Source organism: Onychostoma macrolepis, chromosome 16 (assembly GCF_012432095.1).
Source record: "Onychostoma macrolepis isolate SWU-2019 chromosome 16, ASM1243209v1, whole genome shotgun sequence".
NCBI lineage: Eukaryota > Metazoa > Chordata > Actinopteri > Cypriniformes > Cyprinidae > Onychostoma > Onychostoma macrolepis.
In genome coordinates, this window is record NC_081170.1 from 3,690,977 (window position 1) to 4,178,686 (window position 487,710).

General features: G+C 35.6%; 16 protein-coding genes and 2 long non-coding RNA genes across 53 annotated transcripts in view; 10 read left to right on the forward strand and 8 right to left on the reverse strand.

Moving 5' to 3' along the window:
* Nucleotides 1-59,064: 59,064 nt before the first annotated feature.
* On the forward strand, nucleotides 59,065-60,667 carry LOC131522060 (uncharacterized). Its single transcript, XM_058747282.1, has 2 exons — nucleotides 59,065-59,526; nucleotides 59,725-60,667. Exon 2 carries the CDS (start codon nucleotides 59,781-59,783, stop codon nucleotides 60,528-60,530), a length of 750 nt encoding a protein of 249 aa, XP_058603265.1. The 5' UTR covers nucleotides 59,065-59,526; nucleotides 59,725-59,780; the 3' UTR covers nucleotides 60,531-60,667.
* A 9,580-nt stretch (nucleotides 60,668-70,247) lies between these two features.
* On the reverse strand, nucleotides 70,248-71,925 carry hamp (hepcidin antimicrobial peptide). The gene is made up of 3 exons (XM_058747162.1): nucleotides 71,794-71,925; nucleotides 71,408-71,503; nucleotides 70,248-70,664 (listed from the first exon to the last, which is right to left on the reverse strand). The coding sequence occupies exons 1-3, from the start codon at nucleotides 71,878-71,880 to the stop codon at nucleotides 70,566-70,568; spliced, it is 282 nt and encodes a 93-aa protein (XP_058603145.1). The 5' UTR covers nucleotides 71,881-71,925; the 3' UTR covers nucleotides 70,248-70,565.
* A 13,393-nt stretch (nucleotides 71,926-85,318) lies between these two features.
* LOC131521977 (upstream stimulatory factor 2) lies at nucleotides 85,319-98,402 on the reverse strand. 3 transcript variants are annotated; one of them, XM_058747159.1, is made up of 12 exons: nucleotides 98,174-98,402; nucleotides 97,654-97,770; nucleotides 97,280-97,341; nucleotides 96,822-96,906; nucleotides 95,012-95,117; nucleotides 94,636-94,733; nucleotides 93,014-93,095; nucleotides 91,547-91,585; nucleotides 89,726-89,784; nucleotides 89,395-89,492; nucleotides 89,142-89,270; nucleotides 85,319-85,455 (listed from the first exon to the last, which is right to left on the reverse strand). In XM_058747159.1, the coding sequence occupies exons 5-12, from the start codon at nucleotides 95,047-95,049 to the stop codon at nucleotides 85,366-85,368; spliced, it is 633 nt and encodes a 210-aa protein (XP_058603142.1). In that variant the 5' UTR covers nucleotides 95,050-95,117; nucleotides 96,822-96,906; nucleotides 97,280-97,341; nucleotides 97,654-97,770; nucleotides 98,174-98,402; the 3' UTR covers nucleotides 85,319-85,365. The 3 variants fall into 3 exon arrangements, with proteins under 3 accessions (XP_058603142.1, XP_058603144.1, XP_058603143.1); XM_058747161.1 differs by having other exon boundaries at nucleotides 94,636-94,756; XM_058747160.1 differs by having other exon boundaries at nucleotides 97,555-97,770.
* A 141-nt stretch (nucleotides 98,403-98,543) lies between these two features.
* etfb (electron transfer flavoprotein subunit beta) lies at nucleotides 98,544-105,882 on the forward strand. The gene is made up of 7 exons (XM_058747158.1): nucleotides 98,544-98,702; nucleotides 100,675-100,833; nucleotides 101,454-101,612; nucleotides 101,704-101,766; nucleotides 101,996-102,154; nucleotides 103,289-103,501; nucleotides 105,382-105,882. The coding sequence occupies exons 1-6, from the start codon at nucleotides 98,649-98,651 to the stop codon at nucleotides 103,457-103,459; spliced, it is 765 nt and encodes a 254-aa protein (XP_058603141.1). The 5' UTR covers nucleotides 98,544-98,648; the 3' UTR covers nucleotides 103,460-103,501; nucleotides 105,382-105,882.
* Nucleotides 105,883-107,078: 1,196 nt separating this feature from the next.
* On the forward strand, nucleotides 107,079-116,682 carry vsig10l (V-set and immunoglobulin domain containing 10 like). 2 transcript variants are annotated; one of them, XM_058746902.1, is made up of 13 exons: nucleotides 107,079-107,188; nucleotides 107,298-107,477; nucleotides 108,427-108,747; nucleotides 109,850-110,122; nucleotides 111,046-111,312; nucleotides 111,516-111,761; nucleotides 112,685-112,960; nucleotides 113,533-113,625; nucleotides 113,735-113,950; nucleotides 114,907-115,011; nucleotides 116,102-116,142; nucleotides 116,216-116,299; nucleotides 116,380-116,676. In XM_058746902.1, exons 2-13 carry the CDS (start codon nucleotides 107,429-107,431, stop codon nucleotides 116,440-116,442), a joined length of 2,034 nt encoding a protein of 677 aa, XP_058602885.1. In that variant the 5' UTR covers nucleotides 107,079-107,188; nucleotides 107,298-107,428; the 3' UTR covers nucleotides 116,443-116,676. The 2 variants fall into 2 exon arrangements, with proteins under 2 accessions (XP_058602885.1, XP_058602886.1); XM_058746903.1 differs by lacking the exons at nucleotides 107,079-107,188; nucleotides 113,533-113,625; nucleotides 113,735-113,950 and having other exon boundaries at nucleotides 107,199-107,477; nucleotides 116,380-116,682.
* lim2.5 (lens intrinsic membrane protein 2.5) lies at nucleotides 116,419-122,553 on the forward strand. Of its 2 annotated transcripts, none has more exons than XM_058746905.1 (5): nucleotides 116,419-116,538; nucleotides 120,724-120,909; nucleotides 121,822-121,971; nucleotides 122,055-122,189; nucleotides 122,273-122,552. In XM_058746905.1, the coding sequence occupies exons 2-5, from the start codon at nucleotides 120,735-120,737 to the stop codon at nucleotides 122,332-122,334; spliced, it is 522 nt and encodes a 173-aa protein (XP_058602888.1). In that variant the 5' UTR covers nucleotides 116,419-116,538; nucleotides 120,724-120,734; the 3' UTR covers nucleotides 122,335-122,552. The 2 variants fall into 2 exon arrangements, with proteins under 2 accessions (XP_058602888.1, XP_058602887.1); XM_058746904.1 differs by lacking the exon at nucleotides 116,419-116,538 and adding an exon at nucleotides 117,813-117,875 and having other exon boundaries at nucleotides 122,273-122,553.
* Nucleotides 122,554-123,146: 593 nt separating this feature from the next.
* si:ch211-231m23.4 (free fatty acid receptor 2) lies at nucleotides 123,147-127,031 on the reverse strand. Of its 2 annotated transcripts, XM_058747367.1 has the most exons (3): nucleotides 126,586-127,031; nucleotides 125,998-126,069; nucleotides 123,147-124,460 (listed from the first exon to the last, which is right to left on the reverse strand). In XM_058747367.1, exon 3 carries the CDS (start codon nucleotides 124,440-124,442, stop codon nucleotides 123,525-123,527), a length of 918 nt encoding a protein of 305 aa, XP_058603350.1. In that variant the 5' UTR covers nucleotides 124,443-124,460; nucleotides 125,998-126,069; nucleotides 126,586-127,031; the 3' UTR covers nucleotides 123,147-123,524. The 2 variants fall into 2 exon arrangements, with proteins under 2 accessions (XP_058603350.1, XP_058603349.1); XM_058747366.1 differs by lacking the exon at nucleotides 125,998-126,069.
* A 3,944-nt stretch (nucleotides 127,032-130,975) lies between these two features.
* On the forward strand, nucleotides 130,976-148,797 carry nek10 (NIMA-related kinase 10). 2 transcript variants are annotated; one of them, XM_058746623.1, is made up of 34 exons: nucleotides 130,976-131,150; nucleotides 132,465-132,554; nucleotides 132,641-132,686; nucleotides 132,897-133,006; nucleotides 133,080-133,178; nucleotides 133,252-133,336; nucleotides 134,184-134,225; nucleotides 134,308-134,386; nucleotides 134,495-134,562; nucleotides 135,398-135,477; nucleotides 135,577-135,663; nucleotides 136,189-136,413; nucleotides 136,492-136,631; nucleotides 137,322-137,383; nucleotides 137,488-137,562; nucleotides 137,650-137,714; nucleotides 138,087-138,189; nucleotides 138,331-138,459; nucleotides 138,545-138,682; nucleotides 140,724-140,769; nucleotides 141,170-141,291; nucleotides 141,369-141,471; nucleotides 141,595-141,670; nucleotides 141,755-141,884; nucleotides 142,047-142,117; nucleotides 142,829-143,109; nucleotides 143,536-143,584; nucleotides 144,180-144,211; nucleotides 144,377-144,477; nucleotides 144,550-144,660; nucleotides 145,168-145,276; nucleotides 145,363-145,415; nucleotides 146,639-146,694; nucleotides 146,779-148,797. In XM_058746623.1, the coding sequence occupies exons 2-34, from the start codon at nucleotides 132,493-132,495 to the stop codon at nucleotides 146,828-146,830; spliced, it is 3,087 nt and encodes a 1,028-aa protein (XP_058602606.1). In that variant the 5' UTR covers nucleotides 130,976-131,150; nucleotides 132,465-132,492; the 3' UTR covers nucleotides 146,831-148,797. The 2 variants fall into 2 exon arrangements, with proteins under 2 accessions (XP_058602606.1, XP_058602607.1); XM_058746624.1 differs by having other exon boundaries at nucleotides 145,168-145,270; nucleotides 146,782-148,797.
* nr1d2a (nuclear receptor subfamily 1, group D, member 2a) lies at nucleotides 148,131-156,019 on the reverse strand. Its single transcript, XM_058746625.1, is given in 9 exon segments — nucleotides 148,131-149,303; nucleotides 150,195-150,405; nucleotides 150,491-150,676; nucleotides 151,603-152,153; nucleotides 152,252-152,396; nucleotides 153,187-153,275; nucleotides 153,372-153,491; nucleotides 153,494-153,583; nucleotides 155,791-156,019. Coding segments are annotated over 9 exon segments (1,608 nt in total). The 5' UTR covers nucleotides 155,810-156,019; the 3' UTR covers nucleotides 148,131-149,106.
* A 3,340-nt stretch (nucleotides 156,020-159,359) lies between these two features.
* On the forward strand, nucleotides 159,360-168,651 carry LOC131522204 (uncharacterized). Its single transcript, XR_009266469.1, has 3 exons — nucleotides 159,360-159,607; nucleotides 161,485-161,535; nucleotides 167,748-168,651. It is a non-coding gene; the product is annotated as an uncharacterized LOC131522204 (long non-coding RNA).
* ube2e2 (ubiquitin-conjugating enzyme E2E 2) lies at nucleotides 161,979-195,830 on the reverse strand. The gene is made up of 6 exons (XM_058747531.1): nucleotides 195,618-195,830; nucleotides 192,220-192,402; nucleotides 188,793-188,843; nucleotides 166,360-166,492; nucleotides 164,317-164,464; nucleotides 161,979-163,234 (listed from the first exon to the last, which is right to left on the reverse strand). Exons 2-6 carry the CDS (start codon nucleotides 192,393-192,395, stop codon nucleotides 163,137-163,139), a joined length of 606 nt encoding a protein of 201 aa, XP_058603514.1. The 5' UTR covers nucleotides 192,396-192,402; nucleotides 195,618-195,830; the 3' UTR covers nucleotides 161,979-163,136.
* A 1,413-nt stretch (nucleotides 195,831-197,243) lies between these two features.
* Nucleotides 197,244-326,632, forward strand: znf385d (zinc finger protein 385D). Of its 10 annotated transcripts, none has more exons than XM_058748015.1 (15): nucleotides 197,244-197,308; nucleotides 202,884-203,003; nucleotides 211,538-211,688; nucleotides 214,596-214,672; nucleotides 215,730-215,866; nucleotides 233,655-233,904; nucleotides 237,347-237,381; nucleotides 237,587-237,924; nucleotides 270,299-270,441; nucleotides 297,515-297,622; nucleotides 304,815-304,986; nucleotides 320,216-320,500; nucleotides 321,856-322,037; nucleotides 322,928-323,029; nucleotides 325,136-326,632. In XM_058748015.1, the coding sequence occupies exons 8-15, from the start codon at nucleotides 237,903-237,905 to the stop codon at nucleotides 325,367-325,369; spliced, it is 1,248 nt and encodes a 415-aa protein (XP_058603998.1). In that variant the 5' UTR covers nucleotides 197,244-197,308; nucleotides 202,884-203,003; nucleotides 211,538-211,688; nucleotides 214,596-214,672; nucleotides 215,730-215,866; nucleotides 233,655-233,904; nucleotides 237,347-237,381; nucleotides 237,587-237,902; the 3' UTR covers nucleotides 325,370-326,632. The 10 variants fall into 10 exon arrangements, with proteins under 10 accessions (XP_058603998.1, XP_058603997.1, XP_058604000.1 ...); XM_058748014.1 differs by lacking the exon at nucleotides 215,730-215,866 and adding an exon at nucleotides 223,400-223,575; XM_058748017.1 differs by lacking the exon at nucleotides 215,730-215,866 and adding an exon at nucleotides 223,400-223,575 and having other exon boundaries at nucleotides 237,605-237,924.
* On the reverse strand, nucleotides 252,502-253,858 carry LOC131522504 (uncharacterized). The gene is made up of 2 exons (XM_058748023.1): nucleotides 253,785-253,858; nucleotides 252,502-253,404 (listed from the first exon to the last, which is right to left on the reverse strand). Exon 2 carries the CDS (start codon nucleotides 253,319-253,321, stop codon nucleotides 252,761-252,763), a length of 561 nt encoding a protein of 186 aa, XP_058604006.1. The 5' UTR covers nucleotides 253,322-253,404; nucleotides 253,785-253,858; the 3' UTR covers nucleotides 252,502-252,760.
* Nucleotides 326,633-349,735: 23,103 nt separating the features above from the next.
* Nucleotides 349,736-366,495, forward strand: efhb (EF-hand domain family, member B). 9 transcript variants are annotated; one of them, XM_058747444.1, is made up of 17 exons: nucleotides 349,736-349,926; nucleotides 352,569-352,651; nucleotides 353,919-353,955; nucleotides 360,332-360,406; nucleotides 360,486-360,603; nucleotides 360,719-360,781; nucleotides 360,954-361,097; nucleotides 361,354-361,534; nucleotides 361,623-361,733; nucleotides 361,871-362,000; nucleotides 362,857-362,940; nucleotides 363,041-363,108; nucleotides 363,388-363,542; nucleotides 364,408-364,615; nucleotides 364,792-365,010; nucleotides 365,987-366,168; nucleotides 366,276-366,495. In XM_058747444.1, the coding sequence occupies exons 5-17, from the start codon at nucleotides 360,520-360,522 to the stop codon at nucleotides 366,420-366,422; spliced, it is 1,776 nt and encodes a 591-aa protein (XP_058603427.1). In that variant the 5' UTR covers nucleotides 349,736-349,926; nucleotides 352,569-352,651; nucleotides 353,919-353,955; nucleotides 360,332-360,406; nucleotides 360,486-360,519; the 3' UTR covers nucleotides 366,423-366,495. The 9 variants fall into 9 exon arrangements, with proteins under 9 accessions (XP_058603427.1, XP_058603426.1, XP_058603425.1 ...); XM_058747443.1 differs by lacking the exon at nucleotides 349,736-349,926 and adding an exon at nucleotides 355,062-355,142 and having other exon boundaries at nucleotides 351,358-352,651; XM_058747442.1 differs by lacking the exon at nucleotides 349,736-349,926 and having other exon boundaries at nucleotides 351,359-352,651.
* On the reverse strand, nucleotides 353,811-359,939 carry rab5ab (RAB5A, member RAS oncogene family, b). Of its 2 annotated transcripts, none has more exons than XM_058747453.1 (6): nucleotides 359,860-359,939; nucleotides 357,552-357,781; nucleotides 356,425-356,576; nucleotides 355,697-355,819; nucleotides 355,441-355,534; nucleotides 353,811-354,377 (listed from the first exon to the last, which is right to left on the reverse strand). In XM_058747453.1, the coding sequence occupies exons 2-6, from the start codon at nucleotides 357,715-357,717 to the stop codon at nucleotides 354,262-354,264; spliced, it is 651 nt and encodes a 216-aa protein (XP_058603436.1). In that variant the 5' UTR covers nucleotides 357,718-357,781; nucleotides 359,860-359,939; the 3' UTR covers nucleotides 353,811-354,261. The 2 variants fall into 2 exon arrangements, with proteins under 2 accessions (XP_058603436.1, XP_058603435.1); XM_058747452.1 differs by lacking the exon at nucleotides 359,860-359,939 and adding an exon at nucleotides 359,545-359,701.
* Nucleotides 366,496-368,229: 1,734 nt separating the features above from the next.
* On the reverse strand, nucleotides 368,230-376,832 carry si:dkey-82o10.4 (uncharacterized protein LOC797793 homolog). Of its 2 annotated transcripts, none has more exons than XR_009266313.1 (5): nucleotides 376,342-376,832; nucleotides 375,407-375,478; nucleotides 375,202-375,328; nucleotides 374,383-374,523; nucleotides 368,230-369,447 (listed from the first exon to the last, which is right to left on the reverse strand). XR_009266313.1 is itself a non-coding variant. In XM_058746448.1 (5 exons), the coding sequence occupies exons 1-5, from the start codon at nucleotides 376,723-376,725 to the stop codon at nucleotides 369,369-369,371; spliced, it is 807 nt and encodes a 268-aa protein (XP_058602431.1). In that variant the 5' UTR covers nucleotides 376,726-376,832; the 3' UTR covers nucleotides 368,233-369,368. The 2 variants fall into 2 exon arrangements, 1 of the variants encoding a protein (XP_058602431.1); XM_058746448.1 differs by having other exon boundaries at nucleotides 368,233-369,447; nucleotides 374,383-374,527.
* A 72-nt stretch (nucleotides 376,833-376,904) lies between these two features.
* Nucleotides 376,905-468,698, forward strand: satb1b (SATB homeobox 1b). Of its 6 annotated transcripts, XM_058746443.1 has the most exons (15): nucleotides 376,905-376,977; nucleotides 384,264-384,361; nucleotides 406,625-406,702; nucleotides 419,610-419,848; nucleotides 422,805-422,981; nucleotides 424,614-424,740; nucleotides 426,154-426,277; nucleotides 432,717-432,828; nucleotides 433,967-434,044; nucleotides 437,912-438,363; nucleotides 443,901-444,113; nucleotides 447,868-447,939; nucleotides 448,691-448,846; nucleotides 462,579-462,785; nucleotides 465,553-468,698. In XM_058746443.1, the coding sequence occupies exons 4-15, from the start codon at nucleotides 419,638-419,640 to the stop codon at nucleotides 466,117-466,119; spliced, it is 2,496 nt and encodes an 831-aa protein (XP_058602426.1). In that variant the 5' UTR covers nucleotides 376,905-376,977; nucleotides 384,264-384,361; nucleotides 406,625-406,702; nucleotides 419,610-419,637; the 3' UTR covers nucleotides 466,120-468,698. The 6 variants fall into 6 exon arrangements, with proteins under 6 accessions (XP_058602426.1, XP_058602427.1, XP_058602429.1 ...); XM_058746444.1 differs by lacking the exons at nucleotides 376,905-376,977; nucleotides 384,264-384,361; nucleotides 406,625-406,702 and adding an exon at nucleotides 408,956-409,458; XM_058746442.1 differs by lacking the exons at nucleotides 376,905-376,977; nucleotides 384,264-384,361; nucleotides 406,625-406,702 and adding an exon at nucleotides 417,456-418,511.
* A 1,805-nt stretch (nucleotides 468,699-470,503) lies between these two features.
* The window catches only part of LOC131522626 (uncharacterized), a 124,741-nt gene continuing 107,534 nt past the window's right edge, over nucleotides 470,504-487,710 (forward strand). For 5 of the 6 annotated variants that reach the window (XR_009266578.1, XR_009266579.1, XR_009266580.1 and 2 more), the window contains exons 1-3: nucleotides 470,504-471,111; nucleotides 477,653-477,720; nucleotides 478,361-478,533. This is a non-coding gene — a long non-coding RNA (uncharacterized LOC131522626). Of the gene's footprint in view, nucleotides 471,112-477,652; nucleotides 477,725-478,360; nucleotides 478,534-487,710 lie in introns of all 6 variants that reach the window. The other variant, XR_009266582.1, reaches the window with a different exon arrangement.

Sequence of the window (487,710 nt, forward strand, 5' to 3'; positions counted from 1 at the left end):
TGATGGCTGCCCTGACTGAAGTGAAGGGACATCGTAACAGCATTTGAATATCAATATATGAATTCTGCATGATACTGAGCCTTTAAAAAGTATAGTTCACTCAAAAATGTTATTATTTACTGTTATTTCAAGACGATTAACCGCTAATAGGTGTATTGCGTGCGATTTGGCCAACGCATTCAAGAGATATGTCTGTGTGGGCTCTAATTTGACCTCTAATGCAAATGCAACTGGTTTATGAGTGTAAATAGCTTTGAGGTTTACTACGCATAAAAATGTTTTGTAAGTACACTCATTTGGCATCTGTCTGTGAAATCAATTGTGAAACCGTTTAGAGATCTTATAAACCTTGCCTTGACTTTGAATAATTTTTGTCCTGATATGTTGCATTTATCACATTAATGGCTCAGAGTTTAATTTAATATGCATGCTAGTGTTAAATGACAGCCAAGCTAACAGAGAACATTCTGGGAAGGTTCTCTCAACGTTATGAACAAACGTTCTTCCAGTAACATTATTAGAATGTTCAAAGTTATCCAGTCTTTAATAAACGTTAGTTTAATTTTGTTTTTCTGAAACGTTTCAGTTGGATATTCATCTAACATTTTTTAAATGTAACTACTTGTTTTAGAACATTCAGAGAACATTCAAAAGTAACGTTCCCCTAATAAAAAATTATAAAATGGAATGTGTCCTGAACATTAACACTCGCATCATCAAGAAAACTTTTTTTTTTTAAACATTTAAAAAACTGTTTATTTCGAACTTTCAGAGAACATTCTGAAATAAGACTTTCATAACTTAATGGGAACTTTAGCTAAACATTCTCGAATTTTTGCTAGTTGTGAGACTGAAAGTTGTACTGAGTTTCACATTGTGTTCATGCAGCAAATCAGGTGTTCATTCATTTCTAATTGATTTGAATCATCTTGTCTTCTGTTTTACTGTGTATTTGAACGAGTTTGCACTTTCTGTTTGTTTTTGACACTCAGAGAAAGATTTCACCAGAGCACATGTGGTATAATTTCCATTTCAAGATTGCCATCTGAACGCCGTTGTCCCTCATCCATTCAAAGTTCTTTGTGACAGCCCGAGACCTTTTCAAATGCAATCACGTTTTTCGATAAGTCTCAATATTTTTCGGCGGCCCTACTCTTATAGTCTCTGCAACCTGCTTTGGTTTATCATTGTCATTTTTCTGTTCAGATTCGCTCACACCCACACGACTCCTCCAAGAGCAGCACCATCACAACAGCAGCACACACTTGTGATATTGCTCCGGCTCAGACTGCTCATATATCTGGAGAAAGCTGTCCATTATCAATGGCAGCTGCTCGGCTGGCACATTCAGATCTGGCCTGGATGCTGCTTGGTTTCTGATTTTTTTTTTTTTTTTGCTGTGACACTAAAGACTTACTAAAGCCCTCCAAAAACAGGAGATTTTTTAATTCTTTTTATTTTGTTTTTGCAATTTAGATGTTGCTTGCGGGAAAAAAAAGTCACCCCTTCACTGAATAATGAAGTGTGTTACTTCAGCGAAAATATGTGCCTGCAATGATTTGCATCTACTGAAGTAGTTTTCTGGCCTATTTTGAAAACAAACTGCTTACAAAAACAATGCAATTTCCCAGTAATTTCATACAGTGACAAAAATGTAGTGCATAAACAATTTTCACAAAACAATTACAGTTACAAATAGTAAGTTATACCTGAAATTACAACAATGAACAACTTTGAAAAATCTTTTTGTTTCCTCAGTGTAAATTTAAAATGAATCAATAAATACATTGAAGCCCACGCAGGCCATGCATGATTTTTATTTGTCTTCTTTTTTTTTTTCAAAATAATCTCACAAAACAATCTTGAGGTTTTTTATCTTTGAGGTTTAAAGGTATAACTCTAATGCATGGAATATAGATCATACTAACAAATAACTAATGTCTCAGCACATTTTTGCAATACACAGAAAAAAAAAATGGCATAAGATTTACAATTTTCACTCAGGAATGGCTAAATTTCACAAATAATGACAAAGAAGTAACACAGAAGTAAGGTTGGTTTAAACATTTAACCCAACTGTTGGTTGAAAACAGCCCAATCACTGGGTTTGTCCATATTTTACCCAGCGCTGGTTTGTATTTAACCCAGCATTTTTTAGAGTTAATAATCTTTGTTATATTTACAACTTTAAAAAAAAAAATCATTGTTTACAGTGTATAGTGTATGTGTTTTATCTCTCTGGATTTCTTGATTCATCACAGGCCAAGTGATTTTCTAGTTGTGCTTCTTTCATGTCTTTCATATCACATGTCTCTTTCTTCTAACATAATGAAATCACTTCAAACTCAAATCAATATTTCATGTCCATATGTTTATGCATTTGGTAAGCAGCTGTGTAATATGTAGGATAATTTACAGGCGGCCAGTCATTATCATAAAATAAACCTTCAGGGTCCTGATCATGCTGTCAGGCTATATTTTGCTATAATGACATCAAATAAAACAAACCCTTTAACATGTTTTAAATTTAAACCATCGCTTCTGGACAAAATATGAGTCCATAATCCATAATAACTCTTCCTCCAGTGAAAAAGTCCATCTCCTGTTGTCTTTCACATCAAAATCCAGCCACATATTTGTTTAGAGCTGGTTTCTCTTGTAAACAGTGCTTGATATGTGCAGATTTCTCTCCTGACTCAGACCAGATGACTTTTTCACTGGAGAAAACAAATAGATGACTTTGATAAATGGATTTGTTTCTTGCGAACACGCAGCTTTTCACTTCTCAGGATGTTAATTGATGGACTGGAGTGGTGTGGATTATTGTGATGTTTTTATCAGCTGTTTGGACTCTCATTCTGACGGCACCCATTCACTGCAGAGCATCCATTGCTGAGCAAGTGATGGAATGCTACATTTTTCCAAATCTGATGAAGAGACAAACTCATCTTGGATGGCCTGAGGATGAAGAGATTTTCATCCCGCTTTCATTTGTGGGTGAACTGTTCTTTTAACACTGCATGTTTCTGCTCATGCCTCTGAAAGGTCTGAGCAATAATAGGTTTTGCACAGCAAGAGTAGCATTGGAGGGAACATTGCTCACTGTGTCTGGTTAGATGGCATAGCTGTAGCGGTCGTATAGTTGCCATGAGTGACTGGATGCTTGAGCGAGATCCCTTGCTTTAAGACAGAGGTCAGTTTAATCAGCACTGGACCGCATTCGGCTCCAGTCACATTCAGTTCAGTGTTTTAACACTTTAATGATAATTGACCTGCAGTGCCTTTCTCAAATCTTGTCAAAGCACTATTAAACATTGTAAATGATTACTTGTTCGCCCTGAAAGTGTTATAGTGCAGGTATGCTGGGGATTTTTCTTGACAAAGGACAGTTCATGTTGAAAACAGTGTTTTCACTTAAAGCCAATAGTGAATTAGCTGTTAGATACAAGGTTCAGTGAAAAAATAATAATGTCTTTTATTTATTTCAGGGTTTATTACATTTCAAAACCTGAACTTACCTTGGTCAAGTCACAGAAATATTAAATACTGTAGATGGCATTAAAGAAACTTATTGACATACCTTAATTGAGGGTCTAAATATGTCCTCTCTGTGATGTCACTTCCTGTTTTAGGGTGAACAAAAAACGGCTTAAATGGCTTCATTACTTTCATTTTTTAAGGATTAAAAATTCTTATTATTTTTTGACAATGTTTATTATATTAACAACAACAACAACAATAATAAATGGCTAAGACTTTCAGCTATTAATAATAAACAATATAATAAACAATTTCATTATATCGTTTTATACATTATATGAAAATAATCAAATAATAAGTATTAAGCTATTTTGTATAATATATTTTAATAATAAACAATAATGTAAGAATTAATATGCTTTTTATTGTTTTATATATTATTGTAATATAATATAATATAAAAACAATTTAATAATAATTTACTATTAAAGCTAAATGTTTTTCTAAGAACTTCCAACTCATAATAATGAAAATAAATATAATATAATATAATATAATAAAAATATAATATATAACAACATTGTGCTTTATTATATTGTTTTAAATATTATGTTATACAAATAATTTGCTAATAATAAATGATTATTAAAGAATTTCAACTTTCATTAATAAACAATATAACTATCAATGTTGTATTTTAATATATTATTTTATATTGTATATTTTATTATTATAAATTATTATTATTAAAGCTACTTTTTTTTTTTAAAGAATTTCAGCATTTTATTGAGACTTTTTTTTTCTTTAGCAATCTCTGGACAGTCACACCACCTAGACATTTTTTGACTTTAAGCCCTGCAAAAAAATGTCTAAATGAATTTTAATGAAGATACAGAAGAAGTTTTTTCAAGTTATGGTCAGTATGAATTGCATTTGTGTTTTTGAATAACTTAATAGGTGCAGACACAAAAATGTGTGTCACGTCACTGACCCACCTACCTTTGCTATGCCTGCTGGAATTCAATTACTGATGCAATTTTCAGATAATTATCATTTGAATTATTTTTCGCCAATGTGAATGTGATAGGACCATTAAGTCTGACAGCACTGCAGGATCACCGGGAAACAAACCGCGACACATCCTGTGCTCCGGAGACGTTCCTCAGCACAAGCATCCTCGGGAATGCTGGAAAGGTTGCGCTCCGGGCCAAGTTTGCTCAGAAGTGTGTGAGTCTGCCAATAAGAGTTTGTGGCAGTGCCACTGAGAGAGGAGGACTTTCCAGGCTATTTAGTATGGAAATGTATGGAGATGGCACAACTGCTCTCTCCTCTCGCTGCGTTCACACAGGCCTTAAGCTTTCCTCATTAATTGGCATGACACAAGCAGCACACATTCACTTGTAATCACCATCCCTTAGAGAGGCCCAGAGAGAGAGAGACCAGGACATGGAAAGAAAGAAAGACAGTCCATTCATGGAATGATTTAATAAATACATTTAAAAAATAAAATAAAAAGCTTTTTACAGCTTCATACTAAAACATGCCACTCAGCTTGAAATGCTCTTCTAAATAAACTTCAGCCAATATTTGTCATTGGCATATAAATGTTGCTCATGCACTAATGCATTTGACGTCACAAAATACAGAATGAGGAATGACGTGACCCTTCGGCGGCAATGCACGCATAGTCCTTTGCTCTGCTCACTTTGTCAGAAACTGTGTATATCCTGTCAGTACATTTTGAACCACTCGTTATTTAGCTCACTATGAGGATAGGAGGACAGTCACAAACTTAAGAAATCAGCTGGAGCAACTCACCGACAAAACATTGAAGATAGGAGCAGGAGAAATAACGTACGACTGGTGGGGTTGCCGGAGGGGGCGGAAGGCTCCGATGCAGCTGGCTTCCTCAGAGCTAATCTTTCCAAGTGTATCCCTTCACTGAAAGGCCGTGACACCGAGATTGACTGGGTCCATCGCGTGTATGACGGAAGGAAAAACTCAGATCGGCCGCGTACTCTCATCTTCCGTATACTAAGATGACATGACAGATCGGCGATCCTGAAGGGTGCTCGGCAGGCATATCCGGTGAAATATACGCAGGACAATGTCACGCTACTATTTTTTCCCGACTTTAGTCCAGCCACAACTACCAAGAGAAAGAGCTTTAATCCAGTCTTGAAGAAGATGACTGGAGTCCTTCCTCACCTTTCCGGCAGTAATTAAACTATGGCACAAAGGTGAGCAGATGATGTTTGACTCTCCTCAAAAGGCGGAGGATTTTATTACTTCACTGTCACTGAAGACGTATTCTGCAGCGCTACAAAGCAGCGGGAAGGCATCGGCTACCATCTCCATCCTCTCAGCTCAACAAGGGAAAACTAACGATGAGGTCTGTGGTGATCCTAACTGCCCTGAAGAGGACAATAACAAGGTGGCCATGGACACTTGTTAATTTCTTTTTGGAATCTTGCCCCTGCCCTGTACATTCGTCCGCTGATTGGTAAATAATAATGATTTATTTTCTTTATTTTATTTATTGGGCTGATGGAGAGCAGGTTCAATCACTACGCTTTTGGCTCAGTGGGCCTTTGGGGACATGTCTTGCGTTGAAGTGGACTGGTCACACATCAACATTTGTTTGTATTGTTTATGTAGACCTACACTCTCGGTAATGTGCGGTCTGCTTTGGTTTTTATACACAGTTGTTTTTTTTCGTTCCTTGTTTTTGCTTTTTTTCTATGCCCTTCAACAGACATCAATACTTTTATTTATTCTGCTTTTCTTTTAAAAGGACTATGCATCTAGGTGGATTGGTATCTAGGATACATACTAATGTTGACATGTCACTGGCAGTATCACAAATATTTCCAATATATTACTTGAGCAGATTGATTGTCCTTTAGTGATGGGTGGTGATTTTAATTCTGTTTTAAATCCTGCACTGGATAAATCTCACCCTGATACTACAGCTAACCCATCCTCTAAGTTATTGAATAAATTTATCACTGAACTTAATGTAATCGATCTTTGGAGAATCCAGAATACTACATCTAAGGACTTCACTTTTTTTTTTCTAAAAAGGGTGGAACGTCTGATGGGAGGACCTTTCAAATTTTGTAACAACACACCCTTATGGCACAACTAAAAATGTTTATGTTGAAATCGGCCATTTGTCCAGCCCTCTTGGTCTACATTAGGCAGAAACACATACGGTGATTTATATGATAACCAGGCACTCTGCTCACTTCAAGAACTAAGAACTAAGCTTTGTTTACCAGCATCATCATATTTTGTCTTTTTTCAGTTACGTTCTGCTCTCAAGGCCTATGGAGTTCCTGGGCATCCCCTATTTCCTCTCATCCTATATGGGATTGGATCGCACCACCCTCTGGTCGGCCATCTGTTTCTTTAATATATAGTAAACTTAATGATCACACTGCAAAGTCTCTTTCTATTAAATCTATCTGGAATCGTGAATTAACAGATTTTGATATATCAGTTGACTGGGAGAGGGTGTGGTCTAATCTAATATTAACTTCTAAAAACTTGGCTCATCGTCTTATCCATTTCAAAGTCATCCATAAAGCATACATAACTCCTTACAAGAGGTTTAAAATAAAACTGTAATAATCGACCTATAACTGTCATATCTGTAACACTGTATCAGCAGGTACTTTTCTCCACATGTTTTGGGAATGTCCAATTGTTGTCAGTCTATGGACTCATGTGAATTCTGTTTTGTCCTTTTTACTACAAATTTAAATTTAAATTGTTGATGGTGTGTCTGTTGTTCCCCCCTCCCTGTTGTTTGTTTGAGTGGATGTTGTTTTGTTGATTTGAAAAAATAAAAAGTTGATCACAAAAATAAACAAAATACAGAATGAAATGTCTTTGTGTTTCAACAAATGAAGATTTATACTTCCTTTTGTAGATCAAACTCTTTAATCAGTAGCTTCAAAAGATCAAGGACAATTTGATATGAATGACATCTTTAATGTTTTTTTGTTTTGTTTTTTACAGTGCACTCAAAATGTGCATCACAAGTGTTTCACCGTTTTGTAATTTTTGTTGAACCTCAGTGGCCAACAGTGCAAAATCCCTTATTGAAGGTCTGCAAATGTTGTGGCAGGGGTCCTTTATATAAAAGCCTGCATGAATAGGTCATCGGCAACAACTCTCCATTCTGTGTCAAGAAAGAAAGCCAGAGAGAGAGCGAGAGAGAGAGAGTCTGGCATTGCCCAATGAGGGATGGCAGATACCCCTGAGAATGAAGGGCCCGACGGGGGGCTGCAGATGGAAGAGGCAGGAAAAAAGTGGACATTAAAGGAAACCTTGAGTCCCTCTTTGCATCACCCATTACAGCCTTATAATAGTCAATAGGAAAACACGAAACTGAGCATCCAAACAGAGCCAACTAGTTGGTAGCTTATGAGAAATGATAGAAATTCTGACCACAGAGCTGTTTTGAAATGTGGAGCCTTCATTTTTCTTTAAATGAAGTGTGTGAAGAAAACAACCCACGGCCATAGAGGAACAGAGGGGGTGTTTACTACACAGAGGAGTAATTTATTCACCATTAATCTGCTTCATTTTCAAGCTTTGCACCATTTGTAGTGTTAGCGCTGCCGCAATTGAATATGCTGTACTTTGTGATCACAATTGCCTTTGTTGACTTTTCTAACGCAACGTTTCATGCCTGTAAATTACCTTGAAATTGAAACACTGAAAGCAAATCCACAAAAATAAATAAATAAAAGCCCACAGGCTGCTGGTTTGAAGTCAACATGAAATCAAAACTGACCCTATATACTTACTTTCTTAATACACATTTCTGGTGTTGTTGAGCATGAGTCATTGATCAAAAAAACAAAACAAAACAAAACAAAAAACAAGTATAAAATTTGTATCTTTTATCAAATAAAAATAATAATTCTGTAAATACAAATGATCATATTTTGTATATAATAATTAAAAAATTTTTAGAACAATATCTATTTTTTATTTAAAAAATAATATTTTTTATAATATAATGTAATTTTAAGGTATTCAATTATAAAAAAAATGGTTTTGAACAATATGCACTGTAATCAGGGTTATTATAGTTAACTAAAACAAACTAAAGCAACTTTTGTCACGTAATTATAACTTGATACTAAGTATAAATATAAAAATGAATAAAAACTATATAGTTTGCAAATAAAAATTACAAAAACATACAACAAAATTTACAAAAACTTCAACTAAAATACAATGAAAATGTAAAAAATTACAATAAAACTGATTCAAAATATTAATAATGTATGTATAATTATAACGTTTGTCTGTATATACTTTTTATTCTCAGAAAAGGATTTGCAGTTATTGTCCTGTTAAATCTAATATTGTGTAATAATATCTAATAATTCTAATAATTTTTCTGGTATGTTTTATAGGTGTAATTCTGAGCTCTCTATTGACATCAGTGGTTGAAACCGTTTCTACATCAAGATCACTGATAAGAAGAAAGTCCTACATCTGAAAAATATGTCTTCTGAGCAAATATTTCTCACCAAATTAAACTCAACAGCTCTGAATATAAATTATTATTTTAGGCTCGGCAAGAATGTGGTTTTGAGCAGATTTTAGACTAAATATTAAACCAAAAAATTCCATAGTTTACCATAGTTTACTAAACTAACTGTTAACCAGATAATAGGGTTTTACTGTAGCATTTTTAACATTAATTTTGGCAGGGAACTGAAAAAAGAGTGAGGGAACATTTGAGGGTCTCAAGCTTCAAACAGCAAAAATAAACTGCATTTATTCTTTCTTTTTTTTTATCCCGCTGCTGTTTATCAATGCTTCATTTAAATTTCTTAACCTGCAAAGGAGAGTGTACTTAATTTTGTTTCTCCCCCAAGGGTAGCGTAAATTATTGATATTAAATATGTGATGAAACAGCCGTTGGAGATTCACCTTTTAAGATGGAAAGTTCAAAACGTACAGCCCAGAGTAAGAAGCCTTGAAGACGGATCAAAGCCTGAGCTGTAATAGATGTTGAAATTTAATCATGTCTTCAACTGTCTCTCTCTCTGTCTCTCGCTGTCTTTCTGCCTCGTTTTGTTGTCTTTACCTCTCTTTTTTTATCTACCGTCTCTTCAAACGCTTAAGTGGACACCAGAGATGCATCTTTGGCTCTCTGTCTTGCGTGCATCGTCAGGTAAGTTGCATTTGTCATTTTGATGATGCACCTCAGAGGGTGCTCTGTTTCAACATACGGCACGCTTACTTGCATAATTTGAGAAAATACTGGAAGCCGTTCAAAATGAGATGAGCCTGATGAAATGTGCTGACATGCCTCCCTGTTATCTACTACAGCGCAACATCAGGCCCCTCCCAGCGCTGCGCTTAAACCCCTGCGCTGGCTAATCAATGAAGCCATCCATATTGATTCTCGCTCGGCCATTAGATAGCCGCGTGGCAGCCATTCAAATGAGTCTGGACACCGGAATGTCCACTTGTATCGAGGCTAACGGGGAACGTTCTCAAAACGTTCTGACAAAATTCTCTCAAAATACTGAACATTCTTCCAGTACTGTCAATAGAATGTTCATTTAAAGATATCTGGTATTTAATAATGTTCTCAAAATGTTAGCACAAAAACATTATTTATGCATTGTTCATCAAATGTTTTTGTTTTCTGAAACATTTTATTTGGACATTTGTCTAATGTTTTTTTTAAATATATATCTTAATGTTAAAGGAACGTTCAGAGAATATTACCATAAAGTAAGCAAAAAAACAGCCACAACACGCTACAAACTGCATAGCAACACCCTAGCAACATTTTAGTCAGATATTTGTCTAATGTTTTTTTTTTAATATAAATATTAAACGTTAAAAGAACATTCAGAGAAAATTCAAAAGTAACATTTCATAATGTTTGCAAAAAAAGAAAAAAAAACACAACACTGTAGTAACTGCATAGCAATGCCCTGACAACCATCCATAACACTCATAGTCCATACGGCTTTTGCACTATATTTCAAGTATTCTGAAGCTCTACAATAGTTTTGTGTGATAAACTGACAGGTTTAAGTTGGTATGTTAATCTTCGCTGCTGTGAGGTTTTATTTATGATCTTGTTTGGACTGTAATTGGTGGTTTGACATCACTGACACTGAATCACATTGGTGCATCTAAGCATAGTTTGATTTCTTCTGAAGCTCATTATTCTTCCTTTTTCTCCATTTAATCTTGTTTCTGTCTAGAAAAACAACTGACGAGATATAATTTGTGATTTCCTGTCCTACAGGTTGTCCTCACTTACGTTGTTTGTTTGATTGTCTTTGTCTCTTCTCCTTATTCCTTTGTCCTCTCTTGTCTTCTCTGGTGTCAGTCTCTCTATATATGTATCAATGAAGTGGGCTGATTGGACTGTGGTGAGTGATGTTGAAAGTGAGACTGGCCGGGGGTGAGCCAGACTCAGCCAGGAAGTTAATGAGTCGAGCGACCTTCATTTGTGCCTGAAGAGAGACAGAACTGGAAGAAATGTAGAATTTGCCAGCAAGAGAAAGTTCTCCCGCTGAGATTCAAACTACTGCCTACATGAACAGTCATTCTCTAGTTATTATTGCTGTTTGTCAAGACACGCATCACTGTAACTACTGCTCATATTAAGGTTAGTGATTTAATCAATCCCGACATCCACTCACAACACCCTAGCAACTGCATAGCAACAAAACACCCTCACAACCATATAGCAACACCCTGGAAACCACTCACAACACCCTAGCAACTGCATAGCAACACAACAACCTCACAACCACATAGCAACGCCCTGGCAACCACTCACAACACCTTAGAAACTGCATAGCAACACAACACCCTCACAACCACATAGCAATGCCCTGGCAGCCACCCACAACACCCTAGCAACCACATAGCAATAAATGTTATAACCTGCATATTTAATTTGTTCTGCATTATTTCTGCATTTGTAAATGTCATGCAGATCTCAGTGAGATGAAAAAACAGCTTTTGAGGCTGTAAATTCTTGCTGTTGGTTTAATGGCTTTGCAGCCATTTATGTTTGCCTTCTTTTCTTGTCTTGCTCTCATTTGTCCATCACCATTTGTGCAACATAAAAACCCTTGCTACTGCATCACATCACACCAAGAAACTTTGAGAACACCTTAGCATTTGCCTAGTAACACCCTAGCAACCACACAGAATTCCTTAGCAACTGCATAGCATCACAAAAACCACTCAGAACACATTTGCAACTCATAGTTCCCTGTTAAAAACATGCAACATAGAAACTCCCTAGCAGCCGCATAGCAATGCACTGGCAAGCACGCACAACACCCAGATAACCGCATAGTAATGCCCTGGATACCGCTCACAACACCCTAGCAACACTCTGGCAACCATTCACAACTAAATGGATGTTCGGCAATGCCCTGGCAACCACCCAAAACACCCTAACAACTGCATAGCAACAAACCTGAAATCACCTACAACTACATGGACGTATTACAATGCCCTGGCAACCACCCACAATACCTTACTAACTGCATAGCAACACCCTGGAAATCACCCATGAAACACTAGATATTGCATAACAACAATCCAGCAACCACCCACAACACTCTAGCAACTGCATAGCAATACACTAGCAACCACCAATAAATACATGAATGCAAAGCAACGCTCTGGCAAAAATCTACATCACTCTTGCAACTTCATAGCAACACACTAGCAACTACCCACAACTACACCCCTGGCAACCACTCACAACACCCTAACAACCGCATAGCAACAAACCAGCAACCACTACAACTACATGGATGTATAGCAACATCCTGGCAACCACCCACAACACCCTAGCAACACCCTGCCAAACGCCCTGGCAATCACCCACAAAACACTAGATACTGCATAGCAGCAATCCAGCAAGCACCCACAACACCCTAGCAACTGCATTGCAACACACTAGCAACCAGCCACAACTACACCCCTGGCGAGTACCCGTAAAAGCCTAGCAAGTGCATAGCAATACTCTGGCAACCACCCACAAAACCCTAACAACTGCATAACAACAAACTAGCAACCACCACAACTACATTGATGTATATCAATGCCCTGAGAACCACCAACAACACCCTACAAACTGCATAGCGACACCCTGCAACCACCCACAACATCCTAGCAACACACTAGCAACCACCCACAACTACATAAATGTATAGCAACACCCTGGCAACCACCCACAACATCCTAGAAACTGCATAGCGACACCCTAGCAGCCATCCACTCTACAAACTGCATAGCAACACCCTGGCAACCACTGACAGCACCCCAGTTCCACAGTAATGTTTTTTTGCACATACAGCAGCATTCACACATTCTTCAGAAAATGTAAGAATCTAATTTGTTCTGCATTATTTCTGCATTTGTAAATGTCATGCATATTTCAGTGAGGTGAAAAACAGCTTTTGAACAGGACAGACTCGGAAACTGTTGCTTTATTGCTGAACAGCAAATTGTTTAAAAAAGTGCTGTTTGTTTAATGGCTTTGCAGCCGCTCATGTTTATCTCTTGCTCTCTCTCTTTCTCTCTTGCTGTTTTACTCTCAGCCACACCGTGTTATTGATTTCGTCTGTCATTTACCGTACAACTCAAAGTCTTCACAATTTTCTTGCTTCCTACACAACATGCTCGTTCTCTCTCATGCAGCCCTCCAGATATTGCTTTCCTTTGTTACAGTCCCAAATCAATCGTGCTTATTCTGGCCTGAATTGATTGTGCCATTTCGTATTGTAAACGCCGCCGTCTTCACCACGCCTACATTCATCTCTATCCCTTTCATCTGTCACTTCCTTTTCCCTCTTCTAACTCATTTAGAGCATGCTGACACACAAGCGCAAAAACAAAGAGCCCCAAATTTTCGTATGCCATTTTAGTGTTTCAGTGCCACTGAAACTGGAATCGACAGAAACTTTTGAGGTTACTGCAGCACATGATCGTGTTACTAAGACACAATTTTACAGCAAGCCTGTTGTTTATCAGTAACTATAAGAAATGTCAGAGAAAGACATATTTATGTGTGCTCCCAAGCAAAAAAATAAATAAAGTAAAATAGGTTACAAAAATGTTGTGGGAACTTTGTTTTGAAATGTTCCAAAAACATTTAATTGTCCAGTTTTCTTGTCATGATTATAACATTCACCCAAAATATAACATAATTTTAACATTTAAATTTTAAAAATTTAAATTCTAAGAATGTTATAATGTCAAGTTTTCTTGTCAAGTCACGATTAGAACACTGTTTAAAGGTTACAAAAATGTTTCTTACAACATTCTACCAACTTTATGTTCACCCAAAATATAACGTTATTTAAACATTTATTTTTAATATTCTAAAACATAAAACTGTCCAGTTTTCTAGTCATGATTATAACATTATTTAATGGTTACAAAAACATTTCTTACAACATTCTACAATCTTTGATTACCCAAAATGTAATGTTATTTGAACATTTATTTTTTATATTCTAAGAACCTTACATGTCCAGTTTTCTTATCGTGATTATAACGTTGTTTAAAAATTACAAAAATGTTTCTTACAACATTCTATTAACTTTGTTTACACAAAATGTAATTTTATTTGAACATTTATTTTTAAAATTCTAAGAACGTTATAATGTCAATTTTTCTTGTTATTACAACATTATTTGAAGGTTACAAAAACATCTTTAGAACCTTCATTAGTTACAAATAACATCATAAGAATGTTTTGAGAATGTTGTTCTAAGAATGTTTTCTCTCAGCGTTATGAGAATGTATATCAAATAAAGTTGTAAGAATGTTCCATAAACATTACTTTAAGAACATTTTGTCCTAACATTTATAAACGTTCCCAGTTAGCTGGGTTTGCACTCATTTACTGACTATTTGGACTTGCCTGTGCGAACCCTAGTTCAAATGAAGATAGAAAAAGTCACAGCGAGGCACATTTTATCATATAGAAAGGAACTGCACAGAGTGATATGCATTTAAAAAGCCATCACAGGACACCACTGATACCATCTCAATATGTTCCTGTCCAACCACACGCCACATTTCTGCCTGAAGAAGCACTTGCGACGGCTGGCTTGGATTCATCTGTAAATGCGGTCCATTACTCTCAAACTTTACGACTCTATGACTGTCCTAGAGCTGTTTAGTAAGTGGCCTCTGGATTCTCACAGGTTGAGGTAGGGAAATATCTCTTAGCTTAAGGAGGTTCTGATGGGTTTGCCATCTGACTGATGGCTTCCTGAGACAGATCTGATAAACCGACCTGGGCACTATATGAGCAAAGATGAAATTTCAGCCAGTCACAGCTCAGAATGCTGCAGTGTAATAGAGCGCAACAGTGACGGCCCACTTTTTTTCAGTGGCCTTGGTTCTGCATGTATTTTTCCTATTGATTTTCTCCGTAGGGATTTCACACAAAAATCTTCAGTAGAGCTCTAAGCCTTTAACCAACCTAACAAACAAGCTCTGAGATGAATCACAACATTACAAACTTTGATTTCACACAACCACAAAGCACTGCGAACGACAGTCAAATCAGACATGGCCGAAATAAAATTAAGTCATTAAATCATCACTTTAGATCATTATTGTAAAAATAAAACTTTTTTGCAGAATATATATTTAAATGTATATAAATATACATATAAAATACGTAAAATATTTTTAAAATCGCAGTGCTTAGTAGGATTAATTGATATACTTGAATTGAACATAAAATAAAATATATAAAGAAAAATGTTTTATATTTACAATAATGGCTTAAAGTAAATAATTTTATTTTGTGTTTATTGGTTTTATGCATGTGTGTACATAGAGAGAGAGAGAGAGAGAGAAACAATATATATATATACATATATATATAAAATACTAGATATACATATAAATGTTTTGCAAAATGTTTTTTATTTACAAATACTTGCCAAATGTTGATAATCCTTTAATAATTATATATATTTTTTCAGTTTTGTATTTGTACAGTTATTCTTGACTGTACAAAAACTAAAATAAATAAATTAATTAATTTTTTTTTTTTTTTTTAAAGTATAGGGGATGTACAGTATACTTTTGACCAGGAAGATCTGGGTAATATTTTTCAAATCTTATTTTATTTATTACATTTTATTTATTTATTTAAATTTTATTACTGCTATTCAGAAGCTACAAAACACAGTTACATGTTTCCAATTATACAGAATATGAATGTAATGTTATGTTTATAGGATAGTATCCTTGGCTTCAATGTCAAGTCTGTTAAGAAATGGTTTCGGAAGTCTGGCATGGAAGGACTGGACTCCACTGATAGGCTTTGGTATGACTGGGTGAATGCATTCAGCGCCTCGTGTCATTTGATGTCAATTTTACATCCACACCTCACACTCCATCTCCGTGTCCATCTCTGCTCATGAACACAAGTGTGTGTGTGAAGTAAACTGACACTGACAGGTTCCTGAGCACTGCACTGAGACTCATGTTAACAGCACCTGTCATTGTTGCATCTGCAGAAAGGACTTTCACACGACTGAATCATGTACTCGCCGTCCGCCATGCTGCAAGAGACTGTCAGCTCCTGTCCAGATGTGCACTGAACATGAACTTATGAGATCTTTGAACAAGGATGAATGTTCAGTCAGAGCTTTTGCAGCAGTCTGTCATAGGAAACCCAAGATCATAAACACCACAACAGCAGTCAGTCATATTTTCTTGCCATTAATGCTTGGATAACCACCAGAGTTGATCGCGGCAACTGTAGTCAATGCTTGTGTTTATACCACGTTTCAGAAGTGTCCTAGAAGTGGTTCTCTGCACTGCTTCTCTAAAAATACATGCCGACATCTCCTCAATTACAAAATCAAAATGTATCAAATGTATTCCTGTCAGTTTGCCAATCGCTTTACAAAATGCAACATAGCTACACCCTAACAACTGCATAGCAATGCACCAGCAAGCATGCACAACACCCAATCAATTACATAGTAACACCCTGACAACCACCCACAACACTCTAGAAACTGCATAGCAATGCCTTGGCAACCACCCACAACACCCTGGAAGCTACACAGTAACACCTAGGCAACCACATACAGCAGCTTCCACCAATAACACTCTAGCAACTGCATACTGTAGCAACGCACCAGCAACCTGCCACAATGCCCTAGCAACGTCCTGGTAGCCACCCACAACACTCTAGACACTGCATAGCAATGCCCTGGCAACCAACCAAAACACCATAGCAATTACATAGCAACACCCTGACAACCACCCACAGCACCCAAGCAACTGCACAGCAACACACCGTTAACCAGTGCCCTTGTAACCACCGACAACACCCTATAAACTATAAAGCAACACCCTGGCAACCACATAGCAACACAACAACCAACCAATACACCCTAGAAACTGCATAGCAACACCCTGGCAACCATATAGTAACACAGCAGCAACCAACCATAACATCCTAGCAACTACATAGCAACACACCATCAATCAGCTCTCTGGGAACCACCCACAACACCCTAGAAACTGCATAGCAACACCCTGGCAACCACCCACAACACCCTAGCAACTTCATAGCAACACACAGTCAACCAATGCCCCTGCAACCACCCACAACACCCTAGAAACTACATAGCAACACCCTGGCAACCACCCACAACACCCTAGCAACTTCATAGCAACACACAGTCAACCAATGCCCCTGTAATCACCCACAACACCCTAGAAACTGCATAGAAATGCCTTGGCAACTATCCACAAAAGCTTAGAAACTACATAGTGACACCTTGGCAACCACATAGCAACACAGCATCAACCAACCACAACACCCTAGCAACTGTATAGCAACACACCATCAACCAATGCCCTGACAACCACCCACAACACCCTGGCAATTACAAAGCAACACCGTGGCAACCGCATAGTAACACAGTAGCAATAACCACTCACAACATTCCATTCAGTTTGTCAATCACTTTGCCAAAGGATTAAGGCTGAGAAAGTGAGCGCATTCGTTTCCTTATTGACGAAAGATTTTCTGAAGTTATTAGATTTTCACAGTTGTGTGTGTAAAATTGAGGTCTCTACTAATAAATGACAGAACAATGACAGCAAAGATAATGTGAAACAAACACAAGAAGGAGCTCTGAAATCGAACACGTAATCAGGCGAATTAATTTTTGGGAATGGGACAAAAATCAATGGTCAGATGAAGTAAACATGAAATCTCTGTCTGTCAGAATAATATATGTTCTCTGACATTCACTAGGAAGGTTTGCTTTCCTCCATTATTAATGCTGCATTCAGAGACCTAGAAAATATTTTTCTCAGTTTTTTCCCCCCTTGCCAAGGCCACCCAAACAGCACAGCGCATCTCTGGAAAAACACTATGCACTGAAAGTGATGGACGAGTGCATTCAGCAGGTATAGTCAAAGAATCTCTGCTTTTCAGGGGCTCGAGAGTCTTTCTCATCCAAAACCCGTTCATTATTCAGGAGAACAGCTGATGTGTCGGTTTCAGAGTGAGCTTTTCTGTTTAATCTACATATTATTTCTGGTTTAATAGAAACTTTCTGGCTTCTCCCCTGTGAGTTTTAATCTAAACAAAACGGTCCCTGTCAAAGAGGTTTATCATAACTGTGCTTCATTCCAAAGACTGGGCAATAAAAAAAATGCATTTAATCTTGATATTTTTGAGACTTTCATTGATATTCAATACAAATCTCCATATTTATGAACAGTATTTGCACTGCAACATCTTAAAAAGCTGTTTGTTCGGCCAAATGAACCATCATTTTGAGTGAACAGTCACTGCAGCCAAGCAGCTTCTGAATGTTTAAAAGCTAAAGCCCAATAATCTATTTTAAAAAGAATCCAGGTCTGTTTTGTCTCTAAATAAACACAGAGAAGAATATTTAATCATTATCATCATTAATTCAGAAACAAATGTCACTACAGAAACCAAACTGATTAATTGAAATGGACAGTTTGAACTGATTCACAGAAACAAATCAAACCAACCATAATGCTGTTTAAAGGAATAGTTCACCCAGGAATTCTCCCAAAAATGAAAATTTACTCCGCCTCAGGCCTTCAAAGATGTAGATGAGTTTGTTTGTTCATCAGAACAGATTTGGAGAAATATAGCATTGCAACACTTGCTCATCAATGGATACTTACTTACTTATGCCCTCCACCCCTCCCGGGGTATGGGCCACCAAAGGTAAATCTCTAGAAATTTCTGTCCTGGGCATTTCAAATCTGTCCTGATGAGGGAAAATACTGTAAGGAGAAAGGAAGTCTCTTGTTCACACTTTTTCACAAAAATTAAGACAAGTGAGCATTCACAGAGAAGTTGTTTGTGTTTTTTTGAAGGTAAATGGTTCCTTCAAGTACAAAACCCATCAAGTATGAAAGCCCAATGCATGGCTACTCTTGCAGTTACGCTGCATGTCATTTACACACTGCAGATGCAAGAGGTGCAAAACGGGTTCAATTTATCTATTGATTTGTCCTCTTTCCCTTTCACCCCTCCATTTGCTCGTCTCGTCCCGGTTAATCTCCTAACAGACATGTTCGGCTGACCATTAATTAAACACGTCCCGGCAGCTTCACAGTTCCATCAAGGGCTGCTGGTCAATGCTCTCCTAATCGAACTCTTTAGTGCTGATGCAGGTCTGGCCTACAGCATCTGGAGTGCCAATCAATGCTGTGCCATCTTCTCTCACTGTCTTTTGAAGTTTCAATCTGTGTCCCTCGGTCAGTTTATCTCTCTTTAACTCTCTCTCCTCTTGGTAATAGTTCATTTGTTAATCTACAACAGACAGCAGATACCACACTGCAAAAAAAAAAAAAAAATCAGTATTTGTGTCCAGTTTTCCAGTACAAATATCTAATCATCCTTGGCAAGATAAATTTAATTGAGAAGCAAAATTGTGTAAGAATGTATCTTGAATTAAGTTTATTTTTCTTAGCCTATTAGCAAAAAGTTTTTTCTTGTTTTATTTATAAATCTAACAATATATTGCTTTAAAAACTTGCGGTAGATTTTTCAATTCAATTCAATTCAAGTTTATTTGTATAGCGCTTTTTACGATACAATCGTTGCAAAGCAGCTTTACAGGAAATTAAGTTTCTACTATACACATACACATATATATACATATACAGTATACATACATGCATACACACATGCACACATGCACACATATATACACATACATATGTGAAGAAGAAAGCCAATATATTTAAGTTATGACAGACTTAACTTGGTAATTGTGTATGTTGTCTGAGGGTTGGCATCCTCCGTGGTCCTCTGAGGGGTTGCCATCATCTCTGCTCAGGTGTTTGGTCATCCCGGATCTTTTTAAGGGTTGGATCCAGACTGACGCTTCAGTAATTCCTAGTTACCACGGGATGTTAATCCCGTGGCAGAATCAGAGAAACAGATAAGAGACGTAATTAGCGTAGCTGCTGTTCTATTCAAGCAAAAATGATTTGTTCAACCCAATCTAAAGAATTATAATGTACATTTGATTAGATATAAATGCAGTACAAGATTATTATGTGAATGCTTAGCTAAAGAGATGTGTCTTTAATCTAGATTTAAACAGAGAGAGTGTCTGAACCCCGAACGTTATCAGGAAGGCTATTCCAGAGTTTGGGTGCCAAATGTGAAAAAGCTCTACCTCCTTTAGTGGACTTTGCTATCCTAGGTACTACCAAAAGTCCAGAATTTTGCGACCTTAGGGAGCGGGTTGGATTGTAGCGTGGTAGAAGACTAGTTAGGTACGCAGGAGATAATACATTTAGTGCCTTATAGGCAAGTAATAATATTTTGTAATTGATCCGGAACTTAATAGGTAGCCAGTGCAGAGACTGTAAAATTGGGGTAATATGATCATATTTTCTTGACCTGGTAAGGACTCTAGCTGCTGCATTTTGGACTATCTGTAGCTTGTTTATTGAAGATGCCGGACAACCACCTACATTACAATAGTCCAGTCTAGAGGTCATGAATGCATGAACTAGCTTTTCAGCATCTGAAACAAGTAGCATGTTTCGAAGCTTGGCAATGTTTCTAAGATGGAAGAATGCTGTTTTTGTAACATGGGAAATATGATTTTCAAAGGACAAGTTGCTGTCTAATATAACACCCAGATTTTTGACTGTAGAGGAAGTAACAGTACATCCGTCTAGTTGCAAATTGTAATCCAAGAGATTCTGAGTACTGTTTTTTGGTCCAATAAGTAATATCTCGGTCTTATCCGAAATTAATAGGAGGAAATTATTGGTCATCCAATCTTTTAAATTTTTAACACAATCTATTAGCTTAGATAGTTCAGAAGTTTCATCTGGTCTTGTTGAGATATATAGTTGAGTATCATCAGCATAACAATGAAAACTAATCCCGTATTTTCTAATAATATCACCAAGGGGCAACATGTATATTGAAAATAGCAGAGGACCTAGGACAGATCCTTGTGGTTCTCCATACTTTACTGGTGATAGTTGAGATGGCTCCCCGTTTAAAAAAACAAAGTGGTAGCGATCGGATAGGTAGGATCTAAACCATCTTAGGTAGATCAAGAAAAGTTTCGGGCGTGTTTGCAACACAAAAAAAATTAACTGAGAAGCTAGGTTGATCAAGAATATATCTTACTTTTTTTTCTAACCCTATTGACAAAAACCTTTTGCTTGCTTTTAGTATAAATCTATATAAACAAACTATATAAATAAACTATATTGAGTGTGGTTTATGCATTAATAAATAAACAGCAAGAAAAGTTTCAGGCACGTTTTCAATGCAGAAGCAAAAGGAAATTGAGAAGCAAAATTGTGCAAAAAGACACATATTGAATTATTTGTATTATTATTAGTATTTTTCCTACTTTATCGGCAACTTTGCTTTAAATATTAATCTAACAAAGATGAGTGAGGGAAAAAACTATTTTGCAACAGGGCATTACAAGTTTAAGGTGTGTTTTCAATGCAAAAAAAAACAAAAACCTGGAACTGAGAAGTAAAATAGAATATATCATTTAAGTTTTTTTTTTTTTTTTTATCCTGTTGGCAAAATCTTTTTTTTTTTTTTTTTGCTTTCAGGTGTATTTGCAATGCAAAAAATGAAATTGAGATGCAAAACTCTACAGAAATTTATCTTGAATTGAGTTTATTTTTCTTATGAGCAAAATGCTTTTTCTTGCTTTAAGTATACTGAGTGAGGCTTATGCTTAAAACAGAAAAAGAAAAAAAAACTATTTTACAACTGGGCAAGAAAGTGTTCAGGCATGCTTGCAATGCAGAAAATGACAATAGCTTCATCTAAATTGCTTTTTTAGCGAATTTAGTGCCTGGTTGAATAAGTGACCTTACCATTTAATATCTTATGCAATTTTGCTTCTGAACTGAATTTGTTTTAAGGATGTTTAAACCATTTTACTGGAAAACACAACAAGAACACAAAGCTGGACAATGAATATGTAATTTTGAGATGTTCAGAAATCACTGGCTGTGCTTTGAAAGGTCAGCAGCAAATGTGGTAATAAGTTGAAATTGCTTGAACTTGAACAACACTTGACCGGCACACACGCTTCACTCCATAGAGTTCAGTACATCGGTCAACGCCGACGCAAATCATGAAAGAGCAAGTTCATTAGGAACTGCTACAATTGAGCATGCTAATTCATAGTTTAGAGGGCCGTTTTCACAGCATGACACTCATTATCACATATCTGTAAACATGCATTCCCTGAGCGCATCTGACCTTACTGATTATCTCACAATGCATATGTCACCTGTGTCTGGAGCAGATATGAGGCGTGAGGAGCAGCGACCCGAGCGTGGACTCAAATCACATGCAGCATGCACACAATGTCGGATGAATTCAGCCTGTCGATCGCTTCAGCAGCATGTTCACACGACAGGTGTTGTTGTTCAGCCAGCCATACCATCTCCACCACAAGTGAAGGTGAAACCTAATTGGGTTGGTAATTATCCAGATTTCCATTGAAACATGCAGCATATGACTATTAATTGAGCAAAACAAACAGCTTGGCGCCAAACAACATCTAAAACAAGTGTCAGGGGGGATTTTCTTTCACAAAATGTTCATGTTTTATTTGTTTACAATTATTTTCAAATGGCCACAGCAGAGTCGCAGGCATATTGTTTTGGTTACAGTTATTTTTATAATAAAAAGAAATGCTGTTAAATAGATAGATTACTTAAAAAAATTCAAATTAAAAATTCAAATTCTACCATTATTTATTCACCCTCATGTCATTCCTAACTCATATGATGTTCTTTTTTTACTGTGGAATATAAAAGGAGAAGCATTTTTGGACTCCAAAAATCACAAAACTATCAAAACAATAGTCCATGTGCACTATTTGCATAAAATATAAAAAAGATATTTCCTCATACTGTATATTAATGATCAACATATTAAATGATTTAATGTATATTGAAGATATACAGAATAATACATAATTGAATAATATAATACAATTGAATAATATTGAATAATACATAAGGAATTGCCACTTTTCATATATTGAAAGGCATGCAAAAATATATTTTTTATATATTGTAATGTATGCAATTCTATATTTAATCATATACTTCATAATATATAGATGTACATTTGATAAAATATGGTACTGTGTGTGTAGTATAATATAGTACAGTATATTTAAACATATGTGACCCTGGACCACAAAACCAGTCTTAAGTCACTGAGGTATATTTGTAGCAATAGTCAACAATACATTGTATGGGTCAAAATTATTGATTTTAGTTTTATGCCAAAAATCATTAGGACGTTAAGTAAAGATCATGTTCCATGAAGATATTTTGTAAATTTCCTACTGTAAATATATCAAAACCTAATTTTTGATTAGTAATATGCATTGCTAAGAACTTCATTTGGACAACTTTAAAGGCGATTTTCTCAATACTTTGATTTTTTTTGCACCCTCAGATTCCAGATTTTCAAATAGTTGTATCTCGGCCAAATGTTGTCCGATCCTAACAAACCATACATCAATGGAAAGCTTATTTATTGATCCTTATGACTGGTTTTGTGGTCCAGGGTCACATATGTACTATATACAGTATGTAAAAATGTAGTGCCTTTTTGCCTTCATTGCTATATATTTTATATATACATTATAAATTTTATATATGAACATGGTCCAGCCATATATTACATTATATTGAAAAATATGTAGAAATGTATTATTTCACATATTGCATTACATTTTCCAATGTATTCCCATATATTTTGTTTCATAAGGGTTGAGTGAGAAATGGACTGAAAGTTAATTCGTTATTAACTGATTGATAAAGCTCTTAAATGTCATATGCATTTTATCATATTCAAATTTTGCACAATGCAATTGGTTAAAATACATGAAAAAAGAAGCAAATCAGAAAAAAATCAGTAAGACAACATAAATACACTTATAAAGACAGTAAGAGTTGTTTTCCCAAGAATAAGTGTATTTTCACTATAGAATTTGTGTGTGCATCTATAATATATTTTAAATAAATATATTTATACGTATTCTTCTGGTTTTAAGGATGTTTGGATATTTTAACTGTCAAATAAGTAACAAAATACTAATTCAAAATGTACTAAGAAGCCATTTTTTAATGCGTGCCAATGAGTTTGGCATCATGCATGTCAATCCTGGCACAATGCGTCATTTTTTAATCTGCATGTGAATGACAATTGAAAGCTGCATTGGAGTGGAAGATGAAATTTGGATCTGCTTCTCACACAAACCTATCATGCGGCTTTTAAGACTTGAAATATAACATAATACAACATACTTTTCCAGTCTGTTTTTGTCATTGTTTAGAGCTCTGGTCCCACTCAGTTTCATTGTATGTGAAAAATCACTTAGAAGATCCTGATAAATTTCTCCTTTTGTGGGCCACAGATAGTCAGAAGGTGAGTAAATAAAATAAAACTATTCCTCTCAGCAATGAGTTTAGAAAGATTCAACAAGATTCTTTTATCCTCTCCTATTTATCCTGGAGAACTAATGTATTTTTTCTGCAGTTAGATTGAATCTTTAGGTGATTTATAGTTGGTTTGCAGTGGAAAACCTCTGCAGATAAACACCATAAACAACACTGGGGCGAGCTGATCAATGTAAATTGGTCTCCAAACGGTGCCGGTGACCTCCGCGTGTCCTTGAGGAGAGAGAGGAGGGCTTAGGCCTGCTGTTGGTGGGTTTTTCACACAAATCCCCACCATCACAGAACTTGGCCTCTCTTCTGCTCACGGTGTATGGAAACAGTGAAAGTGTTGCGCCCCGGGCCCGTCATTGGCTGTGATTGCACACAGATCCGGGTTTTTGTGAATGATCGCAGTGCAGTTTGAGGCAGACAGAGATTGCATGAGCCCGTTTTGGTGGCCAGAGCTGAAACAACCGCTGGGTGAATGACAAGGTCAAGACCCTGCTGTTACGCTTGGAGAAGTGCTGTGAGAATGCTTGTGTGCATTGAAAAAAGGGACAGCAAATAGTCCAGGCAAATAAAATTCTGTCATTATTTACTTACTGTCATGATGGCTTCTTTATGGAACACAAAAGGAGTTTCCCATTTTGTATGCATGAGGCAGACTTTTATCCAAAGTAACTTCCCTGAAATAAAAATTTGCTGAAAATGTGCCCAAGCCATCCAAGATGTAGATGAGCTTGCTCAGCAATGGATCCTCTGCAGTGAATGGGTGCCGTCAGAAAGAGAGTCCAAACAGCTGATAAAAACATCACAATAATCCACAGTACACCAGTCCATCAGTTAATAGGCTTGTTTGAGATGCGCCTTGCCTCGCCTGAAATGTAGGCGAGAGCAGGCGGCTGCAGTGAGGGGAGGAGTGAAATAAGCGCAGTCAAGACGGACAGTTCTGCACTCTTGAAGTGGAACAGATACCAACGAGATCAAAGGCAGATATCACATTATTCTCACTCATACGCTGTGCTGCTGATAAACATGATATCATTTCAGTTCTGTTGCTTTTATATGAATATAAATATGATGAACAAGACACTCAAAGTGCTTGCTATTTAATTCCATACGAAAGCTGTATTTATCATCCATTTTCATTCAAACATGTATTTTAGATTTTTATAGAAAATATGACAACAATCACATATCTCACACAGAGATTGCACTGTCATAGTGTTTGGGAATTTTCATGCACAATTTAAATACATAATAGCATGAAATCAGATTAAAAAAATAAAACATTTTAGAAGAGAACACAGCATCACGGTTGTCTGAACCAATGAGCATTAAGCTGTGTCGTCAGTCAGTCGTTTCCCATCATGCTTTTAATCAGCGCAGTTGGTGGAGAGCAACTGCGCGTCACTGCTCAATCCGACACAGCCGCCTCACCGTCGCGAGAGTTTTTTGGCACACGTCAGCATGACATCAGAGCAAGGCGGACGCAACTCGGACACTTTTCTAACCGGCATGCATCTCGCGGTGATCAACGGTGATCGGTCCTGCGCAGATTTTGCTCATCTCAAACAAGCCTATTGTCTTAGGGGAAACAAACTGGCACAGGATTGCAAACATAAGGAGAATAAATAGGGAGCAAATGAGGAGGGTAATGAGGGAAACACAGGTGGGGCAAATGAACCAATAATCAGGTAACAAGATGGGCGAGGTCAAGACGATAGACACGAGAGCACATGGCACACAGAAACCAGACAAAAGCCATGTGCTCAAACAAAACAAAAACACAAGCAAAACAAGTCATGAACACGCAGCTTATGAGACCACTCACAAGCCACGTGTTCACACAAAACCTGACGACATGAACAACAGCGCACAGCACAAGACAAAACATAAGAAGGCAAGAAAACAAGAAAGCATGCGGCCGAACATGAACCGTGTGCTAAACAAAACAACGCACACAGACAGAAGAGCGCAGCAAGACAGAACATGGAGCGTAAGTGTCCGAACCCCGACACCAAACCAAAACAGAACCTGAACAAGACATGAGTGCCGGGATCTGAACACCACGCTGCAACATAAAACAAGGCACACAGACATGAGAGCAAGGACACAAGGACAAGACAATACAGGAGTGTCAGGGCTCTGTCACAAAACCAAGAATAAACAAGACCGAAGTGACAGAACCCTGACGCTCTCATTCTGACGGCACCCATTCACTGCAGAGGATCCACTGGTGAGCGAGTGATATAATGCCACATTTCTCCAAATCTGTTATGAAAAAAAAAAAAAATCTACATTTTGGATGGCCTGAAGGTCAGTAAATGTCTTTTTTGAGTGTACTTTTCCTTTAAGAATTACATGAAGAATTTTGCCCAAAAAAGCTAATTTGTGTTAAAAAAAAATAAATAAATAAATAAAAAACTAGATTCAAGATTTAAGAGTTTAAGGGAAGATTTTCTGTAAATAATGGTTTCAGAATATAGTGCACGTAATATGCAGTATTATCATGGAGATTTTAACTTATATTTTAAATTTTTCATTTTAGTTAAAGTTTTAATAACTTTATTGCATTTTGCATGATTTTTATTCATGTTTTTAAAATGTCTATATTTTTATTGATTTTATTTCAGTTTTAGTTTGTCATTTTAGTTCATCAAGTTAAAATAAAAAATGAGATGTATGTTTTTTTAATATTTGCTTTTCAGTTATTTATTTTATTTCAATGACGACAATGTTTTTAAATGGTTTTAGTATACTCTAATAACTGGTCTAGACCTTGAATGATGATGAACTGTCATTAGAAAGAAAAAGGGCTGTGTGAAGATTCTTCAGAGCAAAAAAAAGGGGGGAAAAAAACTAAACTATTTGCGTGGGAAAAAATCTGCTTATAAAATATATTTTCTTTGTGGGTGAACTGCAGCTTTAAAGGGAAATTGAAAAGCTATCATGTCATGCTTCCTATATGCCCTGTAGGACCCATGCAAACAGCATGTGAAGTGATCTTTCACACAACTCAAGGATGCCATCATCAAATGCATCAGCGTTACCCGGTGAGCAAAACTAATTAGAAAGCTGTCTGCAGGATTCACAAGCATCAACAATAAGACTGTATCAAACAGGCCAGTCTATTTGTTTGGCTTTTGAAGAATGAAGGCTACAAACATCACCAGACGAAACCGAATGAATGCAGAGTTTCTGGATGTGCTAATGAAAACTGTAAATGTGCGTCCACTGAAATGCCTTTGCAGCTCCACATCTGATGCAGATGTTCCCATGCATAAATCATGATTCATCAATAATGTGCACTTAAATGTGTTCTTTTGATCATTTAATGTGATAAGTGGAAATGTTTAGTCTAAGTGATTGTTTATATTATTAACAATTGAAAAAATCTTATTTCAAAGTATGTATTAAAATTTTGGGAAAGAAATTAATACTTTTATTCAGCAAGGATGCACTAAATTGTTCAAAAGTGTTCAGTAAAGACATGCATAATGTTATTTCTATTTCAAATAAATGCTGTTCTTTTGAACTTTCTATTTATCAAAGAATCCTGAAAAACAAACTGAATCACATTTTTATGTCTTATATGTACAAAAGTGATTTTATATACACAGAAAGCATATTAAATGGAAGTAAAGTGTATATTTTAATGTTTCAATTAACTTTTGTGATAATAAAATTTCAAAATATGAGTGAAATAATGTTCGATCATTCAGCATAACAGATATATTTATGTAAAAATGAAACAAGATACTTATTCTAACAAGTAATTATTCAAATATATCTATGAATACGTGATCAAACTAAATTTTATTACATTTTAAAAGATTTTGACATTTTAGTGAATGTCTTCTGTAAATCATGGTAAGAATGCATGATAGTCATTATTTTTTGCTCAGAAAAAGTCAAATTTAACAGGACACATACTAATGTACAAAAAAAATAAAGCTGTATTTAACTTTTTTAATGTTTGAAAACCCGCTTTCGTCTTTGACTGTATTATAAAAAATAAATAATGAGAATAAAAGGTGAATGAAAAAAAAAGTAATGTTTATATGTTCTCAAATATCCAATGCTATGATTTATCATTTTATAATAAATCATAATTTAATTATAATTATTTTACTATACATTGTTATTATAAATCATTGTTATATTATTATAATTTCATTATTTTAGCAATAAATATCCAGTGCTATAATTTAACATTTTTATTATTAATTATTATTTTATTGTAATTATTTAATTATAAATTGTGTTATTATAAACCATTGTTATATTATTATAAATGATTTTATTATTTTAGCAATAAATAACCAATGGTATAATGTAACATTTTTATTATTAATGATCATTTTATAGTAATTATTTTATTATATGTTGTTATTATAAATCATTGTTATATTATTGTAATTATTTAATTTTTAACAATAAATATCCAGTACTATAATTTAGCATTTTATTATTAATTATTATTTTATTGTAATTATTTAATTATAAATTGTGTTGTTATAAATCATTGTTATATTATTATTATAAAAATGATTTTATTATTTTAGCAATAACTAACCAATGGTATAATGTAACATTTTTATTATAAATGATTCTTTTTTTATTCTGACATTGCTGTCATACCAACTGTAACCTGAAGTAGGGAAAACACAAATGGAAATATCTGCCAGCAAACAGACTCAGTCTGCAACAACAGATTCAGCGTGAAAGCTGCCTGAGCCCATTCTCTCTCTCTCTTTGCTCATTTCATATTTTCAGAAAGTGAGCCATAACAACATCCCTCCGGGCTACTTAACTGAAGACCGCTACCTTGAAAACTTGTACCGCCAAAACCTGACATGTGGAAAATGACCTGAGCATCTAAGCAGCGGCCTGCAGGCATGGTCTGCACCTGTAGCCGGCATACAGGACAAACCTCACGATGCCCAATCTGTCCTGTTACACCCAATTAAGGGTCCGCATTGTGTACAGTACATTGTAAGCCTCTTCTGAGGAGAACGGCGGCCGCCAGCTGGAGGCGGGCTCAGGATAACATGCCAGCCTGCGTCTCACTAGCTTAGCTTAGCTTCAACTCAGACCTGTTTAGCCCAAAGACGTCATGTTACTCTCTGGCTGGTACATTCTTTTGCGTCAACCACTACAGAATGATATGAGGATACTAGTGATGAGGAAACTACTAAACTACAAGCTCGTAATCTAAAGTGGTTAAATTTAAAGTTAAATTTAAAGTTAAATATCTAAAAAAAAAAAAAAAAAGAAGGAGTTCCCGAAATTACAAACAAAAACATATATGAGCTATTTAAAACTTACAGTTTTATCAGTTTTTCATAAAATGTTTTATTATAATTATTTTATTATACATTTTATTGAGTAATTATTTATTGTAAATTATTATAATAAATATAATTGATATGTATACATAAGTATCTAAATTACAAAAAGCTATTTAATGCTGATTTATTACTTTGTTATAAATTAATATTTTATTATAATAATTATTTATTATAACTTATTTGTATACATAAGTAGCTAAATTATAAAATAATTTTATTATAATAATTTTAGTTTTATTATAAATTAATATTTTACAATAATAATGTTATTATTAATTATTTATTAATTGATTTTATTATTAACAATTTTATTACTATTAATATTATTTAATTAGTAAATAGTTTATTATTATATATATAATTTAAATATAATCTGTATTATTAAAAAGTACATTGAAGCTATTATAGCAATGTGTTCTTAAATAACCAGTGTTATAATTTATAATTTTCATTATAAATAATTACTTTTTATTAGAATGACTTTATTATCATTTATTTATTATAAAATAATTTTATTATGAATGATTATTTTAATTATAATTATTGTATTATTAATTAGTCATTATTAAAAATAATTATATTATTTATTTTAAATATAATCTATACTTATAAATAGTAAGATTATTTAATGATTTTATGTTCTTAATGCTTTTATTTATAATTTTTATAAATTATAATTTTTATTTCAATTATATTATTCCATATTATTTGTTATAAATAATGTACAATAATATAATTATAATAAAGTATACAATATACAATAATATAATTATACATAAATATAATCATAGCAAATTCTATAGCAAAGATAGGACTGGAAAACCATTTTCGTAAGGTTGTTTGGTTATGGTATACTTTTTCAGGATGGAAGAGATTTCAATGAGACATGCTGATCTCATCACAGAACAGCAGCAAGTAAATGTGTCACAGCAGAAAAGTTGAAACCCTCTCAACTCTATTTTACATTCCTCAAGGATTTCTGGTGTTTCTGGTGTGATAGCATACAGTGCAAATCACACGCAACTCGACACCTATCTATTCACGAACTGGAGCGGGTCAGTGTTCCCGTCTAAAGCTCAGCTCACGCTCTGGCCTCCGCCACACGAGAAAGAGAGAGAAAATGAAGCTGATGAGTGTGAAAGAGGCTCTCAGGGTCGCAGTCTCTCTCAGAAGGTCAGATGCATGTATTGTCTCGCAGCTGATCAGTATGGAGCCTTGTGTGTGGGAGTTTAGGGGCTTTTAGTCTGTGTGTGTTTGCTTTGAGGTCATCTACAGTATCTCACAGAAGTGAGTACACCCCTCACATTTTTGTAAATATTTTATTATATCTTTTCATGTGACAACACTGAAGAAATGACACTTTGCTACAATGTAAAGTAGTGAGTGTGTCCCCTCAAAATAACTCAACACACAGCCATTAATGTCTAAACCGCTGGCCACAAAAGTGAGTACACCACTAAGTGAAAATGTCCAAATTGGGCCCAAAGTATCAATATTTTGTGTGGCCACCATTATTTTCCAGCTCTGCTTTAACCCTCTTGGGCATGGAGTTCACCAGAGCTTCACAGGTTACCACTGGAGTCCTCTTCCACTCCTCCATGACCACATCACGGAGCTGGTGGATGTTAGAGACCTTGCGCTCCTCCACCTTCCGTTTGAGGATGCCCCACAGATGCTCAATAGGGTTTAGGTCTGGAGACATGCTTGGCCAGTCCATCACCTTTACCCTCAGCTTCTTTAGCAAGGCAGTGGTCGTCTTGGAGGTGTGTTTGGGGTCGTTATCATGTTGGAATAGAAGGGAGGGGATCATACTCTGCTTCAGTATGTCATAGTACATGTTGATATTCATGGTTCCCACAATGAACTGTAGCTCCCCAGTGCGAGCAGCACTCATGCTGCCCCAGACCATGACACTCCCACCACCATGCTTGACTGTAGGCAAGATACACTTGTCTTTGTACTCCTCACCTGGTTGCCGCCACACAAGCTTGACACCATCTGAACCAAATAAGTTTATCTTGGTCTCATCAGACCACAGGACATGGTTCCAGTAATCCGTGTCCTTAGTCTGCTTGTCTTCTGCTTTGGATTTCTTGTGCATCATCTTTAGAAGAGGCTTCCTTCTGGGATGACAGCCATGCAGACCAATTTGATGCAGTGTGCAGCGTATGGTCTGAGCGCTGACAGGCTGACAGGCTGACCCCCCCACCCCTTCAACCTCTGCAGCAATGCTGGCAGCACTCATACGTCTATTTCCCAAACACAACCTCTGGATATGATGCTGAGCATGTGCACTCAACTTCTTTGGTTGACCATGGTGAGGCCTGTTCTGAGTGGAACCTGTCCTGTTAAACCGCTGTATGGTCTTGGCCACCGTGCTGCAGCTCAGTTTCAGGGTCTTGGCAATCTACGCCATCTTTATGTAGAGCAACAATTCTTTTTTTCAGATCCTCAGAGAGTTCTTTGCCACGAGGTGCCATGTTGAACTTCCAGTGACCAGTATGAGAGAGTGAGAGCGATAACACCAAATTTAACACACCTGCTCCCCATTCACACCTGAGACCTTGTAACACTAACGAATCACATGACACCGGGGAGAGAAAATGGCTAATTGGGCCCAATTCGGACATTTTCACTTAGGGGGTGTACTCACTTTTGTGGCCAGCGCTTTAGACATTAATGGCTATGTGTTGAGTTATTTTGAGGGGACAGCAAATTTACACTGTTATACAAGCTGTACACTCACTACTTTACATTGTAGCAAAGTGTAATTTCTTCAGTGTTGTCACATGAAAAGATATAATAAAATATTTACAAAAATGTGAGGGGTGTACTCACTTCTGTGAGATACTGTACATGTCCTTCTATCAGATTAGCCAACACCAAGCCGACACCGACAAACTAGTGGTGACGAAAGCAGACTGCGGTGGTCGGCTCACGTCGGCAGTGTCTGGGTCCAAAGTTGCCTTGACACACCAAGCCGACGCTCGACACCCAACGGCCAAGTAGCACGTCCATTCTGCGCCTTTCTCGCTCACTGGTTCGCCAGCTGAACAGCCAATCAGAATGATCAGATGACCCGACTGATCGACATGCTCCGACGCCGATTCAACATGTCGAATCGACCGAAAAAAAGCCGATGAGAACCAACTTCAGCCGACGGCGCAGAACACACTGAGAAAACTCAGACGAACAAAAACTTGATGTATGCTTATACATGCAGTTAAAATTCACAGTCGTTCTCTTGTGGTTCGAATATACTGATGATATCATGCTGAACTACACAGATTTTTGTCCAATCACACGCTTTGCAGAACGAGAGTGTCGTTGAAGGCCTTTTGTGTTCATTCTGGGCTGAATATCACTGGACAGATAAATCCTTTTTTAACAGTAATGAGCCATTTGCTATTTGCAAATAGCAAATGGCTCATTACTGTTAAAAAAAGATTTCTCTGTCCAGTAACATTCAGCCCAGAATGAACACGAAAGGCCTTCATGCAACAATAAAAGTTCATAACCACATCAAACAAATAAATCAGCCAAAAATATATATTCTGAAGTCTTCTGAGGTCATATGATAGCTTTGTGTGAGGAATAGACAAAAAAAATTAGCTACACTACGGAACCATTCCACGTTTCCAGTCCTAGTTTCTAGTTCCCATTCTAGTCTAAGTCTAGTCATTTTGTGTTGCCTTGTTGTCTGGTTTCTGATCTTCTGCCTGTGTATCTTGGATTAACCCTTTGCCTGCTGTTTCGGACTGTGTTTGCACCTCGCCTGGACTATTGCTTGTGTTATTTGGACTACCCCTCATGTCAAGCCCTCTGGATATTGTTCGCCGATTGTAGACCCATTCTAGCCCTAGGAATATTCTTTGCCTTGCCTGTGATGTACCTGTGTTATCTGAGCCTTGCCTGTTTCTTGACCACGCCTTTGTAAATAAAGCCTTGCACATGGATCCGCACATCTCACATCTCGTTAGCCCCGTAAAACAGTTATAATGTACTTACTATTATAGTAATTATTAAGATTGAGTACATTTTTATGTTTTCAGTTTCATCTTAATTTTATGTGCTTTTGTTATTTTAATTTTTTGTTAAGTTTTATTTAGCTTTTTTTTCGGTTTTAATTACAGCAATTTTAGTAAGATTTATTTTATTGTAGTATTTTAGTGATTTTAATAATTTAGCTTAATTTATTTTCCAGTTTTAGTAATTTTAGTACTAAATAAATGTAATTGTTATTTAATATTTCTGTTTAGATTTATTTTATTATAGTTTAGCAACTTTAATAATTCTAATTCACTTTATTTTTCTTTTAGTTTTAGTATTAAATTCAGCTTAGTATAGTATTGAGTATACTTGAATATATTTTTTATATATATTTCTATTTAGCTTTATTATAATTCATTTTAGTACCACTGGAGTCGTGGTACTAAATTAGTAAATTGAATCATTCCTTTTAGATTTCACTAATTTTATTTCATTTTTACTTTAAGCAATTTAAAAAAAATTGTTTCTTTGCAATATTTCTATTTAGCTTAATTTTATTTGTAGTAATACAAATTTGTAGTATATATTTCATATTTTAATATAGGCCTATATGATATACGTTATTTATATATTAAGTTTAAGGTTATCATCTAATATTTATGTATTTGATTGCATTTCAATCGAAAACAATTTTAATAGTTTTAGTTTTAGTGATCAGTAATGACACCCACGAGTTGCATCGACATACATGTATAAGAGAGTGAGAGTGACGACAGATGAATTTCAGGAAATAAAGACATTTTTTTAAAGTTATAGTTTGGCTTCAGTGGACTTTATGGCTCTTTTACACCCTTTTTTATATCTTGAGAGATGGTGAGGATGAGTAAAAGACGACAGATTCATTTGCATTCATTTTCAGTTCATTTTTGGTTGAACTATTCCTTTAAAAGCTGAGAATGTCTTGTAATCGCTACCACCGCAGCTATTTGTTGTGGCTTTGATATAATCTTCACGTTTAGGTGTTTAGAGACTCATGTCTTCCCTTCATCTGGGCAAAGGTTGTGTTCCTGCGACAGCGGCGTGCTCGCTGAGCTTCAATAGGCCTGTAGAGATCTCAGCATAATGAGCTCTAATCTGATTCAGTGCTTTTTTGTGTTTCTCTTCATGCATTTAATGCATTAAAATTGCTTCAGGGCTGGCCATTATTCAAATTGCTGGATTTATAGTCATCATATTAGGTGCTATTAGAGAAACATAAACCATGTTTAATGTGCTTTCCCATAGGAAAGACACGTCGCAAATCTCTTTACAGATGGCTTATGATATAGTCTCCTGCTTCTCAAATGTTTCTCCAATAGAAAGACTCAAGAGATTTCTTTCATCTGTCCTCTGGAGTTTCAGAGACCTCAATAATGCTTCAATATTAGTATTGCCTCAATATATTATTATATAGTCATAGTTATGTGTGTGTGTGTGTGTGTGTGTGTGTGTGTGTTTCATTTATTTATTGGATTTATATTTGAAGTATAATTAATTAAATTTATTAATTTTAGGGATTCCTGAAACTGAAAACCTCAGAAATATATAATATGAATTAAAAGTCTTTATCCAGTAATGATTAATGACCTGAAAACTGAATTCATTTAGTTATGTGCTGTTGTCATTTTGATTTTTAAAAATAACTTTATTTAGCTTTAGTTTTTTTTCTGCTTTATTTCCAGCAATATTATTACTTCAACTTAAACGTCTTTGTTTTTCTATATTTCTACTTAACTTTATTTTGTTAATTTTAATAATTTATACTTATCCAGTAATGATAAAAGAATGAAAAATTTAATTCATTTTATTATGTGCTCTTGTCATTTTTATTATTTTTTAAAATAATGTTATTTAGCTTTAATTTATTTTTTATTAGTTTTAGATTTAGCAATTATAGTACTTCAACCTAAACTTTTATATATATATATATATATATTTCTATTTAGCTTTATTTTTGTTAACTTTAATATTTCATATATATCCAGCAATGATGAATGACTGAAAAACTAAATAAATTGTATTGTGCTCTATTTAGCTTTAATTTATTTTTATTTCAGTTTTAGCAATTTTAGTACATAACGTTGTTTTTGTTTTTAAGAATTCTTTTTAGCTTTATTTTTGTTTCATACATATCCAGTAATGTTGAATGACTGGAAAACTGAATTCATTTATGTGCTTTTGTACTTATTTAAAAATAATTTTATTTAGCTTTATTTTTATTTCAGTTTTAGTTTAGCAACTTTGGTACTTTCTACATAAGCTTATTTGTTTTGTTTTGTTTTGAATATTTCTATTGAACTTTATTTTTGTTAACTTTAATATTTCATTTACAGTATATCCAGTAACAATGAATGAGTGGAAAACTGAATCAGTCAACAGACGTGGGAAGAGCCGCATGGTCTGTCCAAACCCAGGATTTGCCTGTAAGACGTTCGGCTCTCATGCAATCCTCTTAAAGATGTTGTTGGAAGGATGCTGGTAATTCGTTTATCTAATCTTTGGTTGATCTTAATGGACTCAAGCTTATTAAGGTTGTGGATGAGTCCATGAAGAGACTATTAACTTGACAGTCTCTGATTGCACTTAGAGGTTTGAGAGACACTCAGAATGATGTGCGACACGACACACAAACACAACCCTCAGAGACACAACACAACAATATATCTTACGAATAAGGTCATGGAAAATAGATGCAAGCTGTTTATTGGCATTCTACTGTATGTTTGTATTCAAAATATGCAGGCTTCATTTCTGAAAGGACAGTTTTGGGTTCAGTACAAGTTTAGCTTGTCAACAGCATATTGATTACCACAAAAAATACATTCTGATTTGCCCTTCAGCTGCTTTAAAAGCAAAAATCGCAGTTACTTCATAAGCCAAGGCAATGAACATTAAAACAACATGCACTTTTCATAATAAAATCATTTCCCGATGGATGCAATCAAGAGAGTCCTGCATCTTTTCTCACTGAAAATCCTGTTTAGTTGGATATTTGTCCTAATGCTCAATTAAAATGGGTTGCAAATGGTGTTTTGAACATTCCTTTTGAATGAATTTTGGATTTCTGGTTCATTTTCCTTTCTGACTTCTATTTGAAGGGAAATCGGATGGTATCAGGTATTCTCCCATATGCATGTAAAGCCTGCCAAATGCTCTGACGGGCCTGTCCAATCCATCAAACCAACTTACTGCCTGGCGGGTAGCGTGATGTGCTTGTTCTGCATTTGACACTGATCTTAGCTGGTAAATGTTAAAAAGTATACTGCGTTTCGTTCACATCTCGTCTCTCCTCCACTGCACCTCCTTCATTCTTTACCCATCATCCTTCTGCCGACAGATGACACGTAAAGCAGGGGGTCCCGCATTTCTGCCTCACCCCCTTCAGCTCGGCATATGTCCATTTCCACACCTCTATAACAACACTCTCCACTCGCTTTATAAATCCCCCAAATCCTCAGACTAAAACCCTCTCGCTTTCAGGCTCCGTTCCAAAACCTACTGAGTGGCCTTGTCTGCCGCCTATATAGGCAACTGCCTTCTAAGACAGTATCCTAACTGAAATAGAACCTCATTTGGAAATATGTAATAACACTCATTCAATGTTTTTATGCATTTATTTAGGCTACTTATTTACTCTTAAAATATTAATATTTTGAAATAGCTTTTATTTTTATATTTTCAGTTCACTGTAATTCAAAATTTATAATTTAGGTTTTGTTATATATTTTTGTCATTTACAATAGATTCATTTTTTAAAATATTTTTATTTAGCTTTATTTTTATTTTAGTTTTGGTCATTTTAATTTTCATATATATTTTATATATGAACTTTCAGTTTGGTTATTTCAGTTGGTTGCTAAGGGCACCATTTCTAAGTTTAATATTAATCAGATTTATTTCTATTTTCAGTTTAATTTTAAATCTAGTAATTTGGTTCTGTGATTTTGTTATTTTTATTAGTTTCATTTTTTATATTTGTATTTTAGTATTATTCATTTTAATATTTAATATATATATATATAAGTTGCCTGCTAAGGCAACATTTGTTTTATATGGGATTAAAGGTGAATCTTATATTTATCTTTTATTTTATTTAAGCTTGATTTTTATCTTACATTTTCAGTTATCTTAGTTCAGGTTTTAGTAACTGTGTTTTGTGCTTTTTTTGCATTTTTATTAGTTTCATTTTTATATTTTTATTTATGTTTATTTTAATTTTAGCCATTTTAATATTTCGTATATATTTTATATATATTCAGTTCAACTTTATTTCAGATTTGCTAGGCAAAATTTATCATTTTAAGTTTAATATTTATATTAATATTTTCATTTTAGTTCAGCGTCATTTCAATTATGGAAAAGTAGCTTTAGTTTGAATTAACAATAACAACACTGCACTCGTTACGCAAAAGTGCATGAGAAGTTTGAATCAAAATTGATTGCAGTAGTTTAGTTATGCCTTTTATACCCACCAAGGCTGATTTCTTAGATCAAAAATACAGTAAAAATAGCAATATTATAAAATATTATTACAATTCAAAATAACTGTTTTCTATGTGAATATGTTTTAAAATGTACTTTATTACTCCTGTGATCAAAGCTGAATTTTCAGCATCATTACTCCAGTCTTCAGTGTCACATGATCCTTCAGAAATCATTCTAATACGCTGATTTGCTGCTCAAATTTCTTATAATTATCACTGTTGAAAATGGTTGCGTTGCTTCATATTTTTGTGGGAAAAGGGATACTTTTTTAGGATTTTTTGATAAACAGGAAGTTCAAAAGAACCACATTTTTTCAAATAGAATGTTTTGTAACATTTTGAATGTCTTTACTGTCACTTTTGATCAATGTAATGTATGCTTGTTGAATAAAAGTCTTTTTTTACATATTTTTGCTCTGGGTTTTGGAACAGAGCCTCAATCTTTTCCTAAATTCAGCCTCCCTCGCCTCCTCTCTCCTCCTTCATTTAGAAGACATGGGCCAGTGACTTATAGTGATTCCATAGAGTCGAGCAGCAAGGACAGGCGTCCACGGATCACTGATCGCCCCTATAGCATCAAACGCTGCCAATGAACACATACAGACCACTGCATCTGTCTGACCAACACTCACAATCTGTGCTGTTTCAGGCTTTCAACACTATAGGAATGTGTATGTTTCAAAGTGCCATTGTTTACACCAAGAAAATGAGTATTTATCATACCATCATGTAATTCCGACCTCACCTTATTTTGTTGTTTTCATGAAATGCAGCAGATGTTAGGCAGAACATCCAAGTGCACAATTTTCTGTGCCATGAAAATGGATGGCTATTTGCACCATAAGAGATAAAAAAATACCATAAAAGTAGTCCATAGGAGCCATACAATTGCTTTATATGAGGAACAGACTGAATCTCCTCAACTATTAAATGATTTTTCTCAGAACTTTGTCTCAGATGTTTCTTTTAAAACCCCTTTGAAGAAATAAAAACAGAAACACAATTGGGAGTGCAGCTGAGATACAGCTAAGAAATTCTGAGATATAAAAGCATTACTTGATAAAATGTTAAAATTCATATATGCAATTGCAAAGCACTGCAAATTGCTTTGAATAAAAGCATCTGCCAAATAAACATTTGAGTTTGTATTGAGATCAATGCAGACTTTGGTAACTTGACAAAGCACGGTTTAAGACATTGTTGAGATTTCTTCTGAAACTAAAGAGACATATGTGAGATTACACTGAAAAAAGGTGTAGGATTTACAGTTTCACAATTCTGCAGCAAACTAATTTCACCTATGGTAAATGCTTGTAAATTTCACAAACAATTACAAAGAACCGGCTAGTAGCATTGGAATAACATTCAATTTTGAAGTTGAAAAACTAATATTGGTTTTAATGCAAACCTACTCCAGTAATCTTTATTCACCACTTTTTGTAACTGAAGATTTAGAAAAACATTTTTTTACAGTGTGCAATGTAAACATTGACACAATTTGTAACAAATTTACATTTACAAATCAGTGTACACTGTAAACTTTTGCAAAATGTGTCATTTGCAATTTGCAAATACAACTTTGAAAAACGTTTTTTACAGAGCACACTATAAACATTTACAAAAATTGTAACAAATTTCTATTTACAGTACAACTTTGAAAATGTATTTTTTTTCCAGTGCACACCCTAAACATTTACTAAATTTGTAACATGTTTACATTTACAACTTTGAAAAATCTTTTTTTACAATGTACACTGTAAAAATGTATTTGTTTATTTCTTTCTTTCTTTTTTTTTTGAAGTTGTAAATAAAGAATTGAAGTGGGATTTTTGTTTTTTTTTGTAACTGTTTGTGAAATTTACTTGCAATTTCTGAGTGATTTTCTTTCTGTGTACCTGAAGCTCAGGAGTAAAATCTATTTAATCACATTGCTGTCTCGAAGAAACAATTAGAATTAATGAGATCTCATTTGAAATTCCTTCTTATAGGAAACTGCCTTGTCAACCAGGAGGACCATGCCAGTTAACAGGTTTTACAGCATGGTGATACCTGTCAACCAGCTCAACCAGCAAAGACCATACTGCTCCAGCACGGGTATTCATGAACTTTCCAGCAGAGAGAAATAAGCCCTGGATCTGTGTTTTAAATGCGGTTGCCCTTTATAAATCCACTGCAGGATGATCAGTATCTGCCGCATCTCACAGTTGAGATGTACGCGGTCACGCTCTGAAGCTCCAGTGCTCAGGTATGTTCTCGGGGTTAATGGTCCTTGTCTCGATTCCTCCCAGCATCCCTCCCTCCCGCGGCGCTGCTCCGATCACATGACCTCTGACACACTGGCCCGAATCCTGCCTCTCACAAATGCGATCATCCTACTGGACGCATCTGTCTCTCGCCTCCAGACTGTGATTGAAAAGCTTTATTAGCACGATCAAAAGGTTTTACACTGATATTTCTGTTCCAAAGCCTACTGAGATGTACTGCCTATATAGACAGCTGCCTTTTAAGTGAAATGCATCATCATAAGTGACTGATTTTGAACGTTCGGTTCAACAGTTGGTATGTGTGTTAGCATGTATGTACTTTTTGTATTAAATCCAAGAAATGTTGATATTTTTGAGCTATCACAATGCATTAAATGGCTTCTATTTTTCGTATATGCACACACACATCTAATCTGTGAGTATTATATTATTTCTACATTATTTTTAAACATATTTTTACTGTACTATGTATATATGTGTATATATATATATTGTACTGTATGCATGTATATATAATGAATAAATATAATATTATGATTTCTGCTTTCTTTGCGTTGTTAATACAGTACATGATATATAAAATTGCATCCATTACAGCATCTGTTCTTATATGTAATTTTATATATAATGTATAAATCAACACAAAGCAGGAAACTTGTTACATACATACATATTGCATTTTATATATATTTTTTGGGCTTCACGAGGTTTTGAAAAATTTTCTGCTTATTCCTTATTTCTGTGTTCATTTTCATCTTTAAAAAAAAATCTAATCAATAATATTCCGATCTCATTAACGTCCCACATTATATGTACTGTATATATGTTTTTAAAATCACACATATTTGCACTTTTTATCTTCTCTCGCCTGTATTCCACATCCTCCATTATTTATCCCATTACCGTTATCCCTTCTTTATTTCCTTCCTTCTCTCTGCATTTCTCTCCATTTCTGCCTCACCCTCGTTCAAATCCCAAATGTGCTTTATTGGTGCAGCGTTCGTTGTATTGCCAACACATTTCTCATGGTTCAGACGTGGCACTGCATTCAATTTTATATAGAATCTGTCATGCAGAAACATTACAGGACATAAATATTTATTCTTCTGCCCCACATCACTGCTGCCTCAAACTCCATCTGTTCCACACACTTTCTTATTCCTCCCAGATCCTCTCCCTATCTCGCCCTCGCATTATTTTTAAGTTTGCTTTTATTTTTTCTGAACTCATATTTTACATCTTCTCTGGCTATCTATCTCTCCCACCCATCTGGGCTGAGTTGCCACAGGAGAAAAGGACAGAAAAAGCACTTCTGAGCGATTGATCCATGAAAATCAAAGAGCAAAATCACCTCCAATGAAAAAAAGAATTCACTTTACAGCATGCTGGACAACAACAGGCAAAGAGCAGCACTTTTTAGCTGCTGTAGACGGCCTATTTAGAATAAAAAAGGACAGAATAAAGAGAGAGATAAAACACATGCAGGAAGCAAAAAAAAAAAAATCCTGCCTGGGTTTATTTGTTTTCACAGGATTTGTCACACTTTCTTTGATGGCTTCTTTTATGCCGGATGATAATTTTCTACTTGCGGGATGGTGTTTCATTATTTGCTCTCTGGGAAACATTTATTGCATTTTCATCTGCAGTCATCGCAATACCAGCGGACATGACATGCAGAATGAAGTGTAAACGAAACACAAAGAATAATCATCAAACTTTGGAAACCTTAGATGGGTTTCGGCAGTGATGGTTTAGCTCATGAATATTAAATTTGCTAGAAAACCTTGATGGACTGTCCATTTGTGTAACCTAATTAATATTCATAAGTCAAGCTTTTGTCATAGACTTGTAAATGTATTTTTTCTTTATTTCAGATTGTATTATTTTTTTTTTTTTAGATTTCAAATGGTATAAGAGTTTAGCTTTATACTTGCTTTGTCAACATGTCCAATATAATTTTAATATATCTAATAAAAATATATACTATATTATTGTTACGGGTTGTGTGGTTGTGGTCAATATAACTCAATGCAAATAAAAGACGGGAGAACGAAACGGCTTCAACACACTTATCCCATTTATTCAACATCAGACCCGACAAACACAGGGGGAAAACTGAGGACTTATAAAGGAACAGGAACAAAAGAGCAAACAACGTAATAAAACTCAGGTGGAGACAATGACAGATAATTAACTAATGAGGACAGGAACTAAACCAAATAAGGACAACGGGGACTTCAGACAGGGCAGACACGTTACAATTATTTTACCATATAAATATAAAAAATGTTATATTAATATATTTTTATATCATTTTTCAAGTCAGAAAAGTATTTGTTATAAAAAAAAAAAAAATTAAACATTATTATATATATTGATATTAACAAATTAAAAAGTTGTTTTGTCTTTTTGATTTACCGTTTAATATATTTACACAGCCTCCAGGCCATTGAGTCATTGTTATAAATGTATTATTGTGTTGAATGAGCTTACAAGCCAACTTGGCAGTGAGATCGAATATCAAAAAAGCTTTATGTTTAAATAAATGGGTTTTTTTTTTGGCAAAACCCTTTTGTTTGTACTTGACTTTATCTGTATTTGCATTTCCAAGACATACTGATCTGGAGAGCAAGTCTGTATTGTTCATTTCTGAGAAGTCAAATGTCAACAATTCATGTAAACAACTGTTCTTTTCACTATGCAATATGGCAAAAAAAATAAAAAATCATGATTTTTCAGGAAGGATTATGATCCACGGTCTTATTATAATTCTTTATTTTTAATAATTTCGTGTTGTTTTTTTTAAGAGTATTTTGCAAGTTACTGAGCAGTAAAAACTAGTAGGCCCTACAACTAATATGCGACCCTGAACCACAAAACCAGTCTTAAGTCGCTGGGGTATATTTGTAGCAATAGTCAAAAATACATTGTATGGGTCAAAATTATCAATTTTTCTTTTATGCCAGAAATCATTAGTATATTAAGTAAAGATCATGTTCCATGAAGATATTTTGTAAATTTATTACTGTAAATATATCAAAACTTCATTTTTGATTAGTAATATGCATTGCTAAGAACTTCATTTGGACAACTTTAAAGGCGATTTTCTCAATATTTAGATTTTTTGCACCCTCAGACTCCAGATTTTCAAATAGTTGTATCTCAGCCAACTGTCATATCATAACAAGCCATACATCAATGGAAAGCTTATTTATTCAGCTTTCAGATGATGTATGAATCTCAATTTCAAAAAATTTACACTTAAGACTGGTTTTGTGGTCCAGGTTCACATATGAGTAAAAATTTCTCATGCTTACTAAGACACGTAAACTGTCAGAACAAAGACACAAATGAGAAGCAATAGAACAAATAAATACAAGAGAAAAAAGATACAAATGCTTTTTAGGTCAAAAATATTGAATAAAGTAATCAAATATATAATACAATGCTGAATGAAATATACATAGATTTTTATTAAAGCTAAAAATCTTTGGTGCAGAGCAGTGAGTGATTTTCTCTTTTTCTTTTATTGTTTGATTAACAGGCTGCTGTCACTCTATGACCGTATACACAGATCCAATATAATGCCCACATCCGATGTTCTTCCAAATGTTTGCTTTCACTTAAGACATAACAGACTGTATTTACATGAAAACTCACCAAGACAGGCATTTTGACCTATTTTTTTGTTTGTATTTGATTTTTGGGTGCGTACCTGAAACCCGCCTGTCACGCCTCTGGACTGTTTTGTTGCGTCTTTGCTCCCCATGTGTTCCCTGTGACCCAGTTTCTTCCCAGTCTGATTGTGTTAATTTGATTCCAGGTGTGTCTCCTTAGTTCCTTGATTGTCCTGTCTTTAAAACCCCCAGTCCGTTCAGTTAGTGTTTGTCAGTCTTTAAGTGTCTACCCTGCCTGTGATCTGTGTTCCTATTTTGATATTAAACTCCCGTGTTGTGAAATCCTCGTCTTCTCGTTCCTGGTTCCTGCGCTCCCCTGTGCTCCCCTGTGAGCTGTGACACCGCCTGTCGTCGTTCATATATTGTTCAACTGGTCAAGGTTGATATGGGATTTAGTAACTTAATATACTTTTTTTAGTGTGCATAATTAGTAATCTAATTACACTGTTGAAGATGTAATTAGTAGCTAGTAATTAATAGCTTTTTTAGAGTAACTTACTAGATGTATGCATATTTACCATTGCAAGTTTTCTGATTTTTTTTTTCTGATTTGTTCTACTAAACACTGCCAATCTTTCTCTCACTTCTATTCATTTTTCCAGTGCAGAAATTTTGTAGGTCACTGAATACATGCACAGATCATACGTTTTATTCCTGCTGCGTTTACCTATTTGAAATATGATCAGGCCTCCAAACTATAGCAAATTACAGTCTGCGGTGCCGTTTGATAGGAACATTTCCCTCATCGCACCGCTTCCCAAAGGAGTTCAGTGCAGCCTCCAGACTCAATCAGCGTACGCCAACCCTCCCTCTGCCTGTTTTCCACGCACAACGTGACATAATGCTGATTATGTAAATGGCGGCATGGACCACCAGGCACTTGCGTATTTTCTGGAAGTAAATAATCTCCCCCCCCCCTTTAAGACAGAACTTTAAATGTTTCGATGTGACAGGCCTGCAATTTATGAGGGCGAAAAGCTGGGTGGAAAATGGATGTTTGTGTACGTGTATATGCGCACGGAAGAGCTCATTTACATTGGCGTAGCAGCGTGAGCGTGCAGCAGTATGTCGGTCGCTCATTTGTGAACGCTGCTGTTTAGCTAATGTTTGTAGTGTGCATATGATTACATCTTCATGCAAATGTTACTGTCTCATCATTGGCATTGGCTTGTGAGCGTATCTGTCTTGTAAAGGCAGCGACACCTTCATCCTCGTCTCACCTGCTCTGTTTACGCGATTAGCGCCTGCAGCCAGTGGCGTATACAAGCCTTCGGTAATTAAAGCGTTTGATCTGCCTCCCTCCCGCAGAGACGCGCATCACAACGCATAACAGCGCTGCAGGCGTGATCAATGACTGAGAGGAGAGAACGGACCGCATACTGACATGAGCGAGACTGAAGATAGTCAAAGAGAGCAGGAAGAGGGATGAGGTCAAAGGTCAAGGATTGGCTGGTTAGCATGACCCTATTATAGACCCTGCTGGCACATGCTGTAAATACACAGTCTGGCATTCACTCATTCAAAAGTAGCTGTATATTAATTTAATTTCATAAATCTATCTATCTATAAGATAAAATACTGGGTCTATAATGGAAAGTGTTTGTTGCAGCGCTGAATCTAGCAAATCTAAAGCAAAACCGCTAAATGGTTTTCTCCGAGTTGTGAGCTTTCTGTCTAAATTGACTGTGATGAGAGAAAGAACGGGCACCTCAAAATAATCTAATAATCAGACACTTGAGACACTTAATTCTGTTGTATTATCTTGGTTGAATGCAACAACAATGAATCACTCAGAAAACGAAAATAGTCTCATAAAGGCCTATCAATCTATCTATATGAAAGATAAAATATGCAATGTTTAATGGAATATATATATATATATATATATATATACACACACACACAGTATATAGCGTAAACTTATTTCAACATTTCTCATTTTTGTTTACTTTAACTAAGTACTAACATAATTAAAACCAAAACAAATAAAACCTAGACATATTTTTGTAAAAAAAATAATTTTTATAATATAATAATAATAACAACTTTAACCAAATTACTTACACGTTAGCCAAAATTATAGTGAAAATATAAAAATAAAATCTAATTCAAAACATTAACAAAAACTATAATAGTATATTAATGATTTCAATATCAATATTTCATAATGTCCTTCCTTTGGTAGCTGTTTTCAGCAGATAATTAATCAAATTTAATCAAATTAATATTTCTTTTCATTTGACAGTCCCAGATAGGCCCACCTTCTTAATAAATAAAAAAACATTCATTGAATCATCCAATTTGTCAATCAGGCCAGACTGGTTGTGCTGTTTGTTGCTGCATTTAACCAGCGAGGATGATAGAACTGCAATAAGTGTTGTCTGTTTATTATCTGTATATTATTTTGAGGTTCCTGTTCTTTCTCCTTCATCATGTTCAATTCAGACAGCAAGCTCACAGCTCTGATAAAACCATTTATTTTGCTCTGCTGCTGTAGATTTGCTAGATCCAGCGCTATAGCAAACACTGTCATTACAATCCCAGCGAGGTCTGTCCATGACGACAAAAGACAGATTTCCAGTAGTACTTTTCTTAAAGATATTTCATCGGTTCTGCTGGTGACTTTCTGCAGGCTGTTTTCCCAGGTGAAAAACAAGTGCACTTCCATAATGTACTTAAAGTGCTCTATTTTCACGCACTAATTTTGTACTTAATATACTAAAAATGATCCTTTAGTACTTCTTAAGGTCAACTTAAGATCATCTAAGTGTACTCAACGGCGCTATTTTGAGACACCATGAATATGAACTAAAATGCACTTTTAACATACTATCTCTGTATTTAAAAAATGTATTTAGCTACCACTTGTAGTACACTTGAGTGTATGAAAGGTGGGTTCAAGTGTAAAGTTTAAAGATAGTATATTAAAAGTGCATTTTAGTTCATATTCATGGTGTCTCAAAATAGCACCGTTGAGTACACTTAGATGATCTTAAGTTGACCTATTTTTAGTATATTAAGTACAAAATTAGTGCGCGAAAACAGAGCACTTTAAGTACATTATGGAAGTGCACTTGTTTTTCACCTGGGTGTGCAGCATCAAGGACAATCAGGTCAAAGCCTGGCAAAATTAGCCATCCAAGATTAAATGAAGTGTCTTCCTCAGCATCCTGGTTCTTTCTCCCTCCTCCTGCGCTCGGGCCTCTCGGCTGGCTGACCTTGGGTGGCAGCGGATCAGAGACAGACAGCTAGGTGTAGAGGCTCCATCCATCTTTCAAGCAGCTGCCAGCTTCTCTAAACAGGCCGGGGAAACGATCCCTCACCAGGGAGCCTTCCCAGAGCGCCCGGCCCACGTGGCGTAATCGCTCAAATTACCTGAGATCCCTGGACCATAGCTGGACCTTATACTGAGGGTAAATACACCTCCTGCATCGAGGGACGGGAATCTAAATGGCTCTGATTCTGAATTCACTGAATGGTTTTGTGATTTTAGTCGATTTGAGGAAGTATGTTTAGATGATAGACTGCTTTCACAACCCTCAGAAGTCGAATGATAAGAATTATTTATGATGTTAGAACTTTTCATTTAAATCTGAAACTGGTCATGTACCATTGAGAATAAGCACTTTTTAGTCAGTTATCATTTAGAGGATGGGAATAGACTCAAAAACAGAAATTGTGTTTTCTCTAAACTATTAAACATTTGGTTGCCAAATGAAACATTTATAGAGATATTAGTTCTGGAAATCAAGTATTTATGTGTTGACTTTTTATTCTTTTTGCTAAATCTGACACATTTTAATCACATTTATTTCCATAGTTCTTTGTATAATACAGATTGTTTCACAGTAGCTTTACAGAGAAAATATGAAAATAACAGAATCAAGTATGAATCAAAACTGAAAGTAAATAAACAAAAAAGTAAGTCAATAATTGTATTTATTTTATTTCAATAAAAGCAAATAAACTGGGTACAACTCTTTCATTGTGGTCCTTAAAATTATTATTTCTGTAACATAATTAAATGTATACTACAGGTCAAAAGTTTGAAGTCTCTTCAATTTTTTTTTAATAGATTAATACTTTTTTTCAGCAAGGATGGATTAAATTGATCAAAAATGAGAGTAAAGGCATTTATAATGTTATAAATATTTTTTTATTATATTTCAAATAAAAAACTTCTATTCATCAAAACATGGTTTCCACAAAAATATGAAGCAACACAACTGCTTTCAACATTGATAATAATCAGAAATGTTTTTTGAGCAGCAAATCAGCATATTAGAATCATTTCTGAAGCTGAAAATTCAGCTTTGATCTCAGGAATAAGTTACATTTTGAAATACACCCAAATAGAAAACAGTTATTTTAAATTGTAATAATATTGCACAATATTACTGTTTTTACTATATATTTCTTTATTGAATAAATGCAGCCTTGGTGAGCATATATTTGTAGAGAATGTCTATGAAAGTTCAATACATCTAAATGGAAGTTTATGGGGAAGTTAGAATTTAAATTGTAAGAAAACATTTTTAAATGACAGAAATCATAAAGATACATGTTAACAGAAAACAAGCCGTGTTCTAATCGTCATGACAACAGTTCTGAAGCCGACTTTGAATTTCACTGCAGGGTTAGTGAAAAAATGCAGATATTCCAAAACCGTTACCAGAACTGTCCATCATACAAATCACTCCAGCATTTCTTTAAATGAATCCAGTCCTCGATTCCCACACCATTTACACATCATCCGACGAGCTCACATTACGAGACCTCAGTGGTTTTATTTACTTCATTCCCTCAATCCTTTTTATTCATTCGCCCTGTTATTTCAGTTACGCACTCGACAAGCTGTTATCAATTTCTGGATAAGATCCATTTCTTTCTCCAGCCTCCTTCCTGTTTGAAGCCCTCATCTGTGGCCTATTGAATGTCTCGTTCTGCGTGTTCCCCTAATTTCCTCATCGTTTTTATTCCCCGGTACTTGTCTCTTCCTCCATCTTCGTTATACACCTCTCTCAGGGAAAAAAATAAAACGATAAGACGTCGCACTCTGAGGTTGTTTGGTCCAATGTGGTAATCAGTTTGCAAATCATTGCAGTGTGAGAGGAAAGTGCTAGCGAGCTATTTGGATCACTCTGCTTTAATCTAAGAGACGTCTGAGCCGCGGAGCGTGCCGTTAAGAGTGGATTTGGGGTGCTCTAAAAGCCATAGAGAGAGAGAGACATATTTCTTTGAAAATGAAGCACCTCATAAAACCTTCCTGAGCCTGAATGATGACAGAATACAAAACACTCCGGGCAAAGCTTGCCTTTATGGTGACTGCAGTGTTGTGGCCTGCATTGTGTGGAAGAAGAGAGTCGTGTACGTGTGTGACTCACATTACAGAGGATCACAGAGAGAAGAGCGGCACACACACGCCGAACAGGCTCTTCAACGCAAGTGGAGACAGGGAAACAGGCTTCTGGACAATTGATGGCTTTGGGTAATACACTGTTTTCTGTCTGAGAACCAGCAGATGTTTTAAGAAGCATAAAATGTGCTAATAATTATGTATTTTTTATTTGATTAGAATTCATATGGCTCTCTCTGTCAAATGAATTTCAGCACAGAAATAAAAAGCTAGAAGACAAAATGATTATAACATGGTAGCTGTAATATATATATGCATACATATATATATAGAGAGAGAGAGAGAGAGAGAGAGAGTTTAGACTATACCTACATTATATTTTTTGTTCTTTTTTTTCCCACAGAGGGGAAAAAAATCATATTCTTTAAGTAATGTCCCACATCTTGCTAATCATTCTCAAAAAACAAACATTTAATATTCTATTAAATATTGTATTGATAAGAATCTGTATGGTTATATGGTATATAGTAGCTGTCAACATCCACTTAAACAGAAAAAAAAAATCTCAAAATATATTTTGGAATGAAGAATGAAAATTATGCATGATCAAACTGATTGCCACTTTTTTTTAATCTGATGTAAACAAATAATATTTTAGAGATTTTTACTTAGAATTAGTACTTATATTTTGGTCAAAAAATCCATTGTTTAACTTTAAAATTCTTAATATATTATTATATAATAATATATATATATTTTTTTTTTTTGACTATTTTATGATACTTTATGTACTGTTTTTGTCCATTTTTTTATCTGATGAGAACAAATAATATTTTAGAGAGTTTACTGAATATGACTTAAATTTTGGTCATAAAAATCTATTGTATTACTTTAATAGTCTTTAATAATATAATATAATATAATATTTGTAAAAAAAAAAATGGACTATTTTATGATACTGTAGGTCCTCTTTTGTCCATCATATGACTTCAAAAGTCTTAATATAATATAATATAACATAATATAATAATAAAATGTATTTATATGTATATATGTAATATAATATATAATATAATAATAAAATGTATATGTATGTAAAATATTGGGACTATTTTTAACAGGACTTTGTTATGAAACTTTTTGTCCTGATGTGAACAAATAATATTTTTGAGTTTGTAGTGAATATGACTTTGTTGATTTAAAAAAAAAATCAAATGAAAGCAGTCATAATCTTAAAAGATATTTTGAAATAAAAAATTACAATTCTTTATGATCAAACTGATTGCCACAAAGTTTTAATCTGAAAAATATATTTACAGACTTAAATTTCATAGTCATACAAATCTACTGTATTACTTTAGAAGACTAATATAAAAATATAACATAATATAATATTTTTAGTGAATATGACAGATTACAAGTAAGACTAAAATAATATAATATAATATAATAATGTAGTCAACAGCAAATGGTTTTGGAACGGCATGAGGGTGAGTAATATGACAGATTTTTCATTTTTGCTGAAGTATTCCTTTAAGTAATGTCTCACATTTTGCAAATCACTCTCAAGGCCAAAAATGTTGACTACTCTAGCGGTCTTGAAGATTGCATGGTCTGGCTGCATGTGTGTCTGTGTCTGTGCGGTCCATCTCCATTTGGCGCTGTACGCTGGACTGGGCACAGACGGCTGGGAAACTCTTTGGAGGGAGCGGAGAGACCCCGCATCTGTGACAGCGTCCACGTGTGTGAATGCAGATGGTGGAAGACGTGGAGATGGCAGCTGCAGTCGATGAGCAGCGCTGGGATGATGAAGTGGGCAGGGCAGGTGGAGGGGGCTGCTTGCTCACCTATAAAAACCGCAATCCTCTCGGGAGCTGAGTCAGCACGCAGTATGGCGCTCAGCAGAGCCGCATGCGTAATTCCACCAAAGACCCATTTGTTTAGGTGTCTCTGCACCCCTGCATGGAAATAACTCAAAGAAGCTCCGGTGGGGCGTGGATGCACAAAAAAAGACATTGGAACGGACGGCTAGCGCTCACCCGAGGCCCACTCAGCAAACAAGCGTTGCGAGGCATCCAAGCCTGAATTGAGAATGCCTAAACATTCAATTCAGTTCCTGAATTTGATTTGAGGTGGCCAACAGTATGCAGAATTGGATTTCAAATGTATGCATCTAATAGTGAAATGGACTGCAATTTATTCCAACTGCCTGAAGTGCTTTTTAAATATGTACTTGGATATATAAAAATGCATTTCTTTTATGAAACAGACTTACTTTAAAAATTTTTTTTTTTTTTTTGTATAAACATTGCATTATATAATATGTGCAGCCTAAATAAATAAATAAAATGACATTAAATGGACTTACTCTCAAATTATGACATAAAATTATCATTTTATATTATTGTTTTATATTAATATTTTACAATAATTTTATATTATATAAATATTTAAATCATTTTATTATATTTGTAATCTAATGTGTGCCAGCCTCTTGCTTGTAAATTAACTCTTTATTTGTTTGTTTGCTTGTTTGTTTGGTTATTTATTTAATTATTTAACAATTCGTTCAAACTGCCTGAAGTGCTGTTTTAAACACACACACACACATATATATGTATATATATATATACAGTACTGTGCAAAAGTCTTAGGCCACTAGTATCACCAGCTAAAAAATGGTTTTAAGTCAGTTATTTCTAAGTTTTGCTGTAGTGTGTCAGTAGGAAATAAAAAATGAATCCTTTATGGAAATGAAAAATGATTTATTCTCAGATTATGATACAAAAAAAAAAACGTTTTCAAATTATTTTATATAAACATTGCATTATATTTGTAATCTAATATGTGCAGCCTCTCACTTTACATAAAAAATAAATTATAAATTGTGTATTTAAATAAATAATCTTTTTAATCTAATATGTACGGAGCCCCTAAAAATACGTGTGATAGTACAAGATACTAGTTATTCCGGTGTGTGTTTATATATATTTTTATATACATTTAAACCACAAAAAAATATATTATTTTGCATTTAATTAACTTATATTTTATATTTAATTTCATTATTCTTAATAATTTAACTCAAAACCCCTTTTATGGACCATTGTGAAAGAAAAATGCTCCAATTTACAGCACAATCTTAAAAATGTAAAAAGTAAAGCAAATATTATTTAAGCTTTGTGTTGGACAAATGAAATTCCAGAGTTGCATGACCTGAATTTCATTGCAATGCAATTTAATAACATCCTCTTCCTGCCATTTCCATTCAAATTCCAATTCGACATCCAGTGGGACGTGACCGATTCGATTCATTTCCAGACTCACGAATCAAAAGGTAATCAATTCTTAAATTGTGAATTTCGCCCCAACCCTGCAGCAAACACACGTCTTGGCATTAATGCAAATCCTGGAATGGCCATCGGCACGCTGACTCATCATGTTTGTCACAGTGAAGGAGCGATCAGAAGACGGCCCGGATCACCTTGCATGAGTTCCTCGGAGGCGCAGGAGATGATTGCTTAATGTGCTGTGCTGCTACCATTAAGCTGCTGCTTTGAAGATGTGTGCAGATGCTCTCTAAACCTCCGAGTAATCAGATGAGGATTGCGTAAGCCGGTTTGGGGAGCAGTTTACAAATAATCACGCAGGATAGAGCGAATACAAAAGCGCAGACAGAGACTGTAATTAGGACAGCTCCCCTGGCGGTATAGAGGTGCATGTGTGTTACTCCTTTGTATGATTCCGCACTGTATGAGTCAAAATCACATGCACTGTGTTTGCATGCACAGAGTTTGGTTGATCTTCTGAATGTACAGTTTATATGGAGTCTAAACAAAGAGGTCAAGGTTAGTTAGCTCCTGCTGGCAGATGCTGAAACTGCACTATTCTGCTGTCAAAGTCTGCCTGTTTGTCAATGTACGGACATGTTATGTGGGTATTTTGATATTTTGATCTGGCAAGCAACATAAAAATTGCTCTCAGATTATTATAGAAAAAAATATTTTATTTTAATTGTATTAAAATATTGTAATAAGTTTAAATGAATAAATAAACAAGCAAATGTGACCCTGGACCACAAAACCAGTCATAAGGGTCAAGTTTTTGAAATTGAGAATACATCATCTGAATAAGCTTTCCATTAATGTATGGTTTGTTAGGATAGGATAATATTTTTCTGAGATACAACTATTTGAAAATCTGGAATCTGAGGGTGCAAAAAAATCTAAATATTAAAAATAAATCGCTTTTAAAGTTGTCCAAATGAAGTCCTTAACCATGCATATTACAAATAAAAAATTAAGTTTTGATATATTTACGGTAGTAAATTTACAAAATATCTTCATGGAACATGATCTTTACGTAATATCCTAAAAAATTTGGCATAAAAGCCATTTTTGGCTATTGCTACAAATATACCTGTGTTACTTATGACTGGTTTTGTGGTCCAGGGTCACAAATAAATAATTAAATAAAATTAATAATAATAATAATAATCATTATTATTATTATTTGTCTATCTAATATATATAATATGTGCCAGGCTCTCACTCGAAATAACTAAATAATTTGATTATGATTATGATATAAAAAATTATAATTTTCTAAAAATAGCCTCGTGGTTAGCGCGTCGACATATAGCGCAACTGCGCTCACGGTGACCCGAGTTCAAATCCCGTCTCAAGGTCCTTTGCTGATCCCGCTCCCCTCTCTCCTCCCAGTGCTTTCCTGTCATCTCTCTCTACTGTCCTATCTATAAAAAAAATGCATACATTTTAAAATGTATTTTCTATTATATTATAGAAGATTTTAAAAATTTATTATATTTGTAATCTAATATGTGCCAGCCTCACATATAAATTAATTATTTAATTAATTTCATGAAATGGACTTACTTTCAGATTATGATTTTTTTTTTACAAATAATTTAAAATATTTTTTTGTATTATATATATTACAAAATTTCATTATATTTGTAATCTAATATGTGCCAACCTCTCAGTCAGTTAAATAAATAAATAAATAGTTTTTAATGAAATGGACATACTTTTGGATTAGGATATAAAAATGTTAAAGATTTTAAATAAAAGATTTCATTTTTGTGTGTTCGCCTGTTCGGCAAGTTGCAGTGAGTTGCAGTTGCAGATACAGTGGCATTCCAGATAAAGTTTGAATGGAGTAAAGCGTGTGTTTATTCTATTAAAGGGGTCATATAATGCCATTTTTGTACAAGCTAATATGATTCTTTAGGGTCTAAATTGAAAGTTTGTAATATACTTTAATTAAAAATTCTCATTAGTATTGTAAGAAAACACTCATTTTACCTGCTCAAAAACAGCTCTGTTTTCAGCACACGGTTTTAGTGCGTGTGTTTTTAAATGCTAATGAGCTTTGCTCGCCCCGCCCCTCTGTTCTGTGGGGCGTTTTTGATTCTTCAGATGTGCTTGCCTATACAAAAGTGAATATGTGATCAGACAACATAACTTATTCTGGCATAATATTGAAAAACATCAATTAGAGTATTTATAGTCTTGGATCATATGCATTTTCAGGATGAAAACAGTATTTTGCAGGTATTGTGTTACCATTAATTTTCATGCAGTTATAACTGTTTTTTATTTATTTAAATTTTTTACATTACTTCTTCACAGACACCGTTATAAACCATCTACAAAAGTAAGCTTAGTGTAGTGTTATCATGTTAACTTTAATACCTGCGTACACAGTTTGTAATAACACAATAACCATAACGTTTTGTTCATTATAAATGTGGGATTATTAATTATATTGAGAACGTCGTAAATAGAAAACATGCATGTACCCTGAATGTAAACATTAGCCACATACATCGTGAAGCGTGCTAGAGATTTGCAAAGATTAATATAAAGATTAATATAAAGGTTAATTAAACGTTACACTCACTTCTTCTGGAGGTTCAGCAGGAACACGAATAGTTGGTACCGATTCTTTTTTCAGGAGCAGCTTCTTAGCAAAACCAGCTTTATACTGACCTTCATTTATAAAGCAGTCTGGTGAAAAATGATTCGCGCAAACATGAAAACATTGACGTTGCTCGTGGGGAATATTCCCTTCAAAAGCAAAACTCAGCCACTGTGTCTTCAGCGTCACACGGTCGAACGGCTTGATTTGAGACAGGGTAAAACAAATAAGGAGATTAAAAAAAAACACTGGATGGATTTTTATCATTTTATGATGGTTGTGTACAGGCACTGCTAACACACATTTCAGTACAATCAACTTGTAAAAGTGCATGTACCATTATATGACCCCTTTAAGAAAGTGTAGACTATAATCTGGCCAAAGAAGAACTTTTGTTTTTTAATTAAATGTTCATTTAAAAGCAGCCTATGATCATTGTATTAGCCTGTTACCGTTACCCCTTACGGCTCCGATGACGTTTTGTTCTGTCCTTCAAGCGGTGCCAAATCACATCAGGAGCAAAGCAACTGGATTCGCGAGACCACAAGATTCTGGGATGCTTCTGAAACGTGCCGCGGCATAATATATATATATATATCTATGGGTATAAACACAAGCATTGACTTGACTAGAGCGACCGTGATCGGCTCCTGTGGCCGCGTCGGAGCCGTAATGTGCGGCAGACGTGGTGCGCAGATCAGCTCTCACATCACTGAATCTGCTGTTAAAAATGAACCATCCATTCATCATATCATCGTGCAAAAATAAGAATTAGTCTAATTAGAATCATTGTAATGTGACGATCGGGTGCGGGTCGGTTATCTAAATCAGAGAAAAATACAGGTGCGGGTGGGTGGTGGGCGGATAATTTATTTGAAGCAGCGGATTCGGGTGACGTTTGAGCTCATCCGCGCATCTCTAATATATATATATATATATATATATATATACATATACATATATACAGGTGCATCTCAATAAATTAGAATGTCGTGGAAAAGTTCATTTATTTCAGTAATTCAACTCAAATTGTGAAACTCATGTATTAAATAAATTCAATGCACACAGACTGAAGTAGTTTAAGTCTTTGGTTCTTTTAACTGTGATGATTTTGGCTCACATTTAACAAAAACCCACCAATTCACTATCTCAACAAATTAGAATATGGTGACATGCCAATCAGCTAATCAACTCAAAACACCTGCAAAGGTTTTCTGAGCCTTCAAAACGGTCTCTCAGTTTGGTTCACTACACTGTAAAAATTCCGTAAAATTTACGGTAAAAAAACGGCAGCTGTGGTTTCCGGAATTCTACCGTAAAATATATCGTAGCAACGTTTTAGGTTTTACGGTTTTAACTTAAATTTACAGTTAAATACTGTAATTTCATTAACTGATATAATGTTAATATACCAACCTATTGAAGTACTGAAATCTGTTTTGTACCTTTGTATTACACTGATAACCACCAAATGCAGATGGTGATGAGAAAGTCACATGAGGAGAAGGCGATTAGTCACCAGAAGAGACAGACGGCAGTGCGTAAGTGTTTTAATACTCATTCTTAGCTCTGTTGTTTAAATTAATTCCTTGTTGCTAGGAAAGAATAGTTCGTTTCCTACCTATTTCTATTCTGCTTTTTCGTTGTGGTTTATATTTTTGATTGCACTTACTGATCATTATAATAACTGCCCTTTAGCTTAAACTCCTTTCCTGCACTTAAGTGCGAAGTGTTAGTTTCGATTTGAGCCATTGCCCTGCGATTGGCTGGTGGTTGTGCTAATTAAAAGCGACCACAGCTTTTTTTCACTCTAGACTGTGTATTTGTTTGAGGTGTATGCACTGACGCGGAAGCGTCTGCGGAAGCGTTCAGCCGTCGTGTTCAGCCTCCTCGTGTGAAGACCGAGGAGTGTAAAGACCTGCGACTTTTTCCTGTGCGACTTGAACCGAGCAACGTCACCGAGCTACACACTTAAGTATCTTTTTCCTTCCTCACTCTGCTCTCCTATCCTCTTTCCTTCTACCTCTATCATGTGTCTCCAAAACATTCCGGTTCTCTCTCAGCCACGCTCTAACATCACTGCAGACGGCAACGTAATACTGCTAACCTCGCCCTATCTCTACATCTTCCACTACACCTCTGGCTTTCTCTGTGGGTCTCTGGAATTGTCAGTCAGCCGTCAACAAAGCTGACTTCATTTCTGCCTTTTCTTTAAAATCCACTCTCAGCATCTTGGGCTTGACTGAGACCTGGATTCGTCCAGAAGACTCAGCAACCCCAGCTGCTCTCTCTACTAATTTCTCTTTCTCTCATACTTCGCGTCAAGTTGGTCGGGGTGGGGGTACTGGCCTGCTCGTTTCACACAATTGGAAATACTCAACCCACTCTACCCTTTGCAATTACAACTCATTTGAATGTCATGCCATTACTGTATCAGCTCCGATAAAACTCTACCGTCCCCCTGGACAAATTCTAGCCACCTTCCTAGAGGAGCTGGACGGGTTGTTGTCCTCTTTCGTGGAGGATGGCACTCCACTCTTAGTCTTTGGTGATTTCAACATTCACCTAGACAAGCCTTATGCTACAGACTTCCACTCGCTACTAGCTTCATTTGATCTCAATCGCCTTACCACTACTAGCACGCACAAATCAGGCAACCAACTTGATTTAATTTACACACGCAATTGTACTGCAGATAACATTCTGGTACAACCGCTACATATCTCGGACCATTTCTTCATTACATTTACACTACATTTTGCTACCCGTGTGCCACCAACCCCCCTACCGGTTACTTTTAGACGAAACCTGCGCTCCCTTTCTCCTTCCCATCTTTCCTCTGTGGTATCCTCCTCTCTTCCCTCACCTACCCATTTCTCATCTCTGGATGTAAACGCAGCTACTGAAACTTTATGCTCTACCTTAACTTCTTGTCTAGACGACATTTGTCCTCTCTCCTCTAGGTCAGCACGGACTGCCCCTTCTAACCCCTGGTTATCTGATGTTCTTCGTGAACATCGGACTAAACTCAGAGCGGCAGAGAGAAAATGGCACAAATCAAACAACCCGTCGGACCTGAGTAGGTATCAGTCTCTGCTCTCATCTTTCTCTGCTGATGTCCACACTGCCAAATCCTCACATTTCCACAACAAGATCAACAGCGCTCCAGACATGCGTAATCTCTTCAGAACATTTAATTCTCTCCTCTGTCCCCTCCACCACCTCCCACCACTTCTATTACAGCTGATGACTTTGCTACTTTTTACAGACAAAACTAGATCGATCAGTGATCAGTTCTCACCTCCACGCACAGGACCCCAACCAACCACTTCCACTGCTAAACCTCCCATTTTCTCCTTCTGTCCCCTGACGGAGGCTGAAGTATCCAAACTTCTCCTCTCCAACCATCCTACAACATGTCCTCTTGACCCAATCCCTCGCACCTTCTGCAAGCAATCTCTCCCACGCTCTTACCGACACTCACACACATCATCAACACATCCCTCCTCACAGGCATCTTCCCCACTGCGTTCAAGCAGGCTCGGGTAACCCCACTGCTCAAAAAACCTACATTAAACACTTCTCTTATAGAAAACTATAGACCTGTCTCTCTCCTTCCATTCATAGCGAAAACACTTGAACGTGTTGTCTTCAACCAGGTCTCATTGTTTCTTTCACAGAACAACAAACTGGACGCTAAACAGTCAGGTTTCAGGAGTGGCCATTCAACTGAGACTGCACTTCTCTCGGTCACTGAAGCCCTGCGAATTGCAAAAGCCCATTCCAAATCATCAGTCCTCATTCTGCTGGATCTATCTGCCGCGTTTGACACTGTCAATCATCAGATACTCCTCTCCACTCTCTCATCACTGGGCATCGCTGGAATTCCACTTCGCTGGTTTGAATCCTATCTCACTGGTAGGTCTTTCAGGGTGGCCTGGGGAGGGGAGGTATCCAAAGCACATACACTGGTCACTGGGGTTCCTCAGGGATCGGTTCTTGGACCCCTCCTCTTCTCCACATACACTACATCACTGGGTCCCATCATACAGGCACATGGATTCTCCTACCACTGCTATGCTGATGACACACAGCTCTATCTCTCTTTTCAACCAGATGATCCAACGGTAGCTGCAAGGATCTCAGGTTGCCTGGCAGACATCTCGGCATGGATGAAAGAACATCACCTCCAGCTCAACCTGGCAAAGACTGAGCTTCTTGTCTTTCCTGCCGCTCCAACTCTACAGCATGACATCACGATCCAGTTAGGTTCATCAACAATTACCCCATCAACTTCGGTCAGAAATCTTGGTGTAATCTTTGATGACCAGCTGACCTTCAAAGACCACATTGCAAAGACTGCTCGATCTTGCAGGTTTGCACTACACAACATCAGAAAGATCAGGCCCTTTCTGACGGAGCATGCTGCACAACTTCTTGTCCAGGCCCTTGTCATTTCTAGGCTGGACTACTGCAATGCTCTTCTGGCTGGACTTCCATCAAACACAGTCAAACCTCTACAAATGATTCAGAATGCGGCACGACTGGTCTTCAAGGAACCCAAAAGAGCCCATGTTACACCTCTCTTTATCTCATTGCATTGGCTACCAATCGCAGCTCGCATCAAGTTCAAGACACTGATGCTTGCTCATAGAACAACCACAGGCTCAGCACCCGCCTACATGCACTCACTATTAAGAATCTACATCCCCTCCAGAAATCTGAGATCTGCTAGTGAGCGACGCCTCGTGGTACCATCACAAAGAGGCTCAAAATCACTCTCCAGAACATTCTCGTTCACCATTCCTGGCTGGTGGAATGATCTTCCCACCCATATTCGGAGTACTGGATCCCTGTCAATCTTCAAGCAACAGCTGAAAACTCATCTCTTTCGACACTACTTGACTTCAACCTACACATAAAAAAAAAAAAAAAAAATCTTTCTCCTTACTTATTCCTTCCCTTGCTAGCTTGTACTTATTTAAACAATGCCTGAGACTTGGTGTTACAAGCACTTCCTTTGTCGAATTGCCTCTTCAAGATGAATCGCTTCATGTGTTCCCCAAATTGTAAGTCGCTTTGGATAAAAGCATCTGCAAAATGACTAAATGTAAATGTAAATGTAATGAACCAAAGCCCATCACAAGCAGATTTTAAATAATAACATATATAGAAGGTGCACAGTGTCATTCACACAAACACTAAACACCATCATGGTGAGACTCATTAAACTGAAATATGCAATAAACATTAATTTAACAACATTAGATGTAACATACAACCCTGATAAACATAACTGATAAGAAAAAACTAAGAAGAAACCTAGTTATTTCAAAGAAAAAAACATCAAATTCAAACCAAATTTTAAATGCAGCGCAGGGAATTCTGGGAACATCAATTTACGGTTTTTCCCTGTAAATTTTACATTCTTTTTTACCGTTAAAATCACGGTCATTTTTTACAGTGTGGGCTACACAATCATGGGGAAGACTGCTGATCTGACAGTTGTCCAGAAGACAATCATTGACACCCTTCACAAGGAGGGTAAGCCACAAACATTCATTGCCAAAGAAACTGGCTGTTCACAGAGTGCTGTATCCAAGCATGTTAACAGAAAGTTGAGTGGAAGGAAAAACTGTGGAAGAAAAAGATGCACAACCAACCGAGAGAACCGTAGCCTTATGAGGATTGTCAAGCAAAATCGATTGAAGAATTTGGGTGAACTTCACAAGGAATGGACTGAGGCTGGGGTCAAGGCATCAAGAGCCACCACACACAGACATGTCAAGGAATTTGGCTACAGTTGTCGTATTCCTCTTGTTAAGCCACTCCTGAACCACAGACAACGTCAGAGGCGTCTTACCTGGGCTAAGGAGAAGAAGAACTGGACTGTTGCCCAGTGGTCCAAAGTCCTCTTTTCAGATGAGAGCAAGTTTGGTGGAGAAGCTCATAGCCCAAGTTGCTTGAAGTCCAGTGTTAAGTTTCCACAGTCTGTGATTATTTGGGGTGCAATGTCATCTGCTGGTGTTGGTCCATTGTGTTGGTCCAAGTCACTGCACCCGTTTACCAAGAAATTTTGGAGCACTTCCTTCTGCTGACCAGCTTTTTAAAGATTTTTTAAGATTTCATTTTTCTGCAGTATCTGGCACCTGCCCACACTGCCAAAAGCACCAAAAGTTGGTTAAGTGACCATGGTGTTGGTGTGCTTGACTGGCCAGCAAACTCACCAGACCTGAACCCCAGAGAGAATCTATGGGGTATTGTCAAGAGAAAAATGAGAAACAAGAGACCAAAAAATGCAGATGAGCTGAAGGCCACTATCAAAGAAACCTGGGCTTCCATACCACCTCAGCAGTGCCACAAACTGATCACCTCCATGCCGCACCGAATTGAGGCAGTAATTAAAGAAAAAGGAGCCCCTACCAAGTATTGAGTACATATACAGTAAATAAACATACTTTCCAGAAGGCCAACAATTCACTAAAAATGTTTTTTTTATTGGTCTTATGAAGTATTCTAATTTGTTGTTAAATGTGAGCCAAAATCATCACAATTAAAAGAACCAAAGACTTAAACTACTTCAGTCTGTGTGCACTGAATTTATTTAATACACGAGTTTCACAATCTGAGTTAAATTACTGAAATAAATGAACTTTTCCACAACATTCTAATTTATTGAGATGCACCTGTATATATACAGGTGCTGGTCATATAATTAGAATATCATCAAAAAGTTGATTTATTTCACTAATTCCATTCAAAAAGTGAAACTTGTATATTATATTCATTCATTACACACAGACTGATATATTTCAAATGTTTATTTCTTTTAATTTTGATGATTAGAGCTTACAGCTCATGAAAGTCAAAAATCAGTATCTCAAAATATTAGAATATGTACATTTGAGTTTGAATAAATGACCATCCCTACAGTATAAATTCTGGGTATCTCTTGTTCTTTGAAACCACAATAATGGGGAAGACTGCTGACTTGGCAATGATCCAGAAGACGAACATTGACGCCCTCCACAAAGAGGGTAAGTCACAGAAGGTCATTACTGAAAGGTGTGGCTATTTACAGAGTGCTGTATCAAAGCATATTAAATACAAAGTTGACTGGAAGGAAGAATTTGGGTAGGAAAAGGTGCACAAGCAACATGGATGACCGCACGCTTGAGAATACAGTCAAGCAAAGCCGATTCAAACACTTGGGAGAGCTTCACAAGGAGAGAACTGAAGCTGGAGTCAGTGCATCAAGAGTCACCACGCTCAGACGTCTTCATGAAAAGGGCTACCAAGCCACTTCTGAACCAGAGACAACGTCAGAAGCGTCTTACCTGGGCTGTGGAGAAAAAGAACTGGACTGTTGCTCAGTGGTCCAAAGTCCTCTTTTCAGATGAAAGTAAATTTTACATTTCATTTGGAAATCAAGGTCCCAGAGTCTGAAGGAAGAGTGGAGAGGCACAGAATCCATGTTGCTTGAAGTCCAGTGTGAAGTTTCCACAGTTTCCAAGTGATGATTTGGGCTGCCATGTCATCTGCTGGTGTTGGTCCACTGTGTTTTCTGATGTCCACAGTCAAGCAGCCATCAATGCTGATTTCATTTTCCAGCAGGACTTGGCACCTGCCTACACTGCCAAAGGTACCAAAAGCTGGTTCAATGACCATAGTGTTACTGTGCTTGATTGGCCAGAAAACTCGCCTGACCTGAGCCCCATAGAGAATCTATGGGGTATTGTCAAGAGGAAGATGAGAGACACCAGACCCAACAATGCAGATGAGCTGAAGGCCACTATCAGAGCAACCTGGGCTCTCATAACACCTGAGCAGTGCCACAGACTGATCGACTCCATGCCACGCCGCATTGCTGCAGTAATTCAGGCAAAAGGAGCCCCAACTAAGTATTGAGTGCTGTACATGCTCATACTTTTCATTTTCATACTTTTCAGTTGGCCAAGATTTCTAAAAATCCTTTCTTTGTATTGGTCTTAAGTAATATTCTAATATTTTGAGATACTGATTTTTGACTTTCATGAGCTGTAAGCTCTAATCATCAAAATTAAAAGAAATAAACATTTGAAATATATCAGTCTGTGTGTAATGAATGAATATAATATACAAGTTTCACTTTTTGAATGGAATTAGTGAAATAAATCAACTTTTTGATGATATTCTAATTATATGACCAGCACCTGTATATATATATATATATATATATATATATATATGTGTGTGTGTGTGTGTGTGTGTAAAATTTAATATGTGCCAGCCTCACACTTTAAATAAATAAATAAATAAATAAATACATACATACATACATTTCTTTTATGTTTAAAATGCTTGGTGTGATGCTTATGGCAGCAGTATTGGGAATAGTAAGTTATAAAAATAAAAATACAAATTGCTGACATAAACAAAAAAAATGTTCTCACAAAGAACTGCAAAGTTGAATGTCCATGATTTGAACACTTTTTAATGAGCTCACTATTAAGGGGAAAGTCTAGTCAGGGCACAAACCCAAAAGTTAACCTTTCAACAATCTTAGAAATGAGAAAAAAGTAATTAAAAGTTTAAAGCTATTACCTTATTTAAAATTATAGACTGTTTCCATAGTTTTCCCAGGGACAGAAAAGTTGCAGTAATTGAAGAATCTGTTTATATATTCAATAGAACTCGCCCTATACTTGCAAATTCAATCCCTCCTGTCCCACCGGAGCACGTCTACAAACATCTCGTCTTGTTTTTCTTATCTTCTGCACATTCTGAACAGCTACTATAATGCATCTTGGTTGAGACAAATGAATAGACAATTTTTTTTTTTGCTCTCTTGTACTGGAATGAAAGAGGCCGTGCACCGATAGACAGCTGGACGAGAGAGAGAGGGAGGAGGAATATATGAGCCGTGTTTTGTTTTGTTTTGTTTTTTTGCTTTCCTTTGAGTTATTTGTGCAGGAGCGGTGCTGCACGCATTTGCCTACTGAAGTCATGTAGTCAGCAAGAACAAAGCAGTGCTGTGACTCACTAATATTAGACCATTCTGCCCCTCTATGTTACTTCACAATCACCTGCACTGCATCCCAGTGCGAGCATATGGAACGTCTTAAAGGAACAGTTCACCCGAATAAGAAAATCATCTACTCACCCTCACGTCGTTCTGAATCTGGAGAATTTTCTTTCTTCAGTGCAACACAAAAGCAGCAGAATGTCCCAGTTGCTCTTTTCCATATAATGAAACCTGTCAGAGATCAGTTAAAAAGCACATGAGATGTCTTGAACAAAATATACTATGTAATATATATATATATATATATATATATATACAATCATGGCCAAAAGTATTGGCACCATTGGTAAATATGATCAAAGAAGGCTCTGAAAATAAACCTGCACTATTAATCCCTTTGACCTTTTATTTTTTAAAAATCATAAAAAATCGAACCTTTCATTAAACTAAAACAGTTGAAAATGGGGGAAAATCTCATTATGAAATTAATGTATTTCTCAAATACACGTTGGACAAAATTATTGGTACCCCTAGAAATTCTTATAAGTAAAATATCTCTGAAGTATATTCCCATTCATATTCACAATTTTGAGCACTCCAGGGTAATTATGAACATGAAATTATCCAGCCATGGCTTATAGGAGTAATATAAATAGGAGGGAAAACAAAGGCCAAATTCCCTTAATCATCCATCACAATGAGAAAAACCAAAGAATATATTTCTGATGTGCAGCAAAAGATAATTGAGCTTCACAAATTAGTGAAGTGTCTTTAAGAAAAGAGCTAGAGCAGTGAAAATTCCTATTTCTACCATCAGGGCAATAATTAAGAATTTCCAATCAACATAAAATGAATCTGCCTGGAAGAGGACGTGTGTCTATATCGTCCTAATGCACGGTGAGGAGGAGAGTTTGAGTGGCTAAAGACTCTAAAGGCTAAGGACCACAGCTGGAGAATTGCAGAAAATAGTTGAGTCTCGGGGTCAGAAAACCTTAAAAAAAAATGGTCAAACAGCAGCTACATCACCACATGTTGTTTGGAAGGGTTTCAAGAAAAATTCTCCTCGCTCATCCAAAAACAAACTCCAGCATATTCAGTTATCAGACACTACTGGAACTTCAAATGGGACTGGCTTCTGTGGTCAGATGAAACTAAAAAATGAGCTTTTTAGTAGCAAACACTCAAGATGGGTTTGGTGAACACAGGGATAAAAAGTACCCCATGTGTACAATGAAATATACTGCTGTATTTTTGATGTTGTATTTCTGCTGGAGGTCCTGGACATCTTGTTTAGACACATGGCATCATGGATTCTATCAAATACCAACAGATAAAAAATCAATAAGTGACTGATTCTGTTAGAAATCTTATAATGGGCCATGTTTGGATCTTCCAACCGTACAATAATCCAAACACAAACCTCAAAAACAACACAAAGATGGGTCACTGAGCACGAAACCAAGCTTCTGCTGGCCATTCCAGTCCTCTGACCTGAACCCTGTAGAACATGAGTGAACTGAAGAGAAGAAGCACCATCATGGAGCTGTGAATCTAAAGGGTCTGGAGTGATTCTGGATGAAGGAATGGTCTCTGATCTCTTGTCAGGTGTCTCTAACCTCATCAGGCATTATAGGAGAACATTTAGAGCTGTTAAACTGGCAAATGGAGGTTTCAAAAAGTATTGAATAAAAGGGTGCCGTTAATTGTGTCCAATGTGTATTAGAGAAAAACATTTATTTCATAATGATATTTCCCCCCCATTTAAAATTCTTATTATCCAATGAAAGGTTAGATTTTTGGGAATTTTTTAAATAAAAGATTAAAAGGAATAACAATGCAGATTAATTTTCACAGCCTTCTTTGATCATATTTACCATGACTGTATAAGCCTGATACCATATATATATATATATATATATATATATATACATTAAAATCATACAAAATAATTTTCATTTTTATTTAAACAAAATACATTTAATTAAATTTTATATCAGCTGATTGCCAAGGAAACATTTTTATTTAATTTTATTTAGTTATTAATTTGATGTAGTAAGATGCAAGATAACTACTAATTAATTAAAAGAAATTAATAAAAACTATTTAGACATTTTAAAAAACTAATAAAAATGTCAAAAACTAACATAAGAATTACTAAAACATTAAAAATTGAAAGGACAGAAAATATATAAATAAAAATCATTAAAACTATTATTAATTAAACTAAAATAACAGGCAAATAATGCTCAGCTATTTTTGAATGGCCCTCAATGAAGAAAAACTTAGGTGCTGTATTTCTGCAAACCATCTCCTTTTGTCTCCATGAATAAATATAAGAAGTCATAGAGGTTTGTAGTGAGTAAATAACTGCAGAATTTGGTCTTTTTGAGTGAATTATTCAGTGTCAGTGAAGTTCATTCATACACGACACACAAACAATGAACCTTGATTTGAAAATTTTGCCAAATGCATTGAGTGATTATGCATGATTGAGAGGGTGGACTTGAAACAGCACATACATTTAAAACATAATAGTTTGTGACCAATAATATACCTGAAAATGTCAGTACTTACATTTACATTGTTGCATTGATCTCCAGTGTAAGTTCCAGCTGAATAACGCACGATAAAATACACACGTGAATATTAAATGACCGAATAACCGCTAATTATTGTCTTTGGTTCCTTTAAAAATGTAAGTGGTTAAGCGAATGCAGAAATGACCACATTGCATAAAATGTCCGAGATTTGGCATTATTTTGACATACTCGGTCCTTATTAACGCGTATTTAAATCGCTTTGAAGTTCACTGTAGATCCCGCCTTCTCGCATTCCACGATTGGTCGATTCTGTACGACGCCTGCACGCTATTGGTCAAACCACTTTTCAGTCATTACCTTCAGAAAGTATGAAAACTAAACCAAAACCCAGGCGTTTTCTGCTACTATGCACGTCTCCTCGGTTCTGCTATGTTTACATTACATCATAAACTCGTTCAAGTATTTCGACTTTCTGAGATAAAAGAAACTCAGCGTTAAAACAGCGGGAAATACCGCATGTGGTTCACTCGAGGAGGGTCTTGGTGTAATATCATAGTCATATAAAAACTTTGCTCTCAATTTATGGCTGTGAAACACATGAGTATGCTAAATTATGCATGAGAGACCAGCCTTTATATATTAATCTCTGCACTGTTATGTGGTTCTGTGTTTGGCCACTGTTAAAATTTCTGAGCATATGCAGATACAGATGGTGAAATGGAGGGACTTGATACAGTATATTCTGTATGAAGAGCAATACAGAGAGAGCAGACAGAACCCAAATCACACAGCCGATATCATGCATTTGTTCTGGAACGAGCCAGAATCCATGAGCTGCTGCTGTGAAGTTCCAGTTGTTGGAGCCAAGATAAGACTTTACATACCAATGAAACTACTGGAGTGTCCCAAGTCTTAAAGGGATAGTTCACCTAAAAATGAAATTTCTGTCATCATTTAGCCTGCTCCCCTAATGTCATTCAGAATCTGTATGCTGTTAATTTTTCTGTGGAACACAATGAATATTCAGCTCTTTTGCATACAATAATAAGATGTCATGCTGACCATGCAAGTCCAAAAAGGATAATATGAATTATATGATGAATGATAATATGAAGTAATTTGAAAAATATTTTATTATAATAATCTTCTTTTTTTTTTATTTTTTTTTTTATAAATAATACTATATATATATAAAAAAGTATAACACACCTTTTTGTGTATTATATTCTGAGTATTCCGAAAAAATATTACCATTCAAAAGTTGGGGTTAAAAATCCCTTCTGCTCACCAATGAAGCATTTATTTGATCAAATACAGGGGGCGAAACAAATAAATTGTGAAATATTATTGCAATTTAAAATAACAGTTTTCTATGTGAATATATTATAAAATGTAATTTATTACTTGTGATCAAAGCTGAATTTTCAGCATCATGACTCCAGTCTTCAGTGTCACACGATCCTTCAGAAATCATTAATATGCTGATTTGCTTCTCAAGAAACATTTCTAATTATTATCAATGTTGAAAAGTTGTGCTGCTTCATATTTTTAAGGAAACCGATACATTTCAAGATTGTTTGATTAATAGAAAGTTCAACATTATAAATTAAACACTGTAACATTATAAATGTCTTCATTGCCACTTTTGATGCATCAATTTAATGCATCCTTACTGAATGAAAGTAATTTCTTTAAAAAAAAAAAGTATATGATTTGCATGATTCATATGACCAAATTTCAGACCAAATCTTAATAATGATGTTATATTCCTATATATATATATATATAAACTTATTATTACAAAATAAATAAATCTCTCCAAACTGTAGTCACCAAAAGGTCCTCATCAGTCAGACACAGAGAAGGAATGAGAGTGACTGCCAACATTCCTTTGTACTAATTAAAACTAACGACTCCAGGTGCTGCCTGCAATCGACATAACGAAGAGCCAGGCGGCATGTTTGCGTTGGTGGTTTGCCTTGATTAAAGTCTTCATCCATTCTGCTTAGGAATCTCAAGCATATTGAATAACGCCGCTGACACAAGTTCAGTATGAATTATATACAATATATGATGAAAAAGCTGTTGAGATTTGAGAGGCCACTTTAGAAACAAGCTTTACGTGTCTGAATTCCAGTGTCTGTTATCAAATCTAGTCAGACACCTTTCTAGGGAGTATTTTAAGGATGCAAAGGCAGGCTAAAAATTTGGGCAGCATCAGGCTCAAACAAAGAGAGAGAAAAAATAAATGCCATTGAATGTCAAAGATATTGATGAAAAATAGTTTAGTCTAATTAAAAGTTGACAGTAGTATAAATATTTGTGTGTGTGTTTAATTAAAATAAAAAATAAAAATTTTAAAAAAATATAATATTAACACATTTATTTAAAAGGTTAAAAAATAATATTTAGATTAATTAAATTATTAATTATTGATATCATTAATAATAGTATTATTTTTATAGATTTCTTTGCAATTGCCTAACATGTAACACATATATTATGTCAAATATAAATAAAAATAAAAATTTATGTGTGTAAGAATATGTAAAATATAAAATACAAAGTTTTTAATTAAAAAAGGTTATTTAAAAGGTACTCTTAATATCATTTCTTATAGCCACACACACACACTTATGACATCAGTAAGAAATAATATTAATTACTTTTAAAAAATACTTAATAGCTACTTAAAAATAAAAATAAGAACCTAATAATTAAAAAATAATAATTATGATATAGTATATAATAACAGTATAATAATATGCCGATAATATTATAGTGTAATAATATAATATTATAATAATTTATATAATTTGAGTGTCACTTATGAGGTTCCATTTAATTTAAGATGCTGGTCGTAGGTTTTAAACAGAGCTGGTGTCTCTGCTGTAGACTCCGAATGTCTCTGAGGTGCACAAATACAGCATTTCTGCCTCATATAGGTGGGGTGTGTGTGTGTGTGTGTGTGTGTGTGTGTGTGTGTGTGTGTCTGTGTCTGTGTTTCGGTGTTTAGCGCCCCTAGAGATTCACCACAGACTGACCTCAAACAACAACAGTTCAAATGTAAAATCATTGTATTACAAATAGCCTATCCAAAAGCTTTACATTTACTAAACAATCATTGTACACAGACATGAAAATATATACATGTATAAAACACAAAATCATAAAAGCGTTAACAAAAGTAGGCGAGTTCTCATATTGTTAGTTAAATTTCAGTAGCTGCAACTTTTACAAAGTAGAATGCATGGAGACAAAGCCTGCATTTATACCCGTTTCAAACAACATGATGCCACAGGGAAAATCATTTCAGAAGGGTTTTGAAGACAAAAGTCCAAATAAGTTAATGTTTCAAAGAAACTCTTTTCCTGAGCACACAGAACTTGGTAAAAAATAAAACACCCGCAGGATCAGAATTTGCAGCAGTATCCGCAGCCTTTGTTGCGGCAGCAGTTGCAGCAGTATCTGCACAGGGACAGATGGCTCTGACGTTTCACCCTGAAGAACGCCTAAAGGGGGGAAAAGAAATTACATGTTATTTAGGACCTCCTAAACACATTAAATTAAAATTTAAACCAAAATTAACATATGAATTATTTCATATTATTACAAATGAATTAATAATAATATCAATTAATAGTTTTTATAGCTTGGAACGACCCAAATGTAGAATATATAAAGTGTTTGATTAAATAAAAATGTAAAAAAAAAAAAAAAAAATTATAATAATTTAAAAACAATATTAAAGTAACTAATGATAAAAATAATATTAAATAATAAATCATTTAAATATGAATATAAATAATATAAAATAAAAAGTGTTTAGTTAAATATAAATTTAAAAAAAATAATAATTCAAAATTATCATGAATTAAATCTATTAATTATATACAGCATGTGTGTGTGTGTAATTAACCACACGTATTAACGCTACTAATTCAGCAGCTTGAGCCGAATTATAATCCTCTTTTATCTCCCCAGTGTCTGACACCACGGCATAGCCACAAAGATAGATGCCATCAGAAGGTTTTGAGCATGACCCATCAACATGTATATGCTCATTTTAAAAAAAAGCTCATTTTAATTTTAAAAATAAAAAATATAATCAATTAATTAATTATAAAAAATAAATAAATAAATAAATAAATAAGAAGAAAAAAAACATAAAAACCAATAAAAAAATAGAAAGTGTTTCATTAAATTAAATTTCCAATTAATAATATAAAATAAAAAATCTGATCCGGTTACATACCAGAGGATTTGGGTTTGTTTGTTCCTGTGAAGTTTCTGTCAGATGCTCGTTCTTCTGTGGTGTTTCACTCTCCACATGATGCTCATCTTCAGTCTCCTGATGAAATATAGAAGGTAAGACTTTAAAACGGGTAGTATGTTTTTCATTAGGGGAGCAAATCATTAGTGATAATGCTAAAAATATATTGAAGTTGCATGACATTTTGTTTAAAATGTTCACCAGTAAGACATGTTAAGCATGTCATAAATGTAAAGATGTTTAATATGACAGTTTCATGGTAAGACTTAGTATGAAGCATGCATATACCGTATAATGCACTGAAAGTAAATAATATTAATGATGGTTCTGCATGCACCCATCCATGTCGTTTCAGCACAGACGCTCACCTGTGTGAAGGGTACGGCTGTGGTCTGGAGGAAGCAGACGCATGCGATGAGGACTGCAGCAGCGAGAGCCACACGTGTCAACTTCATTTTCACTTCTGTAACGTTGAAGGCTGTTCTCTTGAGGAGCTGATGTAGAGGATGATATCTGCTGAAGTGATTCCTCTGTTCTTCTGTAAGCTTTACTCTTTCTTCTGCTTATGACAGGCGCTGCTCTGATATTTATACTGAGCTCAGAGAGCCCTTTGACCTGCAAGACTCTTCCCGTCAGCTCTTACACAACACTGGAAACTCTCAGCAGCAGCACAGCGGTGGAAATTACAGCAAATCTACAGTATAGAGATAAAAGAAAGAATGAATCAATGAATCAAGACAGAGTTTTGATAACCAATAAGCATTGCATTGGTTTACATGAACTCCGCAGCAAAAGAAGGAGCCTCGATACTGATAAAATGTCAGTTTTAAATGATATAGTGTCAAAAGTTCGGTTTTAAATGACATATTATTTTCCTTCATACTCCTAAATCAATATAATCCTTAGGTTGTCCATTAAAGTATAATATACACCAGACCTTTAAAAAAAAAATGAACATCAGTGCTGTCAGTTTTCTGTTTACTTCCCCAAGAGAAATGTATGCTTTTTCATTATGACTCCGAAAATAAAAATGGGACAATATAATATTATATATATATATATATATATATATATATATATATATATATATATATATATATATATATTATTTATTTATTTTTAAATATATATTTTTATAAAATTTGAATAAAATAGAAAAATAAAATAAATACACTTTAATACATTCTCATTAAAAATAAAATAAATTAAATCATTAAATAAATAGAAAAAATGCTACATAATGTAATGTATTAATGTAATGTAATTTAATGCATTGTAATGTGTTTTAACAGTAACAAATTCTCTTTCCTTGTAATGTTCATGTTAGAAAATATGTCCCATATTCTTTTGTATGTACCATTTACAGTGAAATTTTCATACTTCCTGCTTTATGCCACTATCTTTTGTAAAGCTAATATTTATGAAAAATGGTCTACAAATCAATTTGAATTATTTGAAAATTAAAATGCTTAATATTCTAATAATGGGCAGAATGGAAAAAATAAATGCTGTTAACTGCTGTTAAAAAATCTAAAACTTGACCATGTATTATTATTTTTATTATTATTTATTTATATATTTTTTCGGTTATAGGAAAAAAAGGGGGAAATCCCATGATAAAGTGTGATACACATGTAACATGAGTCATTAACTCAGTGTGAGACACACGTGATGAATGAGAAACACTTTGAATAAACTCACTGTAATTGTTGCTGTATAGATAAACTAATAACAGTGCCTTGTCCTCACACGATTCATGAGTTGTGTAAGCGTCAGATAACCTTCTGCCAGCGTCTGTCAATAATGTCAATAAATATAAACCACAACAGCCTCATGATGGACACCAATAATGATTTCAATTATCGTTCTGAAGAATTTAAAGTGCAGATGAAATCGCCATGAAACACAGACCAAACCATCTGCGTCTCTCAATTTATTATTCTCCTAATGACAGAATTTCCATTAAATAAAGGACAAGTCTAGGTCACATTTTGGGGAATAATGATTTAAGATTCTGCTTGAATTATGTAGTAATGCACTTTGTGGGTGATACATTTTTTTCTTGCTATTTCTGTTTCTTACTGGTATAAATCACAGTAAATGCTCTTTATATAATCTATGATCATAGGCATCATGAAATGCATTGCAATGAGAATTCCCTATTTTTATTTATTTTTTAATCAGAACTGCAGCACCACAGTAATAATGCCGTATGCATACTGTGCACAGTGTGCTAATATCCTGTATGCATGGAATACCTTGATGATATTTGTCAAAGTGTGCATAACAAAGAGGCCACATAGGAGATGTCAGGATATCTGTGGGAAACGGAAAAATATATACATAATGTAATGTATTTAAATAGTAACAAATTCTCTTTCCATGCAATGTTCATGTTAGAAAATATATCCCATATTCTTTGTATCTGTGCTGTTTCCATAGAAATTGTCATGTTCATTTTTGTAAAGCTGATATTTATTATGAAAAATGTTCAACAAATTAATCTGAATTGAATTGACAATGTTTAACGGGCAGAGGAAAAACAGAAATGCTAAATACAAAGTAAATATTTTCTAGATGGCCATATATTTTTAATAATTTGTTTTTGCTTTAGTACAATGACACATAGAAGCCAGTTATTTAATTTTAATCACAAGTTCTATTTTTAATCTATATATGACACTAATATATATTATTTTAGTGTTTAGATATTATATATTTTTTTGTATTTTGAATGAGTTTTTATTTTCAGATTTTAGTCATTCAGTTGTGTGTTTCAGTCATTTTTTAAAATATGTCTATACTTATATTTTTATGGCACAAATATTGATATTCATTATGAAAAATACTCTAAAAACGAATTTGAATTGTATTGGAAATTTTTAATATTATATTATATAATAAAATGTGTGTGTGTGTGTTTATTAGTATTATGAATTATTTTTTATTTTCATATGTTCTGATTTCATATTTTCTGTTTTTGTAATTTAGTTGTGTGCTTCAATTATTTTTAATAGATTTTTTTTGATTATACAAATGTTTATTTATTGTTACTTCAGGTTTAGTTTTATTTTTTTGGACAATAAGTTCTTTAAGATAATTTTTTTTATTTTTGTAAATTCTGTTTTTGGTCATTTAGTTGTTTGTTTCAGTCATTTTTATTTTTTATTTTAATTACATTTTTATTCAGGTTTAGTTTTATTTTTTTAGTACAGTAAGTTTTTAAGATAAAATAAGTTTTTATATTTTATTTGAGATAATTAAAACGGTGTGTTTTTAGTTAATAAGTTTGATTAATTTATGTGAAACACAGTGTCTCTTTCAAAACCCTGATTCATTATTACTTTGCATCATCTCTCAAAAACAGTGCAGCACAAGCTGTGGTGTTCTTGTTTGCAGTATTTCCCGGGTAAGCAGTCTTTCTCAAGAGCTGTGCGTCTGTTGGAGAGCGACGCCAGCGCTATCAGCTGGGATCTTCTGCTCAAACAGACGCAGACGCTGCTGTCGACCTGACAGGCGCCACAGCCCGTCTCTCTCCTCTGTCCCGGGCCAATGACCCCTCTCCTCCTCTCTTACCTGCACGGATACCACCTCTTACAAGAACTCATCCACTCGCGCTTTCCCAAACAGATCACCACCAAAACATGACGATCGATATCTAGCCTTTACAAAAAGCCTGTTCTAATGAAACCAGGTGAAAACAACCAATAGTGAGCTACTACAGAAACGAAAGCTGCTAGAAAGGTGGTTTGATGGTCTTAGATGGTTTTTGCTGGTCTACTATCTGGTGTTTTGCTGGTTTTTAACAGCTGCACTGAAACCAAATCCCATCTAAAACCATCAAAACAGACCAACTTTATGCTGTTTTCTTTAGAAATACATGCAGCTGCCTTCACAGGCAACATCACAACTGAAAAGTGAGCCTTTTTGGATTTATGTAATTTTGATGTGTTATTTTGTATGTTATTCCTCTTAAAAACCAATAAATGTTTAGTTTAAAACAAACTTTTTTTTTTTTTTCATATTCTAAAGATTTTGCAATTGCATATAGTTTGTGTTAGGTTTTGCTTTTTTTGCATAAACACGCATTTGTCACTGCATATAATAAAACTGAAGCATGCATATTAAAGTTGAAAAAAATGTTGATTACACAAGAAAAGTGAGATATTTTAAATGCAGAAGATTTGATTAACAATTGATTTTAATAGGTTTTGATGTAAGCATGTTGTTTAGCAAATAATAAGCATAAAGCATTCAAAGTTGGGTAAAAAATATTTATACCATCCTTTTGGATGTTTTTCTTTTTTTAAATAAGAATAATGCAATGCATTCTGGGATTGTCTTCTGAGAGATGTGATTGTGCCTAAGAAATTAGCATGAAAAACTTTTTAAAAAAATCTTAGAAGGCAACATACTGTAAATATGCTGTTTACCTTTTAATATAGTCTTTATGTCAGAAGTGCATCATGTCTGATCTAGTTAGGGGAAAAATCATCCAAAGTTGGAAAAGTATGAAATGCTCTTCTGAGTTTGATGGATGTAGCTTTAAAGCTGAAAAATAAAATAAAATAAAAAGACATTTAAGGACAGCATAATAAATATAATTATAAATAAATATATCACATTTTAGGACAATACAATAAATATTAAATGTAAAAGTCAGAGTTCTTCAATAGAAAAAGCTTGAAATGGTGCCTACACAGGCAAGGTGCTCGTTGTTGTGCTTTTTCTGTCTTCTCAATTTTACAGCCAGTTTCACTACACAACAGTTGTTGCCGTTGGCTTTTTATTCGTTTGCTTGCTTTTTCAATTTATTTCTCAATATATGACCAAAAAAAAAAGAGACAGCGGGCACATGAAGTCATGCAGAACGGCTCCTCGCCATTTCTGTTTATAGTAGACAACAAGCTTTTTTCAATTTTAATGGTACATGAGGTCTCTATTGTGGCGAGGTGAATGAAGCTACTTGACCTTCAACACCTGATTGACTCAGTCAAGGTGTTTCTGGCCCTGCTGGAGAATAACAGATGGTGGAAGTAGTGCAGAACAGTATGTACCATTAAATAAAGCATCTATTGAATAAAGCAAGAATGGAAAACAGAGTCCAGTATCTTTGAATAGCCGCTGAACCTCATGTTCAGGCTTCAGAATAAAGCAACAAGCAAAAGGATGCCATAATATTTGATGGATCATCCATTGACACTTCACTAAGCCTAGAGCTAAAAGCATTATTGACCAATCACACCTACAAAATCACACCTTAACAATCAGCTAATAATACTGAAAGAAGCCATTAATAGTCCTCTGTCCTACTTATGCCATGTGTGAACGATTTGCTTCAGCAGGGATTTCGCGCTAAACAGGAAGCTAATGGGAAATGAAATGTGTCAGATAATCAGATTATATAGGTGAAAATGTAGTTACTTCACATCTGTTGTGAAATGCAAGGATCTTGCCTGAACAGCGGCAAGAGAGGAAAAATAATTTCTATAATGATTGTAGAAACAAATCGGAATGGAAAACAAAATAAGATTTAAAAAAAAAACAGTTATATATAAATAAATAAATAAATAAATAGACATAAATAAATAAAAATACATAATATATTAACAAATAAACTCAAAAGAAGAAAAACAAAAATAATAAAAAATAAACTGCTACATTACTATAATATATAAATAATATTATAAATATAATAAGATAAAAATAATAACAAAAATAAAGACAAAATAAAATCAAATAAAAAATAATATTTAAATAAATAAATAAATACAAAAGACAAGAAAAAATATTAATTAATAAAAATAAAATAAATAAATAAATGAAATAATATAATATATAAATTATACAACATAATAAATAAATAATAAGAAATAAAGGAAATAAAATAAAATATTTAAATTAAATAAATAAATTAAATTAAATTAAAATGTAAATACAAAATAATAAAATGAATAACTAAAATAATATAATATAATATACATATAGTATAAAGATAAAAAAATAAAGGAAAAAAAATAAAACATAAATATATATATATATATATATATATATATATATATATATATATATATATACATATACATATACATATACATACACATACACACACATACACACACATACACATACATATACACATTTAGGCCCGGTTTCACAGACAGGGCTTAGACTAAACCAGGATTACACCATAGTTCAGTTAGGACATTTAAGTAACTTTTATAAACGTTCTTAGAAAAAAAACATTACTGGTGTGCATCTTGAGGCAAAACAAAGATCAGTCAATGCAAGTTTCTTTCAGTTGGAACAACTCAGACTTACATTTTACTCTAGGATTAGGCTTAACCCTCGTCTGTGAAACCGGGGATAATTATCTATTCCATATATTTTAGAACAGCACGATAAGAAAGGAGAAAATGCCTTCCTTATCTTTTGTTGCTAATGTCAAAGATCACCCGTCCAATCAAAATCTGTATTTTGCTGCAAATTCACTTTGAGTCCAAATTATGCCATTTCACCCTTTCCTCATCCCTTCTGTTTATTCATATTTCTTCCTATTTTATATTTGACCCCCACGATCTGTGGTTCTATTAGCCTTCATCCCACCGCCTGACCTGATATTTGTGAGTTTCCGCTTCTTTCATCAAGCGCCATCAGATTTCATTTTCATCCAGCCTAATAAATAAATAAAAGCTATTGATTTTATAGACGAATGCACTCGTCCAAATTTGTTTGCTTTCGACCTTTTCGCATTTATTCTTGCAAAAGACAATGAGACGGCTGTTGCAATGATGAACATTCACAGAAAAGTGAAGAGGAAGTCAGCGTGTCGCCTTCCGTTCCAAGTCACTCGGCTGCTCAGTAAAGCGAGACACCACCAGCTCTTCTGGAGAAAATAGAAGAGCGCTCCTACACTAAGACTAGATGAGAGGCAGTGGGGAATAGAGGCATGAACCTGTATGAATAAATAAGAGCGACAAGCTCCTCTCCTGTAATCGCCGCACACAGAACCCCGCAGCCGAACAATGGCTTCTGCTGAAGCGGCGTTACAGCGCTGTAAAACACAAAAGAGCTGGGCAGCTGCGAGCAGACGGGTTCACTGCGCTCTGACATCAGTTCAGCTGCGACAATCAAGTCCTTCAGCAAGAACACAGCCCATACAGCGAGGACTCCGGCGGCCCCAAACGTCTATGTTACGCGCCAAACTGATCGCTTTTGTGTGCTTTGGAGAGTCACCCAAGGTCTCGAGTACCATGGAGACTTTTATAGACTCAAACCCAACATCATTTCACTGTGCGTTACAAAAAGCCTTTCATACACTGCAGAAAAATAGACGCATTGTTTTTTTTTCCAAAAGTCATTTCCAAAACACTGCAACCATTGATTTGGTTTAAAAAAAAGTATCTAAAATGCAAAAAAAAGGGAGTTATATTTAAGATTATAATATAAAACTATATTATATTTTATACTAATATAAAATACAATGTATTTAATGTTTATTACATAATTTACAATGCTTAAGGTGTGGAAAGTACACTTGTACTCTATTGAAGAGCCAAGGCACTGCATAAATTAACAAAATTATTATGCTAATAACAGCTTTATAGTTTGATCAAAGAAAGCAACTTTATGCTTTTCATAAAATAAATAAATAATTTTAAATAAAATATATAATTTATATATAATAAAATGATTATTATTATTACTATTTAAATAAATAAATAAATTATATATATGATTTTATGAATACATTTATAAATGCATTTATTATTGACTGATTGATTGATTGATATTTTATATTTATTAATACATTTATTAAACATCCATTATACAGTTTGGGGTCAGTATGATTTTTAAATAATAATAATAATAATAATAATATTCAGCATTAAATTGATCAATAGTGACAGTAAGGACATTTATAATGTTACAAGAGATTTATTTTAAAATACTTTAAAAAATATTAAGTAGCACTGATTTCAAGGGAATAAATCACATTTTAAAATATATTAAAATAGAAAAGTAAGTATTTTTTTCCAGAGGAAATGTCACAAAGTGACATCCAATAAAAACATCTATTTTTCATTCTCATAATATTTCACAATATTACTGTTTTTACTGTCTTTTTGATCAAATAAATGCAACCTTCACTGTAAAAAAAAAAAAAACTTAAAAAAACATTTTTTACCAGCTTTTTTTTTTTGAGTTTGCTCAACTTGTTTTTGTGGGAGATTCTCAAATTTTTGTTGCCTTAAAATTTTAAGTTGGCTCAACTTTTTTTTTTTTTACAGTGTTGGTGAGAGGAAGAGACTTCAAAATCTTATCAGCCCCAGCAAAACCTCTAAAGGAAAACCTTAGGTGTGGTCAGTTATGAAAATGAAGCATACTAATTTAGAACAGGATTTTGAAATTTAAACTCATGTACCAAGTAAAGTACAACAACAGTATTTTGGCTTTATCAAGCCAACACAATTAAAGCAGCATCCAGGAAGCTTGATTCTATTGTTTGTATGTATTTGCAGGACGGCAGAGACGGTGATGTCCTAACGGGACACGGGTCCATAGATCAGTCACGTCAAACAGAGCAGCGGACACACAGACGCCTGCCTATGTGTGTCTGACCGGCGGCTCACAGACGTGCCAAAAGACAAGACAGACACCAAACGGGCTGGAAAGTCAAGGTCAAGGAGAGATGACCTCAAAAAAACAGAAATTAGGTAATCAAGGATATGAGGATGCCACTTTTTTTTTTTTAGCACTGCAGTATTTTTTCTATTGTTTTTTCAAAGATTCTAAGCCTCCCAGATGAATCACAACATTGCAACCTTGGATATAAATGAAAATTAATCATTTTAATTTTTTTTAAACAATTTTAAAATATATATTTTTTCTTTATAAAATAATTTTGCCTTAAGATTTTGTTTTTTATAATTGTATGTGTTTTTTTTCGTTTGTTTGTTTTTATCTTAAAAATTGTAAACCAAGATGAATTACAACATTGCAACAGTGGATTTGAATGAAAACATTTTTATTTTTTTTAAACAATAAAAAAAAAAAAACATACATTTGTGTGTGTGTGTGTGTGTGTGTGTGTGTGTGTGTATGTATGTATGTATGTATGTATGTATGTATGTATGTATATATATATATATATATATATATATATATATATATATATATATATATATATATATATATATATAGCATATCATATTTTTTATTGTTTATAATTTGTTTAAAAATGTCAAATTTTATATGTGACCCTGGACCACAAAACCAGTCATAAGGGTCAATTTTTCGAAATACGCATTCCATTGACGTATGGTTTGTTTGGATCGGACAATATTTGGCTGAGATACAACTATTTGAAAATCTGGAATCTGAGGGAGCAAAAAAATCTAAATATTGAGAAAATCGCCTTTAAAGTTGTCCAAATGAAGTCCTTAGCAATGCATATTACCAATCAAAAATAAAGTTTTGATATATTTATGGTAGGAAATGTACAAAATATCTCCATGGAACATAAAAGAAAAATGTGAATTTTGACCCATACAATGAATTGTTGGCTATTGCTACAAATATATCCGTGCTACTTATTACTGGTTTTGTGCTCCAAGGTCACATATTTACTAAAATATCTAAACCTCCCAGATGAATCACACCATTGCAACACTGGATTTAAATGAAAAAAGTATTTTTTAAATATTTTCACTTTTTTTTTTATCATAATTTTCTATATTTGTCTTCTAACTTCATAATTTAAAAACAATATTCTGAAAAAATAAAGTTAAAGATAAAATATAACCCTACTGCCTATAAGTGATTGGTGATTCAATTCAATTCAATTCAAATGAGCTTTATTGGCTGATTCAACTAATTTAATATTTATTGCAAAGTTTGAGAGTCTAAAGAGACTCTTACATAATTTGCAATGCATACGGCATGGAGAAAACAAACTGTTGCACTCTATTGAGTATCCATGGCATGCATAAAGAAAATTAATATGCTAATAATAGTTTTGGAGCATCTGGCATTTGATCAATGAAAGCAGCGTTATGTTGTTCATACTGATAAGATTGAGATTACCTGCTGTCTCTGGTGTCACGTGCCGTTCTCCGATAGTTGAGGGTCATTTCCTAAGCAAGGTGTGAACAATGATGAATGATGAGGAGAATTATAATGAGTGAAGAATCCCTGGAGACGCCGAGATGGTTGAGAATAAATGATGTCTGAAACAAGAAAAGATATTAGCCAAGCGTTCGCTCTGTTTTCAAGAACAATCTGATAAAATCGTCCCAGCTGCGACTCAAACCTCATTTAAAGACACAATAGAGACAGTTATGAATTGAGAGAGATTGAGTGAGCTGCGCTTTCCTCTTCCAAACTATTATCTCTCAGGTCATTTGTATTAGACAGGCCTATGTTTAAAATATTGGAGACAATACATCAATCACAGGAAGGCATACAGGAAAGATTTGCCAATCCAGTAGAGTCACCTGAAAAAACCTTTAGAGTATGAGGATGGGCGATATATGAAATATTTTCACAATGATTTGCTGGTTATATAAAATTAAGCAACATTGTGAATAATTGCATTTGATTTTTCCAGTTTCTGTGTGTAATACACAACTGTAGACAACATAAGATGTTTTAGGCTAATTTAATTTCTAAGAGTTTAATAAATCAGTTCAAAACTTTGCTTTGGTTGCAAACAATTCAATTAAATTGATTAACTGATCTGATTAATTCAAATGAGTACAGAAAGAAATAATTTACAATGTTTGGTTTAAACAAACAAATAAATATTATTAAATCATATCAGACAAAACACACATATCTTCAAAACTCTTAAAAATATATGTATTTATTATTTTTTTTGCTGTATAGCCCAGTCATTAAAAAAGTATTATAGAAATTAAATTATGATTTTATTGTTAATTTGAATAGCCCACAATGGCAATTTTTTTCATGGATGAATAATGAAATATAATTAGAGAATTAATTAAATGAATGAATAAATAAATAATTAAAATAACAAAAATAAGTTAACATAAAATATTACTTTAAAATGGCATGACAAGATCAAATAAATTAGATAAATAATTTACAATGTTTGTTTGTCATAATTAATTAAATAAAACTTTTTAAGCCATATTAGACAAAACACAAATACCAACACATATACTAAATAGCTTCAAGTCTTAAAATATTTATTTATTTATTTAATTTTCTTTATTTAGTGAGTTAGTTAGGGTTAGTTAGTCCAGCCCAAAAAGTAAAGACTTAGTAAAAATAAAGTAAAAATAGAGACTAACAGAAATTAAGATTTTATTGTTTATTTCAATAGCCCACAATGCTACTCTTCAAGCCTTTGTGTACTAGATTACACATGTAAATTTACTTTTATTTATTTGAATTTGTTTACAACTAAATTCGGTAGTTAAGTCCAAAATCATTCAAAAGTTTCCTCAAAGCTTGGTCGGTTATACAGACACTAAGCTCCGGAGACAATTTGTTCATGTTTTCTACTGCAAACAGTTAGGATGCTGAAACTTCATATTATAATCCACATGAAAAGCCAAGGAGGTTTAAATAACCTCAGCTGCTTAATATCCGTGTCAATGAGACCTTCACAGACCATTACTTTGAAGCAAAGTTTATGAAGAGACTGTAAAAGCCATGCAGAGGAAAGTTTCTCTGCCTCTCTGAGGAGAGTTTACGGTCATATTAAAACTCCTGCAATTATTTCTCACTGTTTATTTTTCGGTCAACTGTAAGGCCACTAGGGTAATCATTGCCGTTAAGGGCAGCATTTATCACTAAATAATTATCATAAAGCAGCAATCTGCTCACAGTCCTGTAGAGAAGGTGTGATATTTATCTTGCAGAAATGAAGAGATTGACATAAAACAGCAGACGCTGTAGTCTATTATTAGCTGCATAGTCATCAGTACAGCAGACAAAAGAGTTATTTTTAGTTACGTATATTGTTTTTCTTCGCTATAATGTCTTAAAGGAACAGTTTGCCCAAAAATAAAAACTTTGGTCATTTACTCACCTTTATGTTGCTCCAAACCCGTATGTTGTTATTTCTTCAATGGATCACAAAAGCTTCACGCAGCTCTTTTCCATTCAACCATAATCTGTAAAGCTCCAAAAATGACAAAAACACCATAAAAATAGTCCAACGACAGCTTCTGAAATCATTTAACAGATATGAATGAGGAATAGAACAAAGCCTTTATTCACTGAAAATATTTGCGGTCACTTTTTAATTAAAATATGGAAAGTTTAAATGTATCACATCAATCTTCATTGGTTTTCACATGTCTTTTTGCGCTATATAAGCAATGGTTAATCAGTGAGTAATGACTTAGACCGTGGAGAAATAAAAAGGATGTTTATATGAATATGGCACAAAAAGTTCAGCCAAGTAAACTAAGAGCAAAATGGCTATTTGTAACATTTAAGGATTGCAAATTTACCAACTTCAACCAAGACATGTCATCGTGTTTATCGGTTCTTTTGATAAACCTATTGATAAAATAAATGAAATTTTGAAAACTTTAAATAAAATGCCCTTTAAATGCATCATGACTGACTGCATGTCTATGACAAAGAAACTTCACATGTCTCTTGGTGCCATATCTGATTTGAAAGCAATGGTTAATCAGTGAATAATGACTTCAATTATGCAGAAAAATAACAATAAATGAGTTTGGAACAAAACTATTAAAATGGCTATTTGTAACATGTGGATTGCAAGTAGGCCTGCTTACCAACAAAGACATTCCATCCTGTTTATCAGGTCTTTTAGACCCGAAAATGAAATAAAAATTCCAAAAATAACTTGTGCACTATAATCCACATTTTCTGAAATCATTTGGCAGACTTATGTGAGAAACAAAACAAAGTCTTTATTCACTGAAAATCTTTTCTGTCGCTTTTTAAAGTGAATAATGACTTGAATTATGGAGAAAAATAGCCTGGAACAAAACTATTCTCCTAATGCTATTTATATAAATATGGCACAAAATGTTCAAGCACTTTCAACCAAGTAAACTAAGAACAAAACCGTAACTTTTGAGGACTGCAAATAGGCTTACTTAGCAACCAAGACAGGCCACTACATTTTCAGATCTTTTAGAGCTGGTGATTAGGTTAAGGTAACTGAATAATCCTCTAACACACAATAACAAACATTTCTTCAGTCCTGAGATGTCCAGCATTTAGCTACAAGGCTTTGTGAATATTTTCTCATTTGCTGCTTAGATTAGGCGATGCTTTCCGAACTGTCTTCCGAAGGCGATCCGAGATAAGAAGCTAATAATCCCAGACGGAGCTCATTTTCTTGCATCAGGGCTTTCTTTCAGCGGGAGCCGTACGCAGGTGCTTTTGTTCCGATTTTAACACTAAATTTCACAGGAACCGCTAATGACATTTCATCACGGCTTCATTCATCCCATAACGACCTCCCGAAACACCACAAAGCGGCAGATTTTCTCCGGGAGAATTTAAAATTAAACGAGGCATTGAACAAACAACTAATACTTCAAGTAAAGCATGAAGACAAAATTGAAAGCAACAAAGCTGGAAAATTAGGAAAAGCAAAAGGAAAATGTCTGGGGTGCATTATAGAGCGGGGAAAACTAAAAACACATAATGAAAGCTGTCTGACTATATTCCACTGTTTAGTTCGGAAGAATAAATAGTCATGGGCTCCTGGTGTTTGGTGCTAATGGAAACTTCTTGACCTTTGACCTCATCGGTAGCAAGCCGGACTGTATCAGACATCAGCGCTGAAGAGGATCCAGTCTCTGAGACAGACTCTCGAGCACAAGCCAGCGTATGTCGTTCGGCCCACTTCAGTCCTGTGTCATTCTCTGAGGGCCGTTTGTCATCTGGATTGGCCAGAATCTCTTTCCCAGAATGTCTGAGGCTCATTGTGCCGAGGCGTCTGTGATCGTGTCGATGCCGTGATGCTCCAGCTGCGCTCGCAGAAGGCCGTTCTCGCTCTTGAGCTCCTCCAGCTGAAAGCAACAACACAGAAAATGATTATTAAATATGAAGATGTTTTAGATATGTACATTTATGCATTTGCCAGACACTTTTATGCAAAGCAACATTGCATTCAAGTTATACATTTTTACAATACAATTAAATAAATAATATAATAAAATTGTATATATTAAATTAAATTAAAATAGCATAAATAAATAAAACTAAATAAATCAATACAAATAGTGTCATTGCTATAGTGCATACTTTACTGCTTGAGCTACAGGAAGGCTGCATTAATAAAATACAATAAAAATAAAAGTGAAATCACAAAAGAAATTACATACAAATAATAAAATACTATTAAATATTAACATAAATTAAAAATGAATGTAACAAATTAATATAAAATAAAACAGTATAAATTAAAATGCAAAAATAAAACTAAAACTAAAATTAAATTAAATTAAATAGTATAAAATAAAAATGGTGTTAATATATAATAAAAATGAAATAGTATAAAATAAAATACAAATATTACAAATAAAATAAAACGATTTACTAGAGATATTACATTAAAATAATCAAATAGTATAAAATAATAATATAAAATAAAACATGAGTATAAAATAAAAAAGTACAAATTAAAATTAAGCAAAACAAAATTGTATAAAATAAAATCATACAAATATTTAAAAAATAAAATAAAATAAAAGAGTTGCATCACTGGAGATATTACATCCTTTTTTTTTTTTTTTTTTTTTTTTTAACACCACTCTTTGTCACCCTCTTCTGGTGCTGTGCATCAGGCTAATAGGTGACCTTTGTGGCTTTCTAGTAAAGCAGAGATTGAGTCTGAGAATTAAATTGTGTGTGAAATAATACTGAATGAATGGGTCTGATTATTGAATAAGTGTGTATATTTGGAGTATATTGGGGTATATATTTGGATTTTGTGGGTTAAAAAAATACAGAAAGGAAGAAAAAGTCTCTTTGGTATTTTTTAAAAGGGGTAATGTTCATATGATCTCAAACTAAAATGTGTATTGAATAAAAATATAATAAGTTAACTTCAACCTAGCACCAAGTTAAAAAGCTAAAGTCAGCTAAACATTTTACTATCCAATTACATTAAAACGCATTAAATAAAATGTAATGCAAATCAATAATGCTTATTTTAATGGCTCTTTGATGTCAAAACATGTATATGCATGTTAATGAAGGAAAGATATACAGTGGGGCAAAAAAGTATTTAGTCAGCCACCAATTGTGCAAGTTCTCCCACTTAAAAAGATGAGAGAGGCCTGTAATTGTCATCATAGGTATACCTCAACTATGAGAGACAAAATGAGGAAAAAAAATCCAGAAAATCACATTGTAGGATTTTTAAAGAATTTATTTGCAAATTATGGTGGAAAATAAGTATTTGGTCAATAACAAAATTTCATCTAAATACTTTGTTATATACCCTTTGTTGGCAATGACAGAGGTCAAACGTTTTCTGTAAGTCTTCACACACTGTTGCTGGTATTTTGGCCCATTCCTCCATGCAGATCTCCTCTAGAGCAGTAATGTTTTGGGGCTGTCGCTGGGTAACACGGACTTTCAACTCCCTCCAAAGATTTTCGATGGGGTTGAGATCTGGAGACTAGCTAGGCCACTCCAGGACCTTGAAATGCTTCTTCACGAAGCCACTCCTTCGTTGCCGGGCGGTGTGTTTGGGATCATTGTCATGCTGAAAGACCCAGCCACGTTTCATCTTCAATGCCCTTGCTGATGGAAGGAGGTTTTCACTCAAAATCTCACGATACATGGCCCCATTCATTCTTTCGTTTACGGATCAGTCATCCTGGTCCCTTTGCAGAAAAACAGCCCCAAAGCATGATGTTTCCACCCCATGCTTCACAGTAGGTATGGTGTTCTTTGGATGCAACTCAGCATTCTTTCTCCTCCAAACACGACAAGTTGAGTTTTTACCAAAAGTTCTATTTTGGTTTCATCTGACCATATGACATTCTCCCAATCCTCTTCTGGATCATCCAAATGCTCTCTAGCAAACTTCAGACGGGCCGGACATGTACTGGCTTAAGCAGGGGACACGTCTGGCACTGCAGGATTTGAGTCCCTGGCGGCGCAGTGTGTTACTGATGGTAGCCTTTGTTACTTTGGTCCCAGCTCTCTGCAGGTCATTCACTAGGTCCCCCGTGTGGTTCTGGGATTTTTGCTCACAGTTCTTTCTTCACACCAAGCTGCTTACCTATTGCAGATTCAGTCTTCTCAGCCTGGTGCAGGTCTACAATTTTGTTTCTGGTGTCCTTTGACAGCTCTTTGGTCTTGGCCATGGTGGAGTTTGGAGTTGGACTGTTTGAGGTTGTGGACAGGTGTCTTTTATACTGATAACGAGTTCAAACAGATGCCATTAATACAGGTAACGAGTGGAGGACAGAGGAGCCTCTTAAAGAAGAAGTTACAGGTCTGTGAGAGCCAGAAATCTTGCTTGTTTGTAGGTGACCAAATACTTATTTTACCGAGGAATTTACCAATTAATTCTTTAAAAATCTGAAAAATTTGATTTTCTGGATTTGTTTTTCTCATTTTGTCTCTCATAGTTGAGGTATACCTATGATGAAAATTACAGGCCTCTCTCATCTGTTTAAGTGGGAGAACTTGCACAATACTTTTTTGCCCCACTGTATATGTAACCAGGAGTTCCTGCACCGTCTCTCTATCCATCATGGGTTCCTTGGTCTGAAAAACTTTGAAGACCCTTCATAAAATGTTGAAATATTATTTCAAAATCTCTATATAGAGAGTAAAATGTTCATTATTAGATTTCAGGGAGGACGGACAGGATTTCCCTGTTTGTTTAAAAAAAATGTATTACGAAGGCGTTATCAAACATTCACAACAATAGTTATGATGTCTAACATGAGCTCATTATATGTGACCCTGGACCACAAAACCAGTCTTAAGTGTCAATTTTTTTCGATTGAATAAATTGAAGCTGAATAAATAAGCTTTCCATTGATGTACGGTTTGTTAGGATTGGACAATATTTGGCTGAGATACAACTATTTGAAAATCTGGAATCTGAGGGTGCAAAAAAATCTAAATATTGAGAAAATCACATTTAAAGTTGTCCAGATGAATTCTTAGCAATGCATATTACTAATCAAAAATGACGTTTTGATATATTTACAGTAGTGAATTTACAAAATATCTTCATGGAATATGATCTTTACTTAATATACTAATGATTTTTGGCATAAGAGAAAAATCTAATATTTTGACCCATACAATGTATTTTTGGCTATTGCTACAAACATACCCCAGCGACTTAAGACTGGTTATGTGGTCCAGGGTCACATATGCTCATCCACATTTACATATTAACAGATATTCAGCCCACTTTGATGAACAGCAATATGAACTTCACATGTGAAGAGGTTAGCCAATCACAGAAGGTCATTTGCATATAGTCTTAAAGGCACAGTAGCAAAAACAGCCTGTTGAATTCTAAAAAGTAAATGTGGTAGTTTTTGGTGCAAAAAAAAAAAAAACCTCAGGTTGGCTTAAAAACGAGTAATATGGTTCCTAGGAAAGAGATCTTGAAGGAAAATGTTGATTCAACGTAAAATAATGAATATGTCAATGCAAAGAATAGGGATGAATAGAATAGTGACGAACTGCCACTAAGCTGCTGTTAAAGGCGTCATACCTGCTGTCTGAGCAGCTCATTGTCCATCTGCACTCTCTCCACTGCTCTCAAACTCTCCTGTAGCCGCTGGTTATGTTGCTTCAGCTCGCCAATGTAATCACACGCCTTTGACAGGATCCCACCTTTACTCTGGAGGAACAAGAAACGCTATGCATTTAAGAGAGAGATGCCGTTTCAAAGCATCTGTTGTAAATAACAGGTCAATACTGAGGTCAGATCTTCATTTAGGGGAAAAAAGCATCATGCAGCTCACCGCTCCAGTCTTGGTGGCTCCGTCTATGCTGCAGTCTGGGATTATTTTCGAGAGTGCCACAATCCAGTTGTTGATTTTGTCTCGCCGTCGCCTTTCAACTGCACATCAACAACAAGAACAGTCAGAGGCAAAATCTAGGACATATTGTCCAAAATTGCAATACATGTTCATTCCATCAACCCTCTACTGGCCTCTACAGGTAGATTTACATCAGCGCCTGCTGAGATTCATCTTCAGTATCAATACTTTTGGAGTGGACACAGTATGAGTTATCCAGGCCCCGCTGCTTTGCTTTCATTTACAGAGTAAAGACTACATTATGATAATTGACCTTCATTATGTTGTGCTCTTCTCCTCTCGTCTCTTGGAGTGCGCAGACTGTCCATTTTCCTAAAGTAATAATGGGAGAAAATTTAATAATATGCATATTTCTCTGTGAAGGTGTTCTGAAAGCCTTAACATCTGCAACCTTATCGTTCCAATATTTAAAACTTAAAAAAAAAAAAAAACTACTAAAAAATACACAAAAAAAAAAAATCAAATAAAGAACAAACACTAAACAAAACAAAATGGGGAAGAAAAAAATGCATATGCATTATTTGATATATTTCTTAGCTTCAATATCTCAAATGTAAGTATTTTACAAGGCTTGCAATCTTATCTCTATAAAACATAATATATATTCAAATAATAAAACAACAACAAAAACTAAACCACTAAAGAAAGTAAGAACGAATGAATGAAAACTAAAATATAAAATATAAAATAAAATGATAAATAAATAACAAAAATTAAAAACATATAAATAAATACATAAAAATCACAAATAAAGAACAAACACTGTGTAAAATAAAATAGAGATTGCGATTTAGTAAAGTTAACTTTATTAAAATTACAAATCTATCTCTAAAGTTATAATTTAAAATGTACTGTTTTGAGAAATAATAATAAACAAAATTCATTCATTAACAAAAGTATAACTAGAGACAGCCTTGTCAGCCTTACTTAAACTATTTGCACAAAACTTAAATTACAGGTCAATACTGTGTAAAGTACACCGTCAAAAAAATTGTCTGTGCTGCCTTCAAATTTTAAGTTTACTCAACTCAAATATCCAAGTTGTCACTTAACATTTCAAGCTGACTAAACATAAAATTTAAAGGCAGCATGAACACTTACTTTTGAGTTGAAATAACTTATTTTTCTACAGTGTAAGTGTTCATTAAAAATTTCAACAATGTTGTTTGGATCTCATTTGCTTTTATCATGTATGTAGGCCTATTTACATTAAATCTGCCATCAATCACTCCTGATATCGGTATTGATCATTAAAAAAGACAATATTGGTCAACCACTAGCAGGTATGACAAACGTAGTCCCAGCTTTGTAAAGTTGAATCTAGTATTAGTGCGGACTGGCAGATATCTGCGTAAGGTCTCTGTGCCCTTGGCGTCTGATCTCAGGGGAGTCGTGGCATCGGCTGTGTTCATTAGGTTATAAATTGCAGCGCTACAAACAGCTGCCGTCTGCGACGAGGCCCGACTTTAGCCTAATGACACAACTGTTCTCCGCGTGAATCTTCCCTCAGGTACGCTTTAATTAAGTCACGACTCCGCAGCGTCACGTCTGTCACACCACAGAGGGGAGAACACACAACACGGGGTAAAGCATCTCACAAAACGCCAGGAAGGAAGGTAGATGTTTATCTGTGCTAATGCAAAAAAGCAAAAAGTGTTTATGAACTGAAGATGTTTTTTAATTTACACTACAGGAAGTCTATTCCTCCGTCTCTTTATATTAACAGCACTATATACAGAGGAAGTGACTTCAGTATGTAAATGCACAGAAGACTGTGTTAAACTAAAGAAGCATAGTATAAGGTGAAGTGTGTGAATTCTGCGCCACCAGTGGTAGCAAATGGAATTGCAACTTATTTTGTTTGAGAGGCCTGAATGGACAGAACATAATAAAATTGTCTCAAGCAATGGCATGTACTTAGGATTGGATTATCTGCTAAATAATGGAAAACAAACATGTTTGAGTGTCTGAAACGTGTTTGGAAATCATTACTTTTGCAGCTCTGTTTTGTTTTTTCTGTAAACCTGCCAGTTTTGTTTTTATTTTGGTAATGTGATGTAAAAGTTCTTCTTACCAGTTAAAACCTTCATGCTGTTGTGAACTGTATTCACCTCTGCAGAGAAGTGGAAAATATATTAAAAAAACACAAATTAATGATTATATAATGAATGACATTTCAGTTTAAACATGGATAGGAAATGACAGAAACAGTTTGCTTTGATGGTTACCATCATTGCTGAAATAGAAATCTGATGAAAAGAAAAATCTATTGAGAAATACATTGGAATGGTATACAACTTGCAATTTATGCAGTATTTATACTGAGCAGAATATGCAATTGTCTGTATGCAAGGAAGACCTAAATATTTGATGAAGACCAAACTTTTGGATGAACAACAGAGAAAAACATCATTTTTGACACGATATTTGACGACACTTCAAAATATTATTTCTGAGATAATTATTGGATGCCTGCTGAATTCAAATTTGCAGTGTAGTTCATGTGACAACAGCGTAGCATACTACTGTTGAAATAAAAATGTAAAAAAATTATGCAATTTAAAAATATTGCAACAATTACTAAAATAAAAATCTGTAACTGAAATAAAACAAAATATAAATATTAGATTAAATACTTAAATTAAACAAATATTAGAAATGTTTTATGTTTTTAAGTTGATGTTTTCATCTAATATTTATATTTTGTTTTAGTGGCAAAAAATTAAAACTAAAACATTTTTTTTTAACAAATTCAAATGAAAACTGAAAATATATATAAAAAGTGAATTTAAAATATTAATATTATACTATTAATATTATAGCATATAAAAACCACTTGTACTGCATATCTAGGTGATTATTATTCCATTCTGAACACAACCCACACTCTATAACTATAGTGGCTTTTATCCCAGGATCTAATAACCTGAAGGATTTGTAATTCTAATGGAAGAAAGTAAGATTAGGACTCTTGTGCAATTCATTACACTGCATCCATGTCACATGAGCTGCAAAAGATGTCTGTGTCCTAAAGAAGGAAATAATCAAACAAGAACGACTGAAAAAAACACCTCTGCCACGTGATTCTTCAGCTAGATATTTCAACTGAGCTTATTTCAGAGGATAAGGATGTTGCAACCGCACAAACGTGTGAGCATCACCCATTTTCACCACACTTCTGCGGTGTAAAAACAGCACCTTCAAAAGGAAGCACAACAAACCACGCTCTCCCATGAATTATGATTGAATTTGAGCACATGATCCTGTCAGAAAACAGAATCATGACAAACAGCCCTGTTTTCAAGTAGATTCACCGATGTGCTAGTGGGATCCCAAGGTTAAATGGAGAGCAAGGCACAAAAAGAAAACATGCAGCGGAGCAACAAAGAGCCTGCAGACAATTACTTCCTGAGTAAATCCCATCCCAAATTCAAAAGACTAACCCCTATAAAGGTGTAAATGTTATGAATTTTAAATGAACGTAGTTGCTTTAAGGGACAACACCTGTGGCATGCTGTAAATGCAGTTTTTTTGTACTCACACAGTGTACATATGTGGAGCTAAAGTCCGCTGAGAGGCAGAATGCAGCACATCTGAAGGAGTCATCATCACGTAGAATTGACCTAAATGAGAGAGACGACAGATGTTGTATTGCTCCACATACTAAATTCAAATCACATTTACTGCCACCGGGAGAACTCATGTTTATCCTGATAAGAGAGTTACTGAGAGTTCAAAGATGGCTGGTATGACTAAATTATTATTTATATAAATACATAAATTTTACATTGTGTGTGTGTGTGTGTATACATATATATAAAAACGTTGCATTAAGAGCCTTATTTTGTCTTCTGGGAAACATGTAAGTATCTTCTGTAGCTTCTGAAGGGCAGTACAAAATGAAAAAATATGATATTTAGGCAAAATAAGAAAAATGTACACATCTTCATTCTGTTCAAAAGTTTTCACCCCTGCTCTCAATGCATCATTTTTCCTTCCGGAGCATCAGTGAGCGTTGTAACCTTCTGTAATAGTTGCATATGAGTCCCTCAGTTGTCCTCAGGGTGAAAAAATGGATCTCAAATTCATACAGTCATTGTTGGAAAAGGTTCAAATACACAAAAATGCTGGAAAACCAAAGAATTTGTAGGACCAGAAGGATTTTTCTTAAGAACAGCAGGCAGTTTAACTGATCAGGACAAACAAGGGACTCATGAACAACTATCACTAGACAAAAGAAAAAACACAGCTGTGGATCATTCAGCTAACAACACAGTATTAAGAATCAAGGGGATGTAAACTTTTGAACGGAGTCATTTTTATAAACTATTATAACTATTATTTTCTCTTGTGGACTATATGTAAACATCTTTTATGTGAAATATCTTATTCAGTACTAAATAAACAATGACATGCATTTTGTAAGATCCCTCTTATTTTGGTAAAATAATTAACATTTTGCAGATTCTGCAAGGAGTATGCAAATTTTTTACTTCAACTGTATATACACTGAAAAAAATGATTAATTGAATTTACAAATTTAAAAGTAAGTGGTTGCAATCAATTTATTTTAGCTACATTTAAATAAACAAATTTAATTGACTAACTTTCAACTTTAAAAAAAAATGTAGATAAAATAAATTGCTTGCAACCGCTTACCTTAAAACATTTAGTATCATTTTTTTTCAGTGTATATATATATATATATATATATGTGTGTGTGTGTGTGTGTGTTTACATTATTACATATATAAAATATAACTACTTTGGGATAATCAATAAAAAATAAATACATATTTATTTCCAAAAAAAGATACAATAATGAGATTAAGCCTTAACTTAATTTAAGATTAAACCTTTCATTTGTAATTAAATTATAAAATCAGATTATTCACAATAAGCAAACGCTGGCATCATCAAATGGATACTGAAACACATGAGCTGCATTTGAAGTCATTGTGCAGATAAACACATGCTTTTGAAACTGTAAACCATCTAAGACTAAACTAATGAATGCATTACTTGATGGAAGAACCATTACTCTGTTTTGTGTGGTTTTTAAGAACTTAATTTAACCAAGGTGAAAGCACTGTAAAGAACAACCTCTCAATCTACTGAAGCATGTTGCATGTGATTCTATAAACCTCTATAAAACTATCGTACCTGCTGTTTGTGTGAGTGTAGGGTCAGCTGCTGTCTGTGTGGACATAGCCGTGGCTGTCTTCTCTCCAGTATCTTCTCCAGCAGGACTGTCTTCATTACTAAAAGAGTTTTGAATTACTGTCTGGGAGAAAACAGGCGTGAAACATTTTACAACCCACAAACAAACGCGTAACATCTGGCTATTTAGTTATAGTTGAGTTTGTGTAATTTTCATCTTCTGCTCTGACATGTTGTCATGTTCTGCTGCGCGTTGAATGAGATTTGTGGAACATCGTGACATAATGAATAAGTATAAGTGAATGGAATGTGAAGTAAAAGTGGTGCTGATGCAGGGACCGAGCTGGTTGCCATAGTGACGCATATATTGAGTCCATACCTGCTGGGATTTAGTGAGGTTGGATGCAGAGACCACATTAACCAGCCTTCACTTCACCTCTACTCTCCAGTCGCTGATCTGAGACCGGAATCACCCGATACGTCACCTGAGGAGGACAAAGACACAGACTTGATTAAAATATTGATTTTTCAGATTAATCGTGCTTTTCATGTGAATAGTCCAATATTGATTCTTAATATGCCTTTTTCAAACGACTGTTGAACAATATGTGTAGCCCCATTTCCAGAACCTTTTCAGGTCTTGAAAAAACACTAGCGGTCAAAAGTTTGGAATAATTAAGAATTTCAATATTTTTGAAAGAAGCCTCTTCTGCTCACCAAGGCTGAATTTATTTGATCAAAAAAAAAACATTAATATTGTGAAATATTATTACAATTTAAAATAACTGTCTTCTATGTGAATATGTTAAAATGAAATTTATTTCTGTGATCCAAAGCTGAATTTTCAGCATCATTACTCCAGTCTTCAGTGTCACATGATCCTTCAGAAATCATTCTAATATGCGGATTTTGAGCTTAGTTATTATCAATTTTTGGAGTAATGATGCTGAAAATTCAGCTTTGCATCACAGGAATAAATTGCATTTTAAAATGTATTTAAACTGAAAATAGTTATTTTAAATTGTAATAATATTTCACACAAAAAAAAACATAATTCCAAACCTTGGACCTGTAATGTAGTACTTTCCAGATCTTTACATGTTTTCTATGACTTTAAACACTATTTAAGGAGTACCACAACATCAAAATACCCATCACATTCAGCCCTGAATACAAGAAACAAGCATCCAAACAGCATGTGGTCAAGATACTTTAGCTGAAATTTGTGAATAATGTGATGCGATTAAGGTATGATGATACCCCTACAGGAAAATAATCATAAAAACAAGAGCTTCTACTGTTTTTGGTCAGCCACAGAACCTGATGTTTAGAGAAAACAGCTGTAATTCCCTATAAAGTGTTCATGGAAATTTCCCATGTCTCCCGACTGAATTCTCCATTCATCCATCATTCCTGCAATGCAGAGAGCTGTGCATGATCTAATTTAAAGGTCTAGAATGACACGGTTGTTCACTAACAGAATACGTATTTGTAAATACCCCTTAACAGCACCCCCCCACTCCAATCCTCTGTCATGTGACGCGCCGCCTGACTGACATGTGACACAGGCCCAGTGCCAATCCCAGCCAGAGATTAGAATCACATGACTGCAAATGGGAGAAACTCAAGAAAACATTTCCCAGGCATAGCTCACCACACAAAATAAAAAAGATATGCATAAAGACAATAAATCTTATTTATAGGACCATTATTTATTTATTATTTTCACTGTGACATTATTTTCATGACAATTAAGTACATTTTCCCTAATGTCCCTTTTTTATTACATTTTCTTGTTATCATAATGCATCTGGATGTTTTACTTTTGAGTTTTTTATTTTATTTCCAATTATTATCAATGGTGATTCTCACCAGATTACAGTAAAAATATTGTTTCTATTGTTATTTTTAAATCAGCATAAATGAAAGACAATGCAACATTTTTTACACCAATGAAAAAAATTAATTGTCTTAAAAATGGGCTTAGTTTTTTTTTTAAATGTGAAACATATATTGGGGGGGATTTTGTAGTAAGACAACACAGCATCTTGATAAATTTCATGAGTGACAAAATGAAAAAACATTATCCAGAGAAATAAAGTGACAGACAAACATCGGTTTAATCTTCCTACCAAAAAATTTGACTCTAATAAAGGATTTATCTATGACGACACTAAAAGGAAACTCACCTGTCCACCGGTATTTTTCGTATGAAACTGATGTGAATGTTGCTATCCACATAAGATAAAGGATGAGGAACACTGGCTGCCACACCTGCATCAAGAAAATAATACAGCGGATGGGTAGTTGACAAAAAAAGTTAGTAGACATCAAAATTTGATTGTTTATAAGTAATACTACTGATAAGTCGTCTTTTAATAAATACAACATAATGTATAGTATATAACATATAATAAAAACCATGCAAAAAATTTATTTTTGATAAATTATAGCGCATCCTACCACAGGACTTTCCAGAAACAGTGTTAAATTTGATATCAACCACACACATATAATGCAGATATCTTGGGAATACAGTAAAATATCACGAAAAGCGAAAATCATAACGAATAAAGCATGCATCATGGAAAAATTTATCAATTACAAAAAGCATCATGTGATGAACAGGACTTAATGACAGACATACCTTCAGCTATTTGTACAACTTTCTTTTCTTGATATTTGTGACGGCAGACAGACTTCTTGTTCCTGTGACACATAAAAGTGCAATAATTATTATTATTTTTTTTTTTTTTTTACTTTTCAGCAGATGTTGGTCTCTAAAATATACAAAACAATTTTGAAGACCAGTAACAGTTTGGTATGTATCCCCAACTGTAGAAGATGCACAATGCTTCCGCAATCAAACATCGTTATAAATATATTTATATATTTTTTCAATCCGTGCATTTACAAACTTACAGTGCATGAAATGTCCTGCATGCATGACAGATTTGTCATGACTTTCTGCAGTAGTTTGCATTGCTCGAGCCCTGAGCTGCTGGAAGTGTAATGCATTACCTGAGTCTGACTGTAGTGTGTGTGAGCTGAGCTCCAGCTGATCCATCAGTGCTCTGACTCTCTCACAGCTGATCACGGGAACAAACACTCCAGTCACGTGACAATCTTCTTCTTCATCTGAGATTTGATGGTAAACCAGATTATGCTGCATTACTGCCACCAACTGAACTGGAGTGTATTTATACAGCATTGTATTTAAAAATTAATAATAATAATAATAATAATAATACATATTAAATATTATATAAATATTATTTTCTGAAAAAGTAATCTATGAAGTCACATTTTAAGGCTAAAAATATGGTTAAAAATCCGTCCAAGCTAATAAAGCTACAAATAATCTTCTGATAAAATTATATTTCAACGGATTTATTTTACGGTAAATAGAATAGGCAGATAGACATATATTTTTGCCACAAAACTTGGAGCAACTTTAAGAAATCTACATTGTGTGATATTTAATATTACACAAGACTTCAAACTCTTTATTTTGCATAAAAAAAATAAGTGAAGTGGGTACTTTTGAGTGGAGTTTTTCGTTGTGACCAGCAGGTGTCCTTCACGTGCTGTTTCGAGCGCTTCACTGAATCATTTTGCGATTATATTCGGTTGATTCGAAGTCTCGGAAAATTCATTTCTCTTATCGCATGTTGTAATAATTTCATTTAATTGTAGTGTGGTCTAGATTTGCTGCCAGCCCTGCGTTCAGTCACAACAGCAACACGACCTTTAACCTACTTACATAGGAACTACGTTTAAGTCCGTATCAGTCCGAGCGCTGGAGCGCAAGAACATTCGGTGTAACTTGATTGGCCAGTTCTCAGCTTTTGATTGACAGCTCTCTGATCTTAGCAATTCTATTGGCTCACAGAATGGGCGTTCTTTAAAGCCCGCCCCAAACGGTGTCACACCAACACCGTTCCGGCTGGATCCTCCGGCTGAAGTTCACTAATGCCCGCGGTGATCCATCAGAGAACGACAGAAGAAAAGTCACGATGAGCGCCAGAGTTCTGGTCGGAGTTAAACGGGTCATTGACTATGCTGTCAAGGTATACAACAAATAATCTTTCAATAAACACATAGAGATGCTTTTAATTATGAATAAGCACGGAGTTGCCCTGTTTCAGATGAGAAAGAGCTGATTTTAGGCCAGCTGTTCTGTTGAATGAGGTTAAACATGTAACAACTGGGTTGTTTGATGAAGGTCAGGGTTGTTATTATTGTGGTTTTAATTAATATCTGATGAATTCCATCCAAACTCCGTGCAATCTTAATAATAGTGAGGTGTATTCTACTTCACCTCTCCAGCTGTAGTTTTATAAACATGCATATGAATGTGGGTAGTTCTGTGACATAATACATTTGATAATGTTAAAAAATTAAATATAAAGTCATCTTTTAATATGATATAGCAGGAAATGCTAAAATAACGTGTTTTGATTGTTTTCACACTTGGTTAGCTTTTCATAAAAGTTAACATTTACTAATGTTCCTTCTATTGTCTTATTGTGTATATGTACTTGCATTAAGCAATTTTATATATGTGCATGACTGCATGTTCAGATTTATATTTATTATGCAAGAAAATGGCATGCTGGCATTTATTAGATGTATTAATTAATGATGACACTTGTCATGGTTGCCATGGTTGGTTTTTCAAACAAATTGGTTTTTCATATTGTTTATATATGCAGATATAATGAGAAACTTTATTTCTCATTATTTGATCAAACTGCCTTTTATGCAAATTAATAAATAATCTGAAGTAAAACATAAAAAGAAGCTTATATAACAAAAATAGTTGTAAATATTAATTATAAGATCATATAAGTTGCCCTTTTACAGCATTTGATTTTCCATACGATTTAATTGCACTGCATTTTGTCATCTAAAAATGAATCAACATGTGATCTGAATACTTATTTGCTGATTTGGTCTTTAATCTTTGGTCTTGTGCTCTTCTGTTTTGGCCATTATCAAGTAATCCGATAACAAATGAGTCACTGTGATGTAATTTATTGATTGTCAGGTCATATTGATCAGGCTGGTTGTCAATACGGGGTCAGATATGCCAAATCTGTGTCATTATGATCTTTCCAAAGCATTTTATAACAAATTCCAATGTGCTGGATATATGTGGCCCTGGACCACAAAACCAGTCTTAAGTCGCTGGGGTATATTTGTAGCAATAGCCAAAAATACACTGTATGGGTCAAAATTATCGATTTTTCTTTTATACTAAAAATCATTAGGATATTAAGTAAAGATCATGTTCCATGAAGATATTTTGTAAATTTCTTACCGTAAATGTATCAAAACTTCATTTTTGATTGGTAATATGCATTGCTAAAAACTTCATTTGGACAACTTTAAAGGCGATTTGCTCAATATTTAGATTTTTTTTGCACCCTCAGATTCCAGATTTTCAAATAGTTGTATCTCAGCCAAATATTGTCCGATCCTAACAAACCATACATCAATGGAAAGCTTATTTATTCAGCTTTCAGATCATGTATAAATCTCAATTTCGAAAAATTGACACTTAAGACTGGTTTGTCGTCCAGGGTCACATATGAGCTTGTGTTTTTGTGATTTTAGATTATGACATGGCTCAGTTATGGTCCAGTAAGTAACCCTTATGTAGGGATATTGATTTAGGAGTATAGGCTATGTGGACTCAGTACTGCTAATATCAGCTGTTGGGTTACGGACGGATCAGTCTGTGTTGTCTGCATGCCGTGGGTTATGAAATGGCCTTTATGGTATCATAATCAGTCTGTGTTCTCCATGCCACCTTTGGCATAGTATGCGCACAGGTCATCTGAGGTTAAACATGTCGCCTCTTACTTAACAACCTTCAGTTCAGCCTTGTGAAAGTCACCGTCCAGTACATACAATACACGTACAGCTGAAGATAGTTATTAAAGTAAAAGTTCACCTAAGAATGAAAAATCATGTGATATAATTTTTTTTGATGTTCTTGAAGTTTCAGCACTGTCTCTTTGTCTCTGTCCACCTCAGATACGAGTCAAGCCTGACCACACAGGAGTGGTTACAGACGGCGTCAAGCATTCGATGAACCCTTTCTGTGAGATTGCGGTGGAGGAGGCCGTCAAACTCAAGGAGAAGAAGTTTGTTAAGGAGGTCGTGGCCGTCAGCTGTGGTCCTCAGCAGGTCCAGGTAAGAAATACTCAAGTTTGCTGATGATTCTTCTCGGTGAAGGATGCTAACTTTTAACTTTTTTGGTGAAGGACACTAACTAAAGTTGTTTGGTTGTGATTGAAAGGATGTCAAAACTGAGGAAATAGTAATTGTAAAAAATAAATGATGAGCACAACTGTTTTCAACATTGATAATAATCAGAAATGTTTCTTGAGCCGCAAATCAGCATATTAGAATGATTTTGAAGGATCATGTGACACTGAAGACTGGAGTAATGATGCTGAAAATACAGCTTTGATCAAAGAAATAAATTACATTTGAACATATATTCACATAGAAAACAGTTATTTTAAATTGTAATATTTCACAATATTGCTGTTTTTACCATATTGTGTGATAAAATAAATGCAGCCTTGGTGAGGAGAAGAGACTTGTTTTAAAAATGTTTTAAAAATGATTATAAATAGTTTTTTAAAATAAGAAATCTCCAACTTGACTATTGTGATGTCTTATAAAAACAACTAAAACGGCAGCTTCTTCAACAGTAAACAGTTTTATGTCTTTGTTCATGTGAGGAAATATTATTAAATGGCAGTTAATCATTAATCGGCATCCTTACAGTAATATCTGTGTTGTAGGAGACGATCCGGACGGCTCTGGCCATGGGTGCGGACCGTGGCATACACGTGGAAGTGTCCGGAAAAGACTACGAGACACTTGGTCCCCTGCAGGTCTCCAAGATTTTGGCTGCTCTCGCTAAGAAAGAGCAAGCCGATCTGATCATTCTGGGTAAACAGGTAGCTGATTGTTAATTATGCCACAATGATAACAAATTACTGAATAGTCATCAATGGGTTTCATGATATCGCGGTAATATTTCTCATCTAGGCCATCGATGATGACTGCAATCAAACTGGACAGATGACAGCAGCGTTGTTGGACTGGCCGCAGGTCAGACATCATCTTCCCATCAGCTTGAGAAGAAAAGCATCACTATTACTATGGATTTGAGCACCCTAGCATTTTTTTGCATGGGCAGAGTTGTTCAGAAGATGTCAAAATGGAGTCTAAATTGATGTTTTCACTGCCTGTTATGTCACTTTTTTTTTTTCCTGTCTGAGTTGGGCATAGTGACTCCCAAATTAAACTATTAATGGATTATTCTTTTATCTTTTTTTAGGGAACCTTTGCATCTGAGGTGAACATAGAAGCAGACATGCTGAAGGTGGTGAGAGAAGTCGATGGTGGTTTGGAGACTATTAAGATCAAATTGCCAGCCGTGGTGACCGCTGACCTCCGTCTCAACACTCCCAGATACGCCACACTGCCTAACATCATGGTACAGTAATGCCACGCTGCACATTGCCAATGATTACAGTACATTGTTGATGTATTGGATGGAATGCATGAACTGATCAAATGTATAGCTTGAATGCAGTATAAGTCGCTTTGGATAAAAACGTCTGCCAGATTCATATATGTAAAAGTTTGTAAAAAAATTTTTTTTCATAGATGTTTTCAAAAGAAGTCTTTTCTGCTCACCAAGGTTGCATTTATTTGATTATAAATACAGTAAAAACAGTAATATTGTAGAATGTTACTCCAGTCTTCAGTGTCACATGATCCTTCAGAAATAATTCTAAAATGCTGATTTGCTGCTCGAGAAACATTTCTGATTAATATCATTATCATTTTTGCTTCATTTGTGTGGAAACTGTGAAACCATACCATTCAAATGTTTGTGGTAAGATATTTTCTTAACTAAATATTTTTATTCAGCAAGGAGACATTAAATGAATCAAAAGTACTGGTGAAGTCTTTTATAATGTTATTTAAAAAAAAAAATTCTATTTCAAATAAATGTTGCTGAACTTTCTATTCACCAAAGAATCCTGTAAAAATTGTCACGGTTTCCACAAAAGCAACTGTTTTCAACATTGATAATAAGAACCAACATTAATAATTGAGCACCAATAAAAATTGAGCATAAACAGCATATTAGAATTATTTCTCAAAGATCATGTGACACTGAAGACTGGAGAAATGATGCTGAAAATTCAGTTTTACATCACAAGAATGCATATAATTTGGAATTATGATAATATTTCTCAATATTACTGATTTTACTGTATTTTTGTCCAAATAAATGCAGCCTTGGTGAGCAGAAGAGACTTTCAAAAATATTTAAAAAATGTAATTATTCGAACCTTTTGTCAATGACAAATCTGTTATGTGAACTGTTTCTGTGTGAAGATGTTTTAATTGTTCATTGCTGAATTTTATTAATTTTACTGGCACTTTTGCCGTGAGATCACTATTTAATGTAAGCAATATTTAAATTTCGAATGAAAAATGGTCTTATAATAGTAAACTATGCTTGCTTTTCATGAAGAAACATCAACCAACATAAGAGTACAGGAGGGGAAAAAAAGTGCCGAATAAGGCATGTTTAAGCATTTTTGTGCCTCTGTAGAAAGCGAAGAAAAAGAAGATTGCGAATGTGAAGCCTGCAGATCTGGGAGTGGATATGAGCTCACGGCTGGAGGTGCTGAAGGTGGATGAACCTCCTCAGAGACAAGCTGGAGTCAAAGTGGAGACGGTCGACGATCTGGTGGGAAAACTGAAAGAGGCTGGAAGAATATAGAGGAAGCAGATGCAGGAGGTGCGGTGCAAACTAACACTGAAGGTAAGAATATAATGTGATTGTTAAATGCACTCAGTGACATTTCTCAAAAATGATTTGCACAGATAAATGAATTAAACAAAACATTTCTAGGCCTAGAAAAAGATATTGCATTTAACATGCAAAAAGTTGCCCCAATTGGATTAAATAAAAATACCATTAATAAATATATCACGTTGTTCTAATTCGTAATAATATATATTGTCTTATCACTTAATCAGGTGAAAAACTGCCACAAAGACATGATTTCTGAACTGTTTGTTCAGTTCTCAGCCCATTTTCACATGCATGAATTATTTTATGCCTAATCCTGATTTCCACTTTTTCCACTCCTTTGCAGATGACACATTTACTAATGTCATTAAAATGTAACAATTTATTACATTATAAGTGCATTAAAGCTGATACATATATATGATTTGAAAAATATTCATTCTTATATTGTGAAAAAACTGTAAGTGATGGAAAGTTTTATTAATATTTTACTGATATTTGATTGGTTTTATTGATATCTTTGAACTCAGCAATATACACACATGGTCAGAATTGTTGGTACCCTTGGCAAATATGATCAAAGAAGGCTGTGAAAATTAACCTGCATTGTTAATCCTCTTGATCTTTTATTTTTTTTAAAAATCACAAAAATCTAACCTTTCATTAGATAATAAGAATTTAAAATGGGGGGGGAATATCATTATGAAATAAATGTTTTTCTCTAATACACATTGGCCACAATTAACGGCACCCTTTTATTCATTACTTTTTGAAACCTCCATTTGCCAGTTTAACAGCTCTAAATGTTCTCCTATAATGCCTGATGAGGTTAGAGACACCTGACAAGAGATCAGAGACCATTCCTTCATCCAGAATCACTCCAGACCCTTTAGATTCACAGCTCCATGATGGTGCTTCTTCTCTTCAGGTCACTCATGTTCTACAGGGTTCAGGTCAGAGGACTGGAATGGCCAGCAGAAGCTTGGTTTTGTGCTCAGTGACCCATTTTTGTGTTGTTTTTGAGGTTTGTGTTTGGATTATTGTACGGTTGGAAGATTTTTGTCCGGTTTTCTGACCCCGAGACTCAACTATTTTCTGCAGTTCTCCAGCTGTGGTTCTTGGAGAGTCTTTAGCCGCTCAAACTCTCCTTCTCACCGTGCATTAGGACGATATAGACACACGTCCTCTTCCAGGCAGTTTCGTAACATTTAATGTTGATTGGAAATTCTTAATTATTGCCCTGATGGTAGAAATGGGAATTTTCACTGCTCTAGCTCTTTTCTTAAAGACACTTCACTAATTTGTGAAGCTCAAGTATCTTTTGCTGGACATCAGAACTATATTCTTTGTTTTTTCTCATTGTGATGGATGATTAAGGGAATTTGGGCTTTGTTTTCCCTCCTATTTATATTTCTGTGAAACAGGAAGCCATGGCTGGATAATTTCATGTTCATAATCACGCAGGTGTGCTCAAAATTGTGAATATGAATGGAAATATACTTCAGAGATATTTTACTTATAAGAATTTCTAGGGGTGCCTAATTGTGTCCAATGTGTATTTGAGAAAAACATTTATTTCTTAATGAGATTTTCCCCCATTTTCAATTGTTTTAGTTCAATGAAAGGTTAGATTTTTGTGATTTATTTATTTATTTTTTAATAAAAGATCAGATGGATTAATAATGTAGGTTTATTTTCAGAGCCTTCTTTGATCATATTTACCAAGGGTACCAACAATTCTGACCACGTGTGTATATATTTCATAATTGATGAATTATGTAATATTATTCCTTTTTTTTTTTTTTTTTTTTGCATATAAGCAGCATTTTTTTTTTCAAGATTCAGAGCTGTATAATTCACACATTCTTCTGTCTTGTTTTCTTCTCTAGGTCTTTCATCACTGGTGATGGAGCAAACTTTGAGGCCAGTAAAGTCTGGTTCGGCCCCATCACCAATCCAGACCAGACCCATGTAGAACATGTAGTACCTGCTCCTCTGTGTGTGACTCTTTTATGTTCATGTGGATGCTGAGAGACACTGCTCCATCAACAGCCATCCGTCCCCGCGAGGCCTCACCAGTTTTTCAGTGCATTTCAAGACAAAGTACATCAATATTGTTGGGAACATTTTGAATGCACTAATAAGCCATTAAGTTTGTTTCGTTGATACATTCACTCAAAATCAGAACTGAACGGACCTTTTCTGTGATTCCTGTCGTGTAATTAAAAAGCTGTTATCAGTGCAGTTTAGTTATGTTGTTTAAAGTTTTAACAGGACAGTGTCTCTCAGCATAACAAGAGTAAATCACGTTACCACAAGCGCCTCTGGATGAGTCCTGATTGTACAGTATCATTTGATGACAATAAAAAGTTGTCTTTTTCATATGCATACGCATGTTTCCTGTAGCCTCATTATTATTATTTTTTGGGGGGGGGGGGGGGGATATCTGTGCAATGGGATTTTTTTAAATCTTGATGTTGTTTTTCACTCTTAAAGCTGCAGTGTTGTGTTTGCAATGTTAAAATACTTTTCGTTACCACTGTTTGAAGTGCAGAGACAACTGCATTTTTTTCAACAGAAGATCAATTCTGATGTAATGGGCAACATGTATTTGTCCATTTTAAGATGCCAAGATCTGAGCTTGTCTAACCTGTTGTGTGGGGATATGATTTTGGAAACACACAGTCCAGACTGTTGTCATGTACCACCCGTCTAGTTTACTGATAAACAAAGGCAGCACTGGGAACCATGTGGGCTCTGCTGAATGAAGACGTCAGGTAATTTCACAGTGGGTCACTTCTCTTTATCTCTCATCTCCATTCTCTTTCAGTGTCTGATTACTCTTCAAAGGCATTCTAAAGACAGTTTATATAATCTGTCAGCACTGAACGAGGAGAAAAAAAAAAAATAAAAATATATATATATATATATATATATATATATATATACACACACACACACACACACATGTAAGTTTGGGTTTTTTTGGCCACCAAATCTAAAATTAAGTCATAATTTTTTACTTAATTTTCCACAACAATATTCAAAGGTCTCATGACTTTTTCAATTGTTCCTGCTTTACTGTATAAGGATTTTTAAAAATATTTTGTACTCAAAATTTCTATAAAATATTTTCTTTTTAGTCTTTTTACAGGTCTAGAAATCACACTTTTAACCTTAGGCTTCCTCATATATTCAGGTGTTTCAAGACATTGGTTGAAGGGGTGAAATAAAATATAAACATGTTGAGTTTTAGTTGTTTATTAGAATTTTTGTTTGTTTGTTTGTTTGTTTTGTCTCCATTGTAAGTCTTATTAAGAACACCTGGTTAAGAACTCTTTTAAGTCTAATAATTGTTACCTGACATAAGATAGAAAATCTGCTGTCATCACTTTAGTAGCCTATGTATAAGAATTGTTTTTTAGTGCAGTTTAATGTGTAGTAGTTTTTATTCATAGGGATAGTTCATCAAAAATACTGTTCTAAACCTGCATGTTTCATACTATCTACAGTGAAACACAACGACGTTTTAGTCATTTTACTAAATTATGCAATTACCGCGAACGTTGGTGTTGGTTTGGAAGAAGTAAATAATGGCAAAATCTGGAGTTAACCAACTATCCCTTTAAAATCAGGACGCTAAGCCCCACCCACTCCTGCTTCTTCACGGTTTTTCTTGCAGATCAAACTTCTTTTGTATGTGAAATCAAAATCAGCATTTGTGTTTCTGATTATTCAGGAGCAGAGTAGAGGTTTATATGTGTTGTTCGTTGATCTGAAGTGACTGATGGGATGTTTTGTCCAGGTAAAGCTCACCTGTACGGAGGAGTTCTGGAACATGTTGAGTGATTTCTCACCTGTTCATCAGAGGAATATGACTTCATCATCAAAATTAAAACTCTGACAGACCTACAGGTTTAGTTTGAGTTTGGCGAAATGCAGACGCTGTTTAGTTTGATTTTTGTTCTTTTGTTCTTCATTACAGGTGAGTAAAATCAAATCTATAAATATCCTATACTGTTTAACATAAAAGTATTATTCATTTTATGGTAAATTACAGACTTTAACATAACTCAGACTGAATAAAAAAAGTTAAGTTTTTTACTACTACTATCTAATGTCAGTGGTGCTACAAAAACTGAAAAGAATGTTTAAGACTCAATTATTTGCCATTTCATGTAAAATTACATCGTAATTATTAAATATGATCATTATTAAATATGTGGTCTGGTGTGGTATGATCATTCTGTCAGTTTTTCAGTCGTTTCTATCTTAAAAAGCAACTTTGTATGCCTTAACAGGCAAAACTTATCAGTCAAATATCAATTAAATTTATGGCTACAACTTTACAATAAGATTTTGTTAACATGAATGCATTAACTAACATGAACTAACACTGCACAATATGTTTTTGCAGCATTTATTAAAATTTGCTAATGTTAGTTGATAAAAAAAAAAAAATGTTCATGTTACAGCATATAGGCTACACTTTTTGATTTTAATAATGTATTAGTAAATGTTGAACTTAATGTTAACTAAGATTAATAAATGTATAAGTTCATGTTAACTAATGAAACCTTATTGTAAAGTGTCATCAAAGTTTATGAATGCCACTGTCTTTATCTTAATATCTATAATATAGTTATTTAGGTAATATCTAGTTAATTTGTGTTTTGTTTGAGAGTACCAATTCAACACCTACCCACTTTTGGTATAACATAAAAATCACATTTGCATGTAGTGATTAAAGTAATTAGATGTAAATGTTGTTGATTTAAATCCTGCCAGGGCTAATCTGTACAGTGATGCGATCTCAAGCCATATCTAGAGGCCAGAAAATCATAGATGCTCTTTTTGCATGCTTGCAACCACCCTAAAATCATGTCAGAGAGTTTTTGCATGATCAGTTATTGCTTTTTCCTCCTCTTTCATAGGTAATGTATGTTATCTGAGCATCTCACCCAAGGGACCCGTATCCGTTGAAGCTCTCGTGGGCACTAATGTGACCCTTAGTGTGTCTCACGCTGGTGTCCCTCAGCCTGAGGTGATGTGGTTTGAGGGAAGCCTTCTGGTTGCTAAATGGACCGTTAGTAACAGCTCGCTTTCAGGTGTTGCTTCAGGTGTTTTTAAACCAGAACTAAATGGATCCCTCACCTTCATGAACGTGTCGCGTCGTTATAATGGTACATACACTGTGGAAATGAATAATATTGGGGAGGAAAAGGTCAGCGCTACATTTTACCTCTTTGTATATGGTGAGTATATGGAGGACACATTATAAACAAGTATATGGTGTAGTAACACATAATTAATACATGTCAGACAGTTATATTGATAGATTAATAAGATTGCATTTGGCTATTTTAATATCATCTGTATTGATTTATAACTGTTCCTGGTTGGCCAGTTTACAAAATCTAGTAGTTTGATTTATATTTATGTACTTTTTTTTTGGTGAATTGGGTAATTTTGTGAAATAAATGTTCATTTAAAACATCTCATTTTCATTTTTTGTTCTTTTGGTATTGGTATTGTTAAATACAGATCAGCTGGTAATTATAATATATAACAACTTTAATCAATGAATCATTCACAAACACTATATACTGATTTAATAATCAGTGATTCATGTGTATGAGAAAAAAATGACTAAAATGTGCCACATGTACCAGGGTTATTATAGGTTACCAAAATTAAAACCATAGAAAAACTTGAAATAAATTCAGTTGAATAAATGAAATATGTTTTTTTTTATTTCAACCAGTTGCCACGGCAACATTGCTCATTTTATTTTAGTTTAACTTGATGTACTTAAATAACTAAATGAATAAAATGAATGAAATGAAATGAAAATGAATAAAACTATATGTAGACATATAGAAAATAAAATACTGAAAATGACAAAAACAGAATACAAATGACTAAAACTTTAACTAAAATTAATGTAAAAAAAAAATTATAATTATAAATAAAAAATGCAATAGTATTTTGAAGATGCTACAATAACACTGGCATTTACATGAACTAATGATATTAAGCATTTATTATTTTTCTTATTGTTTAATGTAATTATGACAGTCTTACTATGTAGAGCAGGGCAATACAATTGAATATTCATTATATATGCATGAATAAAATTAAGTGACTTTCTCAATTATTTTAATGCACTTTTGATTTTGCCGTCATTTTTCCTAAAGACTGTTTATATGTATTATTTAGCTATTGTTCCCTGTCTCATGACACATGCGTATAAGAGCATTTAATGAGTGTCTTTGATTTAAACTTCAGTAGCAAGTTGGTAAATGTGATTCATTCATTTCCACGTATCTCTGATTGATTGCCTCTCTTTCTCAATAGATATCATCATGAATGTATTCCTGCACACTGATCCAGGAGACGCCATTGAGGGTGAAGTGAGGTTTACCTTGTATTACAGCACAATGCAAGGGGAGGCCAAAGAGGTGCGGTGGTTCTTTAATGGACTCCAGTTAAGAAATGGATCTCATTATTCCATCAGCGGGAAGAACCTCATAATAAACCAGCCCAGCAGGAACGACACGGGCCATTACACTGTATTACTAACCAACCCGTTCAGCTCTGAAACGCAACACAGGAACATCACAGTGCTGTGTGAGTATATGGTGATTATGTGCATTTAAAGAAATAGTTCAGGCAAAAATTAAAATTTGCTGAAAATGTACTCCAAGATATAGATGAGTTTGTTTCTTCATGGAAACAGATTTGTAGAAATGCATTCCAATTGCATTGCATCACTTGCTCAACAATGGATCCTCTGCAGTGAATGGGTGCCGTCAGAATGAGAGTCCAAACAGCTGATAAATACATCACAATAGTCCACAAGTAATCCACACCGCTGCAGTCCATCAATTAACATCTTGTAAATCGAAAAGCAGTGAGTTTGTAAGAAACAAATCCATCGAGACGTTTTTAACTTCAGACCATCGCTTCCAGCTAAAATATGAGTTCATAATAACGCTTCCTCCAGTGAAAAAGTGGTCTGGTCTGAATCAGGAGAGATATCTGCACAGATCAAGCACCGTTACAAGCCAAAACAATCCAAAACAGCTTTAAACAAATATGTGTGTGGATTTTGATGTTAGTGGACAACAGGAGATGGACTTTTTCACTGGAAGAAATGTTATTATGGATTATGAACTTGTATTTTGGCCAGAAGCAACGGTTTGAAGTTAAAAACGTCTTAATGATGGATTTGTTTCTTACAAACACACAGTTTTGGCTTCTCAAGACGTTAATCGATGAACTGGTGTGGTGTGGATTATTGTCGTTTTATCAGCTGTTTGGACTCTCGTTCTGACGGCACCCATTCAGGATCCATTGGTGAGCAAGTGATGCAATGCTACATTTCTCCAAATCTGAGGAAGAAACAAACTCATCTACATCGTGGATGACCTAAGAGTGACCACATTTTCAGCAGATTTTCATTTTTGCCTGAACTGTTTCTTTAAGAGTCTTTCCCAACAGTAGCCCGTTTCATTTCCGACATCTAATTTTCCTTCTTCGGCTGCCCTTAGATGGACCCGATATGCCAGTTCTCAAGGTCAGTCCCACAAAAGCAGTCTTTGTTTCGGGAGAGTCTCTGTTCCTCTCCTGTCAGGCCGAGGGTGAACCGCCCCCCTCCACCACATGGTTTTTCAATGGCAAGTCCATTGCAACGTCTTCAACAGGAACAGTCCATCTCACCAATGTTAAGACGAGTCAAAGCGGCATATATACCTGTGTGATGATGAACACCAGAACTGAGGCGACACTTCAGAGAAACGTCACTATAATTGTCTATGGTAGGAGTTTGCAATTCAAACGTCCTTTTTTTAAGCAAAATAAGGGAATACCAGCATGTTAGGATGTTGTGCATCATGTAAATATTCTCTTGATATTTTTCTGCTGACAGTGTTTGTTAAAGCATTGAGCCATTCAAGGCTATGTGTATTTTTTACCACAGTTTTAGAAGCTTTTATTTCTCTTCTTCTTTCCATCATGTCAGAGTCTCCCAGCGGTGAGCCGCTGTGTTCGGTGCAGGCTGTGAATGGAGGCGCAGCGCTGCAGTTCCTCTGTCTGTGGCCAGGCGGTGCTCCGGAAGCACAGGTATCCTTTCCCGGCCTGAGCGTGAATGCCAGTGGATACGGCAATTACAGTATGACTATAAATGACATTCAGAGCTTAAACGGACGAGAAATCATCTGTACAGCTGAACATCCTCTGATTCAGACACAATGCAGTGTCATTCCTCGTAAGTCATGCTCTGTTTCTTACTGGAATTTGAAATATTGATACTTAAGTTACAAATTAATTCCATTTGGAATCTGTGGAATTGTGGAGTAATTTTATGGGGAATGTTATTTAGTATAGTAAATAAACAGTATACTGTATTCTTAATATATTCAGAAAAAAACAATTTAATTTGCAAGGAAATTATGTAGAGTACAATTTATTTGTTTGTTCAGAATTGTTAATATTTCAAATTTAGTTAGGATTAATATTTTAGATTTGTAGAAATCCCTCTCGTACATGACTGACATTCATTAACTGAAAGGCGTCGTTCAAATAGCGCACAGAAAAATAGATTGGATTTCAATAATAGCAAGCATGTTTAGTTTAAGTGCTTTGCTAAGATATACCCAAATAAGCCTAAAAATGCATTGCACACACTTAGTGGGTTAAAATTGTATAACTTTTATAATCAACATTTCTTAAACTTCATCCACTTTGTAGGCCCAAACCTGCAGAAATTCTAAATAATTAAGCAAATAAATAAATAAGTGAAAAAAAGTAAAAAATAGGAAAAGAAATAAAAGTCTTAATAAAACAAATGCAATTGTTTTCAATTAAATATTTAACACATCATTTTTAATGAGTTCTGAATTCATTATTCTTTGTTATTTGTATATTTATTTTCTGTATTTATTTTTATTTATGCATTGATTTATTATTTATATATTAATCCACCACCTTGACTTTTTTTTTTCCACCTAGCGTGTTGCAATGCATTATGGGATTGCATTCCACACAGTTTGCTTTGTTTTGAAAAGTGCTATTTGTGTTGCTACCTATATAGAGTGTTCCAAATTGTTCACTTCATTCATTTCAGTTAGGATGCTTTGAGGACAGTAAGGCATTGAAATGGCACGTTTATCTCATTACATTATGTTGCAGGTGGTCCTGTGGATTTTCTCCCAGTAATTTTAACCAGCATGAGTCAAGATGAACAGACGATGGTTGTGATTCATTGCTCTGCTGAAGCAACACCTCAAGCTCTTGTGCACTGGATCAAGGACGGAAACCGCTTGCAAACTGGGCCCAAATACCAGATCAGTACAAACACAACTCAACTGTTTATTTCTGATTTTAATGTCACTACAGACCTCGACACCTACACATGCACTGCCATCAACCCTCTCAGCAACAAAACTGTGGACACTACACTGCTGGGTACGGATCCATTCTAGATTATCATTAGCAATAATAGGTTTTGACCTTTTGAAAGTCTATACCACTAGAAAAACTTAATAAAATGCAAACAAAACAAACTGTATATTGACTTCTAAAGGAACATTTTGTCTGCCTGCACTACTGTTTAGAAGTTTGGAGTCAGTAAGGATGGGATGCATTGGGATGCATTGAATTAATTAAGAATCATAGTTTCCATAAAAGCATTAAGCAGTGCATTTGTTTTCAACATTAATAATCAATGTTTCTTGAGCAGCAAATCAGCATATTAGAATGATTTCTGAAGGATCATGTGACACTGAGGACTGGAGTAATGATGCTAAAAATTACATAATAATAAATGACATTTTACAATATATTCACATAGAAGATGCTTATTTTAAATTGTAATAATAATTCTGTATTCTTAATCAAATAAATGCAGCCTTGGTGAGCAGTAGAGACTTAAACATTAAAATGGTTTGAAAGTTAGTGCATGTATTTGAGTTCTGTTCATTCTATTATCTTGATGTATGCAATTCTCAAAATATGCAATTTCAATCTTTTTATTTAAGGCCCTCAAATCTCAAATTCGAGTGTTTTCCTGAGTAACGATCAAACAGAAGTGACTCTAACATGGGACGTTCCTCTCACGTCCGTTATTACAGGTACACGCTAATAATTGCGTGTTGCTTCCATTCAAGCTTTGCTTGTGAATAATAAATTACAAATAGTTTGCATATCAGTGCATAATAAAAGTGTCATTGTATTTTTAAGGCTTTGATATCCAGATGAAGGGCCCAGAGCTCTCAAGCCCATCTCAACCCAAACTCAGCTTCGCATCAGACTTCCGCACCATCCAATCAAAGCCGGCCTCCGCCAGAACCACCACCGTCTCAGGACTCAACCCAGAATTCACGTACTACTTCAGAATCATCCCTAAAGCCGGCAGAACCGCAGGAGAACAGTCTGAGCAACATCGGATCGGACCAGGTGACAAGAATCGCAAATCTGAATAAGCTATCATCAGGAATCCAACTTTCCTTGGTCTTCTGAGATCAAAAAAACTTGTCTTCAACAACTCTTTAGTCCAAAAATACCATTGATTGAAATTAAACAGTAAAAATGGTTAAACAGCTGATCTGAACAGTTTGACAGTCTTATTTCTGCACTGATTCTTTAAAGAGGCTGTTATTGAAGAATGGAGCAATTTAAAATATATATATATAAACCCCAAACCAAAAGCAAACCTAAATCTGTGTGTTTGTGCAACCAAGCCCTGTTGCTCATTTTCGATGTGAATAGGCCATTTACATCTTAGTCAATCAGCCAAAAAAAAAAAAAAACACCTTTTTAATTTTAAAGATCAGAGGGAGGGATCATGAAAAGCAAAATTATGAATATTTTGACACAGATACACATTTATAAACGGACTTCAGGAAAAAAAAAACTACAAATATATAAGTCTGTAATACTTACCCATGCTCAAAAAAAAAAAGCTTAGTAAGAAAACAGAAATATTGTGAAATATTATAACAGTTTAAAATATCTTTTTTCTATGCGAGTGTATTTTAAAATGTAATTTATTAGCTGAATTTTCAGCATCATTACTCCAGTCTTCAGTGTCACGTGATCCTTCAGAAATCATTCTAATATGCTGATTTGCTGCTCAAGAAACATTTCTGATTATTTATTTTTTTTGTAGAAACCGTTTACATTATTTTTCAGGATTCTTTAATGAACAGAAAGTTCAAAAGAACAGCAATCTTGTCTTGTATCATAATAAATGTCCTCGCATTTGATCAATTTAATGCGTCCTTGCTAAATAGAAGTATTATTTCTTCAAAATTAAAACAATCTTTCAGATCCCAAATTTTTCAACAGTGCAGTGTATGATTTGTCTCCTTTAAGTCTGGTAAAGCTGGTTGTGTTGCTGATGTGTTGTCCAGCTGCTGGACTCAGTGGAGCTGCTATCGCTGGTATCGCCGCTGGAATCCCCTGCGCTCTCCTCATCCTCCTCATTGTGCTGGCCTTCATCTACTGCGGAAGACGTGGTGAGTGATGCTTCCTCCAACTGTCTAAAGCTCAATTAGAATAGCATGGTGCCTGCAACGCCATACGCCAATATTCCTTGAATGCACTTTCAAGGGATAGTTCACCCAAAAATGAAAATTCTCTCATCATTTGCTCACCCTCAAGTTGTTCCAAACACACAAAAAATGAATGATTGCCATTGACTTTCAACTGTTTGATTATTAACATTCTTCAAAATATCTTCCTTTATGTTCAACAAAATAAAGAAACTCATACAGGTTTGGAACAACTTGAGGGTGAGCAAATGATGACAGAATTTTCTTTTTTGGGTGAAATATGCCTTTAAGTCACATTAGATATAATCATCTCCCAAATGCATAAATGTAAATGTTGATCAGTTGATACCTAAGTATATAAATCTCCAAAATCTACAGCCAGTCAATACATAATGATAAATTTATGTTTTCAGATATCGAGTAAAATAAACATTGAATTTCAGAATCCATATGCATATTGCTTTTATAAATAGTTTAATGAAAAAATACAGCAGTGTTCAATAAATAGCTTCATTTATTAATATTAATAATCAGAATAAAAAAATTATAAAACATAGTATAATAGTATAGTATGTAGTAAAATGTAGTTCTAGAAAATTTAGTCAAATTAATTAATAAATTTCATAGTTGTATTTGTTTCTGGTTACAAAATAATAGCAATTTGCTGCCTTAATAAAATAAATAAAATAATGTGTGGTCACCAGGGTTATTTTAGTATAAATGATACACTATTATATTTTTGTTAATATTTAATATTAGATTTAATTTTTATATTATCTGCTTTCATTTTCATTTTTATTAAAGTTGTATTATTTTTGTTGAATGTTTTTATTACGTTTTGGTTAAATTAGTTTTTTTTTATATATTATATTATATCTTCTTATTTTACATATAAGAAAAATAGGTTTATTTTAATTCAAGCAATGATTTTTTATTTTATTTTTTTTCTCAATATTAACCAATAATAACCTGGGCAGTCACAGATGGCTTCAAATGCGGCTTATTCAATCTGAACTAATAAATGAATCTGTTCAATGGCTCTTTTCCTCATCAGATCGAATCCCCAGGTATCCTGTATCAAGAGCAGTGGAGAAGGTAAAAGAGGCTGCTTTTGTATTACGTGAGCCTGTTCTTCATGTTCTCTGAAGTGTCTTTCTCGTCTCTTCAGGCCGTCATCTCTCAGTCTACTCTGAACCCTCATCGTCTGCTGAGAGCCAGACTGAAACCACCGCCTGCGTACAGACATCAGCAGGTACTCAGCTTCAGCTCATTGAAGTCATTGAGAGGCGACGACTCTTTTGTGTTTACGGACTGTTTTTCTGTGTTTTGCAGCCTGAGCGATCGGCTCCTTTGCCGTCTGTGAACTCATGCGTGAGAATGGCCACCACCGTCTGACTCAGAGAGGACCTGAGCTCACCGACATGTAACCTTGAACCTTATCCAGACATTTGTTGGCATGTTGCAGCCCAGACACAAACCAGTGTGACCCACGTGAGCACCACAGCTACTGCTGCACCGTTTATTTTGTTATTCTGTCTAAGTATATTTTAAATTTACATGTGAGCACTGTATCAAAATGGTTTAATTTAAAATTAAAAATGTTTTTTGAGTAGCAAATCAGCGTTTAAGAATGATTTCTGAAGGAGACGGGAGTAACGATGCTGAAAATTCAGCTTTGCAGCAAAGAAATAAATTACGTTTTACAGTATATTCAAAAAGAAAACAGTTATTTGAAATTGTAATAATATTTCACAATTTTACCGCTTTTACTGAATTTTTGATCAAATAAATGACTTTTCAAAAACGATTTCCTAAAAAATATCAGTAATCTCCTCTGGAGTATCAGAGTCTCAGTAATGTCTTAAACTTTGCTCAGATTAATCTCAATATGAGCTCACACATTTTTTATCAAATTATTAAAAATCAAATGATAATAATGTTAATTTTTTTAGATCTGTACTCTTAATGAATGCTATGGACTTTATTTCTCCTAGGGGAAAAAAACATTTTAAATACTTAAATTATTTTAAATAATCCTCCTGGAATATAAAAGAGCAACAACCTGTGTTTCCTTTTTTTCTGAACTTAATTTTAAACTTTTCTTCCATACAAACTTGTTTCCTTCTGAATGAATTGCTGGTAAATTTCACAAATGATAACAAAGAAGCATCGAGTAACCGTGAATCGTACATGAAATTTCTCTAATCTTTGTTTTATTATTACAGTGTGGTATTATCCGAGAAGATTTCTGATCTTGCATTACTTTTTTTATCACTGCACAGTAGCCACAATAGTATTTTCTCATGCATAAAAACATGTACTAATAAGCCATTTTAAAAGTCTCATCTATCACATCAGAGTCATGACTGCCAAAAAAGTCATGGACATGTGATGTGAGTGAAAATGTGCATAAGCGATATCATCATGTGTCCACTCGTAGTGTGTCACCACATGCACAGCTGAATGAAAGTGTGCGCTTCAGCATGTTGCATTGACCGCAGCAGTACTGCAAGCCTCTGCATATCACAGTTCCAGAACGGCCAATACAACAACAAAAAGAGCCTTCCCCCTCCAAACCCTGAGCGCGGGCCCGGCCGGCGTGCAGCGGTCACGTGCCTCCCACGGCATCAAGCTCAAGTGCATTTGTTCTGTGTGGCCTGTTTTAAAGGATTTTGCCTCCATCGACAGAAAAGCAGAGAGGATAACTTTTTGGAATTTGGCCTGGCGGGTCCTTTTTGACATTACGCTCGCTGCGGGTCCCACTTTCTCTCTCTTTCCCTCTGGGAAGGTCAATACTTAAGCAGGTTCATTTATCCTGAAGACCTCAGGTAAGAATCCCTCGGACATCTCAGTCGCTGACTAATTCACCTTTGTGATGGTTTTCAGGATAAATGTGATCGTGTGCTGCATTTTCTAGTGAGAAGGCCCTTCAAACTGACAAACCATATGTAAACTCTTGAAACTTGATGGATGAAAGGATGTAATCATTTTAATTGATTTTTTTTAAAAAGTCATTGTGTTGAACAAAAGTCTCACCTTTAGTAAAAACTCTTCTTATATAATTAAATGCAAAATCCTTTGTTACAAATGACTGTATATTATCAGACATTTAAATTGAAAAACTTCTTTAAAAACATTTTTTTATTTTTTTATTTTTACTTTAATAAAAACGTTTTAAACTCTTCATGTATACTGGAAGTTTCTTGTTCAGTGAAAACTATTTTATACTTAAAGGAAAATATTTAATTAGAAACTATATTATCATCTAAATAAATAAATACAACTCTTGAAACTTAATGGATGAAAGTATGTAATCATCTTTAAAAATGCAGAAAAATTCACTTTTAATGAAAATTCCTTTAGAATTAAAGGCAAAAACTTTAATTACAGACTATATGTGACCCTGGACCACAAAACCAGTCTTGAGTCGCTGGGGTATATTTGTAGCAATAGCCAAAAATACATTGTATAGGTCAAAATTATAAATTTTTCTTTTATGCCAAAAATCATTAGGATATTAAGTAAAGATCATGTTCCATAAAGATATTTTGTAAATTTCCTACAATAAATATATTAAAACTTCATTTTTGATTAGTAATATTCATTGCTAAGAACTTAATTTGGACAGATTTAAAGGCAATTTTCTCAATATTTCGATTTTTTTGCACCCTCAGATTCCAGATTTTCAAATAGTTGTATCTCGGCCAAATATTGTCCGATCCTAACAAACCATACATCAATGGAACGTGTATTTATTCAGCTTTCAGATGATGTATAAATATCAATTTATAAAAATTGACACTTATGACTGGTTTTGTGGTCCAGGGTCACATATTATGAGGAATTTAAATTGAAAAAAAATAATAATAATTAAATTTTAGCCTTTTTGCATTTACTTATTTTATTTATTTATTCATCATTATTCTGCTTTAATGAAAGGAGAGGTTAATTTCATTGCGCGCACACACACACACACACACTGGTTTTTGAAATGTGATAATGTGATAACTCAGTTTAAAAACTTGAAACACAATGTCCCAGGCAATGTTGTGCAATCATACAGAAGCAAGCAGAGTATTATGTTGAAATGCACACATTGAACAAGGTCTGCAGAAGTTTAGAATGGGTGTCACAGATTTAATATGCAGGATATTTAAGCATTAGTCATATCACAACATGCATATGTATGCATAGTATATATCTTATAAATATTATTCAACATTTTATATACAGGGTTTTCACATATTTAGCCTATCTAACTGTTTAAGCTAGAGCGCCCTCTGTGGCAACACTGAGAATGCAACATACTTGTGTCACATTATGAATTGCACTTTTCAAAAGCAACCATATATAAAATGAAGCTTGTATAGTTTGAAACATCTGCATTCAGGCTCTTATGTAGAGATCCTAATGATAGCTTGTCATTTCTCCAGGTGTTGCTGTAGGTTTGGTTCACACTGTTTGTTGTCCCCGTGTTGTTTTGCATGAGTTTGTTGTCCAGCTCTATTGCTCCATTGTGGCATTGCAGTTTGGCATTGTGTTTCTAGCTACGTGCTAAAAGCTGTTTGGGCCTTTCTGTGAAGTAATGATGTCACATATTCCGATGTGCGAATAACTGATGCTGTTTTGCTTGTGCAAACTGTGGTGTGGACTGTAAAAACACAGGAAATTGCAAATGCATGCACAACCTTGATGTCAATCTGGCTTTGTGAGGACTGAAATCAAGTGATCAATGCACACTACATTTGCTTTTCATAAAGGAAATGTAAAATAGTAAAAGAATGTAAAATGTTTCTGTGTAAATGGATCAGAGCTGTTGATATGTCAGCTGTGCACAACATATAATACTTAAAATAAGATGCATGCATATGACAAATGCTTTTATCCAAAGCAACTTATTGGATTCTGCATACTCATTTTATTAGTTCATGCATTCCCTGTGAATCGAACCCATGACCTTTATGTTGCTAACATCATGCTGCTGTTTGTGCCACAGGAACGTTAAATATAGGCCTATGTATGGAATACGAGACACATTACTGAATTGGCATTGATTATAGGCTACAATTTGTATATTTTGATGATGTTATCACCTCAATACTGAGAACAGTCATTTTCCCCCTCAGAATTGTATTTAATAACTGCGCAATTGCACAATTTTCTCACAATTCTGATATAAACTCACATTTGTGAGAAAAAAAAAAAACAGAATTGCAAGTTTGTATTACACAATTGCGAGAAAAAAAAGTCATAATTGTGAGAAAAAACTAAATTACCTTTTGTTATTTTTTTCTCAGTGGCGAAAACGGGCTTTTATACATTTCACAGTAGAAAAAAAGGCTGTAGCATTGTTTTTCGGAGAAACAAGTATGTAAACTTGTAAACATGTTTCCTAAATGTCTGCAAACATTATATTAAACATATTATATTATATTTAGGCTTTAGTACAGTCCAAAAACTGTACATACAGCACCTGGAAAAAGGTTCTTTAGATGATTACAATTTTCTTCACACACAAAAAAAGTTATTTTAAGAACAATTCATTGAAAGGTTCTTTGGGGAGCCAAACATGGTTCTCTGTTTTTAAGAGTGAAAGATATGTTCTTGACCTGTACTGTATATATTGTGCATGTTGAGCATCTCTCAGTGTGTAATTGACTGTAATGTGTCTGTCAGTGCTCCTCAGGATGTACAGCTTTATGGGAGGGGGCTTGTTCTGTGCCATCGTGGGCAACATCCTGCTGGTGGTCTCCACGGCGACGGACTACTGGATGCAGTACAGACTGTCTGGCAGCTTCGCTCACCAGGGTCTGTGGAGATACTGCATGTCTGGCAAATGCTACACACAGACCGACAGCATCGGTGAGTGCCAAGCGTTACTTACTTCACTGACTGCTTTCAAACATGTTTCCCAAACACACACACCCTCTCTCATTGGTCAGAAAAACACTTAGTCCTGCCCCAAATTCAAATAAATAAAACAAAGAATATTGGAGTACATTTTACAAGTTTTTCTGCTTTAAAATTTCATGTTTAATTCCATGTGCTACTTGCGTTTCTGAGTAAAAATCCGTATATATATATATCTATATACATATACCAGAATTTATATATATATATATATATATATATATATATATATATTATATATAACTTTTAACATTTATGTATTAAACTTTTTCCTACATTACATTTCTATGACTATTAAGAGTTATTTATTTCAATAATGGAAATAATTATAATAATTATAAACCAGCCAGGAAGACGTTTAATATTCACAATATTTTGGTTGTTAATTTGACATTTTATTACATTTCTATTAAAATTGTATTCATTTCAATGACATTTCCAAGCCTGAAAATTACAATTTTACAATTCCCTGATAAATCTAGGTTTTCCATGATGGTAAATCATGAGAAAAAAAAAAAAAAAACGCACCTACTAAAAGGTTGAATATTCAAAACATTTTAATGAATCTCTCAGCATTTTTTACTTGTCATTTTATAGAAATAAACGAACAAAATTAGTTATTTTCTTAATAGAAAGTTATTATTATTTTAATATATTTACTATAATTTTCCTTAATGGAAAAATAACTTTTACAAAATTGGACTAAACAAAGTAAAAATATATATTTTTTCCTCCTTCCAAAGATAAAGCCTGCCGTTTCCCCAAATTTGCGATGTTCAATGTAAACCGTTGTTAGAAAAGTCCATGCATGTTCCTCCATCAGTCTGAGCTAAATTGCACGTCTCTCTTTGTCTTTCATTTCAGCATACTGGAACGCGACCCGGGCCTTCATGATCCTCTCAGCGATGTCGTGTTTTGCGGGAATCATCGCAGGCATCCTCTCCTTCGCTCACTTCTCCGCCTTTGAGCGATTCAACCGTTCCTTCGCTGCGGGGATCATGTTTTTTATCTCCAGTGAGTCTTTCCTTTCCAGATGCTTATACAGGCAGATAATGAACACGAGAAGTCATCTAAGCTGCTCTTAATGTCTCCTCCAGCGCTCTTTGTTCTGCTCGCTATGGCCATCTACACCGGGGTGACGGTCAACTTCCTCGGGAAGCGTTTCGGCGACTGGCGTTTCTCGTGGTCCTACATTCTGGGCTGGGTCGCTCTGCTCATGACCTTTTTTGCAGGTCAGTACAGGTGGATTTTTTTTTAGTTTGATCTCCAGCATGTCTTGTTGATCTCATGGAACACGTGTGTTTTGTTTTTGCAGGTATATTTTACATGTGTGCCTACAGGATGCATGAATGCCGCCGAGTGGCCGGCCCTCGCTAACACGCTATCCCAACAGATTCACATTTAAGATTAAATATGAATCACACAATCCTGAATAAATTTGAATCATTGTTCATGCACAGAGACAAAATCTCAAATAAACTCTCAGATTATTCTCATCCTTCGATGTCATTCTGTTTATTTACTGACTGACAGTGAACTAGTGAAGGAAGGTCAACATTTTGGCTGGTAATTTGACATTTCTATGACTATATTGAGGTTTTAACGGCAATTAAATTGAAAAATTCCCTGATATTTTTAGGTTTTCATGATGGTGGAAACTCTGAAAATTATTAATGAAACATTTTCACTGTTAATTTAGAAATAAAAATACAAAAAGCTTTTTATTATATTATTATTCTATATTTTTTAAATTAATGTTTTTGTTTTATTAATTTTTAATATAGTTTTTAATTTTTGTAGTTTAATATTAAAATTCCTTGATATATTATTCAGGTTTTATTGACAACATCCATAAATTAGCCAGGAAAAAGGTTAATATTTATAATATTTTGGTTAAACTCTCCACATTTTGGCTTTTAATTTGACACTTTATTAAGATGTATCAATTTCAATGATGTTTTAAAATTCCCTGATATTCAAATTTTCTTAATAATATCCATAAACTGACCATCCATCAAAAGTTTAATATTGAGAATAATTTAGTAAAACTCTCAACATTTTGGCTATTAATTTGGCATTTCTATTACATTTTCAGGCCTAATAATTACAATTTTAAAATTTTCTAGGTTTTCCATGATGGTGGAAATAAAATAAAAATAAATTCCAAGCCCACCACAGGAAATGGTTGAATATTCAGAGTATTTTAATGAAACTTAATGAAATCAGCATATCAGAATGATTTCTGAAGGATCATGTGACACTGAAGAGTAATGATGCTAAAAAAAAAAAAATCAGCTTTGCATCACAGAAATAAATTACACTTCAAAATATATTCAGACAGAAAACAGTTGTTTTAAATTGCAATAATATTTCAGATTTTTACCGTATGTTTGATCAAACAAATGGCGAGCATAAGAGACTTCTTTAAAAACATTAAAATTCTTAACAACCCCAAACTTTAGAAAAGAACTATGCCAAATGTATCAATCCTTAAATAATGAATGGATATTTAAAGTTATTAAATGAATACATAGATCTTGCAATTTGCATGAAGTCATAACTGATGTTCATTTTGCCACAATTACAAGTTCAGTTTCACTCTTTTTAGTCTTCTTATGTCTAAAACACCAATTCTTAAGTAAAGAAACCGTTTTGCTTTCACGGAAAGTGGAGGAGGAGAAGTAAAACACGAACGGATCCAGACAGGTGTTGAGGGTGCTGGGCAGGAGCGTGTAGTACCTCCACCATGGGCTGTTGTTGCTGCTGAACCCCACCAGATGGGACAAGTTGTAGGGTAAAAAACAGAGTAAAAAGATGGTCAGTGTGCACAACGCCATGCCAATGGCCCTTTGCTTTTTCTCTTTACTTATATGAGGCCTGCTGTACAGGATGTAGATGCAGTTGCTATAGCAGAAGATAGAAACTAAGAGTGGCAGCATGTATAGAACCACAAACATTTCGAGTCGAACTGGTAACAAGGTCTTCTTTTGCTTCTCGGTGAAGTTTTCGTAGCAGACCATTTTGGGAAAGGTGGCGTCCGGATCTGGCATGTGGACAGTGATGAATACGATGCTGCAATGGGCAGCGCTGACCAGCCAGATGATGACGCTTCCTGTTGCGGCGTAAAGCGGCTTATGCAAAAGTCTGTACCTGAACGGAAACCTCAGCCCTATGTAGCGGTCAATGGCTATAGCCATGAGCAACAGGGAGCTGGTGTAAATGGTGGTGAAATAGACATAAGATGCAACGGAGCACAGGGTCTGGGATAAATACCATTTCATGCCAATGGCGGCTTCGTACATCTTGAAGGGCAGAAAGAGTAGGAAAACCAAGTCAGAAGCCGTCAGGCTGAAGAGCAGGATGTCATTCGGACTGGGTTTGTCACTCAGTTTCTTAAAGAACGTGCAAATGGACAGCAGATTGGCAGGAAGGCCGATCAGAAACGTCAGGATGTAGACGGCTAAAATCACCAAATGGTTTGTCATTTTGCACGGGAATGGACTCTGAAAAACATAAAAATGAGATTTATCCAACAACGTATCCACTTTATTCCTCAATGCAGAAGTAAGCCTATGGGCGAGATTTCCGGTTAATTAGCCACTATAGGGAAATAACAAGAAGAACTACAATGTGCAGTAAATGGTGTATAACTGTTTGCAAACCAGTGTGTTCATAATTAAGATAATACATTAAAATAACACCAATTTGCAATATCAAGCAGCAAAACAAGCGCTTTTGTACAGCTAAAAATAGCTGGAAGCGAATGAGACCGGAAGCAAGACCCATAAAATTTACAAATGGCCACACCCATAATTGATTTAGCCAACACTAATAAACAGCAATAGTGGTTTACAAATGTATTTTGACACGTAAGTCAAACTTAAAATGTCTAAAACCATGACTTTCATGCACAGGAAGTTGCACTGAAAAAGTAAGACATCAAATTAAATAATAATACTTAATTTTGTTATCTAACAAAATTTATTTAACTTTTTCAATGCAATTTCCTTACTTTTGTAAAAACGTAACACTAATGAACAGATCTAATGCCCTACATTCATTGTATTATAGATAACAAAACCAATTAGTTTAATTTAGTTTAATCTTATTTTATTTTATTATTTACTTTTTCAATGCAACATCCTATGCATAATCAGTAAATATCTGAATATGAAACGCACACTTACAAATGTCTTAAACGGCATTGTATTAAATAACAAAACCAAGCGGCATGGTTTGATTTGGTTTTATTATTTTATTATCATTATTATTTTTTAATTGAATTATTTTACTTTTTCAATGCAACATCTTGTGCGTGATCAGTACCTATGCATTTGTTTTTTTTTTTCTAAAAATGTAACACTAATTAATTAACAGCCAGAATGCCCTGGAAATATGAAAGTCACACTTGTATTAAAAGTATTAATCGCGTACAAAATAATAGTTTTTGTTTGCATGATATATGTGTGTTCTGTGTATATTTATTATGTATACATAAATACACACACATACAGTATATATTTTGAAAATATTTACATGTTTTTACATGTCTATTCATGTGATTTATATTATAAATAAATATACTTATTATATTAACATAACCTATTTTTCTGAAATATATACATGCGTGTGTATTTATATATACATAATAAATATACACAGCACACATACATATATTATGTAAACAAAAACTTTTATTTTGGATGCGATTAATCGCGATTAATCGTTTGACAGCACTACTTAAAAGGCATTGTATTAGATAACAAAACCAAGTGGCTTGGTTTATTTTATTTTATGGTTTATTGTATTTTATTATTATTTTATAATATTTTATTTTATTATTTGCTTTTTTAATGCAATATTCTGTGTGTGATCAGTACATGTTTTTTTTACAAGTTTTATAAGTATTTTATTCAGATTTCTTTTTTAAAGTGTGGCTTATGTGTCCAAATTCTTACAGTATAATTGTTTAAAATAGATAGGCTAGTTGTTTCGACACAAGTAAATTACAAAAAGTCACTAATATGAAAACTGCCTTACCACAAACGTCTGTGTGTTTCCCGGTGTCTTCTAAGATTTAGTCTGATTTGGTGTTATTCCTACAGATATCCCCTGAGAATAGCCATATTGAGCACAATTTATTGAATACGGTGTTTAAGAGATTCTAATGTAAATAAGGCTACGTGACTGTTAGGTTTATTTGAAGTATACACAGCTAAAGTTTAACTAACATGCAAAACTCGTATTGCATCTGAATTCCTGAAGCACGTATAACACCTGAATTCGTTGGAAGCAAACCTCAGTGTAAACAAACATGCATCATAACATGTGTTTACACACATATGCTTACCTTTCGACAAACACATGGATAGAAGTTAGGCAACAATAAATGATAGCCTATTTAGTTTTTGTATTGGGAGTAGGATATTTTGACATGAGACGTATATATATATATATATATATATTGTCAAAGTTTGTAAAACTGAAAGTATAAATAGTGATATACATAATAGTTATAATTATATAAATAATAGTTATTTTGGTCTTACATTTACATTTAGTCATCTAGCAGACACTTTTATGCAAAGCGACATACAAATGAGGACAACAGAAGCAATCAAATCTTACCGTTTTAACAGCAGAAGTTCCCTTGAGATTCACAAAGGCTTTTCCACAGCTATATCAGCGTGAAGGGTCATAGAAAAGTTGTACAGTATGTCAAAGTTTATTTATGTTTCTCTCACAGTCTCATCATTGACGTATAACCAACATCCGTTTATGAGATTAAAAAAAATGATGATCTCATTCTGAACTTTTGACTTCTTGAATCTAAATGATAGTCATCATTAGGAAGGAAGTGTTTTTCCATGCAACCTTTTCTTTTTTTTTTCCAGTTGAATAATTTTTGATGTCTGCAAGGGTCAGACATTGCGCCAATAATCGGAGTGTCTATTTACACTAAATGCAAATTAGCCCGCCTTTTTGGCAAAAGCTATTTACACTAACTCCGCCCACCAATGTGTGATTGGAATAGTCAACACTGAAAAAGGATGCTCGTCTCATGTCAGTTTCAGAGGCGCGGATGGTAATGTGCGTGCTTTTTGACGCGAGCGACCCGAGTTCGAATCCGACTTTTCAAATCTCATATGGCATCGGAAAGGCATTTATTTTCAATAAAAATTAAGGAAATAATCAAAAATGTAATTCCATTTAATAATTAGAATTAAATTAGAATTAAATTAGAATTAAAATTATAATTTACACTCAATACCTTATTATTGCATACTGTTTTATAATGTAGGGTGAATTTGGGTAATCTGGGACATTTTTTGCAATTTTGACTTCTGCGATTTATTTCGATATCTAACACATTAGACTTTTATGAAATCCCTAAGATGTTTTCTAACCACACCAGAAGAAATAATGTAGATATTATGCCCAGAGGAGACATGCCACACCTATTAAGTGTTTTTGTGTCAAAAAAAATAAATAAATAATGCCAGAATTTGATAAGGGACAGGTCACTTTGTAATCTGGGACATATGTATTTGTAACGGGGCTGACAATGGCAAACAGGTACGGCAGGGACAAGACAAGAGTAATCCTAGGGCAAGCGAAGGTCTACGATGGGCGAACAGTATCCAAAAAAAGTCCAGGCAGGGGAAAACATAGATATATATATATATATCTATGGGGGAAAACACAATCCAAACGGCAGGGCAAGGGTTAATCCAGGGAACACGGGCTAGAACAAGAACACAGGAAAACAGGCAAGGCAGGACTAGGAAAACTAACAAGGGCTCTGTAGAGTAGCTAAGGCTAGGGGAGCGATAAGCGCATACAATACTCGGCCGTGAGGGAGAGAAAGTCCATAGCTTAAGTAGGGTGTGTGTGTGAGATCAGTGCAATCAGCTGTGTGTGCAATCAGTGCAATGGATGATGGGAAATTGAGTCCAGTGTGACGTGTGCTATGAGAGTCAATGTGGTGAGCGAGTGACCTCTGGTGGTGAGTGAACGGAAGTTCATAGACCGGATTCGTGACAGTATTAGGCCTAAAAAAGCCTATATTCACCATACTTTATGCATGCCAAACACAATATCACCAATTGCTCCCTTCATTCTACTCTCATTCCATTGGTTTAGCTTCTTCGTATTTCTCTTATTTCCCTCTCTCTCTCTTCCTCGCTCTTTCTGTTGCCATCTCTATTCCTGACACTGTGGTGCCATTGTATTTTGTAATACATTTCATTGAGTTAATTAAAGGCCATGGGTATTTTCATATTTTATCTGACTAATGACTGTGTGTGTGGGGTGTCGGGTGTGTGTGTGTGGGTGTGTATGGGTGTGTGTGTATGTTCATAACGGTCATATGCTCAAAAAATCAACAATCACTTCACAGACAGCAGAGACACACGGAGTCTGTGGCAAGCCATTCAGACCATCACAGACTGCAAGCCCTCACCATAGGCCTGTGATGATCTAGGACACATCCCTCCTAGATACACTCAACCACTTTTATTCACGGTTTGAAATGCAGAATGACACACCTGCACAAAAACTGCCCACACCTCCCAACGACCAGGCGCTCTGTCTGTCTCCAGCCGACGTAAGAAAGACCCTATCTAGGATCAACCCACGCAAGGCTGCGGGTCCTGACAACATACCTGGCCGTGTACTGAAAGACTGCGCTGTACAGCTGACAGATGTCCTAACAGATATCTTCAACACCTCGCTGAGCCAGGCAGTCGTCCTCACATGTCTCAAATCCACAACAATCATACCGGTACCAAAGAAATCACCTGTGTCCTGTCTAAATGACTACCGTCCCATAGCACCGACTCCAATCATAATGAAGTGCTTTGAGAGGTTAGTCATGCACAACATCAAAACCAGCCTCCCCAACACACTCGATCCACTCCAGTTTGCATACCGTCCAAACCGCTCTACAGACGATACAATTTCCTCCACCCTCCACCTGGCTCTTACCCACCTAGAAAACAAAGACTCTTATGTTAGAATGCTGTTCATTGACTTCAGCTCAGCATTCAACACAATAATCCCACAACAGCTCATCAACAAACTAAACCTGCTGGGCCTTAACAACTCCCTCTGTAATTGGATTCTGGACTTTCTAACCGGAAGACCTCAGTCAGTCCATGTCGGCCACAACACCTCGAGCACTACCACACTGAACACAGGTCTGAACCACGACTGCACTGCCAAGTCCAGCTCCAACCACATCATCAAGTTCGCTGATGACACAACAGTGGTAGGTCTCATCAGCAACAATGATGAAATGCACTACAGAGAGGAAGTGGCACAGCTGGCGAAATGGTGTGGCACTAACAACCTGTCCCTCAATGTGAGTAAGACAAAGGAGGTTGTGATGGACTTCAGAAGAAACTCCGGTGATCACCCCCCACTGACCATCGACAGCTCGACTGTGGAGAGAGTATTTATCTGAAGCACTCGTATAGTTTGTATTTTTTAGTTTATGTATAGGTAAAAAATGTATATATAGTATATTTATAGTCAAAATCTATCTGTAGGATAGTTGTATAGGTTTATATTGTTTTACTTCATTGCTGTATGCCTGTATTTATGTAGCACCGTGGTCCTGTGAGGCACGACAGTTCGTTCCACTGTATGCCCCGCATGTAGTGGAATGACAATAAAGCTCAACTTGACTTGACTTGACTTGATGGGGTGTGTGTGTGTGTGTGTGTGTGTGTGTGTGTGCGTTTGTGAACAGAAAATTGTGAACTGGCCTGGGCGCAGATCCCCCTCCTGCTCAGTGATTTGAACCGTTCTATATACTAACCTAACTGGGAATTTGGGAATTGAAATTAACGGTTTACTTCATCCTGATACCTTTGCTTGCAATTGGAATATGTTTCCCAGATTCCGTCTCTGTAGCATCTCTCTAGCTAGCTGGTTTAGCTAGCTGCTAGCTACTATGAACTTGTGCTAGTGTTATAACCTCCAGCATTAACACCCATTTCTCATTATGGCATATATTAGCCCTTGTCATTAGATTTATAAAGTCCCTAAATGCATATTTCCCCCATTTGAAGACTGTCCCAGATTACCCAAAGCATGCTGTCCCACATTCTCAATCATATTTGATAATGTGGGACAACAAAAAAACATTTGAAAGAAAAAAAATTGAAACACATTTTCAACACTTTAATACATATTTTGTTGCTTGAATATATCACAAACATAATTTGACAACAATTAGGAACATTGTCTTATTTATGACTGATTTATGTCCTTAACATGAATCTAGTCAGAATCCTGTCATTGACCTTGTCATGCAATTCCCAGGGGAGCTTCTTGATTGACAAGTGCCCTGCCTCTTTCTGTGGAATCACCCCCACGAAGTCATGTGATTTCAGTCACATGACATCCATGCTAAAATTATAGTAAAAGTCCTGTTGACTAAATTTTATTAGAACAGGAAATAAACACACTGGAGTTTAGGTGTCCCAGATTACCCGAATTCACCCCCTACAATACTGAGGTGTAGTAGGCTATATAAATAGCAGAAAATCTTGCTATTTTAACATAGTGTAAATAGAATCTATAGCTATTTGCACTTAGTGTAAATAGCATATCGTTAAAAATACTGCTATTTTCACTTAGTGTAAATAGAATCTATTGCTATTTACACTTAGTGCAAATTGCCGCTGTAATAGCCTATTCCTATGTTTAATATTCAAAAAATTCATTTTATCTAACATTTGGCATTACTTAACAATGCCTTTAAAGAAGATCGGTAAAATGAGTGGTAAGATGTTGAGGAACGTCCACATTTTATTAAAGAAGTGCCGTTTTTATTATTATTAGACACTTAGAAATGCATATTTGATTAATTTTTTTTAGATGTCAATAAAGAAGCCATATAATTAAAATATATATAATAATTAAAATAACGTTTACTTGTTGCATCTTGCTGTAACCTGGTTGTAACTGATTCAAGATCAGCGGAAAAAGAGAAACTCGAGCTCATCTTGGAGCGTTTGGTTGAGTATCGCCATGGTAACCGCAGACGCCTCAACATCGCGTCGTCTGATTGGTTGCTGTGTGTCTTTACATTCCTGATTCGAGTTTGTGTGTGTTGTTTTCTCAAAAATATATGACGACCTTCAGCCATGCGATTCAACTGCCAGAAATATTCCCGATCCACACAGGTGAGAAAATACATCCTGCAAGATAGAAAGCCGTTAATATGTCGTTCATACAGTCAGGGGCCTCAAAAAGTATTACCTCAGTCACGAATGTTACTGCGTTTGATAAAATACAAACGCCTCTGGCATTTATTTTAACGAGTGATAGCACAGAGACACTTTTCAAACAGAATATATAAAAAAATATATAAATATGTTATAAAATCAATAAAAAAATGCTGTTTAAAAAGTCTACACACCCATTGCTAATGTGATGAACTACACCTGTGGTGAACTTGAGGACAACTGACTTCAAACATCCTCTAAAAATCACCAAAACAACAGCTGATTCAAAGACACTGAGCAAATATGATTTTAAGTGTTCAAATGTATGTGAAAAATTATTTTATTTGTTTGTATTATTAAAGACTGTGTCCATTTTAAACAGCAGTTCACCTCAAAATTATTTGCTCACACTCATGTCTTTCCAAACTTGTAAGGTTTGTATAAAAATAAATTTAAAATGAAAGTGAATATGATCAAATATAATAGATCATCATACTTCCGTAACTTGATAATTGACTTATTACGTGGGAAATTATGCATTATCTAATTAAACATGCACTAATGTGCATATATTTCCAGAACAGAAATCCGAACACTGGATTTTTACAGAGTGGATTTTGGATTTCTCTTTTTATTAATCCATAAATCAGAAAATACTGTCAACAGTCAGAAAAAAAAACAAAAAAACATTTTCACTATGTTTTTAGAAATTAAATGTTGTCTAAAATCAGGGGAATGATATACAAACCCCTCTTTAATAACCTTCAGAATATAGATAGGAATAAAACTGTAAAGTATGGTTTAAGTGCTGCTGAAGTGCAGAAAAAATTGAGAAAATGGCCTTTAAAGATATGTATTGTAATTTGTGATAGCTACTGTAACTACCTTTTATCACTGGTGTTATCTTAAAAATCAATCGCTCTTAAAAGTCTGTAAAAATGTGGACCAATGTACCATGTTAATATGAAGAAATTATCCATATTAATTAATCAGTTAAATTGATTAACTGATCAATAAATTAAAATTAAGATTAAATAAAATAAAAATACGTTGATTATATTATAATCATAAATTAAATTCATTATAAATATAAGTTCGTATTTTTTGCAATACAACAACATGAACCAATGATTTATATGATAAAAGTGTATTTTGGATGTTTTCTTTCCACTAGTTTTGTTTGCACAAAATCTCAAAATTGACCAGTGCATGAAAAAAAGTTTTTGTCTGTAGTTTCTTGCTTTAAGTATTTGTCATCTGATTGATCTGCAGACATGAGAGTGATGAAGATAGTGTCAACATGCCTCTCCAAGACAGAAAGTCTAGAGGATCGAACAGACCAAATCCCAAACCTAAAGATAAGTAAGTCATCGCCCAAACTATTACTGATGAGATTTTAGTTTCTCTGCTGATATTTATAATGTCTTTTTAAAATATATATTTTTTAGGGAGCTTCTTGATCTCAAGAGGCTTTTATCACTGGTGTCCAAACAGGTAAAATTTTAATTTTGACATTTAATTGTAATTTTTGTTTTCAGATGACTTAAATCTTAAGAATTACATTTCTTTTTGCTGCTTCAATTCCAAATCAGGAATTGAACTGCAATTTTATTCTCAGTTAAATTCTGAATTGTGCAGGAGCCTGCTGTGGGTTTAGTTTCACAATAGTTAACGTAGTTGATTCATCTCTGCTCACTTTGTCAGGTTTCATCTTTGAATCAATCCAAGGGACGGAAGCCTCAGAACTCCTCAAATGTTCCCGATCATCGGAAAATCGGCACAAACAGCGAAGCATCAGAGCTGGATAACTTTAGGTGCACAGTGTCCCATGTTGTCTCTTAATTTTGCTCTGTTGCATTTTGTAACCAGCGTTCATGTCATTAACAGCGTGACCTACAGAAAACAGAGGTGTTTTAGTAACCAGCCACATCACAGACTGTTCCTGGACATCTTCACTGCCTTGATCAACAACAGACTCGGTTGCAGGTGTGCATTTATGAGTATGACACTGATGATGTATGCCAGTTATGGATCATAGACTAGTCTTATTTATTTTCAGGAACTGGCTGGAAAATTCCTCCTCAGACAACATCCTAAGAGTTTTAAACTGCTTGAGATTGTTGATCAGGGATCCTCTTCACCAGGTGAGATCCAAAATCTCGGTTTAATATCATCTTAAAAATCACTCTTAGAAAAATCGATAAAAATGTGGACCAATGTACCATGTTAATATGAAGAAATTATCTTTAATAATTATTCAGTTAAGTTAATTAACTGATTATTTGATTTGAACTGAAATTAAATTAGTACTAAATTAAATTCATTATAAATATAAGTTTGTATTTTTGCAATGCAACAACAAAAAACAATGATTTTTTTTAAGACAATATATATATATAAAAAATAATTGATGCAAAATATAAAATGTAAAAAGGTAGATCCTCCTGATTGTAAATATTAACATATACAGTTGGTCTAATCTCATAAAAATAGTATATAATGAAGCATTAGTATTATTATATATAGTTTAACAGCATTAGTGTTAATCTTCTGTAGTATGTTATATTATTTGATGCGTTTATGTTGGTAAGACTTTAATATAAGATTATGTTTGTTAATATTAAAAAAAACTGCTACAAATAAAAAAAAATACTTAATCTTAGTTAATAATAATTGTAACATTTACTAATACATTATTAAAGTCAGCAGTTCTGTTAAAATTATTTAACTAACAAAGAATAGTTGTACTTTTATTAACTTGTGTTAACAAGGTTAATAAATACTGTAACAAATTGTATTGCTAATTGTTAGTTAATATTAGTTAATTCATTAACTAATATTATCTAATGGGACCTTATTGTGAAGTGTTACTTTTATGTTATATTACGTAAGCTAAGCTTACAGTATTATATAGCTATTGCTATTTACACCCTTTTGGAATTAGTGTCTTTTCATTTGCTGTAATATATATTTTTCTGTTTTCTCTTATAGAAAGTCTTCTTTGAACTCCAAGGTGCAGGGCAGCTCGCTGAGGTAAAGATTGTCACAGTTTTCACATGCTGAAAATGCACAGCAGGTTGTGGAAATTCATTGTGTCTCATTGGGTGTTTTTCAGCACATGGAGTCGGTTGCAACCGTGTATCTAGAATGCAGAGAACAGACGCTGGAAATCGAGCAGCTGGTTGCAATGACATGTGAGACACACGTGTTGCAGTATGTTGCACAGTATGTACAGACTGGAAACGAGCCGCAAGAAGAATAATGTGTTTGCTGTGCTTGTTTCCCCATCATTTGCGCTGCAGATATGTTTCAGAAGTTGTCTTCTGTTGAGGAGCAAAGGCAGTGGATTATTCATTATGATGCACATAAGGTATTTATATAGCGTTTTAAGGTGTTTTAGAGGAAGTCAAACTTTACAAAGCATACAAGATATTTAAACACGTAAACAAGAATGTAATGTACTTTTACAAAATACTATGATGAAAACCATAAAAAGAAATATTTGTTACTTGAAATAAAAAATAAAAAAACTTAACTGACTCAGCTAGTTGTCCTGGAACCATTTATCATTTTCTTTGAAGAACTCAAATGAGATATAAACTATTTATTAAATAAAAATATATATTTTTAATAAAAACTAATAAAATTGAATAAATACTAATATAGGGTAATTATAGTTAACTGTCCTCAACATTTTCATTACTGGAAATAAAATGAATGTTAACTAAAATTAAATATATAAATTTAATTTTAAATTGATATATTTATTCAGTATATATTCATTTTAACTTGATGTATTAATGTATTAAAAAAACAAAAACAACAAAAGTGCTAAAACTTGAACTAAAACTGAAATGGAAAATATGGCAACACTTTTCTCCAATTCTCACTGTTAACTAGTTGCTTATTGGCATGCCTATTATTAACATATTGGCTGTTTATTAGTATTTATAAATTACATATTCTGCATGACCATATTCTACATCCCTATACTCAATATCTAAACTTAACAACTACCTTACTAACTATAAATAAGTAGCAAATTAGGAGTTTATTAAGGCTAAAGTCATAGTTAATGGTTTGTTAATGGCGAGAATTGGACCTTAAAATAAAGTGTGACCGAAAATATTATTTAAACCTATAATAGTATATCAAACATACTAAAATAACATTGATTTACAGTAAATCATTTTTCTTTTGCACAGACCCTCGTGAAGCTGCTCTCTACGCGGGACAGTAGTGTGGTATTAGGATCTCTGCTGGCTCTCACCACACTGGCTGAAAGGTAATATAATATCATGAGTAATTTATATCTACAGCAATTAAATTAGCATGATGCATTAGATACATTAGCAGTTAATCAATAATCTAATTTCTCATTTAGTCAAGAATGCAAAGAGAAGATTGGAGAGCTCTCTCTTGTGGAACATCTTCTAGTTTTTTTACAAGAGTATGACATGTTTTCGAAAAGGTAAGTAGAGACAAGGCTCGTTTGATGACTTATTGATATCCACAATGATTTGATTTTTATTAGCCTCTGGATATGGTACATTTGCTAGCAATGTAACTGGAAATACTGGAAGCTGTAACTTTTTTCAGGTATACTGAGAAATGAAATGACAATTCAGATATTTTAAGTCGCGGTTACAAGATGCTACGAGATCCTATTAGTTCTTTTTAGAATCATAATCCATCTTTGCATACTGTACATCCATAAAAACTATAGAGCATAAGTGAGACAAAACAGAATTGCATACACTACTGTTCCAAATTTTGGGGTAATGTTAAAGAATGCTTTTATTGAGCAGGGATGCATTGGATGGATCAAAAGTCACAGTAAAGACATTTAATTTTATATATTTTTCAGAACAGGTAGTTGCTTGAGCCAGTATTATGTTAATCAGGCTGCTTGAAAATATAAATTGCAATTTTATGTGATGCACTTTTCCTTTAAATCTGAATTAATTTGGATATTATTTGTGATTATGCATCTCAGGTTGAGCGCGGAGCTGCTGAGGTTGCTGTGCTCGGTGCAGTGCGTCAGGGATCAGGTGCATCAGTGTGACGGTGTGCCGGTGCTGCTCAGTCTCCTGCACTCGGAGCATGTGAAGCTGCTGTGGAGCGCGGTGTGGGTTCTCGTGCAGCTGTGTCAGGATCCCGACACCAGCGCTGAGATCCGGGCGTGGGGTGGCGTGCAACAGCTGCTGCGCATCTTACACGGGTGAGTGTCTCAGTGCCGTCCGGTCAAGTTTTGAGAGTTTTAATTGCACTTTAAGTCATGCAAAACTTTTATTTTCAGAGAACGAGTGTACGTGTCCGATCGCTCCACAATAGAAACGCTTTCCAGCGCCAACGCAGCAGGCAGGATTCACAGACAGCATGTGTCGGCGGAGGTGAGCCCACAAGAGACGGCGGAGAACACCATCAATCTGCAGGCAGGTGAGGATGCCCAGGAAAATACAGGAATTCGTTACTAATGATAATGATCAAATGAGATAATATGCTGGGCTTAATAGATCATATCACAGATTTTATCACATCTATCTATATCATCTATTTTTTGATATATGGTATCCAAAGAGCTAAGAAAATGAGAAAAACTAGAAAAATGCTTTTTCTCATTTAATACAAATATTTCCTTTGTAAATTAAAAATTAATGAAAAATTGAATTAATTTACATCAAAACAATTTATTTCGTTATTTTTTTTTGCTATATTTTTCTTATTTTCTTTTTAAAAACATTTTTTGATGGGAAATACTCCTGTGAAATGTATTTTTATTGATTTACTAATAATTCATTCATAATTTATGCATTTATTTATGCATTTATTTATTTATTTTTTGAAAGTATTATTTTTATTCCTTTGTGACATTTATTTATTTGTATTTTTTAAATTTATTTGTGATTTATGTGTGTGATATACAGTTATTATTTACATGCATTATTATTTATGATATACATATAATTAATATATACTGTAAGTTGCATGTACAATTAGGTAGAGTGGAGATTTGTTTTTTGAGATTCACTTGAATGCATAAATATGGCTGTGTTTGCGAATGACTTTTCCACAGTAGGATACATTCTGCATTGTCACAATTAATGAAACCACTGTCCCTGTTCCCAGCATGCTGTGCAGCGATCACTGAGCTAGTTTTGGACGACACAACAGCACATAATGTGGTTCAGGTAGTCACTTCTCTTTGTCACATGCTTCTCTTGAATCAAAAACATCAATTTGCATTCATCTCATATTTATGCAGTCTACTCTACATGCTTTGATTCTGTTTTAGGAGAATGGTGTGTACATAATTGGCAAACTGATTTTGCCACAAAAGCTTCAAGATCCTCAGGCAAAATCTCTACAGGTACGTCAAAAGTGATTTACAGTCTCAGGCAGGTTTCATATGAAATATACTGTATTTATCACATAATAATTTAACTATTTTCTGAAGTGTTATGCTTTCAGGGCCCTACGATTCCTTTTTAGTATGGAACGCAATAGACATCACTTTAAAAGGTATTTTATTTATTTTACAGAAATGTATTAAATTCACTTTTTGCTTTATAGAAATGTATTAATTTTTTCTTTAAAATTATTTGTGTATTTTATTATATGATCTAGGTGGTTTATTTATTTTTTTATTTTTCAAAATTATTTTATTTTTTATTTTTTGGGGTATTTATTTATTTATTGGTTGGTTGGTATCTAAATGAAATGGTGTGGATGCAAATTGTTTGTTTGTTCCAGACTGTTTTTTTTTTTCTATTTTTATTTATTATTTCAGTATTGTATTCATATTATCTAGGTGGTTTATTTATTTAGAAATTATTATGCTTTTGAATGTGTCTAAATTAAATGATGTTGGTGCAAATGATTTGCTTGTTCCAGACTGTTTTCTCCAGAGTTGTTTGAGATGTTTATTGATGTTGGGCACTATGTAAGAGACATTACCGAGTATGAACCACTGCAGGAGAAAATCGCCCTCTTATTGGTAAGATAGTGATGATCTTTGTTGTCTTCATTCGTGAATTACACCGACCCTGCTGCTTCTCCCACATTAAATTTAGCACTAAACTAGTTAGAAACAAAGGTCAAAGCTCTCTCTGTTTTCATCTGTTTATCTGTTCTGTAGGAGGAGGAATTGGATGTTCTCAGGGAAAGCATAGAGACGGTGAACCAGAATCGACCTCCTCTGAGAGTGATCAATGGTTATGCGGTTTTGGACCATCTGGGCAGCGGTGCCTTTGGCAGTGTCTTTAAGGTGAACCTTCTTTGCTGTTTATTTGTGCTGTGTTGGTTAATAGTAAATTTGAGCCACTCACGGTTGTTTGTGCTCCCACTCAAAGGTCCGTAAGCAGAGTGGACAGAACATTCTGGCACTGAAGGAGGTAAACTTTCACAATCCGGCCTTTGGCAAAGACAAGCGATCCAGAGACAGCAGCGTGGAGAAGATTGTGTCTGAGCTGACCATCATTAAAGAACAGGTGAGTACAGGTGCTGGTCATATAATTAGAATATCATCAAAAAGTTGATTTATTTCACTAATTCCATTCAAAATGTGAAACTTGTATATTATATTCATTCATTACACACAGACTGATATATTTCAAATGTTTATTTCTTTTAATTTTGATGATTAGAGCTTACAGCTCATGAAAGTCAAAAATCAGTATCTCAAAATATTAGAATATTTACATTTGAGTTTGAATAAATGACCATCCCTACAGTATAAATGCTGGGTATCTCTTGTTCTTTGAAACCACAATAATGGGGAAGACTGCTGACTTGGCAATGATCCAGAAGACGGACATTGACGCCCTCCATGAAGAGGGTAAGTCACAGTGGGTCATTACTGAAAGGTGTGGCTGTTTACAGAGTGCTGTATCAAAGCATATTAAATACAAAGTTGACTGGAATGAAGAATTTGGGTAGGAAAAGGTGCACAAGCAACATGGATGACCGCAAGCTTGAGAATACAGTCAAGCAAAGCCGATTCAAACACTTGGGAGAGCTTCACAAGGAGAGAACTGAAGCTGGAGTCAGTGCATCAAGAGTCACCACGCTCAGACGTCTTCAGGAAAAGGGCTACCAAGCCACTTCTGAACCAGAGACAACGTCAGAAGCATCTTAACCTGGGCTGTGGAGAAAAAGAACTGGACTGTTGCTCAGTGGTCCAAAGTCCTCTTTTCAGATGAAAGTAAATTTTGCATTTCATTTAGAAATCAAGGTCCCAGAGTCTGAAGGAAGAGTGGAGAGGCACAGAATCCATGTTGCTTGAAGTCCAGTGTGAAGTTTCCACAGTCAGTGATGATTTGGGCTGCCATGTCATCTGCTGGTGTTGGTCCACTGTGTTTTCTGAAGTCCACAGTCAACGGAGCCATCTACCAGGAAATTTTAGAGCACTTCATGCTTCCTTCTGTTGACAAGCTTTATGGAGATGCTGATTTCATTTTCCAGCAGGACTTGGCACCTGCCCACACTGCCAAAGGTACCAAAAGCTGGTTCAATGACCATAGTGTTACTGTGCTTGATTGGCCAGTAAACTCGCCTGACCTGTCAAGAGGAAGATGAGAGACACCAGACCCAACAATGCAGAAGAGCTGAAGGCCACTATCAGAGCAACCTGGGCTCTCATAACACCTGAGCAGTGCCACAGACTGATCGACTCCATGCCACGCCGCATTGCTGCAGTAATTCAGGCAAAAGGAGCCCCAACTAAGTATTGAGTGCTGTACATGCTCATACTTTTCATTTTCATACTTTTCAGTTGGCCAATATTTCTAAAAATCCTTTCTTTGTATTGGTCTTAAGTAATATTCTAATATTTTGAGATACTGATTTTTGACTTTCATGAGCTGTAAGCTCTAATCATCAAAATTAAAAGAAATAAACATTTGAAATATATCAGTCTGTGTGTAATGAATGAATATAATATACAAGTTTCACTTTTTGAATGGAATTAGTGAAATAAATCAACTTTTTGATGATATTCTAATTATATGACCAGCACCTGTATATGGAGCCTCATTCAGAAACAGCTCAGACGTCCCTCTAGTGGTCAAAGTCATGAAAGTCACAGATCATACATTTTGCTAAATCCTATGAAACCTGCCATTTCAGCCTAAAAAAAGGAAAAATAAATCTTTTTTTTTTTTTAAACATTAAGATTTTTGCGCAATGACCTTGCTTGCATAACAAATAAGCACATTCTCATTACTGTAGTGCTGAATAAATAAATCTAATATTATATAAAAGTTTCAGTATTTAGGTAAAATTATTTGTAAATAATTTCTGTAGATTTTAATAAAAATCATGGTGTATTTTAAATGATGTTCATTACTGCATTTTAACATAATTTTGGTCATTTAAATGTGTTTAGTTTGTAAATTAATGGCACAATTAAAGTAAGTAATGGATCTGAAGTCATTTTCATTAAGCAAATTTTTATTTTTTTTTAAGACCCTGAAAGTCTAACACTGAGCTCAAGAATGAAAGCTGTCATTAATAATTCTTCATTTCTTTCAGATGTCTCATCCAAATATTGTGAAATACTTCAAAACATTTTTAGAAGGTATGTACTCCTAGTTTTATATATAAATTGTATTATATATTATATTAATATTTAATGATATGCATATAATGAATATTTAAGTTGTACATTGTGATACAAACGTCTGTGAAAATACTTCAATTTCTTTTTTTCCCACATTTATTATAAATGTTTACCTTACAAATAATGAATTTGAGGGAAAATTTTATTTTAAAAGTTCAAATGAAATTTGAAAATGTTTTATTATTGGGTTTGTCTTCTAACACACACAAAAAAAAAATGTTTTAGAAACCTTTAAATGATATTTAAATAAATTCATAAATAAATTCAATAAATCCCAGATTTTCATTGTATTCTCTTACTTTTGGACTCCATATAAAAATATATCATTTAAAACAGTCCATTTTTGTCTTTGTCTCAGCTGATAAGCTCTATATCGTGATGGAGCTCATAGAAGGAGCTCCTCTGGCTGAACATTTCAGCTCTCTCAAAGAGAAACGGCAGACGTTCACCGAGGAGAGAGTCTGGAACATTTTCATACAGGTGACGTGCTCGACACTTAAACAGAACAAGGAAAATATGAATAAAAGTGAAATAAGTTCATATTGAAACCTCCACAGATCTGTCTGGCTTTGAGATACTTACACAATGAGAAACGGATCATCCACCGAGATCTCACACCCAATAATATCATGCTCGGAGAGAGAGATAAAGTCACCATTAGTGAGTTAATATCACCTTTTATCTGTCCGGAGCATTATATAAATATATATATAGTATATGTAGGGGGGTTTAGGCACACTGCTTCACATTGTGTACATAATAACAAATCTAATCTTTTTCCAGCTGACTTTGGTCTTGCGAAACAGAAACAGGAGAACAGTAAGCTGACGTCAGTGGTTGGGACAATACTGTACTGCTGGTGTGTACTTTGCAATTCTCAAAAACAACCAGGTGAACGTGTTGGAGTCTGAGGTGTTGAGGAGTTTTGTTTTTTGCGTGTCAGTCCAGAGATTGTGAAGAACGAGCCGTACGGAGAGAAGGCAGACGTTTGGGCCGCGGGCTGCATCCTCTATCAGATGGTCACCCTCACGCCTCCGTTCTACAGCGCAAACATGCTCTCGCTCGCTACCAAGGTGACGGGTTTACCATATAGTGAAGAAATCCATGCAATGCATTGTTAAAGAATCATTCCGACATTTTAAAAGAACTTCTGTGTCTTTCATTTAAATCATGCATTCTTACCCTGTTATAATGCTTATCAGGTTGATTTGATCTGATCTTGCTCATGTGTTTAGATTGTGGAAGCGGTCTATGAGCCAGTAGAAGACAAAGCCTTCTCTGAGAGAGTGACTGACATGATTAAATGGTACGATTCCCAGTTGCTGCTTACATAAATGAAGTCTCTTTTGCCCACCAAGGGTGTATTTATTTGATCAAAAATACAGTAAAAACAGTAATATTGTGAAATATTATTGCAATTTAAAAGAACTGTTTTGTATGTGAATATATGTTAAAAGGTAATTTATTCCTGTGATGCAAAGCTGAATTTTCAACATCATTACTTCAGTCTTCAGTGTCACATGATCCTTAAGAAATCATACTAATATGCTGATTTCAAGCTCAGTTATCAATTATTATTGGTGCTCAATTGTTAATAGTGTTTTTATTATTATCAGTGTTGAAAATGGTTGAACATTAAATAAACAAATGAAATAGAAATCATTTGTAATTTCACAATATTATTGTTTTTACATTATTTTTTAGCAAATAAATGCAGCCTTGGTAAGCAAAAAACAACTTTTATAGAATAACAATAAAAAAATAACTAATTATAGAGTAACATGAATGTGTTGGACAATTTCATATTTATTTCTGTCTTTTTTTAACAAAAAAAGGATGAGCATTAGGTCTTTAATTGATGCTTTGGCTATATTTTATTCTTGCCTTCTGTCACTGAGAATTATGGGAAATGTGGTCTTGTTGCTTCCTGTAAATTAAATAGATTTTTTAGTTTAGTTTCTTCGTTTTCAGAAGATGTAGCACCTTTACAGGACGTGTTCTCTTTGTCTTTTGATAGGTGCTTGAGTCCAAACGCAGACGTGCGTCCTGACATTATCGAGGTCAGTTCCAGGATTTCAGATATAATGATGAAGTTTGTGGACAATCTCTGTGCATCCTATAATTCACTGGAGAGAAGAGCGGAACGAGACAGGAAGAGAGCGCAGAAGTACTTCCTGGAGAGTAACAGGACCAGGATTCAGAGCGTTGCCCTCAAAGAACAAGATGGATCACAGGCTCAGAGTTTGGAAACTTCTGCATCTGTTTCAGCAAGTGGAGCAGAACAAAAGCAAAGCCAAGGTGACAGACTTCACCTCTGATACACTCTACAAAAGCATTTTAAAGGGATAGTTCACCCAAAAATGAAAATGTTATGTTTATCTGCTTAATTGCAGGTATTGTTGTATGTGCACTGTGTTAGAGCACATTCAAAATGCAATGCAAATGTGTAAAAACACAAATACTTTAAGCTATGCAAGCTGAAAATTAAATGTTGCTACCTATTTATAGATTTAGCACTCTTGTGTCCTGAAGTTTGTTACCACCACAGAGCACAAGATTGAACGTGTAAAGTTCTAGGCAAAGATTTAAAAAAAAAAATTTTTTATTCATTTTAGGACTGAACAGTGTTCAGCACGATCTCTTGAAAAGTTCTTTCAGTCATTTATGTACTTGTTGTTGGAGGAAAATACTTAATTTGCTGAATTCAGATTTGTTTTTCCGTAGAAATGTCAGGGAAAGTCAGTGTGAAATCTTCTGAGCTGAACATACTCAGGTGAGTTTATGCTCTTTCTGTCTTTTTTTATTTTTTATTTTTACACGATTAAAGGAATGGCATTAATAAATGTGACACTGGATCACAAAACCAGTCTTAAGTCGCTGGGGTATATTTGTAGCAATAGCCAAAAATGCATTGTATGGGTCAAAATTATCATTTTTTCTTTTATGCCAAAAATCATTAGGATATTAAGTAAAGATCATGTTCCATGAAGATATTTAGTAAATTTCTTACCGTAAATATATCAAAACTTAATTTTTGATTAGCAATATGCATTGCTAAGAACTTCATTTGAACAACTTTAAAGGCGATTTTCTCAATATTTAGATTTTTTTGCACCCTCAGATTCCAGATTTTCAAATAGTTGTATCTCGGCCAAATATTGTCCGATCCAAACAAACCATACATCAATTGAAAGCTTATTTATTCAGATGATGTATAAATCTCAATTTCGAAAAATTGACACTTAAGACTGGTTTTGTCATCCAGGGTCACAAATAAATGCTATTTATTCATGTTATTTTATTTTATTTTATTTTAAATGTGTTCCCATGCAAAAGCTGTAAAATTCTTTCTGTTTTGCATTTGGCAGTGCGGATTGTCAAAAATCAAAAGCACGTCCAGGTAAAAAGTCTCCATTTTGCTAATGTGCACAAATATGACATACTCTTATTTTGACTCATTTATATAGTTTTTGTAAAAGTAACAGTGTCCTCACATTTAAGGTTAAATAGCTAAAAATACCAGGGAATTTCTTTTGTTTCACTCGTGTTTGTCACACGTTCACAGCATCGGCGGGAATTTGTTTATCTCAGAGAAAAGTTCGACAAATTGATGATCCCAACCAAAGGCTTCTTGAACTTCTGCATAAGATTGTATTTATAACTCAGGTAATTTAGAGTCTGTTTTCAGGCATTTTCCAGAATGTTTCAGTCTCTTTTATTCATATTTTCTGTTTTTAGCTCCCTCCAGCTCCACACAACAGCTTGAAGCAGCGGGCAGTCGAACGCTTCAAGAAACCTCTGTTCACATACGGAAGTGATCCATACAATCTGAAAGTGGAGCTCAATAAGGTACTCCCTCTGTTTAACGCAACAACAGTCATTTTTCGTCATGTACTAATACTGACACTAAGAGGAATGGAAGCAGCATCATGTAAAACCCGTAGCTTCAGTTACAGTACCAAATCTGAATTTTTGCTCATATATATATATCTGCATCTGCAAATTACATATTTTTGCTCAGTTTGGGCCTCTGAATCAGATTGAGCTGTTTTTCCTTCTTGCGTATGAGCTCCATATTCTCACTTTATCATAACTGAGCCATAAAAACCTGACGTATCAAATATTATTATTAGTATTATTTTATTTTGATATTTTTAAATATTATCTGAAGTTCCATTAAAAAAAAATCTAATCTGACTATTATTTGATATGTCAGCCTTTACAGGGTTAATGGTGGAAAAGGTGCAACAACTCCATCTTGTGGGCATTATATTGAACTTCAGTGGAAAATGTATTCATTTCATTGTGCTTTGAGTTGAAAAAGGCTTTTCAGGCCTTTGATTTCAATCCTTTCAGGTTCTTCAAGGAAGTCAGGAGCTTGTGGAGATGTCTTCAGCCAGCAGAGAGTGGTGGTCCATGATCCAGTCTCTGAGTTCAGACCCATCCACTGCGGAAAACCGTGGAGGTGTAACTCCTCACTGTACATTTTTATCCGTGGTTTAATTTTAAAGCTTTAAAAAAGCCACTGAATTTGTCTAAATTATTTTGTAGGGGAATCAGGTTACACCAGTCTTCAAGATGGACTCACCTATGAGGACATACAGGTGGGATATTTATTTAACGTTTTTGTTATGCAGTACATTTTGAACTTTCATGAATGATTGCATGAATCATTTTAATACTGATTTCTGTCATTTGAACAACAATTACAATGAGTAATTAATCAGATACTGTAATGATACTTACTGACATTTGTGCTGCTGTTTTCCCTCCAAAATGATGTCACTTACTGGAGGATGATGTCATTCAGAAATGGCTTTTATTAGTTAAAACAAATGAAAAAGATCAGAATGAAAGTGGTATTGAGGACACATGAAAGTTAATTACCAGTTAAATTATAATGGCCAAGAAAACATGCCTAGTTTGACATTTGACATAATTAATCTGCTACTTCTGTTAGCTAAAGTATAAATGTAAATATAGGGAAAATAACATTTTGTTTTTCATTTTAAAGACAGAATTTAAAACATTTCTGTATCATGTTTGAAAAATAAGAAATCTGTGAAATGGTGCTGTACTTTATTTTATTATTTAACATGTCTAACATTTGATTTGTTATTATTATTATTATCTTTATGTACCCCCTTGCTGTATTTGTAATTCTTTAAAATAAATAAATAAAAATATTGAGGACACATGAAAAGTTGATTATCAGTTAAATTAATATGTACAGAAAAACATGTTTAAAAAAAATAAAATAAAATTTACTGAAAGGAAAAATGGACAACATCTGGAATATTTATTAATGAATTGTTAGTTTTTCATTGTAAAATTTAGTGCAACTCACAAACAACAATGAACATCAGCTCAAACCAAATAGTGAAATTAGTTAAATTCTCCCCTACTGTATGTTCACTTAATGCTAACTAATATGATTTCCATCTTTAAAAGTTGTGAATGTAATATTTTGTCAAGTATGTCATATAATATACTGTATATAAAAAATAACACTAGCTTTTCTAATCTTTTTGTATTCTATTTGTTTTCTATTATTTATTATTCAATTAACAAAAGCAAAAAAGGCCTCTAACACTAGCTTTCTCTATTCTTTTTCTATTCTATCTGTTTTCTTTTTATTTATTATATAATTAAAAAAAAAAAACCTTGCTGTGTGTACTGCATTAAGCTAACTGAGACTTGTTATAGCACTTGCATATCATTGCTCTTTTGTTGGTTTTGATTGCTTCTATTGTCCTCATTTGTACGTCGCTTTGGATAAAAGTGTCTGCTAATTGACTAAATGTAATAATATAATGTAATGTTTCAGAGTATGGTGGAGGATGTGCTGGAGGAGAACGGCTATTACAGCGTGGCTCTGGGCAGGTAATGTGGATTAAAGCTGTTTTCTGCTGGATTTCCTCTGCGGTCATTGACTGTCTGTCTGTGTTTGTCTGTCTGTGTGAACAGCAGAAGTGACATGGATTCAGGAGCGGGAACCAGACGAACTCAATCCCCGTGACCCCCAGCAGCGCTCATGTCTGCCTCTCAGGTCAACCTGACATTATGAATCATAAGCTGATTATGTGCATCTGAAGAACACGTGCTGATATTTGAAATATATTGGCACAATATTAGATTGCAATAATAGTCAGTGCATGCACATAGATGATTTACCTCATTTGAATCTGTGCACTTTAATGTGTGTGATTTTCCTTACTGTTTTTACAGATTCGCACAAAACAGACATTTGAATTAAATGTAGTTTCAATATAAAATAGTGCTTTAGTTTTCACTAACTAAATGAATTTATTGCTTCTACCCATGTTAAAATTGGTGGGAGTAGATTTAACAAAACTCAGAGCATTTATATGTGATGTGTGTGTGTGTGTGTGTGTGTGTGTGTGTGGTATAATGACATTGGTTGTCTTTCTATATTTTATACATTTTCAGTGGTGTCCAAAAGCCTGGGAGCACATAGAAAATCATTGATTGTTCTCTTTAACAGCAATATATAAACTTTTAAAATGGCATTTGTCAATGGTACTTAATAAAAATAGATTTGTTCTTTATTCATGTTAGCTCACAGTACATTTATTAATGGTAAAAGATACACATTTTATTTAAAAAATGTATTAAATGTGGAAATTAAGATTAATTAATGCTGTAATGTTGTAATGCTTTAAGTATTGTTCATGCTTAGTTAATGCTAACTAATATAGCAAGTAATGTTAACAAATGAAATCTAATTGTGAAGTTGTACCTGTTATTTTATTTCATTTTATATTTAATTTAATTTTTTAAATAAGAGAAGAGTTTGACAAAATATTTTTAAAAATCTACAAAAAACTAATTTATGTTTCTGAAGATTGTATCCTATCCTGTGTTTTCCTAATTAACCGATTTTAGAAATAATTTTGGAAAATGTTTGAAATATGTATACAAATATATACAGTATGCAACTTTTCTGATTGACCTATTAAATTTCAAATGTACACTACACAGCTCAGTATGGTGTACACTGTATCCCACAATGCAGTGCGCTTGAGTATAATAAATAAACCTGAAGTGATATCAAGCACCTACTTTTTTAATAATTGGCCTAAAACATCAAAATAACACATTTTAGGATAACCACATGCTGAAAGAAACGTAACGAGGTCATGATATAATAATGCCACATACTACTATTTATTAATGGAGGCATTTATCATTGCATATTTTTTTTATATGCTATTCTTAAGTAGCAGAACTATGTCAATCCATACACCGCTTATCAGTGGATAAGGACATGAAGTGCAATAAAGAGGCATGACAGTATATGACAAGTAAATATTTATTGATTTTTTAAAATTTTTTATAATGATATATTTCAAATAGATATACACAACTATACATACTGCACTGTTTTTATAAGGAAACAAAAAATATGGACACACCAGAGCTGATCGAGAGAGTAGTACGCCTTTTCCTGTGGGTTACAGGCTGAGAAATGTCCATCTTGTCAAGCTGTTTCCAAATGCATAGAGTAAACCGGGAGCAGCGCATCCCAAAATAACTGGGATTTTAACATCGTTTCCCTGCTCCGCGATTATTACAGAGAAGAAAAACAACAAATGTTCCCCGTGTCCATAAATGTGGCGAAAAGTGATAAGGCAATCTGTACAAACGTCCATAAATAAACTCCATCTCTTTCATAGTTTTGTTCAAGTCCACTATACATGTTTCCCGCTGCATAATGGAAGACTAATAACACCTCTCCATACGTGGTCTATAGAAAAACGCCATTTAAAGTGACTCCGCTCATAAATTACACCTCGGCACTGTTATTATGGTGTCGGGGGAGCCGAATGCACCCGATCTGTTCATCGACACCTCGTGCAAAAGCATTGCCCCTGTTATACAGGTTCAAATGATGCCAACATGCTGCTAGCAACAGACATACATTCAGGAAAGAAATTACATCATATATATATATATATATATATACATGATCAATCTTTTGGACAAGATACGACATAAAGCTGCTCTGATACGAAGAACCATGCGTTAGCAGCTATTGCACATAATGAAAGCATGATACACTGTTGAGGAAGAGTCTGGTGTTTTACAAACAAATGTGAAACGCAGACAACCTTTGCTTGTGCGTGATGAGCAAATCACGATGATCTCTAATATAGCTTTAAAACCTGAACGATTCCGAATGCGTCTTTATTCACAAAACAGTAAAAAAGCCTGTTAAATACATTCAAGAGTAAATTTACAGCCCCGGTTGGTCAGACAAAGAGTAGAGGGGGTTTAAGGTTGGATTTTGAAGGCAAGCAGCTCCTCGGAGTGCATGTTATTGAGCGAGCGCAGCTCAGGCAGCTTCAGCAGCAGCTTGGTGAAGACGGCGGCTTCGTTCGAGTGGTTTTTCATGATCAGGTTCCTCAGAGCTCTGATCAGGGTCTCCTGCAGGGCCTCCACGCTGCTTACGTCCTCGATGGCTGATCGGTCTGCGAAAACATGCAAAATTTTGTAAGTTTCACGAAAGAAGCGATCGCAGACGCTAATACCAGTAAATGTATATAAGAAAATGATTATTTTAGAATTACTGAAATTGTGCAATAATTATTAAAAGCAAAACAAGTAGTATAAATAAATAGTTAAAAATTCACTCAAGATGGTGAAATTGCGAAATATCCAAAAAAAAAAAATAATATATATATATATATATATATAAGTTATTACAAGCAATGTGTCAATAAATAGTTCAGAATTCACCTAAGATGGTGAATTTAGTCAGATAAATTGTTTAATATTTAAATAAAATATTTATTTTATTATTTAAATAGTATAAAAATAAATTATAAATAATCAGTTAATAATATTATTAAAAACAAGTAATGTATTAATACTATGAGTAAAATCTGATACTCAGTCAATCGATAAAAAAAATAAATTAATAATATAAATTATAAAAACGTTATACATTATACATGTATCAATAAATATTTCAAAATTCACACCAAGATGGTGAATGCAGTCAGAGAAATTGTTAAAACATATATAAAAAATTTTACATTATTATAAATACATAAAAATAAATAAATTCCAAATAACCAATTAATAATATTACTAAAAATGTGTAATTTATAATACTTGCTACCCATTATATTCCAAACAGTTTCTTATTGGTTAATTGGTTTCAGTTTTGATGCCGCCTTAGAAGACAGCTTCCTATATAGGCAGTAGACAACAGGACGACTCACTCGGTAACAGTATCTCTTATACCCTAGCAGTGTTATTTTTAGTATTAATTGTATACTATTATAGTATTTATTCATATTTTGAATTAGCTTTTGTCATTTTTATTGTTTGCGTTTCTATGTTTTTGAAGGGCATACCTGCAGACACCAGCACCACTGCGGAGAAGAGTCTCATCTCTTCCTCGTTGAGCTGCAGGGCGGTGAGCTTCTCGCTGAACTCAAACATGCAGTTGAGCAGCTCTCCGGCGCCCATGGAGCGCAGCAGGTCCACGCTGTACTTCCTGCCGCTCAGGAACCTCACGGTCCGCTCTTTCACATTGAACAACGACACAAAGTGCACCATCAGCACCTGTGCGGAGGAAACGGAGGAGAGCGTTAGGGGTCTGACGGACACTTGCGCTGTCCGAAACGTGCCGGGACTCGTGTTGCTTTACCTCGAAGGTTCCCGCCTTGAGGAGGTTGACTTGGTCGTGTTGGGAGAGGTCCTGGAAGCCCGGGATCCGCTTGGCAAATTCCACCACTTCTTGTACGGCAGGGATGAAGCTCTTGGAAAACTCCTCCCAGATTTCATGACCGGGCTTGCAGGGGTCCACGAAGGGGGAAGCGCTCATGGGACACACCTGAGAGAAGACCAACAGAGTCTAATTACACCAGGTACACTTTCAGAGTCACTTACAATAGCTTAATTTGTGCGCTCAACATAATGGCTGTTCTAAAAAAAAATAGAACAAAAGATCTTTATTCAAATAAGATTCTTATTCAAATTTTGAGATAGTATGGAATTTATCCCCGCAGAGAGCACAATCTCATAATCCACTGCTTTGAGCTTGAAAAAATATGAAAAAAGAGAGAAATTGTCTATAAATAATAAAGTAATTTAAAAAATATTATTAAATAATAAAAAACAATAATCTAATTAATACATTAATAAAGTATAATGAAATTATTTTATAAGATTTATTGAAAATATTTAAATAATTATTCAAAGCAAAACCAATATGTAAAACGAGATGGTGAATGCAGGCAGAGGAACTGTCTATAATTTTATTTATAATTTATTTAAATAAATCATTAAAAAATAAATTATAAAAAAAATGAATAAAGAAACAATAAATTAATCATATGGATTAAATAAGATAAGTTAATAATATAAATGATTAAATGCATATAATAAATGCAATTATTTAAGAATTATTTATTTTTTTATAATTATATAAAGGAAAACTAATATGTAATATTGGTAATATTTTCAATATTTTAAGGTAACATTTTTAATATTCTTTCCTCAATAAATTAGCTTTTATATTTTAATTTTAAATTTTCGTTTTAATAATTTTATGTGCTTTTGTCATTTATTTATTTATTCATTTTGTGACAAGTTTTAGTAATTTTAGTTAAAGCTTAAACTTATTTCAGTTGGTTGCCAAAGCGAAATTTTACATTTTTAAATCTAATAACAGTTCTAGCCTAATTTTTAGTTAACAACAACACTGATCCTGAGTGTGTATTGCTAATATTGATGTATAAACAGCAGAAGATCACTAACCAGGTGTCCTCTGCTTCCTCCAGTCTGGACTTTGTTCATGTTGTTTGTGTGGTAAGGCAAGTTTTCTGGGCTTCGACGGCACTGCTGGGTCACGTGATACCCGGTCACATGTTCCCTGTAAGGTCCAGCGGTGGTTTGGAGGTTGTTATCGGTGGCGGTGCTCTCGTTCCAGTGGCTCCAGCATTCCCGTGGCGGCTCCTCGTCCTCCTTACTGCAGCTGCTGAGCGTTTCGGAGCTGGCCGGAGATACGGAGCCGTGTGCGAGAGGAACGCGTCCGGTGCTCAGCGCGTCTTCCTCCCCGCTGTCCGAAGAACAGGACGACGCTGTGTCCATAGGGACGGCTGACTCCGAGTCCCGGGAGAGATCGGAGGAGGAGCGTGGCGATTCCGGCGGCGACGGCAAGGAGGAGCTGGAGTCGCTCTGGCTGCTGTCGATGGCGCCGTGAAGCATGTGCTGCAGCTGACTGTTGTTCATCATGTTATTCATGGCCGTCTGCATCTCCAGGAGCATCCGCTGCTTCTCCCGCTTCGGGATGCGTCCGAAACGCACAGCTGGAAGAGAGATTCACTGCATTTAGTTCTTCTGCTCTAAAGTCAACATCACAAAAGCTTGAGCTCATCAGGAAGACGGGATATGGCTTGTAACTCACCGTCTCGGGACATCCCGACAGATAAACACTTCTTGAAGCGGCACTGCTGGCAGCGGTTGCGGTTTATCCGCACAATAGTGCAGCTTTCTGTCTTGAGGCATTTCTTATACTGAATATTCTGCTGGATGCTTCTTCTGAAGAAGCCCTGTAAAAAAAAAAATTACATTTATCAATGCAATGTTATATATATATATATATATATATATATATATATATATATATATATATATATATATATATATATTTAATTATATTTTATTAGATCTTATTATTTTATTTATTTTTATTTCATAGCTTTATTTTTATATGAAATAAAATTAGTTAAATAGAAATAAAAATATTTCAGCTAGTTGTCAAGGCAGCATGACTCATTTTAATTTAGTTTAACCTGATGTACTAAAATAACTAAAACTTAATTAAAAATTAAAAGAAATTATATAGACATTAAGAAAAAATCCTAAAATGCTAAAACACAACAAAATTACATTTAAAATGAAAACAGAAAAGACAAAAATAAAACCTAATTCAAAATATTAATAAAATCAATAGTATTCAAATATTAATTAAAACTGTAATAGTATCTTAATTATACTAAAATAACACTGACAACAACACTTTTCACTTGAAAATATCATATTTGGAAACATTACAGGTCTGTTCCAAATCCCTTTGACTGAAGAGATAAATTTGAAATGCAAAATGCACATATTTCTAAGCTATGCATAAAAATTAATTGGATGCACAAATAAAGTTGAAAAATGGTGCATTTTGGGGTTGCATCCTCTGCAACGCAAATAGTTTGACTAAAAGTTGGCTAAAAGTTTCTACATTGTGAGCGTGCCAATGCTGCCTTGAAATGCCCCCTTACCTGTACAACACTAGGTTTTGGAACAAACCCAAAATGTTAGATGATCCTGAGAGAAGTGTTTCCTTACCTTGCAGCCTTCACAGGCATGAACACCATAGTGGAAGCCCGAGGCGACATCTCCACACACTTTACAAAGCAGCACCATCCCGTTAAGCTCTGGAAAGTCATGTAAGAGTTAGTCATACCCAGTGGACAAATCCTGCCAATTTTAGACAGCTAAATCACATATAAGCTTATTCAGCATTCACTCACTGGTGATGCTGCTCTTGGCAGCGAGGGTCTTGTCAGAAGCGTGTCCGCGTGGGTGTTTGGACAGCAGTCCAGCGGTGGGCAGGTCTGTCATGTGGCTCGGTTTAATGGGCAGAGGCGGGAGGATGATGGGGAGCGGCTGTTAGAGCTGTCACTCATGCAGGACTCCGGGCTGGGGGCGGAGCTTGAGGAGCAGACGTAGGCTATCACGCTTCCTTGGAAATTCGGAAAAGAGGGAATGTTTTAAAAATGTACACTCCAAAAAAAAAAAAAGAAGACATTTACAAGCGTGTGACCACTAAACTTGAAATTAAATATGCATTGTCTAGAATTAAATTTTTAGTTACATTAAAATAAAATTAACAACAACCAGGTTAATATAACTAAATCCATAAAATAAAAATGTTACATGAAATAAACAACTGGAAAAAAAAACAACTTAGTTTTATTTAGTTGCCAACATTTCTCATTTTAGTTTAAGTGGATGTACTAAAATAAGCACAAAAAAAAAAAAAAGAGGGAACTTTTTAAAAATGCACACAATTTTAAGATTTTAACCAGTTAACTAAAATGAAACTAAATTTACATTTTTTTTATAAACTTGCACATTTGTTATAAAATAAAAACAATATATAAAACTTAAACTTTTTTATTTCACCTAATTGCCAAGACATTTTTATTTTAGCTGAAGTTGATGTACTAAAATAAGCAAAAGAAGGAAACTTTTTAAAAATGAAATTTAAAAAAAAAAAAAAAAAAAAAAACTAATAACAGTTATGCACAATACAAAACATGCACAAAGTGATTTCAAATATGCATTACAGAATTAAAATTTTGAAAATTCTTGATAAAAAGGACAAAAAACAAAAGTAAACGAATCACATTACAGTTGAAGATGTTACAAAATATGTTTTACTCGAGATACAATTTGACCTTCGCTGTATTCATTCACATATTGGATAACTGCATTATGCAAACTCATTTCAATAGGTGGGCTGGTCATCTTGGCATGAAGAAGTCACACAAATATGCTTGAATAAAGAGTTATGCTTTATTGTTGACACAATTGTAGAATGATATAATCTTCTTCAGTGCACATGTTGGATGAACTTCCCCATTTTGAACAGCTCATGACCTATTTTTAGATGAATGAAACTGAACAGGATTATGTTTAATTACCTTAACCTAGTACAGTAACACTACTATGGTATAATAATAACTACAAAACCAACAGTGCAGTAAAAGCGGTCCAATTTGATTCCATAACTTTGTGTGTGAGCAGTCTAAGCAGTCAAAAGATATACAAAAGATCTTTTTAGTAGTTAACTGTTCAAGTACATGAATAAATTAATTTATTCTAAATTAACCAGCTGTGCATTCACAAAAGTAAGCAAAAATGTCGTGTATTTCTTTAAATGGATCAGGGAGGTTACCTAACCAGCAATAACCCTTAGTTTCTCAGACCCACCCACACGTGGACCTCTCATGTTTTGTACGGGAAGTATATCTAGGTCACTAGCTGTCTGCTGCCGCCTCACGTGGTACTGCAGTGAGTCTCGCGTCAGGGCAGTGTGCTAAATTATGCAATCGTCTCGCCTCGACCAATCAGAGACTATGCACCGCGCACGTCGCGACCAATCAGCGGCGGAGCCTCGACTCCTAGTACACACAGGCACATGGCTAGGCTACGAGAGCCATGTGAGCTCGATCCTTCTAGTACTCTGAGTACTGAGTGCGCGTGACGTCACGGACACTCCTAACCCACATACACAGTTTGACGCGCTCTACGCTGCAGCACTGTCATGTAAGCAATGGAAAGCGTGTCATAGGTGCTTTAAATCGCACGATCTGACCGACGAATCCGTGCAAAACTACACTATTTCATTCCGAAATCATTTTAAACATGTTTTAATCTGATGACAGCATAGACTAAGCATCAATAATACATTTATAAAACATTTATGCATTTAACCATATTACATTACTTCTGTTTGGCGTCTCATATGCTATTTTTCACCACGAACAGAAGCAAAACTACATTAATAAATGTACACCTAAATCATTAAATCAGTATGTACATTAAAACCATGAATACAGGAATAAATGGATGGAAAATAAGATTTTAAATGAAATAACCCGTTTTATAGGGACTCGGCTAAAAGAAAAACATCTATTTTTAGCTGCCAATAAATTTGAGAATGACTTCAAAAACGTCTTTATAACACGTCTATGTGTAGAAATCACGTGCATATTCCCTAATATTTCAAGTGGAAATCCTGTATGCTATATATCAAAATAATACATCACTGTAGAGCGGTAAAATATTGCAATTGTAAACACTTCTTTACATAACAGAAGTAACGTTTCAAACAATGTTAAATACGTATACAGTTATGAATGAAACAATAAATAAATGTCTTACCTTGTTTTGTTGATTCCATGTCTTCAGGCTCTTGATATCTTATAATTCAGGTGGAAAGAAATAATTCCAGCTTGACGCGAACGGTGTAAGTGTGTCGAGCAGCTCAGATCAGATCCAGTGTGCGTTCAGATGCTTCGGCGTTCCATAGAAGCTCTCGAGCGTCTCTCACAATGGAACGGAACTCCCAGGCTGCGCACGAGCACTCGGAACTCAATGTTCTGTGGTTCGTGTTTTTGTCCGTGGCTCCGCCCCTCGGTGCTAGACTCACGTTAACCCAGTGACACACTTTCACCCGTGCAGAGGCGGAACAAGCCACTGCTGCAACGTGAGGCGATTCAGGGAACATGGTGTTTTTCTGGTACGCCGCCACTCCCCATTCAAAACAGCTACGGGGCCAGGAACGAGTAATGGGGCGCTGTGGCGAACCGTTGTTTAACATTTGTTTATTTAAACTAACTTGTAGTTTTTAATGCAGAAGCACAGAAAAGTTTTAGCCTTAAGATAAAGCGTGGTGCTGTAACAACTCGAGTATCAAGCCAAAAACACACTTGAGCGACTGTACTTACGTATTTAAAAGTATGTTTCCTGCGTTTTTGAAAGTAGCACAAATCACTAATCAAAGCTCCATAATAAGCAGTTTTTAGTCATTTGAATATATTGTTTATTCATTGATCATCAACTGAGGTCACACTGAGTCAAGTTTACTCTGTGTCCAAATACGGTTTATAGGGTATAATGGATGTTGTCTGTCCAGTTCACTTGTGAGCATGATTTGATTGGTGGGTGCTTGTTTTGGTTGCTAAATGGGGTTGGGAAAAATTCATAGAAAGAACAGAATGTTTCAAGGTGAACACTTTCCATGCCACAACAGTTCAATACTTTTTTCCATATAAATGTCTTTCTTTCAAGACTATGCATGTATATGTGTGTGTGTGTGTGTGTATTCCAGACAACTTTGAGTGGGTTTACAAAGACTTGTCTGAAAGTTTTAGACAAACAGAGATATATTGACAGAGAGACAGATGGATATATAGATAGATTTATACCTTATACTTTATTTTTATGGCTCTTTATACAATTCAGATCGTTTGAAATCAGCTTTACAGAGATCAACAGGAAAATAGTGATTCAGTGATGCAAACAAAATGTATTTCTACTGTAAAGCAGCTTTAAAAAGACAAAAGTCAACAGTCATTATTCAGTTGATTGTCGATTCAGTTCAATGTAAAGTCCATCAATTATGGAATGAGTGTAATTCATCTTTAAAGCAGCTCTGGAGAAAACAGTAAAGTACAGGTGTGCTTTACTGGGCATTGTACTTGTATAAAATAAAATGAAATATTAAATATGCATAAAATGCCATAAATATCTTGTTTTCTCTCAATTTTCCATCATATTTACTATACTTTTTTAACTATACGGTTTTCACTGCTAGGACAGCAAAGTGTATATGACCCATATACGACATAAATATGGTTATGATGCTTATGCAACAGAAGTCATAAATGTAATTGGTGGTTTCCAAGACGATAACTTGATTTAACTAGTGTCTCCTCTAGAAAGGCACATAATGTAACACACCCTGCACAGTCTGAACATTTTTTTCTTGTCAGATCACTGATTCGAAGAACACTGCACACAACGTCCTGTGCTGTACAAACCCGAGAAAAGTGGAGGGAAGGTGTGGTTAAGTGCACCAGATGAGCTGCTAAATTTAGCCATTTGGTTCAGTAGGCCTATTGCATGTCATTTAACCAATAATCTATGAATTATTTACCAGATCTTGATCTTTATCTCAGATAAATGACCACATAATCCACATATCTCAGACAGCAGTCGACCTTACAGAGGATGGGTTATAAATTTACAGAGATTTTTTAAACATATACTTTTCATTTTGTTCCTTTTATTACAGTCTGTATTGTGTATCGTAGTCTGTTTCATCAGGGTGTCCACACAGATCATTGCCTCGCTGTGGAAAGACATAATTGAAATGTTCCCTTGAGATACATCACTGTAAACAGACAGTCATCTGCTGACATCTAGTGGACAATCTAGATCTCTACAGTCAGTGAACACACGGAAAACAGGCGATTTGTTCTCAAAAGCTGCTGTTGTCATGACTCTGGGTTGTTTAAACAGGTCATCTGATGCAAATGTGAATGACAAGGAAAAAACTGCAGGGTGTCCTGAAAATATAGATGTCAGAGTGGGACCACAAATATTAGCCTACTGATCTGACCTTGACCTTGTTTACATTTACGAAGCATTGTTGGAATCATAATAATTATTAAATATGCATGTTAACAATTATAAAATATAAATTTAAGTCTAAATGTCTTGAGGCTATACTGAAAAGCTGTGATTTTCTCCCCTTTAAACCTAAAAATTATAAGATTTTGAAGGTGTAAAATAAGATTTATAGGCCATTAATCAAGTTTTATTTTAATGTTATTTATATAATATTATTTTATCTATTAATATTTTGAATTAGGTTTTATTTTCATATCTTTCATTTTAGTAGGCTATATGTTTTAGTATTTTGTTATGTGATTCTGTCATTTTTATTACTTTCAAATATTTCTATATAGCTTTATGTAATTTTAGTACTTCTTAATCTTATTAATTTTAGTTAGGCAACATTTCTAAGATTCGTATTTACTTTTTAACTAATCGAATTTATTTCATATTTATCTTAATTACTGACAATATTTTTATTTTAGTGTTATTGTGTTAAAATACAAATAAAAATTAAAAATGTAGACTAATATCTGTTCCACACAATGTTGTGTGGCTTCAGAATATAGAATATTATTTAGAATAGGGCACAAGTCATATGCACGACTTTTCATCTAGCGTAACGTGTTTTTTTTGTTGTTTTTATTTTTATTTTTAGGGTGAACTGTTCCTTTAAGACAGCTGCAAATAAATGAACAAACGAGCTAATTTATGAAAGAATCACTCGACATTTACGGCTTAACTTGAGAAAATGGCGAAGTTTGACATTTAATGATTTTGGGGTGTGAATTTAGCAATGATTAGCCAACCTTTTGACATTTGTTAAGTACTTGCTCATCATTCAAATCCGCAACAGCTGATAGATGTGTGTAATATGTGTGAAAGGTTGGTCTGCAGAATTTACAAAACACTTGTCATTATCATGATTTAACAGTAAATGAACTGTGAACTCCCGACTAACAATAAATACCAAATGGTATGTTTCCCAATCTTATCTCTGTGAGCCGGACATAACGACATTGTATGATTGATAACCTTTGACTGATGTAAAATGAGGTCATACGATGTAAAATTATATTAAGTTAATTGTTTAATACTAATGCTACTCATCCACAGACAGTTTTTACAGCTAACGGGTGTTCTTAGGCACCATTTTGACCATATTTATGTCAAGTTCAATAAATAGCACCATTTATTAATAATAAAAGTCATAATAATATACACAGTTTTCGCCAGAGCCGTTGAAAAACGGATTTTAGCTAAAAGTGGGATTTTACGGTTGCTAAGCAACATAGCAACGGCGCGTCCAATCAGAAGCAGAAGAGGCGCTGTTGTGCGTTTTATATGTTGTAGCTTAGCTAGAAATTGCTTTTTAGTCTAACAACCGACTAGTTTGGTGTAGTACATATTTGTAAATTCTCTTCCATAACTACTATAATGACACGTCTTCAGTGCCTATTTGCTTTGGCAAAGTGAATTTTGGTGGAAAGAAGACAAACATTTGTAAGTTATGACGATACAACTGACTGAAAATAGCTGTCTAGTTGAGTGTACAAACTATGAAAACAAACAATTCAAGGTGGGTTCATGTATGTATTTAAATTCTTGTATGTACACAAACCTTAAAGATAGGCCTACTTAAAATTTTCACCTTTATGGACCATATTTTATCTCCTGTGACAACATGCCCCCTATGAAGTACGAGTAGACTAATGTTAGTAAGTCCATTACGTGTGTGTGTGTGTGTATATATATATATATATATATATATATATATATATATATATTTGCTTAAAAATAATGCACAAATGTTAAGAACCTTGCCTGGATTATAAAAACCACTGGTAACACTTTAGAATAATGGTCCGTTGTTAACAAGTAACTGCAGGGAGTAATAGGTAGTACTACATTAACACTTAACTTAATACTATTAACTAATAGAGAAGCAAGATTAACTAAGCAGTAAGTAGTAGCAGATTTAGGAGAAAAGTAGTTCCTTATTAGATATGTGCTAATTATTAAATAAAAATCTCCTCATTGAGAACTACTTGCAACTATGACCAATTAATAAAGAATAACCAATTAATTACTAATCACAACAGTAACGTCTTAAAAGTGAACAATTTCTTCGTGGAAGCTAATTTATGAATATGATATCCCCCAAATAAGTCGGCTACAGAAATTGTGACTTGTACTCTTACCAAAGGATGGATGCTGTCTGTTTATTTCAATCAAAAGCAGAGAATAATAATAAAAGCGATAATTCACTTAAAAATGTTAATAATTAGGAAGTGATGCTGACAAGCTCATGATTTAATTAGTTCACAATTATGAACTCTGTTTTATGTCAGTTCAATATGTGTCCCACTCCAAATGACCTACTGGTAAAATATCACTAGTGCCTCATACAAATGTATGACTGTATCATGTGTCAGATATAAAACATTACATAACTTATTAATTTATGTGTGAGTAATTACTGAGGGGTTAACGTGTTTTTCCACTTTAAAATAATGGTGCAGATCACTATAGTTCCTTAGTAGCACTTTAGCGTTGAAGTGAAAAATACATTAACCCCTCTCAAATGTTACCTTGTCAGCCTGCAGGAACTACTAGTGATCTGGACCATTATTTTAAAGTGAAAAACACCTTAACCACTCAGTAATTAATAAGTAATTTAACATATTTAAATCTGACACATAGTGTACAGTCATACATTTGTGTGAGGCACTAGTGATATTTTACCAGACACTGTAATCTGGAATATGCAGTTTTTGCTTAACACAATATAAATGCAGTCGATGCCTTCATTAAGGCTGTGAATTGCTTTTGTCAAGAGAACATCATTATTTATATTCAAGAAAAGTCCTCCCCAGCCTACTGTCACTAAAATACTGAACTGACACAAACTAGAGCTCATAATTGTTAACTAATTCAATCACTTCCTAATTATTAACATTTTTAAATGAATTATTTGGATTATTATTCTCTGTTTTTGATTGAAATAAACAGAACATCCATCCTTTGGTAAGAGTAGTAGTCACAATTTCAAACTGTAGCCGACTTATTTGGGGGATATCATATAAATTAGTTTCCACAAATAACCCAATTGTTCACTTTTAAGACGTTACTGTTGTGATTAGTAATTAATCGGTTATTCTTTATTAATTGGTCATAGTTCACAAGTAGTTCTCAACGAGGAGATTTTTATTTAATAAGTATCAAATATCTAATAAGGAACTACCTTTCTCCTAAATCTGCTACTACTTACTGCTTAGTTAATCTTGCTTCTCTATTAATTAATAGTATTTAATTAAGTGTTAATGTAGTACTACCAATTACTTCCTGCATAAGTTACTCGTTAACAACGGACTATTATTCTAAAGTGTTACCAAACCACTTCTAAAAGTCACAATCAATGTGCAGTACATTCAGCGAAGCTGCTTTTTCTTACAGGGAATCTGATCAGTCGAGTGTCTCCTTAAACAGAGATTCACAGGAGAACAGGTAGAAGATCAAATCAAGGCAATATTTTACTGTTATAATAATAATAATAATAATAATAGAAGAGGAAACTTGTGCATGTTCTCTGCTTTGCGAATGTCCAATAATTTTTACTCAAATGTACTCAAAAACTTAGCGAAACCTGACAAAAGACAGACAATCAAAAACACAATCTGCACAGATCCACATAAAAGATTTGAACTGGTGCAAATAGTAGAATATGTAGGGCGCCTTTGCTTAGTGGTTGCAGAACTGGATCTGATAACTAAAAGGCGTCTGCCAAAATGTTTTCATATTTTTACAATGTATACCAGAACTCTTGCATGACACGTTTATTAGATAAAACAAGTTGAAGTTAAAGTGTAAGAGAACGCTAGCTGTTTTTTATCCTTGCATTTGCGACATATAGAGGTGAACCAGCATGTAGCATACGATTCAAATGAAAACGGACAATTTTTAAAAAATTAATGATTAGTTCTTCACCTATATTGGTTTTGTCTGATGCTGATATCAAGAGAGCAGGGCAGATGATGCTGGATATATGAATTATAAATACAGCAAATACAGTAAATTGCTGACTTTAAATAAGTTATTTTACACAATATTTACTATTTTAAACGTTTGAAAAGCAAATCTTTTCAAGCATGACTTCCTGTGCATCTGTTGACAAGTCTGTCAAATTTTGAAACACTTCTGATAAGCCAATCAGACATAGTTATTAGCCACAATCCAGTAATGATAAACATGTCCTATGTATTATGTAGTATAGTGTGACTGATGTTTAAAGCGCTGTGACAGATGCACAGGAAGTCATGCGTAACACTAGAGAGAAAAACACATGCACTGAACATACAATACATACGTTACATACAAGAAATGACAATTCAGCCACAGTGTTTATTTATGGTGTTTTTCATGAAGCAAGTGCACAACAGTCCATTCTGGCCAGAGGTGGCATGTAGCAATATGTACACATCTTTTTTTTTTTTTTCCTTTTCATTTTTTTTTTAATTCACAAGCAAGCCTATCGTCAAGTGGCTGCCATGACTTTAAAAAATACATACAAACAAAACAAGAGGGTCAGGTTTGGAGTTGAAAGGATGCGACTGGTCATCCGTTTACATGCATGGAAATCTTACTGACTTCTAACAAAAGGAGAGAGGAGAAAAGAAAGAGATACACTATACGGTGATGAGAAAAACAAAGTAGTTCATAAGCTGTATTTGTTCCTGATGCCACTTAAAAAGAAAGGATATACATACATTAAGTTGAAGGACAATAATAATAACAACAATAATGATAATAATAATAATAATAATAACAATAGTATTCCTTTTCTCCTAAGGTAATTCAAACATTCAGATAATTGGAAAATAAAGTCCCAATCTACTCTTTGTATAAAAAGAAGCTTTCAAGTCAACAAGGAACAAAGGACAGTTTCTTCACAGAAAGGTCTACAGGAAGTTGGAAGGAAGGGCCAGATCTATTGTTGCACTTGGTGAGTGTGCTTTCAGCAGACGGGGAGAGGTAGAGGCACAGTAGGGCTGAGGGGGGATATAGTGTGTGTTTGTGTCGAGGAAGGGAGCGATACTGTACGGCCCGCTTTATGTGGCGTATCTCTTCGTCCACTGTTTAGCTATTCTGTCATGTTCCGTTCTGTTGGTCAAGTACTGTGTGGCGATGCTCCCGACCAGAGGATCCGCTGCGGACACAAGAGCGGTCATCAGCGCGTTAATCGACTGAATACAAAACACATTTCATCAGCCGCTAAGGGGATAAACTACTGCGCATACTTACGGTTAATGATTTGAACACAGACCTAACTACAGCTGCACAATTTGAGGAAAATATGTTTTGTGTTAAAAAAAAACTCAATAATAATAATAATAAATTATTATTATTATTATTATTATTACTACTAAACAATAAATATTACACAATATTTTACTGTAAAATAAGTCAATATTTAAGAAATATTAATAAATTATGAATATTATATAATCACTGTTTTATTTAATATAACAAAATATTATTTTTATATTGCTATTATTATTAGTTTATTAATACCTCAAATATTCATTTTTTTATTTTGTAATAATAATAAACCTTTTATTTAGTAGGGAAGAAAATATTCATAATATAATTATTAATCCATAACTACATCAATAATAAATTATTATTATTTTTATATGTATATATATATATATGTATATATATATATATATATATATATATATATATATATATATATATATATATATATATATATATATATATATATATATATATATATATATTTTTTTTTTTTTTTTTTAATAGTAAAATACAATATTTTGTTTAATATTGTATGTAGTAGTAGTTGTATAATAATACTAATAAACAATAAGAAATATATAAAATATTGTAATATTTTTCTGTAAAATAATTAATTATATATAATATTTTATAGTACAACTGTAAAATTGCAATACTATTATTTATGTCTTCATTGTGAAACGTTAAACCATCAAGCTTTCATTTTGGCAGAAAACTGCAGGGAGCTTGACAACAGCTGTTTAAAAGTTCACTTTGAAAACACACTGTGTGTATATTCAATTAAATCTCAGCCTTTGCAATTTACACTAAGCCATAACATGATTCAGTTTCATTTAATTTATTCGTACAACCCTACCTCTGTTAAATATGAAACTTTAGCATGCAACCGTTTGTGCTACAGACATGAATGATGCCTCAAATCATGTGACTTGGTGTTACGTGATCAGAAGAACATACTGAGAGTCTTACCTGGGTTACAGTCTGTGAGTAGAGAGCAGATGGACAGCAGCACCTTAGAGATGGTGAGGGCAGGACTCCAGTTGTCCTTCAGGATGTCCAGACAGATCACACCTTGACTGTTGATGTTACAGTGGTAGATCCTCGTACGAAATGTTACCTGGAAAACAAAGAAATTCACTGGAAGGCTGATAGGATTGATACTTTTTGCCAAGTTTAATTTGTTGCAACATTAGTGCACCAAATATTAGAGCATGCATGCCAACCAAAGTTAGGGTTATTAGTTAAACCATTAAAAAAAGAAGAAAAAAAAAAAAAAAAAAAAATTAACCTATAATAAACTAAAACTGAAATGAATACTGTATACACATTAGTATATTAAAAAAAAAAAAACTATATAAACATAATAAAAATGACAAAGACAACAAAAATGGCAAACTAAAATGAAAACCTAAAAATCAAAAAAAAAAAAAAAAAACTATGAATCTGAAATCACACTACCGCTAATATTACAAACAATATTCATTTTCCGTGGTACAGAAATTGTACACTTCACTTTTTAAATGTCTAAAGTAATGCACTTATTTTATTCATTCTTTTTTTTTTTTTTTGCTTTAAATAGCGATAAACAGAAATTTATTGAAAGCAGATGCGTAATTCATCAAATGACGGAGAAGAGCATTAAAAACAGCCATATATCTAGATGTGTGGAGGATGGTGGAGGAATGAATTTGTGTGTGTTGCATTGTTTGAACAAATCCTTTTTAATCAAATGAACAACAACATAAATTCCCCACCTGAATCAATTGCTGTAGTTAATATCTGAGGTTATGCCACACTAAAGTATCTTCAACGCAGGAAACTTGTCTCTGTATGAACTAGGAACTAAACTAAAAAAAGCCTCAGCATGTTCGGTGTGTGCGAGACATCTGTGCAAGAGCCCGAGGCTTTCAGGGCAAAGCTTTAATGGACCTTGACATTCCTTGCCTTGAGATTCATGACAGTTTAATTGCCACCAGAACGACTTCCTCTATCCTGTCTACCTACAAACCCACAAGAGCCCGGAGAACAAACGCATACGGGACATAACGTGGCTGTCTCTAAATGAACATCCTGCTTTACATGGGGTTTAGAGACAGATTGGAAGGGGTGTTAAAGGACAATGACAGAGACACACGGGCCCCGGGGAACCGTGCTGCTGAGGGGGGCTGGGATGACTGAGACTGAATAAAATGGCCCTTAAGGCACTGACAGAAAAAAGTTCACCATTCAAAACAGAACTGAGGTTTTAAATTCCAATTAAGTTTCTGAGTCTGAACTGAAGAAGCAATAGTTATTTGAAGGAGGAAGTAGAAATTTAATAGAATAAAATTTAACTGCTGTAAGTAGTAATAAGTGCTGCAGTTTTGAATAATTCGTGTCATTTTTCAACAATAATTTTCGGCATGAATTACCCATGTTATCGTGCAGAAACATAATAACATAAAACAAAAACCAAAAACTCATCACCAAACACCACTGGACAATTTAGATGGGATCAGGACTTGGCTTTCTGCAGAAGTTCTTCCACACTGACTGAATCAATCAATCAATCTTTTTTTTTTGAACCTTGCCTTATACACAGAGGCATTGTCATGTTAGAATAGAAAAGAGTCTCATGGAAATTACTAAAGTAGTAAAACCTGTTCGTTAGAAGGGGGTGTCCCAATACTTTTGACAGTATAGGTGTATATTCTCAGCATGCAGTTAATCACAGATAAACAGCAAAATTGCAAGTCTTAAAACAATTGTGCAACAAACAAGTTATTATTAAGCAACTTACATTTTAAATGTGTTATTGAATGGCCAATAAAATAGATCCAAACTAAGTCAAAGTGTTGATTTGTATGAATATATAATATATTTAAATGAATGATTCAGTGATATATCTAAGAAAGTGTGCATTTGGCATCAGGCATCTGCAGCCCTGCTCTTTAGTTGTCATTAAAACCCCATACCATTCATCCCCCAAGTTCAATGCATGTTCATATGCCACGGATATTTCTTTGCTCTTACCTTGGGTGGTTTAAATGGGTAGTCAGGTGTAAATGCAATGTCAAGGAAAAAGACCCCTCCTTCATACACAGAGCCCGGTGGTCCTAAAATAGTTGACCTCCATTCATAGATGTTGTCTCCTTTGGGACCAGCGCTGTTAGTGGAACAAAGAAAAGAGATATGAGAAGTTAAACAGGGACTGAACGGCCATTCCAGGAAGATAAATCATCATTAATTCATGAGTCAAACACCAAGAAGGAACAAGACACTGCCGACACATCAGCACTGGTCTCATGCTAAAGTAGACGAATCACTGAAAACCAGATGGTCTCTCTCTCTCCACTCACCATCTTTGGAAGCTAGTAGTCTTAGATATTGCCAACTACCTCATGATACAATGCATTATGCGGAATCCAGTCATAAAAATGGAATTTACTGTATAATGCGAAATGTCACGGAATTTGGCAAATTTTGAATGAATAAAAAGTAGGTCAGTACACTTACAACAAAATGCGATATGGACTAGTGTCTGTGAATATTAAGCTGTACAAAATACTATTTAAATATGAATCCTGCATGTTGTGCATGTCTCAGAATGCCGCAAATGCGCAGTTTTGTGCACGTTGCGCTCACAGCCTTTTCAGCCTCTGCTGCCTCAATATATGAGTACATAAACACATGAACAATCATTTCATGAGCAGTTTACAGTTTCTTCTGAGTAAAACTAACATCATATACACAAACAGAAACCTAAAGGTCTGCACAGCAACCCGTCAAAATAAAGGTTCGGTTTAACAAAGAAACTATGACAGAAATATATTACTTAATGTAATGATACTACTACTACTAATTATTATTAAAACATTATTTTAAGGGAATATTTACCAAAAATATAATTTACCAGAATTTAATTTACCAGAAAAATGTAAAATACACAACACAGTATTTCTGAAAAAAAAAATAGTTTATAAAATCAATTATTTAGAGCTGCTTTTGATTATTAAAATTTAATGAAACTATTAAAATGGAATCCAGAAAATTATTGGAAAACACAGAATTTAATAAAAATAAAATTGAGAAAAATATTTTATAGGGCCTTAATGTAATTTTTCATGATTTCATTTAATTAGACATGCTTTTTGATTAATAACATTTAATTTAACCATTAAAACAGAGTCTAGAAAAATTTTAATGGAATGCAAAAAAAAAGACTAAATTTGGGAAAAAATAAAACCGATTTCATAGGGCCCAAAAATGACCCATTTAAAGAATCCAGATACTTCAAACATGCCATTTCAGTGTGATCAAGATCACTTAGAAATCTAATGAACAATTTCTCATTTTCTTAAAACACTTGACTATTCCTCTGTCTGACTGTGACATTATTAATACATTAAATTCATTCTCAGATCTGCCGAAAACAACGATGACGGCTGAGCCAAAGCTGGTGAAGAAAGAAAAACAGGACTTTAGAGCACATCTTTGAGCTCGTTTGTCAAAGGGTTGCCACATCTGCAGGATTCCCTCGTGATAAGTGTCATATTGAAGATTTACGACTCGTTCTACTGCTGTATCTGTGCCAAACAAACAGACTGGGAGCAGATCCACCCCATAATAAACAAGCCTTAGATCTGGGCTCTGGTAAACAGCAGCAGACACACTTGATAAGTACTTGTGTCGTGGAGGGTAGTCTGTCCCGTGGCTCTTTTTCTCATAATGCTTATTCATTTGTGTTCATAAAACGATGACAAAAGTGAATGCATGTACGTTCATGACTAGGGCTGGAAATCTTGTTCACCTAAATTTCCTTACAATTCCCAATCCATATTCATAACCTGCACGATCCAGCAAAAGATGATAAAATACTGTGGATACACCGGTCATCTTAAATTAGATTCGATTAGATTAATTGTAAACTAGATTTTTACATTTTCAAGAGAGAATGTGTGCTGCTGGGGTGTTCTGGGTGGTTTCCAGGGTGTTGCTAGGTTGTTCAATGAGTAATCGTGATAATTAATCATGATTTCAGTACTGACCCAAATAAATGATTATGATTTGTGCCATAATTGAGCAGCCCTAGTCTCAAATGTCTATGACCTTCTGATCGCTCGGGTCTCTCTCATATTTAATATGCGTCTGTGGGATGTTTTTCACCCTGTTTTAAAGTCCTTCAGATTAAAATGTCACATCTGATTATTAACAGCACACCTTTCCTCAATTATTTGAGGAATCATTCATTTTTGGAGATGATGCACACAATGAAGTTTAATACCCAAGTAATCCAAACAAATCACTAACTGCAAGTATGAGTAATAATAAAAACACAGACGCTTGCCTTGGCAAACGCCACTAATCACACACACACACACACACACACACACACACACACACACACACACACACACCGCTCTTCTAGTGAATGCCGCTTTCCTGCATGAGTAACAAATGAGGAGATGCTTAAAATTGCAGAAATTGTTCTGCACATGATAACTGAGGCGCAATGTTAAAATGAATGATATTAGGAAAATCTGAAGTGGTCAGGAATTTCATTCAACATTTTCTTTTGGCCGGGGGATGACAAGTAACGTCAGCTGTAATCAAAGTTTCACCAGCAGAAGAAAGAAACGGAAATAGTGCGCTATAATTACAATGTGAAAAATGATCTGGGAAGAAAACTTCTGTAAGATGAGCAGCGCCGTTCGACAGATGAACAGTTCTCAGATGTAGTTACAGCCATAAATCAGACATCGTCTCTGCATTGCTATGGTGCTCTGAGTGGTTTTTTAAATGTATAGCTGTGCAGTCCCTAGGGTGTTTTGTCTTCCCCCATAAATTAGAGTGTAATTAAAAAAAAAAAAACACACACTTATTTTATTATATATATATATACACATATACATATATATATACACACACATATATATACACATACATGTGCTGGTCATATAATTATAATATCATCAAAAAGTTGATTTCACTAATTCCATTCAAAAAGTGAAACATGTATATTATATTCATTCATTACACACAGACTGATATATTTCAAATGTTTCTTTCTTTTAATTTTGATGATTATAACTGACAACTAAGGAAAACCCCAAATTCAGTATCTCAGAAAATTTGAATATTACTCAAGACCAATACAAAGAAAGGATTTTTAGAAATCTTGGCCAACTGAAAAGTATGAAAATGAAAAGTATGAGCATGTACAGCACTCAATACTTAGTTGGGGCTCCTTTTGCCTGAATTACTGCAGCAATGCGGCGTGGCATGGAGTCGATCAGTCTGTGGCACTGCTCAGGTGTTATGAGAGCCCAGGTTGCTTTGTGAATCTCCCCCACATTTTTGAATGGGTTTTGTTTCACAATCCTCTCCAGGGTGCAGTTATCCCTATTGCTTGTACACTTTTTTTCTACAACATCTTTTCCTTCTCTTCGCCTCTCTATTAACGTGCTTGGACACAGAGCTCTGTGAACGGCCAGCCTCTTTTGCAATGACCTTTTGTGTCTTGCCCTCCTTGTGCAACATGTCAATGGTCGTCTTTTAGACAACTGTCAAGTCAGCAGTCTTCCCCATGATTGTGTAGCCTACAGAACTAGACAGAGACCATTTAAAGGCCTTTGCAGGTGTTTTGAGTTAATTAGCTGATTAGAGTGTGGCACCAGGTGTCTTAAATATTGAACCTTTTCACAATATTCTAATTTTCTGAGATACTGAATTTGGGATTTTCCTTAGTTGTCAGTTATAATTATCAAAATTAAAAGAAATAAACATTTGAAATATATCAGTCTGTGTGTAATGAATGAATATAATATACAAGTTTCACTTTTTGAATGGAATTAGTGAAATAAAACTTTTTGATGATATTCTAATTATATGACCTGTATCTGTATATATGTATATATACACACACACACACACATACATACAGTGGGTACGGAAAGTATTCACACCCCCTTACATTTTTCACTCTTTGTTATATTGCAGCCATTTGCTAAAATCATTTAAGTTCATTTTTTTTCCTCAATGTACACACAGCACCCCATATTGACAGAAAAACACAGAATTGTTGACATTTTTGCAGATTTATTAAAAAAGAAAAACTGAAATATCACATGGTCCTAAGTATTCAGACCCTTTGCTGTGACACTCATATATTTAACTCAGGTGCTGTCCATTTCTTCTGATCATCCTTGAGATGGTTCTACACCTTCATTTGAGTCCAGCTGTGTTTGATTATACTGATTGGACTTGATTAGGAAAGCCACACACCTGTCTATATAAGACCTTACAGCTCACAGTGCATGTCAGAGCAAATGAGAATCATGAGGTCAAAGGAACTGCCTGAAGAGCTCAGAGACAGAATTGTGGCAAGGCACAGATCTGGCCAAGGTTACAAAAAAAATTCTGCTGCACTTAAGGTTCCTAAGAGCACAGTGGCCTCCATAATCCTTAAATGGAAGACGTTTGGGACGACCAGAACCCTTCCTAGAGCTGGCCGTCCAGCCAAACTGAGCTATCGGGGAGAAGAGCCTTGGTGAGAGAGGTAAAGAAGAACCCAAAGATCACTGTGGCTGAGCTCCAGAGATGCGGTCGGGAGATGGGAGAAAGTTGTAGAAAGTCAACCATCACTGCAGCCCTCCACCAGTCGGGGCTTTATGGCAGAGTGGCCCGACGGAAGCCTCTCCTCAGTGCAAGACACATGAAAGCCCGCATGGAGTTTGCTAAAAAACACCTGAAGGACTCCAAGATGGTGAGAAATAAGATTCTCTGGTCTGATGAGACCAAGATAGAACTTTTTGGCCTTAATTCTAAGCGGTATGTGTGGAGAAAACCAGGCATTGCTCATCACCTGTCCAATACAGTCCCAACAGTGAAGCATGGTGGTGGCAGCATCATGCTGTGGGGTGTTTTTCAGCTGCAGGGACAGGACGACTGGTTGCAATCGAGGGAAAGATGAATGCGGCCAAGTACAGGGATATCTTGGACGAAAACCTTCTCCAGAGTGCTCAGGACCTCAGACTGGGCAAGGTTTACCTTCCAACAAGACAATGACCCTAAGCACACAGCTAAAATAACGAAGGAGTGGCTTCACAACAACTCCGTGACTGTTCTTGAATGGCCCAGCCAGAGCCCTGACTTAAACCCAACTGAGCATCTCTGGAGAGACCTAAAAATGGCTGTCCACCAACGTTTACCATCCAACCTGACAGAACCGGAGAGGATCTGCAAGGAGGAATGGCAGAGGATCCCCAAATCCAGGTGTGAAAAACTTGTTGCATCTTTCCCAAAAAGACTCATGGCTGTATTAGATCAAAAGGGTGCTTCTACTAAATACTGAGCAAAGGGTCTGAATACTTAGGACCATGTGATATTTCAGTTTTTCTTTTTTAATAAATCTGTAAAAATATCAACAATTCTGTGTTTTTCTGTCAATATGGGGTGCTGTGTGTACATTGAGGGAAAAAAAAAATTAACTTAAATGATTTTAGCAAATGGCTGCAATATAACAGAGTGAAAAGGGGGTCTGAATACTTTCCATACCCACTGTATATATTTATAAGTGCTGTCAATCGATTAAAATACAAAACAACTAATTAAATCGCACATTTTTCTGAAATTAATCGCGATTAATCCCACCTAGCATTAAATATGAGTTTTTAAATATACTTTTATATTGCAATAATTTCACATTCAATCTTTAAATTAATGTAATGTACAAACAATATAAAGACAGTATATTTGTTTAAATGGCATATATATATTTTTTTTTTTATGACTGAAGGCCAGTATACAAATACTGATTTCTCTATAAAATTCGTCACTTTCTTTATAATAAATGTCATTTACCTGTGCCCTTCAGCAGAAATATACAGAAATTGAAGTTATCAAACACTAAATTAAATATAGATGAATCCTTAAAGCTATAAGTTATTTTTTCCTCTTTTTTTTTTCTTTGTCATTTGATTAATAGACCTCACAGCAGCTGGATAATAGGTTATTTGGGCTGTTTTTTTCTTTAAGAGCTGCCGCTGCTGAATGTGAAGCGGATCTGACACGAGTCATATTTTCTCTCAACGCTTTCTACCATTTCTGACACACTTCAGGTCATAAAGTCGCTATTAATGAATCGGGTGTGTTAGATGAGGGTGACAGTGCTCGGCTGCTCCAGGACAGTTTTGAAAACCATTTCAGAAACATGTTCTTAAATGTTACTCATATAAAATATATTACATGCATGCACAGTTTTAAGGCAGCTTTAAATCGTCTTTTTGGTAACTTCATGCCTTAACTGACCACGACATTGCATGCACGTAGCTTATTTCGCGCTTTGATATGAAATGACACAGGCTACAGCACGCGCCGGTACCTTTGTGCCTGCAATTGAGTATGCGCTGCGAGCACACTACCGTTTCCTCACTCATTTGACTCGCGCCTGCCGCTGAAGTGAAGTGGAGCGCGCGTCTGAAATGTCTTCCTTTTGATGTGATCATAAATACGTTTTGCGACTGACTAAATGCACTTCCTGTCAAGAGAAAAAGTGACAGAAACAGCAGTTGTGAGTGGGGTGGTAAAAAATATTTTATATATATATATAAATAATTTTTTATAATATATATTAAAACATTAATATAAATAAAAACAACGAAACAATTAAATATTACCATGACCAAAAAAAAAGTCGTCATTCAGTGTAACAATAGTTTGTATATCAAAAAATATCTTGTCAGGCATATTTAGAACAAAAATCATAGATGACATTAAAAGACTCTCTTTAAAGGGGTCATATGATGCTTTTTTAAAGATCATTATTTTGTGTATTTGGTGTAACAGAATATGTTGGCATGCTTTAATGTTCAAAAAACACATTTTTTCAAATACTGTACATTATTGTAGGTCCTCTATGCCCCGCATCTTTCAAACGCATCGTTTTCTACAAAGCCCTTCCTTCCACAAGTGCAGTCTGCTCTGATTGGCCAACTGGCACATTGCATTGTGATTGGCCGAACACCACAAGCATTCGTTGGAAATGTAAGTCCCCTTTCCATAATCGTGAGCTTCAGCTTTCAAAATAAAAGTCAAGACAGTTAATAATGTCCTTAGTTTTACCATCAGTTCAAGCCCGAAAGGGGAACAGAGTTGCGTGACAGACACAGTGATGAAGCTTGTATGTGTTTGCACACAAGCCGCGATTAAGACAGCTGACTCCACTGTGATGTGACCCTGTCTCTCTCTCTCTCTCACATTTGGACTGCATTAAGCAAATATTTCCACATCGTGATGTAGACATGTGGGGGCGTGTTTGAATGAGCCGTTTTAAGGGGGCATGGCAGAGTCTTAACTTTGATAAAGAATATCTCTTTGGTTTTGAGACTTTAGTCTTTGCAACTTCAGGGAACTTATTTATGCACAATCAGCTTGTAACACTCCAAAGAGAAAGGAAAACTTGAAATCGCATCATATGACCCTTTTAAAGATCACAGTGCAGCTATTAAAAATTAACTGAATTGTTTTAAATTCTTACCAATCTGTTTGACCCATTTGTTAGCAAGAAATTTTTAATCATTTAAAAATATAGTAAATCGAATGATCACTTATATAAATAAAATGTTGCTTAATTTTTACATAAACATCTCTTACACTGAATGATAAATGGAACATTATTTCACCCATATTCAGACATTTTATTTTCATTAAAAGTCATTTAAAACATTAAAGCAGACACTTTACTTGGATTTGTGTATAATATAACTTGTGAATTTAATTAGATGCAGACACATAAATGGGAAATTAATTGAAATTTTTATTACATGTATTTTTATTTAATATATATATATATATATATATATATATATATATATATATATATATATATATATATATATATATATATATATATATATATATATATATATATATATATATATATATATATATATATATATATATATAAATTTTTTTTTTTTTCAAAACAGAACAATAACAATATGCGCTTTAAGTACAATGTGAAAAGGATCTGGGAAAAACTCATTTGTAAGATAAGCGATGCCGTTCAACAGACAAGCGTTTCTGCTGGATACTCGCTGCTAGTGTTGGATGTACATCTATAAATCAGAAAGCTGCGTCAGCTCTGCTGAGCTGTTCAGACTGCAACATGTTGCAGTTGCTAGGTGGTTCTGGGCGGTTGCTTTCTGACCAAATTCTCAAACTGACCAAAAAGCACAGAAGTTTAATACTTTGGTGTAAGGGCTTGTTCAAATCACTAACCCATGAACAATAATAATGCACTAATAAGTCTGAATGACACACATGCTGAAGCGTGCTTGAACCAGTGGTTTGTGGTTCTTCTAGTGAGCGGGTCATTTCCTGTAAATGCCCATTTGCTTTCAATGTCATGACAATTAACTGACGGCAGGTGCCAGTGGGCAAAACCTCTGTTTGGATTCGACGGGCAAAGACCTCTGGGTACATGCCAATGCTGACGGTTGCCCCGCAACAACCAACCCCCTCCACCATCACCACCGCTGGCCACGGTGAACGAGTTTAAACAGCGCAGTTAACCGACCTTGTTATTGAGCTTTCAGCTTCCTATTCAAACTCATTAGACTTGGAAAAAAAAAAAAACAAAACGACACCACCACACTGGTTCAGCACTCCACTTCAAAACCTTGAATCCTAGTGCTTTTTTGGAAAAACTAAACAAAAGACATGCATTGCATCAGTTTTTAACTGCTCTAATAACACGTGTGATACAAACCCTGCTGCATGAATAGCAATGTATTAAAACTAAAGCTGACTAACAAAATTAACTATTTGCTAAATGCAGAAATACAAATGAGTAATGGTCGACTCACAGAGACAGAAATAGCAGCTGATGTCTCATGACTGCAGAGCTTTAAAGAGTCCCGCTGGCCTTGTGGGATATGCAGTTACATTTAATATAATCATTAACAATATAGAAGCATAACGCGCCACTATTATTAAAAGGTTAGATGTTTAAAGGGATACTCCACCCCAAAATGAAAATTGTCATTAATCACTTACCCCAATGTCTTTCCAAACCCGTAAAATCTTTGTTTGTCTTCAGAACACAATTTAAGATATTTTGGATGAAAACTGGGAGGCTTGTGACTGTCCCATTGACTGCATAGTAAATTGCACTGGTTCAATCTGAATTTAATGAAGTGACGAGAACACTTTCTGCGCAAAGAAAACAAAACAACGACTTTATTCAACAATTCGTCTCCTCTGGTTCAGCGTAGCGTCATTTTGGAGAATATCCGCTGGACGCAAGCAGCGTACGCATAACAGATGCACTGTTTTCATTCAAATCAAAGCGTAAACAAACGTAGAAGATGTATCTTTTGTGGCGTGGCTGACACACAAGAGCGTATGAATAAAGTCGTTGTTTTGTTTTCTTTGCGCAGAAAAAGTGTTCTCGTCACTTCATTAAATTCAGATTGAACCACTGATGGCAGATGGACTATTCTGACGATGCTTTTCATACTTTTCTGGACCTTGACAGTGTAATTTACTATGCAGTCAATGGGACAGTCACAAGCCTCCCGGTTTTCATCCAAAATATCTTAAATTGTGTTCTGAAGACGAACGAAGATGGGGGTAAGTGATTAATGACATTTTGGGGTGGAGTATCCCTTTAAGGTTTTTTTTGTAATTTTTATTTTTTACATAAAGTAACCAGTATCTCAGTGCTCAACATTTTTGATAGTTGCAGCTAGTTAAAAAAAAATATATAATACCGTATTGACCCGAATAAGACAACCCTGATTATAAGACGACCCCCTTTTTCCAGATGTACTTTTTGGAAAAAGGCTTTTTGAAAACCAAATCTTGTTTTGTTTTTTCTCTCTGTAAAACACATTTTTTCTTAAATTATTTTCATATTGCATATTTTTCCTATTTTAATTTTTGTTTTGAAGGTATGGTAAATACTGGTAAAATGTACCAACAATGACATTGAAAAAATAAACTTTTTTATATACCATAAAAATAACAGGTAGCCCATCTGAATTATATAACATTTAGGCTATCAATCTCATAGTAGCCTACCAAAATTGTATTATCAGTAGAAGTGAAATCTTATTGTAGTCTTCAAATCTGGGTACTGTCTTATGTTTTAACATGACAGTCACGACTCGTGCCGCTGTAAGAATTTTCTTTTTCTTTCGCTCGTGATCTTTACAACACACATTACATTACATATTTCATGGCACACTCGTTTTATGCGTTTTTGGCGCCACCTATTGTTGTGGGTGTATTATTGACATGTCAAAGTCTAGACTCTAGACCCTGAATATAAGACTGCCGCGTTTTTTCAGATGTATTTCCAAGAAAAAAAACAGTCTTCTATTCGGGTCAATACGGTAATAATAAAAAAAAGAAAAAGTATAATATTTGTATATTGAATCAATGTATATTAAAAAGTAAATGTTGAAACATAATAAATGATCGAAATGACAAACAAACAAAAGCATATTTTAAATATGCTAAATAAATAAATGTAAAAATTATTTTAAAGATTTTTTGCCCATAAGGAAAAAGTTGATAAATATATGCATAGTGAATATATATATATATATATATATATATATATATATATACACACACACACACATATACACACACATATATATATATATATATATACATATACATATACATATACATATACACACATTTATATAGATTTAAAAAAAAAAATTTATATATATTTTTATAAGTACATGTTGAAATCAATCTATCCAAAAATATTTACAGTATATTTTAGAGTATAAAAAAAATATATTTTTCTACAAAGTGGTAAGAAGTTAAAGAAACATACTTATACAAGTATTAATATAAATATTTAAAGTATATATCAATAAATATATAAAGTATAAATATTTAAAACATTATTTTAAATGTATACTGCTGAAATGCAAAGCGCTCGGGGCAACAGTAGATGAGTGCTCATTCTTGTGCAGACCATCTCAAAAATCACACCTGACAAACAAGAGAACTGCCATCGCTGACAAGCGACTCAGTTACCGTGCCAACCGCATCCACTGCCAAAACGATTCTGCCGAGATCTCACATCCACACGAGCCAGCAGACCATCGCTGCTCTTTTCCCAAACAAACGCTCATCCCCCACACAGAGAGAGAAAAACACCAAACCACAACCAACTTATTCCTGCAGCCGCAGCTCACATCTCCTCATGACTAACTGTACAAGCAGTCCACTAAAAGCTTTTCAAAGTTTGATGTTCTGGCTCACGGCAAATGGTTTAGTGTTACTCGCACGACTCCGAGATCCGTCTGAAGAACATGAAAACACTCTAAACAAGTACAGGTGCTCTGTGCTGTGGTCGGGTGAAGGGCTGGGCCACGTATTTGAGATGGTTTCATCACGATGACTTTAATGTGCTTTAATGTTCAGGCAAAAATGCAAATCCTGTCATCATTTATGCGCCCTTATTCCAAACCTGTATGACCCTCTTCTGTGAAAAGAGAAGAATATAACATATTTTGCAACTCAGCAGGATCCAAACAACAGTAAACGATGACAGTTTGAGTGAATTATACCTGAAGAGTCAATAGACTAAACTTGCAAAACAACTTTACAGTTGATTCATTTCGGTGAATCAGTTTTTCATGTTTCAACAATTCCAAACTCAAAACATTCATAGAAGTATGTGTGTATATAAAAATCAAGATGATAGCCATTGTGCTTTTTGAAAAAGATTACAGTCAGCTACGACACAGAAACGTGATGTAATGATGTCCAAATGGAAATCAGTCTGAAGCCTCTGTACTTTTGGCTCTTAAAAACTCTAATGGGAGAATTCAAGTAAACAGTGTACATCAATTAAGGCTTTTAAGGGTATCTCTCACTCTCTGCAGGCAAATACGTTATAGACCTTAATCAGGTTAGACACCATTCTGAATTTTATGTTGAAAACAATGCTGTGAGGGATAGACTTACAATCTTTACAATTGCGCGCACACACACACACACTATACATTTACCCAAACGTTTCCATCTAATCTAATCACAAAGCGCAGTTCATGAGAGAAATGACAGTAAGAACTTTCCCTACCAGGTTTGAAAGAAAACGGCATATCCTTAAGTTAAATAATTTGTGACAACAAACAACATATTGTCGTTCTCTATTTGCTTTTGTACCCCTGCCTTACTGAGCATCTAATTACTGCAAAAAGAAAATGCAATGTGAAACAATGTGTGATTATTAATGTGTGGGCTGCAGGCAAGGTTGCGCGATCTGTCAATGTGCAAAACTAATTAGCAAACACACATTCAGCCAGAAGGTCAGAGCGGAATTAAACAGAAGCTGCAGGCACAGACATAATCAACTATAAAACGAGCAGATTTTAATGTAACAGCCCTGACATGTTTAATCAATGACGAATGTAGTAGATGAAAACATTTTTAAATACGATCCTCGTTAACGCCAGTCGATAAAGATGGACAATGCGGTTTAGTGCACACCTGAGAGATCGTAAAAGTGATTTCATTTACTCGCTCTCATGTCATTGCAAACCTGCAGGAAAACAAAAGGTTTTGAGGAATATCCTAGTCACTCATACAATGACAGTAAATGGGGACTCAAAAACATGAGCGATTTGTTTATATTTCAAGATTTCTGGATCCATTCTACAGCTTTGTGCGAGGAACATATCTAAATGTACGTCTTTCATTGAAAATTGTATCCGCCGCTGTAGTTCTCTAATCTCAAGATATGGCACCGCTGACATCAGTGGAAAATACAAACACAATTATATGTTGTTTTGAGTGTTATAACTGCAACTTATCAACTATAAATGTAAGATTTTTCCTGCAAGATATCAGCCAGTGTTTACATTACAAATTATTGAACCTGGGTAACTTCATATTCAAGCTGCTTTTCAAAGCACGTCAAAGTTTCTGTACTCCGATCTGGTCAAAGTTGATTTATTTTATCTATTGATTTATTTTACTTTGATTTATTGATTTTTTTAAATTTATTGATTGATTGTTCTTGATTTCCTTTAATGTATTGACTGATTTATTTGATTGTACTTTATTGATTGATATATTTTACTCAATTGATTTTACTTGATTTATTGACTTATTTTACTTGATTTTGCTGTACTGATTGATTGATTTTTTTTTTTTTTTTACTTTAACAGAAATTACATCTATTGATCCTGATATGGCAATTTTTAGATCTATTTTCTAAAACACTCCTGAAATGTAGACAGAAACCGTTAGCAGCCAAATATTTGATGCATCTCTAGTCTATTCCTCGCACAAAACTTGAAATATAGCGCACTAGTCGTATGGATTCACTTTCTTTAACAGAAGAAAGTAAGTCATGCTGGTTTGGAGCAACATGAGGCTAAGTAAATGATTGCATTTTCTTTTTGTCAATGAACATTTGCTTTAAATTGTTTATATAATCAGCATCATATCCAAAGAGACATTATCTGCCTGAGTTCAGCATTTCTGCGCAGCACTCTTCTGGAATTGTGTATTCATTCAGTTAATATGGTCTATTATGCAGTGCTGCGGTGGTTATCAGAACAGGAACTTAATGAAGCAATCTTCTCTTCCTCTGACCGTGAAATACCCCGCTACCAATTACGGCTGCGGCAGCTGAGTCGAGTCTGTCTGTGCTTTCTCTGATGATACGGCTTCTCTTAATGACACCGTCCAATAGCTCTTCTCCCGCACAAATACGCAAGCAATTAGTTCCGAAACAAGTGCTTAAGAGGGAAATATTTGCTCGATCAGGGCCCAAGTGAATATCCCATTACAACATGACACAATAGAATTTTCCATGTCAGTTCAAAGTGTTTATTCTGCCTGGCTGCCGAATTCTGTTGCACAAAAGTACCACGATAGACCCTTTTTAGCGCTTCGATTGTTCATGTAATCTGATTTCCACGCAAATCTGTTAGAAATGCCAGGGGGTCAATATTAAACTTGGAGAATTTAAGAGTTATGCTACATATCCAAATCAAATCCCCCCGAAGGCGGCCGAACAGTCGACTCGTATGCTCGCCTTAGGCTGTCTATGAATAATGCATCACGGATGATTATAATAATAAACAGGCTTTGCACACTGTGCATGAGTGATACTACTTCTGAAGCACAAAACGCACATGGAGCAAATTGCCTCTAATTCTCCCTGAATTAAAATGCTTTAAATGTAAGAATATGGTATCATTTGCAAGTCTGATATTTATAACAGACACTTGCATCATGAGAGTAAAGCAGATTCAATCATCCTTTTGCTTTGCCTTTGACACGTGAAAAATACCTTTTTTGAGGTGAATACTTTAAACCTGAGAGAGACAGTAAACCTAAAACAACATTACAAACTTAACTCATAAATAAATAAAATATTACAATTAAACAAAAATGTATGAATAAATAAAAATGAAGGTTAAGTAAATAAAATGAATGATACATAAAAATAAATTAATAAACTAATAATAATGATAAATAAATAAATGAACAAACAAGTAAATATAATGAATAAAAAAAATAAAAACAAATAATCAATCAATCAATTATCACCTTTCTTTAGATTAATGCTTAAACTCGAGCAGGACAGTAAACTTGGCACAACAACCTTCATGATGTTTCACATGCTAATTTTGTTATTAGCAAATAATTAAGGTTTTAATAAGATTTGTGTATAGTTGACTTTAGTTGCATATAAATCTAGGATAGGACAAAGTAGTTTAACAAAAAAAAAAAAAGACACACTTGAGCTTTAAGGAGTGCTGATAGCTGGTGTAGGGATAAACATTGCAGTGTGTTAAATAAACACCTGCACCGCGGCTCTGCAAACACATCCAGAACACGCAGCGTTTGGATAGCACTTAAATAAACAGGTAGCTAATGTGATATTTTAAGTGTCGTGCACTGACGATCACAGAGCCAGATCCCTCCTTCCTGTTTGTTCGCGTGTTAAAACATGATCCCAGCGAGCAGCGCAGCAGGATATGCCAAACATTTCCTGCCTTCAAGACTCAAGTATTGAAAACGACTCCAGATCAAACAACAGTCTTTCCACACTAGGCAAAAAAAATCAGGGCCTGCCAACATGGGTGCAGCTGTCTGAAAACACTTCATAACTAATTCATAGCTGCATCTTTCTTCAACTACAGGCACCTTTATGTTGTAGGCACTGATTTGTACTGAAACAAATACATTTCAATGTTTTTTGTGTTATATGAGGGTCTGACTAAAATGGTCTTGGAAACATTTTACCATTTTGCTACTTTTCAAATGTTTTTGACATATAGCTTTTATTATTTTACCCCTTTTATAGTCCTTCAACTAAAGTCCACAACAGCTAATAATCAAAATCAACATAAATATCATTCATATATATTTATAATCATAATCAATCATCATAAAAAATAAATCACCATCATCAAATATTATAAATAAATGTATTAATATTCATAATAATACATTTATTTGAAATATTTTAACAACAACAACAACTACTATTAAATAAATTCAAATATGCAAAAAGTAAAAAAATATTTTACAAATATTTTTAAAATGTTAACTATGAAATTAGCCTTAGTAAGACAATTATTATTATTATCATCAATTAATTAATAATTGTATTTTAGTAGTAGTAGTAATAATAATAATAACAACAACAACTACTAACATAAATATTTTTTATAAATACTTTAAAATGTTAACTATGAAATTAGCCTTACCAAGACAGCAAGTTTATTATTATTATTATTATTACTATTACTACTACTACTACTACTACAACACATTTCATTCACATACATACATACATAATGAAAAAGATGTTAACTATGAAATAAGTTGAATGTTTTATGACCAAAATGTCATTTCTATCACAAAATGGTTCAGGGCCAAAAAACAAAACAAAAAAAACACGGTTAAATAACAGGATTAGATTTAATAGAATTAAATGGAGAAAATGATACCAGTGAGTCTAAAGTGAGGGCCAAGAGTATCTTGTTGAAGAAACACCCATCATGCCTTGTCTGGCGATTAGGTGAAACGACATGAACATTTCCCTCTCTCTGATTTGAAATCTGTGTATCAGCTTTTATCTCGGGTCTAAGATGGAGGCCTTCGACACACATGATCAAGATAATTTCTGGTGGGCCGCTGTGCTACCCCCCTCATGAATATGCATATCCTCCCTGCTGCAGCTAATGGTCAGGAGGTGAAAAATGACTCGCGCAGATTTTCCCTCAGGACCATAATGCTAATCAACAGCCAGCAGTATTCTGGGGAACGAGAGGTGACATTCCGATCAGATGCTGATGCAAGCATCTCACAGAGAATGTCACAACGCACAAACTGCAGCCATCCAGAAAGAGATGGATGCAGGTGTGGGTGGTATGAGCCAAATCTTATGGTAGGAGTTAAAAACAAATTAATAAATAATCCTTTAAAATACATTTTTATATTAAATACAATATACCAAATACATTTAATTACATTATAATGTATAGGTTTTTCTATTCAATTATTAATTTCTTACATTTAAAAATTATAAAATGTAATAGAAGACCTTCAATCAATCAAATAAATAAATTTATAAATAAATATAAAAATATGTAAAGTACATTAAATTGAAAAAATAAAATAATAATAATTCTATTATACATATACACATATATACATACACACACCCCCCGAATTCCGGATATGTTGGGACGTTTTTTTAAATTTGAATAAAATGAAAACTAAAAGACTTTAAAAATCACATGAGCCAATATTTTATTCACAGTAGAACATAGATAAATGTTTAAACGGATAAATTTTGCACTTTTATCCACTAAATGAGCTAATTTCAAATTTGATGCCTGCTACAGGTCTCAAAATAGTTGGCACAGGGGCAACAAAGTGCTGAAAAAGCAAGAAATTTAGAAAAGATTCAGCTTGGAGAACATCTAGCAACTAATTAAGTTAATTGACATCAGGTCTGTAACATAAAAGGGATGTCTTCGAGAGGCAGAGTCTCTCAGAAGTAAAGATGGGCAGAGGCTCTCCAATCTGTGAAAGAGTGTGGAAAAAGATTGTGGAATACTTTATAAACAACGTTCCTCAGCGTCAAATTGCAAAGGCTTTTGCAATTATCTACAGTGCATAACATCATCAAAAGATTCAGAAAAACTGGAGAAATCTCTGCGCGTAAAGGACAAGGCCGAAGACCTTTGTTGGATGCCTGTGGTCTTCGGGCCCTCAGACGACACTGCGTCACTCATCGGCATGATTCTGTCATAGACATTACTAAATGGGCCCAGGAATACTTCCAGAAACCACTGTCGGTAAACACAATCCGCTGTGCCATCTGCAGATGCCAACTGAAGCTCTATCATCCAAAAAGGAAGCCATATGTGAACATGGTCCAGAAGCGCCGTCGTGTCCTGTGGGCCAAGGCTTCAAAGTGGAAAAGTGTTCTATGGTGAGTCCAAATTTGACATTGTTGGAAATCACGGATGCCGTGTCCTCCGGGCTAAAGAGGAGGGAGACCTTTCAGCGTGTTATCAAAGTTCAGTTTAAAAGCCAGCATCTCTGATGGTATGGGGGGTGCATAAGTGCCTACATGGACATGGACAAATATGGATGCTTTATACAAATGTATGTTTATTATTATTGAAACCATAGTCAGCATAGAGCATGAAGACTAGACATGTTTCAAAAGGTCATAGACTACATAACCAGCTCTCCCTTCCAAGATGTTAATCTGCACAAAAATCCTGTTAATCGACTGATGAAGTCAAATACACATAAGATAATGACAATAACTGTGCTGTGATTTCGGCTATACTTGCATGTAAAATCAGAGAAGCAACATAATAGCTGTTTATCTGAAAGCGCTGCTCCTCTCCGTCGCTCGCTGAACAGATCAGACGCACAAAGAGAGAGAGGTGTGTGCGCGCGCGCTGGGAAGGCAAGACCTCGCGCAGCAGTACCAGCAAGTCTCAGAAACTAAAAAAAGATTTGTCGCTAGGCGCTTTTTTGAAGAGGGGGGAAAAAAGTCGCTAAACAGGTCTGCAAAGTCGCCAAGTTGCCAACACTGTGCATCATCATTTCTCCAACTACGGGCTTCGCCACGGGTCAAACAGAGAATGCACGCTGCGTTAATCGCGCATTAATAAAATTAGTGCAGTTAAAATGAATTTGCGTTAACTTTGACAGCACTAATTATACATATATATATATATATATAAAATACTAATTTATTTATTTTTACTTAAATACATTTAATTACCATTTATAATTCTGTAATTCTTAATTTCTGTTTTCTATTAAATTAACTTCTTAATCCATTAAATTTCATAGAAGACAATCAATCAATTAAATTAATAATATTAAATTTATTAATCCATTAAATATGGCATAATTGACTTCGGTCCATTGAATTTTTAGAAAATAATGCACACCTGAGGTGTGCAGTTATTCCGCTTATACCATGGTTACCACACCTCAAGACATCGATTATATATAATCTAATTATATATAATTACAGAATTATAAATGGTAATTAAATATAAGTAAAATAAATAAATAAAATATATATTAGGGGTGTCAACGTTGACGCGTTAACGCATGCGATTAATCTAAAAATTAACGCGTTATTTTTAACGCAAATTAATCGTTTGCTAAGGTTTGACCCCAACTTCTTCCCGTCATCGCAGCGCGGAAGGTTATCTATCATTGTGTGATGAGGGTACAGCACCAGTGTTGCCAGGGCAGCGGCACAAGTTGGCTATTTTGAAAATACAGTCGCGGGAAAAATTACAGAGCCGTGGGTTGCGGTTTTTTGGGCTACTTTTATAATGTACCGCGGCCGCCCAAAGTGTATATAGACAAATAAAAATTAAAATAGATCCTTTTACTAATGTGCATTATACTTGGAATGTATACCTGGCGACTTAAGAACGGAGAGGCAGTTGTAACATCACAAACAACGTGAGTTTCAGCAGAGCATATGTGACCCTGGACGACAAAACCAGTCTTAAGTGTCAATTTTTCAAAATTGAGATTTATACATCATCTGAAAGCTGAATAAGCAAGCTTTTCATTGATGTATGGTTTGTTATGATAGGACAATATTGAAAGTCTGGAATCTGAGGGTGCAAAAAAATCTAAATATTGAGAAAATCGCCTTTAAAGTTGTCCAAATGAAGTTCTTAGCAATGCATATTAATAATCAAAAATTAAGTTGTGATACATTTACGGTAAGAAATTTACAAAATATCTTCATGGAACATGATCTTTAATTAATATCCTAATGATTTTTTGGCATAAAAGAAAAATCGATACTTTTGACCCATACAATGTATTTTTGGCTATTGCTACAAATATACCCCAGCGACTTAAGACGTTTTGTGGTCCAGGGTCACATATACGTTAAGGCTTTTACACAGCAGAAATAAACATGACAACAGCCACTAAAGATTATATAAGATAATAAACACATGATTACGATAGGATATTTGTATGTGATTTTCTTGAGTTGAATGTGTACTTCTATGCTAATTTGTGCAGCGATATAAAAGGCTATAAATAGCATATTTTAACAACAGTAAACGACCAAATTCCACATGTGACCGCAAAAGGAAGTTATTACAAACACTCGATGTTGGTTTGAAGTGAGTTCTGAGTAAAAGTGTACTATTAATCTCATAAATTGTCTTATGAAGCATGATGCTAATATTAGCTCTAATGCAGCTGCAGAACAGGTCCAATTCTTCTTTATAATGCATTTTGTCATAATACTTCACTTAAGGTCGCAAGAAAATGTTTTGTTGTATTCATTTAGAAATACTTTTGATGATAGTTGGGTAAATGTATACTGGCATTGAAGTGATGTGGCTTGGTAACGTTTTATTGACAGTATAAAGGGTGATAAAAACAAAAGAATAATGATAAAAGAATAATAAGGATTGTGTCTCATACCTGGCGGAAGTGTGAAAGGTTGTGTTTCCTTAAACTAGTTTGTCACACATTTCTTTAGTTCAACACATTTACAGGTAAATCATAGTATTTTAAATTTGTGATTAATCATGATTAAAATCACAGTCCATAACTGTGATTAATGCGTTAATTTTTTTTATCGATTGACAGCACTAATATACATGCGTGCCGTTGCCAATTCTAAAACAATTTTAAACCTAGTAACGGGGGTTTGAGCTGTTGATAGCAGACTAATGCAGTTATTAACCAAGTTATGAGAGAGAGAGAGAGAGAGAGAATTATGTTTGTGAGTCTGAGTATCTCTCAAAAGTGTTCGGCAGCAGTGTCTCTACTAATAGTGGAACTACGTTTATTTTCTTCATGAACAGCACAGGTTACCTCGCGTGTGAGAAGTCATGTAGTTTTTAAGTTGACGTTACTGATAAAATCGTCAGAGTAGTGCTAACAATATTAGCATGCATGTTAACGTGTGTGTGTGCAAACTGTATGTGCGTCTGTGAGGGAGAGTGAGCGGGAGGGATATGCTTTCCGTATATATTATATAGTATGTATAGTATGTGTATAGTATATAGTATGTGCTTTCCGTACATAATAGAACGTAATTTTGTGGCAAAAACATGTTACTGTATGTCCTGTCGCCTATAGTTAACATAGTTAACTCCCTGTGAAACTGCAGCTGGTTCCACAACAGCGTAACACTCAAAATATACTGCCAGAAAAAAAATGTGTTACAGTATTTATTCCAGTCTCGAACGGCGCCTGTTGTTCTCTTTGTTGACAAAATCCTATTACCGTCGGTTCAGCTCACAGGCACAAAACCTGTGCACAAATATCCAAAGAACACCTACAGCTTTCTTTTGCAGCCGGGATCAACTCAATATCAATTTGGAGAGGCTCTTATTGATACGGGAAGAGTTGAATGGACTGCACAATTCTCGCTTGTATCTCACCAACAGCTTACAAAGTAAACATGATTTATTATTACATTGGCATCTGGTGCTTCATTCGTCTGGCAGAAGGGACACATTTCTCAGGTATGAATGAAGTTAGAGGATGAAAAGAAACCACGATATAAGATATGATCCTTAAGAACATCCCTCACTGTCATGATAATTCCTAAAAGTGAAGATTTCAGCGTGTTTGCTCCAAGCTATAAATGTGATAATGCCGAATATGACAGCTTTATCAGTGATCTCCAGTTACAGACATTGATTTATTCTGAAAGCACTGATATTATCTTTATCCAACAATATCCATGTCTTAATCTAAAAAGAAACAGTGGCACTTCGGAGTGAAACTCACACAGTTTGTGCTCCACTCGTGAATGATGTACTATTACAGACGGCAGATCATAAAACTGGTAAAGAAATCGCTGGGAAATAAATCTACTAACAGCTGCCTATGGATAGTGTGGATAGTGTAGAAGTTGTTCAGAAAATAAATTAAATGAATGACAAATAACTGTTATGAAACAACTGCCTATGGATGTATAAATGCCATATATATATATATATAAAAAATCAGTTTAGAAAAAAGGGTTGGGCATACAGATGTTTTAAAAATATTAAAATACGTTTTTATCATTAAAATCAAAAATATATAAAAGCTTAAAAAAAAGAGAATAAAAATAAATGAAATAACTTATTATTGTAACTTAAACATAAATAATAATTATTAAATAACACCAATAATAATAATTATTATTAAAGAAAGAAAAATAAGTAAATTAATTTAATTTATGACACCAAAAAAAAAATCATAATTGCCTGTGGATGTATAAATGTCATATGGGATTAAGAATACAGATTCAAATACAAATATATAAAAAAAAAAAAAAAAACATTTTATATATTATAAATAATACAAAAGATTAATAACAGTATTTATATTATTAAACAAATAAATAAAAAACAACAACTATTATTAAATTAAGTGATTATATACATAAATCAGTCAATCTTGTCTGATTTCATTACATTGTATTATTTCATTAAACTGTATCTAGCTTGCTAGATAGGAGTCATTAAAAACAACAACAAAACACCACCTTACGCGGTGAGACCTTAATCCAAATAGATCCGCGATATACAAACATATTATCCCATCTCGCTCACGTGATGCTCAGGATCGCTCTGAAATGTAGTCTCTAAACGCAAGGGCTAGTGGGTAATTATTCTCCTGATACAAACATGAGGGCAATCAATGACAATGTCAGTTCCAGTTATGTGCTTTATTAAGGTCTGGTTTTCCCTGGCGGCCCCCGGGGAGCCCCAGTCACTCATCCCGCAGCAGCACATGTGGCGGCTCTCTTCTCACTCGCCCGCCTGACAGCCTCATCAACACACAATAACCATTATACTCTCTCGCCCATTATCTCCCCCCTCCCCCCTCTCTCTCTCCAGCGGAGACCAGCACAAAGAAGAGCACGTTTACAAACAGCAGACGCTTACCTGCAGTTCGGTGGAGGGTCAAGTGTGATTTCTGCAAGCTCCTTCTGAATCCTGCAACACAAGAAAGCGTTTATTTATTAATTCAGCAGAGATTGTTCATTTACAAGGCCACGTACATGCAGATGCTAAATATGGTTGAATGCTTAAATTTTATTGTACATACTCAAGAGTTTGGTTATTTATGTGAGTGACATAAGAAAAAAAAAAAAAAAAAAAAGAGTAACACAATTAATAAAGAACAAATTAAAGATGTATTTTTCTTAAATATAAATGTGATTGTCACTCACATTAATAAATCACACTCCAAGTGTGTACAATAATAATAATAAAATAATTTTATTATAATTTACATTTATTTAGCAGAATCTTTTATCCAAAGCAACTTACAAATGATAATCTTTTATTATTATTAAATAAAATTATAACGCAAAGCATAGTAATAATAATAAACAAATGCATAAAATACAATTCAATAATAATAATACTAATAAAATAAAAATAATTTAAAGGTTTTGCAACTGCATACAATTTATTTGTAAACAAATTATGTGTAATCCGAATTTATTGCACAATTTTAATGCAACACAAACTGAGCTTTTATGATTGTTCATTCTTCCTTAGAATTAACGATCATTACCATCTATAATTGCATAAAGACTCTTCAAAAAAATCATTGTAACGTATAAGAAATTGATAAAAAAAAAAAAAAAAAAAAACCCAAACAGGATAAACCAGCCGTGTTTCTTGTATATAGTTGTCAAATCGAGCATCACAATTTCCTGTAAAATACATTTAAATGCAGCTTTTCAGCGAGTAGGTGATCTAATATATTTCAGCATTTTCAAAACGTACATTTATCCGTCATTGCACTTCAAGTCTGAATGTCCCTGGCATCTTCTGTGAGCGATACCTGTTGTTATCTCTGAGGTCAAAGCGAGCGAAGCCGTGTGAAATCAAGCGGTTTTTCATTTCCAAGAAAAGTGACTCACACACATACAGTAACTGCGACCATCAGACCTGTTATTTAAATGCACGTTTCCTTCGACAGTCAGCTACAACAGGAAACCATGCATCATCAAAACATCAACCTTGAATAGTGGGTTGCTATTTGTGGCTGTTTAAGCCGCACTATATCACTGAAAAGCAGCAATAAGAGTAAGCTGTTCAGAAGATAAATTGATTTATGACACCAAATTGATTTATTACATACACGTAATTGCTGTGCATGCATAAATGTCAATACACCTACTGTTTAAAGCTAGGCTCGAATAAAGATAATATATATATATATATATATATATATATATATATATATATATATATATTTTTTTTTATATAATATTAATAAAAGTACACACACATACACACACAAAATAATTATAATTTTTCTTTCAGAATTATTTTGTTATTAGCATTATTAGAGTTAAATTATACAAAATATTCAAATGATTTAAAAATAAATTATAATTTATTATTGCAAAATAAATACAAATTATATATAAACTATAAAAATATTGTTATTTTTAATGTTTTTATAAAAATAATAAACATAATAGAAACAGACTATCACTTATTATTTATTTATTGTTGTTGTTGTTGTTATTATAATAGTATACAATTTATTTGTATGTTCTGGATAAAATCTGATTTTATTGCATAATCTGAAAAATGTAATTGTTTTTAATATTGTTCATTATTTCTTACACAGAATTAACAATCGTTAGCATCCATAATTGCATAAAGACTCCCGTTTTCACAGAAAAAACAACAGCATGTGGGTTTGGAACGACATGAGGGTGAGTGGATCGTTCTCATTTTTGGGTTTACCATCCCTTTACAAACAAACCACAATCATTTAGCCGAATCCGAGTCGATTCCCATTGCAAGTAAAAACGCACAAGCTAATTGTTTTCATTTGGAGGCCCGAAACATCAACACAGTTTTCTTTCATGAACAAACACTTTTGATGTTGACGTCTAAACCCTGAGGGTTCTCGAATTGTGTAACATCAAGCACAGACAAAAACCATCCTCAGCCCAGATCGGCCTGTTTGGATCTTGATATGCACTCGAAAGCAGACGGAACAGGATGCTGCAGTCCCTGTTATAAAAAGCACCGTGTCCCAGGCAAAGCTTTGCTCAACTGATTGCATAATGCCATCGTACTGCAGTCAGGCCTTCAGAGAATCTACAGCGTTGCCAGCGAGGCCCGTTCAAAGAATGAATGTGAAACGGCGTGTAGAGAACAATAGAAATGCGGTGAAGCAAACTCCAATCATCTGCAAACGTTCATACATCCTTCAGAGCGACTGCACAGATCCCTCCGGTGTAAAAGCATCCAAACATGTTATTTTGTTTGAAAGTTGAAAGCTTTGACACGGAGAGGTTTTTACACGTCTGCAAAGAGGATTTTCTTATAACACAGACCAGTGCATCTCGACTGATGGGCTGTGGGTCTTTTCTAACAGGGTTGGTTGGTTCGTACTTTAACGTCATGCCAGATTCCCTGACTATTTTCATTGCGAGTAACAAGCCGAAATATTATAAAAGAGCAATTTATAAACCTGTGTCAGGTTTTTGAAGTTTGCTTTGGATGGACAGACTGTTTGCAGAGTAACAGAACTTCCTAAGAGATCTTAAAACAATTTCATAACATTTTTATTTTCTAACAGGGAAACTAAGCTTATAATCATGTAAAGTTAGGCTAGTGAAATACATGAACTTATCAACTATTAAAAATGAAGAAAAGCAACTGATAAAAGCCATGCGTCGAATCAAATCAGCAGGTATTCTGGCACAATTTCATCCGTCACTTGGTAGAAATTTGCCAAATTACAGCGATGCCAAGATGGACAGGTTGTGTGACATTTACATTTATGATTTAGCAGACAAATGAGGGACAAAACCAGACTAATTTAATACGGGTTCATCTTAGTAATGTAGATGTTGTTGGACCTTCAATGTTTAATTTTAATTTGTTTATATGTGACCCTGGACCACAAAACCAGTCTTAAGTGTCAATTTTTCAAAATTGAGATTTATACATCATCTGCAAGCTGAATAAATAAGCTTTCCATTGGTGTATGGTTTGTTAGGATCGGGCAATATTTGGCTGAGATACAACTATTTGAAAATCTGGAATCTGAGGGTGCAAAAAAAGCTTAATTGTTTGTGAAAAACAATTTTGGTGCTGCTTTGGTGGTGCAAATCAAGTCACCTTCATTCATATAGTGCTTTATACAATACATATTGTTTCAAAGAAGCTTCACAGTAAAATAACAGAAGCAATGCAAACTTCAAAGCCAAATTCTGCTGTAAAGCGGCACCAACAAGACATTAGTGTCCAATAAATTTCCAATAACATCCAAAACACCAATTTGTGCACCACTAAAGCAGATTTGTTAAAAAGCGAACAGCCATAGCGTTACCTCTTGGCACTGGTGGAGAGTTTGGCCGCGGTTTTACTGGAGATCTTGGTCTCCTTCTTCTTGGGTGCAACCAGATCACGCTCCTGCTGAGGAGGTGCCGTCTCCCGCTGCTCGATATCTGAACTCCCTCCGCTTGTGCTGGGGCTATCATCTGGTCTCTGCACCTCACTAGACATCTTGGCCCTGGAAAAACAACAGGATTCACACACGATTACATTAGCAGACAGCCGGGTGAAGTCACTGGGGTATGAAGTCAATAGTTGTCTTAATTCCAGCTGCGCTGAATTAAGACAAATACAACGGTGATCCCAACTGAAATAGAAGGCAGAGGAATCGGATTAACTCTTTAACAAGAGTTTTTTTTTTTTTACTCTACAATACTAATTTTCAGCTGAGCTGTAATTAATAAACAGCATTTCTACTGTTGCAAAAGCCTCTCTTTTTCAAAACAAGCTCACAAAAACAAATTTCTGGGAGCATGAACAAAAACAACAAATTTCTGTGTACATCATTCATAAAAACATGTCATTCATTTCAGTGCAGCCATTTACGCAACAGTTTTACAAACAATTTACAGATAACTTTGTTCTTGCTTCATGGGCAATTATTTTTCATTTTCCTCAACATTAGACTAAAATTGACCCTTTTTACTTTCTTAATGCACATTTCTTCGGCCTCCTGTATAAAACTTTGCTTGGGTTAGATTGCAAACTAAAGGCATGTGTATGCACAAAATTTTGATGTCAGATTTTGCATTTGTAAAACCAATAATGGTTTCATGTGGAATTTTTTTTGGGGGGGGGGGGACGTCGGAATGCATGTACATTTGCATGGTTTTATAAGTAACATTTTGTGCATATGCAAAATCTGCCTTCCGTGTACACGTTTTTTAATGCATAAGTCTTAAAAGTCTGCCTAGATTTAATCCGAAAAGTGTGTGTACACACAAAAGAAAGATTTTGCGTATGCACAAAATCTCAGACTTATAAACCCATGCTTATGTGCATGAATTTTCCTCCAAAATTAACACATATGGAGCGCATAACAGCTAGTATCACTGTGCATAACCTCATATAATTATAATTTCCATATGCATGTGTTATATAACCTAAAATCCCCCCCCAAAAAACAGAATTGCTTAAAGAATGAACCAATTTGTTATCGGTGTAAAAGATTTAGTTGTCATTTAATTCAATGCAACAATTAACAAAAGGAATATTATCTTTAATTTTACAGTCAACAAGTAATAAAAATTGACCCCATTTACTTTAATGCACATTTCTGGTCTTATTGCACATATTATTCCAATAACAATATGTTAAGCATTTCTATATGCAACTGTCATGTTCATTCTGATACGCATCAGCCACTTTTCATAATTCCCAATCAATTAAATCATGTTTTTTTCTCATTGAATTTTCATTTTTGCACATAAGTGTCCAATTATGAAGTTGAAGGTCTTACAAACAGCATTATATGCAGACTTGCATCCTTTTAGCTAGATTAGACGGTCATCATAACGTGGCCCCACTTTTCATTCAGGAGGAATTTCAAGCAGGCATTTCCTGTATGTTCACAGGAAGTAGACTGAAATGAAATACTACTCTAGAATTTTCTCCCAGACGTTTGATCACCGTCAAATCATGATTTAGATGTTTATCTGATCTGCGAAGGTGCTGCTGCTCTTCTCAAACGACGAGCAGAAATTCTTTCTGATGCTATCAGGAGATGCGGCGGCGAGGAAAACCCTCTGATCACAGGCTTTAAAAGCCACACGAGTCCAGCTAATAAATACCTATGGAACCTACGCTCTCAGCTCAGCATTTAAACCAAGATAAAAGATGCATGATGTTGACAGAGCACCAATGCATACTGAGAATAGAGACGTCGCTTTAAAGTTGTCCAAGTCTGGGTGTTCATGGGATGAAGTCTGCGTTAGGTCACCTCTTTTTTAGATCCAAGTCGTAAATGATCACAGATACACCAACAGGAAGGTATTAACACTTCAGAGAGTGGATTTTACGGGTCAACTCGTTTTGTGATAATGTGGGAAATGAGTCATAAAACATTTCAATTGCAGTGCACACGCAGTCATGCCAGAGAGTTAATGGCTCCGAGTCCAAATACAGTCGGTGTGCTTTGGGTTTTTAGACACAATACTGCCAGTTTACGGTCCTGCTGGAGTTATTTCCCTTCAAATAGAGCGTGCTTCATTCCAGTCACTGATAAATCACATCAATGTGTGAGTCTCGGGTTCTGTTTAGCGACCTTTAGACCCTCGTTCACTCATTCGGAGGAAATGTATCTTAATGCTTAAGATCTAGACTGAAATTAAAAGGCTAAAGCTCTCGCGGCCCACACAAACTTGACTGTTGTGCAAGAAAAGCAATTCAGCCCTTTTATATACACACTGTAAAGTAGAATAAGAACAATTCTGAAGCCAAATGTCAAAGTTATTTATAAATTATTTTTAAATTTAGTTTTACATTCTCTCTCTCTCTCTCTATACATATACATACAAAATACAAAACATCATAATAAAAATACTTCTTCAGGGGTGTATTTTTACATATTCGCTGTGAATGAACAATCCAGTAACACAGCGTTCACAACACACCGGTACCACAACAGTTACATAAGGTCATGTACTATTTTAGGTCCACAAAATTAACTTTTTTAACCATAATACGCATAATTCTAATACAGACATAAAATCTGCACCCATAAAGGTACCAATTCATGCACCTTTATTGGGGTATATTTGAAGCCCAAAGCACACATTCACTGTAAAGGCACTATTGTAGTATAGTGGATATTTGGGTAGTGTAATGAGTAATAATAAGGGTACCGTTTTAAGTCCACAAACGTAACCTTAAGGAGTGTAGCCTATATTTTACCACAAAATAATAAATATGCACTCAACAGAACACCCCAAAAGGGTGTCACCACAATATCAAGGGTTTTCTCCATTTGAAGCACACAGAGGTGCTGACTGGCAGTATATATCTAGTGTATACTACAATGTGAAGGGCATTGTAGGAAATCATTAAAGCACCTGGCTGTCAGACTGCGCTGCAAACGCAGAAACCCTGCTGCTGCAGCAGCTGCATGCGCGATGCGCGCTACAGAGGAGCGTCTATTTATGCGGGAGGCCGCGAGCGCTTCGCGATCCCGCACAAAATACGCGGATCAAACGCGCCCGTCGAGCCCCATCGAGCTTCCGCCGCGATATTTTCCAAACGTGGGGAAAACCACGCGACGATTCGCCCCTGATGACCACGATGAGCAACTGGCTCGGCACAAAGGAGAAGGCTGGTCCCGCACATCCCCGCACACTGAGGGGCAAAAACAAGCACTTTCGCGGGACATTTAGCGACTTTTCACGCGAGGATATTTACCTGGCGAGCGGCCGTCGATGTGGAGTCCCGATTCGCTTTTCCTGGATGATACCGTGTAGTCGGAGTCGGGCCGTCCGCTCGTTCTCGTCTCGTCGCTATTTAACTGAAGGAAGGTAGCAGAAAAAAAGCGATTACAGAAACTGAAGCAGCCGGACCGCCTCTACGCGCGCTCCCGCCTCGGCCGTGCACGCGCGGCGCGTTCGCGCTCGCCTCCGTGCGCGAGCGTCAAATTGTTTCGCTGCGCTTGAGAGGACAGGTTTGTGTAACGTTTCCTCACATATGTGACCCTGGCCTGGACCACAACACCAGTCACAGGGGTCAATTTTTTTAAATTGAGATTTATACATCACCTGAAAGCTGAATGAATGAGCGTTCCATTGATGTATGGGTTTGTTATGATTGGACAGTACTTGGGTGAGATACAACTATTTGAAAATCTGGAATCTGAGGGTGCAAAAAAATCAAAATATTGAGAAAATCACATTTAAAGTTGTCGAAATGAAGTTCTTAGCAATGCATATTACTAATCAAAAATTAAGTTTTGGGTAGGAAATTTACAAAATATCTTCATGGAACATGATCTTTACTTAATATCCTAATGATTTTTGGTGTAAAAGAAAAATCGGTACAGTGTATTGTTGGCTATTGCTACAAATATACCTGTGCTACTTATGACTGCTTTTGTGATCCAGGGTCACATATAATAATATACTGTACCTTTAATAAAGATGAGTCATAAAGGGCCCAAATAACTTAATGAAACTGTAAAATTAATATCATTAGTCTAAATTCATCACAAAATAAACAAATAGACTGTACTGTTTTAAGGAGATATCATTTTAATTTACTATGGTTATACTTAAAATGAATAAGTAAATATTATGCATTACTAATGTTACAAATATTATAATTAATATTAAATATAAAAATATTTCTACATAATATATATATATATATATATATATATATATATATATATAGTAAATATAAATATAGTTTTTCATGATAAAGGTTATAGGACAGCATTACACTTTTTGTATTTTTATTAATTTTAGTAAAGTGCATAAATATTATGCATTACTAATGTTACTATATTATAATAAATATTAAATATACAAAATCGTAAAAATATGTATATGTAATTTTATATATGAATATAATTGATGTTATATTTATATATAAATACATATAATAAATATAAATATAGTTTCCATGATATAGGTTACAGGTATTACACTTTCTGCAATTTTGTTTTTAATATTTGTATTAATTCTTTTGTCAAATTTAAGCATTCTTTCAACAGCAACAACAATAATACTTGATAATTTATTTAAAGCGATCAATTAAAATAAATAAATAAATAAATTAGGGGTTGAATTAGAGGTTTCATTGTATTATTAATCTGTTTTTCCAATTATATTTTAGTCTGAAAACAGATAAGTCTGCATTTACATGTCTCCATTAGGCTGATGCTGTGGGGTGCAATTTCACTAATGATGAGCATTTACTATAAAAAAGACAAAATGATCAACAACACATTTTCATTCCTGTCCCTTGTTTTATGTCACTTAATCTGTCCATTTCATTTCACTGGTGAGGTTTTGGCTCAGTCTCTTTTGTATTTGCAGCTCAAGTGAAAGCTGAAAAAAAGCTATACCTGAGAGGAAAAGAAATAGGGATGAGACCGAATGGTACGTACATTACAATGAACATTTGTTTATTTTGAGTCATAACGTTTGTTTAAAAAATGAATGTGATTCCATTCTTTTGGACTCTACTATGAAGAATCTCTTTAAAAAAAATCTTGATCTGTTAGCCTGTGAGTAAAATTCAGCAAGTGTCTGTAATTTTCTCTCGGTAAGCTTCAATAGGCTAGGATTCATTCTGCTGTACTGAGAGTAAATCAATTTCAAACGCCTGGATTTCCAGATGATTGCATAATAATGACCTGCCGCTTGTGAAATCACTGTATTTACAGTGTGCTTTTCATCGCTCTAGCCACTTGAGGCCTGTTGAATGATGAAATTGGGTCTCGCTCTGTTGCTCCGTGGCTTTGTATTGCTCAGGGGCGTCCATCGGATCAGCATGATAATATGGCAGGCAGGCGGCGTAGGGCAGCCTGGGACTCGTGCATCTGTGAGAATGGAGGAGGCTTCGGTCTCAGCACTTCCTCTCTCACACCCTGTCAGGGCTGAAGGTCAGGGCCACACTCTGTGCTGAGTGCCTTTGTCATGCTAATGGAGGGTGTAAACGCCAGCCGCAGTGACTCCCCTCATTCTCCCCCTCCTTCAGTCCTTCAGTCCGCACACTCGTCCAGCTTGTCTTATATACACCCCAAATAGAGATTTCTGTGTACTTGCACAGGTTCTTTACTGGCATCAATGGCTCCATGAGAAACCTTTCTATTCCACAGATGGTTCTTATAGTGGAAAAAAGGTTCTAGATTTTTAAACTATTCTTCACACAAGAAAAAATGGTTCTTTTATGAACTGTTCACTTGAGGGTTTTTGGGGAATCTAAAATGGTTCTTCTATCTATGGCATTGCTGTGAAAACTCGCTTTTGTAGCATTTATTTTTAAGAGTGTAAAACTGTACAAAACCTTGCTGTAGTGATGGAGCCGTTTTGGGGTACATTGTTGATTTAAATAAAGAAACAACACTTCATTGTATTTGTTTACTTATCCTACCCCTAGATTTATGTTATAATGACATTATATTTTAATTTTGTCTAAGTATCCATCACTTCACTTTTTGACTTTTAACAATATTGATGCTGTTTCTGTGTATGTTGGACACTTGCTGGCCGCTCTTCCTTCACTGACTGCTCATCCATTGAAAAAAAATGCTTAAAATTATTAAAGAATATGTAGGCATAATTTATGTATCTGCGAAATTCATTTCAAGCATTTAAGCAGATGCTGTTTGAGCAGGGTGTTTTTATAAATAGGATTATATGAGAAACAAATTCAGTCAAGTGTGTACTATCTTTTACTGTATGTTATTGGAATATATAATGCATAATATTCATATTAATTAGAAAAATCTGTAATATCTATCTATCTATCTATCTGTCTGTCTGTCTGTCTGTCTGTCTGTCTGTCTGTCTGTCTGTCTGTCTGTCTGTCTGTCTGTCTATCTATCCGTCTGTCTGTCTGTCTGTCTGTCTGTCTGTCTGTCTATCTGTATCTATCTATCTGTATCTATCTATCTGTATCTGTATCTGTCTATCTGTCTGTCTATCTATCTATCTATCTATCTATCTATCTATCTATCTATCTATCTATCTATCTATCTATCTATCTATCTATCTGTATCTGTCGGTCTGTCTGTCTATCTATACAGTGTATATATATATATATATATATATATATACAGTGAGGAAAATAAGTATTTGAACACCCTGCTATTTTGCAAGTTCTCCCACTTAGAAATCATGGAGGGTCTGAAATTGTCATCGTAGGTGCATGTCCACTGTGAGAGACATAATCTAAAAAAAATCCAGAAATCACAATGTATGATTTTTAACTATTTATTTGTATGATACAGCTGCAAATAAGTATTTGAACACCTGTCTATCAGCTAGAATTCTGACCCTCAAAGACCTGTTAGTCTGCCTTTAAAATGTCCACCTCCACTCCATTTATTATCCTAAATTAGATGCACCTGTTTGAGGTCGTTAGCTGCATAAAGACACCTGTCCACCCCATACAATCAGTAAGAATCCAACTACTAACATGGCCAAGACCAAAGAGCTGTCCAAAGACACTAGAGACAAAGTTGTACACCTCCACAAGGCTGGAAAGGGCTACGGGGAAATTGCCAAGCAGCTTGGTGAAAAAAATGAACTTTTTGGTCATAATTCCACTAAACGTGTTTGGAGGAAGAAGAATGATGAGTACCATCCCAAGAACACCATCCCTACTGTGAAGCATTGGGGTGGTAGCATCATGCTTTGGGGTGTTTTTCTGCACATGGGACAGGGCGACTGCACTGTATTAAGGAGAGGATGACCGGGGCCATGTATTGCGAGATTTTGGGGAACAACCTCCTTCCCTCAGTTAGAGCATTGAAGATGGGTCGAGGCTGGGTCTTCCAACATGACAATGACCAAGCACACAGCCAGGATAACCAAGGAGTGGCTCTGTAAGAAGCATATCAAGGTTCTGGCGTGGCGAGCCAGTCTCCAGACCTAAACCCAATAGAGAATCTTTGCAGGAGCTCAAACTCCGTGTTTCTCAGCGACAGGCCAGAAACCTGACTGATCTAGAGAAGATCTGTGTGGAGGAGTGGGCCAAAATCCCTCCTGCAGTGTGTGCAAACCTGGTGAAAACTACAGGAAACGTTTGACCTCTGTAATTGCAAACAAAGGCTACTGTACCAAATATTAACATTGATTTTCTCAGGTGTTCAAATACTTATTTGCGGCTGTATCATACAAATAAATAGTTAAAAATCATACATTGTGATTTCTGGATTTTTTTTTAGATTATGTCTCTCACAGTGGACATGCACCTACGATGACAATTTCAGACCCCTCCATGATTTCTAAGTGGGAGAACTTGCAAAATAGCAGGGTGTTCAAATACTTATTTTCCTCACTGTATATATAGCTAAAGAAATATTAAATATATTAAATACACATTCATAATAAAATAAAAAGGAATAATTATTTAATTAAATGATATAATATATAAATTATATATATTTATTTTTTTTAATGAACATGCTTTAAATAAATCTGATGGAAATTAGCATCATTTAAAAGAGTCACTGAAAATCATTCCGCCATTGTGCTCAAATCTCATTTGCATTGCATATTCAATTATGATTGAATGTGTGCAAGGTTTGATGTCAGTATACAAAAGAGTTGCAGAATAATGTGAATAACATCTGACATTTCAGTCTGTTATTGTATGTCTTCAGCATGACTGCATTTATGAGACTGGTTTGTGTTTTTTGACCATATGCATTTCAAGAAAACAGAATATTGTATTTTCATTTTGAATGTTCTGTTACTTTAACATTCGCTAAGTGACAGTAAGTGAAACTCAAAGGCTTGTTTACTTCCTTCATTGACTCATTGACACCTGCCAAGCTGTGAGATGTGTTACAGCACTGGCTTTATTAGAAAGGCCTTGCTGAGGAAGGTTTCAGACTGAGCTCTAGCAGTGTGAATTAGCAGTGGCTTTTATGGATGAATTCCCAGAGGGCCATTAAACATCAGCCTTTTCTGCGTTGGCTGTGCAAATGCGTGGGTTACCTACACACAAATGGATCTGTGCTTCTGTAAACTTTATTAGTGAATGTATGGAAATGACAAACAAAGCAGACAGCAATTAATGGATATCATCTTTTATTTCTCTCGAACAAAGCCATGCGAAAAGCTTGATATTTATTTTAACAGGCAACCCCGGCTATAAACCTCTGCCAAAATAAGAACGCCCATGTTTCTATTAAAAATACCGGAGAGCGAATTTCATGGGGCTTATGTGTTCAGTCATGTACAAAGGGACCTGTATTAAGGAAGTCTCCTGAGGCGTTTTGTGGGTAATGTGCTCATTTGAGATTGTTCCAGACCCTACGGACAAAGCAAAATGCCTGCCTTTCACAATACAATGGCTTTACGGTGCAAAAACATAAATGTTTACTTTGTGTAATGACTGAACAAAGCCATAAAGAGTGTGTAAATGAGTTTTACAATAATCTTGCATGGTTTTGTGAGGTTGCAGCAGTACGGATGCATTTACCTGCTCAGATGGAGTCAGTGTGTCTGGAAACACAAGTAATGCCTAATGAGAAATCATCATGGAAATAAGTATGCAATAAAGCACTCGAGCCTGTGCGTTACAGTGATTTTACTAGAGGTCTGAGTTAATTTTTGGTTTTATAAAACAATAGCAACAGTGGTATTATAAAAGATACCAACGTGCAATGAATAGTGCAATTCATTTTACAATAAATAGTATGTGTTGAGAAAAAATGTTTTAAATATGTCCAAAAATAAAACTTTTGTGGTGCACTCCTAAAAAAAACATGGCAATCATCATGGTATTATCATGGTACGTCAGTATTATTATATACTATTATAGGGTTTCTTAATATTTTTAATTAGCTTTTATATATTTTTTGTTTTTATTTTAAATTTAGATTAAGTTGTAGTCATTTATTACTTTTTTATTTGATTTAATTTTTCAATAATTACACTTAAACAACATTTTCTTTTCTTTTTTTATTTAAGTTTTCAATTTTCAATTTTTTTTAAATTGTATTTCAGCTTTATTTCAATTACTGAAAATGATTTTAATAGTTTTAATTTAAATGAAAAAAAAATATGGTGTCATTATATCCAAAGATAAATACCATCATCATGGTACACTTCCACAAAAAACATGGTATTACCATGGTACATGGTTTGTGTTTTTATAGCCTATTATTGTATTTCTTAATATTTTGAATTAACTTTTATTTTTATATGTATTATAAAATAAAATTTCTATTTTTTTTTTTTTAAGTTTTTCTTCTAACATTTATATTTTATTTTAATTCAGCTTTATTTTTAAATTACTGAAAACCTTTTTTTTTTTTTTAAGGGAAAAAAGTGGTGTAAATATGGCCAAAATTAAATGGCATTATCATGGTACACTTCTAGCAAAAAACAAAACAAAGTGTTATGCTGTCCAACCATCATGGTATTACCATTGGTATATGTCAGTGTTATTTATGCTATTATAATATTTATTAATATTAAAATTAAATTAATATTTTTGAGTTTTCATTTTAAATTTAGATTAAGTTTAAGTAATTTATTGGTTTTTATTTTTAGATTTCTATATATCTGTAATTTATTTTCAATTCAGTTTTAGTAGTTAGTAGTAAACTTAATTTATGTAGCTGCCAAGAACAGAATTTTTGTTAGCATTTTGTAAATTTAGGTTTTCCATCTGACATTTATATTTTCTTGTATTTCAGCTTTTTTTTTTTCAATTACTGAAAATATTTTTTAATTTAAGTTTTAGTTAACAGTAACAGCACTGTCACATGTCCATAAACCCATGCTAATATCATGCTACTTAAAAAAAATAAATAAAATTTAAAGCACCAAAAAATACACAAAAAGATTATGGGTGATAGACACAACATCAGATGAGTATGACAGGGATTACTTGTGTAGTAGCCCATAGGGATTCAAATTGAAATGTGATCACAAGGTGGCGCTCTTACACTGTCCGTGTCTGATTCCTCTTGTGCATGCCTTCATATTGCAGGTTTAGCAGCGTGATCGAGTCATTAGGCTCTCAGAAGGTCTGTCCCGTGTCGGTGTGTTACACAGCCGTCTGCGCTGCGGTGACAGCACTGTCAGACTGATGTCACATCTGCTCGCTGAGGTGAGGACGGCCGGCCAGAGTTCAACAACACACACCATCTAAAGAAATCACTTCATTTTAAATTCATGAGTGTGAATCTGAGTCGGCAACATGATGTTTAATTGAAATCACATGGAAAAGCAATTTATTGAAATCCAATTCAAAGCAATTCATCACTCACATGCAGGTGCAAATTTTATTTTTTGGTGGCAAAAAAATAATGAACTAGTTATGTATATAAAAAAACAGATACTACATTTAGTTTACTTTAAACAATTAACTCACTTTAATGCCCCAATTTCTGATAACTTAATATAATATAAATATTGATGTAAAAAATTTAAATTTATTGACTTATATATAATAAATACATTAAAAAAAGCAGTTCTGTTATCTGAATGTACCAATTTAAAGTCTTCAAATATGAGCCAAACATGTATAATAATAATAATAATTTATGCATTAAAATATACATTTAATAAATAAAATATATTATAAATACATTATTAAAAATATAGACATTATACAGAACTTAAATGTCCTTAAATTCATTCCATTTTAATTCTACTTTCTTAAATTCAAATTGCACTGACAGATCTGCATCGTATGCTGTTTGACACCTCAATTCAAATTGAATTCAAAAAAACTTTATATTCTAAAAGTCATATGTAATTTAATTTTGAAATGGCACACAAATTCCTGGTGAGATGCTTTGATTCTGCGACGACAAAAGCTTGAAATACAAGAGATCCTTCTAGAGACACAGAGGAACGTAAGACAGACACACCAGTGTGATGCTGTTTCTACACCTGAAGGATGAAAGCAGACTCTGACAGTAATGTGGCTCTTTGGAAAGAGAAATGAAAGATTCTTAGCAGGGAGACTTTGCTCTGTTGTCTCTCGGGAGGACTGAATCTGTCACCGCTGTCACTGTTACTTGATTTTATGAGATAATGCTTCTTTTTCCCCCTCCAAACAACTCCAACATAACAGTGCTGTAAGGTTGTTTTTATGGATCGGCTCGCAGACAATGTCCCTACTGTCTGACAGATATCAGTGAAAGAGGCATCCTGAGAAATCACAGCTGTCTCTGTGACAGAACGACACTCTGTAAAGCTCACAAAACAACCTGATGGTGCGACATTAGCGTTTAGCCAATCAGAGGAGTTTGAGGCACTTTCTGCCTGTCAATCATGTCGAGCGTTCAGCTTCCAAAGCGTTTTGTAATGCAGCCTTTCTGAAATCCTGCCAATAGTTAACAGTAATTTAACTGAATGTTATTTAAATGTAATTTATTCACAATCCCATGTCAACATGACCAGGTCACAATCCACCCAACAAATTACATATAATTAGACAGTACATTTTGCACAAAATGAAGCATATTTTAAGACTCTTGCATAAATTACTTGGACATTATTTTTATGACAAGAATTATTTTTATAAAAAAATCTTTTTACTACAGTAGTTACTGTACAAAATATTAATATTTTAACATTATATATGACATAATATTTATTTTAATCAGCATAACGTAAAGACACTATAATAGAAATTACTTTGTTTTATTAATTTCATAATGTTTTGTAATAAACATAATTATTTTTTGCATTGCAGTAATGCAATTTGTGGAGGCGCAGTGACACTTTTTGTCCTGGATTTTGTATGCAGCATATCAGGACTAAACAATTATATCATTTAAATGTCCACAACATGGTTTTCAGGAAATAATATTCACATACAATTTTGAATCTACTGAATCTATATATAGATACATGAGAAAACACTTCTTTTATCAGATTAATAGATGTATATTTAATAGTAAATGTAGTAAATTAAAAAACTACACAAATTTAAATGTTTGAATCTGGATATTTTAGTTTTGAGTTTTTTTTTGGTAATTCCAATCATAATTAGTGATTCTAATTACCCTACAAAAAGTAAAATATTTTTATTACTATTTATTTTAGTCAGTATAGTTTATAATTTATAATAACGAATTTACAATAGACATTACTCTAATGTATTAACCCATAAGAACCCACACCAATTTCTCTTCATAGGAAAATTATGGGGCATATAAAACAGACCAAATGGACCACTTATAACATGTTTCTGCAGTTGTTTTTGAAATGCAACCCCTCCTTGTGAAATATCTGTAATGTTACATATATATGACATTGGGCGTTTATGATAAATTTTTCATGTTACATATATGTTACATTGGGCATTTATTTCTCAATTGAAAAAAAATATATATTTTTTTCTGTTTATTTGCTTTTCCACAACATATATCTAAATGATTACTTTTCTGGGAATATAAAAAAAAACAACTTAAAAATAAAAAACTTAATATAGTTTATAGTAATATAGTTTTTGATTTTATTTGCTTTGAAACAACATATTTCAAAACCACATAACTGTGACCATTAAATTTTACAACAACTCTTTTGTAACATATCAAAATTCAGGTATATGGTTTAACCAGAAATTAATTTTTAGATTTTTAGATTTATTTTTTCACAAATCGAAAATGTGCAAACTGAATAAAAATAAATAACTACCTCACACTGGAGGTCAACATGTTGTTAAAATATGCTTTGAAATGAGCAGCAGAATATATATAACACTAAAATAATTGAGCAGCTCATTACCATTTTTATCATTTTTCTTAATGTGACAAATACGTCACATCAAAATTCCACCAACTTTTATCAGATTAATAGCCCGATGTGACACATATGTCACCACAATATCTTTGTAGCTTGTTTTATATCAATTTGCTCAAGAAACGTATTAAAATCAGGTTAAGAGTAATCTAGGATATGTTATTAAAACATTAGAATTGTTGCATGGGTTGAAACATACCTTTTGTAACAAAAACGAGCGTTTTTAAAATTTGCTGACACTGTAATATGTGCTAACCAGACAGGACACCATTTTGGAAATGTTGCTATGGCAACAACAACAAAAAAAGCACAAATTGTCACATGACTGAACCTGGGTGTTCATTATATGTCACTTAGGGACTTCCTGAGTTGAAAGTGAGGGATAATGCTTTAAAAAGACATTTTCAGTGTTTGTGACACCCGCGTCACTGTGGGTTCTTATTTAATTAAATAATATAATAATGTATTAAGGTATTTTTTTTTGCATTGCATTGCATTGCATTGCAGTAATGAGATTTGGGGGGTTGTTTTACATTTTGTCTTCAGAGTGTGTGTGATTCATGATCGTTTCAGTAAAGCCTCCTGAGTCAAACCATTATTTTATCCAGGCGGACGTTTGTTTGCTTTGAAATTGCTTTTTATGTGATGATGGCGTGACGGTGAATCTAATTTCTGCTCTGGTGAGTATGAAATAGAGGAATATTTTCAATAGTTTTGAATCTTTTCAGTTTTGATGGTTGGACGGTCCCAGTGTTTACGGTAAAGTGAATTCAATAAAAAATGTGAATTTAAATATGCATGGTTACCTAAGAACGCCAACTGAATACTTTTATTATTTTTTTTTAAATAAAAGATAAAATGTAGTTTCCATATACTTTTTTTTTAAAACTTTTTTTTTTTTATTCAAGAATTCTCTTATTGAACAAAGCAGTTTGACTGAACTGGTACTAATGCATACAACTGTATTTCATTGCATTAAATAAAATGTCAAAGCAAGTGACATTGCAGATAAATGCTGCACGAGACTAAAATACTTAACATACACAAATACTGAGTAAAGTAGTTCATTGTAGTTTATCACATCAACTTTGGACTATGGACACATTTCACAGCCATAGAGTGGCACAATACTAATTGCAAACTACATTTCTTTAAAATAAATGTCACTTGCTGTGTTATGTAATGCAATGATATTCAATGTTAGAGGGCTGCAATATAATGTTCCTCCAGCAGAGAGCAGTAGCGCATTGGAGCCAGCAGTCATGTTTCTCTGATGTAAATTAAAACTTAAAAACTTTCCACAATATGATTATTTGCTTTTGTTTCTCCTGTTAGGTAGAAAATGCATCACAGTTGATCAGTGAAACTCCTCAGCTATAATCCATCTGCCTTAGCTATTGAATTTTTACATAACCAAAGAGCAACTTCTGCATTCAATTCTGGAAAAAAAGGAAATCTAATTAAAAATAATGGCCTCATCCCATTCTCCAAATGCTTGAATTGCAGCTCAGGTACAGCAGAAGATAAGCGGTGTACGTACACTGCAGTGCTGCAGCTTTTACTCGTGTTAAAGACGTATTTCATAGCACAAGTACTTCTGTAGTGGCAACTGATTGGCAACTGTTATTTTCTTCTCCACCATGGGAGCAGCTCAGAAGTAAGCCATCAGCAGCTCTGTGCTCAAGTGAAAAATGGATTTGAAAAGAAAAAAAAAAAAATCTCATTTTGCTCAAAATGGAGGCATTTATTTTACAGTCCAGTACAATTCCAATAACACGCGAACAGTTTGCTGATGGTGGCAGGACAGTTTTACACCAAAGGATTCCTGTTTCAGGGTCAGATGAGGGCACTGCTGACATTTCACTGCGGTTTTTATCGATGTAGCCCTAAATCTCATTCGCACCTGTAGATTTGACATGAAATGTAGTCAAAAATGGACACTGGAAATGCTTATAGCCAAATATATGCTGTACTGTATTTATCTGATTACCTCTTGTGTTTTGCATCATATAGTTGAAGCAGTTCTGGATGTCCCAAAACTTAATGTGCAGCCTTACATAAAGTTTACATCTTTACATTGTAAGATGTAAACTCACTATTTTGAGAAAAAAAAGTCAGAAGTGTGAGATAAGACAATTAACTTTTTAATTTTATAGATTAAAGTATATTTGATAAACTTTATTAATAATATATAATATCAACATATTTACATTGTAATTATCATTGTGAATGTGTATATATTAGGACTTGATTGAATAAAAATAAATATTAAATTAACTAGTAATTAAAAATTAATCACATAAAATAATTAATTAATCAGACAGGTTTCTGCAGTTAATTGTGATGAACAAACTAGCAACCTAATAAAATGATTAGGTAATAATAAATAATATGTATGTACGTACAGTGCACAGCATAAATAGTACACCCCATACAAAAATCAGAATCTCAAAATATTAGAATATTTACATTTGAGTTTCAATTAATGACCATCCCTACAGTATAAATTCTGGGTATCTCTTGTTCTTTGAAACCACAATAATGGAGAAGACTGATGACTTGGAAATGATCCAGAAGACGAACATTGACGGCGCCCTCCACAAAGAGGGTAAGTCACAGAGGGTCATCACTGAAAGGTGTGGCTGTTTACAGAGTGCTGTATCAAAGCATATTAAATGCAAAGTTGACTGGAAGGAAGAATTTGGGTAGGAAAAGGTGCACAAGCAACAGGGATGACCGCAAGCTTGAGAATACAGTCAAGCAAAGCTGATTCAAACACTTGGGAGAGCTTCACAAGGAGAGAACTGAAGCTGGAGTCAGTGCATCAAGAGTCACCACGCTCAGACGTCTTCAGGAAAAGGGCTACCAAGCCACTTCTGAACCAGAGACAAAGTCAGAAGCATCTTGACTGGGCTGTGGAGAAAAAGAACTGGACTGTTGCTCAGCGGTCCAAAGTCCTCTTTTCAGATGAAAGTAAATTTTGCATTTCATTTGGAAATCAAGGTCCCAGAGTCTGAAGGAAGAGTGGAGGCACAGAATCCATGTTGCTTGAAGTCCAGTGTGAAGTTTCCACAGTCAGTGATGATTTGGGCTGCCATGTCATCTGCTGGTGTTGGTCCACTGTGTTTTCTGAAGTCCACAGTCAACGCAGCCATCTACCAGGAAATTTTAGAGCACTTCATGCTTCCTTCTGTTGACAAGCTTTATGGAGATGCTGATTTCATTTTCCAGCAGGACTTGGCACCTGCCCACACTGCCAAAGGTACCAAAAGCTGGTTCAATGACCATAGTGTTACTGTGCTTGACTGGCCAGCAAACTCACCAGACCTGAACCCAACAGAGAATCTATGGGGTATTGTCAAGAGGAAAACGAGAAACAAGAGACCAAAAAATGCAGATGAGCTGAAGGCCACTATCAAAGAAAGCTGGGCTTCCATACCACCTCAGCAGTGCCACAAACTGATCACCTCCATGCCGCGCCGAATTGAGGCAGTAATTAAAGCAAAAGGAGCCCCTACCAAGTACTGAGTACATATACAGTAAATTAACATACTTTCCAGAAGGCCAACAATTCACTAAAAATGTTTTTTTTTTTATTGGTCTTATGAAGTATTCTAATTTGTTGAGATAGTGAATTGGTGTTTTTTTGTTAAATGTGAGCCAAAATCATCACAGTTAAAAGAACCAAAGACTTAAACTACTTCAGTCTGTGTGCATTGAATTTATTTAATACACGAGTTTCACAATTTGAATTGAATTACTGAAATAAATGAACTTTTCCACGACATTCTAATTTATTGAGATGCACCTGTATATAGGGATGAATGAGTGCTGAAGGGAGTTGTGCTTTATCAACGCTGTCATGAATTCACACATCACTGTGTGATTTAATACAAAAAACTTGAAACAGAAGATGCTACCCTCCCCTCATTCCCTGCATTATTGGCATTTTTTCAGCATGACAATAAAGATATTTATTCTCCCAAGGTGAAAATCCTTCAGTAGACATGTATTTCATTCAATCTTAGCGCTCTTGAGCAGCTGTGGGGGATTCTGTAGAGACGAGCTGAGCAAAACTCACCATTAAAGACCAGAGCATTCAAGGAGGTTGTCCTCCAGGAGTTAAACAGGACAGATGCGATAATTTGTCATGAACTTGTACACTCAGTGCCAAGAGGGTCAGAGCAGTATATTAAAGTTCTGGAGGACATACTAAGTACTAGAATATTACATTTGCTGAATTAAATCTAGGGTGTACTCATTTCTGCAATCCTTCATTTAAACAAAATTGGCTAATTTACTTATCTTACAGAAAATATTGGCATATATTTTGATGTTTTTTTTATTAAGTATATGTTTAATACATTTCAATTTTACCATCATTCCATGAATTATATCAGTGATCATTAAGAAAATACATCTTTTAGATTTATTCAGTAAGGGTGTACGTTCGTGTGTGTGTGTGTGTGTGTGTGTGTGTGTATACCGTATGTCTGTGCGTGTATCTGCTAGGCCCCTGACATCAGTTAGTGTATTGATTAGATGAGTCATTGTATCTAAATTACACAGCACAGCTTATCTCACATATAAAGCACTTAGATTTACTTCTGATATAAGCAATGCCAGACGCTTGTCTTTGTAGTCTTGCGATACAAGGAGACTGGAGAGTGCTTAATAGAAATAAATAATTAAAAATCGCTGCATCAAAGGGTTTCCTTCTCGCCACATGCTAGAGTTTCTTTTAAGTGCTCCGAATAACAATTTAAGATAGAGATCTTAAAGTTTATAGGGCCAGTTGTGGAGGAAAAGTCTCTTTACGAGGCTCAGTATGAGACCTGCTGCCAGGGCTGAATATTCAGTGTCAGATAGAGGAACGGGAGGGAATATGCTGATTCTTTTTTTAGTGAAATAAGGATGTTTTGGTTCCAAATTCATGCAAACCTAAACATTAGACTGATGTTTGAGCTAATATCTTCACCCTGCAGTGCGTCGAGGGCATCTTCAATACAGAGAAGATAGGGTTTGTGTTCAGAGACAGACAGATAACTCATTCAGGAGATAAAGTAGATGATAACTTAGGCGATGGTGCTCTTTACTCTTGCTAAATGGCTTGGAGAGCGTGGTGGAACTTCAAACACACATTTATCAGGCTCAGACAGGGTCTCGTGGCTCTCAATAATTAATGCACGTGTCTGTGCGTGTTTCTGAGTCCGTACTGCGGAGGAGATCCTGAGGCCCTCGGTGAAACTCCCGTCGAATGCTCGTCACGTCTGCGATTAAAACATACATTTGAGCGTCACCCACACAACACGAATGTTTGTGTTTAATCACCCATGAGGAATATGTGTGACTAATATTCCTGGGGCCATTAGCAAAAGGCCCATTAGCTGTAAATTGCTAATGAAAATGTCATGAACTATGTTTTTAATATAAAATCATCTTTACTTTGATCTTAATGGACTAGTTTGGCAAATTACAGGTGTTTTGTGACCTTTTGCTGGTCAGGACACATTTTAAAGCTTTGTTTTTATTTCCAAAACCCTTGAATTGAAAGACACAAAACAATATTTGAGGCTTTTTGTCCCCTTAGTGTGTTAAATAACTTAACGTAGTCCATAAATTAGCGTCATTAGTCTCCAGTGACATTACTGAAATTATATTGTGCAAATGGAAAGATTTGTCGCCATGTGTAGTAATTATAAATTTGCAAATGAATTCTGTATTAGTCAAAAAGCTTTTCCCCTTTGCAATTAATTCAGGGTGTGTTTACCGCTAGAAACTCATTTCTTATCAAACAGACGAGCAAACATCAGACTTTTTACAGCCGTTCATGCCAATTTCTTCTCATTGACTCGAGCGCTGACTATTGTGTTTGTTTCACCTCAGGTTCAACTTCATTTCCTCCGCAAAAGTCTGGAAGTGTCGGCTTTCCACATTTGTGCCAAGTTTGGTTGTCAGCGGGGTTTAAGATGAATTAAGAGAGACTTTTACACCCAGAGGAGTTTGTGCCAAGTCCCTAGAGATCCAAACCTGCAAGGTCAGCTAATCCAGTCCTGACACAAGATTCCTTCAGTTCGGTTTGATATATATATACATATATATATATATATATATATATATATATATATATACAGTGAGGAAAATAAGTATTTGAACACCCTGCTATTTTGCAAGTTCTCCCACTTAGAAATCATGGAGGGGTCTGAAATTGTCATCGTAGGTGCATGTCCACTGTGGGAGACATAATCTAAAAAAAAAAATCCAGAAATCACAATGTATGATTTTTTAACTATTTATTTGTATGATACAGCTGCAAATAAGTATTTGAACACCTGTCTATCCGCTAGAATTCCGACCCTCAAAGACCTGTTAGTCTGCCTTTAAAATGTCCACCTCCACTCCATTTATTATCCTAAATTAGATGCACCTGTTTGAGGTCGTAAAGACACCTGTCCACCCCATACAATCAGTAAGAATCCAAATACTAACATGGCCAAGACCAAAGAGCCGTCCAAAGACACTAGAGACAAAATTGTACACCTCCACAAGGCTGGAAAGGGCTACGGGGAAATTGCCAAGCAGCTTGGTGAAAAAAGGTCCACTGTTGGAGCAATCATTAGAAAATGGAAGAAGCTAAACATGACTGTCAATCTCCCTCGGACTGGGGCTCCATGCAAGATCTCACCTCGTGGGGTCTCAATGATCCTAAGAAAGGTGAGAAATCAGCCCAGAACTACACGGGAGGAGCTGGTCAATGACCTGAAAAGAGCTGGGACCACCGCTTCCAAGGTTACTGTTGGTAATACACTAAGACGTCATGGTTTGAAATCATGCATGGCACGGAAGGTTCCCCTGCTTAAACCAGGCCTGACTTAAGTTTGCCAATGACCATTTGGATGATCCAGAGGAGTCATGGGAGAAAGTCATGTGGTCAGATGAGACCAAAATAGAACTTTTTGGTCATAATTCCACTAAACGTGTTTGGAGGAAGAAGAATGATGAGTACCATCCCAAGAACACCATCCCTACTGTGAAGCATGGGGTGGTAGCATCATGCTTTGGGGTGTTTTTCTGCACATGGGACAGGCGACTGCACTGTATTAAGGAGAGGATGACCGGGGCCATGTATTGCGAGATTTTGGGGAACAACCTCCTTCCCTCAGTTAGAGCATTGAAGATGGGTCGAGGCTGGGTCTTCCAACATGACAATGACCGAAGCACACAGCCAGGATAACCAAGGAGTGGCTCTGTAAGAAGCATATCAAGGTTCTGGCGTGGCCTAGCCAGTCTCCAGACCTAAACCCAATAGAGAATCTTTGGAGGAGCTCAAACTCCGTGTTTCTCAGCGACAGGCCAGAAACCTGACTGATCTAGAGAAGATCTGTGTGGAGGAGTGGGCCAAAATCCCTCCTGCAGTGTGTGCAAACCTGGTGAAAAACTACAGGAAACGTTTGACCTCTGTAATTGCAAACAAAGGCTACTGTACCAAATATTAACATTGATTTTCTCAGGTGTTCAAATACTTATTTGCAGCTGTATCATAGAAATAAATAGTTAAAAATCATACATTGTGATTTCTGGATTTTTTTTTAGATTATGTCTCTCACAGTGGACATGCACCTCGATGACAATTTCAGACTCCTCCATGATTTCTAAGTGGGAGAACTTGCAAAATAGCAGGGTGTTCAAATACTTATTTTCCTCACTGTATATATATATATGTGACCCTGGACCACAAAACCAGTCTTAAGTCGCTGGGGTATATTTGTAGCAATAGCCAAAAATACACTGTATTGTCAAAATTATATATTTTTCTTTTATGCCAAAAATCATTAGTATATTAAGTAAAGATCATATTCCATGAAAATATTTTGTAAATTTACTACTGTAAATATATCAAAACGTCATTTTGATTAGTAATATGCATTGCTAAGAATTCATTTGGACAAGGAGATTTTTTTTTTGCACCCTCAGATTCCAGATTTTCAAATAGTTGTATCTCGGCCAAATATGATCCGATCCTAACAAACCATACACCAATGGAAAGCTTATTTATTCAGCTTTCAGATGCTTTATAAATCTCAGTCGGAAAATTGACACTTAAGACTGGTTTTGTGGTCCAGGGTCACACACACACACACACACACACACACACACACACATATATATATATATATATATATATATATATATATATAATAAGAACACACATTACCAATGAAAGGATTTTTTATTTTATTTAAGAAATAACACTGAATCAGTAGGGACACACTGAATTGATCAAAAGTGGCAGTAAAGACATTTATGATGTTATAAAAAAATTCTATTAAACATATATTTCAAATATATATACATTTCAAAAATATTAAGCAGCAAAACCTTTTCAACATTGATAATAATGAAAGATATTTCTTGAAATCAGCATATTACAATGATTTCTAAAGCACTGAAGACTGAAAAATCATCTGAAAATTCAGCTTTGCATCAAAGATATACATTACAATTAATGAGATATATACATTACAATTATTTTAAGTTGCAATAATATTTCACAAAATTACTGTTTTTACTGCTTTCTTGATCAAATAAATGCAGCCTTGGTGAGCAGATTAGGCTTCTTGCAAAAACATTACAAAACACCAAACCTTTGAACAATAGTGTGTATATGCATATAAATAGTCACTGAAAATTAAACACATGGAACCAACTATTAAATGATTCTGCATGGCATAGGTTCTAAATTCTTTTTTCGAACCTGTATTTTTAATAATAATGCTGAGCAGGATCTCACTAGCCTAAGGAGGAGCACAGACAGAGCTGACGGGCCTTATCGTGCCTATCATCTTAAAAGTAGGAACTGTCTGAGATTGACCTTGAGTTGATCTGGAGCTGATAGATGGATGGGGCTGATTGGAGATACTTGTCTCTGCTCTTCATTTCCCAGGGCGACAGGAGTGCTGGTCCTATACCTCACCCTGGAGTCATGCAGATGTTTCAGGCCCGAGCAGGATAAAGCCAAAGGTAAGCGAGGGGCTGGGATTTGTGTGGCGGTTTCACTGCAATCAGCTTAGAGAAAAAAGAAAGTTATTCTGGTCCCTAAAGCTTCCGATTGTGCTGTGCAGATAGCAGTGGGTGACAGGAGCACTCATTGATTATCTGTCCCAAAGCCCGTCTGAGAGACATTCTCTTCCTCCGGCCGATAGCAGAGACTACAGCTAATTGACCTCGGGCGTCCGCGCTCTTAACAGAAGGACAGGTCGCGAGAATGCTTTGTGCTCCGCATTGTGCAAATACACAATGGAAAAATAATTGATTTGTGCTTCTGTTGCATTTTTAAATTAAAGCATTAAGTGCATGTGCTCTGCTTATTTATTTTTAGCAACTGAATGACTCTTTCAATCCAGCAAATAATTTTTGCAATAGACATACACACATTTATTTATTTATGCAAAAAGAAGTCATAAGTAAATATAAATGTGTTGTGTAATTAATATGTAAAATGTTATGTATATTAATATAAATTATATTGTGTAAATATATATTTGCATAATATTTATATATATATATATTTTATATATTATTTCTTTACATAATATTTATATATATTTTTTGAGCAAGATAATATCAGTGAAGGTACATATGAATTGATTCATGCATATTATTCATAATCTATTATGAATAAAGATTTATTATTTATTATTAAGATATATTTAATAAAGAATATATGTAAATAAATTTAAAATATAAGTAATATGTATATTTGCATAATTGTTTTGAGCCAGATAAATATATAAAACAAACAAACAAAACAGCAATGACATATCAATGAAGGTACATATGCATTGATTCATGCATATTATTCATAAGTTAAATGGGTAATGTTTAACATTAAAATTATTTTAAAAATTATATGAGATTAAATTTGTTTTTGAGCTAAATAAATGCTTAAAAATGACGATATCAGTGAGAGTTCATAAGCATACTTTCATACAATTCATAAACTTAAGGAGGAATATGATAATCCCCATTTGATTTTTTCCAAATCATCATTTGTTTAATGTTCACTATGGTTTGCCAGACCCATAGAAGAGGATCCCAAAATGTCCATTTTAATAAGCTTTTTTGGAGACGGCTGGATCACTATAAAAGGAGCTGTAGAGAAGACAAACAGCAAAGACAAAAGAAGTGGTTTCTTTCCGAACTCTTTCCGGGAAGGTATGCACATCTGAGATCATTTGTTTCCATCTCTAGAATATTTTCCCTCACACCTTCTGTAATTGTCCTGTTCCCACTTTGCCACCTAAAAAGTTACCTCTTAAATTATAAATCGTCTCAAACAGTCTCCTAACTTGGCAGAACGTTGTCCTGGATAGCTTTAACTGACCATATTTCTGAAATGAAAACTTCTGAGGTTCTGAAGTTAGTTCAAAGTAGCCTTGAAATTTTCAATGTCATTATGGTTAAAATAATCTGATAATTCTGGTATGTGTATTTTGACCAATCAAACGTCAATGTAATTTTACAGCTGCTATCCATGTTTGTTTTCTATCCATAATTCTTGCATTTGTGTCTATTTTTGTTGTTCCTCATGCATTGTACACTCTAAAAGGTTCTTTACTGTGGAAAAATATTCTTTGGATTTTTAAAATATTCTTCACACTACGAAAAAAAATGGTTCTTTTAGGAACTGTTTACTGTAGGGATGTCAAACTCAATTCCTCCTGGAGGGCCGCAGCCCTGCAGAGTTTAGTTCCAACCCTGCTCCAAAACACAAACCATGTAGTTTTCAATTGAGCCTGAAGGACTTGATTAGCTGGATCAGGTGTGTTTAATTAGGGTTGGAGCTAAACTCTGCAGGGCTGTGGCCCTCCAGGAATTGAGTTTGACATCCCTGGTTTACTGAACGGTTCTTTGTGGAACCAAAAATGGTTCTTCTATGGAAATGTAGCATTCCATCACTTGCTCACCAATGGATCTTCTGCAGTGAATGGGTGCCGTCAGAATGAGAGTCCAAACAGCTGATAAACACATCACAATAATCCACACCACTCCAGTCCATCAGTCTTGTGAAGAGAAAAGCCATGTGTTTGTAAGAAACAAATCCATCATTAAAACATTTATGCATCTGTTTGAGCCCTGTTTCCATAATAGCGCTTTCTCCAGTGAAGAGTTGTCTCGTCTGAATCAGGAGAGAAATATGCACAGATCAAGCACCGTTTACAGGCCGAAACTATCCAAAACAGCTCTAAACAAATATGTCAGTGAATTTTGATGTGAGAGACAACAGGAGATGGACTTTTTTCACCAAAGGAAGTGTTATTATGGATTATAGACTCATCATTTGGTCAGAAACAATTGTTTAAAGTTCCTGGATTTATTTCTTGTGAACATGCAGTTTTTCTCTTCACAAGATGTTGATTGATGGACTGGAGTTGTGTGGATTATTGTGATGTTTTTATCAGCTGTTTGGATTCTTATTCTGACGGCACCCATTCACTGCAGAGGATCCATTGGTGAGCAAGTGATGTACTGTAATGCTACTTTTCTCCAAAGCTGTTCCAATGAAGAATCAAACTCATTTACATCTTGGATGACCTTAGGGTGAGTGAATTTTCAGCAAGGTTTCATTTTTAGCTGAACTATTCCTTTAAGAGTATAGGAGCAACATCTGAGATGAAGTTCATACTAGAATGAAACATAAATGAGACCCCATTAAGTTTCCTGAACTATGGAAGAGCAACCTCTAAGCAATAACATTTTGGTCTGGGCAATCCTGAGGCTGCATTTTCCTCATGTTCCATTTACACAGGCTGGTGTTTACCGAAGCAATTCAGGTTAAGTGCTTTTGTTGAAGGGCACAGCTGCCCTATTCCCACCTGGGAAAAGAGGTAATGCAATCATGATCTCCTTGCCAAACTATAGATGTGAAATGAGCTATATGCTATCGGTAAGCCACGTACGCTGAAAGCCGCGGTTGGGAAAGCCAGAGCGGTGACGTGGCTTTATACCCCCTCCTGCCCCTGTAGCACCGAAGAGTCGAGATAATTGCATATTGATAGGCGAGCCATAATTAATGATGATGAGCTTAGCTGCAATGCTATCTGCACAGGATCCCATCCAAATGCAGGGTGTGATTATGCCAAAGGCTTCATGTTGAGTCGGCCAGCTATTTGTCAGGCTGTATCGGTGGCACAGTTTGATTCGGTAACTGCACGTTGGATGGTCGATAGTTCAGGAGGTACCTTATGAGATGAAGTCAGGCCTGGTATTGATTTCAGAAATCAGTTTATTTGTTATTGACAAAGAAGCCTTGAGTAGTTACAGCTGGCTCAATCAACTAAGAGACTTTTGTTTCTTTGTTTTGTATTGTCTTTCATTCCATTCCACCACTCATACACTGAAAATAACAACAACAAAAACAATACTAAATATTTACAATTTATGTTTATTTCCTGTAACGTATGCAGCTGAGAAACACACACCTTAATGATAATTTCTTCATAAGTTTTACATACTGCATCACTGTTTTTAATGTCAAGTTTGCCTACAGACTTGGGTGAACTGAGGAATAATAATCACACACTCAGTCCTTTTTATGCTGTATTAAAGAGTCAAATTTATTTTAATGAATCACTCCTTCCTAAACAATGTTTTTTCCCCTCATATGTTGCCTTGGAGAGTCTGATTAATTATAGTGAATCGCTTCATCCTAAGCGGTTGAGTTGGAGAATCAAATATACTTTATCCTAAATGAATCTCTTATATGTTGCATTGGAGAATCAAATTCATTTTTGGTGATTCGCTTCATCCTAAACGGTTCTCTCTCTCTATCATAAATTGCGTTGGAGAGTCTGATTCATTCTAGTGAATCACTTCATCTCAAACAGTTCCCTCTTTCGTATGTTGCACTGGAAAGACTTGAATGACTTCGGTCTAAACGATTCTCTCTTTCTCATATGTCGCATTGTAAAGTCTGATTCACTTTTTTGAACCGCTTTGTTGTAAACGTTTTGCAACGTCTTGGTTGCATAAGAGAGTTTGATTCATTCTAGTCAATCACTTCATCCTAAACTCTTCACTCTCATGAATTGGAAAGCCTGATTAATTTTTAGTAAATCACTTCGATTAAACCGCTATCTCAGCACTTGGGACTTTGATTTGTTTTCAACAGCCATCGCTTCTGGACATGGCAGCTACAAATGATGCCAAATTTGAAAGTGCGCAAAATACCTTAAAGTGTTCTCGAGGTCCAGCGCTCCGTTCTGTTCCATTCAGTAACGCACACTTTTTGAATCAAAACTGCGCACGTGTCCCAATATGAAATGATCATATATCCAGACATGGCCTGGTAAACAAAGCTATTTCATAAATGTTAATATATTCATAAATATTCTTTCACGATCCATGCTCTCATTATATCTTTATTTGCCAGTTAATTAGCAACATATTCCTTTAGTCAGTAATTTCGGCAATCAACACGTAACATAATTAATATTCATGAGCAAGCTTTCTTAGTACTTGACAGCATGCATGCATGTTCATGTTCTCTTGATAGAATTTATAGCACTGCTAACACATTAGTGAAGATGCATTGAAATATTTCATATATTCATACAGTATTTGCTCATATAATCTGTACTGATCTGATGATGTCATTTTGTTAATAGCTAATTAGAGTTATTATAAAGTGTCATGAATAGTGACACGAAATACCAATCTGTTGGTTACTGTTGTTAAATGCTCAAGATTTTTTCTGATGTTCTGTCTAGTATTTCTTATGTTACTTCTTTCAGTTTTTTAGATGTCTGCTTTTGTTGTATTGTGATATATTAATGTTGCAGTCTTCAATTTTCACTCTGAACCATCGGATGCAAGTTTATCGTTATCGTTGGAAAAAGTCTGATTCATTGTTGTGAGTTGGTTCATCCTGAACAGTGCTCTTTATTTTGCTTTGGAATTTTGAGAGTGATTTTAGGGAATCGCTTCTTTCTTCGGTTCCCTGTGCTTAACACTGATTCTTTCTAGTCAATCTGTTCGTTCCAAATGATTCTCTGTCTCTCTTACATGTGCAGTGCTGGAAAGTCCGGTTCATTCTCGTGAATCAGTTTGTTGATGTAAGTTTACAGATACAAGTCCTTGTGATGAATTTCAGATTTTCTATTTTTTAATTGAATATTTTGTTATATTATGATACTTTTTTAACTTTAATTTTTAATTGCTTTTTCAGTTTGCGTTTAGTGTAAATTTATCTGTTCATTGTCTGTTTGTACCAGAAAAACATGACTCTATCACTGAACAGTTGCATAATTTAATTATATTTTACTCTTTTGCAGCTTAATTGCATTTTGTTTTAAATTCTATGATGTGCTAGACTTAAATGTGATCCTTATCTGCATGTAAATGATAGATTTAATGTTTGCTTTGATATATGATATGCAAATTTATAATGCATGTTCAGTACAATCTGTTTGTATTGAAGTTTTGATTTAGTTATGATGCTGAGGTCTCAGAGCTTGTGTCGTAGTACTGAAGCAGAAATTTTGCTATCGAGTGATCCCTAGTGTGTTCTGGATGCCTCGATTTGATATGTCTGGGCTGGTGTGTATCAGGTGATGTTTGTGGGCCCGTGGGGGACAGGGCTTTGTGAAAGTGATGGTCCGTGTCTACAGGACTGCAGTGAGGACAGTGTCACTGTGACTGATGGCAGGAGCTCTGAGATGGGCTGTGTTGGAGGTAGTGGAGCGTGTAATGAACGCTAACTCACTCTCCGCGGTTTCCTCTTTCTTCACATCCCTGTACAGCTCTCCTGGGCCAGGTACACCCGCTGAATGCACAAGCGTCTATTTAATGAGCTATGATAGGGCTGCGTATGACTGCTTTGCTCATCCAATCAGAGTTTAGATTTGCACCTGTAAGTTTTATAATCTTAATTTTACTGTTTTGAGTCTTTTTAATTCAAGTGTTTTGCAGATGTTTTTGGGTCAAAGATGAGACATCAAATTCAATTTACAAAAGTGATTTTATATACATAAAAAGCATATTAAATGTTGTGAAAATAAAATGTCAAAATATGGGTGAAATAATGTGTCATCATCATTCAGCGGAACGGATATATTTATGTATGTATTAAAATATAAAAGTAAAAATGATAATACTAGAAAAACTCTGTAAAGATATAAAATGACTAATATGTTTTTGGGGGCTGTTTTTAGTTCAATATATATATATATATATATATATAAACCAAAGAATATGAATAAGGCACCTGGTATTTGTAAAGTAGAAAAATAAATCTTTAGTTGACTAATAATGATAATAATGATGAAGAATTTACCAAATCTTTTTTGTCAGCTGAACCCCTACTATCTAAAATATTTACTTAAAATACCCCCAAAATTTGAAGTTTTAAGTTATATTTTAATAATTAACTACACATGACACGCAGGTATAAAATATTTTAATAATGAAATATTTTAACTTTTTTATTTGTTCATTTTTTGTTTATTATATTATATTTAAAATTTTTAGATTTAATTAATTTGAGAATTAATTGGGAAACCCTGCCTTAAAATTATATACAGCGGGTAAAATAAGTATTGTACATGTCATCCTTTTTTCTCAGTAAATATATTTCTAAAGGTGCTGTTGACATGAAATTTTCACCAGATGTCGGTAACCATCCAAGTAATCAATACATACATACAAAGAAAGCAAAACAAATAAGTTCAGAAATTAAGCTCTGTGTAATAAAGTGGAATAACTCAGGGGAAAAGTATTGAACACATGAAGAAAGGGAGGTGCAAAAAGGCATGGAAAGCCAAGACACCAGCTGAAATCTATCAGTAATTAGAAAGCAATCCTGCCCCTCGTCAGTGGAAATTAATATTAGTTGGTTCAATCCCAACTGATGGCCGATAAAAAGGTGTCTCATGACCAATATGTCACACAAGAAACATTTCATGATGGGTAAAAGCAAAGAGCTTTCTCAAGACCTTCGCAACATAATTGTTGCAAAACATACTGATGGCTTTGGTTACAGAAGGATTTCTATACTTCTGAATGTTCCGGTGAGCACTCTTGGGGCCATAATCCGGAAGTGGAAAGAACATTATTTCACCATAAACCGGCCACGACCAGGTGCTCCTCACAAGCTTTCTGAGTGAAAAGAATTATCAGAAGAGTTGTCCAAGAGCCAAGGATCACTTGTGGAGAGATTCAGAAAGACCTGGAATTAGCATGTATAATTGTTTCAAAGAAAACAATAAGTAATGCACTCAACCGCCGTGGCCTGTATTCACGCTCACCACACAAGGCTCTATTGCTGAAGAGAAAGCATGTTGAAGCTCATTTAAAGTTTGCTGCACAACATTTAGTCAAGCCTGTGAAATACTGGGAGAATATAGTCTGGTCAGATGAGGCAAAAAATTGTACTCTTTGGATGCCATAATACACACCATGTTTAGAGGTCAAATGGCGCTGCACATCACCCCAAAACATCATGGTGTAGCACTGGAAAAAATTCATATAGTTGAAGTTAGGATGAATGGAAAATTGTACCGAGACATTCTTGATAAAAAGCTTCTGCCATCTACCAGGATGATGAAGATGAAATGAGGGTGGACATTTCAGCGAGACAATGATCCAAAACACAGCCAAGGAAACTCTGGATTGGTTTCAGAATGGCCAGCCAATCACCTGACTTGAATCCAATAGAAAATCTATGGAAAGAACTAAAGGTCAGAGTTTATAGAAGAGGCCACAGAACCTTCAAGATTTGAAGACTGTTTGTGTGGAAGAATGGGCCAAAATCACACCTGAGCAATGCATACGACTAGTTTCTCCTGCAGGAGGCGTCTTGAAGCTGTCATTACCAACAAAGGCGTTTGTACGAAGTATTAAATACATTTCAGAAAGCGTGTTCAATACTTTTTCCTTGGGTCATTCCATTTTATTGCACAAAACCTAATTCATCTGGTGAAAATTTCATGTCATCAGCACCTTTAGAAATTTTTATACTTATTTTACCCGCTGTATATATACACACACACAAACACACACACACACACACACACACACATATTATTGTGTGTTATAATTATTAATGTCATTAATTTCATTTAAGAGATATATATATATATACAGTACAGTATATATCAGATGAAATTAATGAAAATTTCATTTTCAATTTCAATTCAAAATTTTAATGAATTTAATTAATCGAGAGTGCCTTAAATTGATCAAAAGTAAATACATTTATAATGTTACAAAAGGCTTCTATTTCAAATATTTCCTGTTCTTTTAAACTTTCTATTTATCAAAGAATCCTATAAAAATGTATCATGGTTTCCACAAAATATTTAAGCACAGCAACTGCAAATCAGCATATTAGAATGATTTCTGAAGTATCATGGCATCATCACTTTATTTCCTTAGTTATATACGTCTGTTAAATAATCAGAATTGATTTGCTGTCTTTGAATGGTCAAAAGTTCTGATATCAAAATCTAAACTTTTATGCTAATTTCCTCAGAGTTGATCGTTTTCAGCACATTGTCAGTGTGTTGTTGTTAAATCATGTATTTCTAATTTTCTTCATCTCAAGCAGCACATAAAAACAAAACAAACTCTGACTGGTCACTTTACATGTCAATCAAGTCTCTTCCTGACTGGTTCTTTGCCAGAAACTTACGCAAGTCAAAACTTTTTCTTCATATCACTAGTTCTCCAACGCCTCTCTTTTTTCCTCAGCTAGTCTCCTTTAGCGTGACCTTGTGACCAGCGCTGTGGTGGGCTCACTGTGACACTTCCATGCTGCTGGGTGTCAGCAGTGATGATGGTTGGCCTTCAGTCCCAGATGGCTCCCATATGGTTGAACACACCTTCAGCGTCTGTGATTGATCCCTTCCCCGCTAAACATCCTCACGGTACACACCACACCCTCTTCCATGCATATTCACTCAGTATGTTCTTGCCTTTAATAATGCACACACACACACACACACACATACACACTCACGTTGTTTATAGGCTGGTGCTTTTCATACGCGTCCTTGCAGCATTGACAGGTTTGTGTGATGAATAGTCGAGCGCTTGTCATTACCCGTGGTGTGCGTTCTGTTCTCCTAGCGCGTGTTTTAAATACAGCTTGTGTCAAGTCAAAAGGTTCCTCCATTCATCTGCAGACACCAGCAAAGTGCTGTATGGGGAAGAAATTGTGCAAAGGAGGCAGATACCGCATTATGAGCTGCAAAATATATGACGTGGTACGAGCAGCAGGAAATAGAAGGTTCTGCACAGTTTGAGGGAGTAACTTAACGAAAAAATGAACTTGACTACATTTTTCAGCAGCTTGACTGTAGCTCAGACTTTAAAAAATATATATTTTCAAATTTTTTCAAACAAATCGACATGCTCTTTTATATTAATTTAATTAAGTAAATGTAATATATAATATAACAAAGGTGTGTTATATATTATGTTATTTTAGTAAATTACGTTAGGACTGTCAGTTCATAGTTAATGCATTAACACAAATCAGTACATTCAATTAGATGAATTTCTCATTTTAATAAAGTTGTTCATTTGTGTGGTTGACACAAATACAGGAATATATGTGCATGTCTATATAAAGACACTTATCAGAGGTTTATTTATTTGTCTCACTTGTGCAAAAAGAGATAAGTGCATTAATGTGATTTAAAAATGAAAACATTTTATTGCATGTAAAGTAAAAATGTTAAGTAATATACATATGTATACAAAATTAAAAATATATTTTCCTGCTTTATTGTTGTTAACTAAAACTAAAACCGTTAAAATTTAATATAAATAAATTAAATATAAAAAATAATATATAAACAAAAAACAAACAAACAAACATACTATAACCTAAAATAATTAAAAATGACAAAAGTGCATAAAAAATGTAAAAAAGAAAAAATTAAGCAAAAATAGTATATAAATAATACTAAAATTTCACTTCAGTATGTGCTTTTTATTAATTGTTTTTACTGTGTTACTAAATTGTTTAACTACTTTTTTTTTTTTTTACATTTTTATTATAGCTGAACTATAATTTAAACTATCATGGCTTGACAGGCTCAGAAGTTCCTTAACAAGTTCACAAAAGCTTCCCTAACACTCGTTCTGCACACTTTTTTTTTAAAGGAAATGCAGGCATCATACTGGAATAATAAATTACTGCCAGTTCTGATGCAGAGGAGCATGGGCTCATTGTTTCAAAATGGAAAAATGAGGAATGGTGCATTTGAAAGTTGTCATGAATATGGAGATGATAAACATCTGGAGTCTGTGTTTGTTCTACGGCTCCTGCAGCTTGCTCTTAATGTATATATTAATGTCAGTTGGTTTAACACGTGGCTGATGAAAGTGACCGATGAATTTTACTCGTGTAGGCTCTGTACAGACCAGAGCGCTGTCAGGCTCTGCTGTTGTGGTTAGTTAAGATGATTGTGGGGTTTGAGCTTTCCCAGTGGACTCGTGCTGTGTTTTCCGCTGCAAGACGCTCTGCTCGTGTTTTACATGCGGTCTAAGCAGGTGTGATTTGATATATGGTGATAGTCGTAAATTGAATCTCTCCTGTGTTAATGTGAGCTTTTGTTCTAATCATCTGGGGCTATGTTATACCAACATAGCTTTGTCTTATTTCCACAATATTTCTGCATAGTATGAAAACTAGTATAACAAGTGTGACACTAATTTTTTATATACTGTAGCAACCTTAATAGGAAAAAACAACAACAACAATAAATTCAGTTTATTTTTACATTTTTCCCTTCTGTGTGGATTGCTTCATTTGCAAATATGTTTGATATTTTTGTTTTCTTGTGCAAATTATTTATATGCTTGCACATTTGTAGGGCCCTGTGAATGTGAAATCTATTTTATTTTTTTATTTTATTATTTCCCAAATTCGTTTTTTTTAAATGGATTCTGTTTTTCTGGATTCTGTTTTAATGGTTAAATTAAATTTTAGTAATCAAAAAGCTAATTCACTGAAATCTTGAAACTTTTATAAAAATGTATTTATTTATTTACTTATTTACCCCCCCCCCCCTTTTTTTTCTGGATTTATTATTTAATATAAATATATTAATAAAAACAGTGGTAATCAAATGAAGGCATGAAACATTAACAATTTCATTAATCTTTTAATCTAATTCAAATTTAACAATTAATTTTTTGGCAAATAAGTCATTAATTATGTAATTTTTATAACAATTTTACAACTGGAAAAATTAATAGAATCACACATAGCTTGGGTTTTCATCTTATTTCTGCATAATATAAAAATAACTAGTATAACAAAAATGACAGAATGTCTCATTATAGCAACAATAATTGCTTTATTTATTTTTTATATTCTTTCTTTGTGAACACAAGTTGAGTTGATGATAACTTCATACGCAAATACATTTGACTTTGTTGTCTTGTACCAAATGCTTATATGTTGGCAGCATTTTCAGTTAATATGTGCAGTCAACTTCTGAATCTGGTTTGAATTTGAATTCATAATGCAAAGTTTTAAGTGGTATTTATATGTAAGGAATTACATTCAAAATGGAATGTGGAAATGTGAAAATTCAAAGAAACAGGGAATTGCGGATAAACTTCTCAAGCGATCATCTCATCAGTATTAGCTCGGGGTGGCGTTATGGCTATGACAGAAAATCTGAGGGAGATCTTTAGACAAATGAGTCTTCTTTCCAGCCCCACTCTGAAGTCCTCTTTAAGATTAATGGGATCCCTTCAGGAGGCCTGAGAGCACCAGGATGACGTGTAATTGCTCCTCTTCGTTCCCGATGCCTGGAGTAGACTCATATAATCGTATAAATATTATATGGACTGCATTATCTTTATTTTATCTTTACTGCATTATCTTCATTTGATTGTCATATTCAACACGTAGGATATGAGATGTGCTGCTTTTACTCATCCTGAGGGGTCATTCCTATTCTGAAGTATTAAGTTTAAAAGTTACTGATATGATTTCCATCTTTAAAAACTGTGGGTTTAATATGCTAGCCAATGTATTAAGACATAGATTATTGGAACATGACCTACACTTGGCTTAATAACCTCACCGTTATATAAAACCAGTAGGCGTTCCCCATATTCCTCAACAGACCTGTGGCTTGGCACGCCGTCAGATCTTTTATTTAATTGGACGGTTTTGAATTTCCATGCCTCTCGCCGTGAGGCTTTTAAACGAGCCCGAGCGTGGTATCGTGTCCCTGCAGCTCAGTGTTGAGGGGGTGAGCGTCCATCAGCTGCGCATATGGGACGGGAAACCTTTAGCTCACCGTTTCCATTGTTCTGGGAAGGTCAGGTGCAGCGGAGTGGAATGAGAATAGAATGAGATGACAAGGCCGAGAGATAACACACAATAGTGGGGAACCCGGGTCATGGCACTTTGTTTTACTGGATCTTTAACACTCAGGACAGGCTCGGCTATGATATAGTGCTCACAGCAATGCTACTCACTTTAAAGGTCGCCCTGCTGGTGCTTCGGAGAAAATTAGCCATGCATTTTTGTTCTTGTCATGCTTACATGTTTTTGCTTGCCTTGATGGTTTTATGGCGTATGTTTGATCATGTTTTTTCTCTTGTGTTTGCATGCATTTTTTTTTAACAAAAGCTCTTAGAAATTTCTGAGAAAGAAATCTACTTTTCCTTGATGCCCGTCATCTGTAGTCATGGTGACTGTTTGCATAATGCATGCATTGCACTCGGAGTCACAAAAGAGCGCGGCGCGGGCATGTGTTGATTTTAGCAGTCAAAAATCATCCCTGACTGCCTTTTGGTCACAGAAAACCTACAAAGTGAAAAGCGCTTAGAGAAAAAAAAATAGCAGTATTCTACTGTCGATTCCAAGCTTACTACCATTGAAACCAGCCCTTCCAGGATTTGGTGATCATACAGTCACACGATTTAATGCATATGCAACCAATCCATTATTAATCAACATTCATTATTTGTGATTGCTCGAGGTTTAATCTTATTTCCGCAATATTTCTGCATGATATGAAAACCTAGTATAACAAGTATGACACAAAGTCTCAACATACTGCAGCAACCATAATTGCAAAAAAAAAAAAAAAAATTTCAGGTGTTAGGCACAGCCTGTTTCTGAATCTCATTCGAATTAATAAATGTGAAATTTAAATTTAAGGAAATGGAATTAAATTGTACTGTTGTTTCTAAGTTTACAACCATAAAACCAGATGAACCCTGCCCCAGGATTTGGTGGTTTTGATTGCAAGAATTAATGCAAATGCGGTCAATTCATTATTAATCAACATTCATTATTTGTGATAGCTTGAGGTTTAATTCTTGTTTCCACAATATTTATGCACAATATGAAAAAAATAGCAAAGCAAATATGACAGAGCCTCAACATAGCAACTATACAAATATTTATATTTTTAGTCTGTGTGAACAATAAATACAGTTTATTATTTCCTGGTGTGTTAATTACGTCATACACAAATTCGTTTGACTTTGTTGTGTTGTGCCAAATGTTTACATGGCCTTTGTTACATTTCTCAATTTCTGAACATGATTTGAATTTGGGAAAGGAAATAGGATGCAAAATTGTTAGTGGAATTTAAATTTTAGGAGTTAGAATCAAAATTGAATTTGAATATTTGAAAGTATTGAAAATAATGACTGGAAGTGTAGTTTTAATTTGAAATGTTTTTCAAAATCATTTTTTCTAATTCAATATCCTGTTTTCTGTGGCCAATTGAAATTCACATACTATCATAGATACTTAGATCGAAAGTTGGTGAACAAAATGGCACAAACATCATTGCGCTTTTTAAAATAAGCCGCCACATTTGATCCATAATCAGAAAGTGTTCTGACATCGTTTCAGCAGCGTAACTCAAAACAGTGATTCACCAATAATATAGTGCAGGTTGAGGGTGTGGATTCACCACGAGGAAAGCTAAATCAAGAAGATCTGCCTCATTCTTCTCCGTTTGCCTACGCAGAAGCTGCTCTTGCCTGATTGTTTTTTGGGGTTACAGAACCGAGGAAATTCAAGGTCTCAGGGCGAGTCTACAGTGAGAGCCTGGCCTTAATTAGAAAAGGATGATGGGAGGGAGTGTAGAGACGGAGGCTTGGAAGGCAAAGATTTGCACTGGGATCAAAGGGTAGATGAGGGATGACAAATATCCGAGAGCCAAAGACTGCTGGAATTCCATCTAACCCTCAGGAGATAGAAGTGGGGGGGGCAATCTATTCGTCTTCCATGTTTGCAACGCTTTTCTCGCCGATGTGTTTGGCGAAAGGAGAAAAAACTTGGAAATACAAAACAGGTGGAGTTTACTTGCTTAAAAAGCCTCACAGTCTGTCGAAGCGCAGCACGGATCTGCATCCAGATCTTGCGTATTGAAGGATCTGGTGTGGTAATTATCGTCTCATCTTCCCGGCGTTCGCAATCAACAACCCGGCGTATTTCAGTGAGGCAAATCTGCATATTTATTCGATAATTTCCTCCCTCTGTTGACTGTTGTTCATTTGTTGACGACCAACAGAAGCTATGCTGAATGCTCAGAGAGGCCCAAAAAACAGGAAACCGAGTCTCTAGGCTTTTCCTGATTTCAAACATGCACGCTCCCCTCGGCTTTGGGAAGACATCCCAGCTCCTTCACTGCAGGACTCCTGATGGTTCACACACTTCATCCGTCCAAGCCTGGGTGGGTTTTTATGAGAGAATTCATTGTGCTTGGAGTGCTGGAGGACCCAGGCTTTGGGTAAAGACAAACCTCTTTGAAGACGTGCCAGAAATGTGACAGCCAGTGACAAACCTTTGTTAGAAGAGCATTTAGTTTGACAAATGACATTTTGGATGGGATTAGGAATATGGAATTGATTATTGGGTTCGCTTGTTTGTTTAATATGGGCCTTGTTGAGGGGTTTGCGATATTAACCGCTGCCTGATTTGCGTTCCTGTCGTGTTTGTGTGACTAAAAGTGCTGGATATGAGGGGAACAGTCTGTCCTTTCTCTTGGGGCAAATTTAAACAAAGGGTCCAGAGGAAATTGCATTCACCTCTGAATTTTGGAGGTCATAAAGAGAGTTATTGAAGTTTTTTTCCTCAGAGCCTTTGTCAAAGCGATGACATTGGGCCCCACTATATGTAATAGACTGTTGGAGAAGAAAAAACTAAATTTAGCCAACATCTTAAACAAGTCCATATGAACAAAAGACATCTGGTCTGATGGAGCCCGTCTGATTCTCGTTTATAACCTTTGCATGAATTTCCTTTTTTTCCATCTTGCTTATTTTATTTCAATTTAAGACATTGCTTGAGCCATAGTTTGGAGAAATATATTGCAAATATACTGTAATGCAGTGACAGTTGTTGCCAAAACAAGCAGTGCCAAAATAAATGTTGCAGTTCCTTTCCAATCTCATGACCTCCAGCAGGTTTCATTGCATGTTTAAAACTGGACTTGCTTTGGTTCTCAAAGGTCTCTTTGCTATTCTGGCGCTTTTTTAAAACTTTTATTGCATAATTGGCTTTAGTGAACAAACGTTGAAGGGAATTCAGTAAGCTAACCATCTCACCACCTCTATACACAATGTTTTTGGGCCATGTTGTGTGTTGAGTCAGTGAAATGCTCTCTATCTGAGGAAGAAATGTAATTTCGGGGACAGAGTTATGGATTGCTCTGAGTTTTTTTTTCAATATCCGGCCTCAGCTGGCACGTCGGCAGTCCCGTTGTTGTTGTTTCCAGTGTAAGTTCTCTTGATTTGACTTTGCTCTCCAAAAAACAGACCACACTAGAGATTTGTAGCTGTTGCAATACGGTGCCAGAAAACAACTAAGCAGCACTGTAAAATGTTTACAAGGTTGTAACTAGTTTTTGTGTTGATTTTGAGTGTTGATTCAGTCAGCAATGTGCAACATTTGGTGTTTATAATGATGCTGGGAATGGCAGGGTATTGATTCTGTTGTTCTCATATTAAAATAAAACACCAGATATTATGTAATCAGCACATGGCATCTGTTATAGAACAAATGTAGCAATTTGAAATTATGCATAAAGCTGTTTAGATCTGTAGAATGCAGAATTCCACGTGATGCAACTTGGAAATTGATCTTAAGATTTTTTTAAACTTTTCTATGTCCGAAAAAGATCAGAAGGTTCACATAGTCTCATGTATGCATAACATACTGTAAGGAAAATCCTGAAGAGACACCAGCCTAAGGTGATTTGCTGGTTTTAACTGGTTTGCACTGGTCTTCCTGCTCTAGATGGTTTTTAAAGTCATTAGTATTTGTATGTGTGTGTGTATATATACAGTCATGGCAAAAAATATCGGCACCCTTGGTAAATATGATCAAAGAAGGCTGTGAAAATTAATCTGCATTGTTAATCCTTTTGATCTTTTATTTAAAAAATTCACAAAAATCTAACCTTTCATTGGATAATAAGAATTTAAAATGGGGGGAAATATCATTATGAAATAAATGTTTTTCTCTAATACACATTGGACACAGTTATTGGCACCCCTAGAAATTCTTATGAGTAAAATATCTCTGAAGTATATTCTCATTCAAATTCACAATTTTGAGCACTCCAGGGTGATTATGAACATGAAATTATCCAGCCATGGCTTCCTGTTTCACAGAAATATAAATAGGAGGGAAAACAAAGCCCAAATTCCCTTAATCATACATCAAAATGATAAAAAACCAGAGAATATATTTCTGATGTGCAGTAAAAGATAATTGAGCTTCACAAATTAGTGAAGTGGCTTTAATAAAAGAGCTAGAGCAGTGAAAATTCCCATTTCCATCATCAGGGCAATAATTAAGAATTTCCAATCAACATAAAATGTTATGAAACTGCCTGGAAGAGGACGTGTGTCTATATCGTCCTAATGCACGGTGAGAAGGAGAGTTTGAGCGGCTAAAGACTCTCCAAGGACCACAGCTGGAGAATTGCAGAAAATAGTTGAGTCTCGGGGTCAGAAAACCTTAAAAAATATTGTCAAACAGCACCTACATCACCACATGTTGCTCATCCAAAAACAAACTCCAGCATATTCAGTTATCAGACACGACTGGAACTTCAAATGGGACTGGCTTCTGTGGTCAGATGAAACTAAAAAATGAGCTTTTTAGCAGCAAACACTCAAGATGGGTTTGGTGAACACAGGGATAAAAAGTACCCCATGTGTACAATGAAATATACTGCTGTATTTTTGATGTTGTATTTCTGCTGGAGGTCCTGGACATCTTGTTTAGACACATGGCATCATGGATTCTATCAAATACCAACAGATAAAAAATCAATAAGTGACTGACTCTGTTAGAAATCTTATAATGGGCCATGTTTGGATCTTTCAACCGTACAATAATCCAAACACAAACCTCAAAAACAACACAGAGATGGGTCACTGAGCACAAAACCAAGCTTCTGCTGGCCATTCCAGTCCTGTGACCTGAACCCTGTAGAACATGAGTGAACTGAAGAGAAGAAGCACCATCATGGAGCTGTGAATCTAAAGGGTCTGGAGTGATTCTGGATGAAGGAATGGTCTCTGATCTCTTGTCAGGTGTTCTCTAACCTCATCAGGCATTATAGGAGAACATTTAGAGCTGTTAAACTGGCAAATGGAGGTTTCAAAAAGTATTGAATAAAAGGGTGCTGTTAATTGTGGCCAATGTGTATTAGAGAAAAATATTTATTTCATAATGATATTTCCCCCCATTTTAAATTCTTCTTATCCAATGAAAGGTTAGATTTTTGTGAATTTTTAAAATAAAAGATCAAAAGGATTAACAATGAAGATTAATTTTCACAGCCTTCTTTGATCATATTTCATAACACTTTATTTTAGCTCACATATACTACTGTTCAGAAGTACTGAAGTTTTGGGTCGGCAAGAATTGCATTAATTCTTTTATTCAGCAAGTATGCAGCAAATTGATCAAAAGTATAACATTTAAGACATTTATAATGTTACAAAATATTTATATTTCAAATGAATGATGATCCTTTGAACTTTCAATTAATCAAAGAATCCTGAAAAAAATGTACACAAATTTACACAAAAATATCAAGCAGTGCAACTATTATCAAAAATGATAATAAGAAATGTTTCTTGAGCAGCAAATCAGCATATTAGAATGATTTCTGAATGATCATGTGACACTGAAGACTGGAGTAATGATGCTGAAAATTCAGCTTTGATCACAGGGATAAATTACATTACATTTTACAATATATTTACATAGAAAACAGTATTTTAAATTGTAATAATATTTCACAGTGTTACTGTGTTTGACTCTACTTTTGATCAAATAAATGAAGCCTTGGTGAGCAGAAGAAACTTCTTTCAAAAGCATTAAATCATCTTACCAACCCCAGTATATATATTCATACATTTGTGTAGATGATGAAACATGCAATATTAATGTTTTTACAGCAGCTAAAAAATAAAAACTTTTAGAAACTTACAAATGTTTACAAATCCTTTGAGATGCATGTAATGTTGAATTCATGGTTGATTTGATTGTTTTTATAATAAATGCTTCACATTTATTAATGCTTACCTAATTTTAGATTATAATGATTTCATTGTTCTGTGACTCTTTAGAACCAGAATGCATGTGCACACACACACACACACACACACACACACACACACACACACACAAATCAGTAAATGAGTGAAGCACATGTTAATGTTTCCCATAACATCATCAATGTTCCACTGATTTTTCATGCATGTTGAGCCCTGATGATAACAATATTCAGCCGTGCAAATGACGTTTATTAGTCCCATCTGGAGTCCGTTTATAAATACATTTTACTATTAAAAATGTCTGTCTTGGACAAAGGGATTCTGTCTGGGTTTTGAACTCAGTTACCTGCAGTTGTGACCAGAATTAATGCATGCTAAAATTATATGTATGTAAATGGATTTACATTTTACATGCTGTTGATATTGTTCATTTCAGTGTCTATTGAAAGGTATGGAAATGAGATCATCCTGGTTTAGAAGGTTGGACATCCTGACCAGCTGGCAAATGCTTACAACACCTTCAGAACTATTAAACAAGACCCGCTTGACTAGTGGAAACCAGCCTGATGCCTACTAAGAGCAGCAGACCACTTTCTGCTGGTTTATGCTGTTTTTACAGCAGGATTTACTTCCCATTTCCTCCACTCCTTGCTTTTCCACTTGAGCTTGTTTGAAGCACATGGCCGGTAAATATCCATCTGTTTATCTTTTTCAACTATTGCTGTTTTTCTTGTTTGTCTAGCATACAGATATTCTCAAAGGACTCTCTTATGAATAATTCCTCACCTCTTCAGGACGTCATTGTGCTTCACACGCTTCTCAGCTTCACTTCACTCTAATATGACACAAGAAGAGGAGTTTTTAAATAATACAGGGATACAGATGTCTGAGGGCTTCCATTTGGCACGAATTCATTGTCTTTCCAATAGACTTTGATGGGTCTTGCTGTGTTAAGAGGGCAGCAATTCCCAGACGCTCTAGTCTCCAGCGCTTCCTGGATTTCACTTCACCGCCGCTCCGTCGATAGCATGACACTGCAGAAACTCACTTTAAAATGTTTCAGTTCAGTGTAAGTTTATTTTGACACTTTACACTCTTAAAAATAAAGGTGCTTCACGATACTACCTAAGAAAGAGATGGTTCTTTAAAGAACCTTTGACTGAATGGTTCATTGTGGAACCAAAAATGGTTCTTCTATGGCATGGCATCTTTATTTTTAAGTGTACACTCTTAAAAATAAAGGTGCTTCAAAAGGTTCTTCACAGCGATGCCATAGAAGAACCATTTTTGGTTCCACAAAGAGCCATTCGGTCAAATGCATCCATTCATCTCTTTCTTTCCTTTTTATAATCTGAAGAACAAAGAACCTTTTGTGAAACAGAAAGGTTCTTCAGATGTTAAAGGTTCTTTATGGAACCAATTAGATAAAAAGGTTCTTCTACGGCATCGTGAAGCACCTTTATTTTTAAGAGTGTACATGTCATTCTCTTTGCAGTTTCCTCTTCTCACTCTATACGAGATAAAAAAACAGTGCAACCAAAATTGAACATTTTAAAATTATATGTCATTCTGTTGAAGATCTCTGACCTCTCTTTTCCATACTTTCAAGAAGCACACTATTGGAATGAACTGCTTTTATGGTATTTTTGAGACTATGACAGTCATTATGAAGTCAAATAGAAAAGAGCTCCATGAAGATTTTCCATTTGTGTCCCATATAAGAAAGAAATGGGCTTGAAATTACATGACGGTGAGTCAATGATGACAAAATATTCATTTCTGCCCATATTCCGTTATCTTGAGTCTCTGAGCAAGATGCTTTGTGTAAATAAATTCATTTTTTTGTGCGTTAAATCACTTCAGCACTTCTTTATACACCTCATGTCCTTCCAAAAAAAAAAAAAAGAATTCACCTGTTTTTAAATATTTTTTAGCATAGGAACCATGCTTTTTTGTTCCTATACTGTATGGTGTTTTTTTTAAGCTTGATGTGGTATAAATTGTTGACATGTGGAAAAGATATGCATGCAATTTCTCCTGGCGCATGACAAAAATACATGAGAAAATATTCATTTTTGGCTGTATTCATTTATCTAGAGTTTTCTGAGGAACCCTGCTTTGCTTAAATAAATACACGTGTTGCAGTCTCAAGTTTAATATTAATCTACTGGGGGAAATTTTGTTTTTGCGCTTTAAATCATGCAAACATTTCATGACTTGTTTCTCCACCTCATGTCCTTCCTTCTGAGAAAGGAGACCTAGGGTAAAAAGAAATCTGACCGGTTTTCAAAACTTTATATCACAAGATGTCATATAGACTGCTTTTTTTGGCTTATTTATGTTTTTGAGATTGACATCGTTATGAATTGTTGTTGAAAAGAGCTGCATGCAGTTTGTTCTTTTGTATCCATATAATAAGGAACATGGATTTGGCATAACATGAATATTTTGTCATCACTCACCCTCATTTTTATGCTTTATGTAAATAATTGCTTGTGTTACTTAGTCTGACGTTTATTATTACTCTACTGAGGGAAATTTTTGTTTTTGTGCTTTAAATCATGCAAAGCACTTCATTGCTTCTTTCTCCAACTTATATCACTCCAAAATTCCTTCTGTGAATGTTTTCTGTACTTTATACCACAAGAGTCTGCCCTTTTGGTGTTTTTTGAGTTTGGCGTGGTCCTTATGAATTGTTGTCATGTTGAAAAGAGCTGCATGCAGTTTCTCCTTTTATATCCACAGAATAAATTACGTCATGAGTTTGGCACAACACAAGGGTGAATAATGATGACAAAATATTAATGTTTGGCTGTATTCCTTTATTTTGAGTCTTCTGAGGAAGTTCAGAGATGTTTTGTGTAAATAAATACACGTGCAGTCTAACGTTAATATTATTTTACTAAAGGAAATGTTGATTTTGTGCTTTAAATCATGGAAACACTTCATGGCTTCTTTCTTCGCTTCCTTCTGTGAAAGAAGTCTGACCTGTTTTCAAAACTTCATAGCAAAAAGTCATGTTTTTTTGTATTCTTTTATGATGTTTTTGTGTATTTTTCAGCTTGACAGGGTCATTATGAATTGTCGTCATGTTGAAAAGAGTTGCATGCAGTTTGTTCTTTTGTATCCTCAGAATAAAGAACAACATGGATTTGGCACAAAGTGAATATTTTGTCATCACTCACCCTCATCTTTGGCTGAAAACCCTTTTTTCTTCTGAGGAAGTTCAGAGATGCTTCGTGTAAATGAATACACATGCATACTAAAGTTTAATATTAAAAATCATGCAAACACCTCTTTCTCCACCTCATGTTGTTCCAAACTTTCTTCTGTGGGAGGAGATCTTTGGGTAAAAAAATCTGATTTTCAAACCTGATTTTAATACTTTATAGCACAAGAGTCATATAGACTGTTTTTTTGGTTCATTTATGTTGTTTTTATATGTTTTTTTTTTTAGCTTGATGTGGTTGCTATGAAATGTCATCATGTGGAAAAATCTGCATGCAATTTCTGCTTTTTTATCCACAGACTAAAGAATGTCATGGAATAGGCACAATGTGAAAAGTATTCATTTTTGGACTTATTCCTTTTATTATCATTCTTCCGAGGAAGTAGAGAGATACTTTGTGTAAATAAATACATATGTTGTGCAGTCAATTACTCTACTCAGGGAAATTTTGTGCTTTAAATCATGCAAACACTTTGTCGCTTCTTGTTTAAACTACCTTCTGAGAAAGATCTCAGATAAAAAAAAAAAAAGTGACCTGTTTTCAAAACTTTATAGCACAGTATTCTCTCTTGTGGTTCATTAATAGTTTTTTCCTGATGTTTTGTCATCACTCACCTCTATTTTTGGCCGTAATTCTTCTTCTGAAGTTCAGAGATGATTTATGTAAATAATTGCACGTGCTGCATAGTCTAAAGTTTAATATTACTCTACTGAGGGACATTTTTGCTTCTTTTTCCAACTTAAATTGCTCCAAAATTCCTTCTGTGACAGGAATTCTTTTGTGAAAAAAAAAATTATTAATGGTGTTTTTTGTATGTTTTTTTGAGCTTGATGTGGTCATTATGAATTGTTGTCATGTTGAAAAGATCTGCATGCAGTTTCTCCTTTTATATCCACAGAATAAGGAACGTCATGGATTCAGCACGAAATGAGGGTGAGTAAATTGACACAATATCCATTTTTGGCTGTATTCCTTTTATTATCATTCGTCTGAGGAAGTCGCGAGATGCTTTGTGCAAATAAATACATGCTTCATAGTCTAAAGTTCAATATTTTGGTGCTTTAAATGATGCAAACACTTAATCTCTTCTCTCTCCCTCTCGCTGTCCTCACTCATTTTATTCTCACAATGCAAACAGGATTTATTCCTCTTGTAGCGTCTGGCCGTTCCCTGAAATTGAAGGGATGTGTTATGTTTGTGGCATCAGTCAGATTGAAACAGCGTGTGTCGTCCTCCTCCCCGTGTCATCACTCAAGGCCTTTTCCATTCAGCTCTCTGACTGGTAATTACAAGCGCTCATCTGTGTCTGCCTAATAAACATCTCGCTGGAATTCCTCAAGGACACACTTCCCCCTGCGTCCCACCCAACACAATGACCATTTCTCAGCTGTCATTTAAGCAGCGTCCCGTGCAACTCTCGTCCTTCTATCCCGTCTTCTCTTCTGTGCGTTGGGATGGCGACTGATACTGAGAGAGGTAACAGTTCTGGTTTATAGAGAAATTTGTTAACGTTTCTTTAAGTACTAGGAGAATAATTGGATATGTAATGATATGTAATAAGTCATTTGTAGGTTGATTCCTCAAAGTATGCCTCTGTAGTACTTTTGGTATGAAACAAAGTCTCAGCTTTAAATTTTTGTCATTTTAAAAAAATAATTCAAGTAGTGCCTCGGTTTAAGCGGCACTTGAACCGATCATCTCTTCCTCTTTACTAGTTAAAGCACGAAATAAACATGAAAGAACATCAGAAGGTTTCTTGGTTCAACCGCTTTAAAGATATCAATACACAGCATTTTTAAAGTTCAAGTCCACCGACGTTAATGTACTCTCCTGTCTGGTTTGTTTGTTGGACAAAATGGCAGATTCGGCGTTATGATTGGTCAGATGGCCTGTCAATCAAACTCCCGGTGAAGGGTCAGTTGGAGATTGTTGGATTTGTCTTAGTTTCTGCTGTTCTGTCTGGTGCAGCAGAAATGTAATCAGTTGATTTTGAGTTGGACGTGATAAGAGTAATGACTTCAGAGAACAAGTCAGCAATCATTCTGACTGATTCAGTCAGTATTTCATTCATTATGTCTTGAGAAAGGCTGATGGCCGAGACGTTGGTTTAATAAATAAAGAAGCCTTAAGTTAAGTTGACTTAAATAGAAGTTTGACTTGCATCTTGATATTTAGATGTGTTAGGCTGTGTAGTGATTCCACCTGGTAAATCAAGAGGAGGAGTTTTTTTTTCTTTTTCTTCTTCTTCTTGAGTTCAGGCTTTTTCTCAGTTGCTGCTTACATTCATTTGGACATGAGTAAGTGTAAGTAAGTTTCTTAAAAATGTGATTTCAGAGATGATTATAAGCACATACGCATACTGTACACAGATTGTAGTCTACTCATCATTTTCAAGTCAGACCTGTGATATTTTGGTCCTATTTATTTGGTTTTATTATTATAGTATTTATTAATATTTTTTAATAAGCACTTTCCTTTGTGCTTTAAAAAATATATATATTTAATAGTAAAGCTTTAATTTATTTTTATGTTTCAGTTCTAGTCATTTTAGCACTTCAAATTAAAGTTTTTTTCCCTTTCAATTAGTAGCCAAGACAAACTTTTTTGTAAGTAATTTTTTTTTTTCATCTAATATTTGTGTTGTATTTTATTTCAGCTTCATTTAATTTAATTAAAACAATTTATAATATTTTTAGTTAACGATAATAACAGTGGGTCAGGCAGATTTTTCTAACCGGCATGTACCTGGCAGTGATCACTGGTGTATTTTAGTACAGTGAAAGAATGTAGACGTTAAACACTCGTTAACGGAACCGAATGGTGTGAAAATCATTCAGTTCCAGTATTTTTCCTTAGCAAGAGACACTTTAGTTTCACAAACACAGGAAAACTTCAACAGAAGAGTTTGATCTTTATGAAAGTCGTATCTTTCTGTAGCCGTGACAGTAACTGGGGAAGGATAAAGATCATCAATCTTGGGTTCAGTGGCTTCCTGCCGATTTATTGGGCTTTCAGTGTCAAAGGTTGATGATGTGCACATTCTTTCCTGGCATTAACGGCTGTATGACAGCTGTTAGAAAACTGTAAATAACCTGGAGCTTTTGAGCGTCCGAGAATTCAGCTAAATTTACGGACGTGAGGATATCCTGTGGAAGATCTTTGACGCTGGAACGGCATCAAGAATTTAGAGATGGTCCCTGAAAACATCATAAAGCCTAGTGGCGTAAAAGCAGTTTGGACTGTGATGATGTTTGATAGTGGAGCAAAATGTTGCGTGAGAGCTAGGGCTGAGCGATATGAAATTACTCCACATTGTGAACATTGCGCTATTTATCTGGCTGTTATGTTTCAAGTTTGTGTCAGACTAGTTTTGCAATTCCTTTCCTTGTCTGCTTTGTCTTGTTAAGTGTTATTAAGACAGTATCTGGTTTAACTTTAAATAGCAAAAACAGTTGGTTAGGGAATAAAATAATATTGTGAAATAGGCCTATTATTAAAATTTGAATATAGCTGTTTTCTATTTGAATATATTGCAAAATGCAATTTATTCCTGTGATGCAAAGCTGAATTTACAGCATCACTACTCCAGTCTCCAGTGTCACATGATCCTTCAGAAATCATTCTAATTTGCTGCTCAAGAAACATTTCTTCTTATTGTCAGTGTTGAAAGCAGTAGTGCTGCTTAATATTTTTGTAAAATATGTGATACAGGGTCTACAGGGGGCAGTCGTGGCCTAATGGATAGAAGTCAGACTTGTAACCTGAAGGTCGCGGGTTGGAGTCTCAGGTCCGGCAGGAATTGCCGTGGGGGAATTGTCCACCTTCGAACCCCCAACTGCTCCCATGCTCCGGGTGTGTGTTCACGGTGTGTGTGTGCACTTTGGATGGGTTAAGTGCAGAGCACAAATTCTGAGTCACCTGGGTCACCATACTTGGCCACACGTCACTTCACTTTTACTTTTTCAGGATTCTTTGATAAATAGAAAGTTGAAAAGAACTGCGTTTATTTAAAATCGAAATCTTTTGTTACATTAATGTCTTTACTGTCACTTTAGAGCAATTCAATACAACTTTGCAGAATAAAAGTATTTTATTCCCCCCAAAAAAACAGCGATTCCAAACTTTCCCAAGTAATTATTGCTGTTTATTTTTATGTATTTTTATTTTGGTTCATAAACATGACTTTGATTGATTTTGAAGACTCATCCCATTTGTTTTTTGCGTTTTTTTATTGAATATATTGAATTGCAATTGTTCAAACAAATCAATTTATTAGGCATATACCTAACATATTAATACATCATTAATTTAGATTTTTTTTCAGATTGCCTTATTACACCAATAGCTGCTGACAAGTGATTTTTAAAAATAAGTTAATCACTGTTTCAGTGACTTTTTGATTTGTTCAGTGACTCAGTTTGTTCAAAATCACTGATTAATGTGTTGCTCGAAGAGGTGCCATGGTTAATTCTACTATAACACCAACTAATGTGATGGTGCTTAGTTAAAAAAAAAAAAGACACAATAAATCAAATATCGATTGTGTGATTTAATTGCATATGTCATTTCATTATACTAAAATGAATAACTTAACAGTCCGAATAAATACTGTGACTTACAGTATCGAGATATATTTGAGTCGTTTTGTCCAGCTCTAGGCATAAACACAGTTCAGACTGTGATGATGTTGTTAATGGAGTGAAATGCTGAGCGAGTACATAAATCCATTAGAAAGCTCGATATCAGGCTCACGCTGCTCAAGCAGGCCTGTCGATGATCACCTTCTACCACACAGTGTGTCTCCAATGAACTGGCACATAAATAGCAGTTAGAAGAGGCTGGTGCTTTAAGACTAATCAGAAGCGCACGGGAATCACTCCGGCTCTTTATAATAGCGTGTACGCGTGCGTTGTCTCTTCAGCGTGGCGTCTAAAGCTCTGTGCGGTTCATGCTCACCCCCGGCCGTGTGTATCCACAGGATTCAATTAATCCCTCTCACAGAGGCATCTTCCCTCTCTCTCTCTCTCTCTCTCTCCCGCTCCCAGGAAATGTGATTACAGACAATGTTTTGGTCCCTGTAGGAGTTTCGCACGGCCGTGTTATTTCCTCTGGCACAGACATTATCAGCGAGACAAACTCACCAAACATTGTCCCGACTCTTCAGTCGATATCTGCATCCCAAAGCCACCTTTGTCATTTTAATTTCGTCTCTGCTGACTCGGCTGCCCGCAGTACGCCGGTTGTATGTTTTCGGCTCGTTTTAAACTCGCGTATATCAAATCCATATTGACCCGCCGTGCTGAAGGCTTAAGAAGCTCTGGCAGAAATCGATGGCCTCCACCGGCGAGATCGGCTTCATCTGTACTTTCCGATCCGTCACTGCACGGCTCTGCTGATTCATGTTTACAAAAACTCACCCAGTGCCAAACCCCCAATTAACGGCCAATTGGCTAAACTGAAGCGAGCGAGACAGCTGTGGGTTATAAATATGGAAAGAGAGAAACAAGAGCCTGATGGCGTTCGGAACCGATTGAAATGATTGAATTTATTACATTAGTTTACAATTGGTTCTGCGTTATTGTCCGCGCTGATGATTAAAACTGTGAGATGCTGGATATTGATCTCTGTCAGCACTCATTGTTTATTTTGGTAAACTTTACAGCCATTTATTTCGTTGATTATTTGCTGTCAGACTGTGTGAATTAGTAGCGCAATACAGAAATTGGCTTTATTGCTCTGTTCAAAAGCATAGTAAACTGCCTATTCCTGGATTGCATTGTAAGGCAGACACTAAGGCTGATCCATTCGGTAGGCAGCATGGTAATAAGACACCTTATTTTGGTCAAATTCAAAGACAATTTGGGGAAAAAAAAGTCCATCCAAGATAGCATTTAAGGTATAAGCAAAATGTTGGTTTATGTTCATTCTGTAGAGTGATTCAGATGGACAATTACAGAGCATGAGACATTTTTACATTTATATTTTGATGAGTTTTATTCAGTCCAGTGATTCATTAGAGAATTCAATGAGATAAGACTTGCTTTTTAAGTGTGATCATAAGATTCCTCTTTTTGGCCAAATTCAAAGGCATTTGGAAAAAATCCATCCAAGATATTATAAAAAAAATGAGAGAAATGTTGATTTGTATTCATTATGTTAAGTTGAGAATCAGTCAGTGAGTCAATACAGTGATTAAAAGAATAAGAGACATATTTTGCAGCATTTAAATTTTTTTATATTTATTTATTTATTAATTTTTTATTCATATTCATTCAAGTTGAGAATGTTTTATTTGCTCTGGTGAGTCATTTGAGAATTCATAAAAATAAGACTTTGTTTTTATAAGATAACACTTTTGGCTAAATTTAAAGGTAAAAATCAATCCAAGATAATACATAAAGTGAGAGAAATGTTAATTTTTATTTATTCTGATATGTTTAGCATCTTTTGATTTAGTCAGTGAGTTATTACAGTGATTAAAACTGATGACTAAACAGTATGAGACCTGTTTTCTGAGTGAATTGTTGATTTATATTCATTCTAATAAGTTGAGAATTGTTTTATTCAGTTCATTGAGTCATTCGAGAATCATTCGAGAATTCATAAAGATAAAAGACTTGTTTTTGAGTGTGATTATAAGATAACTCTTTTTGGCAAAATGTAAAGGCATTTTGAAAAAAAAAAAAATCTATCCATTATAGTATATAAAGTGAGAGAAGCAGTGATTTACATTCATTTTGATAGCTTGAGAATTGTTTTATTTAGTCCAGTGAGACTTTAAAGAATTCAAACATAAGCCTTTTATTTTTTAGCATGGTTATACCTCTTGTTGACAAAATCAAAAGCATTTAGAAAAGAAAAAAAAAAAACATCCAAGATAGTATATAAAGAGCATGAGTCTTGCATTCTGAGCATGTTTTTTGAGCAAAATATTGATTTTGATGAGTTGAGAATTGTTTTATTAAGTCCAGTGAGTCATTACAGAATTCAAATGGACTTGTTTTTGAGTATGATTATAAGACATCATTTTGGCCAAATTCAAAGGCATTTAAGAAAAAAAATCTCCATCTAATATAGTATAGAAAATGAGAGAAATGGTGATCTATATTCATTCTAACAAATTGAGAATCATTTGATTCAGTCAGTGAGTCATTCAAGTAATTCAAATGGACAACTAAAGAGTATGAGGCTCGTTTTTGAGAGAAATGTTGATTTATATTAATTCTGATAAGAATCATAAAAATTCAGTCAATGCGCCATTATTAGATTTAGATTTTTTAATTTAATTTTTTTTGAGAGAGAGAAAAATGTTAATTTATGTCCTTTCACTACCAGAAAGTATTGATAAAAAATGAAAAAGAGCTCAATTCAATACAAAATGGACTATTTTACCCAGTATTTGTGTGTACTGTGTATTACGCTGATGCTTTCAAGAACTGGCTAAAGATTCTTTTTTTTTTCGTGAGCACTTGGTTGAATCCTATTGATGCACAAATCCTTCTCTTCATTCTTATTTCTTTCTGTAGACTTCCGCTGCAGATTTTGGGGGTAAACGTGCAGAATTCAGATGAATGGCTTTAAAAATGATGTAACAAGTTCTGCAGTTATGACATCTACCAGCTGAATCTGACCCTGCTAACCCCTGAAAGCTTTCATAGCCATCCTTTGCAGTTTGTCTCGCCATTCTGTGTGAACGCCCTCTTTTTTACTTACGTTATTTACAGGACATGTGCCAAAACTAAGTGTTTGTGTAAAAGTTCAGGCCTGAACCGCAGATCTTCCACTGATAATTCACAGCACTTCTTCTAAAATATCTTTACATTAGGCCACGCTGTTGCCGCAGGCGCTTACTTCTTCCTGTTTGACATCTGGTGCAGTCCGTGAGCTGAACATGCTGGAGTGGAGATGATGTCAGGCCCACATAAGAATTTAATTATCAGCTGTTCAGCTGGGAAACGGTTCTGTAGGATTTGGCTACATTCATCTTTTTCCTCCCGTCCCGAGACTTCTCCATGAAAGGAAGTGGTGTGTTCTTGCGTAATGGGTGACGGGGCATTTATAATTCAAATGAAAATAAACTCAGATGCTTATTACTGATGTTCAGCATGTTTGCTTACCATTTTAATGAATAAAAGGTATCTTTTTATCTTTATAAAAGGTAACTTTGCTCATAATAAGCAATTAAAATTTAGAACAGAAATAGAAACACAAGATTTTGACTTTTTCTGGAGAATGTGAGTGGTGCCTTTCGGTATAGAAGTCGATGCTAGAGAGTTTTGGATTTTGCCATGCAGTGGTAAAGTATTCTGAGTGTTTTTAGTGCACTGATACTATATCTAGTTGCTAGGATGTTCCAGATGGTTGCTAAGGTGGTTGCCCATATAGAACATAATATTCTAATCCCTAGATAGCGCTCGAGTCCTTCCTTTAATGTAAATCGAATTGCACACTACAAAACTTTCACCATATGGCTGATGCTCTTCAAGTGTGCAGAGCATCTACTTGTAAACGCAGCATGAATTTCAGAGTGTTTCAAAATCTGTCCAACAAGTCCTTAAAGGAATAGTTGACTCGGAAATGAAAATTAGCTGAAATCCAAGATGTAGATGAGTTTACATTTAGCATAGCTCACCACTGGATCCACTGCAGTGAATGGGTGCCGTCAGAATGAAAGTCCAAACAGCTGATAAAAACTGAACTGTTTTGGACTGTTTTAACTTGTAAATGGTGCTTGATTTGTGCAGATTTCAAAAAGAGACAACTTTTTTTTTTACAGGAGGAAGCCAGAAGTAACATTTTCAAGTTAAAAACGTCTTAATGATGGATTTGTTTCTTTTAAACATACAGCTTTTCACTTCACAAGACATTAACTGATGGACTGGAGCGATGTGGATTACTTCTGGATTATTGTGATGTTTTTATCAGCTGTTTGGACTCTTATTCTGACGGCACCCATTCACTGCAGAGCATCCATTGGTGAGGGGAGTACTGTATTCCTTTAACAAAGAATTTGTGATTAGTTGTGTAACTATGATTTTTTGTTTTTGTTTGATTTTTTGTTTTAAAAGTATCATCTCTCTTAAACAAGTGCACAATTAAGTTCTCGGGCATGTGCATGGTAAACTATTGCAGGATGAGTTGCATGCCAAATTTGAATGCTTTGAATTCATGGTCTAAGGTTTGTTCAGGATCACAGTCTGGAAAAAAGCACATCTTGTGTTGTTCTCTTGATGTTTTGTTGTTGTGGTGTGATTGGATTCAGCTCAGCTGGTTAAATGTGGGTGACTTATCTGCAGTTGTGAAATGTTGAGACACTTTTGGTATTTAGCACTTTGATAAGATCTTCCGTGCGACTTGTGTTGAGAGCGCAAACGCTTCTTTGAGCCCCATGATATGAAACGCATCTCTGAGCCCCAATAAATAACAACCTTGTTTTCTCACAGCTCTACCTATTTACACGCAGCAAAATCTTATTAAAAAAGAACGGCATGAGAGAGTAGCAGCACGAGGAGGACGGTGATTGCCGGAGCGTTTAATCTCTGTTCTGAGAGCTGTGCGAGTGAAGTGGGGAAGCGATGCAGACAGAAATGCGATCCATATCACAGTACAGTTACCTCACTCAAAATGTGCTTTTAATAAAAGAGCTTTATGGGATACTTTGGACTAGTGACCACAAGGATCAACACAAGAATTTTCATACATTGTTACCACAAGATTAATGTATACTGAAGAAATATGCCATGATAGAAAGTGCGTTACAGTGAGTTTACTGTTAGGAGGGTGTTTAGGCACTAATCTTGGTGCATTAATAAATATCACAAGAGCAATAATGCTGCTGTCCTGAATATCATAATATCTGCAGGTATTCACAGTCAGGGTGATATCCAGAACAACAGCACGATTGTAAATGGTTAGTGGAGAAAACAAATAAACCCACTCTGACTTTGCGGTATTTTTTGCTCCAGGCAAAATCATACGACACTCAGCGGGGTTTTGCAAAAATTCACAATAGACGAATTGGCTCCCTTTCAAATCATAAGTATGAATTTGAATTTAATTAGACTAACAGGAAGCTGAATTATAATGCAAAGAAATTCAACACAGGAAATCCATTCATCCATTTTACTGTCTTGTTTCATCCATCCATTGTTCTTTCTATCATTCTGTCTTGTTCCATGTTCCATCCATCCTTCTATCAATCTATCAACAATTGTCTATCTGTCTGTTGATTGTTCTATTGTTTATTCCATTTGTCATTCTGTTGTTCTATCTCTGTTTCATTATATCATATTCTCTGTCTACAAACCTTCAAACTTCAAGGTTTTTAAACTTTTTTTCCCCCAAAAAACCTTCAAACAATCCTTTGTCAAGATTCTCTTGACAAATTTTGTTTTACTAGATTCTAGTCTAAATTACTCTAAATCTTATCTAAATGAATTCCAGTTCATTTTAGTTTGACTTCCTTGAAAATTTGAATTGCAATTGTGCAGTGTACAATTTTAGTTTATTAAAAAGCACATTGTAACCTTGACCGGTTACCTTCTGATTTTGACATGAGTTTTTGATTTAGCAGACCTGAAACAGCTGCTCCTCTCTGCTGCTGATCAAGAGGGTTTGATGGGGGCTGCTCTCTTCATGTTTCATTCGTGTTCTTCATGTGTGTCTCTGTTAAATGTAAACAGCATTTTCACCTCTGCATCTGTAGGCGTCTGTCAAACCCTCACGCCAACTATTACAGCCCACAGTCGCAACCACCAGCAGCCATTAACGCACATGCTTGTGTGCACTTATGTCAGAATATATTGTTTTATAGACTGACATTCTGATGCGATGACAAACAGGTCACCGTATTATTCCTGCAGAATGACTTCACCCAAGGCCGTTTCTGCTGATGGAATCATTAGGTCATGAAAATGGCTTTTGTGTTTGTGTGTATACACCTCACAGTGAAAGCGAGAAAGGGTTAACGATGTTATATCTATAGAGAGAGGAGAGATTGTTTTGCTCCAGTGTTGCTCTTTTAGTTAAAGATCACGTACTATCGTTTATTTTGCTTAGAAGAAATAAAAATGTGCACAAATAAGTAAAGAGTTGTCATATAGTAAGTGTACAGAGGTATACAATAGATCATTTAGAATTTATATCGAGATCCTGATATATTTTGATGGTTTTGATTGCAAACCTTGGTGAATCTGAGCAGTTTGAAACATCTGAGAAACAATGCTGATTAAATTGCTGGTAAATTGCTGATTAAATTGCTGGTGTCAGTACATGGAGTTCAACTGCCTGCCGTCCTGTGACTCTTCTTATTCTTCTTATCTCACTTTCATAAAGAGGTCTTCATTTGCATTCCGTTTAAACTCATTTCTATAAAGGAGAAACAAATGAGGTGTGGGTATGTTAGCTTTGCGTGTACATTCTGTATCCCACAATGCAACACACTTGACTTTAATCCTTTTGATATTTTGTTTAAAAAATTCACAAAAATCTACCCTTTCATTGGATAAGAAGACTTTAAAATGGGGGGAAATCTCATCATGAAATAAATATTTTTCTCAAATACACATTGGACACAATTATTGGCACCCCTAGAAATTCTTATGAGTAAAATATCTCTGAAGTATATTCCCATTCATATTCACAATTTTGAGCACTCCAAGGTGATTATGAACATTAAATTATACAGTCATGGCTTCCTGTTTCACAGAAATATAAATAGGAGGGAAAACAAAGCCCAAATTCCCTTAATCATCCATCACAATGAGAAAAACCAAAGAATATATTTCTGATGTGCAGCAAAAGATAATTGAGCTTCACAAATTAGTGAAATGGCTTTAAGAACAGAGCTAGAGCAGTGAAAATTCCCATTTCCACCATCAGGGCAATAATTAAGAATTTCCAATCAACATAAAATGTTAGGAAACTGCCTGGAAGAGGACGTGTGTCTATATCGTCCTAATGCACGGTGAGGAGGAGAGTTTGAGTGGCTAAAGACTCTCCAAGGACCACAGCTGGAGAATTGCAAAAAATAGTTGAGTCTCGGGGTCAGAAAACCTTAAAAAAAATTGTCAAACAGCACCTACATCACCACATGTTGTTTGGAAGGGTTTCAAGAAAAATTCTCCTCGCTCATCCAAAAACAAACTCCAGCATATTCAGTTATCAGACACGACTGGAACTTCAAATGGGACTGGCTTCTATGGTCAGATGAAACTTAAAAATGAGCTTTTTAGCAGCAGACACTCAAGATGGGTTTGGTGAACACAGGGATAAAAAGTACCCCATGTGTACAATGATATATACTGCTGTATTTTTGATGTTGTATTTCTGCTGGAGGTCCTGGACATCTTGTTTAGACACATGGCATCATGGATTCTATCAAATACCAACAGATAAAAAATCAATAAGTGACTGACTCTGTTAGAAATCTTATAATGGGCCATGTTTGGATCTTTCAACCGTACAATAATCCAAACACAAACCTCAAAAACAACACAAAGATGGGTCACTGAGCACAAAACCAAGCTTCTGCTGGCCATTCCAGTCCTCTGACCTGAACCCTGTAGAACATGAGTGACCTGAAGAGAAGAAGCACCATCATGGAGCTGTGAATCTAAAGGGTCTGGAGTGATTCTGGATGAAGGAATGGTCTCTGATCTCTTGTCAGGTGTCTCTAACCTCATCAGGCATTATAGGAGAAAATTTAGAGCTGTTAAACTGGCAAATGGAGGTTTCAAAAAGTAATGAATAAAAGGGTGCCGTTAATTGTGGCCAATGTGTATTTATTTTATATCATTATTTATAATGATATTTCCCCCCATTTTAAATTCTTCTTATCCAATGAAAGGTTAGATTTTTGTGAATTTTTTAAATAAAAGATCAAAAGGATTAACAATGCAGATGAATTTTCACAGCCTTTTTTGATCATATTTACCAAGGGTGCCGATATTTTTGGCCATGACTGTATACTGTGCAAGATTCACTTAAGAGTTTATTTATTTTATATATAATACCCTATATATACTGAGCAACCCATAACATATTTATGTATTTAAAAAATAAATGCCATATATTGAGCAGAATTCAGCAAGTAGTTAATGAAATTATTATTATTATTTAACAGTAAATGCTTTTTGTACTGAGCTTAGGTACTTTATGCATAAATGCCCTATACTGATTAGGATTCAGTAGGCAGTTTTTTTTTGTTTTGTTTATTTATTTATTAAAAATAGTAAATGCCACTGAGCAGGATTCAGCAAGCAGTTTATGTAATTAAAATTTTATTTATGTTTTTAAATAATAAATGCTGTATGTACTGAGCAGGATTCAGTAAAAAAGCAAACAGTAAGCTGTTAATTAATTAATTAATTTAATTTAAAAATATAGCAAGTGTATGAGTCACAACACATTTATTTATCTATTTATTTATTCATTCATTCATTCATTTAAAAATGTATTTAAATTTATTTAATATACTGATCAGGATTCAGCAAGCAGTTTATGTAATTAAATTTTGTATTATTATTTGTACTATTGTACTATTTTTAAATAATAAATGCTGTGTGTATTAAGCAGGATTCAGTAAGCAGTTTGTTTGTTTTTTAATAGTAAATGCCATATATATTGAGCAGGATTTAGCAAGCAGATTATGTAATTAATGTTTTATTATTTTTTTAAATAATAAAGGCTGTATGTACTGACCAGTAAACAGTATACAGTAAGCTGTTTATTTATTTAATAAATAGTAAATGCTTTTTTTATGCTGTACAGGATTTAGGAAGCCGTAAGCTTGTGTCAAATCTTGCAGTGTTGTTGTGGGACACAGCACTGGTTAGTCACAGAGAAGTTAACTCTCTCATCCTCTTTTGTGTGTCCCAGATCGCCGTTCCTCTGTCGCAGAAACTGTTTAGAGCTTCAGAAACACACACAACATCCCACAACCTGCCAGTTGATCAGATAGCAGCGTAACTAATGAAAAGCGTCATGAAAGTGACAGAGAGATTAATGAAGTTTCCCATGCTGCACTTTGCATGTGGTTCACCGTGGGCTCCTCTGGGCACAGCTGCTGTTAAATGCTATTCATGGTGACAAATAATAATCTATCTCAGCAGTGACACCTCTGAGTCAAGGTTAAAAAACACATTTGCGAGCCCGGACGAGTGGAGTCGGATGAGCGAGGCTCTGCAGCTATAGATACGGAATAAATTTATTTACTCGCGGCGGGCTGGAGGCGGGACGAGAGGCACAGGAGCGATTGGGAATTCTGGATTAATTGAAAACATCTGTGCGATGATGCAAAATATCTGCCGTCTCCTAGCTGCAGGCGAGCGTAACGCGCATCCCATTGAGGCAATGAGTTCTGTTGTTGCTCGCTTTTTTGTTAGTGTTTTGTTTTTCCTTTTTCTTGAACTCTATAAGTGGATGAGAGCACGTTACGATCTGTTTTTGCTCTGCATACGTGTTTGTTTTGTTGTTTGCAAGTAAAGCCTCTGATTTGTAGGCAGTACATGCAGGCGGCTTTCAAACGGTCAATTCCTCCTGACCTTCAGAAAGAATTAAAGTGAACCAATCAAGGAAAGATCTGAGTGAGAGCCAAGAGGGGAATCAAGGTCAAGTGTACATGTGTTTTTGTGTCTGTGATGACATATTCTCCTAAGATCTTAGGCAGACATGTTTTCTTGGTTATTTATATAGCGCCATTGACTTATATAGTTTGTATTTAAAGATGCATACAGACTAAACGTAAAACCTTTTGCATATTTAGAACATTGTTAGTGGTGTTTAAAGCCAGCATCACTTTTATAAATTGCTAGTGCTTAAAGGGTTAGTGATCTGAACCAATTCCTAAACGTTAATTTACTAAGTGTTTAGACTTTTGTTCCTTTAGCAGATGTTAACCAGCAAAGGGCCCTATAACCCAGGTGAAAAATAAGTGCACTTCCATAATGTACTTAAAGTGCTCTATTTTCGCGCACTAGTTTTGTACTTAATATACTAAAAAATATTATTTAGTACTACTTAAGATAAACTTAAGATCATCTAAGTGTACTCAACTGTGCTATTTTGGAACGCCATGAATATGAACTAAAATGCACTTTTAACATACTATCTCTGTATTTAAAAAATGTATTTAGTTACCACTTGTTACCACTAATATACAGTGGAACCCGTCTTGGAAAACCTCTGCATGCCACTGTACTGTAACTCAGTTTCAGGGTGTTACCGAACTTCTAGACCATCTTTGTGGAGAGCAGCAATTCTGATTCTCAAATCCTCAGAGAGTTCTTTGTCATGAGGTGCCATGCTGAACATCCAGTGGTCATTATGAGAGAACTGTACTCAAATCACCAAATTTGAACTGCTCTAATACAAGATAAACAAATGTGTATGGTCCTGTCAAGCAAACAAAAACATGAACATGATGAATAGGACATGTGGCTTTGCATGGTTAAATGACGTATAGTTGTTATCACTTAGGGTGTACTCACTTTTGTAGCCAGCCATTTACAAATTTGTACTGCTATAAAAGTGTTTTCTGTTCTTAAACCACTCTCCCTCGAGGAAACTTAAAGGAAGTGTATGTCTCAAGATCATTTGGCTATCAGAATAGCTGGGTTTACCTGCAGTGGTGAATGCAGTGATGGACAGCTGTCTTTCCTCCAGTTTACATTTTATGTGATTTCCCATTGTGATGGTGATATTATGATAACTCAGTTTCACTGATTTGATCAAAAGTCATTCCATTTTGTAAGATAATTTAGTAAGATTGAGTAATTCCAAACTTCACAGCGCCAACAACGACATTCTGTGATCAAATACAATCAACATGTTTACACGCTCCACAGCCCCACCCAGCGCATTTAGTTATAACTGACTTTTAATTTGCGTGCTTAGGATTTATCTGTCACGGGTTGTTGGGGCTAGAAGCTCAATAGAGCACGAAGGAGTCAGGTATTCAAATGAACAGAGTCTTTTAATAAATCCACACAGAACGAGCAAACACAACCTCTTCAAACAACGGAAGACAGGACAAAGAAACAGGGGAAAGGCAGGGCTATAAATACTAACCAAACGAAAGGAACTAATGGGATAATTAACAAACACGGGTGGAAACTAATTAACTGTAACTAACGAGGATTAAGTAACGACAACAGGAACTACCCAATAAGGGTAAACAGGAACTCAAACACGTGACAGATCGCCCCCCTCCCGGAAGGCGCGTCCTGCGCCATAACAGTACCAATCGGGGATGGGGGGCGGGCACCCAGGAGGCTGGTGCAGGACTGGAACAGGGTGGAGACTAGGAGAGCCTTCAGGGTGGATCAGGAAGCCATGGCGGAGCTGGCCTTTCTGGAGGCCATGGCAGATCCTCCGTGGCCTTAGCCGACTTGGCCACCACGGCCACAGGCATATGGGGACCAGCGGAGACTGGAGTGAGCTCTGGGGCTGGAGCTGACACTGGAGCGAGCTCTGGGGCTGGAGCCGACACTGGAGCGAGCTCTGAGCTCCAATACATACCCTCATAAGCCACACGTATTCCCAGGGGCACATGTGCGGCAGCCGGTGGGCTTGACGTTGCGGTGGACGGCGGGTGTGAGTGAGCCGCAGAGGGCGGGCTTGAGTCAGCGGCGGACAGCGGGCTTGACTTCAGAACAGCCAGCAAACTTGACTTCGGTGCGGCCGGCGGGCTTGTGGGAGCCACGGCCGACGGGGTTCCAGATTGGAATCGGAGACTCTGCAAACACCGGATGACCGCCTCCTTCCAATCGAGGTTGGAGGTGTCTGGGAGTTCCATTGGCTGGTGGTAAGTGATCCCGATCCGGAACAGTGTCATGAGGACCTCTTTGTTGAGGGCGAGCGGCACAAATGCCATTGTGTAGGTGAGCGGGTCGAGGCTCGTTCATCCATGTTTTAAAGGGTCCTGTCTTCTGTCAAGGGTTGTTGGGGCTAGAAGCTCTATAGAGCACAAAGGAGTCAGGTATTCAAATGAACAGTCTTTTAATAAATCCACACAGTATGAGCAAACACAACCTCTTCAAACAACGTAAGACAGGACAAAGAAACAGGGGGAAGGCAGGGCTATAAATACTAACCAAACGAAAGGAACTAATGGGATAATTAACAGACACGGGTGGAAACTAATTAACTATAAAGAGGATTAACTAATGAGAACAGGAACTACCAAATAAGGGCAAACAGGAACTCAAACACGTGACATTATCATGGATTCCCTGCATTTACAGCCAGCAAAGCAACACAGTAAAATTTGAATAGTGTTTTTATTTTTTTAATAATAATTACAGATTGAATATTCGACTATTTGTTCACATCCTTACCCTGAACCTGAAGTGTTGTGGATGCTGCACCAAAGGTTCCTAAAATCTGGAACACGCAGACAAGGCCCTGAAGTAGGTGCAGAAATTCCTTAATCTGGGACATGCAGATGAAAGTACCTTAAAGGTTTGCTCAACTGAACTTAGTCTTGTTTCAAATGTATGTATGTCTTCTGCTTCTCAGGGCTAGGGACTCAGAACTTGGTTAGTCTGCTTTTTAGTGTTGTCATGATACTGTAATTTCTAACTTTGATACAATACCTTGAAAAATACTGATATTCGATACAATTTTTGATATAATGGGGAAAACTGCCACAACATGAAGGGCATAAAATTTTCAATTATTATTTAAAGATAAATCTAGGATAGAACATGACAATGAGGTATATTTTTACATTAATGACAAAGTCTGGAGGTGGTAAAACACTGGAGAAACACTGGCATAGTTCAAACGTACAGTTAGAAAAGTGTCACTGAAGTTTTACAGATGCATTATTCATAGCTGTCACTGAGAATACTTATTTCTCTGAATAAATATGTAATGGATGTGTTGTAGTTTGCATCAGTTTTAAGGTTGCCAAATACAGTTAAGAATGGATTTGGATGTATTTTTGTGATCTGTCTTTTTTCACCCACTGTTGCTGCATCCAGAGGTCCTGAGGAATTTTTATGGCGGTCACAGGCCAAAACGTTAGTCATTAGTCTCTAGATGGGTGAAGGGCAGAAGCTGCATGTGGACCAATGAGAAGTCTTGTCCTTCCTGGGCTTAGTATCAGAGGTTTTCTTCTTGCCCTCAAAAAGGTGTCTGGCCATTGTCTTAGCATCTTTATCTGATGGTGTTGGACAGTTTGCTTATGTTGGTCCAACAAGATCCAATCAAAATGTAGTAAACTGTTGTCCACTGTTGTGGTCAAAGAAGGGCCCCGCCATAAACTGGGCCCTGGAATGTGCTGTTCACCACCCACAACAGCCTAGCAACCATCTAGCAACAGCCTAGCAACCATCCTAAAGATGCTAGCAGCCATCTAGCAACAGCCTTGTAACCAGCTGGACTAATCTTTTAAGAACCCAGAACTATCGAGCAACTATCTAGCATGCATAATAAACACACAGAACACCCTAGCAACCAGCAAGAGCAGGCTACTGACCGTCTAGCTACACTATAGCAAGCAACAACAACACCCTAGCAACAGTGTGGAAACCACCTAGCACAACCTTAGCAACCATGCAGACCATGGTAGCACCAAATTAGCAATGCCATAGCGACCACAGAGAACACTCTAGCAACCAGCCTGAATAGCCTAGCAACACCATAGTAACAACTTGGATATCATCCAGAAGATAGAAGCAACCATAGACTGTTGCAACACCATAGTGACTACTCGGGAGAACCTAACAACAGTATAGAAACCTGCCAGAATACTCTAGTTACCACTTAGAATAACCTAGCAACCATGCAGAACATTGTAGCAACCACACAGCAACAACATAAACAGAACAGTGGAGAAACCATCCAGAATACTCTAGTAACCACACCTTACAACCTAGCAACCATGCAGAACATGGTAGCAACCATATAGAAACAATATAACCAGAACAACAGAAAACACCCGAGCAACCACCTAAATTAACCTAGCAACTATTTAGAACATGGTAGCAACCATATAGCAACAACATAAACAGCACAGCAGAAAATACCCTAGCAACCATATAGCAGCAACATAACAAACAAAACAACAGAGAAACCACCCAGAATACCCTAGCAACCACCTAGAGCAACCTAGCAATCATTCAGAACAAGGTAGCAACCATATAGCAACAACATAAACAGAACAGCAAAGAAACCACCCAGAATACCCTAGCAACCACCTAAAACAAATTGGTACCCATGCAGAACATGGTAGCAACACCATAGTGACCAAACAGAACACTCTGGCAACCAGCCAAAACACCCTAGCAACTGTCAAGCACTACACCACAGCCAAAAAAAACCTAGTAATGTCCTGCCAAACACTTTTGGACCATGACAGTGACGACTTCTGCAGCAAATCAAACGCTCACATTTTCTTGCTAGATAAATTATTCAAATAAAATAGAAATAAAACTCCAGTTTACTTTATGAGGACATCACTAGATAACTGTGAAGAGACAGAGAGAAAGAGAGAGAGAGAGAGAGAGCAAGCATGATAGACGAAGTAGGGAGGTGCTGGAAGAGCGAACGAGAGATAAGAGAGAGAGAGAGAAAGCAGTGCCTGAGGAACACTCAGACAGAACAAATGAGCAGCCGCGGCTCGACTCCTGCCAGAGACGCTGATATCGGCACGCCGGAGAGAGCTGCTTCACCAGGAGTCAGATTACAGCGCTCTCACACACGGCTGAGGACGGAGGTGCGAGAGCGAGACTGAGAGTTTCTCTGAAGTGGGATCTCTGTTCACACACAGAGAGAGGGACAGAAAATTAGCAAGGTGTTGTTGCAGTCCTCGTGGTCCCTCTTTCCACATGCACAGATGAGATCATGGATTCACTCTTGACAGCAGCGGTGCACGGGGACGCCACGGATCTGGACGCGTGATGACCATGGAGAGCATGTTTATGGGTAAGTTTGAAAGTCTGTGGCTTTGTCTGGTGTTCGCAGCGGGGGTTTCTCGCAGGGACATCAGAGGATCGCGGCTTGCGTGCCTCACCAGACACCTGATTTGTTGTGGTGGAGTTTAGCAGAGTGTGAAATCGTGAGCTACAACAAAACTGAAGGGATTAGGAGATTTTAGGAAACGTGCGGCTCTGTGTCTCAGCGTGTCGTCTGGAAATGAAGCTTCCCGCTGAACGGATGATTCCTCTCCGAATGCGCGGAGGAATGGGAACAGAGCTCACCGCGGAGATACAGCAGATCTGTTGCTCTGAGGTGAAGCCGATGCATTAGATGCAGCTTTTAGGGGCTTGAAAACATGCTAAAACATTTTTAGAAATGCCAGAACAAGTACTGGGATTGTTAAATAACATGAACATGAACTTTTAAGATGTCAGGTTTACATTTGTATGAATTTAAAAGGCATAGTTTTTTTTTTTAGATGCTTTTTACCATTTGTTATAACCTTTCAACTTTTTTGCAGTCCTTAAAAAATAATGCAATTATTATTTCTGTCTAAAATAGTTTTATATGAAGTATAGCATGTCACTCTGCTGCTTAACATGTCACACCATGTCTACACCAGACGCAGGTGGCGTCCCATGATGCACGACCACTAAATTGTTCACAAAGCCATGTCCACTGGAAGTGACTGATGCTCCTTTTGATGAAAACCTTCTATTTTTTTTTCTGTTTCTGTTTTTGGTATTCTGTATTGCATAGCCACATTTTTCAATGGTTCTTTATTTACAAATAGTTTTTACAATGCATTTTTTTTGTTGTGCATTTAAATAACTTCTGACTGAAATTAAAGCTACCTTGACGTTTTTGGTCCCTGATGTGCAGCTTCATAGTCAATGCAATGTGGTGGAACACCTATTGTGTCCAATGTAGACGTGGGTTCTGTTCCAAAACCCACTGAGCTGTCTACATAGGCAGCATTTTAAGACATCACAGGTGCAAATGCAGTTCTAAAAGATTGCAGCTTGATATTTGGCCAAATTCTACAGCAGCATTTGCACGCATCCTGAGCATTGCATGCCATCCCACAATGCACTGCAGTGAGCTTGGTTATCAAGGTGGCGTATGAAGCACATACATATAATTCATTTGAAACCAAAGTGTTGATAAAAATTGTAAAATGTATATTTATTATTTATACTATATTATATACTATATTTATTATTAATTAGAGTAGCTTATTAGGGTATTGCATTGTTTGCTTAGTAACATGAACCACCTTTTTTGTTATTTTGTACTGTCCTCTGAGGTCCCTTTATAATGTTATCAAGATTTTTACATCAAAAAAACATAATTTAGATGTAATAAGCAGTGTTGGGTTAGTTACTCAAAGAATGTAATATATTACTCATTACTAGTTACTCCTTTCAAAGGTAATATTGTTACTTTACTTATTACTTTCTGGCAACAGTAATTAGTTACACTACTAGTTACATTACTTTTTTTTCACGCCCCACAGAATTTGTATCTGTGTATCTTCCAGATCAAATTCTTCTAGAATGTTACTAACAACATATTTCTGCCTCATCATTTGAACAAAATCCACATTGGATCACAGTCAGAGGTTATTACAAACACTCAATATTGATTGATAGTGGCATTCAAGTAGAAGTGTTGTATTAATCTCATTAATTGTCATGTGTAGCTTGAAGTAATTTTTCTGTTACCCATATGCGATTAAATTTCGTTATGTATTTTATCAAATCACATGAGTTTGTAAGAAACGGTTTAATTTTTTCCAAAAATATTTTAAATTATATTATATTAATATAATGTACCACATGCCGATAATGCAATATTTCTATCTGCTTTTCCATATTCCAAGCTTGTCTGCTGCACTGGGGACATCACATGCATGTGCAAGTCATGAAAAATCTGAAAATAAATCTAGGAATTATTTGATTGTTAGATTTTAAATCAGCGGGGTTGAGGCATCAAAAGTAACTAAGTAACTAAGCTGTTTTATGGAAAGTAACTGTAATATTATTACTGAAATCTTATTAGTAATTAGTTACACTACTAGTTACTGCAAAAAGTAATATTATTACAGTAACTAATTACTAGTAACTAGTTACTGCCCAACACTGGTAATAAGCTATTTTTTTTCGTCTTGTTTTTAACCCCCCTCATCAGAACGCTGTTTGAATAGGTGTGGAGGATTGTAGACTCGGAAGTAAACGCCCACTGCTATGATGGCTAACAGTTGTGCATGTTTGACAGCCTACGTCCTGTGATTTAGGTTAAAAACGCATAAATACTCAGTACATATCAAATGATCTGTTTAACAGACATAGCAATAATGACCACATAATAAAAACAGTTACTCACACTTGTGTTGCGACATTACTGTTGGATCCAATATTGTCGGCACAGCATCATCTTTTAGTTTCAGTCATTCTGAAAATCCCGCGTCAAATTGTGCCTTGTTTGTTAACGAATCCGTGGTAAAATGAAGTGCACAAAGGACCGAGTTCTTACTGATGTGGTCTGGATCTTCATTAAAAATAAAGTTCATCCACCCTTTCCAAACGTAGGGATCAGAAGGAAGGCAATGCAAAGCACTACACAGTCCTCTTGTCTTTGGAACTTCTTTATCGTTTGGTTTCTGCGTAGACCTGCATTTGCCTCTCTTGTTATTTACACTATGTGCACGAATCGGTGGGCGGGGCTAAACAGGCAGCGATGTAGAAGCAGGTGTTGATCATCTTCTACGGATGCGGTGTTTAGCTACACTATTATGTCATAAAGTGGCACATTCCACAAGCTGTCGTTCTGGCTGACTGCCTTCAGTATAAGCTGTTTTTAGACTAACGAGAAAGTTTGGAGTTCTGAAACTTACAGGATGTTTTTTTAGTACAATTACCTCAAAAGATCGAGATAAATTTGATTTGCTCAGTTCATGACCCCTTTAACTTTTGAGCGCTATTGTTGTGACACCCACAGTGCTGCTTATGAAGGGATCTCACTAGGTTTTGGAACAGACCCACTGTGTAATGATGACCTGTAAGGAGCCATTCGCACAGAACGTGTTTTTCCATTCCACTGCACTACCTTTCCTTTGTTTTTCTATGTAAACACACGCTAGATGGACATCTTTGACTTGCGCTTGCATTTCTAAAAATGCAGCACTCAGGTTAAAAGAAATTCAGCTTTAAAAAAAAAAAGGAAATCTTGAGACCTTGCGTTGTTTTTCCCAATTCCACTGCATTTTTCAAAGCAAAAACAAAACCGTACAGACATTTAGCATTTTCATACGCTGCAAACCTTCAGGGCAAGAATCTTTATTCATCCAGTGCAGCTTGAGCAATCACACAGGTGCCAATTGGGATCAAATCTGTGTTGGTTCTGTTACAAAAAGGTCAATAAACTGTCTTAAATAGACTTCTTTTACAATTGGAAATCTCAGAAATGGGCTGTTGGACTCCTGTGGCTTTAGAGCAGTGTAGATCTTGTTGTGATGTGGGTGATGACAGCAGAGACTGCAGTGTGGTTAACCCAAGATATTTATTTATTTGGTTTATAACCTCAGATTGCAAAGCACATGGCTGGTGCTCCCTGACCAGTGCTAGTTAGGAGTCGATTGTAATCAGGTTTGCATGCAGTTTATATATTTGCAGAATAATTGAGGCTTATAATTCTTCACTTAAATGATGAATCATACTGAATCCAGTGCATAGTATCACAACTGGCCCACAGTGGAATGTGCAAAACAACTTAAGCTTTATGAACTCCATCTGTGTGATAATATATCGATTCATCCCTCAGTTTGTCAAAACAAACAAAAATTATGTTAACAGAGATGCACTTGCAATGGGAGTCTAAGATGTGAGGCATTCCAGAGGGATTCAAAGCAGAAACGTGTTGAAGCGCTGTGCATGTTTATTATTTGAGCCGTTTAGTTGTCTCAATCATCCTTTTAGCAGTGGGACCACTTGTCTAGATGAACGTCTGGTTCTGCGTTATCGACATAATTCCTGTGGGTGGATTTTTCTGTTAATACCTGAAGCAGTGTCCAGTCTGTCTAATGGTGTGATTCTTAATTTGAGAGAAAGATGTGCAGTAATCAAGTATCAGGTGGATGTTATTTTTAATCATTTATGTTAATCAGTTATCACTGTGTTTTCTAGAAGATTTTAAAGGGACAAAACATAGCCTGAAAGCAAGTTTGCATAAATTATTGTAAATATTTAATACACAAAACTTACCATTATGCTGCTTAAATCGAATTCATTTAGTCATTTTTATCTTCATTATTAAACTACTTTTTTTATTATTATTATGAAAGCCTAAAAACTGAAAATAAATTGAAAAATAAACAAATATTTTTTTTTTGATTGATTTATTTAAAACAATGCATGGCTATTTTCAAACGTTTTTTTCAGCTGTATAATGGTGTATTTATGACATCTACCATCAGGGGCAAACTGTGAATGCTAACCAGCTAAACCTTCATTCCATAACATGAGAGGAAATATCACATAACTTTGCACAGAGTTGTTAGACTAGTCTTGTTAAAACATTCTGTTTTGTTAGTCTTGGTGCTTTATTTGATATTTGTATATTTTGTTTATCCTAGTGCAATACCTCAGAGACTTCCTTTGTTAGTGCATTGCTGTAAATAATGCAAGGTTTTTGCTTGTTTTCAAACTGAACAACATGAAGTTGTTGTATTGATCTAAACTGCTGTATACTATACACTCTTAGGATGTGTTTTTACTGATAGTCCAGCAGGAGAGACTCTCTGAGCTGTGCATTGTGTGCTTTGAGTGCAGGTGTGTGTGTGTGTGTGTGTGTGTGTGTGTGTTTTTGTGTCAGAGATATAAAGGGACATGGAGAAAAAGCAGACTGGATCAAGTCTAGGAGAATCCTAGTGACGAGCAAACAGAGCGGATGTGATTAATTATTTACGTGCCATATTTGTCCTCCAGACATCATTTTTTCTCTCATTCAGCAGCGCTGCGAGCAGCGAGTGCTGTTTTAAGATGATGGGCACATCTGAACAGAGATATGGAGACAGTGCTACAGGCAGTTTCTTTGACACACACACTCCTCTCTCTCCTCGGTTTCATTACTGCGGTTGCTGCAGCAGTGGGAAGCGGTGTGTGTTTAGCAGTGTTTCACAGAGCCGGTGGGTGTTGATAAAGTCGGTGAGGACTGAAACAGGTGGGTGAGAGTAAAGTCAAAGTTCATGCTTGGATTCATGTTTTTGAAAACTCTGCAGTCTTTTTTTTTTTTTTTTGGCCAAATTCGATCATGTTGGGTTTCCTGTGCATCCTCTTTAGTTTATAATCTCAACTATATATTACACTCATGCATATATAGTAACTTTTCATTGTAGATTGATTGGTCAAATTGCTGTTTTTACATCAGGCAAGTTTCCATCGTGTTTTTATGTGCATTTTGGGATATTGCATAAACAAGTGCTTTGGGGAAGCACTTAGGTTTGAATAACATTTTGCAAAAACACATAAAAAATGTATAGTTTCGCTTGAAGAGAAAACCTTTTTTTATTTTCTAAGAAGTTATGTGCATAAACTTCAATATAAACAAGTTTACCATATAAATTCCTAGATGCACATCAAAAACGTCATGTGAATGCCTCAAGTCATGTGACTGAATAATAAGCTCAGATGATTGGTTCTGAAATGCTGTTGAAAATCACCAGTAGGAAACTGAGAGGTAAGAATCGCATAAGGAAATCATAAAGACCTGAATCATTAATTTCAGATAGTTGACTTAACTTTATTATAATCTAAGTTGCACATCTGATTGCGTTTGTTTTTGCATTTTGATTTTCTGTTCTGATTAAATTGACCTGAACCCTGATTATCAGATCATCTTGAGACAGAAGTTAAGAAATTCTTAAGATAAGTTGTAAGATTGTTGAAACACACTCAAGTTCTCCAATATTCTCATAAGAACTTTTTTCCTTAAGAATAAAATTATTATATAGTAGTTCTTGTTGAAGACTCATTTATTGACTGAAAAAACATTTCAGGTTTTTTTTTTTTTGCTGTCTGCAGATTACTAATCATCAATAATAATCAAAATAAGCAGGCGACTATTTTCATCAAGCATTTTAAAAGGTTATTTGCATTGGATTTAAAAAGAGCATTCTTTTCAGCAATTCAAATCAAAAGGTATTCAGGAATTCAAAAGTTTTGTCTTCAAAACATTCTTAACCCTCTGCTCCCTGTGTGCCTGTCAAAAATGAAAAATTTAATTTTTTCCCAATTAAATTTATCAACTGTATTTTAATAATGTTTTTTTTTTTTTAGGGGATTTTATGGTATTACTAAATTATATTTATGGAATAGTTATGATCCATTTATCTGTTAACCACTTTTTGAGCATAGACCTGAAAATTAAATTTCCTATAAACTATCATGAATCTTGAAACTTTGACGTGCATCCTGTAACTGTTTAAACTGCGCTGTCAATCTTGTCACAGTTAACTTCATCCACATTTCGTTTAATTGGAGAGAAATGAAGAAGCACATCGCGGGTCTTTCATGCCGAGAACTCTGGTCATATGTTTGCATAATGATGCATTTAAAAGTTAATGACTAAACATATCATTATAAAAGTTCACAGTGTTGCAGCAGATGAAATATAATGCGGATAACATTAAATTAATATTTAAGACATTGATTATTTATCACTCAAATCCCTTTCTCTACCTGTCCGTTGGTCGCGCATATCCACCATGTTTGTAGTTTTTTAAAGACTTTTTATATGTGTTTGTAGTTGTAATCGAATCCCCGTCCACCACGCAATGTGTTGTGGGCAATATTAGCCGTTAGAGTGTGCATCGATCTGCACTTCGAATTCTAACCGGAAGTAGTAGACCATCCGGGAATCTTTGGCATACTTTTTTAAACATACTATGATTTGGGACATACTAATTCTATTTTTGAATACTATTTAGGACGGATAGTATGTGAATTGGGACATATAAATCTTACAAGTTGTGTTACAAATTTTAGGTTGATATCGCAAAAAAAAATTGCTTTCTAAAAGATTTAGTTTGGGATAAAACTAGATCAAATTTGCTCCCCATTCATTTCCAATGCGGCCATTTTTGGCCTTGAACAGTACAACTGTGACATTTTTTCAGGACCATTTAACCTTTTTGAACCATGTCCATGTCCATGTTTTTTTTTTTTGTGTGTGTGTGTGTGTGTGTGTGTGTGTGTGTGTGTGTGTGTGTGTGTGTATTCACATAGCAAGTGCCAAAATCTTTACCAGGTTTTGTACCATTACAATGAAGTAAAAAATTTGAAAAATAAATAAATAAAAAAACAACAGAGGGTTAAGAATAAAATTATGCTATTTTTCTAACTTAAATGTTTTTGAGAATACAGGATATTCTTCAGAATGTTTTGTGAATCCAGCCACTGTATTTTTTATATATAACATTTGTTCATCACCATTTCTGTTCTCTGGTAAGTGAGGAGATTCACATGCAGACAGATAATGAGAGAAATTCAATGAGGCAGCCTGCGGCAAGGAGAGAAGTATAGTATCGGGAGGAATGCGCGATGCATAAGTGGAGATGGCAGGGCGAAGCAGACCATGCTAACCGTTGAACCCTTGACCCCTTTCTGTAAAAGCGTGAGAGCTTGTTTCAGCGCTAAGAGCAAGGTGGTCTCCATAGACAAGAAGGTGCTGAAAGCACAGCTCAACGAAAGCAGCGCAGTGACTGACTGCAGGGCAGAGAAGATTGGACATTTTCCACATTACTGTTCTTTGAAACAGAAAACAGAGCCGTAAAAGACTCGTTCTCACTGCGGGCACGGTGTCAAAAAACCTCGTAACAATCAAAATGTTCTCATCAACTTAATAAGTCGTGTTCCCCTAAACCCGAGTGACACACTGCCAACATTGATGTTTTGCCTGTTTGCCTTTTTCCAGAAAGAGGCTTTTGAATGTTGTTGCATCATGTGCACACCATAATCAAACCTCGTAAAGCTTTTCAAAGCCCTGAGGAGATAAAACCCAGATGCTTGGGTCTAAAGACGCCCTCCTGGTTAGCGGCGAGCGCAGTTCCTGCTGTCACTCAGGCCGCTGTTTTGCTTGCATATTTAATTCTGTTTTCTTGTTCAGTGTCTGGCTCCGTGACAGCATTCCTTTAGCCTGATGTCGTTTGACATGTCAGAGTCGAGTCGCCGACACGGAGGCCTGAGGTTGACATGCTTTGTCAAGGGAGAACGAAGACGTGCTTGCACTTGCACAAAGGCATGTGGCGCAACCATTTAGGGCTGCAGCAAGGGCGTGTTTTTTTATTATTCTCTTGTTTTATTGTTTCTCTCTTCCCCGCAGACCCGCAAGACTAGAGGAATTAGTAACGTTTTGTTTTGGAATCCATGTCAGGCTGGTAGGAGGACCCTTCAGATTTTGTAGCAGTACACCTTTATGGCACAATTTTAATTTTGTATGCGGAAATCGTCCATTTGTCCAACCCTCTTGGTCTTCTTTAGGTGTAAACACTTGCGGTGATATATATGATAACCAGGGCCTCTGTTCATTTCATACATTAAGAACCCAGTCTTGTTTATCAGCATCCGTATATTTTGTCTTTCTTCAATTACGTTCTGCTCTCAAAGCGTATGGAGTTCCTTGGGTATCTCTCATCTCCTCTCATCCTACGCGGGATTGGATTGCACCATCTTCTGGTCGGCCATCTGTTTCCTTAATATATAATAAAATTATCGATTGCATTACAAAACCTCTTTCTATTAAATCTATTTGGAATAGGGAATTATCTGACCTTAATTCATCTGTCGACTGGGAGAGAGTGTGGTCTAACCTCAGCTTAACATCTAAAAACTTGGCTCGTCTTATTCACTTCAAAGTCATTCATAGAGCATACATAACTCCTTACAAAAGATTCAAAATGAAACCACAACCAAATTTTAACTGCCATATATGTAATACTGCATCATCAGGTACTTTTCTTCATGTTTTGGGAGTGTCCTATCGTCAATAATCTACGGACACATGTAAACCTGTAAAGCTATCCCTGCAAACAAGCCTGCGGTGGCCCTTAACGGGCCCACTTATAGGGCTAGTCTTAGGGCCCCCAGTGGGCTGCCAGCACAGGTAAAACGCTCATTGGCAAAACGTTGGCCCCTTAGCGCTGGCCCTGCATGGGAAGCCCTCACAAGGCCCACACAGGGCCCGCACAATTAATCTACAACAATACATCTGTTTCACTATCAACTACTATGTTAGCTCAGCTACTATAACTTAAGTCTTTGGGAAAAACAGTTACTATACATCTGAAATGGATAACTAATGTCTGTATTGTCAAAAATATACAGTAGTCAAAAGAATTTCAAATCAATTTATTAAATACAAAATAGAAAACATTCAATTCAGGTTAATACAGCTACATATAGGCAAAAATGTAAATATGCAAAAGTACAAAAAAAAAAAAAACAAAGCAATGTAAGATTGTAGGATTTCATCATGTGAAAGTTGGTGTGTGCAAAAGTCTTATCTGTAGTACATCAATGTCCAAACACTGTCCATAGCTGAAGTTGGCTGATAGCAAATGAATAATCCAACCTCTTTTAATGAAAACACACCACAGCTCTCAAACACCAGACTCTTCCTAACCAGGAACAGTCAAAAATAGTCCAGACTATCGTCTCACGTCGAAAAGAACTTTAAATCCATATTCAAACTGGACCATGATGTGGTGACCTCACCAATAAAGAGTCCTTCTAAAATGTATACAAATACAGTCTTAAACTCTTAGCATCAATCCAAACATAGGCCATACATACATGTAACATCTCTGCAAAAAAACATAAACTCCTTACTTTAGACTGGGATTGAAATGACACATTTCCCAACCAGGATACAGCACAACGTGTTCAACAGGTGAGCTATGCTGGCTACTGCTGCTTGCTATTGCTAACTCCGTCTACCACATGGCTTTACTTAAGGAAACCTAAAACACCCTAGCACCCTTAGTGGTAAGGAAGAAAACTGCCCACACAATTCTTATTAACAGGCTCATGTCTGTTACACCTAAAATATGACTCATGAGACCCACTTTCCTGCAGAGTTTAGCTCCAAGTTTGATCAAACTCACCCACCTGTGATTTTGTAATGATCCTGAAGACATGCTCAGGTGTATTTGATTAAGGTTAGAAGTTAGAACTAAACTCTGCAGGAAAGTGGATCTTGCGAGCCAGATTTGAGGATCCCTGGCCTATATGAAACAACAGGTTCTGAAAAGGTGTCTTTTGGTTTGAGCCATTCCAGTTCAACTGAGTGGCTAAAGAATGTCCAGTCAATGTTAGTATTCTCCTAGTTGCATTACAGGGCTGTCTTCACAAAACCAGCGTGGGCCCAAAGGTACAAAAGTTGCTCTGGGCCCAAACAGGCTGGCCCACACTGGGCCATTATGGGATTAATGTGGGTTGTCCCATAGTGTGGGCTGCTCACAGAGAGCCTGCGGTGGGTCTGTTTAGGTTTGGTGTGGGTGGGCCCTTGCCCACTGTGCCCGTAAAAAGCTGAGCAGGAGCATGTTTGCATGGATTTGCAGTATACATTTAGCACAAAATAAATGTATTTCAAATACACACACACATATATATATATATATATATATATATATATATATATATATATATATATATATATATATATATATATATATATATATATATATATATATATATTATTTTTTTTTTTTTTTTTTTCAGTAGGGTAGAGAAAGTTTTACAGTTTCTCCTGAGAAAAATAATTAATAAGTTAGTTGACATGTAGTTGCAAATTTACTTATAGTTAGTAGAATCTCTAGTGAAACAAGTGTAACCTTTATTTTAGATAACCTTGTGAGAGAAGAATCACAAAGGAGATTTTGTTAATATCCAAGTTGTTTCTCTAGACAATGAGACCAAATGGAGACCAAATTAAAAACATTTCTTGCAACTGCGAGTTTACATATCGCAGTTCTTACTTTTTTGTAGAGTCAGAATTGCGAAAAAATAGTGTCAGAATTGTGAGATATATCCTTGCAAATTGCAAATTTATATCACCCAATTCTGAGAAAAAAAGTCTAAATTGTGAATTTACATGTCCCATTTCTGACTTTTTGTCTCACAATTGTGAGTTTGTATCACACAATTCTGAGAAAAAAAGTCAAAATTGTGAGAGAAAAAAAAAGGCACAATGACCTTTTTTATTCTTTATTCAGGAAATTGGCTTCCATAGAAAACCTTCCAATTTCTTCTGGGGAAAAAAGGGACCTTAGTAATCTCATTTCTAGAGTTTCAGAGAATATCAGAACAATTGCAAGCTATGCAATCAAAGGAATAAGAGAAAACAAGTTGTTTAGTGTTTTTTTTTTTTAGATAACCTTATGTGATAGAAAAATCAAAAAGGAAATCTCATTAATGTCTCAGTGGTTTCTTAGACAGTAATGAGATCAAATGGAGACATTAGAGTCCATTTCTCCTTAGATAAAGACCTTAGTGGAAGTCTCATTAATATCTCAGTTGTTTCTTCTAGACAATAATAAGATCAAGTACAGACTTTCTCTACAATTTCCCACTTTCTCCTGAGAAACATACCCTAATAATCTCATTTCTAGAGTTTCAGAGGAGACCTCTGAAAATTTCAAGCTTTGCAATCAAAAGAGGAGGTTATTTTAAAATAACCCTATGTGATTTAAACATTTAAAGGAGATCTTATTAATATCTCAGACAGAAATGAACAAATAGAGACTTTACCTTGTTCTTCTGCATCTCAGATGTTTCTCCTGAGACGTGTGTCTTCACTTGAGTTTCACAACAGATCCAAAAATGTCCCAAGCATTGCTCATATTTGCCAAGATAAAGTTTGCAAGAGATCTCAATACAAACTCAGACATTTTTCATTTAATACTCATTTAACCAAATGATTTGAGCTGCTCTTCACATTAATCTATTTATGTTAGCAATTGACTCATTTTTGTCAAAAACTGATACTTTAATGAAACGAAGGATAAAGTCACTCCTGAGCAATGCATTTTTCACTGGTATCACATTTCTGCATTGCTTTGGGTTTTTGGTCTTTAGTTTTTCTTCTTTGCCTTTTGTCTTCGTTTGGGTACAGAATGCTGTTTCTTTTTCTGGTGCTGTAATGGTATGTGCTGTAAAAATCTGCCTTTCCAACGCCACCCACACAAACACTCATACAGTAATAAAACAAGCCATTTACTTTTGTTTTCTGCCACTGGTTTCTGTCTCTCCCACTTGGACTAGTGTTTGTGTCTACTACCATTACAGATAACAGCCAGTCCAGAGTCTCGGTTTGACAAGGGTTTTGTTCAAATATTTATAGTAACTGGAGAGTTTGTTAAAAAGTGAATGATATGGCAGATGGTTTTGAGAAACAGGTACTAAAGTCATGATGCCATCGCTGGCAGTGTTCAGATCCTCAGTGGAGATTTCGCTGTGTGTGGCAAAGAAATGTTATGGATCATCTTGCCTGAATTGATCTCATGAATTGTGCGCTCACTGCGATTCTGCCAAACTAGGCCGTGTTCCTGCATCAACATCCGTGCTGGTCCTAGAACAACATTCTTATCAATCAGATTTTTAGGGAAAGGCCAAAGGTTACTGTAGTTTTTAGTTTGCTGCCACATCTCATGCACAGTTCAGTCTAACACTTTAGATTAGGGATGTGTACTTCACATTAAATTTCTCAGCACAATCTACTGGCATTTTCATGTTAAATGCAGGCAGTTTGTAAAGGTTATACGTTTTATATGTCATGTATCGAGAATGAAAGCTAAAATAATTTTATGGTCATTTTCGCTTATATTGTTTTCTCCAGGTTTATCTTTATTTTAACTTCAGTGTTTTCATTTAGTTAATGAATGTGTTAATAATGAACAGAAATAGTAAAAATAAACAAACTAGCTAGGCATATTATGTGTGAATTTTCAAGAATTTTATTGTGTGCTTTGGTTTTCCGTTTACCACTAATTTATTTATTTTTTTAGTTATTTTATCTATTTTTTCCGAGTATTCTAGCTTTTTTGTTTTAATTTCAGTATTTTAGTGTGTTAACTGGTATCATTTAAATATATTTATCAGTGCAGCACAATGTAGTGTTATTGATAATAAGAGCCTTTTTATGTTTAATACAGATAAGTTTTATAAGTTTTGTAATATAGAGTATTTCAAAAATGAAAGCTGTATACTTGGTGTCCCTTTTCATTTAATTTGAGTTGTTGTTGGAGTCATGTATGTGATGTATTATAGTTCAGTTTCTGTTTTTACCAGTTCTGTTAGTTTTTATATTTTAGTTAGCAAAAATGTTTTCGTTTTAGTTTGCGTTAGCAAAAATAAACAAAACAGATCATTAAAAGTGTGTGTTAAATACCATAATGTGGTCAGAGGGGCGGAGTCAAAAAGTAAGAGGCATTGATGATGTCATCCAAAAATGGAAGTTGTTTTAGAGGCAGAGCAAGATGTTGAGAGTGTTAAGAAAGATTACAAAAACAAATATTGTTTTAATTTGGAAAAATATCTCCTGGAATGCGCATCTGGCTTTCCACCAGATCAGCCAGTTTACTCGCACGACAGTTTACTTGTTCAAAGGGTTACACGGATAGCATCGCACGGTTCATTTGGAGCGTTTGGCTTCCCATAAAGCTCATAACTAAATAAAACAGGCTGTGTGATGATGAGGAAGGATAATTTGGCATGCAGACATGAGAGACGTCAGCACTTCTAAAATAAACGGCTAAAGAAAAACACACTTAATAATCAATCTTTTACTCTCCAGTGGTTGCACATGTGCTTGAGGTCGTGTATCATCTCATAACCGAGCGTGACTTCTCTGTCTCTCTCTTCCTCCTCCTCAGGTAACGCGTGTCAGAGCGGACTGGTGCCAGCGCTGGTTCGAGCTACTCTGCCCACTGTGCAAACCTCTCTGGGCATGAAGCACTTCCTTCCCTTCCCCCTGGACGGAGGCTCCACGCTCCGCTTCATTCCCAGCTTCAGCAGCGTGAGTCACACACACACACACACACACACACACACACACTCCGTCTGGAGGTGCTAATGAGGTTCACTCTGTTCTCGTGCTGGTGGTCACACACGCCGTCCGCCGTGGTTTGAAGAGAGTGTCGCTTGTGATAATTGTCATATGAGTGCTGGTTGTTCTGGGACTGTTGGTTGTGGAGTGCTTTGCAGTGCATTCTGGAAATATAATGCCAGCTGTTGTCTTAGGTTTGGGTTGTGAACTTAAACATCACATAAACATCTACTGCATATTCAGCTGGATGCGGGAAATGATCGATGTAGATCTGGCTTATGAATAATAACAACCGGTGCTAAAAGAAGAAGAAAAACTAATTGTCTTTGTTATTTAGGAAAAATCACAAAGGACGTCTATTGAATGTCTTGTTTGTTTCTCATAGATACCAGTGAGGTTACATGGAGAACATATCAGAGGCTTTTGCTTAGGTATGAGTTTCAGAAGTGATCTCAAACTCTATTTTATCAAAGGGGTAGCAATAAAAAGATCTCAATATGATCTCAAATACTTCTCATTAAATTCTCAAAAGGATCTGAGTCGCTATTTGCATTAGTTTTATAGCTCTGTACTGTTTTTACTTGTGGAATTTTAGAAGAAACATCTCAGACAAAGTTGATTATAGTAAACAAACCATAACTGAGAAGTCCATCACTTCTGAGCTACAAATGAGAAACCTTTGAGAAATACATTTTCAATGTGATGCTAATCTGCTCTCCAACCTTAATCTGTTCCCATAAAAAAGCTAAAACGAACTTCCCCAGAAAGTTCGCTTTGGTGAGCTGTTTCGAACTGCCGAAACGATTTTGTTCGCAATGACGTCATATCAGTTCGTTCTTCGATTTCGTTTAAAGTATATCGGGGCCTTTACTGTATGACTCACTTCTGTCTTTTTACTTCTCATATGGAATTTTAGAGGAAACATCTGAGACTAAGTTTTTTCTTCAATGAACCAAAACGTCTTCTGAGCTCTGAAGGGAAAACCTCAGATATAAAAAAAAATTGCTTCCTGAGAACCCAAAAGGACCCCAGAAGTCAGGAAGAGATCTCAAAAATGTCTCAAACTGATATCAAATATATCAAAGTCTGCAATCCCTTACCAAAAAGAAGTATACTTTAAGTTTATTTTATTAAGTATACTTAAGTAAAGTTCAAGTATATGTTTAAGTATACTTTATGTAGTAAGTATACAAATATCAATGTACTAGTAGTATACTTGTAAGTGTACTATTTCAATACTCCTTGGGACTAAATTGGACCTTTTTCTAGTATATAAAAGTATACTTTTAAGTATACTTTACATATAACAGTAGTAAACTTTGAGTACACAACTAGTTTACCTCTATGTTTTTAGTATGTGCTGTATACTGATAGTTTACTAATTAAATACTTGTAGCATTTTTAATACTACAACTTTGAAGTATGGTCTCAGTAAACTACTAGTTTAGTAGTCTTATACTGTAAGTATACTCGTAAGTTTTCTTTAAGTGAACTTTACATCATGCTTTAAGTATAATGTCCCTATTTTGTAATGTGTATATATTTTGTTATATCTGAACATACAAAAAAGAAAGAACAGGGTATCTGCTTGTAAACGAAAACATTTTATTCTAGCTTCATGCATTCTTTTTTATAAACACTTGAATGTGGATAAGTTTCATAAATAAAAAATATAGAAATAAATAAACAACCTTTTAAACAAAAAGCTGAAAAAAAAAAAAAAAATGGATTCAGAATGATAATCAAAACATAGATGGAGTCCAAAAGCTTGACGATCATTATTACCTCTTCATGGGTCAACATTTTATTCCATAACATTACACAATTTTGATGCTGTTTTATGTCTGATGATCTTGTTAGATTACGTGTGAAAGCATCTGTTGTTTTTCAGTTTCTTCTTCGCTGTTTCCGTGTTTTGTAAATTCTATACAGGAGATGTGTAATAGCGTCCCCTACCGTATAACAATGAAAACATTCTTGGAGCACAGGTATAGCTCAAATAAATTTGGACTTTTTCTAAGTATCAGTCAAGTATACTTAAATGTCATTTTAAGTATATTTCTGAGAAGTACATAAAAAGTAGACAAAGCATGCTTTCCTATTTTTTTAGTTTAAAAGAAGTATACTAATAGCACACTTGAATAAACTTCTTTTTCGTAAGGGTTGAAAAGTCAGAGATCTCAATATGAACTCTGATATTACTCATCAAATTCTCCCAAGACTAAATTATAAATGTTGTTAATTTTATAGCTCTGTACTCTTGCTGTATGGCACATTTAGTCTGTTTTTACTTCTCATGGAATTGTAGAAATAAAATCAGAGACAAATTTGATTCTTAAACAAACCATAACTGAGAGCTCCATTACGTCTCCTGAGCTGTGAAAGAGAAACCTCTGAGAAATACATTTTCACTGTGATGCTGAGGCAGCACTGATGTGTTTATCAGCCTTCACCTGTTTTCATTAGAAAAAGGTGTCAAAAATATCTCCTTAATATCTCAGCTGTTTCTCCTAGTCACAAGTGAGAATACATGGAGAACAAAATTGAGAGACGCCTCCTACTTCTCAGATGTTTCCATAGAAAAAGACCCCAGAAATCTCTCAGATCTCCTCTAGAATTCAGGAAGAGATCTCAACAGTGTCTCAAATTGTGCTCAGATTTGCAAAGATACCAAAGTCTGCAGTCAAAAGCCAGAGACTTCAGTATAACTGTACCATTACTGTGTCTCATTTGTGTTCTCATTTTTTAGAAGAAGAAACATCTGAGGCAAATCTGACACTTAAATTAGTCCTACCTGCAATTTGCATTTATTCCCCTGAGCTATAAAAGAGCAACCTCTGAGCAATCCTCTGGGATCGCTTTTTGCTGCGTTGCTTTGGGTTTTTGTCAGCATGAGAACTATATTTTTGCAAGATGCTGGTGTGGCACTAAAGCTTTCATCAGCGCTCACCCATTGCACCACCAACAGATGGGAACCTTTGAATATTCGTGCATGCGCTAAAGTCTGAAAAAGCACAACAGACAGGACGTGTTGTCCTAAGACGGCGTATCACTGGGAGGGAATTTGTCTGGAGGGACGACTGAACTGGCTGGACCTGCGTTTGGAAACTGGAGTGTGGGATTTTTCAAACATGCTGGTAACAGATGCATGCATGTGGAGCGGAGAGGCACAGCCATGCATCACAGAAGAGTTTAGTCATGTGCACACACACACACACACACTTTTTGATAGCGGTTCAGAGAGAGGCAGCGATGGTCGCCAAGGCTGACATTTGCTCTGGATCTCTAATCTGTATTTAACAGACTTTTCTTTCAATAATGAGTTGTGCATTGGCCGTCCTCTAGAGCCGGTAATCTGATACTAGATTAACTCACAGTAATCTCTCTCTCGCTCGCTCTTGCTCTTATGCTACGTTGGCAAAGCTTGTTCTCATATTGAATTCCAGAGTTGGCTTGATCAAGGTTGTAAATGCGTTTATGTCCCATTCTTTAGTTTTTTTGCTCGGTGCACTTTTACAGTGGATTTGTTTTTGCTGTTCTTGAGTGCAGAAAATCTGCATCAAAATGCAGTGTAGATTGCATTGGACAAATTAAACTGGACACCTCAAAATTATATATTGACAGTAAATATTCATTACAACTTTCTATTGTGTTATGGAATGAAAACAAAAATCTATAAATCTTGCTTTTCCCACGTTATAGGACAGTTTAGTCAAAAAATGGAAATCTTGTCAGAAGTTACTCACCCTTATGTTGTTTCAAACCTGTAGCAATACTGCTAGCATACTACTTATTGCATGCAAACTGTGTTGTATACACTAAATATTGCATTTGCAACAATCATGTTCTTTATTGCAAAATCTGCCTGTATTATTAATAAAAGGAAGCGTATCAGACGTCATATGTTAGGAAACAAATATAGCCTGATTAGTCATGTTCTTTCCTGTAGGAAACACTGGTGTTCACTCACCTCACAGAGTTTTGTGTGTCATGATCGACTCAAGCTCTTTCAGATGGAGCGAGAGGATTTTGCAGTGTGTGTATGTGTGTGTGTGTGTGTGTGTGTGCGCGTTCACTCTCAGGAAACAGTGAGGTCAGATCTATAGCTGGCTCTCAGAGGCGTGTTAAACATTCACTGGTTCAGAATCGTAAACACAAAGGAATCTTATAGAATATGACGGCAGGGATTTTCCAACACTAATATATGTTAACAGCAATTTTACAAGGCTGGAATGATGTGCACAGTTTTTTTTTTTTCCAAATAATGCATATAAAGAAGCCTGTAACATACGCATGAAGCCGCATGAATTCGGTTATATGAGAGCAGAAGTAATTTAGCATTAAAGTGACTTTGCCAAATTGATATGATGCATAGTTACTAATGACAAATACACACAAAATAGGTCTATAAACCTTGTTTTCTTTCAGAGTTTTTGTTCTGACTAGCTGTGAACACAGCAAGCGACGCATGATGGATCATTTTGTCAGTCACTGAGGATGACTGGAATGGAATACTAGTATACTGTCTGGTATACATTTAAAAATATTATATATATTTAAAAAATATTTATATAATTGTAACAATTTGATAATTATTCATTCTCAAAATTTCTAAATACATGATAGTCCAAATAATATTAATATTTAAAAAGTAAAAAATGTTAATACTTAAAAATAGTATTATTAAATACTTAAACAATGTAACTTATATATTTTCAAAATTATTAAGATTTTAATATTACAATTTATTAAGAGTAATAATTGAACTTTAGTATTTTTATTTATATTAATATTATATTATTATTTTTATTGATATATGTAATAATATCCAAGCAATATTAATATTAAAATTTGTGAGTTAATAATTCAAATTTGTGGCTGTATTTAGTACCAGATGATTCCTCACATTTGAAAATAGATGTTAAAGTCGAGTGCATTGTATTGTGGGAGACTCTTGTGCGTTCTGCAGTAGTAGTATGCTAATCTGGACATAGACCTGATTTTAATGTTTTCCACAGTATTTCACTTTCACTGTGCACAGAAACATTCTTGACCCTGCAGACGTGTGGCATTGTGCCTGGTTAGTAATACATTTAGACATAGTTATGACTCTCTGGGTTGTACTGCTATATAAAACGGGGCTACTAGGTCTGATATGAAAGTTATGAAATATCAGACAGGAGTTTTTGGAAAGCGCGTGGAATCCGGGTGGATTAAGTGTATCTGATGCAGATCCAGCGAGGAAAAGGCAAGCAGCGCTTTTAAAGCAGAGGACATATGAGGGCAGAAGATAATATCATACCAATATTATGCATTTCAGAACAATGCGGAGACGAATCCAGTCCGGTTTTCTCCATAATGCTTTGTTCAAAGGTTCTCAGTGAAGAATGACGCACTCGGGGAGTGTCCGAAAAAAAGAGATGAGAGTGAATGAATGAGGCTGAACAGTTTTCTGTTAAGGCCCACGAAAATACCATTTATCTTTCCTGAGGCCTGCATTTGTCTGCGAGAAACAATACAAACTCTATTTCCCCTGTAGAGAGGTCTGCACTACGCTATTGATTTCTCAGTGGAAAATTGCTCTGGAGTGGAGCACTGGGAGTGACACATGGGCCTCAGCGCCGTCCGCTCGGCCTGTTTACCGGATGACCGTGCAGCCGGACAGCGCCTGTTCTTCTCTGTTGCGTTAGGCCGGGGTTTGTGAGTTGATGAAAAGCTAATAATTAATTCAGGCATAGAAAAGGCAAGTCAAAATTCATTTGTAAACCACTTGTACAGTACACATTGTTTCAAAGCAGCTTGACAGAAAATCATGATGTTAATGGGTGATAATATAGTTACATGTGCCAAAATAGAAAAATCACAAAATGGCTCAGTATGATTATTGAATCTCTCCACAAGTTGCTTATCACGTGCATTTGGAAATGCAACATGTTCATAGATATATTTAGATCAAATGTAAAAGGTTTATTATTATTCTTAAAATAATAATATAAAGCAAAAAAAGATTTATATATATATTAAATATTAATAAATATTTAATAGTTTATGCCAATATTTTATTTGTAATTACTTCAAGCATTTATGAAATACTTTATCATTTTAAATGAATTATAAAAGACACTCACAAACAAACACACACACACACACACACACGTTCGTTTTTGTGAAAAGTGGGGACATCCCATAGGCGTAATGGTTTTTATACTGTACTTACTGTATGTGCTATTGTCCTACACCAACCCTACACCTAAACCTACCCCTTACAGGAGACTGTGCATTTCAGCTTTCCCCAAAAAACCTCACTCTGTATGATTTATAAGCGTTTTGAAAAGTGGGGACATGGGTCAATGTCCTGAGATGTCACCTTCACCTTGTAATACCTGTCATACCCTTGTCATTATACAAATCTATGTCCTGACTTTTCACAAAAACGCGCGCACACACACACACACACACACACATTTTTCCATTTTACTAAGATTTTAATTATTTTAATATTTGTACTTTTATTATTATTATTTTATATTATATTATTATTTTATATTAAAAATAATATAACATAATTATATATTTTACACTAATATTTTATTGTAATATGATTTTTAATATCATTTTAAACTTTTTTTATTTTTAAGAAATAAAAAGACAATTTTATATATATATTTATATTTGCAGTTTTAATTTATTTTAATATTTTTGTTTTATTATTATTTTATATTACATACAAATGTGCTGTTTATTGAATTATTTAAATACTGAAAATCTCTGGGGGTACTTTAAGAAAACATTTAATCTCATACCTTCAGCTGTCAATAAAAATCAGGGAATCCCTGAATTTGGCTAACGAATAAGCTGAAGGGATAAGGTGAGTGTGTGTGTGTGTGTGTGAGCGAGGTGGAGCGATGTAAACAGACACATGCAGCTGTGCCGGTTTCTCATTCCCACCCTGTTCCCGCTCTCACGGTGATGCTTTGTTCCCTGGTGATCTGCCAATTGCCTCTCCCTGGTGGAATGCACTGATAATACCCCGGCTTTTTACGCTGATGTTTCCCTGCCAGTTCGTCTGCGCAGCTGAGCATAATATACTGCATTTTGATTAAAACAATTTGTGCTTTTCCAGATGCAGAATCACTGGGAGAGCGGAGATGTATCGGAGCCCAGAGGGGTTTAGTTGGCTAAATTGAAACGTCTTTCAAACCCTGACATTATTCTGTGAGCTGTTTTCCACACACATGAAGCATTCCTCGGGGTCTGAATCATCTGTATTGTTGATTTCAGTGACCTCAATGCATGAATGAAACAGGTACGGCCCTCTTTGTGACACCCAGCAGAATCATTCAGTGACATAAGTCTGTGATGTCACGATAGATCAGGTTTGTCGGCGTGCAGCGTACATTTACCACTGTCACGTTGATGCGTTTCATGTTAGAAACGAGCAGCTGCTGACCTGAAGTGGGTCGCACATGCTGGGAGGGTAATTGCTCTCTGAAATTCAATCTAACACCACCATGCTTTACATTTCAGGTGCGTATGACTTTGAAGGATATTTCTGGCTGTTTTCCTGCTTGCTTCGATTTCACCCTCCTCCAGCTGCTCCCATTTTCCTTTTCACATCACATTTTTGGGTTCAAACCACAGTATGCTTGCAACATCAACATTGGAAAACTGTTGCATCATCAACAGTTTCAGTTAAAGGCGTAGTTGAAAATTTGTTGAAAATTTACTCTCCCTCAAGCCATGCAAGATGTAGATGAGTTTGTTTCTTCATGGGAAAAGATTTGGAGAAATGTAGCATTCCATCACTTGCTCACCAATGGATCCTCTGCAGTGAATGGGTGCCGTCAGAATGAGAGTCCATCAGTTAACATCTTATGAAGTGAAAAGCTGCGTGTTTTTAAGGAACTCATTCTGACGGCATCCATTCACTGCAGAGGATCCACCGGTGTGCAAGTAATTTAATGCAAAATTTCTCCAAATCTTTTCCCATAAAGAAACAAACTCATCTACATCTTGGATGGCCTGAGGGAGACTGCATTTTCAGCAAATTTTCATTTTTTAACGAACTGTTCCTTTACATAGATAATTAGCTAAAAGTAAAGAATGCACACTCTTCCTGAGTGTATCAAGTTAATTTAATGTGTCATTTTCAGTTAATATGCTCTAGAATGTTTCTAAATATTTAATATCATTGGTTTAATAAACATTGTTATATTTTGTACTGCAAACATCCTGAATACTATCAATCTCAAGCTGGATTTAATAATCAATTTTAGACTAGACACTTTTCAATCAGTTTTCAATGTTTCTTCAAGTAAACTAGTAGAGAAGGCAGTCAGAACAAGTTTGAAATTCTCAACTGTGCTTGTCAGTGTTCTTGTTTAAGACACTTAAACGACTGTAAAACTGTAGCTTTATATTTAAGCGTATTTGGATGCATTTTGCTTGTCTGATGACAAACAGACTTGCATCCAGACAAACAGCTCTTGTGGGAAAGTTTGCACATTTGCAAGTTTATGTGTGCATCGCATCATGTTTCTCTGCTGAAGACTTTTATGCTGTCACGCAAGACTCTTTACACCTGTAACATTTAATGAAAGGCCTCCCGCCTTTAGTCTCCGGAGAACCTCACTTAAGTCTTCAATGCAAGCTTTTCACTGAGATTTATGAGGTCGACGTGAGTTTAAAAGTGCAAGGGCTGTTTGAAACATTAGCCTACAGCCATGCTTGCCTTTGCTGTAACATGGTCACCCTCGTTCCCGTCCCATCCCTGTTTTACATGCAAGTCTACAAGACATACAACCATGTCACGCTTTCCTTCAGGGTCAAATGGAGTTTCTGACTCTGTACCCTCGCTGTGTTTACATGCAGCCTGATAATCCATTACTAATCTGACTCGTGGCTCAGCTGAAATGAAAAGGCTTCATGTAAACACCTCAGGTGATGCAGATCTTAAATAATTCATTAAACTGAAGAAAAACAGCCCTGTAAACAACTGAATCTGACTACTCTCACAGTCTGATTCAAAAATAGCTTACACGCATGCATAGCTTTTATTGTGTTTGTTAAGTGAAGTTAGAGATGAAAGAAGAAAGCTTTCTTGGCATATTTTCAGATGGAAAGGCAAACATACTTAGAAAGGTAAACACACTTAATGCACTGGGAAGATGTGCCGATTTGTCTTGTCTATTCCGGATGCAACTCTACACACAGCAAACTGTCTTTGATTTACTGTCAGAAGTTATTTAAACACAAAATAAATAAAAAATAAATAACAAAAAGATTTAAAAACCAATGGAGTCACTTTAAAAAAAAAAGAAAGAAATTAATGCTTTTATTCAACAAGGACACATTAAAAACATCAAAAGTGTCATTTATAATGTTACAAAGAATTCTATTTCAAATAAATGCAGTCGTTTTGAACTTTCTATTCATCAAAGAATTGTAAAAGTGTCACGGTTTCCACAAAAATATTAGTCTGCATAACTGTTTTCAACATTGATAGTAAGAAATTTTTCTCGAGCAGCAAATCAGTATATATTTTTTGAAAGGTTATGTAGGCCTATATATATTGTGTGTGTGTGTGTGTGTGTGGGGGTGTATTTGAGGGGAATGAAGCAGCTGGAGTGACTCTGTTGTGCATCAAAAATCAAACAATTTAATTCTCCACCATATTTTAGTGATTTACAAACTTGAATATGAAAATGCCATCATTATTTATGCATTCAGATGTCTTTCAAAACAATGGAAATGAATGTTGACTACAGATGTCAAGCAAGATTCTTAATGGTTTTCATTGAATAATGACTTCAGTGTCAGTCAAGCTATCACATGACTTCAGAAGGCTTATGGACAAGTCATATGGATGTGTTTTATTATGCTTTTTTCCTTTTTGAAGCCTTGCTTTCCATCCACTTTCATTATGTGAAAGAGAACAGCTTAGATATTTGGCTAAACATCTTTTGTGGCATACGTGACATGCTGGTGAGTAAATAATGACAGAATTTTCAGTTTTGTCTGAACTGTTCCTTCAGTCCTGTAACTCATATGGACTTGTGGCATAACTGAAGAAGCAGGACAGTTCGTTTCACAGTGTTTTGCCTCTGGAGTGTCTGATGCCTTGTCTTGTGTTCAGCGGCATGTGGTCATATTCACCTTCCTTTCTTTCACACCATAATCAATCTTGTTCAGTAAGCATGGACGAATCGCCATCAGGAGATGAATGGACTCATTTCTGATGTCATGGATCTTGTTAAGGAATTCTCAGCCCATCTCCGTGAGGAACACTTGAGTGAGCATGAACCATTCTTCACTCTAAATGGAATTTCAATGGAATTCTGCAAGATAGAACCAGTTTGCATATGGGTTTGAAGAAATATTCCTATATTTACAATATATTCAAGTTTATTTTGGTGGCAGTATACAGCATCATGAATATTGCAGTGATTATATTGCGTTATTTATTTAATCATTGCATTTTCTTCCTTTTTGGTTTTTTTCTCGTCTCGTGCTGTAAGACTATAAGATATTTCCACCAATGCCTCTTATTTAAACAAAAATGCTATTAGAATTGGAATGTTTGATTTATATCGATTCAAAATTGGTTAAACTATTTGTTGACATTATTTTTAAAAAATATTTCTGCAAGTCTCACATTTTCCTCGTATTAATAAATTTGAGTAAAAAAATATATGTAGGTAAACACTGCGTAAATATAGCTAATTATTTATATATTGATGCATACCCTAGTGAAAAAAGAAAAAAAGAAAATGTATTTGAAATACATTTATTTTGTGCAAATACATTTACATATTTATATGCTTAATAAAAATACCCTGCAATTGTACTTTTGGTATACTATAGTGGTATACTTAAAGTCTGCTAAATTGGAACAACTTGTTTTGTGCTTAATACTATTTAATTATGCTGAAGTCCAACTATATTTGATTGTGCTAAAGTGGAACTATTGGAAATATACTCAAGGTACACTTTAAATATCTTGCATTTAAAGGCCGATATTATACAGAGATCAAACAATTCTTATTAATAGTGATATTAAAACACATTTTAGGCATAATAATAAGAAAGGCTCCAAATAAAGTTTAATTAATGTTAATGGATTTGAAGTATACCTATGAAATAAATGTGTTTTAAATAAATTATGGCATTTTTTTTTCTGCTAGGGTATGAATGGAAATGATCAATTATTCCTTAGTGAAAAGCATGCTTTGATTATTTTAAATGATTTTACTCAGCATCAGTGAATTGCTTTCAGATGTAATGCATAAATAGCTCTGGTTAGCATTGCCAGTGTCAGTCTTGTTTTAAGTTGTTCTGCGAGTCTGAAGGCGTAGAGAAACTTTGGGAGGTCTGCGATACGGCCTTTTGTTGGCTAAATGTTGTGTAAATCTAAACATAGCTCTATTGTTGGAGCGTTGAGACCTGTGTAGGAGGCTCTGCTGCTGAATCTGTGATTATGGTACATAAGTTCAGTGCAAACCCCACTCACAGAGGAGAACCGAGATGGAGATGAAGATAGAAGTGGGCAAAAGCTTCTCATAACAAGCATAAACAGCTCCAGAAAGCTCGACCTCAGGCTAGAAATGATGAAAATAGACCCACAAGTCCACCTCTGTAGATTACTGAAGTGCATTTACACTGTTTGGGAGGTTAGATGCATACCGGTTATATAATCCTTGAGTTGAGGAGAGACTTTCACAGCTGCTCTGTCTCGGCGAGTGTAGAGCAGATCGGTCAAGCATGTGCTAAAATGTGCTTTCTTAAGAAATGTTCCTAGTCTTATTGTGCATGATTAGTCAAGGCTTGTTCATATTCATCATCTTTTATCTTTTATGCTCTTCCTCTGTCACAAATCACTTTTATTTTTAACGATTTAGTCAGTTCCTGCTTAATAAAATAGCAATAAAAAATGCATTATTTGATCAAAAGTAGAGTAAAATTGCAAAATATTGTTACAATTTCTATGTGAATATATTGCAAAATGTAACTGAATCTGAATTTGAATTTGAAATTAAATTAATTGTCAGGATCCTTCAGAAATCATTCTAATATGCCGATTTGCTTCTTAAGAAGCATTTCTGATTATTATCAATGTTGAAAACAGCTGTGCTACTTCATTGTTGGCTATTGCTACAATTATACCCGTGCTACTTATGACTGGTTTTGTGGTCCAGGGTCACATTTTGGTGGAAACTGTGATATTTTTTTCTTTTTTCGTAATTTTTGATGAATAGAATGTTCAAAAGAACTGCATTTACTTTTGATCAATTGATTGCATCCTTGCTCAATAAAAGTATTGATTTCTTTCCAAAAAAAAAAGTTTTAATTTTAATGCACATATTTTCTCATTGGGTATTTTTTTTCCCACGTCAAATGAGTTGCTAATGGCCTTTTTAAATGACACATTTGCATCTTGGGAATCTCCATTTGTAAAGCATCTTCCCAGGTTCTGGTCAGGTGTGTGTATATCTCAGTCATGCAGCCGCAGCCACCAGCGGAGAAGTGAGCTGCCCGTTTGCTGCGTAATGAAAGGGTTTGGTGGAGCAGCAGGTGTGTGATACGGGCTCTATTCAGGAAGGTCTTTGTGTCTGCGTGTGTGTGGGCAGAGGTTGTGCTCAACCACCTCAATAGGAGCTTCTGCTGCGATGGCCATTTACCCATCAACCTCGGCTCTCTGTACCCATCTGTCAGCGAGTGCTTCTCTCAGTTCAAGAGACTGTGCTCTTTATCCTGCAGAGCTGTTCTTTTCACCACAGCCAGATCCTGTCTGCTTTCAGATTACTGCATTTTGGACATTTTGACTAGTCGAGTACTGCATTCACAGGTTTTTTTTTGTTTGTTTTTTTTTTACTGGATCTCTGGCACAGATTTTTTTTTTGTGTGTGTGTGTGCTTTTAAGCATCCAAAACAAATACTTTTGTGCATCCAACTTGAGTCAGTTTAAAATGTGGTTCTAAGTCCAATACATAGCTGATTCTAAACATGTTATTTTACAATCTTGTGCAATTAGAATCCACTTGTTTTTATTTGAGTATGTGTTCGCCATCTAAATCTCTATTTAAAGCATTGGGGCTGTTGTTTCCCGGACTGAAAGCCATCATGAAAGCCAAAATGATCATAACACGTCACAGATAGAAAACCAGGATCATACACAAACATGTCAAAACAGAGTCTGTGTGAAATGTTAATGCAGTTAACAAGTTTAACACGTTTGCAGTCACATACAAGTACTCATTTACTTACAACCATCTCTGTTTCAGATGATCTTAATGATGTGGACAGATTGATTAGATTCAGTCTTGTTTTAGTATTATTTATTATCAGGGTTATTATCGTTAACTAAATCTAAAACCATACAAAAATGTATTACTTAAAATTAAATGAATGCTAATTTAAATCAAATGTAAACATTTAATTTTAGCTATTTTCTCATTTTTGTTTAAATAGCATATATATATATATATATATATACATACAAATATACATATACATATACATATATACATGCATGTATGTATATGTTAAAGATGGACTAATGAAGCAGAGCGGGATTTACAAGCCTGTTTCTTTCTCACTGATTGGACCGTTTTTGAAGCTGCTGCCACCGATCTGGACGAGCTCACAGAGACTGTAACATCTTATATCAGTTTCTGTGAGGATATGTGCATTCCTACCAGGACTCATTTAACCTACAACAGCGACAAACCGTGGTTCACTGCAAAACTCAGACAGCTCCGTCAGGCCAAAGAAGGTGCTTACAGGAAGGGGGACAAAGTCTTATATAAACAGGCCAAATACACACTGGAAAAGGAGATCAGAGTGGCAAAGAGGAATTATTCTGAAAAAATAAGGAGTCAATTCTCTTCCAGTGACTCAGTATCAGTGTGGAAAAGTCTGAAAGAAATCACCAACTACAAGACACCATCCCCCAGCACTGTGGAGAATCAACAACCGGCAGACGATCTGAATGAGTTATACTGCAGGTTTGAAAAAACACCCCACACACGCTCTGAACACCTCTCCACACAACCATTAACACCACCAGCAATCCTCCTCTCCCCCACACCTGCAATTCAGATCAGCAAAGACGAGGTGCGCCAGGTCTTCCGGAAGCAGAAAAGGGAAAAAAGCACCAGGCCCAGATTGTGTTACACCAGTCTGTCTGAAATCCTGTCCTGACCAGCTGGCCCCCATCTTCACACAGATCTTCAACAGATCACTGGAGCTGTGCGAAGTCCCTTCATGCTTCAAACGCTCCACCATCATCCCCATCCCAAAGAAATCCAGGAGGAGGGGCTAGGAGGAGCGGGAGTTAGGGGGTGTTCCCGAAACGTGAATCCGTATTCTGAAAGGCATGGAAAACAAATAACGATTGCTAACGGTTGCCTGTTACATTACAGTACATAAAATTTCACTTACCACATAAACAGAGTAGGACTACTCTACTATGTGTGGTAAGAACTGCCGCTCCATAGTATAAACAGAGTAAGTGCGATTGCGAATCTTGAAAGTGAAAGTGAAACTAAAAAGCGATCATGCTTTCAAAAGCAGTTTCAATGCCAGGCATAATAGCAGCTCCCTGATGCCCGCAATTTACATACAGTATAATATACATTTATATACAGGGGGGGAATCACGATTTTGAAATTTCCGCATCCACACGTACGTACACAACCATGGCAACAACAATCGCGGAAAAAAACGAAGGTGACACACAAGCATATTCAAGCAAAAGCCAACACGGATAAGTTGTGTGAAACAAAGCAAAATCAACGTTACTCACCTATCAAGAAGAAATAATGCAACCTCGGCGTCCGATTCGAGCCCTTCCGGCTCCTTGAGTTCTCTCCACTGCTGGAAAGCTGCTCTGATATTAACACGGATCCTACTTCTTGCCTGATCGTAACCCTTGTTTTTAATGTTTTGTTTCTCTGATATTTTCTTCTTTTTTTTTTTTTTTTCTTTTCTGCCATCTCTCTCTATCTATAGTCAATCTGCTAATATCCGTCCTGTGCACTCTCTTCTGTCTATCAGTACAAGACACGCCCCCTTACTGCTGATTGGCTACAAGTGTGTTTTGGGACTTGGTCAGACACTGCGGTCAAAAGCATTTTTCCAAAATCGCTCAGTGCACATTTAAGGAGCGGCAGGCCGGGCCGGTACTTAGGCTAATGTACACAGTGGAAACCCTGATTAATCCTCTGTTTACCGATGTCGCCTTTCGTACAGACAGTGAGGGGGAAAGATCTGTTCACTATGAATCTTGGGGGGTCATGTCCCCCCCATCCCTAGTGCCATCTGCGCGCCTGGCACTGGCGCCCCCCAGGGCTGCGTCCTCTCTCCATTGCTCTTCTCCCTGTACACCAACGACTGCACATCTAAAGACCCCTCTGTCAAGCTCCTGAAGTTTGCAGACGACACCACACTTATCGGCCTCATTCAGGAAGGTGACGAGTCTGCTTACAGACAGGATGTTAAGGAGCTGGCTGTCTGGTGCAGTCTTAACAACCTGGAGCTCAACACGCTCAAAACAGTGGAGATGATTGTGGACTTAAGGAGAAACCCCCCTGCTCTCCCCTCACTCACCATCATGAACAGCACTGTAACGACAGTGGAGTCATTCAGGTTCCTGGGCACCACCATCTCCCTGGACCTGAAGTGGGACAATCACATAGACTCCATTGTTAAAAAGGCCCAGCAGAGGTTGTACTTCCTTCGCCAGCTGAGGAAGTGCACTGCTGAGCGAATCATTGGTACAACCCTCCCCACTCTCTAAGAACTGTACTCATTCAGAGTGAGCAAAAGGGCTGGCAAAATCACTCTGGACCCCTCACCAGCACACTCCCTCTTTGAACTGCTGCCGTCTGGTCAAAGCTACAGAGCTCTGAGCACCAGAACGTTCAGTCACAGAAACAGTTTCTTCCCTCAGGCAATCCATCTCATGAACACCTGACAATAATTGTTGAACACACACTATTTATACACTTATACCCTTATTTATCTAACACACATATTTAGTCTACATTTCAATTTGCACATAATATACCTGTACATACAACGGTCTATTGTTATATACCCGTACATACAATTGTCAATTTGTATATTTTTATTCCTTATTTATTTGTTCTATTTTTTAATTCTTTTTTTTTTATCTGTGTTTTTTGTTCTGTCGCTGTCATTCTGTTGCACTGTGGAAGCTTCTGTCACAAAAACAAATTCCTCGTATGTGTAAACATACCTGGCAATAAAGCTGTGTATATATGTATATATGCATATATACACTGAACAAAATTATAAACGCAACACTTTTGTTTTTCTGTATCTGGTGTGACCACCATTTGCCTCACGCAGTGCAACACATCTCCTTCGCATGGAGTTGATCAGGTTGTTGATTGTGGCCTCTGGAATGTTGGTCCACTCCTCTTCAATGGCTGTGTGAAGTTGCTGGATATTGGCAGGAACTGGAACACGCTGTCGTATACGCCGATCCAGAACATCCCAAACATGCTCAATGGGTGACATGTCCGGTGAGTACGCTGGCCATGCAAGAACTGGGATGTTTTCAGTTTCCAGGAATTGTGTACAGATCCTTGCAACATGGGGCCGTGCATTATCATGCTGCAACATGAGGTGATGGTCGTGGATGAATGGCACAACAATGGGCCTCAGGATCTCGTCACGGTATCTCTGTGCATTCAAAATGCCATCAATAAAATGCACCTGTGTTCGTTGTCCATAACATACGCCTGCCCATCCCATAACCCCACCGCCACCATGGGCCACTCAATCCACAGCGTTGACATCAGCAAACCGCTCACCCACACGACGCCATACACGCTGTCTGCCATCTGCCCTGTACAGTGAAAACCGGGATTCATCCATGAAGAGAACACCTCTCCAAAGTGCCAGACGCCATCGAATGTGATCATTTGCCCACTCAAGTCGGTTACGACGGCAAACTGCAGTCAGGTCGAGACCCCGATGAGGACCCCGATTGTTGCAGCAGCTGTCCTGGTGGTTGGTCTCAGACGATCTTGGAGGTGAAGATGCTGGATGTGGAGGTCCTGGGCTGGTGTGGTTACACGTGGTCTGCGGTTGTGAGGCCGGTTGGATGTACTGCCAAATTCTCTGAAATGCCTTTGGAGACGGCTTATGGTAGAGAAATGAACATTCAATTCACGGGCAACAGCTCTGGTGGACATTCCTGCAGTCAGCATGCCAATTGCATGCTCCCTCAAAACTGTGGCATTGTGCTGTGTGATAAAACTGCACATTTTAGAGTGGCCTTTTATTGTGGCCAGCCTAAGGAACACCTGTGCTATAATCATGCTGTCAAATCAGCATCTTGATATGCCACACCTGTGAGGTGGATGGATTATCTCGGCAAAAGAGAAGTGCTCACTAACACAGATTTAGACAGATTTGTGAACAATATTTGCGAGAAACAGGCCTTTTGTGTACATAAAAAAAAGTCTTAGATCTTTGAGTTCAGCTCATGGAAAATGGGGGAAAAAACAAAAGCATTTATAATTTTGTTCAGTGTATATATATAAATACACACACACACACACACACACACACACACTACCTTTTATAACATTATCTATTTAACATATGTGACCCTGGACCACAAAACCAGTTTTAAGTCGCGGGGGTATATTTGTAGCAATAGCCAAAAATACATTGTATGGGTCAAAATGATTGATTTTTCTTTTATGCCAAAAATCATTAGGATATTAAATAAAGATCATGTTCCATGAAGATATTTTGTAAATTTCCTTCCATGAATATATCAAAACTTAATTTTTGATTAGTAATATGCATTGCTAAGAACTTCATGTGGACAACTTTAAAGGCGATATTCTCAATATTTAGATTTTTTTGCACCCTCAGATTCCAGATTTTCAAATTGTTGTATCTCAGCCAAATATTGTCCTTAATTGACCCTTAAGACTGGTTTTGTGGTCCAGGATCACATATCCTTGCTGAACAAAAGTATTAATTTATTTTAAAAAATACTTTTGTTTTTTGAAATAGAAAACATAAAAAATAAAAAAATAAAACTTTATATTAATACAAACTATAAAACTATATCATTGATAGGCTACTAAAATGCAAATTTATATATGATTTATTATAGTATTTATTAATATTTTGAATTAACTTTTATTTTTATATTTTATATTTTCAGTTTTCATTTTAATTTTAGTTACAATTTTAGTAATTTCGTTACATGCGGTGTCTTTTTTATTATGTTTTAATAATTGTGTTTTTAATTGTAGTACTTAAATTTCATCTTATTTTATTTATTTATTTTTTTTATTTTTTAAAAGCTTTTCATCTAATATGTGTAATTTTGTTTTCAGATTTATTAATTAATTAATTTTTATAAATTTTAGTTAGCAATAACAATATTATACTGTATGTGACTTCTTTATAATGAAATGAAAATTGCGGAAACCATCTCTTTCATGGCTCAAGAGATTTAATTGAGTACTTTTCCATTTCTTTTATGTATTGGCTTTGTCTCAGATGTTTCTTAAAAATACAAACCAATAAAGCAATGGTTGACATACGGTATGAATATATATAATACATGTTTAGCAGCTCAGATTATTTGATGTTAGGAGATTTTGATTTGTTCATGGTGAGATCTGACTATTAATGGCATACTTTGGTGGCAACAGAGACGTTTTTTTTTTTTTTTTTTTAATATATTTAAGATATATTCTCTGCATTTTATCTTATATAATCTATCGAGGATAAAACGTTTTAATATGCATGCAGAAGACCTCATTTGTGATTTTGTTTCAACATTAGAGGTTATTCTGTGTACTAGTAAGTTCTAAGTATAAGGAACTGTCCCGAGATCAACGTGACGTCTGGTCGACCCAGACATTTTTTCATTCTCCAAGGCTTCTCCTAATGTTCCACTTTGAGAGCTGTGATTTATATTTATATATCTCATTTAATTTCAATTCTCTTTTGCTACAGCCCCCTGGCACATGCCATAACTCATCATTATGTGTGCAATAAGTCAGATAAGCAGTTCAATATTTAATATGTTTCCCTCAGATTTGTTTGGATGTTATCTGGGTCTCACGGGTGGATGATTCCCGCTCACACTTCCACGCCGCGGCTGACCGCGGGATAATGTTACATGTGTTTATCAACACGGCGGAGATCGTGCTGTTCATCATCCTGGCCTGGCCTCCTCATCCCGATCTGAATTGCAAATTTCGGCGGTTAAAATCAATAGACGCAGGGACTGGGATTCACACGCGTGGGTGTGTAATTGGGAAAAACATAAGGGCTGGTATTGCTTCTGACAGGTCATTTATCCCACTTTAGTTAATGGTAAGTGTGGCTGGTGTTGGCTGTGGCTGGATTCGTCATCAAAATGTGGTCTATGTTTTCTCTCACGCTTTGTTTCTACAGAATAAACACTTTGCAAGTTGTGCTGATCTGTTTACCGCCAGGTAAACGGATCCCTTAGAAAGGCTCATCCAATAGATGCATTCATAAAAGCAACAATCAAACAAGGCTGATTTATTTTTTGTGGTTTAGGAGTCATGTAGCTAAGTAGTTCACATAGTGGTTAATGCTTTGACTACAAATCCTGCCAATGGAACCCTATAATTCTTGCAATAGGCCTTTTGAATAATAATTACTTGTTTTAAATAAAATAATTAAAAAAATAAAATCAATTGTACATGCTAAAATTCTATATATACGTACACTACTGTTTAAAAGTGGTGTTTTTAAAAAAAAGTCTCACCAAGGCTGCATTTATTTGTTGAAAAATACAGTAAAATTGTGAAATATTATTACAATTTAAATCTGCTTTCTATTAGAATATGTTTGAAAATGTAATTTATTCCTGTGATTCTGATTTGAATTTTCTGCATCATTTCTCCAGTCTACAGTGTCACATGATCCTTCAGAAATCATTGTAATATGCTGATTTGCTGCTGAAGAAACATTTTTGATTATTATCACACTTGCAAAAAGTTGTGCTGCTTTATATTTTTTGTGGAAACCGTGATACATTTTTACTCAGGATTCTTTGATGAATAGAGCGTTCAAAAAAGCATTTTAAAAAGAAATCAAAACAATTTCTAACACTATAAATGCATTTTGCTGTCCCCATTTTAATGAATGCTTAATGAAAAAAAGTATTAATTAAAAAAAACAAATAAAGTTTTGAACAGCAGTGTAGTTTATCTTTTATTATATTATTTTTTTAATTAGAAAAAAAAATTCTTAAAGGACTAAAAGAATAAAAAAAAAAAAAAAAAAAAAATTATATATATATATACAGTGAGGAAAATAAGTATTTGAACACCCTGCTATTTTGCAAGTTCTCCCACTTAGAAATCATGGAGGGTCTGAAATTGTCATCGTAGGTGCATGTCCACTGTGAGAGACATAATCTAAAAAAATCCAGAAATCACAATGTATGATTTTTAACTATTTATTTGTATGATACAGCTGCAAATAAGTATTTGAACACCTGTCTATCAGCTAGAATTCTGACCCTCAAAGACCTGTTAGTCTGCCTTTAAAATGTCCACCTCCACTCCATTTATTATCCTAAATTAGATGCACCTGTTTGAGGTCGTTAGCTGCATAAAGACACCTGTCCACCCCATACAATCAGTAAGAATCCAACTACTAACATGGCCAAGACCAAAGAGCTGTCCAAAGACACTAGAGACAAAATTGTACACCTCCACAAGGCTGGAAAGGGCTACGGGAAATTGCCAAGCAGCTTGGTGAAAAAGGTCCACTGTTGGAGCAATCATTAGAAAATGGAAGAAGCTAAACATGACTGTCAATCTCCCTCGGACTGGGGCTCCATGCAAGATCTCACCTCGTGGGGTCTCAATGATCCTAAGAAAGGTGAGAAATCAGCCCAGAACTACACGGGAGGAGCTGGTCAATGACCTGAAAAGAGCTGGGACCACCGTTTCCAAGGTTACTGTTGGTAATACACTAAGACGTCATGGTTTGAAATCATGCATGGCACGGAAGGTTCCCCTGCTTAAACCAGCACATGTCCAGCCCGACTTAAGTTTGCCAATGACCATTTGGATGATCCAGAGGAGTCATGGGAGAAAGTCATGTGGTCAGATGAGACCAAAATAGAACTTTTGGTCATAATTCCACTAAACGTGTTTGGAGGAAGAAGAATGATGAGTACCATCCCAAGAACACCATCCCTACTGTGAAGCATGGGGTGGTAGCATCATGCTTTGGGGTGTTTTTCTGCACATGGGACAGGGCGACTGCACTGTATTAAGGAGAGGATGACCGGGGCCATGTATTGCGAGATTTTGGGGAACAACCTCCTTCCCTCAGTTAGAGCATTGAAGATGGGTCGAGGCTGGGTCTTCCAACATGACAATGACCAAGCACACAGCCAGGATAACCAAGGAGTGGCTCTGTAAGAAGCATATCAAGGTTCTGGCGTGGCCGAGCCAGTCTCCAGACCTAAACCCAATAGAGAATCTTTGGAGGGAGCTCAAACTCCGTGTTTCTCAGCGACAGGCCAGAAACCTGACTGATCTAGAGAAGATCTGTGTGGAGGAGTGGGCCAAAATCCCTCCTGCAGTGTGTGCAAACCTGGTGAAAAACTACAGGAAACGTTTGACCTCTGTAATTGCAAACAAAGGCTACTGTACCAAATATTAACACTTGATTTTCTCAGGTGTTCAAATACTTATTTGCAGCTGTATCATACAAATAAATAGTTAAAAAATCATACATTGTGATTTCTGGATTTTTTTTTTTTTAGATTATGTCTCTCACAGTGGACATGCACCTACGATGACAATTTCAGACCCTCCATGATTTCTAAGTGGGAGAACTTTCAAAATAGCAGGGTGTTCAAATACTTATTTTCCTCACTGTATATAATGTTTTATACCATACCAGGAGTTATCCCTTTAAGAATCTTTCTAAAGACATTCTAAATTTGCAACAATTTTTTTATTTTTTTCAATTTGCTTCAACCACAGGATGCATACACCTAATTAAAGTAGATCTTTACTTGTTTATTTCTTGTTTGTGAAATCCTCTGTCATTGATTTCCATCACAGACGTGTCAGTCACGGTGACGTGAACCGCCGTTACTGAGGGCAGCTGTCAGACTTTTGTCCTTTCCTGTGTTTTGTTTTGCTCCTCATGTGCCTCCCTTGCCCTAGTTTCTCCATCTATGTCCTTATTTCATTTTTCCTGCTCTTGTTCTTGTTTGGTCCTAATTAGTTATCATTTGTTTCCAGCTGTGTCCCATTCATCTCCTCGTTTAGTTCTGGTTATTTAAGCCCTGTGTCTTTCTATGTCCAGGGGCCTGTTTCATAAAACAAGTTTACCAAATAAGGCAGGTTTATTTCAGTTAGTCTGACTTATTGTTAGTTAATCTGGTTCTAAATAAGTCAGACTAACTGAAATAAGCCTGGCTTATTTGGTTAACTTGTTTTATGGAACAGGCCCCCGGGTCTGGTATTGTTTGCCTTCACCCCTGCTTGATGTGTGTTACCCCTGGATTATGCCATTAAAAGAAATTTCGATTATTCTCCTCATCTCCTCACTCCTTGCTCCCAGCGCATCGAGACACAGCAGAGGTGGAGTCCCATCAGCTGTCAGCTCCTATCCTGCAGTCGTGGCAGGATGGTGCTCAAACGTGTGTTACGCACAGTGTTTGCATGAATGAGAGGAGACAGTCTCGTAAGGAGGAAGAGGAAGTGCAGCACCGTGGGAGGTTCACACTCGCACACTGACATGTTTGCGTTGCGTTATGATGCTGCACGTCAGGAAACGTTTTGCGTTTGTCAGTGGGCAGCAGGAGGCTGATTTAAGATGACTCTAAATATCGTGGCATCCTGGAGTTTTTAAGGTTCCGCTTCAGAAAAAAAAAAAAAAAACAGATTTGGGCATTTGAACATGAATGTTATATACACCAGAATGCTGTTGGGCACTTAATGTGTCATAAAAGTGCTTTTTACTCAAGACATCTTGAAGTCGTAGAAGTAAAGCTTTTATGCCCATTTAAGCAGTAGTTTGTCTTAAAAGGTATGGAAACGATATACTGAAATTGAATCATCAACTGAATATGTTTCACATTTGGCACTTTAAAATTAGGCTGATTCATTAAATATGACAGACCTCTGATGTTACCGTTTCTGGTTTGCACATTTAAAGTCAAAATTCACTCTATTTACTTTCAATTGGCATGAAACAGAAATTTACCTTATCTGTTTTCAAAATGCATATTATTGATCATGTTGTGCATGATTCATCCATCCATTTCATTTTTAAAAAAAAAAACATTTTTGAGTTTTTAGTCAAAATTTTATGTATTTTTTTCCAATCGTGGATGGTTGTGTTGTGCATGATTTAAGCATGTTTTTCAAAATTAAAAAAAGGTTTCTTCGTAATCTTTTTGTAACCATGCTCTGCCTCTGAAACAAATTTCACTGCTTCCATGATATTGCAACTTTAATGCACATCCTTGCTTAAATTCTGCACAATAAAATCATGCTATTAAAAATGTAAAAAAAGTTACTTTTCATAAACTTGCTACACCTTTTAAACAAATTGCCCTTCACTACTTCCGTTACTTTGTAACTTTAATGCATGTTCTTTTGGCTTTATTGCATACGATGTATTCATGTACAAAAAAAAAAAAAAGATTCAAAAAGGATTTGCTCTGATTCTTGCATTGCAACTTTAATGCATGCTTTTGATTTATGCATAATTTAAGCATTTTATTCAAAATTGAAAAAATGAGGGTTTTTTTTGTAAATCTTTACCAAACTTGCTCTGCCTCTTAATTTTCCATTTATTACTTCCATAACATCGTGTCTTTAATGCATGTTCTTGGTTTATTATTCATAAATAGCTTTTCCATAAGTTTTTCAGGCACCAATGATGTATGAAGTCATGTGAACGAGTTTTATCTTGCTCTTACTATTGTTGTAGCAGGGTTTCTGCTGGTCTTAAAAAGGTCTTAAAAATTCTTCTGTTCCACAAATTAAGGCTTAAATCAAAGCATAAAGTCTTAAATTCATAAAGTCATGGCATTAAAAGTTGCATGACTGCAAAAGTAAATTTCTTTCTCAATATTTTTGTCTTGTTTTCTGATAAAAATATCCAAACGTCCTTGAATCAAGCAATGTGATCGGAAGGTACAGTAAAAGTTATTTCCATATTCTAGTGGTTGGGAGCAGAGCTATTCAGGCTGCTTTTTGGAAAATGAATTAAAAAGTAATGGAGATCTGTTAGAAATTGCATTTTCAAACTGTGAAGCGTTGCTAATACAAGACACTTACATTTAGAGGCCATATTGACCTATTGTGATCCATTCAACTTCTTCCTTAATTTTCTTTATTTGGTCTTAAAAAGGTCTTTTAAAGTCTTAAATTAGATCTTCATAAAACCTGTTATTGATTTTGCATGTTTTTGCGTTGACACACAAATCCTAGAAAACCCTGGCGATTTCAAAGTATCACGTCAGCGAGGTTATTACAGTTGTTCTTGAGTTGTTGAGCTTTTCTAATGAGTTGTTTTTGATGGTTATCAGGATTTTATTGTGCATGTAAATGCTTTGAATGAGAAGCAGCGTTTCCTCGCTGAACCCGGCGTGTTTGGAGCGCGAGGTCATCGCCGCACACAGATGGTTTGTCTCTGTTTCTTCTCTCTCTGCTCTTTTCCTTGCTCCCTTCCCGTGTTGTTCGCACGTCCTCCTCCGAGTCCTTCGATTTCCCTGCAGCCCCCCGTTGGCCAGCTGGACATTCTCCAAAGCCTGCACCCATTCTGCTGTTTTTAAGTGCCATCTCGTCCTCATTTTAGAGTTATGCTGCAATTATATTATGTAACGTTTTCAGATATGCTGTCTAGCTATTTTTCTTTCTTATTTCAAACACGTACATGTGGTACCAATATGGCATGGATTCGTATGAAATTGACATCAGAGCATAACTTAGTGTGACTGATTGGCCTGATGTGGTCTAATAAACAAGAGCATATGAGGTTTCTAAACTGCGTGTCACTTGTCGGGGCTTAAAGTGGAATTGATTTAGGAGCCTCATCTACAGCTGGCCACAGAAGACGATTGTGAATCGAAAGTGATTTTCTGCTTGTGTAACACCGGCGGCTGGCCTGACATCTGTCTGCAGCAGGTTCAAGTTGTTGAACCATCATAGAACAGACATCAGAGGAGAGAGCGCCTGTATATCAGTCTGAGGAGACCGAGGCACGAGGCGGACGCTTATCTGATAGATGGACAAATGAAGGTAGCAGGCGGTGGCTGAGAGCATCGGTGTAATTTCACAAGCTCATCGAAGACTACACCTGCGATGTCATATCCTGTTTCACCGTGCCTCAATTTGACATTAGACTGATTGTGACTCAAATAAATCAATGAATAAACAGCATAGGATATACTAGGAATGGGATTCGTAAGATTCCTTAATATTTCTTTTAGTTTTTATTATTTTTTAAATACTGAAGAAAAACTGTATTATTAAAGTAACATTTTAAATATGTATTTACCAAAAAACGGACATTGTTTGCTGGTTCTTTTAGTCCTGTTAAGGAAGTATTCGTTTCTTTATTTTTTTATATTTATATATTTAAAAAAAAAATACTATTTTAGTAACATTTTAATTATTTATTTATAATTAAAGCGTTGAAGAAGAGGAGTTACAAGGGATGAGATTTATAGGGTTTAAACTTAAAGTTTTCAAGTGATTCTTATAGGCCTTTTGAAGGAAGTATTTGTGATTTTTATTCATTTTTTTAGTAAACAAGTAAATGCTAAACAAAATAATGCTATTTTAGTAACATTTAATTTAATTTTTTTTTTTTTTTTATGAGAGCACAAATAAACAGAAAATTGAACAACAGGAAGATACTATAAACTGAATTGGTAAAATAAATAAATAATCTTAGTTTTAAGTATGATTATTTAAGTATATATACTGTATATATATCTATCATTACAGTCATTTAGGAATCAAACTACATTAGTCTTTCTATACTGTACTGTATGTGTTTGATTCACTAAAAAGATGATCAGTCGTTTCATGATATTACGGACTGCATTGTTTGCACTATGTATGTTTGATTCACTAAAATAAAATAAAAAATGATTCATGAGTCAGCTGTTTTGTGAATCATACTAGATTGATTCCACTGTATGTGTTTCATTTTCCTAAAAAAGAATCATTAGGTTGCACTGTATTTTTTTGATTCACTATAAAGAACTTGTTCATAAGAGTCAATCATTTCATGAATCGGACTGCATTGTTTGCACTGTGTATATTTGATTCACTAGAATAAAAACAATGATTCATTAATCGAATTTTGTGAATCAGACTACATTGGTTGCACTGTTTGAGTTCCTTAAAAAGAACTGGTAGGTTGCACATGTTTTTGATTCACTATAAAGAACTAGTTCATTTGGGGAATCAATATCTTTGCCCAACCCTACATACAATGATCTAATATGCCAATACACTGTGTGTAAAGCAAATAAAGACATTCTTCCCTTACGTACATTTCTGTTAAGTTTTTTTAAATTTTATTTAAAGTACCTTTTTTCAGAGCAAAACTCTGAATATGCATGTTTAACTAATTTAAACTAGTGACTTTTAATCTACTTATGCTTCCCAATGCTGATCTGTTGCTCGTATGAGATGCACAACTACACATGCAAGCTGTTGTAATTTCAGCAGACCTTTCTGAGTGTATGATTTCGATTCGGGTTCTCATGAAATCCTCGGTGGAGTTTGTTTTCCCCTCCTCTTTCCCTGCTGCGTTGATTGAAGAGCGTGTTTGTGAAAATCGTTGGCCTTTAACGTGTTCCAGACTGCGCAACCACAAGTCGTGTTTCTGGTGAAGCTGCCGCGGGCGACGTTTTTATCACGCCGTCCGATGGGTAACAGAGTTGACATTCAGCGCGCCGCTGGGGTGAATGAGGCTAATAAAACTGCTTTTCCGTTCTTTCTCCTCTCCTCAGATGGACCCGGTTCAGAAAGCTGTTTTGCATCACACATTCAGCACTTCGTCCTCCTCTAGAAGGAAAGCTGTCTCGTGTGGCGTGTGCCAGCTGAGGTTTAACTCACAGGTGAGTTCTAACCTAAATCCACCGGAGAAAATATAATACATATTGCCTTCCACACATCACTTTGATTCTGTGTTAGTTTTACTAAGATTATCACTTTCATCTGTATTGCATTGGTTTTTGAAACTTAATGCAATAGTTTTCAAAAGTGAAATTTCTGGCATTATTTACTCGCTAAGCATGATGCTTATTTTCATGAAATATATGAATAAACACAACTAAAAAGTAGGGCTGATTGCAAGTTGATTCACAAATGCTCAGTTTGATTCTGATTCTTTTTGGTATATTGCCGTTATAATGTACATTTTGCTTAAAGAAATAAATTTTCTCTCATTGCTAAATGCTGTAAATTTTCACAGAACAGTGTTTTGATTCAAACTGTCTTTTTTTTTTTTTAACCATAACCGTTCATTAAAGAAGCCGTTGCATAAGAATCATTTGTTTTGTGAATCGGTCTACACTGGAGGTGGTTTGATGTGTTTGATTCACTAAAAAGAACCGGTTCATAAGAGTAATTTCTTTGTGAATGAGACCACGCAGGTCACACTGTATGTTTTCGACTACTTAAAAGAACCAGTTCAGAAGAGTTACTTGTTTTAAGACTACACTGGTCAGGCACTGTATGTGTTTGATTCACTGAAAAGAACTGGTTCATAAGAGTCATCTGTTTTGAGAATTGACTATATTGGTCGTGCTGTGTGTTTTTAATTCACTAAAAAGAACCAGTTCATCAGAGTCATTTGTGAGTCGTACTACATTTGTCACACTGTATGTGTTTGATTCACTCATAAGAACCAAATTATAAGAGTCATTTGATTTGAGAATCTGACTACATTGGTTGCTCTATTTGTTTTGATTCACTAAAAAGAACAGATTCATGAGTCATTTGTTTGTGATTTGGATTACATTGATCACACTGTATGTGTTTGATTCACTAATAAGAACTAATTCATAAGAGTCATCTGTTTTGAGAATCTGACTACGTAGGTTGCGCTATATGTTATTAATTCTCTAAAAAGAAGCAGTTCATAATAGGCATTTGTGAATCATACTACATGCTGTATTAGATTTGCTAAAAAGAACCAAATTATAAGACTAGTTTGTTTCGAGAATCTGACTACATTGGTTGCGCTATTTGTTTTGGTTCACTAAAAAGAACCGATTCATGAGTCATTTGTTTGTGATTTGGATTACATTGATCACACTGTATGTGTTTGATTCACTAATAAGAACTGGTTCATAAGAGTCATTTGTTTTGTCAATCATACTACATTGGTGACGCCATAACCAAATTAGAAGAGTCTTTTGTTTTCTCTAGAATCTGACTATATTGGTCACACTGTATGTTTTTAATTCACTAAAAAGAAGCAGTTTATCAGAGTCATTTGTGAAAAGTACTACAGTATATTGGTCACACTGTATTTGATTCACTGAAAAGAACCAGAAGAATCTGCGTATGTTTTTAATTCACTAAAAATAACCTTTTTATTTGTGTCATTTGCTTATGATTTGGATACCATTGGTCACGCTGTATGTGTTTGATTCACTAAAAAGAACCAGTTCATAAGAGTCATTTGTTTGTGATTTGGTTTACATTGGTCACACTGTGTGTGTTTAATTTGCTAAAAAGGACCAGTTCATTAGAGTCATTTGTTTTGAGAGTCTGACTACTCTGGTTGCGCTGTATTAATGAACTAAAGATAACCTAAGAGTGATTCACTTCAAGAATCAGACCACACTGTGTGTTTTTGATTCACTATAAAGAACCAAAGTCATTAGTTTTGGGAATCGATATCTTTACCCAGCCCTACAAACAGTACGAAGATCTGTCAATACACTGTGTATAAAGCAAGTAAGAAGTTCTTGCCCATACATTTGATCCATTTCTACTGTCATACATTATATATCGTCATACTTCCAGCCATCTATTAGGCTCAGACTATAGATCATCCACTGACGCATCCGATTCATTGAGGATGACTTTAAAAAGGCCTAGAGGACAATTTTATCTTCCGTCCTTCATCCATCCCTTGTCATTTTCCATTCAGGAGAACTTCTTCCTGTGTGCCACGCTTTCATCCGAGGTATTTAGTCCAAATAGGATTATTTAGAAACAGCACTGCCCAGATCCGCTGTATTAGGTGATCATTTACAGCGTCACTGTCAGATATTAAGCTGTAATATCCGCAGGACCGAGGCCTATCGCACAACAATCACAGCTCATTATGTGCATCCATCAGGATCGTGTGACAGAATTAGGGGGCGGGGCTGTTGACCAATCACACACCCTGTAGCTCTCCAGCAGCCAATCACAGAGAGCGTCTGGGAGAGATTATACATTCAAATCACGCCGTATGCTCAGCAAAACCTCATTATCATTGGCCGTTTGTGCTCCAGCTTCCAATCAGTTCCAATCTGAGCGCGGGAAGCCTTTATGCGGCACATTTTCAAAAATTAAATGGCTTCTGGAGAATTACAGAGTCCAGCCAGGCGTTCCAGGCGACTTTTGAAAATGACATTTGGTTTTCATATATCGCCACAGGTCTGTTTGAATATGAGACGCTTGGTTATGGATTCTTCTGGGCGTATGAATTATAAATACATTTTATAATGGTGGAGGAGAGGAAACCTAGTTAGTTCTTGAAGTGCTTTTGCTCTTTGCCTGCCAAAAATGGAGAATTTAGCTCTAATTTGCTTTTCCCATGATTGATTGATAGTGTCATTTAACTGTGTCCCATTGCTGGTGCCCATCTTAGTTAAAGGCTTGACCATCACAGTGGCAGCTTCTCTGTCATGCTTTGCGGGTTTTTGTTGTTGTTTTTTTTAAATAAATTTAATTTTTTTATTTATTTTAGAATTATTTATAATTTTTAATATTTATAATATTTTATTTATAATTATTTACAGTTATCGTTAGAATTATTACCTTTTTAAATATTTGTGTTTATTTATTATTTAATATTAATTTATTTTTTCCCCTTTACTGCCAAAAAGTAAGAATGCATGGATCTTAGAATGCTTGTCATTTTTACTTAGCATGCATGCATGGTTTTTTTTTGTTTTGTTTTGTTTTTTGAGTCTTTTAAGTATTTATATTATTCATTTATATTTTTATATTTATTGTTTATAACTATTGTACCTCTGTCTGTCTGTCTGTCTATCTATCTGTTTATCTCTACCAAAAAGTTAGTTCTGGGCTTAAGCATTTGTCCCTTTGTTATTCACATGCTTTTCTTTTTTATTTGTTTGTTTGTTTGTTTGTAATTTGTATAATTATTTACAATATTAATTTATGTTTTAGATTTATTATTTATAAATATTGTACCATTTTATATTTATTTTATATTTTTATTTATTATTTAACATTATTTCATTTATTTTTTACTTAATTTTTTCTAACTTACTGCCCAAAAGTTTGTTCTGGACTAGCAACTTGGTCTTTGTTACTCACATTTTTTTTTTTTTTTTTACAATGAATTATCATTATAATATTTTATAATTACTTTCAATTGTTATTAATAACTTCCTTTTCAATTTCAAACTTACTGGCAAAAATGTACTTTAGCCCCTAGCTTCTGTGTTTGTTACTCACATAAATAGGAGACACTTGGTTATGGATTCTTCTGGGCGTATGAATTATAAATACAGTAAATAATGGCAGGGGAGAGAAAACCTAGTTAGTTCTTGAAGTGCTTTGCTCTTTGCCTGCCAAACACAGACTGCGGCTCTAATTTGCTTTTCCCATGATTGATTGATAGCATCATTTAACAGCGTCCCATTGCAGGTGCCCATCTTAGTTAAAGGCTCACGGGGCAGGACTGACTTCCTCCTCGTCGGGCGTCCGCTCTCGGCCGTCACAGTGGCAGCTCTTCCGTGTCATACGTTTAATGAATGGTTGATTGCGGCTCAGATTGCACATGACATTTATCTGTGTCACTGCATTCTCCCCTGTGATTGGCCAACGGAACGAATAGCTGGATGGTGTCGGGAAACATCCCATTCATCTTGCTGTTAAAGCCATTTTCATAACACTATCCCGCTCAAATGATGTGTTACTTACAAACCCTGTGATATAAATCTATATGATTAGGATCCATATCCCGCACTGATATTTGTACAAATACAATATATCAAAAGGAGTCTGATCCGTCATGACGTCTTATTGCTTTTCATAAAGGTATATCTGCCCTTAATGTCTTTACAAAATTACCTCTCTGGCAAGCAGGCTGGTATTGTAAAGAAATAAGTCGTGAGAGAAATGTGAGTATGATAGCAAGGCCTGAACTGAACGCGCACCAAACACCACATGTGAGTAAAAATCAGCTTTGGCAGATAAACAGCAGTTTTACTAAGAGACATTAACTAGCTCATATGGGTGATGGAATGTCATCGGTATGCTAGGAGAAAATAATGCAAAATACGGTTTATGGCCAGTAATAAGTATTAATACATTTCTTATAAATATGCATAATGTATAAAAAAAAAAAAATTACAATTTTAAAAACTATAATTATTTGTAATTATTGTAGCTTTTTTATTTTTTATTTATTTAATTTATATATTTATATATAAATTTATATTTCTATATTTATATTTCTACAGATATAGACAATTTATAATATTTTGAAATGCAATTATTTGTGAATTTTTATATTGATCATTTTTTTATTATTTAATTTGATTTATTGTTTCTAACTTACTATATATATATATATAAATAAATAATGTAACTTTTATGTTTATTTCTTATTTCTTATGTATTATTACTTAATTTGATTATTTTTATTTATGTTTTATTTATAGTATTTGTTATATTTTTAATGTGTTATTATTTAATTTATTTATTTTTCTAACTTGGTGGCAAAAATGTAATTCTGGACCTTTATTATTAAGTATAATTTAATATAATATATTTACATGTTATCATTAATGTACCGTTTATTTATTTATTTAATATGTAGTTCTGGACCATAGCATCTATGTCTTTGTTACTCACATGCCCACCTTGTTTTTGCACCAGTGAAGTCTGCCTTATTTATTCAAAGAAGCGTTTAGCCGTCTCTTGATAGTATCCTCCCCGCTGCTAGCAATGTCAGACAGGCGTCCAGGAGTTAGCGGTTAGAGGTAAACAAGGGCAATTGAAAGACGTTGCGAATGGCACGGTCCAATTGAGCCGTAATAAATCTGGTTTGAAGGTGAAAGCAAATGGCACAGAGCGTTTGAAGCTACCTACATTGTGCCCACAGATATTAAAAGATTTGTTTCCCACCAAGTCATCCACGATGAGCTGGAAGTTTTATGTATGGGTCTGTGTCATACGGGATAATAACCTCACACACGGACGACTGGGAGAGGCCATTCTTTTCTTCTCTGTCAGACTCTTTATTCCACACCATTACTCAAAGAGACTAGGCCAAAACCTAGTGAGCTGCTTGCTGTCTGCTGCCTACATAGGGAGCTGCTTTCTAAGGGAACATCCTGACTGAAATCAAACCACCGTAATCAAGCGTTTCCAGTGAGGAGACTCGATTATGCTACTGGGGTTGTAATTTAATACATAAATAAGCATAAGATGCATTAATATTGGGTAAAATAGTCAATTATTTAATTATATAAGCTGTAATAATAAATGAATCAGAAGTAGCGCTGTCAATCGGCTGAAATTGATAGTCAAATTAATTACATGATATGCTGATTAGTTAATCATTCCAGTTTAAGAAGGCACTAAATGCGCCGAATTAACGCTGTGAATGTTTAATTGAAGTCATTGTCATTCTTTCCAGCACAAACACGTCTCCTTTATATGTAAATTAAGCTCATTATAGGTTTCACCTTGTTCACAGAAGACTGTGCTGTTTGACTGATGCAATTAAGTATGCTAAATCACGAAATTCATCACAAGGAATCAATATTTATTGATTCATAGAAGACATTACTATTTTATTGGCAATGGCAGATAAAACATTGAATTTGCATAAAATGAAGAAGCTGGTATTGAATTGCTCCAGTGATGTATATATATTTTTTTCCACAATGGGATTTTCATTCTCTGTGAAGAATACATGCAATGCTGGCTTAGAATATTGCAAATGAAAGCCTTGAGTAAAAACAGACAAATTTAGTGTCACAAAATATTTGAAACTTTCTAGTTAATGATTTTAATGAATAAATTAATGAATGTTAACTTGTATGTTGGTACCGTGTGTTGGAATTGATGAGCGAAGCTACAAACAAAACAGAAAATATACATTTTAAACAGAAAAGTCCAAAACTTGGCACATTTGTTTTATATAATTAATATATAATGTTTATGTATTTAATACATTCAGTATATTAATATATCTATGGTTAATTTAAACTAAAAGTTTAATCATCATAATTTAATTATTTAATGTAATTTCTTTTTTGTGATATTTTGTTTTTGTCACTGAAAAGAATAAATGTAATGAAATAAAAGCGTACAATATTTTTGTAATAATTTAGTATTATTTTAAGAATTCTTTATATTATATAATATGTAGTATAATTATATGTATATTTTATATGATTTTGTGTGTATGTATACATAATTATTGAAATATTTAACAAATTTTCTATTAGATATTTACATTTTAAAATGTAAAAATTGAAATTTTTGCAATTATCCAAACCCGCTCACTTTCTCAATGACGTTTGCCAAGCAGTATAATTGATCTTATATTGGAAATACAACAGTTTCTCATCTCTATAGCATTCATACATTTTTCGTTTCTTTCTCCAAATTATCAAACCATTTTTAGCTTCACATTTTTCACATAGAAAAATTGGAAAGTTGTCCTTTCATTGTGCTGCACGCCTACGGTGCCTTAAAATGCTGCATATGGAGGCAGCTCGTTAGATTTTGGAGCAGATCCAGACAGTCGATACATACAGGTGAAGCACAAAGATGCTGAGCGATGTGAGATTCACAAGCAAGCAGGCTTTCTCATACCGAGAGCCCCATTTTACTGGGCTGCTCTGAAGATGGGCGTCATGTCACCTTCACCCTCACAGATGGGCGGTTTGATGTCGATAAAATGCGAGCGTGCCACATTGCAGCGCTGCGTCCAGCAGCTTGTTTGCTCATGGCTCAGAGCTCCTTCGCCCCTGTCTGATGTTGCTAACACCTGGTCCGGGCTGGCCCTCTCCACGGGTTGGCCCGTTTTGTGTTTCCTAGAGCCAGGCATTGGCCCACTACAAAGGCACCAAACACGCCAAGAAGCTGAAATCCTTGGACACCCCGAAATGCCTCAAACACAAGAGTTCCCTGGTCACCAGGGAAAATACCAACAAGGAGCCGCCCAGAGGCCTCTCTCCCTCCACAGCGGCCAGCAACACTGACAGAAAAGGTAAGAGAAGAGACGTTATCTCATGCTTACAAGCATCGCTGTTATGGCTGCTCATGCTTGCTTGAATAAACCCCCAAACCGAAGTGTTAGTGTGCAGCTCATCTTGAACCGTTTGCAACAGGCATGTATGATACAAAGAGCAGTGTGTTGATTCTTTTTGAAGTGTATGTTTTTTTTTTTTTTTAGAGATTGGGCAGATGAATAAAATAATGTGATAAAATGGCAAAACATTTCATAGAGTTAAAGTGTGGCCACATTTCCTGTTGCTTGAGTGAAAAGAAGGTATTGCCACAATTTTGCAAGCAATCTCAGCAAAAGAACCTGCATCTTATTAGAGACAAAATGATTTATATTGTTAATTTAAAAAATACTGCAAAGACAATGCATGTCAACTAAACTAAAAAAAAAATATTAATAATTTTTCAAAGGTAGGCAGACAATAAAATGGCAGAAATATGTGGCCACATTAACTTTTTGTTCAGTGAAACTTTGCAGGTGAAAGAAAACTGTTGCAACAGTTGCATTAGTTTTGCATGCAACCTCAATAAAAGAACATCTGTCTTCAGAGTCAAAATTATGATTTATATAGTTAATAAAAACACAATGCATGTAAACAAAACGACGTAAATTAAATGAATAAATAAATGAAATCAATTAAGATTTACTGACAATAGCATGGCAAAAACAAACAAACAAACAAAAATATAGAAATGTGTGGTCACAGTTACTGTTGCTTGCTGAAACTTTACAAGGTACAGAAAGCACAGATGAAATAAATAACAAATCAACCACCCATAGCTATTCTGCTGGCTAGCAAACAAATCAACTCTAAATAAATGATATGTTTAAAAAAACAAAACAAAAAACAGCAAGTAAACAAAACTTTTTTTTTTTTTTCAAAGATTCGTGGACAATAAAATGGCAAAACATTAACTTATTCACCGATATTTTAATGATCATAAAAGATGAAAATCAATGTCTGGCCATCTGAGATTTTGGTATGGAGCATGATTTTTCTTTAGTATTACAGCACACTGTGAGTGTATATTAGCACCATTTGTTGTTTGTTTTGGCATCTGAACATTTGTACCCAGAAACAATGGCGTGTGACTTCAGGCTTGACAAGCGAAATTGGTCTGTGTTGCAAATTCATGTGTCAGAGTCACTAACCTTAAATCTGAAATGTAATTGCATAGGGAGATTTCTTTGCACAGGCAAGTCCATCAGACGGAATTCTTCATTGCACAAATTGCCACTGGAATTGTATTTTGCTCACAAAATTTCATCAAGCAGCAGTAAATATGACCACACTTTTACATTGATCCATATGTAAGGACTAGCAGCTGGTTGGTAGAAGACATGATATTATAACTGAGGGTTTTGTTATCTGAAGAGGTTTCTTGACACAAGTCGTATCATGAAGACTTAAGAAACCACCTAGAACACCCAAACATCTTCTGCAAGTTTTGCACTCGCAAAGAGAACTCAGAAAAATGCAAGAATCTGTGCGAGTTCTGCGATTTATTGCCGTTTTGTGCTACAGAAGAAACATTCATCAGATTTCCCTGGACAAGACTTGACCTCCTCTTCTATTTCTGTCACAAAGATCTCTCTCTGAACTGGAAACAAGAAATATGTTCCAAGAATTGGCTTAAAGGCTATAATTTGAGTCCTAGGCAGGCGTTTTGCAGTAATTGTGTCGCTATTGCACCAGTACAGTACTTCATATTCATGTGCACCAGTGGAAAATAGCATGACGCCCACTTCAGGTTCTGGTTTTCATTGACCTGTCCTGATCTTGATGTTCTTCCGCAGTACAGCGAAGTTATATATCGCTCTGGTGGTTCAATATGACTCGTAGTGCTGTTTGAGATGGTCCAAAGCAAACAGCATCCTCCTGTGTGTGTGTTTGTTAGCGATCCAGGGGTTGGCTGTATTCTCTGCAGGATTACAGCTGGATCAGGTTTCTGGAGTCTCATGGCACAAAATTGTGTACGTAAGCACATTGTGGAATTAGGTGCACTCAACTCATGTCTGGAACCTGTTCTGGAACCAATAATTTACTTCGCTCTTTTTTTGTTCTGCTTGTTTAGGCCCAGCAGTCAAGCTCGCCCAATCAAAATGTCTATTTGTGCTCAAACACCTGGTGTAATCTAATTTGTGGCATTTTAAGGCAAAAGTGTAGCCTGAAGTCAGAGACACGCTCCTTCACAAGCTATTATTGTCTTATAAAGCAGTGCCTCATCACTATGAGCCAGAGGAAATGCAGTTTGTGTGGATTCGTAGATGCAAGACCAAACACATAAACACAAATAATGCATTAGCGTCAGCAGTTTGTGTTCTCTGTGCATTGTGCAATTCATAACAACACATTTCTGTCACCAAAAGTTGTTCTTGTCAACCCTTTGGGGTGAGTTTACTAAACAGTTGCAATGGTTTTGCATGCAATCTTTCAGTTTAAAAAAATACTGCAAAAGACAAAGCTAAAAGCAAAAAGAACCCCAATGCATGTAAATGAAATACTAATTTTCTTTTGCAACACATCTGGCTCTTTTTCCATTTTTTCTTGATTTGTCAATAAGTCAAAAAGATTATTCATATAGTTAAATATATTGCAAAAGACGAAACTGAATATAATTGCAAAATACATGTGGATGAAAAAAAAATTCTGCAGTGTTTTTTTGGCAAGACTTTTTCAAAGGAATAGTGCACCCAAAACAAAAATTAGCTTAGAATGTATTCACCCTCTCAGGCCATCCAAGATGTAGATGAGTTTGTTTCTTCATCAGATTTGGGGAAATGTAGCATTACATTACTTGTTAACCAATGGATCATATGCAGTGAATGGGTGCTGTCAGAATGAGAGTCCAAACAGCTGATAAAAATCCACCAGTAATTTCACACCACTCCAAATACATCAGTTAACATCCTGTGAAGAAACAAATCCATCAATTAGCCGCTTAAGTCTTCAAACCATTGTTTCTGGTCAAAATACAAGTCCATAATCCATAATAACACTTCCTCCAGTGAAAAATTCCATCTCCTGTTTTCCTCTCACATCAAAATACACCCACATATTTGTTTATGGCTCTTTTTGCCTGTAAACACTGCTTGATCTATGTACATGTCTCTCCTGGTTATGGATTATTAGCCAGAAGCAAGGATTTGATTGTGTTGGATTTGTTTCTTACAAACACACAGCATTTCACTTCATAAGATGTTAACTGATGGACTGGAGTGGCGTGGATTACTTGTGGATTATTGTGATGTTTTTATCAGCTGTTTGGATTCTGATGCCACCCATTCACATTTCTCCAAATCTGATGAAGAAACAAACTCTTGGATGGGAGAATACATTCAAAGCAAATTTAAATTTTTGGGTGAACTATTCCTTGCATTAAGTACACCTTTATCTTCTGCAGTACTTTATTTAATTGCAACTATATTCATCATCTTTTTGACTACATGGCAATCCAGGTTAACCAGGCACTGAATGTGCTAAAATAAGAATATGCTGCATTTCAATTAAGCAATTTTTATTCTTTCCCATGCAAACACGCCTCCTTTCTATGTAAATGAGACTCATTATTGATTGCACCTTATTCATAAAGTAGGTGCTTTTGTGGAGTGATGCTGTGCATTCACATTAAGTAGGCCTACGTTAGATCGTGATAGTGTGCTGCATCCTGCACTCTTTAGTACTCAAAATTGGGTTTTGCACCATGCGCATCGCATTTACCACAGGTCTTTTGTGTACATTTGCACTGTGCAATTTGCATAATTTCTTTAGCGAACGGTGCTAAAACAACACATGCACCACGTGCATATAAATGCCGCTATCATCAGCGGGTACTATTCATTTTAGTCAATTCCCCCTTTTGTATCTCTGGAATGGAAACGCACGGATCGGTGACCTACCTCTGCCGTTATCAGAAAACTAATCGAGTCGGTGTATTGTTTGCATTAATAAAGCCTGCGAATAAAGAAGGGCACCGTGACCCAGTTGAGTACATGATCACGCAGGGCCAGAAACCTCCCGATAAATCACGCCACATCATACCGAACGCAGCATCACACCCAACCGCTTCTCTCCCGTTCCCAGCGTTTGCAGCGAGCTGGGCGTTTGTTTGTCAAAATGCCACTCGGTAATGAATATTAATGTGCGTAGATGTCAGAGAAATGAATTGTGGGGGCGGCTGAAAGCTGCATTATCTAGAGTTTATTTGCCGCATGTAATGAATAGCAGAGGCTCAGACACTAATAGGGCGGCTTCAGAGAGCAGATAGCAGCGCGCGAGATAGTCTGCTCTTTTGGAGTGGCTGTTTAATGTGTTTAATTCAAGGTTTTCTTTTTTCTCTTATTAAATAACAGTCATTTGTCAGGGCTGGGAAGTGAATAATGTGTGGGAAGAGAATATGTATGCATTTGACTTCATACTTTGGAGTTATCTGTTATCTTCCATCTCGATGTCACTGCATTCTTAGTGGATTTCTTAGCTTGGGGCTTATCTGTAAAGGTCATACAAAACTTTAGTATGGAAATTGCTTCGGACCTTGTGAAAAATAAATGCAATATATGCATACTCATATGTTGGTGATTGTATTTGTAATTTTATTTTTTATTTAATAATTCATTTTTAATAATAAGTTTTCTTTATAAGGATCAAAATGTGTTTATTTGTTGTACCTTTTTGTGCACTATATAAATAAAAATAATATAAATAAAATGATATTAATTTGCATTTTGCTAATTTTATATTGTATATTACATATTTTATATACAGTCAAACCAAAATTTATTCAGATTTATTCGCTGTTTAGAAAATGGTCATAAAATATGACAAGAACTCAGAGATAAACTGTGTCAGAACAAATTCATCTTGATAATGTCAGATAACTTTGATAGAAAGGTATGTAATGAATTCAGTTGAATAGCTGTCAGCTGTTAAATTTAAGTACACAATTAGATAATACCAATTTAGGTCAATCAGTTACCAAGCAATACTTCATTTTGTTCAGTCTGTGGTATAAAAAGTTCGCATTAGCAATTAAAGAAAAAACACTTAATCAAAACATGCTCAGGTCAAAGTGTCTGAATAATTTTTGTCCCAAATTTTTTCAGTTTTACTGGTAGTCCACTGTATGAAGAATTTTTGGGTATAATATGTCACAGTTTACTTTATTTTGCTATCCTCACTTACATAAATGAACTATAGTGTCCTGCACCCACTAGTAAAAAAATAAATGATATCTGGTGTCTGAATAATTTTTGGTTTGACTGTATATTGTATAAATTATGCTTTATGATATTATATAAACAGTATATAAATAAATATGTTATATGATAGTATAGCATATAATATTTATGCACGCACACACACACACACACACACATATATATATATATATATATATATATAATATAAAATTATGCTGTATATTATATATAAATATTATATATTTATATTCCCCTTCTATGTAAAGCACTTTGAGTACCCAGAAAAGCGCTATATAAATGTAACGAATTATTATATATTATTTATATTAAATATTTACATTGTTATTTTATTAAACATTTATATAAACTAACATATTAAATTATTACATGCATATTAAAAATAGTACTTCACAAAAATGAATACTTTAAAACTTTGGGAAGTAACAAAAGACAAAGACATAACTTCCATGCATATACAATGTGTTTGCATGCATAGGCTGCAGGGCTTGTTTTGTTTAGATGTAGATTTTGTACCTGGAAAAGTGCTTTACATTTTCTTTAGTAGTAGTAACTGTGTAGAAATAATTACTAAGTGAACCATTATTGAAAGTGAAAGCTGGCTTACTTTCTTTTCCTTGGTGCATCTAAATCATTTGAGGCTAGAAAAAAGACACTACAGCACCTCCAGATCTAGCGGTGCCACAGACGTGTACAAATAAAAAAATGGAACAAAAGTAAGAAATTGTCAGAGCTGAAAATGACATCTAATCAGTGAGACAGCAGCAGCAGCACAAATGGCCGCTATCTGAGGCAGAGAGAGAGTATGGTCCTTTGATGTGATGCCCGAGACGGGCAGAGGGCAGAGAAAGAGCCGCTGTAGATGAGGAGATGAGTCAGCAGCCGCGTGCATGCGTGTGTGTGACAGAGACGCTTCCATCTCTCTGTTCCAGTCCAGTGCCGCAGGAAATGTACCCTGATATTAGCTATTAAAGAGCAGATTGTCAGGGGAGGGACGCCAGCTCAGACAGCTGCACAATGCGGGCAGAAAGCACAAGGCAGGGAAGAGAGAAGAGGAGACGCTTTCACGTGCTTCAGGGCTGGATTACGGACCGGGATGGTGCTCTCGGGTCTCTGAAACCGTACGCTGCGTGAAATATCACCTGCAAATCTGATGCTGCTCAGACGTTTCTCCTGAGAAAAAGAGCCCTGGGATCTTACATGTGTCAGTTTCAGAAGAGATCACAACACTGTCTCCGACTGTGTTCAGGTTTAGTATGGTTGAGATACAGGCCTTCTGCAAGACTTGAAAAGGTCGTAATCAGACAGAAAGTCTCAAAATCATAAAAAAAATGTTGCATGCATTGCTAAAAATTTATATCTTCAGGATTTGTGTCTTGTTTTCCAATGCAAATTTCTAAACATCCTTAAATCAAGATACATTTACCTAAGATGCAAAATGAAGATATGAAGTTTCTTGTTTTCTGAGAAACTGAACAAAGTTTATTGAGTTTGTTTAAAGCAAGAATAAATATCTGTCAATGGTGAATAAATCATTTGATCATTTTGCATTCTTTAGACATTTACACAAGAAAACGAGACAAAGGAACAGCATTAGATTTTTGCAGTGTGATCAATTATTTCCAGTGGTTGGGAGCAAACAGATTTATGCCTTAAGCAATTATTTATTTTTTTATTTTTTTAACTTAAAAGGTCTTTAAAAAGTCTTAAATTTAACTTCATAATTAATGATTATAATTTGTATTCATATTTTCTGATTTTAATGAATTAAAAAGTTAATTACAAGCACTGAAAATGTTTTGTATGGTTTTAGTTTTAGCTAACTATATTAACCCTGGTTCAGATTTGCCAAGATATCAAAGCCATCAAAAGTCAGAGATCTCAACATAAACATCAAATGATCTGAGCTGCTATCCGCATTCATTTCATAGCATTATACTCTTACTTCATGGCTCATTTGCTTTCATTTTTATTCCCCCGAGGCATTTTATAAGAAACATCTGAGACACAGAGTTGATAGTTAAAGGTGAAGTGTGTAATTTCTGCATCACCAAACAAAACTGCACAAGTAAGGACTGCCTTACAGACTCAGTATAAATGGTATAAACTAAGATAAGAGAAAGTTATAGGGGGAAAAAATACACAGAGGAATCCAATAAGTTTGAGAAAGGGCAATAAAAAATTATTTTGAGAAGAGAGAGATTTGCAAACTCCAGCTGTTCAGTCATCAGCAAACCTGATATCCTTTCCCAGCATCTTCACTGTCTGCAGCGCTCAGCCTTTCATCAGGCACTGAACTGGAAAAAAAGCCTTACAAACACACACTTACAGCCTGCTAGAGATGATGATAATTCTGCCGAGAAAGCCTCTTCTGCTCACCAAGGCTGCATTTATTTGACCAAAAATACAGTACAATTGTAAAATATTATTACAGTTTAAAAGAACTGTTTTCTATTGTAATATATTGTAAAATGTAATTCATTCCTGTGATGCAAAGCTGAATTTTCAGCATCATTACTCATCGTGTCACACGATCCTTCAGAAATCATTCTAATATGCTGATTTGCTGCTCAAGAAACATTTCTGATTATTATCAATGTTAAAAACAGTTTAAAACAGTGATGCTTTATATTTTTGTAGAAACCGTGATGCATTTCATTTTTCAGGATTCTTTGATAAATAGAAAATTCAAAAGAACAGTGTTTACTTGAAATAGAATCTTATAAATGTCTGTTTTTTTTTGTTTGTTTTTTTATCAATTTAACTCTTTCTCCACGAATGAGGGAATTTTCTGGCTTTCTGTGTTTTCACTGTTTTACGGTAGGAGGCACTATTACACATCCTCTGAAAGAGTACAGAATCTCAGGATCAAAACATGGTGAAGAAAAAACTGATAAAAACAATCAAATATGTAAACAAATGGATATGTAAAATAATAATTGATGGAAGTGATCTACTACATTTTTGTTTTGATCATTGTTTTGAATCCAATCCCAGCATTTTGTTCAAAATGTGACTTTTTTATGAAACTTATCCAAATTCAAGTGTTGTTAAAAAAAAAAGAAAGAATAAAGCTAGAGTAAAATAGGTTTGAAAGCAGAGGCTCTGTTCTTTCTTTTGACATATTGCATGTTCAGATATTCATGCAACAAAATATTCTGGGGGCATGACATTTTTGTGAAAATGATCAAAAATGCTGGAAGTGGCTACATTTATGCATCCTTGCTAAAAAAAAAAAAACGTAATTTCTTTCAAAAAAAAAATCTCAACAGTACATGAAACATCAAATCTCTTCTGATTGGCTGTGAATGTGTCGTGTCACGCAGTGTGGACAGGCTGATTGGCTGTCAGTAGAAAGCTGTCGTGTCGTGGTGTTATGGCAGCAGCACAAATGACATCCTCACTGGTGTTTCACAGCAGCTATTACTCTCTATAAAATATGGAGAATTTCTAAACGAGATATTTGGGGCAATTAATAAAAAAACAGAGGTCTGACAGGAACGCGTGGCCCTCGGGGACTGATTTCACAAGTCAGTGTGATTCATAATGGGGCGTAATCATTATAATTAGAGGCCTTAATCCAGCATCATGGTAAAAATGTAATCAGAACTCAAGGGAACTTTCTGATTAGTTGGTATAATAACGAGGGTGGAAGGATTATGGAGACGTGCGCTTATTACTGCCCCCGTAATTAAAGAGCAGAGATTGGCAGAGCATTTGGGCACATCAGTGGGACCGGAGAGGAGCTGATGGAATGAGCAGCCCTCTTTCTTTGGGTTGTACATCATTCATTATTGGGTTACTTGAGAAAATTATATATATATATATATATATATATATATATATATATATATATAATTTCATAATTGGTATGATTTAATTATCAAATAATTTTTCAATTTAGTATTTAATTATTATTTATCGTAATTAATAATCATATTTATTAATACATTTTTTAAAGATTAATATTTTGAAAAGTTATGTTGATTTCAAACTAATTTCTGTAATTGTATCAGACAGAATGTAATATATTATTTTTTACATATAAAAATATATTTTTATTTAATTCTTAATCTTTTTCTGAAGTGAATATTTTTAATTTTTATTAGTTTTAAAATATTTATTTTCAGTTATCGTAGCATATCAAGTAACTTTAAAAAGTTTTTGAATTTTTTTTTTTTCAGTTTATGTATATATATATATATATATATATATATATATATATATAAGATTAATAAAAGAATGAAACGAATGAACATATATATGAGCCGTATATATGTATTTATATATATATTTTTCCCAATGGCAATATTATCAACAATTTTATCAAACAAGATGATATTTTAGAGTGTTTATACAAGTCATTAAGATACAAAATTACAAAATTATATGAATGTCATTGCATTTTAGCATTTAAGAAAAAAAATTGTGATATTTTGTGAATGAATGCAGTAACATTCAGATATTTCAAGTGTGTCCAAAAAGTGTCTTTCCAAATATTTTAGGGCTTCGGAATATGATTGGTGACATAAAAATGAACTAGATGGATTGACCCAGATCTGTTCTGCCACCTTCAGCACCTTGATAGAGCAGATTGATCAAGGCCATTCCGGTCATTAATGAGGAACCATTGATCTCTTTGTCTTTTTCCTTCTCTGATGTTCTATCAGAGTGTGTTTCTCCTTCTTTTGCCTCACAGGTCACAGCAGAGTCTATAGATCACCAGCACACTGACAGACAATCAAAGCAGCCTGTACTCTCACAAATTACCCTTTAATGACTTATTTTCACACACAAATGCTGCTCAAATTGATCACACGTCGTAGTTTGGGATGTGCCAGACTTCACGTAGAGTTGGCCGCTTGTGATCCAAGCCTCCTGATGGTAGATGAAAATGAGGCTAATGTTCAGGTCAGCGCCGCCGCTCACCTCATTTACTCTTTATCAGTCGTTCAAGGTGAATCTCCCCATAAACAGCAAATGACTTTGTGGGCTTTTTGACATTTGCGGTAAATTGATTAATTGTAAGTGGAGACATTTTAAATTACCTCTTCACTGAAAGAGTAAATCTGGATGGAAAATATTATCTAAATTGCTTGGTCTGTTCACAAGATACATATATCCACACAGTGTTCTTGCAGCAAAGATAAGTTTGGCAATTTTGTTAGATTATGAAGAACAGTGCTGCTGTATATTCAGTCTTTATTATTTGCATTATCCTCACCTGTTGCACACAGTAAGGAACATACTGTAGAACCGGTGTAATCTGATTCATAAACAAATGACTCTTTTGAACCAGTTCTTTTTAATGAGTCAGCCAAAAAGACAAATTAGTTATTGTTTGAAATGTTATATAAATAGTGTTGTGTTTTGTTCAGTATATATTCAGAACTATTTATTTGAGGGTTTTCCTCAAAAGTAATAAAAGAGTCATTAATGAAGTCATTATGGAACTAGAATCATTAAGTGGAATGTGATTCATAATTGGTGAAATTGCCTGTGATTCAGCATCCTACTTAAAATAGGACATAATTTTTTCCAGATGATGTACTCCTTCACACACATCTTTGCACCAAATGTGCGTTTACTAAACCAGTACTAAAACTAAAACTATTAAAAGATAATTGAAATAAAGCTTAGATGCATGTTAGATGAAAAACTTGAATTTGACATTTTAAACACAAATTTAAAAACTTAAACATTTCAATTTTAAAATTAAAACTGAAAACACAAAAATAAAAGTAATTCAAAATATTGATGAATATGGTGACACTTTGCAATAAGGATTTATTTGGTAACATTAGTTCACTACATTAGTTAATCTCAGCATTTAATACATTTTTCACAGCAAAATACTGTTAATATTAGTTAATCGACTGTGAAATAACGTTTAAAAAAATATAGTGCTCATTGTTAGAGTATGATGCAATAGTTAGTGCATTAATGCTTTAATTAATGTTAACAAATGACACCCTATATTTAAAACCTGGAAGACTTTAACATGTGATTGCTGTTTTCACGTTTGTTTGTTTGTTTGTTTGTTTGTTTGTTTATTGTTTGTCAGTCAAACCACTTTAAATCTTTGAGTAGGGTTAATTTAAAATTTCAATAATTTGATAACATATTTGCATGCTCTCTGATGTTGGTTAATGGTCACATTGAAATGCAGGTAAACAAATAAAATATTTCAAATTAAGTAGTTCAAGTGTTTTATTTTGTTCTTTATTTTCTCATTTTATTGTATTTTATGATTTAATTAAAGCATTAGTTTTTCATCAACTCTTTCATTTACCCCAGTTTGGGAAACCCTGGAGTTGCATTTCATGATGTTGATAACAAAGAATGTTTTATTTCTCTTTGGTTTTTTTAATAACAATAATCTCATGTAAATCTATAAATTAGGTCAAAGGTAATCTAAAAGTAATCCAAACGTAGTCAGAATACATAACCTAAAATGAGTAATGTAGATTAAATTAACAACTACAATTTTCATTATGTAATTTATAATCAGTAACAGACTACAATTTGTAAGTAATCTACCCATCTCTGCCGTTGACATGTAGGCCTATAAATTAGTTGTCTTACTGGTTGACGTGGACTGTTACAATAATTTTTTTCCCTGTCCGAACCCTCATCTGTAGAGCTTTGAGAAGAGCTCTTTTGGTTTCCTGTTGTCTCTGGTTGAGTTCCCAGCTCTTACTCACAGTGGTCAAGCTCGACTGAAGTGTCTGTGTGGCCGCTGCAGATTTAATAGAAACTGGAGTGTAAATGAAGTTCTCTGTGGCGAGCCGTCATGGTCAATGATGCTTCTCTGGTGGGAGAGAAATGGCTCTATTTGCCATCGGCACTGGCGCCCCGGTCCACGGCTCAACAAGCTAATCTCCGTTAGCCAGCTGGTGAGCCTTTCAACACGGATGAAGGACTCTGGGCTCCAAAACTATATGTGCAGAACTATATTGGTGGAGTTAGGGTTAACTAGGGCTGAAATGATTAGGCAAAAGTATTGTCACTGTCCACAATAATAATAATAATAATAAAAAATAAAAAAAATTTGTAGTTGAATAGTCGTTTGATCTCATATGACCTAATGTAAGTGCCTGCAATAATGCCGTTTGACCAGTGTGGCGCTGTAGCACAAGACTGTATTTCAGCCCTCCTATATATAATCCAATAGAAGAAGACACGCTTATGAGCGATGTAGGGGTTAAGGCTAGATGGTATACAGATCCCTCTACTGGGCATGCAACAATATAGCGTAATTTTCAGTGTTGGGAAGGTTACTTTGGAAATGTAATAGGTTACAGATTACAGGTTACCCTATTTAAAATGTAATAGTAGTGTAACTTTTTCAATTACTATATTAAAGTAATGTAACTGATTACTTTGGATTATGTTTGACTACTTTTCTAAATTTCTAATGAATGTTTTCAACTGTTAAACATTTACAGCATACAGGGTTAACCTTACAGTATTATTTAACACTGATTACAGTCAGACTTTACAAAATCCTTCATCACTCGAATTAAGATGATAATAATTGAACACATCCACCACAAAATGTACCGCTTTTTACTTTGAGATTGATCTGAAGTTAAATGCAGATTTATTAGTTTACTGTTAAAATAAAATCTTTGCGTAACTACAGGAAACTAATGCTTTTGGGGGGCAGTTATCTAATAAGCATGTGTTCTATTCTGTGTACTAAACTAGTGAATTGGTGTCTTTTTGAAACATTAGTTGTCTGTTTGTATATGATATGATGATAGTTTTTGAAAAAAGAAATTGTAAAATGCTCGCGCTTCAGTGTGTGTGTAAACGAAACCGTATTCTGCGCCATTCATTTCCATAGACACAGGTTAGTCAAAAGATTGTTACATATGTGTTGCAGACTTTATACAACGTAATTATAAACATAAGTACACAGATATAAGCTACTTAAAATAAAGTGTATCAAGATTGTACTTAAATGTACCTCATGTAACAATAATTACTGTTTTTGCATTATTGTAAGGGGTAGGTTTAGGGTTGGGGTAGGTGTAGACATTAATAAAACACAATCTAATAGGTAGAAAATTTAATTTACTCTTAGCTTCCGGTTTTAGCTGTTTAGCTGCAATTCAGCACTCCAGGTCACGTCATATTTGTAATAGCGCGTTATACAATAGACTGCTAAAAAGCAAGCAACTTTACAATATTAACCATGAAAAAACAATGCCAGTGTCACTTTCAGTTAGAATTACAACAGCTCTATGTATATATGAATATGTGTAGAATGTGAACTCTATATTTTAATGAATTGATACTGATTACGAACGTCGAACGTTTACTGATTATTCAGTGCAATAATCAATTTGTTGATTATTCATTCTAATAATCATTATATTAATTGAATTTCAAAATAACCGTTTGTTGAAGCCCTAGGGGTTAACTAATTGGTCTTAGTTTGAGCAAGATGTTCGGTTGCATCCTTGCCTCTTTTCTTTTACAGATGATCCAAAGAGGAGCTCTGGGATAAATAAGAGACTCTACTTAACAGGTCACCAAAATAGAACGACATAATTCAGTATCGATTGAGTCCCCAGGTTCTGAAATGATGAGAGCCTCTGTGTTATTACTGTACAAAGAGTTCAGACCCCTCAGACATTGATCAGAGCGTCCTGCCAAAAGCAGACCTCATCTGGGGAAAATCAGCGGCAGTTTATCTTATTTGGTGCAATTAATTTCAGTGTCTACCACATTAGGTAATACTGGCGTGTGGTGCCATCGATCTCGATATTTGACACAGTTATTTTCCAGCACAAATAAAGGAAGTCTTAAAATCAAAGCAAGTCCAACACTCAGGGAAAAACTCGCAGCCAGAACGCAAAAGTGCTGTTTGATGGAATAATGTGCTCATGTATTATTGACAATGGCAACGAAGGAGCTTTTAGAGGTCGACAAGTCATCAGTGACATCAGGGTTCGTGTTTATGTGTGCCTGCTGCATATTTATTTATCCAAAACACAATCCAATTCTCATCCATCCAGTGGACAATATAATGTGTGTATAATTGGAAAAGTCTGACTTGTATTTGAACCTCAATAGCATTCGGTGCAGTGCTTCAGTTAGAAAAATAGGCATGTGTTTATCAAATATTTATTTCATTTAATTTGTAATAATTAAATTTTTACATTTTATTAAGTTATTATATTTTTAAAATAGTTTTTATTAGATTTTATATTGCATAGCCCATAAAATTAAAAACGTTAAAAATTAAAAGGTACTTGATCTTAATCATTTTCTCCTTATATTTGAAAAAATGATAGATGCAAATTAAATGATTATACATAATAAATGAATAATGAGTCTGTATTTATTTATTTCTTATTTTTATTTGAATTTTTACATTTTATTAAATTATTATTATTATTTTATTATTATTAAAATTACACTTTGTATTGCAGTGTATTTTGTTAGTTATGCAGGACTAAATTGTCCAAAAATATCTAGTAAATAATTTTCTCTTTATATTTAGACCTTGATGGATACAAACTAAATGGTTATTAATAATAAATGAAGACTTATTGTTTGCTTTTTAGATTAATTTTTACATTGTAATATATTATTTTAATAGTTTCTTAATTATGAACTAATATTTAGTTGTGTGTGTGTATGCGTGTGGTTTATGCTGGAAATTGAGCAACAATGCTTTTGTATAATATATCTTTGTATAATCTATTAAATTAAGTACTTTAAAAAATGAAAGGTAGTTAATATCAATTATTTTCTCTTTATATTTGGACCTTGATAAATGTAAACCAAACAATTATTCGTAATTTATGAATGATGAGTCTGACATCAGTGCAAGAACAGCTTCACATTATGAAACACTTGAGATCAAAACAAAAGACTCACAATAATAACCCTAAAACTATTATTTTAAACTAGATCTGCTATGGTATAAACACTAAAGCACTATCACACTTACCAATAACAGGTCATTTGTCTTTTACAGGTGGGAGTCCTGGAGCGCCTGTGGCCCCTTCATCACCCTCTTTTGCCCAAGGGTCCGGCCCCGGTGTGGAGCCCACAGAGCCAGAGTCTACCTCAGTGTCAGGAGGAGAGGACGGCCGCTCCATCACGCCCACCCTGCCTGAACCAGAGGAGAACGACCCCGAAGTCAGTCCAGAGGCAGAGGCAGAGACGGAGACGGAGGATGAGAAAGCGCTGCGTCTGCTCTACTGCTCCCTCTGTAAGGTGGCCGTCAACTCGGCGTCACAGCTAGACGCACATAACAGCGGTGAGCGGCTTCTCAGAGCGCCTGCACTGAGGCTTTTCTGAATTGAACAGGATCAGGTCTTACCCTGACACATGCAAGACAACAGAACTGAAGAAACAGCCTTTAAAAAGGGGCCTTTTATCATTGTTGTTGCTGCAGTTTTATGAAAGTAATAAGTCACTCAAGATTACAGTGATCTTGTAGTGGTAAAAAAATTTAATTACTGTAATGAACAGCTTCTTTATTAGAAACTGTGAGTCAAAGAGTTTAAAAAAAAGACATAGGTGACTTTATTTCTTCAGTAGAACAAACGAAGATTTTAACTCAAACCGTTGCAGTCTGTCAGTCATATAATGTCAGTCAATGGGTTCCACGGCTTTGAGAGTCAAAAAAACATACACAGACAAAACCAAATTAAACCCTGCGGCTCGTGACGATACATTGAGGTCTAAAGACATGAAACGATCGGTCTGTGCAAGAAACTGAACAGTATTTATATCGTTTTTTTCCTTCCTTCGTGTATTTAGACCTCAATGTATCGTCACGAGCCGCAGGGTTTAATTTGGTTTTGTCTGTGTATGTTTTTTTGACTCTCAAAGCCGTGGAACCCATTGACTGACATTATATGACTGACAGACTGCAACGGTTTGAGTTAAAAATCTTCGTTTGTGTTCTACTGAAGAAATAAAGTCACCTATGTCTTGGATGCCCTGGGGGTAAGCAGATAAACATCAAATTTTCATTTTTGGATCAACTATCCCTTTAAATACTACGGCAAGATACTGCACCTCAGTTATGATTTTTGGCAAGTTGGGTTGTGAGGACATTTTTCAGACTAATTAGATTACATTAACATGATAATTAGAAACAAAATTAGTTTTGGTCAAATAAATGGAGCCTTGGTGAACAGAAAAGACTTTTCTTTTAAAAGCATTAGAAATCTTACTGACTGCCTCTTCTGAAACTCTTTTTGCTTCAGATAAATGTTGTGATGTGGAGCTGCTTGATTTGGTTCATGGTTTGGAACTTTTGAAAGATTTTTTAAAATATGCTTATGGAGAAAATGAATCATAAAAATACTGAAACCAAAGCTGTGGGTCACAGAAGCTGCTTTTCCTTCATTATTTGATCCAGCTGATCTGTATCATTTTTTTTTTTTTTTTCAAGTTTAAGATCCATGAGAACCATAAATTCAGTCACATGTCTCTTTTGATGGTTAGTGTATACTTGGTTCTAACACATATACAGTAATTGAATTTGAAATGTGATGCATCAGCACTAAAGACCACGTCCAGCCCTCACATTTTTATTTTCTCTGGCGAATGCGTATCATTAAGATGATAAATGTTTTGAACCTGCCATGTTTTGTTCCTCAGGCACCAAACACAAAACCATGCTGGAGGCTCGGAGTGGGAATGGCTCCATCAAATCCTTCCCCAGGGCCGGGCTGAAGAGCAAGCTGGCTGCACCCACTAAAGCAGACACGGGCCTGCAGAACAAGACATTCCACTGTGAAACCTGCGACGTGCGCGTCAATTCAGAGACGCAGCTCAAGCAGGTGAGCGCCGAACCTCATTTGACTGTCACTGTGAAAGCGCAAGCGCAGCGTGATGCGCCGGCATTGCGTAGGCAGCATCAAAGGCATGGATTTCAGTAAAATAATGTAAAAATCTCACTTGACTAAAGATTTTACTTGTGAGATTTCATTTATAATGTAACTCTAATGTTGTCACTCCACTGGAAGATTTTAAGATTTTTAAGATTTTAAAGATTTTAGTAAACTATTGTTTACTATTTTACTAAAATAATATTTTTGATGTACAGTACCTGCTTTAAAGCAGTGGTTAAACCATTTATTTTATAGGAGATGGAAAGATTAAAAAGTATAAAATAGCTTTTTGAAGAAAGATGTGTGTAATTCCGTAAATTAAATATAATGATTGATATATATATATATATATATATATATATATATATATATATACATACAGTATATAGATAGCTAGATAGATAGATAGATAGAAATATTTTTATTTTAATATTTTAATTATTAAATTTTTTAAATAATGAAAATAATTACTTTAATTAGTTGTGTAGATGTATGTTGATATAAAAATGATTTCTGTAATTTTGTGGAGGATATAGATACCCACCATCCATACAATATTAAACAATATTTAAAAAAATATATAATAATTATAGTGAAACATAAATAAATCAAAATCATACAGTCTAAATAAATAATAAAGGATGGGATATTCTGTTTTGGTGCTACTGATAGCAGTGGATTGTTTTGCTATAAATGCGTGTGGCAAATAATCTGCAGTGCAAATTGTATTTTAATTTGGTATGAAAAGTTCATAACAGCATTAAACGCTGTTATAGAATCTGTAAACTGTGTCTGTCAGCTCATCACATCTGTGTCACAATCTGTGTTTGTATCATCAGCATATCAGCAGCAGACGCCATAAAGACAGAGCTGCAGGGAAACCAGCCAAACCCAAGTTCAGTCCTTACACCAAAACCCAAAGAGGAGCTACCAAACAGACAGTAGGTTCCTGCTTCCTTAACAATACCTGGAGAAAAATATTATTTAGCAACCCTGTTCATTTCAGTAGAAATGGAAAACAATGAAGGCAGTTCTGTTTTGTGTTGCTGGTGGTGCTGAAATAATGCTGCCAGCCCAGACTGTTTCAAAATCAGATGTTGCATGATGGATTGATGCCATATTTAATAAAAACAACATGAAATGATTTCACAATGAATTTAACTTTCACAATGTGACACATTTCAGAGTGGAAAACTGTTCAGTGGAAATAATGAAGACCAGGACTTTAACATAACTGTTTTCTATGTGAATATATTGTAAAATGTAATTTATATCTATGATGCAAAGCTGAATTTTCAGCATCATTACTCCAGTCTTCAGTGTCACATGGTCCTTCAGAAATCATTCTAATATGCTGATTTGCTGCTCGACAAACATTTCTGATTATTATCAGAGTTGATAATAAAACAGTTGCGCTGCTTTATTTTTGAAAGATTCTTTTATGAATGGAAAGAAAGAGCAGCTTTTATTGAAAAGAGAAATCTTTTGTAATAACTTTTGATCACACTTTTGACCCCAAACTTTTGAACAGTAATGTAGTTTATTAGTGTGCTATCAGCACCTGTTTGACTCTTGTATGTCAGCAGGGAAAGTTATTTCAGAGACAGAGGAAACCATTATGTTTTGATGAATGCTTATCCTTTTGAATAACACATCCTGATGAATTATACACATCAAGACCGTTTATTAAAGCAATAGTTCACCCAAAAATGAAAATTCTGTCATTGTTTACTCACCCTCGTGTCGTTCCAAACCCGTATGCTGATATTTTTCTGCTTTGTTCCATGCAACAACAGCTGATAGTGACCACATCTGTCAAGCTCACTGTGAACACAGATGAGATTTCAAAGACTTTCAGTGAGCGATTTGAATTTCAGTCTGTTCCTCAAACAAAATCTATCATATGACTTCAGACGCTTTGGAAGATAGCACATGAGTCATGTGGACTACTGTTTTGGTGCTTGCGGTCACTCTGAAGCATTGTTGTATTGAGACTGTTTGGTGTTCCACGGAAACGAACAACCACATATGGGTCTGGAACAACATCAACATAGTGAACTATCACTGGAATCGCATAACATATGATTGCATAGCATTGTAGGGTATAACTGCAATACACATTTTACTAACGAAATTGAATCTGCATGCAAAAATATATGCCGATGCTCATGTAGTATGAGCTCATGAGTTCAATCCTAAATCAGTGGTACTTTGTACTTTTGTGGACTTGTGGACTTTGGCCTATATTTTTGTGTGTGCATATCCTTCTTCCCCTCTTCTTTTAAATTTATATTTATTATTTGCATTTTTTACATTTACATTTACACTTTAGTTATTTAGTAAACTTTCATCCAAAGCGACACAAATGAGGACAATAGAAGCAATCAAAACCAACAAAAGAGCAACGATATGCAAGCGCTATGACAAGTCACGCAGTACACGTAGCAAGTTTTAACACAACACATAGTTTGTTTGTTTTTTTTTTATAAAGAAAACAAGTAGATAGAATAAAAAAAGAAAGCTAGTGTTAGAGGGTCAGATAGATATAAAGAAGACTAATAAATACAAAGAAGACTTAGAATAGAGAGTGCTAGAGTTAGAGGGTCAAATAAAGATGGAAGAGATGTGTTTTATTGTTAATGAAATAAGAAATGAATGTTATTATGAAATTAATTTCTGTAACTGTGCAAAACAACACATGAAACATACGGTGCAATTACATTTAATAAATGAACAAATACAATAATTTGGATTTTTTATTATTATTAAAATAATTATAATTTAAAATATTTAAATATAATTTGGTGTGTGTATAAAAATGACTTTTGTAATTTTGTAATATATATTTATATATACACATATTGTATATGCATGTACATATATGAATCATGTTGAAGAATGTTATTATTAATATTATTATTATATTATATTATATTAATATTTATTATTATTATTTATATTTTTATTTCATTATTTATATTTTTTATATATTTTAACTAGTTAAAAAAATTATTTAAAAAATATTTAAAAACCTGTCCTCTGTTCAGCAGGTGAAGATGTCAGCTGGTAAAGACCTGTGTCCACCGCTGACCACCAGGATAATGCCGTCCCACCTGGCAGCTGTTGCCGCTGCGGCCGCCGCCGTTGGCTCTGCCTTCCCGCTGCGTGCCTGCCATAACCCCGCCCTCTTTCAGACTCAGTCCCTCCCTGCCGCGCTGCTCCGCCCTGCACCGGGGCCAATCAGGACTGCTCACACACCTGTACTGTTTGCCCCTTATTGACCTTTGAACTATGACCTCTGGGGGATCCAATCATTAACCCCTCCATCACCTCATGCCCAGATCCAATGCGCAATATCGCAATAATTTAAAGACAAAACACGAACCAGGTAACTATGCATCATCATTTAAATGTGACACACTGACATTAAGCTATAAATGTATTGGTGGAGATTTGATTTTTGTTTTTCTGTATGGAAACCATGATTCATCATTATCATCGCTTAGAGTACAAGATTGATTTGTAAATTTAAGGTGAGTTTGGGGACACAGATTTGTTAATAATGGGGAAAATGGAAAGTTGTATTTCTCTGCTGTTTTGCACTTTAAGTCTTTCTGTTGTTGATTTCCGTGCTTTAGATGACTAGATCCCTTCCTGTTTCCAGCTGTTAGTGTAACAAGGTCAGCAGTGCTTCATTTGTCAATGGACCCGTTTCACATTTCTGTGGTTCTCAGAAACAGAAGTCATCATAAACTTCTATAGTGGTGAATGGAATCTACAACAAATACCGTTTTTGGGTTCCCATTTGCTTCAATAGAGAAAAAAAATAAATAAATAAAAAACATTATAGCATTTCTATGACTTCACAAACGAGGAAGAAATATCTATTCATATATCATATCAACATAATCATATCAAAAATGCATATATCAAATAGCTACATGATCAATTACGCTGGTCAGAAAAGAGAAATGTCAAATTTGCCACCACTCCCTCAAAAAATATACTTTGAAACTATTTTCACTCTGAAATTGCTAATTTATTTCCCAAAATTAAGAATTTATTGTTAATCATACATTAATTTGATCAAAATTAATTTTAATCGTTGTCTGTTCTTAATAAATTAACTAATGAAAAATTTTCCATCACTTGCATCACAATTACCACATTGAATTAAATTTTCCAAGTAGAAAAACTAAAAAAACTTTAATGCAGAGGTAAAAATGCAAAGTATAGTGTACATGAAAATATTTTAAAAACTTTGCTAGATTTACAGTGTTAATAACTCTGGAAATGCATCTGTGAAAAGGGTCCATTTAAGACAATGGAATAAGTTATTGGTGATGGATCTGACAGGTTTGGGACATTAAATGTGCATTTTATACAGTTACTACTTAAGAAGTTTCAGCCAATAACTTGAGATGTAAATGTCATGTGACTGATCACGCTCGAGCAGGAAAATTGTCATGTTAATTTTGATGTTAAGAATGTTAAGGCTGCTGACGTCAAAGGCAGTCAAATAAAAGTTCATTTCAAAGTTTTAAGACCCTCCAAAAATGGTCATTGTTTGCAGTCCAATTCCAGATCCAGATCCAGCTCCAGCTTTTCCAATACAAATTAAGCCCTGTTGTACCTGTTTGTGAATATGTGTGTGTGTGTGTGTGTACAGCAGAACTTGGGGGAAGATAAGTGGGTGGTTTCCAAAGTAAAATGCTGCTGATTCATGTCAAAGCAAGGTTAAAAATATAGTGGGATGTTTGCTAAACAGATGAATATGTAAATGTGCAGGAGTGTGTTTGCGTGTGTGTGTGTGTGTGTGTGTGTGTGTGTGAGTGTGTATGTGGGGGTGAGTTAGCGGGCTTTTCACCTGAAGTCGTACCTGGAAACATCTCATGAATATTACATGAGCTACTGGGGCCACAAAGCTTGTCTGTCTCTTCTTGCAATGTGAAAACCGATAAACATTTTCAAATAAAGAATCCTGCTTTGTTAACTTGCTTGTTTGAAAAAAAAAAAAAGAATTCACTTAAATATGGAAAATGTACATATATATGTATATACACACACTACCCTTCAAAAGTTTGGCGTCAGATTTTTTTTCCCATCATAACATCCATTCAAAACAAAACAACCGACATATAATCAATACTTTAAAAGTCCAGTCAAAAAGGAGAGAGAGAGGGAGGGGAAAAAACAAGTCATTCCTTTATATAATCGAGTATGTTAAAGAAAAAACCCTGCCAAGCATCAATAGTAGAGGGCTTGGCCCCATTAATTTGCGCTGTTGTACATTCACGAGTCACTATTTTCAGGAGGCTATGGATCCAATATGTTTTTGCACACATGTGCAGTGTAAACCAGTTCTATTATTGTCTTTTTCGCAGCCGTAAAACCAACAAACAACATTCTCTTTTGTATTAAGCTTATACAGAGACCAGAATCATCATTAAGAAGACACAAACTTGGGTTAGCAAAGCAATCAATTTGTAGTAAGGAGGATAAAACCAGGTTTACATATGTCCATAGATTAATGACGATAGGACACTCCCAAAACATGAAGAAAAGTACCTGATGATGCAGTATTACATATATGGCAGTTAAAATTTGGTTGTAGTTTCATTTTGAATCTTTTGTAAGGAGTTATGTATGCTCTAAGAATGACTTGGAAGTGAATAAGACGATGAGCCAAGTTTTTAGATGTTAACACACTCTCTCCCAGTCAAAAGATAAATTAAGGTCAGATAATTCCCTATTCCAAATAGATTTAATAGAAAGAGGTTTTGTAATGCAATCAATAATTATATTATATATTAAGGAAACAGATGGCCGACCGGTAGATGGTGCAATCCAATCCTGCATAGGATGAGAGGAGATGAGAGATACCCAAGGATCTCCATACGCTTTGAGAGCAGAACTTAATTGAAGAAAGACAAAATATGATGATGCTGGTAAACAAAATTTAGTTCTTAAAGGTCCCATGACATGCTGCTTTTTGGATGCTTTTATATAATCCTAAGTGATCCCTAGTACTGTATCTGAAGTCTGTTTCCCGAAATTCAGCCTTGGTGCAGAATTTCAGCCACTACGAGCCAGTGCCACAATGAGCTTTCCTTAGGACGTGCCATTTCTGTGTCTGTAGCTTTAAATGCTAATGAGGAGGAGAGAGGCGGGGCAAGGTGGAGGGTGGGTGTGTAGCTGGTCTGGTAGCTGGAACAATCTTATGGATCTTTCCATTTTTTTTTAAGAAGTAATGATATCAATGATGTTTTTTGATCTCTATGAAATACACCATGTTCAATTGCAAAATTAAATGAATTAAGCATAAGTGTCCCTACCAAGTGTCCCTACCAAAAGACCATCTAGACCTGGCGATTTGCCCTTTTGAAGGCTTTTTAGAGAGACGTGGAGCTCCTCCAAACTTAATGGGGCCTCCAAAGATTCTTTATCCATCCATTCCAATTTATCTAAATACTGCTTACAAATTGGTTCATCAAAATATGTTTTGGCTTTAAACGGATTTGTGTAAAAACCTTTAAATACGTCATTAATCGCCGCAGGGTTCATGGTCATGGTTCATGACCATCCGATGATTTTATTGCGCTAATATATGCCTTAGACTAAAGAAAATTTTTTCTTTATTTTATTTTTTTGTTTTCTCTGTAAACTGGTGAATTTTCGCTTTGGCAAGAGTAGAAGAGAAAGATATAGAGAATCCTCGTATAGTACACGTACAGTTAGTCGTTTCCCACAGTATTTGAGGATCCACATCAGAGGGCATATTAATTTCAAGAAATTCCTTTATATATTCTTTTAGAGAAGTAAAGAAGGTCTGATTACTTAATAATGTTAAAGTGCCGTCTAGGGGATTTGGCTTTAATATCGGAAAGAGGAATATTGCATAACACAGCAGAATGATCAGATAATAAAATTGATAATATAGAGATGGAGGAATTAGACGAAATTAAAGATGGGCTGACAAATGTGTAGTCTATCCTAGAGAAAGTCTCATGTCTATTAGGAAAAAAAAGTGAAGTCCTTTAGTACTCTGAATTCTGCAAAGATCGATTAAGTTGAGCTCAGTGATAAATTTATTCAGTAATTTAGAAGATGGATTGACTGTTGTATCAGATTGAGATTTGTCCAAAGCAGGATTTACGACAGCATTAAAATCACCACCCACCACTAATGGGCAATTAGTCTGCTCAAGTAGAGTTTTAAAATAAAAGCAACACAGAAACAGGAGCAACAAACAACTATAAACAAGAAACAACTCAGACCGCACATTAACGAGAACGTACAGTGAGGAAAATAAGTATTTGAACACCCTGCTATTTTGCAAGTTCTCCCACTTAGAAATCATGGAGGGGTCTGAAATTGTCATCGTAGGTGCATGTCCACTGTGAGAGACATAATCTAAAAAAAATCCAGAAATCACAATGTATGATTTTTAACTATTTATTTGTATGATACAGCTGCAAATAAGTATTTGAACACCTGAGAAAATCAATGTTAATATTTGGTACAGTAGCCTTTGTTTGCAATTACAGAGGTCAAACGTTTCCTGTAGTTTTTCACCAGGTTTGCACACACTGCAGGAGGGATTTTGGCCCACCTCCACACAGATCTTCTCTAGATCAGTCAGGTTTCTGGCCTGTCGCTGAGAAACACGGAGTTTGAGCTCCTCCAAAGATTCTCTATTGGGTTTAGGTCTGGAGACTGGCTCGGCCACGCCAGAACCTTGATATGCTTCTTACAGAGCCACTCCTTGGTTATCCTGGCTGTGTGCTTGGTCATTGTCATGTTGGAAGACCCAGCCTCGACCCATCTTCAATGCTCTAACTGAGGGAAGGAGGTTGTTCCCCAAAATCTCGCAATACATCCTCTCCTTAATACAGTGCAGTCGCCCTGTCCCATGTGCAGAAAAACACCCCAAAGATGATGCTACCACCCCATGCTTCACAGTAGGGATGGTGTTCTTGGGATGGTACTCATCATTCTTCTTCCTCCAAACACGTTTAGTGGAATTATGACCAAAAGTTCTATTTTGGTCTCATCTGACCACATGACTTTCTCCCATGACTCCTCTGGATCATCCAAATGGTCATTGGCAAACTTAAGTCGGGCCTGGACATGTGCTGGTTTAAGCAGGGGAACCTTCCGTGCCATGCATGATTTCAAACCATGACGTCTTAGTGTATTACCAACAGTAACCTTGGAAATGGTGGTCCCAGCTCTTTTCAGGTCATTGACCAGCTCCTCCCGTGTAGTTCTGGGCTGATTTCTCACCTTTCTTAGGATCATTGAGACCCCACGAGGTGAGATCTTGCATGGAGCCCCAGTCCGAGGGAGATTGACAGTCATGTTTAGCTTCTTCCATTTTCTAATGATTGCTCCAACAGTGGACCTTTTTTCACCAAGCTGCTTGGCAATTTCCCCGTAGCCCTTTCCAGCCTTGTGGAGGTGTACAATTTTGTCTCTAGTGTCTTTGGACAGCTCTTTGGTCTTGGCCATGTTAGTAGTTGGATTCTTACTGATTGTATGGGGTGGACAGGTGTCTTTATGCAGCTAACGACCTCAAACAGGTGCATCTAATTTAGGATAATAAATGGAGTGGAGGTGGACATTTTAAAGGCAGACTAACAGGTCTTTGAGGGTCAGAATTCTAGCTGATAGACAGGTGTTCAAATACTTATTTGCAGCTGTATCATACAAATAAATAGTTAAAAAATCATACATTGTGATTTCTGGATTTTTTTTTTTAGATTATGTCTCTCACAGTGGACATGCACCTACGATGACAATTTCAGACCCCTCCATGATTTCTAAGTGGGAGAACTTGCAAAATAGCAGGGTGTTCAAATACTTATTTTCCTCACTGTAGGTCTGATTGAGTAACAAGAAATTGTGATGATACGTGACCGGTCCACTTCAACGCAAGACATGTCCCAAGTCAAAAATTATTGTAATTAAACCTACTCTCCATTAGACCCCTCCAAAAAAAAAAGGGTGTTAGTCTTACCAGTAAAGAGACAGTTGTGCCGGATAAATAGGAACACTAGAGAGAGAGAGAGAGAGAGAGAGAAAAAAAGAGAGATTTAACAAGTGTCCATGTCCACTTTGTTATTATCCTCTCCTGGGCAGCTGGGATCGCCTCCATCCCGGTCATTAAGTTCTTCTCGCTGTGCCGAAGAGATGGAGATGGTGGCCGCTGTTTTCCCATTGCTTTGTAGATCTGTAGCATATGTCTTCTTCTGTGACAGTGAGCTGATAAAATCCTCGCTTTCTGAGGAAAGTCGAACATCATCTGCTTACCTTTGTGCCGTAGTTTAATTACCGCCGGATAGGTGAGAAAGGGCTGGAGACCAAGTGCTGTCATCTTCTTCAAGACTGGATTAAAGCTCTTTCTCTTGGTAGTTGTGGCTGGACTAAAGTCGGGAAAAAATAGTAGCGTGACATTGTCCTGCGTATATTTCACCGGATATGCCTGCCGAGCACCCTTCAGGATCGCCGATCTGTCATGTCATCTTAGTACACGGAAGATGAGAGTACGCGGCCGATCTGAGTTTTTCCTTCCGTCATACACGCGATGGGCCCAGTCAATCTCGGTGTCACGGCCTTTCAGTGAAGGGATACACTTGGAAAGATTAGCTCTGAGGAAGCCAGCTGCATTGGAGCCTTCCGCCCCCTCCGGCAACCCCACCAGTCGTACGTTATTTCTCCTGCTCCTATCTTCAATGTCTGTCATCTTCTCAGTGAGTTGCTGCAGCTGATTTCTTAAGTTTGTGACTGTCCTCCTATCCTCACGTGCAGCTGCTTGAACGGAATCGACCCGGTCACGTGTCTGCTTCGTCACGCTAGCTAGCCCCTCAAGCTCCGCTCTTAGCTCTTTAACAGAATTGCTGGTCGCTTGCATGTCCGCACGCAGGTCACGCAATGCTGGGGTCAGTACAGAGTCTACCACATCTCTTACTGTCGAGGCCACAACCGAGTTCAAAGTACTTTGCTGCTCTTTAAGTGCTAGCTTGATAGCGTTAGCGATAGCACCGTCGAGATCCTCTCTGGAGATGGTGGAATCTTTGAATTTTTTCTTTATTGGCGATTGCTCAATCTCTCTTTTCCGATTGTCTTTGACTGTTGAAGTATTCATGATGGGTTAAATATAGAGTGGTTCAAAATTTACTAACAGGATTATATAATATTTGACAGAGTGAGGAGAGCGAAGGACTACGCGTATTAATTAAGAAATTAATACTTTTGAACAAGGACACATTAAATTAAAAGTGACAGTAAGACCATTTATAATGCTACAAAAGATGTTTATTTTAAATAAATGCTGTTTCTATTCATTCAAAGAATCATGAATTAAAAAAAAAAAAAAATATATATATATATATATATATATATATATCATGGAAAACTTGTGAAAACCAGCATTTTAGAATGATTTCTGAAGGATCATGTGACACTGAAGACTGGAGTAATGATGCTGAAAATTCAGCTTTATTCACAGGAATACGTTACATTTTACAATATATTCAAATAGAAAACAGCTATTTTAAATTGTAATAATATTTCACAATATTGCTGTTTTTAATGAATTTTTGATCAAATAAATTAAGCTTGGTAAGCAGAACCTAAACTTTAGAAAAATTTAATTTATTTATTTAAAGGAACATTTTCTTTTAAATTTCTATTTAAAGGAATAGAAGAAAATTAGTTGAAAATGTTCTCACACTCAGGTCATTCAAAGATGAGTTTGTTTGTTCATGAGAACAGATTTGGAGAAATTTAGCATTTCATCACTTGCTCACTGGTGGATCCTCTGCAGTTGAATGGGTGCCGTCAGAATTGTTCCTCCTTATTTTCACAGCTTTTTGCTTCTTGCTTCACAAGACGTTATTTGATGGACTGGAGTGGTGTGTACTTGTGGATTATTGTGATGTTTTTATCAGCTGTTTGGATTCTCATTCTGACGGCACCCATTCACTGCAGAGGATCCATCGGTGAATTTCTCCAAATCTGATGAAGAAACAAACAATCTTCATCTTGGATGGAAGAGTAAATGTTCAGTTTTGGGTGAACTATTCCTTTAAAAGTCTCATAAATGTAGTCCATGCGTTTATTCCAAGTCTTCTGAAGTCATATGATCACTTAGTGTGAGAAACAAAGCCAAAATTTGGTTGTTAGGGTCATTTTTTCCTATGCACTTTAGAATTTGCAGTCATGTATGTAACACTAGAGAACCAACAACGTTTGCCATCAAAATGTCAACCTCACCGTCCACCTTGATTGTATGGAAAAACAAAGCTCAGACATTTTGCAGATCATTTCTTTTCATGTTTCACAGAAGAAGAAAAATACAGGGTTGAAACGACCCGAGGGTGAGTATATATCACAAAATAATCGTTTCAAGGGTGAACTATTGCTTTAATAATAGATTGCATCGAGAAAAAAAATGCACGCCAATTATCTCGACTTTGCTTGTTTTGGTCCACGAGCCGGTAAAAGTGAGTCACACTTGCAGTTGCTAATCAGCAAATCTACAATTTACCTCTTTTCAAAACAAAACAAAAGTGCCTATAAAAAGCCAATATAAACTTTGTTTTTAAACAAGCGTTGGTTTCCAGGAGGTTCTGTATGCGTTATGAAACGCCACTGCCATCAATTTCACTTTCTGACATTCCTGTATGAGTCACATTTGTCAAAAGCTCATAAGTCAGCAGACACGGGGCTGAATAACCCATACTCTCTGCGGACTTTCTCGTGAACTTTCTTGAAACCTCCTACATAAATCCATGCTATGACTTGATCCGTGTTGAAAAGCAGCAGGTGCGCTGGTCCAGAAGTGATGGAGCCAGCGGTCTGAGGAGCGAACGGTAATGCTAGCGGAGAGTGAAATGCTGGCGTGGTCTCGCTGTCTCTCAAACCGTAATGGTGAACATCTGCATGTAGGAGTTGATATGTTCTGTTTGAGCGGAAGTTCAGTTCCATAAGAAGACAGGCTGTATTTTATCCAAACCAGGAGCCAAATCAGATTGTTGTTGTGTTTTTTTTAGACCATTGCTGAATTTAAAAAATGAATACTGTGGATGGAATATGCAGATTTTGACCTGTATGACTTTTCCTTTCTATAATGAAAACATATACTTAGCAAACACTGTCAAGCACTATATAGCCTTGATATGGAGTTAGGTATATAAGTAGCACAGGTATATTTGTAGCAATAGCCAACAATACGTTGTATGGGTCCAAATTATTGATTTTTCTTTTATGCCAAGAATCATTAGGATAAGATCTTGTTTCATGAAGATATTTAGTAAATTTCCTACCATAAATATCAAAATGAAATTTTTGATTAGTAATATGAATTGCTAAGAACTTTTTGGACAACTTTAAAGGCGATTTTCTCAATATTTAGATTTTTTTGCACCCTCAGATTACAGATTTTCAAATAGTTGTATCTCGGGCAAATAATGTCCGATCCTAACAAACCAAGCTTATTTATTCAGCTTTCAGATGATGTATAAATCACAATTTTAAAAAATGTACCTTTATCACTGGTTTTGTGGTCTAGGGTCACATTTATTACTATGAGTAAAAATAATAGATTTTTTATATATGTGACCCTGGACCACAAAACCAGTCTTAAGTCGCTGACGTATATTCTTAGCAATAGCCAAAAATGCATTGTATGGGTCAAAATTATCAATTTTTATTTTATGCCAAAAATCATTAGGATATTAAGTAAAGATCATGTTCCATTAAGATATTTAGTGAATTTCCTACCGTAAATATATCAAAACTTAATTTTTGATCAGTAATATGCTTAGATAAGAACTTCATTTAGACAACTTTAAAGGCGATTTTCTTAGTATTTAGATTTTTTTGCACCCTCAGATTCCAGATTTTCAAATAGTTGTATCTCAGCCAAATATTGTCCGATCCTAACAAACCATACATCAATGGAAAGCTTATTTATTCAGCTTTCATGAGTTGTAGAAATCTTAATTTCGAAAAAATTTACACTTATGACTGGTTCTGTGGTCCAGGGTCACATATATGATATTTCAATGCAATTTAATATTTAGATACACTACTGTTCAAAAGTTTGGGATTAAGATATGTGTATACAGTGGTGTGAAAAAGTGTTGGCCCCCTTCCTGATTTTTAAATTTTTTGCATATTTGTCACACTTAAAAGATTCAGATCATCAAACTAATTTTAATATTACACAAAGATAATGCAAGTAAATACAAAATGCAGTTTTTAAATGATGATTTCATTTATTAAGGGAAAAAAGCTGTCCAAACCTACCTGGCCCTACATGAAAAATTATTTGTCCCCTCCTATTAAATCATGAAAGAACTGTGATTAACCACATTATTTTAGAAAGCCGAGTTAAATTTCACTAGCCAAACCCAGGCCTGATTACTGCCAGACCTGTTGAATCAAGAAATCACTTAAATAGAACCTGTCTGACAAAGTGAAGCATGCTTAAAGAGCAACACATCATTCCGCGATCTTAAGAAATTCATAAACAGATGAGAAACAAAATAGTTTACATGTATCAGTCTGGAAAGGGTTATAAAGCCATTTCTAAGGCGTTGGGACTCCAGCAAGCCATGGTCAGAGCCATTATCCACAAATAGAGAAAACTTGGAACAGTGGTGAACCTTCCCAGGAGTGGCCGGCCTACTAAAATTCAGTCCAACAGCGCAACGACGACTCATCCAGGAGGTCATAAAAGAACCCAGAACAACATCTAAAGAACTGCAGGCCTCACTTGCCTCAATTAAGGTCAGTGTTCATGATTCAACAATAAGAAAGAGACTGGGCAAAAACAGCATCCATGCGAGAGTTCCAAGGCAAAAGCCATTGCTGACCAAAAAGAACACAAAGGCTCGTCTCACATTTGCCAAAAAATATCTTGATTATCCCCAAGATTTTGGGCAAATATTCTGTGGACTGATGCGACAAAAGTTGAACTTTTTGGAAGGTGTGTGTCCCGTTACATCTGGCGTAAAACCAACACAGGATTTCATAAAAAGAACATCATACCAACAGTCAAACATGGTGGTGGTAGTGTGATGGTCTGAGACTGCTTTGCAGCTTCAGAACCTGGATGACTTGAATTCTGCACTCTATCAGAAAATCCTGAAGGAGAATGTCCGGCCATCTGTTCAAGACCTCAAGCTGAAGCGAACTTGGGTTCTGCAGCAGGACAATGATCCAAAACACACCAGCAAGTCCACCTCTGAATGGCTGAAGAAAAACAAAATGAAGACTTTGGAGTGGCCTAGTCAAAGCCCTGACCTGAATCCTGTTGAGATGCTGTGGCATGACCTTAAAAAGGCGGTTCATGCTCGAAAACCCTCCAGTGTGGCTGAATTAAAACAATTCTGCAAGGAAGAGTGGGCCAAAATTCCTCCACAGCGATGTGAAAGACTCATTGCCAGTTATCGCAAATGCTTGATTGCAGTTGTTGCGGCAAAGAGTGGCACAACCAGTTTTTAGGTTTAGGGAGCAAGCACTTTTTCACACAGGGCCATGTGGGTTTGGATTTTGTTTTCCCTTCATAATAAAAAATTTCATTTAAAAACTGCATGTTGTGTTTACTTGTGTAATCTTTGATTAATATTTACATTTGTTTGATGATCTGAAACATTAAAGTGTGAGAAACATGCAAAAAATAAAAAATCAGGAAGGGGCCAACACTTTTTCACACCACTTTATATATATATATATATATGTATATATATATATATATATATATATATATATATATATATATATATATATATATATATATAATTTTTTTTTTAAATAAGTCTCTTGTGCTCATCAAGGCTGCATTTATTTGATTAAAAATACAGTAAAATTGTTAAATATTATTATAATTTACAATTTACAATTAGTTTTCATTTTGAATATATTTTAAAATGTAATTAATGTGCAAAGCTGAATTTTCAGCATCATTATACTCCAGTCTTCAATGTCACATGATCCTTCAGAAATCATTCTAATATGATATTTTGATGCTTACATTTCGTATGTTGAACACAGTTGGCCTGCTTCATATTGTTGTTGTTTTGTTTGTTTGTTTGTTTGTTTTTTGGAAATATGATGCATTTTTTTCAGGATTCTTTGTTGAATAGAAAGTCCAAAAGAAACGTAATGTAATGTAACGTAATATAATTTAATACCAAAAATGATCAGTACATGTAGGCTAGTTCTTTTTGACAATTATCCAATATTTGTGTGCTTGTATATATCTTTGTATTTCTGTGTATTCTGAAGCTTCTTATAATATTTCATTGTTAGATTAACAACTCAGAAAAAAGATTTGAAATCAACTGAGTTGAGTCTGCGATGTGCTTCACATGAGGAGAGTCATCTTAATGCATATGTAGAACATTAAAAATGGTGAACAAATGAGGTTAAATTTTGCTGCCTTAAAAGCAAGCTGCTTATGTAGGTAGTAGAAATTTCACTAACCCTTCATTTGTGTCCACATAAATGATGACAGAATGTTCATTTCTTGGTGAACTATTCCTTTAATAATGCTGACAGACTCTCTGAAATGTGGTCGTGGAAAAATGTACTCGTTTCAACATCAATCCATAAATGAATGCTAACACTATTTTGAAACCGTTCATAATGCATTTGAATCACGAGATGTTTTGAGAAGGCTGTGTGTGTTCAGGACGTTATTCACGAGGTGGATTTATTTCCAGAAATCCATTTTTCATACCCTCCCAGCACACCGTAGAACACTTTACTCAGCACTCGAAGCCTCGCACTTCTCTTCAAGTGCCTGGGGGGAGATCTAAAGAAGACTAATGGAACATGACGATCCTCGGAGGACGAGTGGGGAAATTCAAGCGCTCCGGTCGCCTGTGCACCGCTTTGATTCCTGATCATGACAAATGCAGTAATTAGCATTCTAGTCCAAGAGGAGCGAGTTCTCTTTATTCCTGCAGGTTTATAGCGGAGCCTGCTAAGTACGTCGGGCCCGTCTTCATCCCTGCTGCCGTGCCGAGACAGACCAAAGCCGGCATGAAGCACATCTTGTGCTTGCCATTTTATGGCAACAGTGTTTCCAGCTGGGCTCTCTTGGATTTTAGGCATTGTTTGAAACATTAGCACACTCGAGATGATGTTATCTGCCACTGGTGCACCTGTTATGACCAAAAGACAATTACAGGTCGTAATAAGCAAGCTGAAGTTGCTTTTAAGTAAGATGGATAGAGTAATCTGGGACATTGACTCGAGAAGGCTCATTTTATCTGAGCTTGGAAGAGGGTCATTCTTATTATTGTGTGGTCAAGTATCACTGTTGCTCATACTTTGGGATTTAAACAAGCCTTTTAGGCCTGAGTATTGTTTTTAAGCATCTGGCTTGTCCTTGTTGGTATGAACATGAATAATACTATATCTCTAACCGTGTTTTGTTGTTGTTGAGGGGAGGTGTGCTTTTGCTTTTCTAACCAATCAGACTTACTATTTTCCCCTGAGAGATGAAAAAGTGGAAAGTGGAAATATATGGACTCTTTTGACTAATAATTATGCATTTAGAAATGACTACTCAGAGCAACTTCCTGGCAACCACTCAGAACACCTTGGCAATGATTCTGAAATGTGGTCTCTTTCTGATTTGATCATTTAAATATTGTTCATAATTAAATTCAGAAGCATACTGATGAAAATGAACTGGAAGGACAGTCAACACCTCAGAGTCGATGAGGGATCTGGACGTGTGCAGCTGCAAATATGTCAATAATTGTATTTTGGATCAGAAGTTAAAGTATAAAACGCTGATTATAACATGAGGCTTCAGCTCAGACTACAAGAGTCCAGATATATAAAAAAATAAATAAATCCCCAAGTGCTGTTTAAAATGCAAGCCAAAAAAACCTTAAACAATCAATGAAAAAAAATGCATTCAACGAGTGAAATGACTATTCAAAAGAGAATATAAACTGCCAACCATCTCCTGTATAAAATAAAGACTCTGGATCAAATAGCAGTGTTGGTGCCATTGAGCCGTTTGCAGCTAATTCTATTAAAGTTAATTTCCACATACCTGTATCTTTAATATTTTCCAGTCTGAATGCATTATGCATGATCACTGTGTATACAGTGCACCCTTAAGAGTTATTCGGAGAAGATCATAAGTTCGAACACAATAAAAGCTGTCCTAAAGTTAAGAGTAACTGCACTTTACAAGGTTTTACTGCCGCCTGCGCCTCCAGCACTAAAGCCCTGACAGAAATTATACCTTGTTCTGTTTAGCTATCGTTAACCTCCAGAGTTCTCACTGGCAGCTTTCAGTGTCATTAAACCACAGCGTTTCTTTGAAAAGGAGGGAAGGTCATCAAAAATGCATTTGCTAAATAACCCAAATGCAGAGCACTCAAAGAGCGAGTGCACTTAAAGATATAGTTCACCCCGAATTCTGTCATTTCCTCACCCTCGTGTCATTTCAAACCCATATGACTTTCTTTCTTTGTGAACAATTTGTTGTCTGACTATGGAGGGCAGACAGGGCCAAAACACTTTAAACAGGACATGTGAAATGTGACTGTGTCAACATGCACTGTTGAAATTTGATTTAGTATCCTTTACCCTTAAGAAGGAATCTTACCAATGTCTTCGGGGGAAGCGTGGGAGAACCTGACGGTGCAACGAGTTTGGTGCCTGAAGTTTTTCCTAACGCAGACTCGGTAGAATGTTTTGACCCTGCTTTACTGGTTAAGCTTAAAGAATTGGATTTGTTGATTAAAAAAAATAGGAGTATGATTCCGAAGTTATTAGGCTGCGACAAATAGAAATGGAAAAACATCGCAAAATTCAATTACGCAAATTGGATTTAGAAGCACAAGCTTTATTAAGGAAACCAGTACCGCTGCCTCGTTCACGTCCTCCTTCCGGTGTAATGTCGCCGGGAGCATCTTATAGTTCTGTTCAGCCGCCTATGGATGCTCCATTTGATGTAAGGTATATTAAAGGTGCCATAGGTGATTGTCTTCAGAAACATTTTTTGTTATTCTGGTTGAAAGTGTCTTCACATCCTGATAACAATCATTAAGTTAAGTGGTCTAAATGTATTTATCTGTATTTATATATTCTGTGGAAGGTGTAGGACCAACAAATGTTCCTCCAATTGGCTTTCCTACCTGCCTGTCAACGTATGTATTTGCATACCTCTGTGCACCCTGTTCGCGCAGACAGGATACGTCATCAGCGCGTTCAGGCACGCTGTGCAGACAGAGCAAGAATGGCAGGCAAACATCAACAACTCAATCTTCCTTCCTGGCACTTCCTTCCTCGTTAGAAGTGATCTTGCTCAAGTAGATTGCTCTCTACTCCCTGAGCAGGGAAATCCTTTGAAGTTTATTTCACTTCGTAACATTCACTCACAGATTTGCGCTGCGCAGCATCTTCACACACAGGCGAAACTTACTAGAGAAGTGTTAAGTGTGACATAATATACCTCTGTAAATAAATACAATTTAAATTCACGTCTCACACACTGTAATGCCCTTTGTATGGAACATATGTTTTGAACTGGAATCATGGCGGAATATCTGGTGATGTCCACTTATTACGGTTGAACAGAACAAGATATACATCTGAAATGTGCAGAGCGGGGAGGGCGCGAGGACTGTAATTGGAAACCGTTGATGTAGCCTATAGAGTGGGGGAACTATGACGTCACTTTATAGGTGGATCGGCTGTTAGCATGAAACTGGTTCCCTCGACAAAAAGCCAATAGGATTTGTCCATAGGCTTTTGGATAATCGCAAAAAAGAAGCTTTGTGTTCAATCATAGTTCATGAAACTTACACGAAACTTATCTTTGCTTCTAGGAAATGCTCAATCTATATGCTTTCTAACAGATATGTGGCTGTAAACATTTAATTTTAACGTGGCTTTAAGCAGTATATGCATCATTAAAGTTTCACTTTCACCACGTAAAGCCACGTAAATGTGGCGTTTACATGGATTAATCGTAATATGAGTTTACCTTATGGTTCAAGCCCAGAATCTCCGCATCAGTAAGCAATAAACTTGAGCATCTTCCATCCGAAGACTTGTGTCACATTTCAGGGCAAAGCAAAAAAACATTGTTGAACAACAATATAAAATGCGGGAAACTATTCATTGGTTATTCTACAATTAATTGAATTACAAATTATACTACAGTTGGATAATACCGTAAATTGATAAACTATTGTGATGATGTTGAATGTCTCCGACAGTGCCTGTAGTCCCATTTAGCAACTTGTTAGCAACCGTCTCTTTTAAGAAACATAACAGTTTTTAAAAAATCACGAGTGGGGTGTAACTGGAGTGTTTTATGTCGTAGAATAAAACGTGAAAGTATCTTGAGCCTGTGTGAACCACGGACCTTATTTAAGGGATTTAACCAAAATCCAATTCAAAAAACCCATAGACTCTGGGACATGGAACCGGAAGTGCTAAAATGCACTCGCTTCCGGTTTTCGCCTAGAAAGTGACATCATAGTTCCAACACTCTATTGTAGTAATTTAATGGTGTCTCTGGTATTCTGCTCTTTGAGCGTATGTGCATTCAGGGGGCGTGGCTTTGGATGGCGATTGCAGGGAGGGTGGGACGTTCGCTTTCAGTGCTATCAGGATAAAGTTAGCATTTTCCGAGATCTCCTATTGCACCTTTAAGCTGGTTTCGGGAAGCTGAGGTCGATGCCTACTTTGTCGCTTTCGAACGTATTGCAGGGAAGCTCGAGTGGCCTAAAGATATGTGGGCATTATTATTGCAATGTAGTTTATCTGGAAAAGCGAGAGAGGTTTGTTCTGCATTGCCGCTGGAACAGTCTTTGGATTATGATGTGGTAAAAGCTGCGGTGCTGCGCGTTTATGAGTTAGTTCCTGAAGCGTATCGGCAGAAATTTAGAGCTTTTGAAGACACCCAAACAGACTTATGTGGAGTTTGCTATAGGGAGAAAAGGTCTTTATTCGAGAAGTGGTGTTTTTCGTGTAAAATTGATACGCTGCTGGAACAATTACAGGAGCTAATCTTTTTGGAAGATTTTAAAAAGAGTCTTCCTGAGAAAGTCGGGATTCATTTAAATGAGCAAAAGTGGCTTTGCTTTCAGTGGCCGCGGTTCTTGCCGATGAATATGCTCTCACCCATAGAAAAATGTTTTTGCCAGAACAGGTGTGTCCTAATCCTTCTCAAAATGAACATGCGGGTAGAGAAGATTCGGCTTTACAATTTTCTCATTTGTTTAAGGGCAGTTCGCGCTTTAATCCGTCTGTGAGTTCGGCTGGTCATGAAAAGAATAAGCGAGCTTGTTTTTATTGTTTGGATCCTACTCACTTGATTGCAGATTGTAAAGAATGGAACAGAAAAGGTTTGCCAGCGAAAATGCAATCCACTAAAACAAAAAGTGTTGCCCTGTCTCAGACTGTATCTCCGTTACGGGAGGTTGAAACAAGTTCGTATGACCCATTTATTTTAACTGGTTATGTTTCTCTTTCTGAGTCCGAGCATAAACCTGTCACGATTTTGAGAGACACAGGGTCGACCCAGTCATTCATACTGGGAGGGGTTTTACCTTTTTCAAGTGCTAGTCATACTGGTGCCAGTGTTTTGGTGCCTGGAATAGAAATGGGATGTGCTCATGTTCCACTGCACAAAGTGAATTTACAGTCTGATTTAGTATCAGCTTTAGTGGAATTAGCAGTATGTGCTCAGTTGCCAGTGAAGGGGGTACAAGTTATTTGGGGAACGATCTTGCAGGTGGCAAAGTTTTCTTAAATAAGACTTGCCATCGCCTCTCGAAATATTTTTTTCTGGCCTGGTCTAAAAACCTCAGTTGCAAAGTTTTGCCGTGAATGCGAAGTCTGTCAAAAAGCCGGGAAGCCGAATCAAAAGGTGCCTCCAGCTCCTTTGTGTCCCATCCCGGTTGTAGGTGAACCATTTGAGCGAGTAATTGTTGATTGTGGGACCTCTTCCTAAAGCGAAGTCTATTATGTGTGCTGCTACTAGGTTTTCCGAAGCTGTTCCTCTACGTTCCTTGAAAACTCAGTTGGTAGTAAAAGAGTTGGTAAAAATTCTTCACTACCTTTGGTTTGCCGTGAGTGGTACAGACTGACCAAGGCACTAATATTACATCGAAAATCTTTGCGCAGGTTTTGCATGAACTAGGGATAAAACATCAAACTTCCAGTGCGTCTCATCACCAAATCACAGGGTTGCCTTGAAAGATTCCATCAGACTTTAAAGTCCATGATTAGGGCTTATTGTGTGCAAACAGGAAAAGATTGGGTCAAAGGATTACCCTTTCTTGTGTTTGCTGCCCGTGATTCTGTGCAGGAGTCGTTAGGTTTCAGTCCAGCCGAGCTCGTGCTTTGCCACACGGTGAGGGCTCCTCTGAAATTGTTACATGAGCAATTAGTTCTGTTAGTGAAAGAAACGTCTAACATTCCCCTTTTGGATTATGTAAGTGCGTTCCGAGAACGATTACACATTGCAGGAGAGGTTGCTCATGCTCATTTGTCAATTACCCAATCAAAAATGAAACATCGTTATGACAAACGAAGTGTTAAGCGAGACTTTCAGGTTGGGGAATCTGTATTGGCATTACTGCCTGTGGCTAGTTCGGTTTTTTATTCTTATGTTGTAAAAAGAAAGATCAGTGACATGGACTATATTATTCAAACCCTTGATCGCCGCAGGAAAACCTGAGTTTGTCATATAAATATGCTCAAACGGTATCAGAAAAGTGAGGAGAAACCTGCCTTGCCTACCTTACTGGTTTCTACTTCTACTGATCCTGAAAACTGTGTGGAAGTGGAAATTGAACCCGAAGATGTTATTTCTTCTTCGCGGTTGCAGAATTCAGAAATTCTAAAAGCTTTGCCCTCTTTTCTTAATCATTTGTATGGAAAGGAGTACACTGATGTGTGTGCGATAATTCATTCTTTTCCTGTATCCTGTATTCCAGTATCCTCGCCCTTTTTTAAATGGGTTACGGAAATCCTTGACCTTTGCTAGTGGGTATACGCCATATACCTGCGTATCTCGTAGACTACACCACTGCTTTACTGATATCTACTGTGCTAGACTAAATTCATTTCTGTCATGACAACTCTTTGAGAGTTTAGCATGGTATGTTTGGTCTTGGCGGAATGGACCTGCTACGCTGCTGCTGTACTTTTGCTTCACATATACAGTGAGGAAAATAAGTATTTGAACACCCTGCTATTTTGCAAGTTCTCCCACTTAGAAATCATGGAGGGGTCTGAAATTGTCATCGTTGGTGCATGTCCACTGTGAGAGACATAATCTAAAAAAAAAATCCAGAATTCACAATGTATGATTTTTTAACTATTTATTTGTATGATACAGCTGCAAATAAGTATTTGAACACCTGTCTATCAGCTAGAATTCTGACCCTCAAAGACCTGTTAGTCTGCCTTTAAAATGTCCACCTCCACTCCATTTATTATCCTAAATTAGATGCACCTGTTTGAGGTCGTTAGCTTCGGAGACTGCTAGACTGGGGCTCCATGGAAGATCTCACCTCGTGGGGTCTCAATGATCCTAAGAAAGGTGAGAAATCAGCCCAGAACTACACGGGAGGAGCTGGTCAATGACCTGAAAAGAGCTGGGACCACCGTTTCCAAGGTTACTGTTGGTAATACACTAAGACGTCATGGTTTGAAATCATGCATGGCACGGAAGGTTCCCCTGCTTAAACCAGCACATGTCCAGGCCCGACTTAAGTTTGCCAATGACCATTTGGATGATCCAGAGGAGTCATGGGAGAAAGTCATGTGGTCAGATGAGACCAAAATAGAACTTTTGGTCATAATTCCACTAAACGTGTTTGGAGGAAGAAGAATGATGAGTACCATCCCAAGAACACCATCCCTACTGTGAAGCATGGGGTGGTAGCATCATCTTTGGGGGTGTTTTTCTGCACATGGGACAGGGCGACTGCACTGTATTAAGGAGAGGATGACCGGGGCCATGTATTGCGAGATTTTGGGGAACAACCTCCTTCCCTCAGTTAGAGCATTGAAGATGGGTCGAGGCTGGGTCTTCCAACATGACAATGCCCCGAAGCACACAGCCAGGATAACCAAGGAGTGGCTCTGTAAGAAGCATATCAAGGTTCTGGCGTGGCCTAGCCAGTCTCAGACCTAAACCCAATAGAGAATCTTTGGAGGAGCTCAAACTCCGTGTTTCTCAGCGACAGGCCAGAAACCTGACTGATCTAGAGAAGATCTGTGTGGAGGTGGGCCAAAATCCCTCCTGCAGTGTGTGCAAACCTGGTGAAAAACTACAGGAAACGTTTGACCTCTGTAATTGCAAACAAAGGCTACTGTACCAAATATTAACATTGATTTTCTCAGGTGTTCAAATACTTATTTGCAGCTGTATCATACAAATAAATAGTTAAAAATCATACATTGTGATTTCTGGATTTTTTTTTAGATTATGTCTCTCACAGTGGACATGCACCTCGATGACAATTTCAGACCCCTCCATGATTTCTAAGTGGGAGAACTTGCAAAATAGCAGGGTGTTCAAATACTTATTTTCCTCACTGTAACATATATGAAATAACCCCCATGTATAACATACATGAAATTACCCCATAGCAGAGGTGGAGGGTTTCTTAAGTGTGCTGCCACTACTACAGCATGCACTAGCCTATTATTTGAATATTATTATTAATTTCTCATTGGCTGCTGATGTGAAAAGAAACCAATCAGCTGTCATGTGAATGATGGTGTAATTGTATCAGCTTGAGTTAGAACCTATCGTCCTGCACCATCTAGAGTTTCATGACAGAACTTTGTATTAATGTTACAATGCAAATTAAGACTTTTCTACTTGGGAAAGAACATTGACCTAAACAACTACAAAGGACATGATAAATCATGACATAAGACTGACATCACACAAAATGAACCAATGCATTATCCCTCATGAACAAATATAATGTCTGATGTTTGCATATGCACACCAGCGTACCATTACTACATCCTTCATGAATAAACATGATTTCTAATATTTGTATACATATACACCAACATACCATAACGCCACATATGCAAATAAAGTATCAAATACAGCAATTCTTTGGCTGCTGTGCATGTTGTTGCATTAAGACAGACAAACAATGTGTGCTGACAGTCAAATTTCATGCATTCCGCATAAAGACTTTTGACCCCGTCTGCCTTCCATACGGTTGAGCTTCTGTTTGTTTGCTGATCAGTGTAAATATGTGAATAAAAGTCTAAATGAAATCAGTATATAAAGCAATCGAGTCTCTTCAGAAAATTTGGACTAAACTGACCAATTCATTTAGATTTGTTTTACAATCTCTTCATGAACGTTTTGAATCATCAAAGAGGTATTGTGTAGACTGTCAATGGAGGGACAGAAATATCTCTGATTTCATGAAAAACATCTTCATTTGTGTTCTGAAGATGAACGAAAGTGTGAGGGTGAGTAAATGATGACATGTTTTTCATTTTTGGGTGAGTTGTACCTTTAAGGCCTTCAGTGAGGAAAAAAAAAGTCCTCAACTTCTTAATGTTTTCCATAAAAACTTTATAATGTTTGCCTTAAGGCTGGATTAAGGAATATGGAGGGTGGGGAAAAAAAGCATAAAATCGATCGTTAGGAGCACACCTCAAGGGTCTAGGAAAGAAAAGCCCGAATCGCTTCAGATGTTTCCAGTTCATTTCCATAGGAGATAAAGTGTGTTTTTACAGGCGTGATGTGAGTTATTCACACTGTCTGACTGTTGCTAGGGCTTTATGCATCACAGCAACAGCGGTTTTGGTTCTGAGGATGGCTGTTTCCAAGCAGATCAGGACCTATTTCGGGAAATGTGCAAATGACAAATACATGCATGCTTAGATTGCAATTTATTACATAGGATTACATGACATATGACATCTTATGAAAGGCTATTTCAGTCCTGTGAACTGTCCTTGACATCCACAACACGCTTTACTTCCTTATTCGGATGCACATCTAATTGAAACAGGACTTTAAAGAGAAAACAGAGATTTTATCCATCAGGAATTGACTGGATTGGTGTTGGGTTCTAGAAAGGAGTCAAGTGGCTGGTAAGGAGAAGTTTTGAAAAGAGGGCTTCAAAAGAGAAAACTTTTATTTGTTTATTGTTTTTTTGCATAACACGGAATTGTTCAACAAGAACATAAATGTTTTTGTAAGTTTATTATGGGGTAGATACTTAGGGTGACCAGATGTCCCAGTTTAGAACATTCTCAGTTTTACAAGGTCTGTTTTGACTGATTAATTCCAGAATGAAACAATGCATGGATAGTGTGTAGCATTGCAATGTTACGCAGTTGCATTCACATACTTACAATAGTCTGTTTGGGCCTATGCCCTATATCTGAATGTAAAATTAGATATAATTTTAGAGGGGAATATGTATGTGACCCTGGACCACAAGACCAGTCTTAAGTCGCTGGGGTATATTTGTAGCAATAGGCAAAAATACATTGTATGGGTCAAAATTATCAATTTTTCTTTTATGCCAAAAATCATTAGGATATTAAATAAAGATCATGTTCCATGAAGATATTTTGTAAATTTCATACTGTAAATGTATCAAAACGTCATTTTCGATTAGTAATATGCATTGCTAAGAACTTCATTTGGACAACTTTAAAGGCGATTTTCTCAATATTTAGATTTTTTTGCACCCTCAGATTCCAGATTTTCAAATAGTTGTATCTCGGCCAAATATTGTCCGATCCTAACAAACCATACATCAATGGAAAGCTTATTTATTCAGCTTGAAAATAAATTTATCCAAAATAAAAGTTTTTGTTTACATAATATACTGTGTATATTTATATATACATAAATACACACACATACAGTATATATTTTGAAAATATTTACATGTATATATTTATATATTTATATTATATATAAATATATTTAATATATAAACATATTTTTCTTGCATGTGTTTGCATTTATATATATACATAATAAATACACACAGTATAATAAATACACACAGTATACACCCAGTTTTTATTTTTAATTAAAAAGTAAATTAAATTAAGAAAAATGTAAATTATACACACATTATATTATGTATTATTTGCAGCCCGTTCTGTCCAAAATTAGAATAAGCTCAATAAAACAAAATAGTTATGTACTATACATTTTGTTAATATTTTCAATTAAGTTTTGTTTTTATATTTTCAGTTTTTATTTTCATTTTAGTTTAATTTTGAAATAATTTTGTCATATACGTTTATGATTTTTATTCGTATTTTCAAAAATTGTTTCGGTTTATTATTATTTTTTTATTGTGTTTTCAAAGTTTTACTTTTAGTTCAGTTTTAGTTTGTATTTATTCCCAGTAATTTTTTATTTTATTTATTTCCACTTAATATTACTAATTTCTAATTTGTTTAGTTATAAGTTTCGCATTTAATAGTTTTATCTTATTTCAGCTTTATTTCAATAAAATGACACTAATGACATCGACTATACTGAAAAACTCTTTTGGTTTTCCAGCTGTTTTAGAACTATTTTACTCCTGTCACATTTTCACCCCCCATGAAGATTTCACAGGAACACCCTCCACCCTCCTGTTCGTCCAAGTTTGAGTCTTCAAAAAACCCGCTCACCCTACAGATATCTGATACCCTCTCTGCGACGAGGCCTGTTTGAAACAATCCTCTGGTTCTTTTCATTCAGAGGGGATGAAGCGGTGAGTGGAGTGACAGTAATATATGCGGCGGTCAGAGTTATCATCTTAATAGGACTGTCATGTCAGGGCTGTGGGTGACAAGCGCGACAGGAGATGCATATCGTGGCAGAAAACAACTCAGATGTCCACAATGTCACCTTGTTGTTTCAATGTCTAAACGTTCACAGAAGCAATAAATTAACTTCAGAAGCACCTGCCTCTAATATTGCTGATTCTCAAGACAATGGACAAAACACGTCCTACAATTCACACCTGTTTTGGAAATAGCAGCATTTCCACAAGGAAATTAACTAGAATGTTGTAAACATAAATGTTTAAACAATTTTAGATAATTGTGGCTATAGTTTTGTGTTTTATGTTTATAGCCTAATAACGATATGTATTTTATGAAGAAACATGTTTGGGGTTTTTAGATAATATTTCTCATTTTAAGTAGGTATAAGTATGGCTCCTTGGTTTAGTGTGTGTGATTATGTGAAAATGATAATTATTTTCTGAGATTTTCTTCAACAGATGGAGCTGATCTGTAGTTAAAGTTAATTTATTCACTGAAGTCAAAGCTAGATTTGTCAAATATTTATTAAACAGTAGCACATTTTGTGGGAAAATGCAAGAAGCATGAGGTTGGTGGGTGAAATCCTGTAAACAATGAACAGATTAATCCAAATTAATTCTTGTGCTACTTGAACTTTTTCTATTCTGTAGCCTGTTTTGTCTGAGTGCTTTCTGAATCAGTGGTTGGCTACTTGTAAGAACGAGTCGGATCGACCCAGATGAATTGGGTCATGCCCAATTTGCATGCATATTGATTTTGATTCACACAAACCACAATGGCCTCTGGGTAATTTGCATCACCTGCACACCAAATTACCCTGATTCAATCTGACTGGAGTTGCAGTGAAGCTCATGTGGAAAACCCCAAAGAGACTCGCACAGAAAACTTTTTGAATCACTTTTACCGAGTAAAGTGTGATTTTTTTTCTTTTCTGAGGACAAACAACTATCAAATAGAGCAGAGCTAGGAAAGCGTCCTGCTGCCATCTGCTGGATAGGAGGAGCACATGCAGGTAAGGAAAAGCTTACAAATGCTGACAAAATTGCGTTTTAAATGCATGCATGAAAAGTGCGTCACAATGGGTTCACTAAACCAATAAATCTGCATATACACCACTATTACTATCCAAGTAAGCTATGTTAAAGAGGAAGCGGGAACAGCTCATTTCCATTAGAGAGTAGCCTACAGATGATTTATGGCGTGTATCTGTGATTTTATTATATAAAAGTGATTTATAATACGTTTTTAATTACCAAATGGGTGTACTGATTTATATCCTGAAAATATGAAAAACAGCGATACAATGAATTATTTTTATTTATTTTTTTTTAAATTAAGAGACATTGTGGCTTTCTAGGGGCCAAACCTTCATTCATACCAGCGTTTCTCAATATAAACAGCCTGCAAACCAAACACTGATTTTCTACAGGGAATTCTCTGGGTGCAAGCTTACATTTTGGCTTTGGTATGTTTGGCCAAAAATCTAGACATGGACAAGACCCTTTTAAGGTATAATAGAAAAATACCATATGAACTGTGAAGAAAATCTGATGGCGCATGTTACAGCACAGCATTCAGTGGATTTCAGGGCAGAGCTTAACTAAAAATGCTTTGAGGGAACTTGATGTACGTCTCTTCAAAAGGCAAACCCTATTTATTGTTTACTTTTCATTGCACAAAAAGTTCTTTACAGTGCAAAATGATTCTTCAGATTATTATATAATAATTTTATAATATTCTTTTTTTTTTTTGGCGTTGATGGTTCCTTGAAGAACCTGTAACTTTTTGTGGAACCTTTCCATTCCACAAAATGTTATTTATAGTGGAAAATGGTTCTTTTATATTATTAAAATGTTCTTCACATTAATAAAAACCATTCAGGAGCTGTTAACCAAATCAGAACTGGAACCAAAAATGGTTGTTCTATTGCATCGCTATAAAACTCCTTTTTGAAACCTATATTTTAAAAAGTGTAGCTTTAAATCCCTGCTTCCATATAGCTGAGTAAGTGGTCATTTAGTAAACACTCTTACCTACAGTGACGCACAGTACACCTAATTTAACGAGTTAAGAGACCTCCACTCTTAAAAATAAAGGTGCTTAAAATGTTCTTCACATCGATGCCATATTTTTGCTTCCACAAAGAAACATTCAGTCAAAGGTTCTTTAAAGAAGCATCTCTTTCTTACCTTTTTATAATCTGAAGAACCTTCTTTCGCCACAAAGAACCTTTTGTGAAACCGAAAGGTTCTTCAGATGTTAAAGGTTCTTTATGGAACCATTTAGACAAAAAAGGTTCTTCTATGGCATTGTGAAGCACCTTTTATTTTTAAGAGTTCAAGAAATGGACATGAAGCTGAGTTTAGCATGAAATGCAGGATCCAGGATTTGTTTCAGAAGGTGTTCGGGCCTCATTTGCTTTGCTTGCTTGATGAAGTTAAATTGGACTTTGGTGACCGTAGCCTGAGGTCTTCTGCTGCTTACTGCCGGAGTCTCCACCAAACTGCTAATCTTGGTCTCAAGTGGCTTACTGGAGATGCTGGATGAAGATGCAGTTGGAACCAGTTTTGTTCTGGATTTTTTTCGACTTTGGGATTCAGTATTGAGGAAGAGGAATGCTGAATTTGGAAGAGTGAGTCGACTGAAACTTCAGAGTCGCAGTGGAAGACGAGGAATCTACAACAGGATAAGCCAAAAATGTTGGAAAAACTACCAAATTTGATGACCAGCCTTGATACTGCAAGAACTGTAACTCATCTGATGGAATAGCTGGTATCCAGAATATTTATATTCCAAATGCGTGTATCAGACAAATGTTATCGAATTGGAATCAAAACCACCTGAATTAAATGTTCACAGCATGTATGTACACAATTCACCCCCTTTATTGGAAATATACTAGTACCTGGACATTAAAAATTGATCAGTCCCTCAGTGTAAATGCATTACGCTGCTGAATCTGTTTGGTTTACTGAATGTTTGCCAGTTAGTTTACCGACTGCAGCTACCTGTGGTACTTCAGGAGTGTTAGAATGTCCACTGTAGTCCATGATAAAACGGATTATACAATTTTATAATTAGAAAAAAAAAACTCAACTCAAAATTGTGCAATTCAATAGGTTCTTAGAAATAAAAACATTGAGCATTTTAAGAGAAGGTACAAGGCAGACCACTAACTAAATGTCAAGTTCATTTGTTAATAACACTACGTACATTAAAAAGACCACCATTTAAACATGATTCTCCATTAAAAGAAACTTCAAACTGGTAGTAGGATTTATGAGAGGCTGTACAGTGTGCAAATTACTGTCTGTCATGGCAGGCACACCTAAATGATGCAGACATAGAGGGTTTCTTTCTGCCCACAAAACATTAAAAGATCTCCAAGTCATGTTTTGAAGAAAAAGCCCTCACCGAGTCTTTTATGTCTGACCACAGGTATCATTTAGATCTGCCCACAAACACACGCCTTTAGTCTTCAGAGTACATGTGACAACACAAAACTGCACTGCATCACTGACGTAATCAGGCGGTAACAGTTTGCTCATGACTTCCAGTAAGATTACAATAAAAATTGCAGGGAAAGATTCCTGGACATATCTGAGAAGTAATTTCTTTCTCTTTCTGTTTTGTTTTTTAACTGATAATTACCAGGCCCACATAGAAATTGTGCAGGATTCAAATGGTCACACTTCTACACATGGAAGCTTGTTTCCACCATGGGATAAAAAATAAAGGTAAGAGCAACTTTTTATCTCACATTGTTTTTTGCCCTTGCAATTCGGAGATTACGGTATATTTCACAACTCGGACTACTTTCTAAAAACAAATTCTGAGGGGGAAAAAGTGAGATATAAACAGAATTGCAATAGGCTATGAATTGTGAAATACAACTAGTCAACATTTGAAGTGGATCAAAACCTTTCATCAAAGTTGTCCTAAAACCAAAATGTGTTCTTGTCTTTTTGATTCACTTCAAATGTCGACTACTGTATAAACTTGGAATTGCCACAATAGAAAAACCAGAATATTTTTTTTCAGCAATGTGAGAGAGAAATTCAGAATTGCAATAACTTCCAATTTTGAGAGATCGATTTCCAAGACTGTGTCTTCCAATTCTGAGTTTATATTTCTCAGTTGTGAGAGGTCAGAATTGTGAGAGAATCTCAGATTTCTGACTTTTTTTTTTTTTTGTTGCAATTTCGAGAAAAGATAAAATGACCTTTTTATTTTATTTTTTTAATTTTGTGGTATTCCCCTTTTTTAAATTTTTTTAAATTAAATACTTTTGCTATTTTTTATTTTTATATGCACAGCTACCAATAAACTTGTAGTCCACTGAACATGCTTTAGCATTTGAATCCTCAGAATTCAGTAGATTTTGCCCCAGAACGTGCACAAAAGAAAGTCCACAGAAAGTCCATCTGGGCCTGGCAATAAATGTATAAGCATAACACAGACATGAGAATACAGTCCCAATTAATAATAATAATAATCATTCATACAGCAGGCTCAACATGTTTTACCGACTGCCTTCCTTGATTTGTTCTTTATCCCCAAAGACGATATCGATTCACTCAGCCATTTGTAAGATCCCTTCTGTCAAAGAGCTGGACGACTTTGAGTCACGCTCATGAAGGCCCAATATTTTCAATATCATCATGGCCATACTGCAATATGTGGTGCATTGAGGACACAGCAGGTGCATTGAGGAATGCTTGACTAGAATATGAAGCTACTGCATCCAAACTACAACCCAAAACCAACTTAGACCACCTGCTGACTGAGTGGATGGGGGATATGATTTTTCTTAAACAGTTTTTAAACTCTTTCTACGATTCCATTTTGAGTCATAAACAGGCCTACACGAAATCTGCATGCAGATTTCCACAGAACTGTAATGCATTCATGAAGTTTATTAGTTTGCTAATTTGATTTGATTATGCTTACAGTTACCACTAAGGATAGCTTCGTTTAACACATTGTTTTAATCCATTTTCGCAGAAAACGTCTGCAGATTGCGCCTGGGCCTGGTTATAAGGTAATCAGTTCCACATACTAAACGCATACAAACACACTAATATTTCTCTCTCTCTCTCGCGCGCTTTCATCCGGGTTTGTTCTCCTGCTGAATTAAGTTAAAATGTGTATTTAGCATTTGTAGTGATACATGCATCCAGTAGACTGCTGATTTACATATTTTTTTTTCTTAAAAATAAAAAGTAAAAAAAAGTATTAGAAACACAGCTATACAGAGTCTTTAGCTAATCCAAGGAGCGAGGTTTGGAAGGAGGAGCCCCATGTCCAGATGTGATGCGGTTGGTTAGGAGGTGAGGACCGTCGCTGTTTAATTGCTACAGCAGGGACCTTTCGTGGGCTGTGCCGTTTCTGTTAGATCCACACCTCTGTTGCGTCCTGTGCTGGCACCTGCAGGCTGGGGCTCATTCTTGGGTAATTTCTTTGCTAAGGTGCACACAAACAAAATAAATATTTTTGTAAATATAAGGAATGATGTTTCATTATGTTTGCAAGTTAAAGGAATAGTTCACCCAAAAATGAAAATTTGCTGAAAGTTTACTCAAGCCATCCAAGATGCACATAAGATTGTTTCTTTATTGCAACAAATTTAGCAGAAAGTTAGCATCACATCAACTTCTCACCAATGGATCCTCTGACGGCACCCATTCACTGCAAAGTCCAAACAGCTGATAAAAACATCACAATAATCCACACCACTCCAGTCCATCAATTAACATCCTGTGAAGTGAAAAGCTGGGTGTTTGTATGAAACAAATCTATGATCTATCAAGATGTTTTAAATTTAAACTCTCACCAAAGCATGAGTCCATAATCCATAATAACGCTTCCTCCAGTTAAAAAGTCCATCCCCTGTTGTCCTCTCATATCACAAGTATATTTTTGGTTTAGAACTGTTTCAGACAGGGTTTTACTTCTAGACAGTGCTTGATCTGTGCATATTCCTCACCTGATTCAGTGGATTTATTTTATTATTTTTTTTTTTCCCACTGGAGAAAGCAATATTATGGATGGATAGAGGACTCATGCTTTAACCAAAAGCAGCAGTCTGTAGTTAAAAACATCTTAATGGTTTTGTTTCTTACTATCACACATCATTTCACTTCACAGGATGTTAACTGATGGACTGGAGATGTGTGGATTATTGGACTCTCATTCTGACGACACCCATTCACTGGAGAGGATCCATTGGTGAGCAAGTTATGGAATGCTACATTTCTCCAAATCTGTTTAGGCAAGGCAAGTTTATTTATATAGCACATTTCATACACAATGGTAATTCAAAGTGCTTTACATAAAAGGACTTAAAATAATCATTTATTGTTGTGAATATTACTGGTTTTACTGTATTTCTTGGCAAAAATAAAAATGCGTTCTTTCATAAACACTAAAAATCATTCTAAATCCTAAATCCAATCCTAAACTTCTGAATGGCAGTGTAGAATTATTTACCAAAAAAGTAGTGCGTCAAACTGGTTGATAAACTTACCAATGGCCATAAAAATCTCATTCACGTTCATTGAAGTCTTTGCCGATGTTTCCATAAAGAGCAAACTGTTGTCATCTGCATATGACTGTGCATCCTGTGAACCAAAAAAAAGTCAGGGTTTCAGACTCTAAACGGACCGCTCTAATCGACTGGAAGTCTGCATGGCATGTTTGTTTGTTTATAAACAGTTCCACATCTCATTTGTAAAGCCAACAGGAAGCGTCTGCTCCTCTGTGGCTGTTCAAACATTGCAAACCTGAAAGTCCAGCGCTCTCTTGTTGGCAAGGTCTGCCTTGTTTCCAGCCAAAGCTATTACAATATTTGGACTGGCTTGTCTCTGAAGCTCTTTCACCCAGTTTTTCGCACGTGCAAATGATTCCTGAAAGAAAAAAAGAGCATGCATTTTCTGGATTCAGAGCTTTCTCGTTTGTGCTTAAAAGGAACACATCACGCATTTTTCATAGTTATTTTTCTCACAGATCCAGTTTTTCACCCTCTCGCTGAATTAAATGGGATTTTTTTTTTTGTATTCATATAAAAACCTCTTTCGCATGTGAAATGAGTAACGCCACTTTGTTACATTCACACTCAGGTTGCAGGTTTGCTGAAAGGATTTTAGACAGAGTCATTTTGCAGCTTAGTTTCAATAAATGCTCTTTTTGGACTTGGGAGGAAGTTCCATCTCAAAACTTAATTGAACTGAAATGAATCGGCACTGAACTGTCTCGAGCTAAATAACAACACTGTCTTCTGTAGATCTTTACAGAGTTATTCTGCTGAATCTGAACCAACACAGAACTGACTAAAACTGAATGATGACACTAGCAAAATTTGAATTCTTCTCATATTTGAAGTCACCTGCATCGTCATTTTCCCATTTATTACTGTATTTATATATATGTGTGTGTATGTATGTATAAAATGACTCAAAAAATCTGATTTGTCAATTAAACTGCAGAGTAAACAAAGTGGGTTAGGACTCACTTCATTTGTAATGTCATACACCACTATGGCAGCCTGCGCTCCTCTGTAATACATTGGGGCCAGACTGTGGTAACGCTCCTGGCCAGCTGTGTCCCAGATCTCAAACTTCACTGTTGTGTCATCCAAACATACTGTCTGAGTCAAGAAGGCAGCTAGTGGAGAGAGGACAGAGACGGGTCAGATCTTGCCATCAGTATCTGGTAATTACTTGTAATTAGGGCTGGGCAGTATGACTGCATATACCAATGGCAGAAATGTTTTAGCCGATTGAGATGTTAAAGGGTGTTGATAAAAACTTTTTGTGCATGTTTACTGTTGTCATTGTGTTTATTGACTTATGACTATTACAATAACAAATGTGGCTCTTCAAATCAGAATTTACAGTTAATTATTTATTTTATAATATTAGTTATTTTATTTAACTGGTTATCATCGTTATCCATTGGCTTATCATGAGTTTTTAATATACACAACTTATTTAATTATTTTTTCTGGCAAAAAAACTAGTTATATCATCATCATCATCATCATTATTGCTATAATATACAATTTTGGTCATCCTGCCCATCCACAAGTGAAATTACAGCAAAAATAAATAGTTATGGTGTTATACAATTACTGTAATATAAAATCTAAGCAATACTGCCCATGCATAAGTGAAAAGACAGCAAAAGTAACAAGTCATATAGTGACATACCATTACCGTAATATAAAATTTTGGTCATTTTGCCCATCCGTACAGCAAACCTAACTAGTACTAGTAAGACTAGTACCATTACTATAATACACGATTTTGGCCATACTGCCTATCCATATATCAAATTAAATAAACATTTGTTAAAGCACGAAAAAGCATGAAAAAAAAAAACACAGCAGGCTTTGATTAGCTAATATTGTGTTTACTGTACAAATCAGAGTGATAATAAAATCACTCAATTATTCATATGGAAAATGATGGGTCTCTCTTTTTTATCTTAGTTATCTTATACTAGTTATCTTAGTTATATTATACTAGTGATATACCATTACTGTAATATAGGATTTTGGTCAAACTGCCTATGCATAAGTGCATTAGCATCACATCAGATATGGGTTATTATATGCAGGCAATATAATGCATGTCTTACCTCCTATTGTGCTTTCCTGAAACTCGTGAAACTGTCCTTTTACAAAGCGAAGGACTAGACTTGACTTCCCCACAGCGGACTCTCCCAGGAGCACTAGTTTGAACTGACAGATTTTGTTGCCGGCGTTCGGCCCGTTAGGTCTCGTTGCTCCACCTCTTCCTGCCATGACCCTAAGCCCCAATCTCCTGTACTGAAGTCAAGAGGTGCTTCTCAAACGGTCACTCCCAGATCTGCAGGAACAAACATTAATAATCTAGTATCGCTCGTAAGTTAACACTATTACGTAATGTAATATATCAGGGGTGTCTTGGTTAGCCAAATACAACCGGAGGATAACAAGAGTTGCACAATATACGTTGGTGGCCAATTAGTAATAATATGCCATTTTCTATATTCTGTAATAAGCATAATCCTACAAGTTGAGACCCAGATCTTCAGTTCATATATTGTAATATATGAGACTGTAACACTGATATAGTAAGAACATCTATTGTGTAGTTTGTCATGCCATCAATTACATCCATACCAATGTGGTCATGGACAACAGACATTGTTTTGCCTTAAATATCTTTTGTGCTTTGACCCAAAAACCCAGTGATATTAGTCTTGTCTCCTTAAACACCACAAACAAAAACCAAAGCCATGATGGGGATGGAATACTAGCTTATTACATACTGATTACTGTATATTATGGAAGGCCATTTCTGCCACATGACAAAAATCATAATTAGATAAATCATAATTATGAGATAGAAAGACATAATTATGATATAACATGAAATTGACAAAACGTCAATTATGAAACAAAAAATGAAATTAAGTCATAATTATGAAATTTATGAAGTTATGACCATATAATAATTTTGAAATTAAAAAACGACACAATGTCAAAATTATGACATTGTCATAGTTGAGAGTCAACTGATGACTGAAGTCGATATTCGTTTATTACAAAACGAGACGTTTACGACAAATTCAACTTTTCATGTGACTTTCTCATTTCAAAATTAATGTTATAAATTTGACTTCTCTAATATTTATGATTTAGCAATACATGTTTTTTATTTATTTTTTTCCTATGTGGTAGACATGGGCTTCCATAGTATATATTGTTTACTGTAAACTGATTTTAGTAGTAATGTAAGTTAAAGAAAAATAAGAAAAAGCTCATTAACAATAACCACTGAAAAAAAAGTGAAGAATATTTATTAGTCGGCAAAAATGTGCAGTAAGTGTTCAGATCCTCGATATCCCAGTGTTTTCTTTTACCTTCTAATTCCTTAATTTGACTTTTTGAGCCTACACACTGAAGTAACGCGGTCATACAAGATTTTCACTTTTTGGTGTATACTCTTCAGGTGTTTTTGTAGTATTGTAAAGTACTAAAATATAGTAGGTCATTCGGAAGAAAACATCCATAATGTACTCATACCATGTATACTGCAGAAGCGGTAAGACTAGTGTGATGATATGCTATTCAAACACAGCCCAACTCCCAATGCCTACATTACATTCTAGACTATACAATACAACCCTGTTATATCTTTTGTGATATAGAACGTATGAGACAGAGAGTGACAGTGCAAAACAGGTCTAATATTGACACTAATGATCAATCAGCGCTTGTGATAGCTCCTAAACACTTTTAACTTAAAAGGCGATTACAATTAACATTTATTTACATTTCAGATCAGAATTGATAGGATATGCTCAAATTAAATAAACATTATTTATAAAACGTGACTTATTTGACGTTTAGCATAATCTGGCTCTTCACAACAAACCGCAGCAGGCTTTGATCGGTTAATATAGTGTTCACTGGACAATTTAGTAGTAACTTCAATTTCAGAGTGATAACAGAATAAAATCACTTAATTATTTAATAGTACATGTATTTAATGGCATTATACGAAGCTAGGGCTGCTTGTTAGCTTGTGATGCTAACTGTGCTAATGATAGTGTATGTTCTTTTGTCTTTCTCTCTAATACACACATGTAAACACACGGTCAACTCGATGACAATCGCGTTCCGGCGGTGTTTTCAGCGGTACTTTAACGGGTCTGTCAGTTTCTCTGCTGCTCCGGTTCAAATGGTTCCCAAAAGCTAATGGTGCTAATGCTACCAGAAAAACAGGCCGCGCGCTATGCTCGCACACACAGCACTGAGGGTGACACCTCATAAATAAACCGTTAAAAAAGCAAGAAATCGGAAATAACTGGACAACAGTATAGCTTATTTCAAAAACGAAGCAAAAAAACATTCAAGTTAACATAACCGTACAAATGTTTAAAGCCCAGAGACTCGTACCTTCCTTTCGGTTCCTCTCAACTTCCCCTTTTGCATCAAAACTGACGATGACGGATCGGATGACTGGATCTGACGTCAGACCGATCGGAGACAAATCGGCCAATCAGAACAACGCTCATCACAAATATTTTATTTTCATAACACACAGGATTATAATTTTGTATACAGAGTTTATTATTATTATTATTATTTATATTATTTATTATATTTTATATAATTTAACCTTTGAAATTCACTAAAGTCATATTAGAGTCATGTATTTTATTCATATTTAGTAGTTAATGAACCCCTTTAAAACAACTATTAATTCACATTTTTCTTGAAAACAAGACTTAGAATTTTTTAACGAGTCTTTTTTTTCCAATTAAAAGCGCATTGGCAACTTGGGTCTTGTTGCATGTAGACAATAGACATAGGATAATTTTAGAATATAAAGTAAACACGCTTAATTTGGAAATCGACTTTCTGACAGGTGGACGTCTGAGAGACTGGCGTCATTATCAACTTGACGCCGCATTTCCTCTCAGCGCGTTGTCAGGTAACGGAAGGTAAACAAACACTGCTACATGTTTGTAAGGCTTTGTAATTAGTGCTGCTGTTGTAAAGTTGTTGTTTTTTTTTGTTTGGATGGATAATTGGTTGTAAATAAATCCGCATTAAATGTGTGAGTGTGTAGGCATGAGTCTCATAGAGCGGAATTCATCCACCTGGAGACGCAGAGACACGTTTCCAAACATCCTCGCGGTATGACTAATTATTTTTTCAGAGTAATTTTGATCTTGTAACTTACATGGATTTCTCGACTATAATTATGCAGCAAATATTACGGAATTTAATGTATAATAATTTCCACTGAAAGGCAGGAAAGCTCATTCCAGTTGGTGACACAACTAAGACTTGTCTGCAAGAAATTACATCAGGGGTGGGTCATTCTGCATATATATATATATATATATATAAAATGCTTATTTTTTTTAAAGCAGTAAATTTTTGTACCAAACCATTTTGTGTATGTGTGTATATAAAACTTGTGAAACCTTTTGTATTGCATTGCATAAAATATATATTTATTTTATTTATTTATTTACTTACAGACTGTAACTCCACCTGTGGTGAGAAAGTTTGTCAATTCTGCTCGGCCGCCCGTTGAGACAGTTCGGGTCTTCCATGGAAAAGCAAATGATCCTGACATTGCCAGCACACTAGTCCATGGCGTGAACACTAAATCATCCATTAATGTAAGACAGTCATCATGTCAAAATTGTTTTAGTGACCATATTCGTTCTTATTGCTTCATGTTTAAACTGTTTTAACTTCACACAAAGCCAGTCATATTAATCTCAAAATCAAAATACTTTTGAAAACTATTTATTCATGAGCTTTTTCTTTCTTTCTTTTTCAGTTAGAAGCACATTGGCAACTTTAGACTTGGTTGCAAATGTAATAGGAAAAAAAAAAAAGTAGTGTTTGTTCACTGCATGCATGCATTTTCAGGCTGGCTCAGTGATCAATCCTGCACCAAAAACACGCTTCCAAGAGTGGCTGCGTCATCTTCATGAAATCAATTATGCCAACTATCAGAAAGCTCCTCTTGGGAGGTCAGGAGTTCAAGGCCCTGGTTTACCAAGCTGGCTTGATGCTGAGAAAACCACTTTTGGTGTTACAACGCTCCAGTGTAAGAGTAATAGTGAAACTTGACTAGCATAGTCATGTATAGACTCAATCAAAAGAAACGGCGAATCTGTGAGTTCTTTTGAATGCAGTATCTAATGGCAGTGAGGTCATCAATCCACCCAAAACCACACATCAGGTGAAGAAGGAAGCGGATGAGGGACATCAGCTCTATGTTCGCTCACACGGATCCTATTTTGTAGGTCAGTCAGAATGCAGCCCATTTAAAGGTCTTAGTCTTTGCTTAAACTTTCCATTTTTGTTGTCTTTTTCTCTTGTGCTCATTTTGGCATCATTTCAGAAAACGCAGATGGCTGCATTTGTCTCTTTGTTGTTGCAGGAGAGCGTGTGGACAGAAAGTACAATTGCAATCACTATAGGAGAGATGGTAGGTTTGGTGTCCCAACGCCTCATTACAATGATGGGAGAACCATCTCCAGATCTCTGCGGTGGCCCTGTGACTCACTAATGTAAACGTATACACACACACATGCACCTTAATTTACATTTACAATTAACATACAGTGATTTATTAGCATGGTGATTTCATATTTCTATTTTCAGATTAAATTTAAATATTTATATTGTTAAATGTAAACATTTTTGAAAAAATTTAAATTGTATAATTTATCTTGTGCGCGCGCATATATATTGATAATAAGAACCATTATTAATAATTGAGCATTACTAATTACTGTATAGCAAATCAACGTATTGGAATGATTTCTGAAGTATCACATGACTCTAAAGACTGGGGTAATGATGGTGAAAATTCAGCTTTGCATCACAGGAATAAATTACATTTTATATTCAAATAGAAAATGATTTTAAATTTAGTAAAAAAAAATTTTTTTTTTTTGATCAAATAATGCAGCCTTGGTGAGCAGAAGAGACTATCTAAAAAATCTCTTTTTTCTCTCTCTCTCTCTCTCTCTCTCTCTCTCTTTCTCTCTATATCTTTTATATATATATATTTATATTAGTATATACACACACACAACACCATCTGTAAGGGAGTATTGGGTCATTCACCCCACTCTCAGTCCCAGCACAAGAATCGAGAAAATCAGAGATTAATTGCATTGTCATTTGTAGCTAAATGAATGTATTTTGGAATAGCATTATGCCTCCAGAAAGGTAACAGTGTTGTCATTTTTACTATTTTGACAGCTATTATGAATGTCTGCAATCTTCAGTATTCCGTTTATAATGACAATCCATATTTTGTTTCAAATTTTCTAAATAAGCCCCTAATGACAACTAATATAGCAATGTGAATGACAACATTATCAGAAATGAACAATTAATTAATCTTCATGTCTTCAGGCACAACAGCGTAAAATTAGTTTCCAAACGCTGCGACGACTTCAGAGAGAAGACTCAGCCACAAACAAGCAAAGTTCATGATCCGTAAGTCATGCTTAAGAGCATTTTTGTTAAATACTAATGATATTTTCACAGTTTCTGCCACCGTGTAAATCATCTTTTCTGTATGTGCATTAATTTATAGAATTGCAGAGACATTAAACGTTCCCAGTGATCACACATTTGGAGTCTTGATGAAACCTGACAGCTTTGGTAATTTAAATCGTCTGTCATATTCTGAGTTTGATATGTCAGAAATAAATTAGCAGCCAGTATCGTAGAGAGTTTATGGTTTATTCTTGGTTGGTGTGAAAAACATTGTTGGGAAATTTTAACTTGGACTTTCCTATAATCAAAACTCAAAAACATTCATTGTATTTTAAATAAAGAAAATGAAGCCTATGTTCATGACAGTTAAGCATATTTGTGTGGTATGTTCTTGACTGCTTTTGAGAGATTCAACCACTTGAAGTTCTTCCTGTTTCTCCTCAGGTGTGGGTGACCTGCTCCATCAAACTCCTCCTGGCGAGTACCTGAAAGGTAAAGACAGACAGCGAGCCGTGGTCAGCGCTGTTCGCCAGCACCTCAAGAACTCCAACTACCAGAACTTCAGCTCATTACTCGAAGCATTCAGATACTACGACAAGGTCAGCGGCTCTCATTGCTTAATTGCTTAAACTGCTCATTGCCAGTTTTACCAATTACCACTTATCTTTGATGGTCTGTCTTGTGCTTTTTTAGCAAGCGAAAGGCCTTTTAGTATAATTTTACAAATGTCCACCTTCAGCTTTTGCTTCACGTGTAATTTTGCTGTGAAATCTTTACTTATTTTATAACGTAAACAAGAATAACTTCTATATTGTTAGTAATATTTCAAGATAAACATCGGACTGAAGCAACTTGCAGGAGGTTAACTTCATTATCTATACATAATTTTTTCATGTTAAAATGTGAGCATCAAATTTGATCATTAGGCTTTTGAGGAACATTAATTTGTTTCTTAATCATTATTGTATTGTATTGCATTGTAGTTTTTGAAACTACAGAGCTTTGATCAGAAAACTAAGCGTTTAAATATTAATACAGTATTATTGAGAGATATAGAGTGACAACTAATATTTTTATAATTTCATGCAAAGTCCGTTATAAAGATCTCATTGATTTGGTCACACTTTATTTTAAGGTCCAATTCTCATTTTTAACTAATTATTAATAGTTAGAAAGGTAGTTGTTAAGTTTAGGTATGGGGTAGGATTAAGTACTTTATAAGTACTAATAAACAGCCAGTATGCTAGTAATATGCATGGTAGTTAATAGTGAGAATTGGTTGAGAGTAGTGAGAAGTGTTACCATTAATTTATATTGCAAGTTATCAGAGTTTCACCATAGTTAACCATTCATTTGTAAAGAAAACTATGCTGAAAAGTCATCAAAGCAAACAAATCTAGAATTGATTCTTCATTTTGCAAGCCAGCTTTGCCGATTACCTGTTGTAATTGTGTTGTGCTGCAGAAGGGTCAAGGGAAAATCGATAAGCAGGATCTGAAGGAAGTCTGCCACCAGTTTAACATGATCATTAGTGACCCAGTGCTTGATGATCTCATGAATTATTGTGATGTTGATAAAGACGGACTGATCGGCTTCATGGAATTTTCCAATTTTCTTAATTGGAAAGACAAACTGCCAATCAACAGGGTGGAGCAGAAAATTCTCACAGGAGGTGAATTTAAGTGTACTTGCTCAAAAAATTCCAGTACAAAGTCTTTTGGCATTTTATGTTTTTTTTATTTATTTATTTTTTCCAAATACTGTTCTGCTTCAAATCAGTGTTTTGATTTGTCTCTGAGCTTGATTGGTTTGGTTCAAGGCTTGAAATTGATCTCTTTTGTCTTGTAGAGCGGAAGGCTTGGACAGCCCCAGCTAACATGCAGCGCACAGACCTCCAGGAATCCAGCGCAGTGAAACCTTTGATTAGACCTGAAGATCTGGATCCGGTTGAGGTGGGAAGCACCAGGAAGACTCCAAAAACCCTGTCTAGGCCTAGAACTGTGCAGAACAACTTCTTCACCTCGTCTTCTCTCATCAATGCTGTCGTGGGTGGACTTTCCCCCGCCGGTGAGTCTCACACAAAACCTTTGAGTCTCCTTAAACTGCCCAAGTATTCAAGCTTTACAAAAAGCTTTAAAACAACCTCCAGGCTTTTTTTTTTTCTCCAAAGTTTTGCTTAACCTTTTAAAGTCTACTGTATCATATTTAAAATTTCTACGGACTCTAAATTATAAATATGCTCAACTTTGCTGATAAACCTGTTGTCTGCAACATGACTTCTGTTGTCTGTTTGATATAGTTTATACTTTAGTGCAACTGTACAAACATCTGCTTTCAGCTTGTGGTTCAAATGTCTTTTTGCTGTGAAATCTGATCTGATTTTTATAAGGTAAACGTAAGAATAACTTTTACATTTCAAGATGAACACTTAATGGACTGAAGCAGCTTAGCTGAAATTCATTTGATTTTACTTGATTATCCAAACTTTTTATTTTTTTTAAATATGATCATCAGGCTTTTGAGGAATGTTTATTTGTTCATCTCTTATTCATCAGCTTTGATAATAAAACTAAGCATTTAGATATCTATATCTAGATATCTACTTACTATGGTGTATTATTATGAGATATAGAGTTACAACCAATATTTATAATTTAATGTATAGTCTGCTTTACTGTTATAAAAATCTCATTCATTTACATTACAAGCATCAGAATTTCATCTTACTTTTTGGTCATAGAAATATCAGCATCTGCATATTTTTATCTGAGCCTTTGAATAAAATTGAGCTGTTTTCCCCTCCATATTTACACTACATCATACTATATGATAAAATATGAAATATTATACTCAACAAAAAACACACATGCAAACTATATATATTTTATCTAAAGGTTCAATATACCGTTCCACTAAAAAAAAAAAAAAAAATCTATTATTTCATATGTCAGGGCTTTGCAGGGTTAAAATTACACAACTAGAAAATGAAACCTAAAGTAGGCTACTATTTTATAAGTTTCTTCTGATTGCTTCTCATTAATAGATGATCGCACATACGGAGTACCAACTGTACGGGCTGATCTACCTGCTCCTCGTATCAAACGTCTCAGTGACAGGACAAACTACGGAGACGAAGCAACAGCACATTATGTGCTGCACCCCCCTCTGCATTCCCTCTACGGAGTCCATGAAAAAGAGTTTTTTAGTCCTCGCACTAAAGATGAGGTGAGTTTCGGATGACGGTCATGTGGCATTATGATTTAAAGGGATATTAGGCTGTCCAAACAATTATTACAGATGGACTAAAGATATATTGCATATATCACTCGTAGATTGCACAGATATTCCAAAAAGTGGGTCTCAACGTTGCTGATGAAACATTTGAAGAGGCCTGGAAGTTGGCGTCCATGAGACATCCTGCTGGTGACGTATGTGTGGAAAGCTTTCGAAATGTTCTTGGTGAACTACGGGCAAATTAAACACAAAACTTGAGTATTTTAATTTAATTTTCTTTATAATCTACCATTAAATAAAGACTTGCATTAAAAAGTGTGTTCCTTAAGAAATTAGTTTCAACTTGCAAGCAATGATTCGTGACACCCAGTGTTATTTTAGTATTATTTCCATTTATAGTTTTTATTAATCTTTGGAATTACTTTTTATTTTGATATTTTCTCTTTTCATTTACATTTTAGTTATACAGTTAATTTTAGTTTTTTTGCATTTCTGACATTTCTATTTGTCTATATCTTTATTAACTTTATGAATAATATTATTAATAATTATTTAATTAGTTCAAGTTTATTTCAAGTAACAACTTTATGGTTTTAGTTTGTTTTAGTTAACTATAAAAACCCCGGCGACTCCATAATTCAAAGTTTGCCTTCATCAGATCATTTAGGAGAAAGTAACATCAAAAAATGGCAAGGTGAGGTAAAGCTCTAGGTGCCTCTCATGGGATTATTTCGGTAATATGATAAATGCAGAATCTGCCTCTGGAACGGTTTGTTTCATTTGTACAATAATCGGTGTGGACACACTAAACTAGTAATCATTACTACACCATGAAGTGGGTTCAGACCCTCATGACTTCTGCAACTGCAGTATTTTATTAGTTCAGATCCATTATTGGGTCAGCGGTAATTTCGGCCATGTTATTTGTTTAATTTAGTCTCTTGTCAAATGAAGCAAAGTGCTGCAACGGGCCTGACTGCAATAAGAAGTGCCCTCAACGTAGCATAATAATAGCTCAGCTCAGTAATGAATTTTTGCCTCCCAGGATAACATTATTGAGTTTACTTCGAGGACGTATGCTGCATTTAGAGTTTGAGAGAGATGGAGATTGCTGTCAGTTACCCTTTTCTCCCACAGGACATTAGCACACACAGAATGGAGTGTATTGAAAATCTGAAATAGCAGAAAGTTTCCTGTAAGGGGTAGGTTTAGGTGTAGGGTTGGTGTAGGGCAATAGCACATACAGTTTGTACAGTATAAAAACCATTACGCCTATGGGATGTCCCCACTTTTCACAAAAACAAACGTGTTTGTGTGCTTTACCCAATATAGTTTGGGCAAGTGTTAGAATAATAATAGTTATTTGCTGCCTGGATATTAGTATACACCTATTCCTTTGCTGGTTATCAGGTAAATTATTACATCTCTTGGACTAGTAAATCTCAATCTCCTTTGTTTGACACATTGAACATGAACCTCTTTACTTTATTAATACACATCCTGCTCCTTTTCACAATCCAATCCATTTTCTATAGTTCAAATGAAGTCCTGCCCAACATTTGCCTTTCCTGTCACTTGAAAATATGTCAGATTACAGAAGTTAAATGGGTTTTGAGCTGCATTTCATGTTGACTTTAAACGCACAAGAGTACAGAGATGAATTCATCTGCCTAATTTGGCAACAAAAATATAACCCATCAGAAATATGAGTTAATGTTTAGTACAATAAACAGATTAATAATAACAGCAGAGTCCCTAATCCATGATAAAAGCCTAGAGGAGTGCAAAATAGCTTTGTAAAGCACATTAATGCTTTTATTTTCTTTTGTTCAGTTCACTTGTAGTTGAAGCCAGCGTGATTAATTGCCTAATATGGTATTAACATATTTATTTCAATTGAAACAGGAGGTATGATATCCACTGTTAATCATATTATGACTTGTTTGCACACATGTGACAAAACACCCACGCAAGTTGAACAGAACAATCCATTACTGCCTGCAAAAATTATAATAATCCCACAGCCATATTTCTAAATGATTTAATGAATTTCAGTCAACGATAATTCGATGACTCCCTGTAAAGCCATGAATGCATAAACAATGACATGCCATAAAAGAGTTTTCCACAGAAATAGGATGACATCCACGCATGGGTGAGAACGTCTTCCTGTCAGTTTAACAAAGGATTTATTTTAATATCTAAATTAGGTGATAATTGGTCTCAGCAACCATCTGTGGTTCTCTATGATCCGAACATATCAAATATCATAATTAATTGCGGTTGTTTATCTTGTTGCAAGTCTCAGAATCTCATTTGCTTGATCTGAAGAAAAAAAAAAAAGTGACACTTTCAGTACTGTTTTGTTGAGATATCGGTTTAATTCCAGTCTCTGCTTAATGGAAGTGCACTTGACCATGATTTGACATAGAAATGATGTTTTTGAAACTCGGAAAATGCAGCTCTGTAACAAACTTTCTCATTGCATTACAGTGATGAGAATTACATTTTGTCCACATTATAGACAATTTGGTTGTGAAACTTGCTTATTTAAGAAAATGCAGAAAATCTTAATGGTTCAGATTTTGACTTTTTTTTCATTTATTTTTTTCAAAACAACAACACAAAAATACCATAACTTTAAAAAAAAAAAAGGCAGAATTAAATGGTTTTTTTATTGAAATACCAAGTGCTTTCTGGACCCATCTGAGCTCTGACACAATCTGTTAATGTGGATGTAAAGGTGACTTTGCTGGAGAAACATGGGAGTGATTCTTTGACCTTGTTTATTCTGGAATTAGGATCTGTTTCAGGTGATCTAATCACAAGTGGCCAGTGCTACAGTACATAAAGTACAGGATTGGATCCAAAACACTGTGATCCAATCCCTTAAATCACATTTGTAGTCAGAATGTGAACTGATTTTGTAGCAACAGTGAAGCACCAACTCACTTGTTAATCAACCACTGAATTACAACATGGGTTTTAAACTTTAAGAGACACTCAGAGAACCTCCCTTTGAAATCCAGTCATAGGAGAGTCATTTGAGACGAGTTGCTAACAGCTGTAAACATTGATGCTTCTTACCTTGACCGTTTGTGATCAAATCACCCAGGATGGATGAAACTTAAAATGAAAACAAGGTGTTTGCTTTAGTCTGGTAAAGTGTATTGTGAGGGGTCCTGTGTGTTTTACTCTAGTTGCTTCCAATGCCATATCCGGGTCACCGTCCACTCTGGATCAGCTCCAGCAGTCAACTCACGATAAAACCTTTAACAAACACACAAGCTGTTATTATTTCCTTGGGGACTAGAAAATACCTTTAATGTACTTTTTTCTTTCTTTCTGAAACGCTGGATAGTATGGAAGCCTGTTTCTGCCATGGGATACAAAAATAAAAAAGGTAGCTGTGATTTATTATCTCCAAATTGAGAAGAAAGGTCGTAACTCACAACTGTGAGGAAAAAGTTATAATTCTGAGATACAAATTTGCAATTATTTTTTATTCCATGGTGGAACAGAACTGAGAGATGTAAATCCAGAATTCCAAAGAAAAAAAATTCTGAGATATAAACTGTCAAAATATATATATTTAAAAAATTTTTCAGATCTTCTGAAATACTCAGAATTGCAAAAAAAAAAAATAATAGAATTCTTTAGAATTCTGCGTTTACATTCACAATTCAGACTCAGATTTGAGTAGTGGTGATATTTATTTTGTACAACATTTGCAACTGCTTTTTATCACTTAATTAGAAGCACCGAAGTGTGTTCCATCAGGTAATGAAAATTTCTACACACTATGCTCACTTGAACCAAACACAGGAAATAAGTCATATAAGTAGTCAAGTGCAAAGACCGCAAGTGTGGGTATTTGGACAAAGCAAGTATCTAGCTGATGAAATGTTAAAAACGGAGCATAACTAGAAAAAAATATATTCTATATAGTTATATGCATTACTTTTTTGCCTTGATTAATCAGTACAAACACCAGCAACCGGATATTTTGTCAATCTGGCAAATTACTTATTATGGAAAAGCTGTTGCATTGCACCTGATGAAAATATGTGGGGAGAAAAAGGTAAGTATTGATTTATTTGGACAATTATGCATAATTTCAACATTCGTGCATCCCTATTGCAATGCAATGGGAAATCTGGGGAATTTCATATATCATAAAACGATGAAAAAACTCAAAGGGTGCCAGAACTCAAATTCCATAACAGAAAAAAGACTGAGGTGTGAAAAAACGTGTCACATCAGACCCACACTAGGGTGATCTGAAGTATGACACTTTCACAAAGTTAACTTGGAGACGGCACTCTAGCTGAGCGACAGCCGAGTAAAACGTGCTAATGTGACAGATGGAAAGATGTTTTGAAACACGAGAGAAAGATAGGAGTATGCAAACAGCTGAGAGCGAACCTATTAGCATCTATATATCCATCAAAGCACTGCGGAAAACAAATGTCTGTCATAAGGGAGAAATCCATTAAGTACATTTAAGATCATTTGAAGCTGTGCTGGCATTCATCAGTCAGACTTATGGCTTTGTGCAGTTTACGTCAACGCTCCCCAAAATCTGTGTCTATGGGGAGGAGAATTTGTCACGCGAGGTGCTTTCGCGGAGACAGTTTACAAGTGCAATGAAATGAAGAGCGTTTGACTTCTAATTATGTTTTGAGTGTGACTCTTTCAGAGTCGTATATGAAAATTACTCGAGTGCCAAACATACAGCCGCTATATGCATGTTTGGACTGAAAAACTAAGGCAGATATAGCAATTAAGTCACATAAGCAGTGCATAAACGCAAAGAAACACAAGGAGAAGATCACAACACTGAAATGTTCATAAGATGAATGTCAAAAAACATGTCCAGTTCACATTTCACCCCCAAATTAGAAAGATTAGAATGAAAGAATGAAGATATGATATGAAGATATATGAGAGAGAGAATTATATATATAAAAATGTTTAATATAAAAAATAAACATTTATAACAAATTAAAATAATTATGCAATTTAAATAAAAAAATAGATTTTGGGGGTTTGTCTTTGATATCTAGCTTTAGATTCTGTAACATCATTTATTCGTGCACAGCTGTGATGATCTTTTGAGGACCATCATCTTCACTTAAGTCCTTTTAATATATATATATATATATATACACACACACACACAGTGGGGCAAAAAAGTATTTAGTCAGCCACCAATTGTGCAAGTTCTCCCACTTAAAAAGATGAGAGAGGCCTGTAATTTTCATCATAGGTATACCTCAACTATGAGAGACAAAATAAAATAAAAAATCCAGAAAATCACATTGAAGGATTTTTAAAGAATTAATTGGTAAATTCCTCGGTAAAATAAGTATTTGGTCACCTACAAACAAGCAAGATTTCTGGCTCTCACAGACCTGTAACTTCTTCTTTAAGAGGCTCCTCTGTCCTCCACTCGTTACCTGTATTAATGGCATCTGTTTGAACTCGTTATCAGTATAAAAGACACCTGTCCACAACCTCAAACAGTCCAACTCCAAAATGGCCAAGACCAAAGAGCTGTCAAAGGACACCAGAAACAAAATTGTAGACCTGCACCAGGCTGGGAAGACTGAATCTGCAATAGGTAAGCAGCTTGGTGTGAAGAAATCAACTGTGGGAGCAATTATTAGAAAATGGAAGACATACAAGGCTACCATCAGTAACACACTGCGCCGCCAGGGACTCAAATCCTGCAGTGCCAGACGTGTCCCCCTGCTTAAGCCAGTACATGTCCGGCACGTCTGAAGTTTGCTAGAGAGCATTTGGATGATCCAGAAGAGGATTGGGAGAATGTCATATGGTCAGATGAAACCAAAATAGAACTTTTGGTAAAAACTCAACTTGTCGTGTTTGGAGGAGAAAGAATGCTGAGTTGCATCCAAAGAACACCATACCTACTGTGAAGCATGGGGGTGGAAACATCATGCTTTGGGGCTGTTTTTCTGCAAAGGGACCAGGACGACTGATCCGTGTAAACAAAAGAATGAATGGGGCCATGTATCGTGAGATTTTGAGTGAAAACCTCCTTCCATCAGCAAGGGCATTGAAGATGAAACGTGGCTGGGTCTTTCAGCATGACAATGATCCCAAACACACCGCCTGGCAACGAAGGAGTGGCTTCGTAAGAAGCATTTCAAGGTCCTGGAGTGGCCTAGCCAGTCTCCAGATCTCAACCCCATCGAAAATTGAAAGTCCGTGTTGCCCAGCGACAGCCCCAAAACATTACTGCTCTAGAGGAGATCTGCATGGAGGAATGGGCCAAAATACCAGCAACAGTGTGTGAAGACTTACAGAAAACGTTTGACCTCTGTCATTGCCAACAAAGGGTATATAACAAAGTATTGAGATTAAATTTTGTTATTGACCAAATACTTATTTTCCACCATAATTTGCAAATAAATTCTTTAAAAATCCTACAATGTGATTTTCTGGATTTTTTTTCCTCATTTTGTCTCTCATAGTTGAGGTATACCTATGATGAAAATTACAGGCCTCTCTCATCTGTTTAAGTGGGAGAACTTGCACAGTTGGTGGCTGACTAAATACGTTTTTGCCCCACTGTGTATGTATGTGTGTGTATATATATATATATATATATATATATATATTTTTTATATATATATACATTTTAAATCAGCTTTATTTTAGTACGTGAAACTAAATGAAAATAAGAAATGTGGCCTTGGCAGTAGTTGAAAAGGTTTTAATTTTATATTTTATTATAGTTTTAAAAAATAGTTTAATGTCTATTGTTTTCTTTTTTTAGTTTTGATTATTTTAGTACCCTTTTAGAATATATATATATTATAATATTTATATATAATTACATACATGCAGATATATACAGAAAGTTTGTGAACCCTTTTTTGTTGTGAATTTTTTTTGGGGGGGGGCCTGCAGAACCACTTCAACTCTGTGATGTTGGTGGGTTTCCTCCTATGAACTGCTTGCTTCGAGGCCTTACACAACATTTCAATTGGATTAAGGTCTGGACTTTGACTCAGCCGTTCCAAAACATTAACTTTGTTCCTCTTTAACCATTCTTTGGTAGAACGACTTGTGTGCTTGGGGTTGGTGTCTTGCTGCATGACCCACGTTCTCTTGAGACTTTTTCTTTAGAAACTGCTGGTATAACTCAGAATTCATTGTTCCATCAATGATGGCAGGCTGTCCTGGCCAAGATGCAGCAAAACAGGCCCAAACCATGATACTACCACCACCATGTTTCATAGATGGGATAAGATTCTTGAGCTGGAATGCAGTGTGTTCTTTTCTCCGAACATAATGCTTTTCATTTAAACTAAAAAGTTATATTTTGGTTACATCCATCCATTAAACCTTCTCCAATAGTCCTCTGGCTTGTCCACATGATCTTTAGCAAGCAATTTTCTTTTTGGAGAGCAGCGGCTTTCTCCTTGTAACTCATCTATGCACACCATGGTTACTCAGTGTTCTCCTGATGGTGGGCTCATGAACATTAACATTAGCCGATGTGAGAAAGGTCTTTAGTTGCTTAGAAGTTACCCTGGGGTCCTTTGCAACCTCACAGACTATTACACCTTCTGCTTTGGAGTGATCTTTGTTGGTCGACCACTTCTTGGGAAGGTAACAGTGGTCTTGAATTTCCTCCATTTGTCCACAATCTTTATGACTGTGGATTTGTTGAGTCCAAACTCTTTAGAGATGGTTTTGTAACCTTTTCTAGCCTGATGAGCAACATCAACTCTTTTTCCGAGGTCCTCAGTGATCTCCTTTGTTCGTGACATGATTCACTTCCACAAACATGATCAGACTTTGATAGATTCCTGTTCTTTGAATAAAACAGGTCACGTACTGACATTTGAAAACACCTCTGCACAGATGGACTCTAATTTCACCTTTAAATTTACTGCTAATCCTAGAGATTCACATATTTTTGCCACTCACAGATATGCAATATTGGATCATTTTCCTGAATAAATAAATGACAAAGAAAATATTTTTGTCTGATTTGTTTGATTGGGTTCTCTTTGTCTACTTTCAGGACTTGTGTGAAAATCTGATGATGTTTTGGGTCATATTTATGGAGAAATATAGAAAATTCTAAAGGGTTCACAAACTTTCAAGCAGCACTGTATATAGTTCTTCATATCAAGCTTTATATGTATTCTGCCACATCACACTTACTCGTACACAGCTGTGATGATCTTCTTTTGAGGATCATCGTCTTCAGTTAAGTCCATCTTGAAGATGCAGGCGCTCTCTGGGTCCTCAGGTACGTCTGCGCTGGACAGATACCAAAGTCTCATCGTGATGTAAAGAAACTTTCTGCCTAGGAGAACAAAAGACGTTCAATTCACTGCTCACCCATCAGGATCAGATGCGTTGATCTAATGTTGTAACATCATAAATGAGAATGAGGTGAAGTTTAAATTATTTTACTACTAATTTATGAAGAATCTATGTCATTTTGTTTTTTCTCTAACCAAATATTTCAAACAGTGTATTGTTCTAATTCGTAATCAATTTCTAGATTTTTTTTCCCCCAGTGTACCCAATATAACTTTTTGTAATATCTCTTTAACAAAAGTGTTAATGACATCGTCCTCCAGGAAGTGACATCACTTTGGAGGGAAAACAGCAGCACAAATGGCACTGAGTGTTATCAATTGATTTTATATTTAGACGTTCCATCCTGTCTGACATAATTACAGAAATCAACATTACATCAAAACTATCAAGTATCAAAATAATAATAGTAATAAAAATGTGAACTTGAAATTCTCAACATTTCCTCATATAAGCTTCATATTTCTATCCTTTTATGTTTTATCCTGTTCATTTCTTGTGTTGCTAAAGTTATGGTTAATCTTTATAGTGTCTGAGTTTTTTTTTTTAAAGAATGTTTCTAAAAGTCTGCTGTATCCTTAGAAATCCATTAAGTTACAACACAAGCATATTTAACATTTTCAAAAGGTTCTGCATAAGAGGAATGAACAGACTCACCGCTCTGGTCAAAGAATACGGACACATCCTCAGGCAGCAGAAATATAATGTCATCGAGGGAAATGGCAAGATGTCTTTGTTGGGCCTCTGACAGATTTTTACATTGCTTTCTGACGCTGTCAACAGCCTGTAAACAACAAAAAAAAAATGTATAGGCCTTATATAACTTCAAATGATTGCCAAACCAGTAATTTAATGAACTAACCTCTTTCGACATCACACTCCTTAATTCATTAAACTTGCCTTTGGAGAGCATAGTAGACACATGGACTGCTGCCTGTGGAGAGAGATGTCAGTCATAATCACAATTTAGTGCTTTACTAGTGATAAACGGATATATCTGCCAGGCTGCATTTGGCCATTTAGAGATTATCATATTGATTTCTCTTTTTAAACATTATTATACTGAGTAATCAGCATGTAAAATAAGCACTCATTTCATTTCAGAAAAGCTTTTTGTTCTGAAATCTCATTTGCTGTAATTAAATGGCATTATTTATTGGCCACAGTACTCTCTAGACATCATTATTAGAAGATAAGTGTTATTTTGATTTTTATATATATATATATATATATATATACACCTTTGCTTTCATTTTACATTTTATGTTTTAGTAATTTTGTGTTTTTGCATTGGCAACTACTAATATTTTCTGTTTTCATTTTAATTTTATTTAAAGTTTTAGTAACATTGTGTTTTTGTATCATGTTTATAATTTAAGATGTCTGTAGTTTATTTTTTTTTTATTTCAGCTATTTTATTTTATAGCCAAGTAAACATGAAAATTTATGTTTTAGCAAATAGCTGAAAAAAGTATTTTGTGTGCTTTTTTGTTTTCATTTCAGTTTTAGTTCATTTTAGTAATTTTGTCTTGTTTTAGTCATTTTTATGGATTGTTTTTTAATGTCTATAGTTTAAAAAAAAATACTTTTAATGAAAAACTAGCTTAAAGAAAAGAAGTTTAAGTTTTTAAATATTTTTATTTTATTTCAGTCAATATTTATTTCATAAGTTTAAAAAAAACATTTTATCAGAGGTCATTTCATGTTTTTCTTTTATTTTCTTCCTTAGGTAACTAAAATAATCCTAAAAAGGCTTATGATTTATGGGATATTTTTCTGCCATATCCTCGTACCAACCTGTTTCACACCACTGTCAAACTCCACACTGAACTTCAAGCCAAAATACAATTCAATTAAAAAAAAGGTAATCTTATTCCTGATCCACGCGATGGGATCCGGGGAGCCCACCACTGTGATGCCAGGATGTTCAGTGTCCTTGGTGTCTCTGTCTGCATCTTGACTGTAAAGTCTTGACTGCTGGCCAGCAGACGGCGCAGACGGTTTGCGCAGGTGATGCCATGCGCGCTTTGGAGAGGTCGCGCAGCTGGCATGAGGGCGCACGCGCTGATGCCACCATGGTTGGCAGTGGGTATCGTGTTTAATCGACACAGTATTCCTCTTCCATGAACAGGTCAAGAATGCGAGTTCCCGACGTGCAGCCAAACAGGTGAATCGTTGCATCACGGACGCGCATTTCTTTTGCAATTGCGCAATGCCGATCTGGTCACTGTACAACTCGTAAATGACAGACGCACAGTCCTCAGTGCCGCTTCCGGCGGCCTTATGAAACTAACCCACTGTACCCATAATGCTTTTGGTTTCTCATCACTTGTGTCATTTCTCCAGTAGATGGAGGCAAAGACCCGTGTTTCCCATGCGCGCTCCCGCGCAGACGCTGGATGGCATGGTGATGCTGATGGATGGCTTTGCAATGTAAGTAACATTTATTATGAGAAGTTATAAATAAATGAAGTATGCAGTGCAAATTTTCGTTTAACGTGAATATCTACTATGTTGTCCGGAATGTCATATTTTTGTTCACCTAAGGCGTCTCAGGTTGACAATATAACGTGCATGAAGTTATTTGGACACTAAAATCGTAATTAAAATGCATGAATGTCGTTGCATTAGATCAAATCTCTTTGTTTGCGCTCAAAAGCGGCATAATGTATGTTCTTCACAAAATGTTATCCTTATATTTTGCTCAGTGACTCAATCAAATGGTGTTTTGGCGGTTTTTAGGGTATATATGAAGCCAGTTCTCCAAAATTAGACGATCAGAAAATGTAACTACTTTTCTTTTTTTTCTTTTTTCCCCCCCTTCACTGGGAATAGTATTGGAGACACCGGGGATAGTTGTCACACAGTGATTATTGATGTTATGTCATTTTATGCATGCAATTATTTTGACTTATTTTGTAAGAGGGACTCACGAAAACGTTTACTTTTTTTTCTTTTTCTTTTTCTTTTTTTAATCACAAATGCGTTTAAAGACTCTTTTATAGAATTGTATGTTTAAAATCTTGCTTTTTTTGTCTACGTTGAATTATTATATTTATTATATTGTTGATTGTTTTATCTGTAATTGCACATATAATAGTCGGAGAAGCTAATATGACAGTAACTTTAAATACAACCAACATCTTGACTACAAAAAGGCTATACTGAGCATGCTGTCATGCTATATGGGGTGAGATGTCTCAATTAAACAACCTATTATAGGCTTTTAGCCACATTCAAACAGTTAAATAATTATTAAACACAAAAATACCAAAACCATTACCAACAAAAATTCAAATGTTTAAAATGCATGCATTTTAAAACACATGTGACAACTTGCCCCGACCTTGGATTTAATAAAAAAAAAACACCCCTGTCCTGAGAACTCGGTACAGTCTAGTATGCTTTTTTACAAAAATATGACGATGGTGGAAATTTGATTTGATTAACATTTGAAAGCATCTTGTATGTTCTTGTAGACTCGCAGCTGAAGCAAAACCTTTGGGACAACTAGCCCCGGTCTCTATATCTATTGTTTTATCATTTAACCTAGCAAACTTCTTTTTGCATTTTCCTTCCATCCACATGAATGAACATGTATGTACTGTATAATATACGCACTGAACGATATGATGAATGAACTATTGAATAAAAAGAGGGATTTGAGCAGGTTAGGCAAGTGTTCCTGTTGAATCATCGAATGCAAATGAGTGACACAGGTGGGCAAGCCGCTTTAAAAGTGCCCCCCTCTCCGAAGCTAGCGGCATCACCCAAACACACCTCACAGGTGCACAACATCATTGTTTCAGAAGCTTAAATGTGATCAGCAGAGCAAAACATCATTAAATTCCTGCTGTTTCCGCTGATTACAGGTCATAAGCTTTTGTATTTGCCTGCTATCTGTGTTTTCTTTTGAAAATGATGATTATTCATTCAGGGTTGAGGCATAAAAACCAAGACTACAGACACCTGCACGATTTACCCGCCCCTCTGAATTCTGTGACTATTTTTATTGATAAATAATTGCTATTGCAGCTCATCATTATTGAATTTGCGCTCAGATATGGAAACCTTTCTAAGATGTATTATAGTAATTATCTCTGTCAGTCTGAAATGCTTTTACATCTGTGGCTTGAATGAACAGAATAATAAAAATCTTGCAGCAGTTCCGATTTCAATTAATTACTTCGCCAGAGTGATTACAAACTTTAGGTCGTGATTTTATAGCGGAAAGAAACTCTGATAACAGAGTGCCTCCAATAATAAATAGCAAAGAAAAAGTTTTATTCACACGTAACCTTTTGCACGCTTTGTTACCTGGATTTTATTTTGGACTTGCAAGACAAAAATAGTCTTGATTGCGGTGAACAAATAGCAAATAATAAATGAGAAAAACTGTTTGCAGTTTTTGCCATGACACTCTGGCCATCAGTTTGCATATTAGTGGCAGTAACATTCAGCATGAATAGTGTTGAGATATGGTATTGTTTGATCTTATCTTACAAAGGCATTTAAAACCTGGCTTATGTTGGTCTGTGCACAAAAATATGAGAGGTACATGTATAAAAATGTTACCATGTCATGAGTGACACAATGTAACTTTACTTTGACGCTGGATAATGAGAGAATCAGTGCAAATGCCAAAGTAATAGTTTCTGATTTTTTTCCCCCAACTGATTATTTTTTTCTCGTTTTTGTATCTATGCATAAATTAAAAAATCTGCTGAAATTTATTATTCATCTGAGATGTGATTAATATGCAAAATTATGCAAATTAAGATGCAATTAGGCTCCAATTCTCTAGTGGAATTTTCCATTATAATTTAATACAAAGTAACAGAGTAATTGGTGTCACGTGTAATTACGGTTACTCAAGTGTACTTTCAGGCATGCAAATGATGCGCTATATGTTGGTTATCCGATGCAAATGTGATGCTTTAACAAGTTGAGAACACCAAATGTGCGACAGAAACCTGTGTGGAGCAAAAATATTGCGTTTACCTAGTATTTAATGGCCAGTGTCTGTAGACGCCTAGCTGATATGAAATACTTTTGAAAAGTTTCTTCTGTACTTCATTGAAAATGCATGCAGCTTTCATTAACTGAGAGCCTGCGTGAAACATTTCAACTTTTTAAATGCATTTAAAATGGCAAAAAAAGTCCACGTGTCCATTTGAACCTAAATCTGAATACAAATGTCCCATCTATAAGTCTCAGACTTTGCACGCAGGTTCAAGTGACAAAGCCAGGAAAGAAGAATAATTTCGAAACTTTCCAGGGCGATTAACACAGACAGGGCTTCTCGAGTGCTTTCGAGATCAGCTCCTTCTTGGGAGGTAAATTGATTTTGAATTGTTACATGGCTGGTTACATGACTTGCTTGACATCTAGCCCAATGACATTATAACACAGATGCTCGCTTCATTGAGCTATGCCTTTCTTTTCTCCCTGTACATCCTCTCTCCCTCTCCTCTCTCGGAACAAAGACACGGGCTCCCCGCGCCCTCCCTCCGCCGCACCGCCTCCGCTCCGTCCCCCTGCCCGCACAACTCTCTCAAAGAACATAATCCCTCAACAAAAATCGACGCACAAAGGAAACTTGAGCTCAATCCTATAACGCACAGCCGTGGCAGACAATACCCCCCTCCCACCAGCCCATCCGTGCCTCTTCAGGAACGCTAAATGCCCTGTGGCAAAAATCAGTCTTGATCCCTCCCAGCCTGGCTGATTAGAGGCGTCCCGCTCTGGGTTTTGCCCATTAGTGCATGGCACACTGTACGGGCTGCCCACTGCACGGCACCCCCAGTTCCCCGTTCTCAAGGGCCCGGTGTTTGATTGCTCAAAATGTATATACATAATGTTTTTTGCACTACTAAAAGTTACATTTCTGTCAAAGTGGGTTGTGAAAGTGCTCAAGAGAACGTGAGTTTTAATCTGGCCTATGTCGGATCCCATTCCCCTCTACGACTTTCCCATCTTCTGTGCATGTATTTTTATGTCTTGCATGCATAAAAATAGGGTTTTGCGTGATCAAATTCTGTTGATTTCGTCAAGTTAGCATGATCTAATTGGTTACAGATAAGGTTTCATTGAAATTTTGCGACTGTATGTTTTCGTAACTTTTATGCTCTTACATTTTGCACAATTGTTTTTAAGTGGAGAAATCTTCATATAGAATTTGCGGCTAAAATAAACAGCGTAATTTTGTGTAAACTTGTTTTGGTGAGGCCAGTGGAAAAATTGGCCAGGCAAATACAGACTTCCAGTCCTTGCTGAGTACTTGAAAACTTAGACTGCATATAGAATATGTTGCTGAAAAAGCATAATTTTGTTTTTGTGAAAAAATTGGCAGGCCAAGTACAAATCCAGACTAGCAGGAAAAAAATCCTTATTGTTGAGCTCTGTATGTGGTTCTTTGGGGAATATAAAACTTTTGGTTCGGGGGCTCTAAATTAGATTTTTTTTTTTTTTGGTAAAGAAAACATATTCTGCATGATTTTAGTAGCATATTCTGTAATTTTGTTGTGGTGAGGACAGTGGAAAAATTGGCAGGGCAAGTACAAATCCAGACTAGCAGGAAAAAATCCTTATTGTTGAGCTCTGTATATGGCTCTTTAGAGAATAAAAACAGTTTTTGTCTGAAATTGTTTATCAGTAAGGAAAACGTATACTGCATATAGAATATCTTGCTAAAAAGTATAATTTTGTTCTGGTGAAATTAGCAGGGCAACTACAAATCTTTATCATTGAGCTTTGAATATGAATATTTGGGGAGAAAAAAAAAGCATTTTTAGATCAAAGTTTGCTTTTGTAGTAAGGAATTTATATTGCATGTAGAATGGTGCTAAAATATGTTGCTATATTGCTAGAAAGGCGTTACTTTGTTGTGTTGAAGCCAGTGGAAAAATTGTCACGGCAAGTACAAATCCAGGCCAGCTGAAAAAACTCCTTATTATTGAACTCTGTATATGGTTTTTTGGAGAGTAAAAAACATTTTTGGTTCAAAATTGTTTCAAGAAAACTTAAAACTCCATATAGAATATGTTGCTAAAAGTTTGTTTCGTTGAACAAATGCAGTAAATTTGTCAAGGCAAGTACAAATCCTTATTATTAAGTTCTGAATATTTTTTGTCTGACATTGTTTTTCGGTAAAGACCTTATACTGCATATAGAATATGTTGCTACAAAAGCATAATTTGTTGATGAAAAAATAGTGGAAATATTGGCAGGCAAGGATAAATCCTTATTGTTGAGCTCTGTGTATGGTTCTTTGGAGAATAAAAAAATGTCTTGATGGTTCATTATAGTTTGTTTAGATCTTTTCTTCAGAAATGACAAATACAAATAGTTTTCGTTAAACTTTGTAAGATTCTCCTATGACTTTGCATGGAGCTCTAAGTGTATTTTTCATGCTTGAGGTTTAGAAATGTGCATCTGGCGTGTTTTCGTTTGTGTGTTAGGTTTACAGATGACCTACTGTTACCCAGATATTCTTTGCATCTTGGATTTCCTTTTCTATCTAAACAAAGCTGCACCAATGATCTTTTATTCAACTCGCTGCCAAAGTTGCGCATCAGATGTTCAGATATGACTGTCAGAAATATGGGGATTGAGGTAAGGTGCAACAAAAGATGCACAACCGAGCAAGGCAGGAACTAAAACTGGGTTTGTGGCATCAGCATTGTGTACAATAATATAGGGCGATGCACGTTTGCCTGCGTCGTGTTTCCTGCATGTGGCAGTTTAATAATAGCACCCCAGCTTCCAAGATGCAGAATAATGCTGCTACCTGAATCTCAGCCAAAGCGTCTTTAATGCGTCCCTTTAGCTTTGGCTTTGGGCATGCAAGTTCACAGTGGGGGAGCGTGGGTGAGGCCGATGTAATCTCATGTTCGAAGCGTAAATGTTCAGCCCGGTTCGTCTGTGTGGTCTTTCTCTTTCTGTGCATTCGCAGAATGGCAGTCGAACACAGCCCCCGTGTGAAGATTACATCGACGACAAACCCTGCTTGCAGAAACTAGGCCACGCTCTGATGTTTTTGAGGGTGAAGGAACCACGCTGTACGTCCTCACCTGGCTGTGATATCACCGATGGGGAACGTGCACCGAGTCGGATTATGTGGGAGATTGCATTTTGGTAAATGTCTCTAGTCGGCACGTGTCGTCTTGTAGTGATTAAGAGAACAGAAATGATGTTACATAATGGAAAATGTGGCATGCTAACGTGTCTCGTAACATGTCTTAGCAAATTTGTGGTCGCACTAGACGCAATTAAGATGTTAAAGGGGTAATATGACGTTGCTAGAAAGAACATTATTTTGTGTATTTGGTGTAATGCAATGTGTTTATGTGGTTTAAGGTTCAAAAACCACATTATTTTCCACATACTGTACATTATTTATGCTCCTCTATGCCCCGCCTTTTTGAAACGAGCCGATTTTTACAAAGCTCATCGTTCTGAGAAGCGAGGCGTGCTCTGATTGGTCAGCTATCCAGTGCGTTGTGATTAGACGAATACCTCAAGCGTGAGGCGGAAATGTTACACCCCTTATCGTATTGTGATGCCGTGTCCCGGCGCAACGACACAAAAACAATAAAACCCATTATAAACGAGGCATTTGTTGCATCCAGTGGGGACATAATTACTGATTATAATGACTTATACTGTCTTCTTACGTGTCGCATTGCATCGCGCTGTGTAAACAGTACCATGTCTGCATTAGTGATCGGAGAAACGACAAACAACAAGCACTATACACAGCTCAAAACGTGTGAATAGTCAGTGGCAAATTCATTAAATATGAAACCATACTTACAGGTTGTGAGTCAGAAGCGCCAAACTGTCCTTGCAAAGGTTGGAATTGCCCCATTTTATAGAAACAGTCTTTGAGCACAGCTGGCAGGCTACTCCCAGGTTCAGGAAATAGCCCTCCGTAAAATGTGCTGCACACACTCTAATATTTGGGTTGAACTGTTCTGGAACAGTGTTATAAATACAACTTAACCACTGATTTCTAGTTGTGTCCTCTTTTGGAAGCCCAAACAAAGTAGTTTCGCTTTCACCACGAAACACAGCGTCTCCAGGACATGGCGCCGGCGGCAGCAACAACACTACAGCGAGAACTTGAAATCGCATCATTTGACCCCTTTAAAGTAATTCTTAAATCTCAGATTAATATGGGGAGACAATATTTGAGTGCCATGACCAGTAACATTGACTCTACTAATGAGTGAGTTTTGGGAAACCTGTTTGATAACAGTCAACAGTTGTCCGGTGAGGTTAGTAGTGCAGAAATAAAGTTTTAAACTTATGCAATTAACCTTAAAAGGTTTAAATTAAAAAGTTAAACCTAAAAATGAAAATTCTGCTCTTACTCATCATCATATCATTCTAAACCTGTACAGTTTTGTTTTTTTCTATGCAACACAGAAGGTGTTTTGGAGTATGCCCATTTTCATATGACTATATACATTCATTTTATTCAACAAAATTTATTCATTTTAAAAGATTTTATGTAAAAAAAAAAATCTGTCTAATGTACATGTTTGGAGAATCTTTTTTTTTTCATGTATGTATACACAATGTTTCCTAAGTATAGTTTTAAGCTTTGAACTGACCCCACATGAATGCAATATAATACGATGCAATGAATGCAGCATAAAAATAAATTCATAAATGTTGGAATATACATTATAATCATTTTCTATATGAATTTGCAGGTCACCTGTATGCAGCATTCCCTTTCCAGTGGCCGTATGCATATGAATGCAAGAAGATGGAGCTCAAAGTCTAATGTGACGCCCCATTAGGAGAAATGGTGTGTAACATGTTTATTATGAGTAAAAGCATTTCTGTAAGCGCAACACTTCTAAACTTTGTGTCTATCAAATATTTGAACAATAACAAAGTGCCCACATGTCCCAAAAGAACTACATTTCAATTGTGTGTCGTGTTATACTTTAGAGAAAAAGCAACTGCTAAATGGCAATTAACAACAAAAAGCGCTCTAGAGAGTAAAACAATCTTTCTCGTTCTTTTCTCTTTCTCCTCTTTTGATTGTTCGTTTGAATTAACACCCGAATAAGTGAATCACAAAGACTGACAGTTGTGTTTCTGGCTCAGCTTCTCAGCTTTTGCTTCTATGGAAGTACACAAACATGAAACAGACATTATTTGAAATATTTGCTCAGCAGATGTGTTTTCTCTCTTTTTTTTAAATAAGTAAAAGAAAAAAATCCATCACAGAATAGGAAACGGGGTTGGGAATAAACGCGGTAATTTGGTTCTTCTCTTCATGGATTACTGTCACTCACCATCAGCCACTGTGTGCGCTTGCCAGTCCTGTTTGCAATTTCTGGGCTTGTGCTGTACCTTGAAATATTTGCCAAATGGATTTTATAGAGGCTGTAATTAAATTTAGTCCACCTTCACATGGTTTAGGAGGGCAGAGGCAGCCTCTCTGCATTGAGTGGGTTTTCCTGGTGGTTTTCTCAAACACGTTAAAGCCTTAATGTCCAGATTAACACAACGATTTTGTGATAATGTTTAATTTTTGAAGAGAATTTAAGGGGAATTTAACGATGCAAATATGAACTGTTAAAGTATGCAGGTTTTGCACAAAATGTAAAAGCATAACGTGAGCTGCAGTTTTCTTTAATACTTTAATAGTAGTATTTATTTGTACATTATCCATTTTCAGTTTAATTTTTGGTAAAGTTTTAGTAATTTTGTTCTATGTTTTTGTTATTTTATTAAGTTTTTATTTCAGTTTTTAATATTTTATTTTATTTCAGCTAACATTTCTTTTATTTCAAGCAACTTTTTCTTTTAATGATTTTTAGCTTCAGTTTTGGTTACTATAATAAGCCTGAAGACCTGTAAAAATTTAGCTTACAAAACGATGATGCATGTTCCATAATGCATATCCATGATAATGCATATTCGTGAACTTACATTTTAATTAACTTCACCTCTACTTTAAAGGAATAGGTAACCCAAAATTTTTAATTTTAGTTTTTACTCATCATCATGTCATTAGATGAAACACAGAAGATGATTTGAAGAATGTTCAAACTACTCTTTTTCATATTGTCACTAAATTATATCAATTTTATTTGTCAACCGAAACATTTAATTTTAAGATTTTATATAAAAAAATGAATAAATCCGTTTTATAGAATACAAAGTCAAATAATGCATGCTCTAATGTGAGTGTTTGTGCATCCGTACATGAAAATAAAGTAATTCCTCAATCTTTGAACCCCTAACCTGGCTGGCTTACGAACACATCATGCTACAAGCACATGTATGTAGGGATCGCATTTCTGTGTAATGTGAAATATAAAAGGTACTTTTCAAATTGGCTTTATATACAGAGGAATGGTGGAGCAGTTGTCACCAGAAAAAAAAAAAAAAAAAAAACCTTTGAAACACTAATTAAACAAAGAAAGTAGCGCTTTCTTATAAATCACGGTGTGAGCATTAAATGTTAGACACATGCACACACGACGCACATACACAAATTACTTCCTGTCGGCCGGTAATTACCACTGGTTCGCTGGCCCTTTTGGATAGCAGTTATGGTGACATAATTCATTAGTGTTTGCCCAAAGAAATGATTTGAAATCTTTAAAGTGCTCCTTCATGCATAATAGCTATTAAGGGGGCCACATGCAAGACTGAAGTGTTAAACGGTTTGTTGAAGTCAGCTGGGGTACAAGAGATGATAAATATAAATTATAGTTAATATACTGCACCAGTGGTTTTTAAAAAATCAAATGCTGCTGCTGCTGACACAGAAGACTGCAGCAGCGGCAGCCCTTCACGGATGCACGCCACAAAATGCACAACGCCCACAAACAACACTTCACTTTCACAACTCTGAGAGGTTAGTGCATTGCTTATGCCTGGGTACCCAAATTTGATTACTAACAACATGTTTTGTACACCTGCAACCCACATACAAACAATAGTCGGTGCGTTCACAGGGTGCAAATACCCTTATTTGATTAAGAACAATTGAAAACTTTGCACTTTAAAAGTAGTTTTTTTTGTTGTTTTTGTTTTTCGCTCACTATGCAATCTTCACTTCGTATTGTTTATGTTTGTAACTTAATTTGTTCAAACCGCACGTTATAACTGGTGACAAAAAAAGCCTTCTGGTAACATATGTTTTCTCCAGTGCTGCGGCAAGGTATTTTTATCATTTATGAACTTAGGTGCAAATGAATAAAAAGCAGACAACTGTGAAACATGATCACATGACAAGCAGAGCAGGTGAATATGTAGATTTTGTTTTGTCTTTGAAAACTTGAAAGAAACGTCTTGCTCCCAGAAATGTGGGGCACCAAAATGTAAAAGTTTAAGAATCTGACCCTGAAAAATATATTCATTGATTGATTTTTCTTATGCATTTAAACTAACGTGCCATTTCAGATTTTGGATTATAGCAGTTAACGAAAACTAAAGCTGAAGCTAAAATTACAAACATTTCTGTTACTTGAAATAAAGTAAATGTTAACGGAAATAAAATAAAAATAAAAAACATTTCTCAATTGAATTTAACTTGATGTAGAAAAAAAAACGGAAATAAAAATTAATAAACTATATAGACATTTAAAAAAATACTGAAAATAACAAAAACACAAATTGCAAAAATTTTAACTAAAATAAAAACGGAAAATATAAAAAACTGATTCAAAGTATTAATAAAAACTATAGTAGTATATCAATGATACTAAAATACAACTGGTATATATTTTATTATATATATATATATATATATAAAAATGTTTCATTTAAATGAAAATATACAACATTATTATTATTAATGTTTTTTATATATATGTGTGTGTGTGTGTGTGTATATATATATATATATATATATATATATATATATATATATATATATATATATATATATATATATAATAAATGTGTTTTTATTTATTTATTTTTCATTATTTTATTAGTTTTTTCATTGTATGGAGGTCTATGGTGGTTATGTCCCTGTTTATACTCCAGTTTTGTACCTAATCTGGATTTTAGGACTGAATTTGGTTGAAAGAATGACGTAGCCTAATAGCCGCTCCCACCGGCAAGGCCTCCTTTGTGAGCGCGGCTTGTTCATTGTCCGCACGGGCCGACTAGCACCATATACACGGCATTCATCACTTTGTCTGGTCTTTGTGTGTCTCCTTTTGAACCAAACAGCAGGAATTATTAGGGGCTTAACACGGAGAGGGTCCCGACGTAGCTCTGACGGCATAAGCCTCATCCCCGAACCCGCGCGGCCCTTCCTTATCCGGGGTTAGAAAACATTCGAGCCTGTTCTTAACATCATCAAGATAGTGTTGATTTAGAATGAATTTGAGCGAGAGAACGGCATGTTACCAGAATCGGCTGACGTTTAGGGAATTCCTGGGATTGTTATTATTATTATTATTATTATCAGGAGCGTGAACATCAACAGCGTTCTTGTAAACGTGGTTTTCCGACCGGGGGGAAGGGAGGCGATACCGGCGCACCACACCTCGGCGTCTCGGGTCCCGCCGATTTGGGGAGCGTGTGAAATCCGTGGCACCTCTCCTGCATTCCTGGCTGAATCGGTGCCATATCTGTGATGGACTGAGGCAGAAGAGCAGGCAGCCGGGGATGAATACGGCTTAATCTTTACACAGGCCACATGTGTGCGCATGATAACATGGATGCTTTCTTCCTGTGCTGGGTTATTCTCATCCGGCTGCCAGGTTGCTGCCTCGAACAGCCGTGTTTCGCTGCGATATTTAGCTTGCACCAGAAAAGAGCGATGGCACCTCCTAAGGAGGGGGTTAATGCATGTTTTTGGAATTGGAGGCAAAAATTGCTGTAATTCCTGACACATTTCGAGAGACAGATACGGCGCCTTTTTGCTGCAGACAATATGTAAAAGCAACTATAAATGGATGGTTGGCTTCTCAGAAGCTGATATTTGATTTAAGACCTTGTTGTGATGGAGATGAGATGAGGTTATTTTTGGACTCTGGTGACAGCTGGATTCTGTTTGATGCAATCGACTGCACGGAGACCCGTTGGTCTCGAAATACAGAATTTATGGCTTTGCATTTACACGTTGTTGTTTTTTTTTTTTCTGTTTTTCCCAGGATCACTAAAACATTCATTGTGATTGCATTACCATAAATGATTCTATAGCATCTCCGTCTGTAATTATGGCCCGTGTTTCCGCGGCCTTCGGCCTTGAGTTTGGCTGAACCCCAGGTGTAGATCTTGGCTAGTCTAATGAGCAGACACGGACTCCTCTCCTCTCTGAACCACAGCCGTCCTGCACCCGGCTCAATTAAAAAACGCAGGATGTGCCGTGATATTAGCACAAAATTAATAGACTCTCACTAATTGAATCTATCAGATTCAGTGGGTAGTATATCTTCTACACAAACACAATTGCGTGTTTGGACAGATAACAAAGGTTTTGCTGAGGTGCCCCTGCCAACCCAGTCAGTGCGTCAGTTTTTCATTAGCAGTCAGAATCTAATAAATTTATTGTAATGTTTCAAAAATCAATATACATTTACTTACATACATACATACATACATACATACATACTTACTTATTTGTTTGTTTTTCTATATGAATATTTATTCATTTATTTAATTGTACTTGTATGCATATTTGATTTATGTATCTATATTTATTTTGTTTGTTTGCATGTTAATAATTAATGTAAGTATTTATTTGTTTGGATGTTTTATTTATTTTATTGTATTTGTTTTCATGTTTCATGTATTTATTTTGGATTTATATCTGTTTGTTTCTTTGCATGCATGCATGTATGTATGTATGGTATGTATGCATGTTGTATTTATGTATGTTTATTTTGAATCCATGTCTGTTTGCATGTTTTTGATTTAGTCTTCCCAGTTAGTTTTATGTATTTGTTTGTCTGTATGTTATATTTTGTTTATATTTGTTTTCATGTTTTTATTTATGCATTTAGGATTCCATAATTTAAAAAAAGGAAACATGGAGATGCAGCTTTATGCTCATCCTCTTTTGAGAGATTTTACTCTGTGCAAACACTGTGTCGTAATTATTATTTTAGCACGTATTTCGCCTTTGCTCTTTGATGTTGCTGTCACACAAAGACATCAGAAATCATGACATCTGTTTCGAAAGCACGTTGTTTGTTTGCAGTAATAATACATCTGCATCTCCTTCAGTTGCTCCTTAGTTGTTCAAGTAGATACAATTGCAATGTCAGATGCACCTCTAATTGAAAAGTTAATTATCTTTCTGAAGCCATCAGCTGTCACTTACGAGGATCAGATACTGGTATCGTCCCTGGGGAGCGACGTTATTTTGGTCGTAATGGTTTGGGACCCTACATTTTGTTGCATATGAACGTTTGATCACTGAACAGACCATTTATAGCTCACTCTTTAATTGAAGTCAAATTAGCGGTGCTATACACAGTGTTTAATTTCACGTAGGAATTGTTTTTTTAAACATGGCTCGACTAACACAATCAAACTTTCCATTAGTCCACTTGTGTCTCTTGATGCCTTTGTTATTTTCTCATTATGCTTTATTTGAAACTCCATGACTCCCAAAAATTTCAAGAGAAAGGGATGAAAGTATCTGGTATGTTAACTATTATTCCATGAGGACTGCTTTACCTGGAGTCATGACACCTCTGCAGGCAAACACGACTGTCATTGTTTTATCGGAGTGTTTCCCTCAATCGCTTTGGCTCATTTTTCTCTGAACTCTAAGTGCAACAGTCACAGTTTCAGTTTTATTGGACATCAAAACTCAATTGCATGTCTGCAAAATGTAGTAACTCACCCAAAACATTTAATTCATGCTTCAAAATCTACTTATTGTGTCAGTAAATTGGCCAGTGCCACCATAATGAAGTTTGCTTCCCAAAAAAAAAACCTCCTAAAAATGAAAATTGCTGGAAATGTACTCACTCTCAGGCCATCCAACATGAAGATGAGTTTGTTTCTTCATCAGATTTGGAGAAATGTAGCATTCCATTACTTGCTCACCAGTGGATCCTCTGCAGTAAATGGGTGCCGTCAGAATTAGAGTCCAAAACGCTGATAAAAACATCACAATAATACAGAAGTAATCCACATCACTCCAGTCCATCAATTAACATCTTGAGAAGACAAAATCTGCATGTTTGTAAGAAACATCATTAAGGAGTCTTAACTTCAAACCGTCACTTCCAGCTAAAATACCATAGTCCATAATCCATAATAACGCTTCCACCAGCAAAAAGATCATCTCCTGTCGTCCTCTCACATCTCTAACATATTTAGGACTGGTTTTAGTTGTAAATTGTTTTTGATCTGTGCATATTTCTCTCCTGATCCAGACAAGACGGCTTTATAACTGAAGAAAGCAATATTATGGATAGAGGAACCAATGGTTTGATGTCAAAAATGTCTTGATAGATTTGTTTCTTACAAACACACAGCTTTTCACAAAGACATAAATTGCTGGACTGGAGCGGTGTGGATTACTTGTGGATTATTGTGATGTTTTTATCAGCTGTTTGGACTCTCATTCTGACGGCACCCATTCACTGCAGAGGATCCACTGGTGAGCAAGTGATGGAATGCTACATTTCTAAAAAATCTGTTCCGAGAAAGAAACAAACTCATCTACATCTTGAATGGATTTCTGGGTGAATTTCTGCTTGAACTATTCCTTTAATTTGAAAGTTGAGCCAAAGTGATTTAGAAAAACGATATTTATATATATAAATATCCTTATCAGTGTTTCTTGGTCAAGACACTGACATGTTCATTTCACGCTGAAAAAATGGAACAAGCTTCTTGCATTTGAATCAACACTCCTATTTTCTGTCGTTCATAAATAGAGATGTCGTGTGCTTTCTGTCAATCATCTGGTACAATTAAATGTGGGCGTCTTATAGTTTAGGTCAGTGCAATGGGTCGAAGAATTTTTTTCCTGTCTTGGTGTTTTTTTATTAAAGGAAGCACATTCTCCATGGTAACAAGTTATCAATGCTTTTTTGTATATATGAAAGTTATTAATTATTTTTAAATATACGTGTACTGTGTGCATGTGTGTGTGTGTGTGTGTGTGTGTGTGTGCATATATATACATACATACATACATACATACATACAATGTGCACACAAGACCCCAGAATGAAGATTATTTATTAATTTTAAATGAGTGGCACTTGCTGAGTGTGGCAGAAATTGTAATTCTTTCAAGAGAAATTCATTCAGAGACAGTTTAAGATGAGACATCGTCTCTGTACAGTATTCCCACGGCATGAAACTCACGACAGATTCAGAAATCATTTTTACTGTAATTAGGGAAATACTCTAAATGTCATTTAGAATCTTCATACCACTACAATGAATTCCACACTTTGGCAATTACTCACTGTTACTCATCGTATTGAACAGGACCTCGTGTTTTCGCTCTTTGTTGTGGCACTTTCCGTTTCAAAACTCCTACGGCTTACTTGAAGCAAACCATCGCTGGTCTTTCCACAACAAGCACAGGAGGCACTTTGTGTCGATTTGTGTGTCTATTTGTGACAAAATTCACAAATAGAATGAAAGGAAAGCGATTAGCATGCTGTTCAAAAAGCAAAAACTGTGACCCTATATGTTCACAGTGAATGCATGTTCACGGCGCAGTCTCGTTTAAAAGTTGTTGACGGGTATCTCCTGAAATTGAATGATTGCATTACGTTACGCATTTAAATTAGCTTACCAAAAATGCATTCATGTTTCTTTGTAAGAGTGATTTGGTCACGTGTTCAGTAAACTCTGAGTATCCAAAACAAAGTGTAATTATTTTAAACTAGCTGTTTAAAAGAATGAAGGTGTGGAAGGAAATGTATGACCTTAAGATTTTGTGGTTGCTTTCACGTTCATGTGGGTATTTCCTACCAATTATAAAAGACACAACGGTATTGCGGTCATGAGTATTTCTGAAACTACATACAGTCAATATTGACTTTGATTGTCAACGTTTTATCTCACCTCAATGACGTTTGCATGTCATTTTCACCTGTTTCCCAAATTCACAAGCCCCAGCCTAATCTTTAAAGCCCAGACTTTGTTTTAACCGATATGCTTCAGCAAGCAATCGTCGGGCTTCGAGATGCCATTCGTGCTGTTGAAGAATGCCGGTATGGAAGTGTCCAGCGTTGGCATGCGCCGCTTTCGCCTCCAGTGCTCCAATGTGCGTCGCCGCCATCCACCCAAGCCTTCGCACAGTGTCAGACGGCGATATGCGGCAGGAAAGAACGCCACCTCTTATCGGCGCCAATCCAGATTAACTCAAAGACACGCTCCCCCTACATTTCTGGGCCCACTTGCTCCATATTTGGGCACCGTTCGACTTGTTTTTGAGCTGTGGCGAACCTAAGGCGAAGGGAGACCCGCAGCCAAGGTGCTCACAATTAGCCACATTTCCCAGGGCTGCAGGCCTGTGGGTTTACTGGACTGCAGAGGCTTAAACCCCCTCGTGTCCCTTCGGGAATCTCGGCCAATTCGGAGCCGCTGGCATCCCTGGAGTGATCCCTGAGAGGTGGATGGGTATGATATGCCTTCCACAAGAGGCCATTTGCATCGTGCTGAATTCTGAAAGGGATAAAGGAAGCGTGTTGGCTGGAGGTGTCTGAGAGCACGTGGACCGACTCGACTGCCTTCACTCCCATAGTTCTGTCCTCTTTGTATTCACATGCGCTAGCGTTCAGAAGTTTGGAGTTGAGCAGATTTTTTAGTCTCTTCTCTCTCTTTTTATTTGATCAAATGTACAGTAAAATTGTTAAATATTATTACAATTTAAAATAACTATTTTCTATGTGAATATACACTACCAGTCAAAAGCTTTTGAACAGTAGGATTTTTGATGTTTTTTAAAGAAGTCTCTTCTGCTCACCAAGCCTGCATTTATTTGTAAAATAGTAAAATTTCGAAATATTTTTACAATTTATAATATTTGTTTTCAATTTGAATATATTTTAAAATGTAATTTATTCCTGTGATTTCAAATCTGAATTTTATACTTCAGTCACATGATCCTTCAGAAATTAATCAAATATTCAGATTTTCTGCTCAAAACATTTTTTATTATTATTACTATTATTATGTTGAAAGTACCCCCCCCCCCTCAATAAAAAAATAAAAAAGTGTGTGTGTGTGTGTATATATATATATATATATAACCCTTTAGAATCTTCTATATTTCTGCATAAGTATGACCCAAAACATAATCAAATTTTCACACAAGTGCTGAAAGTAGACAAAGAGAACCCAAAGAAACAAATGAGACAGAAATATTTTCTTTGTCATTTATTCAGAAAAATGATCCAATATTACATATCTGTGAATGGCAAAGTATGTGAATCTCTAGGATTAGCAGTTAATTTGAAGGTCAAATTAGAGTTTCATTTGTTTAGAGGTGTTTTCAATCACTGAGATGACTATCGGGTGTCAGTGTGTACCCTGTTTTATTCAAAGAACAGGGATCTATCAAAGTCTGATCATGTTTGTGGAAGTGAATCATGTCACGAACAAAGGAGATCACTGAGGACCTCAGAAAAAGATTGGCTGTTGCTCATCAGGCTAGAAAAGGTTACAAAACCATCTCTAAAGAGTTTGGACTCCACAAATCCACAGTCATAAAGATTGTGGACAAATTACCCTCCCCAGGAATGGTCGACCAACAAAGATCGCTCTAAAAGCAAGACTTGTAATAGTCCACGAGGTTGCAAAGGACTCCAGGGTAACTTCTAAGCAACTAAAGGCCTTTCTCCCATTGGCTAATGTTAATGTTCATGAGCCCACCGTCAGGAGAACACTGAGCAACCGTGGTGTGCATAGAAGAGTTACAAGGAGAAAGCCACTGCTCTCCAAAACATCATTGCTGCCCGTCTGCAGTTTGCTAAAGATCATGTGGACAAGCCAGAGGGCTATTGGAAAAATGTTCTGTGGACATTTATGAGACCAAAATATAACTTTTTAGTTTAAATGAGAAGCGTTATGTTCGGAGAAAAGAAAGCACTGCATTCCAGCTCAAGAATCTTATCCCATCTATGAAACATGGTGGTGGTGGTAGTATCATGGTTTGGGCCTGTTTTGCTGCATCTTGGCCAGGACAGCCTGCCATCATTGATGAAACAATGAATTCTGAGTTATACCAGCAGTTTCTAAAGAAAAACATCAGGACATCTGTCCATGAACTGAGTCTCAAGAAAAAGTGGGTCATGCAGCAAGACACCAACCCCAAGCACACAAGTCGTTCTACCAAAGAATGGTTAAAGAGGAACAAAGTTAATGTTTTGGAACGGCTGAGTCAAAGTCCAGACCTTAATCCAATTGAAATGTTGTGGAAGGACTCGAAGCAAGCAGTTCATAGGAGGAAACCCACCAACATCACAGAGTTGAAGCAGTTCTGAGGAATGGGCTAAAATTCCTACAAGCTGTTGTGCAGGACTGATCAGCAGTTACAAGAAACTTTACCTTCAGTTACTGCAGCAAAAGGGGGTCACACCTGATACTGAAAGCAAAGAATCACATACTTTTACAACTCACAGATGTGTAACACTGGTTCATTTCTCTCAATAAATAAATGATAAAGTATATATTTTTGTATCATTTGTTTGATTGGGTTTTCTTTGTCTACTTTCAGGACTTGTGCGAAAATCTGATGATGTTTTGGGTCATATTTATGCAGAAATATAGAAAATTCTAAAGGGTTCACAAACTTTCAAGCAGCACTGTGTATGTATGTATATATATATATACAAGCTTTTAAATGGTGTAGTGTATAATGTTACAAAAGCTTTTTAATTCAGATAAATGCTGATATTTGGATCTTTCTGTTCATCAAAGAATCCTGAAAAAAAAAAAAAATACTCAACTGTTTTAAATAATAATAATAATAATAAATGTTTCTTGAACAGCAAATCAGCATGTTAGAATGATTTCTGAAGGATCATGTGACACTGAAAACTGAAAATTCAGCTTTGCATCACAGGAATAAAGTACATTTTAAAATATATTCAAATAGAAAGCAGTTATTTTAAATAGAAAAAAATATAGTTCACAATATTACTGCTTTTGCTGTATTTTGGATCAAATAAATGCAGGCTTGGTGAGCAGAAGGGAATTCTTTAAAAAACATTAAAAACTTTTGATTGGTAGTGCATTGTAAAATGTAATTTATTCCTGTGATGCAACTCCAGTCTTCCGTGTCACGTGATCCTTCAGAAATCATTCTAATATGCTGATTTGCTGCTCAAGACACTTTGTTTATTATTATCAATGTTGATGAATTCTTATTTTTATGGAAACCGTGATGCATTTTATGTTAAGGATTATTTGATGTATAGAAAGTTAAAAAGAATAGCATTTATTTGAAATGGAAATCTTGTGTAAGATTATAATTGTCTACTGTCATTTTCTATCAATTTAATGCATCTTTGCTTAATAAATTAAATATTAGTAAATACAACTATTAATTTCTTTGAAAGTTTGTAGTGCATTCACTACGGTTCAAGCTTTTAGAGTCACATCTGCATTTAAATGTCATTAAATCTCTTAAATGATCATTCATGTGTATGAAATATAGGAGTTGCTACTCTGTTTGTGATTTGTTTACATAGTACTAACCATAGCAACGTTTTAGTGTCTCACGCCTGCAAGACAAGCAAAGTTGAACCTGTTTGCTGTTTTCCCAGAAAGATTCATTAGTGGCTGTAAAGGTATTGAATGGGTATCTGCTGAGATTGAATGGGTTGCACTCGGCTGAGATGAGCCTCCTGGACTTGGTTGTCACTTTTAGCTTTTGCATTTGAAGACATATCTGGTTGCATTGGATTGTACAGTATGTGCTTGGCCAGGTTTAAAAAGTCTTAAAGTGCTCATATCTTGAGAAATCAAACTGATCTTTTGAGGTAGAAATTCATTGTTCGATGAAAACAGCTTTCAGAAGTCAACACTTCTGGATGGGCATAGTTTTTGATCACAAAAACGGTTTATAGAAATGTAACTTTCTTGTCAACTTATGCCGTATATGCTGCTGTTACTCCTCATAAGAACTAAATACATACAAAAAAGGTCCACAAGCGTTACCCTTTCAATAGGCACTAATATGTATCATTTAGGTACTAATAGCCTCTGTACTGTTAAGGTACTAATATGCACCCTTTAGGGGTAAATAAGGTACAAAAGTGTTCCTTTTAAAAAGGTACAATCCCAGTGACTGCTTTTGTACCTTTTTTTTTCTGAGTGTGTAATGATAGTCTGATTGTAACAGCTTGAGCGTCACATTTCAGCATGAAATGTTTTATGAATCTGTCATAATGTGACTTGCAAAAAGGCTGTTAGTGAAGGGTGAGATTGACTATTTTGGATTTGATGACAAAGGTTAGATCATGGAAAAAGTGCAGGACAGAGCTGTATCATGATGAGGCATTAACATGGGGATAGTTCACACTAAAATTAATTTTGTGTCACTCACTCTTACGTCATTTTGAACCTGTATGAATTGCTTGCTTCTTCAGGGTAGAAAAGAAAATATTTTGAAGAATATTTAATGGCCGTTTTTGCTGCTACACTGAAATAACATATTTTTAAAGTTGATTATTGGAGTATATTTTACAAGAAACCTTTTCAGTCTTCAAAATGTTATGTTTAATTCATTGTGTAATAATTTTATTTTTTATTTTTCTGATTGAAAATACAGCATTTTTTCAGCCTAAGGGTTTAAGAAAACCATTAAAAAAAAAAAAAAAAGTGAATAGGCATAAAAATAAATTATGACCATTTATGGCACAAAAGACCTTCGCTCAAATTATAAGTGGACCTTGGGGGGAAAAAATGAATTATACATTTATGACATGACTTGTTTAACCGCACTGCTTTTGTACTAACAAGTATTACGTTCAAATCGACAGACTGTAATTCTTAATTCAGACATAATTTCCCTTCTTTTCTCTGTCAACTCTACCCAAACGGTTTTGATTAATTTACACAGGAAGTGCTTGTGAAAGAGATTTATATCACGATTCATCTGCAAAATAATCAAATCATTACCAGCTAATGACAGCGGGATGACGGATGATGTGGATATTTGCCCGGTCCCAGTAACGCTAGCGCCCGTAGACACAGAGGATGCCGGCCCCACATGTCACAGCTACACCGTAATCGTGTTTCTGCTGTTCTGAGATCAGCCGCGCAGACAATCCCCGTCTTAATGAAGTCGTCTGAGGCGGCAGCAATTACTGACTTCTGTCACTATCACCGGGGGCAACGAGGTTTGGGAGAAGCGATCTCTTTGGTTGAGGGATCCCCCATTGCTTTCAATGGAGTGATGTAGAGCGCTTGTCAAAAGCAACATGGAATATCGGAGGATTAATTGGTCGGAGAAAAGAAGTGGAAAGTCTCTGTCAAGAGAGCGTAATTGAAACTCATTTCATTCTTGTGTAATCAAACCAGTGCTCTGCTCAGTTGTTTCTATTGGTTGATATCAGGCGAGTTATTTGTGGCATACTCCATCTGAAACACTTTAATCTGCGCTGTTCTCATTTTTTTCTTCTTTCTTTGCCTTTATTTAACCAGGAGAGAACCTCACTGAGATTAAAAATCTCTTTTCCAGGAGTGTCCTGGCCAAGATAGGCGGCCCAGTTATACAAATACATATACAACAAAGAACAATACATCACAACAATAAAATATTACAGCATTAAAAGCATTTGCAAATCATTAAATCATTTTCTATTCCACGCAAAAGTGTTTTAAATTTACAAGGAGACACCAACTGATTTTATACACTACCACTATACCACTATACACTACCACTCAAAAAAATAAATAAAAGAAGAAATACTTTTAAATTCTGCGAGGATGCATTAAATTGATTAAAAGTGACGGTAAAGACATTTATAATGTTACAAAAAGATTTCTATTTCAAATAAATGCTGTTCTTTCAAACTTTTTATTCATCAAAGAATCCTGAAAAAAATAAAAATCACGGTTTCTACAAGAACAGAATTCAGCTTTCCATCACAGGAATAAATAACATTTTAAAACTTATTCAAATAGTAAATAGTTATTTTAAACTGTAGTCATATTTCACAATATTACAGTTTTTACTGAATTCAATAATCAAATAATAATAAATCAAATAAACACAGCCTTAGTGAGACCTCTTTATGTAATTGCATGCAGTTTTAATGAACTTGTATTTTTCAAGACACCACTGAATATTTTTACACTTAAAAATGGTGAAAAAAAAAATCAGTCATTATTTACTCACCTCCATTTAATTCCAAAACCATGTGTTTTATTTTTTATCTGGAACATATTTAAAAAAAAATAAGCTATTTAAAGGGTAGTAATATGTACCATTTAGGTACGAAGTTGTCACTGGGGTGGTACCTTTCCGGAAAGTTTTGTACCTTTTTAGGTACTAATATATACATTTTAGGTACCTGTAACGTACCAATATGAGCCCTTTTGGTACAAAGGAATACCTTTTGAAAAGATGACAACTTTTGTACCTCTTCTCTGAGAGTGTATGTTGTGAAGGTACTAAAATGCAACCTTTAGGGGAAAATAAGGTACAAAAGTGTACCTTTTGAAAAGGATACTGCTCCAGTGACAGCTTCTTTTTTCCCCCCCTGAAAATCTATTGTGCACAAACACCGATTTGGACTCATTTTATATTTTGACTGCTGTGGTTACTACTGTATCTCTGAAGATTCACAGGAAAAATAACTGCATACAGTTTTGGAAACGGTAAATGAAGACAGACGTCTTATTTTTAAGTGACCTGTCAAAATATACTTTTCCCCGATTAAATTCAAAAACTTAAAAGTCTGTTATTTGTCAACCACCCAAATGCAGATTTATTAAAGAGAAAAGGGGAAAAAAATACAAGTTTGCTTAATGTATTGTATGCGCTAAATGTCACGTCGCTGCTTTCATTTTTGCCACTTTTAGTCTTATTGATGCAATACACAGGGGATTTTCTGGAGAAAAATGAAAGAGATGTCATAAAAATGTCTTTTCTCTGATGAATGTTAATAGAATCAGTTCTGGAATGCTTTTGATGGACGTAATGAATCCGACGCTCACAGCACAAGTTTGTCACAATTGAGCTGATCCGGCGCCGCTGCCCGATGCGCTCGTGATTGACTGGAGCACAGGTGTGCTTTGATGCCTACAGATGTTGCCATGGTTACATCCTGTTTTCCAGCCCATGCAATTATGCGTAATAGATGAACTTCACTCCTCGGCAAATTAACAACAGGTAAAATGTACCGTAGTCACCGATCGTCTCCAAAGGCGGCGAGTTTTCCCTCATAAAAGCTTTCGCCAAGTGATGTGTTGCTGCTTGTCAGTCGAGTGCTTTTAATGGCAGGGAATTGCTCGCTTTGTTTGCGAACTCCCAACTTCAAACTCTGTGGAATTTTAGGAATCAGTGTGTGGTTTGTCTCTTCAAATTACTGTAATAAAGTCACATTTATCTTAAGCCCAATGCTTGAAACGGGTCATAAATCTGATGAAAACACAAGAAAAGAAGTGGCAGGAAAAACCCTCCCTGAACAAATTGGAAACTTTCTTTAGTCTGAATTTCAACACTGAATATCACAAGGCAAAGTTTAAAACTTATAGATAATTTATTATTTTTGCAGTGTCCATTTATTTCAGTCAGTGTCAATAAGTGTCATTTTATTTTTTGTTGAGACACTATTGTAGTTTTTATTAGTATTTTTAATATTTTTCTTTTTTAATTGAAATCTTACACTTTTTTTGTGTTTTTGTCATTTTTATTAGTTTTGTAATGTCTATATAGTTTTTATTATTTTTTTTATTTCAGTTAAACTAAATTAAAATTAGAAATGTTGCCATAATGAAGTAAGTTTAAGGGTCTTTAAAATATTTTATTGAAAGTTTATCTTATTTCAGGTAACTTTTTTTTTTTTTTTTTTTTTTTTGGTTTGTAGTTTAACTGTAGCAACTCTGATGGAGATACAATTCTCATGCTTGTTCTTTAATATGCCGGCTAATAATATCCAGCCAGGCAGAGCAAACGCTTCTTTATCTGAGCTGTGCTTCTGTGAGTTCAGAAGTGTGTGTGGTTTAATTAAGCAGGAGTAATGGACTCTCTGCAGCTCGCGTGTCCTGCTGGGACTCAAACATCGTCATCAAATCCATGTCAGTAATTTGGTAGTGAACTGAAGGGGATGAAGATTTAACTGTACAGTTTTTCTCACACTTTTTCTTTCACACTTTTTTCCCCCACATTTGAAGATATCTATCTTAACTATAGTGATAAAATCACATGCAGCGTTGGCACTTTTAGGGCATGCTGTTTCATGCAATTTCTGAATTTTGGAATTTTTGTAACATCAAAAAGGGCAGTCAATCTCGCACAATTAAAAAGTGTGTGTGTGTGTCTATATATATATATATATATATATATTTAATTAACAAATGCAGTCATGTCGACCTGACCCATATGCTAATACAAACAATGTACAAAAATGCTAAATACATAAATAAAAACAATATATTTTATCAAATATATGAGTATAATAAAATGAAATATAAATCTAAAATATGAAAATTAAAAAATAAATCATGCCTCCTGACCCATACATTAATCCAAAAATATATATATATAATATTATGTATATTAAATATAATATAAATATAAAATATGAAAATGTACAAAACAATCATGCCTCCTCACCCATATGCTAATACAGCAAAATGTGAACAAAATGATAAATAAAAAAACATTTTATATATTAAAAAAAAAAAATTATATATATATAATTTTGATGATTATAACTGACAACTAAGGAAAATCCCAAATTCAGTATCTCAGAAAATTAGAATATTTACATTTGAGTTTGAATAAATGACCATCCCTACAGTATAAATTCCGGGTATCTCTTGTTCTTTGAAACCACAATAATGGGGAAGACTGCTGAATTGGCAATGATCCAGAGGACGAACATTGACACCCTCCACAAAGAGGGTAAGTCACAGAAGGTCATTACTGAAAGGTGTGGCTGTTTACAGAGTGCTGTATCAAAGCATATTAAATGCAAAGTTGACTGGAAGGAAGAATTTGGGTAGGAAAAGGTGCACAAGCAACAGGGATGACCGCAAGCTTGAGAATACAGTCAAGCAAAGCCGATTCAAACACTTGGGAGAGCTTCACAAGGAGAGAACTGAAGCTGGAGTCAGTGCATCAAGAGTCACCACGCTGAGACGTCTTCAGGAAAAGGGCTACCAAGCCACTTCTGAACCAGAGACAACGTCAGAAGCATCTTACCTGGGCTGTGGAGAAAAAGAACTGGACTGTTGCTCAGCGGTCCAAAGTCCTCTTTTCAGATGAAAGTACATTTTGCATTTCATTTGGAAATCAAGGTCCCAGAGTCTGAAGGAAGAGTGGAGAGGCACAGAATCCATGTTGCTTGAAGTCCAGTGTGAAGTTTCCACAGTCAGTGATGATTTGGGCTGCCATGTCATCTGCTGGTGTTGGTCCACTGTGTTTTCTGAAGTCCACAGTCAACGGAGCCATCTACCAGGAAATTTTAGAGCACTTCATGCTTCCTGCTGCTGACCAACTTTATGGAGATGCTGATTTCATTTTCCAGCAGAACTTGGCACCTGCACACACTGCCAAAGCAACCAGTATCTGGTTTAAGGACCATGGTATCCCTGTTCTTAATTGGCCAGCAAACTCGCCTGACCTGAACCCCAGAGAGAATCTATGAGGTATTGTGAAGAGGAAGATGCGATTATGCCAGACCCAACAATGCAGAAGAGCTGAAGGCCACTATCAGAGCAACCTGGGCTCTCATAACACCTGAGCAGTGCCACAGACTGATCGACTCCATGCCACGCCGCATTGCTGCAGTAATTCAGGCAAAAGGAGCCCCAACTAAGTATTGAGTGCTGTACATGCTCATACTTTTAATTTTCATACTTTTCAGTTGGCCAAGATTTCTAAAAATCCTTTCTTTGTATTGGTCTTAAGTAATATTCTAATTTTCTGAGATACTGAATTTGGGATTTTCCTTAGTTGTCAGTTATAATCATCAAAATTAAAAGAAATAAACATTTGAAATATATCAGTCTGTGTGTAATGAATGAATATAATATACAAGTTTCACTTTTTGAATGGAATTAGTGAAATAAATAAACTTTTTGATGATATTCTAATTATATGACCAGCACCTATATATATATATATATATATATAGTATAATATAATATATATAACAATTAAATAATATTTAATAATAAAGTACTAATAGGCTAATACAGCAAAAAAAAAGCACAAAAAGTTATCAAATACACTTTAAAAACTGTGCTAAACTCTTAAACGCACAGCAGCATGTAATGTAATGGCCAGAAATGTCAGTCTGCAAGATTATAGAGCAATATTTTTAAGCTATTGCACATGGAGTCTGTCTCTAAAAAACTCATTCGGAATGTAAAATGTATTATAAGTTTTATGTCTTTAAATTATTTTAATTTGTGTTTTTTTGGCATGTATTGATTAATTTGATTAATGAATTGCCATTTGATGTCATTTTTGATTGACAGCTGTTCATTTTTAAAATATATGAGCAAACGGTTACAGTTTGCCCTTTTTTTTTCATTTTTTTTTTTTATATCATGTACTGTACAAGAGATGCATTTTTTTTTTCTTCTTTTTTGTTGTTGAATTTGCTCGTTCATCAGTTTCACACTGTAGAAACCTTTTCTTATCTAGAGAGATCTTTAAATCAACATCCTGTCAGGGCCTGACATGGGTGGTAGCACTGAGAACCAGGCTATCAGCGTCTGAAACTCTTCTGCTTTCATGTCTAGGGAGTGGAAAGCGTGTTGAACCACACCAGAAATCCAGCCATGATCAGAACTCTGCTGATCTAACAGCTGCTGGCTCACCATGTTTTTCTGAATGGAGAAATTCAGCTGCTGTGAACATAATTCATGCGGTTCAAGGACCCACATTAAATGTCACGTCACACAACCTGTCCATTTTACCTAATTTATACTAAGTGATGAAGTAATTTGTACCAGATTTCTAGGGTTTTGAAGTTGAAAAGCCTATGTATTTTGCATGGTTATAGTTTTTTTTGTATTTATGTTAGAAGGAGCAGGTGTCAACTGGTAGGTCGCGACCCAAAAATTGGTGACAGGTCTGTTATAATAGAAAAAACAGTGCAAAATGCAAATAATTCAGCAGAATTTGAGTTTCTTTAGCTTAAACCTCATGTTGTGTTCCAGTCATTTTGACCCAGTGAGGATTTTCTTTTTCCTGAAAATGCAAGTTAATGTTATTGGATTGAACTAAAACTTGCGCACCCAGGGTTGAACAACTTTCTAAAACAATTTTTATCATTTTTGTGCTTTTGGGGGGGGGATTTTTTCCCCCACCCTGTAGTGTTACAAAAAAAATGCTTATAAATTTCTTATGCTATATTTTGACCAATTATTGGCTTGTCAACTTGTTTTCTTTCAGTTAGCTCAGGTTTTGTATTTCTTTTTGGACTGATTAATCACAGGCCTCACTGATTTGAGCTCGAGCAGCTCAGTTTTTAAGTAAACATTATCCGGACCACAAATGATGCTTTTTTTCACTCAAAACTGAGGTTCATGAGCTCAAATCAGTCAGTTCCAAAAAGAAACATAAAACCTGTGCTAATTGACCCTAAACTTTACAAGCAATTCCGCTCATTTTTGACCAGGAACACCAAGTTAGGTAACGGATTTTCAAGAGTTAAAGTAACGATGATAACTGTGCAATTGACATACTCTAAAAACTGTAAATTGTTCAGCAAGAACAACAAAATAATAAAACATTCTAAAATTAGACGAGATCTCTGATATTTTGCCCTAGGCGTATTTTTTAGCATAGTAAATATAGCCTGTAATTAAAATGTACCCACTGGATGAAAACAACAGCAGTCTTGCTGCGTCTTTAGGCTGGCTGTGAGTTGTAAACATTAATTTCAGGGTGTTGTTCGGGGTGAGAGGGAAGGGCTGGGATCTTGTGTTTGCCGTGGTGTTCTGATTTTGATTTATTTCTGTTTCTCTACAAACTGCTGAGTTCTTTTTCAATCTTGCGTTTTCCTTTTACTCGCCATTAGACTCGGCTGGCAGAAAAAATACGACTCTGTCAACACAATTAAGCTCACTTCCTGTGTCAGACACCCACGGCGCTGCTTTAACACCTACTGTCAGAGCGCGGATGTACCCCAGCACCACTAATACTGCACTGTTAGCGACTTCTCCAACACGCGCTCTCAGCTGTTATGGCAGTCGTGGCAGACGGCGTGAAATATTTTGTTTTAAAGTCAACATGACATCGAAATTAACCCAATTAATTTCCTAATACGTGTGTCTGGTGTATGTTATTCCACATAAAAAAGAAAAAAAAAAGAAAAGAAGTTTGGCTTTGTAATGTTTAATCAGAACGTAATGATTTGACCCCACTCTGAAATCACGTTCCATTTCGGTTGACGTCACAAATCTTTCTTATTGTTTTCAACCCCTTACCTGTAGCCACGTGAATCTATTCGGGTATTTACCTGGTATATTCTATAGTTAATTTAAAAAATAGATATTTCAATGGAAAGTTTTGTTATAGATCAAACAAACCAGTTCTACGATGAAAAAGTATATGATATTTTCCTTTTTATATACTTTAAAGAAATAATTACATAAAATAAATAAAACACACACACACACACGTGTATATATACACACATATATGTATATACACGTGTGTGTGTGTGTGTGTGTGTGTATGTATGGGGGTGTGTGTGTGTGTTTTATTTTTATCTAATTATTTTGATAAAGTAAATGAAAAAATATATATAAATGCTATAGTATATGTATGTGTGTATATATATATATATATATGTGTATATATGTATGTGTGTGTGTGTGTATATATATATATATATATATATATATACTATAGCATTTATATATATTTTTTCATTTACTTTAACAAGATAATTAGATAAAATAAAACACACACACACACACACATGTACGTATATATGTATTACTTTGTGTTTGTGTGTATATATATATATATATATATATATATATATATATATATATATATATATATATATATATATATATATATATATATATATATATATATATATATATATATATATATATATATATATATATATATATATATATATATATAAATGCTATTATATATATATATATATGTATATGTAGCATTTTAATTTTTTTAAAAGGTAAGTTATATTTTTCACTTATTATTTTTCTTTTTCTTTCCTTTTTCAAAATAATTAAATAAAAAACAGATAAAATGGCATATATATGCACACGAACACATACTTGCATAAATACATACATATATATGTATATACAAACATGCATATATATGTATATAATACAATAATATACAACATATGTAGCTTTTATTATTAGTTTTTTTAATGTAAGTTAATATTTCTCTTACTTTCAATGAAATAAGAAATTAAAATTGTATGCATGTGTAGTATTATATATATTTTATTGAGTGTGTGTGTGTGTGTGTGTGTATATATATATATATATATATATATATATATATATATATATATATATATATATATATATATATATATATATATATATATATATATATATAAATTATATAATGTAATATAATTTAAATAAAAACAATCAAATATACTAATATATATATATATATATATATATATATATATATATATATATATATATATATATATATATATATATATATATATATTTTTTTTTTTTTTTTTTATATACACGCACACACTTAATTTTCTGGGTTAATAGTTGGTCTTTATAGATGCTGTGCACAGTGTTAATCATGTTTCTCATCGTAGCTGCTTCTATACTGTGAACTTAATCACGGCTGCAATGCTGCATTATCCAAGCATCACCCAGAACTATCTGTTTTAAAAGGCTTGTTTTATGATTTGCATTTAATGTGTGTAAATCAAAGCTGATCAATGTTTCTCTCCAGCACACACGAAGCCCTCTTGTGGTCACTCTGGGGAACAGCGCATGGAAGTCTCGTCCTGTGTTCTCAATCCACATGATGGTGAGTTGAATCCAAAGGCAGTCCTGCAGTGTCAGATATTCTCTGTGCTCTTCATACTGTATCACTCTCTCAGACTCGAGGAGTTTCCCCCGATCACTCCCACTTGAGATTACTCCCCTGAAACTTATGTGTGAAGGTGATTCATACAGAGAACTTGAAAATTATGAATGCCACTGATAAATGAAACCATCTTGGCTTTTGTGGAGTCCCGAAGCCACTATTTGGGCGAGTTTTCTGAGAAGCAGTTACAATGTGATGGTGACAAGAAACGGCTGTAACGATAACAGCAGTTATTTGAATTAATATTTGGCTAATATGGCAAATAATAGCTCTGAATCGATTCAATTCAAAGAATTCCCTTCCATTTTTAAAACCGAAATATGTGGTCGCAGATGCTTCCGAAAACATTGACAGATTTTCTCTGCAATTATGTAAATTTTGGCCTAGTTATCAAGTCCGAGGTGTCAGTGTTTTTGGAAATTTACAGATGCTTGTTTCCATGATGTGAGGTTAAACTTAGCACACTGTAGCAGCCGCCTTTCCGTTCATACGACAATGATACCGCAACAAACACAAATGCACAAACATATTTGGACAGACACCCTTGAGCTTGTACTGTAGCAACAGGTGATGCTTGCCAAGTCCTTTCTGAATGGTTGTGTAGGTGAAAACGAAGAGTGTTGGAACACATTTTGCTTAGTGTTTTTTTTTTTTTTTTTGCACCGCACAACTCAGACTTTGATTATAATATGCCCACATGTGTCTGCTAGAAAATAAAGTTGCTTTGAAATCTACAGCTCATCCTAAAAACGTGTAAATTAGTGTCAAGCGCAAAGAGTGCTGTTGTTACGGCCGACCCCGCTGGTTCCTTAAGCATCAATCTTTTGCATGCATTTTTTGTATCAATTCATTAAAAATTTACTTTTAAATTACAATCTGTGGAAATGTATCAGACATGTGTGGTAATAAAATATATAGGCCTATTTAGTATTTCTGTTGTGGGCCAAATAGAAGTACACTGATTTCTACATCAAATTCTGTCATTTAACATTAAATAAGCTACCTTCAGATGATTTGAACACAGATTCTCATAGCCTGTCCTGTCACTTCAGGAGTCTGGTGGTCATGCATGATGATGTTCCAACACTTTCTGGTCTGCTCTATTCATTTAAGGTTTCCTCACGTTACATCATGTTTGTAATTTCTATATGATAACAATGCATGTTCGCATAACAGTAATGAATAAGCATGCTGACATTATTCTGTGTGGATATAAAGTAACAGGCTGAGAGGATTTTCACACCCAGTCCAGATGAGTTTAAAAATTCGAATTCTTTCAGATCAAAATGTCTAATTTTATTTATTTATTTTTTTTTTTCAAATCAAAACTTAATCTTTGGAATCAAAACAGTGTGCAGCGTTACTTATTTCCTCTTCATCAAAGGGAGGAAACGCTGAAGCTCTACTGGAAATCTGCATCGGAGATGATTGTATCTGATGTATGTTTATGTCGAATAAATGTCAAATGAACTATGGTATAAAAGCTTTCTAATAACGTGAGCTTCGGGTCGGATGACTCACATTTGAAAGGATTCATTCTCATCATCATATCTGGTGCAAAACTCCTGCAGAGCTACAGTTTGAATAGTTTCTTTTTCCGCATTGAATATTAAAATAAAAATCCATATGGTAGATCTTTACGTTTTTATGGCGAGGTGGCTGTGTTTTAAATCAATATCTGCCACTGTTAGTAACTGGAGAACAGGATAAAATATGAAAATTAATTTTTTTAATGAGAGAAAATTGTAAAAGTGGTAGGTTATAAAACGTCTTTAATTTTGTGCTACGCATTACAGCTTTATGGCATAAATTGCGGCTTTAGCGTGTATCTAAATTGAATGATTAAAACGGACAAAAATCTACAACTCCTGAATCAGCACTCGGACAGAAATGAGAGAGAAAATTCTATTATGCAAACTTTAGAAATTAACCTACACTGAAGTGACAAAATGATTATATGATCATTATTATTAAATAATATAGGGTATGGAATATATTAGCATCCGCTTCAAATGCGCATTTACTCCTCCTTCACAAGATTTTGTGTTCTCTGTATTCATTTGAATTTTAATCTCACACGCGCGTAATTGAAAACTTATTGATCTATAAACAAGCTTTAAAAATCAAATGCTTTCGTGTAATCCCGTATTATTAAGATCCGCGAGTGTGTGTGTGAAGTCGCACATGAAATCAAATGACTAGAAGTGTAAACACACCGTGGCTGCGGATGGCAAGTTTTAAATAATTTTATACAGTCCTCCTTCCTGACATTTTATAACATGTGGTGTGTAAATATGAGAATGGCTGAGTGTGAAAGTGGATGAGTCCCTGGAGAGCGCGCATGGAGACGCGCCGCTCCAAAAATCAAAGTGGGGCAAGACGCGGTGCGCCACAGCTGGCAGATCGTCTTATGTCGACGGGGAGGGGCGGTTCGTTTACCTGACACCCCTCTCATCGAGCTCGAACCCTCCCCCTTCTCTTGCGCTTCTATCCCGCATCGCAGCCCACGTTGCGCGCAGTCCGTGCGCTCCCAACTTCAGCGGTACGCGCAAGGGACATCTCCATCTCCATCAGCGAGCAGAGCTGCGGACGCGCGCCGGCTTTGGATCTCTCAACGTCGGGACGAAGTTAAACGAGCCTTCTCAACTTTTGGATGGAAAACGAGCGCTTTCGCGGAGATTGCTAACTTCTTTAAGGTATTGTCGTATTTCTTTTCTTTCTCGGATGTCTCTGAGCATCTGCTCCGAACGCAGAGCTGCTGTATATTTAACGACCAGTCAGATCTGTTTGCTGTCCTGTCTTGTCAATAGATAAACAATTGACAGCGAGGGGGGGGAACAAAAATTCATGCATACGTTCAGGTGCAGCTGATTTTCTTCTATTCGTCTTTTAAATATCCAGGTATTTTATGCACTGCATATTGGTTGTAAATCTCTAAATGTAGATTATTTATTATAATTTTTTTTTTTAATGGCTAAAGTTCATATTAGATAGTGACTTGACAAATGCAATTATTTATAACCATACACGTTCAGAATATAAAAAGCACAAACCTATTGCATTTACACTTGTGCACATATGTGCACAAGATCTAAATAGAAAAAAAAAAGAAAGAAACAAAAATCCAATTTTATGGAGTCAAGAGGCAGACATGCTCCTAAATAAGATGAAATGACTAATATGACTAAATGATTCTAAATAAAACTGACTGTCAGCCTGCAGAGAATCACATCACACTGTTTTCTTTTTCTGGTGTGATGTAAAACTTTACGTCTCAGTTTTAATAGGAGGATATAGTGGTCAGGACCCCGTGCAACTAAGTGTGACATTTTGTGCTTGTAAACATGAGAAAGGTTGATATGCTTTCACATGCAAAGAAAAAAGGTGACAGATCTGACTTTAGGGAGTTAAGATGCAGACACACATTTGTGAAGAATAACATTTAGGGAAATTAATGTGCATAATGTAGAAAATCATATTAAGGGGTTGTCAAATGCACGTTAGTCAGAATATCTATGCTTTTTGCACTCATTTACAATTTCTTTAAAATATCAGACTGTCAGTACATTTGCTTTAGGGAAAGTACTAATAATCAGTGTGCGTTCAGCAGCTCAGCACTAAAAATAATCATTCACAACTGAGATTAATACATTTCCTCATTTTTGACCTGAAATGCTTGCATTTAGGCACTCTGCACAAATAAAGTAAAAATATATGCATCTCTGTGCTTTTAATTCATATCTACCGCTCTTAATTGGCAATTATATGGGGTGTGATAGAATAAATTATATTACAAAGTGGTTCATTAAATGTTGCATTTAAATTTATGTACATTAGTGTTATGGTTATGGGTAGCGGCCGTACATTACTATTATTATGTTTCACTTTGGTATGTTGATGAAGATCAGAGAGCAGTTGTAGGAAGTGCATGATGTTCATCACTCGTGGGCAAGGTGCTGTCCACAAATGATATTTGTTGCAGTGCAAAATGACGTGCATGTAATGAATTAATGGGTGATAATATATCGATCATATGGAATTCAGTCGAGGACAGTAATAAGTGCACACCTTGAATATTATTTCTGTGTGTGACTGTCTCATTTGCAGTGCAAAGTATATCTGATTCCTCATTAACAGGTCAATGTGGTAAAAACGAGGTTATTCTTCTTGAGATTACTAGTTATCTGGGGTAGAATTAGTGCGGTTGATCTGGTCAGTGTTTCTCAGAATAGAGCTCGTGAGCTTTTCCTGCCAGCGTCAGGTTTGCTTCTTGTAAGTGCTGTTTGACATCAAAGTCGCTGCTATTATGCAGGTTTTTCTTCACTTGTTTCATTCTGACATCTTCTCCATGGTGTCACATTAATGTACAGTCTGCTGATGTGAAACCGCGTGGGTCCCCTTGATCTTGACTTGAAAGTTAACCCTTTTTTTTTTTTTTTTTTTAATTTATTGGTATCACCTAACCCCATTTCTACGGGTGGTTGTTGTTGTTCAGATACTCACCCTGATATGATAACCGAGCCTGATTCATCATCTGCGCCGATATCGCTGTCCCAAATCTCAGTGCAGTGGCATAGTCTGGCACGCTCGGACGGACCGTAAATAACGAAGACGCTACGGCACACAGACGTGTGTTAAAAATGATAGTAGGACACAGGTCTGCTATGATCAATGCTGTCAGTTAGGCCCTAAATGCGTAGCACATCCTCGAGCAGCAAATAACAACAGGAAGTCAGAGTATAGCTTCTGAGAGAGAGAAGGTGATGTCGTTCAGCTCCTTGTACTGTAAGTGGCCTTCAGTTTGGGGGGTCAGAAAGGTCAAACTGCTCTCTAAACCCTTAATAACGCAATTTCTCGCCTCTTAACGTCGAAGACACAGAGTTGCATCTTTGTCAGGGAGAAGCACACCCCTGGTCGCCCTCCCGACCCTTTGAGACCAATTATCCGGCGCGGTGCATCGGTTATTTTCAGCGTGCACCTGAGAGTATAATCAAGCAACTCGTCCTTGATGAATTATTTCCACTCCGTCTCGCATGATTTGTCCTGTTGTAAGTGACAGCAATCGAAGTGCAACCTAAAATTCCTCGCCTCCCAGATGAAGAACTTCTTGGTTGGTCTGTGTCTGATTCATGTACAGTGAAGTCAAGAGTGATTTCTGGGGTAAAACCATTAATCGTCTTTACCACGGCGGTAATGAACGCTAGGCTGAAATAACAGCTCAGCAAAGAGAAGAATTATACTTGTGGTTAGAGCACGGTAAATACCTGTTTAGCTGCCAGAGTATGCATTTATTAGACTGTCGCCAGCAAATAAGAGGTCTGTCTCGTTTTTTAATATGTGGCTGCTTGGAGATTCCACCCTGTTTGGAAAGAGCTGTTATGATTTCTAATAGTTAGGAAAGGTAACAATGAATCAGAGACTTTTGATGACAAGCTCAAACCAGTTTGTGAAAAAAAGAAGAAAGGAAAATTAAGGATTGTTTGTGCATACTTGGGCTCTGAGTCAAGCATGTAAAACGGCAGACGATCACATGCAACTCGAGAATAATTTTAGCAACGTTTTCCAACTTTTTCCCGAGATGATTTGCATATATCAGCAGAGATTTGACGCTCGTGCTAAAATCCGCATCTCCTCTCGTGTTTGATTCCTCAAGCGCTATCTCCCTCTGTCTCTTTTTTTATATTATTACGTGTTTGCCTGCTTTTATCTGGTTTTGAGAATCGGCGCCGGATCTTTTCAGAGGACAAAGCGTCAAAAGTGCGTCATGTCGATTTGGTCATGCTTAGGCTAAATGACATTTGTGTAAAATCAGAAGAGCAATATAATCATTCTCCGCAGCACCATCACTAATACAATTTGAAATACGCACTCAGTTCCACCTTAAACCTTTTTAAATTTCGCATAACCTAAATTTAGACACTCCATATGTTTTGATCTCACGTTATTGTCTGCTATTTCTATGCTTGTCGTTATCCGATCTGTGTAGGTTTTCTCGAATCCTTTGTTCTGGTGAGGCGACACAAAGAAAGCAGTATGTATCAGAGGAATGCACATACTGCAAAAGATCAGGGTTTTAATACCCACCCACGTACTTGCAACAAACAATTAAAGAAGATACTCTCTTTTACTGTGCAAACGCACACACATGCACTTATAGAGATTTGGAGGGACGCAGATTAACGCCATACAAATCTTTGCCTTTGCAGTGTAGTCAACTGAAAAGAAGCAAGGGCTTTCATTTGTTGTTTTTGATTTCTCGTGCACACGCTGCACACACACACACATGGAGAAACACTGAAAGATAAGGAAGAAGTATATTGATAAAACTGCAAATCCTGCCCATTGTCATCAGGCCTCTGATGCGGTTCACAGGACGGTTCAAGTTTGCATTTATATACTTGCCATATGCTTTTATGCATAACTTAAAAGGTCACTTTTCTCAGTGCATATACATGTGCCGTGCTCCCTGTAAGATTTGAACCTGATGACCTTGGAGTCGGTACCGTGCATCTCTTCAAAATAAGGTTTACAAAAAGGTGTTTTTGTGCAATGGAAAGAGTGCCATCTTTCAGTGCATGCTTTACTGCAGAAAAAAGACTCACTTGTCAGACATTTCCTGTGCTAATTTTGCGGGAATATCTTTAGAAATGTGTGTTAAATGTTGCAAGTGAGAGCATTGCCGTCATTTTGAAAGCTGAGAGCATAATAAAACGAGCCAAAATGTGGAGACGCGTACAACTTTGTGAATGACGGGCGTTGCAATTCTGCTAAAACTTCTGCGGGCGCAGTAACTGCGTGGGCCCACGCGTTGCATCTCAGCAAAGCTTGGACAAAAAAGAGCTTCACAGTGGTTTTCTCTCTCTGTTGCTTTAACTCTATTAATTGTTGATACGTCGCAATCCACGAGGCAGAAATTAGAGGGCTAATTATTTGATCATGTGATGCTGCCCCACTGCAGTGGCAGAAAAGTAATTTCCCGGGCCTTGAAACTGATCTCGCTTGATCGTTAGATGACGGATTTGTTTTATAATTCGATAAAAGCGGGGAATAAACAAGCGATGAGCCGATAAAGAGCCTCTCTCGTGCGCTCGGAGGGAGTAATTGTTTTTAAATAATTAATACGGATTCCTGAGGGAGATTCAAAGAGCAGGATCTTTTTGTTGTCATTCGCTTGTGTGCAGCCGGACTTTAGCTCTCGCAGCCTTTCACTGATTTAAAAGTGTCGCGCACTTTATTTGGCAGGTGTTCAGATGCGAGGAAGCCACAGGGGGACTTTTACAGTGCACACTAGAGGTTCAACAACTCAGTGTGCACTAGACAGAAATGACTGTTCACTGTGCTGCATCGCTTTATGCCACTGCATGCATTAAATAATTAGCCTGCACATATAAAGTGATGGAGTTAGACTCCCCTCACGCACATAAGTCTATTACTGAAGGTTATTTTTATTATTTAATACACTTACAAGTCATGTGAGTCGTGCACAGTCAACTGCAAACTACTGTATTAATGTGCTCGAGTAACACAGCTCCTCTATTCTGTCTAAAAATGTGCCAGCCACCAATATTTAGATACTGTAATGAGTTCCACGTTTTCGTGTTTCCAGGAAATGTTTGTTTTGAATGCATCTAATGGAGATTTGTATACTGCCCATTTGCCTCCGCATTGATTCAGTATCTCTGTTCGGTATGTGGTGGGCACTGATGACTCTACCCCATGCTGTTTGTGTTATCAAACTGCCGAGATGCTCTTGGCTCTGATTTATAACACTACCTCAAATAATCTTGTTAATGCACATTTAACATTGCGGAAGTGGCAAGCACATAGACTAAACAACACCTACGTGTGCGAGCAGTCAGAATAGCGCTGGTGAAATGTGCCGAGTGATAAACTGCCTCCAGTGCAGCTAAAAAGAGGAAGACCGTACTGTCTTGTTGTCATAGGGGTTTCTAACTTTGGATGTACACTTACACATATTGTGTCACTATTCCGGGGGAAACCGGATGAGCAAAAATAAGCAATGCAAGATCCTAGGATGCTATAAAATAGAAAGAAAAAGAAAGAAAGAAAAAAGGGTTAAAATCCTCTGGTTTCTTAAGTGCTGAAGAAATTGAGCTTTTTTTTTTTTTACTTTTTTTTTAATTATGAATAAAAATTCAAATGTAGTCAGAATTAAAAACTACATTTTTATTTTTATTTATTTTTTTGCAGAAAAACCCTGTTAAATTGTGATTTAAATTTTATTCCAGGATAAACAGTATGTTCATGGAAAAAGGCAAAATATACAATGCAATAAACAAATATACAATGCAAAAAAATTAATTTTAAAATTAATATTGTATTTTGTTAACTAAAAAAAAAAAAGAACTGTTAAATTATGTAATTTAAATAAGTATAAACTGACATCAAATTAAGCTTGCATCTCAAATTTGAATGCCCAAAAATGCTTAGATAAATTATTTTATTTTATTTGTCTTAGTATGGCCACCAATAAAAGTGTCAGATGAGGCAGTACAGGACATTTTTGCAGTGTTGTTTATGCATTGCTTTTGTTCTGCATTGTACATTTGTGTATTTGTTTATTATTATTTTCTTTTTTTTAAAGCACTAGCGTATTAGTATTCATTATTGTTTGCTCTGAGCGTGCTATAAATATTGGCATTTTCAACTCTTCAATTGTGTTTACCCTTCTTTAAATGGGCGAGAGCTGAATTATAACCACAGTTGATCAAATCATTTCTGCTCCGTGAATCTGCATGCCCTTCTGTATGTCAGAGTTGGTGTTGTTGGGCGGTGTGTGTGTGTGTGTGCCAGGGCTCTTGGCAGTGTCTGCACCTGTTGGCAGCATCAGGACCCTCCTGGCAAGGCCGGCAGAAATTGTGTGATGCTCTTGTACGAGTGCAGAGGAGACTGCAGCCACAGCACGTCAACATGGCGGCCACGCTCTGCTTACCACTGCGCCCGGCCCGCGTTTCCATTTTACTGTGGAAATAAGAGTGAACCGATGCAACTGCACAATCCGTTTGTGATTTTGGAATTGCCTTTTAGAGCCAATGATGGATTTTGGGAGCAGAAATGCACCACATAAAACTAGATGATATGTCATATTATTTGCTATGATTGACGATTTGAAGCATCAGATCTGATTGAAATGGTTTCAGCTACATATTTTTACATTTTGCATTGAAATACTGAATGCGTGTTGTGTAAAAGAGCCATTGTTTTTGATATAAAGTTGGCTATATTAGTTTTAGCCTAATCTAGAGTGTCGCTGTAGCTGCTGCGCCACCCAATGTGTTGCACAAGGACTAACATTTCAAGATAGCGAAAACAAGCTCAGTGCAATTTCACATTAGCGCCGGAAACGTGTTTAGCGTTGTACGAATGGTATATCACATATGTCGCATTCATATGTGACATTAAAAAACAACCAAAAAAACAATCATTTACCTGTGTTGAATCGATGAACGTATTTCGCGACCCCTTGCATTCACCTTTTTTGGTCATTGCTCTTCTCTTACATTTCCTGTTTTTAACAGCAGTGATACTTAGTGTTCTAGTTCAGCACCTCTGCTGATTTCATATAGCTTTATCACCTTCAGTTTCATGTCTATACATGTTACACACTCCTGCTTTTAAAAACACATTTTACTGTCTTCACTATAATTAATTATTGGGCCCATTAGTCATTATAATTGTTGATTCTGACATGGGCATGTGCTTGGTTACCTTTAAAACCCATCTTCTTTTTTTATAATAAATAAACAATATATTTCACTCTCACTTGGCATTATAATAACATACAGTAGCAGAAACAAAGCATCCGGGTTCTTAGACTTTTGAGTATGTGTGTCTGTATGTATTTATTTATTACTGGTACACTTATTACTTATATATTCAATACAATGTTGAAATAATAAACATGGTATGTTAGTAAATACAGATCTTTGAAAGTCATTTTAAGTGATTAAATTTGACCCTTGCACATATTTCTGCATGACTATATTCTGTATAGGCTATGTCATTGTGTTTTTATTTATGATAATATACATTCCAGTGTAGATAACATATGATGCCCCTGTAATAATTATTTTATTTTATTGCAGTGGGCATCAAATGAGGCTGGGAATGATTTCATTCCTGTTTCCATGTCAAAATAATTAAGAGTTTTAGTTTAATAATTAAGTCATCAAATGCATCAAAATACTATTTTATAAAATGCACGTTTTTAGTTTTTATTCAATTTCCTCATAAATAATCACTCTGTAAAAAAATTTTTTTTTTTTAAACTAGTGTGCATTAATTTATTCTTCTCTATCATATTTGCATAAATTAGATCTCTCTCTCTCTGTGTGTGTGTGTTCAGGGTTGGTCGTTTGCTGTCACCTGCACATATGTGTGTGTGTCATGCACCAGCATCGCTGACAGATGGCGTGTCCTTTTGCTATAAGAAATATTGTACTCTTGAGGCTTTTTTGCAACTTTTTAAAACAGAACCGCGTCAAACCCCCCGCTATAATATCATCACACTCGTTCATTCGATCATTCGCGTTTGCTTCCTTCCCCCGATTCTGCTGATCAACTCATCGTTAACATCTCAACACACACCATCGGGATCAAAATGCACGCACGCTCACAAACAAAGATCGTTTATTTTGTGACAAAGCGATTTTATTGCGCTGTTCGGTGCATGTGCATCCTGTATGTGTGTGTACAGGATATGTGTGTGTAGATTCAGTAATAAATGCAGAACCGCCTCACTCTAATCAAGCTGATTAAAAATTCCTGCGCGCGTGCAGGCGGAAATCCACCATCATCATCCTCGTTCTCCGGCACTTTTACTTTATTTTCGCGTCCATCCTCCTCCAGGACAGCGACAGACGCGGGAGCACGAGAAATCCGTCTTCAATCGCGTCGTTTAGGAGGTTTAGAGATGAGGAGAAGCGGCAGGCAGCGCGGAGAGGGAGGGATGAGCCGATGCAACTCATAATTTAATGGGGACACAGAGAAAGAGAGAGAGAGACGGAGAGAGAGAGAGAGAGAGACACACACACACACACACACACAGAGAGAGAGAGAGAGAAGGAAACAGAAAGAAAAGGACCGAGCGCGAATGTTACAAATGTAACAAGCGGAAGATACAATGTAGCGCTGACGTGAGTCAGGAATGTTCGGATGCTTTGACGTTTCATTCGACGTTCGAAAGTGTATCGCGCACTTTTAAAGCTGCTTTGGATCCGCAGATCGGCTCGAGATGAGACGGCAGGTCGCTGGGGCTTCGTGCTGTTGTTTGGCCAGATGAGAGGCGATTCACGAACGCTTCTGTTCCTATAGGCGCGTATTGTTGAAGCTCAATGGGATGTGTAGGGAACGCTGGCGGTTACTATTATTTTTAAGCGTTATTCTGCGCACAGAACGGACGGTGGATGTGATCGTAAACTCTATTGAACTCTAGACTCACCGGAGATCGTTGCATTTCGGCTTGATTGCATGCGACTACGGTTTTTAGCTCTCATCACATTTTAAAGTACTTTGCGCTTCGTCTATATGGTTCGACGTGTATCATGCGCTGTAATTCTTGGCATAGCGTTTGATATTGGGTTTTGGCGTGGACGATCTGGAAGTTTTCTATGTTTCAGAATAGAATAGCTGACATAAAACTGATATTCGAGTGAAGTTTGTGCTCCTCCTGCCAAAACTTGAAGTCGCTGTTCATCCACAGCTCCTTTTATATGTTCTTCTTAAAGTGGTGAGTTCAAGCCTGTTATTTTTCTTATTTCTTTGTAAATATTCTCTTTTTTTTTTTAAATCTTAAAAAAAAGAACACACATATTTCTGTATGCACACTAGACATTTTTTAATCGTTGAATTCTATGTTATGCAATGCAAACTGTACATTATGTAGTTATATATGTGTTATATGCCTGAATCATATTGACAATGAATTTTAAGGGTCTGGAGAAGTAGAAATATATGTTTTTAAGAGAACACTTGCTCATTTACTATTCGAGTGTTTCCATTCACATATAAGTATTTATTTTCTACAAAAGTGCTCAGAGTTAATCTTTAGCTATATCCTCTATTCCTGTTTTATTGGTTTTTAAACGAAGTCACATAAGTTCATCTGGTGTTCAGTGCTGTGGAATTCATTGTTGCATGTCTGATGTCTTGTTTGGCCTGTTTGATGAAATCTAACCCCGTCTGTCATGGTGTCTGGTGCAATGTTCCTTTATCGCTGTGAATGCAATCTTGAGACAAGGTGCACGTCCCTTTTCCGGTAATCTTCGTTAATCCGAGGCCTTTCTTTCTTTTGTTTTGGCATTTTAGGGAAACTTTTTTTTTTTTTTTGGGTGTCATTAAATACAAACGGTTACAACCAAAACAGTCGCGTGTCTTCACTTCAGTCAGGAATTCAGGGGCTTTCGTTTTTACACCAAAAGATCTGATCCGCTAAATATTTCACAGCCTGTCTCTCTTGTATGGAAAGGTTCATTGTACGGTGCGCTGATCACTGAAGTGGACTCCTCTGCACATTAATGCGACTGTACAAAAACTGGCTTGTTTGCTTTCCACATGGGATTCTGCAGTGGGTTAGACATACATAATACATGCTCTTAGGAACGGGAATGTGATCGTTGCATGAAACATTGTAAATGCCATGTAACATTAGGCTTGATTTGACATTTCAGTCTACATGGAAGAGACAGAGTTTATGTTGCAATTTCATTGTTTTTTAGGTTCAGTGGTCTTTATAATTGGGTGAAAAAAGTTTACGATGTTTATTTTATGGCACTTGATCATCCAGCCGTCCTGACGCCGCTGCTTTTCTTGTTATTTTTCCCTTCAGGTGACAGTGAGCAGTGGGGCTGAGAACCATGGAGCATCTCAGCGAAACATGCCAGGGGAAGGAGAACTGTGAGATGGTCAACAACCTGAACGACACCAAGGCCCCTCCGGCCAAAATGGCCCGCCTGGAACAGAACGGAAGCCCGCTGGGCAGGTCTCGTCTAGGTAGCACTGGAGCGAAACTCTCCGGAGTGCACTTCAAACCCCCTGGACATCATCTGAAGGCCTGCCACAAGAGGGGTGAGTTTGCTTTTTCTTACCGCTGCACTCTTAAAAATAAAGGTTTCAAAAGGAGGTTTTCACTGTGGTGCAATAGAAAAACCATTATTTGTTCCCCAAAGAACCTTTCAGTCAACAGTTTTTAATAGAACCATTTTTTTTAAAGCAAAGAGCCTTTTTTTTACTGTAAAGAACTTTTTGTGCATTTGAACGTTTCCATGGATGCTAAAGGTTCTTCATGGAACCGCCAGTGCCAGTAAAGAACCTTAAAAAAGTGAACCTCTTAAAATTCCACCATTCCACAAAAGATTTTTTATAGTTTCTTTGGAGAACCAAAAATGATTTATTGCATCGCTAGAAAAATAACTATATGAAACCTTTATTTCTAAGAGTGTGTGTCCTAACTAGGATGAAATTGATTTTAGTGAGAAGCAATTTGTCTGTCCATCCAAATTTGGACCAATGATATTTCACAATGGGCGGGGCTACCGGATACTTAATCGGGCAGAAACCCAAGCAACCGACAAAATGTCCCATTTTATGTTGTGGCCATGTGACAGTTAGGACCCTTATATCGGGCATCTGGTTAAGTTATGAGTAAAATTATGCAAAGTAGTTTGTGCATTTCATATATTTGTTTCATAGCTATGCCACCAGCAACATTTCTAAGAGTACATTTAGTAGTTATTGCAAGCACTCTTGTATTGTTTTTATGGAAAACAGTCACTGTAGTACTTTGTCTGCTGCTTTGGTATGTCACAAAAACTTTTCAAATCAAAATTCTTAGTAAATGAACCCTGATTATTTTATTGGATGCTGATTTGACATTTTAGAGCATTGCTATTTATTTTGGCATAGCTTTGCTGTGGAATTTTTTTGAAGGAAAAAAAAAATCACTAATAAATGATATAAAGGGAAAACGTTTTAGCTACAGCAACTAACGTCAGTTGTTCATGTTCCCTGGCCGCATTCTATAGCTCTCTGGGTAACCGTTATTATTATTTATGGGAAAAAGTGAACTTTGCTGAGTGCTCGCCGAACTTTGGAAGCTACTGTATTCATTGTTTCAGCTGAATAATATTTACCATGGGCTTTTCTCAGCTCTCTGGGAACAAAGCGTGTATTGATCCCGAAATGAACCGACACAGCAGTCTTTATTGTTAGATCTTTATCTATTAAAAATGGAAAAGCTTCGATTCAGCACATTCCCTGGCATCTGCTTATGATTACCCTATTTATTGATTGTTTTCCAGAAAACGGTCGCATTCTTAGGAAACTGCGACCGCGAGGAGCAGAAATATGATTTATTACGATTGCCCTGGATAGACGGCGTTGATATTACCCCCAGCCTGTATTAAACCCTGTAAAAATAAAGATCCTGGGTCCGAGAGATCATGAAGTTCCTGAAATTTCATCACCGCAGTGTTGCAGCTGGCTGGTATTATGTGATATTTGCACAGTAAACCCGAACACATGACAGCTTTGGATGGAGATTCTTCGGTTTTTTATTTTTTTTTCCCTGATAGAGGCACGCTGTTTACACAGACTCGTAAACCTCAAGGCTATACGGTGCATTGGGAGCCACTGCACAGCATCATGGGAAGGGTACTGAGATCTGCCTGAAGAAGTATTCTAATGTGATTTGAGCACCTTAACAATAAATAAAGCGCTAAAGCCGCGATGAGCTCTAACCTTTTAGTGTGCTAACACGTTTAAATAGCAGAGCTGTTTCGTTGACATCGTCTCCGCTTGTTCTGCATTCTGATCTAATTATGCATGTTACAATGCTGCTTTATTGTAACACCGTTACAGTGGATGGTAAACCATTGATAACACAGCCTTGCATGAAAAAAGAATTTCTGCTGATTTGCAAAAAAAATTTTTAATTACCTAATTTGATTAATAAAAACTTTTTTAAAGACAAAATAAGAATTACATTTTTTTTTTTTTTTTTTTAATTATACAGGTATCAGCTTTAATGCAATTTTCAAAATAAGTCAAATGTCAAGTTTTGGTTTTGATGACAAAATGTAACATTTAAAATGCTTACAATTAGCAAAATAGTTAAAAAATATGCTCAAATACTCAATTTAATGTCAAAGAGCATTACATACAAAGTACTTTGGTACTGTTAGAATTGTTTTTGTTTTATTATGAAATCAATACCTTTATTCAGCAAGGATGCCTTAAATTGATAAGTGGCAGTAAATAAATGTATAATGTTACAAAAGATTCTATTTCAAACAAATTCTATGTATAAAGTTTCAGTTTTAATGAAACAGAAGATTCTAAATGTATCATTCAACTTAAAGTCTGCAAATGAGTAAAAAAATATTTTCAATGTCAGAAAACACAAGTTTGTGAATAAATAAGCTTTTCACAAAATCTGTCATTTTCACTTGGCTCATGTTTACATTTTCTTGTGTCACTGGCCACAATTCTAACCTTGAAATTAGAATTAGGCATAAAATAATGCCATACGTGTGAAAATCAGCTGATAATGGAACAAATAGACAAATAGATGAAGACAGGAATCATGTGTCTTTGTGGTGGGTTTTCTGCTAATTAAGGGATAATAGAAGACTTCTTCACCTTACAAATGCTTGTCAAAAGCAAAAATGCTACAAAATGCACCATTTTGTGAGAACATGGGATATTGAAAAGGGTACTATTTTTGGAATCAGCACCCCAAAATTCATAAAAGGTGGTGTTATTGGAGGTTGCATGCAAAGGCCAATGTCATTATTATTCCTACTGCCTATATGCTTAGGATTTAAGGTTTTTCAGAATTGCTACCCTAGCAACCACATAGCAACGTGCTGTTATTAAAAACAACTTTATTTTCTGTTTGAATATACTTTGCATTTGCATTTTTGGCCGAATATGTTGTTGAAAATCTGTGGCATTTTAGCATCTCCCTGTTGTGTTGCACGCTCTCTATGCAGCGGTGTAAAGCTTGCTCTCTTGTTTCTGCTAGGTAACATGCTGCCAGTGTTTTGTGTGGTGGAGCACTACGAGAGCCCCATCGAGTTTGACAGCAAAGAGGAACATGCTGAGTTTGTTCTGGTCAGGAAGGACATGCTCTTCAACCAGCTAATCGAGATGGCCCTGCTCTCCCTGGGCTACTCGCACAGTTCGGCTGCACAGGCTAAAGGTACGGCGCGTTTTTATCATCCTAAACATGGCGCACAGACACATGGTACACGGCGATACCTATTTATCCAGAATATGCATGTTTGTTTGTTTTTTTTTTTTTTTGCCGATCAGAATCATGAGTCATAAAACGCCGGGCAGATGCTCGGATATTTTTGGAGGCTAAACAGAGATATTTTTGGAGTGATTTGTTGGCTGTGTTCTGATAGTGCATGCATGCTTCTGCTCGGGCTGACCTGATGCCGAGGTCAGGGGTTTGTGGGTAGAGGCAGGAACACACAGGTGCACCTCCTGCTCTCTGTAATCACACTTTTCTCAATGGGAACGAGTGTGGAGGTGGGCCTGCGGTTTCTAATTGCTTGCTTTATGGAGTTGGGGGCTATTTTAAGAGCCGTAGCCTTCAGCCTGTAATTTATTGCAGGCTGTCCATCATAATATCTTTTTTCTTTGGATCTTCTGGATCTTGTTTTTTTTTCTGTTACCCATTTAGTGCCAGTCGACAGACAACATATGGTCGAGCAATATTTTTTTTAAAGATTGCCGTTTTGCAACCTTGTATAAAAAAATACCATGGTATTACCATATAAATAAACTTTAGAAAGACCATGACTATTTTAAGACCAATACATATGTACCATACAAATAGAGCTATTCACAAAAGACTCTACAAATTGTTTTCAGTAGAGTTTGGCATTATAACATGTGATTAAGTTAATGTGATATTCATAAATCGGTACTGCTCAAATGTTGAGAAATGAATACCGTTATTCAGCAAGGATGAATTAAGTTGATGAAAAGTGACAGTAAAGACATGTATAATGTTACAAAAGAAAAAGTATCAATCCTGAAAATGTATCCGTTTCAACAAGAATATGAAGCAGGACAACTGTTTTCAACACTGAATATAATATTAAATATTTCTTAAGCTGCAAATCAGCATATTAGAATGATTTTTGAAGGATCATGTGACTCTAAAGACTGGAGTAATGATGCTGAAAATTCAGTATTGTGCCACCGGAATAAATTACATTTTAAAACACATTCACACAGAAAGCAGTTATTTTAAATTATAATAATATTTCACAATATTACTGATTTTACCGTAATTTTGATCAAATAAATGCAGTCTTGGTGAGCTTAAGAAACCCATTTCAAAAGCATTAAATAATAATTATATTATAATAAAAAAATATATATATATACACACATATTAGTTAAAATTGTCCATTTTAATTATATTTCGGCCTTAAGTGTATTTATAACCAACATTTCTCTTGGATACTCTTTTTAATTAACCCTGTCACCATGCATTATGAGATTGTGTTGTCCACAAAAGATGCATGTGTTGCTGCCTGCAAAAGGAGATTTCTATAAATCCTGCCTATGTAGGCAGTTCACTAGATTTTGAGTGAAAACTCAAAACGGACGTCACTGTGATGGTTATACCATGGTATTCTTTGAAGTATGCTACAATACAAATGACTGTTTAGAAGCATGGTGCATGAATATGGTTATCAAATAGTACTTATAAAAGTATGGTAGCTGCCTTTTTTTGTGCAAATGTGCAGTCCTTGATTACCGTGTGCTGTCATGTGAGTGTCTGTCTGTGGTAAATGGTGTCGCCTCACCGCAGGTCTGATTCAGGTGGGCAAGTGGAACCCCGTGCCTCTTTCCTACGTGACGGATGCACCAGACGCCACAGTGGCTGACATGTTACAGGATGTGTACCATGTGGTCACGCTGAAAATCCAGCTACACAGGTCAGTGTTTCCCATGTACTGTACCACATACAGTGCTGTTTTTCCCACAAGCCACTGCTGTGGGCACACACAGACACACCTCTTCCTTTTTCTGTAGACATCCATGTACATCTGTCTGTCTCTGTCTCTGTGTCTGTGTCGTCTCCAGAGGCTGTGTGGCTGTCTCACACTTTAAGGTGTCCCGGATCCAGTCTCTCCTTTTCTTTGTGTGTGTGTGTGTGTGCATGTGCAAACATGGACGTGTTAATTGCACATTACAGCAGTACTAACGCTCATCCAATTACTCCATCAATATTTAAAATTTTAATCCGGGAAGCCTTTTTTTGTAACATAAATTCAAGACTAAGAATGTCATTTTTACTTGCAGAGTCAGCTTCTTTTACCATAAAAAGCCATTTATTTACATTGAGGTATGAATAAAAATGCGATTTTCTTTAAAGTTTTTTAAACAAATACTGTGACACGTATTTATATATATATTTCCTATTTTTGTTTTGTATATTTTTACATATTCATATTTTTAGTTCATGTTTCATTCAAAATGAATGTATATATGCATGTATGTACACGCACATACAAAACAATAATAATGACTATATATCATTGTAATATGTTCAGTTTGGTGTTCCATCAGTGTTGCCAAACAGGTTTCCCTGTCTGCCATTGGTCAGCCAAACAGATAGTCGCTCATTCAACTAGTTAGTCAAATCTGTTTGTCTGATCGATTGCAGACTGTTTGAAAACAGTCATTGTTTTTGCACCTTCGTTTTGTCACACTAGTGGCGCAGAAATGATGCCCTTAGCTGAATATCTCTGAATGTGTTTTTTTTTTTTTTTTTGCATGGAGTGTTGCGATATTTTCTTGGCAGCTTGCCGTTTATTGCGTCCTATTGAACAAGCGTTCATTAATGACACCCTGAATGCAGCTGTGTTTTCTCCGTTGATTTGATGGTGAATTTTTTTCCCCACCACACATGCATAAATGTTCTAAATACTGGATTTTTTTTTCTTTTAAATAAAGTATTTAGATGATAGTGGATGCTGGTCCTTTTTAATGCATCTAGCATCAAAATCTAGATGGAAACACCTTAAATTGTTTTAGCAAGCACATCAAGGCAGGAAGGTAGAAGTAACGTGAAATAATAGTCGCCACATGCAGCTGATGTATAATTCATGCATCAATACAGCAGATGTGTTGTATAAAGTAATTAACTAATCAGAACAATCAGGAGAGAGAGAGAGAGAGGAGAGAGACTCCAGATGCATCTGCTTCATGCGCCAAATGAAATCTGTCTGTCTTAGAGGGACGCTTGCAGCAGGAAAGCAAAGCCCAGTGCTCACCGTCCTCTCTCTCTCCCTCTCTCTCTTTTGTTTCCCTTTTCCATCTCTCTCTTGTTCTATCCCTTCCTGCAGTTGTCCTAAACTGGAAGACCTTCCTCCAGAGCAGTGGACCCACTCTACAGTAAGAAATGCGCTCAAGGAGTTACTCAAAGACATGAACCAGAGCTCTCTGGCAAAAGAATGTCCCTTATCACAGGTGCTGGAGCCTTCCACGTCTAGTTGCCAAGATTGCAAGTGTCCCTTTTCAAATGCCCAGAGTTTGATAGAGTGGAAATGGACAGAATTGCCATAGAAATCCAAATCAATAGCCATTGTCATCCCTGTAGATTAATGCACTTTATTTTGATGCAGTTGCAGCAGTGCTAGCCGTTGTGAATGCGAGTATTGTTGGGTAAACAATGGGCGAACCACAATGATCTTGATAATGCATTACAAGCTGTGAACTGTTATGGGTGAATCTCACAAAACCTGTCAACATGTTGTGTTTTAACCTTACAATCTGTGGAAAGAATTATGGTTGCTTATAGAAAATGAAGCCTATTTTAAGAATTTGATTTGTTTGTTTTTTATTTATTTATTTTTTTTACTGTATTTTTATGTCAGTTGCATCTCACATTCTTATTACCATAATGCAAAAAAAAAAATATATATATTTATTTGATATATTTGAAATATTTATTTTAAAACTAAAATATTCAGTTTTTAAATCAAATATTTAAAATGTATTTATACATCATGGTAGTCTTTATACTCCTTTTGTTGTAGTTGTTGTTGTTGTTGTTTATTTTATAAAAAAAATATAAATATAAATGTAAACATTTTTGGTCCTAAAATTGGGATTTAGTTTTGTGAATTTAATATAATTTTTTTATTTAAAATGTAATGTTAAAATAATATTTTTAGTATTAAATAATTAAAGTATTAATACAGCATGATAGTGTTGTTTTGGAGTCTTTATACAGAGTTTTTATTTAATTTATGATTTTAAAAAGTGTAATAAAAGTGAGATGTAAAACCAGGCTATTACAGTAATGAGAATTGGTGGGGGAGAATAGGCTTAATTTTTATGTGAATGAACTATTCATTTTAAAACTGAAAGATTATTTTTTTAAATAAAGTATTTATACAGCATGATAGTACTAGTTTTGAGTCTTTAATACCATGTTTTTTAATTTATGCTGATTTGAAAAGTGTTATATAATAAAATAATATTGTATTACCATAGTAAAAATCACACCTTTGAGAATAATCAGAAAGACAGTGAAGCATAGAACATCCAGACTATTACAGCAATGAGAATTTGAGGGGGAAAATATGCTTAATAGTATTGAAAATAATGCAAAAAAAAATTGGCTTCATTTTTTTATTTTATTTTATTTCTTTTAAAGTAAAATATAATTTCTTATAATCCCTCTTGATTTTGCAGTGAAATGTGACCTGGCCATGTTTTCATGAGATTCACCCTTAAAACCACTATGTATTTTAAGGAAAGGCGAGTGTTTCAGCTCGTGTGTTGGCGCAATCGCAGTGTATTTCGTCTCAGGGAAGCCCGTTCTTTACCTGCAGGTGTGTGCGTGTGTGTGGTGATGTAAAGAGTCCCAGGGTGCTGTTCAGGCAGCGCAGGGGCTGGGCCGCTCCACATCTCTCTAATCACTCTGTTTACAGTCCATATGTGAGCTATTCCCACTGAGCAGCGGCCCGGTGCTTACACTGAATTAGAGTCCGCTCACAGCTCGCTTGCTGTAGGCTGGGCGGCCCACAAGCATGTGCTGCAATTTTCGGGGGAGGGGGGAGTTTTCTGCTTTTGTTGTTTCTGATTACTCTTGCTGGCGTGGAGGGGAGTGTCTTTTGCTAATTTTAGTCATTGCTTCTCCAGTTAGAACAGGATGCCTCGTCTGTGTTAGGGTCATCTTTGATGGGTAACCTAGTAGAGGTGACCTTTTTGTTTAGGTGAACAGTCTTGCTGTTGAACAGGAAGAGTTGGAGAGATAAGGCTGATTTAAGAACGAACGCCAACTTTTATAGGATTAGCGTCGTCTTGATACGCCGAACGGTAATCCCTGCTCTTGAAAAGGTTAATGAATGGAGAATCAGAAGGAGAATTAGGCCAGAATGGATGGGGATTGTGAATGTTGTGCTTTTTCCCAAAGATGCATTGCATGTCTAAGTTTACACGCTAACAGGAGCCGTTCATTCTAGTGTAGTTTGTGAACTTTGTGTATGACTAGTTGGCTAGTCATTCTTAAAGGAAGTGTTATGTAACTATTTTGATTTAGATGGACTGTCATACACCAACCAGACATTTTTCTTAGTAAAGCTAGCAAGTCGGACAGAGTTCAACTGAATCAGGGGTCTTGATATGAAGAGTTCATTTGCAAAAACACATAACTCATTTTTGTAAAACACATAAAACATTTTTCTTTGTGCATTCCAGTTAATCTCAATCAAACTGCAGCTGGGTTTTTTGACTAGGTTAAAAAACATGATAACATAAAAAACATGATTTTTGAAAATTAAAAAATATTTTTTTGCAGATAAACTCTTCATATGTTTTTCGAAGTTGAAGTAGTTTTCATTTGACTTTAACGCAACACTCATTGTGCGAGAAGCTGAGAAAATTGCCAAATCGACAAAAGAAAAAAACCAACAACCAAATGCACTATGCATGCATGCAAAAAACGTGAGCTCTGGAAAGGCACTATTCAAGTTAAACATTTTAATTTTAATTTTATGATATTTAGCAGTACTCATAATATGAGAATGATAGTATTAAATAACATACATAATATTATTATAATATAATAATAATAATAAATATAATAATTTTATAATCTTTATATCTGATATTGATATTTACATTGATATTGATAAACATTGAAATTTTAGTATGTATGTGTATATATTAAGTAATTACATATTTATTTATTTACTTTTTTTCAATTAAATCTCTTTCTTAAATGCCATGCTGTACAAATTAAACATTTATTTATTTATTTTTTTAAACTTTTTTTTTTTTTAGCAGCATCATGGATAAATTGAGCAACCTAGAAAGTGTACCCACCAAAATTTTAGCAAGTTGTATAATAACTAAACATTTATTTAAATATTATAATATATTAGTAATATATATATTAGTGTTAAATTTGATTTAAATAGAAATTTGGTTAAATTGAGCAACCTAGAAAGTGCCCTTATTAAGTGCTGTGCTATACAAATTAAACATTAATATATATATATATATATATATATATATATATATATATATATATATATATATATATATATATATATATATATATATATATATATATATATATATATATATATATATATATATATAATATAATACCCCACCAGTTGACCTCAATAATTGACCAGCTGACCCATTCCTAGTTCTTTGATATTGTTTTAGCAGAATATAATTCGCCTGCCGTCAGACCTTTTTTTTTCGTGCAGTGCTAGAGAAAGGAGAAAAGTAAATTGCTCGTCCAGGTTCATGCGGGGCCCCTCCCGCTCATCAGCCGTCTTTCAGCACACGTATGTTTCCCTGTGATCAAACTTAACCCCTGTGTCCCCTCAGACGACCGCAACAATAGAGCTCCCCACCCACCCCGTGGCCCTGAAAGAGCAGCTGTGTAGTTGCATAGCAGCAAATAGCCGTCAAATGCCATCTTTGCTCGGGTTTGACATGGGCTTTCCCCCCTTTCTCATGCAATGGACGAAAAAGAAGCTGTAATTAAGACGTTTTTAAAGGAAAAAATGAAAAGGAGGGGGAATTAACCCACCTCTCCAACACAATGCGAACAGTCTCTCCGCAGGGAGACTAAAAGATGGCACGTAAGAAGGAAGTGCAAACAGTGAGCGCCTGGCTAGATACGGAGTGTTTTCATGAGACTCTCCCGTGACGGAAAGCCAAATAGATGGTTCAGGTCGATAGCGGTGTGACAGACTTCCTGGGTGCACCGATAAGCCTCGCGATGGTTATCTTTTAAAGAGGCTTGTCCTATTACCTGTTGATGGCTCCTGGCGTTCGGTACGCTGAGGTGTTTATCCGCGTGGTGGATGGGTCTTGGGAGTTTGAGATGAGTGATTAATGAACGGAGCTTTTCACAACATCTGTGTCAACTGTACCCAGTATGAGCGTCTGACTCACATCAGATCTCGAACAGATCTTTGATGACTCATGAAATCTTGGTAATTTCATTTCTCTTCTATTGTTGGTTGATGGTTTTGTTTGTAAGCTCCTTCCATCCTGGCTGTTGTTTCAGATCAGCGATAAAAGAAGCCGTGACATTTTAAAACGCCAGTTGGCCTTCAGATGTGCGGTTTGAACCTGGCCTCCTATCAGCATGGCACCGTGGTTTCATATTCCGCCCTTGCTTTTGGAGAGGGTCTTCTGCTCATCTTGGATACCGTTGTACACTTTTCATTTCTACGGTAGCACAAGCTTTGGCAGTAAAGGTTAATAGTCCTTCTCAAGCGTACACAGAGATGTGTGCTTTGATGAGTGGTTAACCCTCGTCTGGCTGGTCCTGCTGAACTGTGCACCTGTTCGTGGTGGAAAAAGGTTCCAAAATAATTTTTCTGCCTGATGCTGTTGGAGGACCTTTTAAAATATCCATGTAGTGCCCTAGTTCTCCTAAATCATTATGTGGAACTTAAAGGCTCAGTTTTCATCAAGTTGTGTACCGTAGAAGAAGATTTGGTGATGTCAAAGGAGAACAATTTAAATGACCGTATGTCATTTAAGAACAATTTAGAATTCCATGCGATGTCATAGAAGAGCATTTTTAAATTCCATATGATGTCATAGGAGAACATTTTCAATCTTCATATGAACAGTTTAAATTTCCACATTATGCAGTGAGCAAATTCCATTCCATATGAAATCATAGAAGAACTATTTAAATTTCCATGTCAATAAGAACATTTACCTAGTAAGAATAAGTTCCATACGATGTTGTGGAAGAGTCTTTTTTTCTATGTGCAATCATAGAACAATTTCTATATAATTCCATAAGAAAATGTTTTTCAGATCCATATGATATAGAGCCTTTGTAAATTCCATGTGATTTCACAGGAGAACTTTAAACTCCATATGATATAATTTTCGGTAACTGTTTACAATAAGGTGTCATTTGTTAACATTAGTTAATGTATTAACTAACATGAACAAACAATGATCAATACATTTATTACACTATTTATTTGTCTTTGTTAATGTTAGTTAATAAAAATACAGTCGTTCATTGTTAGTTCATAGTGCATTAACTAATGTTAGCAAACACAAATTGAGATTTTAATAACGCATTATTAAATGCTGAAATTAACGTTAACGAAGATTAATAAATGATGTGGAAGTACTGTTAATTCTTACTTCATGTTTACTAATGTTGTTAACTAATGAACCTTATTGTAAAGTGTTACCAAAATTCCATATAATACTATAAAAGAACATTTTTTGTGATTCATGTGATGTTCAATTCTGTTTGATGTCATAGGAGAAATCTGCGCTGTATGTATGGGAGAACAGAATAATCATGGAAGAGCAGTTTAAATGGCCATATTGTGCAATAAGCAAATGCGTTTAAGTTCCATGTGATGTCATAGAGACCATTTTTAAGTTCTAGATGTCATAGAAAAGCTATTTTAAATTTAATATGATGCCATAGAAGAGCCTTTTTACAGTCCATGTATCATGGAAGTCCATATATGATTTTGAAGAAAAACAGTTCATACACCAACCTATAATCTAGCATCAAAAACAAATCTCCAAAGAATCTTATAGTCACATCAAGAACCCTTCAGATGGAAAATGGTTCTTGATAAGTGATGCATAACTGCCGCTGAAGAGCCTTCATTCTGAGAGTGCATCTCTAGGTCTTCAAGATGCATCGGAGCATTTGGAAACGGGAATGCTAAAGTTATCCATAAACTCAAACTCTATTGTAAGCTGCAAAGCCCCCCTCCTCCCCACCTCCGAGTCCCCAAGTGCTCATGTTATAAAAATGATAAAGCTGCCGTACCTGTAATTTAAAAACAGATGGTTTTATCTTTTGAATATTTATAACAATCAAAACAATTTCTGTGCTATGTAGCCCAGGGCTATTAAGGTGTTAAGTGTTGGGTTTAATGAAAAAGAATCTCAGCTTTTTTTTTCTTCTTTTTTTTTTTGGAGTGGAATGTATTTTAAAATAGAAGAAAAAAGCAGAGGAGATGAATAGGAAGCGTGCTGTTAGGGCAGCGAGGAGACGTGAACTCGTTGTGTGACTCGTTGTGTGGTCTCAACATGCAACTCCGGCTGTGAAAACAGATTGCGAATATGAGTTGCATTCATATAGGGCAGAAATCCCCAAAGCATCATCTGCTTTGCTGTCTGCCTCACAGAGCCTCCTGGATGCATCCGCTTTCATACTCTGTGGCATTTGTTAAAGGGACATCTATTTTTTTTAGTTTATATTACTGCAGAAAAAAATTGTGCATGAATCACATTGCATATGTTTTTTGGATCAAGATATGACACTGTGATACATATAATGCTCAGTTGTGCGTAGTACAGGATTTCTTGACAGACTATGTTGTTGTACTGTGAGTAAACATACATTTTAAAAAGCGCATACAATTTTGTCTTGCAGAGTATGATTTCTTCAATTGTTAACAGCACTTACTATGCAAATGTGTCTGCGGCGAAGTGTCAAGAATTCGGACGCTGGTATAAACATTTCAAGAAGACAAAAGACATGATAGGTAAGCAGAATGCCAAACGAAAATGAATCATAATCACATCTATCTAAAGAAAGAGATCTAGCTGTCTGTCTATTGACTGTCTATCAATTTCTCTGTCTGTTTGTCTCTATCTATCTATCTGACTGTCTCTCTGTCTATAGCTCCCTGTCTGTCTATCTGTCTATCTGTCTATCTGTCTGTCTATCTGTCTATCTGTCTATCTGTCTATCTGTCTATCTGTCTGTCTGTCTATCTGTCTGTCTATCTATCTATCTATTCATCTATCTATCTATCTATCTATCATCTATCTATCTATCTATCTATCTATCATCTATCTATCTATCTATCTATCTATCTATCTATCTATCTATCTATCTATTCATCTATCTATCTATCTATCTATCTATCTATCTATCTATCTATCTATGTCTGACTGTCTCTGTCTATCTGATGTCTGACTGTCTCTGTCTATCTGTCTGTCTGTCTATCTATAGCTCCCTATCTGTCTATCTATCTATCTGACTGTCTCTCTGTCTGTATCTGCCTGTCTATCTATCTGACTATTCGTCTATCGATCGATCTCTCTGTCTATATATGTATCTGTCTCTCTGTCTGTCAATCTCTTTGTCTACCTATATTTGCTTCACTCTCTATTCATTTGACTATTTATCTCTCTGTTGATCGATCTGTCAGTCTCTCTATCTGTCCATTTTATGTCTGTGTATCTATTGACTATTTGTCTGCCTGTCTGTCTGTCTCTTTATATGTCTGTGTATATCTGCCTGACTGTCTATCTAGTTATTTCCATGTCTACTTATTTTTAATATGCCTCATTTGTTTATTCTTTAGATTCAGTTAAAATGCAAATCTAACAAAACCTGTCAGATATTGATCTATGTTTAAGACAAAAAGCCTTTTTGACTTAAATTCCGTCTTTTCCATGCAAATAATAATCAACAGCACTGTGATTTTTAGCTTTTCAAGTGTTCAAACACGCACCTGTCAGTCAGTCAGTCAATCAGGTTGTTATACTGCAGCTCATGACATCTGCCTCTTGTTTCCTGTTCACACGTTCACTTTTACCCCCACTAACACTCTCTCTTTCTCTCTCCACACCTGTGAATGCGTGTGTTGCGTGTTTGTGTGTTCGTCTGCGCAGTCGTGCGCCAGCCCTCCCAGCTGGAGGGCTACCTGGGGACGTGTGTCCTCCATGACAGTCCACGTGCCACCACGTTAGGTAGGTCACGTGACGCACCGCAACCCTCCCCACCTTATTATTCATGAGCGCATGTGCTCGCATTCCAACGGCGGAGACACCGTAACTTTGCGTTAAAAACTCACGGCAGACAGAGAACCGTGTGAGCGAGACGATTAGTGTCAGATGACGCAGTCTGCCATGATAAAAACATACACACAATGTACAAAACCAACAAACACTTTGGTCTTTTGTTATGACACTAAATGTCTGCCAAGTCAAATCAAGATTGATAAAGACAATCAAGCTTTTGAGATTTGTTATATAGTGATATAACTCTTTAAGTGACTGTACAGTATGTATCCGGGTCTATATACTTGCATATGTGTATCATATATACTTATTTTGCAATTGCAAATTGCCTTATTTAGAAAGGTTTATTTTTTTATGGTTTCATTTTGTATTAATCAAGCAAGTTTCTAGCTACAAGAAATATGTCTGTCCACACTGAATGCAAACATGCTTTTCTAAAAATCACAGCCAGTCAGAATAGATTTGGTGTTTAATATAAAATTATGCGGAGCAGGATTTTAAGCCAATGAGATTATTATGGGCGGGGCTTGTAGCTGGGATATTAGGGGGAATCTACTTTTATGCATTTGGCAGATGCTTTCATAAATTTGATCTGAACAATTACACTGCTTCATAACTGAAATTGAAGAATTTTGCAACATCACCCAAAAATGAAAACTGTCATCATTTACTCCCCCTCATGTTGTTCCAAACCTGTATGAGTTTCTTTCTCCTGTTGAACACAAAAGAAGATATTCTGAAGAATGTTGGTAACCAAACAGTTGCTGGTAGCCATTGACTTCCATAGTATTTTTTTCCTATTATGGAAGTCAATGGCTACTAGTAACTGTTTGGTTACTAGTATCATTCAAAATATCATCTTTTTTGCTGAACAGAAACACACAACACGAGGGCGAGTAAATGATGATTTTTGGGTGAACGATCCCTTTTTAAGGCTGTTATTTTCCTGTTTATTGCTGTGATGCTGTTTTGAAACAGTGTGTTCTGTATGAAGCGCTGCATAAGTAAATTTGACTTGACTTTTATCCAAAGCGACTTATATTGCATTCAGGTTATACATTTAATCAGTTCATGCATTCCCTGGGAATCGAACCCATGACCTTGGCATTGCATTATTGTCTAAACTGCAGGAATGCAAAGCTACGGCGCAGTTATGCCAAGGTTATGGGTTTAACTTCCAGAGAACGCTGCGAATGATATACAGTAGTGCGTGTCTTGAATGCACTCCCTATTGTAACTGGTGCGCAGTGAGTTGCGTTTCGCAAGTGGTCAGCGAGAGGCCGGTCTCGCAAGATCTTGCGGAGTGTGGCGAGCCGTCTCTAGCGCAGCAGCACTCCCATTGAAACGCAGCCGGGCTGGAGAGCGAGCGCCCGCCGTGCCGTGGGGTTTTACCTCCCTCCCCTCAGCCCACATTCTCTCTCCCATTGTGCTCCTAATCCCAGCCTGCTTTGTGGTGAATTCCACAGGAGGGACTCCGGTTCTCTGTCTGAGTCGCCGCCGCTGCCGCTGCAAACGGGGCCTGCGAATGCTTTCTTCCAACCTTTTCAATTTGCATGGAAAAGCGTGTGCCCCCCAGCAGTTTTCAACACCAAAAAGACAACTGAGAGGCATACCGTAACATCAGAGCACAGGAATGAGGGGGATTATGGGAGAGCTTTGATTATTACCCAATTTTTTTGTTTGTTTTTTTTCTTTCCCCCTCACTTTCTGCTGATATTGAAAAGAACAGCCGCAGCTTTGTGCTCGCTGTCAGTTAAGACACATGTTTGCGTCCTTGTGCTTATTGTGCATATCTCTGGAGAGTTTCCATGCGCTTAATCTGGTTTTTATCTTCTTGTTGAAATATTTATATTTTGATGATTTGCCATAATGCTTTTTTTGCGCTCCATAAAATCCGTAAGATTGTGATGGAGTTGTGCGGCGGGCATGCTAGTAGGTGATGGGCATTGTATTTCTCTTTTTTTTTAAAGTAATATCTTTCAACTGAATACCTGTGTTTCAAGAATACACAACACTTTAGTCCTTTAAAGGATTGGTTTGCTATATTTACTCACCTTTACGTTGTTCCAAATCCGTATGCTGTTATTTGTTCCATGCAACACAAAAAGAGAAATTTTAATAAATCTTCATCCAGCTCTTTTCGATACTCTGTCAAGAAGCTGCAATAAGCGGTGAAATGGACAAAACAGCAAACTAAAAGTAGTCCATCTTTCAGAAAAGTGACTGAAAAGTGATTATTTCTTTAAAAAATCATACATTCATAAACGCTTTGTAATTTTCTGATTTTCAAACATGTTAGCCGCTAAACACTAAACTTATCGATTTAATAGAATCAAAGTCATTTATAGCCTCAAATGGCATCAAATAGTTGCCATATTTTCAATCTGCTCGGTCTGGCCTGTTTTAAAGGCCGTGCTCTGGGCTTCCAGCGCAACACGGTTATATTTAGACTTTCCCAAAATTTCATATTAGCCAGCTTGTGTACCTTGTTTTAGAATTAAGAGCATAAAGGACGATTCAAGTGTATGGCTCTCTGGCTCGGTCCATGTGAAGATGTCCTGCTTGCTGCTTTAGCAGAGCGCCCACACTGGCTTGTTGTTATTGCTCACATGATTTGGCCATGGACATTATAAACTAATTTCTGGTGCTGCCAATTTATGCAGATACAGGTCACACACTGTGCCCCATTATATTAGAGAGGTTATACTAGGTTACTGTAGTTATGGCAGGCTGGAACGGGCTTGGTTAGTATTTTTTAGCTTAAAGCTTTTGCTTTTTGACTTCAGGTCATCTCCAGCTTGTTATGAAAGTGTTTTGGGATGACTTCTGTTCATCATAGAGTAGTGATAAGGCAATTAATCGCTCATTTAGAAAATATAAACATGCCCATTTGTCCAGTTAAGTGATAGTGTCTGTATGTTTTAATAAATTTGTTATTACTTTATATAAAATATTTATTTTCTTATTTCTTTTTTTAATTGAGTTCTAACTTTTATTATGCGTTATGGCAAAAGTACTTTTGTTACCCAATTGATACTTACATGTTTATTTTTTAACGTTAACATGTAATACAATTTTGAATTGCATTTGGAAAATTTTTTTTATGAGATACAAATGTAAACACTGTCACTTCATCTTAAAGTCAGCGTAAACAGGAAAGATAAAAATCAAATTTCTTTCAAAATATCTCTCTGCATTAGACTTAATAGACCTACCACTGTCTATTTTATTGTTATATGAATCAAACAACACAATATTGACAAGAAAAAGAGAAAAGCACTCACCGTGTTCTCTATTAATGACTGTTTACATGAATAATTATTTGAAACAATATTTACTTAATTGAGAAATGCTTGCACTACATGCCACTAATTTAATTTGTTCATATTTGTATTAATATTTCACTTTTTTAATGGAGTGGATTCAGTAGCGTATTAGATGCTGTGGTATTGAAATTAGTATATAAAATCATGAAATACCACAGATTTTGTGATCAATTACTTATTTGAACTATTATAAAAATATTATTTTTATTTTACACACATGTATGTGTGTATATATATATATATATATATATATATATATATATATATATATATATATATATATATATATATATATATATATATATATATATATATATATGTGTATATGTAAATGTAAATATATAATGAAAATGTCATTTTATTTTTGAATTTATATTTATTTATTTTGAAAACGGAGATCTTGTTTGGACTAATATCATCAGCAGCTTTTATTAAGGCAAGCCAAACCCTGTTTATTAACATGCTTCATCTTGTTTGTGTCCACCTGTAGCTGAGATGGACAGTCTGTCTGATCTTTCTCCACCCGGAACCAACCACCTCAGCTTCAGTCAGCAGCCCATCCCGGGCAGCACAGCCGAGCAGTCCCCGTCCCCTGTGCCCCTGTCCCACAGCAGTCAGGCCCCCGGTCGCGCTCAGCTCCCCAGTCTGCACCCCGGCCTGGTGTCCACCCCCATCAGCCCTCAGCTGGTGAATCAGCAGATCGTCATGGCTCAGATCCTCAACCAGCAGTACGCAGTCAACCGTCTCCTGGCCCAGCAGTCCCTGAGCCAGCAGTACCTCAACCACCCGCCCGTCAACCGCGCGCTCAACAAACCGCTGGACGCGCAGGTGTCCACCAACGCCGAGGTCTCAATGGAGATCTACCAGTGGGTCCGAGACGAGCTGAAGAGGGCGGGAATCTCCCAGGCCGTGTTCGCCCGTGTGGCCTTCAACAGGACGCAGGTACACACATTTGGATTATAATGTATCATATATTTGGAATAAAAGTGCCTTTTGAGATAAAAGATAAACATACTAAATGGGGCGAGGATTATCACAAAATAGCTGCCTGCATAATTTTTGTTTAGTTATAAAAATTGTCAAACAGTTTGGTTTGGCAAGTTTTCTTTAGGGTGTCGTTACAGTTTAGGGTGTCATAGTGTACTTACAATACAAAAATGGTTCTTAAGGGTTTTGCGGCATCATGCTGATTTGTAAGATATCATCTTTTGGACAATCTCATCTGCGACAAGCAGAGTAGAAGAAATCCAACCAAAATGGTGGATAAATGCCTTCGATACTGGAAAATACATATAAAAATAGTCTAGTTAGATGGCAATATTTTAACCCATAAGAACCCACACCAATTTCTCTTCATAGGAAAATTATGGGGCATATAAAACAGACCAAATGGACCACTTATAACATGTTTCTGCAGTTGTTTTTGAAATGCAACCCCTCCTTGTGAAATATCTGTAATGTTACATATATATGACATTGGGCGTTTATGATAAATTTTTCATGTTACATATATGTTACATTGGGCGTTTATTTCTCAATTGAAAAAAAAATAAAACATTTTATAATTTTTTTTTTTTGCTAAATAAGTTTTTTTCTGTTTATTTGCTTTTCCATAACATATATCAAAATGATTACTTTTCTGGGAAGATAAAACAAAAACCTTTTTCAGAAGTAATACAGTTTTTGTTTTTTATTTGCTTTGCGACAAATTTCAAAACCACATGTGACCATTAAATTTTACAACAACTCTTTTGTAACATATCAAAATTCTACCTTTTCAGGTATATGGTTTAACCAGAAATACATTTTTAGATTTTTTTTTTCACAACTCGAAAATGTGCAAACTGAATAAAAATAAATAACTACCTCACACTGGAGGTCAATATGTTAAACATGCATGTAGATTTGTTAAAATATGCTTTGAAATAAGCAGCAGAATATATATAACACTAAAATAATTGAGCAGCTCATTACCATTTTTACCATTTTTCTTAATGTGACAAATACGTCACATCAAAATTTCACCAACTTTTATAAGATTAATAGCCCGATGTGACACACATGTCACCACCATATCTTTGTAACTTGTTTTATATCAATTTGCTCAAGAAACGTATTAAAATCAGGTTAAGAGTAATCTAGGATATGTTATTAAAACATTAGAATTGTTGCATGGGTTGAAACATACCTTTAGTAACAAAACCGAGCGTTTTTAAAAATTGCTGACACTGTAACATGTGCTAACCAGACAGGACACCATTTTGGAAATGTTGCCATGGCAACAAAAAATGTACACATTGTCACATGACTGAACCTGGGTGTTCATTATATGTCACTTAGGGACCTCCTGAGTTGAAAGTGAGGATAATGCTTTAAAAAGACATTTCCAGTGTTTGTGACACCCACGTGCGTCACCTTGGGTTCTTATGGGTAATATATTGAGAAATGGTAAAAATAGAGTCATTTTTACCAGATGATTAAATGGCTCAATCTGCAAAGAATTGAGAATTAAAAGTAATCTTTCAAGAATGATTGGGGTGATGATTTTGTAAAGAATCTGTTTAGAAAATAAAAATAATTAAATTAAATTACCTTTTCCTCTCAAGATTTTTGAGTGAAAATCATCCCGAACAAGTTTGGAAAAGTTTTGAATATTCTTTACAAGTTATCATAGGTCATATTCCTACTGTTCCTTACAATAAAAATAATAATTTTTATTGTGATTTTATTATTTAATAAAAACATTTCAATTAAAATTACATTTTGCATTTTTATTATTTTTTAAAATAAAATGTATTTAATAAAAAAAACAACAATAAATAATATTTTTTTAATACTACAACAATGCTATTATTTATACTTAATGTCTTTATTTTCACATTTTAAACTATTGCGCTTTTATTGTGGCGGACAAGGAGCCCGTAAAGCTTCTGCTTTGTTGGCGTCCGGTTTAGAAATGATTTTCGTTACAAATCTTGTAAAATGGGTGGCACTGGCACATATTGAGCTTCTGAATGCACAATACAAGAGACCCCAACTCACAGCGCTTGCAGAAGTGGAGCATTTACTATGAAAACAACAGATAACGAGCTGCACGCTTGTAAATGAACACAGTGCTCTTCGCTCTGAAACACGTAGTGCACATGTTTATTTAAAGTGATTTTATTTGATGTTTCGTGCAGCCCAAGCATGTACTGTAGAGTGATCCAGATCCGTGTTTTATATCAGTTAGGATGCTGTCTTTGAAGGCAGCTGTCTATGTAGGTGGTGTCCAGTAAGGCAGCTCACTAGGTTTTGGAACAGAGCCATTAAGAACGTTGTTTTGGTAGATGTCTGTCAAATTATTTTGTTAACGATTATAAATGCTGAATCATATCCCCAGCTCCGCCCCAGCCCCATACATCAGCTGTGACATGTTCATGTGATGCTTGCCACTACACGCTCTGTACATCATTAAAATTCAACCATGCCTTGCTAATATAGTGACAACAGAACACTCACAGTTAGATGCTTTATCTGCTTTTGTTTTGGGATCAACACAAAGCACCCAATCGTCCAGTAAATGCCAGGACAAAGAGCGAGTGAGCACTTTTATGACAGATATTGCATCTCATCCTTCAATCAGAAACTTCCTGGCAGGACTAACTGATCACTGACTCACGTCTTTGGGTTTGCACACCCATGGCTTTGACCTTGTTTTTCGTCACTGCACGCAATCTGTTGTCAGCGCTGAGCTGGGACAGGACACTTATTAGCGGTGTGAGCTAAGGCAGACATCACTATTATTATTGCTCATTCAAACTATTACATTTTCCAACCAAAAACTCATTTCTCACTGCTTGTCCTGTGTTATTGTGCATGAATGAAACCTCAGATTGTGCAGCGTATTGAGTGAGGTGTGCACATTTATGGTTTTCGCTCAATTAGAAAGTATTTGGGAATTCACTATAAATTATTTTTTTTTATATTTATTTATTTTTTTCCTGATACTAGGCAAAATGACCACAGAGTATTGCCTGATCAATATGAGTCAAATACTATGAGTGGAAATCATCAGGAATAATCTATCAGTACCTGGGTCATGATAGGTTAATATTATGATGCTTTTGATGCTTGTTTATTTATTTTGTAGTTATTAAAATTGTTATACATTTAGGGTCAGATTTGTTTTTTTTGAAAGAAGTCTCTAATACTCACTAAGACTGCATTTATTTAAATAAAAATACAGTAAAAAAGTCATTGTTAAATTATTACAATTTAAGATAACCATTTTCTATTTGAGCATTTATTCTTTCATGAATAGAAAGCCGAGTTTATTTGATATATAATTTTTTTGTAACAGTGTAAACACCTTTACTGTTACTTTTGAACAATTTAATGCATCCTTGCAAAATAAAATTATTAATTTCTTTCAAAAGAAAATCTTATTGGCCCCAAATTACAATTATAACTCAGTTTAAGTTTGGATTTTTAGTGTGTAACTGTACGTTTTCCTCAAAATATTATTGCGCAAACTAGGGTTATTATTGTTACCTAAAACCAAAACCCTAAAAAACCAGTTCATTACTTGGAAAAATAAAAAATAAATATCTATAAAATTATTTTATTTCAGCTATAGTTGCCAAGGTAGCATTTCTCATTTTCATTTAATTTAAGTTAAAATACAAAAATAACTAAGACTAAAGCTAAAAACTAAAACTTAAATGTTATACAGGCATTTTTAAAAAAAAGAAAAACTAATGAAAAATGAGACCCCCACACACACACAGAAAATTACTAAAAATTTAAACTAAAATGTAAAATTTAAACAAAAGTATGAAAAAAAAAAAAAAATTACGTACAATTTTTTTACAAATATAACAGTTTATCAGTGATATTAAAATTACACTGGTGGAAAAAAAGTTTTGGCTGTGATGATATCTGTACCATATTGTGAAGTAAGATATCACGATATTTTGTCCCCGTATCAATACATGAAAACACCCAAACACCCTAGCAAACACTGGGAAAGTTGTCAGACAAACTCAGCATTGTGTTTTTTTTTTTTCCACTAGTTGTTATTAGTACAGTCCCGCCTTGACAACTGTCTGCCATCATCAGGTGAGACAAAGAGAGACGTTCCTGGCCGTGTGCCAGCGGCGGGGGGTGGGGGCTGGCTTGGCCACGGACTGTCACCGCAGCACGCATGAGCGACTGTTGCTGGAGACAGCGGGAAGATAATGTCTCGCGACGTTCTGCATAAAACCCCCGTTTGGCAGGATGTGACTTTGATGTTGTGTTAGTTAGAGCGATAGGAATCTATAGGAATCAGAGGCCACGTCACGGCAGGCGTGTTTGCACAAATTGGCGCTTAGTTGCGCTGGGAAGAATTTGCAACATGCTTTTTGTTTCCACAGAGCCCTTAAATATTTATTGTACTTTCTTCTGCTCGGCAAATGATGGCTGCTTGCGATGGAATGCCGTGGCGTCTCAGAGTCAAAAAGTTTGTGGGTTCGGTGGCCCATTTTTAGACTTTATTTTGCAAAGTGCAGCGACCTTGATGGTGTTTGATAGTATTTGACGGAAAGTGTAACTGACTAATCCTAGCTTAGCAACTGTTACCATTTAGATTACCAGATTACCAGATTTTCAGGCTAGCTTTTTCTCTTTTCTAATGTTACACTACTGATCAAACATTTGGGTGGGTAATATATATATTTTTTTTAAGTGGTTTTGAAAATCTCAGATTTATTTGATCAAAAATACACTCAAATTTTGAAATATTATTACAGTTTAAAATAAGCGTTTTCTATTTGAATATATTTTAAAATATAATTTATTCATGTGATGCAAAGCTGAATTTTCTACATTATTCCTCCAGTCTTCAGTGTCACATGATCCTTCAGAAATCATGAAAATATGCTGATTTGCTGCTTTAAGAAACATTTCTGAGTATTAATGTTAAAAACTATTATGCCGTTTATTTTTATTTTTTTGTAATATTATAAATGTCTTTTACTGTCACTTTTGATCAGCTTAATGCATCCTTGCTGAATAGAAGTATTCATTTCTTTTAAGTATTAAAACCTATTAAAGTATTAATAAAAGTATCAAGTATTAGAAAACAATGAGTGTGTCGTAGTAACACTAGGAACATCAAATTTTCCTTTTTTCAGTGATTTTAAGAAGCGTTTCTGATTCTGATTTACAGTCTTTGTAGTTTTAATGACATTACTGTATAATTTAACTTGTTTGTAAAGAAAGGCTTTGTAATGTCATAATATCCATTACATTATTAGCACTGCATGAGCCTATTTGACAGAAAAGCACTTTTAACAGAAATATCCAGTTCGTTCCTATGGGATATTCAGGTGGGCGGAGCTTATCGACGGGTCAATTGCTTTGTCACGGATGGAGTGGAGGGAATGTTTTAATTGTTGCACTTGTACTGATTGCTCTTTGCTAAGAGGACGATGCATGTATTTCTGTGTCTCTCCCAGGGTCTTCTGTCTGAGATTCTTAGAAAAGAGGAAGACCCCAAGACAGCGTCTCAGTCGCTCCTGGTCAACCTGCGAGCGATGCAGAACTTCCTGCAGTTACCGGAAGCGGAGCGTGATCGCATCTACCAGGACGAGAGGGAGCGCAGCTTGACTGCAGCCTCTGCTATGGGCCCCGCGCCCCTCATCAGCACCCCTCCCACACGCCCTGTCCAGGTAACATGCTCACAATCACACTTGAATGAGTGCTGAAAGATCAACTTTTTTTGTACTTTGTAGAGTAAAATGTGTTCTGTAGGGTTGCAAGCTTTGATGCAAGGCAAAAACTGTTTTTTTGTTTTTATTTGTATTTGTTTTCCAGTTAAGATATCTATGCATCCTTAAAATGAGATTAGTTTATTTGGATAAATGTTACTTATCAAAGACAGAGAGAATATATCATGAAGTAGGCTCAATTTTCTTACTCCACTGGCAAATGTTTTTTTTCTTGTTTTATGCATAAATCTAACAGATTTAAATAGGTTCTCTGTCTTGTTTATTTATAATTTTATAAAAACAAAAAAAAAACAAAAAAAAAAACAGACTGTATCTTGAGTTAGATTCATTTTTCTTACTCTGTTTGAATGTTTATGATTTATGCTTAAATCTTAAATGAGTTATTTCTCTTAGTTATATCTTATAAAAACTCAAAACTAATAAAAAATGACAAATAACAAAATTGCTAAAACTTAAAAAAATTAAACAAATTATGAAAATAGTCTAAATAAAGTTTTTTTTACTCTGTTGCCAGATCATTTTTTTTTCTTGTTTTATGCATTCATCTATCAGATTTAAATAGGTTCTCTGTCCTATATTTTTATAAAACAAAAAATGTATAAATAAATAAAAGTGACAGACACAAAAAACTAAAATTAAAACAGAAAATATAAAAATAAAGTCTCATTTAAAATTTTCAAATGTAAAATATACAAAATATAAAATACATCCGTAAAACAAAATACATTTATTGGGATACATTTTACTAATCAAAGACAGAGACAATATATGTTGAATTAAGCTAATGTTTTTTTCTAGCTTTATGCATCAATCTGACAATCTGTATGTTGATTTAAGGATGTTTATTTTCACTGGAAGGCAAAGCAAAAATATATTTCTTTTTTTGGAATGGCGTGCACTGATAATTCATTCACAGTAAGACCACAAACATGCATTAACAAAGTAAATGGGGTCATGTTGAATTTAAATAGATTCTGTATTCTCACTTATGTAAATGCAGGTGGAATTGAACACTCAGACTCAGTTTCAGCACAAATATTTAGCATGCTCTCACTCACTAACATAATGAGTGATTAGCTAAGGTATGTTTTTCATCAGTCATCGTCAGAGTATTTGCTTTGCACACACTGGAATTTAATGCGTAAATTCCTGAGGACCCCCACCAACTGCAGGAAAAATTACTTCATTTTAATATCAGAATTGCTCACAAGATTGTACTAACAATGGAAGACTGGGGAAACCTGTTTGGTAAAGGCCATTGTTTTTGCAGTTGTGTTTGGTGTGGCCAGTGGCCCAGAAATGATGCACTGTGGCTTTAAATGACAGTGCATTATAGTAATGTGTTGGTCAGGGGCTCGCACATGATGGTGTACACACAACCACAAGGACACCATTACAACCCCACAACTAGAACTGTGTTTACAAATCAGGACTGACATGCAGTCAGGTACAGATGCATTGAAACAGAGGTAAACAATGCATTTTCAAACGCAAGACACTGCTGGCAAGACCATTTTATGTCTGTTTTCAGGCACTAGTCAATTTTTAGATTTGTTTATTTGTCTATTTTGCTTGTGTAACATGACGGCTTTAAGCCTAGTGAAAAGAAAACATCCAAAATATACATATTAAATGTTTATTTATTACATTTAATCTAGTTGTGGCTGTAAATTTTAACAACAGTACATGTCTTTAAAGGCTGTTTTCTCAAAATGAGCCAGAAATCTCCACTTCAGTAGCACCTACTTACAACAAACTTTACAATTATATTCTTAATTATATTTCTTGGCATAAAATGTACACACATAAAATCTTATGCCTAGAAACATGGTGAAAATATATATATATATTTTTTTTTTTTTTTTTCTGGCTCTTGTCAATTTTTTGGCTGACTTGTGAAGTGATAAAATTAAATATCCCCTTTGCATAAATCTTTAACTCTAATGTCACCTTTAATGTCAGTAAATTAAAACAATTTTGAAACTGACTTTATCCAATGTTCAGATTTCTGTTCTGTAATCTTATGCAAATTAATGCATGTTTAATTATACAATGCATCTTTTGCATATTTAAACGTTACATCTCAGGAAACTTGTAATACAAGTTTGATTTGTCCTGTCAATGGTTTGTTATTAATAGTTACATTTATGCATTGTAAATGTTATGCATTTAGCAGGTGCTTTTATTCAAATATTAAATGCACCACCTTTATTATTAAAATTCTCTACAGTTATTAGCGATTACCAATGCAAAAGTGTCGGTACATCAATGCATCTGTACTTTGGAGGAAACGTTTAGTGCAGGAAAGATCTCAGGAAGCGTTTCTTTCACTTCGAACTCTTCAAGCAGGGCCGGAAAGGTATGCAGAGCCTCCTTCAAACGCAGTTGAGTGTGTCTTAGTGGATCGGACACAAAGCCTTCCTGTGTGTGTGATGGACTGAGGAGGCTCTTTTATACAGGAGAAAAACTCCCTCACACACACAGAATGTGTAAAGACCGAAATGTCATCAGTGTTCACTCAAGTGTGCACGCATTTGTGTGTGCGCTTGCGTGCATCATGTCCTAGTGTGTGTGTGTGTGTGTGTGTGTGTGCAAACCAGATGCTGCTTTCCTGTTCAGATCCCATTATCAGATGGTTCTGTAACCTGATTATTCAGCAACTGCGCCTAATTCGTCAGTCTCGTACAGAGCTCGGCAAAAGTCTCCATTATCTGATGATATTTGTATAAATTGGTGAAATTTTGAATCGAGGGTCATATCGATGCACTGCTTGACACACATAATGGCGGTGTTCCAAAACATAGTGTGCTTCCTTGCCGCATAGGCAGCATCCTGACTGAAATGGAGCCTCATTAGTAACTGCTTTGGAACATTGTACTTAGGCAGCAAAAAGCATAATAAGCTTCTAATAAGCATAAAAATGTTTAGCCGACACAAATGTTGGTTTATTTTAATATTCTAATTTAATGTAATAGATTTTTTTATATTATTATATTAATGCTTTTCAGTATTTAATAAATTACATAATATTATTAGAAATACTTTTTGAACTTGATGCATTTATATGTTTAGATTAAATTTGTTGTGTTTTGTTGAACGTGCCATAACAATAGATAGATAAACGAAGATAACGTTTTGTCCGTCATTGGCCTTTTTGCATAAAAATATATGCGATAAAGCAGGCCCAGGAAGAGGGAAGTCTTTGGATGCATGGCAGCTTGATGCTGACAGATATGAGTGAGATGTTCGCAGGATTTTCTGCTGTAAATCAGCAGGGTGGCACGTCTTGCAGTGCTGCAAGGCTTTTATGACGCCCATAAAAACAGATGTGAAGGTATGTTTCCCACATACGTTAATGGATCGTCAGACAGTGTGTGCAAGTTTGCGCACGCTCATCCCTTTATAATTAGATATGGTCACAAAATAACTCAGCCTAGACACTGATGCTTCACATGTAAATGACTGCTGTAGGTGCCGCTGACAACCTCTTCAACGGTTCTGTGGTGGCAGTTTGGAGCCCCTTCATGTTAAAAAAAAGAAAAGTTATAGCCATGTTTACAAGTCGTTTTGCTGCAGAAATCAGTGCTGCTGTGATAGAAATCTGATCATGTGTTACTAGAATATTCTGATCAGATTTGATCAAGTGTTATTTTAACCAGTTGTTTTACATATTTGTGTGTGTATGTGTTCACAGCCCAGAAGAGAGGAGTGTAACAATGTGAGACCAGAAGACTGGAATCCCAGAATTCCAGTGGGCATCTCTCCTGTGAGTGCACATATGGTACATTGTTTATGCAAAAAGTGATGCATGGTTTTGTCCTTGATTATAAACCTATGCACATATATATATATATATATATATATATATATATATATATATATATATATATATATTATTTAAAAATGAGCTAAAATAATAAATAAATGACAATGCTTAATATATATATATATATTTTTTTTTTAAAGAAGTCTCTTCTGCTCACCAAAGCTGCATTTTATTTGATAAAAATAAATATTAAAAATAGCTTTTATATTTTCAGATGTAAAATAAGCTGAATTTTCAGCATCATTACTCCAGTCTTTAGTGTCACATGATCCTTCAGAAATCATTCTAATATGCTGATTTCATTTCTTCTTCTTATTATTATTATTTCTTATCAATGTTAAAAACAGTTGTGCTACTTCATATTTTTATGGGAACTGCAATACACATTTTTGGGGGATTCTTTGATGAATCATTGAAGTGTTTATTTGAAATGGAAATCTTTTGTAACTTAATAAAGGTCTTTACTTTCACTTTTGATCATTTGAATGCATCCTTGTTGAAAAAACATATTCATTTCTGTCATTTATTCATAAATTAATAAATCTATCTTACTGCCTCCAAACTTCTGAACAATGGTATATGAAATAATAAAAATATTATTATTTTTTAATTATTATCTTATATAGTTTTTATTTATTTATTTTATAAAAAGCATATCCATCTGCCTAACTTTTTTTCTTCCTCTGCTCAGGTGAAGCCCAACCCTCTGACCTCGGAGTGGAACGGGAAGTCGGAGAACTGCGTGTTAAACATCAACTCCTCCATCTACGACGAGATCCAGCAGGAGATGAAGAGGGCCAAAGTGTCCCAGGCCATGTTCGCCAAGGTCGCCGCATCAAAGAGCCAGGTACGGCCCGCCCCGACCTCCCAACCTCGCCTTCGTGCTCCAACTTCGACTTTCACTAGCCTGTTACACTCGAATCGCTCGTCCGGTTGACAAAACATTGTCAAACATTTCTGTGTACAGTCTACAGAAAGCTCAGATAGCGAGATAAAAGCGTAAAAGGAGAGTTTTGTTAAGCCTCGCAGGTAACGCAACGCCGTAATGACTTGCGCCGCTTTATTGTGGGTTTGCGAACAGCAGACAGTGTTGCAACATAAAACAAATGTGTTTATATAATTCAGCTGTGCAACGACCACACCGTTATCTCACATAGTGAACAGCCTTCTGCTGAATACAGGCCTCTGTGAGAGACATTACCGTCTGTTTTAGCCTATTAAAACTAATTAAAGAAACGCAAGGAGAGCCCCATTATTAAAGGTTTCACATATCTATGTGCACACTTAAAGATTTTCACAATTACATCTGATGGGGGGAAAATGTGAATAAAAGCCCTAAATTATCTAGAAATATCAGCAGGTTTTTGCTGATTGCACTGATTACGGTGCCAGATACTTTTGTTTCCCCAAATTACAGTTTGATGCACAAACCACTGTTTTTGTCGAAGGGAGTTCAAAGCCGAAAAGGGTGGAGGAGAGAAAAGACAAACCGGGGCATTTATTCGCGTAAGATTCTCGTATAAAATGACGGTTTGAGAGAAAAGAGCCCCCTCTCTGCAGCCCTGCCTGAGCCTGTGTGCTCCATTCATGGCTGGTGTGAATGTGAATTGAGCAGCAGATAAGAACTGTGCTAATTACGCAGCTGAAAAAGGGGCCTGGGAGAGCACTTATCTCCGGCTCCATCTCGTAATGTGCGCTCCCCGGGCAGCTGGTACCCCCTCCTTCTCGTTCCCAGCCCCCTCCGTGGGGCCCACAGGGGCCGCCGGCTGAATGTCCGGCCGGTGCCGAGCGCCTGGCGGAGCTGGTGCCGATGCCGAGCGATCATAGTTACAAAACGGCCGCTGTGGTGTCGTAATTAGTGGTGGGGAAACTCTTTTCCAATTGAGGCATGATAATTGAAGAATCGTAGGGGGAAGTCGAGTGGTATCGGCCGTGATTACTATAGATTTTCACTGTGATTGGTCAGTTTGGTCGCATTTTGGGTGCTTATAATGAAGAATAGTGATCTTTCTTGTCTGAGAATACACATTTAGTCATTTTACAAGCTATATTTCTGATTATCATCAATGTTGAAAACCATTGTGCTGCTTCATATTTTTGTGGAAATTCTTTGATGAATAGAAAGTTCAAAAGAACAGCATTTATTTGAAATAGAAACTTTTGTAACATTATAAATGTCTTTACTATCACTTTTGATCAATTTAATGCATCCTTGTTGAATTAATTTCTTGTAAAAAAAAAATTGTACTGACTTTTGAATGATAGTTTATGAAATAAATATATACATTTTTTAATGATGATAATAATAATAATATTTTTTTCTATAGGTTATAACTGGCCAAAGCAATATACGAATGATGTTCTTAACACTTGTCTTTTTAGAATGTAAAATGGCAAAGAAAAAAAATTCCGAAATGCATTCTAATTGAAGTACAATTTATGATTTCTGAACTAAGTAGGATGACAAACTGGGTAAGGCTTTACAGGAAGTTCCTGTTAGTTAATGCATTAACTAAAACTCAAAGGTTTACCACAACCTGCCAAAATATAAGTTTGGCTTAATTTGAAGAAATTATGACAGAAATGTATTGTACAGTAGAATGCACTTCTAAAAGTATTAACAACAATAATATAGTTATTAAAAAAATTATTTGTTGAGGAATATCACACAATCATAGAAAATCAGAAAATTTTTATTTGATTACATTTTTTAAAGATTAATTTTTTTAAAGTTTTATGTATTGATATTATTATCACCATTTTTGTTTTATTTGAATTTGTATTAAAACACAAAACAGAATTCAGCAAAAAATAAAACTGAAAACAGAATTTGGGAAAAAATAAATTTGAATTTGGGAAAAAAACAGATTTCATAATTTCATTTGATTACATTTTAAAATATCAGTTAAATTGTTAAAGTTTTATGCACTCATATAATTACCACAGTTTAAAATAACAAATTTGTACTAAATCAAATAAAAAATTGAAACTGAAAACACAATAAAACTGATTTTGGGAAAAATAAAAACAGATTTCATAATTTCATTTGATTGATCATAATTGCTTTTGGATTACATTTTAAAAGACAATATAATATAATATAATATAATATAATATAATATAATATAATATAATATAATATAATATAATATAATATAATATAATATAATATAATATAATATAATATAATATAATATAATAATATAATATAATATAATATAATATAATATAATATAATATAATATAAAAAGCAAACAAATAAAACTGAATTTGGGAAAAAAAATAAAACCAGCCTTTAGATTTTATAGGTTCCTAATGTTAGCTAAGGTCCATTAAATAATATTAACAGATGCAACTTTTGATTTTAAGATTAAAATGCTTTCAAAGTTTTTTTTTTCATAATTAGTTCAACTACAGTTAACTAATGTTAGCAAATGGGCTCTTATTGTAAAATGTAGCCACAAACTGTGTTTGTGTCTGTCCCTCTCGCCCCCTGCCTGGCTGAAGGACCTCGGGGTCCTGGACGGCGTGTGGTGGGAGGTGTTTTGCCGTATGGTTATCTTCCGTGGCGTGTCGGATTAATTGGCGCGTCCATCAGTGCAGGAATCCTCGTCCGTGGCGGAGGTAGACTGCAGCAGCACTGGCCGCAGCACACGCTAGAGATCTGGCACAGGCCGTGGGTTTGGCTTCCGCAGCCATGGGGCTCCAGGCTCGGCCCAGCTCTGCCCTCCACAAGAGCCATGGAGAAGGGAGGCGCAGCGCTCGTCCCCTGGGCTTTCAAAGCTGTAAACAGTAGTTTGAGGGGGTTAAAGAGAACCGTCACGTGTGTGTGTGTGTGTGTGTGTGTGTGAGAGAGAGCGTGTGTACCTGCTTACTCATGTGGCCGCGTGTACGGCTGTGGTCTAAATGAGTGTGTGTGTGTGTGTGTGTGTGTGTGCTGTTTATTGGGGGATGGGCACTGGATCGGAGCCATGCCGTCCCCCTCTCTGGGCACACATCCATACAGGACGCGAGTGCCAGGCTTTATCTATTTGGTGGCACTTTCATATTCCGAGTAGCATTTCAATTAATTTCTCCTCCTGCACCACAGAAAAACCACCGTTTTTGCAGCTTGTAAACTGAAAAAGAAACACATAAACTGTTTATTTGTGCGCTCTCATTGACGTCCAGTGCAGAGTTTGTGAAATCGTGACATTTTGGAGGTGAAAGGCAAGCTGTTGAGGTTCCTAGTGGTGAATTTCCTTCCTTCCCTCCTTCGTTGCAGGATATTTTCTCCTGTCTAATTGTAGGTTTTATTTGAAGTATCATTCATACGGCATAATTTATGAACCTAAGTTTAAGGTCAACATGAAGTGCTGCTCACAACTGATTTTCTTACATAATCTAGTGATTTTTTTTTTTTAAAGGAGTTAAGTTCTTTCTGAAAAAAGTCTTTTACGCTTACCAAGGCTGGATTCCTTTGCCCAAAAATACAGTAAAATCAGTAATATTGTGAAATATTATTACAGTTTAAAATAGCTGTGTAGATGCTAGATGTTTTAAAATATAATTTATTCCTGTGATGCAAAGTTGAATTTTCAGCATCATTACTCCAGTCTTCAGTGTCACATGATCCTTCAGAAATCATTCTAATATGCTATTTTGCTGCTCAAGAAACATTTCTTCCTATTATTATTATTATTATCAATGTTGAAATCAGCTTAATAATTTTGTTGAAACCATGATATATTTCTTTCAGGATTTATTGCTGAATAGAAATATTTGAAATTGAAATATTCTGTAACATTATAAATGCTTTACTGTCACTTTTGAATTTAAATTATTGTGTCATTGCTGACTAAAACTAATAATTATTACTTTAAAAGTGTCTTACTGACTCCAAACTTTGGATTATTAGTGTATATCAAGTAAAATGTTGATTTAATCATCATTCGATCATTTTTAATTCTAATAATATATTAGAATAAAAAATAATTAGATATAATTGTTATAAGAATTTAATCATAAATTTAGACATTTCAGAATAGAACCAGGGATATGGAGGGAGCAGTAAAAAAAATAATAAAGGATGACATGAACGTTTATAGTGTTACAGTTTAATTTAAAGGTTAAAAAGGATAAAATACATACAGATATTTAACGAATATTTTGGAATAACATGCACTGATGAATCATTCACAGTAATACCAGGAACACGTAATATTACGTAAAAAAGTTCATGTTGAGTAGATTTGGAGGTTTGTTAAATTCCCTAATTTTGAATATGAGCAATAGTGAAAGTGACGTATGACTGAGCAAACACCACTAATACAGACATGACAGCGCTGAACTGGCATTCACAGAGCTCTGCTGGGGATGAGAGAATAGAGAGAAGAAGGGCATTATGGGAGTTGCGCTGACACCCTCTGATGGTGAATACAATCATGGCCCCTGTTGTCAGATGACAAGCCCTTTAGAACCCAGAGCCATTCCCTCAGAGTGACCTGTCTCTCTCTCTCTCTCTCTCTGAAGCATTTCTGTATGTCTCTCTCTCGCTCCTGGAAGAGGCTGTGGTAATTAGCAGGGCTCTAATGAGACAGAATGTCAGTGATCTGCCGCAGTACAGGGGGGCAGGCGATAGGCCGGTGTGTGTATGAAGGGGGGGGTAGAGGAGGCTGTGCCATCTGTCACTGAGCGCCTGGCTCGCTGCTCTCTAGGGGGGAACAGTGGGTCGGCAAAAAGTGAGAGAGAGATATTAAAATGTGCAGGATAGACTGTGTATATCAATACAAAATTGCAATTGTAATTTCAACTGGTGGTCGACCGATATGACCCAATTGACCCTTCACAAAAACCCGCCCTCCTTAGTTACTGTTGCTATGTCCGACAAACAATGCCACTCTCACACTACACATCATGTTCTCACGCAGCGAAAAATATACAGTATTGTGGAGCAAAGAGGAAACTGACAACACACCGACAGACAAGACAAGTCATTTTTAAAGAAATTCAAACAATAAATACCGTTGTATTGTCTCAATTCAAGCGGCGTGTGAACCGATCGTCTTTTCATGTTTACTTAAAGAATAAACATCACAACATATTTTATTTCAACCGCGGTAATATTTTTCAAGTTTAAGTCCACCGAAATTAACCTACTCTCCTGTCTGATTTGTTTGTCGGACAAAATGGCGGATTCGGCGTTATGACTGGTCAGATCGCATGTCAATCAAGCTCTTTGCGAACGGTCAATTGTATCAGTTTTGCAGCCTTGCCACCATAAAAACACAGCATTTATTAAACATTCAAATTATTATTATTTTTTTCTTTTTTCAGATATTTTAGGAAATCTGAATTGATTGAGTTTTAGTTTTTTGCATTTTTTCCCCCATCAGTTTTAAAATGTTTGTTTATTTAGTTGTTTATTTCTTTTTATTAATTTTCTTCCATTTCCCAGTTTTTTTGTTTTGTTTTGTTTTTTTAACGGAAGCTACGTTATTTCAAACATTTAGTCTAGTAATTAACCACTATTCATCAACCTGGCCTATCAATCGGCCCAAAGATCTTGATATTATTCACACTAGCTAATAACTATGGCCACTTGGCTAAAATTCTGTTTTCATTGAGTTCTGATTTAAAATGTTTTATGTCGCTTATTTGTATTGCACTGTATTGTGCACTGTATCATCATCGGCTAACCTGCAGTCTGAACAACAGCGTTAGTCTTTCTCTTCCAGGAAAACAAACCAGCAATATTGATGACATCACCTTGCACTCAGGGGTGTCGTGCAGATCTTTGTCTAGTAAAATGAGACTGAGTCCTTCCCTCCCCCTGATAACACCTGCGTTTGACTAGCAAGTAGGCTGCGATGTAAACTACAGTATATTAGCTATTTATTTCATCAGCTCTGTTTGAGCTGTTCCTGTGGGCGGGGCCTAAATCACATTTATTTGGCCTGTATTTCTAGGGAAGGTCTAGACATATCGTCTGCAACCGCACGTCTGCATTTACTTTCATTAAGGCATGAGAAACCAAAGCCGGATGCAAATGAAATTACACTCCTATATGGAAGTTCGGTCCTCCCTCTTCCTGTTCCGACGGCCCCTATAATTTCACAGAGAATATATATTTTTCATTATCGTGCTTCATTTTGAAGAGTTGTTTGTTTACGGTTATGAATTCGCTGCCTCCCAGGGGCGTGTGCGAGGCAGATGGGAGCGGCGGGCCTGTGAGAGCGGAAATAGGGCCATGACTGTTTATTAATTGATTTATTTATTTATCTGGCTGCCTGGTTATTAGGTTGCCTGGGAAACAGCTGCAGTTCCCCTGTATTATTAAAGACACAATATTCGTGAACCAGAGACCCAGATGTCTGGGAAATTAATTCCGCGTATGATTTATCGCAGCACGCGCCTCCAAACGAAGCTTTTTCCTTGTCGTTTAACGCGTTCGTTGACCGTCTTCTGGTTCTCCGGCTTGTTCTCCATCTGTCTGCTCTCTCTCTCTCTCCTCGGCACGTAAGGTAGCGTTAGAGGTGGCCCGGTTTCTCGCGCTCTCCTCTGTCAGACCACACAGGGCTTGTTCTGAGGCCCATTCTCGCTAATCTGATCAGGCAGGCAAATACGCCGGGAAAAGCGGCTTTAATGATCCCCCTAATTACCTCAAGTCAATACCAACTGTATTATTAGACTCCGGGAAAATATTCCATTAGGGTCCCCCCCGTGGGACTCCCCGCACGTAGCGATGTCACGCGCCGCGCGCCCCCATGCTTGTAATTAATTTTATTTACACACGCAGGAATGCACAAGGTCGCACCTGCAGCCCGGAGCCGCCTCGCCCGGCCCCCGACTCGCCCGCTTAATCAGATCTGTCATAATTACCATTCTGCATGCTTCTGACACACGCTGCGAAATATTTCAATTTAGCTGCAGCCAATGGCTGTGGCAGACGCCGCTCTGCTCGCCGCTCGCCCACGGCGTACAGAGGCGGACCGGACCTGCTCTGCTCTTTCCCTTCTTTGCTCTCTTCCTTCTGGTTTTCTGCAACTTTTTGGACATTAGTGACCTGATAAATTGGTCAATATCTGTCCATTTGTTCTATTATTAACCAATGCTCTTGCACGCTTGGTTTCTTTTACTCACCCTCACATCGTTCTGCATGACTTTTGTGCAAGCGTGCAAAACAAAAGGTGCATTTTTGAAGGACATGCATGCCTTTCTTTTGTATATATTGGAAAAAGTAAAAAAAAATACAATAAGATAATTTTACAATAATTTCAAGTTATCCATGTACTTCAGAATATTCTGAAGTAGAATATTCTATTTTGTTTAAAAAACTTGAATTGATTTAAGCATATGTGTGTTTATTTATTTATATATATATATACTTGCATAATAAATATTGTATTCATTGTTTTATATATAATATACAATATACATATAATTTATATATATATATATATATATACAAACGCTTCAAAAGCCTCTGTCATAAAAGTTAACAACTTGATATATTTTTGCCGTTTTAAAGCAAACTTGTGTTAATTAAGAGTGCTGTTGGAGCTGACATGTACAATTTGCAGGTTTTATGCAGTTTTAATCTATAATTCAATAAGATCAGGCATGATTTATCTGCTTAATTACTCTCTGATATTAGCAATTAAACTCCAGCTTTGAATTAAATCTCAATCACACGCTTATAATTGATGGACTAGCGTTTTCTCATAGGTTGCTTGTGTGTCGAGGGCTCATTGCAGGCTCTTTGTTTGAATTATGTTGCGATCAACCTACTTACACTTTGTGTTGGGGTTGTTTTTTTTGTTTTCCTTCAGGTCTCTTGAAAAAGTTAACCTAGTTACAGGCCACCAGATCTGCTTTATCCTCGCAGAATTTTTTATAAAAAGTTGTTGACATTGTATCAAGGTGCAAAGTATTTATAGTTGTTTTTGGGCAGTTGTTTGTGAGTTAAGCTCACATAGGTGGCGCTTTATTTGCTACACCAGAGCAGGTATTGCAGACTTGCACAATTTTTAGAAAGATTTAAATTTAATCTTTTTAACTCATTTTTTTGTTCACTATCTTTTAACCATCTGCTGAAAAGAATTTCTAATGTTTTATCAACTTTAGTTCTCTAATATTTTATTTTCTAATGCAATGTATTTCTGAAATGCAGCTTAAGCATCCAAATACTTTTTGGGCCCACAGTGTATTATAACTTCTAGAAAGCTTCACGAGGAATATATTAACAGCGTCATGCATGTCGTTAAGCAGGTTTTCGGTACACACTGTTACAACCCTTTTGTCTCTGGTTAGAGATCTCAGATAGATAGATAGACAAACAGACAGGCATTATTGGTCCCCGAGGGGAATTTTTCATAAAAACAGCGCTATACATTTACATGTTGCAATCAAACAAGACAAGACAGAACACGTCGCTCTATAGCATTAAATACGTGGTGAGAAATATGAACATGCTACACAGTAAATGCTCTGAATAACTTCTTTCTTAAGTTTGTTCTCTATTCTTCTTCTACTGTTAGTTTTGGTTAAATACAGTTATGGCAACAGTTTGAGGAGAATCTTCACTGTTTATTGCTTAAAAGGAAACCCCCTCTATCGCCCCCTTGAGTTCGGAGGTTTGTCAGTGTTTGCAGTGCATTCCCATCTTAAATGTATTTGTAGCCCGAGGATGAAGGCAGTAGGAGTGTTTGCTTGACCACATCTGTGGAGAGCGGATGCGTTTCTGTGTGTTTAGAGTTCATCTGGGGCACTGGCCTCATTTTCTCTTCCTCCATGCCAAGACCATTTGAATAAATACTGGGAGCAGATCTATTTGCATAGTAAGATATCCAAAAAGGCAGTCCGTTCTCGGCCTATTTTTGGCCCCCTCTTTTTTTTTTTGCTTATTGTTGCAGAAGATTCACATATGCTGTGCGAGCGCATTAATATATTTCAGCCAACAGATGGACTTGACGCGCATGCGGCGGGTCCAATTCCTTCGCTCGTACATCCGCAAACCCCACACACGTTCGCTCTTAGGGCCCGGCGCGCAGACGAAAACAGGTTTGAACATACTGTATTATCTTTTGAATTGATCTGCATGACACTGTCTGCCAAAGCTGAGTCGGTGCCAGATTCAGGAGGGGCGGTAGAGCAGGAAACAATAATGCTTTGTCTGTTGAACACTGCAGCCCTCTGCCTGACATCAAGATGTTTGTTTCTCGCTTTTGTTTTTACTTCAACGCGCTCGAGACTGAAGCCATAACAATGGATTAGCATCTTTATTTAAAAACAATGGAAAAGAGCGAAAAAGAAAGAAAAGTTCTTTAACATCTGCCCCCAGACTGCGGTTTTTGACAGGCGTCCGCGTGAGTTTGTGTGTTTGTTTAATAGAGGAGCCTGGGTACGCCCTCAGGTCTATAGGGGCCGTATCTCCACCGAAACTTGCTGACTTGTTTGAGAATGGCAGCCAGCGATGTGATGACTGATAAGCCACCAACCGTGGTGTAGAGGGCAGAGCGCTGATCTGGAGACAGCCGTGACCAGCTGATCTGACATTACAATTCATATAGTTCCGTACTCTATAGTAAGCGAAATTAGGATTGGTGTCCGGAGGTGTACTGTTTGTCAGCTGTGGACACGCAATATATAGGAAATCTAAAATAAAATTTAATTAAATAAATTTAAATAGAATATCAAAAATCGTCAGCATTTAAATGAATGAAATGAAATTGAAAATAAAATAAAATTTAATAGAAAATTAAGAAATGAAGAAAAATGTTACAATACAAATGTATTTGTTTTTAGTTATTCATTTAAATTAAATCAATTTGTTGCTAAATGTTTAGTTTAATATTGTTCATCACTTTCTGTTCAACTGTTAAATAATTTATATTTTGTATAATTAATTTATTTAAATAATTTCAATTTAATACTTCAATTCAGCTGTTTTTTTTTTTTTTTTCAATTTTTGTTTATAAAAAATATAATTAAATTTATATAAAAAAATGTTGTTTATATTTTTATAGATTATATTAAAAAAATATAAATTAAAATTGCATTTTTTTTTTCTCGTACGGTTTGCTTGTTTTTTGTTTTCTTTTTCTAGTTTTATTGGTGGTATTTAGTGTAAATTGATGCTATTACCCTCACCAAGAGGTACAGAATCATTTTTGATACCAGATGAAATGTGATTGTTATTTAGGTCAGATATTGCCCTCTTAAATCACTTCAGTTTTGTTTTAGTTTGTAACTTTAAAGTAGCTTCCTACTTTTCATTATGGGTAGTTTATACCGCAGCAAGTAAATTTCCCAATAACCTTGCCAAATACTTATCTCCAGTACTATTTTCTCTAAGGTATTTACTTGACGATCATCACTAACCAAGTACACACTTTTAGTGCGTAGTAGAAGTATACAAACTGGGATGTGGCCCAGTGATGCTGGGGAGCTGTTGGCCGATTCGGGGCCGGTGGCGACATCGAGGTCCAAGTGATTTGAGACGGGTATCATCTCAGGAGTCTGATGCCTGGCAGAACAGGGTGAGCGGAGGGGACGATAAGGAGCAAATGAGATAATAAAAAGGTGTTGATGGTGCCATGTGACTGTGATGTGGAAAACCACAACTGTCTGGGGCTCCTGAACTCAATCCCAAGGTTATTAATGTGTTCGCTGGCATCTGGGTCCGGGCGAGGGACATAAACACCACGCTGTTCTCTCACAGTAGCGTCCTGTGCTTGTCTCATTGGCAGCTTGTGACCGCTCGGCCCTCACACGCATAGACACACCGTATCCTGCTTAGTTGAGTGAATCTTACGCATGAATTCAGCCATTGTGCGCCAGAGAAATATTTTTATCAGAATGTACCACTGCTATTTATACCCCGAACACAATGGAGGCTCTGGTGGGCTGCCTGGACCCTCTCTTCACGTACCACTTGACCTGTCCACCCGTCCACGACCTTTATGGAGGTTTGGGTAACATAATCTTATAAAGTTGAGCTGTAAATGGGTGAAGCTCACACAAAATCTGTCAAGAACATTTTAAGGTCATAATTCACCTGAAAATAATAATGATTAAAAAAAAAAGTAAGTTAAATGAATCTTAAAGTAAATTAAGTTTAAGATTTATTTTATTTTATTTTATTTTAAAATATTTTATGAAGTTTGATCTTAAATTTGGGTTAATGAAAATTTATTTTATTTTAAATATTTTATAATTAAAGTTTTTATTTTAATTTTTTTATCCGAAATGTGGCTGTAAATTTGGCTTAAATAAAATTAGGCTTACATTTTTATTTTATTTTAGATATAAGGTTTTATCATTTAATTGTTAGTGTGAAATGTGACCTTATTTATTTATTTATTTATTTGTTTACTGGAGATTCACACAGTACCTATAAAAATAGTAATAAAAAAAAAAAATCTTATATATCTCGTCTAGAGCTTCAAAGGTGATTGTAAGAATTTCTCAATCTGTTCTCAGTTTTGCCAAGATACCAAAGTCAGAAGATCTCATTATGAGCTCAGACATTTCTCATTAAATTCACCTTAACCCTTACTGTATGTCAACTATTGACTGATTAGTCATTTTTATTTCTCATAATGATTTTAGAAGCAACTTTAAAACAAAGTTGATGCCTAATGAAGCAACTAATGAAGCACAACGTCTAAACAATTTTTTACCATCACTAGCCAAGCTATAGTCCGTGCAACATCTACATGACTAGTTTTCCTATCTCCATATTCTCCAAAAATAAACATTATCCTTTATAGTGTTTCTCAGATTTGACCGACCAAATCCCAGTAACTTTCCCGTATCCAGGCCGACTCTACTCTGTGCGAGCGCTCACTGTTTATGGTAAGACAGTGGAAGCAATGCAATTGGACAAATACAAGCGCTTTTTCAGGTCTTCAAGGCCCAGAGAGCATTACACTGTCAGTGTGGCAGCCCAATGCAAAGTGTTTATTGTTGTGTTTTTGTTCTATAATGCAACAGCATTAATGCTAATACCTCTGTTGACTTTTTTTTCAGTTTGGTTGCATGTTGATATTTTTTTTTTCGTTCTTTGGCTCAGTGGGATTTGTTTGGCGTTTTATCCGCAGATGTTTGATTGAGGATTATTTTACGATAGTGCGCTTAATGGCTGCGATAAGGTGTGTGCGTGTTTGAAGCGCGTCGGGCTACAGACATCACAGCAGGAACAGGACTCAAATCCCCATGCGTGCAAATAAAACAAAATGCGACAATAAACGTGGCAGAGGAACAAGGTGAGCTGTGATGAGCCTCTCTCGCTCGCTCTCTGGGGCTTTACATGGCTTTTGGGAGGAGCAGGAACATGGGACAACAGAAATGCTGAGTTATCTTTGCCATGCAGCGCTCTGGTGTGGCTCTGGCTCCAGTGTGTGTGTGTGTGTGTGTGTGTGTGTGTGTGCTGGGTAATCCTGTGGAAATGAAAGGTGCTGCCACACACTGGCCTGGAGATTACGGCATCACGTTTGTAAATGTGCCAGGACTCAACTGCTGGAACACACACTAGAGCTCCCTTTTCCTCTTTTCTTTTCCTAAAACTAGGATTTGACCACGGTTTATATTAGAAATGGGAATCATGAGGAATTTAATGCTTCCAGTTCCTTAACCAATCCATTAATGATTCTTCTAGTACTTTTCAGGGAGAAACCCCTCTCTCAAACTAAACAAAATCAATATTTAACATATTTTGGTTTACTACATTAGTTATAAAGGTATTGTGTGAGAAGTTATTAAACTTGTTCGTTTGACTCATGAATATTGATTTTGTGATTGTTCACACAAATGTTTTGTTTTTGCATTGCAGCCATGCATAGTATAACTCTTAAAATATAATAATTATCTCCTAAACAGTAGGGTAGGGAAGGTGTGATGTTAAAATGGTAACTATACTTTTGTATTTGATGTAATTTTCCACCTTATGTGATATATAAGAAAAAAGAAAAATATTTCAGTGAATACAAAATGTGGAAAAAAATTGTTCAAAGGTTTGGGTCCAGTAAGATTTTTAATACTTTTATTCAGCAAGGATGCATTAAATTGATCAAAAGTGACAGTTAAGAGAATTAAAATGTTACGAAAGATTTCTGTTTTAAATAAATGCTGTTCTTTTGAACTTTGTATTCATGAAAGAATCCTAAAATAAAAATATACAACAATTTCCACCAATATATTAAGCAGCACAACTGTTTTCAACATTGATAATAATCAGGAATGTTTCTTGAGCTGCAAATCAATATGATTTCTGAAGAATCGTGTGACACTGAAGGCTGGAGTAATGATGCTGAAAATTGAGTTTTGCATCACAGGAATAAATTTACATTTTAAAAAATATTCACAAAGAATACAGTTATTTTAAATTGTAATAATATTTCACAATTTTGATTACATTTTTGATCAAATAAATGCAGCTTAGGTGAGTATAAGAGACTTCGTACTAACCCCGAACTTTTGAAACCAAGAATACATGACATGAAACATGAAATGTTTTTAAGTTGTTTCATTTTAACCGGAATTTGTTAAGTGGAGTTGTTTCTTTTCACATCTGACGTCGTCTTCGTGTTCTCCTGCAGGGCTGGCTCTGTGAACTGCTGCGCTGGAAAGAGGATCCATCTCCGGAGAACCGCACACTCTGGGAGAACCTGTCCATGATCCGCCGGTTCCTCAGTTTGTCCCAGGTGGAACGTGACGCTATATATGAGCAGGAGAGCAATGGAGGACAGCAGCACCATGCGGACAGACCTCCTCACCTGCTGCACATGCCCACCGACCCATTACAGGTCAGTGTCACAAACACAAACGCTATGAGCCGGTACCCTTTCAAAAGGTACACCTTTGTCCGTTATTCACACCTACAAAGTGCATTTTAGTACCTTAAATGTACACATTAGTACCTTAGGTGTACATATTAGTGCCTAAACGTGACCGCTTTTGCACCTTTTTTTTTCTCTCCAGAGAGCGTAGTATTAGACTTATTTTTCCTGGCATTTCAACTTGAAGTGGTTTACATGTGGTAACCATATGGTAATGCCTTATTTATTTTTATTTTTACCAAAAACATGTCTAATTGAGTCTGTTTATGATCATGTGAAGTTTGGAGGTGCCGTAGAACTTTTTCAAATGCTGATAATTTTGCGCTCCGCTGCTGTGCAAGCAAAACTGTCATTAGCAACATCATTTGTCTGCATTTAGATATTAAGGACAGCTAGCTATTTTAATAAATTCATCACTATTCCGAATCCATATTTAATCACAAAAATCCCACAGTTCTTGTGGTTACAGCTGCATGTTTGATCAGATATTATTTTGTTTACTCGCAAGCATATGGTCATTCCAAGAAAATAGCATGCGGGGAAGAAAAACATTTATTCACTTCCATTTTCACCACTTAAGGCGACGAGATCCGTGTATGGCTGCTGGAGGTTTATAGATTTGCAGATCAGATGTCTACGAAAACATGTGGTTACTCTTGACAATAAGGTTTCATTAGTTAACATTAGTTAACTACAGTAGTTAACATTTAACTAAAGATTAACATAACGTTAATTTTAACATTTACTACTACATTGAAAAAAATTGGTGTAGAAAAAATTTCACTCAGAAATTGCTAATAAATTTCACAAATAATTATCTAAATGGGAAGAAACAATGAATTAAACAATGAATCTTTCATGAGAAAGAATGAAATAGTATTTTCTTGTAAAATATAGTCCAATAATAATTTTTTTTTGTTATGCAACTCTGAAAAATAATTTTAATTTACATTTTAAAATCAAAAGCTGCGCATTACTTAATTCGCATGGTTTCACATTAGTTTGTGAACTAATGAAACTAATGTCAAGACCTTATTTTAGTGCCAAGCATTTACATAAATGCATGCATAATAATGCCATAAAACACGAGATTACGTACGGTACTGTGATCTTGAAAACAACGTGAAGCTAATTTCATAGACTTGCATCGAATGAGGGAACTCAGTCTCATAGGATTATGGTAGAAACTTCTGCATCATTATTTGTTTCAAAATGTAAAATTGCACTTCAACTTTAATTTGACTCGTGTCAGATGTTGACCTTGATGTACAGAAATCCTTCTATACATCATGCTCATGTACCATTTATTTCTGCTCATTGTATTCCAGTGTCTTTGATATGTTATCAGGAGACTGGCATATTTACAAAAGTGTTATCAAGCGCTCCCGTTCCTCTTGGGAATGTCCCAGGAAAAGCAGTCTGTATGGTGTATGGAAAACAGCAGCTGCCGGTTACAATGGCCTAAACTCACAAACAATGGCGCATTTCAGAGCAAATGTGTCATATGTTTACACCGACGTGAAAGTGGCCTAAACACAGACACCGATAGCGCTCACACGCCGCACATCTCTTGCGATGAGATCTTGCCACATATTGAGGCTGTATTTACCACGTTAAGCAACAGCTTTTGAATAGGGCTTGATAAGCAATCAACAGACCGGCATTTTTTTATGCGAATATTCTGATGAAAGAGTTCGCTTTCGTGTTAACAGCCGAGCATTAACAGAAACAGGTAAAGCTATAAAATCCGCACATCTGATTGCTGGAGGTGGGCGACGTAACCAAAATCATATATCATAATATGAGTCATTTTATAGCACAGTAATTGGTATATATCACAATTTGGTTATTTTTGCTGGAAATTCAACTACAAACTTTTCTTTTTCATCTTGTCATCTCTCTCTCACTTAAATTTATTCTTTTTTAAATTTATTTCATTTCATTTATTATTTAAGGAACTTAATGTGAAAATGTCAAATTATGAAACACTTGAGTTCAATGCAGAAGACTCAGAAGAGTAACTTTGATTGAAATAGAGTAAGACTCATTCCAAACTTATTAATTGGATATGAAAGAATTTTAACATGGAAAACTAACTTGTAGCTATTTTATTTTATTTTATAATCGTAATGAACTAAAACCAATACATTATTAGATATATAAATTAATGATTTGTTCCAAACAAATGAGTAATTCTGCCAAAACTTCAAATTATTAAACTTTATAATTATTATTTATAACTTTATAATTGGATATGTGAAAGAATTTTAAAATGGGAAACCTATGTTTGACATTTAGCATGTTTCTCATTTTATGTAAATAGACTCAAGAGAAGTATAACTTGAGTTTGACACGTAGCAGGTTTATTTTATTTTATTTTACTCAAACCAATAAAAGAAATAAAGCCTGAAAAATGATTAAGTCTAACATTAGTGCAACAATCTAAAATTAATAAACAACTTAAACAGACAGACTCATTCAAAAGTTATGTGGTGGGACACTAAAAATATTTTAATTTGGTTTTATTCAAATAATGGACTTAAACCAATAGATCAAATTATTCCAAACAAATAAATAAATGCACATCATGGCAAAAAATATTATTAACGGACACTTGAGTTCAGATAGATTCAGAACTGTTGTAAAATAGCTTATGTGATTGGATAGGAAAAAGTAATTTAAGACGGAAAACTTGAGTTTGACATGTAGCATATTTGTCTCTCGCCCCTCTCAGACTCATCAACAGCCTTCCTCTCAGCTCCAAGTGCCGCTGCCCCTGCCGCACCCCTCTCATCCTCCTCTATCCCAGCAGCCCCTGCAGCAGCAACAGCAGCAGATGGGACCCCGGCTGCCCCCGCGGCAGCCCTCCACGGCTTCGCCCGCCGAGACCGAGGACGAGAGCCGCTGCAAGAGCCGCCAGGGCAACCGCATCTCCATGGAGGCGCTGGGCATCCTGCAGAGCTTCATTCAGGACGTGGGCCTGTACCCGGACGAGGAGGCCATCCACACACTCTCAGCACAGCTGGACCTGCCCAAACACACCATCATCAAGTTCTTCCAGAACCAGCGCTTCTACATCAACCACGCCGGCAAGCTGAAAGAACCGCCCTTGGGCTTCCCCTCCAACAACAACAACAAGGACGAGGGTCTGACGGACTTCAAGGATGGCGAGCTGCTGACCGAGTTGGACGAGAGCGTGCAGACCAACAGCACCATGTTCTCCATTAAAATCGAAGAGCACCTGGCGCCCGAAACGCACGCCATGGGACAGGCCCAAACTGAACAGGAGGCAAAAGAGTAACGGACGGCTTTCTTTTGCTTCTGGTTTTATTCTCGTTCACATGTCTGTGTTCCATGAGCGAAACTGTAAGACTTTTTACACGAGACTGAATAATACAGAGATGATTAACTTTCACAGTTTTGTAAAGCGTGGATTATTTCACTGTAAAGACTAGTGCATCATTTCAATAATCTGCACAACGAAACAAAATGTAAAAAGAAAAATCCTAGAGGAATAGTTCACTCCTAAATGAAAATGTTGTTTCCTTTTCAAGTGAATGGCGACTTGGGCTGTCGAGCTCCGAAATGCACAAAGGCATCATAAAATAATTTTTATTATTATTAAATAATATTTTATTTTCTTAACCTTTTTATGAATTATTTTTGCGGTAAATACAACTAAAAATATGTATTTTTATTTCCCTCACTTCTCTCATTCTCTTTATTTTTTTAATTTTTATTTCATTTTATTTAGTTTTTAAATTTATTTCATTTTATAATTTTATTATTTCTTTTAAATTATTATAATTTTTTTTTTTTTTTTTCAAATTAACCTAACGGACTAAGACCAAGAGGACAAATTATTCGTAACAAATATATTATGGTATGAGTCATTTTATATAAATATCACAGATCACTGCATTGATGACCCCAGTTCTCATTCACTTGCGTTATATGGAAAAGAGTGGGCAGGCTGTTCTTCGGAAGTCACTTTCTGACAGAATTTTCATGTTTGCGTGAACTATTCCTTCAAGCGAACAGTATGTTGCTGTGGATATTTGCTGACTGCACTTGTTGTCTGTTGTTTTTACACTGATTTTGAGCTACTGATTTAAAAAAAAAAAAAAGGAAAGTCAATGGAGTTTGATAGACTTTGATGTTTACGTATGTGATGTTAACTGGATTTTTTAAGGAAAAAAAAATGCATGAAATTGGAGAAGAGGGGTAGACAAAGGCCTTAATGATGAGGTACTGAGTCGAGCACTGCTGGTTAACGAGTTCTTCTCTTTGAGAGAGAGAGAGAGAAAAAAAAAAAAAGAAAAAAAAAAAAGGATGGCTCAGTCTCTGGATCCCTAGGACCTGCAGGTAAACCGAGGGAAAACGGATCAATCTTATTATTTGGTTTGAAGAAATATAAATATATATATATAGACATATATTAATTGTAAAAAAGTATACAGTCTTAAAGAAACTATGCCAACAAATGCCTTGTACTATATGGCACTGCCGATGTTAGATTATTTTGCAAAACTTTGGTCACTGTAAAATCCTGGATTCCCACAGTTTCAAATGTGAATCACAAGCATCGTCCCGCATTATTTATTTTGCGTTCTGATGTAATTACGTTTGGGGAACGTTTCCGTCACCCGGCGCTTTTCGTTTTACTGATCTTTTTCTATTTATAAATGTAATTTTGATGGGCAGTAAAATCAGAAGTGTCTTAACGTTTTAAATGGAAAATGTGCTTTAACGGTTGCCTAAAAAAGTGCTGTATGTCAAGCAACTCATGCTACGAGCTTCACAATTAATGTTGTATGCAATTTTTACTATCATGCAAATAAGCTTAGGTAAATGACTAACCTATAGAGACCACCTTAGAGAGAAAAACATATGCAATTTGTGTGAAAATCGATGTTTGCAATGTGTCTTCCTTTGGTTAACGATCCAATTCAAAGCTATTCCTGTATAAATATGATGTATAAAAAAAGTGGTTCTTTTTTTATGAGTTTATTGCAATGAGAACACCAGTTATTTTGTTACGACTGACTGTTTTATAAGTGTTTCTCGGTTTCTTTATGCAGAAATGTTCTAACTAGGAGTGGTTACTGATTGTTAATGACACAATTAAACTGTTTGTATTGTACTCCGAATCTTTGCGTTAATGTGCAATCGAGAATATTCGAGTCAGACGAGCACGAGGAACCAGCTCCCGGGCGCAAGGCGGGATGAAGTCGTATTAGAAGCGTGTTTAAGGGTAAATAGACGGCAGGTGTTAAGGCCCTGTTAATGAGCTGATCTGCGGGGATTGGAGGTGTAAAGCTGTGAAGGTGCTTTGACTTCCCCACGAACTCCAGGTGAAGCTCTGAGACAGTACGGAAATCTGGCTCGCCCATATGGAGGTAAATCATCGGTGACCTCTTGTCATCACGGGTTGCCTGAAAACATCACTGTGGTGTTTGCACGCGCTTTTAGAGATGATGATGGAAGGAGAAATAACCTACTTTGTTGCTTTTGACTTCAGGATGGGGGTAAGTTTAAATGGAAATAGCTCTAAACCATTCAACATGCAGCACAGTAAATGACTTGTATTGCTTTTCTTAGAAACTCTGTATATGCATATACGTGTGGCAGGGGATGAAGGCGAGTATGTACATAACTGTAATATATGAAACACGGTAAATACACAATTTTGCAGTTGTGCGAGTTGTTTGCTAGACTGAGCACAACCGTTTGTTGTCGAACTCACAGCAGTTCATTATTATTGCAAGTGGGGAAATAACTTTTTTCTTTTAAAGTATGTGAAGTTAAATATTTTAATGTCTACTGTACACTAGCAGGTATCAAATTTCATGAAAATGTTAAATAAAATTCCTTACACCATAGAGGCCCTCGACTGAAATGTGTTCCAGTGACAGACAAGCTTCTCCTGTTTGTATTTTAGATCATAAAATTTCAACTTTGAAATGAATCTAAGATCACTTGAATCTTCATAATATACTATATATTTTCTTTTTTTTCTTTTTTTTTCAGTTTTCACTACAACCCCTAAAACCAATGAATGTTCTGATTTTAGAACATTACACCACATTAAAATGTATATTAATACCAAAAACAAATCTGCATATAAATCGTTGAAACAAACACTACTATGTCCTACTGTATCAAATAATAATAATAAAAAAGCTAGTTGCCAAGGTAATTTTTCTCATTTTCATTTAGTTCAAATTGAAGTACTAAATTAACTAAAAGTAAAATTATAAATATGGGCATATTAAAAAAGAAAAATTTACATCATACAATTTGTTTCAAAACCTTAACAAAAACTGTCCTCTTTTATAAGGTTTCACAACCATCATAAATTTATTACGTATTTAATTATTTTATTTTCAGATAATTGCGATATTTATTTATTTTCTGTCACAAGTATGAATACAACACAAAATATTCTCTGTATTATTACTATTATTATATTATTATTACATTATAAAAAAAAAGACACATGACCCTTTTCCCCAATTGTTTGTTTAGTCTAGATTTTAAACATGGTGGATAACTTGGAATTGGCATGCAGGAATTTAGCATATGTACAGTATACATACTACATACCGCAGAAAAAAAATAGTATGTTAGTATGCTTTTCTGATCAAAGCCATGCTTTGAGAATACTCAACTCAATATTTTACCTGGAGAATAAATGAAGACTCAACAGGTTGACACGATAATGGCAGGTTTTGCCTCATAGTGGGAGTATGCAACAATCACCCATCAGCCCTTTGGGACTGCACAGTAAATCAAACAGGAAATGCAGCAGAAACACTAATAAAAGGTATAATGATGTGATTTTTATGGAACTGCTCTGTGAAAATGAGTTATCTGTCTGGATATGGGCTCAATATTGAGCTCATGTTGCCCATGTACTTTCTTAACAAATGTTTTTGGTCTTTTTGTGAAGAATTCATCAGTGTATCAAGTGAAATTAGGCATATGGCAGATTCTACAAATTACTCAAATGCACAGGAAACTCACAAATGATTTCAATATTACACACTGTTAGGCTATATATAAAACAGGAATTTGGTTAGACCGAACTATTTTTAACTACACATTTAGGCCATCTGATAAGGACTTTTTCATCAAAATGCATTCTGGGATTATCTTTAGGCTACCTCCTAAAGAGGCGTTCTGTATTTACAGTGATTTACACAGATACAGCCAGTGATTTCTGACAACATGAGTGACAGCAGGCATTGGCCGAAGCGAGAAAAACTAGCTCAGCATTCTTTCTTTATTTCTGTATTTATTATTATTATTATTATTATTTTGTATGTAGGCTATGCATGTGTGTGCGTGTGTATGCTTGCTGCAAGTGGCTTAAAAGGGTGTATTAATTTTTCAATAGGCCTAAATGAACACAAGTAAATGTATTTTTTATTTATATATAGCTATATAAAAATGCAATAACCGACTATATTCACGTAGCCTACTGTAGGCTACATTTTAATTAAAATTAACTGACGGTGACTTTCGAGAAGATTTTATGAATGCGTGACTTTTGCGTGATGACGCAAATGAATCGCTGAATCAGTTTTTTTCATCGATCCATTAAAACGGATTCGCTGAACTGATTCACGGAAATGACTCGCAGCATGTTCAAAACGCTTTAGCTGTATCCGAAATCGCCCCCTATACCCTCAATCACTATTCCCTACATTAGTCCACTCATACAGTTCACTTGAAGGAGTGAATGAAAACGACTGAATGAATTCGGATACCGAGTGCACCGGAAGGACTGCCGCTTTGCTTGCTGTTTAATAATCATTTGAAACGGGCAGCTCCAGTAGTAAGATTAAAGTATTTATCTTGAACTCTGTCACGGAAATTATGTATAAATCATAGTTAAACAATTTAATAATCAATTTACAATGAATTTGTACCTGTGTTGTATTACACCGTGGACGAGCGCTTTTAAAATGAATGGATGATTCAGCTGCGGGCGCCATCTTCTGGCGAGACGCGGGAATTCATTCTGCGCGCGACTCTCACAGTGCATTATGGGTTTATCTCTAGCCATTGAGTGTACATCGGTTATACACTCTTTTTTTGCGGTGCATTGTGGAATTGAATGAGTGCACTCGAGAATGTCCACTATGGTTTCGGACACCACTAAAAATGGCTGTCCACTCAAATAGTGCCCTATTTGAGGGTATAGGGGGCGATTTTGTTTTTGTCGATCGGGCACGGGTACTCAGTCACGCGAGAAGAATTGTACGGGAAGCGAAGCGCGGGAGTTAAGGTGAGTCGTAATTTACAACTTCAGTTAGAAAACGGTTAATGTTATAGCTGAAAAGTTATATAATTTTTAAAATTATAAATAACATTGAAAACTAGACACATCTGACTAGACGCGCACAGTAGGCCTACATTTCTATTTGTAGGGGAGTGGAAATAATTTTGAACAAGTAAATTTGAATGGCAAAATATTATTAATATTTATTAAAAATACAGAGTTTATATTAATTAGGAGGTAGGCTGCTTAGTCAGACTTTTTCATGCTGGTTATTTTGTTTTGACTTCTGGTGACATCATGTTTGGAAGCAGTAGCAAACTGTGACTTTTTTATTATTATTTTTATTATTATTGAATGGAATGAAACATATTAATTATGATTAACAGATTAACAGCAACAACTTGATGTACCGTGACTTTTGAACCTATAGGCCGTCTCCCTCTTCCTCTCCCCTAGTCGGGGAAAAACAGATTACCAGCCTAGTTTACGGTCATACGGTGTCATCTTCTAAAAGTCATTTTTGATAATTCCTAATCTAGTTTTAAGGTGGTCACACACCGGACGAGAAGGGCAGTGCTGCGTTGCACCATGACCGGACCCGGTGGCGCCACCGGCAACTGTCAGCGGGTCCCAGCTGCGACTCTGGGCGCTGTTCACAATCCAGCCGCGCCACTCACATAGTTTTTCATTAAATTACAACATATTTGTCCCAAATTATTTTTAATGTGTATAATGACTTCATCCTTGGCTGGGAGATTGTGTATTGTGCATTTGTCTTTCTGTGGCACTAATAATGCCTGTGCTTCTTATAATAAGGAGGAGGAACGCCTACCCTATAGGGGATTACCACGTTTCATTAGCACGACGTAAAATGGCCATTTCAATCTGGAAGCCTTGGGAAAATGCCCCTTTCCAAAAAAACAAACAAACAAAAAAAAAAAACTCGAGGCTACTGATCATGTGCAGAATGCTGTTTTTTTTTTTTGCGCGGGCATTTCCGATCAGCTCCTATGGATAATGAATGAGAAAAGCGTCTGGGATGGATAATGAAGGACAAAACAGTCATACAGGTTATTTTTTATATTTTATAATCTTATATTTCAACGATTTTCAAGAACAAATAAACAACCAGAATAAATGTAAAACGTGCAGTAACATCATCTGTGACCCTGGACGACAAAACCAGTCTTAAGTGTAAATTTTTCGAAATTGAGATTTATGCATCATATGAAAGCTGAATAAATAAGCTTTCCATTGATTTATGGTTTGTTAGAATCGAACAATATTTGGCCGAGATCTGGAAAATCTGGAATCTGAGGGTGCAAAAAAATCTAAATATTGAGAAAATCGCCTTTAAAGTTGTCCAAATGAAGTTCTTAGCAAAGCATATTACTAATCAAAAATTAAGTTTTGATACATTTACGGTAAGAAATTTACAAAATATCTTTGTGAAACATGATATTTACTTAATATTCTAATGATTTTTGGCATAAAAGAAAAATCGACAATTTTGACCCATACATGTATTTTTGGCTATTGCTACAAATATACCCCAGCGACTTAAGACTGGTTTTGTGGTCCAGGGTCACATTTGTGAACGTAATCTGGCAAGAAACGCCTGCGATCAGTCAGGTATCTGAAGTTATTGTATATAATATAAAAGGTAGGCCTATTTAACACGAAACCCCTGCGATCAGAACAGGTATTTGAAGTAAATGGCTTTTCCCGAACTTGGCATGATCGATGACCTATGCAGATTCTCAAATAGGCCACGCCTGCCTTATGACGATCATCTTGACGTGAATAATAAGTGTATATACTTTTTTTCCAGATAGAAATCTCACAGCCGGCGGAACTTGTCATAAAGTTAGTGATAACAAGGCCCACCCATTAAGAGCGAAGATATGATTGGTCAGTTTTTCTGTCACTTAAAATTACGCTCCCATTGATTTACCTCTGTAATTTCATAGCGTGACCACCAATCACAGAGCCGCAAACGCTAGGCGGAAACATTCAAATATGGAGAAAATGGGTGGCATTCATTAGCCCATTCACTGAATAGGCAGATTTGAAGAGTTTATTTCCACAGAAATTGTATTTATTTTATTTAGATGATGATTGTCAAATTATGAATTGATTAAATAAAATGAGAAATTATGACTTTTTATTAAAATGATATTTAAGTTTATCATTTTAAAGAATTCATTTAAAAATTATAAATATTGTTTTTCCAATAGTTTAGGCCCTCTCTGAGGGCCTAGAGGGCCCTGACGGTTCCCCACTGCTTAGAACAGTCATCAACGTTCGCAGTTAAACATTTTGGTGTTATCGAGATCTATTAGCTTAAGCCTATATATTAGCCTGGAAAACATGAATTCATTATAAAATATTTGCATGACTGTTTCCAAATCTTTTAAATAGTTTTATTTCATACCATTAACCTTGTAAACTTCAAGATGGAATAAATCCAGTGATTGTTTCAGCTGAATGTCATGTTGACATGCATGTCAAAAGACAGATATAAATGCATCCTGTCATATTCAGCTGTCCGTTGAGGGATTATTGATGTAATGCTTCAAATGATGAACCCTGTTATTATAAATTGCTCCATTTTCTTTTCCAAAATCTGGGTCATTTAGAGAGTCCGAAATCAGCAAACTGCCTTAGCTAGGGCTTCTTGGAACAACCTTATGGATAATAATGTGTATTTTTGTTTACCCTTATATTTAAAGTTAAAAGTGTACTGAATTGTCTCTTATGTTATGGAAAGTTATATGAAGCATCATTGTTAAACTAATTTTTAGTGACGTTTAGTAATGATGTATTGACTTTACCCCAGATAGCACTGAAAAAACATATATCTCTTGTAATAATTGAAACATCTATATGTGTTTCATTTTATGAGCAATAAAGCAGGTTAATTCAATGCCTAACTTTACTATAATTAGTATAGCATTCAATTTGATCAAAAACTTTCTGTAATTTAAAATTATTTCCATATTGAAGCTGTATGTTTCTGAGACCTTTTGTACCATTCGTCAAAACAGAATCTGAATATTTCATTCTTGTTGAATGTAAATTCACGTTAAAACATCTATGTGTTTTTCATGTTATGAGTACTAAAAGACGGATTAATTTAATTCCTGACATTGCCATCTTTTAGTATCCACTTGTTAAGTCTGACATCACGCGTCACCACTTCCTGGTCCAAACGCTTCACAAGAAAACAACAATATACCCTCACAATGTGATATAAAACTACCAAAAAATATAATCCTAACATTTCACTCCATACCGAAATCCCAGATAGCCAGACAATGAAAATATAAATATAAAAATTATTTGTATCTGGGACGCTGTGAGCACGGAGACTGTAGTATACAGCATAAGATTTTAAATGTTTAGCTTAAATGTGTAATATGAATAAACAGTGCTCATAAACGGCTGTGGAGATGGTATTCTCAAGTGAAACGAGTTTAGGCTTGGAACCGGATAAGGCATTTCTTACACCTTTAATCAAAAACATTGTTCTTTGATTTTAAATTATTTCCATATTGGAAATATAATTTAATACATTTAAAAAATATCCATATAAGTTCATTTTAGTTTGGCCAAGTTTATTTTCTAATTAGTCCATCAGTTTTTATCAGTTCTCCATTTAGGCTGATTTGAGGACCATTGAAATATTAAGTGGGCATTATCCTGTTGACACAATGATCAGCCAGTCACAGCTAAGTGGAGGCACTGCCGTGATTTGTACTCTTTTTTTTTGTCTTTGTCAGAGCTCAGTGAGAACACAGCGTAAGGGAGACAAAAAGACGCTGCCTACCTTTGAACCTTTATTTGTAGGTGTCACTTGGACAGTATTACTTTAGAAAAAATGTATTATTTTATGTCATTATTTTGTAATATTTGTACTATCAACCATTTTCTCATCCAATAGTATATGTATTTTTTTATTATTTTTTTGGAGAGGGCAATGCCTCTCTTGCCTCCTCAGAGAAAGCGGCCCTGGTTTGTACGTGTTGCTGTTGTAAATAGGGGAGATGTGTTGAACAAGCGAACAGCAGTGGCTCTCAGCACAGCTGGATGGCCTGATAAAACCATAAGAGCCATCCAGTCCAAACAGCCTGATAGATTCAAAGCTAGCGCGGCTCCTCTGAGCACACATCTGAAGAGGCAAGAGGGCAGAGGCAGGCTGGACTCAAAACCTTACTCAGTAGCCAGAATCTGTGAGCTCACCTGCCATGAGTTACATACTCCAAAACTGCACACGAGATGCAAACTGCTTGTACTTTTTTTTGCAGCATATATATACTGTGCAAACATTTTTTCATGCATGAAGGGTTCAGATGACATACTGCGTTTGTCAAAATGTGCAACCAATACTGCTATTTGTCATCTTTTATTTGCCCCCGGGTTGTTCCGACCTCGTTTTCTTTCTTCCGTGAAACACAAAGATGTTGCATATCGTTTAACATGCTACTATTAAAAATTACTAGACAGTACAAAGTGTGCACTGCACAGAAGAGAAGTAGGCAGTGCGCTAGTGTTCCATTCTGAACGCAGCCGAGGAGTGTAATCAGATTCAGGTGGACTCGGGAGGTCCAATAAGATTTAGGTCTGTGGCCTGATGACTAATTAGATCTGTAGTCTCTTGATCAGTTACTTCCAAGCCTGTGGTCTCTGCACTGAACGAGCATTGCTCAGCTCAATTAACCCACCCCAAACTCGGCGCCTTACAAAAATAATCAAATTTAATGGTGTAATTGTGCAGCAAGGCACCATTTTACCCCACTGTAAACCAATGCAATAGATTCAAACCTGAACAAAGCACTGATGACCCTCTACAAAGCAGGTCGGTGGAGATCAAGATATCATCATGCTCAATATTTATCAGCGACGATCTCAAACACCTCCACTTTGCGGCTAAATTGAGATGTTGCCAAGCAACCGCATGGTATAGTGCCAGGAGCGCAGCTTTACAGTGTCCCCAGTTGTGTCTTTTATCTCTTAGAAACACTAGACTGTCTGCCTTTCTGTAGAACAAGTTTAAAGGTGTCACACAAAACAAGCAAATGCATACTGTGATGCGTTCTGATGGCATAAGTTTATGTGGTGGCGTGTAATTGTGGTTTCTGTGTGTGCAAATAGTGGTTTGCAAAGGCCAGTATCGCTTTTACTATTGCTTAACACTGAAAAATGATTTTTATGTATTTTAGATGTAAATATAAACAAATATTATTGGAGTATATTGTACAAAAATACTATTTCACTCTTTCTACTTCAGAATTTTATTCTATGTGTTAGTTAAGATGGTTTTCTCCGTGTATATGTGGGAATAAAGGTTTGTTTAAGTATTAAACTGATACTCCACTTACTCTTCTAAACAATTGGATTTAGCAATTTTGGTCAAATGGGTGAAAAAAAAAATCCCATATTTATATTTTGAGCCAAATTTTGACTTGTGTCAGTAGGCAACCATTCAGAGCACCCTAGCAACCTCATGCAAGCATAATGTATGTTTCGTACATATCTACTTCAGTGTGTTTTCTTTTATACATTCAAATATTTTGCAAATTCAGTGAGCATTGTGGAAGCAGACAAACGTGTTTTCTTTAAAAATATGAATATTTTTGGCTCATGGACAATAGAACGGGCAAAAAAAATCCCATAGACTCACAAAGGGAGATTTTGAGCCATATTTTGACTTGCCAGCAGGAAACCACCTAGCAACCATTCACAACACCCTATCATGTGCTAAAAACACCTTGCATAGCAACACCTTGGGCCTGTTTCATAAAACAAGTTTACCAAACAAGCCAGGCTTATTTCAGTTAGTCTGACTTATTTTGAACCAAATAAACTGACAATAAGTCAGACTAACTGAAATAAACCTGGCTTGTTTGGTAAACTTGTTTTATGAAACAGGATCCTGTGCATGTTTTGAATAGTTAAGCTTTACATGTTTTGTATGTTTTGTGTCTTAAATTCAATTATTTTGAAAATTCAGTGAGAATTGTAGAAGCAGACAAACCTGACAAACAGACAAGAAGCTAACTATTTGGAGCAAAATATGAGAATTTTGTTCATACTCATATTTTGATATGTGAAGTCAAATATGAGTTGTCACCTTTATTTATATAGCGCTTTTAACAATACAGATTGTGCCAAAGCAGCTTTACAGTATCAGATAGGAAAATAGTGTGTCAATAATGTAAAAAATCTGGAGATTTAAGCCATATTTTGGTTTTTAAATTTAAGCCATATTTTGGCTTTGGTCAAAAGGCAATCACCTGGCAACCATTAGCAACCACGTAGCAATGTGCTAAAAATATATAGTAGCAACACCCTGGCATTGTGACGCGTTTTAAAAGGGCAACCATATTTATTATAATATAATATAATATATTTTGGTTTTCTTTGCACACAAAAAGTATTCTTGCAACTTCATAAAATTAAGGTTGAACCACTGATGTCAAATTTATCGATGTCCTTACTACGTTTCTGGGCCTTGAACTTGGTGTTTCTGTTGCTGTCTGTGCAGGGTCAGAAAGCTCTCGGATTTCATCAATAATATCTTCTGAAGATGAACGGGTTTGGAACAACATGAGGGTGAGTAAGTAATGACAGAATTTTCATTTTTGATTGAACTATCCATGTAACTTTTTAAAAATATTAATATTTTTGCCTGGTGAATAATACATTGGGTGAAAAAAGAAATCAGTCATTGGTGTGTCATTAATACTTTTGAACAATATTTTGACTTGGGCCAATAAGTAACTACGTAGCAACCATGTTCTAAAAACACTTCACATATCAAAACCCAGGTTTCTGCTGCATGTGTTTTGAATGAGCAAGCATTATGTTTTTTCTTAAATATCGTCTTTAGTGTGTTTTGTTTTGTAAATTTCCATTGCAGAAGCAGTCAGACCTGACAAGTTAATTTCTTGGAGTTTTCTTTGAAAAAATGAATATCACCTTAAATGTTTTCCTTGAAGAATTATGATGTTCTTGCTGTCAAATGCTTATGCAATCGGCATGCACCAACATCTAATGCTGGTTCACTGGCTAGTATTTTTTTTTTTTTCTTTTTTTTTTTCAGCAGGAATGGTTCAGGCAGGGTAAAATACTCTGAACAACACAACCATAGCCATTTACTCACTAGGTGTCCACTTATTCATTTTCAGGAAATTTAGATGAAGTGGCCTCTTATTATCTGAAGTACTAATTGAACCTATTTTCCTTTTCGAAGCCTGTCTACCTGCATTCATTTTAAAGCAATAACTCATGGATGAGCAACACCACTCATTGGCAACCACTCACACTGATGGCTCCACTTATGTGGTGACCAAAACAGCAGCACCTCCCCACAGTCAGATCACGAATCACAGTGACTTCATCTCCACGTTATGCAATTTAATCACGGTCAGTACGATTCTAACCTGTGGTTTTCCTGCAAGTGTTAAATTCCTAATGCACTGATCTGGTTTGCATCAAGAAGGTCTAATATAAAAAGATGATTGCTGCAAATAGTTATCACAACCTAAAATTCAACATTAGAAGTAATAATGTTGTTTTTTCTGTAATATGTTGTAACTTAAACTAAGTGCTCGTACTTGACTGAAGTTTAGTTAACTTTAGTTTAATTAAGTTAGATATTTAAGTTATCTCAACCAATTTTAATTTGTTACAACAAATTGCAGCAGAATTTAAGAAAATTATTCATGAGTTTTCTTATCGGCAGTTTGAACGGTGCATGGGTGTTTGTTTTTTTTGTTTGTTTGTTTGTTTGTTTTGGAACCATTGAACGGATCACTTTATGTCTAGAGGGAAAAACTATTTCAACATTGCATTTGGTTGCAACTTGTTTAATGTAATATCAGGGTCCTTAAGCAAAACCAGTGGGTTAATGGATTCCGTTTCACTTTGTTACTCAAAAACCCCTATGATGTTCTCTGATCGTGAGCGAAATGTGTTGTGTAGTTGTCGGAAATCCTTTTAACAACACTTAATTTAACAAAAATCATTTGCCGAGGCGTTTGTGGTACGGTAGGTAAGTCGGCGGCTAAGCTGCTAACATTTAAGCCTGACAGTCCTTTCTGCCGTTAATGTGACAAGCGAAATAACACTTCATGTTGGGCTTCTCACACCTGTTTGTTTAAACTATCAATGAATATAATTTCCACCTGGATCTACTTTAGCCAAACCAAGACAAAACCGCAAAACAGTATGCCGCTAGACCGACCGTACATGCGCAACTTACACCTAGATAGCCATCATGAAGATTAAAAAAAGCACACAAAAACAAATAAAGATAAAACCAAAAAAAAAAAAAAACTGTTTTAAGTGTTTGAATGGATGGAACAGCTGTGGAGGGATGAATAACTCGTTAGCTCTGTGCATTTTAAGCCATTATACCCGCACCTCTCACCTAGCCTCATTTGCAAAAAGGACAGGATTGAGGTGCTAATTAACGTGATAAAGAGTTGAGCAAATCTGATGGTGGCGCTGGATTTTGGAGGGAAAAAAATAATCTGTTACATCTGTATTCTCCAACACTCAGAAAGGTGTGACTTTCATGTTTAATTAATTAAACGTTCTCTTTAACTGTATCTTGACAAATACAAGCCAATTAGAAATGGAGGAGAAATGTTTGTGACTAATTAATGGTTGATTTCAGGGGAAAAAGTCTAAAACTTGGAACAGATTTAACTTGCAACAGTAGTCTCACACCTGGATTTTCACAGCTCTAAATGCTGATTAGCAGGAAAATGAACCATGGTGTGGTGCAGTTAAAGTGAAGCATCACCTCTCAACGCTTTAACTGAGATGAATAGGGCTAATTCACCAGCTATGGGTGGGGCTGTTGCATTAATTGAACGCAAGCGAAACTCCAAAGGAACACATCTCTGTTTTGTGGCTGATTTACCTCGGTTTGTTTGAAGCCCGCTTTTAAATAATTACTCCTCAAGTGGTTTTGCTCTCGCTTAGGGGTTATTACAAAATACAAGTCCTTCCCCTGCATTTTTATTTTACAAATGTTTTCAACTCTGTGTATGTCACTGTCATGTCAGCTTTGCAGTGGCTTTAATGACCAGGTGGTGGAAAGAAATGCCACAGATTTGAAAGAAATTTAGTTTTATTTATTTATTTATTTATTTTTTTGACAGTTGCGCACAGGTCTTTTGCCTGCACTGTTGCGATATTGGATGGGTGTTTCTCAGTTCACTTTAGGATCATTCTCATAATATTTCTATAACATTAAATTATTCCATTTTTGGCCGTGCAAATATAGTTACAAAAAAAACTAAAAAATAAACTTTAAGCTAATTGCCAAGGCAAAATTTCTCATTTTCATTTTATTTAACTTGAAGTAAAATAGATAAAACTGATAAATAATAATACCTTTTTTAATAAAAAATCATATAGAGTTTTTTCTTTTTAAATGACACACAACAAAATTACTAATATCAAACCAGAAAATATGCAAATCAAATATAACTTAAAATATTACCAAAAACTACAATAGTATATAAATTATACTAAAATAACACTGGAATGAAGTGAAAAAGAGAGTATCTTCCTGGTTTTTATGCAGATTTTATGATGTTTATGTTTGCATTTACTAGGCAAACTTGAGTGTTTAGTTTTATTTGTAATCTTTGCCAAGATGGGCATATTCATGTATATATTTGTGAAATTCTGGTGATAAACTTCAGAAATCAGCTAACGTACATGATTTAATTATGCCTTATTAGACCTGAATCCTGTTATTTGCAACTTAAATAGATTAATTGGAATATGGCATAAAACACGGCCAATTCAGATTCTGGAAAGTAGAACAACCTTTTTATTACCTTTAAATTTAAAATAAAAGTTTGCTTAACAATAGGGCTGGGCAATATAGATAAAAATAATCTTTGTCAACCAATTCAATATATATCTTGTGACTGAAGCAGCCTATTTGATTTTTTTTTTCTCTTTTCATTTTAATAAAACATCCATTGTAGCTAGTTTAAAAGTTTAATGCGAGAGTAAATCAGAAAAGTCTCGTAAAAAATAGTTAATGTATTTATAGGGAGCAATATGTAGCGCTTGCTTTACCAGAATCTTTTTTTTCTAATTTGTGCACAACACATGTTGAAGTGCTTTAACTTGGTCACAGGAAATCTGAGTTGTTTTTTTCCTTCTTTTTTGATGTATGTGTACAAGTTTATATCCATCGTCACCCAATAGTTCATACGCAGCACATAGACTGACAGAACAAAAGCCCAGAGTCATTAAATGCCACAACACACACATCAGTCTCTCGTACCACTGAATTGTTAAATGATGCTGTACAACATCATCATTTCCCTAACTAGACAGCTCCACAATTCATCCAGAGTGCATTTCTTCTCTTATCGGGAGCTGCGCTTTTCAGACACGTCATTTCCGAGTAATTCACACATGCTGAAACTCGTTTGAAAAGAGCAGAGCGACACAAATAACATCACCGTCATCTGAGACAGGATATGCTCTAATAATAAAAGTCTGTCAGAGAAATTCACAGTATTGAGTACAAAACGAGATTTCAGCACGGCCATAAAAATGCCCTTTGTGCCTCAGCGTTTCCCACAATTCAACCCGAGCAAAATGATCATTCTCTTGGGAACGGGATCTGTCGTGCTTTTTCAAGTACTGTATGTTCAAGTCAATGAACAAAGAATTTCATATCATCCACTCACACTTAGTTGTGTTTCAACATCTTTTAAAATGGTGATTAGTTGATTTGAAAGACTTTTGGGAAGTTGACAAGCTGTGGTGTGACATGTTATACTTATTTTTAAACCATTTTTGTAATCCTTTCTTAATTGCTATGCACACTTCTTTATGCACTCATATTAATTAAGAGACAAAATGGAGTTTTGTCTTGTTTTCCAGTCAAAACATGTATAAATATCCTCAATATTAAATTTAACGTGCTTTTTTTTTCTTTTCAGAAAATATCTCTTAAGTTCATTTTTCTTACCCCACTGGCAAATTGTTTTTGTCTTGTTTTAAGCATAAACCTCTCTCAGTTTTGTTAGATTCATGCATAAAACAAGAATTAAACCATTTGCTAATGGTGTATTAAAATAAAAATAATTGAAGATATGTCTTCTGATAAATATACTTGCGTCTTCATGTCATATGCAATTTTGCTTATCTTGTTTGAAGGATGTTTAAGTTTAAAACAAGGCAAAAATACTGATTTAGAAAAACAGTGTATTAAAAGCAAAAAGATGTTTAAACCAGGTCTAAAGATATACTCCTTTCCTTGTACAGTCATATTAACTTGAAATATTGAGGTTAGTTAAGAAAAGAGGTTCACAGGCACGTTGTGTGCCATCTAAACCCATACAGTGAGATTCAGTTTTCAAGTGCATGTTTAAATCACGCCATGCACTACTTCTTGAAATGTAACTTTCAAGTCTGTGCCATCATCGTAATGAACGCTAGCTGTTGAACAGGGCCGTTCTGGCCAAGCAGATCAGCTCTAATCATTCAGATTTTAAAACCTGTGTGTTTAATGCACAGTCCCTTGGCTCTTAATTGAGTCTTAGAAAGCCCCTATCTGGCGCATCGCCTATCCTGCATACAAATGCACAACTTTCTATGTCAGCGCCATCTACAGAGGCAGTGCGAGAGCAGAAGGCGAACGAGGACAGAGCTGTATGAATTTTAATTGCGCTCACAGCCACATAGCCACTGCTACAGTGACACGCTTGCGTTCCCCAAGGTATAAAAATTTAAAACCAACTAAGTAAAAAAGAAAGTTTCCGTAAACGGGTGGGGGGGAACATATAAGTGGCATAGCCGAACGAGTGGTGCGGGCTGCCTCAATTCCCCAAAGATGGTTTATTATTCCATGCTAAAATGAAGCGGGGAGCAAGGAGTGGTAGTCAGCGAAGCGTCGGAGTTGCTCTTTGAAGGCATTAAAAAGCTGAACGCACAACAAAGACCAGATGTTCCAGCATGCTTTATTTATACTGCCATCAGCTATGTTCTGATGTCCACGAAAACACTTTACACCAGTTTTTTCTCTGTACTAGCCGAGGCCTTTTTAACACATGCTGTAATACTCCATGATTTTTGTCCTTTGTCGCTGCTATTGATGTGTGTGGCCCATGCAAAATGAACTTTGAGCTGCTCTTGGATACTAATGCAAAAGCAGAAAGTAAAATCAGTCAGTTTGAAGCATCACTTTTGTTATTGCTCAGAGTTAGAGATTTTTCCAAGTTTCTTATTAACGTTTGGCCTGTAGCTTTGGACACAAATGATACTTCAAATCATATGACAAGAAGGACGTGGATGGATATTTTGAGTATTTTGTGTAAGCTTGCACAGGTCTTCACTTGCACCTAATTAGACATATGATATTTACAAAAAATTATAAATATTATATAAAAAAAAAATCAGTGTAATATTGTGCATATCTAGTGTTTTTACAAACTGATGGATGTTTTAGAGTAACTTTTGTAACCTTTCACAGTAAAAATGCATGATTATTACTGGTCGGTAACAGTGTAAGTCAGTGCAATATTATTTATTTCTACTTGTTCAAGTTTTTCCAAACCAATTGCCATTGCATGGATATTTTGAGTAACCTTTGTAACCATGCATAATACAGTATAATGCAAAAATATATATGTAAGGGATAATCAACGGCTAGCTGTGCATTAAACGATTTGAATGCATGACGTGGAGGTGAAGAACCGCCCGACGCGCAGCGGAGGGTGGTTGCCTCCGCGAAGTGCATTCAAATCGTTTAATTTACAGCTAACCGTTGATTATCCCGTTTATGCCATGGTCATTTGCCAGCATTCACATATTAAAGATGTTAATAATATTTGCGTTGCAATATTTAACCGGAACGATAAATATGAGGTTATTTTTGTCTGTATTACCATTCAACTGTAACTGTATGTTACTATGGTTACCAATATTTATAGGAAGCGCATTAATATAGAACGTGATTAAACTGACCTGGAACTACCTGTGCAGTTCAACGAATTTAATCAACACCTGCCAGCTAATCAGAATCGAGTATTCAGACAGACCATGGCATAAATATATATATATTATTTGATACCAATACAAGTCAATGCAATATTATTCATTTCTATTTGTTTAAGTTTTCCCAAAACATTTGCCATTGCATGGATATTTTGAGCAACTTTGTAACCTCTCACAACATAATAATAATAATAATAATTAAAAACAAAATTAAAAATTAAAAACCAATATACGTCAGTGCAATATTATGCATATCTAATGTTATTCCAAACTTTACACAGATTTACACTGCATTTACACTGCAGATACACTGGATTTGCACTCTAATTAGACCATAATGATATGATCCGAACTATTTGCAATTTGCAATATTCTGAGTAACTTTTGTAACATGGCACAGGAAAAAAAAAATTTTTTTGTATTTTCTTGAATAGTTACTTATTAAGACATTAAGCAGTGTTAACTTCATTGAGATAGACTTGAAAGTTACATGCACTTGTTAAATGCAATTATAATTATTCAGTTATTTAAGCGAAAACTCGCTCAGTTTAGATTTATGCTCAAAACAAGAATAAAACTTTATGCAATTCAAGATGTTCTCTGAAATTTTGGCATCAGACTTACTATTTCTTGCTGTGTAAACTTACATACACATGGGCCCTGAGTTATATTTAAGAACAAGTTTTAACAAACAGCCTCCAGTAATAACCAATCAGAACACCTCCCTAGCAATGCAGTGAGTTTTTAATCATGAAACTGAATGACAAGGATGATGTCACGTCATCATAGTATCTCTTTCAGCGTCCTCTCCAGTTGCCCGACCCAGCGACCGACAGATTACTGTGTTTACACACCCGTGCATGTATAAAACACCAGCTCAGACACTTTTTGCTTGAACAGTGTGTAATCTGAATAGAGGTTTGGCGTTGAAGGGCGCATTGTGTCGTTTGAATGACAATAAAAGGTAGCAGGCGCATTACGGTTCTACACTGCGGTGGTTTTTGTGCATTGAAAACCCAAAAGGCTCTCTGACATGTGGCTGCGCTAGCTTTTGTTTTTGTGTTAAATGTTTAGGGCCAGAGGAAAAAGATTCTCAAACAAAGCTGTTCAGTTCAATTAAAAGAGGAAATATCTCTTCCTGAATGAGGGATCCATTGAAACAAAGAGTGTTAAATTGATGGTGCCACAATAAAACTATTAGCAGGGGAGTAGACAGATGCTGATGTGCCGGTCCCCTTTCCAGGGATTATTATTTATTTACACTTCTCAATCACAGCCTCCCAGATGCCACCCGGACTCCACTGCGGAGTGTGTGCTGGGGGAGGGGTGTCTGTGTGTGTGTGTGTATGGTATGGATATAACCAGGGGTGTAGTGGCTCAGATTTGGCAGTGTGTGCCCCTGATATGACACCTGGACAAACACTATCAGTGTCGAATCCAAGGACTGATATCCAGCTCATAGAGAAACCCATTATTGATTTGTGCTGTTTATTCCAGAGGCACTTTAATCGCGGCAGGCCTACTGTACATGCTCACATCTGTCGCAAATTGCTCCTCTTGGAGGCACTTTTCTAGCACGTATCAGCCAAAGCGATGACATTTGAGTCTTGTATGTTTAGATGTATATGCACAGATATAGATATGTCTGATACTGTACAGTCAGCGGACAATAAATTGATGACCCTGTGATAATGACCTGTGGACTGTACGTTATCTTGCTCATTGGACAGATACTTTCCAAATTCATTAATTCATTAATTAATTATTTAATTCACATTAAATAATGGTTTGATGATATTGTTTGCTGTGAGAGAGACATTTTTTCTCGTGATAATGGATAAAAATAAACCCTTTTATTATCTGCTTCCATTATCAGTCTAAATACATGGATTAAAAAATGTGCTATTTTTGGCGGATAGTCAAATTCTATCTCACATTTTTTGCTTTTAAACATTATGTACTTATTGCTTTTAAGTGTGTGGATATATTATTGCACAGAATAACACTTGCACTTAATTAGATAAATATGATCGTTTAAAAAAAATTAGGTCACACTTTATATTAGGTGGCCTTAACTACTATGTACTTACATCAAAAAATAAGTACAATGTACATATTGTGTTGATACTGTATTGCAAAACACTTTTGCTGCTATTGAGGTGGGATACGGGTAAGGTTAGGGACAGGTTTGGTGGTATGGGTAGGTTTAAGGGTGGGTTAAGTTGTAAGGGATGGGTCAACAGTGTAATTACAGATGTAATTACATATAGGTATTTTTAAAATATAAGTACAATGTAAAAACATGTATGTACACAATAAGTGCATTGTACCAAATGATTAATTCAAAAGTAAGTACATAGTAGTTAAGGCCACCTAATATAAAGTGGGACCAAAAATTATAATTATTATTGGTTGGTACTGATAAGTCGGTGCAATATTATGCATATCTAATTTTTTTCTAAACTCATTGCCATTGCATTGATATTTTGAGTAACTTTGCACAGATCTGCACTCGCATCTAATTAGACCAAAATAATAATTGAAATAATATATAATTATTATTGGTGAAAACTGATTAAAAATGTTCCTGCATTTCTAATGATTTCTTCCAAACCATTTGCAGTTGCATGGATATTTTGTAGGGATGGGACAAAAAATCGATTCAAAGAATCACAATTTTTTTTTTTTATTTACGATTTTGAAATCGATTTTGTTAATCCGGAATCGAGATTAATTAATATTAAATAAATTGCTTTATTTTAGTCCTTGCTTATATACGAGGCGGAGGAAAGTTACCTCTTTTATTTCAGCAGAGGGCGATGTATTGTATCGGTGAGTATTTCAGTGTTTCTCAACTGGTGTGTGGCCAAAGAAACGACATCAACAACAAAAAACTTAATTCTTAATGTTTTTTTGATGTGAGACTTTTATTTTAAAAGACGTGCATGAAAGCTGTTGACACTTCTGTCTGATGCAGTTTAAGTAAAGAGTGCCTGAGAAAAACGCGCTGTCCCGATTCAGTATCTGCGGTCAGAAGAGATGTGGACACGCTTAATGTCAGTGTCATTATTCTATCGTTATTTCTGTAACTTGTTATGAAATAAAAAGTCTCTCACCTCAGAAAAACAAACTATCCTGTCCTGTCAGATGTTATACTGTGTATATACTAGGGTTGTCACGATACCATAAAAATGTCTTACGATACTATACCAGCTGAAGTATCACGATACCAAGTAGTATCACGATACTATGCAGTATTGTGTTAATTTAAAATTAAATTCTACAAAATGAATCAAAATTTATTAAATAAATAGATGTAAGTGAAAACAGACAATATTATTCTCTGAATACTTCATGTGAATTAATTACTGGCTATTGTTATCCATGAAATAATCTAAACAAAACTCATCTCAGCACTGCACAGAAGCTGCATGAAGTGACATTTAGATGTGGCATTTATACATAATTGCATAAATAATGTTATGAGATTAGTGTTTTAAATACTAAATTCTGAATATAGAAATATGTTGGAAAATAATGTAATATGCCTACTTTTAGATGGGA

Coding starts and splice junctions, on each gene's coding strand:
- LOC131522060 (XM_058747282.1), top strand. CDS start 59,781: ATGAAAGAACATCACCTCCAGCTCAACCTGGCAAAGACTGAGCTTCTT.
- hamp (XM_058747162.1), bottom strand. CDS start 71,880: ATGAAGTTGACACGTGTGGCTCTCGCTGCTGCAGTCCTCATCGCATGC. Junction 71,504..71,793: donor CAGCCGTACCCTTCACACAG/GTGAGCGTCTGT, acceptor ATATTTCATCAG/GAGACTGAAGATGAGCATCA. Junction 70,665..71,407: donor AAACAAACCCAAATCCTCTG/GTATGTAACCGG, acceptor TCCCCCCTTTAG/GCGTTCTTCAGGGTGAAACG.
- LOC131521977 (XM_058747159.1), bottom strand. CDS start 95,049: ATGTGGTCTCTGCATCCAACCTCACTAAATCCCAGCAG. Junction 91,586..93,013: donor GCTCCACATATGTACACTGT/GTGAGTACAAAA, acceptor ACTTCTCTGCAG/AGGTGAATACAGTTCACAAC. Junction 89,785..91,546: donor CAGCATGAAGGTTTTAACTG/GTAAGAAGAACT, acceptor TTATTACTTTAG/GAAAATGGACAGTCTGCGCA.
- etfb (XM_058747158.1), top strand. CDS start 98,649: ATGAGCGCCAGAGTTCTGGTCGGAGTTAAACGGGTCATTGACTATGCT. Junction 98,703..100,674: donor TCATTGACTATGCTGTCAAG/GTATACAACAAA, acceptor TGTCCACCTCAG/ATACGAGTCAAGCCTGACCA. Junction 101,613..101,703: donor TGATCATTCTGGGTAAACAG/GTAGCTGATTGT, acceptor TTTCTCATCTAG/GCCATCGATGATGACTGCAA.
- vsig10l (XM_058746902.1), top strand. CDS start 107,429: ATGCAGACGCTGTTTAGTTTGATTTTTGTTCTTTTGTTCTTCATTACA. Junction 112,961..113,532: donor TGTGGACACTACACTGCTGG/GTACGGATCCAT, acceptor TTTTTATTTAAG/GCCCTCAAATCTCAAATTCG. Junction 116,300..116,379: donor CTGCGTACAGACATCAGCAG/GTACTCAGCTTC, acceptor TGTGTTTTGCAG/CCTGAGCGATCGGCTCCTTT.
- lim2.5 (XM_058746905.1), top strand. CDS start 120,735: ATGTACAGCTTTATGGGAGGGGGCTTGTTCTGTGCCATCGTGGGCAAC. Junction 120,910..121,821: donor CACACAGACCGACAGCATCG/GTGAGTGCCAAG, acceptor CTTTCATTTCAG/CATACTGGAACGCGACCCGG. Junction 121,972..122,054: donor GATCATGTTTTTTATCTCCA/GTGAGTCTTTCC, acceptor TGTCTCCTCCAG/CGCTCTTTGTTCTGCTCGCT.
- si:ch211-231m23.4 (XM_058747366.1), bottom strand. CDS start 124,442: ATGACAAACCATTTGGTGATTTTAGCCGTCTACATCCTGACGTTTCTG.
- nek10 (XM_058746623.1), top strand. CDS start 132,493: ATGCCTCTCCAAGACAGAAAGTCTAGAGGATCGAACAGACCAAATCCC. Junction 136,632..137,321: donor CACCATCAATCTGCAGGCAG/GTGAGGATGCCC, acceptor CCCTGTTCCCAG/CATGCTGTGCAGCGATCACT. Junction 142,118..142,828: donor GTGACTGACATGATTAAATG/GTACGATTCCCA, acceptor GTCTTTTGATAG/GTGCTTGAGTCCAAACGCAG.
- ube2e2 (XM_058747531.1), bottom strand. CDS start 192,395: ATGTCTAGTGAGGTGCAGAGACCAGATGATAGCCCCAGCACAAGCGGA. Junction 188,844..192,219: donor CTCTCCACCAGTGCCAAGAG/GTAACGCTATGG, acceptor CTTGTGTTGCAG/GATTCAGAAGGAGCTTGCAG. Junction 164,465..166,359: donor ACCCATTTAAACCACCCAAG/GTAAGAGCAAAG, acceptor TTTGTTTTCCAG/GTAACATTTCGTACGAGGAT.
- LOC131522504 (XM_058748023.1), bottom strand. CDS start 253,321: ATGGCATTTGTGCCGCTCGCCCTCAACAAAGAGGTCCTCATGACACTG.
- znf385d (XM_058748012.1), top strand. CDS start 256,353: ATGACCATGGAGAGCATGTTTATGG. Junction 320,501..321,855: donor GCTAGACGCACATAACAGCG/GTGAGCGGCTTC, acceptor TTTGTTCCTCAG/GCACCAAACACAAAACCATG. Junction 322,038..322,927: donor CAGAGACGCAGCTCAAGCAG/GTGAGCGCCGAA, acceptor TTGTATCATCAG/CATATCAGCAGCAGACGCCA.
- rab5ab (XM_058747453.1), bottom strand. CDS start 357,717: ATGGCAGGAAGAGGTGGAGCAACGAGACCTAACGGGCCGAACGCCGGC. Junction 355,820..356,424: donor TGTATGACATTACAAATGAA/GTGAGTCCTAAC, acceptor TTTTTCTTTCAG/GAATCATTTGCACGTGCGAA. Junction 355,535..355,696: donor AGAGAGCGCTGGACTTTCAG/GTTTGCAATGTT, acceptor TTTGGTTCACAG/GATGCACAGTCATATGCAGA.
- efhb (XM_058747444.1), top strand. CDS start 360,520: ATGTGTGAGTGTGTAGGCATGAGTCTCATAGAGCGGAATTCATCCACC. Junction 360,782..360,953: donor TGCAAGAAATTACATCAGGG/GTGGGTCATTCT, acceptor ATTTACTTACAG/ACTGTAACTCCACCTGTGGT. Junction 361,734..361,870: donor ACACGGATCCTATTTTGTAG/GTCAGTCAGAAT, acceptor TTGTTGTTGCAG/GAGAGCGTGTGGACAGAAAG.
- si:dkey-82o10.4 (XM_058746448.1), bottom strand. CDS start 376,725: ATGCAACGATTCACCTGTTTGGCTGCACGTCGGGAACTCGCATTCTTG. Junction 375,479..376,341: donor TTGACAGTGGTGTGAAACAG/GTTGGTACGAGG, acceptor CTCTCTCCACAG/GCAGCAGTCCATGTGTCTAC. Junction 369,448..374,382: donor ATCATCACAGCTGTGTACGA/GTAAGTGTGATG, acceptor TGTTTGTTAAAG/GTTTTATCGTGAGTTGACTG.
- satb1b (XM_058746443.1), top strand. CDS start 419,638: ATGGAGCATCTCAGCGAAACATGCCAGGGGAAGGAGAACTGTGAGATG. Junction 447,940..448,690: donor TTCCAGTGGGCATCTCTCCT/GTGAGTGCACAT, acceptor TCCTCTGCTCAG/GTGAAGCCCAACCCTCTGAC. Junction 448,847..462,578: donor TCGCCGCATCAAAGAGCCAG/GTACGGCCCGCC, acceptor GTTCTCCTGCAG/GGCTGGCTCTGTGAACTGCT.